The 576,716-nt window shown below is 45.8% G+C and overlaps 4 protein-coding genes across 13 annotated transcripts in view; 1 reads left to right on the top strand and 3 right to left on the bottom strand.

Annotated features, from left to right (window-relative positions):
• The window catches only part of GARRE1 (granule associated Rac and RHOG effector 1), a 152,444-nt gene extending 64,591 nt beyond the window's left edge, over nucleotides 1-87,853 (bottom strand). Inside the window, exons 1-2 of one of the 2 annotated variants that reach the window (XM_068261755.1) lie at nucleotides 87,673-87,853; nucleotides 22,444-23,737 (exon numbers count right to left, since the gene is read on the bottom strand). In XM_068261755.1, coding sequence (XP_068117856.1) covers nucleotides 22,444-22,929 — 486 coding nt within the window. In that variant the 5' untranslated portion in view covers nucleotides 22,930-23,737; nucleotides 87,673-87,853. Of the gene's footprint in view, nucleotides 1-17,137; nucleotides 17,218-22,443; nucleotides 23,738-87,672 lie in introns of those variants that run through there. The other variant, XM_068261756.1, reaches the window with a different exon arrangement.
• Nucleotides 87,854-128,769: 40,916 nt separating this feature from the next.
• Nucleotides 128,770-455,218, bottom strand: SDR42E1 (short chain dehydrogenase/reductase family 42E, member 1). 4 transcript variants are annotated; one of them, XR_011024676.1, is made up of 4 exons: nucleotides 454,914-454,982; nucleotides 446,896-446,986; nucleotides 440,093-442,576; nucleotides 128,770-129,018 (listed from the first exon to the last, which is right to left on the bottom strand). XR_011024676.1 is itself a non-coding variant. In XM_068259938.1 (3 exons), exons 2-3 carry the CDS (start codon nucleotides 446,955-446,957, stop codon nucleotides 441,478-441,480), a joined length of 1,161 nt encoding a protein of 386 aa, XP_068116039.1. In that variant the 5' UTR covers nucleotides 446,958-446,986; nucleotides 455,178-455,218; the 3' UTR covers nucleotides 434,223-441,477. The 4 variants fall into 4 exon arrangements, 3 of the variants coding, with proteins under 3 accessions (XP_068116039.1, XP_068116037.1, XP_068116038.1); XM_068259938.1 differs by lacking the exons at nucleotides 128,770-129,018; nucleotides 454,914-454,982 and adding an exon at nucleotides 455,178-455,218 and having other exon boundaries at nucleotides 434,223-442,576; XM_068259936.1 differs by lacking the exon at nucleotides 128,770-129,018 and having other exon boundaries at nucleotides 434,223-442,576.
• Nucleotides 163,381-403,268, top strand: PLCG2 (phospholipase C gamma 2). Of its 6 annotated transcripts, none has more exons than XM_068259935.1 (34): nucleotides 163,381-163,571; nucleotides 227,203-227,447; nucleotides 255,844-255,987; nucleotides 257,415-257,508; nucleotides 259,248-259,295; nucleotides 269,372-269,456; nucleotides 271,883-271,966; nucleotides 275,014-275,057; nucleotides 276,820-276,892; nucleotides 287,153-287,254; nucleotides 293,399-293,517; nucleotides 300,491-300,576; nucleotides 304,191-304,311; nucleotides 309,064-309,232; nucleotides 310,717-310,821; nucleotides 312,531-312,620; nucleotides 336,874-337,046; nucleotides 338,552-338,752; nucleotides 348,854-348,973; nucleotides 349,057-349,237; nucleotides 352,015-352,089; nucleotides 355,825-355,934; nucleotides 356,744-356,837; nucleotides 357,787-357,853; nucleotides 362,049-362,206; nucleotides 368,118-368,220; nucleotides 371,283-371,492; nucleotides 376,222-376,358; nucleotides 376,543-376,657; nucleotides 376,969-377,136; nucleotides 382,501-382,589; nucleotides 388,158-388,330; nucleotides 394,413-394,460; nucleotides 402,581-403,268. In XM_068259935.1, exons 2-33 carry the CDS (start codon nucleotides 227,249-227,251, stop codon nucleotides 394,456-394,458), a joined length of 3,783 nt encoding a protein of 1,260 aa, XP_068116036.1. In that variant the 5' UTR covers nucleotides 163,381-163,571; nucleotides 227,203-227,248; the 3' UTR covers nucleotides 394,459-394,460; nucleotides 402,581-403,268. The 6 variants fall into 6 exon arrangements, with proteins under 6 accessions (XP_068116036.1, XP_068116031.1, XP_068116035.1 ...); XM_068259930.1 differs by having other exon boundaries at nucleotides 357,784-357,853; XM_068259933.1 differs by lacking the exon at nucleotides 163,381-163,571 and adding an exon at nucleotides 177,100-177,121 and having other exon boundaries at nucleotides 357,784-357,853.
• On the bottom strand, nucleotides 221,812-223,527 carry LOC137537789 (piggyBac transposable element-derived protein 4-like). The gene has a single exon (XM_068259752.1). It carries the CDS (start codon nucleotides 223,525-223,527, stop codon nucleotides 221,812-221,814), a length of 1,716 nt encoding a protein of 571 aa, XP_068115853.1.
• Nucleotides 455,219-576,716: the final 121,498 nt, after the last annotated feature.

Here is a 576,716-nt window from a genome sequence, read left to right as displayed (position 1 = left end):
ATACGGAGCAAAAGTGTTTGGCTATTTCTACTATTTAACACAGTGCTGCATCAGATAGTGTCGGTGGTTTTGCACAGAAACAAGCCCTATCCTGCACAGCACTGCTTCTGCTACAAGACTTATATCTACATCCTCGTGGCTTAGATGAACTCACAGAGAACGTAGATATACTGTAGTGGAGGAAAACGTGGTTAAATGAACCAGAGGACATAGGGGCTAGGACATGGAGTGGCTGGCATTTTCATTTTTTATTGTACAACAATTAAACCTATTAAATCAAAATTGGACCACTATTAAAGAAAAAAAATTGCAAAAAATTGTAACGTTTAAAATACATGTGTACACTTACTTATAATTACATTTCTCCCAGATTAATTTGCATTACATAATACTTTTCTCTTATGATGCTGTTGCTTACAGTAGGTAGTAAAATTTTATCTGACAGGATTTAGACTAGTCCATCTCCTCATTAGGGATTATACGCAGTTCCTTTATTGTTTGCAAAATAACTCGCTGGAAAGGATCTTTACAGAGATGTCAATTAGCCTCCATACTTGTTTACACCCATTTTGGCTGCTGGACTAAGCAACTGCCGTTCATTAAGTACTTATATAAATAAAGTAAACTCAGAGGATCCCCCTCATGAGGAGTTGGACTACTCCAAATGTCAGATGTGTCAGATTTTTATGACATACATGTAAGTGACAGCGACACAAGAAAGAAGTAATTTAGCATTTTACTCTAGGACAAATGTATATCCGATATATATGCATACATATGAATTCAAAAATATACAATTTTTTTACGACAGAGGACCCTTAAAGTGTATCCGTGGTGAGAGGGGACATGGAAGCTGCAGTTGCCTGGCAGCCCTGCTGATCCTTCATGAATCACACACCTGATACAATCATGCAGCTAAGTAAGTCAGAGCACCTGATCTGCATGCTTGTTCAGGGACTATGGCTAACAGTATTGGAGGACAGCCAGGAAATCTGCATTGCATAAGGCTATAGTGCCTTTCATGCAGGGTTTCAACCTTTGACCAGAGTTCTAATCCCAGCTCAAGCAAGTAGGTAAGGAGGCTTTGGGCAAGGTTCGCTAATGAGCCTGGTCACCTGTCAAGCGTGCCCTATTGGCTGTAGCCCTGAAACACTGAGTCTGCCAGGAGAAAAGCGCAATATAAATGTTACGTGGCTTGTCTATTCTAAATTGCTATGGTCAAAACAGGAGGCCTTAGCTGACAGCTGAGGGAACTAATTACAACTTGTGATTAGTCACAGATGAGGGGGGATTAGACAGGCTAAACTCTCTAAATACACACAGGGTGCATTTCTCTAGGTTTTCCTTCTGTCCTGTGCAAGAGTTCAGGTCCATTTTAAGCCATAACCTAGAAGGTCAGAGAATCATCACTAGATCTTAACCTCCCTGGCGGTGTGATTCCCGCCATGCAGGAGTTTTTTTAACCTTTTTTTTTTTTTTTCAACCTCCCTGCGGCGTCCCCCCGTATGCACCGATCGCCGATGGCGCGTATGCCCATCCAGAAATCCCGTTCTGAACGGGATTTCCATGAGGGCTTCCCCCGCCGCCATGGCGACGGGCGCGATGATGTCACCGACGTCGTGACATCAGAGGGAGTCCCAATTCACCCCTCAGCGATGCCTGGCAGTGATTGGCCAGGCAGTGCACGGGTCTCGGGGGGGGGGCACCCTCTGATGCGGCGGGTAGCGGCGAATCGGCACGGAGCGGCGGCGATCGTAAGTAACACGCAGCTAGTAAAGTGCTAGCTGCGTGTATAAAAAAAAAATTCTGCAAATCGGCCCAGCGGGGCCTGAGAAATCAAGTTAAGGCTTAGCTTCTTTTCCTTTCCTTTTTCTATTAAGTTTGTTTACATTTGCTAAAGAAACCTGGTGCATCATAAGGCTGGACCAAAGAGCGGTGAACTTTAAAGTGAACTAGAGGCGAAGCACCCTGATGTATTTTACCATATAGATCAGTGGGAACATTGGAGAAAACACCTACCCTGGCTGTCTGTTTCATTCTTCACTGCTTAGTCTGCCTGTTATCAGCCCTGATAAAATCCCTGACTGAGCATTCAGTCTGGCTATGCTCAGGAATCATTGTAGCCGAGTCTTTCTTCTCTGATGTCTTTTCAAGCCCAAGCCTGCCCCCTTCTGGCTCTACAATAATGACTCAACCTTAATGATTCCTGAGCAAATCCAGAATTAATGCTCAATCATATGATAAAATATGTGAGGATACTTCGTCTCTAGTTCACTTTAAAGTTCACCGCTCTTTGGTCCAGCCTTATGATGCACCAGGTTTCTTTAGCAAATGTAAACAAACTTAATAGAAAAAGGAAAGGAAAAGAAGCTAAGCCTCAACAATAGTCATTACACAAAAACAAAACACTTTCCAGAATGAAATAGTTTGGCAGAAGGAAGAGCCGAGAATTATTACTATTTTCCCCTCCTGACAAGCGCAAACAATGAGGCTTCAGATCGCGGCGTCCTTACAACACAGCTGGCTTGACATGGAGAGGAAATAGGCTTGCTATTTTAGTCCCCTGACGTCGGCATGAAGACAACGCGTGGCCTGTCAGCCGAGAAGCCATCATGCCTGTTCTGCAGGCAGCTAAACACATGAATGGGGGGATCACAGCGGCCAACACACACAGCCGCTACTGTACACGCATTCCCCAAACTCCACATATCTATGCTGCAGGGAAAGTGTTTATAGGTCTAGAAGCCCGAGCTGCTGAAACGTCAGACTATCTGAACTACAGGACAACAAATGTGGAGGTGCTGGAGTCACTGCGACAGATTATTCAAGACAAGCGCAAAAATAACTCGAGCAAAAGTCACACAGTTGACCAGAGCATCCAGACTTAGGGCCAGTGCACACCAAAAAGCGATAGCGTAATCGCAAACGCTCAGCGCTTTTAAGAAGTGATTTTTCAGAGCGTTTATATGCATGTGCCTAGCGATTTTCCAATCACGCCTCGGGTTTTTTACTTTTTGTTACAGTACAGCTGGAACTGAACAGCTTCTGTAACAACACCACTTGGAAAATCACCTCAGAAAAGCGCAGAAATGCTGTAGGACCCGCGTTTGCATTTGTGTAAAAATCATATCGCTCTGGTGTGATCCATCCCATTCAAATACAATAGTAAAGCGCTTTTCAAAGAGCTAGCGTTTTTAAAAGCGCTCAGATGCGCTCTTGATGTGCACCAGCCCATACACAACCTTCTCCTAAGAAGTGTATCTTAGCCTGGTGGTGCAATGCCATGACTGGAAGGTAAGATCACAGACTAGGGCTGCTACATGCAACATATTTAGTGTGCTATCGTTCCAGTGCCCCCATTCCATGCAATAAAACTTACTTGTGTTGGACATACTTTGCCGCAGTTTCCAAGAGTTCTTCACAGCATGCCCCAACTTTCTAATAATCCGGGAATTCGGGAATACAGAAGTGCACAGAAGCGTATTGTAAAAAAATACACTTCCGCACGTGCACACCGCTGTTAACTTTTTTTAAATCCCTGGTTCGCCATACACTTGCATGACTTCCGGTCCACTACAGATCGCTGCAGGAGCCACACGGTAACGTAGGGCACTTCCGGCGCGGCGCACTGCAACATGCGTAGTGTGAGCTACCCCATAGATCATCATTAGGCTGCGGTGGTTGCACCGCACCAGTGTGAAAGGGACCTCAGAGCCTTCCCAGCTCTCTGACGTGTGTCCCATTTCTGTAGTGCTTAATCACAATAGACAGTCTGTAACCCCTATGACTGTTGACACGTAGGGATCCTGCATTGTGACAATTTGTATGTTCTCCCAGTGTCTGTGTAGGTTTCCTCTGGGCATTCCGTTTCCTTCCACACCCCAAAACATACAGAAAAGATAACCGGCTTCCCCTAAATTGGTCCTAGACTGCGATGGGCATATAACTATGGTAGGGATTAGATTAGGCTGAGGCATTCGGCAAAATGTTGGTCCAGAGAAGAACAAGTAGTAATTGTCAATAAAAGCCTGTATGTATGAAATGCTCGTTATTATACTTCAATACTCCACAAACAACTGACACAAAAAAAACCCTCAAAAACACTGAAGCAGCAAACTGTGTGAAAACCAGCATTAGTGCCATTCAGAAAATTTCTGACCAAGACTGTACATGGAAGAAAGTGGCTTCTGTATATGGCACACATGGAGGTGGAGGCTGCACATGGAATGGAAGAGGGGGCTGCACATGGAATGGAGGAGGGGGCTGCACATGGAATGGAGGAGGGGGCTGCACATGGAATGGAGGAGGGGACTGCACATGGAATGGAGGAGGGGGCTTCACATGGAATGGAGGAGGGGGCTGCCATGGAATGGAAGAGGGGGCTGCACATGGAATGGAAGAGGGGGCGGCACATGGAATGGAAGAGGGGGCTGCGTATGGAATGGATGAGGGGGCTGCGCATGGAATGGATGAGGGGGCTGCACATGGAAAGGAGGAGGGGGCTGCACATGGAATGGAGGAGGGGGCTTCACATGGAATGGAGGAGGGGGCTGCACATGGAATGGAGGAGGGGGCTGCACATGGAATGGAGGAGGGGGCTGCACATGGAATGGAGGAGGGGGCTGCACATGGAATGGAGGAGGGGGCTGCACATGGAATGGAGGAGGGGGCTGCACATGGAATGGAGGAGGGGGCTGCACATGGAATGGAGGAGGGGGCTGCACATGGAATGGAGGAGGGGGCTGCACATGGAATGGAGGAGGGGGCTGCAAATAGAATGGAAGAGGGGCTGCACATGGAAGGAGGGCCATGAAAAAGTTGGCATAGGTGTGGAAAAGGTATATATCCGGCTTGCTGGGGTCCGCGTTTCATAAAAAGTAAATATCTCACTTCCGGCTGATCACACAAGCAGACATTCTGAGCAATCAACTAGTAATTTTGTACATTTCTTTTTAATTCCTTTAGAAGATAAGAACTCTATGCATGACTGTCACTTGGTAATTATGTTTGTTGCTTAGCAAGGAGGAAACAATCATTGTGTGTTGTAATATTTAAAGAGAATAGGAACCTTTCTCCAGCAGGATTATGGGCAGGAAATGTGCAGAGAGTTCAGGGAAAACCCAAAACGCATCTGAAATATTTTCCAAACTGATAAGCACCTGGAAAGCCTACATAAATATTTACTGACAAATCCGGCTTGTGGAAATGGCATTCAGCGCAGAATAGGAAGAAGCCCACTCGTTGCAAGAAAACTGCTTTCAGACTCATCCTAGCTTCTAATCAATAATGCAAATATCTGATTCCTCATTCGCGCTCTCTGCTGGCTATGGGAGCGCCGCCAACAAGAGGCTGCCGGGGCCTCACATGCGTAGTAGCGTAACCGTGCAAACCGGCGCTGAAAATGTGTGCACACAATGGACTGTAATGTGAATTACAGCACAGGAAATTTGGACTCCAAACGACTGAGCCCAAATTACTATAAAAACAGCATAGTTCAGCAGCCAGCAATACCTGACAAATTACGTATTTCCCCAAGTCCATGGCGGCCTGGATAAGTAATGAACGCCGCCGGGAGTGTTGCCGGGGCAGGGTGAGCCATTTTTCAGCTTCACACTGCACCCAAATTTCCCGGTGCAATTTTTGCATGTACGCGCATAGTAGCCCATGACTTACAGTTGGGGAGCTTCCGGAGAGGCATAGTGGCAGAACGGAGGGGACTGGGATAACACCAAGGGACCTGTAAGCCCACCGCAGGACAATGGCACAGCATAATCTCATATTTTAAACACCCTGCGACAGACTGTGCCAACAGGGTCATTTCTTTAGCTCCACCCCCCACCCAGTGATGTGCTCCCAGCTGAACAGAAGTACGTTAACTGAATGTTCGTCTATCGGTGCATGCACTGCAGTGCCGATGACTCCAATTGCTCGGCAACGCACTTGCTGAGTCTGCATCACCTGAAGCACTTCCGTCACATCGCGTCACACCGTAGTTACCCTGACCAGTCTCATAGAGACTAATGGGCACTGCTGATAGATTACCAGTGCTATAAAGCCTTGTACGCCTACTAGACTAATGTCTGGTGCACACCATGCAATTTCCCAGCAGATTTGTTGAATTGATTATTTGCAACAGGTTTAATCTGATTTCCGATCGTTTAATTGATTTTCCAATCACTTCATTACAAAATCAAAATCAGGAAAATGATCAGACATCTGATCAGACACGTCAGGAATTATCGATTCAACCTGTGTAGGTTACAGGAAATTGCTGTCTTCCGCCACACCACCACAGCTTGCTGGGACCATCTTCTTCATGGCCGCAGCCTCCTCAACGTACGAGCGCAGCGGCACTGCAGTTGTTGTGGCTGCACCTGCGCAAGTAACTAGTGGCTGCACCTGCGCAAGTTAGTTGTGGCTGCACTTGCACAGTAGCAGAAAGCAGTTGGTACACAGAGGACAAAGCCACAGACAAGCAGGATTGCTCTTCTGTGCAGGTGCGGCACAAAAGTGCAGAAAGTACAGAAGCTCTGTTTGGACTCAGAGGGTCCCAGTGCTAGATTGGTGGGGTTGAGAACAATATGGCTTCCCTTCAAGGCAACATTTATTCAAATTTTCTCTACAGGTTCACCTTAAGATTGCTTTTGAAATGTTTTGTAGATAGAGTGGACAACAATTTACCCAACAATTTATACCAAGGGGTAAACAGGAAAGTAAATGCCGTAAGGCACATACACACATCCAACATAACGCACAACCAACCGCACGACATGACCAACTGCACAAGTTGTTTACATGACAAGTACGTACACACACGCCAAACAACCAACTCACTTAAATACGGCACGCACAAGCGAAATGACAAGCTGCACAACATGTCCGCATTCAAAAACAACAAAGTTTTTAACATGACTTGTACACACGTGGCCAACTTGCAGGATGGTTGTCCCGGATGATTCGCCAGTTGGATCTGGCAAAAGCCTGTGATCAGTTGGTCGTCTTGTTGTATGCCAGCCATACTCATGGCCAACTGTCTCCCAACAGACCAAATAAGAGGATATTTGGGCAGATCGTTTGGACTTGTATACGCACCTTTATAGTCCCCGGAGCAGCTCACCACAATCATACTTGGGATAGTCCAAATCCAAGAACACAAGTCTGCAGCTGTTTGTGCGTTGGGCACACTAGAAGAAAAATATCCTTGCGTGCAGAGGCGGAACTAGACTTAATAGGGCCCACCTGCAAAAATGATAGCATGGGGGCCCCTATGAGGGTCATGTGAAAGGGAGCCGGAGAATGGCAGTAGAGTGTGTTCTGCTGAAAAGCAGGAACCGCTACTTGCTACTCCCCATGAGGGGGAGGGGGGGGGGGTTGTTTTTTGTGAGAAAACAGGGCTGGTGTTTTTGTTAATTGGCTGCACTTGTGGTTGGGGAGAGGGAGGAGGAGGAGGGGTCCCCAAAGACTCTTGGCCCCCCTGCCATGGCAGGGGTGATTGCTACACCCATGCTTGTGTGTATAAATTATACAGGTTCTCCCTTGCAGTATTGACAAGTCACAACTCAGGCTTATCAGTTCACCACCTAATCGTATGGTCTTACATCCGAACTCTCCAAAGTGGATAGAAGGTGGAAGGATCTCTGTATATCTCACAGGCTTATCGCACCCATAAGTGAAATAAATGGGCTTTTATTAGGTAAAAAGCTGCTTTTCACTGCAAGGGAAAAACTGAACAATTATTACACACACAAGGAGTGCTTGTCTGTATTTTCGTATAAGGGATTGCTTGCTATATTGGCCCACTGCTGACCTCTGTCTGAGTAGCATTATTCAGACTACGAGGAACATTGCCGGTTGATGACACTCTGTTTACTGTCTGCCCCCCCAGTGGATCTCCCCCAGTTCATGCGTGTGTGCAGGGAAGGAAAAATACAAGTCTGGATTGCTGCAGATAAAGCGAGGAGGAAATGGAGCAGACAGAGAGGAGCTGGGGAATGTTTGGGCTGCAGTGGCTCATTAAGAGGAAATCCTGGGACATGCATTATGCCACAGCACTGGAGACGGCGAGGATGTTCCCGTACAGAGCTGGAGAGCGATCGCTGCGCTACTGCCAAATACAAACGCTCAGCACTAAATCTGCACTAACAAGGAGGCAAGCCCTGGCTGCCCAAGTCACATCCACAGGCACTTAAAGGGAACCTGAAGGGTTTCCTAAATAAGGAACACAGGTGGGTAAGGCTGCATACTATACACAGCCTCACCATTCTGTCAGCACTTTGAGCATTCTACTGGCATACGTATATGTATGCTGCAAGTGAGCTGGGCGCAGGGTGAGCAGTCATTTGGCTCACCTGCTGCCGCTCAAATCCCGGGCGTCGTAAAATACTATTCCCCCTCCGAGTCTTTGCAACTTGGAGGGAGATGTAATTTGTGGTAAATATAGCCTCCACATCCCACTAACTTCAGGTGTCCTTTAAAGAGAATCTGTATTGTTAAAATCGCACAAAAGTAAACATACCAGTGCGTTAGGGGACATCTCCTATTACCCTCTGACACAATTTCACCGCTCCTCACCGCATTAAAAGTGGTTAAAAACAGTTTTAAAAAGTTTGTTTATAAACAAACAAAATGGCCACCAAAACAGGAAGTAGGTTGATGTACAGTATGTCCACACATAGAAAATACATCCATACACAAGCAGGCTGTATACAGCCTTCCTTATGAATCTCAAAAGATCATTTGTGTGTTTCTTTCCCCCTGCATCTCTCATGCACTGAAGTTTCAGGCTGCTCTTTTCTTCCTGCAAACAGCTTTGCCCTTGTTTGTAATTCCTCAGTATGTGAAAGCCCAGCCAGCTCAGAGGACGATTTATCCAGCTTGTAAAAGATAAGAGAGAAGAGAGAAGCTGTCCTAATCTAAATAATACACAGGCAGTGGGCATAGAGGGGCCGGGAAGGGGGAGTTCATATCAGAACCACAACACTGAAGAACTTGGCAGCCTTCCAGACACAGGCCGACAAGTCTGACAGGGGAAAGATACATTGATTTATTACAGAGACTGTCATAGTAGAAAGTGCTGCAGTTAGCCAGAACAGATTAGAATAGCTTTTGGAACTTGTAGGATGATAAAAAACAGGATGCAATTTTTGTTACGGAGTCTCTTTAAGCCTCCTCTGGACCTGCTGATTGTTCAGCATACAGTATGTGCTGACTCATGGAGGCTTTGGTTTTAGGAAGATATTTTAGATTTTAAGTATAGACTGTGTCTAGATGGGGGTTCATGTACCGTTTAATTTATTCACAGTTGGTCACAGCACTCAAATTTTATAAGCATGGCATTTAGTATTCTTGCCTGGCAGCTGTAGTCTCCCAGGACGGAACCCCGGCCAAGATATTATCTGAATAAAGTTAAAGAAAAAAAAACAAAAAAAAATTTTTGGGACATTTCCTGGTATTTTATTTGACCATTTTTCCCGGTTATTACACCGTTTGAATTATGTCCCTAGCACAATGTATGGCTACAAATATTTATTTGGAAATAAAGATGTATTTTTTCTGTTTCACTAATTACAAGCCCTTTTTTTTTTTGCAAAAATAACAGTAATATACCCTCACGACATACAGTAAATATTAAGAAAGTGAGTCCCTAAGGTAGCAATTCATGTATTTTATTTTTTTTAAAAAGTGTCACTGTTTTATTTTGGTAACTATGGGAGGGAAGGTAAGGGGTTAATAAATGGGCTATTTAATGTATTTTTATTTAATGGGATGGGTATGTAGGTGTAATTTTACTCTTTGGCCACTAGATGCCCCTCCACTTTATTACGATCGTGCATCTTTTACTGCATACATGCGTTACAGGAAGTAACGCGTGTATGCTTTACTTTCACTTTTGTCAATGAACATGGCATCTCATTTATGCTGGTGGTCATGGATAACTGTGTTCCTATTCACTGATCTGTGTACTAACAGGCGGTGATACGAATGTGCACAAGAGCGTCAACCCCAGCGATCGCAGCGGAGTACGTATATCTATGCCCCTGAGGCGAAGATGAAGTCTCAAGGGGCGCAGATATACAGTCTCAGAACCAGGAAGTGGTTAAATAACTAAAATACTAACTCATGTTTGGTCAAACAGAATGTATCATATTTTAAAGCGGAATATAACCCCGCATTTCAACTTTGCTCTAAAATATTATTTACAGCATATTATATGCAAAAAGCATTTTTTTTTTACTAGCCCAGCATTGGAAGGGTTAAACACAGAGGTTTAAAGTTCCGTGGAGAGATATGCAGAAGTTCAGATTGTTACATTGTTTTTAGTTACATGTATCTATTGATAAATGTTACACACTCTTTGGCTGTCCTCCAGCTCCTTCTCAGTCAGAGAGATGAGTCACATTCAACACTTAGATACATTTATGTAAACAAAATGTATCTATTTCAGCTTCGGATGCGTCTGCAGAAATCTCCAGGAACTTTAAAGCCCTGTGTAACCCTTCCAATGCTGGTCTAGCAAAAAAAAAAAATGCTGGTTGCATATAATATACTGTAAATAATGTTTTAGAGCAAAGTTGAAATGCAGGGTTATATTCCGCTTTAAGCTCCAAACTTTCCATAATTCACTGACTGCGACAAGTTCAAGTACCCTAACAGAAGAAAATCAGTAGCTCCTGGGGTGGAGTCCATTATCAGTGCGGGCCATTTCGGCATAGGGTGAAGCCGAAAAACATCTCACCCTGCTACTGCACTGATAACTATTCCCCCTCCAAGTTGTAGCATTCGGGCAATGGCGATTGCCAGTGGCCGAATTATAATTTATTTTACCAATTTGTGCAGCGCCCGGCTGAAACTCAAAGTTTTCAAATCAGGCATGCAGCAATGACGCCACAACGATTGGCACAGCGCTGGTGCAGAAATCAGCTGCCTCGTCTGGGGTGCGCATACAGCATAACAACTTAGGCTCTATAGCAGGGGTCCCCAAACTTTTTCGGTCAAGGGCCACATCAACATACTTCAGACTGCCGGGGGCCGGAACATACACAAAATGATGTTGAAAAAAAAATTACATTGAATCTATGTATCGATTCCTCCAAATCATGGCCGGAGGAGAACTCCCAGCAGCAGCCATACAGTCATGCGGCGCCCGAAGAACGTCTTTGTGCACCAGACAGACAGTGAAGCATACCTAGGTGACAACCTGCTGTCGAATTGGAAGACAGTGAATGACTGTTTGCTGGCTTCTACAGTGTGTGGTGGGTGGTGCCATCACTGCTATTCTATATGCTTGCTGCCAATATTTAAAGGTGCAGTGGGCCACATCTATAAATGATACATTTATACAGGGGGCCATATTCAGCCCGCAGGCCATAGTTTGAGGACCACTGCTCTATAGCATGAGATACCAGTTTATATCACTTGCTGCGAGTGACGGAAGGGGGGGGAGGGGGGGTTCAATGCCACTGTCATGGGCAGCCATCAATGAGAGAGAAGCAGGCTATCTGAGGTCGGGAGAAGGGCCTGTGCTCGGCCCTGGAGCTGCATTGTCAGCTGGTTTCTTACTGTAGCAGCTCACAAGACGCACAATAAGGATATTGTTCTCGAGACAATATAAAGACTATCAGTATACTATGACGAGATTTTGGCATCTTGAAAGTGCCAAAGCTAGTCTACCAAAATATGAAAGCCATTGACATTACACATCTTTATAAATATAATACCCAATTCACTATTTTTGCTTACTTTTATTGTAGTGTGCAAGTAAAGGCATGCAAGTGTAAACAGTATGCAGAGACAATTAGGTGCCGAATTGCCGATATGCATTCGGGGAGACATCACTACCCTAAAGTGGAGCAAAATCAGTGATGTCTTATTACTGCATTATTGCTCAGACAACATCCAGACATGTTTGCAAGTAAATACCAAAGGCGAAAATGCTCAGAAGGAGATGCTGTCTATATGGCAATTGAAAAAAGCAGTTATTTCCCACAATGCAATAAGGTTCACAGACAGGAAACTGTCAAGACCTAGGTACTGACATCACACTTTGGGAGGGGTTACCCCACAATATCAGCCATACAGGCCCCCTCTGAGAAAAGGTAAAGATTTCTCGTGAAAAATGGGGTTTCGGCTACTGATCAGGATGAAGTTCAGTCCAGGGTTAAAGCGGTATTAAACTGACATACGGTAATATTCAATAAAAATGTATTTTCCTACTTTTTATAACCCATACAGTTATCATATTTTCTTTTGTGTACAAGTATTATTCATTTAGAAATTACAAGTTCCCAAAGTACAGTGTATTTGCTCTGAAAGCTGCCATTGCATTTCATTCATAGCTACAGTATTTATATATTGTAATGTACTCAGTGATTTTTTTCTGAGCTGTGTCTGATCTGCATACATTAGAAGGAGTTTCACCATTGCCAGGGAATGTTTACATTTCTCTTTTGCCACAATTAAGTAAACACAAGATAATGTTATCACCTGTTCAGATGCGGATCTCACTGCAGGGAGCTTTTTATTAAAAAAGTAAGTCCTGTGTTTAACTGTTTGAATGCTGTTCTGCTTAAAAAATTGTGGTAGTATATTATATGCTGTAGAAATGCTGGGTTTCATACTACTTTAAAGTTCCTCTCTGAAGCAAACTCAAGGCGGTTAAAAATAATAGAAACTGTAGGTGGCTATGAGCGCTCCTCAATTAGATCTAAGTGTATCTCAATCAAAACTATGTATATCAAAAATACAGAAAATTTAGATAAATGAACATAAATGTCCCTCCGTATCTATGGATCGCCACACAGTGGGGGGTAAACACCCTATTTGCATATATAGGCCTCAATTCACGGAGCACTATCAAACGTTTATCAAACACTTTATCAAACGTTTGATAATTTACCTCAATCGTAAAATCTCATTTAAAATTCACTAAGGTGTTATATATTTATCGAATGTTTTACGGATAAAACGTTCAACAAATATATAACACCTTAGTGAGATTTTACCCATGAGGTAGATTATCAAACGTTTGATAAAGTGTTTGATAAACGTTTGATAATACTCCGTGAATTGAGGTCATAGTAGTTATCTGTGCAGGCGCTCAACATCAAGTCCCAACAATAGTGACAGTTCCAGTATTTCAAATCAATAGCAACAGTTCCAATTTCTGATAAACTTCATAGGTTAATGGTGACAATTCAAATAGCTGATAATCTTCATATACTCCACTTAAACAGACAGACCCACACTGGGTACTCTCACCGGATTTGTAGGCTGATTGTATTACAGATCAGCTAATACGCGTATTTTTGATGATATCCCATCGGTCTTCAGTAGAGATTGTATCTAGAACTCAAACAGGGATACAGGGACATAGCGTAATCCAGTATATACTATAACAAATGACAAGTGTAGCACTTTCACCCATACAGTGCCAAAAACCGTGATGACCCTCCACCGGTACTATGAAGGTAATGTTAACCGCTCACCAGATCACAGGGCTTACCACTTGTAGGAGATCAGCTAATGCGCTTTGTGATCCGCCTTCAAAGTATGCAGCCTTCTTCCTGATTGCCTTAAACTTGTAGTCCCGCATTCAGTACCAAACCTGGGCCCATATGCAGTCCAACATGTCACAGCAGTCTGCAGACTGCTGTGACATGTTGGACTGCATATGGGCCCAGGTTTGGTACTGAATGCGGGACTACAAGTTTAAGGCAATCAGGAAGAAGGCTGCATACTTTGAAGGCGGATCACAAAGCGCATTAGCTGATCTCCTACAAGTGGTCAGCCCTGTGATCTGGTGAGCGGTTAACATTACCTTCATAGTACCGGTGGAGGGTCATCACGGTTTTTGGCACTGTATGGGTGAAAGTGCTACACTTGTCATTTGTTATAGTATATACTGGATTACGCTATGTCCCTGTATCCCTGTTTGAGTTCTAGATACAATCTCTACTGAAGACCGATGGGATATCATCAAAAATACGCGTATTAGCTGATCTGTAATACAATCAGCCTACAAATCCGGTGAGAGTACCCAGTGTGGGTCTGTCTGTTTAAGTGGAGTATATGAAGATTATCAGCTATTTGAATTGTCACCATTAACCTATGAAGTTTATCAGAAATTGGAACTGTTGCTATTGATTTGAAATACTGGAACTGTCACTATGGTTAAAAATAATAGAAAGTTGGATATTTGCCTAAGAAAAAAGGGATCCTCCAGAGGCTTCCCACATCCCCCTGGATACCACCGCTGCTGCGCAGGACTGTGACAGCTCGCGGCCGCGCTGCTCGAGGACAAGTGGCTTCGGCTGAATGTGCAAGTGTGGCCAGCAGAGAAGGCACCACGAGAACACAGTCCACAAGCTCTTGTCGGATATGTTTCATGGGTCCATGATCAGCATCAGTGGGGTAGAGGAGGGGATTGGAAGCCCCGGACTATTCAGGAGCTTCCCTCTACCTACGTGCAAATCTAACTTTTTCCCCTCTAAACTTCCTTCTTGCTACTCGTGCCTAGAGCATGCAAGACCAGAAGCGGGTACTCCTGGGAAGCCGACAGGAGACGGACACATCACCTGCAGCTGCCCATGTGAAGGAGACCAAAACTGAATAAACGTTACTCCCAATTCTAATTACACATTATGATAAATGAATGCGTCAAGCATGTTTACAATTCACGCAGAACTGGTCCTAGAGGTGACAATTGTTACATGTGTTTACACTCAACCAAGCAGGTTTACAATTCACCCAGAACTGGTCCTAGAGGTGACAATGGTTACATGTGTTTACACTCAACACTAACTTGTTCCAATAAAATGAAGATGCTTTTTACAGTGTACTATAATGCACATTAAAATGAATGTCATGGTGGATAACAGCTTGAATGCATGTCCACTGTACCTTTGTTCTTACAGCAAAGAAATACATTACTACTATGCGTTTTACTCAATATTTGTCATAATGCACCACAATGTACTTTTGGTGTGGTTTTTTTGTACATCGTAACTTGTATTGTAATATGTAATTTACTATGTCTTACCCATTCTAAAGAAAAATAGATTTACTTTTCTTGTAAAAAAACAAAAACCAAACAAACAAATAAAAAAAAAAAAGATTATATATACCGGTATATATAAATCACAAAAATGTATGTACTATTCACCAGCACCACCACAGATTGTGATCGGTTTCATGCTGAAATCGATTCACAATCTGTTTGCAGCAAAGGCAGCCATACGATCCCTCTCTGATCAGATTCGATCAGAGAGGGATCTATCTGTTGGTCGAATCTGATGGCAAATGGACCAGTGTATGGCCACCTTAACAGAAAATCTAACTGAAAATTGTATGGTGTGTACTAGGCATAAAGGTAGGCATGTCCAAAGTCCAGCCCAGGAGCCATAGGAGGCCAGCCAAGCCTTCCTGGAGGTCCCCAAAGCTCTCTACAGTTAATTCCATGCAGCCTACAGGCCATATAGCTGCAGTGCCACATGCAGGGGCCATCAGCAGTAACAGCCACCGATTAGCAGCCACCACTGTTCTAACTGCACACGGTATATGAGTTATTTCCCATAGAAATGTTTTATTTGACAAAATGTCACAGGCATGGTGAACCGAACAGCAATCAGCAAAAATTGTGTTTAATTTCAGTAGTTTGGCCCCCTAGCACTCTCAAGAATGGTGAGTTGCCACTAGTCCTAAAAACATTGGCCACCCCTGGTCTAAGGAGAACTACTGGTGAAGGGGGAGTGACTGATTAACTTATCAGTATGTGTTTTGGAAGCGGGAAAACAATTCAAACATTGGAAGGTCATATAACATGCATGCAGATGGTATTCTGGCCATGATATGAACTTGGGAGATAGCGCTTCACAGCGAGCAGAGATGTGGAGTCGGAGCAATTTTAGCCACTCGGAGTCGGTGGTTTCATAAACTTGGGATTTTTGTACAGACTCCACAGCCCTGACAGCGAGTGCGCTATCCACTGGGACAACAAAGCATATAGTATTATACTGACTTCTGTATAACAGGGCTGGATTTGTACTTTTTATCATCCAAGGCCACTATAGCATCCAACCACACATACACACACACTTATTGATCCCAGTAATCAACGAATTTAAGGATGCTTATTGATGATGCAATTTACTAACTGATCAACCTTCCGATTGATTGGTTTGAACAGTGTGGATGGTGCCAATGAATTACAAACAACCAACCGTCAATTGTTTTATCTGTCTGGTTTGTGGATCGATTATATCTGAAATGATCGGAATGGTTAATGATTATTTTTCCATTTATGGGTCAAATCGATACTTTCCGCACTGATAGGTTGGAGCTGGTGGAGGGCGGAGTTGGACAGTGATGAGTGACAGCTCAGGTCATAGGCAATAAGCTGTCCATGTTTGCTGTCTCTTCACTCTCTGAGTTCCAGACACTTGCCTAACTGCTGCAGTTCACATGTTGGCAGGTTGACTGCATAAGTGTGCCAGCCTGCAGCCTGCGCCTTGCTTCCCGGTGCCCTAGGCCATGGCCTATGTGGCCATGCCTGTAATCCGGCAATGCGTATGTCCTTGCATATAGCATACAATGAATGGCACTGAAAATAGTACGTAGAGGCAGTCAGACTATTGCATCACTTCTTCTGAGACATCTCTGGGAACTATACAAAGTGATTTTCTTTTTCATTGGACTAAACAAATGGAAAGCCCCTTGTGTTGAAGTGATGTCTGGGTGACGGAACATTCTTGCCTGAGTCAGTGACCCAGAATTCTCAGCAGCCGCATTCATTTTCAGCCAGTGTGGGAATCAACGCTGTACTTGTCATAGGGAGCAACTTCCTTTCTTATTTAGGTGAAAACAAAAAGCCCCTTAAGGATTCTTATTAACATGAGAAAATTAATTTCCATGTGGAGCTTTGTTGAGATGAAAGTCATCACTGCACATTAAACAGGCATACTGCAGTCCTGGCACTCACAGTGGGGAAGCAGACAGTAGAGGATGGAGCTTTACCCGAACGACCACTATCGCAAAAATCGTTTAATTTAACATACATGTAAACATATACAAATAAGAAGTACGTTTCTTCCAGAGTAAAATGAGCCATAAATTACTTCTCTCCTATGTTGCTGTCACTTACAGTAGGTAGTAGAAATCTAACAGAACCGACAGGTTTTAGAATAGTCCATCGCCTCATAAGGGATTCTCAGGGTTTTTGTTTATTTTCAAAAGCACTTTGTGAATGGCAGTTGCTCAGTCCAACTGCCAGAATAGTGTGCAGGGAGCAGGGAAGCTGGCCAGCATCTTTATACAAATCCTTTTCAGGGAAGGTCTTTATAAAGAAGAGCCTTGCTGAGAATCCCCCATTTAGAGTTTGACTGGTCCAAAACCTGTCGGTAATGGCAGATTTCTACTACCTATTGTAAGTGACAACAACATAGGAGAAACATAATTTATGGCTCATTTTACTCTGGGAGAAAAACACTTATTTTTAGCTGTTTGTACACATTTTAAATGTTTTAATTTTTGACGATAGTGGCCCTTTTAAGGACAACTGTAACAAGACGGATATGCAGGCTGCCATAATTATTTCCTATTAAACAATGCAGATTGCCTGGCTGTCCTGCTGATCCTCTGCCTCTAATACTCACAGTCATAGCCCCTGAACAAACATGCAGATCAGAGGTTTCAGACTGAAATATGACTGGATTAGCTGCATGCTTGTTTCAGGTGTGTGATTCAGACACCCCTGCAGCCAAATAGATCATCAAGATGCCAGGTAACTGGTATTGTTTAACAGGAAATAAACATGGCAGCCTCCATATCCCTCTTATTTCAGGTGTTCTTTAAAACTCTTCCTTTACCCATTTCCGATGATATAAATGTAGGTAAGGAAATGTGTCCAAGGGTGGTCACAACCTGGACAGGTTCTATAATCAATCTGTGCTCCATGCAAAGACACAGAACTGGAGTCCTACCAAACATGCCCTTTGCCAAGCATGGTTGCAAACATAAAATATGGACTGGCAAGGGGGGCGACTTCAGTTTGTTCAGTTGCCCAACTATCTGCACTAATGATGACTTAACCAATTCAGCTTTTAAAGTGAACCTCCGGACTAAAAATCTACTCAGCAGCACTGAAAAGGCTTGGCGTTTCTTTAACAGTTTCACAGCATCGGAACTTTGTTTTTATTACCAAAGCCTCCTTTTTAGCTGCACAGAAGCTAAACTCCACCCCATCAAAGAAAACTGCCCAGGCATTTTTCCCCTGACGCTGTGCAAAGCATGATGGGATTTCTAATGTTGTTCTCGTTGCCTAGTAGCTGGGAGGAGTGATCAGGACACAGGACAGTTGGAACTGTGTCTCATGATTCCCTGTCAACCAAAAAGATGGGTGCCCCCATGAAATCACACACATTTGCCTGTTCTTTTAAAGAGAATCTTACACTAAAAAGCATACCATTCTATTCCTCATTTTCTCCTGTGCCCCTCTGTGCTGTTTCTGCCACTCCCTGCTGCAATCCTGGCTTGTAATTAACAGTTTTAGGCAGTGTTTACAAACAAACTAACCAGCTTGTGATAGGCTCACATAAACAGAGTGTGTGAGTCATACAGAGTGTGCAGGGGGCCTGCAGAGGGTGTGTATCGCTTCTATCCAATCACAAGCAGCCCTGCACATTCCACACACTCAAGCTTTAGCCCGACAGACACGACAGAGGAAAGTAGATAAGATTTATTACAGAGACAGTGCAATTAGGAAAGGCAGTAAGCCAGAGCACATTAGAACAGGCATAGGAACTTATAGGATAGAAGAAATAAGACTGAAAAATTTGTTACAGAGTCTCTTTAAAGCAGGGCGGGTAAGAGATTGTATTATCCATCTATTTTAATTAACATAACTAATGCAACTTAATGACAGTATGTTTGTTTAGGCTGAAGTTCCTGAACATTTTGGCATTTCAGCTGTGTCGCTATTAAAACAGCAATAACTTTGTATTACTTATGCCATCAAAGTGATACATATATTGTTTTTTCGGGACAATCTAGGCTTTCTTTGGTTAATATTTTTTTTAATTTTATAGGCATTTTACAGTGGTGAAAAAATAGGCGTAAATGCAAAAAAATACACTCAATTTTCACCCTTCCTAATTTTCACATGACAAGTGCTACTTCGAAATATATTTGGCTCATGCCTATTAAAATGACACCCTCCATGCCATATTTCATCACTAGTTGGGCATGTAGCATTACCATTATCGCCAGTCTGTGCATCTGTAGCGATTAGATCTCATTGCTATGGCACACAGTTTGGGGACCCCAGTGCTGTACAGATACATTGCTAGGCAACAGCATAGTGATGTGTCTGTACAGCATTGGGCCCCTGAGCTGTGGCCCTTGTGATCCCATCTGATCGCCACGAGTGGCAGCTACTACCGATGTCCACGATTCTTAAAGAGAACCAGAGACAAATTAAAGAAAATATTTTATACATACCTGGGGCTTCCTCCAGCCCCATACGCACGGATCACTCCCACGCCGCCGTCCTCCGCTGCCCGCAGCTACGAGAACCGGCTCCCCGCTCTTCCGTCAGTCGGAAGCCAGTCTAGCATAGAAGTGCGCTCTTTGCGTATCTCTCCAGCAGCCGCTGGAGAGATACGTAGAGGGCGCACTTCTCCTGCGTAGCTGGCTCGATAACGTCAGTGACGGGAGCCGGTTCTCGTAGTTGCAGGCAGAGGACGACAGTGGCGTGGGAGTGATCCGTGCGTATGGGGCTGGAGGAAGCCCCAGGTATGTATAAAATATTTTCTTTAGTTTGTCTCTGGTTCCCTTTAAGGCCAAGTATAGGTAACAAAAGGGGTTAATTGGTCAGGTAGAAGTTAACACTTAACTACAGGAAAAGAGACGCTTATTTTAACACTAAGGTTTTTTTTCTCTTCTTAACTGCCCCCCCAAGTATTAATGAATGTTTGGTGCTATTTGCAACAGCAGCAGTCATTCACTTTCGAATGGATGCAAGAGAGCTTGTGCACCAGCGATGGATGCACGCAGCAATGGCTTTTATTCTTGGACGTTAATGTAATATCCAAAGACTCACAGGGGGACCCGATTGAATATTACATTAATGCCGACAAACCTTTAAAGAAAACCCTCGCTGTCCTCCTGCAGTCTGCCGTTCAGCCTCGATCAGCCCTGGAAACTGGTTTAGTCATGTCAGTCCGGGTCTACTGCGCATGCACGGGAGGTCCGAGCATGCGCAGAAGACCAAGACCGGACCCGACTGAGCCTATTACCTGAACGGCAGGCAGCGGTAGGCCAGCGAGGGACTCAGACATGTTTATGGGGCTGGAGGAAGCCCCAAGTATCAGTTCTGTGTAGTTTCTGAACTCTGGTACACTTTAACCACTTAACGACTGCCTAACGCCCATAGGCGTCGGCGGGTCGTTAGTAGTATAGCATGGAAACGGCCGCTCTATCGAGCGGCCTTTCCATGCCAGTTCACGGAGACTGCCTCCGCGAACAGTGTGCGAGCCGCCGATCGCGGCTCGCACGCATAATGTAAACATGCGGGGAAGGAATCCCCACTGTTTACATCACACGGCGCTGCTGCGCAGCAGCGCCGTGACGTAGATCGGCGATCCCCGGCCTCTGATTGGCCGGGGATCGCCGGCATCTGATAGGCAGAAGCCTATTCTATCAGGCGCAGGACGGATATCCGTCCTGCGCCGCACATAGGAGAAGGGAGAGGGAGGGAAAGCAGGGGAGCCCGGAAAGCGATGCGGAGGGGGGCTTTGAGGAGCCCCCCCCCCCCCCGCAAATCAATAGTAGCCGGCGGCGATCAGACCCCCCCTGCAGGACATCCCCCTAGTGGGGAAAAAAGGGTGGGAAGTCTGATCGCCCTGCCTTTTACCTGATCGGTGCTGCGGGCTGTAGAGCCCACGCAGCACCGATCATTCCAAAATCCCCTGGTCCTTAAGTGGTTAAGGGTAAAAAAAAAAAACAACCAAAAAAAAGTACAAAACACAAAGTTATCTCAGCATTTCCTTCATGCTTTTCCAGGGAAACAGCTGTTAAAAGCAGCCTTGCCACCAAACATGGAAGCAGGAAGCGATGTCATCCTGGAAGCAGCATGACAGCTGCTGCATTAACCCATCCTGAGGTGGAGCAGTAAACACAAAACGACAATGGCAAGTGGTTCTGCAGATTTGCAGTAGAGCAGTATGGAATACTCCATCAAATCATGACGATCCAGAACCATAAAAAACCTACTACAAAAAACTCTGTAAAATACTTTTAAAAAGGATCCTAAAGTGACAGTAAAGTACCCGTTTAACTTACCTGAGGCTTCTTCAAGCCCTCCTGGTCCTTCGCTGTTCCACTATGTCCCATTCAGCAGCAGTGCCCCTACGAAAGCTGGCCGACTCACCCAGTGGTGGGCTACTGCACTTGCACAGCCCTGCGTCTCCTCAGTTGTGTTCCTGTACTCTGCAGCTTTTGATGCATGCACAGTTGCTGGTTTTTTGAAACACCACAACTGCAGAACGCTCACAGTCACCTGAACGTGATCAAGAGGACAGCTGCTGAATGGAAAAGCAGTAACACAACGATGGACAAGAGCAACTACAGGAGGCTGGAAGTAGCCCAAGGTAAGTTAAACTGGACAACTTAGTGTTACTTTCGGTTACCTTTAAACTACACCTGAAGCAAGTGGCGTATGGAGGCTGCCATATTTCCCTTTAAAAGTAGTGTACAGTTTAACTGTAGTGAGAGGTATATGGAGGCAGTCATATTTATTTCCTTTTAAACAATACCAGATGCCTGCAGCCCTGCTGATCTATTTAGGTGACGTAGTATCTGAATCACACCAGAAACAAGCATGCATCTAATCTTGTCAGATCTGACAATGTCAGAAACACCTGATTTTCTGCATGCTTGTTCAGGGTCTATGGCTAAAAGTATTAGAGACAGAGGATTAGCAGGGCTGCCAGGCAACTGGTATTGCTTAAAAAGAAATTTGGCAGCGTCCATATACCTCTCACTACAGTTGTCCTTTAAACAATACCTGTTGCCCGGCGACTAAGGGCATACTTTTATTTAGCACATCCTCAATAAGTACCAATAAGCGCATCATTTAAAGGACAACTAAGCTGATAATGGAGGCTGCCATATTTATTTCATTTTAAACAATGCACATTGCCTGGTTGTCCTGCTGACCCTCTGCCTCTAATACTTTAAGCCATAGACCCTGAACAAGCATGGTTGTTTCAGGTGTGTGATTTAAACAGTACTGACCAGAAAGATCAATAGGACTGCCAGGCAACTGGTATTGTTTGAAAGGAAACAAATATGGCAGCCTCCATATACCTCTCACTTCTGGTGTCCTTTAAAAAAATATAACAATAATAATAATAATAATAATAATAATAAAAAACAAAACCACAGACTGACCTCTATGTCCTGCAGGCTGAATTCGTTCTGGTCTTTGAAGTTGGCAGCACCGGCACTCAGCTCCATCAACATTTTTGCGATCTCTGGTTTTATTGCTGCAGTGAGTCGGCCGGCAGCCTCCATGACATGTTCCTGCACGTCTTTGAGTTGCATAGCTGCCTTCGAGTAGTGAGAGTTTTGGAAAACACTGCTGAAAAGGTCCGTGAGAAAAGTGCTTGCACGGCAGAACACGTTAAGCGCCTCCAAATACTTAGAGATACCCTGCTGGATGTCCGCGATGGGGGTTGTGTGGGCGGCAGGATGGGGGCAGCTGCCCGTGTTAGCCGAGGACCCTAAGGGGGTAGTCGAGGCCAAGGGTGCGCTCAGAGTCCGGCTGAGCTCAGGGATTTGGTACTGCTGGTGTTGCTGCACCTTCTGCTTGGACCCGCCAAGCAAGAACCGCCTCTTGTAGTCCATCTTACTTTCCTGTGCGCTACAGCAATACATAGGTGACCTTTTAGCCGCTGGCGTCCCAAACCAAGCCAGGTGTGCCTCCAAAACCAGCCTCCAACCAGCGGGCTAGGTCAGAAAGTACAGGAGGGCTTACATGGGTTTCGAAAAAGGCATTTCCAAAAGGCAAGCGTGGGTAATGTGTTTCAGCAGAGAAAGGCAGCAATTTTGCTGAGCTAGAGAATTTCGGGATTCCGTGCAGCCCAGCTGCAGCGAACAACTTGTAGTCCAAAAGCCAGACTAAAAAACGGCATGCGCTCCCCTCGTCACAATACAGCTCCTGTTCTTCTGCCTCTACCAACCAAAAATCCTGCTGCTGCAAAATCCTTGTCTACAGAAAACCAGGGAAGAGAGAGCAACTGGAAAAAAATATATATATTTACGAGCCTTTAAATGCAAAAAAAGAAAAAGTATACATGAAATTTCAATCAAAACCAAAAACAAACAAAGAAAAAAAATTGAACAAATAACCAAAAAACACTGATCAACAGCAGGTTTGAAGTAATCCAAGACTTTGTTATGGAAAGGGAAAAAAACAAAAACGTGGTACAAACAGATGAGTGAATGCTACGGTCCGGCAGATCCAGTCTGCAGCGCGTGGAAGGGCTTCTAATACTAGGTTGCGGACAGTGTGAAGAGACGGATTTGCTACTGGGACACTGCTCCCTCCCCTCCTCTTCCTCGGGGTATGTTGAGGTAGTTAGTAACAGCGGAAACAAGTGCAGCTCACAGATTGACTTTGCTCTGGATGGTGCTCCGTAGAAAGAATGCGCACAATGGATTTGTAAGGCCTCTGGGTCATTTCCTGGGAAAGGAAAGAAAAGGGGGAAAGAGTTTTAGTGCTGTTGTTTTTCTATCATCACAAGAGTTTGCAACGCTATAAACAGTTCTGGGAGGACGAGGGTACGCTGGACACAGAGTGAAAGTGGCCATTGTTCCAGGGCTTTGTGTGGGCTGTTATTAGACACGGTCGTAGGAACAAACATAGAATCAGCAGCACGCTGACATCACTGACTGTCCATGGGCAGGAGCACAACATTCACTGCTAGACCTGCTCACACTGCACCATTATACAAAACAACACACAGAGCCGATAGCCTGTATCTGGCAGTCCCCCATTACATTATTACCAGCATTGCAATTACCTTTTTCTCCTGAGTCTTCTGCTAGGTGATATTTTCAAAATGGTCAATAAAATGCCTTTTAAACTAACAGCAAGCAAGAAAATACTAAAAAAGAATTTCAATAATACTTTTCCACCAACTTTTTGGTACTTTTTCAGTTGCTAAGTGCTGAAAAGTTACTTTAAATAGAAGATGAAAAGTTATCTCCTGGGAGAAAACTCTAGACTAAAAGGTAATTGCATACGGGCCCCCGGGCTCTTATTCAATTCACTTTTCCTCCTGAAGGTACCCATACATCTAGCGATTTGGATTGCCAAAGAGAAAGATCCCTCTCTGATCGAATCGAGATCTGTTGGCTGCCAAAAACCGCAAGCCGATTCCCGACTGATTTCAGCATTAAGGCCTGGTGCACACCAAAAACCGCTAGCAGATCCGCAAAATGCTAGCAGATTTTGAAACACTTTTTCTTCTTTTTCTGTAGCGTTTCAGCTAGCATTTTGCGGTTTTGGGAAGCGTTTTTGGTGTAGTAGATTTCATGTATTGTTACAGTAAAGCTGTTACTGAACAGCTACTGTAACAAAAACCGCCTGGCAAACCGCTCTGAAGTGCCGTTTTTCAGAGCGGTTTGCGTTTTTCCTATACTTAACATTGAGGCAGAAATTCATCCGCAATCCAAAATCTGCAGCAGCCCGGGAGTATGCGTTTCTGCAAAACGCCTCCCGCTCTGGTGTGCACCAGCCCATTGAAATACATTACCCTAGCGGATCCGCACCCGCAAGCGGATCGCAAACCGCAGCCGAACCGCTCTGGTGTGCACTAGGCCTAAATCTTGAGGTAATCAGCCTTTGTGATGCCGCCACGCCACCCTATGCTGCTGTCCCTCTAATGCTCTATGTTGTGTGGGGGCCAGAATGCAGACGTACAGCGGACACTAGGGGGCAGAGTGACAGGTAACGTATAACTGCACAGGCCACTGAGGGGTGGGGACATAAAACATTGGGAGGGGGGGGGGGGGGGGGGGGGTTTGTCACATTCGTCATTTGCAATTATCACACAAAATTACTGCCACACACCCGATACAGCATGTCGGCCCAAAATGTTCCTGCATGTCCGATAGATGCATCAAATATTGCTTGTACCGATCCAGCTGGTCAGATGGTTAATCGGCTGCCAAGCCAAGTACTCTATGGGCACCTTTAGTCTTTTGATATTTTCACACCTTATCAACAAAATGCCTTTTAAGCCTCCAGCAAGCAAGAAAATACAAATTCTTTTTGGCATTTTTTTAATCACAGCCATCTGAAATGTTATTTTAACCACGAGAGAGATTTCCAAATATCAGCACTGCTCCCATTCATTCGCCAATAACTTTATTACTCCTTATCACAGCTAAATGATCTATAGATTGTTTTTTTTTTTCAGGACAAATTAGGCTTTTAGTGTGTGAAACATTTTTTTTAAGTAAATACCTTATTTTCTATACATTTTAAAGCGAAATTAAGAAAAAAAAAAACACTTTCTCTATTTACATCCATTATAGCTTTACAATAAACAGTGCTAAGTATAAGTTAAACCCACAAATTTTATTTGCTTATCCATCCTGGTTATTACAACATTTAGATTATGTTCGTAGCACAATGTATGGTGACAATATTGTATTTGGAAATAAAGGTGCCTTTTTTCTGTTTTGTGTTTTCTGATTTCTCATTGTACTCAATCAATCATTACGAGACATTATTTGCAAAAATAATAGTAATATACCCTCATGGCATACACATTTAAAAAGCCAAGGTCCTAAGGTAACAATACATGTTTTTTCTCTTGTATTCTGTCACTTTGTTTTCATTTTACAATTCTTTTATTTTGGTACAGAATACACAAGACACGGGCCTCAACCCTAAAACTTTCTAAACTCCATTCTACAACTTATCAGGGTTAAAATGCTACCACATATGTCTCTTGTAGTTTGGCTAAGACTTTCCCAAGTTTGATCAGTATTTTGAAAATTACTTTTTTTATGTTAGATCGTGTTTGTCCCTACCCATTTTTTATGTAATTGTCTCCAAGATTTAAGATACACTAAAATGTATTCTACAATTCATCACGATTAAAACGATACCACACGTGCCTCATTTAGTAACAAACTGGTGGCGCAATCTCCCCAAATACACTGGACGTGTATATATCCGTCCAGATAGGCATACGTGGTTAAAGAGAAGGTAAACTATTCTCCTGAGAAAACGTGGAATAGCAAAAGGGCCAATGTGGCTCTAAAGCTTATGATGTTATATGCAGCAGAGCCTTATGGGAATCAGACCGATATCCAGACAGATGTTGAACAATGGTACTCACTGCACTGACATACATCTTGCAGCTGGAGCATACATGCCAAACAATTACAATTACATTTGGCCCTCAGAGCCAATAAATGTGGCCCTTTGCATTATGTTTGGCCCACTCTTGACAACCAGGGAAGCTATATTGAAGGTGAAACTCTGGAACACCAGAGAGTCCATATGGGGAGGTAGGGGAACGCACTAAACACTAGGGAACTGTATAGGGGAGGGTGGGGGGGGGGGGTCTCTAGACACCAGGTGACTGTATGGGGGGGGGGGGAGAACCACTAGACACCAGAGAATTTTATAAGGGAGGAAGGTAGCCAGTAGACATTGAGGTTGGCCCATGACTAGGTCCCAGTGTACAATATCGGCCCATGACTAGGTCCCAGTGTACAATTTCGGCCCATGACTAAGTCCCAGTGTACAATTTTGGCCCATGACTAGGTCCCAGTGTACAATTTCGGCCCATAACTAGGTCCCAGTGTACAATTTCGGCCCATGACTAGGTCCCAGTGTACAATTTCGGCCCATGACTAGGTTCCAGTGTACAATTTCAGCCCATGACTAGGTCCCAGTGTACAATTTCGGCCCATGACTAGGTCCCAGTGTACAATATCAGCCCACCTTGTATTTGAGTTTGACACCCCTGAGCTAGAGGGACGATATATAAATCTCAATATGAAATAACACCGTGGAAAACTGCCACAAGTCTGCTAAACACTGCAAACAAGTTATTTCCTGATCAGTATCTCAATGACTTCACTAATGACTCCATGTTCACCTGTGCAGTGTCACCTACAATGCCGGCAGCCTCACACGTGGGGGTCAGATACTCGTGTGAACACAGATATCATATCGAGCACACAATAGCTTGTTGTGTTACTTCAGCTGCAGAGAGTCTGTCTGTAAACTCACACTCCAGACGGAGTTATAAGATAATAAGATAGAGTACAAGTCTGCTCCTAACTACAGCAACCAAGTCCACCTTTCTAGAACTATTATTATTTAGTATTTATATAGCACCAACATTTTCCGCAGCGCTGTACAGAGTATATTGTCTTGTCACTTAATTGTCCCTCAGAGGGGCTCACAATCTAATCCCTACCATAGTCATATGTCTATGTATGGTGTACGCCTCATGGTCTAGGGCCAATTTTAGGGGAAGACAATCAACTTATCTGTTTGTTTTGGGAAGTGGGAGGAAACCAGAGTACCCGCAGGAAACCCACGCAGTCAACAACTGAGATTTTCTCCTATAAACCGATAAGCAGGTCTGTCCTTCCGCTAATTTAGGTGGTCAAACATCGATTCATTTGGGAGTCACTATCGACAGACTCATTTGACAATTTCCAGTATGCGGATTCAACAATTGATTGGGATGAATTGTGTCGATTTGTCTAGCAGGATTGAAAATATCGGTTGATCACACAAGAATCTGTTACCATTCACAGGATTTCGATTGAAAAAAATAAATAAATCTAATTTTGGACGCAAAGCGTTGAGGTCCAACATCATTCAGATCGATTAGTGAAGGAGAACCACATAGGATGTCGCTTGTAGCGTGTGGGCCACTTGTCAATCGACTTTCGATCAACCAGACTGTAGTTGATCCGCAAATAAATCGATCTCTTAATTGCTTGATGCAAAATCGCTGGATGTATGGCTAACTTTAGGCAGTGTACACTTGCAGGAGGAGAGTCACCGGCAAGGGATCGTTACCTGATCCCTCAGGTGACAGTATGGGCCCAACACTGTGCAGACACATCAGTAGTCTGCAAGCTAGCAAAGTGTTCTGTTGCTATGCTAGGGTTGGAGGGATGATGGATCACAACAGAAAAGATTGGCTCTCCCCACTTACAGCTTCTCTATGACTACCTCCTGGAGGTGATGGTGGGGGGAGGGGCACAGACTGTTCAGTCTAATGCACAAAACTTACTACATTGCCAATAATGATATACTAGAAATAAGCCCACCCAATGTTACCAATATTTTAGTATGAAGTGCATAAATTATACCAATATTTTACCACAGCTAAACCCAACCCGATTCTCACACAAAACATTCCTCTCTACCTATCCCCGTCCAACTCTCTGCCTACGTCTAACCCTAACCACCCCCCGAAGCCTAACTCTAACCAACTCCCTGCCCATGCCTAATTCTGAGTGTATTAAGTGATAAAGATGCTAATCCTGCATTCAAAACTTTTTTTGCTGTTATGGTTTGGAGTTCTCACATAACTTAGGAGCACTGGCCCTTTAATTTCCATTGCTATCGGCTGGCAAAACAGTTGCATGCTGGGGGTTCTTTTTATCTATAATATATTCCTCCTCTTCCCTTTATTTCCCTCTCCTTCTAATGACATAAGACAGTGCACTTCCTAGTATAGACCTCAGTGGGAGCATCTGAAGACTCTGGGATGAGGGCAGGTAATGAATACACAATTAGCAAGAGTAGAAAAAAGTGAGGGAGGAAATGATGTCAGGATTAGCTTCATTCAAAAAGGTAACCAAGATGGAAACTATCTTGAATAAGATTCTCTGCTTTTCCTTTATAAAATTCACAGGAATCATAACATGGACAATGCAATACATCTGTTATGCAAGTAGAACTAGTATTTATCTACTTATATATGGGTTTTTATGTCTAGGTTAGCATGGATGTCACTTCTTCTTTAACCCTCCTGGCGGTCTATTAAAAATCGCCAGGGGGCAGCGCGGCAGTTTTTTTGTATTTTTTTTTTTAAAATCATGTAGCAAACCTAGGGCTCGCTACATGATAGGCGCTGTGCAGCGGCATCCCCCTACCCTCTTCGATCGCCTACGGCGATCAGGAAATCCCGTTCAAAGATTTCCTGGCGGGATGACGTCACCGACGTCGTGACGTCATTGGGAGTCCCGATCCACCCCTCAGCGCTGCCTGGCACTGATAGGCCAGGCTGCGCAAGGGGTCTTGGGGAGGGGGGGGGGGGGGAGATCGGCGTGGTGGATAGCGGCGAATCGGCGCGGGGCGGTGGCGATCGGTGTGCCCACGCAGCTAAAAAAAAATTGTGCAAATCGGCCCAGCAGGACCTGAGAAAACCTCCTGCGCGGCTTACCCCGAGTTACCCCCAGGAAGGTTAAAGTATTAGAGGCAGAGGATCAGCATGATCAGGACACTTGTATTGTTTAAAAGGTAATAAATATGGCAGCCTCTATATCCCGCTCACTTCAGATGTGTTTTAAAAAACACAAAGCAGAACTACAGCTTTAAACAAGGCTTATCCCATTCCTGACATAGGAAGGACAAGCAACATAAACTCCTCTTTTCTGTCTAACATGAGCTGCTAATTATACACAGCAATCCTGTTTTAACATTTAAATAGACCATTGAAAACCACATGACAAGAACACTACCTACATTCAGGGCAAGACAAGTGCTTCTAACAATAGCAGGACTCTGCTACACAGGCAATGCTTTCTCCAGACCACAGAACCGCACAGATTTAATATTAGAAGGTATTAAAAGGGTATTTATGGAAAAGTTTGCAGATAATCCACTCTAACCTGAAGGCTTATGACAGCTGTGATAGAGACGCTCGCTACAGAAACTGCTGACAAGGGAAGGGAAATGTTACCAGCTCACCTGACAGCTTATTACAGCAAACAAACCACAAAACAAACTCCTACCTTAATTTTGTGATGTGCCCATCATAACCTGCTTAACCTCTTGCTGACTGCTCCACACCAACTGGCGTAAATGCAGTGGCAGCCTCAGGACCACTCCACACCGATCGGCGTGAACGGCTAGGGGCGGGGATTGCAAGGGATCCGGCTCTCGTATTCCGTTGGAATGACGGAGCTCCGCTCCGCCATCAGTCTCCCAGTGGTGATCGCCGCTAGGAGACTGTAAAGGTGGCCACTAACGATCCAATTTCTAGCGAAAAATCGTTTGAGTGATCAGAAATTCTGATCGGATTGGTTGTAAATAATCTGTTGATGGGCACAATAGATTACGAACGATTATAAAAATAGTCGTCCGATTGGATTTTTGTCAAACCAAAATTTGGATTTTCTTGTTAGTTGTGATAGATAGGAAGCAAAGATTGGTTCGTTGATGGTTTAGTGAACGATTTCAATTCCGATCAGAATTTCTGATCGCTCGAACAATTATTTGCCAGAAATTGGACAGTTAGTGGCCACCTTTAGACAGCGAAACCGCAATCTATTTACTTGGTACATCGCTGCGATCTAAGGCAGCGCTGTACTTGGGACAGCTTTGTGACATGGCTGTCCCCCTGGGGGAAACAGGAATAATCGGCTGTCATAAGATGATGCCTATTACAACTGATCACGGTGATTGGCTAGTCCACCGTGGCCGTCCTGTGCCCTCGCCGCAGCTCCACTCCCCACTAGTGGCCCGGGGTCCCTCCAGTACAAAATGCCGACCGCACCAGCAGAGCTGCACACTGGAGCGCAGTAAGATGCCGACCTGGCGAAATCGGCATCTGTACCGGAGGAGGCCGAGAGCCCCGGAGCTGTGGTGAGGGCACAGGATGACTGCCAGGGGCTGGAGGAAGGTCCAGGTAAGTAGATTTTTTATTCATCTCGGACCTTCCTTTTAACTGTGTTTTCACATGCAGAAATACAATTGACAGCAATACAAATCTGACAACTCGTGCAGAAAAACTGACGAGTAGAGACATGGTGAGAAAAGTTTGCTTTCTTAAAAACAGAAGGTATTTGCGATAATTCAGGTTGGAGTGAGCATATGATGTCCCCCCCCTCTGCTAAATATGCAAATCATCTCTGATGTCCCTGAAAGCTAAACACCAGAACCACAGTAATGCAATGCTGTGTCAGCTTGTTCATTTTCAATCCTGCAAAGACAGTCCAAGCACCGATATACCGTCTGCAAAGTAACCTAAAAGTTCCTCTTATGTTTTCCTGGAGACAGTAGCGGTGTGGTGACAGCTCATGGTCGTTCCTTTGTGTCTCCTGATCTCCGTGTGATGCTGACGCACACTTGCCCCAGACACACTCAGCGATAACCTTTGTCTCCACTTTCTACAGGCAGCGATTCTTCCCTCCGGTACTTAAAGGAGCACAATCGCAAAAACAAAATTTAAAACTCATGTTTCTGCATTTGTATTCAATGTATTTTTTTCCCCAGAGTAAAACGTACTATAAAACGTACTGTGATGTACTACAACTAATAGGTTGTAAAAATCTGACAGGTTTTGGTTCATCTCCTCATGGGCGATTCTCAAGGTTTTCTTTATCTTCAAAGCACTAATTCACGTTCATTAAAATCGTGGTAAAAACTGTGGAAAAATCGCAGCGATATCGCGTACGTGGAAATCGCTGCGATTTTTACTACAATTTTAATGGAAGTGAATGGGAGAGATATTAAAAACCGCTAATCAATCGCAAAATGCTCAGAAAAGCGCTTCTAGTGTGAATGGGCCCTGAGGGCCCGTTTCCACTACACACCGCATCGCACTGATTCCATTGACGTGATTTTCGAATGGCGATAAGATGGGATGCGGCTAAATTTATGAACAGCATGTTGCAGTTTCCCGCAGTCCACATGAGAGTCCCATAGGGATTATAATGAGCCGCGACCAGATGTACGTGAAATTGTGTGCAGTGCGGCAATCACACCGCACGGCGGCAATGAGGCCAGTGGAAACTGGCCCTAAATGAACAGTGGTTGCGCAGTCCAACTGCCAAAACAGTGTGCACATAGGAAGTCTGGCCAAGATCTGTGTACATATTTCCATACAGTGCTTCTGTAAATAAAGGAAACATTGAGAATCCCCCACAAGGAGGCAGACTAGTTCAAAACCCATCAAATCGGTCAGATTTTTATTCTGGTATTCCTTGTAAGTATGTGTTCACAGGTAATTAAAATTTTACAATTTTTAACGATATTAGGACCTTGAAGTGAGAGGGGTTTGGAGGCTGCCTATTTATTCCCTTTTAAACAATACCAATTTCCTCTCAGTTCTGCTGATCTCTTTGGCTGCAGTAGTGTATGAATTGCACAAGAAACAAGCCTGCAGCTAATATGGCTAGGTTTAAAATCACAGCACCTGATGTTCGCACTCATTCTGGGGTCAGTGGCTGACAGTTTGGAAGGCAGAGGAGCAGCAGGACAGCTAGGCTATTGGTACACCTTAAAGAGAACCTGTACTGAGTAAAAATATTTAAAATAAACACATGAGGTAACTTCAAATGAACATTACATAGTTACCTTGCCATCAGTTCCTCTCAGAAGCTCACCATTTTCTTCTGACAATAATCCCTTCCAGTTCTGACAATATTTTGTCAGATCTGAAATATATCAGTTGCTGTCAGTAAAATATCAGTTGCTGTCAGTTATAGCTGAGAGGAAAAGTGATGTACCAGGTAATGGCTCAAGTGGGCAATGTTACAGTTTAACTGTGTGCTGACCAGAAAGCGGTTATGGGTAATGGCCATTTTCAAAATGGAGGACGGAAAATTCCCTTGATCACAGTGAACAAACAGGACGCAGGACACGAGAAAGACATTGAGAAGTAGACTACATGGAAGGTAAGTATGACTTGTGTATGCTTATTTTGACTTTTCATTTTCAGTTCAGGTTTCCTTTAAGCACTTTAACAGTTTAGTGCTCAGCCATACAATTTACCTTACTTTCTTCTCACTAATCGAGTTGGCTTTTGGAGGTCTCCGATTGCTGCTGCTACTATTAATTTTTTTTTATAAAAGAAAAAAAAAAAAGACCATTTTTTTGCTTATTGTTGCATCCCCCCTCCCTTTCCCACCTAAAGTGGCCCTACAATGCGATCCACATAATACACTACACATAAATATGCATCAGCCTATGTATTTGAGTAGATTGTGAGCCCATCAGAGGGACAAATAAGTGACAGGGCTGTCCCTTGTACAGCGCTGCGCTAGATGGCAGCACTGTACACAAATCCTTGCCTTTTTATTTCTAACAGCCTGCAAGTTCCGATCACGGATCCCCGCTCTGCGTCATGACAGGGAATGCGTGCGCATGCATTCCCTGCTAATCCCCGCCTCCAGGACTTTACCACAATCAACATTAGCTCCACCCTCCCACCGCCGGAAGGAGGTTTGGTCTGAGACTCAGCATTTGTTCTTTGCTCTAAAAGATTTAAAGCATAAGCTCCTTGTTTCAGTGGGCTGCTACTGGCCTCATCTGAAACCGTGATAACATTATCTTTGGTTTACATTTCTTTGTCAGATACATTTAATAAACATCAGCAAACTAGATATATTTAATATATACATACAGCAGCTATGCAATAAAATGCAAGGGCAGCTTTTTAAACAGACAATGTTATTTGTCCACAAAAGCAAATGTGTGTGTGTGTGTGGGTTTCCTCCGGGCACTCCGGTTTCCTCCCACATCCCCAAAAATAAATATAACTTAATTGGCTTCCCCCTAAATTGGCCCCAGACTGCAATATATACACTACACAATACACACAGACAAGTGACTATGGGAGGGATTAGATTGTGAGACTTTAGGGACAGTTAGTGACAAGACTATATAGTCTGTACAGTGCTGTGGAAGATGTTGTCGCTATATAAATACTAAATAATAATAATAATAATAAATACTGACCTGGCATTCCTAGCCAATCACTGAGCAGGAAGTCTAGAGAAGTGTGGATCACACATATCCCTTTCTCTACACTGCATTGTTCCCTCCTCCCATCTCCATCTGCACCTATTCATTCCATTCAGCTACAAATCCTCCCTCACCTCTGACAACCCATTTCCCTCTCTCCACACCCCTGTCACCTAATGTCACCCCCTTCCTCCCACTCTGTCATCTGCTATGGCTGGCCCCAGTCCATCTCATCAGGAGGAACACCTTCCTTGTTTTCTGAAAGCCCTTATCACCTACTCCTCCTTTTCCTATCTCCATTCATGCCTTACCTGTTCCTCCAGCCACTCTTGCCACCTACTTGTCTCCTGACTCCTTTGTCACCACTTGCCTGCTCACATTAACATACAAACCAGCAGGACAAACTGGCTGGAGACAAAAGCTACATACACAAGTCCAACATGTACAGGACCACCCGCATGACCTGACGCACTGCATGACCTGTATGTGTACACGTCCGGACAGATAAATGACCAACTCATCTACATACTGTGCATGCAAGCGGAACGACGGACTAAACATTGAAAACAAGTACAGGTCGTTCAAATGTCTTGTACACACGCATCAACTGCACGATAGCAGACCAACAGTCGTGTGAATAAATACAACAGTTGGATCGTTCAAAACGCCCGTTATCAGTCGCCCGTCAAGTCGTTTGCAGGCGTACACATGCCCGATTGTCTCCCAACAAACTAAAACAGACCTAAGTCAGACGACAATCAGGCAGTTTGGTTGAGCGTGTTTATGGGCCTAAACATACAGAAAGATCACATGGGCATGATTATAGTAAACTTGAGACCAAGAAAAAAAAGTTGGCTTTTACTAGCCTGGGGCTTCTTAAAACCCCCATACACTGTTTGTTCTCTTGGGGGGGGGGGGGGGGGGGGGGGGGGGGTCTGAAAGAAGCTGTACAGCACCTATGCACTAGCTCCTTTTATGGAGTGGAACTTATAAAGGTCTTATAAGTACTTTATAGGGTCTTATAAGTACTTTAGCACATAGCTGTAGCTTTTCAGCAGCCCACTATCCTTTACTAACACAGGTATTATTTTTTTTTTCAATTAAAAGGTTGCAGTGTTTAGAAAATGAGAGTATTGACATCATATACCTGTCTTTGCAGGGACATTTTGTTGTCTTTCATCCTGAATCTGTCTGATGAGCTCTCCTACACAGCCGCCCTGAGAATCACTGTGCCCCACTGAATGCCCCCTCGCCCATTAATATAGTTATCCATTTCCAGGCTGATGCAGCAAACAGTGAACAGGATAGGGTCTGTAAAAAAAACACTCCATGTCAGCCCGAGTCTATGCAGATGTTAAATAAACCAAGGGTCTTATCTAGTTGCCATAAATACCTCACAATCCTTGCAAGATCCCTTGTAATTAAAGTATCTGAATGACACTTCTATTTGCAAAAAAAATCTATCTACCCCCTTCTGATTGTACGTTAAAGAACTACTCCAGCAAAAAAAAGTAGGCAGTTAAAATCTGACAGAACCAACATGTTTTGGATTAGTTCATCTTCTCATGGGAGATCTTTCTCTGTTTTCAAAAGTATTTCCTGAATTGCAGTTGCGAAGCCTTAAAGAGAACCTGTACTGAGTAAAAATATTTAAAATAAACACATGAGGTAACTTCAAATGAACATTACAGAGTTACCTTGCCATCAGTTCCTCTCAGAAGCTCACCATTTTCTTCTGACAATAATCCCATCTAGTTCTGACAATATTTTGTCAGATCTGAAATATATCAGTTGCTGTCAGTAAAATATCAGTTGCTGTCAGTTATAGCTGAGAGGAAAACAGATGTACCAGGTAATGTCCACGTTTCCCTATGGCTCAAGTGGGCGATGTTACAGTTTAACTGTGTGCTGACCAAAAAGCTGTTATGGGTAATGGCTATTTTTAAAATGGAGGACGGAAAATTCCCTTGATCATAGTGAACAAACAGGACGCGGGACAGGAGAAAGACACTGAGGAGTAGACTACATGGAAGGTAAGTATGACTTGTGTATGCTTATTTTGACTTTTATTTTCAGTACAGGTTTTCTTTAAGGCCTGTTTCCACTACACGCAGATTAGATGCAGAATGGATGCAGAAAAACTGACTCCAATGAATGCCTATGGGCCTGTTTCCACTAAACACGATTTTTCTGATGCAGATTTTCCCATAGGCATTCATTGGAGTCAGCTTTTCTGCATTAATTCTGTGTGTAGTGGAAACAGGCCCTAACTGACAAAATAGCATACAAGTGAGTAGGGAGGCTGGCTGGTGTCTTACTATTTTGGCAGTTAAACTGCCATTCAGGAAATGCTGAGAATCGCCAATGAAGAGATTTACTGTCAGATCGATTATTTCCAACATGTTCGATTTGCTTTCCGATCGATTTCCGAGTATTTTCCGATTGATTTCTGTTAACTTGAATAGGGAATCGATCTGAAAATACTCGGAAATCGATCGGAAAGCAAATCGAACATGTTGGAAATAATCGATCTGACAATAAATCGACCATAAAATCTCATAGTGTGTACCCAGCATTAAACCTGTCGGTTCTGTCAGATTTTAACTGCCTACTTTTTTTGCTGGAGTAGTCCTTTAAAACGCTGTCAGTCAACAGCAATAGTCAGAAGAATGCTTACTAGCTGATTAACCTATAAATTGTATTATCCTGATTTAAAACTTCCTGTAAAAATGTAAGCTCTAGTCTGCAGCAATGCTTAGCTACTAATATAAGGAATTACACACAGTGTTCTCTCCCTCCTGCCTCTTCCCCTCCCCTTGCAAGAAGAGTCCTCAGACACAGGCTGAGGGCTGGAATGATTCGTCTGTGATCTGTCCACACAGGAGCAGCTTGCTAAAGATTATAGTATGCCAGCCAACTAGCCAAGTACATCTGTAGGTAACTTTTCCTCCATAATAGCACCATCATTTGGACAAACTGCTCTGCTCAAAAGCCTCTAATTCAGAAATGATAGGAACCAAATGTAAACATCACAAACAGAACTCAACCTTCATTTTATCACCGGAGGCAAAAAGAAATCTAAAATTTGCCATACAAACATTGATTTTGATCACCCAAATAGGCCTCAACAGCCAGACCTCATACCTCCCAGCCCCAATTTAAAGCTGGAGCTGCCATTGAATACTGGATCAATCAGTGTTCAAATTAAAGAGGAGCTCCAGTGAAAATAAATGGTGACATTTTTACTCATGTCAGGTGATGTCACTGGAAGTAGCTGCTGCTTGCTTTTTTAGCAGTTGGAAACCACTGTAAACAGCTATTTCCCACAATGCAACGAGGTTCACAGACAAGAAACTGCCAGGACCATGATCCTGGCACTTTCTTGTGGGAGGGGTTTCACTACAATATCAGCCATACAGAGCCCCCTGATCTGTTTGTGAAAAGGAATAATTTGTCATGTAAAAAGGGGGCATCAGCTACTGATTGGGAGTTTATTATTTCACCAAGTTTGTTGATGACTTATGATAAGGAAGGACATGCTCAGCGATCTCTGCAACCAGGTCCCGTATCTCACACTACTTGAACAACTCAATGTATTATTCCAGTAAATAGATCTTTACAGCAATTGAATGATTACAGGGTACAAGCATTGAGGACAGCAATCTGTCAGCCCGTTCACCGGCAGATAGAAACTACAGATAAAAAGCCATCCCTACTGCCTCATCTCTGAGCTTTGCATATGGATTCCATGTAATGACATTACACAACTGGATAGCTCGCTATTATGAAGATGGGTAAGTCTGCTGAGCACATTTAAACCCTGGAACAATGTAAAAAGGACTGGGGCTAATCGTATTAAATAGATTCCTGGCACGGGACTTGCATATTTTGGGGATGACAACACAAGCAAACACTGGAGGTAGTCATATGCAGCGGCAGTATCAGAGCTGCTTCACAACGCGCTTCTTTGCATAATTGCCTTTAAAAGGCAAACGACCTAAAGCCCAAAAAAGTGATCTTATCCAGAGAAATTGGGTTCAGACAGCAAGAAATTCACGGATTGGCAGACAAAGCAAATTCAGTGAGGCACATCAATCCTATGAAGGGGAGCATCACTTCTGTATCATTCTACAAATGAGAGCGGCAGGAATCAAACACTGGAATTAATATCACCCCTTTGCGTCATAAAACCTCAGTGTACTTAAACCAGAACTTTGCAAACAGATAGTAGTTGGGGGGGGGTGGGGGGGGGGGGGAATAAATACATTACAAAGCGAGAAATTAAAACATAGAAGATAGGTCAAGAAATAATCAGTACTCGTGTAAAATTTGTTCATGTTTGATCCACTGTGAGCCTGCAGGTCAGCAACGTTACTGCTGGTAGGAATTAAAAAAACACCTGCCCTTATCCATGAACACACCCACTTAATGTGATAGGCTAAAAGGTTGGGGCATATATAAGCAATCATATACCCACAGAGAGGGAGATATTGCTTGCTCAATGCAATGAGGTTCACAGACAGGAAACTGTCAGGACCATGGTTATGACATCACACTGTGGGAGAGGTTTCACCACAATATCAGTCATACAGACCCCCCCGATGATCCATTTTAGAAAAGGTTAACATTTCTTTGTGGGAAAGGGTCATCAGCTACTGACTGGGATTTAGTCCAATCCTGGGTTAAAGTTCCTCTTTAAATACTGCCAACCAGTTGCACATTATAGTACCTGTACATACGTATGACAGTTTCAAATGGAGTCCATGAAGATGTCCATACATTTTTTGCTCGATCATTTTATCAGATTGGAGGATTAGGTTTCATTCTGCTCAATCAATGGAAATTGGCCGATATCTGCCCAAATCGACAAATTTACTCAATCAAGCAGGATGAAACATGTTCGCAGGCTTTGCCACTTCTGCTACTCAACTAGCAAAGTGAGGCCTGGAACCCACTAGAGCTTTTTTTGAGCGTTTGGGAGCGTTTCCATTCTCATGAATTATATAGGAGCAGGGAAATCGCTCCCAAAATCGCTTACAAAACGCTATCACAAATTCCTAGCGATTGCAACAGTGCTTTGTAGTGGGTTCCAGGCCTAAGGTTGATGAAGCAGATCTAAGGAAAAGTGACCCAAAATTGCTAGGTGACCTTAGCAAGACTTCTGTGTGGGTGAGGAAGTTGCCCTGTTCTTTCTTTATAGATTGCTTGCTCTTTAAAGCATCATCTTACAAAACCCACGGACAGCCATACATCTAACGATTCTGATTCAATCAACAAAGTGATCGACTTTATTAAGCAATCTACTTCAGTATGGTTGATCGAAAGTCCACTCACTACAAACGATATCCTTTGCAATTCACCTTCACTAATTGATATGACCAATGTTTTGCCTCCATGCTCTGAGTGCAAAAATCGATTGCCAATTGATTCAGAGTTGATTGACTTGTGAACAGTAGCGGATTCCTGTGCCGTTTACAGATATCTTGCATCCTGCTTGATTGACTAAGCTGGTTTATTCGACATATCAGCCACTTTTCATCGATTGGGCATATTGGTACACACTCTATTCTATCCCTATTCTTTTAAATCATCGGATCAAATGGTTGATCGTACAGCCAAAATCGCTAGATGTATGGCCAGCTTTAGGGACATTGAACAACCCTGTTGAGCTGCTCCTCTGACTTGTGTCACTGAAAGGGTATCACGGACGTCAGGCAGCATAGGATCCTGTATGGGTACCAAGGTTTTCCAGCTGCATCTTTTTTTATTATTATTATTTATATAGCGCTGACATCTTCCGCAGCACTTTATTAAGTACATATAGACTCGTCACCAACATTCCCTCACAGGAGCTCACCATGTAATCCCTACCATAGTCATGTGTCCATTGTAGTCTAGGGCCAATTTTAGGGGGAAGTAAATTCTCTTATCTGTATGTTTGTAGAATGTAGAAAACAACAGTTTGCTTTCTTAAAACAGAAAATATTTGCAATAATTCCGGTTAAGGTAGCCATACATCTAGTGATGATGGGCAGATTCGACCAAGAGAAAAATCTCTCTCTAATAGAATCTGATTAGAGAGAGATCTGTCAGCTGTCCATACACTGCAGGACGATTCCTGATCAATTTCATGCTGAACTCGATCCGGAATCTGCCTTGTGACGCCGCATCCGATCACCTCGCCACCTCAACGATTTCCCTGAATGTTAAATGTCCCCCCGGCGCCCCGTGCAATTCATAAATTACCTGTCCGCAACCTCCGCAAGTCCTCACTGGCGCATACATATGAATTTGCCGCTGGGAGACTTGGGCACAGGATACAGCCGGTATGTGGCTTACCCTGCTGCTGCACAAGTCCCGGGCGGCGTTAATTACTATTCCCCCTCTAGGTCCATGTGGATGGTGGGGAATGATGTAATTCAGCTTCCAGCTATTGCTGGCGGCCGGATTACAGTTTTTTAAATGTAACTTCTGTTCAGTCTTCTGACAGCGCCGAAATTACTCACTGTGCACCGCTATAGCCGTAATTCCTATTATGGCCTGTGGTGGTGCCGGCTGCGCCCAAATCTCCTGGGCTGTAATTACAGCACTCGCTGGCTCCGGGCGCACTATTCTTCATACACGCACGCCGCGTGGTTGCCTAGTAACGTGGCCACGTGTATGACATCTGCCGTCATACGCGTGCCTTTACTAGGAAACCACGTGAGGCGAGTGTATGTAGAGCGAAATGCACCCGGATTAGTGGAGGACAAGTGGAGGCTGTGGACACCTAACATTAGGGGGCGGGGGGAGGGGGGGGGGGGGGGGGAATAGCGTTGGGGGTTTCATTGCGTTCGTCGATCTTACTGAAATTGCACACAGTTACCACCGCGCACCCGATCGAGCAAGTCAGCCCTACATCTTGCAGCACGCATGCACTTGGCGGCACAGATTTTCATCCAATTTGATTATAATAATCGGATCAGATGGGGTCAATCGGCCGCCAAGTCGCCTGATGTATGGCCTAGTGAGCTCCGAGATGTCTTCCAGTGCATCACTGCTGAAATATGCAAAATATCCATTGTTGTCCCTGTAAGCTAGCCACACCTCCAGACCCGCTGGAATGCAAAGATGTGTTAGCTTGTTAAATATACAGAGATGTTAGGATGTGGGAAGAAACCAGAGAGCCCGGAGGAAACCCAGGCAGACACGTGTGAGTGCTAACCACTACACCACCGTGCTGCCCTTCTGCAGGATTCCATGAAACCATTTCCGACCCCAGCAGGCTGCTGCATATCTGTCCTTGCCTCCATGAAAGCAGTTCTGGGGATACACTTTGAAGCTGTACAGAAACAGACAAATTACTCTGAGCAGCAGGCGATCAGTAAAGGTGAAATAAAATTGCAGAACTGACTGTAAAACACAAAAAGAGCTGAACAGTGCACCACCTAGAGGAGAGTTCCTTCTCCCTCAATCACTGGAGATAATAAGCTAGGCAGAGAAGCTAAAAAACATAAGGAAAGCTTTTAGCTCCTATAACTTCATGGGGCAAACACTGTGAAAGGGAACCTGAAATGAGAGCAACACGGAGGCTGCCATCTTCATCCCCTTATAAACAATGCCAGTTGCCAGCCTGTCTGTGTCATCGTTCTAAAGCTGTCCCCTTGGTAAAATCAATAGACCTGCAGGTTGAATACATCTCCGGCCCTCCTTGGACAGCCTTCTGATGTACTCGCGTCCCCAAGTCTGCGCGCTTGCAAAGTACCGGTACCGATGCGCCCATTTTTGGAAGCACTTGGGGATGCGATTGCTTCTGAAGGGTCCTGAAGACACCAATTGTGAATAGGGGGGGGGGGGGGATGGGGGTTTGAGGAAATGGAGAGAGGACCGCAACCGCACAACAGTGTAAAAGAACCCCACATCTCTGAAGAATGCTTAAAACATTAGAAATGTGAGCTATGCAAGATATTATCAGAATTAGCAGAAAGCAAGATGTCAGCCCTCATGAAACGGAGACAAAACATTCTGCAGCTGTGTGGGACACGGTTAGATGGCAATGCGTGATATTTAGGTATGCAAAACATGGCAGAGAGGAGATCGAAGGAGGGAAACTTTGGTACAAGTTTGTTTCAAAGCTCCAATTTGGGTACACTATTTTTCACATCTAAATTCATAAAAAAAAAACGGTTACACATAAAAGTTGCCTGCTCACATCCAGCACACATGCTGGAGTTTCCTCTGCCACTGGGGCCATCTCTGCCAATAATCGAGCGTCCGTATAGCCGTTGTGATGCGTGAACGAGAGATCAGGCGTGCCAGATTGTCTAGGCCGAAAGCATGGTTCTCCTTTCCCCTCCCACTGGAAGCAGTTGTGTCATGTCTCCACTCCCTCCATGGTAAACGAATACAGCACTAAGCCCTGCTTCGTCAGAGGATAATGGTACGTTGGCCTCTGACGAAGCGGGAGACCAGTGTAATATAGATGTTAGGGGTCTTTGTCCCCCCCCCCCCTCCCCCAACCCCCCAGTGTCTTTTGCTGAATGTTTCACTGAGGATCTTAAAGAGACTTTGTAACAAAATGTTCAGCCTTATTTCTTCTATCCTATAAGTTCTTATACCTGTTCTAATGTGCTCTGGCTTACTGCAGACTTTTCTAGTTGCACAGTCTCTGTAATATTTCTAATCTTCTATATCTAATCTTCCTTTGTCAAAGTTTGTCGAGGCAGAGAGGGATGCACTGCCTTTTGCTGTGATAGGGAGAAGTTATGCACACCTCATCCACACCCCCTGCAGGCTCTGTGTGTGTGCTTTGTTTATCCCTCACAGACAGGTCTATGCTCACTCACAGACAGGTCTATGCTCACTCACAGACAGCGTGTCTGTGACCTTGTGAACAGCTGTGAGTGCAGAAAGATCAGTTCAAAGCCCAGACAAGAAGTTAAGGCAACAAGTGGGAGAAACATTACAGCAGTCAAGTCACTTTTGAGAGGAGCCTCTGCAAACAGGCACCTGCTCTGATGATGTATTTCCCGTTTGGCAGCCATCTTCATTGTTTACAAAAACAATGAATAAAACAGTGATTTTATCACCAAGAAAGCAGCAGGAGCAGCGAAAATGTCACAAAGGGGGCTAGGAGAAAACAAAAAGGCTGGTACTTTTATTTATGTAAGATTTTCACAGTACAGATTCTCTTTAAAGTTTTGACATCCCTGCAATACTGGTGCCTGACTCTACACTTCTGGAATTGGTTATTTGCGGAATCTTTTGCTGTGAAGCACAGTCTGTACTTAATGGTCCTCCAAGTGAGTCGTTGCCAGTAGCACTGAGTGCCAGCGGTCTGTCTCTCTTCTGACATCTAATCAGCTGAAGATACTCTTCCCGCTTCTATTTAAAAACAGCGCAAGAAAATTTGGTCACAGGGTGAAGCAGACATGGCTCACCCTGATTTAACTATACTCCTGCCTATGCTGTAATCATTTCTCCTACTGACTACCTAATTATCAGCCCATGTCATTTGTACTCCAGCTAATGCTGCCCAAAGTAATCAGTGAGCACTATCATAGCCATAATCCAAATCCTGGCCACTGTGCCCAAATCAGCTGTCTCGTCTCCTCCCTGCCTGTGATCCATAGCTTCAGACTACAAGGGAAAGTGAGCAGGCAGCTGAGGGTCACTGAGGAGGATATTTGGATATCTGTATTCAAAAGTCGATGATTCGATGTAAAGCCGCGCTCAATGGATCTGTCAGACGACAACAGTACTTATCACTTTAGAGACCAAATAATGTCACAGCTGCAAGCAGTTTCCTCTTGTTCAAGGCGCTGGTAAACAATATATAAAAGACAAATAACATTTATATCGCGCTTTTCTCCTGGCTGAATCAAAGCGCCAGAGGTGCAACCACTAGGGCGCGCTCTATAGGCAGTAGCAGTGTTAGGGAGACTTGCCCAGGGTCTCCTACTGAATAGGTGCAGCTTACTGACCAAGGAAAGCCAAGATTTGAACCCTGGTCTCCTGTGTCAGAGGCAGAGCCCTTAACCATTACACTATCCAGCCACCTGTGTGCAGGCTCCCCATCCTATCTCCTAAGACAACAACAACAACTAACATTTGTAAAGCGCTTTTCTCCCATGGGACTCCAAGCGCATAAGCATGGCTCCGACCATCGTGGTACAGAGGAAGAATTTTATAAGTCTGGAAATGCCAGGCTAAACAGGTGGCTTTTCAGTCTGGATTTGAATAGCTCCAGGGATGGTGCTGTCTTTACTGGGTGTGGCAGGGAGTTCCAAAGAGTAGGGGCAGCATGACAGAAGGCTCTATCTCCAGATTTTTTGAGGTGCACTCTGGGAGTGACCAAGTTTATAGAACTTGCTGATCTGAGGTTGTGAGAGGTGTGGTGCAGCTTCAGCAGGTCCTTCATGTATCCAGGGCCCAGATTGTGCAGGGATTTGAATGTCAGCAGTCCAATCTTGAAGAGTGGCGACAGTGGCGAGGCTGGTTTGTTAGCAATCTGGCAGCAGAATTCTGCATTAATTGCAGGCGACGCAAGTCCTTTTTAGGGAGGCCAGCATAAAGGGCATTGCAGTAGTCCAGCCGTGATGTGATGAAGGCGTGGACTAGGGTTGGAAGATCCTCTGGGGGAATCAGATGTTTAATCTTTGCAATGTTCTTCAGATGAAAGAAGGAAGATTTAACTACAGATGAAATTTGGTTTCTGAAACTCCATTCACCATCGATTAGTACTCCAAGGCTGCGCACAAGGTTGGAGCTGTTTATGTCTGAATTCCCAATCCTGATTGGTGTTGCTTTAGGATAGAGCTGTTTTGATGGCGAGTGTTGGCTTTGGACAAACAGGACCTCAGTTTTGTCAGCATTCAGTTTCAACCAGTTATCATTCATCCATGCCTGAAGCTCAGCTAAGCAAGAGTTTATTTTTGGGGTAGGGTCTGTTCCACCAGGTTTGAAGGACAGGTATAGCTGTGTGTCATCGGCGTAGCAGTGGTACATCAGGCCATGATGTAGGATAAGTGTACCGAGTGGCAACATGTAGAATGCAAACAGCAGAGGGGATAGGATTGATCCTTGTAGCACTCCGAATTGTAGAGGTGCAGGTTTGGACATTATAGGACCTAGGGATACTCTCTGTGTTCTGTCAGTCAGGAATGATCTGAACCACTGGAGGACTGATCCACTGATGCCACAGTACGCCTGCAGTCTGTTAAGCAGGATTTCATGGTCAACTGTATCAAAAGCCGCTGAGAGATCCAACAGGATTAGGATGGAGCATTCCCCTCTGTCCCTGCCATGAGCAGGTCGTTGCAGACTTGGATGAGGGCTGTTTCACAGCTGTGGTGTTTCTTAAAGCCAGATTGTAGAGGGTCCAGGGTGTTGTTTACTGACAGCCTGGTTTCAAGTTGCTGATAGACAGCCTTTTCAATAACTTTACCTAAAGAAGGGGAGGTTGGAGACAGGTCTGTAGCTGCTCATAGCATCTGGATCCATGGAAGGTCTTTTTTTACGAAGGGGCTTGATGATTCCTTCTTTCAGAGAGGTAGGAAACCTCCCTGCTTGCAGAGAGCAATTTACTATTTTGTGAAATGCTGGACCAAGCAGGTCAGGGCATTTCAGCATATGTTTAGTTGGTCCAGGTCGCAGGTTGTCTGGCGGAGGCGACGGAGGATGTCTGAGATCTCTTCCTCACTAATACTTTTGAAGTCAGTCCAGGGTGTTAGGTTGTTTTTGCCACTATTTCCAGGAGTTGAAGAAGTCTTAGGTGCTGTGGACTGAATGAGACACCGAATAGAGGATACTTTGTCAGCAAAGTAGCAAGCAAATTTTTCGCATAGCTCCTTTGAGGGAGTTATAGTAGGTTTTAGACAGGATGGGTTACATATTCTATCAACTGTGCGAAATAGTTGGGCTGGCCTGTTGGCGGCCTTTGCAATCTCCTGTGATAGGTAGGAGGATTTTTTCTTGGTGATCCTAAGGTGACGGTTTCCACCATTCTCAGAGTGTTTATGCACTGGGTGTCTTGTGTGCGTCCGTTACACCCTATGTGAAGCATTTGTTTTATTTTCTATGGTTCACTGAATGTCCTGGAGGAGCTTCACCATAGGAGGAGAAAGACGTTTTATTACTGCAGAGCGCAGCAGAGCGTATATATTGGATATCTGTATTGGTGCAGCAGCTGTAGTGGTCTGTAATGCATGCGACCCCACCATGCAGATTTAGCACATTACACCACAGAGCACAGGACACACAGACACAAGCACACGGAGAAGAGGCTGCTCTCCTCTCTTTCAGGTCCAGCTTGTGTTTAGATTTCACTAACACCACCAGCCAAACTTAGAATTGTTTAACAGTCCAATTGGATTTATAACTTGCAGCATAAACAGTGGCCACACAATCTCGCTGGCATTTCCTTTGTTAGAGCCGCCTTGGTTAAATATAGCTTCTGAAATTAAAATGAGATCCCTCCTTGCCGCTGGCTTCTCTTATTTATGTAAGGACGCTGACTGCAGAGCCAGGAACACAGAGAGACAGAGAGAGACAGGTACGCGTCTGCAGATGTCTGACATTCCTCAGGAAAACAAATCCAATCCTTTCAGTTCAGCTCTATAGACTGCGAGGATTAACAGAAGGGTGGACTGATTATATGAAAATCAGGAAGCAGTGCAGGGGCCAGTGAAGGTGCCCACACATCACACGACTTGGAGGCCGATAGACTATCCGATAATTATCAAATGGAAATCAGTGCTGCCAAGAGCACGCCCAAGTGACGATGCAAACCATTCCAGGCTGAAATTGGTCGCATGTATCCATCGGACATGCTGCAAAATGTTGGGCCTACATGGTCGATAACGTGTGCGGTGATGGCGAGCAATACTGGGCCGAGCGACACCACTGGCACTGTCCCTCCAGTGCACAAATGCACTCCTGTGTGTGTATTTATACATTACCTGTCCTGTCTCGTCCTCCGGTCTGCGGAATCCGCCACGCTTCCATATTAGCCACTGGTGTAACTCAACATATAGCGCTGTGTGCTATGCACCGGTGGAGTGTATGAAAGAGCGGTGGATTCCGAAGTCAGATGGGCACCGCGTGGTGGGCGACACAAGACAGGCAATATATAAATGCACAATTACACACTGTGGGGGTTGCGGCGAGGTAGCAGACTGACAATTACCAAGAGATTTCCTGCTGATTAGGAATTGGCCTGCAGTGTATGGGCAGTCGACAGCTCTCTCTCTCTCTAATCAGATTTGATCAGAGGTGAACATATAGTACGCTGGTCAATGGCCACCAGATCAACCTCTGATAGAGCACTCTGCTGGAATCTGATGAGATGGGGATCCATTACCTGCCCACCTCCCATGAAATGTGTCCCCCCCCCCCCTTCGCAGTGTGGTGCGTGTGGTGTGTGTGTGGGGTGTGTGTGGTGTGGGGTGTGTGTGGTGTGGGGTGTGTGTGGTGTGGTGTGTGGTGTGGTGTGTGGTGTGGTGTGTGGTGTGGTGTGTGGTGTGGTGTGTGTGGTGTGGTGAGTGTGTGGTGTGGTGAGTGTGTGGTGTGGTGAGTGTGTGGTGTGGTGAGTGTGTGGTGTGGCGAGTGTGTGGTGTGGTGAGTGTGTGGTGTGGTGTGTGTGTTGAGTGTGGTGTGTGTGTGGTGTGTGGTGTGTGTGTGGTGTGGTGTGTGGTGTGGGTGTGTGTGTATGCAGCTCACCAATCTGCCACAGGACATGTGCACCCCCAGTAGCAATGGAGAGAAGAGGCGGTGCAAGGTGAATAGATAAGCTTCTTCCACACCCACCACGGGCCCAGGGGGAGGAGACATTACATGGGGGGTAAGCCATTGATTGTCAGAATATCAAATGCTGTCACTACCCAACCTAGCCCTTTTGACAAAGATCTCTACAGCATGTCAGATTGAACATTTCAATGAATTCGGCTAGAACCAAACAATCAGGCAGCCATGCTGTGGCATCGATCTCAACTATATTCGATCATTATGATCAAATTGGCCAGATTTTTTTTTTTGATTTTTTTTGTGCTTCCTTGGCTCCCGCCTTTCGGCAGGGGCCCTGAATGCTAGGGCTTAAAGCCGCATACCCGGGAAAAATGACAGTGCCTTTATAACACTGCCACAAAACCGGGCATGCGGCGCCCTCTGGGTCCTTCTCAAAGGGAAGGACCCAAGGGTTCCCTTCCCCCCCAAACCGAGGTCAAATTGGCCAGATATCGATGCCACAAATTGAGTAATGCACAGGCACCTTTAGGCATTTGTTTGTGGTATGAAAATATAGAGTTACAGAGTACCCAGCAAGCTCATGGTGAACCAGAACTCCTAGGAGTGTGTGAGGGGCTACAAAGGAACAAAAAGCCCTCTTACTAAAATGTTATAGAAAAGAAAAGTTTGCCTTCTAAAACAGAAGGAATTTGCAATAATTCAGGTTGGAGTGAGCATATGAAGTCTCCCATGATGCATCACTGCTGAATATGCAAATCAGCCCTGTAAGCTAAACACACCTCCACTCTGTATGCATGTTGGATTAGTGTGGCTTTGTAATATTAACAAGCTGACACATCATTGCGTTCCAGCAGATCTGGAGGTGTGTTTAGCTTACAGGGACAACAATGGGTAATTTGCATGTTCAGCAGTGATGCACTGTGTAAATATAGCACAGATTTGTCAGTGTTCCTAGCAGAGTCTGTCTCGTCAGAGTGCCAATCATGGTATCAGGTGTGTAAAATACACATTCCTGGGCTATAACTGCACTGCAGCCAATCTGCAGTCCGGCAAGTGAGCTGAACCCTGGCGCCAAATCACTTCCACCGCTACAAGCAGCATCAATAGCTAAACGCCAGCACCCGATTCAAACACTCGGCACACCAAAGTCGCAAATTTACATTGCAGTCTGTGGCTGCGCCTAATTCAAAAATGGTGGCAAAAATGTCTGCGGCCCGTGGACAGGAAATGAAGGACAGCAATGAAAGCCGATTGAGATTCCAACTCTGATTAAGATTCCAACTCTGGTGTATGGGACACTGTTTTGGGTACCACGCTATAGAAAGGACATTAACCTTCTAGAATAGGTGCAAAGACTGTCAACTAATTCAATCTCAGTGATGGAAGATCTTGCTTACCAGCAAAGGATGGACAAAACTGGGCTTATTTAGCTTGGGAAAATGGCGACTGAGAGGTGCCCTGATTAAAGGACACCCAAAGTGACGTGTGACAGGATGAAATAGACACGTGTATGTACAGTGCCAAGAACACACATAACTATGCTGTGTTCCTTTTTTTCTTTCTCTGAAAGAGTTAAATAACAGGTATGTAAGTGGCTGACTCAGTCCTGACTCAGACAGGAAGTGACTACAGTGTGACCCTCACTGATGTGAAATTCCAACTATAAAACACTTTCCTAGCAGAAAATGGCTTCAGAGAGCAGGAAAGAGATAAAAATGGCCAATAGTTTATAGATTTTAGCTCTGGCATACTTCAATGAATGTGTCATCGAGCAAAAACAATAGTTACAACTTAAAAAGTAGATTTAAACATAAAATAAAACTGTGGAAGATCTTAAAAAGTTATTTTTTGGAGAAGTAAGATGGATACAAATTTTATTTCATTAGTTTATTTTTGCCTCAGGTGTTCTTTAACATGTATAAATACATCAGAGGGCAATACAAAAGCTTAGCAGATGAGCTTTTTGTCCCCAGGGTTGTACAGCACACAAGGGGACATGATCGGCGTATGGAGGGGGAAAGTTCTTGCAATCTATTTAGAAAGGGGTCCTTCAAAGTGAAAGTGGTTAAAATCTGGAACATCTTACCTCAGGAAGTAGTTATGACAAACTCTATATCTGCATTTAAAGAGGGCTTGGATGCTCTCCTTGCATTGAAGGGCATCCACGGTTATAATCATTAGGCAATTCCCGGTAGAGACGATGCCGGGATTTATCTGACTGCCAAGAAAAACACACTATACCATTTGTATGCACATATGTAACCCGGGCAGGTACTAGCATTTGTTAACCATAAGGTCACCAAAACCACACACCACCAGTTTTTGCTGTTCAATTGCCAAGTAGATTTTTTCAAATTACTTTATTCTAATTCACTGGTTACATATATAAATGCAAAATAATGAGGCAGGTTAAGGCCCCACTGTATCAATGAACTGACTTCACACAGTTTCAGAAGTTTACAGTTTTCAGTTTGGAACTGTATGAAGTCATGATTGCTATTTGCGTGTAATCCATTCAGGTTTGGTCATCTACTTCATCTTTACTACTGGCATAAAAATAAACACACATGCTGCCAGGGCCCTGACATCACATTGTGGGAGGGGTTTCACCAATATCAGCCACACATACCACCACACACACACGATTTAGAGAAAAAGTAAAGATTTCCTGTGGGAAAGGGGGTATCAGCTACAGATTTGGAGGAAGTTCAATACGGGATAAAGTTCTTTTTTTAACACAACAAGGCTGCAGGGTTCAGCTGCTTTTAACAGGTGACATCTCGACAACAAAAAGGTCATATTAAAACGGACTTCCCCGGGGACATCTATACGTGACATATGCAGAAACATATTGTGGAAGAAGCAGCTGATGGGTTTGAATGCCTGGGAGAACATCTGACTCCAATACCAGCTTGGAACGCGCTCATTTCACTGACTGGCATGGCCAGTGATGCGTCCTGCGCTTCCTGTACACAGGAACTGTATTATGACGGGATTACCGAGGTGTTTCCTGTACACAGAACGGTATTATGACTGGATTACTCTGAGGACGCATGCAGCGCGGAGTCCAGTGTGAATAAGGCTTTCCTCCGGCCTCTTAGTCCACTCTCTCTCTCTGGAATTCAGTGCACAGCCTTGGCGCAGTTGCTGAATTTTATAGCGGAGAGGAAAGCAACAAGGTGTATTCAGCTGCTCAATTGTACATTAAAGGGACCCTGATGTGACACAATAAGGTACACATGTACATGCAGTGCTCATGCTACAGAGCTTGTTCCTTCTTTCTCGATCTAAAGATAGCCATACACTGGTCGATTTGTCATCAGATTCGACCAACAGATAGATCCCCCTCTGATCGAATCTGATCAGAGAGGGATCGTATGGCTGCCTTTACTGCAAACAGATTGTGAATCGATTTCACCCTGAAACCGTTCACAATCTGTGGTGGTAGTGCTCCCCCCCCCCCCCCCGCATACATTACCTGCTCCGGCCGGTGCGACTCCCCCCGGTCTCCGCTGTCTTCTTCTCCGCTCTGGTCTGGTCTCCGGTTCCGGCCGGCTTCACGTCTTCCTGTCTGGGGGAAGTTTAAACAGTAGAGCGCCCTCTACTGTTTAAACTTCCTGCCGGGACAAGAAGAAGTGAACCGAGCCCGGAGCCCAGCGCGGAGAAGAAGACAGCGGAGAACTGGGGAGTCGCGCCGGCGGAGCAGGTAATATATTGCGGCTGTATTGCGTCGGTCGTCGGGCACTCGAACGCCGTTAGCGACGCGCTCCATACCCGCGGGCGATCGACGGTAATTTCCCGCACGGAGCGATCAACAGGACCGATCTATTTCAGGACGAAATAGATCAAAATTTAGCGTTAACGATTTGACAGCAGATTCGATCCCAGTGATCGAATCTGCTGTCGATCGGCGGAGAATCGGCCTAGTGTATGGCCAGCTTTAGGGTTATGAATACAGGGCTCTGACTGACAACTCTGCAGTCCTGCCAAACTCTCACCAATAGCGAAATAGAGGTCACAAACCTCCGGTGTGGCTGAGAAAAGGGACTAGTTTCCGAAGAGTCTTGAGAAACTCACGCCAGCACTAGCAGTGATGCGAGAAGGTGTGTGAATCCCTCTTGCTATGCACGGCTATAGGGATTCAGATGCATGATGCATTTAAATGTTGCATGCCGTGCAATTTATCCCCCCCCCCCCCCCCCCGCATACAAATCAGACGGAAGGCTATCGATTTCAATAGTCTGCGTTTCCCTGTCCGAATTTGCATGTGAGGAAACTCAGCCAATTGCCCCAGTGAAAACGAGAACAAACAGTGAAAGCGGGGAACACATAAAAAAAAGTCAACAGTTCAAAGTTTGTCTATATGAGAGCCGAGTAAACATCCACCTAAAGCACCTGCGTTGCATCACGTCGTGGTACGCACCCCTGCCACAGTGGCCATTAGTCTCAATGACATGCCACACTACCCGCGGTGCGATGCAAGTGGTCACAACGACACAGACTCTGCAGTGTGTTCAAGCACAGTACAAGGGCAGCACGGTGGCATAGTGGATAGCACTCTCACCTTGCAGTGCTGAGTCTCCGGTTAAAATCCCAGCCAGGGCACTATCTTGCACTGCACTGATCTATGGCACTGCGGCAGTGCAGCATGCATGCACCGATCAGGGAACAAACTTCCTGTCAAGCAGAGAGCGCATCACTGTTCAGGGCGGAGCTAAGTATATTACGTTGTCGGCGCACTCTGCTGCAGGGAAATAAGCATGGGGGGATGGTGTGGAGTGGTTTACTGCACTGGGCTTCCAAGTGCAGATAAATCACGCCATATGTAAGATTAGCCTCATAGTACACTTGAAGTGATTTGAAAAACAAAAAGTTGGATACACAGATCAGTAGCTGGAATCCTCTGTATGATCCACAGGCTTGCCAAATGCTTTTCATATCCTGGCTGTGGACAAGCGCACCTGGACTGGGCATGCGTCAGTACGCACATGCCCAGAACGAAGCCGCTGAATACAATGTTCTACTGGGCATGCTCGCAGTTACTCGCACATGCCCAGTCCAGAGGTGCTTAGCCGCGGGCGTGTCCAGAAGAAACCTAAATGCAAACCATTCCATTCAGCTGATCGCCACTTCTACAAATCTGGCGATATTGAAAATCAGCATTATTGTTTTTCAGCAGAAATGTTGTCAGTTAGCAACATAAAAAGATTTCACCCTACATTCATTATTTAAAAACTTTTTTTTAATGCCCTGGCTCTTCCACTTAAAAAATATAAAGGTCTTAACTGTAAGATTCCTGGTAGAGTCACCTAAATGCCACTCTTCTTGTTCTTACTTTGACAGACAGGCTCCCTCTGAAATTCTCCTGCAGTCTACCACTGGAAACACACCCCGTTGTCAGAACCATATCCCCTGTTTTCAGAGCCACACCCCCTGCTTTAAGCTCAGAGGAGGGGTTTAGTTGTGAATCAGCCACGCCCCTTTCTATTGGTGAGAACGAGCGTACGTGACCTGAGGTAGATTGCTGTAAAACTTCTCTGGTGTTGAGTGACAAAAGTTTGCCAGAACAAACCAGCTCTCGTCATCCTCCAAACAACAGATGTGCGTTTCATATTTAAAGTTTTATTTGGGTATTTCCTTTAAGAATGGAAATCTAATGAAGTGTCATATTATTTTGTTTTCTGCATCCAAACCTCCAGTCTATGAAGCCGTGACAAAATACTTGCGTGTTATTTTTACGCCCCTGTAGTGCTCGGACACAAAGACGACTAATAAAATGCTATTTTTGCAGAAGGCTATTTCGATTGCATATTTCGGGCCATTGGCAAGACCTGCCGTTTTAGAGGCTTGACTCCCATCTGTCTGCTGATAAAACTGCACATCCCCAGGAACTATTTGTAAAGACTGCCTGTCAAAACACCAGAGGCGCTCTGTGGAGACACCAGTCTTTGGATGAGCTGAAAAGACACCCTGCATTTCACAACCAGCATGGGGCCGTGACAGTGGCATGCGTCAAGGGTCAAATATTTGGGCTCATTTTTAGAGGGCACAAATGTAGAAGCAGCAAGATAACTTGACATCTGTTAATGGCCAATTGCCGGCTTCTGGGCCAAAGTGACTTCTTGCCCTCGGCCTCCTATGAATGGATGGATGGATGGATGGATGGGACAAGGTGTTTTTAATTCTCTGGACGCTGGTGATAAAGTGACAGAAAGGTCAGGAGGAGTTTCTCGGAATACATCTGTTTAGCTTTGGGCAGATAAATTCTGTGGCTGCAGAAGCCTGGAGCCAACAGGAAATGTCTGAATACTTAACAAATCTGAACTTCTGCCAATGAGAAACAAAGAGAAGGGAACAGGGAAAGGCATCGCACAATGCAGAGTCCCAGAGCTCACAGGTAGCTATGGGGGGGGGGGAGCTCACCTAAGCCCACCACCACTACAAATCTTCTCTAGTCATCCACTAGGCTTTAAAGAGAAGCAGTCACATTATGGAACATGACCAACGTGTAAAACCCCCTTATACAATAATAACAAAAACAAGGAGATGATGACAACGCTGTGGCTAAATAGTGCCCTTCGCCTTGCAGCACTCAAGTCAAAGGTTTATATCTTTAGATCCAATTTTACCACTTCCATGAAGTAGGAAAGTTTTCCTACACCAACAGCTCAAGAGTATTAAAAATCTGTTGGTCCTCGTAGTACATAGAGGGGGTAAAACTGGACAATCCTTGGCCATTTAAAATTGGACGTGTGTACGCACCCTCAGGGCCCTTTCACACTGATGCGGTGCGGTATTTTTATCCTACCGCCGTGCAATGAAAAAAATCTATGGAGATTTTCAAACTACGACGTTACGGTGCTACGGAAGTGACTTTTTCGCCGCATCCCCAACATAGCACACATAAAAGAACAGACCACCAACGGAACCGCACCAAACTAATACAGGCCACAGTATAACTCACATCTTTATTCAAAAAGTCATATAAAAACACTTAAAATCAAAAATGTACGGAGGTAGGGCACAATAATAAATATTACATCAAATAACCATATTACATACAGGGCCTCCACAGAGGGAATAAAGTGTCAATCGTGCTAGGTGCAATATGCAATCAATTAATATGAATAAGACGAAAAAATGAATAAATAAGGAGGAAAAATGCACAGGTACAATTGAAAAGACAATGTCACAGTGGAGCAACCTCCACAAATTGCAGCCATATGAAATAAAGTGCAGTGCAACAGGGAAAATTACTGTGCAATTGTGCATCCCCAACACAGGTCAAGAACTACGTTAACACTGCGGTGCTGCGTCGAGTTGCGGCGATGTCATGTTTGTCTATGGCGACACGTGGATGTTTAAAAAAAAAATTACCGACACGATATCATGGCGCGCATGCGCAGAAGTGTATTTAAACAATACACTTCTGCATACCAGAAACAGAAAGTGATGGCAAGCACACATCATGTCCTGCTCGCCGCGCTATTGCGCTGTGTTCCCTGAAGGCCTGATTTTTATGGTGCGATGTGAAACCAGCCTCAGTCTCCATGAAGTTTGTATGTCCTCCCCATGTTTGCATGAAGTTTGTCAACCAGTTTCTGTTCCTCCTCCTAAAGAAAAAAATAAATAAATACTGGTGGTTTATGTGGCTTCCCGAATGGATTTCTAGGCTTGGAGGGACATCAGACCGAGGCTGGCTGAATAGCAGGGAAATGAATCACTCGAGGTTCTCTGGGAAGTGCTGCTGAAACTGTGTCAGCCCTACATGAATACCTCATACATGATGATGGAGATGCACGGACGGATTACAATGAATTAGCCTTAAAGCGGACCTGAATTCAGAACTAACTCTCTGCTCTACAAGATACGCAACAGCATAATAAACTTTACAGAAAAAAAAACATTTCTTTGTTACAAATCCTGCAAAAAATCTGCAGTGTTTTTCATGGAAGCAGCCATAGTGTTAACATCCTGTGTTTACAAATTAGCTGCTCTGCCGAGATTCCTGAGCTGACCCTGCTGAGGGATCAAATTACAGTTGAGATTAGTCACATATTGGGGGAGGGGGGGGGATTAGACAGGCAAAACGTTCTCAATACATACATCGTGCATTGCTCTGTGTTTTCCTTCTGTCCTGTGCAAGACTTTAGGTAAACTTTAAAAATAACATACCCAAAACATTGCATCAAGACTGTCTCAATAACCAGCCCAGAAACAGTTAGAATGGCCGTAAAAGTTTTAACATTTGCAACAGATAATGAGCAGATTTGATGTATACAGTTCTGCTTTCCACAAAAAACGATCAACAATGTTCAACTTCAGGGTAAAACTTGTTTGAACAGAGGGCATGCCAGGTAGAACATCAGGACCTGCTGGAGACCCGAAGCGATGTTCTGCACTGGACTGTAAGCACTGCAATCAACAGATAGTGATCTGATCAGAATCTATAGTGGCTGGCGGGCCCATTTCCTGATCACCATAGCAATCAAGGAATATCCATGAGAAATGCCAGTGAGAATTCTGAATCTGTGTACAACCAGCAAAGAGTTAAGGGGAACCTAAAGTGAGAGGGATATGGATGTTTCCTTTTAAACAATACCAGTTGCTTGGCAGTCCTGCTGATCTCTTTAGCTGCAGTAGTGGCTGAATCACAGACCTGCAACAAGCATGCTGCTAATCCAGTCTGACTTCAGTCAGAGCACCTGATCTGCATGCTTGTTCAGGGGCTGTGGCTAAAAGTATTAGAGGCAGAGGATCAGCATGACTGCCAGGCAACTGGTATTTTAAAAAGAAAAAAAATCTATATCCTTCTCAGTTTAGGTTCCCTTTAAAAAGGTACTAATACATCTCTCAATCTTTCACCAGATTGAATCTGGACACACTGTAGACAGATTTCAGCATGAAATGAGTGCGGTTGCCTCTCTATCTCCATGTAATGGAACCCCCATTGCCTAGGGCAGAGTTCCCCAACCCTGTCCTCAAGGCCCACCAACAGTACATGTTTTGCAGAAAACCACAAACATACACAGGTGAGATAATTAGTGTCTCAGCAGAGCTGATTAACTACCTCTGTGGATTTCCACAAAACATGCACTGTTGGTGGGCCTTGAGGACAGGGTTGGGGAACACTGGCCTAGGGGGTACACACACGCTTGGGGGTAGACCGGATGGGGGTCTGTCGGTCTTCAGGAAATCGAATGCTGTTACAGCCTTGCAACCGACCGAGTCCTTTCGACCGAGATTATCTACCATGCCTGATGGATCAATCCTGACGTGATTGATCAGGTAGCCATGCTGCAGCCTCAAACTCTGCCAGATTCGGTTGTTATGAATTGGCCAGATACGAATGCCAGAAAGTCAGAAACAAAACAAAACTTGGAGACGGCACAACTCCAAGTTTGTTCTGTTCAAGTGGCAGCGGGAGTGGTGTCCCTGCGGGATTCTGGCACCGGCATACTGGTGTAAAATGTAGCACCAGTTGTGAGGAGAGAGTGTGCGGTTTTCCTTCAATATACTTGATGCCAGAAAAAAAGTAATGTATGGGCATCCTAAAGGCCGATACCCACTAAGCAAATTTTCCAAACAACTTTGTGCGATAAACATTTTTTCACAATATTGCACAACATCATTTAATGAAAATTCATTAAATTATGTTTCACAATGCATGCTACCCGCGGCGATCATTTGTCTGAACAACTGCCATGTCTGTTTAAGTCGTGGACGATGTTCCAAACCTCATTGACTTTCGCGGGTTTTGCCGTGATCATGAAAGCAATCGCTGACACAAGATTGGTCCGGATGGATCGGGGAATGATTGATCGTCAGAGATTCCAGATCCATCTGGCCGTGATCTGCTGGTGGGTACTTCGCTTTACAGTCCAGAGCTGGACAGACAGACGTGTCCAGCTGCTGACCTCAAACTGTGAGTTGGCCTCACCAGACTCTGCGGACCAGACCACAAGCAGGATAGGCACCAGGCTTCTCCATCGCTTCTAAGAAGAGGGTGACTGAAGGAACCAAACACAGGCATGTGGAATATGACGGCTGCACCGTGTGTGGTTCCCAGAGACCACATGATGTTTACACGGAGATAATGCCACAGTGATCTGGGAAATGTTTCTAATTGTACGAGTAATCCAGCCCAGCGCCCATCAATGGAAAGTGACGTGTGACAGGGCTGCTTTGATCCAGATACAGACAGGAGTGGCGCAGAACTGGTAAGCATGGTTTTCCATGAGCTCAACAGAAGATCAGATAATGGTCAGGCAGCAAATGTGCTGGGAACGGATAGGTAAAAGCTACCCAGACACGGAAATTGGCCAACTATCTCCTGACTGTGGCTCCCTAGCAGATTACATTTCCCCAGTGCAAATTCAGAGTAGAAATCAACTGGATGGATTGGAAACTATAGGCAGTTTGCTAACGAGTAACCAGGTAGCATCCGTTCCACCTAAATCAACACTGGCAATGCATTCTCAAGTCTCCCGTTTACATGGCCACCATTTCAAGACTTTGCTGCCATTCAGATCACGTTTTAATGATCAACATAAACGCTTTTCTGATTAGGTCCTCTTAAGAACCTAAAAACAAATAAAACTTTCAGACAATTTAAAACAGTTTTGGCCATCAAGATGACATCATCTTACCCCACTGAGCTATCCTAGTAGTACAGCTACTGGCAAGTCCTTACTTGCTCTACTTCACTAACTGCCAGGTAACTGGTATTATTTTAAGCGGATCTGAACTCAGAACTTCCGCTCTGCGCTGTAAGATAAGCAACAGCATAATTACATTTCTTTGTTACAGCTGATACAAAGCCTGCAATAAATCTACAGTGTGTCTACTTCCTGCTTTCATGGAAGCAGAAATGTTAACAACCCGTGTCTACAAATTAGCTGCTCTGCTGTGGCAGAGGAGATTACTGAGTTGGCACAGCTGGGAGATCAGATTACACTGGTGATTAGGCACAGCTGAGGGGGAATTAGACAGGCTAAACTCTCTAAATATATAAAGGGTGCATTTCTCTCTGTTTCCCTTCTGTCCTGTGCAAGCAGCTAGAAATTAAAATCTATAAAATGAATCTAATGTACTTTGGGAGGGGCGGGGTTGGGGTGACCAGCATGACTTACCTACGGGGTGCTGCTCCTCTAATGCCCCCATATGGGATCCGCCATCTTCCTCAGCAAAGCCCACAGTGTGCCGCATAGCCAAGTCCCTGGCACAGGTCTGCAACCCCTGCAGTGCATGCTGGGAGTGTGTGTGGCCGTAGCTCGCATACGCTGGCAACGTCAAAATGTGGCACACTGGGCTCTTCTAGGGAAGGTGGCGGATCTCTAAACAATACTAGTTGCCTGGCTGTCCTGCTGGTCTATTTGGCTGCAATAGTGTCTGAATCACACACCTGAAACAAGCATGCAGCTAATCCAGTCACACTTCAGTCAGAGCACCTGATATGCATGCTTGTTCAGGGTCTATGGCTAAAAGTATTAGGAGACAGAGGATCAGCAGAACAGCCAGGTAATCTGCATTCTTTAATAGGAAATAATAAGGCAGCCTCCATATATCTCTCACTTCATGTGGCAATAGATCAGCTAAGGCGACACACAGCAAGTTTCAGCCCCTCAGTTTAACGTTTAATTTATCTCCTTACTAATAACAATGAACAAAACTATAATCCTGAAACAAATATTTGATCAGATAAAGCAGTGCAGAAAAAGTCAATTCTATCCATAAATAAAGAAGAAGGATGTGTGGAAAATGTCTTATAAAGACAGCAGCATGCAATGCAGAGCAGCAACATCCCCTTCCTCCGCTACGTTCATTACAGTTCCGGTAACAGCAAATACATCACTGCTCTGCCAGCTGCTGTAAGCACTGCTGAGTCCATGCACCTGCTGTAGTTATGTGTTTCCTGTTCAGCTGTGATTAGGTCCCTGCATGTAAACACAAATACCACAAGCCTGGCCCCTGCATGTAAACACAAATACCACAAGCCTGGCCCCTGCATGTAAACACAAATACCACAAGCCTGGCCCCTGCATGTAAACACAAATACCACAAGCCTGGCCCCTGCATGTAAAACACAAATCCCACAAGCCTGGCCCCTGCATGTAAAACACAAATCCCACAAGCCTGGCCCCTGCATGTAAAACACAAATCCCACAAGCCTGGCCCCTGCATGTAAACACAAATCCCACAAGCCTGGCCCCTGCATGTAAACACAAATCCCACAAGCCTGGCCCCTGCATGTAAACACAAATACCACAAGCCTGGCCCCTGCATGTAAACACAAATACCACAAGCCTGGCCCCTGCATGTAAACACAAATACCACAAGCCTGGCTCCTGCATGTAAACACAAATACCACAAGCCTGGCCCCTGCATGTAAACACAAATACCACAAGCCTGGCCCCTGCATGTAAACACAAATACCACAAGCCTGGCCCCTGCATGTGAAAACAAATACTACAAGCCTGGCCCCTGCATGTAAAACACAAATCCCACAAGCCTGGCCCCTGCACGTAAACACAAATCCCACAAGCCTGGCCCCTGCATGTAAACACAAATCCCACAAGCCTGGCCCCTGCATGTAAACACAAATACCACAAGCCTGGCCCCTGCATGTAAACACAAATACCACAAGCCTGGCCCCTGCATGTAAACACAAATACCACAAGCCTGGCCCCTGCATGTAAACACAAATACCACAAGCCTGGCTCCTGCATGTAAACACAAATACCACAAGCCTGGCCCCTGCATGTAAGCACAAATACCACAAGCCTGGCCCCTGCATGTAAACACAAATACCTGAAGCCTGGCCCCTGCATGTAAACAAATACCACAAGCCTGGCCAATGCATGTAAACACAAATACCACAAGCCTGGCCCCTGCATGTAAACACAAATACCTGAAGCCTGGCCCCTGCATGTAAACAAATACCACAAGCCTGGCCAATGCATGTAAACACAAATACCACGAGCCTGGCCCCTGCATGTAAACACAAATACCACAAGCCTGGCCCCTGCATGTAAACACAAATACCACAAGCCTGGCCCCTGCATGTAAACACAAATACCACAAGCCTGGCCCCTGCATGTAAACACAAATACCACAAGCCTGGCCCCTGCATGTAAACACAAATACCACAAGCCTGGCCCCTGCATGTAAACACAAATACCACAAGCCTGGCCCCTGCATGTAAACACAAATACCACAAGCCTGGCCCCTGCATGTAAGCACAAATACCACAAGCCTGGCCCCTGCATGTAAGCACAAATACCACAAGCCTGGCCCCTGCGTGTAAACACAAATACCACTAGCCCGGCCCCTGCATGTAAACACAAATACCACTAGCCTGGCCCCTGCATGTAAACACAAATACCGCTAGCCTGGCCCCTGCATGTAAACACAAATACCACTAGCCTGGCCCCTGCATGTAAACACAAATACCACAAGCCTGGCCCCTGCATGTAAACACAAATACCACTAGCCTGGCCCCTGCATGTAAACACAAATACCACTAGCCCGGCCCCTGCATGTAAACACAAATACCACTAGCCTGGCCCCTGCATGTAAACACAAATACCACAAGCCTGGCCCCTGCATGTAAACACAAATACCACTAGCCCGGCCCCTGCATGTAAACACAAATACCACTAGCCTGGCCCCTGCATGTAAACACAAATACCACTAGCCTGGCCCCTGCACGTAAACACAAATACAACTAGCTTGGTCCTTGCATGTAAACACAAATACCACATGCCTGGCCCCTGCATGTAAACACAAATACCACAAGCCTGGTCCTTGAATGTAAACACAAATACCACAAGCCTGGCCCCTGCATGTAAACACAAATACCACAAGCCTGGCCCCTGCATGTAAACACAAATACCTGAAGCCTGGCCCCTGCATGTAAACAAATACCACAAGCCTGGCCAATGCATGTAAACACAAATACCACGAGCCTGGCCCCTGCATGTAAACACAAATACCACAAGCCTGGCCCCTGCATGTAAACACAAATACCACAAGCCTGGCCCCTGCATGTAAACAAATACCACAAGCCTGGCCCCTGCATGTAAACAAATGCCACAAGCCTGGCCCCTGCATGCAAACAAATACCACAAGCCTGGCCCCTGCATGTAAACACAAATACCAGATGTTTCCAACATACTGAAGAAAAGGCAGACCGCAGCGTAACATCTTTACTAAATCTGTATTAATTTATTCCTTCCACCAAGCATTACTGAAGGGCAAATATTTGTATTTATAGAGCAGGGGTCTCAAACTCAATTTACATGGGGGCCGCAGAAGGCAAAGTCAGGATGAGGCTGGGCCGCATAAAGAATTTCACAATTGCGGCGCATGGCCGCCTCTGCCCACCCCTCTCACTCTTCTTTCACAGAGAGGGGCGGGGAGAGGCGGCGATCCGTGCGGCGATTGACGTCAGGAGGGGCAGAGCTGAAGCTGAAAGCTCTGCCCCTTCCAGGAAATGCCGCAAATGGCCCACGGGCCGCGAGTTTGAGACCCCTGTTATAGAGTATTCCTGAAGAGGGTCTGTTCCCTAGACCTGCTATCTAGTCCTATGAGTGACATATGGTTTGGTAGGAGCCTTGCATACACACAGAAGTCCCTGGTCACATCAAGTCATTTGAGCACCTGTGCACCCAGTATTTGTAGTTGTAGTCACCTGAATATCTACTTATAGCCGCTAATCTTAACTATTAATATATCGGCGCCTATGGTGGTGGCCAAACTACCACAGTGGAAATTTAGCGGTGAATCGGGAGGGGGAAGTTTGGCAATCGGAGCTGTTGGCTGCCCATAAACCGCACACCAATTCCCGATAGGTGTCCCTAGGAAATAAATCAGGAATCGTACAGCCGCACCCCAAATGTACATGTCCCCCCCCCCCCCCCCCCCAGGAAAATTGTCACCTGTCCCGTTGGCGCGACTCCCGGCCTCACCTACCATCACCCCCATGTCTGCAGTTACTGTGAGCGCCACTTGGGGTGAGTGCGACATCAAACGCGAATGCCTGTTGTCGTATGGGGGTGACAGCAAAGGAGGCTGGGAGTCGCAGCAGGAAAGGTGAGAATATACAGGGCACTGTAATAGAACATATACCTGGGGAGAGGGAAAGGCAGTGGCCAAGGCTCAGTCGCATACGTTGCTAAACCAAACACTATTACCGCCACGCAGCTTATCGACCACTTTGGACTGAGATTTTCCAAAATGATTGATACAATTGAAATAGATTGAATGGTTTGTCAGGCATGCTTGTTGTGGCACCAATTTTCATCCGATTAAAATGATCAAATCGCATAGTCAATCGGGCCACTACATTGCTAGATATATGGCCACCTCAGTGTTCTCCCCAGAATTTTTTTCCAGCCGGGTGGCATGAAATAGTAGCCGGGTGGCATAAAAAAGTAGCCGGGTGGTGCGAGTTGAAAATGCAGGGCAACTGTGCTTACAGCATAGGAGGAGGTGAAGAGGTGAGCCGCTGACAGCCGGGTGGTCACCAAATCTAGCCGGGTGGAGCACCCGGCTAAAAGAGCCTGGGGAGAGCACTGCACCTGTAGAGCTTACAGCAAGTACTGGGAAGCTAAGGTTACGCTTATGATGAATATATTGGACATGATTCACAAAGCTTTTTCACCTTATCTATGTTATATTTTTAAGCCCCCTAAGAGCAAAAATATGATATAATGAAGGTAAGAAAAGTAATACAGTAGAATCCCTTTACAGTGAACGCCAAGGGACCAGGAAAAGTAGTTAATTATATGAGACATTTACTATATCAGAATTGGTTATACATTGTATATTTATACAGACGCATTTGCTGGGACCTGAGGACTGAGTTTACTGTAAGCAGAGGTTCACTATATCAGAGTTTGCTAGAATGAGATTCTACTGTATTGAAATGAAGTTAATCAAGAGCAACTTGATTATTTTGCTTGTAAATGTGCTTTATCAATTAGGTGATAAGTCATTTATGAGAAGTTTTGTGAAGAAGGCCCATTATCACAAATCATCGTCATCTGTTTACCATTTCCCCTTTCCACCACAATACACGACGCTGGGGAAATAAGGCCGTCCTCATTAGTGCCTGCGCTGATCTGCACGGTGCCTCCCGTCAGCCACAGGCTGGGGTTAAACCCCTTTGTTGTCATTGCTGGGTCCTTTTCCTTCACACCCAGCGAATAGGAGGAATTCCACAGCAGAAATTTCTTATGACGTAATGCCAGGAAAGCGGAATTATCAAAAGATCAACATTCTCAGCAGGGCTGTGTCTCACCAAAACACGCCAACCGCGGATGGAGCCAGAGTTACAGAATTGTTCAGAACTACTAAATGTTTAGGTGGCCTCAACAAACATGCTGATGACACGCACGCCTTCTGATAACACTAGCTTGGGAATACCAGAAAATAGTGTTTTATGTTTATATTTAAGTGCCTCTGCAGATAGAAATTTAAAGGGAACCCAAGGTGAGAATGATATGGAGGTTGCCACATTTATTTCCCTTTACATAATGCACCTTATTACCTGGCTGTCCTGCTGATCCTCTGCCTCTAATACTTTTAGCTATACCCCTGAACAAGAATACCGATCAGGTGCTTTGACTGGATTAGCGGCATGCTTGTTTTAGGTGTGTGATTCAAACACTACTGCAGCCAGAGAGATCAGCAGTACTGCCAGGTAACTGGTATTGTTCAAAAGGAAACAAATACAGCAGCCTCCATATTGCTCTCACCTCTGACAGGTTGCTGGCTTTAAAGTTTAAATCACATGACCACCGGCAGCTGAAACAGTAAGTGAGTTTCAGGCTCTATGAGGGGGTTGCTACTGCTGCCTGGATTGCATCATCATGCTGTTCAGATTACAAGAAGGCAGGCACTGACAAACTCTGCGGTCGACAGCAATGTGCGTTTGTGGACCAGGAGGTGGGCAGAGTCTGAGCTCCTGGTAGGAGAAGGTAAGATTAGAAGTTCATTTAGCAAATAATCATGAGGTGCTTGCTGCAACTTTCACCTTATGGGCTCCAGGCAAGGTGACTGAAAAGTGATCTACTTATAAGCTAAAAAAAAAGCCCAGCAACTAAGTACCTTACACAGGGTTAGGCCACATTCACACTGCAGAAAAAAAAAAGTTCAGTTATCGGAACAAAATGGAATGGAAAACCAGGATGAAAAACTGATGGCATCGGAAGAAATTGATCATTTATATGGAAACGTTTTCTCATCCAGTACAGTGTGGATTCCACATAATAAACAGCCTAGGCTAAGCTTCGTATGGGCGGGCTCAGGGCTGTGGAGTTGGAGTCGGAGCAATTTTGGGTACCTGGAGTCGGAGGTTTCATAAACTGAGGAGTCGGCAGTCGGATGATTTTTTTTTGTACCAAATCCCTGGTAAGTATTAGACTAAGGCAGGGGTCAAGGGCCAGGTCAACATACTTCAGACTGCTGGGGGAGCTGAAACATACATAAAATGATGCTGAACAACATTACATTGAATCTAGTTATTGATTCCACCAATCATGCCCGGAGGAGAACTCCCAGCAGCAGCCATTAAATCATGCGGCACCCAAAGAACGTCTTTGTGCACCAGACAGTGAAGCATACCCAGGTGACAACCTGCCGCCCAGTTGGACAGCAGTGTCACCTGATGCAGAATTGAATTGGAAGCCAGCGAATGACTGATCACTGGCTTCTACAGTATGTGGATGGGTGGTGCCAGCACTGCTATTCTATACACGGGCTGCCAATATTTAAAGGTGCAGTGGGCCGAATCTATAAGTTATACATTATCTGTTTGCGGACCAGTGAAAAGGCCTTGGGAAGTTGCATTCGGCCCGCGGGCCTTAGTTTGAGGACCACTGGACTAAGGAGTCGAAGTCGAGGAGTCGTTTTGGAGACGGAGGTTTCATAAACTGAGTTAGGTGATTTTTGTAACGACTCCACAGCCCTGGGCGGGCTTACATACAGATATAAAGCAATATACAGATATAGGAAATCTTTCTGATGCTGAAAGTAGTAACATAGTGGGTATCCTGAATAAGTTACAGTATTCTACTCTATGTCACTACAAGGCATGTGGTTTGCAACTTAAATTTGCATCTATTAACTCTGCTTGTGCTGAAGTGAAAATGTTCTATATTTGACAACCAGCTGCAGTCCTCTATAGGCCTGTTGTGCCGGATGGGTCCTGGGTGTGAAGGTAACTCTGCAGCTTCTGAATTAAATGACCAAGACTCTAAGCATTTGGAGCTCTCTCAAAAGTCTTTGTAACTGGTTCCCATCCCTCGTGTTATGCTGGATAGTGACATACCTGACTGTACAGATCAACAAGAAGGAGGAAAAACTGCAGATCAGATGTTTTCCTGTAACAGAACAGGCCCCTATATCAGAAAGCATGAAAGAATGTAAACATCACGGCCGAAAGGTGGTCAAACCTGTTATTCCTGGTCATTGTCAGGATGTGAGAGTTTGACAAGGTTACAGCTAAATCTGCCACGGTAATATCATTCTGACACAGATCAGTCACTTACTCTCACGTTACTCCCACTAATTACCATGAGTGCCGGTTTCCACTGCAGCCAAATCGCATAGGTTTCCCAAACATGTATCCGGAATCGCAGCCTACTGAAATTAATAGGCTACCGTGTAACAAAAGAGCAGGATAGCGCGGCACTCCCCTTGTATCAAAATCAATCACAGCAAACCAAATCAATAGGCTGCATTCAAATTGCGTTCGGCAAAATAAAATGCTGCCTGACGCAGTTTTCTGCTCCGCATAGCCGTGCATGGCTCAGCTACAGCGAATGAGATTGAGGCAGCCGCAGCAGGACAATTTCATTTGATGCTGAAATCGGTTAGAAATCTGTGTACACTGTGTGCAGGCAATAGTTTCCCCTCTGATCAGATTCAATCAGTGAGGGACCTATCTAAAGCCCCGTCTACACGAGGCGATCCGGCGGCTCGATTAGCCGCCGGATCGCCTCTTCCACATCCCCGCGCGCTCGGATTCGATCCCCTGCTCGTCCCCGTCGGCGCCGCTTATCTTCCGCTCGATTCACTGCCATTGTCCCCTTGTGGGGAACGAGCAGGGAATCGGCGGTGGCGAAATCCGACCTGACGGATCTTATCAATCGAGCCGCATCAGTGAAGTTGAGAAGTAACAATCGCTCTGTGTAGACGGGGCTTAACGGTTGTTCTACCCATACATGGAGAGATGAATGGCCAGCTTTACTGTCCTCCTTTCACTGATGGAAACTTAAAGGACAACTGAAATGAGAGTTATATGGAGGCTGCCATATTTATTTTCTTTTCAGCTTTACCAGTGGCAGCCCTGCTGATCCTCTGCCTCTAATATTTTTAGCCGTAGCCCCGGCACAAGGATGCAGAGCAGGTGCTCTGACTGAAGTCAGACTGGATTAGCTGCATGCTTGTTTCAGGTGGGATTCAGACACTACTGCAGCCTAATGGTGGCCACTAATGATCCAATCCTTTTCATCCAATCTTACCAAATCTATGTAGTATAAGGGTAAATTGAGTAAATATACTGAATGAATACTTCAGGCTTATATTACCTTATATTACATAGAAATGGTAAGATTGGAGGAAAAAGGTTGGATCATTAGTGGCCACCTTAAAGGGAACCAGAGAGGAACGGGCTGAAAAAAAAAGAACAAGCCTTTATACATACCTGGGGCTTCTTCCAGCCCCATAAGCCTGGATCGCTCCCACGCCGCCATCCTCCGCTTCCTGGAACCGCCGTTACCGGGCCCGTCACTTCCGGCGGACGCGGCCAATTGTCCGCATCACAGGGGCTCCCTCCATACATGTACGCATGCGGCTGCACAGCAGGCAGCCTCATGCGTACTTGTATAGAAGGAGCTCCGTGTGATGCGGCGAATCGGCCGCGTCCGCCGGCCGACTGGCCGACTAGCGGCAATGACGGGACCCGGTACCGGCGGATCCAGGCAGCAGAGGACGGCGGCGTGGGAGCGATCCGTGCCTATGGGGCTGGAGGAAGCCCCAGGTATGTATTAAAGCTTCCCCCCAACCTCTCTGGTTCCCTTTAAGAGATCAGCAGGACAGCCAGACAACTGGTATTGTTTAAAGAGAGTCTGAAGTGTCATAAAATGCCACATTAAATGTAGTGATCTGCCACGGGGATGCAGCGTTTTAGTTAGGGCGAAACTGCTGAACATAAATGTTACATAAAAAGAGGCATTTTATGAGACTTCAGAGTCTCTTTAACTAGAAATAAATATGGCAGCTTCCATATACCTTTCAAACTTCATCCTCTCACTCCATACCCACCGCAGTCAATGATGCTCAATGCTAACCTTTAAATTATATCTCCGGTAACAGAAATAGGACAGTATTGACTTTGGTACTTGCGTATTATACCGTCTGAAGAGTTTGGCAGTTCCTTGTTTAAGTTTTGTTTGCTCCACTATCAAGATTTAACCCTTTTTAAAAAGCTGAAAGTCCTGGCTTTCCATTACACCAGGTCCCGTATCAGTGTAATGCTGCGTTGCCAAGTTAAAGGGTTTTGAAGGAGCGGTGTCCCCTGCATCTTGGCTGCACAAAGCACGATTGCAGTTTAGTTTTTATTTTTAACTTTGCTTTTTTTTCCCCGTGTGGTTATGGGTAGCTTGATGCCAAGTTTTGGTGGGTTAGGAGCTTTAAAGGCCTAAGAGTTACCATACACTATTCTATGGTTTTATTTATTTTTTTATGCTGGAGGGTGCAATTGGACACTTTTGCAACCAATGCAAACAGGCTATCATTTGGCAGATACAGCACTACCAGAATTTCAAAGCTCTTTATTCAGGTATAACCCCAATAGAGGCTTTATACAACTGTCTGCTTAAACCATTGTCTGATTGTTTTAGCCAGAATTAAACTGGCTGCCAGTGTGTCTGCTTCCCATATATATTTGAATATACTGTTAAGGCAACTTTTTTTGATACCAAAAAAAAATAAAAAAAAAATAAAAAAGTGTCCCAAAAGTGTGGGTTGGGGTCAGCTTGTATCTATAGTTACCCCTCCTTGTTCCTGGCAGCCATATTCCCCCATTCAGCTCTGTACTCGCCACTAGAGGTCCAGGCTTCACTGTCTTCTCATTCCAGGCAGCCATCTTTCAGTCTCCCTTGCAGCTCTGTACTCTAGCTGTGAGTACAGAGCTCCGTTGGGGGACTGGAAGATTGCTGCCCGGAATGAGAAGACAGTGAAGCCTAGACCTCTAGTAACTAGTACAGAGCTGCATGGCAGACGGGAAGATGGCTGCTCGGAACAAGAAGACAGTGAAGCCTGGATCTCTAATGGCCAGTACAGAGCTGCATGGTAATATGGCTGCCAGAAACAAGTAGAGTTTAACCCTCCTGGCAGTTCATTAATTCTGCCAAATAGGCAGAAATACATTTTTTTTTTGTTTCTTGTAAAGCTACCAGAATGGTAGCTACATGAAACACTAGAGGGCGAATGTGTCCCTCTAGTGCGATCGTCGCCGGCATCAATAGCAAACAGGGGAATGCGTGTATAACGCGTTCCCGTTTGGCTTTTCCTGTCGCCATGGCGACAATCAGAATGACGTCATGGACGTCATCCGACGTTCTGACGTCAGACGCCTGCGATCCAGCCCATATCGCTGCCTGGAAGTCATTGGTCCGGGCAGCACAGGGCTCTGGCGGGGGCCTCTTCCGCCGATACGCGCGGACGATCGCCGCAGAGTGACGCCGATCAAGCTGTACACACGGCTAGCAAAGTGCTAGCTGCGCGAACAGCACTTTAAATGAGGCGAATCGCCCCACCAGGGGCTGAGATATCCTCTGCGGCGGCTTACCCCGAGCTCAGCTCGGGGTTACCGCTAAGAGGGTTAAAACCTGGACCTCTAGTGGCAAGTACAGAAATGCATGGCAGAAGATATGACAGGAAGATGGCTACCTGGAATGAGAAGACAGTAAAGCCTGGATCTCTAGTAGCACTAGCAAGTATAGAGCTGCATGAGAGACTGGAAGATGGCTGCGCGGAACAAGAAGACGGTGAAGCCAGGACCTCTAGTAGCTAGTACAGAGCTGCATGGGAATATGGCTGCCAGAAACAAGGAGAGGTAACTATAGATACAAGCACATTTCCAATGCGCACTCTGCATCACATACATGCGGGAGGGCTAGTGGGAGGTTAGGGGGAGACATTAGGAGTGTGGCTTATAATCAGGTAACACGTTAGGTTTTTTGAAGGCCGAGAGTTGGGCGGAGGGTTTCGGCCTATACTCAGTATGGCTTAAACTCAGGTATACACGCTATACACAGCAAACCGTTGGCAAGAAAAATGAACCTCCCTTTAGAGCAGGGATGCCGAACGCCAGGAGTCAAGGCCTGAAGTCTTCACACAATTTTGCCACAACTTGATGAGCATCAGGTAAGATGCGGTTCATCAAGTAGAACAAATGTTTCCATAACTCAGTCAATCCTAAACACTAGAATGGATATTGCACCCTTGAGGACTGCCTACATACTCTGCCCATCAGCCAGAACAAGCCTGTGAGACCCGCTCAGCACCTCTCAGAGTGACGCAGCCTACATGCTTTCCTATATGTAGCGCCACAATGACTCGCCTGTCAAAAGATGCCGTGTAAAACTTTATTGAAAGCCAAGAAATGTTTCATCCAGACAGTCAGACCTTCTAAGCATAGAGTCCATAAACAAGAATCTAATGACTCAATGCACAAATGCACAACAGACTATATAAGAGCAGAATGTTATTTATAATAAAAGCGCGTCTGATAAATATAACTTCTTAACACTTTCTCTTGCTTTCGCCTGAAATGCTGGAGCATTCTACAGTCCGCAGCTGAAACCCTCCTTTATACAGGTGTAAGTCTACCCCCTCTGCTGTTTGGTGCCGAATCATTATTAATCCCTGCCATGCACGGATGAGGACCAGGAAGTCAAACAGGCTGTCTGCATGTGGGGTTGATGTGGGTCTTATTAGATAAAGGCTCGCTATACGCCCGCAGCTCTGGATGTGTGCCGGGCTTTCAGGGGCATATAGAGATGATTCGCATATTTGGGAGTGATGCATCATGGGAAAGCACGGTTGCTCACTAATGCTATGTACACACCATACAATTTTCTGGCAGATTCACCTGCCAGATCGATTATTTCCAACATGTGCAATCTGAATTTCGTTCGATTTTCATTTTTCCAACCGATTTCCGATTGATTTTTTCGATCCTTTTTCTGATCAATTTTCATAGAAGTGAACAAAAATCGATCGGAAAAACAAAAATCGATTGAAATTCAGATCGGACATGTTGGAAATAATCGATCTGGCAGGTAAATCAGCCAGAAAATTGTATTGTGTGTACCTATTATATTACACCTGAATTATTGCAAATAGCTTCTGTTTTAAGAGGGCAAAATTGCATTTAGCTTTGCTCTTTGATAGAGGGCTTTTTGGTCTCTTTTAGCCCTTTAGGGCCTGTACACACTGGCTGCGTTGCATTTTTATAATTGCATGCTTTTTTTAATCGCAGTCTTTTTAAAGATAATGAAAATCATGATAAACTGTACATGGTGGTGTAATGCGATTTTAGAAAATCACAGTGACTGCAGCACTTTTTGAGCAATATGTTTGAAAAATTGCATCCAAAAACACAATGCAATTGTATTGCGTCTTTTCGAGGTCAAATCCCAGGAGACCTTGTAACTTGCTGTTGAAGGGCTCTTAGACAATCACAAGATAAACTTAAAACGCATTGAAAAACGTATCACAAAAACGCAAGCATGTGATTTTAAAATAACACTGCATTTACACTTGGCAATTTTTAGAGTGTGCAGGCCATTTTACCTTCAAGGTGGTTCTGGGTCACCCTGAGCTGCTTGGGTATTCTGTTCTTGTCCAAGCCCTATACCATAGAGCCATATTAATCTCTGCTAGGCACTGATGAGGACCAAAAGTCCAAAACAGGCTGTCTGCATGTTGGGTCGATGTGGCTCTGTAATATGTTTAAGCTACGGGATCACTATACGCCTGTAATTCTGGATGTTCAGCCTTGTTTTCAGGGCATAAAAGATGATTTGCATATTCAGGAGTGATGCATCATGGGAAACCACAGTTGCTCACTTAACCACTTAAGGACCAGGGCTGTTCTTTGAGATCTGCGCTGCGTGGGCTCTCCAGCCCGCAGCGCAGATCGTGAGCAAGGCAGGGCGATCAGACTCCCCCCCCCCTTTTTTCCCCACTAGGGGGATGACCTGCTGGGGGGGGGGGTCTGATCGCCGCCGCTCCGTGTGGCCGAGCGGGGGCTCTTCAAAGCCCCCCTCCGCAGCGTTTTCTGCGCTCCCTCCTTCCCCTTACCTCCAGCTTTCTTATTATCCTGCGCAGGACGGATATCCATCCTGCGCATTGAAGAATAGGCTTCAGCCTATCAAATGACGGCGATCCCCGGCCAATCAGAGGCCGGGGATCGCCGATCTGCCTTACGGCGCTGCTGCGCAGCAGCGCCGTATGATGTAAACAGCGGGGATTTCTTCCCCGCGTGTTTACATTAGGCGTGCGAGCCGCGATCGGCGGCTCGCACACGGTTTACGGAGACAGTCTCCGTGAACTGACATGGAAAGTTTCCATGTAATAACCACTTAAACCCGCCGCCGCCTATGGGCGTAAGGCGGTCCTTAAGTGGTAGTGCACCTCTGGACTAAAAATCTACTCAGCAGCACTGAAAAGGCTTGGTGTTCAACAGTTTCACAGCATCAGAACTTTGTTTTTCTTACCCAAGCCTCCTTTTTAGTTGCACAGAAGCTAAGCTCCGCCCATAAAACAAATCTGCCAGGGCATTTTTCCCCTGATACTGTGCAAAGCATGATGGGATTTCTGATGTTGTTCTAGTGCTGATTTGGCGCAATTTTTTTATTTTTTTTATTTTTAATTTGAGATTTGAAGCCTAGCGCGCGCAGCTGGGAGGGTTGATCCGCACACAGGACAGTTGGAACTGTGTCTCATGCTCCGTCACCTCCTTTCAACCAAAAAGATGGCTACCCCCATGAAAATGATGGCTGCCCCCCATGAAATCACAAACATTTGCCTGTTCTTTTAAAAACAGGGTGGGTACGAGATTATATTATCTATTTATTTTAATTAACATAACTAATGTAACTTAACGACAGTATGTTTGTTTACTGCTGAAGTTCCCCTTTAAAGCAGAATTATTGCAAATACCTTCTATTTTAAAGGATACCTGAGGTGACATGTGACATGATAAGATAGACATGGGTATGTACAGTGCCTAGCACACAAATAATTGTGCTGTGTTCCTTTTTTTCTTTATCTGCCTGAAAGAGTTAAACATCAGGTATGTAAGTGGCTGGCTCAGTCCTGACTCAGACACGAAGTGACTACAGTGTGATCTTCACTGAAAAGAAATTCCAACTATAAACACTTTCCTAGCAGAAAATGGCTTCTGGGAGCATGAAAGAGATAAAAAGGGTCAATAGCTCATACATTTTAGCTCTGGCATACTTCAATGAATGTGTCATTGAGCAAAAACAAAACAGTTGAAACTTAAAAGTAGATTTAAACAAAAAATAAAACTGTGGAATATCTTAAAAAGTCATTTTTAGGAGAAGGAAGATAGATATAATTGTTTATTTCATTAGTTTATTTTCGCTTCGGGTGTCCTTTAAGAAGGTAAATTGCAATATATAGAGATATGGCAAACATTCACTTGTATCATGGAAAGGATCTTTACATTTCTGGTTCGGCCCTGCCAGAGTTGTGACTGCTGAATAAGAGGAATGTCTACCCACAGGAACAAACATCCGAACTATTCCACATACTCCAGTCTCTGCAGAGGTGTGAAAGTACCACAAAAAAAAAAAATGAACATTTTCTCACAGTCATGTTTTCTAAATTTGTATGATCACTTACAGAAAGCCTGTCTAAATATCCCTCCCTGACAGTACTGCTGATCCTCTGCTTGTCATACTCAGTAAAACAATCAGTATACCGTAATCCTCGGTATATCTGATGAAAGCAAATAGGAATATTTTTAGTAATCCAAAATATATGAAAGCAATAGTCATGCCATATACATGTAATTTATATGTACATATACCCTATATACATTACCGTATTTTTTGGACTATAAGACGCTCCGGACTATAAGACGCACCTATGTTTAGAGGGCAAAAATCAGGGAAAAAAAAAAAAAAAAAAAAAAAAAAAAAAAAAAAAAAAAAAAAAAACTTAACCTAGGTGTGTCTATGGTGCAGGGGCATCTTATGGATCTTTCCCTCCAATTATTTTCTTATATCTTATGCATTCCTTGTATTTATTTTGCCCCCTGTGGTCCTCCTATGTCCCTCTGTACTTTGTCCACCTTGTGTCCTCTGCCCCATGTCCTCTGTCTCCATGTCCTCTGGCCCCCTGCGTCTTCTTTCCCCCTTCCTCTGTCTCCATGTCCTCTGGCCCCCTGCGTCTTCTTTCCCCCTTCCTCTGTCTCCATGTCCTCTGGCCCCCTGCGTTTTCTTTCCCCCTTCCTCTGTCTCCATGTCCTCTGGCCCCCTGCGTCTTCTTTCCCCCTTCCTCTGTCTCTATGTCCTCTGGCCCCCTGCGTCTTCTTTCCCCCTTCCTCTGTCTCCATGTCCTCTTGCCCCCTGCGTCTTCTTTCCCCTTTCCTCTGTCTCCATGTCATTTGGCCCCCTGCATCTTCTTTCCCCCTGCCTCTGTCTCCATGTCCTCTGGCCCCCTGTGTCCTCTGTCTCCATGTCCTCTGGCCCCCTGCGTCTCCATGTCCTCTGGCCCCCTGCGTCTTTATCTCTTCTGGCCCCGTGTCTTCTTTCCCCCTTCCTCTGTCTCCATGTGCTCTGTCCATCTGTGTCCTCTGTCCTGGCGTCCACCTGTTTCCTCCGTGTCCAGGGTCATTATCCCCATTGTCCCAGTGTGTGCCTGTCTCCAGTCACTCTGTGACCCAGTGTCTGCGTGTCGCAGTGTAATATTCACATAGATGCAACTGCCCGGTGTCTGGGTGTCTAAGTGTAATCACATACAGTACATGCAGCTGCCCGGTGTCTGCTTGTCCCGGGGCTGCCTATCTCCAGTGTTGGTGTTCCAGGGTAATAATCATATACATGTAGCTGCCACTTATTAACCACGCTGCCCCCCGTGTCTCAAATACATACCTCTCGTATCTTTTATCATCGCGCTGTCCCCCGGTACCGCTGCAGCTTGCATCATTGGGAAGTCCCGGACGTCTTTGCAGAGGAATAACCAATCAGGCTGGGGGCCAATCTCTGCGCGCTGTGATTGGCCCAATTGACGGAGAGGTGGTCCCGCCCGCGAGACCATCGCGTCCTATCAACATAGGAGCAGGGAGCAGAGAGCATTCTGATTGGCCATTAAAGCCAGCGCCCCCTGCCCGATTTGTTAATTCTCTGCAAAGACGTCCGGGACTTCCCAATGATGCGGTACCGGGGGACAGCGCGATGATAAAAGATACGAGAGGTATGTATTCGAGACACGGGGGGCAGCTTGGTTAATAAGTGGCAGCTACATGTATATGGTTATTACCCTGGAACACCAACACTGGAGACAGGCAGCCCCGGGACAAGCAGACACCGGGCAGCTGCATGTATGTGAATAATAACAACAATAACAATAACAATAATATTTATATAGCGCTTTTCTCCCTGGGGACTCAAAGCGCTGTGACCCTGCATTATGCAGTCTCAAAGGCTAGGGAAAAGAGGTGAGTTTTTAGCCTTTTTTTAAAGCTGTCCAGAGAAGGAGCCTCTCGTACTGATTGTGGAAGTGAGTTCCATAGAGTAGGGGCTGCATAGGAAAAGGCCCGAGCACCAAATGTTAAGTGTATCCTGGGAATAACCAGCTTCATCTTGTTGGCAGAGCGGAGGGTGCGTGGAGAGGCATAAAGTTCCAATAGATCCGCTATGTATTTGGGTCCCATGTGGTGTAGAGCCTTGAATGTCAGCAGGCAGATCTTAAAATTGATTCTCCATTTTACTGGCAACCAGTGAAGAGTTTGCAGTACTGGGGTGATGTGTGAGCTGCGGGGGGCATTGGCTAGGAGTCTGGCTGCAGCATTCTGTACTAGCTGTAAGGGGCGCAGAACCTTATCTGTAGATCCGATTAACAGGGCGTTGCAGTAGTCTAGGCGGGAGGATACAAATGCGTGAACCAGGGCAGGTAGGTCTTCAGCTGGGATAAGGTGTTTGATTTTCGCTATATTTCTTAGATGGAAGAACGAAGACTTGACGACAGCTGATACCTGCTGTCTGAGTTTTAGATTTCCATCCAGGATCACCCCAAGGTTTCGCACAGAGTCTTTATACTGTACAGTATCTCCCCCAATTGCTAGTTTGAGGTGGTGAGCGTTTTGAACTTTATCCATCATGTGTGGATCACCTACCACCAACACCTCTGTTTTGTCAGAGTTCAGCCTCAGCCAGCTGGTATTCATCCAATTTTGTAAATCCACTAGACACGCATTTATGGATGCTGATGGGTCTTGGGTTCCAGGCTTGAAGGACAGATACAGTTGTGTGTCATCTGCATAACAATGGTATCCTAAACCATAGTTCTGGATTATTTTGCCCAGTGGGAGCATGTAGACTGCAAAGAGTAATGGTGATAGTACAGAACCCTGTGGAACTCCATAGGCAAGTGGCACTGGATTAGAGTAGTGTGTGCCCAGACATACTTGCTGTGTCCTGCCAGATAGGAAGGTCTGAAACCAGCTAAGAACAGTACCCCTTAGGCCACAGTAATTCTTCAGTCGCTTGATTAATATATTATGATCCACAGTATCAAATGCTGCTGACAAGTCAAGAATAATACACTGCGACACGCAGACACCGGGTCACAGAGTGACTGGAGACAGGCGGCCCTGGGACAAGTAGACACTGGGCAGTTGCATCTATGTGAATATTACACTGGGACATGCAGACACCGGGAGCAGGCAGACACTGGGTCACAGAATACATTCAGACACTGAAATAAAGGAACACATGGACGGGGGATGCAGACATAGCAGGCGGGAAGGAGGCACAGGTCCAAATATGTAGTATTCGGACTATAAGACGCACTGACTTTTCCCCCCCACTTTTGAGGGAGAAAAAGTGCGTCTTATAGTCCGAAAAATACGGTATATTGTTACACTCAATTTCAAGAAGGAAAAATTAAACGGGTGCAACAAACTCCTCTTGTTTTGAATCTCAAAGGTCCTTCATTAAAGTACATATAAGCGAAAAAACCTACCTTTGGCTTTACCAGTTGTACTGCACCTCACCACTATGCTAATGAAAGCCTATGCGTGCTTTCATACAGCATGTGGTGCGTTGCGCCGGAAGTCGCCGGTCTACCACATGGACAAGCGTAGCGTTAACGCACGACCTCTGCCACAACCTGCGGCAGACCGGAAGTGATGCAAGTCTATGGCCATGCAGGGTTTGCCAACAATGTTGGCGTTCCAACAAGCACGTGCGGGAACCGTATTTTTACAATGCGCTTCCGCATCTCTAAAACAGGAAGTGATCATAAGCGAGCATCACTTCCTGTTTGGATCCCGGCCAGAAGGAGAATACAGTATACTAACATGGTAATCCCTGAAGATATGTTATTGGCAACGCTGCCACCAATATACAGTCTGAAGCCGGCCTCAAGAGTAACTGTAACAACATAAAGTAAAATGTAGTAAATTAATCAAGATACCTAATTTTACAATAAATATCCTGGTTTCAGACTGGTATGTAGCTACACCCTCCCTCTTAAAGCAAATATTGTTTCTACTAGCTCTAGAACTCCGTAAACATTCCGCAGAGCTGCACCTCACAGGACTAAAGATGTCACCACCTGGGATACATTTCAGAAAGTAAATTGGGGAGATGGAAAGATTTTACAATGGGCAAACACTGACTAATTTATAATTGAATGTTGTAAATAAAATAAGCAGTTTTGTTCAGTGCGTTATTTTGACTACAGTTCCTCTTGAAGCTTAAAGTACCCGACAGAGTTTGGGACAAATTACCTCAGGTGAATGTTCGTGGCTGATTCCGTATAGACATGTCACTATCCTATAGGCTAGCAACTTGATTCAGTAAACTCTGTTTAGTATTTTTTTAGTGCTGAGATATGCCGCAGCGCTGTACAGAGTATGTACTCTTGTCACTTAAAGGGGAACTGAAGAGAGAGGTATATGGAGGCTGTCATGTTTATTTCCTTTTAATCAATACCAGTTGCCTGGCAGCCCTGCTGGTCTATTTCTCTGCAGTAGTATCTGATTAAAACCAGAAACAAGCATGCAGCTAGTCTTGTCAGATCTGACTTATAAGTCTGAACCACTAAAACAACTGATCTGCTGCATGCTTGTTCAGGGGCTATGGCTAATAGTATTAGAGGCAGAGGATCAGCAGGGCTGCCAGGCAACTGGTATTGTCTAAAAGGAAATAAACATGACAGCCTCCATATACCTCTCTCTTCAGCTCCCCTTTAATTGTCCATCAGAGGGGCTCAAAATCTAGTCCCTCCCATGGTCATATCTCTATGTATGGTGTATGCATCATGGTCTAGGGCCAATTTTAGGGGGACGCCAATTAACTTATCAGTATGTTTTTGTGATGTGGGAGGAAACCTGGAGATCCCAGAGGAAACCCACCCAGGCATAGAGAGAGCATACAAACTCCATGCAGATAGTGCCTTGGCTGGGATTAGAACCAGGGACCCAGCCCTGCAAGACAGGAGCGCTAACCACTATGCCACCGTACCGCCTTTATCACATCCAACCCTGGTGGGACTCAGCAGAGCCACAAGCGACCCCATGACGGGAGGGGATTTCTCTCACAATAATTTGCCAGCGGATCCAACATCATTCCACCCAACAGAAAGAATGAAAAAAATATCATTTGTAGAGTTTAGAATAACGTGTAATAATCATTCTACTTTAGAAAGTGCTTGTGCAGCATCAGTAGCATTACCTGGAGAACCTACATAATCTAATAGCAAAGCCACAACATAACAGTATGGCCCGTTCCGGATTCACTGAGCCAGCAGAGTAAGCTGTTTATAGAACACACTTACCAGCTACAGAAACTTCACAAATAACAGCTCAACAAGCCACAGGGACTGACAAGTGCTGCCAGCCTGTGTTAGTGCTACATTATGGTACGCATAGGCAGCGAGCGTTACATTGCTGATTACTCGTATACAAGCACAGTTCTGTCAGGACCGCAGTATCGTTAGCATCAAGAAATCAAAGCTACATATGCACTAAGCTGCCACCTACCCCTGCCATACGTTCATAGTAGGGAGAGACCCTGCAACGCGGAGAAATGGCCGATGCACAGGCGAGGCTAGGTAAGCAGGTCTCCAGCTGCTGTGAGCTGGGATTACAGGGCATGTCTAGCTGAGGACAAGAAGCTGGGATAAGACACACTGAGCCATTACCAGCCACACAGACCTGTCAGCGCTGGGGCAGGATTCATTCCTCCCAGGGATATGTCTGATGGACTTTACAGGTAGTTCCCAAATACCCCATGTACATCGCCACCTGGCAAGTCTCAACTCGCAGCCTTTTCTGCCTTCCCAGCATATAAATCCACGCTTCTGCTCAGACCTTGTTCACATTATGAAACGCAGACGACCATGCCTTGGGAACAATGCGCGAGATTGCACGCCTTCCACATTGCTGTGCATTGCAGAGCAGTGAATGGGTCAGTGTTGATTGCAGCAGTGCGATATCTGCTGCTGCAAGTGAGACAGCGCAGTCCATGCATGTCTGATGTATTGTCGAAATGTCCACGGTAACGTTCATAGTGTGAACGAGGCCTCAAAGGAGCACTATGGCGAAAATTTTTAAACTTTAAAATATGTGCAAACAGACAAATAAGTACTTTTTTTTCCAGAGTAACGTTGGTAGATGTGAAAGAGCCCGTAGTGCCCTCTTGAGGAAGGAGGGGGGGGGGGGGGGGGGTTTGAAGGAGAAACTGATACAAGGTGCCAATAACACACTTTTCTAATGTTCTAAGAGGAGTCTTTTCCAGTGTGCTGGGGAAGGAGGGGGGGGGGGGGCATTAGGGGAGGGGGTGGGGCCAGCACCATCTTGCACGCTGTAGGTCTACACCCTTGCACACGCACCAACATAATATCGTTATTACATGGCCTTGTGTTGGTGTTGTAACGGATCAAAACGTAAAATAGAAGGGTATGGAGGTTGAAGAACAACAACAACAACACACAAACAAAGGATGTTGCACAAACGACATTTTTCAGGCAAAAAAAAATAAAATAAAAAAATGTAGTTTAAACAAATGATCTGCCCAACAGACAGTCTGAGTTTATCTGCCGTTTGGATCGGGCAAAAGACCCAATATCAGTCGTTCGTGGTTTTACATTATTTGGCAATACTTTTTTCAACGACTGTTGTCTGATATGACAATAGGTCATTTGGACATTACAAGTGGACCTAAACTCAGGACTTCCTCTCAGCTCTAAAAAAAGATAAGCAACAGCATAATAACCTGTAAAGAAACATCTTTGTTACAGCTGATACAATCCCTGCAATAAATCTGCAGTGTCTGTACTTCCTACTTTCATGGAAGCAGACATATTAACATCCTGTGTTTACAAATTAGCTGCCCTGCCATGGCAGAGGAGATTCCTGAGCAGACACAGCTGAGAGATCAAATTATAGTGGTGATTAGTCACAGACGAAGGGGAATTGACACTTCATACAGGGTATGTTTCTCTCTGATTTGCCTCTCTCCTGTGCAAGAGTTCAGGTCCACACTTTAACCTAGCGTGTGTACAAAGATTTTAGAGCGGTTTTGTTTTGCATAGGTATAATGCCCTCTGATAGGATTTACTTCTGTCGGAGTTCTGCTTCAACTGCTTCTGAAATGTTTTGATGGTTTGCGATTCCATTTGCAATTGTTTATACAGTCTGCATCACTCATTGCTGAATTCCTCCCTTTTATTATGTGAACCGGGACCCAGCAATCTCCCCTCCCCCTCCAAAAAATGCAAGAGGCGATGTCATTCTTAAATACCACCCATTCTTTAAATAACCCGTCTTCCTACAGAAGCAGAAGCCCACCCAGCCCCTCTGCCTAAGCAGACCCAAAGATACGCCCGCCTAAATAAAGACACAGTCTTCTCTTTAAATAACTGGAAAGCACACACAGCAAAATAACATGCCGGCGGAAAACTAAAGAAGAATGAATTGTGTATTAAACCGCTACTACCAAATAAAAGACAATGTAATGTCACCCACTGCAAACAGTATCTACATGCCACAGAGATTCCTACAGGATTACCAAAATCATATGACAGTGGCGCACTAATTAATGTAATAATAGTAGTCATAATATAAAAACTTTTGTCTAGGAGTACCCCCTCTTGTAAACACGTGACCTAAACCATGGCATGGGTCACATGATCTCTGCTGTATGACGCCTTTAGCCTGCAAGGTAATCTAATCAGGTCTGTGAGTTAATAGGAACATGCAAGTTTAGAAAAAATGACTTAGTGATGTAAGCCTCTGGATATAGGTCTGTGGAGTCGGTATAAAAATTGAATCCGACCCCTCAGTTTCTGAAACTACCGACTCAAGGTATCCAAAACTGCTCCGACTCCACAGCCCTGTCTGGATGGTCCAGATCCATGGAGCCCACCGCCGCTGTGCTGGGGCCCTTCAAAGAAATATGAGTAGAGTTTATTGGATAGGGTCTTGTGCCCCCCTCAGAGTACGGCCGTGCCCGAGGCTGTGGAGTCAGAGTTGGAGTCAGAGTCGAAGAGTCAGAGTAATTTTGGGTACCTGGAGTCGGAGCGGAAGTCGGTGGTTTCATAAACTGAGGAGTCGGATGATTTTTGTACCAAATCCAGAGACCTGGTAAGTATTAAGGTGGCCACTAATCTTTTTCATCCAATCTTACCAAAATCTATGTAGTATAAGGGTAAATTGAGTGAATATACTGAATGGAAAATTCAGGCAGATCCCTTATATTAGATAGAAGAGGTAAGATTGGATGAAAAAGGTTGGATCATTAGTGGCTAGATCATTAAACTAAGGAGTCGGACTCGAGGAGTTGGAGCAATAAATTTTGGGTACCCGGAGTCAGAGGTTTCATAAACTAAGGAGTCGGATGATTTGTGTACCGATTCCACAGCCCTGGCAGTGACCCCCCCCCCTCCCCCCCCTCAGAGAAGGCCTTGCCTGTGCAGTAAAAGCCTGAGCCACTCGCTGAGCGAGCAGCGCTCTACATAGGTAAGTATCTAAAGTGCTGCATTCTCTCTCTAAAGATGATGAAAATTCAAACACTGAACACAAAATGATCAGCACTGGTGCTAGATGCCTTGTGTGCAGGGCTGTGGAATCGGCACAAAAATCACCTGTCTCCAACTCTGACCCTTCAGTTTATGAAACCTCAGACTCCAAGTACCCCAAATTACTCGACTCCAACTCCACAGCCCTTGTTTTGTGGGCGCACACAATGACAGCTTATCTGTATAGCACAGATAGGCTGTACCACTGTACAGGTCTGTAGCAGTGTTCCATGCACTAGGAAGCAGTTGAGTATAGTTCTATGGAATGAATGGAAACGCATCCAATGTCTAAAAAAAAAAAAAAAAAAAGTCATGCAGGTTGGGGTTCTGCATTATGCAAACACAACGGATAGACCCAGAGACAGCGAAGAGGGACGTGTGTATATGGGTTTTCATAGGAAAGTATGAATCTGTTCCGAATACCTGTTGGCCATCTGCTCAGGGAATTGGTTCAGCAGTGGACATCCAATAGATTGGCCAACCCAATAAATGTGCAGTCACAATAATATTTCTGTCACATTGCTTCAGCCAAATACTGAATTACCTGCATTCTTCTACTTCACCCGATATACATCTCAAAAATAAACCATGCGTGATAACATTATTGTTGTAAAGGCTCGTACGCACGTCGGATCTTTTGCAAACTACCGGTCGTTTGGAAGTTCAGCTGATAAGACTGGATTTGAACGACCCACCAAGCCCAATTTGACGTTCGAACGACCGGTCGTTTGCAAATATCCGACGTGTGTATGTACCTTAAGACATATAGAACAGCCCCACACACTGTAGCAGAAACGACATTTCCCCAATGAGGATACCACTTTCTTTTTCCCCTTCTCACTCTTCCGAATCAGTACTCCGATAACTGCGCATTCAGGGCCCTCTTACATTAAATGCGTTGCATTGGGTTACGTCATTCTCAGTTGCCAAAATGGGCCACAATGCATCATAATTAAAAGGGCATTCAGGCCAAAATGGGCTCCAGTTCAAGGAAAGGTGGAACGAAAATTGGTTACCAATGGGAAACAATGAAAGCCTAAGGTTGTAGATATTTCTCTTCTAATTAACCACTCCTAATCCAGCCAACCTATGAGATCGACATCAACTTTGAGATTGCAGGACTGCACCGTCCAACCCCACCTCACACACACAACAAACCATCAGCCACCAAAACCACACCCCTAGCCAGCAGGTATACTAGGTAAAGAACTATGACTAACAGTTCCCTCTCTGATGGCAAAGGAAGGGGGTGACAGCACCACCTCCAACATGTGAGCATGGAGGCCAGGCCACTGTGATGATGTAGTGGCCCTCTCCTATAGTGTTGGTGTACGAATTCGGCATATCCAACTCGGAACACTCAAATACTCCCGAACACCATTGCAACACCGGATGAAGGGACAGGGTCAAGTCACTTACTTGCACTTAAATGCGCACACTTGCGACTCTGATGCACTCTCCAAAGTTGGAACGTGAAACCTAACCGGTTAGGGTAAAGTGACATGAAGACTCTTGTCGAGAAAAACTCAAAGTCTTCAGTTTGGCGAATTTATATTTCAAGGATTGATGTATAAAATATTTTTCAGCTTGATTTTTCTGTTTAACAATCGGCATGGAAACTGGCAGATAAGAGTCACAAGTTTGCTGCTAGTCCAAGGATTAAAGCTGGTCCTAAAAGCGACTGAGTAAGCAATAAGTAGCCCCCAGTGTAGCCAATTACACCTGCAGCAAATTGGCAGTATCTTAATAGGCCCATGGCAACTGTACATCTATAAGAGTGTATATGGTATTGTTGCCAACACTGCAAAGAAGTGCAGATAAATTGCAATATTATTAGGGCCCATTCACACTTGAAAGAGCAAAACTCAGGCGATTTTTGCCGTAGTTTTGCGGGAGTGATTTTTCCGCGATTTCAAGTGAAAAAAAAAAAAATCACTGGACAGTGCATCGATTTCTCCGCGATCGCGTTTAGCGCTTCTGTAGCACTGAAACGCGATCGCCAGGAAATCATCTGGAAATGGTGCAGGCTACGTGACTGCACTTCGCGATTTGCGGCGATTAGCACAAATTGCCCAAGTAAGAACGGGCCCATAGGGTTTTTATTACACTATCGCTTTCAAAAGTGCTAGCGTTTGATCGTTTTGCCGAAATCGCTGGCAAAACGCTCGAGTGAACCCGAGGCGAACCTAAAGGTAAAAACCAGATACTTACCTAAAAAGAGGGAAGCCTCTGGATCCCCCACCGTTGCCACAAACGGACACACGAAACAAAACTGACAAGAGCTTGTCCCTGAAGAGAAGAGCGGTTGCAACCTTCAGAAGGGTCCTGAGTAGTGGCGGTCTCCTGCAGGATCCAGAAGCTTCCTCCTTCTTAGGCAAGTATCAGATTTTTTTTGTTTTTAAACCCGAGGTGTGTTTAAAGAATGTTATCTGCATACAGAGGCTGGATCTGCCTATACAGCCCAGCCTCTGTTGCTATCCCAAACCCCACTAAGGTCCCCCTGCACTCTGCAATCCCTCATAAACCACAGCCATGCTGTGAGGCTGTGTTTACATCTGTAGTGTCAGTCTCAGCTGCTCCCCCGCCCCCTGCATAGCTCCGGTCCCTGCCCCCGTCCCTTCCCTCCAATCAGCAGGGAGGGAAAGGATGCAGGCGGGGACTGGAGTTCTGCAGGAGGCGGGGAGAGCAGCAGACTGACACTATAGAGATAAAAACAGCCAGCTCTGACAAGCTGTTTGTCAGCAGCGTGGCTGTGATTTATGAGGGATTGCAGAGTGCAGGGGGACCTTAGGGGGGTTTGGGATAGCAACAGAGGCTGGGCTATATAGGCAGATCCAGCCTCTGTATGCAGATATTCTTTAAACCCACCTCGGGTTCTCTTTAGGTTCACCCTCAGGCTCACTTCAAAGGATACCTGAACTGAGAGGGATAGTCACATAGTTTGCTTGAATTAAAACATTCGTCTATTAAAGTGTACCAGAGACGACTACATGTAAAAGTTTTATACATACCTGGGGCTTCCTCCAGCCCCATCTGCACGGATCGCTCCCAGGCCGCCGTCCTCAGCCTTCTTGATCTTTGGTAACGGGTCCCGTCATTTCGGCTAGTAGGCGCAAGCGCAGCTCCGCCTCACTCCCATGGCTGGGAGTGTTCTGTGCATGCACCCAGCCGCGGGAGTGAGACGGAGGAGAGCACTGCACATGCGTCTACTGGCCAAAATGATGGGACCCGTTACCGAAGATCAAGAAGGCTGAGGACGGCGGTGTGGGAGCGATCCGTGCAGATGGGGCTGGAGGAAGCCCCAGGTATTTATTAAACTTTTACATGTACTCGTCTCATCTAACCCCATACCCAGAATGTTCCTGTAGCGGTCACAATGCTGTCCTCCGTATACACCCTGAAACTGACAGAAACACCAAATGTCCTCAGATAACACGCCATCAACAAGGATGTCCACACAAACAAATTTGGATTGGCCAATTCTACCACTTCCGTGTAGTACGAGTACCCCAATATTGATACCAGCACCTCCCTGTCGCTGTGTACACCCCCTTTACTGTCTTGTACCCCAATACTGACACCAGCACCTCCCCCCTCACTGTGTATACCCCAATACTGGCACGAGCAATCCCCTAATCGGTGTATCCCAGTAGTGACACCAGCACCTCCCTACAACACACACTTCCTCCTTCAACCCGGAAGGAGGAAGTGTTTGCAGTTACGTGACCGCCGCTTAGAGCGCATCGTGGGAGGCGCCAGGGACGGACCGAAGAAGACGTCATAGAGGTAAGATTGACCCCCCCAGCTTTACTGGGAGATATTCGGATTTGAGCAAGCCTGCCCAATACTGACACACGAGCACCACTCCCTGTGTATACCCCAAAACTGACAACAGCACCCCTTACAGTGTATATCCCTATACTAGCCCCAGCACCTCTCTCTGCTCACTGTGTACCCCAGTAGTGACACCAGCACCTACCCGCTCAGTGTGTGTACCCCAATACTGACACTAGCACCTCCCCCTCACTGTGTACCCCAGTAGTGATACCAGCACCCCCTCCCCACTCTGATTATCCCAATACTGTCACCAGCACCTCACTCAGTGTACCCCAATACTGACACCAGCACCTCACCCTCTGTGTACCCCAGTAGTGACACCAGCACCTCCCCCTCACTGTGTATCCCAGTAGTGACACCAGCACCCCTTTACTGTGTATATCCCTATACTGACCCCAGCACCTCTCCGCTCACTGTGTACCCCTGTAGTGAAAACATTTGCCCCCCCTCACTGTGTACCCTAGTAGTGACACATTAGCCCCCTCACTGTGTGTACCACAGTAGTGACACATTAGCTTCTCACTGTGTACCCCAGTGGTGACACATTAGCCCCCTCACTGTGTACCCTAGTGGTGACACATTAGCCCCCTCACTGTGTGTACCCCAGTGGTGACACATTAGCTTCTCACTGTGTACCCCAGTAGTGACACATTAGCCCCCCTCACTGTGTACCCCAGTGGTGACACATTAGCCCCCTCACTGTGTGTACCCCAGTGGTGACACATTAGCCCCCTCACTGTGTGTACCCCAGTAGTGACACATTAGCCCCCCTCACTGTGTTCACCCCAGTAGTGACACATTAGCCCCCTCACTGTGTGTGCCCCAGTAGTGACACATTAGCCCCCTCACTGTGTCTACCCCAGTGGTGACACATTAGCCCCCTCACTGTGTGTACCCCAGTGGTGACACATTAGCCCCCCTCACTGTGTGTACCCCAGTGGTGACACATTAGCTTCTCACTGTGTACCCCAGTGGTGACACATAAGCCCCCTCACTGTGTGTACCCCAGTAGTGACACATTAGCCCCCCTCACTGTGTACCCTAGTGGTGACACATTAGCCCCCCTCACTGTGTGTACCCCAGTGGTGACACATTAGCCCCCTCAGTGTGCCCCACTGGTGACACATTAGCCCCCTCACTGTGTGTACCCCAGTGGTGACACAGCCCCCCTCACTGTGTGTACCCCAGTAGTGACACATTAGCCCCTTCACTGTGTGTACCCCAGTGGTGACACATTAGCCCCCTCAGTGTGCCCCACTGGTGACACATTAGCCCCCTCACTGTGTGTACCCCAGTGGTGACACAGCCCCCCTCACTGTGTGTACCCCAGTGGTGACACATTAGCCCCTTCACTGTGTGTACCCCAGTGGTGACACATTAGCCCCTTCACTGTGTGTACCCCAGTGGTGACATTAGCCCCCTCACTGTGTGTACCCCAGTGGTGACATTAGCCCCCTCACTGTGTGTACCCCAGTAGTGACACATTAGCCCCTTCACTGTGTGTACCCCAGTAGTGACATATTAGCCCCCTCACTGTGTGTACCCCAGTGGTGACACATTAGCCCCCTCACTGTGTACCTTAGTGGTGACACATTAGCCCCCTCACTGTGTACCTTAGTGGTGACACATTAGCCCCCTCACTGTGTGTACCCCAGTTCTGACACAGCCCCCTCACTGTGTGTACCCCAGTAGTGACACATAAGCCCCCCTCCTCCCCGGCCTGCTCCTCGCTCTCTCACACTCACCTCCCCGGTGCAGCTCTCACCCGCTGACGCTCCGCCCGCCGGAAGTGACGTCACCGCCCCTCTCTCCGCACCAGAGGTCCGCCGTAGCCCGGAGCGGGCCTGTGCTCATCGTCTCCAATCGCTCCCGATGTGCGGCCACAACTGCGATCGCTTTCGCCTCCCTCCTCACCCCGACGTGCGCGTTCCCGGTCACGGGTGCGCTGCTAAAAAGAGCTGCGCCTGCGCGGGATTTCTCTCCTTCCCCAAGTGCGCGCCGCCACCTGCCTGCGTGCGTGTATGTGTGTGTGTGCGGGCTCCCCCTGGCGGCTGCTCGATGGTAGACACCACAGCTGGATTTCCATTGCAGAGTTTTATTTATATCCCTGTCCCAGAAGTTTTGGAGTTATTTTTTTCCTCTAGTGTTTTTTTCCCCCTCTATACTGTTTCCACTACAAGCATGCAAATTGCTTTTTCCAGATGTATAATCGCATGTGTAATTCCTGCGCTTTTTGCATGTGAATTTGTATGCGTAATTGCTATTTTTTTTGTGTTCTTCATCTGTATTGACACTGCTGTCTAGGATTTTTTATACATGCAAATTCTACGTATAGACAGTTGAAACACGCCCATTGAAATACATTGCTATGCGATTCTGTGTACAGAAAATGCACATGAATATGCATGTAGTCAGGGCCGGGCCGAGGCATAGGCTGGAGAGGCTCCAGCCTCAGGGCACAGTGTTGGAGGGGGCGCACAATTCATTTAGCTATCATTCCTAATTGTGTATGAAGCAGAAAGAAATAAGAAAAGGGGGTACATAGCAGTGACTGCAAGCCAGATAACTAGATATTAAGGTGTTGGGGAGGTTGTGGGCTCTGTGGCCCTCTTAGTCTAATAGCTATCAGTGTGTGATGACTGGGGTAGGAGGGATGGAGGGGCGCACTTTGGTGTCTCAGCCTTGGGTGCTGGAGAACCTTGTCCCTGCTCTGCATGTAGTGGAAAAGTGTGGCAAGGTGTAAGAAACCTGCGTGGGGTGTTAATGCTGACCTGTGTCCCAAATCTAAAGGGCTGTTTTTCTACAAAAAAAAAAAAAAACAAATCGTGATGCGATCGCGTTCCTTTTCTAACACCTAAATTCCGCTGCTTCCGTTAAGGCGTACGCGACAATTGCGGTGCGTTTGCTTTTGTCATTCTTAATGGGAGGAAAAGAAAATATTATGACAAAACAAGAAATCCTGTGGTGCCCCCACCCCTGTGATTGCCCCCAGTCCCATACCCACCACCCCTCGTGGTGAACACCACTCCTGTGGTGAACCCCACCCCCAAAAATCATAATGCAGCAGCTTTCACCAGAAAATACACTTATTGCGGCATGGGTTCACCAGAAAATAGTTGTAATGCAGCAGAGCGTTTCACCATAAAATATACTTATTGCGGCATGCACTCACACACAGTACACACACACACACTATACACACACGCACACTATACACGCACACACACACACAACATACACACTATACACAGTACACACACACACACAGTAGGGCTGCACGATATATCGATTTTTTTATCAAAATCGCGATGTGCGCTAAGACGATTTCAGTATCGTCAGAGCGGCGATTTTTTTTTTTAATTGCGGCCGTTTTTCCGTGTTCAATGCGTCCGTTGTGCAGGCTGGACAGCTGACTCTAATCGCTGTAATTGATTCCCTCTTAGGCCCAGTGCACACCAAAACCGCTAGCAGATCGTCAAAACGCTAGCGGTTTTGGGAGCAGAGAGCAGATATTTGGCCGGGTGCACACCAAGCGGATTTTGTATGCGATCCACCAGCCGCATCAGCCAGTGAAAACGCTTGGCTATTGTATTTTAATGTGTGGTGCACACCGGCGGTTTGAGGTTTTTTAGCAAACCGCAAACGCGCAGCAGGAGGCGCATTTGCGGCTTGGCAAAAACCTCAAACCGCCGGTGTGCACCATCCCATTGCAATACATTAGTCAAGCATTTTTCCAGGCGGATGCGGCCGGCGGATCGCTCCAAAAACCGCTCGGTGTGCACTGGGCCTTACTCAATGACCTGTGAGCTTTGTGATCTTTGGCATCAATAATTTGCATTGAAATGAAACAAATCTGATTGGCTGTGGCTCCAACTCCTTTTCTGAATTTGAACCCCAGTCACCCAATGACCAACTGTACCAGGTTTGAGGCTTGCGCCATTAACAGTACAAGAATGGCAGCAATTAAATATTCCCCTTTGAAAATCAACCATTAACAGTGTGGCCCAGTGCACACCAAAACCGCTAGCAGATCGTCAAAATGCCATCCCATTGCAATACATTAGCCAAGCATTTTTCCAGGCGGATGCGGCCGACGGATCGCTCCAAAAACCGCTCGGTGTGCACTGGGCCTGTAAGAATGGCTGCAGTTTACATTTTCCCAGTGAAATTTGTATTTGTCTCCACCCACTTTTTGGTTATGGGGATAAAAAAGTATCCTATATGTTATTCCTTCCAGGATATGTTATTCCTTCCAGGTAATGTACCATGTGTGTGTCAGATTTCATTCAAATCCCTTCAGCCATTGTTGCATGATTGAGTAACAAACATCCAAACTTTTGCATCCTACTAATATAATAAATGGGAAAGTTCGGATGTTTGGATGTTTGTTACGCGATCACGCAAAAACGGCTGAACAGATTTGAATGAAGTTTGGCACACACATTGTACATTACCTGGAATAAAGTATAGGATACGTTTTATTCCCATAACCAAAAAGGGGGTGGATACAAATTTCACTGGAAAATGTAAACTGCAGCCATTCTTACACTGTTAATGGTAGGGTTCTCAAACTTTGCACAGTTGGTCGTTGGGTGACTAGGAATAATATTCTGAAAAGTGGGGGGAGCCTATAAAAGCCAATCAAAATTCACCTATTGATTTTCAAGGGGAATATTTACATTGCTGCCATTCTTGCACTGTCAATGGCACAAGCCTCAAGCCTGGTGTAGTTGATCATTGGGTGACTGAGGTTCAATTTCAGAAAGGGGGGTGGAGCCACAAACAGCCAATCAGATTTGTTTCATTCCAATGCAAATTATTGTTGCCAAACACCGCAAAGCTCACAAACTTGGTAATTTAGTAATTGATTACCGTATATACTCGCATATAAGCCGACCCGCATATAAGCCGACCCCCAACTTTTCCCTGAAAAACCAGGGAAAAATGATTGACCCCCATATAAGCCGGGGGTAGGAAATGCTGGATTGGTGCAGCCCCCCAGTGTGTCCCAGTATAGCTAGTATACTGCCCAGTATAGGTAGGTAGTGTCCAGTATAGCTAGTATAGTGCCCAGTATAGCTAGTAAAGTGCCCAGTATAGCCAGTATAGTGCCCAGTATAGCCAGTATAGTGCCCAGTATAGCCAGTATAGTGCCCAGTATAGCGCCCAGTATGGGTAGGTAGTGCCTCAGTTTAGCTAGTATAGTGCCCAGTTTAGCTAGTATAGTGCCCAGTTTAGCTAGTATAGTGCCCCAGTATGGCTAGTATAGTGCCCCAGTATGACTAGTAAAGTGCCCAGTTTAGCCAGTATAATGCCCAGTATAGCACCCAGTATGGGTAGGTAGTGCCTCAGTATAACTAGTATAGTGCCCAGTTTAGCTAGTATAGTGCCCAGTTTAGCTAGTATAGTGCCCAGTTTAGCTAGTATAGTGCCCCAGTATGGCTAGTAAAGTGCCCAGTTTAGCCAGTATAGTGCCCAGTTTAGCCAGTATAGTGCCCAGTTTAGCTAGTATAGTGCCCCGTTTAGCTAGTATAGTGCCCAGTTTAGCTAGTATAGTGCCCCAGTATGGCTAGTATAGTGCCCAGTTTAGCCAGTATAGTGCCCAGTTTAGCTAGTATAGTGCCCAGTTTAGCTAGTATAGTGCCCCAGTATGGCTAGTAAAGTGCCCAGTTTAGCCAGTATAGTGCCCAGTTTAGCCAGTATAGTGCCCAGTTTAGCCAGTATAGTGCCCAGCATAGGTAGGTAGTGCTCCCCCCGCGGCCGCCGCTGCTATTACCTGCTTAGGCAGCGGCCGCTTCCTAATCCGCGTTCCCCTTCTGAACTTTCAGAGTGTATCACAGCAGCGCGCCCGGCGCTGCTGCTGTGACGATGCAGAGTGCAGGAAAGAGCGCGGCTCCCTATAGCGGCGATCTGTATGTTAGGAAGCAGCCGCTGCCTAAGCAGGTAATAGCAGCGGCGGCCGTGGGGGGAGCGGGGCGCGGACCACCCACCACCCACCACTAGACCACCAGGGAAGACTCGCATACAAGCCGACCCCCCAACTTTTGACCCCCTTTTTGGGGGTCAAAAATTCGGCTTGTATGCGAGTATATACGGTAATTGTGTGTTAGGGATAGGAAAGTGAGCACAGCCAACACCAGCAAAATACATAAGCGGGCAACGCGGGGTCATAAGTGGGCGGAGACAAATACAAATTTTACTGGGAAAATGTAAACAGCAGCCATTCTTACACTGTTAATGGTAGGGTTCTCAAACTTTGCACAGTTGGTTACTGGGTGACTGGAATTAATATTCAGAAAAGTGGGTGGAGCCCACAAAAGCCAATCAAAAACTACCTATTGATTTTTCTGGGGAATATTTAATTGCTGCCATTGTTGCACTGTTAATGGCACAAGCCTCAAACATGGTACAGTTGATCATTGGGTGACTGAGGTTTAAATTTATAAAAAGGGGTGAAGCCACAAAAAGCCAATCTGATTTGTTTCATTTCAATGCAGGTTCTTGAGGCCAAAGGCCGCAAAGCTCACAATCTTGGTCATTGAGTATTTGATTAATTGTGTGTTAGGGTTAGAAAAAGTGGGCGGAGCCAACACCAGCCAAATACATACCCAAACAATGTCAGGACATCAGTGCGAAGAAAAATACAAATTTCATTGGGAAAATGTAAACTGCAGCCATTCTTACACTGTTAATGGCAGGGTTCTCAAACTTTGCACAGTTGGTCACTGGGTGACTGGGATTAATATTCAAAAAAGTGGGTGGAGCCTGGTACAGTTGGCCATTGGGTGATTAGGGTTCAGACAAGGGGTGGGGCCACAGCCAATCAGATTTCTTTTATTTCAATGCAAATTATTGATGCCAAAGACCGCAAAGCTCACAAACTTAGTCATTAAAGAGACACTGAAGCGGAAAAAAAAATGATGATATTATGATTTGTATGTGTAGTACAGCTAAGAAATAAAACATTAAAGAGAATCTGTATTGTTAAAATCGCACAAAAGTAAACATACCAGTGCGTTAGGGGACATCTCCTATTACCCTCTGTCACAATTTCGACGCTCCTCGCCGCATTAAAAGTGGTTAAAAACAGTTTTAAAAAGTTTGTTTATAAACAAACAAAATGGCCACCAAAACAGGAAGTAGGTTGATGTACAGTATGTCCACACATAGAAAATACATCCATACACAAGCAGGCTGTGTACACCCTTCCTTTTTAATCTCAAGAGATCATTTGTGTGTTTCTTTCCCCCTGCAGCTATCTTCCACTGAAGTGTTAGGCTGTTTCTTCCTGCAGAGTGCAGACAGCTCTGCCTGTATGTAATTCCTCAGTATGTGAAAGCCCAGCCAGCTCAGAAGAGGATTTATCCAGCTTGTAAAAGATAAGAGAGAAGCTGCCCTAATCTAAATAATACACAGGCAGTGTGCAGAGGGGCCTGGAGGGGGGAGATGCATCACAGAACCACAACACTGAAGAACTTGGCAGCCTTCCAGACACAGGCTGACAAGTCTGACAAGAGAGAGATAAGTTGATTTATTACAGAGATGGTGATAGTAGAACGTGCTGCAGTAAGCCAGAACACATTAGAATAGCTTTTGGAACTTGTAGGATGATAAAAAACAGGATGCAATTTTTGTTACGGAGTCTCTTTAAGATCAGATACATCAGTCTAAAGGTGCCCATACACTCGTCAGATTGGCAGCAGATAGATAAGAAATGCATCTGATGATCTATCTGATGCGTTTTTAGAACATTTTTTACCAGGATAGAATTCCAATAGATTTCAGTTTGAAATCTATTGAAATTCGATCTGATGGCATTTTTTTGCCATCAGATTTCCATTAAGGCCAATGCAAACTGATAAGCAATCTCATCAGATCGACCTAAATTTTCCACCCTGCAAGTTCGATGGAAATCCATCGAAATCGATCGAAATCGGCCGTCGATCGGTCGATTGGCCAACCGATTTGCAATCGATTGATCGATCGATCGATCGGGATCGATCGGTCGGCCAGAAAATCGTCTGAGTGTATGGGCTGCTTTAGTGTTTCCAGTACAGGAAGAGTTGAGAAACTCCAGTTGTTATCTCTATGCAAAAAAAGCTATTAAGCTCTCCGACTAACTTAGTCGTGGAGAGGGCTGTTATCTGACTTTTATTATCTCAACTGTAAGTTAACTGTTTACTTTTCCTCTGCTAGAGGAGAGTTCATTACTTCACAGACTGCTCTGAAAGACTCATTTTGAATGCTGAGTGTTGTGTAATCTGCACATATTATAGGATGATGCAATGTTAGAAAAAACACTATATACCTGAAAATAAAAATATGAGAATATTTTCTTTGCTGCTAATCTTCTAGTAATTATTCATAGTACACAACCAATTCATTATATCATATATATTTTTTTCGCTTCAGTGTCTCTTTAAGTAATTGAGTAATTGTTTGTTAGTGTTAGGAAAAGTGGGTAGAGCCAACACGGCCAAATACATACCCGGGCAACGCCGGGCCACCAGCTAGTTTATAATATTAGTGAGATTTATATAGCATTGCCATCTTCTGCAGCACTTTACAGAGTACACAGTCATATCACTGACTGTCCTCTGAAGGAGTTTTCCACTGTAGAACAAAGTGCTGTGTTTAACTGTTTGAATGCTGTTAATTTTTTTTTTTTGTAGTAGTAGTAGGTTTAACCTCCCTGGCGGTAAGCCCGACCTCAGGTTGGGCGCAGCCTGGCCTATCAGCGCCAGGCAGCGCTGAGGGGTGGATCGGGACTCCCGATGACGTCACGACATCGATGACGATCATCTCCATTGCGATGGGGGAAGCCAAACAGGAAATCCCGTTCTGAACGGGATTTCCTGTTTGCGCTGATCGCCGGAGGCGATCGGAGGGAGTGGGGGGATGCCGCTGCACAGCGGCTACCATGTAGCTAGCGCTAGGCTGGCTACGTGATTAAAGAAAAAAAATTTAAAGTGCTGCGCTGCCTGCTGGTGGTTTTAATAGACCGCCAGGGAGTTAAAGGGCCCTTTTCCACTATCCTGCGCTTTGCAATCTGATTCCGGTCGCTAACAGATAGCAAAACACTGGGTACAGTAAAACTAATGTAAACTGCAGCAGCCATTTCCATTAGTGCGATCCGATTGTGTTGCAATTTTGTCCTGAGCACAATCATCGTCCTGCCGCATTTTGGATGTGATTGAGTTCCTAATACTGAGTATTGTAGCTCAGTCGCAATCGCATTCATTAAAATTAGTTGAAACGTGATCGCATCGCAGAGCAATTGCGTTTCATAGTGGAAAAGAGCCTTATGGCTGTAAATAATCTTTTAAAACAAAAAGGAAATGCTGAGTTTCAGACTACTTTAAATTTAAAGAAGTGTTTAGAAACATCATGTTCTAAATTGCCTCCCTGATTGCAACAAAATAAGATCTACTTATCTGGGGCTTCCTCCAGCCCCTGGCAGCCTATGTGTCCCTCGCCGTTTACATTAGTTTTACTGTACCCTGTGTTTTGCGATCTGTTAGCAACCGGAATCAGATCGCAAAGCACAACGTAGTGGGTAATGGCAGCCTATGTGTCCCTCGCCGGTGGCCCAGGATCCCCTCTGCTGCATATGCCGATATCGACCAGGTCGTGATCGCGCTCACATGGTCTGGAGCGTTCTGCGCAGGCGCAGTACTCCTGCACAGAACACGCCAAGTCACGTAAGCGCGATCGCGAGCGGCGCCCTTGTGCGGGCGCAGATGATGACGACCAGCAACAGAGGGGACCTCTGGCCACCACCTGGGAGCGGAGCTGCGGTGAGGGACACATAGGTTGCCAAGGGCTGGGGGAAGACCCAGATAAGTAGATCTTATTTTTTTTGTCCAGCTCGCACCTTCCCTTTAAGGTGGCCATACTCTATTCAATTGTGTAAGAGTCAGACCAGAGAAATTTGATCAAAAAGATTTTTCCGCTTGTTTGAATAATCAAAAGAATCTATCATACACCTCTGGTCGATTTTTTGAAACTATCAAGCAAACGATCAAATCAAAATTTCAGTTTCTATGTTCTTTTCTTTTATTTTATTGTCCAACACATCCCAAAAAATTTGTATCCTGCACCATTTTCAGGCGATTTTCCAGCGATCGCGTTTAGTGCTACAGAAACGCTAAACACGTTTGCGGAAAATTGCCCCAAGTGTGAATGGCGATTTTTGCCATTAATCGCCAAAAATCGCCAGAGCAAAACGCTAGCAAAATCGCTAGCGTTTTGCGTTTTGCAAGTGTGAATGGGGCCTCACACTTTATGGGACTATTTAGGGAGACTCGGGGTTATGGGGAGGTTAGTGTGAAACCATGCTGTAATGTGTTTTGTTTGGCTGCCATATAGTTTCTGGGGCCCTCATAGGAAGAATGTGCTTGATTTAGAGCGGGTTCTTCACACAGTGATGTTGTTACATCTCTTATCTTTATCAGCCAGCATATGGCTTTAATGCAGCTGCTACATGAGGAATTCAGGGAAAGCCAAACTCCCACTTTACCTTCGCATAGGTCTATGGTGGCTGTTTTACAGGTGTCCTACCGATCTGCTTAGATTTATTTTTTTACTTATGTTATTTTTCCCCCTACTAGTACAAAAACAGGCCTATAGAAAAGCCAAAACAAAGGTTTCATGAAAGAAGAACTGTAGTGAAAGTAGCATAATGAATAAAATGGCTTTTGTTTTTTTTTGTTTTTTTTTTGTTTTTTTGTTTTTATAGTCATTTTTTTTTTATTATTTAGGCAGTGTTCGCACATTGTAAAATCTTTCCTCACCCTGATTTACATTCTGAAATGTATCACAGGTGGTGACATCTAAACTGCTGGCAGGTGCAGCTCTATGGAATGTTTGTTTATTAAAGAGAACCTGCATTGAGAAAAACCTCCCCTGAGGAGTTCTCACCTGGGGTGGGGGAAGCCTCCGGATCCTATTGCTCCCCAAACAGCAGGGATGTAAATATTTACCTTCCCGGCTCCAGCGCAGGTGCAGTATCGGCTCTCCGCCTCGGAGATAGGCAGAAATAGCCGATCACTGTCGGGCTGCTCTACTGCGCAAGCGCAAGTCTCCTGCACCTGCGCAGTAGAGCGGACCTGATGGAGAACGGCTATTTTCGCCTATCTCCGCGCGGAAAGCTGCAACAGCGCCCCCACTTGCGCCAGGGAAGGTAATTAAATCAGCGCTTGTCAGCCTTGTCGAGGGAGAATTCCGGGACACTTCGGGGGAGCCAGCGCTGGACTGCCTGCAGCTACAGGGGAGTTGGAAGCCTCATTGGGACCCTGAGGCTTCCCCCTCCCGAGGTGAGTAGGGGAACTTTTTTTTGATACAGGTTCTCTTTAAGAGTTCCACAGTCAATGAAAATAATACCTGGTCTCCCATGATGCTCTGGGAAAAGAATTCCACATAGCTAATCAGCCTAGGCTAAGCCTACAAATTAATATATAGATAGATATAGATATAGGAAGTATTTCTGATGCTGAAACATGGAAAATGACCATAAAAGTGGGAATCCTGAATAGTTTCCTGCATCCTACTATATGTCACTACAGGGCCTCTTAAATGCTATACTCATTGCGGTGCGTCATATCGTGAGTTACAATGACACAGCAACAAGCTGCAATGGTCCGACTATGGGATTATTCACATCGGCATGTTGGCTCTGCAGTGTGTCAGGTTCCATTGCAATAGCATGAGCTGAGCTCTGTGCTTTTGGATACAGCACAGCACACCAGCATTACAAGTTACCCCATGCACATGTCATGTCACACCTGCATTACTAATGAATTATGACGAGGTATCGTGCATAGAGATGCATGCATTAACAGAAGCCGCTAATTTTAAATTCCATTGGGATGTGATATATGCACATCTATTGCGGCTCATCAAAACAGATTCAGTCATTTTATTGTTTACTATCTATATAGCGCAGACATCTTCTGCAGTACATAGTCATGTCACTGACTGTCCTCAGAGGAACTCACAATCTAATCCTACCTTAGTCACAGTCTAATGTGCTACCATATTATTATTATTATTATGATTATTATGTATTTATATAGCACTGACATTCTCTGCAGCACTTTACAGAGTACATAGTCAAGTCACTGACTGTTCACAGGGATGCTCACAATCTAACCCTACCATAGTCGCAGTCTAATGTGCTACCATATTATTATTATTATTTATTATTTTTATTTCTCCCTATTCACAGGCACCTTCCCCTCAGACTTCAGCAGGCCACTGTACTACCCCTGCTCAATTAACCCTCCCTCGACCCCTCACTTCCTTTCAACTACCGCCCTATCTCCCTCCTCCCCTTTGCCTCAAAACTCCTAGAGTGTCTGGTTCACAAACGCCTGACCCACTACCTCAATGCCAACTCTCTACTAGACCCACTGCAATCTGCATTTCAGCCTGCCCACTCAACCGAAACGGCTCTCACCAGTGGTCAATGACCTTGCCTTAGCTAAAGCTGAAGGTAAATACGCCATTCTCCTCCTCCTTGACCTTTCAGCAGCTTTTGCCACTGTAGAACATCCTCTACTCCTCCAGTCCATGGGCATTCACGACCTCGCCCTGACCTGGCTTTCATCCTACCTCTCCAACTGCTCCTTCACGACCTCCTTTAATGAGTCCTCATCCACCCCTAACCACCTCTCAGTGGGAGTCCCCCAAGGCTCGGTCCTTGGCCCCCTACTGTTCTCCCTATACACATCCTCCATTGGCAAGGTTATCTCCTCCATGGGTTTTAACTATCATCTGTATGCAGATGACACCCAGATCTACCTCCACATCCATGACATATCCACCACTACCATGGACAAAGTCTCCTCCTGCCTATCAGCCATCTCCTCCTGGATGTCTGCTAGGTTCCTGGAACTAAATCTAGACAAAATGGAATTTTTGATCTTCCCATCCCGGCCATCCCTGAACCTCCCAGATGTGCATGTCACTGTTAACCACACTACCATTCGCCCTACCTCTCAAGCCCGCTGTCTGGGTGTCACCCTGGACGCCACCCTCTCCTTCACTCCCCACATCCAAAACCTCACAAAGTCCTGCAACTTCCACCTCCATAACATCTGCAAGATCCACCCTTTCCTGACCTCTGCCACCACTAAATTCCTCATCCATGCCCTCATAATTTCCCGCCTTGACAACTGCAATGCCCTTCTGTCTAGTCTCCCTATGACCCGAATAGCCCCACTGCAGTCCATCATGAATAGGCAGCCATAATTATCCACTGTTCCCATCGCTCCACCACGGCAGCTCCTCTCCGTGAATCCCTCCAATGGCTTCCTATCCAATCCAGAATCAGATTCAAGATACTGTGTCTGACCTACAAATCTGTTCACAAAACCTGTCCAACCTACATTTCCGATCTTACTCAAAGGTACACACCTAGCCGCTCACTCCGCTCCTCCAATGAAGTTCCCCTGACCTCAAGCCCCCCCCGCATCACCCAGTCCCATGCACGCCTCCAGGAATTCTCAAGAGCTGCTCCAACTCTATGGAACTTCCTACCTCCATCCATTGGGGCAGCCCCCTCCTTCATCATCTTCGAGAAGGCCCTCAGAACTCACCTTTTCACCCTGGCCTAACACCCATCACAAGTGCTCTGAACCCGCAGCTGTGATCCCCTACTTTTAGTGTCCCTTCCTCTCCCTCTAGATTGTAAGCCTTTGGGCAGGGTTCTCCTCCTTTTGTGTCCTACCTGATCATGCACCTCCATTACTGTGCACCCATGCTATGCATTTGAGTGAACTTAACTTGCCTAATCTCCATGCTCCATCCAGTGACTAAGAATTGCCTTGTACTCATACTGTGCTGCGTGATCTGGTTTGTATTCCTCTATTGTCTTATTGCTGTATGTCATCCCTAAATATTGTCTGTAACCCAAACTAATGTCCAGCGCTGTGTAATATGTTGGCACTTTATAAATACAATAAATAAATATTTATTTATATAGCACTGACATCTTCTGCAGCACTTTACAGAGAACATAGTCATGTCACTGGCTGTCCTCAGAGGAGCTCAGAATCTAATCCTACCATAGTCAAAGTCTAATGTCCTACCATATTATTATTATTTTTATGTATTTATTTAGTACTGGCATCTTCTGCAACACTTTTCAGAGTGCATCATTATGTCACTGACTGTCCTGAGAGGAGCTAACAATCTAATACTACCATAGTCATAGTGTAATGCCCTACCATATTATTATTACTACAGTATTATTATTTTTATTTATTTATATAATTCTTACATCTTTTGCAGCACTTTACAGAGTACACAGTCATGTCACTGACTGTCCTCAGAGGAGCTCACAATCTAATACTACCATAGTGATAGTGTAATGTCCTACCATATTATTACTACAGTATTATTTATTTATATAGTGCTTACCTCTTCTGCAGCACTCTACAGAATACAGAGTCATGTCACTGACTGTCCCTCAGAGGAGCTCAAAATCTAATCTTACCATAGTCATATGGCCATTGCAGTCTAGGGCAATTTTAGGGGGAAGCTAAATCACTTATCTGTATGTTTTTGGAACGTGGGAGGAAACTAGAGTTCTCAGAGGAAACCCATGCAGACACGGGGAGAACATGCAAAGTCCGTGCAGATGGTGACCCAGTGCTACCAATGCCATTCACTAGCCTAGTCAGTGTGAACTTAACCAAATACATAGAAACCACATAGATACACATAAAAAACACAAACAAAGCCTACATTTTATGTAAAGCAAAAGCAACATAGCTCATGTTTTCAGAAAATGTATTTTTTTCCGTAGGTCTTAACTATTTTGCAATATTTTTACAATTATAAAAAAAAACAAAAAAACAACCCAAACAACTAAAAACTGTTGTGCCCAGAAGAAAGCCATGTAAACACGGACAGAAAATACAAATCCCATGCAAATGACAGGTCAAAGTGTGCAGCAGTACCCTTCCCATTCTATGTACAGCCCCCTCCACGACGTATCTAATCATAGCTTTTTTTCTGCAATCACAGTATGTACTGCAGCCCCTCTTTCATGAACAGCTCCCTTTGGCATCAGCTTCAGTTTTCATGTGTTGCTCCCCATTTGCAGCCTCCTTTTTCATATGTATTAATCCCTATTTTATGTCCTGGTGCCCCCTTGGGTTGCGGCTGCCCAAGGCTTGGGCCCTTGTAGTCTTTCCAGAAATCTGGCCTGCCCCCTGTCAAGTGTCCTATCTGAACGGACATTCAGTGCAGCTGGAGGGATAGTGACAGACAAGCAAAGTCGCCTAGCACAAAGCAGTGTTGACAGTGGCGTAGCTAAGGAGCTGTGGGCCCCGATGCAAGTTTTACAATGGGGCCCCCCAGGCACTCTATACATAACAATTGATACGGCGCACCAAAACCTGCCAATGGCAACTACAGTGTCAGAGGTGTAAGAAGGGGATGGGGAAGAGCTTGTTAATGTTTACCACTACTCAATGTATATATAGAAGTGATTATTATGAGCACAGGACCAATAGAGAACTAATACTGTAGTTGAGGGAGGGCCCTTCGGGGCCCCTCTGGCCCAAGGGCCCCGATGCGGTCGCTACCGCTGCACCCCCTATTGCTACGCCCCTGAGTGTTGATTACTGAAAGAGACACTGAAGCAGAAAAAAAAATTATGATATAATGAATTGTATGTGTAGTACGGATAATTACTAGAACATTAGTAGCAAAAAAAAATTCTCATATTTTTATTTTCAGTTATATAGTTGTTGTTTTTTATAACATTGCATCATACTCTAATATTTGCAGTTTACACACTACTCAGCATTCTAAATGATTTTACAGAGCAGGCTAGTGAACTTTTGAACTGTTCTCTGCAGAGAAAAAGAAGATACAATGACTGACAGTTGAGTTAATAAGCTTCAGAAGACAGAGCTCTCTGCGACTTTGAAAGTCGTGGAGCTCAATGGCTCTTTTGCATAGATCACAACTGAAATTTCTTAACTCTTCCTGTACTGGAAACAATATTAGACGTATGTCTCTGCTCCTAATGGTTTATTTCTTAGCTCTACTACACATGAAAATCATTAAATCATAATATTTTTTTTGTTCACTTCAGTGTCTCTTTAACATTTATAAAAATGAACAAGGCATGGATCTCAGTGGGTTGCAGACGTGTAATAAGATTGTTATGCATTATTACCTTGGCGCATGTCAGTTATTTTAAGCCTCAAGTCCACTCTGGCCACAGACACAGCTACTCTGCACCATTTAGTCTTATGTCGATTAGCTGTACCACCCAAAAAATTATTACTACTCTGGTGCATGCCTGTTACTTCTGGCCCCATGTCCGCTATGGCTGCAGGCACAGCTACCCTGCACTAGCACGGCACACAGTATGTCATTTGGTCCTACTTCAATTGGCTGTCGCCCCCCCCCCCCCCCCCCCAAAAAAAAATGATATTATTAGTTTTTCTGGTGCATGCCAGTTACTTCTTCAGGCCTCTGTTTCGTAAAGAGGCTGAAATTCAGATATTTATATTTTTCTGGCCTCTGTCTCATACAGAGGATGACATACAAATATTTATTTGGCAGATAATTGCCCAATTGTTATGGGCTCTCTCTTATACAGAAGCTGAAAGTAAAATATTGCATTTATTTGGTATGTAATTGTTCAATTTTTAAGACCTCACCTAGTGTGTCTGCCATTTCAAATGCTTAAAGGGGAACTGAAGAGAGAGGTATATGGAGGCTAACATGTTTATTTCCTTTTAAGCAGTACCAGTTGCCTGGCAACCCTGCTGATCCTCTGCCTCTAATACTATTAGCCATAGCCCATGAACAAGCATGCAACAGATCAGGTGTTTCAGACTTTAAAGTCAGATCTGACAAGACTAGCTGCATGCTTGTTTCTGGTGTTATTCAGATACTACTGCAGAGAAATAGACCAGCTGGGCTGCCAGGCAACTGGTATTGATTAAAAGGAAATAAATATGGCAGCCTCCGTATACCTCTTACTTCAGTTCCCCTTTAAGCAGGTAAAAGCTCAATTTTTCAGGCCTCACCTAGTTGGCTGCTATTTCAAATGTTTAGGCAGGTAACTGCTGAATTTTTCAGGCCTCATAGTGTGGCTGCTATTTCTAAATCTAATACTTACGCTGGAAAATTTCAAATTATTCAGCCCTCTGCATTGGATTTAACTAAAATATTTTAGGCTGCCTGCCTGCCAACTTTTCAATGCCTTTGCTACAGTACATGGCTGCAACTACCGTGTCATAAAAGTTGAAACATTTAAAAATGTAATAATTTCCTATAACTAATTTAAAACTTTGGTTTTAGAAATTTCTGCCTTCTGCACCAGTGGATGCAACATACGATGTTTAGTCTGTCGCCTTCCGCCTTCGCCAGGCCTATGCTACGGGCCCGCTGCAACTAACGTCAAAAATGTACCGTATTTTTCAGACTATAAGACACACCTGACCATAAGATGCACCTAGGTTAGAGGACAAAACCAGGGGGAAAATACATATACTAAACCTGATGCATCCATGGTGAAGGGGCATCTTGTGGATTATGCCCCCTTTGTACCTCATGCCCCCTTGTACCTCGTGTCTCCCTGTGTCCTCCACTGTCCACCTCTGTCCTCCTATATGCCCCTTTGTGTCCTCCCCTATGCCCCTTTGAGCCCCCGTGTACTCCGTTTGTCCCCTCTGTCTCCCCTGTGTCCACCTCTGTCCTCCTTGTGTCCTCCTCTATGCTTCTTTGTGTCCCCGTGTCCTCCTCTGCATGGGCACAGTACAGGGAGTCCCTTCTTTTCTGTTGGGCCGGAAGAATGGTGTGGCTGTAGAGTGGAGTCATTGGCAAAGCGGCACGTTCAGTTGAAACATTTCAAATGTTGATATTTTATGCAGGATTCAAAGCTTGGCCAAAGGCTCAAATCCTACATCAAAGGTAATAGCCTTACCAATATCCTTCATAGCTGACTGGCTAGCGATAGTTAGTTTTAATCGAATTGGGGTGAAATTGAACAGAAACATTGTAATGTGTGTAGCCACCTTTAGCCTATGTAAAAACAAAAGGAAAAAAAAAGACCAAGAGCCCTCTAGTAGTATTTCTCGGCCAAAGGAGGTCTTTAGAAAAATGTGTGAATTATACAAGGATAGTTCACCAAGAAGGCAACCACTTTATCAGGCAGCAGGGGAACTTAAACCCGTCCCCTCAGGGGTATCAGATGTCACTCTCTGTAGACAGGAAAAGAGAAAGGGGGGTAGACTATACCCTTCCACCAGCAGTGAACTTAATATGTTGTAAATAAGGGAAACAGAGGGGCCAAAAGTGTAAAAATATCTATATGTATTAAAATGATGAAAAATGAGCAGAAGTAACACTTACCTCCCCTTTGAAGAGTCAGCACGATACTGTCATCAAAAACGGTTATTATGTACTCCAAAAGCTTGCAACATGTTTCACGGGTCACTGTACACTTTATCAGGCAATAAAAAGCAGGAGCAGCTTTAACCAACTCGTAACAAGCGTGGCGCCTCTGCCTTTAGCCTATGTAAGGTATCATGATAGTTTTGTGCTATCTCCTGGATATTTTCAGTGTACAAGGTGATATAGATGCAATTTATACAGGCAGATTTGGCATGTATGTAGCGGGCCTCGCTATAACCTGGAACAGAATCTGGCGCTGTTCTGGTGAACGGATCCTGCCTCCTGCTCCTTCTGCAGCTGCTTTGTGTAAAAATAAGAAAAAAGTATTCTTAGCTTTTCATTAGTGCTTTTAGAGGACATTTTCAAAGGACGTTGGCAACGGCCATTGCTGTATTTTTGTACTTTAATATGGTCTGTTGTTGGAGTCTTCCAAGCACAGTTAGGGCTGGTTCAGACGGACGTCTGCGTAGCGTCGCGTCTGGGGGCGTTGCGGCGGCTGAGCGGTCAGGCTTTCAGTAGCCTTCGGTCGCGTCGTGATGCTGTTGCGTTTTTTTTTTCCCGTAGGGGAACATTAGCCGTCGCGGTTGGCCGCTCCCTGGAAGCTACATGTTGCTTCCAGGGGCAGCCCGAACGCTCGCGAAAATCGGGACCCGAACGCCGCGTTCGGGTAAAAGCGCGCAAAAGCTTGGTGTAAACGCTCTCATTCACTTGAATGGGAGCGTTTACCGCGACGGTCCGAACGCTTGCGGTAAACGCTCCGCAAGCGTCCGTCTGAACCAGCCCTTACTGGAAGATGAGCAGAGTCAGTCGCAGTGACTCATGCTATAATACTGCCAGACTATAATTACTATAAGCCTCATCTAATCATCCCTTTGTGTTCGGCAAGTCTACAGTATCCAGGCTTGAACTGCTGTCTACTTCCCACTACTAACTGCAGTGACCAGATTTTTATGGGTCCAACCTTGGACAGGGCGGGGATGGGGGTGGGAGTCAGGAGTGTTTCTTGCCTTTATGTCCCTCCAGGCAAGAAGTCCTGTGTCACCCCATCCGATGAATGCATAATAAAGGGAGTCCCTGAGATCCAAACAACCCACTGATCCTGTCGCATTTCACTGTACACACCCTTCCTCAGGGCCGGATTTCTGGAAAAGCCACAAAGACCCGGCCTTTGGGCAGCTGCAGTCTGTTATAAGGCTGGTCAGGAAGCAGGCTCCGTTGACCCAGCTACAGGTGGTAAGTGTGGGCTCTCCCAGGGCGTGGAGTTTAAGCGGCTACGGGTCTTCACCAGAGCACCCCGCAAGGGATGTTGGGCCACTAACCCTAGTGGGCAACGGACTACTTTAGCTGCCTGGGAGCCACCATTTCACGACCCACTGTGATTGCCCCACCCGTAACCGAGGAGAACAGGAGATGCTGCTGAGTGGAGTAGTCCAGTACTTGAGAGGAAGAGCAGTAATCGTAGTTGAGTAGATAAGCTAAGGGTCAGGTCAGGCAGCAGACAGCGGAGGTTGAGGTCACAAGCCAAAGGTCAGGGCAGGCGGAGAGCAAAGGATAGTTGAGGTCAAAGGCCGGGGTAACACCAAGAGTCAATCAGGAAATAATCGCCAAGGCACACCAACAACGATTAATCAAGCTGTCAAAACGAGCAGCACTGCAGTTGAGGGCAGTGATGCTTATATACTGTAGAGACCCTGGATTTGGCGCCGAAATTAACGCATTACACAGTAGGGTGCATAGCACATTATGCATGCGCGTATTGCGTAACGCCGTAAGGAGCCAGACGGGACCATAAAATCCAGTGTATTCCCCCGCTAAGAACACGCGCTCGGGAACGCCGGAGGACGCTTACATGGTGAGTATAACACACCCCAAGGGGGCACCTGGACACGTACGACAAATAAAGGTGTGGGGTAAAAAGGGCGCACAATAAACTTTGTTCGTTAAATATTGTTGTTAAATACCGATATTTTACTATAAAACGTAAAATATCAATATTAGATACCAATATTTTACTATGTCCACACCTAACCCTCTCACACAGAACCATCCCCCCAGGCGCCCTTATTTCTCGTATGCACCTGTTTGGCGAGGTGGAACTTGCGAGTGTAGAAAGTCCTAAGTGCTCACCCCAGGCAGCTCCAAGGCTCGTCTCCCCAGCCCACCTCTCCCACCACCCCTGCAGGGGGTTTCACCCCCGCCCCGCAAGGCTGCCTTAGGATCGGCTGCGGGCTCGTGGCTCAGCTGGAGACACAATCGGGAGGCGTTCCTCCCCTGCAGCCGCGTCACTTGGTGTCTTCCAGCAAGGGCTCGGAAAGCGCAGAGGGGAAGACACGGTGGAGTGCAGGTACGGCAGACTGGTAGGGGACAAGTGGACTAAATAGGCACCGCCATAGGTGGCATTACAAAATAGCGAGATTTGGGCACCTGCAATGCCCGATATATAGCAGGTGCTGTATCAGCATATTTTGAATTGGCGGCGCCCATTTTGTCCACTTGCCCTTTTTTCCCGTCCCGCACCTGGACATGGAAAATAGGAGTTGCTACATATGACAGAGGCAGGGGCGTAACAATCGGGGATGCAGCCCCTGCACCCGCAGGGGGGTCTTGCTCAGGGAGGTTTTGGGGGGCAGGAGAAGTCGCAGCATGAGGGGAGAGCATTGCACATCGGTGGGGAGGGGGGACAGTCCCCCCCTCCTTCACCTCGGGCTCTCCCCTCTGCGCTCCCCTCCTGCATCTTTTACTATACTGGCAGCGGCGGCGTCAGCAATACATACCTCCATTCACCGCCGGAGGTCTACAAATCTGTAAGTGCTTCATGCTACTTCCTGTTTAAGTAATGTGAAGCACTTACAGATCCGAGACCTCCAGTGGTGAATGGAAGTATGTATTGCTGATGCCGCCTCTGCCAGTAATAGATGCAGGAGGGGAGCGCAGAGGGGAGAGGCCGAGGGGAGAGCATTGCACATCGGTCGGGAGGGGGGCAGTCCCCCCCTCCCCACCGATGTGCAATGCTCTCCCCTCATGCTGCGACCTCTCCTGCCCCCCAAAACGTCCCTGAGCGGGCCCTCTGGGGGGACGTCCAGATTCTTGCAGGGGGGGCTCGATGAGTTCTAGTTACGCCTCTGGACAGAGGAGGCTGAAATGTGAAACACATGAAAAAAAGGAAACTGATGCTCAAGGGAGTTTTCATGAAAGAAAGGGACTGCTGTACGTGGATGATACACATGGAAGAGGGGTCTGCTCTGCACATGGAATGGGAGGGGCGCTACTGTACAAGAAAGGAGAGCTACAACATACTTGGCCTAGGGACAGGGCCAGTGGCGTTCCTACCTAAGGGCGCAGGGGGGCGGGGCGCACCGGGTACCAGTCAGCCAGGGGGGTGTCGCCACGACCCCCCTACACCTGACTAAGGAGGGGAAGAGCAGCGCTAGGAGGAGGGGTGACAGCAGGGATAGCGGCGGGGAGGGGGAAATATCCCCCCCTCCCTCACCTGGGTCCCCTCCTTCTGCCTCTCTTCTCCCCCCAAAAATGCGGGCAGCGGGCCGGTGGCAGTGGGCAGCGAGCAGGCGAGCGCGGAGTATACTCACGTTACTTCCGCGTATCAGCCTGGAACGCTGCGTCACCGTCACGTGCCTCTTCTGCGCCTCCAATCATTGGAGGCGCAGTAGAGGCACGTGACGGCGACGCAGCGTTCCAGGCTGATACGCGGAAGTAACGTGAGTATACTCCGTACTCGCCTGCTCGCTGCCCACTGCCACCGGCCCGCTGCCCGCATTTTTGGGGGAGAAGAGAGGCAGAAGGAGGGGACCCAGGTGAGGGAGGGGGGGATATTTCCCCCTCCCCGCTGCTATCCCTGCCGTCACCCCTCCTTCTAGCTACACGGGGGGGGGGGGGGGGGGGAACTATACTACCTAAACTGGGGGCCACTATACTAGCTGGCAGCTGGGGGCCACTATACTTTAGGCAGCTAAACAGGGGGGGGGGGGCACAGGGCACTATACTAGCTACACTGGGGGCATCTATGGGGGCCACTATATTACCTATACTGGTCTGGGGGGGGCACCATACCAGCTACAATGGAGGCAACTATACTATCTAAACTGTGGGCCACTATACTAGCTATACTGGGGCAACTATGGGGGCCACTATACTAGCTATACTGGAGGGCAGCTCTACGGGGGCCACTATACAAACTACACTGGGGGCAGCAACACTACCTACATTGGGGGCAGCAGCTATGCTGCCTATCCTGGGGGCAACTATACTAGCTATATTGGGGCAACTATACTACCTTCACTGGGGGCAACTAGCTACCTATACTGGGGGCAACTGCTAGCTACCTATACTGGGGGCAGTGGCGGCACGGGGGGGTGTGTGCTTTGGGTGCTGAAGCACCCCTTAAAATTCTCCAAGCACCCCCCAGCGTGAACTGACTTTCGGCATCTAATAGACGCCGTATCAGTTCACCGCAGCGGCAGAGCAGGGCTATAGTAAAATGTCCGAAGCCCTGCTCTGGAGACTTTGGGAGTTGCTGGCTGCAGAGGATCGTGGGAGCTGCGCACTGGACGGAGGCCGGAACAGGAGCTCTGCTGCAGGTGAGTAAATGTTTTTTCCCTAGTGTTTGCCATGTCAGTGTACTGCTGGGCAAAGTCCCGCCTCCCTTTGCCCTGATAGGACCATTAATTAATAAATACCCTCAGACACCCCATACTGCCATTCCTTTTTCAGTCCTCGCCTCCAGCAGGATGTATCCCTTACCTCCGCTATGCGGGTCCAGCAGCTTGGCTCTCTGCTGTAGTCCACGTCCTCAGGTGGCTAAATGTCCCTAAGAGGAGTGGAGCCCCCTCTGGTACTCTCCGGGGCACCTGGATAAGATTCCTGCGACCACAATTAACATCTAAAGGATGTTGTGAATCCCTAACAGCCATTGGACTTAAGCGCATGGTATGAATTGTTGGACGCTATCAGCAATGCTGGATAGCGTCAGTATTTCCTTTGCGGGGAGTAGGAACTTCCTATTCTCGCGCGCGCGTGCGCGAGATCTTCCCTTCTCATTGTTTGATTGCGAAGAGAGGGCGGAAGTGCTATGGCAGCCATCTTTAGTATGGGCAGTGCCGGGTATTTGCAGCCAAGCACTTCCGGGGCATCAATTTAAAGCCGGGCTGTCGCTGCAACATGGATGCGGCGACAGGAAGTGTGGATAGCGTCCTGGCTGTGTCGGCAGAACGCCTAGCAAGGAACCCGGCGTTACAGGAGTCTTCTGACCAGGTAGGACTATGGGTTACTTTCTTTTCCAGTACGCTGTCTATTGCAGGATATAATTCTAGTAGGTTCCTAGCTTGCTGATAGCTATTGTATCAGTCTCAAAGAAGTGTTGTAGGATATGCTGACTCTCTTGGAGTTTAGTGAGGCATGGCTATTTTGAGTGGATGTAGCTTATATGGATATTGGTGCATCTTAGAGTATCAGAGCACATGTGTATGTATACATGGATGTGTATGTATATATGTATATATATATATATATGTGTATATATATGTGTGTATGTATGTATATATATATATATATATGTATATATTTTGGGACTAGAAGTATATTGTCAGGTTCTGTATGTTTTTGGCTGTACAGTGGAGGATAATTGTCAGGTTGGGTCCTGATGGAGCGCTATTTCTATTACAGTTGCTGTTATGGGAAAACATCAGGGAAAGTACCCTAAGACTAGATCTCGTTCCAAATCCAGATCTAAGTCTAAGACAAATAGGTAAGGGTGGTAAGTATTTATGTGTGAGCTGAATGTAAATCTGTCATAAATACTGACGTGTTACCGTCATGTTGACAGGTCGCATGAAGACTCAAAGACTAGGGGATCATCTAGACATCAGGAGTCAAGAGAGAAGTCAGGGTCCCATGCAGAGGGATCGAAGACGCGGGAGTCTTCTTCACATACGTCCAGACTTAAGGAAAAGACTGATGATGTGGTTAAATTAGTGAAAACTACTGAGCTTCAAATCCAGCAGGAGGACAGAGGGTCCTCAAGTGATAAATCAGTGCAGGAACTAGGCCCGGGTCCATCAACAAGCACAGCGGATCATGGTCATTCAGGTCCTGATCTTGATAAATGCTGGATTTGTGGCAGAACTCCGTTACCGAACAAAAAAGTTTGTGATTTGTGTTATGCTGACATTGCTAGAGAAGACAGGGATGTATCTTCCCTAATTAAGCAAGTGGTTAAAGATGCGGTATCAGAACTTGCAGTGTCAAAGAAATCGCCCCAACCAGGGACGCCGGATTCTTCATCTCCAGAGAGGAATTCGTCAGATTCCGAGTCTGAACATGAGGAAGCGGGGTTTGATTTTTCTCTAATTCCCCCATTTGTATCTAGAGTGAAAGCGGCGATTGAGTGGGAAGAAGACTGCTCTTCACCCCAAAATAAAAAGAAAAGATATTATAAACATCTCAGTAAAGAAAAAAACCTTTTTTCCTTTGATGGAGGAAATTAAAGAGCTCATTCTGGAAGAATGGGAAAAAACTACTAAAAAACCGTCCCTTAGGAACCGCTATCAAAAAATGTACCCCCTTTCGCAACAAAGTGAGGATCTAGTACAATCTAATCCTATTGTAGATGCTTCTTTAATGAAAATTGTTAGAAATGTGACACTACCAATGGAAGATTCCACTTTATTTAGAGACGTATTAGATCGCCAGATAGATCAAGATCTTAAAAGGTCATACTTGGCGACAGGAGAGGCAGCGAAGATTGCTATCACCCTGACTTCAGTAGCAAAGGCGATGAAGGTTTGGGTGGAAGATTTACAAAGAGCAGTGAAAAGAGCAAAAAACCTGGAAGATTTATCATTTGCCTTTCAGGAATTATCATTGACTGCAGATTTTGTTGGAGCTGCCAGTGTCGATCTAGTCCGTAGTTCTAGTAGGTCAATGTTATACTCAGTAATGGCCAGGAGATCTCTGTGGTTGAAGCCATGGTCGGCGGACCCAACGTCAAAACAGTCATGGGCAAAGATTCCGTTTTGACGGGAAATATCTTTTTGGCCCGAAAATGGATGCAGCAATTTCTAGAGTGACTGGAGGGAAATCCGGCTTATTGCCGCAAGATCGCAAGTTTAGAAAACAGAGATTCCCACAGTACAGGAAACAAGTAGTCAACAAGTTCACAGAAGCGAAGTCGTATAAGCCTGGTAGAGAGTACAGAAGAAATTGGAGATCAACCCAACCATTCCAGAAAGTCAATAGATCAAAAACCACTAATGCAGAGGGAGGGAAATCTTTTTGAAATGAGGCCCGCTCAAGAGATCCCAGTAGGTGCAAGATTGCAATACTTCAAGGATGTCTGGGCGGGAAGTGTACGGAATATGTGGATAGTGAACACTGTTTCTTCAGGTCATCAGTGGACATTCAAAAGGGGTCCGCCAAGAGACCATATGATTCGAACAAAAATTCCAAGTACAAGGAAAAAAAGACTCATTCTAAAAGAATATGTGTCAAAGATGTTGGATCAGAAAGCGGTTTGTCTAGTTCCGCCTTCAGAAGAAAGTACAGGCTACTATTCACCAATATTTCTGATAAAAAAGAAGTCAGGAAGCCTAAGACCAGTGTTGGATTTAAAGAGGCTGAACAAATTCGTTCAGATTCCAAAATTCAAAATGGAGACTCTGTCATCCATAATGATGTGTATGAGGCCAGGAGATTGGATGTCGTCCATAGACTTGAGGGACGCGTATTTTCACATCCCGGTGCATGCAGAATTTCAAAGGTTTCTCCGGTTTGCGATTGGAGATCTGCACCTGCAGTTCGTTTGTCTTCCGTTTGGTCTCGCTACTTCTCCGCGAACTTTTTCGAAGGTGCTTTTTCGCGGTAATTTCTTTGTTACGCCTTCGGGGAATACGCGTCCTTCATTACCTGGACGACATCATTCTCCTGGCCTCATCGGAACAGATGCTTCTACAGCACCAGGCTGTAATAATAAAAACATTATCAAGTTATGGCTGGATAATAAACCTAGAAAAAAGTCACCTTCTTCCCTCACAAAGGATGCTGTTTCTGGGTGCAGTAATAGACACGGTACATCGCTCTATCTCTCTACTGGAAGAGAAGAGGTTAAAGATTCAAGAGTCAGTTCAGAGGATAATCAAAAAGCGATTTGTTCAAGCAAGGGATTGTCAGACTCTACTAGGCCTCATGTCCTCAACTATTCTCATGGTGTCATGGGCCCATTGGCATCTCAGGCCATTTCAGTTGAACTTTCTGAGTCAGTGGCACAGAGAATATGAAGCAATGGATAGAGATTCCGGAGTCAGTAAAGAACTCTCTAAAATGGTGGTTAAACAAGCACAATTTAATGAATTGTCGCAGTTTATTCCCTCCAGACTGGAAAATCGTTACGACAGATGCCAGTATTGTGGGATGGGGAGCAGTGCTAGAATCCCGACCAGCGCAGGGAGTTTGGGAGAAGAACTGTCAGCAAGTCGTTTCCAATGTATTGGAACTCAGGGCAGCCCATCAAGCTCTATGTCATTTTCTCCCAGATTTGAAAGGTCATTCAGTCCTTCTAAGGATGGACAATGTATCGGCAGTGTCATATGTGAAGAGACAAGGAGGGACGCACAGCAAGACCTTAATGAGGGAGGTTGGTCCGATTATGCAGCTGGCTCAGATATACTTCAGGGACATTTCGGCTATCTATCTGCCAGGTCCACAGAACCAGCAAGCGGATTTTCTGTCTCGTCACCATTTAGACAACAACGAGTGGTCCCTGCATCCGAGGATATTTCTCCAACTGGTACACAGATGGGGGTTACCCCAGATAGATTTGTTTGCCTCACGAAAGAATCACAAAACGCCCCTGTACTATTTGAGGTATCCGGACCAGCAGTCCCTGGGAGCGGATGCGTTGACACACAATTGGAGGTTCAGCAAGGCTTATGCCTTCCCGCCGACTCCGCTAATCTTCAGATTTCTTCAGAAATTGAGTTACCTCAGGATGGAGGTGATTGCAGTACTACCATATTGGCCAGCCAGGCCTTGGTTCCCACTTCTTCTCCAGATGACCAAGGAGGATCCAGTACCACTGCCAATGGTCAGGGATCTCTTGTCACAAGGTCAGGTTCAACATGCCAATCTGGAACATCTACAGCTAATGGCTTGGAATTTGAGAGGGCTAGGTTACTAAATACAGGGTGTACAGTTGAGGTGGTGGAAACCTTACTTAAAGCCAAGAAACCGTCTACCACATCCTCATACAACAGGGTATGGAAGTCCTTTCAGGCTTTTTCCAACGAACAGGGGCTATCATCAGAAAATATAAAACCATGTGACCTTTTGTTATTCTTACAAAAAGGCTTAAATTTGAATCTGTCATACTCAACTCTTAAGAGGCAAGTGTCGGCCATTTCTTCAGTGTCAGGAAGATCTTGGGCTGCTGAGCCATTAGTTAAACAATTCTTTAAGGCTGTAATCAAGTTAAGGCCTCCTATTAGACCAAGATTTCCGAAATGGGATCTACCCTTGATTTTGGATTTCCTTTCATCTTCTGCTGACTTCCAAAATGATAACGCAACACTACAAAATCTGTCATGGAAAACAGTATTCCTAATAGCCATTACTTCTGGGAGAAGGATGTCGGAATTACAGGCATTATCATGCAAGGAGCCTTATTTGATGTTCTTTCAGGACAGAGTGGTACTGTTCCCAGTGCAGTCGTTTCTTCCAAAATGTTCTTCTCTTCTTCACTTCAATCAGGAGTGGACGCTTCCATCATTTGTTTCTCAGGAGGATCCCTCTAAGCCTCATTCTCTGGACATCCCATCAACTATTAAGGCATATTTAGAAGCAACAAGGCAAATTAGGCAGTCTGACAGACTATTTATTATTCCAACAGGATACAGAAAGGGGAAAATGGTGTCTACAAGAACCTTGGCCTGTTGGGTTGTGAAGTTGATACAATTGGCATATAAGTCAAGAGACTTGGAGCCACCGCAGGACATTAACGCCCACTCAACAAGAAGTATATCTTCTTCATGGGCGGCATTGAACAAGGTATCATTATTGACGGTATGTAAAGCCGCAAATTGGGCAACTGATCACACTTTTATAAAGCATTATTGTGTTGAGCCAGCTTCTCTATCAACTGTAGATTTTGGAAAGAAAGTTATTTCCTCTGCAATGAATAATGCTGTTTGATTTCAGTTCTATGTTTGGTTTATTAAACTTCTGTTCAGCATACCCACCCTGAATTTGTCTAGTTATTGCCCAGCAGTACACTGACATGGCAAACACTAGGGAAACTGGAAAACTGTATACTCACCTTGGGTAGTTTTCCTTTCCTAGTGTTTGTCCATGTCAGTGTACGGCCCCGCCCTATGCTGTCGGCTCGTTCTAGTAACACGGAATGGCAGTATGGGGTGTCTGAGGGGATTTATTAATTAATGGTCCTATCAGGGCAAAGGGAGGCGGGACTTTGCCCAGCAGTACACTGACATGGACAAACACTAGGAAAGGAAAACTACCCAAGGTGAGTATACAGTTTTCCAGTTTTTTTTCTTTTTAATTTATATTAGCAGCCAGGGGTAGCATTTATGTTCTGGCCAGGTCTGCTACACGATTGAAGTGTTTTCTGGACAGGTCTGCCACACGATTGCATGTATTTTCTGGGCAAATCTGCCGACATGATTGAACGTATTCTCTGGGCAAATCTGCCGACATGATTGCATGTATTTTCTGGGCAAATCTGCCGACATGATTGAACGTATTCTCTGGGCAAATCTGCAGACATGATTGAACGTATTCTCTGGGCAAATCTGCAGACATGATTGAACGTATTCTCTGGGCAAATCTGCCGACATGATTGAACGTATTCTCTGGGCAAATCTGCCGACATGATTGAACGTATTCTCTGGGCAAATCTGCCGACATGATTGCATGTATTTTCTGGGCAAATCTGCCGACATGATTGCATGTATTTTCTGGGCAAATCTGCCGACATGATTGAACGTATTCTCTGGGAAAATCTGCCGACATGATTGAACGTATTCTCTGGGCAAATCTGCCGACATGATTGAACGTATTCTCTGGGCAAATCTGCCGACATGATTGAACGTATTCTCTGGGCAAATCTGCCGACATGATTGAACGTATTCTCTGGGCAAATCTGCCGACATGATTGAACGTATTCTCTGGGCAAATCTGCCGACATGATTGCATGTATTTTCTGGGCAAATCTGCCGACATGATTGCATGTATTTTCTGGGCAAATCTGCCGACATGATTGAACGTATTCTCTGGGCAAATCTGCAGACATGATTGAACGTATTCTCTGGGCAAATCTGCAGACATGATTGAACGTATTCTCTGGGCAAATCTGCACACATTACGTGTATTTTCACCCGGGTTCACGTCAAATTACAGTTAGCTCCGCCCTCATCCGATCATGGCCATGTTATAGCGCCACCCATTTTTTGCCCCTTCACCTTTTTTTTGGGGGGGGGGGTCTTATAATACCCAGCACCGGGTGTCAAATGCCCTAGGTACGCCACTGGACAGGGCCGGTTCTAGTAACAATGGGGCCCCAGGGCAAAATTAACCCCCGGGCCCCCCAATAGACACCCCCCCAATCAAAAAAATGGCATTAGGGACCCTATGTTGCAGCCAAATTTCCAACCAAGGCCCCTAAGGCAGGAGCTGACACCACCTGACTCACCCGAAGACTCTGCAAGGGTTACCGGGGAACAACAGTTAAGTTGGGGGAGACACCTCTGGCGCCCTAGGGCAATTGCCCCCTTTACCTCTATGGTAGCGCCGGCCCTGCCTAGGGACACAAGAAGTGTAAATGCGGCATTGCCCTTCCTGCACTCCCCCCAGCTTAGTGTGTAAATGCAGAGTATAGTGCAGCAGAAGCTGTGCTCTCGCCTCTCTGCTGGAGTCCATGGTATGGATAGAACAGGGGGAAAGCTGCAGAGGAGCTAGAGATCTACCTGCTGGTAAGGACGAGTCTCACTCATCCATACCGATTTCAGCAAGTTTCTGCTGGATGAGTGAGACTGGTCCTTACCAGTAGGGTGGTTACAGCACAGCTTCTGCTGCGCTATACTCTGACACACTGGACTGGGGAGCGGGAACACACAGGAGAGGGACGGGAACAGATAAGGGGGCAAGGGGACAGAAGGAGGCAAAAATGGGACAGAAGGAGGCACAGTTGGACAGAGGGAGGCACAGAGGGATGCACACAGAGCCAGACCATCCACAAGGTAACTTAGGCATGTACTTAGGGCCTGGAGAGAGTCTAGGGGCCCGGTTTATGCTAACCCCCAACAAATCTTCCCAAAAAAGTGGCCACCAAGTGTGGAACCAAAGTCATTGCTTGCCTAGTGCACCATTTAACTTGAATCCATCTAAATACAAAAAAATAGAGGAGCGCAAGATTTAGGATTAAAAAGTTTCCTTCTCTTTATTTTGCTTTATTTTGTTCTTAATAAGAACCAAAATTAAAAGGATACAGGTATATATGCACGTACATACAACCACATATATCTACTAATAACTACGTTTCCACACAGTCAAGAACGCATGCTAGGTGAGGAATAAATAGCAATCCACCATACATTCATTCAGTCATATCCATATTCATGCCAAGCCCTCTGGTGACCCTTCGGGGAAAAAATGTGAAAAAGTAGGTAAAAATCCTAAAAAATGTATATATGTATATACATGAGAATAGTTACACTCTCCAAAATATAAAAAGCAATAAAACTCGTTCCAGTAAAAAGTACTCAAAAAGATTTTCACATGCAAAGGAACCTTATCCTCTCATATAATGCCCGCGGCAATATCACATCTATGTCAGGATAGAGTCCTTTCCACAAGGTTAGACCTCACACCAGAACTATTGGAGTCACAGATCCTTCGTATGGAAGTTTTTCACAACTAGTGAGCCTAATTGCCCGGTTACTCACGTCTCCCCAGACAGAGTCAGTCCCTCATGACCGGAAAGTTGTCCACACAGGGGTCCGTATCTGTGCTGTAACGGCTCCTGACTCACCCACGCTGCCCGCAGTATACACAGCCGTGTTGCGAGCCTCCGCGTGTCGGCTGGTTGAGGAGTCTGATGTCACTTCCGTGCGTCCCAGCTGATTCCACTTCCTGTAGTCCTGCGTTTCAGCTAACTTTGTCACGCACAATGCAGCTCTTCTCTACATGGGATTCTCCACACAGCGTTATGGCATGAAGCTGTGTTTGCGGGTTCCCAGATAGCGAGATTCCAATTGATTAAAGGGGCGCCCCACTCAATCAAAAATCGACATGTTTCGACATCTGCGGATGTCTTTCTCAAGATTGTTGCGCTCCTCTATTTTTTGTATTTAGATTGATTTGACTTTCTGTGGGGGTAGGAGGTACTCCCACAGTGTGAGGTAGCAGCGGGAAGTAATTTGTATTCCTCTTTTTTTGAGACATATACACATTTTTTAAATATACAGCGCCCCTTAGTTTTTTCCTTTAACTTGAATCCATCTCTGGATGCACAGGGGGGCAGAGGTGACACAGGGGAACTGAAGGAGTCACAAGGAGACAGAAGGAGGCGCAAAGGGAGGCAGAAGGACATACAGGGGGACAGAGGGACACACAGGGGGGCAGAGGTGGCATAGGGGGACTGAAGGTGACTCAAGGTGACAGAAAGAGGTACAAACCTGTAAGGGTTTAGCTTCAATCAGGAGGAGTGGCTTAGTTCAGGGGGCATGGCACCCCCCAGAACCAATGGCACTCCAGGCAGTGGCCTGCACTGCCTATGCCTAAAAACGCCCCTGAGTATGTATTTTGTTCATTTAATATTCAGCACTGTCACCCTGTGGTACTTTTCTGTAACACCCTTTTTCTTTTATGTAAATTGTACCCCTTCTACTTTCTGTTGGCAGTTACTTTTCGCAGGACATTCTGGTAAAGATATCCGAGGTAACTGTGTACGGAGGTTTGGGGAGGAAAACACTCTTTTTTAACCTTCACCAGTGTATGTATCTCCCAGCATTACATCTGTATAATAACTTCAGCCTGGGAGCACCCATAACATAGCGTGAAAGGCTGCATTTTATGTCATGTTTTTGTTAATGTTGTGTGTGTTTTTACTGCGTTTTGGGTGCGTTTTAAGGCGTTTGCGGTTCGCATATACAAAACGCATATGCATTTTGTATGCGTTTTTCATGTGTTTTTATATTTCCATTTATGCAAATCACTAGGAAGACAACAGGAAGCGGAAATACAGCATAAAAGAAAATGTTTTTGGAAAAAAACACTTTTAAAAACGCATGAAAAACGCATACCATTGCATTCCTTTCATTATGTGCGTTTTTGATGCATCTATTAATATTATGCAACAAAACCAGAGTTTTTAAAAACACAGGTTTGAAAACGCATATGCGTTTTTTATATGTATTTTCTCCTGTTTACCTTCCACACCAAAAATTACCCATATACATTTTTTCATTAAAAAAAATAGAAAAAAATTACAATTAAAAAAAACAAAACAACATAAATATTTACCTAAGGGTCTGAACTTTTTAAATATGCATGTCAAGAGAGTATATTATTACATTTTTTAAAATTATAAGCTTGTAAATAGTGATGGACGCAAATTGAAAAAATGCACCTTTATTTCAAAATAAAATATCTGCACCATAAATTGTGATAGGGACATAATTTAAATGGTGTAATAACCGGGAGAAATGGGCAAATAAAATACATGAGTTTTAATTTAGGTAGCATGTATTAATTTCAAACTATAATGGCCAAAATCTGAGAAATAATGATTTTTTTTCCATTTCTATCTTAATCTTCCTGTTAAAACAGATTTAGAAAAAAAATAATTCTTAGCAAAATTTACCACCCAAAGAAAGCCTAATTAGTGGCGGAAAAACAAGATATAGATCAGTTAATTGTGATAATTAGTCATAAAGTTATTGGCGAATGAATGGGAGGTGAAAGTTGCTCGGATGCATAAGGTGAACAACACTGTGGGCTGAAGTGGTTAAAATAATAACAGTTGCCTGACTCTCCTGCGGATCCTGTGTCTCTAATACTTTTAGCCACAGCCCCTCAACAAGCATGCAGATCAGGTGCTCTGACTTAAAGAGACTCTGTAACAAAATTTTCATCCTTATTTCTTCTATCCTATAAGTTCCTATACCTGTTCTAATGTGCTCTGTCTAACTGCAGCCTTTCATAGTTGCACAGAGGCTGTATTATCTCTGTTATATGATGTAATCTTCTCTCCTCTGTCGGGTCTGTCGGGCTGAGGCAGTCAAGCTGGAATGTGCTGTGCTGCTTGTGATTGGATATAAGCTTTACACACCCTCTCCAGGCCCCCGGCAGGCTTGGTGTGACTCACACACTGAGCTCCTCTCAGCCTATCACTTGCTATGTCTTTTGTTTGTGAACACTGCATAAAACTGGCAATTACAAGCCAGGATCACAGCAGGGAGTGGCAGAAACAACACAGAGGGGCCCAGGAGAACATAATGAATAGAATGGTATGCTTTTTATTGTAAGAATTTTAAAGTACAGATTCTCTTTAAGTCAGACTGGATTAGCTGCATACTTGTTTCAGGTGTGTGATTCAGCCACAATTGCAGCAAGAGATCAGCAGGACTGCCAGGCAACTGGTATTGTTTAAAAGGAAACATCCATATCCCTCTCAGTTAAGGTTTCCTTTAAAGGGACCCTGAGCAGGCCCCAAAAATGTGAACTCCAGCCCCCCTGTAGTCTGTGTGGTCCTTCGGTGTCCTTGGGCACACTCACGGTGACGGGCGCGCAGAGCGGTCACAGATGCGCAGAGGTGCATGACTCCTGGCGAAGTCGCACGGCTAACAGAGCTGCCGGCGGAAGAAGGGAGGTAGCCCAGAGTATGTCCAGGGACCTCATGGGCTGGAGGAAGCCCCAGGTAAGGTCATTATGGCATTTTTGGATTCTGCTCAGGATCCTTTTAAAGGACATCTGAAGTGAGAGAGAGATATAGAGGCTGGCACATTTACCGTATTTTCTTTTAAAGCAAATATGTGAGGTATTTTAATAAAAATGTTAGACACCTCGGGAGACAGAAGCCTCTAGACCTCCCCCACCCGGTGGTTTTAGCACCAGCCGCACTGGGCCTGTGTGGTAGCACGGACCTGCTCAAGTTTCAACGGAAAAAGCTGAGCCCAATCGAGTCCATGCTACTGAGCTGGTGCGAGACCTTGTAGACGGTATTCCAGAGGGCTATGAAGAAAAAAGCTCTGAGTGGCACTCCCTACATTGACATATATGGAGACAGTGTGAGTGTCATAAAGGCTAAATAGTTCTCACCAGATCACCGACGTTTTCCTGAATCCTTGCTGACTGTTTTCTGCTCCCTTGTCCTATGTATATAAAAAATTATGGTTATGCCTTCAAATGTCATAATTAGTGCTGGTGTGATGGAGGTGGAATTTAAGACTAAGGTGTCCTCTACTGCTCCTCTCTTCTTCCTTTTGTCCCCCCCTTTTTTGATAATTGATGAGGCCATAAAATTGACAGCAATGTGCAATGCTTGTTTTGAAGTACTGTAGCAGTTAGGTTTGTTTGGCTGCAGCTGAGTCTGAATAGCCCGGTTTTTATCCTTTTAATTAATGGTGTGTCACTGTTGCACTTTATGTACACATATAGGGATACTATCAGCAGGAGATGCCTCGCACCGCACCTTAGAGTTGCAATAGTTAACAATAATGTATTGCATTCCTACATGCCCGGTTCATGATACACTGCTAAAATGCATGCAGTTGTCATAGGACAGCGCGGACCGAGGGGAGTGGCAGCCCAGAATGATTGGCAGCCATGGGAGGTGTGGCGAAAGCGCACATCCCTCCCAACGCTCTGGTCTGCAGTGCCGTATGGGTAATGTAGTTTGGTAGCGATGGCGACTCATTTCCGCTGGCTGGACTGCCCTATTAATCTCCTTTCACCAATGGCGTGTGCGGCATCCGGAAGAGGCGGGGCTTGTCCCCGAATTTTACCGGAAGTCCGCAACTCGCCTCTGTATTGGAGCGCAGCGTGACCAAGCGTCTAGTGAGACTCGAAACGGCCGTCGCAAGCCCCATCTGGTGCCCGGCACCCCCCCAACTCCATCTCATCACGACACCACCTGATGATCCACAATATGGATGTGCCAATTACAATTCAATTCAATTCACTTTATTGTCATTGTGTAACACAACGAAATTACTTTTCATGACAACCCCACGGTGCATATAGGGAACATAGTGATAGTAACAAGGAAGAGAAGAAATTATACAAGTATTCCAGGTATTACAGATGTTTAAACAATTTGTACACAGTGTTAATTATTTCAGAGAGGATTCAGAGCCATCTATTTTGATACCACTGCAAATAAAGAATCTGGACCGAAGGTGCCCGGAATTCCGCTTCTTTCTTCTCCTGTTTGATGGTATTCCAGAGGGGACATCGCTGGAACGGACCAGTAGAGGAGTACGGGGGAAGCCCCTGAATTATCCAAAGCCTTTGCTCTATCGAGCTGATCACCCTTTCGGGGCACTTTTTCCTACTACCTTACTGCTGCAGGCCTTTTAGGGAAAGCAATGTGATCCCAGAGGCGTAGCTATGGGGGGGCAAGAGGGGACATATGTCCCTGGGCGCAGTACTGTGAGGGCACTCAGCACAGTCGCTGCACCCCCACATGTGATGGGGGTGGCTCACTGGCTGCTTTAAGTGCCCCTTCTTCTCTCCCTCCCTCTCTCTGCAGAGGAGTGCAGAAGCATTAACAGCAGCAGAAAAAGCAGGGCACATCTGGCTATCAGTAGGGGGGCACATCTGGCTATCTATGGGGGGCACATCTGGCTATCTATGGGCGGCACATCTGGCTGTCTAAACAGGAGGAAAGGGGAACATTTGGCAGTTTTAAAGCGGGCACATCAGGCTATCTGCATGGGAGAAGGGGAACACCTTTGGCAAATCTAAATTTGTACATTTGACTCCATCCATGACCACGACCACATTCTTTTGCGTGGCCATGCCCATTTTGTCCAGATTGGGGCGCAAAAACTGTCTTTGTCCCCAGGCGCTGAAAACCTTAGCCACTCCTTTGTGTGATCCAGGTGGTTTTCAGAAAGTACAGTGAGGAAACCCCCTTGAAAAGCAGCAGTTTTGCTCTGTGTCATTTGATTCCACCAGTCACCGTCGGATTGCATGAGTAACTTTTTCTTTGTGACTCTCATTCCATTGTTGGTCGCACCTACAGATACTGGCGAAGATTTTTCTGCCCTTTATTTCCTGCTCCTCTGTGCTGGTTTTTGGCTGTTTGTGTGAAGGCTGATGACTCACCTCTCTGAACACTCTCTCTCTCAGTTTTCATTTGAGGTGAACAGTTCAGAAGGAATTGGACAGAAAAGCCACAAAAATGTACTTTGCAGCCAGATGCGGGCAAGGAAAAAAGTGATGGCGGTTTTGCCTTTTTCTAAACAATACCTCCTGGGTTTATCAGAACGGTTCACTCCGCAGATACTTTCAAAAAGCATTAAAGGAACTCTGAGCAGGACGCTAAAATGGGCAAATGAACTTACCTGGGGTTTCCTCCAGCTCCTGGTAGTTGGTGAGAGGTCCCTTGGCATCCTTCGGGTTCCTTCCGTTCTGCCCCAGGTGGCTCCATGAGAGCGGCAGGGGGGTGGCCGGTTGGCAATAAATAATCAGCAATGGGTGTCAAATTCCATAGGTACGCCACTGCTGCGAATGCACAGCCGGCAATAAATAATCAGCAATGGGTGTCAAATTCCATAGGTACGCCACTGCTGCGAATGCACAGCCCCAGCTGTGTGCCTTCTCGATTTAACCCCTGTGGCTGGGAGCATTCTGCTCCTGCGCAGTTACATTATCTAACTGCACAGGTGCAGAATGCTCCCAGCAACGGGAGCACAATCGAGGAGGTGCACAGAACATGTGCAGTAGCCCCTGGGGTGCAGACTCTTATTTGGCTGCAGCAGGGCATTGGATTGGACCAGAAGGACAATGAGAGAACATACAGATTACAGGAGGCTTGAAGAAGCCCCGGGTAAGTTAAAATCTTATCCACCCCATCTCAGGTTAACTTTAAAGCTTCATCTACACGCGTAGATGAGGCTCCGATCCGGCAGCTCGATTAGCCGCCGGATCGCCTCTTCCGCATCCCCGCGCGTACCCACCGCGTCCCCGCTCGCCCGCGCGTGCGTGGGATACGATTCCCCTCTCGTCCCCGCTGGCGCCGCTTATCTTCCACTCGATTCCCTGCCATTGTCCCCTCGCGGGGAACGAGCAGGGAATCAGCGGTGGGGAGATCCGTCCTGTCAGATCTTATCAATCGAGCCGCATCAGCCACGGGTCTCGGGGGTTGTAGATATAGATATCATACATAACATGTAATAGGTGGTTAATATGTAGAAGTAAAAAAATTTCAGACAAAGTTTCTGTTTTCAACTATACTGTAGTATAATGTCTTGTTAACATAACATCTATAAATAGATTCCAACTAATGAGACAGCTAGACGGGAACAAGGCGAACATATGAAGAAAATATCTAGTGACTGCTGGTCGCTGTAGCCCCCCCCCCCCCCCCAACGCCCCCCACCCCAGGAAGTTCAACTTGACACCTCGTGGCAGAGAACTCTCTAAGGCAACCTATACTTTGGGCTTCTCTAGCTTCCTATACTGAGGGGCATTACCTACCTGTATATGGCTGGGGGGAGGGGGACTTCTGGCTACCTATACTGAGGGGGCTACATTACTGGGTGGGGTAGTCCTGGCTACCTATAGCAGGGGTCACATATGGCCAGGGCCGGCGCTACCATAGAGGCAAAGGGGGCAATTGCCCCAGGGCCCCAGAGCTTGTAGGGGCCCCCAGGGGCTACATATACTGAGGCTTTAAGCACTGGCATAACAATAGGGGAAGCAGCCCCTGGGGTCCACTCATGGCCGTTTTGGGGGGGGGGGGCAGGAGGGGTGGCAGCATGAGGGGAGAGCGTTGCACATCAGCGGGGAGGGGGGACAGTCCCTGACCTCCCTCACCTCGGGCTCACCAGTTTGCTTCTGGGTCACTTTATTTTCATATATTTAAATATCTCCATTTTTGTCCTATTTACACTGTTATTTTACTTTATTGCACTCTTCTTCATCCTTGCGTCCTTGTCCGTTTTAGAATGCCCCCAGTATGGGTAGCCAGAAGGATGTCAAGTATTTGGCACCCCCTAGTAGTTGGTCACCAAAGGGGCATTCAGTATTAGGTAGCCCCCTAGTACAGTGTGCAAGAAATAGTGCCCCTTTACCCCTATATAGATAGCATCCTCCAGTATAAAAAGCCAGAGGTAGCTGTAGGGATCCCATGTACAGGTAGCTTGAAGTTGCCCTCCAGTATTGTTAGCCAAAAGTAGCCAGTATAGGTAGTCAGATGTGACCCCCCAGTATACTTAGCAACTTCCATTAAGGGTAGCCATATGCAGGGCCGGTTTAAGCAACAATGGGGCCCCAGGGCAAAATAAACCTGGGGGGCCCCCCAACAGATACCCCGGAACGGCATTAAGGGACCTTTTTTGCAGCTGGTATAGTCAGGGTGTCAAGCCCCAATCGGTCGGAGCTCCACATTCTGGCTACCCCAGCCTGCATGGGGGACAAGAGGTTAAAAAGTTTCAGGAGGGGGGACCCCACATAATTTAAAAAAAAATTCCCACGCTCTAAACATAAAAAAAAAATTGGGAAAATAGGAAAATATGCCAGGGATCTTCATACAGCCATATTGCGGCTGTATAGCGATCCCTGGCCAAAGCGATGTGGCTGCGTATGGACCCCCTGGGAACCCCATCAGGAAATGTATTGCTCTTTCTTTTGATACATGTAAAATTACACTACCATTAGGTTTGCTACTAAAAGTGACATTTACCGCATTTAAAAGTATACTTTTTTCCTTCGAAACTTTAAAATCGATTTTCTCAAAAACTATAAGGTCTTTTTGAAAAATTGTTTTTTCCTCTTATTCCCAATTATCTCCTTAATATATCCTGCAAATTTAGGGTTTCTAGCATTTAAGGTGGATTTGCTATTAACCATTAAAGTCGGTGGGTTTTTAAATGTGTATTTTTTTCCTTTTAGACTTTAAAATCGATTTTCTCAAAAACTATAAGGTCGTTTTGAAAATTTGTTTTCCTCTTGTAGCCCCTGGGGGCCCCTACAAGCTCTGGGGCCCTGGGGCAATTGCCCCCTTTGCCTCTATGGTAGCGCCGGCCCTGGCCATATGTGACCCCTGCTATAGGTAGCCAGGACTACCCCACCCAGTAATGTAGCCCCCTCAGTATAGGTAGCCAGAAGTCCCCCTCCCCCCAGCCATATACAGGTAGGTAATGCCCCTCAGTATAGGAAGCTAGAGAAGCCCGAAGTATAGGTTGCCTTAGAGAGTTCTCTGCCACGAGGTGTCAAGTTGAACTTCCTGGGGTGGGGGGCGTTGGGGGGGGGGGGGGGGGGCTACAGCGACCAGCAGTCACTAGATATTTTCTTCATATGTTCTCCTTGTTCCCGTCTAGCTGTCTCATTAGTTGGAATCTATTTATAGATGTTATGTTAACAAGACATTATACTACAGTATAGTTGAAAACAGAAACTTTGTCTGAAATTTTTTTACTTCTACATATTAACCACCTATTACATGTTATGTATGATATCTATATCTACAACCCCCGAGACCCGTGGCAGAGATACTCATTTCCTACTTCCCATGCACATTGGTACAGCGCTGATTGGCAAATGGGAACATGTGTTCTCAAAGCAAATCAAAGTGCCTGATGCTTGAACATGTGTTCCCAAAGCTAATCAAAGTGCCTGATGCTTGAATGATCACTATTGCCAATAGCATTGATCATTCATTGAAAATTTGTGAACAGATGAACAGATACAAACTGTAACTTTCCTGTCAAAGCGGACCTGGACACAGAACTTCATCTCTGCTCTAAAAGATACACAACAACATAATAACCTTTAAAGAAAAACATTTCTTTTTTACAGCTGATACAAATCCTGCACTAAATCTGCAGTGTGTCTACTTCCTGCTTTCATGGAAGCAGACATAGGGTTAACATGTTTACAGATTAAAACACAAAACTTCAAAAAGACACTGCGGTCAACCAGGTAAAGCCACTATAGGATCAAGTTCTGCCTTCAGATCGTGCTGCTCCGTTTGTAGCTCGTGAGAGATGAGCATGTAGTCTAGCAGAATAAAAAGAGAAAAACAAAGCACTCTCTGGTGCATTAGCCTTTTAATTTGCCTCTACAATAGATACAAATTGCACTTACAAGATACTGGCGCAGTGTGGAAGAGACCGAGGCGCATTACATCAACTAAGGGAGACGGATTTGTACACCTGCCGGTGTGATGAGCTTTTATTACCATTTTATCTTGTAAGTGTAAGTATCTATTGTAGAAGCAAATTCAAAGGTTAAAGGGACACTGTAGGGGGGTCGGAGGAAAATGAGTTGAACTTACCCGGGGTTTCTAATGGTCCCCCACGGACATCCTGTGCCCGCGCAGCCACTCACCGATGCTCCGGCCCCGCCTCCGGTTCACTTCTGGAATTTCAGTCTGAAAACCACTGCGCCTGCATTGCCGTGTCCTCGCTCCCGCTGATGTCACCAGGAGCGTACTTAGCAGGCCCAGTATGGTCTGTGTCTGCGCAGTACACTCCTGGTGACATCAGCGGGAGCGAGGACACGGCAGCGCAGGCGCAGTGGTTTTCAGACTCTAAAGTCTGAAATTCCAGAAGTGAACCGGGGGCGGGGCCAGAGCATCGGTGAGTGGCTGCGCGGGCACAGGATGTGTGCGGGGGACCATTAGAAGCCTCGGGTAACTTCAACTCATTTTCCTCAGACCCCCCAACAGTATCCCTTTAATGCACCAGAGAGCGCTTCATTGTTCGATGTTTACAGATTAGCAGTTCTGCTGTGGCAGAGGAGATTCCTGGGCTGACACAGGGGAGAGAACAAATTACAGTTGTCCTTAGTCACAGATTAGACAGTCTAAACTCTCTAGATACATTCAGGGTGCATTTTTCTATGTCTTCCTTCTGTCCTGTGCAAGAGTTCAGGTCCACTTTCATTCAGAACGCTGTGAACCAGATTTTTCTAAGTAGACTGGAGACATCTAGTGGATGCATTTCATATTACATTAAAAGTACATGTCTTATACAGTACCTATAACAAGCCATCTGCCTTCTGATCGCTCCCCTATAGTTACAAAAATAAAATGCTTGTAAAGAAAAAAAAAAGAGCAAAGGTGATGCATTTTAAAAGAGAATACATTACATGTTACCCTAGGGACTTAGCTTTTTAAATATGTATGCCATATACCTAGTGTGCCCTACCCAGTGTGTCCATCTCCCCTTCCCTTTGACTGTAAGCCTTTGGCAGGGTCCTCCCTTCCCTAGTGTATTCTACATCATCTTGTGCTTCTTTCCTATGACTGCCTTGTACTTGTATTACTAGGCCTACCTAACCAGCCCCAAATCACAGGATCATGTATCTTGTCCCCCCTTTGCCTTGTATAGCTTTGTTGTATAACCTTGTTATGTGTGTCATCCTTTGTATCATTGTATGTATTTATTGTTCAGCACTGCATAATATGTTAGCGCTTTATAAATAAAATAAATAATAATGCTATTATGGCTACTTTTGCAAATAAGAGCTTGTAATTATTTATAGAGTACAATGAGAAAACCAAAAGCACAAAATGGAAAACATACACTTTTATTTCAAAATAAAATAGTGTCGCCAATATTGCACTAAGGGCATCATTTCACTCTTGTGATAACCAGGACAAGTAGGCATAAAAATGTGTGGGTTTTATCCAGAGCATGGACAAAGTCCTCCAGCACCCAAGGCTAAGACACCAAAGTGCGCCCCTCCATCCCTCCCACCCCAGCCGTCACACACTGATTGCTATTAGACTAAGAGGGCCACAGGGCCCACAACCTCCCCAACACCTTACTATCTAGTTATCTGGCTTGCAGTCACTGCTATGTATCCCCTTTTCTTATTTCTTTCTGCTTCAAACACAATTAGGAATGACAGCTGAATGAATTGTGCGCCCCCTCCTACACTGCGCCCTGAGGCTGGAGTCTCTCCAGCCTATGCCTCGGCCCGGCCCTGGTTTTATCTATTGTACAGTAGCATTGCTCATTTTACTACTATAGTGGTTAAATATGGATAAATAGTGTTTTGTATTTTTTCCTTACTTAGCCCTTAAAATGCATAGAAATTAAAGTAATTACTGAAAAATAAAAAATAAGTAAAAAAAAAAAACCTATCACCTACAAAAAGCCTAATTTGTGGTGAAAAAATAAAACAAAACATTGTATATATAATGATAAAGTGATTGGTGAATGAATGAGGGGAGCTCTGACAGAGGAAAATTGCTCTGTTCCACAAGTTTAAAAAGTTACACTACACAATAGGACGTTGGCAACAGGTCACTGCTGGGTTAGGGGGGGATGCGTGGTCTGGAGTTGGGGCTAATCACGCCTGCTGATGTTCTATCTGCTGGATTCTGCTCTTCAGCCTTTTCATCCTTCTTTTTACCCTTCTCTAAAGCCTCTCCACTTTGGCAGAGAGGGGGAGAGCAGTCGACTGTTGAACTGTGGGAAAAAAAAAACTCTTGTATAATTCCAATACTCAGTAAAAACACCAACAGGCTTTACAGTAAGGTGGTCCAAAATAATCTATCATTTTTGCAAAAAATTTCACATTTTCACTCAGATGAGAATATTTACAGAACTATACGGTCATGCATGAGAACACATATTTTAGCTAAATGCATTGCAGTCAATGGGTGTGTGAAAACGCATTTTGTGGAAATCCATTTTTTTGCCCATCCCAACTTATTACGTGACATGTTGCATCATATCTGCAAATATTAGTGCAAAATTATCACTGTGTGAAATTGGTTGCTCTGATATACACATGATGTAGCACAAGACTTGAACAGGGAGTGGGCATGGAATGGGTAGGGAATGGGTCAGGAATGCTTTATTCCAATCTGTGTAGATGTGGTAGCGACTAAAGCCCCGTACACATGCTAGATTAGAGTAGTCTGAGGCGGCTGATAACAACTGCCAATAATCCAGCTCGTGTACAGTGGCCGCCGCTCAGATACCTTTGTTGGCGGCCCTCCCCCTACCCACCGAATAACATCATAATTGCGCTGTTCTGTTGGCCCTCCGCCTCCAGCAGAGCATCAGATCATGTCATCAGTTATACAGCTGACTCCGCGGCGTGTATCAAAAAAGGGCGCCTGGAAAAAAGGGTACGGGATATAGCCGAAATTATAAATTGTAATGTAAAACAATATTTTTCGTTTATAGCCTATAATGAAACGGCAAAATACCGACTATGACAACAAACGAATTCGGAAATGAAACGTCAAATAGTGTCTATACCAAAAAAAGGATATTTACACTTGTATTAAGCATAGTAATACAATGGTAGATTTTACGGGTATTTTACTGCAATCAGCGCTTTGAGTCCCCATGGAGAAAAGCACTATATAAATATTATTGTTATTGTTATCATACCTAACTGTAGGCTCTCCCTATCCCTAACCCCTAGACCCCCCCCCCCCCTTGTGTAAATATACATAATTTAATAAATTGTGTATATTACAAATATTGTACTGTAACTATACCTATCCCTACTCTCACACAGAACCCTTCCTGTACCTATCCCTAACCTCTAGACCCCCCTAGGGGTAACTAACCCTAACCACCCCCCCTGGTGGTGCCTAACCCTAAGACACCCCTGGTGGTGCCTAACCCTACCCACCCCTCTGGTGGTGCCTAACCCTAACCAACTCCCGGGTGGTGCCTAACCCTAACCACCCCCTGGTGGTGCCTAACCCTAACCACCCCCTGGTGGTGCCTAACCCTAACCATCCCTCTGGTGGTGTATATTGTACTGTAACTATACTTATCCCTACTCTTACACAGAACCCTCCTGTACCTGTCCCTAACCCCTAGACCCCCCTGGTGGTGCCTAACCCTAACTCCCCCTGGTGGTGCCTAACCATAAGACACCCCTGGTGGTGCCTAACCCTAACCACCCCCCTGGTGGTGCCTAACCCTAACCAACCCCCTGGTGGTGCCTAACCCTAACCACCCCCTGGTGGTGCCTAACCATAACCACCCCCTGGTGGTGCCTAACCCTAACCATTCCCCTGGTGGTGTATATTGTACTGTAACTATACTTATCCCTACTCTTACACAGAACCCTCCTGTACCTCTCCTTAACCCCTAGACCCCCCTGGTGGTGCCTAACCCTAACTCCCCCTGGTGGTGCCTAACCCTAAGACCGCCCTGGTGGTGCCTAACCTTAACCACCCCCCTGGTAGTGCCTAACCCTAAGACCCCCCTGGTGGTGCCTAACCCTAAGACACCCCTGGTGGTGCCTAACCCTAAGACACCCCTGGTGGTGCCTAACCCTAAGACACCCCTGGTGGTGCCTAACCCTAAGACCCCCCTGGTGGTGCCTAATCCTAAGACCTCCCTTGTGGTGCCTAACCCTAAATCTCCCCTGGTGGTGACTAACTCTAACCACCCACCTGATGGTGCCTAAACCTAACCATCCCCCTGGTGGTGCCTAACCCTAACCATCTCCACTGCACAAACACCCTTACACACATATAAACAATAATATATTTAATCCTTAAAATACTTCACTATAAATAACATGAATAGAATTATTTATATATTTGTAATAGAATAAATAGCGTTAAAATCATGTACACATTAATAATATTTTAATTAGAAAAAGGTATATATATATATAATAGAATACTTAGCCTTACAATCACGTACGCATTAAAAATCTTAAAATAACGGTAATATTAAAAGCGATATATTAGAAAACTATAATCAACGATGTATAAGTGTAAAATTAGATAGGCAGTATAGATTAGATAGGCAGCTTCCCTGAGTACAGGTTAGATAGGCAGCTTCCTTAGTATAGATTAGATAGGTAGTTTCCCCCAGTATAGATTAGATAGGCAGCTTCCCCCAGTGTAGGTTAGATAGGTAGCTTCCCCCAGTATAGGTTAGATAGGTAGCTTCCCCCAGTACAGGTTAGATAGGCAGCTTCCCCCAGTATAGATTAGATAGGTAGCTTCCCCCAGTATAGATTAGATAGGCAGCTTCCCCCAGTGTAGGTTAGATAGGTAGCTTCCCCCAGTATAGATTAGATAGGCAGCTTCCCCAAGTATAGATTAGGGATGCTCATTCGGATTCCGCAGAAATGCAATTTCCGAAATTCCGATCGGAAATTGCATTTCCGCATCGGAATGGGGAAATCGGTAATGCAAGTGCATTAGGCGGATTTCCGCCGGAAATCGCGGAATTTCCGCCCGACTTTAACATCGATTTTCTCAAAAACTATAAGGTCTTTTTGAAAACTTTTTTTTGCATCTTGTTCAGGAGATTCTGTTTAAGAAACACTGAAAATGTGGTGTTTCTAGGACTTCCGGGGGCTTTGCTATTAACAGCTAAATTCGGCGGATTTTTACTGTAATGTAAAATGCAGAAAATCTGCATCTGCCTATTTTCTTTAAGTAAAAATCCACCGACTTTAGCGGTTAATAGCAAAGCCATGGGCGTAGGGCTCGTGGTCGCAGCGGTCGCCTTGGCGACCGGGCCCGGCTCCTGAGGAGGCGGGGGAGGGGCCCGGGGGGCCCATCTCCGTTTGGAGGCCCATGCGACCGTGCGCGCTGGTAGGAGGGAGCCGCAGCCGCGGGGAGGGCAGCCCGACCTCTCCCTCCCTGCCTCTCCCCGGGGCCCCCCCCTCAACTGCAGAGTGAGCAGCTCACGGAAGCGCTGTAGGCAGAACTCACCTCCCTGCGTTCCACTCGCCGCTGATCTCCTCTCTGGCTGGCTCTGCATAGATGTTGTTACACACGCAGCTTCCGGCTAAACAGGAAGCTGCGTGTGTAAGCATCTATGCAGAGCCAGCCAGAGAGGAGATCAGCGGCGATTGGATCCAGGGACGGAGGTGAGTTCTGCCTACAGCGCTTCCGTGAGCTGCTCACTCTGCATCTGAGGGGGGGGCCCCGGGGAGAGGAAGGGAGGGAGAGGTCGGGCTGCCCTCCCCGCGGCTGCGGCCCCCCCTCCATTATGGGGACGGGGCACCTACCTACCTGCTCTATCCTGGGGGGCAGCTACCTAATCTATCCTGGGGGGCACCTACCTAATCTAACCTATACTGGGGGGCAGCTACCTAATCTATCCTGGGGGGCAGCTACCTAATCTATCCTGGGGGGCAGCTACCTAATCTAACCTAATCCTGGGGGGCAGCTACCTAATCTATCCTGGGGGGCAGCTACCTAATCTATCCTGGGGGGCACCTACCTAATCTAACCTATACTGGGGGGCAGCTACCTAATCTATCCTGGGGGGCACCTACCTAATCTAACCTATACTGGGGGGCACCTACCTAATCTATCCTGGGGGCAGCTACCTAATCTATCCTGGGGGGCAGCTACCTAATCTAACCTAATCCTGGGGGCAGCTACCTAATCTAATGTATACTGGGGGGCACCTACCTAATCTATCCTGGGGGGCAGCTACCTAATCTATTCTGGGGGGCAGCTACCTAATCTAACTTATACTGGGGGGTACCTACCTAATCTATCCTGGGGGCAGCTACCTAATCTATCCTGGGGGGCAGCTACCTAATCCTGGGGGGCAGCTACCTAATCTATCCTGGGGGGCAGCTACCTAATCTATCCTGGGGGGCAGCTACCTAATCTATCCTGGGGGGCACCTACCTATTCTAACCTAATCCTGGTGGGCAGCTACCTAATCTATCCTGGGGGGCAGCTACCTAATCTATCCTGGGGGGCAGCTACCTAATCTATCCTGGGGGGCACCTACCTAATCTATCCTGGGGGCAGCTACCTAATCTATCCTGGGGGGCAGCTACCTAATCTAACCTAATCCTGGGGGCAGCTACCTAATCTAATGTATACTGGGGGGCACCTACCTAATCTATCCTGGGGGGCAGCTACCTAATCTATTCTGGGGGGCAGCTACCTAATCTAACTTATACTGGGGGGTACCTACCTAATCTATCCTGGGGGCAGCTACCTAATCTATCCTGGGGGGCAGCTACCTAATCCTGGGGGGCAGCTACCTAATCTATCCTGGGGGGCAGCTACCTAATCTATCCTGGGGGGCACCTACCTATTCTAACCTAATCCTGGGGGGCAGCTACCTAATCTATCCTGGGGGGCAGCTACCTAATCTATCCTGGGGGGCAGCTACCTAATCTATCCTGGGGGGCAGCTACCTAATCTATCCTGGGGGGCAGCTACCTAATCTAACCTATCCTGGGGGGCAGCTACCTAATCTAACCTATACTGGGGGGCAGCTACCTAATCTATCCTGGGGGGCAGCTACCTAATCTATCCTGGGGGGCAGCTACCTAATCTAACCTATACTGGGGGCAGCTACCTAATCTATCCTGGGGGGCAGCTACCTAATCTATCCTGGGGGGCAGCTACCTAATCTATCCTGGGGGGAAGCTACCTAATCTATCCTGGGGGGCAGCTACCTCATCTAACCTATACTAGGGGGCACCAACCTAATCTAATTTATACTGGGGGCACCTACCTATCTAACCTATACTGGGGGCACTTACTTATCTAACCTGTATTGGGGGCACCTAGCTAGCCTATACAGGTGGCAACTAAACTGGCTACCTGTATTGGAGGCACCTACCTAACTAACCTATACTGGGGGCACCTACCTATCTAACCTACGCTGGGGGCAACTATTCTGGCTACATATATTAGAGGCACCCACCTAGCTAACCTGTACTGGGGGCACCTATCTATCTAACTTATACCGGCGGCGCCTGCCTATCTCACCTATACCGGGGGCAACTATACTGGCTTACCTATGCCTGACTACCTATACTGGGGGTACCTATAGCTGGCTATAGGGATTTTGATATGTGTGTGCATCCGTCGGGTGTTGCCGGGGGAGGGGGGGCTGTTGTTGCCGGGGGGGGGGGCCACATCCAGATTCCGCATCGGGGCCCAGAGGTTTGTAGCTACGCCACTGAGCAAAGCCCCTGTAAATCCTAGAAACACCAAAGACCTTATAGTTTTTGAGAAAATCAATGTTAAAGTCAGGCGGAATTTCTGCGATTTCCGGCGGAAATTCCGCATCCGAATGCGGAAATTGGTAGCGGAAAGCGGAATTGGTATTTGGCAATGGCGGAATGCGGATTTACCGCGGAATCGGAAATTGGCATTTCCGACCATCCCTAGTATAGATTAGATAGGTAGCTTCCCCCAGTATAGATTAGATAGGCAGCTTCCCCCAGCGTAGGTTGGATAGGTAGCTTCCCCCAGTGTAGATTAGATAGGTAGCTTCCCCCAGTATAGATTAGATAGGCAGCTTCCCCCAGCGTAGGTTGGATAGGTAGCTTCCCCCAGTGTAGGGGGGGCAATGGGCGGAGCGGCGGGGGGGAGCGGGCAGTTAAAAACTCACCTGCCTTCAGATCAACGCAGGCACAGTTTCCATGTGCTTCCGACTTCCTCCTTTGGCGTCCCTCGCATTGATAACGGCGCCGCCTGTGATGTCATCACAGGGTGCGCTGTAACCAAGGCGATGGACGCCGGGGGGAGGGAGTCGGAAGCCGAAAGCACATGGAAGCTGTGCCTGCGTCAATCCGAACAGAAGGTGAGTTTTTAACTGCCCGCTCCCCCCCGCCGCTCCGCCCAGTGCCCCCTCCCATCGATCTGGGACACCATAGCAACAGGTTCCAGGCCGGTGCCCCGGATCAAAGGCCCTAGCGGCGCCACTCTTTCTGACAATCACATGCCTTTCACCATTTATACCTCAATTTTAAAATTGTACAGCTTTGTACAGATAATGCACTTCACAATTAAAAGATAAGGAAAAGTGGATGCTGAAAACACATTTGTAAAAGGAAGAAAATTGTGTTAATGTAAAAATCCCAATGTCTGTGCTCCCTGCCTCGCTTGCGCACCGGTACAACAATCTACATTATTTGCCATGTAGCCATAAAGCAATAACAAGCGTCTCCCTTGTAAACACCTCTAACTCAGGCCGGTTTCACACTGCGGACGGGAGCCACACCACACGACCAAAAAAAGGCCTTCAGGGATTACTGCGTTAGTAGGCGGTAATCCCCGTCTGGCACCCGACCAAGCAGGAAGTGACTCATTTTAACACACACTATGCCATAGACTTACACGACTTCCGGTTTACCCCACGTCACCACAGGTTGACGCAGCACTGCGCCGTAACGTAGATGTGCCCTATCGTTGGGGATGCAGCGAATCACTTCTGTCATATCACTCCGCACCCTGTCAGTATGAAAGTCCCCATAGACTTCCATTGCCCTGTGGTGTGGTGTGGTAAAAATACCGCTCCAGTGTGAAAGCCCCCTCAAAGTGAATGGTTTCAATCAATTTTAACCCTTAACCACCCTAGCGTTGAATTTTTGCGGCCATGTGTCCACGGGAGGGAGATTTTTGTTTCAAATTTGTTTTATATAGTGTAGCTAGCACTAGGCTAGCTACACGTGTGCCCCAAGTCCCCCAGCACTGCTCTGATCCCCCCCCGATGGCTGCCGGCTATATTTACCTAGCCGCAATCCCGCGAGAACTGCAACTTCCCCGAACAGCTTCTGTTGTCGCTATGGCAACGATCTGACATGATGTCTGACGTCATGCGCAGTCCCGATCCTCCTCATAGCGACGCCTGGAGGCTATTGGAGAGGCTGATGACGATGGAAGTTGATAAGGTCACAAAACTGCCAGCCATGACGTCGTTCATCTCTAGTCAAATCAGGGCTGTGGAGTCAGTACAAAAATCATCCGACTCAGTTTATGAACCATCAACTCCAACTCCAGGTACTGTCAAAATTGCTCCAACTCCACAGCCCTGAGTCAAATTATTACTCTATGTGTGGCAATGCATTACCAGGACTGGCCAACTTTGTAAACTGGGTTTATTTTCGGGGTAGAGCTTATATTGTGATCTTTCTAAAAAATCATGCTAGTGCTCATTTTTGGTAAGGTGACGGTCTTAAAGGGAACCTAAACTGAGAAGGATATGGATTTTTCCGTTTAAAATAATACCAGTTGCCTGACTCTCCTGCTGATCCTGTGTCTCTAATACTTTTAGCCACAGCCCCTGAACAAGCATGCAGATCAGGTGCTCTGACTGAAGTCAGACTGGATTAGCTGCATACTTGTTTCAGGTGTGTGATTCGGCCACTACTGCAGCCAAAGAGATCAGCAGGACTGCCAAGCAACTGATAATGTTTAAAAGTAAACATCCATATCCTTCTCACTTAACCACTTCAGGACCACAGTCTTTTCGCCCCTTAAGGACCAGAGCCTTTTTCTCCATTCAGACCACTGCAGCTTTCACGGTTTATTGCTCGGTCATACAACCTACCACCTAAATGAATTTTACCTCCTTTTCTTGTCACTAATACAGCTTTCTTTTGATGCTATTTGATTGCTGCTGCGAGTTTTACTTTTTATTATATTCATCAAAAAAGACATGAATTTTGTCAAAAAAATGACTTTTTTAACTTTCTGTGCTGACATTTTTCAAATAAAGTAAAATTTCCTATACATTTGAGCGCGAAAGTTATTCTGCTACATGTCTTTGATAAAAAAAAAAACATTCAGTGTATATTTATTGGATTGGGTAAAAGTTATAGCGTTTACAAACTATGGTGCCAAAAGTGAATTTTCCCATTTTCAAGCATCTCTGACTTTTCTGCGCACCTGTCATGTTTCATGAGGGGCTAAAATTCCAGGATAGTACAAATACCCCCCAAATGACCCCATTTTGGAAAGAAGACATCCCAAAGTATTCAGTGAGAGGCATGGTGAGTTCATAGAAGATTTTATTTTTTGTCACAAGTTAGCGGAAAATGACAGTTTGTGACAAAAAAAAAAAAAAAAAAAAAGTTTCCATTTCTTCTAACTTGCGACAAAAAAAAATGAAATCTGCCACAGACTCACTATGCTCCTCTCTGAATACCTTGAAGTGTCTACTTTCCAGAATGGGGTCATTTGTGGGGTGTGTTTACTGTCCTGGCATTTGGGGGGTGCCTAATTGTAAGCACCCCTGTAAAGCCTAAAGATGCTCATTGGACTTTGGGCCCCTTAGCGCAGTTAGGCCGCAAAAAAGTGCCACACATGTGGTATTGCCGTACTCAGGAAAAGTAGTATAATGTGTTTTGGGGTGTATTTTTACACATACACATGCTGGGTGGGAGAAATATCTCCGTAAATGACAATTTTTTTATTTTTTTTACACACAATTGTCTATTTATAGAGATATTTCTCCCACTCAGCATGGGTATGTGGAAAAATACACCCCAAAACACATTATACTACTTCTCCTGAGTACGGCGATACCACATGTGTGGCACTTTTTTGCACCCTAACTGCGCTAAGGGGCCCAAAGTCCAATGAGTACCTTTAGGATTTCACAGGTCATTTTGAGAAATTTCGTTTCAAGACTACTCCTCACGGTTTAGGGCCCCTAAAATGCCAGGACAGTATAGGAACCCCACAAATTACTCCATTTTAGAAAGAAGACACCCCAAGGTATTCCGTTAGATGTATGGTGAGTTCATAGAAGATTTTTTTTTTTTGTCACAAGTTAGCGGAAATTGATTTTAATTGTTTTTTTTCACAAAGTGTCATTTTCCGCTAACTTGTGACAAAAAATAAAATCTTCTATGAACTCGCCATTCTCCTAACGGAATACCTTGGGGTGTCTTCTTTCTAAAATGGAGTCATTTGTGGGGTTCCTATACTGCCCTGGTATTTTAGGGGCCCTAAACCGTGAGGAGTAGTCTTGAAACCAAATGTGGCAAAATGACCTGTGAAATCCTAAAGGTACTCATTGGACTTTGGGCCCCTTAGCGCACTTAGGGTGCAAAAAAGTGCCACACATGTGGTACCGCCGTACTCAGGAGAAGTAGTATAATGTGTTTTGGGGTGTATTTTTACACATACCCATGCTGGGTGGGAGAAATATCTCTGTAAATGACAATTATTTGATTTTTTTTACACACAATTGTCCATTTACAGAGAGATTTCTCCCACCCAGCATGGGTATGTATAAAAATACACCCCAAAACACATTATACTACTTCTTCTGAGTACGGCGATACCACATGTGTGACACTTTTTTGCAACCTAGGTGCGCTAAGGGGCCTAACGTCCTATTCACAGGTCATTTTGAGGCATTTGGATTCTAGACTACTCCTCACGGTTTAGGGCCCCTAAAATGCCAGGGCAGTATAGGAACCCCACAAGTGACCCCATTTTAGAAAGAAGACACCCCAAGGTATTCTGTTAGGAGTATGGTGAGTTCATAGAAGATTTTTTTTTTGTCACAAGTTAGCGGAAAATGACACTTTGTGAAAAAAAAAACAATACATATCAATTTCCGCTAACTTGTGACAAAAAATAAAATCTTCTATGAACTCATCATACACCTAAAAGAATACCTTGGGGTGTCTTCTTTCTAAAATGGGGTCACTTGTGGGGTTCCTATACTGCCCTGGCATTTTACGGGCCCAAAACTGTGAGTAGTCTGGAAACCAAATTTCTCAAAATGACTGTTCAGGGGTATAAGCATCTGCAAATTTTGATGACAGGTGGTCTATGAGGGGGCAAATTTTGTGGAATCGGTCATAAGCAGGGTGGCCTCTTAGATGACAGGATGTATTGGGCCTGATCTGATGGATAGGAGTGCTAGGGGGGTGACAGGAGGTGATTGATGGGTGTCTCAGGGGGCGGTTAGAGGGGAAAATAGATGCAATCAATGCACTGGGGAGGTGATCGGAAGGGGGTCTGAGGGGGATCTGAGGGTTTGGCCGAGTGATCAGGAGCCCACACGGGGCAAATTAGGGCCTGATCTGATGGGTAGGTGTGCTAGGGGGTGACAGGAGGTGATTGATGGGTGTCTCAAGGTGTGATTAGAGGGGGGAAATAGATGCAAGCAATGCACTGGCGAGGTGATCAGGGCTGGGGTCTGAGGGCGTTCTGAGGTGTGGGCGGGTGATTGGGTGCCCGCAAGGGGCAGATTAGGGTCTAATCTGATGGGTAACAGTGACAGGTGGTGATAGGGGGTGATTGATGGGTAATTAGTGGGTGTTTAGAGGAGAGAATAGATGTAAACAATGGATTTGGGAGGTGATCTGATGTCGGATCTGCGGGCGATCTATTGGTGTGGGTGGGTGATCAGATTGCCCGCAAGGGGCAGGTTAGGGGCTGATTGATGGGTGGCAGTGACAGGGGGTGATTGATGGGTGGCAGTGACAGGGGGTGATTGATGGGTGATTGACAGGTGATCAGTGGGTTATTACCCGGAATAACAGATGTAAATATTGCACGGGCAAATTGATAAGGGGGGGGGGTCTGAGGGCAATCTGAGCGTGTGGGCGGGTGATTGGGTGCCCGCAAGGGGCAGATTAGGGTCTAATCTGATGGGTAACAGTGACAGGTGGTGATAGGGGGTGATTGATGGGTGTTTAGAGGAGAGAATAGATGTAAACAATGGATTTGGGAGGTGATCTGATGTCGGATCTGCGGGCGATCTATTGGTGTGGGTGGGTGATCAGATTGCCCGCAAGGGGCAGGTTAGGGGCTGATTGATGGGTGGCAGTGACTGGGGGTGATTGATGGGTGGCAGTGACAGGGGGTGATTGATGGGTGATTGACAGGTGATCAGTGGGTTATTACCCGGAATAACAGATGTAAATATTGCACGGGCGAATTGATAAGGGGGGGGTCTGAGGGCAATCTGAGCGTGTGGGCAGGTGATTGGGTGCCCGCAAGGGGCAGATTAGGGTCTAATCTGATGGGTAACAGTGACAGGTGGTGATAGGGGGTGATTGATGGGTAATTAGTGGGTGTTTAGAGGAGAGAATAGATGTAAACAATGGATTTGGGAGGTGATCTGATGTCGGATCTGCGGGCGATCTATTGGTGTGGGGGGGTGATCAGATTGCCCGCAAGGGGCAGGTTAGGGGCTGATTGATGGGTGGCAGTGACAGGGGGTGATTGATGGGTGGCAGTGACAGGGGGTGATTGATGGGTGATTGACAGGTGATCAGTGGGTTATTACCCGGAATAACAGATGTAAATATTGCACGGGCGAATTGATAAGGGGGGGGTCTGAGGGCAATCTGAGCGTGTGGGCAGGTGATTGGGTGCCCGCAAGGGGCAGATTAGGGTCTAATCTGATGGGTAACAGTGACAGGTGGTGATAGGGGGTGATTGATGGGTAATTAGTGGGTGTTTAGAGGAGAGAATAGATGTAAACAATGGATTTGGGAGGTGATCTGATGTCGGATCTGCGGGCGATCTATTGGTGTGGGGGGGTGATCAGATTGCCCGCAAGGGGCAGATCAGGGGCTGATTGATGGGTGGCAGTGACAGGGGGTGATTGACGGGTGATTGACAGGTGATTGACAGGTGATCAGGGGGGATAGATGCATACAGTACACGGGGGGGGGGGGTCTGGGGGGGGGTCTGGGGAGAATCTGAGGGGTGGGGGGGTGATCAGGAGGGAGTAGGGGGCAGATTAGGGACTTAAAAAAAAAATAGCGTTGACAGATAGTGACAGGGAGTGATTGATGGGTGATTAGGAGGGTGACTGGGTGCAAACAGTGGTCTGGGGGGTGGGCAGGGGGGGGTCTGAGGGGTGCTGTGGGCGATCAGGGGGCAGGGGGGGGGGAAATCAGTGTGTTTGGTGCAGACTAGGGTGGCTGCAGCCTGCCCTGGTGGTCCCTCGGACACTGGGACCACCAGGGCAGGAGGCAGCCAGTATAATAGGCTTTGTATACATTACAAAGCCTATTATACACTGTTGCAGCGGCGATCCGGATGCCAGTAACCCGCCGGCGCTTCCGAACGGCCGGCGGGTTACGGCGAACGGGGGGCGGAGCCAGTCCCCGGCGGCTGATCGCGTCACGAATGACGCGATCGCCGCATAGCCACTCCCGCAGCCGCCCCCGCCGATGGGCGTATTGCGGTCGTTTGGGCCCGGACTTTGCCGCCGCCCATCGGCTGGGGGCGGTCGTTAAGTGGTTAAAGGGAACATCCAAGGAAACAAAAAAAAAGATCCACTTACCTGGGGCTTCCTCCAGCCCGTGGTAGACGTCCTGTGCCCTCGCCGCAGCTCTGGAGGCGCTGCAGAAGTACTGCGCCTGCGCAGTACCGTCCTGCTGACGTTGAGCCGGACCACGTGACCAGCGCGGTGGAGCGCAAAAGACGCCAACCTGGAACCCTACCTGGCAAGGTCAGGTTCTGCAACGGAGAAGACCGAGAGCCTCCGGAGCTGCTGGGAGGGCACAGGACGGCTGCCACGGGCTGGAGGAAGCCCCAGGTAAGTGGATCTTTTTTTTTTTGGTCTTCTTGGACACTCACTTTAAGGTTCCCTTTAAAGGAAACCTGAAGTATTTTAAAAAAAAAACAACTATGGCTTCTGCCAGCCCCCTGCAGCTACTCTGTGTCCGCACCGTTACCAAACAATCCTCCAATCCCCTGCCACGGCTCCGTCTCGCCGTCCACTGCGTCTGAAGAAAATCTCTACTGTGCCTGCACAGGACAGTCCGCAAATGAGGACACGCAGTGGACATTGATTTGTAAGTTGGTGAAAATGAAACAGAGCTGCAGCGGGGAACCGGAGAATCATTTGGTGCGGGGCAGGCACAGGCAGGGCCAGGCCAAGACAGAGGCTCCAGCCTCAGGGCGCAGTGTAGGAGGGGGCGCACAACTCACTCAGCTATCATTCCCCTATTGTGTTTGAAGCAGAGAGAAATAAGAAAAGGGGATACATGGCAGTGACTGCAAGCCAGATAACTAGAAATGTGGTGTTGGGGGCTCTAGAGTGCCTCTTAGTCTAATAGCAATCAGTGTGTGACGGCTGGGGTGGGGGGGATGGAGGGGCACACTTTGGTGTCTCAGCCTTGGGTGCTGGAGGACCTTGTCCCGTCGCAGCTGCAGGGGGCTGGCAGAAACACCAGGTAAGTGAAACTCTTTTTTTGATACTTCATGTCCACTTAACTCGAGTTTCCATGAAGCCATCAACATTATTGGGCAACTACAGTGCAAGATCTTTTGTTATTCTCTTTCACTAATCGAGCTGAACGATGTAATGCCTCCATTCTCTGACACCAAAAATCCATTCTGTGTTGACCAAAATCATGTGAACAGCAACCAATTACTCTACGATCGGCCAATATCTTCCATCCTGCCCAATTTAGTAAATTAATTGATTTGACCATATATTGGCCAATTTCCATCGATTGAGCAGAATGGAAAAACAATCTCCTCCAATCCAATAAAATGATCTAATGGTCGATCAAGCAGAGCAATCAAGTGGTGTATGGGCACCTTAGCGCATCACCAGAAATCACAATGACTGTACATCAGTTAGTGAATCAGGATGATACCATTTATTGGCTAACTTAAAAGGAAAAGTGTAAGCTTTCAGCTAATAAGCCTTCTTCAGACACTGTTCCTGTAAAAAGTCTGAAGAAGGCTGATCAACCAATAGTTTACTCTTTTACTTTCATAAATAGTATCATCCTGATTCAGAACTTCTTGCCTTTACTTATGGCTGACACAGTACAGCACTCTCCTGTCTATATCAGTGTCTCCGGAACTTCAGAGAGATGTCCCATGGCCAGGGTTTGTCTGACTTACCTTAGAAAGGATATAGAGGAATTTGAAGGCCAGGTGGAAGAGATTAGCTATAAGGAGGATTTATCCTGTATAATTTCCAGCAGTAACTACACTCTGCAAGACGCATACAGTCAAAAGCGGCGCCTGGAAAAAATGGCGCACGGTTCAGAACGGCCTTAAAACGCTATTTAGCGTTTTAGACTTCAGAACGTAATTTTCCGTTTTCATAAGACTCAGGCTGCCTGTGGTATTTGCAGTCAAGTTGATAACCAGTAGATGGTGCTGTTCAGCATAGTGTTATAAAAGGATTTTTAAGCATTGTTAAGCCAGGATTTGAAGAAGGAATGATAGCATAGTGGTAAAATACTGGGCTCTGGAGAAATTTTTGCAGGTTCGAATCTGCACGTTACTTTTTTTTTTTTTTTTTTCTTTAATTGATAGATACCACTGCTATTTGGCATTGTTAAAAGATTAGTTGAAATATACTTTTTTATGAAGTAAATGTTTTGTGTTTTTGATATCCCAGCTGAATATCGTATGAAAGGTGAAGAAGGAGACACGGAGTTACTGCCTGCAAACTCTCATCTTTATTCTGCCTTCCCACTTCCTTTGCATATGTTATGCATGCAGCTGGATATTAAAAACACAAAACTTTGTCTTCGTAAAAAGTATTTTTTAAACTAATCTTTTATTAATACTCAGATAGCAGTGCATATATCAGTAAATGAAAATAATTAAAAAAAGATCATTGACTAGATTCGAACCTGCCCCTTGCATAAAATACAACCACAGCTCAGTACTATACCGCTGCACTATAACAATGTTACAACTTCAAAATGCTAATTAGCGTTTTACATTAAATTGACGGCGCCATAATGTTGCGGTGGAGCTGTGCGCCATTTTTTCCTGCTCCCCTGCAAGACATGAAGTACTATTATCACTGCTCTGAGCCAAGAGAGAGGAGAGCTCTGAAGCCTCCCAGTGGTAAAACATGAGTAATGCACCTATAAGTACACTGCTATGCAGAAGCCAGGACTACAAACACATTATTTATTTAATGTAAAGCGCTAACTTATTACACAGCGCTAAACATTAGTTAAAGTGTAACTGTCGGGCATAAAATCTAAAATCAATTCTTTATTTTTATCTGGTAAACAAGTAATAAGGATGCTAACCAGGCAATCCAAAAATTAAAATCTCTATTACTTTTCTTGTTTATAAATGATCATTCCCCAGTTTACCTGACTCTTATTTGGTAAGTTGCCGCACAAAGGAAGTTGCAGGGCATGCTGGGTTGTCTTTTTTTACTTCTTCATTTCCCCTCAGACTTAACTAATGTACAGAAGCAAAAAAGGACAACCCAGAATGCCCTGCAGCTTCCATTGTGTGGCAACGTACCAAATAAGAGTCAGGTAAACTGGTGAATGAGCATTTATAAACAAGATAAGTAACAGTGATTTTAACTTTTGGATTGCCCGGTTAGCATCCTTATTACTTGTTTACCAGATAAAAATAAAGAATTGATTTTTGATTTTATGCCCGACAGATACACTTTAAGGTTACAGACAATATTAAGGGGTGACAAAAAGCAATAAGACAATACAGGAATACATGCAAACCAGATCATGCAGAACAGTAGGAGTACAAGGTAATTCTTAGTCACAGGATGGGTGCATGGAGATTAGGCAAGTCGAGTTCACTCAGATCCATAGGATGTGTGTACGGAAATGGAGGTGCATGAATAGGTAGGAGACACAAGGAGGAGGATGCTGCTGAAGGTTACAATCTAGAGGGAGATGTAGGGACAAGAAAGGTAGGGGACCAGAGTTCAGTTGCGGGTTTAGAGCACCAGTGGGGGGTGGGGTGTGTGTGTGTGTGTGTGGGTGGGGGGGGGAGGTTTGGTCAAAGTGAAAAGGTGCGTTTTGAGGCCCTTCCTGGGGTTCCATAGTGTTGGAGCAGCTCTTGAGAAGTCCTGGGGGCATGCATGGGACTGGGCGATTCGAAGGGCAGTTAGACGAAGTTCATCCGACACCAACTCCTCAGTTTATGAAACCACCGACTCCGACTCCAGGTACCCAAAACGGCTCCAACTCCTCGACTCCTTTGTCTAATACTTACCAAGGCGATGGATTTGGTACAAAAATTATCCCACTCCGATTAGCTCTGCTCCGATTCATAGTTTACAATACAGAGCGCAGTTTGTAAACTGCAAATATTAGAGAGTGATACAATGATGTAAAAAAAAAGCTATACACGTGAAAATATAAATATGAGACTCTTTTCTTTGCTACTATTGTTCTATTAATTATATGTACTACACATTCAATTCAGCATATCATAATATATTTTTCCGCTTCAGTGTCATTTTAATACAAAATTGTTTTTCTGAGTTCATGAATTCAACTCACACAATCCACAAGCTCCATTGGCTCAACAGGACCTCAAAACATTGTAACATCGTAAAAAATCCTACCATGCGTGCTACAGTTGGTTGCCATCGTTTCATGCTATCTTAAAGGAAACATCAAGCAAAAAATGAAAAATCAGCTTTACTCACCTGAGGCTTTCTCCAGCCCCTTGCAGCCGCCTGTCCCACGCTAATCACTCCCAGGGCCGGATTTGTACTCTTTACCACCCAAGGCCACTGTCACCAGCCGTCCCCCTTCAGTATAGGTAGCCTGATGATCTCCCCCCCCAGTATACCAGTATAGGTAGCCAGATGACTCCTCTCTCCTTTCCCTCCAGTATAGGTGGGCAGATGACTCCCTTAATCCCTCCTTTTCTCACCCTGTCCTTTTCAGTATAGGTAACAAGCTCGCCTTCTCACTGCAGCAGCCATTCGTGTCACTCATTCTCCACTCGTCTCCAGTGCAGAAGCTTCCTCTTCCTTTCCATCTTCAATGCTGCCCAAATCCATAGCCGCTGGCCACAATGCAAATGTGCACAGAGAGCAGAGTACTGATTTCCCTGCTGCACCAGTTTAGCTTGCTGCTTTGATGCCCTTGTTCTTGTGGTGCCCTAGGCCATGGCCTAGGTGGCCTTGGCCTAAATCGCTCCGCTCTCCGCCGCTGTCCCGGGCTCCCAGCTCAGGCACAGAACTACTGCGCCTGGGCAGTACGCCGCGGACCACGTGGCCATGATTGACAGTAAGGACGACCTCGAGGTCTGCCTGAACAGCGTGCGGAGAGCCCCGGGACGGCGGCGGAGAGCGGAGCGATCAGTGTGGGACAGTCGGCTGCTAGGGGCTGGAGAAAGCCCCAGGTGAGGAAAGCTGATATTTCATTTTTTGCCGGATGTTTCCTTTAAGGTCTTTATCCACCCCACGAATTTTACAACAATTTTCCCGACCGGCAATTTTGAGTGACCAGCTGTCATTTATGCAATCTCACAATGTGGGCACAAGCGTACGATCATGCGAACATCGCTTGGCATTGATCGTCTTATGGTAATAATGACACAATGTACTGCGCTCGCTATAAGTCTCATTCACGGCCGTCGTGTAAGGTCGTGTGATGTCACGCATATCCACCGGCCGGGAGATGGACCGGGGGAGCGCTTGTCGTCAATGAGATGTCGCTGGATCCATCTCCGTGCATCGCGAGGTGAGTACAAAGCTTTATAGGCGTCTGCTACATTAAAACTGTGTGAAGGACATATGATCAGAGAAGATGCTATGATGCATCTCAGCTGCCCGGCATCTTCTTTTGGCAATAAAGGGTGCAGTGAGAAGTGGTTACCACATGCCAGGTCTCCCATGATAGCTGTGGTACAGATCCCACTACCTTAGTTGTTGTTTTGCTGGTCTTAAAGAGACTCTGAAGTCTCTAAAAAACATATTTTTATTTCAAAAATATGTTTAATATTTTATCCCTAACTAAACCGCCGCATCCCCGCTGCTATAAACTATCTAAATCCCCCCAAACTCCCCGGGGCACACTACGGGGAGCGCTTCCATGTGAGGCAGGGCTATGAGCTGCAGCCCTGCCTCACACGCGTCTGTCAGCAGCGGATCGCCGCCTCTCTCTCCCCCGCCTCTCTCAGTCTTCCTTCACTGAGAGGGGCGGGGGGAGAGGCGGAGATCCGCCACTGACAGACGCGTGTGAGGCAGGGCTGCAGCTCATAGCTCTGCCTCACATGGAAGCGCTTAGGGCAGCAAAATCCACGACCAAGAGAGTCGTGGATTTTGCAGGGGAGAGGGAGGGGGGAGTTTGGGGGGATTTAGATAGTTTATAGTGGTGGGAATGCGGCGGTTTAGTTAGGACTAAAGTATTAAACACATTTATGAAATAAATAGACTTTTTTTAGAGACTTCAGAGTCTCTTTACGGCTCATACACACGTCCAACATGCACACAACCACATGACCAGCATGACACACCACACAACCTGACGAACCACATGACCTGTACATACACACGCCTAGACGGCTAAACAACCAACTCAATTAACATACTGCGCACGCTAGAGGACTGACGGACCACGCATTCAGAACAAGTACAAGTCTTTCAAACAACTTGTTTCCAATGCACCAACTGCGCACCAACTGCGCGATATCAGACCAACATAGGTCCAACAGTTGGATTGATCAAACCGCCTGTTATCAGTTGCTCATCAAGTTGTTTGTATGCGTACACATGCCTGATTATCATCCAACAGACTAAAGTCAGATGACAATCAGGCTGCAGGTTGGTCCTTGTGTACTAAGCTTTAGTTGACATGAACATGACCAGGGCCGGGCCGAGGCAGCGGCGAGAGAGATGCTCCAGCCTCAGGGCGCAGTGTAGGAGGGGCGCACAACTCACTCAGCTATCATTCCCCTATTGTGTCTGAAGCAGAGAGAAATAAGAAAAGGGGATACATGGCAGTGACTGCAAGCCAGATAACTAGAGATTAAGGTGTTGGGGGCCCTGGGGCACCTCTTAGTAATAGCAATCAGTGTGTGACGGCTGGGGTGGGGGGGATGGAGGGGCGCACTTTGGGCTCTCAGCCTTGGGTGCTGGAGGACCTTGTCCTGGCTCTGAACATGACCGATCAGGTTCCTTTTTCTTTGTTTTAAGCTGTTTAATCATCCACATTGACAGTGAATAAAGAAATCTTCAGCTTTAGGGCAGTTGTCCTCAAGTTTATTTCACCTTTGCGTTCTGCCACACAACCTTGGACAGCGTACTAGTAGTAAGGCTGTTGCCTTTGAAGTGAAATCTGACCCTTTGACCATGGTTCAAATACCAGCTCAAGCCAGGCCTTGGGCAAGGCTCTCTAATGATCCTGGTCATCTGTGGAGTGCCCCCTAGTGGCTGCAGCCACTAGGGGGCAGCATAATGCAGCATAATGGTGGACAGATTGAGGCACAGAGGGGGACAAAAGGAGGCACAGGAGGAAAGAAGGAGGCACAGGGGCACCGAAGGAGGCCCAATGGGGGACAGAAAAAAAGCACAAAGGGGAGCAGGAGGTAGCACAGGGAGACAGTAGGAGGCATAAAGGGGGACAGAAGTATGCACAAAGGGGGACAGAAGGAGGCACACAAAAGGGGGACATAAGACGGCAGGGGGGGATGTAGGGAGACAGAAGGAGGCAGAAGGGGACAGACAGAGCCACAGGGAGACAGAAGAAGGCACAAAGGGGCACAGAAGGAGGCACAGGGGGACAGAGGAAGGCACAGGGGACAGAGGAGGCACATGGGACAGAGGAGGAACATGGGGACTGAAGAGGCACAAGGAGACAGAAGGAGGCACAAAGGGAGAAAGAAGGAGGCACAGGAGGGCTGAAGGCGGCAGAGTGGGACTGAAGGAGGAACAGGGGGGCAGAGGTAGCACAAGGGAACAAAGAAAGACAAAGGGGACATCAGGAGGCACAGGGGTACAGAAGGAGGCACAAAGGGGCACAGAAGGAGACAAAGATGGCACAGGGGGACTGAAGGAGGCACATGGAGACAGAAGGAGGCACAAAGGAAGACAGAAGGACAAACAAGGTCAGACATGGCACAAGGGACTGACGAAGGCACAAGAAGACAGAAGGAGGCACAAAAGGGGAAAGAAGGATGCACAAAACACAGAGGTGGCAGCTGCCTGCAACTTACGCTAAGTAGATGCAGCAGAAGCAAGTAATAGAACACCCACGGGGCGGTGCTTAGTCCAGGGGTGGGGCTTCATTTGTGGACGGGGCTTAATCCAGCAACATGGCGCCCCCAGGACCACTGGCACTCCAGGCAATGGCCTGTACTGCCTATGCCTAAAGGCCCCCCTGTGTACAGTACACACAGAAGGGGTATGTAGAGCAGTGCACACATGAGGGGTACGTAGAGCAGCACGAGGGGTATGTAGATATGTAGAGCGCTCACACAGGAGTGGTATGTAGATATGTAAAGCAGCACAGGAGGGGTATGTACAGTGCACACAGGAGGGGTATGTACAGCGCACACATGAGGGGTATGTACAGCAGCACAGGAGCGGTATGTACAGCAGCACAAGAGGGGTACTGTATGTACAGCACACACACAAGAGGGGTATATACAGCGCACACACAAGAGGGGTATATACAGCGCACACAAGAGAGGTATGTACAGCACACACACAAGAGGGGTATGTACAGCAGCACAGGAGGGGTATGTACAGCACACACACAGGAGGGGTATGTACAGCACACACACAAGAGGAGTATGTACAGAAGCGCAGGAGAGGGGTATGTACAGCACACACACAAGTGGGGTATGTACAGAAGCGCAGGAGTTGAGGGGATAAGCAATGAGGCCACATCTCGTGCACCTCACCTGTCAGATCTCCGGTGTAATGACAGATCCTGCTGCCTGTAAATCAGTGCTGCCCTCCATGCTGCCATGCTAAACAGCCCAAATATCTCAGCTTCCACACCACCTACACTCCCCACATTTTCAGGGTAGGGAGGGGACCCCCCGAACTACCTCTGTGCCAAATTGCAGCCCCCAAGTCCTGCTGGTTCCGAGATAGGTGTCTGTAATCAATCTCTGGAACCAGCAGGGCTCGGGGGCTGCAATTTGGCACAGAGGTAGTTAGGGGGGGGTCCCCTCTCTACCCTGAAAATTTGGGGAGTGTTGGAGGTGTGGAAACTGAGATATTTCGGGGAAATAATATTTAAAGAGAAACTGTAACAAAAAAAGTTCCCCTGGGGGGTACTCACCTCGGGAGGGGGAAGCCTCAAAGTCCCAATGAGGCTTCCCCCACCCCTGTAGCTGCAGGCAGTCCAGTGCTGGCTCCCCCGAAGTGTCCTGGAATCCTCCCTCGACAAGCCTGACACACACTGATAAGCATTGATTTATTTACCTTCCCGGCTCCAGCGGGGACGCTGTTGTGGCTTTCCGCATGGAGATAGGAGAAAATAGCCGATTTCCGTCGGGTCCGCTCTACTGCGCAGGAGACTTGCGCCTGTGCAGTAGAGCGGCCCGACAGCGATCGGCTATTTCCGCCTACCTCCGAGCGGAGAGCCGATACTGCGCCTGCGCTGGAGCAGGGGAGGTAAATATTTACATCCCCGCCGTTCCCGGAGCTTTTTCGCCACCACGGTGGACCGAGGAGGACAGGGGAAGCCTCAATAGGATCCGGAGGCTTCCCCCACCCGAGGTGAATACCCCCCAGGGGAGGTTTTTAAAGTTACAGGTTTCTTTAAGTTTCCACTGAGCATGCGATACTCAGTGTGGATGGCAGCTTCCGGGAAGCAGGTCTGTCATTACACCAGCATTTCTCGCTCGGCATCCGAGGTCAGTCATGCGATTCTCCGACTCCTCTGTCACCACAACAACCAGAGTGACTACAGCCTGTGTTGGACTGGCCCAGCGTGGGTTCGGGAAAAACACCTGGCAGGGTGCCATGCCTGCCCCCGTGTTGTGTCGACGACAGTCGACGTGCTGCAGCCACGTGAGTGCACCTATACAGCTGTACACAGGCAAAGCTGCTCCTTCAGTTTGGGGAGAGATGAGAGGAGGCTCCACTAGGGGGAGCTCTAGGAGAGAAGGGTGCACTGAGCTCTGCAGGCTCATGCAGAAAAAAAGGGAAATGAAATGAGAGGGAAACATGCCGAAGAGGACCGAGGACAATGGGTTGAGCTGCAGAGAGCGTTATGAGGTCACTGTCCAGCCTGGCAGCTGAGTGAGGGGGATCACAGTCCAGTCTGGGGTAAGAGATCTCTTAGTATGATTCCCCCACCTGCCCTTCACAGCACACCCCTTGCAGAACTACAAGTGACACACACACCCCAGCTCTCTGCAAATGCAGATGCGTACATTAGCTGTGAACAATAGCCTCATGTCTATGTGAATACATAGTCATGTCACTGTCCGCAGAGGAGCTCAAATCTAATCCCTACCATGGCCTGTCTAATTTCCTACCATATTATTATTATGTAATTATATAGCACTGCCACTGACACAACTTTACAGAGTATCATAGACTGTCTTCAGAGAAGCTCACAATCTAATCCTACCATAGTCATAGTATAATGCCCGACCATATTATTATCAGGTCAGTGAAAAATGGCGCTCGGCACCGTTAGATAAAAATGGCGCCCCATTCACTTACATTATCAAACGATATTTATCGTTTTAAAAGGTTAAAAAATGGCGCCGACCTTTTGAACGAAATTTATCGTTAAAACTTTTTTTTTTTGTCCTGCCTGAACGATATTTATCGTTTAACCCCTGCTTTGCTGCCGTTTGGAAAATATCTGCCCGCCGGCTTTAATGTTTAATAGCAAAGCCCCCTTAAAAGCTAAAAAACACCAAATTTGCAGGGAATGTTAAGAAGAAAATTGTGAACAAGAGGAAAATTTTTTTTTTCAAAAAGACCTTATAGTTTTTGAGAAAATCGATTTTGAATATTCTTCTTCTGACCATGGGAAAATTAAACGCCCGCCGACTTTAGCGGTTAATAGCAAAGCCCCTTTAACCACTTGAGGTCCGTGGGCTTTACCCCCCCCCCCCTTAAGGACCAGGCACTTTTTTTCCATTCAGACCACTGCAGCTTTCACGGTTTATTGCTCGCTCATACAACCTACCACCTAAATGAATTTTGGCTCCTTTTCTTGTCACTAATAAAGCTTTCTTTTGGTGCTATTTGATTGCTGCTGGGATTTTTACTTTTTATTATATTCATCAAAAAAGACATGAATTTTGTCAAAAAAATTATTTTTTTAACTTTCTGTGCTGACATTTTTCAAATAAAGTAAAATTTCTGTATACATGCAGCACGAAAAATGTGGACAAACATGTTTTTAATAAAAAAAAAAAAACCCATTCAGCCTATATTTATTGGTTTAGGTAAAAGTTATAGCGTTTACAAACTATGGTGCAAAAAGTGAATTTTCCCATTTTCCAGCATCTCTGACTTTTCTGAGCACCTGACATGTTTCATGAGGGGCTAGAATTCCAGGATACCCCCCAAATGACCCCATTTTGGAAAGAAGACATCCCAAAGTATTCACTGAGAGGCATAGTGAGTTCATAGAAGATATTATTTTTTGTCACAAGTAAGCGGAAAATGACACTTTGTGACAAAAAAAAAAGTTTCAGTTTCTTCTAACTTGCGACAAAAAAAAAATGAAATCTGCCACGGAATCACCATGCCCCTCTCTGAATACTTTGAAGTGCCTACTTTCCAAAATGGAGTCATTTGTGGGGTGTGTTTACTGTCCTGACATTTTGGGGGATGCTAAATTGTAAGCACCCCTGTAAAGCCTAAAGGTGCTCATTGGACTTTGGGCCCCTTAGCGCAGTTAGGCTGCAAAAAAGTGCCACACATGTGGTATTGCCGTACTCAGGAGAAGTAGTATAATGTGTTTTGGGGTGTATTTTTACACATACCCATGCTGGATGGGAGAAATATCTCTGTAAATGACAAATGTTTGATTTTTTTTTACACACAATTGTCCATTTACAGAGATATTTCTCCCACTCAGCATGGGTATGTGTAAAAATACACCCCAAAACACATTATACTACTTCTCCTGAGTACGGCGATACGACATGTGTGACACTTTTTTGCAGCCTAGGTGCGCTAAGGGGCCCAACGTCCTATTCACAGGTCATTTTGAGGCATTTGTTTTCTAGACTACTCCTCGCGGTTTAGGGCCCCTAAAATGCCAGGGCAGTATAGGAACCCCACAAGTGACCCCATTTTAGAAAGAAGACACCCCAAGGTATTCCGTTAGGTGTATGGTGAGTTCATAGAAGATTTTATTTTTTTTCACAAGTTAGTGAAAAATGACACTTTGTGAAAAAACAATAAAAATCAATTTCCACTAACTTTTGACAAAAAATAAAATCTTCTATGAACTCGTCATACACCTAATAGAATACCTTGGGGTGTCTTTTTTCTAAAAAGGGGTCACTTGTGGGGTTCCTATACTGCCCTGGCATTTTACGGGCTCAAAACCGTGAGTAGTCTGGAAACCAAATGTCTCAAAATGACTGTTCAGGGGTATAAGCATCTGCAAATTTTGATGACAGGTGGTCTATGAGGGGGCGAATTTTGTGGAACCGGTCATAAGCAGGGTGGCCTTTTAGATGACAGGTTGTATTGGGCCTGATCTGATGGATAGGAGTGCTAGGGGGTGACAGGAGGTGATTGATGGGTGTCTCAGGGGGTGGTTAGAGGGGAAAATAGATGCAATCAATGCACTGGGGAGGTGATTGGAAGGGGGTCTGAGGGGGATCTGAGGGTTTGGCCGAGTGATCAGGAGCCCACACGGGGCAAATTAGGGCCTGATCTGATGGGTAGGTGTGCTAGGGGGTGAAAGGTGGTGACAGGAGGTTATTGATGGGTGTCTCAAGGTGTGATTAGTGGGGGGAATAGATGCAAGCAATGCACTGGCAAGGTGATCAGGGCTGGGGTCTGAGGGTGTGGGCGGGTGATTGGGTGCCCTAGGGGCAGATAGGGGTCTAATCTGATGGGTAGCAGTGACAGGTGGGGACAGGGGGTGATTGATGGGTAATTAGTGGGTGTTTAGAGGAGAGAACAGATGTAAACAATGCACTTGGGAGGTGATCTGACGGCGGGTCTGCAGGCGATCTGATGGTGTGGGTGGGTGATCAGATTGCCCGCAAGGGGCAGGTTAGGGGCTGATTGATGGGTGGCAGTGACAGGGGGTGATTGATGGGTGATAGGTGATTGACAGGTGATTGACAGGTGATCAGTGGGTTATTACAGGGAAGAACAGATGTAAATAATGCACTGGTGAATTGATAAGGGGGGTCTGAGGGCAATCTGAACATGTGGGCGGGTGATTGGGTGCCCGCAAGGGGCAGATTAGGGTCTGATCTGATAGGTAACAGTGACAGGTGGTGATAGGGGGTGATTGATGGGTGTTTGATGGGTAATTAGTGGGTGTTTAGAGGAGAGAACAGATGTAAACAATGCACTTGGGAGGTGATCTGATGGCGGGTTTGCGGGCGATCTGATGGTGTGGGTGATCATATTGCCCGCAAGGGGCAGGTTAGGGGCTGATTGTTGGTTGGCAGTGACAGGGGGTGATTGATGGGTGATTGACAGGTGATTGACAGGTGATCAGGGGGGATAAATGCATACAGTACGCAGGGGGGGGGGGGGGTCTGGGGAGAATCTGAGGGGTGGGGGTGATCAGGAGTCCCCAGGGGGCAGTTTAGGGAATAAAAAAAAAATAGCGTTGACAGATAGTGACAGGGAGTGATTGTTGGGTGATTAGGGGGTTGATTGGGTGCAAACAGTGGTCTGTGGGGTGGGCAGGTGGGGTCTGAGGGTGCTGTGGGCGATCGGGGGGGGGGGGGCAGATCAGTGTGTTTGGGTGCAGACTAGGGTGGCTGCAGCCTGCCCTGGTGGTCCCTCGGACACTGGGACCACCAGGGCAGGAGGCAGCCTGTATAATACACGCTAACAACCCGCCGGCGCTTCCGAACGGCTGGCGGGTTGTCGTCGCGGATGGGCGGAGCCAGTTGTTTGGGGAAGCGTGCGTCATCAATGACGCGATTGCTCCCCCGGCATGCCGAAAGGACGCAACGCCCTTGGGCGTATTGCGGTCCTTTCGGCATCCACTTTGCCGCCGCCCATCGGCTGTGGGCGGTCGGCAAGTGGTTAAGAAGGAAAACCACACTAAGCATTGATTTCTAGTAGGAGGACTTTTCGGTCTCTTTTAGTCCCCTATACTTTCCTAGTGGTTTGGTTCACCCTGAGTTGCTTGGTTACTGTGTGGCCCAAGCCCCTATCCCCTAGAGCAGGGATGTCAAACCGGTCCTTCGAGGGCCGAGGTCCTCACACATTTTTGACACAGCTCAAATGAATTGATGGGTCTGAATAAGGAAAGGTGTGGTCCATCAGGTAGAACACATTCCTCTCTTTCTCAGTCCATCCTAAACACTGGCATGGATCTGGCCCTCCAGGCCTGGAGTTCGACACATGTGCCCTAGAGCCATATCAATCCCTGCCATGCACTGAGGAGGACCAAATGTCCGAAACAGACTGTCTGCACGTGTGGTTGTTATGGCTGTGTAAAATTTAAACCTATAAATTTACCTTAGTAAAGTTCAGATTTGCGTTGGCGGCTGCACTGCTTCTGGGCAAGTACAGTCTGGTGCCTGCGCATGTACAAACGGCTCCATGCTATTGCGCCAGTACAGACTGGACTCCTGGGGTCCAGGACGACATGGGAAGCCCCTGGATCATCCAAAATATTTACCTTTTTATTCTCCTTCTCACAGGTTTACTTTAAAGTGAACATGAAAAGAGTAAAATGATTTAAAATAAACACATGATGTACCTGCAAATGAATATTGCATACTTACCTCGCCATTAGTTCCTCTCAGAAGCTCATCATATTCTTCTAACAATTTTATCAGAACTGAAATATATCAGTTGCTGTCAGTTATATATCAGTTACTGTCAGTTATAACTGAAAGGAGAACTGATGAGCAAGGTAACGTCCATGTTTTCCTATGGCTCAAGTGGGTGATAACATAGTTCAACAGTGGGCTGACCAGGAAGCTATTACAGGGTCATCAACATTTCTAAAATGGAAAATGGGAAATTCCATGGATCACAGTGGACAAACAGGACACGGGACACTACAAAGATTTTTTACTTACCCGGGGCTTCCTCCATCCCCATAAGCACCGCAGAGTCCCTCGCCATCCTCCCACAATCATCCCGGGTAACTGGCTAAGGGCCCGTTTTCACTTGTGCCGCTGCGAGCACTTCTTGGTCTGCGGGTGTACAGACGAATCCCATCAGCCGTGCCATGCACAGCTATGGGATTCGCAGCCTCCCTCACCGAAATGGACGGAAATGACGGTGGCGCCACTGTATCCTATGGCAGAGTTTCCCCGCGCGATTTGCCTGCGGGGAAACTGTGGATTCGGCACAGAAATCACGCCAGTGGAAACGGGCCCTAAGTCGCGTCAGTCGGGGTCTTCTGTGCATGTGCATGAGGTCTGCGCATGCGCAGAAGACCCCGACTAACGCGACTGAGCCAGTTAACAGGGCTGATTGCCGCTGAACGGCAGACCGCGGGAGGATAGCGAGGGAAGATGGCGAGGGACTTAGAGGTGCTTATGGGGCTCGAGGAAGCCCCAGGTAAGTGAAAAATCTTTGTAGCGTCCCATCTCTGGTACACTTTAACTACCTGGAGACCGCTCCACGCCCATGGGCGTGGCCTCAGCAGCAGCCCCAGGACCGCCTAATGCCGATTGGCGTCAAGTCCTGGGGCTGCATTTTGCAGGAGATCGCGCGCAGGCTGCGCGCGCATCTCCTGCTCGGGGGGGTACCTTCTCCCCGCCTTCAGTATCCGAGCGGCTATTGCCGCTCGGGAGACTGTTAGACGGCGAAACCGCCGTCTGTACTGTTAGTACAGCGCTGCGATCAGCCTATTATAGCCGATCGCCGTGATTGGTCGGCTGGGGGAGGGAGGGGATTGAAAAATAAATACATAAAAAAAAAAAAAACAGTCAAACAGTAAAAAAAAACCCAAACAAATATTTATAAAAAAAAAAATAAACAACTCGGGGGCGATCAGAGCCCACCAACAGAGAGCTCTGTTGGTGGGGGGAAAAGGGGGGGGGAATCACTGTGCTTTGTTGTGCAGCCCTGCAGCTTGGCCTTAAAGCTGCAGTGGCCATTTTAGAGAAAATGTGCCTGGTCTTTAGGGGGGTTTTCCACTGTGGCCCTCAAGTAATTACAACATATCCGCTGTTGTCATAGATTGCAGAATACAGTGGTGGCTCTGAGCAGCTGTGCAGATATCTGCAGTAGGAAGTGCTCTGTGTGTATCCAGGTTAAAGCTAGCCATATATCTAGCGATTCTGATTCCATCGACAAAGCAATCGACTTCAGTATGGTTGATCGAAAGTCGATTGATTAGCGACTCACACACTACAAACGATATCCTAAGCTACTCACCTTCACATTCGATCTGACCGATGTTGTGTCTCCATGCTCTGAATGCAAAAATCAATTCAGGGTTGATCGAATGACATATGAGAACAGTAGCCGATTCCTGTGCGATTGGCGATATCTTGCATCCTGCTCGATCGACTAAGCTGGTCAATTCGACATGAAATTGGCTATTTTTCATCGATTGGGAATTCTGGAACACACTTGATTTTCTCTCTATTCTAGGAGATGATCGAATCGAATGGTCGATCATACAGCAAAATCGCTATATGTATGGCCACCTTCAGTGAGATAATTAGATTTTCCATGCCTCAGCAAAGGTGGCCATGCATCAGGGGACTTGGAAGCCAATCAACCATCCTATTTGATTATTATAATTGGATGAGAATCGGTGCCACCAAGAGTATGCCCAATCGACTGCGCAACCAATTTCAGGTCGGGATAAGTTGCATGTATCGATTGGACATACTGCAAAATGTTTGGCCGACATGGTCGATTGGGAGCATGGCAGAAACGGTATGCAATATTGGGAGTAGTGACAAGCACGTTGGAGCCCCTGGCACTGTCCCCCCAAGTGTAAAATGTGCCCCTCCGTGCCCCGCCACACACGTACCCACGTTGCGTCGGCAACCCCATAGGGCGCGTGTATGTGGACGGCAGACACTGACAGGTGTACATTTTACATTAGGGGGCGCAGTAGAGTAGCTGGGGCACACCAGAGGGGACAGGGCACAGCAGAGGGAACAGGGCAGCCAGGGCACATTTTACATTGGGGGACAGCTCCGGGGTCGGCGAGGCGGCGGATGCAGTCTCACTAGGCCAATTCTCGAGAGATTTCATGCTGATATCGATCAGGTATTGATCTGCGGTGTATGGGCAGCTGACAGATCTCTCCACCAGGGGCATAACAATAGACCCTGCAAGGGATGCAGCCGCAGGGGGGCCCGGAATCCACAGGGGGCCCCGTAGGGAGAGGAGTTTCTTTTCCCTGTCCTGAGAGACTGACAACTAAGAGAGGGAAAAGGCTCTCTGCTTTCTGCACAATTGTTCTAAGGACAGCATCTGCTTAGTCACTGATCAGGAAAAATACAAAGATTTGTAGACAGTCCCTATTTAGTGTGTAGCAGGGTCTAGTGTACAGCACCCAGCCCCCAACCTCTCTACCCCTCCTCAAGTGCTTTGTACTGTAGTGATGCTGGAGTAGTCTGCATAGCCAGTTCTGCTCCATGGGGGGTGGACAAAGTGAATGTAATGAGAAGGTGGGAATGGGAGCACACTCGTCTGTCGGGGGCACGGGGGCCCCATCCAAAGTTTCGCAGGGGGGCCCAGTGATTTCTAGTTATGCCCCTGCTCTCTACAATCAGATTTGATCAGAGAGAGATTTGTCTCTTGGTCAATCTGCCCATAGTACACCGTCTGATGTATGGGCTGCAACCAATAATGTCACTTAATGCTTATACATACGCTGGCAATGCTCCATCTGGCAGGAGAGCCTGCTACATTGCTGGGATAAGTGCAGTACAAAGCAGAAGCAAATGTAACTTCTAGATTTATGGCAAATTACAACACGAGGACAGGAAGGACTCCACCTCCACCAATTGTGGGAAGCAGGTGGGGGAGGGGAGGTGGTAATTACTAGCATATTAGAGTGGCTGAAATTCACCTATGTTGCCTCCTCTCGCTGCTGCACTGTGAAGGCACAAGCATTAGGAGGATGGAGAAGCAGAGGTAAGAACTAGAGACACAGGTGAGTTAAAGAAGAACTCCAGTGAAAATAATCTAATAAAAAAAAGTGATTTTTACAATAATTATGATTTAGTCAGTGTTTGCCCATTGTAAAAGCTTTCTTCTCCCTGATTTACATTCTGACATTTATCACATGGTGACATTTTTACTGCTGGCAGGTGATGTCAATGGAAGTAGCTGCTGCTTGCTTTTTTGCCAGTTGGAAACAGCTGTAAACAGCTGTTTCCCACAATGCAACGAGGTTCACAGACAGGAAACTGCCAGGACCATGGTCCTCACAGTTTCCTGTGGGAAGGGGTTTCACCACAATATTAGCCATACAGATCCCCCTGATGATCCATTTGTGAAAAGGAATAGATTTCTCATGTAAAAGGGGGTATCAGCTACTGATTGGGATAAAGTTCAATTCTTGGTCACGGTTTCTCTTTACCACTCTCTGCCACGTGTGTGTGTCTCTCCCCCCCACCCCCCCCGCCAATAAAAAGCTGGTTCAGTCTTGCTTTTAACAGCTATAAATTCCTAATACTGGCTGTAATCTCAAATCACATGTTTGCAAGCAGTGGCGTAGCTAAGGAGCTGTGGGCCTCGATGCAAGTTTTACAGTTGGGTCCCCCAAGCACTCTATGCATAACAAGTGATACGGCGCACCGAAACCTGCCAATGGCAACTACAGTGTCAGAGGTGCCAGAAGGTAGAGTGATCAGATTTTTGTGGGTCCAACCTGGGACAGGGAGGGGGGGGCGGCACGCGCACAGCGCGGCGTGGCGAAAAGTGGGGAGGACTGAGGAGCGCGCAGCGATTAAGAACGGGGGGGGGGGCATAAGAAAGCAGTGTTTATGCCATGATGTAGACAAACAAGACTTTGCATCATGGGTGTGCAGAAACTGTGTGATGCTAATAGTATACCGTAACCACAAAGCAGCAAACATAGCCATCTATGACCATTAAATAATAAATGCAGTAACAGTTACCCCGGACACCAGAAAATAAACGCAATGGGCAACATGTCAGCACAAAATAAACGCAATGCGGGCAACATGTCAGTATAAAATAAATGCAATGCGGGCAACATGTCAGCACAAAATAAACGCAATGCGGGCAACATGTCAGTACAAAATAAACGCAATGCGGGCAACATGTCAGTACAAAATAAACGCAATGCGGGCAAACATGTCAGTACAAAATAAACGCAATGCGGGCAACATGTCAGTACAAAATAAACGCAATGCGGGCAAACATGTCAGTACAAAATAAACGCAATGCGGGCAAACATGTCAGCACAAAATAAACGCAATGCGGGCAACATGTCAGTACAAAATAAACGCAATGCGGGCAACATGTCAGTACAAAATAAACGCAATGTGGGCAAACATGTCAGTACAAAATAAACGCAATGCGGGCAACATGTCAGTACAAAATAAACGCAATGCGGGCAACATGTCAGTACAAAATAAACGCAATGCGGGCAAACATTTCACCAGAAAATTAACGCAATGCGGGCAAACATTTCACCAGAAAATTAATGCAATGCGGGCAAACATTTCACCAGAAAATAAACGCAATGCGGGCAAACGTTTCACCAGAAAATAAACGCAATGCGGGCAAACATTTCACCAGAAAAGAAACGCAATGCGGGCAAACATTTCACCTGGAAAATAAATGCAATGCGGGCAAACATTTCACTAGAAAATAAACGCAATGCGGGCAAACATTTCCCCAGAAAAGAAACGCAATGCGGGCAAACATTTCACCAGAAAAGAAACGCAATGCGGGCAAACATTTCACCTGGAAAAGAAACGCAATGCGGGCAAACATTTCACCTGGAAAAGAAACGTAATGCGGGCAAACATTTCACCAGAAAAGAAACGCAATGCGGCCAAACATTTCCCCAGAAAAGAAACGCAATGCGGGCAAACATTTCCCCAGAAAAGAAACGCAATGCGGGCAAACATTTCACCTACAAAAGAAACGCAATGCGGGCAAACATTTCACTAGAAAAGAAACGCAATGCGGGCAAACATTTCACATGGAAAAGAAAGCATTTACTCACCTGGCAGAAGTCTCCGGCCTCTGGCACGCTGCTCCCGGGACCACCTTCCTCATTCTCTTGTCTCCTGCGCTGACAGGGCTACGGCAAGATGGCGCCCGAAGCCCTGTACTGGAGACAAAATAGTCTCCAGTACAGGGCTTCGGCAGCCATCTTGCCGTAGCCCTGCTCGCCTGCCGGTGTCGGAACAGACACCGGAAGACGAGGCTGGAGCGGGGCTGCGGTCAATGAACTTTCTCATCACCGGTAGAGTGCGAGAGGGTCGTGCAGGTAGGGCAGTGCCGGCTGTGTGTCTCAGGCATGCTCTGACTTTCTCATCACCGGTAGAGTGCGAGAGGGTCGTGCAGGTAGGGCAGTGCCAGCTGCGTATCTCAGGTATGCTCTGACTGTCTCATCACCGGTAGAGTGCGAGAGGGTCGTGCAGGTAGGGCAGTGCCGGCTCCGTGTCTCAGGCATGCTCTGACTTTCTCATCACCGGTAGAGTGCGAGAGGGTCGTGCAGGTCGGGCAGTGCCGGCTGCGTGTCTCAGGCATGCTCTGACTGTCTCACCGGTAGAGTGCGAGAGGGTCATGCAGGTAGGGCAGTGCCGACTGCGTTTCTCAGGCATGCTCTGACTGTCTCATCACCGGTAGAGTGCGAGAGGGTCGTGCAGGTAGGGCAGTGCCGGCTGCGTGTCTCAGGCATGCTCTGACTATCTCATCACCGGTAGAGTGCGAGAGGGTCGTGCAGGTAGGGCAGTGCCGGCTGCGTTTCTCAGGCATGCTCTGACTATCTCATCACCGGTAGAGTGCGAGAGGGTCGTGCAGGTAGGGCAGTGCCGGCTGCGTGTCTCAGGCATGCTCTGACTGTCTCATCACCGGTAGAGTGTGAGAGGGTCGTGCAGGTAGGGCAGTGCCGGCTGCGTTTCTCAGGCATGCTCTGACTGTCTCATCACTGGTAGAGTGCGAGAGGGTCGTGCAGGTATGGCAGTGCCGGCTGCGTGTCTCAGGCATGCTCTGACTGTCTCATAACCGGTAGAGTGTGAGAGGGTAGGGCAGTGCCGGTGTAATGCCGATTTATGCTTCCTATCGAGACATGCTGAAATCCGATCTGGGCATGTGCACCATTACTTGAGCTCAGTTTGCCTGATATCCTTCCGCCGGCTTGTCGATAATAACTACTACTAAGCATCCCATAGGAGCAGGTTAGGAGAGGTTGTAGGTTAGTGTTAGGAGTAGAAAAGGGAGGTTAGCGTTAGGAGAACAGATGGGAGGGTTAGTGTTAGGATAGGAGAGGGGGTAGAGTTAGGGTTACGAGTGGAGAAGGGTGAGTAAGTTAGGTAGACCAGTAGCATATCTCGATACATTTGCATATTTAGACACCTTGTCTATCGATTGACACTACCAGATTAGGCCAGGTAGTACATTTCGACAAAGTAGGACAACTCGGCACTACACCGGCTGCGTGTCTCAGTCATGCTCTGACTGTCTCATCGGTAGAGTGCGAGAGGGTCGTGCAGGTAGGGCAGTGCCGGCTGCGTGTCTCAGGCATGCTCTGACTTTCTCATCACCGGTAGAGTGCGAGAGGGTCGTGCAGGTAGGGCAGTGCCGGCTGCGTGTCTCAGGCATGCTCTGACTGTCTCATCACCGGTACAGTGCGAGAGGGTCATGCAGGTAGGGCAGTGCCGACTGCGTTTCTCAGGCATGCTCTGACTGTCTCATCACCGGTAGAGTGCGAGAGGGTCGTGCAGGTAGGGCAGTGCTGGCTGCGTGTCTCAGTCATGCTCTGACTGTCTCATCGGTAGAGTGCGAGAGGGTCGTGCAGGTAGGGCAGTGCTGGCTGCGTGTCTCAGTCATGCTCTGACTGTCTCATCGGTAGAGTGCGAGAGGGTCGTGCAGGTAGGGCAGTGCTGGCTGCGTTTCTCCGGTATCCTCTGACTGTCTCATCACCGGTAGAGTGTGAGAGGGTCATGCAGGTAGGGCAGTGACACCCAGCAGTGCCGGCTTTACAGCTCATTAGACATTGGCTGATGACGACACAGCACACATGTGTGAGCAGATAAAGCAGGAAGCATTGTGCTCAGAGTACAGATCTGCCCTGACACACTTCCTCGTCTCACTGCCTCACTCTTCCTCATTGCTAGAAAAGTTACTTTCTGTTGTTTTTTTTTCATGGCTGGAGCTGTTTGTCTGCAGGGCGGAGGGATGAGGAATGTGGAGGGGGGACAGGAGTGAGGGGGGTCCCTCAGGTGGAGATGACAGGAGGGCTGGAGAGAGCTGCACTCATCTGTCAGGTAAGCTCAGCACTATGCACCTGTCACCATGATACCTTCCACTCACTCTGCATGTAACCCGTCCGCCCTGCTGTGCCCTGTCCCCTCTGCTGTGCCCTGGCTGCCCTGCTGTGCCCTGACTGCCCTGCTGTGCCCTGTCCCCTCTGCTGTGCCCTGGCTGCCCTGTCCCCTCTGCTGTGCCCTGTCCCCTCTGCTGTGCCCTGTCCCCTCTGCTGTGCCCTGACTGCCCTGTCCCCTCTGCTGTGCCCTGTCCCCTCTGCTGTGCCCTGTCCCCTCTGCTGTGCCCTGTCTGCCCTGCTGTGCCCTGTCCCCTCTGCTGTGCCATGGCCCATCTGCTGTGCCCTGTCCCCTCTGCTGTGCCCTGTCCCCTCTGCTGTGCCCTGTCCTCTCTGCTGTGCCCTGGCTGCCCTGCTGTGCTCTGTTGCCTCTGCTGTGCCCTGTCCCCTCTGCTGTGCCCTGGCTTACATGCTGTGCCCCAGCTACCCTACTGTGCCCTAAGCTAACCCCTCTGCTGTTCCCTGGGTGCCCTGTCCCCTCTGCTGGGCCCCTACTACTCTACTGTGCCCCATCCCCTCTGGTGTGCCCTGATTGCCCTAGAGGTAGCAGTGATTAGCACACACTGCAGCTAGTTTACTGATGTTGTAAAAGCATTCTTTCGCCACTCCATTGGCATGCATCTCCTGTGTTATACATCAGTGGTATCTCTTTCGGTAGAGGAAGACATGACATTGTTATAACTCAGAGAATGTGTTGTTCACTGAGACATTTGATGCTACAGATAAGGACAATGTCGCCAGCCCTTTTGTGACTTGTGTAATGCCTGCACAGAACATTTCATTTTGGGAAGTGTTAATGGGAGTGTTTTGTCTTATTTCTTGCACTGTGAAAGCAGCAATCAGCACTATCCTGTTGATAAGCAGGGCTACATGTGTGTGATTTTCTGTGTAGCCATTAGTGTGATATTCCACTTGTGCACAATCTGCACAGAACATGCTGCAGCTAGTTTACTATCAGTACAGTCACAAAGTTAACAGCTTACATTGTACATAGTGGGTGTAGCAGCGATCAGCACACACTGCAGCTATTGTACAATCAGTATAGGCATACAGCAACAGCCTAGCAGAGATCAGCACACACTGCAGCTATTTTACTATCAGTACAGGCACAGAGTAACAGTTTATACTGTACATACTGGGGGTAGCAGAGATCAGCACACAGCTAGTGTACCATCAGTACAGGCACAGAGTAACAGTTTATACTGTACATACTGGGGGAAGCAGAGATCCGCACACACTGCAGCTAGAGTACCATCAGTACAGGCACAGAGTAACAGTTTATACTGTACATACTGGGGGAAGCAGAGATCCGCACACACTGCAGCTAGAGTACCATCAGTACAGGCACAGAGTAACAGTTTATACTGTACATACTGGGGGAAGCAGAGATCCGCACACACTGCAGCTAGAGTACCATCAGTACAGGCACAGAGTAACAGTTTATACTGTACATACTGGGGGAAGCAGAGATCCGCACACACTGCAGCTAGAGTACCATCAGTATATGCACAGGGTAACAGCCTATACTGTACATACTGGAGGTAGCATGGATCAATACACACTGCAGCTAGTTTACTGTAAGTATAGGCACAGAGTAACAGCTTATTCTGTAGCTACTGGGGGTAAGGGGAGGGTGGGGAGACACCCGTCAGCAGCAGAGATGAGCGGCGTAATCTGGGGATGTGGGGAGGGGGGCTGACATCATCCCTCCCTCCCTCTCCATGGGCCCCCTTCCTGTGTCCCGACTCCTTCACCTCCTCCACCGCTTCTTCTCTACAGCCAGCTCCTCTCTACCTCCTGATTTGCATAACAGGAAGTAGAGAAGAGCTGGCTGCAGAGAAGGTGCGTGGAGGAGGTGAGGGATACAAACCGTGGCCGCTGAGCTAATATTCTGCATTTGGGGACACAGGAGGGGGGCCCTTAGAGAGGGAGGGAGGTATGATGCCGGCCCCTCTCCCCGCATCCAGTGTCTGTCGCCCTTACACTCTTCTTGCCCAGTGTCTTCCTCCCCACCTACCCCACCCAGTGTCACCTACTTTCCCGCCCAGTGTCACCCTCTGCACATACCCTGCCCAGTGTCCCCTACCTCCCCACAGACCCCAGCCAGTGTCACCCACCTCCTGCCCAGTTTCACCCTCCCATGGACCCCACAGAGTGTCACCCACTTCCCACCCAGTGTCACCCTCCCCGTAGACCTCACCCAGTGTCACCCACCTTCCACCCAGTGTCATCTTTCCCGCCCAGTTTTGCCCTCCTCCCACCCGGTTTCACCCTCCTCCTATCACTCTCCTCTCCCAGTGTCACCTACCCCGTAGCACCCAGTGTCACCCTCCCACCCCACTCAGCAGCTCCAATGCACCCACCACAACAGTGGGGTGAGCGTTTGATGCATTTATTTCTGAGGTAACATTTGCTGTATTCCATATATGTGGGGTAATGTATGTGCATTACATCTGTGTCAGAGTTACCGTTTGTAGCATTTCACGTTTCCTGCATTTTATGTGTGAGAGGTAATGTTTACAGCATTTTAATATGTGTGGGTGGTAATCTTTGCCGCATTTCACACTTGCTGTATTTGATGTGTCGGAGGTAACATTTGCCTCATTGCATGTGTCAGAGGTAATGTTTGCCTCATTGCATTTGTTGGAGATATCATTTGCTGCATTTCATGTGTAGAAGGTAACGTTTGCCTCATTGCATTGTCAGAGGTACTGTTTGTTTCATTTCATGTGTCAAAGGTAACATTTGCTGCATTTCATGTGTCGGAGGTAACTTTTGCCTCATTACATGTGTCGGATGTAGCGTTTGCTGCATTTCATGTGTGGGTGGTAACATTTGTCTCGTTACATGTGTCGGAGGTAATGTTTGCTGCATTTATTATTTAATGGTCATAGTGACTGCATTTGCTAGGTTAGGGTTTTTGTTGCAACATTTAACATTTTAGGGGCTCACAATTACTAAATGGTATGCTAGTAAATGAAAAAAAGAAGTAGAATTGATACATGTGGCTGGTCACTTTATTAGGTACATCTTGCTAGTACTGAGTTTGACCCTCTTTCAAACTGCCTTCACCTTTATGGCATTCCTCAGAGATTTTGGTCCACATTGACATGATAGCATCACGCAGTTTCTGCAAATCCATGATGCGAATCTCCTGTTTCACCACATCATGGGGGAGACACTGCTTTCTGTTTGGGGAACGTTGTCAAATTACCTTTAACCTAATGGCCCATAGTCACGGGCTACAATTGTCGCCGCAACCACGCGGCGCGCGCGTGTTGCGGCGACAGGTCGTCCGTGAGTATGGCATGCGCGCCGTGAACCGTCGCTCGTCGCTGCTGTCGCCGGGCGATAAGCGCGGTCAATCGCCTGGCGACAGTTGCCACCGCAACTTCGCCGCAACTGTCGCTAGTCCGCGTGTGTATGCGGACTAGTGACAGCAACCCGCACACAGCACACAGAGCTTCCAGCGGGGGGAGGAACCTCGGCGGCGACAGCTTCCGCCGCAATCGCTAATCCCTCTGCTGCTGTGTGGATGCAGAGGGACTTGGCGATGAGCTGTCGCGCACACGCTCCCGTGTGCTAGCGACAGCTACAAATGTAGCTCGTGAGTACCAGCCATTACTGTGTTTTGGAACAAAACTCAGGGTACTGCCTTAGAGTTACACCATTAAATTACAGTAAGCTCCGCCCCTGTCATAGCTACACCCATTTTTGCTGTGGTTTGCTTTGCATGCCACACTCACTCCTTTCCTTTCTTTTGGGGGGGGGGGGGGGGGGAATCTGTAAATTACCAGCACCGGGTGTCAAATACCCTAGCTATCCAACTGGGGGGGGGGGTAGCAGACATCAGTACACACTGCAGCCAGTTTACTATCAGTACAGGCAGCTCATAATGTATAGTAGCTGTACATACTGGGGGCGATGTGCTGATATTATAAAGTGGACAATTTTAAGTGCACATAAGTACAAACAAATGAACACTTTGAAGTGTATCTTTCGGCCACAGAAACGGCACAGTATTCCTTTCTCTGTGGCCAGCCTAAAACATTTTTGTCAGTACTCAGTACAGTATATGTTGATATTTTGATGCACAGATTGGTATATGAATCTCCTCCCTCCACCAGCCTGGCCTGGATTCTCCCCTCTGTAGTCACAGAAATGCATCTCTAGCGTCGGCTCTGAGCTCCCGATCCAATTGTGTGTTCCTAGCCTGAAGGTTAACAGTTTTTGAATACTACGAGCAGACTGTGTAGGTAAACTCTCATACTACATGGAGGTCACTGACTGGCCAATCAAAATTGTTTGTGTGTACCAGGCTGCTGGCTTGGTGCATTGCACTGACGCAGGGCATAATGCAAATGAAAGCCAAAATTCTCGGCTTTCCCACAATATCTAGATTTCCAGTGGGGAGCAAATATCTTTTCAACAGGGGAAGATACATTTCGTAGATGGTATAACATGTAAATATTAAAATAAGCTATTTCATTTATTTTGTTATTTTCAGTACAATTCCTCTTTAAACTTGATCACTGTCTATCCGGAGCCCCTCCCACTGCCCAGAGCTGTAGTCCACAGGAAGTCAACACTTTCAATAAAGCGCAGCTCAGTTTTGCCATGCGGTGTATTACATATATTTACACCACGGGACGGAGACTTCCTGTTAAAATTAGACTTTCTGGGTAACCCTGCAGACAATAGTCACGGCCAGTTTTACGCAAGCGCAGGGACTCCCTCCGTCTCACCGGTGCCTGCCTTACACATGTGCCTGCGCAGTACGGAGGGAGCGCACTGCGCTTGCGTCAACTGCCCCTGACTGGCTGAAGCTACGAGACCCGGTACCAGCGATAGAGAAGGCGGAGGATGGCGGCGTGGGAGCAATCCATGCGGATGGGGCTGGAGGAAGCCCCAGGTATGTATAAATCTATTATTTTACTCGGCTCTGAGTCTCTTTAACTGTGCAAGAATGGCAGCAATTAAATCATTTTGATTGGCTATTGTAGGATCCACCCCACTTTTCTGAATATTAATCCCAGTCACTCAGTGACCAACTGTGCAAAGTTTCAGAACCCTGCCATTAACAGTGTAAGAATGGCTGCAGTTTACATTATTCCAGTGAAATTTGTATTTGCTTTTTTTTGGTTATGGGGATAAACATCCTATATGTTATTCCAGGTAATGTACTATGTGTGTGCCAAATTTCATTCACATCCAGGGCCGGATTTACCATAAGACACTGTAGGCTTGTGCCTACAGGCGCCTGATGATAGAAAGACGGCTCACTCCCCTTCTCGGGTGCTTTACTTCTGACTTACCTATGCAGAGTCCTGAGTGGAGTTTAAATAAGGTTACTCACCCGGGTCTTGGCATTCCACCGATGAGATGTCCCTTCATTTGGGGCACCTTTAATTACCTAATACTTGGGGGCACCTTTAGCTACTTAGTATTGAGTTTACTTCTGATAACCTAAAACTAAGGGACACTTGTAGCTACCTATGACAGTTAAGGAAGAAAAGACAGCTGGGCCAGCCAGTACAGTGCGGTGCGGTTTGGTGGGATTTTTTTAGGTTAATGGTGGGCGAAGTGACGTCTAGGGTGCCATGACATCTGTGCCTACGGTCTCCTGTGAGGTAAATCCCGGCCTGTTCACATCCGTTCAGCCATTGTTGCATGATTGAGTAGCAAACATCCAAACTTTCACATTTATAATATTAGTAAGATTTGTTATTGTTCTTCCTGTTACTTTTGGCCCCCTGCATGCAGATATATTGCAGATATTGAACTGTTTATTGAGCCTTGTCTACAACTTCAGTTAAAACCTATTGAATTTAAGTACAGAGGCCACAAATACCCTGAGACATTGGCCTTCACTACTGACTACTGCCAGCAACTTGTGCTAGTTGGTTGAGACAGCTGGTTAGTTGAGTTCTGGATAACTAGGACTCAACTGTAGCTAGGTGTAAATGCAATAATATGGATAATACACATGCAAGTACCTCTATTCCATGAGAAACCACAAAGAAACCAGGACAAAAGTATCTGGAACATTACAGAGAATATTATTATTACATAGACCTAATCAGTGAACTATTAATGTTAATTACTGGAGGAACTCCGAGTCCCCACCCTCTCCCGTACCGCGTGACTGCGTTTCCCACCATTATACCTGTGCCCAGAACTGGCTATTTCTCTGTTTACACATATACACATACATTTCATTCCACACAATGAGGAAGTGCAGGCCGGGATTACAGAGAGTGGAATGTGAACCTTTAGATATAGCTTTGTGCCAGTCCTCCTGTCTACTGAAGGTACACGGTGCAAATTTTACGTTTTTTTTTTTGACCGGAGAAATCTGATACTGAGAAAATATGCCAATATGTCATTGTCAATGAAAGAAGGTACTCCTAAATAATGTATCAAAAATAATGTACATTTTATAGAGACATATCAAGCTAACATCAATAAAAAACATCTAAAAAATATAATTGCTCTAAAGGCTGAACGTAGCCAGCCATCCTGCTGCCAAAAAAAGATATATGTAATACAAGGCACAATGACATCAAAGCTATATAGTTCCTGGTTAGGCCTCGTTCACATCTGCTGCGCTGAAAAACGTGGGAAAGCGCGTGGTAAAAAATGCATGCGCTTGTGCGCGCTTTAGTACGCGTTTCTGTGCTTTGCACTGCGCTTCTTTAAAACACGTTTTGCTTACTGTAGCAGCAGCAGCTGTCAATAAAACTTTGTTTTTGTATGTAAATGCATTTTTTTCCTCAATTAGTGGTAAAAAACGCATGCGCTTCTATGCGCTTGTACGCGCTTCTGTGCGCTAAAAAAGCGCACCCATTCACTTGCATTGAATTACAGCTCAGCACACAGAAATGCATGCAACACTACGTTTTTGTAACGCTGCTCAGCGCAACGCATAGATGTGAACCAGCTACATTAGTTACATGGAAAAATCAATACCTTGCTGATCGCACAGGGCAGTGCGCTGTGAAAAGCGCACAGAAACGGCTCTGATGTGAACGAGGCCTCAGCCAAGAAAAATATGCAAACAATGGTCATTGGTAAAAAAAACATAAGTAAAAAACTTGTGCAAAACAAAGGGAAGGGGAGGAAAAACTACCTCTGTACACATAAAAAAAGCCACCATTAGAAGCAGCCGTGCTGTAAACTCACAGGGCTATTCCAGCACGTACATCAAAAAAGGGCGTTGGGAAAAAAGGGCGAGGGGTGTAAACGATAAGCGGTAATACCGTTTATAAAAATATTGTGCTGTATTTCGTTTACTAATAATGTTTTACAAATTTAGAAATCATTAAATAATGTGTATGAAATCGGCAATTGTGAAAACTTTAATCTTCCCTGTTTCAAAAGTGTAACTTATCATTACGTTTGTTAAAAAAGCGATAATATATGTTTAATCTTTATAATTGTATATTATTGTGAATAACCTTCATTTAACGTTTCTTCTTATAATAAAATCTGAAAATATTGTTTATAACGATGATATATATATAACTATGTTCGTAATAAGTGTTGTAAAACAGTAAGTATTACTAAAATTTTACTAAAACTAAACCTAATACTACTCTCACACAGAACCCTCCCTGTACCTATCCCTAACCCTAAGACCCCCCCCCCCTGGTGGTGCCTAACCGTAACCACCATCCTGGTGGTGTATATTGTAATGTAACTATACCTAACCCTACTCTCACATAGAACCCTCCCTGTACCTATCCCTAACCCTTAGGTCCCCTGGTGGTGCCTAACCCTAACCACCCCACTGGTGGTGCATAACCCTAAGACCCCCCTGGTGGTGCCTAACCCTAACCACCCCCCTTACTGATCGCTTTATTATGTGGATAATAATGTTTTACAAATAGTGACTGTAAACAATATATTGCAATTTACGTTACGTACTAATCGCTTTCTCTTGTGAATAATAATATTTTACAAACATTAAGGGATAACATTTTAAATAATTTTATTGTGTGGATAATAATGTTTTACAAATAGTGCCTGTAAACAATATATTGCAATTTACGTTACGTACTAATCGCTTTATCTTGTGAATAATAATATTTTACAAACATTAAGGGATAACATTTTAAATAATTTTATTGTGTGGATAATAATGTTTTACAAATAGTGACAGTAAAAAATATATTGCAATTTACGTTACGTACTGATCACTTTATTTTGTGAATAATAATGTTTTACAAACGACACATTTTTCCAAGCGTTTTGGTAATTCACTCCCTGACGCAAGTCGGGAAGTGAGCTCTTTGATCCAGGAAAATAATAAATACAATGTATTTATTCTTTAAAACGGAAACGCAATCGCTCCACAAAGCAGTTTTGTGAGCGTTTTGCGTTTTTCCTATACCTTCAATTGAGGCGGAATCGCCTCAAAAATGGCTCAAGCACTGCTTATCTAAATGGAAACGAACTGCTTAGATATGAACTATCTCATAGAGAATCAGAGAATCATTGTGTAAGCGCTTTCAGGGCAATTTTGAAAAATCGCCCGCATTTAAAAAATAACATTAAACGCCTGCAGTGTTAACAAGCCCTTAGTCAGCTGACTAGCAGTTTGTGGACTATACAAGTGGCAGAGTGCTGTCGGGGAGTGAGCTTTCCTTTTATGTTTGGTAAGTTGAAGGAGTGGTGCGGGTGAGTTCCTGGTGGTGGCAGCTCCGGGGCTCGCCTGCGCTCCCCCATTGTGTTGCATGCGGGTTTGGGGGTCCCGAGTGGTGGCAATGCTCGGGGCCCCCACCTGTCGTCATGTCCACAAGTGTTTGTGTGGTCCTTTAAGGGGCCAGAACTGTCTAGTCCTGAAAGGGTTAAATGACAGTTCTATTAGTGTAGCACCGCTTCTGGCCCTATCAGCTGGTAATGTCACCTGTGGTCTATCCAGCGTTTATCAATGAATAATGCTGAGTCAGGTGCCTGTATTACCAGCAGTAGTGAGTGAGGCCAAAGTACATGAGTGAGAAACTATAGGCTGCTAATACTCACCTCCAGAAATGCAGGCTCTGTGGTTTGCTGACCTGATGACAATGATTGTGTGTTTATATAGAGCTTACATGCTAACCTGATATTACTATTGCATTATTATGTGGTTATATAGTGTTCACACGCTGGTTATTATTATTATTTTGTGTTTCTATAAATCCAATAATGTTATAATAGTGTAGGGCCTGTTTGTAAAAGGTTTGTAAAAGCATTAAGCAGCCTGGTCATCACTTTATGGTCAATATACAGCATCCACTGTGGAGGAGGACACCACAGACTACAGCGGAAGAGGGCAGATCAGGCAGGATGTAGAAAAGGATGACAATAAAATGGGGTCCTAGGCAGGGCAGTTACTAGGCTAAATTGCACCCTCAGGGCGACGGTGTAAAAGTCCCCCCCCCCCCCATGGACTCATGAACCCATACTACGCCCCCAGAATAGGTAATCAGGTATGGGTGAGCCTAATATAGGTAGCCAGGCATAGGTGTCTTCAGTATAGGTAGCCAGCTGTAGGTGTCCCCAGTATAGGTAGCTAGTTAAAGGTGTTCCTAGTATAGGTTAGTTAGTTATAGATGCAGCCAGTATTGGTTAGCTAGGTATAGGTGCCACCAGTATAGGTTAGCTAGGTATAGGTGCCACCAGTATAGGTAAGCTAGGTATAGGTGCCGCCAGTATAGGTTAGCTAGGTATAGGGGCCTTCAGTGTAGGTATCTAGGTATAGGTGCAGTTAGCATAGGTTAGTTAGGTATAGGTGCCTTCAGTGTAGGTCTCTAGGTATAGGTGCAGTTAGCATAGGTTAGCTAGGTATAGGTACCCCTCTCTATCATTGCGCCCCCCCCCCCCATATTGCTCAGGGAGGTTGCGCACCTGGCCCGCCCCTAGAAAACGGGGCTGGCCCTAAGCAAGATAGCAGTTTTTGTCCACCGTTGATGATTACTTGGCATTTTAAAATAAGATTTGGTTAGGGCGAGCATCGGAAACAGGAAAAAAAAGTGCATGTGGTAAGAGGACTAATTGGGCGCCAACAGAAAATATCAGTATTTGGATGCCAGTGCGGAAATTTGGGCGCCCGGTAAATAGCGGGTGCTGTTTCAGCCAATATGTTGCGGCGTCCGACATTATACTTTTTTAAATGCACATGCACACGCACACACACACACATACACACATAAATGCACATGCACACGCACACACACACATACACACATAAATGCACACGCGCACACATACACACATATATAAAATATATGTAGTAAAATAAAACACTTCTGCCACTTGTTAGATCCCCGTTATACACCTTCAATGATCTGACCAATAAGCAGGCCAATCCCAGCTTTGCAGAGTTTTCTCACTATTTGAGGACACAGCAGCCTCCAATGGCAGTGAGCAGTAACTGTGACAATGCAGTGTGACTCAGCTTCCTGCTGCAGCCACAGTACATAGATGTGCGGACAGGGCGACACAGGGTGACAGAGACAGGCCAGCAGGGGCACCCATCCTTTTCTTGAAACAAATGACAATTATATGTGTAACTTTATCTATGTATGTATATATAGTGGCAATAATTTGTACATACTAGCAGATGGGTGCCTGTTGGGCACAGTGAAAGAATAGTACATTACAGCACAGCACAAAGAGGAACTGTAGTCAAAATAACATCATAAATACAATTGCTTATTTTTTACAATATTCATTTATGAATGATTTACAGTAGTTAGTGTTTGCTCACTGTAAAAACCTTTCCTCTGCTTGATTTACATTCTGAAATGTATGACTGGTGACAACAACTTTAGTTCTGCCCGGTGATCTCTGTCTGTGCAGAATGTTAGCATACTGAGAGTTCTCAAGCCAGTTGAAAAAATCTCTGGTTTCCCGGAATGCTCGGGGAAGGGGGGGGGGGGGGCTGAGAATTCCACATAATAAACAGCCTAGGCTAAGCCTCAGAGATAGGGAGGAGCTACATTCCAATATACAGCAATGTATAGCTATAGGAAGGGTTTCTGAGGCCGACACCAGGATATCTAATGACTGTATTCTACTATATGTTGTTTGTACGGGGTCCAGCGAACGAGTATAATTACACACTGCTTCCACTAGTGCCTGGGATTCTCACGTACACATTTCTGCATATCACTGATGCACATTATTGCTTTGGGTAGCCTCTCTCTGGAGCAGAGTCAGAGCAATGCAGACTTTCCTACAGGTGTTATTTTTTACCCTTCATCACCTGTGATTTATAAATCCTCAATATAATAAAGTCGTTAAAGTGGACCTGAACTCAGAACTTCCTCTCTGGTCTAAAAGATACGCAACGGCATAATAACCTTTAAAGGAAACCAGAGATGACATATACTTACCTTTTTTGGGCGTCGCTCCCATGCCGCCGTCCTCTGCTGCCTGCAGCTCCAGTGCCGGGTCCCGTAACTTCCTCCAGTCGCGGCCAGTCTGACGCAAGAGAAGTGCGCTATTTACGTATCTCTCCAGCAGCCGCTAGAGAGATAAGTAAATAGCGCACTTCCTATTGCGCAGAATGGCCACGACTGGAGGAAGTTACGGGACCTGGCACAGGAGCTGCAGGCAGCAGAGGACAGCGGCGTGGGAGCGATCCGTGCCAGTGGGGCTGGAGGAAGCCCCAGGTATGTATAAAAAGGTAAGTATATGTAATCTCAGGTACACTTTAAATAAGAAACATTTCTTTGTTACAGCTGATACAAAACCTAAATTAAATCTGCACTGATTCTACTTCCTGATTCATGGAAGCAAACATATTGTTAACATCCTGTGCTTTTAAATGAGCTGATCTGCCATCTCTGCCGAGGCAGTCACGTGACGCAGGAGAGAGATCAAATTACAACTTGTGATTAGACACAAATGAGAGGGAACTAAACAGGCTAAACTCTCTAAATACATACAGGGTGAATTTCTCTGTGTTTTGCTTCAGTCCTGTGCAAGAGTTCTGCTCCACTTTAAAAGGGTTTGTAATTTTTTTTTGCAGAGAACAGTTCCAGATTAAGCTAATCACTTTAGATATATGCTCTCTTCACATTATGCAGTGAGAGAAGGAAACCAAAGTGTTCAGTACATGATGACCAGCGGGGAGACAAAATATACTGTGCGGGACGGGGAGGGTGGGGGAATATGTTTGTAACCAAATGTTACACATACAGAGCAGCACACACTGCAGAATGTTTACTATCAGTACAGGCACAGAGTAACAGCGTACACTGTACATACTGGAGGCAGCAGAGATCAGCACACACTGCAGCTAGTTTACGATCAGTACAGGCACAGAATAACAGCTTAGGTACAAATTAGAGGCAGCAGAGATCAGCACAAACTGCAGCTTGTTTACGATCAGTACAGGAACAGAGTAAGAGCTTACTCTGTACATACTGGAGGCAGCAGAGATCGGTACATACTGCAGCTAGTTTGCTATTAGTACAGGCACAGAGTAACAGCTTATACTGTACATACTTGACTTCACTAGTTTACTATAATCACAGGCACAAACTAACAGTGTATACTGTACATAATGGAGTTAGCAGAGATCATCAGCACACACTGCAGCTATATTATTATCAGTACAGGCACAGAGTAACAGCTTACATTGTACATACTGGAGGCAGCAGAGATCAGCACAAATTTCAGCTAGTTTACTATCAGTACAGACACAGAGTAACAGCTTATATTGTATACTGGAGGTAACAGAGAACTACACACACTGCAGCTAGTTTACTATAATCACAGGCACACAGTAACAGTGTATACTGTACATAATGGAGGCAACAGAGATCACACAGTGCAGCTAGTTTACTTTCAGTACAGACACAGAGTAACAGCTTATACTGTACATACTGGAGTTAGCAGAGATCATCAGCACACACTGCAGCTAGGTTATTATCAGTACAGGCACAGAGTAACAGCTTGTATTGTACATACTGGAGGTAACAGAGACCTGCACACACTGCAGCTAGTTTAGTATCAGTACAGGCACAGAGCAACAGCGTACACTGTACATACTGTAAGTAGCAGAGATCAGCACACACTGCAGTTAGTTTACTATCAGTACAGGCACAGCATAATGTCTTATACTGTACAGTAGGAAAGTTATTTTAGTGTATGACTGAGACAACATGAATTAAGCAAGCATGCTGCCTGCAAGATTAGTGGCGTCCCCTGACACATGAGTGACTAGCTGCAGAAACATGGACAGGTGTGAATGGGCGCTAGTGAATGAGGCTATGCGGGGCATGCGTGGAGAGGGACATAAGAATGTGTGTATCGCAAGGAAGGAAGTGGACGCAGTGGAGCAGAAAGACAAGTGTTGGGGTGGGGGCAGAGCACAACTATACACACCAAAAAAGCAGAAGCAATGAAACAACAAGGAAGAAGTTTTTAGCTTTCTCTCTCTATATATATGTGATTATAGACTGCGACAAATTCACCTGTCACACTGGCTGCAGCAAGATGGCGGTAAGTGAGCCAGGGAATAAGGGGGGTGTCTGGGGGGCATGATAGGTGGTCTCCGTCTCTAGACTTGTTATCAGTAAAGTAGGTAGGTTTGGAGAGGCACACCTTGCCGTTCAGATTGGGTGCAAAGCAACACCCCATGTACAGCATGAAAGTCCAAGAACAACAATTTGTCACTTGCATTTGATGGAATAAAAAATTACATTTATGTGTGAAGCCTGCTGTGCTAACCGATTCTTGGACATTCATGTTAGTCTTGTTATCATTTCCTTTATGCATTGGTTATTTCCAGCTGTCCTCGCTTATCCTGCAAGCCACAGAGATTGTGTGGTGGTGGTGGTGGTGGGGGGGGGGGGGGGGCTATGTCAGTGCGGAGAGGAAGGCTAGGTCAGGGGGCTATGTCAGCGGGGTTAGAAATGCTAGGTCAGGGGGCTATGTCAGCAGGGTGGGGAAGGCTAGGTCAGGGGGCTATGTCAGCGGGGTGGGGAAGTTAGGTCAGGGGGCTATGTCAGCAGGGTGGGGAAGGCTAGGTCAGGGGGCTATGTCAGCGGGGTTAGAAATGCTAGGTCAGGGGGCTATGTCAGCAGGGTGGGGAAGGCTAGGTCAGGGGGCTATGTCAGCGGGTGGGGAAGGCTAGGTCAGGGGGCTATGTCAGCAGGGTGGGGAAGGCTAGGTCAGGGGGCTATGTCAGCAGGGTGGGGAATGCTAGGTCAGGGGGCTATGTCAGCGGGGTGGGGAATGCTAGGTCAGGGGGCTATGTCAGCGGGGTGGGGAAGGCTAGGTCAGGGGGCTATGTCAACAGGGTGGGGAAGGCTAGGTCAGGGGGCTATGTCAGCAGGGTGGGGAAGGCTAGGTCAGGGGGCTATGTCAGCGGGGTGGGGAAGGCTAGGTCAAGGGGCTATGTCAGCGGGGTGGGGAAGGCTAGGTCAGGGCGCTATGTCAGCGGGGTGGGGAAGGCTAGGTCAGGGGGCTATGTCAGCGGGGTTAGAAATGCTAGGTCAGGGGGCTATGTCAGCAGGGTGGGGAAGGCTAGGTCAGGGGGCTATGTCAGCGGGGTGGAGGGTTAGGTCAGGGGGTATGTCAGCGGGGTGGAGAAGGCTAGGTCAGGGGGCTATGTCAGCGGGGTGGAGAAGGCTAGGTCAGGGGGCTATGTCAGCGGGGTGGGGAAGGCTAGGTCAGGGGGCTATGTCAGCGGGGTGGAGAAGGCTAGGTCAGGGGGCTATGTCAGCGGGGTGAGGAAGGCTAGGTCAGGGGGCTATGTCAGCGGGGTGGGGAAGTTAGGTCAGGGGGCTAAGTCAGCAGGGTGGGGAAGTTAGGTCAGGGGGCTATGTCAGCGGGGTGGAAGAGGCTAGGTCAGGGGGCTATGTCAGCGGGGTGAGGAAGGCTAGGTCAGGGGGCTATGTCAGCAGGGTGGGGAAGTTAGGTCAGGGGGCTAAGTCAGCGGGGTGGGAAAGTTAGGTCAGGGGGCTATGTCAGCGGGGTTAGAAATGCTAGGTCAGGGGGCTATGTCAGCAGGGTGGGGAAGGCTAGGTCAGGGGGCTATGTCAGCAGGGTGGGGAATGCTAGGTCAGGGGGCAATGTCATCGGGGTGGAGAAGGCTAGGTCAGGGGGCTATGTCAGTGGGGTGGGGAATGCTAGGTCAGGGGGCTATGTCAGCGGGGTGGAGGGTTAGGTCAGGGGGTATGTCAGCGGGGTGGAGAAGGCTAGGTCAAGGGGCTATGTCAGCGGGGTGGAGAAGGCTAGGTCAGGGGGCTATGTCAGCGGGGTGGGGAAGGCTAGGTTAGGGGGCTGTTGGATCGGGGGGCTATGTCAGCGGAGGGGGGGGGGGAGCTAGGTCAGGGGAGTTTCGGGACCTGTAGGGAGGTGAAGGAAATCTGAGGGTTTCTCATGCTGAAGTTTATAGTGTATCTCAAGCATTACATCGTCATTTTTTACATTCTGGATTGCCTTAGGAGGATGACTATCGGGGGCGCAACTACAGTTCATGGGGCCCCCCCAGTATTTGCCCCCTTTCCCTTGCCTACTCCTGGAGGCCCATCTCACAAGGGTCATAAAACAAGTGTGGACATCGTAATCTTCACACCCATAACAAGTGTAGTCATAAAACACCTGATCTGAAGGATGGGCCCCTATATTGGAAGGAGTAGCTGGACCCCCTCACAGCTCTGGGCCCACCTTATAGTTGCAGGGGCTGTTCCGCTCTAGTTAGACCCCTGATGACTATATAGCTTATGTAAATTGCATAATGGACATTTATTGAACGAATTCCTACAGTTATACAGTTATAGTTAATATTTATATAGCGCCAACATCTTCTGCAGCGCTGCACAGAGTATATTGTCATGTCATTAACTGTCCCTCAGAGGGGCTCACAGTCTAATCCCTACCATAGTCACATGTCTATGTATCATAGCCTAGGGCCAATTTAGGGGGAAGCAAATCAACTTATCTGTATGTTTTTGGGATTTGGGAGGAAACCAGAGTGCCCGGAGGAAACCCACACAGACACAGGGAGACTATACAAACTCCATGCAGATAGTATCCTGGCTGGGATTAGAGCCGGAGACCTAGCACTGCAAGGCGAGAGCGCTAACCACTACGCCACCGTGCCACCCCCTTTACTATATTGTGAGACATTCATTGTACATTCTATGGAAGATCAGCAAAATACAGTACAGACCAAAAGTTTGAACATTGTATATTTACACTGAAGGCATCCAAACTATGAATTAACACATGTGGAAGTATAGTACATAACCAAAAAGTGTGAAACAACTGAAAAAATGTCATATTCTAGGTTCTTCAAAGTAGCCACCTTTTGCTTTGATTACTGCTTTGCTCACTCTTGGCATTCTCTTGATGAGCTTCAAGAGGTAGTCACCTGAAATGGTCTTCCAACAGCCTTGAAGGAGTTCCCAGAGATGCTTAGCACTTGTTGGCCCTTTTGCCTTCACCCTGCGGTCCAGCTCACCCCAAACCATCTCGATTGGGTTCAGGTCTGGTGACTGGGGGGGGTAGCGAGCAGGACAGGGGTATTGGACAAAGCGGCGGGGAGGGGGGTCAGATCCCCCCCCTCCCTCACCTGGGTCCCCTGACCTCCGCTCCCCTCCAGCTGTAAAAAGTTAAGTAGCATCGGCTACTATTAAGAGGTAACGGGTGGGAATCACTCACCGCTTCCACGTTCCAGCGTGCATTCCACTGACGTCACTTCCTGCAACGCCGCCCACTGTATTGTAAGTGGACGGCTTTGCAGGAAGTGACGTCAGTGGAGCGCACCCTGGAACGCGGAAGAGGTGAGTGATCCCCGCCCGTTACCTCTTAATAGTAGCCGATGCTACTTAACTTTTTAAAGCTGGAGGGGAGCGGAGGTCGGGGGACCCAGGTGAGGGAGGGGGGATCCGACCACCCCCTTCCCGCTGCTTTGCCCAATACCCCCCGTCCTGCCCGCTACCCCCTCCAGCTCTGCAGCCCCCCACGGCTCGGGTCCCCATAGACTTAATGGGGTTTGGTGTTAGGACGAATATGCCGAACATCTGGATGATGTTCGGCCGAACCGACCCGAACATCCAAGTGTTCGATCAACACTAGTAGAGACCATCCGTTCACCTTTTCTGCGTCGCACAAAGACACGATGGTTGCAGGGCCGAGGCATAGGCTGGAGAGGCTCCAGCCTCAGGGCGCAGTGTAGGAGGGGGCGCACAATTCATTCAGCTGTCATTCCTAATTGTGTTTGAAGCAGAAAGAAATCAGAAAAGGGGATACATAGCAGTGACTGCAAGCCAGATAACTAGATATTAAGGTGTTGGGGAGGTTGGGGCCCTGTGGCACCTCTTAGTCTAATAGCAATCAGTGTGTGACGGCTGGGGTGGCAGGGATGGAGGGGCACACTTTGGTGTCTCAGCCTTGGGTGCTGGAGGACCTTGTCCCGCCTCTGGGTGGTTGGAACCAAAAATCTCAAATTTAGACTCATGAGACCAAAGCACAGATTTCCACTGGTCTAATGTCCATTCCTTGTGTTCTTTAGCCCAAACAATTCTCTTCTGCTTGTTGCCTGTCTCTTCTGCTTGTTGCACTAGTTTCCTAGCAGATATTCTACCATAAACGCCTGATTCACACAGTCTCCTCTTAACAGTTGTTCTAGAGATGTGTCTGCTGCTAGAACTCTGTGTGGCATTGATCTAGTCTCTAATCTGAGCTGCTATCAAGCTGTGATTTCTGAGGCTGGTAACTCGGATGAACTTATCCTCTGCAGCAGAGGTGACTCTTGGTCTTTCTTCCCTGGGGCAGTTCGCATGTGAGCCAGTTTCTTTGTAGCATTTGATGGTTTTTGAGACTGCACTTGGGGACACTTTCAAAGTTTTACCAATTTTTCGGACTGACTGACCATCATTTCTTAAAGTAAGGCCCCGTTCACATTACAAACGCGGATGGCCACGCATGCGGAACGCAACGCATGCGAACGCACGCCATCCGCGTTTGTGTGCGTTGCGTGGCTGATCCCATCACTGAAAAGTGAATGGGACAGCCACGCGTTTTTACAAAAAATGCGTGCAGCATGCGTTCCCGGACCGCACAGGTCCGGAATGCATGCAGTGTGAACATCAGACATTGCACTCTATGCAATGTCTGATGTCGTGCTTGTCGGCCACCTGCACGCATTTCCAAAACGCGGCTGGAAACACGTGCAGTGTGAATGGGGCCTTATGATGGCCACTCGTTTTTCTTTACTTAGCTGCTTTTTTCTTGCCATAATACAAATTCTAACAGTCTATTCAGTAGGACTATCAGCTGTGTATCCACCTGACTTCTCCACAACGCAACTGATGGTCCCAACCCCATTTATAAGGCAAGAAATCCCACTTATTAAACCTGACAGGGCACACCTGTGAAGTGAAAACCATTTCAGGTGACTACCTCTTGAAGCTCATCAAGAGAATGCCAAGAGTGTGCAAAGCAGTAATCAAAGCAAAAGGTGGCTACTTTGAAGAACCTAGAATATGACATATTTTCAGTTGTTTCACACATTTTGGTTAGAGTCTTCTGCAGGTGAGTAAATGTTTTTTTTACAGGTGCACATTATTTTCTGGTGAAATGCTGCACACATTATTATACGATTTTCTAGTGAAACATTGCCGCATTACGATTATTTTCTGGTAAAAGATTGCTGAATTACGATTATTTTCTAGTAAAAACATTGCTGCATTACTATTATTTTCTCTGCTTTCCATTCTGTATTGTGATTGGGTAGAATGAGAGGGTGCTGTGTAGATTGCTGCTCTCCAGTCTGTATTGTGATTGGGTAGAATGAGAGGGTGCTGTGTAGATTGCTGCTCTCCAGTGTGTATTGTGATTAGGCAGAACCAGAGGGTGCTGTGTAGATTGCTGCTCTCCAGTCAGTATTATGATCAGTGGTACTCATCAGGATTCCGGATATCTGTGTAACCCGGATATCCGAACTTTTTTACGCTATCCGATTTGGATTCGGATTCCGGATTTTTAAAAAAAATCCAGTTAGCTATCTGCGGATATTTGGGCGCATAATGCGAATATCCGCAGATATTGCGGATATCCGGATCCGAAATACTGTAACTAAGACGTCCTGGAGCCAATCAGATGGCTCCCAGCAGAAGCCCTAGCAACCAATCACAGAGGGGTCTGCAGTCTGTATTGCGATTGGACAGAATCAGAAGTTGCTGTGTAGATTGCTGCTCTCCAGTTTGTACTGTGTAGTGTTGAGCCAAAATTTTCGTAATTTCGCATTTCCTTAACCACTTGCCAACCGCACACTCATACCGTGCGGCGGCAAAGTGGTAGCTGGAGGTGCCTCCCTAATTAATCAGGAAAGGCCGCTCGCGCGAGCGGCCGTTTCCTGTCAGATCACGGAGCGGGTCTTCGTGAATAGCCTGCGAGCCGCTGATTGCGGCTCGCAGACTAAATGTAAATGTAGGAGACACATGTCTCCTTTATTTACATTGTACGGCGCTGCTGCGCAGCAACGCCGTAAGGCAGATCGGCGATCCCCGGCCAATCAGCGGCCGGGGATCGCCGCCATGTGACAGGGGACAGCCTGTCACTGGCTGCACAGGACGGATAGCGTCCTGTGCATCCCCGAACACCGGGGGGGAGCAGGTAGGAGAGGGAGGGGGGAATTTCGCCGCGGAGGGGGGGCTTTGAAGTGCCCCCCCCCCCCCCCCCGCAACACCCAGGCAGGCAGAAGAGATCAGACCCCCCCCTGCACATCATCCACATAGGGGGGAAAAAAGGGGGGCAATCTGATCTCTCTACCTGCTACCTGATCTGTGCTGGGGGCTGCAGAGCCCACCCAGCACAGATCACTAAAAACAGCGCTGGTCCTTAAGGGGGGGGTAAAGGGTGGGTCATCAAGTGGTTAATTACGGATGCAAATTTTGCCACTACGACACAAATTCGTAATTTTGTAATTGCCATTCAAATCGTAATTCGAAACTCCATAAATGAAATTTTAGTTTCGTAATTTCGCGTTTCGCCGCAAATTTGCGTTTAATGCAAAATTTCTTAATTTTGTGTTTTCTATAGAAACAAAGTTATTTTGATTAAGAAAATGAACGTAATTTCGTTTCTAATAGTAATTATGCACATTTAGGTAATTACTAAACTCAGGAAAGTCACTCATTGATTGCAATTACTGATAATGCAAAGGCCCCTGGACATGCCGTTGCTTTAAATGTATCAGGAGGCTCTATCTGCGTCCACTTCCAAGACAGGTGCTCTTTGCCATGGTGCACTTTGCTGTCATGTTGAGACGCTTGGTTTTGGGCCTTGCAATATCTGATAATGCAAAGGTTCCTGTAAGTGCTGTCGCTTTAAATGTATCAGGAGTATACCGTTATAAAGCAGGGGTTATTTTCGGGGAAACGCAATATATGACTCCTTCGCCTACATTCTGAGAAAATACCTCATGCAAAGCACAAATGTATACAATTCATTATGAACTCCACTAAGACATACATAGCTTCTCAGTGGCTGCAGAAGGCCTTATCCTGGCAGAGCGTTGTTGCTCGTGTACATATTACTATGATAAATGAGGCAAGGTGTGGCTCCGTTGGACGCAGAGCGTCTCCTCTGTGGGTGTTAGGAATGCTCTGGAGAGTTTCTAGAAGTTTGTTGTTGTGATGTATGTGGTGATATATTGGGGTGCTGATGATGTTAAAGGGATACTGCAGGGGGTTGGGGGGAAAATTAGTTGAACTTACCCGGGGCTTCTTTTGGTCCCCCGCAGACATCCTGTGTTGGCGCAGCCACTCACCGATGCTCCGGCCCCGCCTCCAGTTCACTTCTGGAATTTCTGACTTTAAAGTCAGAAAACCACTGCGCCTGCACGCCCGTGTCCTCGCTCCCGCTGAAGTCACCAGGAGTGTACTGCGCAGACACAGACCATACTGGGCCTGCGCTGTGCGCTCTTGTCACAGTGGCGGCGCTACACTGGGGCTTGCCGGGGCTGAAGCCCCAGCAGAGAAACTGTAAGCCCCTCGGAAAGCCCCCCCTGAATTAATTGCCGACTCGAGCGTGGGGCGAGACACTTATCATTCCCTCACCTCAGGGAATGATAACAGGAGAGGGGGCCTTTTACGCGCGGCGCCGATCGGGAGATACAGCTATAGTTTCCGGGCTGAGCAGACACTACAGCTTCAGCCGCCTGGTCCACTTCTGTCTCCTCCTCAGCAATACCGCTATGCACGCACTGAATCAGGAAGTAGTGCAGAGCGGTATTGCTGAGGAGGAGACAGGAGTGGACCAGGCGGCTGGAGCTCTAGTGTCTGCTTCAGCCCGGAAACTATAGCTGTATCTCCCGCTCGGCGCCGTGCATAAAAGTACCCCCGTACGCTGAGGTGAGGGAATGATGGGGCTCCCCTCCCAGTCTCTGCAAATAGTCCCCCCACCCTTCTGACCAGGTAGAACTTTATGTGCCAGAATATAATTAACATCTTTGGCGGCCATATGTTTAAAAATTAGCACCACTCGCTTTCGAAGGAGACAAACTGGTTACTCAAACACTGTTCGCTACTAAATAGAAAACCAGTATGTCTACATAGCCGATTGGCATGCATAGGATTTGGCTGGGCGGCCAATGCGGTCTTAGATCCTCACAATGACAGTGGGAATAATGCTTAAGTAGTCCATGTGCCAGCCATGTTGTTTTTAGGATGTTTTAAACAAGTTTGTGAATCACTTTTTGTATGACAATTTTGCAAGTTATAATTAAAATTAATTAAGCACATGTAGACATACTGGTTTTCTATTTGGTAGAGAACTTTATGTGCATTTACTGGGGTAACGCTGTCTTACGTGCATTTACTGGGGTAAAGCTGTCTTACGTGCATTTACTGGGGTAACGCTGTCTCTTATATGCATTTACTGGGGTAAAGCTGTCTTACGTGCATTTACTGGGGTAACGCTGTCTTACATGCATTTACTAGGGTAACGCTGTCTTACATGCATTTACTGGGGTAACGCTGTCTTACGTGCATTTACTGGGGTAACGCTGTCTTACGTGCATTTACTGGGGTAACGCTGTCTTACGTGCATTTACTGGGGTAACGCTGACTTACGTGCATTTACTGGGGTAACGCTGTCTTACGTGCATTTACTGGGGTAACGCTGTCTTACATGCATTTACTGGGGTAACGCTGTCTTACATGCATTTACTGGGGTAACGCTGTCTTACATGCATTTACTGGGGTAACGCTGTCTTACATGCATTTACTGGGATAACGCTGTCTTACATGCATTTACTGGGGTAACGCTTTCTCTTATGTGCATTTACTGGGGTAACGCTGTCACTTACGTGCATTTACTGAGGTAACGCTGTCTTACGTGCTTGTACTGGGGTAACGCTGTCTTACGTGCATTTACTGGGGTAACGCTGTCTTACGTGCATTTACTGGGGTAACGCTGTCTTACATGCATTTACTGGGGTAACGCTGTCTTACGTGCATTTACTGGGGTAACGCTGTCTTACATGCATTTACTGGGGTAACGCTGTCTTACGTGCATTTACTGGGGTAACGCTGTCTTACGTGCATTTACTGGGGTAACGCTGTCTTACGTGCATTTACTGGGGTAACGCTGTCTTACGTGCATTTACTGGGGTAACGCTGTCTTACGTGCATTTACTGGGGTAACGCTGTCTTACGTGCATTTACTGGGGTAACGCTGTCTTACGTGCATTTACTGGGGTAACGCTGTCTTACGTGCATTTACTGGGGTAACGCTGTCTTACGTGCATTTACTGGGGTAACGCTGTCTTACATGCATTTATTGGGGTAACGCTGTCTTACGTGCATTTACTGGGGTAACGCTTTCTCTTATGTGCATTTACTGGGGTAACGCTGTCTGTCATTATGAGCATTAACTGGTCAAAAGCTGTCTCTTATGTGCATTCACTGGGGTAACGCTGTCTCTTATGTGCATTTACTGGGGTAACGTTGTCTGTCATTATGAGCATTAACTGGTGAAAAGCTGTCTCTTATGCGCATTTACTGGGGTAACGCTGTCTGTCATGATGAGCATTAACTGGTGAAAAGCTGTCTCTTATGCGCATTTACTGTTGAAAAGCTGTCTGTCATATGCATTTACTGGTGAAACGCTGTCTGTCATGATGTGCATGTACTTCATATTTTTTTTTATGTAACTACATTAGCTGGTGCAACTACATTACAGTTAGCCCCGCCCACATGATGTCATGACCACGCCCATTTCATCGCGCCGCAGATTCCCCCCTGTAAGCCCCACCTGCCAGCCTTTGTGCCCCCTTTGAGCCCCCCCAAAAACCTGAAGCTGGAGCCGCCACTGGCTCTTGATGACATCAGCGGGATCGAGGACACGGCAACACAGGCGCAGTGGTTTTCAGACTTTAAAGTCTGAAATTCCAGAAGTGAACCGGAGGCGGGGCCGGAGCATCGATGAGTGGCTGCGCCAACACAGGTTGTCTGCGGGGGACCATTAGAAGCCCCGGGTAAGTTCAACTAATTTTCCCCTGACCCCCCTACAGTATCCCTTTAAGGATAATACAGGAACATATTCTTTCATTTTTCTGCCTATGTCATGTGTACGGCTGATCGAAGCAGCTGGCTTCAGGGTAATTGGTCACCTGGCCAGAGGAAACTGAAGGCTAATGTGAGTCTGTATGTAGATGTAAATTAACTCTGCATTCATTGTCCAGCAGGGGGAAGCTACCATTGTCTGCTTCTAATTAGTAAACACTTAATCAGACAGTTGCTTTGAAGCCTATACAGGTGGTCGGACCCTTTCATCTGAATACTGTCTCAGATGTGTCACCTAGACTGGCTGCAGACCACACCAGCCTGAGCCAGGAGTTTACATATGACAGCCTTACTCAAAAAAGTCTTTGATGTGTGTGCGAAAATACACTTTTACATGTGGAAGTTAGATCTCTGGGAATTAAAATGTCTGAAAAGTTAATTAAAACTAGTTCCTCCCCTTCCCAATGAAGTTGAAGCCTCCAGGCATATATCCCAGTATAAAAAGCAGGGCCAGATGCCTAAAAATTATCTTCTCCCGAGAGTAGCTCATCGCTAGAGATGATCCCGAGGAAATCGGAAAATTCGTGTCTCTCCACGGTTGCGCTGGTAAAAGTTCAATTAACATTTATCCCATTTTATTTTTATGCAACTTGTCTTGCTGTGTATCCTTGTAAACTTTTATTTTGTACCTTTTTTTACTTTGTTTCTGTAAATCTTTTGTATATATTATTTTCTGCATTGTTCCACTTTTATTCCTGGAATATTAAATCGTTATTTAATAAGTTTGACTTCTGCTGTACTAAGCTAACACTCATAGCCTAGAAGAGACTGAAGTGTAACTGTGTATAAGTCCATGCCTGTTTGTATGACTGAGCAACACTACCGTATTAGATTGTAATTGCATTGTGTGTATGGGGCACTTCTGCGCTCGACAGCAGAGTGGGAAGTCTCGGAGTGGCTAACAGTATCGTTCAGAATGACTGTTAGTGGTTTTGCTTTACTACAGTGTAAGATTGCAACTGTGTGTATGTGCGTGGCGTTCTCGTATTCGGCCTAAAGCGCAAAGCTGACCCGAGTACGAAAACGCGGATTGCGTGCTGAGCACTCGACAGCAGAGTGGACGTGTCTAGCAACAGCTAGTGGTGGCAGTGAGGAGTGTTTGAGGGGTCCCAGTCTTGTTTTCAGCTTGAATAAGGCCGCTCCCTGCTTGATCTGGTCAAACCCGCAGTCGGGAACCATATACGCAGGCGTGCCGCGGGCCGGTTCCTGACAATGTACATTCACTTGGGTTGTCTAACTCTTTTTTGCTATGCAGTATTTGCCACATTTACTTTATCATTATGATAAACTATTCTACTCTTAGGATTTTAATTAAAGCAGGCCAAAAAAAGTTTCACTTACCTGGTGCTCCCGCCAGCCCCCTGCAGCCTGCAAAGTTCTCAAATGATCCTCCATTCCCCCAGTGCGGCTCACTTTCACTTGATGCAGTGGGTGTCCATTGCGCCTGCGTGGCCCTGGCCGTGCGCGTCCTCCTTCAAGCTCCCGCAGTGGCGTAGCTAAGGAGCTGTGGGCCCCGATGCAAGTTTTACAATGGGGCCCCCCAGGCACTCTATACATAACAATTGATACGGCGCACCAAAACCTGACAATGGCAACTACAGTGTCAGAGGTGCAAGAAGGGGATGGGGAAGAGCTTGTTAATGTTTACCACTACTCAATGTATATATAAAAGTCATTATTATGAGCACAGGACCAATAGAGAGCTAATACTGTAGTTGAGGAAGGGCCCTTCGGGGCCCCTCTGGCCCAAGGGCCCCGATGTGGTCGCTACCGCTGCACCCCCTATTGCTACGCCCCTAAACTCCCGTCGCTCAGACCGTACTGTGCAGGCGCAGTAGAGATTTTCTCATACTGTGTCTACGCAGGATGCTCCTGGCCATGACAATGCATACTAGGATACGCATGGCCAGGGCTGCACAGGCACAGTAGACGTCCTCTTATTATTATTATTTATTATTATTTAGTATTTATATAGCGCCAACATCTTCCGCAGCGCTGTACAGAGTATATTGTCTTGTCACTAACTGTCCCTCAGATGAGCTCACAATCTTATTCCCTACTATAGTCCTATGTCTATGTATGTATTGTGTAGTGTATGTGTTTCAGTCTAGGGCCAATTTTAGGGGAAAGCCAATTAACTTATCTGTATGTTTTTGGGATGTGGGAGGAAACCGTAGTGCCCGGAGGAAACCCACACAGACAAGCAGGAACATACAAACTCCTTGCAGATGTTGACCTGGCTGGGATTCGAACCTGGGACACAGCGCTGCAAGGCGAGAGCGCTAACCACTAGGCCACCGTGCTGCCCACGGTCGGATACCACTGTGTGAAGTGAAAGTGAGCCGAGGCGCGGGGAACAGAGGATCGTATGGTAACTTCATAGGCACAGGACAGCTGCAGGGGGCTGGCAGAAGCCCCAGGTAAGTAAGACTTTTTTTTTTGTGACTCTTCAGTTCCGCTTTAAGGCAGCATTGAGATGTTGTACTATGTTGTTTAGTACATTTACTGTATATAACATTTTTCTCCTGGTGAACTCAAAGCGCCGGAGCCGCAGCCACAAGGATGCACTCAGTAGGCAGTAGCAGTGTTAGGAATTTTTGCCCAAGGTCTCCTTACTGAATACGTGCTGGCTTAGTGAACGGGAAGAGCTGAGGTTCAAACCCTGGTCTCCTGTATCAGCGGCCTGATTTATTGCACTATCCTTGTACATTGTTATATGGTACCTAATAAAAAACGGTTTTGAAACTACATTTCCCCCTGGTTGATCTGGTAGCTGCCTTATTTCCAAAGCCGAGATAGGAAGTAGTTTGACACATCAAACACAAAGGGCAGCACGTTGAACACATTTTATAAATGGTCAGAAACTTGTAAATAACTCATGAAAGATTAAAGTTACATTAAAACCAAGCACACCATTGATTTTCTTGTGAAATTTCCAATAAGTTTAATGTTACACATGACCCTCTTCCTATTAAAAAAACAAAAGTTGGATTCAAAATGGCCGACTTCAAAATGGCTGCCATGGTCACCACCCATCTTGAAAAGTTTCCCCCCTCACATATACTAATGTGCCACAAACAGGAAGTTAAAATCACCAACCATTCCCATTTTATTAAGGTGTATCCTTATAAATGACCCACCCTGTAGAATTCCCATAAATCAATCGATCATACAGCTGGCACAGAGTAATTGGGTTAAAAAATAACTGCAATCGTTCTAAGCTGCAATGGGAATAAAATCAATACAAAATAAATGCTAAAATGGGCACCTTGAAGGTAGCCATCAGGCGACTTGGTGATTTTGTTAATCGAATTGGATGAAAATTGGTGCCGCCAAGTGCGTGCCTGACCGACAATGTGACCATTTTCAGGACGAAAATGATCACATAAGTCAATTGCCTATGCTGCAAGATGTTGGGCCAACTTGCTCGATCGGTAGCGTGGCCGTAATGGTGTGCAATTTCTGGACGATCGACAAACGCAATGAATCCCCCGGCGCTGTCCCCCCTAATGTTACATGTCCCCCCCCCCCCCCCCCCCGGAGCCCAGTACAAGTCATACATTGCCTGTCCGCGGACTCTCTGCTCTCTATACAAGGGCGCCACGTGGTTGCCTAGTAAGGGCGCGCGTATGATGTCAGACATCACACATGCGGCCACGTTACTATGCAAACACGTGGCGCGCGTATTTGAAGAAAAGAGTGTGCCCAGAAGCCAGCGGAGTACACAGACAGGTAATGTATAACTTGCACTGGGCACCGGGGGGACATTTAACATTCGGGGGTTAGCCTAGGGTTGGCGAGTCAGTCGAATGCAGCGTCAAAAGGCTGATTCCTGATCAATTTCAGAATGAAATTGATCGTGAATTAGGCGGTGTATGGGCATATCTCTCCCTAATTAGATTAGATTACAGAGAGATTTGTCTCTTGATTGAATCTGCCCATCATCGCTAAATGTGTGGCCACCTTACGGCAGAGCAATCTCTTGTTTAAGCTGTAAGTGTTTTTTAACTTATAATGTCCAGAGACAATAGTATATGCCAATATACAAAATACATAATTGGTAAGTATAGTGACAAAATAAAAAAATCAATTTGAATAAATGTGTAACAAATTTTAAGGCACAAAAGGGTGAGAGAGCTCTGCCCCCTGCAAACTTACACTATAAAGGAATGGGGGGGGACAAGAGGTGGGGTAGTATAAAATGTTCATGCCTAGAGGTCGTGTGTTTTGGGTTATCTAGTAAGGAGTGCAACATGGCCAAAGGTCAAAAAAGGTAGAGCGTATGCTTGGTGGAAAAAGTGAGTTTTGAAGGCACGTTTTCAATACAATACAATACAATACAATACAATAACATTTCTATAGCGCTTTTCTCCCATAGGACTCAAAGCGCTTAGGCTCTCTCAGATTCAGTAATTAGTAGGATGAAGTATTCACACAACAAAAGTTATATTTCTGCAAATGCCAAACTGAACAGGTGGGTTTTTAGTCTGGATTTAAACACGTCCAGGGATGGAGCTGTCCTGATCTGTTGAGGTAAGGAGTTCCAAAACGTAGGGGCAGCATGACAGAAGGCTCTGGGACCAAAAGTTTCCAAGTGGACTCTGGGTATGACTAGATTATTAGAACCTGTTGATCTGAGAATGCGGGGATTGCTACGCAGCTGCAACATATCTTTCATGTATCTAGGGCCTAAATTATTCAGGGATTTAAATGTCAGTAGGCCGATCTTGAATAGGACCCTCCATTCTATAGGTAGCCAGTGAAGGGAGTGCAGGACTGGCGTTATGTGGCAGTGACGGGGTTGGTTGGTTAGCAGTCTGGCAGCAGTATTCTGTATCAGCTGTAGTCGGTACAAGACCTTTTTTGGAAGGCCAGTGTAGAGAGCATTGCAGTAGTCCAGTCGGGATGTGATGAAGGCGTGGACTAAGGTTGGCAGATCTTCTGGGGGTATGAGGTGCTTGATTTTTGCAATGTTCTTCAGGTGAAAATAGGATGATTTCACCACAGCAGAGATTTGAGTTCTGAAGTTTAAATCCCAATCAATTAGAACTCCCAGGCTACGCACATGATCAGAGCTGCACAGATCCGTGCCTCCTATTCCCAGTGGTGAAGACTGCAAGTTAAGTTGTTTTGTTATCATGCTCTGCCCTCCTATCAGAAGGACTTCAGTTTTGTCTGCATTTAGTTTCAGCCAGTTGTCATTCATCCATTGCTGTAGTTCACGTAAGCAGGCGTTTATAGTTAGAGTTGGGTCTGTCACACCAGGCTTGAAGGAAAGATATAGTTGGGTGTCGTCTGCATAGCAGTGGTATGTCAGGCCATGTTTTTGGATTAGTTTTCCCAGCGGTAACATGTAAATCGTGAAAAGCAGGGGAGAGAGGATTGAGCCCTGGGGCACCCCATACTTAAGTGATACAGGGGTGGACAGGAAGGGCCCCATAGACACTTTGTGGGTTCTGCCACTCAAGAAGGATTGGAACCACTGAAGAACAATCATCAATGCCGCAGTATTCCTGTAGCCTGTTTATCAAGATGTCATGGTCAACTGTATCAAAGGCTGCAGAAAGGTCTAGCAGTATGAGGATGGAGCACTCTCCTCTGTCTCTTGCCATGAGCAGGTGGTTGCATATTTGGATGAGGGCAGTTTCAGTGCTGTGGTGTTTCCTGAAGCCAGACTGGAATGGGTCATAACTGTTGTTTTGTAGGATTTTGGCTTCTAGCTGGAGGTAAACAGCTTTTTCAATTAGCTTGCCCAGAAAGGGGAGGTTAGAGACAGGTCTGTAGCTGGTCATTGCATCTGGGTCCAGGGAGGGTTTTTTGAGGAGAGGCCTGATGATTGCTTCCTTCAGTAAAGCAGGAAATATCCCTGATTTTAAGGAACAGTTAACAATTTTTAGGAATACCGGTACGAACAGGTCGGGGCAGTTCAACATGAACTGTGTTGGGCCAGGATCTAGGTCACAGGTAGTTAGGCGGACGTGAAGGAGGATGCTTGATGTGACTTCTTCATCAATTTCTTTGAAGTTTGACCAAGGTGTTACATTGTCTCTGCTAATGGTCTTCGGCGCTATATTAGGCTCAGATGCTGTAAGTTGGATGGCGGACCTTATAGCGGAGACTTTGTCTGTGAAGAAATGGGCAAATTGGTCACAGAGGTCCTTTGAAGACTCGATGTTAAGTTTTTGACATGCCGGTTTGTAGAGTTTTTCCACTGTGCGGAACAGTTGGGCTGGTTTGTTAACTGCATTTGCAATCTCTTGTGATAGAAAGGATGATTTTTTTTTCCCGTGATTACCTTTTGGTAGCTCTTCAAGTGGAGGATTAAGGCATGTTTCAAGATCTCAAAGGTTGGAGAATGATGGATGTGTTGTGGCAGGGGATTCCAGAGGAGGGGTGAAGCACGTGTGATATCTTGTATACATTAATGCAAGGAGGTGATTCTAGAGGAGGATAATGGAAGGTCATGTGCAGATCTGAGATTGCGGTTGGGTTGGTATCTGGAAACTAGTGAGGAGATATACAGGAGGAGAGAGATTGTGGAGAGCTCTGTAAATTAGGGTAAGAGTTATAATAAAATTCAACGGAAACACCCCTTTCATATGTCAAAAAACAATTAGACGATCCTACTAGCAGATATCTACTCTTGACAGAAAGGAAGTCACCTTCGTATCCTATTCTGCCCCTGGTAGCCGTCAATCAGGCTTTCTTTTCACACTTGCTTCAGGTTTTAGCTCATCAAGGGTAGGGCTGCATAATTTTAGCAGGAGACTCTAATGTCCCTTTCAGCCCCAAATTAGACAGAGAGGACAGAGCATGCAAGCCCAGGAGGAACTTCACAAGCTATGGATGCCCAGGGGAAGAAGGTCCAAGCCCTAATGGAAGGAAACGGGTTAATTGATGTTTGGAGAGATCTGAACCAATTCAAATACTTTTTTACTTTTTATTTAAATGCTCATAATAGTTTTAGCAGGATAAATCTCATGTTCCTCAAACAGGAGCACCTGCATTTAGTTCCTGCCACCAATATTCATGTTGTCACCTGGTCCGATCACCTCCCCCTCTCAATCTGCTGCTCCTTTGCACTGTCACACCAGAGAAGCTTCTCCTGGAGATTAAATGATTCCGTTATCCAGATCAGCAAGTACTGACAAACTCAGGTATTGATTACGCAAACTCCTTGGGGGTAAAACGGGTCCAGTATTGTCATCCCTAACCATATGGGAAGCCCATAAAGCCACCGTTCCAGGTTTCCTCATTGGTGTGGCATAAACGTCAACGAACATGCAAAATAGCCAAACTTGACAGGCACTGGAAAACTGCTCCAACCTCTGTTTACAGGAACAAGCCCCTAAACTCTCTTGGCCCGATGCGTAAAGAATAAATCACTTTGCCCTTATCTGATTAAAGTTAAAGACTAATTGGGTACTAGTACAGACAATCCCAAAAAAATACTAGATACTTTTGCAAAGTTCCTGGACAATTTATATAAAACACCCCCAGCTGTTCCCGAATTGGAGATTTTCTCCTTTTTAGAAAACAGCTTATTTACCCAAACGCAACTCAGATTCAGCCGCGACTATTGGCGCAACAATCACTGCTTTAAAGGTACAAACTGCTATTAAAACAGTAAAACTCAATAAAACCTCAGTTCCCGATGGATTGTTTGCACAATATTATAATAAATTCATGACATGACATCTCAGCTCCACATCTAGCCCAGTGCTTCAATGAACTTAGGGATGGTGGCATCCCTCTGTAGGAATGCTACAGGCCAATATTTCCATGATCCCTATTCCCTAAAGTGGATCAAGATATTCTCTCAGTACAACAATTAAGGCCAGCCATGGACAAACTTTGGCCCGCTGCTACTATGAAGCTGTCCCTTCTCTAGAGGGCCAGATTCCGTCCCTTCCATCCCCACCCTTTCACCGACCTTTTAACCACTTGATGACCGCAGTGTTAACCCCTCCTAACGTCCAGGCCATTTTTTGTTGCACTGGGCTGTGCAGGCTTTTCAGCCTCCTGCACAGCCCAGCTATGGAGCCCAGCGATCGGACTCACCTCCTTTTTTTTTTGTCCCTGAGGGGACATGCCACCGGAGGTGTCCGAACGCTGTGGCCGTTTTTTTTTTTCCTAAGCCTGCGATCTGTCCTGTTCTGCCTCTCATAGGCATTAGCCTATGAGAGGACGGCGATCCCCGGCCAATCAGACGCCGGGGATCACCGATCTCGTACAGCGCTGTACGGATGTAAACAAATGGGATTTCTTTCCCCTTTCATTTACAAACAGCCTGCTAGTCGCGATCGGCGGCTAGCAGGCTAATCGCAGAACCGTTCCCTGGGAAACTGCATCCCCAGGACTTGATGCCAATTGGCGTTAGGCGGTCCTGGGGCTGCCCACTGGCATTAGGCGGTCCCCAGGTAGTTAAAGATGCTTGCAGCACGCTACCACACAAGTCACTCACCCAATCACTTGTTCCAGCGGCTATCTCCATGGCAATGGAGGCATTATGTGACATGCCATCATTACGTACCAGCATGCCACATGATGCCACCATTGCCATGGAGACCTCTGCTGGAAGGAGTGATTGTGTGAGTTCCTTGTGTTGTAGCGTGCTGCACGCAACTTTGAAAGGATGGTGGAAGGGTGGTGATGGCAGGGACGGTATCTGGCCCTCTAGTGACGTAAGTTACTCCTAATCATTACCGGCTGAGAGAATGATCTCCATTTCAATGGTCAAAATGTTGCAGAATTTTCATAGATCATGAACATGCTATTGTATTGTATGCGTGTTAAGAGTGATGCCTGAAGTTTCAATAAATAATACATTTGTGACAAAGTTTGCCCCCTCCAACTGTACAAGGATCAGCCCGGAGTGGGGGGCAGGGAGTAGGGGAGGGGCAGGACTCACATTCTCGCCTCCCCGGGAGATCCTTCATAAAGAGCAGGCCTAGTGGCCATCTTGAATCTCCTAATTTCCATCAAACAACTCCTAGAGGAACCCATGGAGACAGCCTGCTTAAGCTGGGACTCTTAAAACAAAGAACTTTCGCTTGGACTTCCACAAACAAAGGACTCCTCAATCTCTTAAAGAGAGTCTGAAGCCATTATAACATCTTCTTTTTACCTTCTATTTATCTTAAGCAGTATGAGTAGAGCTGAAACGCAGCATTCCCGCGGCAGAATGAGGGACACCCTCAAATCCCAAGGCAAACATCCACGATTTTCAAAGTCGTGGATTTTGCTGCCTGGGAAGGCAGAGCTTAGCGCTGTAGCTCTGCCTCTACTGAAGTCAATCTGCGCATGGACCTCTCCCTGCCCCTCTCTGTGAAGGAAGACTGAGAGGAGCGAGGAGAGGAGGCGATCGGCGGAAATTGACTCCTGTATAGGCAGAGCTACAGCGCAAAGCTCTGCCACTTACAAGATGCGATCCCCGATTTTTGCCCCTGGGATTTGGGGGGTAACAAAAACCTGTTCTGCAGTGGGAAAGCGGTGTTTCAGCTCTACTCATCTTGCTTAAGATAAATAGCCTGTAAAAAGAAGAATTTTATTTTGGCTTCAGACTCTTTTTAAGTATTTAATACTACATGTTCCCTTTTTATTTAAAAACTGTAGCTAAAATTTTTCATTTTTGTTATTCATAACAATTTTCTGTAATATAAATCATTTATTGCATAATTTTAATAAAATGACAGAAAGTCATTATACAGCATTTCCCTGTTTTTTGAGTACCGCAGACTGAACCTTGCTTTTCTGAAGAGACGCTACCCAGAGAACTGTATTGTTTTAACAAGATTAGGTTGAGTTAACTTTTTCTCTCTGCAGGCTTAGAATGTCAGAAAGGACCTTTCCCTTTATAAGGGAAAGGTGGTGGCAGCTTAACCATAAAAGTGTGTAGAGTAAATTGGTGTTTTCATGCATTCCTGTGACGATTCACCTGCTCTATCGCATGAAAATATGCGCACAAAGCCGTGATTCAATAACCCTTTCAAGGGCAAACTCAGGATTTTCAAAGGGGGGATTCCTGAAAGGTCTCCCTCAGCCACACACAATACAGTATAATAATATGGTAGGACATCATGCTGGGTACATAATGCAATTTCCCGACCGACCAACAGCGGGATTAATCAGGACAGCTGACATTGGTAATGAAGGGGAAAGTGAGGCATTCACACAACAGGGCACAGGGCTGTGCTCATACCTGAATCTGTTAAGTTTCCCAGAGCTGCTCCATGCTCTGTACACACACTGCTGCTCCATCCAAAGTCAAATGTAGCAGGGAAAGAAAGGGGGGAGTGCTGTGAGCTGCAGGATGCCTGCAGATATTCTGGTGTCTCAGCTTGTGCCTGTCCCCAGACACTGCATCGGCCCTGTGATTCAGCTCTTCTATACATAATTCCACATCGTATCATCATTTGAGGAATATTTAGGAACCGCATGGGTGCAGTGAATAATACGCCAAGGTCAATACAGCTTTTGAGAGGTTAATGGTTCTTATAGCTGCTCCACAGTCTGAGATATCAATTCCTCAGACACAGAAGCTGGTAAAACAAGCATGATTGGTACCTAGGGTTTCAGTGCATGACAACAATTTTTGTTTTTATATCATATACCGAATATCCATAGAGTTATGGGATAATCTGAGAAAATGCCAAAACTCTCTCCCTAAGGCAAGGTACTGGTCTCAGCCTGAGGTCAGGTGGCTAGGGACGGGGGATCATCTCTCCTTACAAGATCCACCCCTAGCAAATAGAGGGTTTAATATGTGGACACTAAGGCCTCAATTCACTAAGATCATGCTGGAGATAATAATGCAAGAGAAAACTTACCTCACACAGTGAGAGAGTTATCTTATCTCTTCATTCCTTACGTTACCTCCTCTGTAGTTAATTTACCTCATCTGTAGTTAATTTACCTCCTCTGTAGTTAATTTACCTCCTCTGTAGTTATTTTCACACGCAGTTAACAGCCTGTCTTTAACTCTGGAGTTATTTTAAGGATTGGAGAGTTAACTTAAAGACAGAAGAGTTAACTTTAGGTTTGCCTGAGGTAAAATGTTTCCTAAATACTACATGCCTTATCACCATGGTAACAACTCTAGAAGAGTTATTAAAGACAGGAGATAAGCTTAGTGAATTTAGGCCAAAGGCTGTCGTGAGTCCCTGTGTGCCTATCCATATACCATCCAGGATCTGGGTTTTTTATCTACGGACTACTTTCATATCTTCTCTTTTGGATTTGCAATTCCAGAGGAGAGAGGACCCGGTAATTCTTCTGCTCAGATTACATCCAGTTATTTTCACTTTTATTCCCTTTATTTTACTATATCAATCTGTTCATTTTTTAGATACTTTTTTTATTAAACATTTTCTGTATTCAGTTTTTGCAGAGATATTCAGAACAAGCATTATGCATAAGAATTCTGCTTTTCTGAAGAGAACATTACCATAACCGTTTCTACTGATATTGTTATATTTTGCTATCTCTAGAGAGGTTGTTAAAATAACCCTTTTCCTTATAGGACTAGCTAGAGTTAGATTTGCGTATTCGCACGCTAATGCAAAATGGCGGCAGCTACCTGATCTCTATGTACATACATACTTGGGCTCAGATCCATAACAATAGAACATTGTTATTTAAGTAATTGATTTCTGCAAAACTGAAGTTCCGAGCACATAGATGGTGCATTTTGATATAGAATTGAACAAGATTGATATAGTTCCCTGTCTTTTTGTTTTCTATCTATCTTTTATTTGGCTATGTCTGAGCAAGTCAATTGCCTAAACCTGTCCTTGCCCGACCTACAAAACTATTGTGAGGGGTGGGGATATTGAAAACACAGCTGAGCTGAGGTGAATCCTTAGACTTCTTTCCCACTAAGATGTTGCGTTAGATGACACGTTAAGGTCGCATAACGTGCCTGGTGGTGTTGGAGCAGGACGCTACCAAGAGCCGAGTTAAAAGCAGCTCTTGGCGCGCCTGCTCTGTCGGATGCGCTGCAGAGACCACGTGAGCGGAGCTCTCCGCATCACGTGCTCCCGCCAGCCAATCAGCGGCCGCTCCTGTAAGAAAACACTGCAAGTGCAGTGAATGCCAAGTAGCCATGTGCCTGGCTACATAGCGGCCTCTCCCCGCCTCCTCTCCGCCCACAGAATAAAAAAAAACACCCATACTGAGCATGTGCAAACCGTCTAACGCGGCTTAAGCCGCTAGAACGCACAGTATGCTGCACTTCAAATGAACGTGCAGCGTTACTGTGTAACGCATCGTGGGCACTGTGAACAGCCCATTGATTTTTCATTGCTGTGCGGTGGGGTGCGTTACAGGCTGCACTAATGTGCGCCTGTAACGTCCCACTGTGGAAGCAGCCTTATGGAAGCAGAAGGCCAGGTGATGGAGGAATCCACTCCCATGCGGGAGGCCTTGCTGCAATTCGGTTTGGTACTCCTAATCCTTATAGTTCTGATGTTGCTGATACAGATCAAGGACTGAAAGTACTCACAAGGACTTTCTTGCACCTAGAGCTGCTGCTGAGAGCACTTACAGAGGAACTGGCAGCCCTGGGCAGTCTTTTACAGTTGCTGATCCTGTACAACAACAGGCTCTACAGAACCTGAAGGATGCTGACTTGAATGCATACCTGGAATTGCAATGTGAGGAGCAGCGTTTCCAGTTAGAGAGAGCGTTTCCAGTTTTAACAAGAGCAGGTGCAGCGAGGGGAATGGAGGCTGCAACTCGAGCTCCAGCTGGACAAGTTCCAAATCAAGAGAGGTGAGCGGAAAATGGCCAAGGTAAACCAGGCAACTCCGCCTTCCTCACCTAGCACTCCAGTTGCAATGGGTATACCTGCGCCTGTGACCCCCAAAGAAACAAATCCTCCCATGGAAAAGGGTGTGGACATTGATCCCTACTTGTGGTTGTTTGAAAAGCATGCCATCAGTTTTACAACCCAGAGGCACAGTGAGCCATCCATCTCATACCCCAGTTGACTGGTAAAGCACTGGATGCCTTTGCTGTGATGCCCAGAGAGCAAGACTGCTATTATCAAGCCATCAAGGATTTCATATTCGCCAAGTTTCAGCTATTCCCGGAAGTTAACCAGAAAAAGTTTTGTGCCCTACAGAAGGCACCCACAAACTCTTTCGCAGATGTGGTCAGCCACTTATGCATCACATTTCGCCAATGGACTCAAAAGCTCATAAAAAAGACTTATGAGGATGTTGAGGACTTGAAGATCCTCAACCAGCTCCTCTGCATTTGCCCTACAGAGGTGCAACAGTTTGTGATGGAGTGGAAACCAAAGTCTAAAAACAAAACTGCCGAACCGGCAGACACTTTTGTTGCAACTCGGGTGCCAGACAGTCACAAACTCTTGGTACCTGACAGCCACAGAAACACAAGGCCGGACAACCACAGGACTCTGTCTAAGAACTGGACAGAAGATAGGCCTGTAATACCTCCTCCTCCTGCACCTGTGAACCGTGACCCACAGTTGCCTGCAGGCAGCTGCTGCTTCTCTGTCAAGTGCACAAGCTGTCCGTTGGTGTGAGCAATATGGCAAGACTGGCCAGTGGCCACACCAAGTACTTTTGTTGAGTCGGGAAGGCTGCACCTCCACCTAGCTCACAAGAGGCTAGCAACTCCACACCATCTCCTAGCCCAGCGGTGGCTAGCAACGCCACTGCACCACCTGCATCATCCTCTGTGTTGCTCATTGTTGGTTCCAAGATTCATCATGATTCCCGCAATCACCAGCCTGTTGTTGTGAATGGCCAGACTGTCACCGGATTCCGTGATACCGGAGCAGATGTTACCCTGGTTCACTCAAGCCTTGTTAAGGAGGAGGATATCCTCCCAGGGAAGTACCTCACCCTGACAGGAGTCGGAGGTACTCGCACCCATGTTGCCCAGGCACGAGTTGCGAGACTGGGGAGTGGGGTGTCAAGAGCAGGTTGTAGGGGTCTTGGATGATATCCCAGTTGCCACAGTGTTGGGCAATGATCTTGGTACCCTGGTGTACCAGTATGACTACTCTTCAAACACTCAGGAAGCCCGAGTGTTTGAAGGACTCTTTGCCCAAAACCAGGTACTGTGCAAATCTTTAGGGGGACAGGAAGAAGGGGACAATGCACCTGCTGCTTCTATAGCACCTAGCGTGCCTAGGCGAGAGGTACTGGATTTAAATGTACAATCTGTTGATCATCTGTCCATTTCTGATACTGCCAATGCTAGTGTAAATGCATGTGTCCGTGATATCCAGGGAGATATGACCTGTGATGTAAATTGTGTTGTGCCTGTTTTAGCCATCACATGTAATATGGCTAAGAGTTCAGAGTCACCACCAAAAGGGGTTCTGGCCCATTCTGATCACTCTGACCACCAGGACTGTGATAGTGAATCAAGGCCAATATGTCACTTTCAACATTAAGACAAATAGCATGCCTTATCAGAGATAACACACCTTTTTAAAGTTAACACGCCTTATCAGAGTAGCGCTACAAACTTATGCCTGCTAATTGGCAATGACAAGAGCTCCACTCGTCCTGCCCTGAGTCCCTGCGGGTTCGAAGCTCTGATACAGCACGTTAACTCTGATAAGGCGTGTTAACTTTGATAAGGCATGCTATTTGTCTTAGTGAATCAAGCCCATTGTGTGATGACAATCCACGTGTAACTGTGCTGGCAGACACTCCCAGTGTTTCCAGTGACCTGAGCTCAGAGCCTGCTGCAGAGGCAAAAAACAGGAACTGCCACTTCACCTAACTCTGACCCCAGGGAAGGTACTTCTCCACAGCTGACTTCCTATGTCACTGGTCAGCTAGCTGAGACCTGTAGCCCTGCATTCTTGCAGGCCTTGCGGAGCGATCTCACCTGGGAGAGCATAAGGCCCGGGCCGCTAAGCCGTCAGTCGAGAGGGCTCAGTACAGAGTGTATTGGGGCTGTTAAGCGAGTTTGTACATAGTGACACTGGTGAGGAGGACACTAGATGGTTAGTGGTACCAAGTGAGTTTAGAGGGCATGTGCTCAAGACAGCACATGATAACTCGCTGGCTGCACACTTGGGTAAACATAAAACCCGGGAGAGTGTACAGAAATGTTTTTATTGGCGTAAGTTGAGAGGTGATGTGACAAAATTTTGCAGGGCATGTGCAGTTTGTTAGGAAGTGAAAAGGTCCAGAGATACCTTCAGGGTACCCTATGTCCACCGTCACTCAGTGATGAACCCTTGTCGGGGATGACTGTTTATATACAAGTCTCACTGCCATTGCCAGCAGTCCTGAGGACCAGAGCGGGATCATCTACCAGGCAACCTAGGCAGGTGCTTGGGGCCTAGTGGGTGTCAAGGTGTCAAATTTTTTGAATTTCACGATAGTGGTCCTTTAAATATGGTGTGAAAATAGTAGAGATGCGAAGTTTGCATCTTTTCAATGATCCGGATGATTCGAATCGGATCATTGAAAAGACCACTGCATCTATCTCCTCAGGATGCCTGGAGGATGTGTGCAGTGTCATGTTATAGTGACAGAGAGTGCATCATTTCTTGGTGGGTATGGCTGGGGTGTGTCTTGGACATGTAGAGAGAAAGCTGTGCTTTGCAGATCCGGATGGTCCAAGAGCTAGCAGTCACATGATCTGAAGTATGAGCAATGTTAAGAATGCGATTCCAGTCCCCTATTTAAAATGCATCAGTCAAGCAAGTAACATTTTTTTAAAGGATGCTATGCATGGTGGCCTCCATATTGCCTTCAATTTTGGTTTACTTTTTTACTTGAAGGAGCCCATTGATTAACATGTATCAGTACTAATGTGTCTCTGCATTGTGGGAAAATGCACGTACTGTGAGTGGGGCCTGCAGGCAATACGATTTTTTTTTTCAAATTGTATGTATTTTATTTTAAATGTCATTCAGTTAGATACATATTTCAATGACTTTTCCATTTGATTGAATTTGACTGAAAAATTGTTGCAACAAATAGTACCTGGTGCAGCTTTTAGCTGTTGTAGACTTGCCGTTTCTACTTATAGACCCCTCCTTAGTCTGAATCCCGCCCCCTGCTCATGCATGTGAAGTCACACCCCTTTCTCTCACGTGAAGCCATGCCACACAACAACTGATGACAACCTATGCTATGTAGTTGCATCGCCCCCTCCCCATACTGATGACACATGTCACAGAGGAGGGCGGAGTTCAGACTGAACAAAGGGGTAAAGGGAGTGAACACAGGGATGACACCAGCAACAATCAGCTGCTGCACCAAATAACTTACATTTGCATTGCTAAGATTTTCTAAAATCTTATATGCATCAAAATAGAAAGCCAAAGTTGATAAATGAATTGAAAAGGTGCCTGAACTGCGGCTGTCATTTTCTGCACGCTGCAAGCAGGTCACAGTGGCAGGTCACAGAGCTTCTGATGACGTACCCAACTTCCTCTCTGAGTGTCACATTGTCACAGAGGAGCTCGTAGTTGTTGCAATGATACAGAAAGTTACTTTGTAGAACTACGGGACACAACGAGACAAAGAGCGACATTCACGCCATGCAAACTTAACACACAAGTCATGCAAATGTCACAGATCGCAAAACAAAGAGAGGCTGACTGCCAGCAGACAAGGCCGGGACACACAGATGATAATAACATTGAACAGCTTTGTGTTTCAGCTGTAAATAATCACAGCGGCCTCCATGTCTCAGTTCCAAAGCAGGATCATGCACAAGGCAAAACTAAGCAGTTGCCTAGGGCCTGGAGAGAGTCTAGGGGCCTGGTGAATGCTAGCCCTCACCAAACCTAACTAAAAAATCCAGGTGAAAATCAGCGCTGGGCAAAAACTGCGATCTTGCCTAGTGCTCCATTTCATATTCATCCTTTTCAGATCAACTTTTCGTATAGCTCAGATCCTCCTGCAGTGGCAAAAGCAAATCTGCGGAATAAATTCTCACTGGAAATCTATGGAAAAATTATATAACCAAATGGCAATCTCAGAACAGATTACAACTTTGTTTCTCCAGTTTTAAAAAAAAAAAAACAGATTGCCCCTTAAAGCAAAACCTGAACTGAAGATTAAAAGTCAAACTAAACATACATCATACTCATCATCTGTGTCATCTACTCATCAATCTCTTTCTCCTCTCCTGCATCCTGTTTGTCCACTGCAGTTAATGGAATTCTCTGTCCTCCATTTTGAAAATGGCAATGACTCTGTAACAGCTTCCTGGTCAGCACACTGTTAAAACATGGACATTACCTTGCACATCAGTTATCCTTTCAGTTATAACTGACAGCAACTGATATATAACTGACAGAAACGGATATATTTCAGTTCTGACATAATCTTGACCGAACTAGAAGGAATCCTTATAAGAAGAAAGTAGTGAGCTTCTGAGAGGAACTAATGGTGAGGTAAGTATGTAATTTTCATTTGCAGGTACATCGTGTGCATATTTTAAATCATTTTACTTGGCTCAAAATCACTTTAAAGTGAGCCCAGGGACGATACTGTAGAAGCTTCCCATGGCGTCATCCGGTCCACAAACACCCCTTCCCCCCAAAGGTATCTGACAAGCTTTTGTCAGATTCCAAGCTTGTGACTTCCCTCCTCTTTAAGCATGAGCGCGTCCGTACCTGACCTGTGCAAGTGCAGAATGCATCTGTGCAGTAATCTGGAGCTGCTCCGAGCTACTGCTCAGGCGCAGCCACGCTTGTGCATGAAGAGGAGCGTGGTCACGATGTGCAGGAGGGTCCTGGGCGGCAGGGAAGGATGATGTTGGAAGCCTCTGGAACATCAAGTGTTTGATTTAGATCTGAGGTTCACCTCGGGTTCTCTTTGAAAGCATCATCCCATGCACAAGGACTGTCACCCAGCGGAGATCAGAACTCGGTCACTCGGGTGACAGTTTGGTGCTGTACAGACATGTCACTAGCCTGGAGGCAAACGATTCATCTGTTACTATGGGGGGAGGAGGAGGGACAACGCATTGCGCATGGCAGAGTGGCTTCCAAAGGGTGGGGGGAGTGATAGAACACTGTGTGAGATCAGTCGGGCGCCCGAAAAATTACCAGGTTTTTTTTTTATAAGGTGGTGGAGGAGGGGGGAGGAGTATGGGGTGGTTAACCCATTCAGGTTCCGTTGTTTTCACCTGAGAAATGTTCACCTCCCATTCATTAGCCTATAACTTTATCACTACTTATCACAATGCACTGATCTATATCTTGTTTTTTCCGCCATCAAATAGGCTTTCTTTGGGTGGTACATTTTGCTAAGAGCCACTTTACTGTACATGCATTTTAACAGGAAGAATAAGAAAAAAATGGAAAAATTCATTATTTCTCAGTTTTTAGCCATTATAGTTTTAAAATAATACATGCCTCCATAATTAAAACTCACGTATTGTATTTGCCCATATGTCCCAGTTTTACACCGTTAAAATTATGTCCCTATCACAATGTATGGCGACAATATTTTATTTGGAAATAAAGGTGCATTTTTTCCATTTTGCATCTATCACTATTTACAAGTTTAAAATAAAAAAAATATAGAAATATATTTCATCTTTACATTGATATTTAAAAAGTTTAGGCCCTTAGGTAAATATTTACTTTTTTTTTTTAATTGTAATGTTTTTGTTTTTTTTATAGTAAACATTTTATTTGGGTAGTTTTGGGAGGGTGGGAGGTAAACAATAGATTTATAATGTAAATGTGTGTTAATTTTAAATTTTTTTTTCTTACAGGTGTAGTATTACTTTTTGGCCACAAGATGGCGGCCATGAGTTTGTTTACATGACGTCACTCTAAGCGTAACACACGCTTACAGTGACGCAACGGGAAGGGAACGGCCAGAAAAGGCGCAGCTTCCGAGAGAAGCTGTCGCTTTTTCAGCGGGGGAGAGGAATCAATGATCGGGCACCATAGCCCGATACATTGATTCCCTGGCTACCGAATCCGCGGCTGGGAGTGCGCGTGCACGCGCGCGATCGGCCGCGGGAGCGCGCGGTAGCGTGCATGGTTCCTGGACGTAGAAACTACGTCCAGGAACCAAAATAGGTTAAGGTTAGCCATGGAGGGTGGGAGTGTTAACACGATCTTAGCAGCTCATGGAGAATGAGGAGTAACAGAGGCACCAAATTAGAGTAAAATATTTTAAAAACAATTTAAAAGGAGGGGGGTTGGTGGTTACCACCCTCAAGTATATAGTGACCAGCCAATGAGTCGTATATAAATAGACAATATAATTTATTTAAAAATCTCCAGGCAAGCAACGCGTTTCACGGGTCTGAAGCCCGCTTCATCAGGCAATCAATTTTGGAGATACGCACGACTGTGTCAATGAGAAGGTCCAGCGCCAACTGTCACAGTTGGCGCTGGACCTTCTCATTAACACAGTGGTAACCACCAACCCCCCTCCTTTTAAATTGTTTTTAAAATATTTTACTCTAATTTGGTGCCTCTGTTACTCCTCATTCTCCATTGATCTAGTCCACCCTTGGTGGAAGGGTGTACCCCCATTTTTTCCTGTCTACAGAGAGCGACTTCTTAAACCTGAGTGGGGTCAGGTTATAATTTTTCCCACCTGCATTTCCAGTGGTTGCCTTAGTGGTAACCCAGACTTGTGAGTATATTACTCGTTGTTGTTTTGTCTTGTTCCATTTACTAAGACGTACTACACTATATTAGGCTCTCGGTTTCAAATCTTTACATTTCTTCAAGCCTTAGCAGCTCATGGTTTCAAATACCTGAAAGGGCTGCCATGTTTGAGAACTCACTTCCCCCCCCCCTTCTCATTGCCATTATCCAGGGTTGGTGTGAAGTTCATCAAGTGTAACTTATCTTACCTGTTTGAAGAATAGGGCCCCCCCTCCTCACCCCTCCCTAATGCTGAATGGGTTTGTTCGATCTCAGCTACTGGACAATTAAGTCTAATGAGAAGAGGCCTTCTCTGCCTTTCATTTTCTGTGGAGGATGGCTAGGTGGCTGGAGTAGAAGAATGCTGCCTGTAATTAACCCCTAAATGTAAAGATGAGGTAATATGAAAGTTTTTTTTGTTAATGAGCCACATTTTTTAGCATACATTTTCAATGTGCTATTGAGCTGCCCTGGGAGTTAAAAATGATGCTAGGTTCCCTTTCAAGTTAGCTGTGGGGTGGTAAAAGTTAGGAAGTATAGCTGCCTTTAGTTGCAGCTCACCACTTTTTTAAGTTGTACTCTCAGTAGAATGGTGAACAGGCGTTTGTAATAATCGCCTTGTTCACCTCTCCTCTCTGTAAGTAGAATTGTTCGCTGTGAAGTGGGACACCATTCAGCAATAGAATTGTCCCGAACGGTTCGGCCGCAAACTTATTCGCACGAACATCAGTGGTTTGCATCGAAACGTGAACTTTATGGCAAGTTTGACCCGCCCCTATACTACATCATTAGGCTAAACTTTGACCCTCTACATCACAGTCAGCAGACAGATGACAGCCAATCAGGCTGCACTCCCTCCTGGAGTCCCTCCCCCCCCCATATTTAAGGCAGCTGCATCGGCCATTATCTCACTCGGTGTTGCTGCAGTAGTGAGAGAAGGGAGAGGAACCTGCTGCAGAGATAGGGAAAGCTTAGTTAGGCTCTTGTAGCTTGCTCCTAGCTGATATTTTTTGTAGAAAAGCACCACAAAAAGAGCTCTTTTCAGAGATAATGTATTTTTTTTTTGTGTGTGTGTGTGTGTGTGTGCCACTGAAACTGCATTATACAGCCCTGTCTGTCGCAGCTGGCCCTTGCTAATTGCTATACTGTGCAAGGCCCAGAACATTCAGTGCCTACCTTTTCACTGCACCTGTGTCTGTGACAGCTGCACATTTGTAATACCAGTCCGACCGTGCATACCTGTTCATGTTCTCTGCACCTGCGTGACAGCACGCAGTGTTATATACCTGCAGTCACTGCATAATTGTTCACTGCACCTGTGTGTGTGACAGCTGCACATTGTATTGATACCAGTCACTGCATACCTGTTCACTGCACCTGCGTGACAGCACACAGTGTTATATACCAGTCACTTCATACCTGTTCACTAAACCTGTGTGTGTGACAGCTGCACATTGTATTGATACCAGTCCGTGCATACCTTTCACTGCTCCTGTGTAACAGCACGCAGTTTTATACACCAGTCACTGCATACCTGTTCACTGCACCTGTGTAACCGCACATTGTTGTACCAGCAGTCACTGCAACCTTTTCACTGCACCTGTGTAACCACACATTGTTGTACCAGCAGTCACCTTTTCACTGCACCGGTGTAACCGCACATTGTTGCACCAGTGGTCACTGCAACCTTTTCGCTGCACCTGTGTAACCACACATCGTATTAGTCAAGTCAGTGCATACCTTTCACTTCATCCCCCCCCCCAATATGGAAAAAACAAAAGGCAGAGGCAGGCTACCCGGCAGGTCTGTTCGAGGTCGCGCTGTTGTGATTTCGTGCAGCCCTCGTTGACCAAAGTACAGTGTTCAGAAGAAGGCACGTGCCATCAACCCCCAATATTGTTAGGACGTAGTTGACTATTTAACACAGAACACCTCATCTTCCTCAGCTTCCACACGAAAGCTGTAACGATTGTGGAATTCTCTCCGTGATCAGCGCACAAGGCGTGCGCTGACACGGCGGAAATCCTCCACAAGCGTGTAATTTGTGGGAACCCAGCAAAAGGTGCAATGCACCTGTAGAGGGAAATTCCTGTCGGCAGGTGGAGCTGTGGAGTGCAGAGGAACAGCTCCTCTGCCCTGCCACAGACGCAAGACAGGAATTGTACGAAGGGAAGAAACGCAGGGCAAGATAGCCCTGAAAGAGAGAGAGCAAAGCGACAGAAGGTATGTGTGTGCACCAATCTAGTCACCAACCCGCGACAGTGCACACACAACAGCAGATACGAAGCAGGAACGCAATCGCGAGAGAGGCGATTGCCAGAGGTGACACAAGGCTACAGCAAGGCAGAGCACGAGAGTAGCAAAGGCACAGCAAATAATACAATGAGGAGATAAGGAAAATAACAAACGCTAACTAAACGCGAACACCGCACTCATTCGCAACAGTGCACAAGTTTATGCGCGGTCTCCGCGTGTTAAGCACAACAGAGACAAGCACGCCTAACTAACCACCGACAGACAAACATGAAACAGAGGACGCGAGCGCTTGCTTAACGGTTACCTCACCGAGCCTCCAGCAAGCGTTCGTAGCAGACAAGACAGATACAAGAAAACAGGAATAAGTGAGAGATAGAATCCACAGAACTAGCGCAAGAGGCTAGTGCGATCCAGGAAGACAGAACAGAAGGATCCACAGCACTAGCGCAAGGCGAGTGCGATCCAGGCAAGACAGATCAGAAGGATCCACAGCACTAGCGCAAGGCGAGTGCGATCCAAGCTAGACAGGCAGATGAGATAGCTGGTAGCAACCGCTGCTCCAGCTATACTCCAAGAACAAAGATCAGAACGATCTCCTGTCGACTACCGCTGGGACAGGACAATCGCAACAGACAAACAAAACAGATATGCAATCCTAACTGCACTAGGGAACCTGCCTAGTGCAGTCCCAGGAATTACTCTAAGCTAATCTTTAAACAAAGAGCAAGGCTGACACTCCAGGAGTGTTTCACAGGACTAACCCTTATGACCAGCCCAGGTCTGTGATATCTCATGGTATATATAGAGCAAGCCCACAAAGGATGTGGCTAGGCAATCTGCATGACAAACGTATGCAAATTCCTCAGCAGCAAGCTGCACAACTGACAAAAGGTCTCTCTTCCAGAGACCTGCAGAATGCAGACCTGAACAGTGGTCAAAAGGCTGCCTGCCTGCGCAGGCTGCCAAGCAGATCCTCACAAAAGCGTAACATATATTCCTCCTCCTGCTCTGATTTTGGCACCCCACTTAACACTCCGTTGGCAGCCATCACCAAAGTGACATCATCCCAGGGCTCAGCGGTGTGGACATTTTTTTGTGTGTCTGCCTCAGATGAGAGCAATGCCATCTGTACTCTCTGCCACCGAAAATTGAGCCGTGGAAAGACCAAGACCCGCGTAGGGACAACTACCTTATGAAGGTACATGATTATAAAGCACAAACTGCAATGGGATGACCTCCTGAGGAAAAGCAGCACACAAAAGCAAAGCCACACAGCGCAGTGTAAGATACCAGGCCGCAATTATTTCTCAAAAAAGGCGATACCCAAACTGTACTGTGATGTTTAAAGGCAAGTGGTGTCATCTCTGGCACACAGCGTTGGGTCAAGGGTCCATCTGGCCACGGATGCCTGGTCCATAAAGCGCCGTAACGTTCCCTGCAATATACAGCGGGCTGAACGGAAAGAACTGTATCATTGTCAAATGAATGAAAGGAGCGGTGCACCGAAATGAACAACACGCTCAGATAGAAGAGCCGATGATAATATCTGTGCTTCAGTTCAGACGGACGTCATCCCAGCATTCACATATACAGAAAACGCCATAAAGAAAGGCGAACACCCACACAGGAACATCTAATACAAAAGTATGCTTACATTATAGTAACTAATCATTGCCTTTAGCTTACAAGTAGCATCTAATTATACTATAGCAGAATAGACTGCCAAAGCAATGCAGCGATCTTCATATAAAATAACATACATCATAGGACAATGCTGTAGCTGCACCGGAGGGGACAGGGATCCATTACTGCTAAAGCCATAGAGGAGGGGATAAGGATTCATTACTGCTACAGCTGCACAGGAGGGCACAGGGATCATTTTCTGGTATAGCTGCACAGGAGGGGACATGGATCCATTACTGCTAATGCCACACAGGAGGGGACAGGGATCCATTACTGCTCTAGCTGCATAGGAGGGGACAGGGATCCATTACTGCTATAGCGGCACAGGAGAGGACAGGGACCCATTACTGCTATAGCTGCACAGGAGGGGACAGGGATCCATTACTGCTATAACTAAACAGGAGGGGACAGGGATCTGTTACTGCTTTAGTTACACAGGAGGGGACAGGGATCCATTACTGCTATAGCTACACAGGAGGTGACAGGGATCCATTACTGCTATAACTACACAGGAGGGGACAGGGATCCATTACTGATATAACTACTTAGGAGGGGACAGGGATCAGTTAATGCTATAGCTACACAGGAGAGGATAAGGATCCATTACTGCTATAGCTACTCAGGAGGGGACAGGAATCCATTCCTGCTATAGCTACACAGGAGGGGGCAGGGATCCATTACTGCTATAGCGACACAGGAGGGGACAGGGATCCATTACTGCTATAGCTACTCAGGAGGGGACAGGAATCCATTCCTGCTATAGCTACACAGGAGGGGGCAGGGATCCATTACTGCTATAGCGACACAGGAGGGGACAGGGATCCATTACTGATATAGCGACACAGGAGGGGACAGGGATTCATTACTGATATAACTACTTAGGAGGGGACAGGAGAGGATAAGGATCCATTACTGCTATAGCTACTCAGGAGGGGACAGGGATCCATTCCTGCTATAGCTACACAGGAGGGGACAGGGATCCATTACTGCTATGGGCATACAGGAGGGGATAAGGATCCATTGCTGCTATAGCTACACAGGAGGGAACAGGGATCCAATACTGCTATAGCTACACAGCAAGGGACAGGGATCCATTACTATTATAGCTACACAGGAGGGGACATGGATCCATTACTGCTATAGTTATACAGGAGCGGACAGGAATCCATTACTGCTATAACTACACAGGAGAAGTCAGGGATCTATTACTGCTATAGTTACACAGGAGGGGAAAGGGATCCATTACTGCTATAGCTACACAGGAGGGGACAGGGATCCATTACTGCTAAAGCCATAAAGGAGGGGATAAGGATTCATTACTGCTACAGCTGCACAGGAGGGCACAGTGATCATTTTCTGGTATAGCTGCACAGGAGGGGACATGGATCCATTACTGCTAATGCCACACAGGATGGACAGGGATCCATTACTGCTATAGCTGCACAGGAGGTGACAGGGACCCATTACTGCTATAGCTGCACAGGAGGGGACAGGGATCCATTACTGCTATAACTAAACAGGAGGGGACAGGGATCCGTTACTGCTATAGTTACACAGGAGGGGACAGGGATCCATTGCTGCTATAGCTACACAGGAGGGGACAGGGATCCATTACTGCTATAACTACACAGGAGGGGACAGGGATCCATTACTGATATAACTACTTAGGAGGGGACAGGGATCAGTTAATGCTATAGCTACACAGGAGAGGATAAGGATCCATTACTGCTATAGCTACTCAGGAGGGGACAGGGATCCATTCCTGCTTTAGCTACACAGAAAGGGGCAGGGATCCATTACTGCTATAGCGACACAGGAGGGGACAGGGATCCATTACTGATATAGCGACACAGAAGGGGACAGGGATTCATTACTGATATAACTACTTAGGAGGGGACAGGGATCAGGTAATGCTATAGCTACACAGGAGAGGATAAGGATCCATTACTGCTATAGCTACTCAGGAGGGGACAGGGATCCATTCCTGCTATAGCTACACAGGAGGGGACAGGGATCCATTACTGCTATGGGCATACAGGAGGGGGTAAGGATCCATTGCTGCTATAGCTACACAGGAGGGAACAGGGATCCAATACTGCTATAGCTACACAGGAAGGGACAGGGATCCATTACTATTATAGCTACACAGGAGGGGACATGGATCCATTACTGCTATAGTTATACAGGAGCGGACAGGGATCCATTACTGCTATAGCTACACAGGAGAAGTCAGGGATCTATTACTGCTATAGTTACACAGGAGGGGAAAGGGATCCATTACTGCTATAGCTACACAGGAGGGGACAGGGATCCATTACTGTTATAGCTACACAGGAGGGGACAGGGATCCATTACTGCAATAGTTACACAGGAGGGGACAGGGATCCATTACTGCTATATCTACACAGGAGGAGTCAGGGATCCATTACTGCTATAGCTACACAGGAGGGGACAGGGATCCATTACTGCTATAGCTACACAGCAGGGGGCAGGGATCCATTACTGCTATAGCAACACAGGAGGGGACAGGGATCCATTACTGCTATAGCGACACAGGAGGGGAGAGGGATCCATTACTGCTATAGCGACACACGAGGGGACAGGGATCCATTACTACTATAGCGACACATGAGGGGACATGGATCCAGTACTGCTATAGTTACACAGGAGGGGACAGGGATCCAGTACTGCTATAGCTACACAGAAGGTGATACGGATCCATTACTGCTATAGCTACACAGGAGGGGACAGGGATCCAGTACTGCTATAGCTACACAGAAGGTGATACGGATCCATTACTGCTATAGCTACACAGGAGGGGACAGGGATCCATAGCTGCACGGGAGGGGATAAAGAACTTTTACACTTAATTGTAAAGACAACTAAAGATAAATCCCACTTTTGTAACCAAGGACCTGATGCAGGAAAGGCCAGTAATTCTGCCATGCACAGGTAATACACATCAATCTTACTGCTCTTTATACTATTAGCAGCACGCGTTTTACCGGGGTAATGCCTGATAATCTGTGTGTTACAATAACGATGTGTGTTATCCCAGTAACACGTGGCGCCAAACTTTCTCAACACTTCATTGATGTGTAAACTAGTCTGTGTGCCCCAAGTATCCCCGGCATGGCAAATATTATCTCAAGCTTCCCTTGACAAAGATATATGTAATCGTGGCACAGTCATCAGTAGGGATGATCAATGATATGCAAATATTTCTGAGTTTATGCTAATGAATGTCATTTTTTATGAGAATATATGCAGCTTGATATCGGACCAATCAATTTAAACCTGGGTGCCACTTGATTGTTTCATTTTTTGTTTATATAGGATTTATCCAGTTATATGTGGTCTAGTGTTAAGCTATGTACACATGATCAACATAAGTAATTAGAGACTTCCGACAAATAACCAATTTCGCTGTATTGGTTGACAATCATGTAGGGAGATGCAACCAAATGACAACGGTGAGCAGCCGATATTGGCCAATGTGCCCTATCCATCTGGCAGATCACTCAGACGACTGTTGGGCAGACACCGTGCAGTAGGCCACTTGTGTACAATGTCGTTTAAACAACATTGTTCTACAGAATGCGTGCATGTTATGCGTACTGTCACTTCCGTTTGTGGGCGTGGTGTATTTGAAAGACGGCGGACGACATCATTGGAAAGACTCGTTTGTCTTTTTGGCTGGTAAAGTCGTTTCTGGGACGTTGGTTGTTTGTTTAAAGCGACTTTTGTTGAGTGCACAGAGCTATAGTCATGGAGAGAATCCGAAGATATAACAGCAAAATTTGTTTAGGTGGTACTTTTTAAAGAGGATCTGTAACATTAAAAAATTCCCCTGGGGGGTACTCCCCTGGGGGGAAGCCTCTGGATCCTATCGAGGCTTTCCCTGTCCTCCTGTCTCCCACGATGGTCTCGTTGGGCCCCTCCGAACACCGGGCATGTAAATATTTACCTTCCCGGCTCCAGTGCAGGTGCAGTAGTGGCTCTCGGCTCGGAAATAGGCAGAAAAAGCCGATCCAAGTCAGGTGCGCTCTACTGCGCAGGCGAAGGTCTCCGCCGGAACAGGAAAAGGTAAACATAGGACGGGGGAAGCCTCGATAGGATCCAGAGGCTTCCACCTACCGAGGTGAGTACCCCCCAGGGGAACTTTTTTTTTATTACAGAGTACTGTGCAGGATTTCCTTGCAAGCTTTCGACACTTCTACGGTTCTGATCCAGTTTTGTATCATGCTTGATGAAGAAGCTTAAAGGGACACTGTAGGGGGCTCAGGGGAAAAGGAGTTGAAATTACCTGGGGCTTCTAGTGGTCCCCCACAGACATCCTGTGCCCGCGCAGCCACTCCCCAATGCTCCGGCCCCGCCTCCGGTTCACTTCTGGAATTTCAGACTTTAAAGTCTGAAAACCACTGCGCCTGCGCAGCTGTGTCCTCACTCCCGCTGATGGCACCAGGAGCGTACTGCGCAGGCCCAGTATGGTCTGTGCCTGCGCCGTGCGCTCCTGGTGACATCAGCGGGAGTGAGGACACGGCAACGCAGGCGCAGTGGTTTTCTGACTTTAAAGTCTGAAATTCCAGAAGTGAACTGGAGGCGGGGCCGGAGCATCGGTGAGTAGCTGCGCGGGCACAGGATACCTGCAGGGGACCATTAGAAGCCCCGGGTAACTTCAACTCATTTTCCCCCGACCCCCTACAGTATCCCTTTAAAGTTTTGAAAGCTAGAAAGAAATATTAAGCATTTAGCCACTAAAGGTATTATTTAAACAACTTTTATTGTTGTGTCCTCACATAGGATTCATCATTTTCTAAAACTCTAAATGCGTTTACTTAAAGCAGAGCTGAACTCAGAACTTCCTCTCTGCTCTAAAAGATACGCAACAGCATAATAACTTTTTAAAGGGAATCTGAAATGAAATAAACTTAATGATTTGTATGTGTAGTACAGCTAAGAAATAGAACATTAGCAGCACAGATATGAGCTTCATGTTGTTCCAGTACAGGAAGAGTTAAGAAGCTTCAGTTGTTATCCCTGCAAGATATCTTCTCTGAGCTCTCTGGCCAAGCTAGGTTGGCTACAGTTCTGTTTTCTGAAGCACTTATCTCAACCTGTTTCTTGTTTACTTAAAGGGACACTTAAGTCAAACAAAAAAATGAGTTTTACTCACCTAGGGCTTCCAATACCCCCCTGCAGCTGTCCGGTGCCCTCGCCGTCTCCCTCCGATCCTCCTGGCCCCGCCAGCAGCCACTTCCTGTTTCGGTGACAGGAGCTGACCGGCTGGGGACACGAGTGATTCTTCGCGTTCCCAGACACATTAGCACCCTCTATGCTGCTATATGGTATATGATATATGCTATAGCAGCATAGATGGCGCTATTGTGGCCAGGAAAGCGAAGAATCACTCGCGTCCCCAGCCTGTCAGCTCCTGTCACCAAAACAGGAAATGGCTGCCGGCGGGGCCAGGAGGATCGGAGGGAGATGGCGAGGGCACCGGACAGCTGCAGCGGGCTATTGGAAGCCCCAGGTGAGTAAAACTCATTTTTTTTGTTTGACTTAAGTGTCCCTTTAAGGTTTTTCCTGCAGGAAAGTTCAAAGGATCATTAGTTCTGTTGTGTTTCATAGTTTAAAGTGCAGAGTGTAGTTTGTGAACTGTAAATATTAGAGAATTATGCAATTTTATTAAAAAAGCCTATATAACTGAAAATATTATACTCTTTTCTTTGCTGCTTATGTTCTATGAATTATCCGTACTACACATACAATTCATTATATCGTAAGTTTTTTTCAGCTTCAGTGTCACTTTAAAGAAAAACATATATTTGTTACAGCTGATACAAATCCTAAAATAAATCTGCACTGTTTCTACTTCCTGCTTTCATCGAAGCAGACATATTGTGTTGACATCATATTGACATCATGTGTTTTCAAATTAGCTTATCTGCTGTGGCAGCCAGCTAACACAGTTGAGAGATCAAATGACAACTTGTGATGAGGTGGGATTAAACTCTGTAAATACATTTCTCTATGTTTTCCTTCTGTCCTGTGCAAGAGTTCAGGCCCACTTTAACCACTTCACCACTGAGGGGTTTTACCCCCTGACCACCAGAGCAATTTTCACCTTTCAGCGCTCCTTCCATTCATTCGCCTATAACTTTATCATTACTTATCGCAATGAAATGAACTATATCTTGTTTTTTTCGCCACCAATTAGGCTTTCTTTAGGTGGGACATTATGCCAAGAATAATTTTATTCTAAATGTGTTTTAATGGGAAAATAGGAAAAAATGTGGGAAAAAAATCATTATATTTCAGTTTTCGCCCTTTATAGTTTTTAAATAATGCATGCTACTGTAATTAAAACCCATGAAATGTATATGCCTATTTATCTCGGTTATAAAACCGTTTAAATTATGTCCCTATCACAATGTTTGGCGCCAATATTTTAGTTGGAAATAAAGGTGCATTTTTTTCAGTTTTGCGTCCATCCCTAATTACAAGCCCATAGTTTATAAAGTAACAGTGTTATACCCTCTTGACATAAATATTTAAAAAGTTCAGTCCCTAAGGTAACTATTTATGTTTTTTTTTTTATTGTAAATTTTTTATTATTTTTTTAATTACAAAAAAAAAAAATTGGGGAGTGTGGGAGGTAAGGAGTTAATTTTTTGTGTAAAACAAGTTTATTTGTGTGTAGAAAATGGTTAGGGTGTAGTTTTACTATTTGGCCACAAGATGGCAACATTACCAATTTGTTTCATGCTACCTGCAAGCGTCCTTCCGGACTCTTGCAGGAAGTAGAAAGAGGCTGGGACTTTGTTATTTTTTCACAATGATCGCGCTGCTCAGCCGAGCGGCAGCAGGTCATTGCGGGGCTTAGATCAACGAACGGGAATGGATTTTCCCGTTCGTTGATCTCTGGGCGAGCGGGCGGCGGCGTGTTTACTAGCGGCGGGCGGCGTGTTTACGAGCGGGAACGCGGACAGCGGCGGGAGTGCGCAAAGTACGGATTTCTCCGTCCCTGGGGGTGAAAGGATGGAAAAAGGGGCGGAGAAATCCGTACGCGCGGGGGTAAAGTGGTTAAAGGACCACTGTCTTGAAAAACTGAAACATTTAAAATACATTTAAAAATTACAAAGAAAAAGTACATTTCTTCCAGAGTAAAATGAGCTATACATTACTTTTCTCCTCTGGTGCTGTCACTTACAGTAGTCAGTAAAGATCTGTGATAGGTTTTGGACTAGCCCATTTATTGCTCGGTCATACAACCTACCACCTAAAGGAATTTTACCTCCTTTTCTTGTCACTAATACAGCTTTCTTTTGGTGCTATTTGATTGCTGCTGCAAGTTTTACTTTTTATTATATTCATCAAAAAAGACATGAATTTTGTCAAAAAAATTACTTTTTTAACTTGCCGTGCTGTCATTTTTCAAATAAAGTAAAATTTCCTATACATTTGAGCGCGAAAGTTATTCTGCTACATGTCTTTGATAAAAAAAAACCCATTCAGTGTATATTTATTGGATTGGGTAAAAGTTATAGCGTTTACAAACTATGGTGCCAAAAGTGAATTTTCCCATTTTCAAGCATCTCTGACTTTTCTGCGCACCTGTCAGGTTTTATGTGGGGCTAAAATTCCAGGATAGTACAAATACCCCCCAAATTACCCCATTTTGGAAAGAAGACATCCCAAAGTATTCAGTGAGAGGCATGGTGAGTTCATAGAAGATTTTATTTTTTGTCACAAGTTAGCGGAAAATGACACTTTGGGACAAAAAAAAACAAAAAAAAGTTTCCATTTCTTCTAACTTGCGACAAAAAAAAATGAAATCTGCCACGGACTCACTATGCTCCTCTCTGAATACCTTGAAGTGTCTACTTTCCAAAATGGGGTCATTTGTGGGGTGTGTTCACTGTCCTGGCATTTTGGGGGGTGCCTAACTGTAAGCACCCCTGTAAAGCCTAAAGATGCTCATTGGACTTTGGGCCCCTTAGCGCAGTTAGGCTGCAAAAAAGTGCCACACATGTGGTATCGCCGTACTCAGGAGAAGTAGTATAATGTGTTTTGGGGTGTATTTTTACACATACCCATGCTGGGTGGGAGAAATATCTCCGTAAATGACAATTGTTTTATTTTTTTTTACACACAATTGTCTATTTATAGAGATATTTCTCCCACTCAGCATGGGTATGTGGAAAAATACACCCCAAAACACATTATACTACTTCTCCCGAGTACGGCGATACCACATGTGTGGCACTTTTTTGCACCCTAACTGCGCTAAGGGGCCCAAAGTCCAATGAGTACCTTTAGGATTTCACAGGTCATTTTGAGAAATTTCGTTTCAAGACTACTCCTCACGGTTTAGGGCCCCTAAAATGCCAGGACAGTATAGGAACCCCACAAATTACCCCATTTTAGAAAGAAGACACCCCAAGGTATTCCGTTAGGAGGATGGTGAGTTCATAGAAGATTTTTTTTTTGTCACAAGTTAGCGGAAATTGATTTTAATTGTTTTTTTTTTTCACAAAGTGTCATTTTCCGCTAACTTGTGACAAAAAATAAAATCTTCTATGAACTCACCATACTCCTAACGGAATACCTTGGGGTGTCTTCTTTCTAAAATGGGGTCATTTGTGGGGTTCCTATACTGCCCTGGCATTTTAGGGGCCCTAAACCGTGAGGAGTAGTCTTGAAACCAAATGTCGCAAAATGACCTGTGAAATCCTAAAGGTACTCATTGGACTTTGGGCCCCTTAGCGCACTTAGGGTGCAAAAAAGTGCCACACATGTGGTACCGCCGTACTCAGGAGAAGTAGTATAATGTGTTTTGGGGTGTATTTTTACACATACCCATGCTGGGTGGGAGAAATATCTCTGTAAATGACAATTGTTTGATTTTTTTTACACACAATTGTCCATTTACAGAGAGATTTCTCCCACCCATGGGTATGTGTAAAAATACACCCCAAAACACAATATACTACTTCTTCTGAGTACGGCGATACCACATGTGTGACACTTTTTTGCAACCTAGGTGCGCTAAGGGGCCCAACGTCCTATTCACAGGTCATTTTGAGGCATTTGGATTCTAGACTACTGCTCACGGTTTAGGGCCCCTAAAATGCCAGGGCAGTATAGGAACCCCACAAGTGACCCCATTTTAGAAAGAAGACACCCCAAGGTATTCTGTTAGGAGTATGGTGAGTTCATAGAAGATTTTTTTTTTTTGTCACAAGTTAGCGGAAAATGACACTTTGTGAAAAAAAAACAATACATATCAATTTCCGCTAACTTGTGACAAAAAATAAAATCTTGCCCGCAAGGGGCAGGTTAGGGGCTGATTGATGAGTGGCAGTGACAGGGGGTGATTGATGGGTGGCAGTGACAGGGGGTGATTGATGGGTGATTGATAGGTGATTGACAGGTGATCAGTGGGTTATTACAGAGAATAACAGATGTACATATTGCACTGGCGAATTGATAAGGGGGGGTCTGAGGGCAATCTGAGCGTGTGGGCGGGTGATTGGGTGCCCGCAAGGGGCAGATTAGGGTCTAATCTGATGGGTAACAGTGACAGGTGGTGATAGGGGGTGATTGATGGGTGATTGATGGGTAATTAGTGGGTGTTTAGAGGAGAGAAGAGATGTAAACACTGCACTTGGGAGGTGATCTGATGTCGGATCTGCGGGCGATCTATTGGTGTGGGTGGGTGATCAGATTGCCCGCAAGGGGCAGGTTAGGGGCTGATTGATGGGTGGCAGTGACAGGGGGTGATTGACGGGTGATTGACGGATGATTGACAGGTGATCAGGGGGGATAGATGCATACAGTACACGGGGGGGGGGGGGGGTGATCAGGAGGGAGTAGGGGGCAGATTAGGGACTAAAAAAAAAAATAGCGTTGACAGATAGTGACAGGGAGTGATTGATGGGTGATTAGGGGGGTGACTGGGTGCAAACAGTGGTCTGGGGGGTGGGCAGGGGGGGTCTGAGGGGTGCTGTGGGCGATCAGGGGGCAGGGGGGGGGGGAAATCAGTGTGCTTGGGTGCAGACTAGGGTGGCTGCAGCCTGCCCTGGTGGTCCCTCAGACACTGGGACCACCAGGGCAGGAGGCAGCCAGTATAATAGGCTTTGTATACATTACAAAGCCTATTATACCAAGTTCATGCGGCGATCCGGGTGCTAGTAACCCGCCGGCGCTTCCGAACGGCCGGCGGGTTACAGCGAACGGGGGGCGGAGCCAGTCCCCGGCGGCTGATCGTGTCACAAATGACGCGATCGCCGCATAGCAACACCCGCAGCCGCCCCCGCCGATGGGCGTATTGCAGTCGTTTGGGCCCGGACTTTGCCGCCGCCCATCGGCTGGGGGCGGTCGGGAAGTGGTTAAAAAGCGCTGGCGCTTGAGCGTTTTGCCAAAATCGCCGGCAAAACACTCTAGTGTGAATGGGGCCTTACTGATTGCCAGTTGCTGAGTCCAACTGCCAAAATAGCAAGCAAACAGGTGTGTGCGTGCGTGCGTGTGTGCGTGCATGTAGAGATCCTTTCCAGATAGTACTTTTGTAAAAAAAATAATTGAAACCATGAAAATCCATCATGAAGAGATGGACTAGTTCAAAACCTGTCAGTTCTGTCATATTTCTACTATCTACTGTAAATGACAGTACCATAGGAGAAAATTTATTTATGGCTCATTTTAATCTGAGAGAAAGGGCCTTCTTACTTGTATGTGTTTACACGTATTTTAAATTGAAAACATTTTTTGTGATAGTGGTCCTTTAACCTCCTGGGCGTTTCAATTCTCCCTTAATTTCTGTCCAAAAAAGTCTATGGAATTTTCCAATGAATTTTTTTTTTAATATTTCAGGCCTGTAACTTACCAAATCATTAGCAAACAAGGTTCTAGTGCTTATCCTAAGCATAATAAAATAATAAAACATGAAAATCATGGCAAAAAAAAACATTTAATAGTAACAATACGTAAACAAAACATCTTAATTCAGATCAAGCAGCAGTTGCAGCACAAAAAGTATTGAAACATCAATACACTTCCTGAGTATGAAATATTTTAAAGCAAGGGACAGCACAAAGTCCTACATCACATTCAGGGCAGTAAAAGCGCGTCTCCTTGCGCACCTTTTTTCCATTCGGCCCCCTCTTAGAGCAGCACACCACGCACATGCGGGTAGGTGTTGCTTTGCGCTCAGTGGGTGGCACATGCTCTACAAAATGACGTCCTGTTAGTCGCACTGGATTTACGACATAGGAGGCACGACGTCCTGGTCTATTCGCCTCAGATTGTGGTTGCTGATGTTGTAAGCATATTTCCTCACAAACCTTCAAAATGTAGTCAAAGTGAGGAAGAGGCCTGTCATTTTGTTTCTTGTAGAGGACATAAGAATTCCAAAGACACTGCTCCACCAGATGTCTAAAGATTTTTTTGTAATATTTGCGCTGCTGTTTGCGCACAACGGGGTAGAATGTTATGCACTGGTCAGCACGGTCCACCCCACCCATTGTCTGATTATAATCCAGAATGACCTGGGGTTTCTGGATTGTCTTCCCAGCACGATTCTTGGCTGCAGCAGTGTCAGTGTTATGGACTGTTGACAAAACGGAAACATCTTTTTTGTCCTTCCAGCGGAGGGCCATCAGTTTACCCTTCTGCCATGCTGTGATTTCCCCTGGCTTCAGCTTCTGAGCTGAAAAGGCTGATGGCAGATTGCGACGGTTAGGCCGGACAGTGCCATATGAATCAGTCTTGTGTCTGATGAGGTGTTCATATAGTTCAGGGGAGGTGTAGTAATTATCTGTGGTCAGGCAATATCCCTGACCAAGAAGCGGTGAAATGAGGGAGAGGACAGAGGCAGATGCAAGGCCAAACTGGCTGTAGCTGGGGTCAAATTGTGTGCCTTTACCAGTGTATATAATGGCATTCCAAATATATCCGGAATTAGATTCGCACAATACAAACGATTTTATCCCAAATCTGGCACGCTTGGAAGAGATATACTGTTTCCAGGCAAGTCTCCCCTTATACGCCATTAGGCTTTCATCTACGCTAACGTCTCTTTCTGGAACATACACGGACTGAAATTTGCGTATGACCATTTGAAATAGGTCGTAGATCTTCCACAGTTTGGGGGCAGGATGGGTGGCCTCATCAAAGGTCTCATTATTCATGAAATGCAGGTTTTTCATGATGAGGCTAAATCTGTTTTTTGACATGACAGTCGCAAAAAAAGGTGTAGCAATCAGTCGGTTGGTGCTCCAATATGATGTCTGCCGGGATTTCCCCACAACCCCTTGGAGGATGAGGATGGCCAGGAATAGCCATATATCATCCTGGGTGACTGGTTCCCACCTTTTTCCCCTAGCAAACCTCCTGAATGGACCAGGCTGCTGTTCCGCATAGCGGTTGGTCTCCTCCACTATAATTTGGATTATGGCCTCGTCCAAAAAAAGTTTCAAATAGGCCAGGGGGTTAGGATCACAGGGAACTTTTTGGCCGGGTTCGCCTGTAAATGGGAATCGCGGGGGGGCAGGATTATTCTGGGTAGGGTCTTTAGCGATCCATGTGCGGATGCTCTCAACCTCTTCGGTGAAGTCATCGCTGTCAGACTCTGAGTCAGATGATGACATGTTCGCCACATAGCTGTCACTTGAGTCTGAGAATAACAGCTGCTCATCCTCGCTGTCATCAAACTCCTGCATCAGGGTTCGCGGGGAGAGGCGTCTACGGGAGCTGGAAGCCATTACAGGGCAGGCGGCAGAAAAAACGTAGTCGTTATTCGGAGCAAGGGTCAATCCAGGTGGCAATCAAAGCGTCGTCGTTATCCAAAAGCAAGGGTCAAATCCAGGCGGCAATCAAAGCGTTGTCGTTATCAAAAAGCAAGGGTCAAATCCAGGCGGCAGTCGATAGAATAGTCGATAGTCCAAGCAAGGGTCAAAACCAGAAATATCAGTGCAAGTGTCACCAGCAAAATCCAAACAGCAAATGGTGTTTTTTTTTTTCCTATGTGTCATTTTATTTATACTGTTTCAAACTTGTTATTTTTTACTGAGTATTGGATTGGATACATGTGTATTCAATCCAATACAAATTCAAATTTACCGCCGCGCCCCCTAGCGTCGACTTCACGTGCGACGTCATTGCGTGTGGCTAAAGGAGAGGAGGAAGGAGACGCGAAAGGAGGAGGGACCGGAGGGACCGGAGGGGACCAGAGGACGGGATCGGTGGCCCAGAGGACGGGATCGGTGGCCCAGAGGACGTGATCGGAAGGCCCAGAGGAGAGGATCGGAGGGCACAAGAGGGTGGAGGGACACGGAAAGAGATGCGGAAAGAGATGCGAACCGGAGGGGACCAGAGGACGGGATCGGAGGGCGGGATCTGAAGGCTCGTCCTGACCAGAAGGCATCAGAGACACTGGGGACCGTCCGGAGAAAGGGGACTGCGCACCCTGTACCAGGGCAACCCATGGTAAAGTGCTGGAAAACTTTTTTTTTTTACCCCGACACTGTATCGGGATGATCTAAATGGGCATCTTTTTTCACCCCGATACAGTGTCGGGATTATCTGCCAGAGGGTTAAGTATATCAAGCCTATGTCCCCCCTGGACCTATCAGAAGTCCCCCCTGGATCCATCAGAAGTCCCCCCTGGACCCATCGGAAGTCCCACCCGACCAATCGGAAATCCCCCTGGACCCATCAGAAGTCCCCCCTGGACTCATTGGAAGTCCCCCCTAGACCCATCAGAAGTCCCTGCCCCCCTGGACCCTTCGGAAGTTCCCCTCCCTCCCACCTGACCAATCAGAAATCCCCCCGGACACATCAGAAGTACCCCTTGGGATACATGTACCACATGTTGAGAACCATGCAGTGTGTACTGTATATCTTAGATTCTCAACACAGTATACAGTATGTGTATCTGAGCCTTGCTACAGGTGCTGTTTGAGGTGACTTAGTTCTCTTGTCAAGAGTGCTTCTTATAGAGTGCAGGATAATAGGTGCCTCATTTCCCCATCTCCTGTGTTGTGTTTAATGAATGGATGAAAGCAGTTTACCGCTTCTCCATCACTGCAGATAAAACCCGTATCCTGCAAATATGTTGTGTAAATTCCCTGATGTTGCTTTGATTGAAAGCTACGCACTTCATTTTCCTGTGCATTAGGCAGATTGAGACACTCTGTCAGGTATGAGGAGGAAGGAGAGTGGCAGAATCTCGGTGTAATATCTCCATGATGTATTGTCATTCTTCCCATCACAGCTGTGACACGCGTCTCACTTATTTAGCGAACGCCATCCCCAACATACAAATAGCATCATGTATATCTACGCCAATCCATGTTTACTGGTGTCCTTTATTACTGCTGGTTCTGTGGCTTTCAGCGTTTACATTTTCATAATACTAGATTTCAATCCTGACTTGAGAGTGTGTAGTATGTCCCTGCATGCGGTGCATTACTGCAAAACGCACACATTTAGCAGTAATCGCGTTAACAGTAAGAGTAATAATGCGCACGAAAATGTAGATGTAGCATAGAAACTGACCAAACTAACCAAAATGGGGGTTACATGACCGACTTTGTAAGTTGTCTTTTACATGCAATGTGAATGAAGCCATAAAGATCGCACTTATTTTGCTGGGGGAGAGGTGTCAATGTGGTGGGTGGGTTGGGGGAGGGGGTTTAGAGGGAGGGGTTGATGTGGTTTTCTGTCTGCTATTCTATTACCCTGTGCCTATACCAATAGTAAACTAGCTGCAGTGTGTGCTGATCTCTGCTACCTCTAGTATGTACAGTATGAGCTGTTACTTTGCACCTGCACTGATAGTAAACTAGCTGCAGTGTGTGCTGATCTCTGCTACCTCTAGTATGTACAGTGTGAGCTGTTACTCTGCGGCGCCTGCACTGATAGTAAACTAGCTGCAATGTGTGCTGTTCTCTGCTACCCTCAGTATGTACAGCAAGCTGTTACTCTGCACCTGTACTGATAGTAAACTAGCTACAGCGTGTGCTGGTTTTTGCTACCTCCAGTATGTACAGTATAACTGTTACTCTGTGCCTGTATTGATAGTAAACTAGCTGCACTTTGTGCTGAGCTCTGCTTTCTATTTGTATTATTATTATTATTGATTTATAAAGCAACAACAAATTCTGTGGTGCTGTACAAATTAATTCAGTGGTGCTGTTCAAAGTAATTTGTACAATATAAGCTGTTACTCTGTGCCTGTACTGATAGTAAACTAGCTGCAGTGTGTGCTGATCTCTGCTACCCCCAGTGTGTACAATATAAGCTGTTTATCCGTGCATTTTCTGATAATAAACTAGCTGCAGTGTGTGCTGATCTCTGCTACCTCCAGAATATACAATATAAACTGTTACTCTGTGTCTGTACTGATAGTAAATTAGCTGCAGTTTGTGCTGATCTCTGCTACACTAAGTACAGTATGTACAGTATAAGCATAGCTCCCAACTGTCCCTCTTTTGGAGGGGCAGTTCCTCTTTTGGAACCCTGTCCGTCTATCCCTCTTTCTCCCCCATTTGTTCCACTACTTTCAGGATTCATGTACAGAAATATGTATATATATCTTTAATATACTCTAAATGTTATTATTCTTTAAACTTATGTTTCTTATTTTCACATGTTAATATGAAAGTAATTGGACCAGGATAAAAAGGACCAGTGTGTTTTGAATTATAAAACAACATAATTTTCCTACGAAATCTCCATGGTATGCGTGACTAGGGGTGGGTGATTTGGGGTGTGGCAGGGGTGTGGCCTAAGTGTGCCTCTTTCTTATCTCAAAATGTTGGGAGGTATGTGTATAAGCAGTTACTCGGTGCCTGTACTAATAGTAAACTAGCTGCAGTGTGTGCTGATCTCTGCTACCTACAGAATAAGTTATAGGCACATGGTAACAGCTTATACTTGGGATACAGTCATCAATGGCCATTTTCCTTTACACCACCGAAATCTAAAATGACAAAATTCCTGAAATAGTTTTTAATGCTTGGTCACATTATACACTAGACACCCCTACTCCACCAATTCTTGATTGCTATTTGGCATGTGGAATAATAGCAGTTAACAGCCACCACAAGGGGTCATGGGAAGTGTAGTCCAGTACGTTCAGTAAGGGAGCAGGCCTCATCCCTTCCCATTGCTCTGCTGCTAGGCAATGCAATGAGACTAGACTGATGATGTTATAATCCTCATCAGGTGGGTTCAGGAATGTGACACAGTGATTTTCCGAGAGTTTGGGGATAATTATAGCTGGAGACAGAGGAAGAGCACGTTACAGAAAGGTTATGTGTAGATAGATGTGTCTATGTGAGTAACGTACATATTTTCTGCTCATCCAGTGTAATATGTGTAACCACAACATGCACACTATGGATCTATATTCACTGGACTCTTTTATCCCGCAGGGGTTTTGAGAGGTGAGCGTGGCGGAGGGATCGGGGACTGAGGATCATGGCTCGCAGACAAAGCACTGAACTCCGGGCCCTCCCGGAGTATGAAAGGAGTCAAATCAAGAGGACCCTCGAACTGGGGACTGTGATGACCATATATAACTACAAGAAGTCTCAGCCGGAGAGAAGGACCATCCAAGTGATCATGGAAACCTTCCAGGTGGCGTGGAGCAAGACTGCCGACAAAATTGAAGGCTTCTGTAAGTCCTCTAATCTTTCCTTCCCTCCCATATTAATAGTGATGATCAGGGCTGGATTTACCATAAGGCACTGTAGGCACGTGCCTACAGGCGCCTGATGATGGTAAGGTGGCTCACTCTCCTCCCCTATTCCTTCCCCACCTCCTACCCTATGCAGAGTCCCGAGGGGACTGTAAATGAGAGGTTACTGACCTAGCTTTCAGTATTCCACTGACCAGATCTCCCTTTAGTTAGGGGCACCTCTACCCAGGGCCGGCGCTACTATAGAGGCAAAGGAGGCAGCTGCCCCAGGGCCCCAGAGCTTGTAGGAGCCCCCAGTGGCTACAAGAGGAAAAAAAATTTCAAACCGACCTTATAGTTTTTGAGAAAATTGATTTTAAAGTTTCAAAGGGAAAAAAATACACATTTAAAAAACAGACGACTTTAACCACTTAGGCTCTCAGTCGTTTTCACTTTATGCATCCGAGCAATGTTCACCTCCCATTCATTAGCCTATAACTTTATCACTACTTATCACAATGAACTGATCTATATCTTGTTTTTTCCGCCACCAGTTAGGCTTTCTTTGGGGGGTACATTTTGCTAAGAGCTACCTTACTGTAAATGCATTTTAACAGTAAGAATAAGAAAAAAAATGAAAAAATTCATTATTTGTCAGTTTTCGGCCATTATAGTTTTAAAATAATACATGCCTCCATAATTAAAACCCACATATTGTAATTGCCCATTTGTCACGGTTATTTCACCGTTTAAATTATGTCCCTATCACAGTGTATCGCGACAATATTTTATTTGTAAATAAAAGAGCATTTTTTCCGTTTTGCATTCATCACTATTTACAAGCTTATAAAAAAAAAAAAATAGAGAGAAATATTTCATCTTTATATAGATATTTAAAAAGTTTAGACCCTTAGGTAAATATTTATGTGTTTTTTTTTTATAGTAATGTTTTTTGTTTTTTTTTATTAAACATTTTATGTGGGCATTTTTGGGAGGGTGGGATATAAAAGTGTTTTATTTGGGGAAATATTTGTGTATTGTAATGTTTTTTTCTTGAGTTTGTTTACATGACGTCACTCTAAGCGTACAATGTACGCTTAGAGGGACATAGCTTCAGAAAAAGCGAAGCTTTCGAGAGAAGCTGTCGCTTTTTCAGCGGGGGAGAGGAATCAGTGATCGGGCTCCATAGCCCGATACATTGATTCCGTGGCTACCGAATCCGCGGCCGGGAGTGCGCGTGCACGCGTGCGATCCTGCCGCGGGAGCGCGCCTGTCCTCCTTGACGTTTTTATACGTCAAGGAGGACAAAGTGGTTAATGGTTAATAGCAAATCCACCTTAAATTCTAGAAACCCTAAATTTTCAGGATATGTTAAGGAGATCATTGGGAATAAGAGGAAAAAACAATTTTTCAAAAAGACCTTATAGTTTTTGAGAAAATCGATTTTAAAGTTTCGAAGGAAAAAAGTATACTTTTAAATGCGGTAAATGTCACTTTTAGTACCTAACGGTAGTGTAATTTTACATGTATCAAAAGAAAGAGCAATACATTTCCTGACAGGGTTTCCAGGGGGTCCATACGCAGCCACAGCGCTTTGGCCAGGGATCGCTATACAGCCACAATATGGCTGTATGAAGATCCCTGGCATTTTTTTCCTATTTTCCCAATTTTTTTTTTATGTTTAGAGTGTGGGAATTTTTTTTTTTTAATTATGTGGGCCCCCCCCTCCTGAAACTTGTTAACCCCTTGTCCCCCATGCAGGCTGGGATAGCAAGAATGTGGAGCTCCGACTGATTGGGGCTTGAAACCCTGACTATACCAGCTGCAAAAAAGGTCCCTTAATGCCAATTTTTGCTCCGGGGTATCTGTTGGGGGGGGGGCCCCAGGTTCATTTTGCTCTGGGGCCCCATTGTTGCTTAAACCGGCCCTGCCTCTACCTACTTAATACTAAGGGTACTTCTGGCTACCTAATACTAGGAGACACCTGTAGCTACCTATGACAAGCAAGGGAAGTAAGGGAGAAGTGACAGCCGGGCCAACCAGTACACTGTGCTTCAGCGGCGGTTTGTAGGTTCATGGAGGATGAAGTCTAAGGTGCCAGGACATCTGTCCCTATAGGCTCCTGTGATGAAAATCCAGGCCCGGTGATGATGGTAATCTGCTAATTACGATTACTGGTATCTGAAATTTTGCCTAATGTTTTGCAATTTCGGTCACACATAATTACGGTTTGGACAGGCAATTGATTTTGCGTAATCCATCCAGAATTTCACGTAATTAAGCAAATTTTCATGTAATTCTGTGCCGACTTTAGCGGTTAAAAGTAAAGCCCCTATACAGGTTATCGTCACCAAAATTGCTATGTATGTTAAGGGCAATATTGGGAACAAGTCAAGAAAAAGAATCTTTCAAAAAGAACTTGTAGTTTTTGAGATAATCGATTCTGAAAACGCAAAGGAAAAGTGGGTTTTAAGCTGTCATTTTTCCAAGTTCCTTTGCCTGTTCAAAATCAAAGGACAACTGAAGTGTGAAGTATATGGAGGCTGCCATATTTATTTCCTTTTAAACAATACCAGTTGCCTGGCAGCCCTGCTGATCTATTTGGCTGCAGTAGTGTCTAAATCACACACCAGAAACAAGCATGCAGCTAATATTGTCATATCTGACAATAATGCCAGAAACACCAGATCTGCTGCATGCTTGTTCAGGGTCTATGGCTAAAAGTATTAGAGGCAGAGGATCAGCAGGGCTGCCAGGCAACTGGTATTGCTTAAAGGGATACTGTAGGGGGGTCAGGGGAAAATTAGCTGAACTTACCCGGGGCTTCTAATGGTCCCCCGCAGGCATCCTGTGTTGGCGCAGCCACTCTCCAATGCTCCGGCCCCGCCTCCGGTTCACTTCTGGAATTTCTGACTTTAAAGTCAGAAAACCACTGCGCCTGCATTGCCGTGTCCTCGCTCCCGCTGATGTCACCAGGAGTGTACTGCGCAGACACAGACCATACTGGGCCTGCGCTGTGCGCTCTTGATGACATCAGCAGGATCGAGGACACGGCAACGCAGGCGCAGTGGTTTTCTGACTTTAAAGTCAGAAATTCTAGAAGTGAACCGGAGGCGGGGCCGGAGCATCGGTGAGCGGCTGCGCGGGCACAGGATGTCTGCGGGGGACCATTAGAAGCCCCGGGTAAGTTCAGCTCATTTTCCCCCGACCCCCCTACAGTATCCCTTTAAAAGGAAATACATATGGCAGCCTCCATATACTTCGCACTTCAGTTGTCCTTTAACATACATAGCAATTTTGGTGATGATAGTATGTATGGGGTCTTTGCTATTAACTACTAAATTCAGCAAAAAAATACACAAAATTACAGATGGATTATGTTTAAATGTGACATTAATTACATTTTTTAAAAAAAAAATCATTACGATTTCGCATTGCGTTTAACGATGCGAAATTTGTGCTCCTGTGTTAACAAAAATCTCAACTAAATATTCTTCCACTTGATTTTCTCTTTGCCATTGTTCCACAGACCTGAATAACCTGGCACTAATAATGTAAATTGTATAGCTGTAAACTTGCTGCCCCATCAAAATAACACCAACACAAAGCAATTATTGTCCAAACCTCTGGCAACAAAAGTGAATACAGTGAGGAAGATTAAAGATCAACAACTTTACGATTGTTTACACACAAAAAACTTGATTGCCCCTTGTACTTCTTTGTTACATACACTACACTACACATTTATAGGCATCAGCCTATGATAGGGATTAGATTGTGAGCTGTTGAGTGACGGGCATGTCCTCTGTACAGCGCTGCTCTAGATTGCAGTGCTGTACACATATGTATTTGCTTTTTTGTTGTTGTCTTCAGCCTGCCAGCTCTGATTGTGGCAGGCAGGCTGATCGCAGTGGTCCTGCTCTGTTTACTGCAGGGAACGCGCACTTGAGCGAGCACTCGTTTCCTGCAAATCTCGGCTCTCGCAAGGTCACGTCACCTGTCGTGATTGACGAACAAGAGAGCCACTCAATGGCCATCATCCTGCGTTATGTGGTCGCAGAGTGGTTAGACTGCAGCTCCCGTTACTCAATGGAACAGTTTCCAGTGACGCAAATTTCTTGACGTGAAGCGGCGCGATGCATAGAGCGGGGAATTGTGGATAGCATGCTGCAGATTTCCACAGCATGCATCCCATCCCAGTCCCCATTGCCGCTAGCAGGCAGTCGCATGACGTTGCATCCGGAAGTACCTGCAGCGGGATGCGAAGAGATGCGGGGTCCGCATCGCGGCACAAACGCCAGTGGAAACGGGCCCTAAGCCTGCCACATGGTGGACTGTACCGTTAGAGTTGTGAGAATCTTGCTAAAGGTACCCATACACGGTACAATTTTTCATTTTTTCTCGATTAGATAATTTAGTTCAATTATTATGTTATGATTTTTTCAACATATCCAATTGGATTTTTATAAAAAAAAAATGGGAAAATCGTTTGTTTTTCCTGATCAAATAAAAGTATCCTTTTCAACTTTCATTCTATTCGATCATTATGGTCGAAAAAACTGTAAAATCAAACATTTTTATTGTACCGTGTATGGGTACCATAAGCAAGATTGGGGCTGAGTCATTGCTAGACCAAACTTGTCATTTTCGCTCGCTCATCTCTACTAGGCATACAAAGGTCAATTATGGCCTGATATGCCCAGCCGATCAATCGTTATTTCATTAAAATTTGATTGGATAGTGATCGACTCCTATCATGGCAAGCTAAATTTTGATGGGATTCAGCAGAACTGCTTCAATCAAACTGCAAGCGATGTACTGCTCTGTGCAGGGTAAGGTTATGAATCATCAATCGCCCACCGCTCCCATGCACCTAGCGATATATGGGCAGATCAACCAAGAGACAGATCAGTGTCTGATCAAATCTGATTGGAGAAAGATCTGTTGGCTGCCCATATACCACAGACCGATTTCAACATGAAATCTATCAGGAACAAGCCTTATGGCGCTGCATCTGCTGCCCCTCCCCCTAATGTAAATGTCCCTCCTACTGCTGTGCAGTGTAAAATCTCACCTGTCCCATTACCATGAATCCCAGCCTCCCCTGCCGTCAACTAGCCAAACACACTGGATGCCTGGAGAACACTGTTAGGGGGTCCTCTGGACCTCAACGGAGCTGGTGCCTTGTCTCAGCCGGATTGCTCCCACGGCTTCAGGATATCTTCCACACAAAACAAAAAGAGACGGCACACCACTGGCTGCAATAAACCCTGCTGCATTGGAACAAGTTTACACTACATGTTACGGATATTACATCCTTCCTCAGGTGTATACCAACAACTGAAGATACACACAGCTTTATAGACATTCAGGGCACATCGCCACACCTCCTGTGATCAACCACACCCATTCTCTTAACCCATTGTGCAATGTCCAACGATACATCTTCACGGTCACATGGCACTCCTTAATGGCTACCAATAAAACAAAACGTAACTGACCGTACTCCAGGCACTTCCCTCAATGGACTGCCACTGACCACCTAAGAAAAACATGCAATACACAACATGTATAAAATTGCCGCAACATTAAAATTCACGCATATTGTTAGAACCAGCAGAGACATTGAATATTATAAAAAACATTTAAGAGGCAACCTCTCATTCATGCCTCTCGGGGCTACTACGTCCAGCATATGAATCCATCTAGCTTCTTTCTGTTTTAATATTTTTTCTGTGTCACCCCCTCTGTTGGATGGGCCCATAGCTTCCAACACGCACCATCTCAGCTGTGCGGCACCATGCCCCATAGCAGCAAAATGCCCCGCAACTGAGGTGTCGTAACCTTTGCGTTCGCCCTCGGCGTATTTGGTGATTGCCCTTTTATGCTCCTGTATCCTGGTTCGGACTGGCCTGGTGGTTTCGCCCACATACATGAGCCCACATGGGCATTGCAGCCCATATATGACCATGCCGTCAACCCCTGAGTTCCACCACGAGACGCATGTACCACGTGCCACAGAGCGGTAATGGAGGACGAGGGTGGGGAGCTGCGGCAGCAGGACAGGTGAGATTTAACACTGCATGGGCACCGGGGGAGGGGATCATTTTACACTTGTGGCGTGGGGGGTACAGCGGCCTAGGGCCTGTCACTGTCGTCGGTCATCACGATATGAAAGACCATTACCGTTGCACCCAGTCAAGCACTTTCAACCAAACTTTTCCCAGCATGTCCGATCAATGCATTTGATCAAATCAGGGATCGGGCGCACAGGTTGTGTCACCGATTTTCATCCAATTTTAGAAAATGATCGAATGGGATGGTCTATCAGGCCACAAAATCGGTAGATGTATGGCCATCTAGTTCAGCCAATTGCTGAAGAGGAGGCCTCAGTGGACATCTATACATGTTCCAGATGAGTTTGAGTGATGAAAATCTAGCAGTTAATATTTAATGAGGATTCAGTTACAATATGGCCTGCGCAGTGATGACACAAATGTTTGTATTAGGGTTTAGAGCAGGCATGGGCAAACTTGGCCCTCCAGCTGTTAAGGAACTACAAGTCCCACAATGCATTGCAGAAGTCTTACAGCCACAGTCATTAATCATAAAGGCAAATGCATTGTGGGATTGCATCTGGAGGGCCAAGTTTGCCCATGCCTGGTTAGTCACCCTTTAGTTTCCCAGGTTTGTGACGTGAACCTGTTCTACAAGCAGTCTGCGAGAGATAAATATTCCATTTAACAGTAGACACGGTTAGCGATTTCACTTAATACAAGAAAAAGAAAAGTTCTATATAAAAAAGGTTCCCGCGTCCGACAGCGGTCACAAATCACTCCCCTTCTCTCGGCACAATTCAGAGCCGGAACAATTTCAGCGCTGCGCGAGAGGTCAGAACTTCAAATTGCTTTTCCCATCTCCCGCTTGAAAGATCGCAACATTCTCACTTATTGATGGGCTGATGGCTGAGCCCAGACAAGTTACTTAAATCCAACGACCTATGACTCTGAGTCCAAAAAGATCAACTTGTCTGTTTATAAGGACGCCAAACTGGCTGGCGGTTTTTCTAGGCTACGTTATGAAACTGAACGCCAACCTGTTTCAAAGAAACCCGACCATTCCTCCATCTACATATGTCTTAAAGTGGACCTGAACTCTTGCACAGGACAGAAGGAGAGCATAGAGAAATGCATCCTGTGTGTATTTAGACAGTTTAGCCTAATTCCCCCTCATCTGTGACTAATCACAAGTTGTAATTTGATCACTCAGCTGTGTCAGCTGGCTGCCACGCCAGAGCAGCTAATTTGAAATCACAGGATGTTAACCCTATGTTAGCTTCCATGAATGCAGGAAGTAGGCACACTGCAGATTTATTGCAGGGTTTAAATCAGCTGTAACAAATATTTTTTTTTCTTTGAAGGTTATCATGCTGTTGCTTTTCTTTTAGAGCAGAGAGGAAGATCTGAGTTCAGGTCCGCTTTTAGATGCTCATTAATGGTACAATATTTTCATCAGATGCAATCTTCCGACGCAATATTTCAATCCAATTGTACAGAAAACTGTGCAGTGTTTGGTGGAAATCGGTGTGAATCGATTCTTAAGCTTATTGGAACTGACCAAAGCTTTAAAGGGAACCAGAGATGAACGAAGTTTAAAAATGAAAAAAAGATGTTATGCATACCTGAAGCTTCCTCCAGCCCCATCCGCTCCGATCGCTCCCACGCTGCCGTCCTCCGCTGCCTCTATCGCCGGTACCGGGTCCCGTCACTTCCACCAGACCCAGCCAGTTTTCCGCATGCATAGGGGCTCCCTCCGGCTCTTTACGCATGTGCCTGCGCAGTACGGAGGGAGCAAACTGCGCTTGCGTCGACTGACTGAAATGACGGGACCCGGTACCGGTGGACAGAGGCAGCGAAGAAAGGCGGCGTGGGAGCGATCCGGGCTGATGGGGCTGGAGAAAGCTCCAGGTATGTATAAATATGTTATTTTATTCGTCTCTGGTTCTCTTTAAGATGTCCATGAACGGTACAATTTTTTTTTATCAGATGCAATCTTTCAATGCTTATTTTACGATCAAAAGTATTTGGAAAAGTAATCCTTGATTGTCCCCATAAACAGGTCGATTGGGGAATTTTCTCTCTCACCAAACACTGCACTGTTATCCGTACAATTCGATTGTAAATTTACAGTCGATCGGACAGCAGATTTTTCCATTAATGGGAACTTTAAAGGTGTACATTAATGGTACAATCTCTCGTCCGATCAGCCATATGATCGATTGGATCGTGTAGCGTTGATGGTGCTGTTCAACGACGATCAGTTTACCAACCATTTCATTTCTGACCAATTGCAATAATCAGATTGGACAGTGGAACATTCAAGCGATTGTACCATTAAATGGGCACCTTAAATAACCTAATATTACCAGTGTACGGCATTATATCACCCGGCTAGCTATAGTATGATTAGATTGTGAGCTCTTCTGACGACAGTCAGTGACATGACTATGTACTCTGTAAAGTGCTGCAGGATATGTCAGTGCTGTATAAATAAATAATAATAATGCAGGACATTCGACTATGACTATGGTAGGATTGGATTGTGAGCTCCTCTGAGGACAGTCAGTGACATGACTATGTACTCTGTACAGGATTGGATAATATGTCAGTTATATATAAATACAGAATAATCATATGGTAGGACATTAGACTATGACTATTATTATTGATTTATAAAGTGCCAACATATTCCGTGGTGCTGTACAAAGTGAGAAACAAACATGGGGTACATAATAATACAGACAATGGTGTACACCAATATACAAGATACATAATTAGTGACAAAATACAAAAAATGATACAGAATACAAAATACAGAAATGGTAATGACAGCGATAAAAGTAACATAATAAATAAAATGTATAATGATTTCCAAGACTCAAAAGGGGAGAGAGCCCTGCCCTTGCGAGCTTACAATCTAAAGGGTAGGATTAGATTGTGAGCTCCTCTGAGGACAGTTGGTGACATGACTATGTATGCTGTAAAGTGCTGCAGAAGATGTCAGTGCTATATAAATACATAATGATGACAATAATAATATACAGCCCAGAACACACGAGGAGTGTGGTGTCCTTCATGACATCGGGACGGAGAATGAATCAGATATCAGCTTCATGACTCTCAGCCTCTACATACTCTATAATAAAACCCCTGTGTCTCTGTGCCTCGTGTCCGTGTGTGTGTCCCTGCGTTGCGCTACTGCGCATGTGCCGCAGGGACAACCTTTGGACAGAGAGCAGGACAGCCAGGGGGCAGCCGGCCGGGTGGACGCGTGTGTGCGGCAGGTGCGCGCGCTGGCAGTTGGCAGGGGTGACGGACCTGTCTTTAAACGGGCTAATGTCATTAGTGTTTATATATAAGTCATTGGTCTGAGATGACCGCATTGGATTGCATCATCATTCATCACCCAACAACACAAGAGTAGAAAGTCCATTTCCAGGCCAAACAGCGTCCCTCCTCAGCCGCACTCTGAGGCCAGTGCACACCCCAGCAGCCATTCCTCTTCAATATTTAACCAGAGAACTGAGAGTTTACAATTCAGCTCAGAAGTAGAACTAGCTTGTCTTCCATATGGCACACAGGAAAAGACAGCACAGCCATTGCTGGAAGTGAAGAGAACCTGTCATATCAAAAATATAAATGCTGCATACACAGACCATTTTTCTTGTACTTTGAAGCACTTTTAAAGGAAACCTGGAAGGTTTTCAATACCCAAAAATGGATCCTTACCTCAGGACATCCTAGAGAGTCTTCCCCCGTCCACCTGCTCCATCCAGTGCTGGGACCCTCGGAGCAGAGCCACACTGTGCCTGCACAAAAGCACGGACCCGCTTGGGCTGCAGCTGAAAAACTGAGCCTGATTGGGTCCCTGCTACTGCGCAGGTGCAGACAGCTTGCCCATGTGCATTGGCATGGACCTGATTGGGCTTGGTATTTACCGTAGAAAGCTGAGTGGGTCCATGTTAGTGTGCATGGGCAAGCTGCCAACATGCAATTCTTTTTTGGGGGGTCCCTGCGCTGAAATGGGCGGATGGAGGAGCACAGGGGAAGCCTCTGGAGGATCCGAGGTGAGTAACCCACCGGGGCATATTTTTTCCTCCACAGGTACACTTTAAGTAAACGGGTTTTTGGGTTCCTATGGTCTACATGTAATTAAGGCACCAGGAAATTTAGGTGCAAGGTAAAGCTGTAAACAGCTCACCCTGCTCCTGCAAGTCCCGGCTGCGTTAATTATTATTCCCCCTCCAGGCCGCCATGGACTCTGGGGTAAGATGTAATTCAGCTGCCAGGTATTGCTGGCGGGCGAATTACAGTTTTTATAGTAATTTGGCCTCCATCTTTTAACAGCAGTGAAATTACTGTCTGAGCGCAGCTATCAATTCGCATTACAGCCTATGGCATTTCTTGCACCGGTTTTGCCTTTCCTATATGACTATGGCCCGGAGCAGGATCATCCACCAGGAAACCTACAACCTAGATAAGTGCTTGGGGCCCAGTGGACATCAAGGGGCCCACCTGCCACCTTCTTCAACCTCTCTCCATGTCAGCTTACCAAAAGAGACCACAAGGTGGTGCCAAATCTAATACCTTGCCTAGGGCCGCATTGCATCCTAATTCATCTCTGCTATGGCCTGTGTTAGGCAAATCCCTAGGCACTGGCAGGTTAGTGTTAGAGGATAGGGTAGGGTGAGGTTACAAAGATACTGTTGTGGGGGGGGGGGGGGGGATCTTACACTAACCAAGCAAGATTACGGTTAACATTATATTACCGATATTCGTATTATTGTCAATGCTCATCAGATCACTAAGAATAAAGTTGCGCCCCACAAAGTCTAGAGGGCCCCCGAGGAAGTGGTGGATGAGAGTTCTGTGGTATCAGATTTCGAGCAGGTACAGCAGGCGGCTTCCATGTTGGCCTCGGTAAGATCTGTTTATTATGAAGCGCGTTGGAGGTACCATGCGGAGGCCGCTCTTCCTGTATGGTGTCACTTAGGAAAGCCGGCTTGCCAACATGAATGACAGCCCCGCTTTACGTTGCTTTGATTCCTCCGCTTTTATCTCTCTATAATTTCCTGCATTTACTTCTTTGATGTAACCACAAGAGAGTCCTTTGATGCGTCTCCACCGGCACAATCACTTGTCAGAGCAGAGCGAGCGTAAACCAATATTAGCAATAACTTCTAACACCCGCTCTTCCCGCACAAAGAGAAATATATAATTTTACTTTGCAGCTATTTAGGAGTCAGGTTGACGTCTTTGAGAAAGAGATCGCTCCGTGAAATAAAGCTATTTGTATTTTCCCCGGGACCTGCGCCTGATGCATCTGTCATCTTCTCTTTTGTTATGTGGATAGGAAGGCGATGCACTTTGCGAAGCGTAACAATCTGCATTGTTTTATTCCTATTTCTTGCTGTTAGTTATGGTTCTGTTTTCTGCCTGTATTGCGTTCTGTGCTTTGCAGTGGCGATCAGTTACAAATAACACGAGGCAAAGGAGGTTGCGGGGAACCTCACACAATTTGTATAGCGGCCAGGGGGGGCCTATTAATGAATGCAATACAAAGTACACTATTGTCATCCTAAAAATCAAGTCATTTATACTCAGCGGGTTTTTAAAAAATACATATTAGAAACCCTATACTAATACTAAGTAGAGCCTCCTTTTATTAGGAACGCTATTCTAATACTGGTACAGCCTCCTTTTATTAGAAGCACTGTACTAATACTGGGCAGGGCCTCCCTTTATTAGGAACACTATACTAATACTGGGTAGGACCTTCCTTTATTAGGCACACTATACTAATACTGGGTAGAGCCCTCCCTTTATTAGGAACACTATACTAATACTGGGTAGAGCCCTCCCTTTATTAGGAACACTATACTAATACTGGGTAGGACCTCTCTTTATTAGGAACACTATACTAATACTGGGTAGGGCCTCCCTTTATTAGGAACACTATACTAATGCTGGGTAGGACCGCCATTTATTAGGCACATTATACTAATACTGGGTGGTGCCTCCCTTTATTAGGAACACTATACTAATACTGGGTAGGGCCTCCCTTTATTAGGAACACTATACTAATACTGGGTAGGGCCTCCCTTTATTAGGAACACTATACTAATGCTGGGTAGGACCTTCCTTTATTAGGCACAATATACTAATACTGGGTGGTGCCTCCCTTTATTAGGAACACTATACTAATACTGGGTAGGACCTCCCTTTATTAGGAACACTATACTAATACTGGGTAGGGCCTCCCTTTATTAGGAACACTATACTAATGCTGGGTAGGACCTCTCTTTATTAGGAACACTATACTAATACTGGGTAGGGCCTCCCTTTATTAGGAACACTATACTAATGCTGGGTAGGACCTTCCTTTATTAGGCACATTATACTAATACTGGGTGGTGCCTCCCTTTATTAGGAACACTTTACTAATACTGGGTAGGGCCTCCCTTTATTAGGAACACTATACTAATACTGGGTAGGGCCTCCCTTTATTAGGAACACTATACTAATGCTGGGTAGGACCTTCCTTTATTAGGCACACTATACTAATACTGGGTGGTGCCTCCCTTTATTAGGAACACTATACTAATACTGGGTAGGGCCTCCCTTTATTAGGAACACTATACTAATACTGGGTAGGACCTTCCTTTATTAGGTACACTATACTGCACAAATACTGGGTGGGGCCTCCCTTTATTAGGAACACTATACTAATACTGGGTAGGACCTCCCTTTATTAGGAACACTATACTAATACTGGATAGAGCCTCCTTTTATTAGGAACACTATACTAATACTGGGTAGGGTCTCCCTTTATTAGGAACACTATACTAATACTAGGTAGGACCTTCCTTTATTAGGCACACTATACTAATACTGGGCAGGGCCTCCCTTTATTAGGAACACTATACTAATTCTAGGTAGGACCTTCATTTATTAGGAACACTATACTAATACTGGGTAGGACCTCCCTTTATTAGGAACACTATACTAATACTGGGTAGGACCTCCCTTTATTAGGGACACTACACTAATACTGGGTAGAGCCTCCGTTTATTAGGAACACTATACTAATACTGGGTAGAGCCTCCCTTTATTAGGAACACTATACTAATACTGGGTAGGACCTCCCTTTATTAGGAACACTATATTAATACTGGGTAAAGCCTCCCTTTATTAGGAACACTATACTAATACTGGGTAGAGCCTCCCTTTATGAGGAACACTATACTAATACTGGGTAGAGTTTCTGTTTATTAGGAACACTATACTAATACTGGGTAGGGCCTCCCTTTATTAGGAACACTATACTAATACTGGGTAGAGCCTCCCTTTATTAGGAACACTATACTAATACTGGGTAGGACCTCCCTTTATTAGGAATACTATACTAATACTGGGTAGGACCTCTCTTTATTAGGAACACTATACTAATACTGCGTAGGACCTCTCTTTATTAGGAACACTATACTAATACTGGGTAGGACCTCCCTTTATTAGAAACACTATACTAATACTAGGTAGGACCTTCCTTTATTAGGTACACTATACTGCACAAATACTGGGTGGTGCCTCCCTTTATTAGGAACACTATACTAATACTGGGTACGGCCTCCCTTTATTAGGAACACTATACTAATACTGGGTAGGACCTCCCTTTATTAGGAACACTATACTAATACTGGGTAAAGCCTCCCTTTATTAGGAACACTATACTAATACTGGGTAGGGCATCCCTTTATTAGCAACACTATACTAATACTGGGTAGAGCCTCCCTTTATTAGGAACACTATACTAATACTGGGTAGAGCCTCCCTTTATTAAGAACACTATATTAATACTGGGTAAAGCCTCCCTTTATTAGGAACACTATACTAATACTGGGTAGAGCCTCCCTTTAGTAGGAACACTATATTATTACTGGGTAAAGCCTCCCTTTATTAGGAACACTATACTAATACTGGGTAGAGCCTCCCTTTATTAGGAACACTATACTAATACTGGGTAGGACCTCCCTTTATTAGGAACACTATACTAATACTAGGTAGGACCTTCCTTTATTAGGTACACTATACTGCACAAATACTGGGTGGGGCCTCCCTTTATTAGGAACACTATACTAATACTGGGTAGGACCTCTCTTTATTAGGAACACTATACTTATACTGGGTAGGACCTCCCTTTATTAGAAACACTATACTAATACTAGGTAGGACCTTCATTTATTAGGTACACTATACTGCACAAATACTGGGTGATGCCTCCCATTATTAGGAACACTATACTAATACTGGGTACGGCCTCCCTTTATTAGGAACACTGTACTAATACTGGGTAGAGCCTCCCTTTATTAGGAACATTATACTAATACTGGGTAGAGCCTCCCTTTATTAGGAACACTATACTAATACTGGGTAGAGCCTCCCTTTATTAGGAACACTATATTAATACTGGGTAAAGCCTCCCTTTATTAGGAACACTATACTAATACTGGGCAGGGCCTCCGTTTATTAGGAACACTATACTAATACTGGGTACGGCCTCCCTTTATTAGGAACATTATACTTATACTGGGCAGGGTCTCTGTTTATTAGGAACACTATACTAATACCGCGTAGGGCCTCCCTTTATTAGGAACATTATACTAATACTGGGTAGAGCCTCCCTTTATTAGGGACACTATACTAAAACTGGGTAGAGCCTCCCTTTATTAGGAACACTATACTAATACTGAGTAGAGTCTCCCTTTATTAGGAACACTATACTAATACTGGGTAGAGCCTCCCTTTATTAGGAACACTATACTAATACTGGGTAGAGCCTCCCTTTATTAGGAACACTATACTAATACTAGGTAGGCCCTCCCTTTATTAGGAACACTATACTAATACTGGGTAGAGCCTCCCTTTATTAGGAACACTATACTAATACTGGGTAGTTCCTCCCTTTATTAGGAACACTATACTAATACTGGGTAGGGCCTCCCTTTATTAGGAACACTATACTAATACTGGGTATGGCCTCCCTTTATTAGGAACACTATACTTATACTGGGCAGGGCCTCTGTTTACTAGGAACACTATACTAATACTGGGTAGAGCCTCCGTTTATTATGAAAATTATACTAATACTGGGTAGAGCCCCCCTTTCTTAGGGACACTATACTAAAACTGGGTAGAGCCTCCCTTTATTAGGAACATTATACTAATACTGGGTGGAGCCTCCCTTTATTAGGGACACTATACTAAAACTGGGTAGAGCCTCCCTTTATTAGGAACACTATACTAATACTAGGTAGAGCCTCCCTTTATTAGGAACACTATACTAATACTGGGTAGAGCCTCCCTTTATTAGGAACACTATACTAATACTAGGTAGGCCCTCCCTTTATTAGGAACACTATACTAATACTGGGTAGAGCCTCCCTTTATTAGGAACACTATACTAATACTGGGTAGTTCCTCCCTTTATTAGGAACACCATACTAATACTGGGTAGGGCCTCCCTTTATTAGGAACACTATACTAATACTGGGTACGGCCTCCCTTTATTAGGAACACTATACTTATACTGGGCAGGGCCTCTGTTTACTAGGAACACTATACTAATGCTGGGTAGAGCCTCCGTTTATTAGGAACACTATACTAATACTGGGTAGAGCCTCCCTTTATTAGGAACACTATACTAATACTGGGAATGGCCTCCCTTTATTAGGAACACTATACTAATACTGGGTAGAGCCTCCCTTTATTATGAACACTATACTAATACTGGGTAGGGCCTCCCTTTTTTAGGAACACTATACTAATACTGGGTAGAGCCTCCCTTTATTAGGAACACTATACTAATACTGGGTAGAGCCTCCTTTTATTAGGAACACTATACTAATACTGGGTAGGGCCTCCCTTTATTATGAACACTATACTAATACTGGGTAGGGCCTCCCTTTACTAGGAACACTATACTAATACTGGGTAGAGCCTCCGTTTATTCGGAACACTATACTAATACTGGGTAGAGCCTCCCTTTATTAGGAACACTATACTAATACTGGGAATGGCCTCCCTTTATTAGGAACACTATACTAATACTGGGTAGAGCCTCCCTTTATTAGGAACACTATACTAATACTGGGTAGGGCCTCCTTTTATTAGGAACACTATACTAATACTGGGTAGAGCCTCCCTTTATTAGGAACACTATACTAATACTGGGTAGGGCCTCCCTTTATTAGGAACACTATACTAATACTGGGTCGGGCCTCCCTTTATTAGGAACACTATACTAATACTGGGTAGGGCCTCCCTTTTTTAGGAACACTATACTATTACTGGGTAGAGCCTCCCTTTATTAGGAACACTATACTAATACTGGGTAGGACCTCCCTTTACAAGGAACACTATACTAATACTGGGTAGAGCCTCCCTTTACAAGGAACACTATACTAATACTGGGTAGGGCCTCCATTTACAAGGAACACTATACTAATACTGGGTAGGACCTCCCTTTACAAGGAACACTATACTAATAGGAGGCAATGTGCTGTAGACAGGCTCGGACTGAGCCACCGAACCACCGTTGGTCCCATCGGTGGGCCTCGACTACCCCGCCTCCTGGGGGCCCCAGAGCTAAGAGGGAGGGGGGCACAGCTTGGAAGGGGGGAAATTGGGCACAGAGCGGCGGGGAGGGGGGGAAGCCTCCCCCCCTCCCTCACCTAGGGGCCCCCCCTTCCGCGCACCCCCCTCCTCCAGAAGTGCAGCCAGCAGCGAGCGGAGAATAGCTACAGAGCTTCAGATGATGCTAGCTCCGCTCCGCTCCGCATGCCGCTGCTGCCCTGCTGGTCTCTGTCTCCTACAGTGATGCTGTCCAATCACGCTCTCGCAGTACTTCCTGCGAGAGCGTGATTGGACAGCGTCACTACTGGAGACGGAGACCAGCAGGGCAGCAGCAGCGGCATGCGGAGGAGTGGAGCGGAACTAGCATCATCATGAAGCTCGGTAATCTATTCTCCGCTCGCTGCTGGCTGCACTTCTGGAGGAGGGGGGTGCGCTGAAGTGGGGGCCCCTAGGTGAGGGAGGGGGAAGGCTTCCCCGCTGATCTGTGCCCGCTGCCCCCCCTTCCAAGCTGGGGGGGACTTGCATTTTGTGGGGGTATCTGCCACCAACCTGATTGCATTGTGTGGGGGTATCTGCAGCCAACCTGATTGCATTGTGTGGGGGTATCTGCCACCAACCTGATTGCATTGTGTGGGGGTATCTGCAGCCAACCTGATTGCATTTTGTGGGGGTATCTGCCGCCAACCTGTTTGCATTTTGTGGGGGTATCTGCAGCCAACCTGTTTGCATTTTGTGGGGGTATCTGCAGCCAACCTGTTTGCATTTTGTGGGGGTATCTGCCGCCAACCTGTTTGCATTTTGTGGGGGTATCAGCAGCCAACCTGTTTGCATTTTGTGGGGGTATCTGCAGCCAACCTGTTTGCATTTTGTGGGGGTATCTGCAGCCAACCTGTTTGCATTTTGTGGGGGTATCTGCAGCCAACCTGTTTGCATTTTGTGGGGGTATCTGCAGCCAACCTGATTGCATTTTGTGGGGGTATCTCCCGCCAACCTGATTTCATTTTGTGGGGGCATCTGCCGTCAACCTGATTGCATTTTGTGGGGGCATCTGCCGTCAACCTGATTGCATTTTGTGGGGGTATCTGCTGCCATTTGACTACTTTATGAATTATCATGAGGCATGTAACTACTTGAATATTTTATCTAAAATGTATCTGGTCAGACCTAATCTCTGTGAATAACACCGCTACTTATTTTGTGTTTTGTATTTTTTTTTTTAAGTCTGCCCATGACTCATCATAACCACGCCGATGTTCCAGTGCGTGGTGACACCCATTTAGTGCATTTTCCGCATTTCGGCATATCCCTATTGGAGACTGTCCTCAGAATTGCTCAAAATCTATTCCCTACCATAAAGTCAGGCAAAATTTCTAGAGTACATGTGTATGTTAGCCCAAAATGGAGGGAGGGGGGGGGGGGGCAGGCTGAAACATCCTTGGTGGGCCCTTGGTGTCCCAGTCCAACCCTGGCTGTAGATATGGGATCACTGGGCGTAGTGCTAGCCAGACACAGTATGGGATCGCTGGCTATGGCATTGCACAGCTGATGCTCATTGCTTTGATGAATAGGAAAATGTGCATAATTCTTTACCTGTTCATTGCAGTAGAGCTATGCACAGGCGGCAGTCCCATTAGTCGGTCATTGCAGGTGATATGCAGAGCGGTAAGGTAGCTTGCTGGTTCTGTATATTACTGCCACTTGCTTGCTGCTTTGGTGATCGCGGTAACATTAAGCCAACAGGTCACAATGTGCAGATCCTGGGCTTGGTAAATTACCCCAATGTGTTGTGGTTCAATTATTTGTCATTTAACCCAACACATGACATAAAGGCTGCTGGCAGCCCAGTTCTGGTGGACCAGGCAGTGCTGCCCAATGCCCATACACTGTTCAGCGAATCTCCTTCCTGTTGGCGGCAGGCCCCATGTCCTGTCAGAAACAGGAAGAGCCTTGCGTCTGTCCATTATGTGTGGTGGGAAACCACTTCCTCCAGTGTTCTCATAAACCTCTTATCAAGGCGAAGCACAAACTGTGCAGCATGAGGAACAAAACTATGAAGTAACCGAATGTAAATATGGCCAGCAACTATTCCCCAGAGTTTAGACTGGCTTGTGTCCCCAGAAAATAGCTTATATTACAGCGGTAGTACCTGTGAGATTATGTCCTTCCCTTGCCTCCCCAGTACTGCATGACTGCTTGAAAAGAACTTCAAAAAACTTTTCACTAAGGGCTCGTTCACGCCAAAGATTGGATAGTGTAATTGCAAACGCTTAGCGCTTTTGGTAGCGATTTGCAGTAGCGTTGGAAAACTGATCCGTGTAAAAACTGATCCGTGACCATCCATTCCATTAGCGCATGGTCAATGCGACATGTCCTTCAATCCAGAAAAGTCACTGCAGACCCAAACTTATGCTACATACACAATTGAGATAAAAGTCTTTGGAAAAGGCAAGATCACAGACCAATTTTACCCCCTTCCATGTAGTATGAGAGCCATACCTACACAGTCTATTCTATGGAGCTGAACTCCCCATCAGATAAAAATCTTTGCAAGATGCTGCACACAAAGATGCTGTACACATCCAACAGATCAGTATCTGCAAAAGATCTGTCCCTGCAAAGGATCCGTTCCTGCAAAATGCATTCATAGTCTATGATATGTGCAGATCACCATACACACCTTGTTTAACAGATATTTATCTGCAGATCAGATCCACCAGGATGGATTTTCAGATCTGCAGATGAATGTCAGTTAAACAAGGTGTGTATGATGATCTGCGGATCTCATAGACTATGAATGCAATTTGCAGGAATGGATCTTTGGCAGGAACAGATCTTTTGCAGATACTGATCTGTTGGATGTGTACAGCATCTTTGTGTGCAGCATCTTGCAAAGATTTTTATCTGATGGGGAGTTCAGCTCAATAGAATAGACTGTGTAGGTATGGCTCTCATACTACATGGAAGGGGGTAAAATTGGTCTGTGATCTTGCCTTTTCCAAAGACTTTTATCTCAAGTGTGTATGTAGCCTAAAGGCTCATACACACATCAGACCATAGTCTTTGGAAAATGAAAGATCACAGACCAATTTTACCCCCTTCCATGTAGTATGAGAGCCATACCTACACAGTCTATTCTATGGAGCTGAACTCCCCATCAGATAGAAATCTTTTCAAGATGCTGCACACAAAGATGCTGTAGACATTCACAAGGTCAGTATCTGCAAAAGATCTGTTCCTGCAAAAGATCCGTTCCTGCAAAATGCATTCATAGTCTATGATATCTGCAGATCATCATACACACCTTGTTTAACAGACATTAATCTGCAGATCAGATCCACCAGGATGGATTTTCAGATCTGCAGATGAATGTCAGTTAAACAAAGTGTGTATGATGATCTGCGGATCTCATAGACTATGAATGCAATTTGCAGGAACGGATCTTTGGCAGGAACAGATCTTTTGCAGATACTGATCTTTTGTGTCTGTACAGCATCTGTGTGTGCAGCATCTTGCAAAGATTTTTTTCTGATGGGGAGTTCAGCTCCATAGAAAAGACTGTGAAGGTATGGCTCTCATACTTAATGGAAGGGGATAAAATTGGTCTGTGATCTTTCATTTTCAAAAGACTATGGTCTGATGTGTGTATGTGGCCTTACTCTCAGTGTGACGGAACAGGCCAAACGGATCCGTTTGAACAGACCAATGTGAATGGATCCATTGGTTAACTTTGGATCTATTTGCATCTGTTCTTGTTCTGGTCCACTAAACCATCTGTTCTTTAGGCCAATGTGAACCAGGCCTAACACAGGTGAATGTTGAGGAGCACAAGGATGGAGATCATTATGTCATGCTGGCTGAGTTAGAATAGCAGATTGGATGCTTGGAAAGGAGGGAAGGACAGTGATGCTTGAAGTCATTGTTCTTCCTCTGTTAGCCATAGTTACCTGCAAGGAAGTGCAGTCATCATTGTGTTGTAAGGGTTTCACAGGCATGGATATTGCTAATACTAAGATTACACATAAATCAACTTTTTATCAGATCATAAAGAACTTCAAGGAGATAAGTTCAATTATTATGAAGAAGGTTTAGGGTGCCCAATAAAGTCTAGCAAGTGCCGGGACTGTTCTAAATATGATTCAGCTGCAGGATCGGGGTGCCACCAGTGCAGAGCTTGCTCAGAAATGGCAGCAGGCAGGTGTGAGTGCATCTGTACACACAGCGATGCAAAGACTTTTGTAGAATGGCCTGGTGGATGGCAAAGAAGCCACTTCTCTCTAAGAAAAACATCAGGAACAGGCTGAGATTCTGCAAAAAGTACAGATTGGACTGCTAAGGACTGTGGTAAGCCATTTTCTCTGATGAAGCCCCTTTCTGAATGTTTGGTGCATCTGGCATAATGAAGAGTGGCTGGATAGTGTACTGGTTAAGGGTTCTGCCTTTAACATGGGAGACCAGGGTTTGAATCTTGGCTAGGCTCAATACCTATTCAGTAAGTCCTTGGGCAAGACTTCCTAACACTGCAGGGTGGCCCCTTGATAGTGCCCTTAGAGGCTTCAGCTCTTGAGTGCTTTGAGTCCAACAGGAGAAAAGTGCTATACAAAGAATAGGTGAGTTCTACCATCAGTCCTGTCGCATGCTAACAGTAAAGTATCCTGAGACCATTCATGAGTGGGGTGCTGCTTCTCATTCAAGGAAGTGGGCTCACTCACAATTTTGCATAAGAACGCTCCCATGAGTAAAGAATGGTTCCAAAACATCTTCCAACAGCAACTTCTTCCTACCACCCAAGAATAGTTTGCTGAAGGACAATGTCTTTTCTAGCATGATGGAGCACCGTCACCATGCCATAAGTGATAACTACCTTAAGTAGCTCTGGAAACAAAATATTGAAGTTTTGGATCCCTGGCCTGCAAAGTACCCAGAAATTAATCTAATTGAGATCTTGTGGTCAATCCTCAAGAGGTGGTGGACAAACAAAATCTACAAATTCTGACAAAAGTCCAAGCATCGGTTGCCATCAGTCAGGGTTTGACCCAGGAGTTGATGACAGCATGCACATGGCGAAGTGCTGAGGTCTTGAAAAAGAAGGGCCCACATTGTAAATATTGACTTGTAATAGATAGCGGAGAGGCCGCCGCGGCGATAAGCGGCATGGCGGCCATATCCGCGTCTCAGCCGGCGGCCTCCGCCGCGCAGTTGCATGTTGGAGTTTTGCCTGGTCCCTCAGTTGCACATAGACTGAGGGCTACGCGCGCGCGCGCGCCAGGCGACAGGACCTTTATGCAAGTAGAAGGGGAGTCAGCTGACTCCAGCAGTGCTCCGGATTGGCTAAGGGACTGGGGCGGCGCTGCGGAGCACTCTTAGTATATATAGGACCTGCCTGTCAGTTGCTCTTCGTCTGCTGTTGCAAATGCTACGTGTTAGCACTCAGACCTTAGTCAGATCAAAGTGTGCTAGAACCAGCAGGAGCTGGGAATCCACACTTAGCCAGATTCTGTTGATAGCTTAAAGTACTAATTGAATTGTATTATTTGTTATGACCCTCTGCTAGCCTTGACTACTCTTCTGTCTTCTGATTCTGTGCCTATGCCTATCTGATCTTGTTGCCGACTCAGCTTATACCTCACTCTGATTCAGTCTTCTGTCTTTGTACCGTATCTGTCCGTATGTTGCCGATCCTGCTTGTCTGACTCTTCTGCCCTCACCAGTGAGCTTAGTTCTGGTGAGGGATTCTCAGTTTAGTAATCACCTGCTCCTCAGGTTGATAGCTGCAGTACAGTCTTAATCACCTGCTCCTCAGGTTGATAGCTGCAGTACAGTCTTAATCACCTGCTCCTCAGGTTGATAGCTGCAGTACAGTCTGAATCACCTGCTCCTCAGGTTGATAGCTGCAGTACAGTCTGAATCACCTGCTACTCAGGTTGATAGCTGCAGTACAGTCTTAATCACTTGCTCCTCAGGTTGATAGCTGCAGTACAGTCTTCATCACCTGGTCCTCAGGTGACTAGTTATTACGGTACTGTCCTCATCACCTGCTCCTCAGGTGATCAGAAGCTGCAGTACAGTCTTGATCTCCTGCCCCTCAGGTGATCATCTGCTGCAGTACAGTCTGAATCACTCGTTCCACGAGTGATCAGTATACGTTTTCTTACTGTGCATCACCCGCTCCTCGGGTGAACCGATCACTAACTCATCTGTGTCTCCAGCCTGCTGGAGTACTGATTCCAGTGTTCTATAGAGATACCTCCCTCTAGCAGCTCCTCTGGGATAGTGGGTATCTCTATCTATATTTACTGTTGCACCAAAACACTTATCCTACACCTGGGTGTCCTGTGTCTTGCTATACTTGCATTATTGGTGATTCTGCAGATCACTACATAATCAGGTATAACATCTGTATTATTGGTGATACTGCAGATCACCAATAATCAGAAAATCTGTTCTTGCTGACACTGATTGTTACATGACTATAGCATAACTGGTTGAACTCGACGGACCAGTTGGTCAGTCGACGATGGACGTTTATACTGGTTAAACTCGATGGACGTATGTCTTTTTTCAACCAAAATAACGATGTAACTATGTAACTATATAATCTTGATGTCATCGTCAATAGAAGCTTTTAAAACTTATGCCTGTAATTATGCTTCAGTACATCACAGGAACAGCTGACAAAAAGAGCTAAAAACACTGAAGCAGCAAACTTTGTGAAAACCAGTATTTGTGGGGTCCGTTAAAAATGGCGCCAGTTATCGTAGTTAAAAAACGGCGCCCCATAGAGAACCATTATCACTAGTTATTTTTCGTTTTTGACAGCTAAAAAATGGCGCCGGCTTTAAAAACGATATTTATCGTTTATATTTATATTGCTCCCAAACGATATTTATTGTTTTAACCCCTGCTTTGCTGCCGTTTGGAAAATATCTGCCCGCCGGCTTTAATGTTTAATAGCAAAGCCCCATTAAAAGCTAAAAACACCAAATTTGCAGGGAATGTTAAGAAGAATATTGTGAACAAGAGGGAAAAAAATCTTTCAAAAAGACCTTATAGTTTTTGAGAAAATCGATTTTGAATATTCTTCTTCTGACCGTGGGAAAATTAAACGCCCGCCGACTTTAGCGGTTAATAGCAAAGCCCCTTTAAATGCCAGAAACACCAAATGTGTAGGGAATGTTAAGAAAAATAGTGGGAACACGAAGAAAAAAAAATTGTTCAAAAAGACCTTATAGTTTTTGAGAAAATCGATTTTAAATCTTCAAAGGAAATGTATCCATTTAAATCGCGTACTGACATTTCGTGGAAACTTTTTCCGCCGACTTTAGCAGTTAATAGCAAAGTCCCCTTAAATCCTAGCAACACCAAATTTGCAGGATATGTTAAAAAGATACTGAGAAACAATATTTTTAAAAAAAAATTGAAAATATATATATATTTTTTTTTAATTAAATTTTTTGGGTTATGTTCAGAGCGTGGGAAAGGTTTTGAAAAAAATGACGTGGGGTCCCCCCTCCCGAGCCTCTGTAACCCCTTGTCTCCCATGCAGGCTGGGATAGCCAGAATGCGGAGCCCCGGCCGACTGGGGCTTCGCACCCTGAGCTATACCAGCCCGCATGGTCCATGGTACGGGGGGGCTTCGGGGGGGAGGGGCGGCCAAGCCTTCCCCTCCCCCCCGGAGCCCTTGTCCAATCCATGGACAAGGGGCTCTTCCCCACCTCCGGTGCCCCAGGAGGAGGTGGGGGCGACGACTCCCTGGGGGGGGTTCATGGTGGCATCTGGGAGTCCCCTTTAAGAAGGGGAACCCAGATGCCTGCACCCCCTCCCAGGAGAAATGAGTATAGGGGTGCAGGAGTACCCCTTACCCATTTCCATAAAGGGTTAAATGAAATAAAAACACAACCACGAGAAAAGTCCTTTAATGTTCTAAATTAACCAGAAATACTTACCTGTACCTTTAAGAAAAAAATCCCACGTCAATTAGGTCCCACGACAGTATCCTCTATCTTGCGACCTTCTGTTACATGTTGATTGAAGATCTCCGCCGCCCCGACGCCACACACGCCGCCTCCGCCACCGCACTGCTCTTAGCTATACTTAGTATAGCTAAGAGCAAAAAGCATCTTTAAATTTTAGCTCCAATGGTCCCCATTGGTTCCTTAACAGACCAATGGGGATCAGGAGGATCCCCATTGGTCGATAAGGAACCAATGGGGAGCCTTGGAGCCAAAATTTAAAGATGCTTTTTGTTCTCAGCTATACTTAGTATAGCTGAGAGTTGCGTCTATGCATCTATACAGACGCGTTAGCGCTAGCTGCCGCTGCCCTCCCTGCCTCCCCCCACCTGTCACCCTCACTCATGCTGGCACCCATGGGTGCATTGGGTGCCAGCATGGGTGAGGGTGACAGGTGGGGGGAGGCAGGGAGGGCAGCGGCAGCTAGCGCTAATGCGTCTGTATAGACGCATAGACGCAACTCTCAGCTATACTTAGTATAGCTGAGAGCAGTGCGGCGGAGGCGGCGTGTGTGGCGTCGGGGCGGCGGAGATCTTCAATCAACATGTATCAGAAGATCGCAAGATAGAGGATACTGTCGTGGGACCTGATTGGCGTGGGATTTTTTTCTTAAAGGTACAGGTAAGTATTTCTGGTTAATTTAGAACATTAAAGGACTTTTCTCGTTGTTGTGTTTTTATTTCATTTAACCCTTTATGGAAATAGGTAAGGGGTACTCCTGCACCCCTATACTCATTTCTCCTGGGAGGGGGGGTGGGCATCTGGGGGACCCCTTTTTAAAGGGGACTCCCAGATGCCACCATGAATCCCCCCCCCCCCAGGAAATCGCGGCCTCCACCTCCACCGCCCATCGGAGGTGGAGAAGAGCCCCTTGTCCATGGATTGGACAAGGGGCTCCGGGGGGGAGGGGGAGGCTTGGCCGCCCCTCCCCCCCGGAGCCCCCCCATACCATGGACCATGCGGGCTGGTATAGCTCAGGGTGCGAAGCCCCAGTCCGCCGGGGCTCCGCATTCTGGCTATCCCAGCCTGCATGGGGGACAAGAGGTTACAGAGGCTCGGGAGGGGGGACCCCACGTCATTTTTTTTTTGAATTTGCTATCAATTTTTTTTTTCATGTTCAGAGTGGGGGAAATAAATTTTAAAAAAAAAACCACGTGGGGTCCCCTCTCCCGAGCCTCTGTAACCCCTTGTCTCCCATGCAGGCTGGGATAGCCAGAATGCGGAGCCCCGGCCGACTGGGGCTTCGCACCCTGAGCTATACCAGCCCGCATGGTCCATGGTATGGGGGGGCTCCGGGGGGGAGGGGCGGCCAAGCCTCCCCCTCCCCCCCGGAGCCCCTTGTCCAATCCATGGACAAGGGGCTCTTCTCCACCTCCGATGGGCGGTGGAGGTGGAGGCCGCGATTTCCTGGGGGGGGGGGGGTCATGGTGGCATCTGGGAGTCCCTTTTAAAAAGGGGTCCCCCAGATGCCCACCCCCCCTCCCAGGAGAAATGAGTATAGGGGTGCAGGAGTACCCCTTACCCATTTCCATAAAGGGTTAAATGAAATAAAAACACAACAACGAGAAAAGTCCTTTAATGTTCTAAATTAACCAGAAATACTTACCTGTACCTTTAAGAAAAAAATCCCACGCCAATCAGGTCCCACGACAGTATCCTCTATCTTGCGATCTTCTGATACATGTTGATTGAAGATCTCCGCCGCCCCGACGCCACACACGCCGCCTCCGCCGCACTGCTCTCAGCTATACTAAGTATAGCTGAGAGTTGCGTCTATGCGTCTATACAGACGCATTAGCGCTAGCTGCCGCTGCCCGCCCTGCCTCCCCCCACCTGTCACCCTCACCCATGCTGGCACCCAATGCACCCATGGGTGCCAGCATGGGTGAGGGTGACAGATGGGGGGAGGCAGGGAGGGCAGCGGCAGCTAGCGCTAATGCGTCTGTATAGATGCATAGACGCAACTCTCAGCTTTACTAAGTATAGCTGAGAACAAAAAGCATCTTCACATTTTGGCTCCAAGGCTCCCCATTGGTTCCTTATCGACCAATGGGGATCCTCCTGATCCCCATTGGTCTGTTAAGGAACCAATGGGGACCATTGGAGCTAAAATTTAAAGATGCTTTTTGCTCTTAGCTATACTAAGTATAGCTAAGAGCAGTGCGGTGGCGGAGGCGGCGTGTGTGGCGTCGGGGCGGCGGAGATCTTCAATCAAGATGTAACAGAAGGTCGCAAGACAGAGGATACTGTCGTGGGACCTAATTGACGTGGGATTTTTTTCTTAAAGGTACAGGTAAGTATTTCTGGTTAATTTAGAACATTAAAGGACTTTTCTCGTGGTTGTGTTTTTATTTCATTTAACCCTTTATGGAAATGGGTAAGGGGTACTCCTGCACCCCTATACTCATTTCTCCTGGGAGGGGGGGCAGGCATCTGGGTTCCCCTTCTTAAAGGGGACTCCCAGATGCCACCATGAACCCCCCCCCAGGGATTCGTCGCCCCCACCTCCTCCTGGGGCACCGGAGGTGGGGAAGAGCCCCTTGTCCATGGATTGGACAAGGGCTCCGGGGGGGAGGGGAAGGCTTGGCCGCCCCCCGAAGCCCCCCCCATACCATGGACCATGCGGGCTGGTATAGCTCAGGGTGCGAAGCCCCAGTCGGCCGGGGCTCCGAATTCTGGCTATCCCAGCCTGCATGGGAGACAAGGGGTTACAGAGGCTCGGGACAGGGGACCCCACGTCATTTTTTTCAAAACTTTTCCCACACTCTGAACATAACCCAAAAAATTTAATTTAAAAAAAAAATAAAATTTTTCAATTTTTTTTTTTAAATATTGTTTCCCAGTATCTTTTTAACATATCCTGCAAATTTGGTGTTGCTAGGATTTAAGGGGACTTTGCTATTAACTGCTAAAGTCGGCGGAAAAAGTTTCCACGAAATGTCAGTACGCGATTTAAATGGATACATTTCCTTTGAAGATTTAAAATCGATTTTCTCAAAAACTATAAGGTCTTTTTGAACAATTTTTTTTTTTCGTGTTCCCACTATTTTTCTTAACATTCCCTACACATTTGGTGTTTCTGGCATTTAAAGGGGCTTTGCTATTAACCGCTAAAGTCGGCGGGCGCTTAATTTTCCCACGGTCAGAAGAAGAATATTCAAAATCGATTTTCTCAAAAACTATAAGGTCTTTTTGAAAGATTTTTTTTCCTCTTGTTCACAATTTTCTTCTTAACATTCCCTGCAAATTTGGTGTTTTTAGCTTTTAAGGGGGCTTTGCTATTAAACATTAAAGCCGGCGGGCAGATATTTTCCAAACGGCAGCAAAGCAGGGGTTAAAACGATAAATATCGTTCAGGCAGGAGAAAAAAAAAGTTTTAAAACGATAATTTTCGTTTTTAAAGGTCTGCACTATTTTAACCTTTAAAACGATAAATATCGTTTTAAATATATATCGGGCAGAAGGGGGCGCCATTATTTTGCCGGCGCCATTTTTCACTGGACGCAGTATTTGTGCCCTTCTCAACACTTTTGGCCAGGACTGTATACCTGCATCCGCTATGTAGATGTGTAATATGGAGATGTATGTAATATGGAGATGTGTTAGTAGTATGTAGATGCTCTGTACACATTTTTTCCCTTACTTGGTTCTGTCGCACTAATGTTGAACAATGTACTGTCTGTGCTTTTTGTGCAGTGGACCTCTCGGAAGTGAAGGAGATTCGGAATGGGAAAAACTGCAAGGATTTTGAGCGGGGGAAGGCCTCACGCATGAAGGAAGAATGCTGCTTCACCATCTTCTACGGAAACCAGTTTGTCCTTAACACGTTAAGTTTAGAGGGTGAGCAAAACCTCCTAATAGGCCCTACCTCTATGTGAGCATATGAGTCTCGCTGGCCGTACTACCACAATGGTGCAGGTGACCAGAGTGACCAATCAGGCTACAGCACACTGGTTGCTCTGGGCAACTGCTCCATCTCTGCAATATCTATTGTTCAATCGGTTTATGGAAAGTGATGACCTCTTACAAAACATTCTGACCATGAATGATTGGGTCTGGTGGGAGTTTTGAGTGATCCTGGTGAGTTTGAGAAGTATGAGATAAGCAGTAAGGACCCCTCTGCTGTAATGTGGCAGATGGGACCGAAGCAGGTGGTTTAAACACATGGTGCCACTATAGCATTAATGCTATAGTGCGCTGGGAGCGTTAGATCGCCGGACCTCGAATTACTTTTCCCCCTGAGTTGCTACGTCTCGGAGGGGGAATAATATTTAATGCCATCGGGGACTTAAAGCGGAACTGAAATAATAAAAAACAAAACAAAGAGTTTCACTTACCTGGGGCTTCTGCCAGCCCCGTGCGGCCTTCCTGTCCTACGCCGGTCCTCAATGATTCTACGCTCTTCCACCGCCAGCCGCTTTAGGCCCTGTGTTAATAGCGATAGTACCGAAAACAGCTGGCGGAAGAACGGAGAATCATGGAGGACCGGCACAGGACAGGATGGCTGCACGGGGCTGGCAGAAGCGAAACTTTGTTTTTTTATTATTTCAGGTCCGCCTTAAGTCCCCAATGGTGTTAAATACTATTCCCCCTCCAAGTCATAGCAACTTGGGAGGGGGGGGGAGGAAGGTATTAGAGATGGTCAGTGAGATGCTAATACCTCCCACTCCTCCTTAAAGACCACCCTGGTTTCTTGAAGGAGATGGTCAGATCCTTAAGAACAAATGTCTCCCTTCTGCAGTCCTGACGGATACATTTACACTGACGTGTTGCATTCCGTCGTACAGAATAATTGCATCGCTAACGCAATGCAATAACATTGTATGGGTACTTTCACATCGATGCGTCAGCAGTGCGGTGCAATGGAATCTGTTGGCGTAACTTGATGCACGCAGTGTGTTACCGCAAAGCATGCGTGTTAACAATGGCAGTGAAGCATACTTTCTATGTAGGGTATGCTTCACTGTAGGTGTCGCACGGGGCAAGTATGGCACACAATGCGACATTTCTCCTCCATTGCCTTGCGAACCTTTTTTTTTCCAGGGAACTCAACGCAAACTCCCCAGTGTGACCGTACTCTGTGCTCCTTCCTCCCCACTGCTTATACCCATCAGGCCATTTCCTCAATGAGGAAACAGATAGCACTGAAATCTTGCCAGATATTCTAACCTCTCTTCACCCTATAAGGGAACCATTCTGCTATAATTGGACTTAAGGCTGTTAGGGTAAACGATGAGTGTTAGTAATCTCTCTCCTGGATATTGCAGTGGATTCTTTCGAAGATGCAGAGAGGTGGAAATGTGGGCTGAACCTATTACTAGAAGAAGTCAGCAATGCTCCGACACAGGCCGTTATCGAAAGGTGAGACTCACAGCTGTAATGCAAACCAGCTGTTTCAAAGAGGGTTGCAATCCTACAAATTTACAAATTAACCTTTTAAACTATTTATTCATTATGCTAATATGTTTATGTGAAGTTAAGAGAGGTTCATGGTTTGCACTGTACATTCAGCAGACAGTAATCGGGTTAATGGGGTTTACAGGTGCTCTTTGTGCTCTCCTGCAGTAACTATCAACTGTCACACTGACACTGGCTGAGCTCTGTGCTGTCTGTGCAGGTTGGGGAATGATAGATATTAGGTGTACAGGTCCTCTTTGTCCTCTCCTGTAGTAATTCCCAGTTGTCACACTGACACTGGCTGTGCTTTTTGCAGTCTGTGCAGGTTGGAGAATGACAGTTATGAAGTGTACAGGTCCTCTCTTGCAGTCAGGGCCGGTGCTACCATAGAGGCAAAGGAGGCAATTGCCCCAGGGCCCCAGAGCCTATAGGGGCCCCCAGTGGCTACAAGTGGAAAAACTCATTTTCAAAAAGACCTTATGGTTTTTGAGAAAATCGACTTTAAAGTTTCAAAGGAAAAAAAAAAAACACATTTAAAAACCCGCCATCTTTAACGGTTAATAGCAAATCCACCTTACATGCTATTTTACATGTATTAAAAGAAAGAGCAATACATTTCCTGACGGGGTTTCCTGGGGATTCATACGCAGCCGCATCGCTTTGGCCAGGAATCGCTATACAGCCGCAATATGGCTGTATGAAGATCCCTGGCATTTTTTTCTATTTTTCTAAATTTTTTTATGTTTAGAGTGTGGGAATTTTTTTTTTTAATTATGTGGGGTCCCCCCTCCTGAAACTTTTTAACCCCTTGTCCCCCATGCAGGCTGGGATAGCCAGAATGTGGAGCTCCGACCGATTGGGGCTTCACACCCTGACTATACCATCTGCAAAAAAGGTCCCTTAACCACTTAACGACCGCCTAACGCCTATAGGCGTCGGCGGGTCGTTAGTGGTATAGCATGGAAACGGCAGCTCAAACGAGCGGCCTTTCCATGCCAGTTCATGAAGGGTGTCTCCGTGAACAGTGTGCGAGCCGCCAATCGCGGCTCGCACACGTAATGTAAACACTCGAGGAAGAGATCCCCGCTGTTTACGTCATACGGCGCTGCTGCGCAGCAGCGCTGTAAGGCAGTTTGGCGATCCCCGGCCTCTGATTGGCCGGGGATCGCCGGCATATGATAGGCTGAAGCCTATCCTACAATGAGCAGGACAGTTATCCGTCCTGCGCAGCCCATGAAGAGAGAGGTAGGGAGGGAGAGGGAGCGCAGAAAACGCTGCGGAGGGGGGCTTTGAAGAGCCCCCCCCCCCCTGCAAAGCACAGCAAGCCGGCGGCGATCAGACCCCCCCAGCAGGACATCCCCCTAGTGGGGAAAAAAGGGGGGAAGTCTAATCGCCCTGGCTAAATCCTGATCGGTGCTGCGGCCTGCGGGCTGGAGAACCCACGCTGCACTGATATCAGGAAAATAAGCTGGTCCGTGGTTAATGCCGATTTTTGTTCTGGGGTATCTGTTGGGGGGCCCCCCAGGTTTATTTTGCCCTGGGGCCCGTTTGTTGCTTAAACCGGCCCTGCTTGCAGTATCTATCAGTTGTGACACTAGCTGAGCTCTGTGCAGGTTGGGGACTGACAGATATGACACTCTGTTCTGTATTGTAGACCTGTATATAACATGACTGATAACTTGTATTCACTTTACTGTTCACAGCTGGCTAAGGAAACAAATCTATTCAGTGGATCTGACCAGGAGAAACAGGTAAGACCACATTCCTGTCATATGTCACCTTTATGTAGCTGGAGATATCCACTCAGCCGCCAGACAATACGATGCAGCAGCACAGCAAAATCCATCAATCTATGTTATTATTGTCATTAGTTTATATGGTGCCATCATCTTCTGTGTTGCTGTACAGAGGGAAAAAATAAACATGGTGCATAACAATACAAACAGTGGTACACGACACAGAAATGGTAGACAGTATAACAGGTTATAGAGCTAATAATATAGCGATTAGGAAAATGTAAAGCGATTTACAAGACATAAAAGGGAGAGAACGCCACCACTGTGTGAGCTTACAATCAGGAGCGGAACTACAAATCATGACGGCTGCCAGAATAACTTTGACAGGCCCCCCAATGTTCATACCCCTCCCATTGTTCACCATTCCACCCTGGGGGCCCATGTTGCAAGAGTTATAAAACAATCTTCATGTCCATAACAAGTGCAGTCACAAAAGCACCTGATCTGGAGAATGGAACCCTGTAGGGGGGAGAGGGGGGGGGGGAGGGGGCTTAAAGTTGGACCACCCCCGAACCTCTGGACCCTGCTGGTTGCACCCCTATAGTTACATCTCTACTTACAATCTAAAGAAATACGGAGGAAACAGAGGTAGGACGATATAAGGTTTTTATTCAAGGATTTTTTTAAATCAGATTATAGTCAGGACCGCAGCTTGTCCAGAGGCTTGAGGTGGAATATCCAAGGTGAGATTGTATGCTTGTCTGAAAAAGTGCCTTTTGATGGTGTGCTTGAAGTCAGCAAGGTTTGGAGAGTGAGGGATGTATATAGGAAAGGTATTCCAGAGTAAGGGATAGGCTTGTGAGAAATCCTGTATACATGGATTGGAGGAGATGATTTTAGAGGAGGACAGAAAAAGGTTGTGTGCAGACAGGAGGTTGTGGTTGGGGTAGTGAATGGAGACTAATGAGGATATGTATGGGGAGAGAGATTGTGGAGAGCTTTGTGGGTGGGGTTAAAAGTTTGAATTGAATCTTCTGGGTTATTGGCATTTGGCAGCCAATGATGAGCTTGGAAAAAAGAGGCAGCAGATAAGGACTAAGGATGCGCAAGTGAATTTTACAAATTGGTCCCAATCTCGCTTAACGACCTGGATGGCGAATATCGCAAAGCGACAGTCAGGCAGGAAAAGAACTGTGCAAAACTCCCTCTACTCAGCCAATAACTGCTTCCCACAATGCATATCTTGCCCCAGCAACCAATCCTAATAAATCACCCTTATAAAGGGAAGGAGGGGAGGGGTTTCTTATTCTTGCAATCTCATGGTGAAAGGAAGGAGAGGGAAAGAGAGAGGGGGGGGGGGGGTAGATCTGTATATATTTCAAGGAAAGTTAGATCAGGTGTAATGGAGGTAGAATTGTTTAGCTTTTCATGGTATTGTAGTATTGTGCATATAGTGAAATTTAGCTGTGCACACTGCAGAGTAGAACTGTTTTTCTGTAATTGTAGTAGCAATTATTGTTGATTTTAACGATTTTCTGTATATATTAATTATTTATATTGCATTCATAATAAACAACGCTAACGTCTTTTATTTGTTCGGCTACACCTATTATTCAGCAACACAAAACCGAACCCTGGCTTCTGAAGAGTCGCTACTATTGTTGATAGCTAGATAAAATACAGTGTGTTTAACCGTTTTTATTTGCAGATCTAGAATCAGCCAGTCAGTGGGTTCCTCTGTCCCATTTGAACAGAGGTGGTGGCAGTTATACCCTGAAATAGTGTGTAATTTGTAATACCGTAACTCACAAGCTCCCTTCCAGTCGATCTGCTGCCAAAATCCCATCGGTTTCTGCGCACCGATTGCGACCACAGATTGCATGGTCTGTGTGCTGAAACCGATTGGAAGGCATTGTGCGGTCCAGCCACTAGGGGCTTGTGTTACCCTCCAGGCTGACCGATCCCTCATCGTCCTTCTGCACCACCTGGGTCCTTTTCAAATTCCCCCAGAAAGTCCTCCGGTCCAGTGCGTACTGCCCAGGCACGGCCCTCTCCCCAGGTCACCATACACTAACCCTGCGTCTAGACCATACATGTCAAACTCCGGCCCACGGGCCAAATCTGGCCCTTAGAGCCATTAAATTTGGCCCCACGTGGTTTCCTCACTTTGCATTATGTTTGGCCCACTCTAGATCACCAGGGAAGCTATAATGGAGGTGATGCCTTAGAACACCAGGGAAGTCATATGAGGCATGTAGGGGGAAAACATTAAACACTAGGGAATTGTATAGGGGAGGGAGGACCACTAGACACCAGCGAACTGTATAGGGGACGGAGGAGGACCACTAGACACCAGGGAACTGTATAGGGGTTGGAGGGGAGCCATAAGACACCAGAGAACTTTACAAGGTGGTCAGTAGACATTGAGGTTGGCCCGCGATTAGTTCCCAGTGTTCAATTTCGGCCCATTTTGTATTTGAGTTTGACACTCCTGGTCTAGACGAACCCAGCGTTGCCATAGACTAACATGATTTCTGGGCCGCTGTAGATCGCCAAAGGAGCCCTGCGGTAATATAGGTATGCGCTAGTGTTAAATCGGGCATTTCTGGGGCAGCGTACCGCAACGTGAAAAGTAAGAACTTCTCCACAGACTTTCATTAGGCCGCGGTAGCAGTGCGGCCGCACCGCCACAGTGTGAAAGGGCCCTCAGGTTCCCTTTAAGGCGTGAAATAAAATCACCTAGGAGAAAAAGGACAACCGACGTGAGAGGGATATTGGAGGCTGCCATATTTATTTCTGCACATCGCCTGATTTATTTTTTAACAATGCACATTAGCCATAGAGATTGAACATACATTATATGCAGATCAGATGTTTGACTCATTTGTCGCATGAATGTTTCAGGTGTGTGATTCAGACACTACTGTTGCATGAAAGATCAGCAGGATTCCAAGGCAACTGGTATTGTTTAAGAGGAAATAAATATGGCAGCCTCTGTATCCCTCTCAGTTGTCTTTTAAGAGAAAAAGTGAATTGAATAAGAGCCAGAGACTGAGACAGAGAGAGCGAAAGAAAGAGCAAAAGCAATTTTGTAACTCAGATGATACATTTTACAACATTTTCAGGGAAAAATTTGCAAGGCTTGGGTCTGTCCCCGGAGATGAAGGACATTTGGGCGCTGTGGGTGTGGCTTTCATACTTCCTGTAGTTTTACAGCCATGGAAAGCCGATCTCCGTAGTACAATGCTCTACTACAACACAATGGTGGAAACTGTCGGTATATTGTTTGTAGATTCACGTGCGCAGAGCTTTCTGTTGGTCTGAGATTCAGGGAGAAGGTGGCTCTGGGAAATGCAGGAAATGCCCTGGTCTCTGATGGGAATAGTTCTCATAGAACAAAGTTGTATTATACTGTATGTAATATTTTCCAGCACTGCAGTTTAACTTCAGCATTAAACAAACAATTCCAGATCTGGAACTGGAGAGGAAGGAGTGCGAGTCTTTCACAGTCAGCTGATCCATATTCATTTATCAATGCGAGTTTCCTCTTGTGTCTCTGTGATGATTTGTTGCGAGTACACGACCCTCTAGCCGTGCCATGCATGGCTATGGGGATTAGCATGCGTGATGCAGAAAAAGGCTGCCGACTGGCTGTTGTTTTCCCTGCACGCAAATTCAGAAGCAGCCTATTGATTTCAGTAGGCTGCGACTCCCTGCTCAAATGTGCATGGGGAGTGGCTACAAATTGCCCCTAGTGGAAACAAGCCCTTTAAGTAAACTTGCGGGGGGGGGGGTTATACGTACCTGGGGCTTCCTCCAGCCACCTCCAGGCTTATCGCTCCCTCGCCGTCCTGCTGCGCCTACTGGATCTTCTGTAATTGGCCCCGGAAAGACTTCCCGTCCAGGGCGTACTGTGCGTGCAGAGGGAACAATGAACCTGGATGGGGCTTAAGGAAGCCCCGGGTATGTATAACCCCCCTCCATCTCAGGATCACTTTAACCACTTTACCCCCAGCTGTACGGATATCTCCGTCCCTTTTTCCATCCTTTCACCCCCAGGGACGGAGATATCCGTACCACCCGCGCTCCCGCCGCTGCTCGCGCTCCCACTCGCTCGTGCGCGCACTCCCGCTCTCGTGCACGCCGCCGCCTGCTCGCCCGGAGATCAATGAACGGGAAAAAACGTGCCCGTTCGTTGATCTAAGCCCTGCAATGATCCGCTTCTTCTATAAGAAGCAGCGCGATCATTGTGAAAAAAAAATTCCCAGCCTCATAGCACTTCCTGCACGCGTCCTTCCGACGCTTGCAGGTCGCATAAACAAAAGTTACTTTGGCCATCTTGTGGCCAAATAGTAAAACTACACCCTAAAGCATTTTTCATATTCAAATACATTAGTTTTACACAAAAAAAATTAACTCATTACCTCCCACACTCCCCATTTTTTTTTTTTGTAATTAAAAAAAAAAAAAATTACAATAAAAAAAAAACATAAATAGTTACCTTAGGGACTGAACTTTTTAAATATTTATGTCAAGAGGGTATAACACTGTTAATTTATAAACTATGGGCTTGTAATTAGGGATGGACGCAAAACAGAACAAAATGCACCTTTATTTCCAAATAAAATATTGGCGCCAAACATTGTGATAGGGACATAATTTAAACGGTTTTATAACTGGGACTAATGGGCAAATACATTTCATGGGTTTTAATTACAGTAGCATGCATTATTTAAAAACTATAATGGTCGAAAACTGAAAAATAATGAATTTTCCCCATCTTTTTTCCTATTTTCCCATGAAAACACATTTAGAATAAAATAATTATTGGCATAATGTTCCACCTAAAGGAAGCCTAATTGGTGGTGAAAAAAACAAGATATAGTTCATTTCATTGCGATAAGTAATGATAAAGTTATAGATGAATGAATGGAAGGAGCGCTGAAAGGTGAAAATTGCTCTGGTGCTGAAGGGGTAAAACCCCTCAGTGGTGAAGTGGTTAAAGTAAACCTAAGATAAACAAAACACAAGGTTTTATACTTACCTGAGGCTTCCTCTGGCCCCCTGCCACAGATTACAGGGGCGTGGCCAGGGCCGTACATGCATAGTAGCCCCTAACAGACTCGGTTGTGTCTTTGCCGGGACTACCAGGGTGGTAGGGACGGGACTGGACAGATAATGAGGGAGCCTAAGGGCTAATGGGGACTGGAAGAAGCCCCAGGTAAGTAATAATCCTTGTGTTAAGTTGATCTCAGATATACTTTAAGCTTTATATCCACGCTAGATTGAAGTGGGGAAAGAACAAACAATGGATGGTGAGTTATTGATAGTCAAGGGCGTGGCGTCTGGTAAATGATAGCACACAGACAAGAGTGCAGGCTCATGGGACGACACGCACAGCCAGTAGCAATAGATGACGGAAGTGATGTGCGTTCTTTCTTTTCACGCAGTTGCATGTGACAGGCGCACCTTTATGCATCTAATGATTTCTGTGCACGCTGTCGATCACTAACGATTATCCCCTGAAGTGATCCGCTTGGTAGTTCCAGTCCAATGAGTGGCTGGAACACTCGTAAAAATGCTGGAGGGTTCTCATGACTGCCTCTGAAAACAATCTAGTGTGTGTACAGCGGCCTCCATGTGCTACCGACAGATGCAAAGGGCCAGATCATCTCAGCCAAGTGCAGTGTGTGTAGTTAGCCTATTAAAGGTGCTGCATACATGAGCTGAGTAAGTTCACACTTGTTCTAAAAGCGTATCCGTGGCTCCGGTTTTCGGCCCGGATCAGAACCGGAGCCACGGATACCAATGTTAAAAATAGCGTCCATCTTTATTAAGGTTTAAAAAAAAAACAACAGATCCGTGGCCGTTCCGGGGGAACCGTTTTGAAAACCTGAAAGGATTTGTCAGGACTTCATGGACCCTGATCGCTACCGGATACACGGAGGGGTAGTGAAAATTAAATATAAAAACGGATCCCCCTCTACACAGGCATCTTTGGACACAGAAACGGATCTGTTTACTGTGTCCCAGCCTGTTGGTGGGGAGGGGGCCGCCATGCTGGAGGGGAGCGGGGACGGGGACCCCTCCCTCCCCCCAGGCATAGGTTTCCCCGGACTGGAAACGTATGCTACAAACATATTTACAAAAGTTAAAAACGAAGGGGAAAAAAAATTACCGAACCGGATCCGTTTCAAACGGATCCGATCTGTACCTGACAACTGTGGCCTAGCCTAAGTCAATCTGCGACCTGTTATAGGATGCGCTGTCTTCTCTCCTTGCTGTCCACAAATATGTAAGTTACACATTTATGCCTAGCTGCTCCCAGGTTCATATGTATGGTTCCAGGTTATTTTAACTAGAGATTAGGGTCCCGTCTAAGAGAATGGCCTCATCGTTGTGGAAGGGTCCAATACTGAGTATTTTGCATGCAAACTACTTGTGGAAGCTAACATCTGCCATAGTTTAAATAAATGTAGCATCTGTTTGTATGCAAGGTGGGTATTTAGCCTGTTAGAGGTGGTGCACGCCTTAGTGGTTAACAGATGTGGCATGTTCGATTTTGGGATGCGCAGCCCCTCCCTTTTTGTTTCTTCAAGTGCAGGCTGAGCCCATTCTCCTCTGTACCCCTCCCACTCCATTGTGGATTGTACCCTTATCCCTCTGCCCCCCCGATTGGATTATTAAGGGGCGCTCATTAACAATCCAATTTCCCAAACGTTGCGATCGATCGGAAACAATCATTCACGCCCACCAATGGAAGAGAAAATGATAAGCAATCCGATCAGACTAAAATAATCGTTCCAAAATTCAGATTTCCGGAAATATGGATAGAACATTAATTTGTTGTTGATCAGCACCATTAATGTTGCCTGATCTGATCAATTGATCACTTGGAAGATTGTACTGTTCATGGGCATCTTTAGGTACCGTAGTCCCTCATATTACATAGAAATGGTAAGCTAGTACAATCAAAATTGTATCGTTAGTAGGTAGCTTAAAGTGTACTCGAGGTGACATGATGAGATAAGCATGTGTATGTAGAGGGCAAAACATATTAATAACCAGACTGCTTTACTTGTTTTATTTTGCTGCCTGAAATAGTTAACCTGGCCATACACTAGGCCGATTCCCCACCGATCGACAGCAGATTCGATCACTGGGATCGAATCTGCTGTCAAACTTGTTAACGCTAAATTTCGATCTATTTCATCCCGAAATACATCGGTCCCGTAGATCGCTCCGTGCGGGAAATTACCGTTGATCGCCCGCGGGTAGGGAGCGCGTCGCTAGCGGCATTCGAGTGCCCAACGACAAACGCAATACAGCTGCAATACATTACCTGCTCCGCCGGCGCGACTCCCCAGGTCTCCGCTGTCTTCTTCTCCGCTCTGGTCTGGTCTCCGGGTCCGGCAGGCTTCACTTCTTCCTGTCCAGGCAGGAAGTTTAAACAGTAGAGGGCACTCTACTGTTTAAACTTCCCCCAGGCAGGAAGAAGTGAAGCCTGCCGGACCCGGAGACCAGACCAGAGCGGAGAAGAAGACAGCGGAGACCGGGGGGAGTCGCGCCGGCGGAGCAGGTAATGTATGCGGGTAGAGCAGCGGCAGCACCACCACCACCACAGATTGTGAACCGTTTCAGGCTGAAATCGATTCACAATCTGTTTGCAGTAAAGGCAGCCATACGATCCCTCTCTGATCAGATTCGATCAGAGAGAGATCTATCTGTTGGTCGAATCTGATGGCAAATCGACCAGTGTATGGCCACCTTTAATTTCTAGACATGGAAGTGACAGTTTCTGTCTTATCAGTAGCTTGCCGGGAATATAGTAAACATCACTGATAAGCAAATTACATCCATAAAAGTTTTCCTGGCAGAATGCAACTTCTGAGGGCAGGGAGAGATAAAATACATGAACTATTGACTTTTTCTGTCTCTGGGACACTTAATAGGCTGCCACTGATTAGAGACAGTAAAACATTCAACCTACTTTGTAAATGTTTAAATATAGAAGAAAAACACGAGATCTCTAAAAAAGTATTTTTTAGGAGTAGGAGGATAAATACAATTGTTTATCTCATCAGTTTATTTTCACCTTGGGGTAACTTTAAGAAAGAACATTTATAGCACATTTTCCTCTGGAATAAATGTGCATTTCATACGCACTGTTTACTTACGTATGCATTTTAAATGTAAAAAATTTCCGTGATTGTGGTCCTGTAAGTATTTTTAGACTCCGTCCTCATTTCCGCTGTTAGGGAAGAATGGAGCCAAATTCTGTTCATTCTGTGAAAGCTTTATCTCTATAACTGTCAGTGAGTGGATGAAAGATCCGCATATGTGGCATACTTTCCCTTCATTCCTTGTCACTTCGTCACATCAGCCCCAGGAGGTGTCAGAAGTTCAACCATCACAGCAGTCTCAGAACCCAACACTGCGAGCAGTGGCGGCCACACTACCATACGCGTCTATCGAATAAAAGGTGCGCTGAAACTTTGGGCGCCCGACAATCCCTATAGTAAAACATTGGTATTTAATACCGATATTTTACTTTTAAACTGTAAAATATTGGTAAGGGCCTGAGCCCACTAACGCAGTTGTACGCAGTTGTGTCCGCTTTTCAGCATCTGTAACATTGATGTGTTGCTGAAAAGCAGACACAACTGCGTTAGTGGGCTCAGGCCCTAATAGATACCGATATTTCACTATAGCTAAACCTAAGCCTGCTCTCACTCAGAACATTCTCCGACACGCCTAACCCTAAACCTCCCCTCTGCATAAACTTCCTACCTGACACCTAACCCCCCCCCCCCAACAAAAACCGTAACTGACCCCTCCACCCACGACTAACCTTAACCCCCTCCCTACTGCCAATCGGCACCAATCCCACTGTAAAACGTAATTTCTCGAGTGCTGCCATAGGCGGCAATTGAAATATCGGTATTGAGGCGTAATTTGGGACATTTTAATAGGCGCCTAAGACATTGCCCAAACTTCCAGCAGGGCGCCCAAATTGCCTGCTCTGCTACAATATACACACGCCACACTTTATTCACATTATATGGTGATCCCTACCATTACAGCTGTCTCACTACCCAACACTTGGCCCAGCTACAGACCTGCACTGTACCTACTCCTACCTATTGCCTGATGAAGCGTGGTCATACCTGCGAAATGCGTTGCATTATCCTCTGGAGTATGTAAATAAATTTGCTCTGCTAAACTTTGTTGGCATATCTTGTGTCTGTTTGGAGGAGGTAAGTCCACCACTGCCTCCACAAATTTTACACTTTTTAGACTTTTTTGTTCTTCTGGCGCCTCTGTATCCCTGTTACATTACCCAACACTGTCTGAGAACAATGGTTGCCTCATTATAATACACGCATAATGATTTCTACAATTGCACCCAGCACTGCTGCACATGTGGATTGGCCTTAATTCAGGAACCTTTCAATCAGCCATCCCCATTATGCTCTAATATGACTCAGGTGAGGCGCACAAGGGATATTTTTTTATGTAATAGAAAGCTATTATTTCTTTTTTTTTTTTAAAGCTCAAACACAGTCCCCCACTTCCTCAAACTATGCAGTTGAGTTTCTCACATTTGGGGAAATCCCAGAGGTCACAGTATTTATTTATTTTTGAAATGATGCCGGGTGTGTAGCGCCAGTTGGTTTTCCAGTGGGCTCCAGCCAGGGACAGCTTTAGTAAATAAGACACAGTCACCCGTGAAACAGACAGCAATAAAACCAGCATTAGAGGTGCTCACGCTCGTGGCCAATAGCACTCAAGGCACTTTGTACTGATCTGAGGAAGTGGGCCAGGACCCGCGAAATGCGTTGCATGAATAAATACTTTTTCCATTAAACTTGGTTTGTCCTTCTGCTATGGTAAGACAGTACCTTTCTCATCCATACAATAGTTTATAGTTGTTTCCATTCATCAAGGGCGCCTCCACTAGTGTTTTTAGCAATAAAACTAGGCATTCTTAAATCAGGAAACTCTTTGGGGAAGAGTTCCCTTTTAAAAAGGATGAATTGAAATGAGCTCATTCATATTGAATGTAATAATCGCTCTTCCGTCTCTTCCAGTATTAGCCTCCGAGAGCTGAAGACAATCCTGCCGCAGATGAACTTCAAAGTCAACAGCCTCAAGTCCCTGAAAGACAAGTTACTGGTGGGTTTGCCACCACTGTGCAGCAGCAATGTTTCAGCATTGGGCAGTTAACCCTTAATGGACTGAAGTTTTACTCCGTCTAACACCACACTCTCAGAGACCCCCTGTAGGGCCCATAGCCAGTCATACAGAGATCCGGTCATCATCATGTAGCCCCTCTCTAGCAGAGAGACCCCCTGACTCTGAGAGCTGCTGACCAATCTTATGCTGAGACTTGGGGTTTGATTTAAAGAGGAACTTTACCAAAATATAGCAGTAGGGTAAATATAAATCAATTCATGGCGACGTGAGAAGTTAAAAAATAGTAGCGAGATCAAGAAGTGATTGATAGTTGCCGTGTAACTTGTTTGTTTTTTGATCTGCAGGTCTTCATCTTTACTGCTGAAAGACAAGGGGGGAAAAAACAAACACAATGTCATCATCTATAAACACACCCACTAACTGTGATGGGATTTTTTAATATACATATATATGCTTAGACAGAAATACTGCTTGCCTGGCAGTTGGAATCAGCCATTATTTCCCACAATGCAATGAGGTTCACAAACAAGAAACTGTTTGAGCCATGGCCCTGACATCACGCTGTGGGAGGGGTTTCACAACAATATAGGCCACTCCAATGTCCCGGATGATGTAGTCAAGAAAAGGTAACGCTTTCTCGTGGGAAAGGGGAAATCGGATATTGATTGGGATGAAGTTTAATCCTGGGTGAAAGTTCCTCTTTAAGGGATACCCGAACTGACATGTGACATGATGAGATAGACATGTGTATGTACAGTGCCTAGCACACCAATAACTAGGCTGTGTTCCTTTTTTCTTTCTCTGCCTGAAAGAGTTAAATATCAGGTACGTAAGTGGCAGACTCAGTCCTGACTCAGACAGGAAGTGACTACAGTGTGGCCCTTACTGATAAGAAATTCCAACTATAAAACACTTTCCTAGCAGAAAATGGCTTCTGAGAGCAAGAAAGAGGTAAAAAGGGGAATTTCTTATCAGTGAGGGTCACACTGTAGTCAGGACTGAGTCAGCCATTTACATACCTGATATTTAACTCTTTCAGGCAGAGAAAGAAAAAAAAGGAACAAATCTTAGTTATTTGTGTGCTAGGCACTGTACATACACATGTCTATCTCTTCATGTCACATGTCAGTTCGGGCAAACATACACAGGTCAGTTGCAGAAGGTCAGTCCCTGGCTGGTCTGAAATTATTTGGATATTGATTCCTCCAGCACACTCCACAGCCAGTAGAGACCTACTGAGTGCGACTATTAGCTGGAGCAACTTGCAAGCCTCACCTGGGCTATCTGACCATAGTAGGAGTTACCAAAACATTAGAAAATTAGCAACTGTGCTGTGCTGCATCCACAGAGAGGTCTTTTACTCCTAATGAGCTGAGCCTGTTTCGGATCAACGGCTGCACGGCCTTTAATTCATTAAAGCGGAATATAACCCTGCATTTCAACTTTGCTCTAAAACATTATTTACAGCATATTATATGCAAAAAGCATTTTTTTTTTTTACTAGACCAGCATTGGAAGGGTTAAACACAGAGGTTTAAAGTTCCGTGGAGAGATATGCAGAAGTTCAGATTGTTACATTCTAATTAGATGTATCTATTGATAAATGTTACACACTCTTTGGCTGTCCTCCAAGCTCCTTCTCAGTGAGAGAGATGAATCACATTCAACACTTAGATACATTTATGTAAACAAAATGTATCTATATCAGCTTCAGATGTGTCTGCAGAAATCTCCAGGAACTTTAAAGCCCTGTGTAACCCTTCCAATGCTGGTCTAGTAAAAAAAAAATGCTGGTTGCATATAATATACTGTAAATAATGTTTTAGAGCAAAGTTGAAATGCAGGGTTATATTCCGCTTTAACCTTTCAGTTGACCACACTGCTTTTTGATATGACCCATAGGAAGGTAGCAAGCTCTTGCCCCCAAATGGAACACACTAAACAAAACATTCAGCCTAAGTTTGCTGGATCACCAATGTTGTCCAACCCCACCAAATCCATCCCAGTTTGCTTTGACCAATCAGGAGCCAGATCTTATTGCCATGAGATCAGGAGCCCCTCAGTTCTGCGGGAGCCCATAGAGATCTTCGACCAGCTCACACCAGTCCAGACTCACACTCTTATTATGCTGTACCTCAACCCTCCTCCAATGCAGCCTTCCCCTGATGAATGCAAATGAGTTCATTTCTTGCATGCCTGAGGGAGGGGCTAGGAAGTGACATCATCACATAATGCTCAGGTCCATAATCCTATAAGGGGTGTGTCTGAGGCTGGGATTGAGGTGATTATCGAGCACTCCTATACATAAGGTCAGCAGTGGTCTGCTCTCTGCAGTCTCACTCTGCAGGCTTTTTGTCCTCCTGTAATGTGACAATGCGTTAACGACTTCCTCATTCTGATTACAGGAAATAAAGATCAGTCGGGATGACCTGAGCTTTGAACACTTTCACTCATTTTACAAAACTCTGATGTTTGACCAGCAGAAATCGGTAAGTACAGGAAAACGTGTCGCTCACCATTTCTGATTAAATAGAATCGGGTTGGCTGTGTTTCTGAGAACAAGATTACAAGACTGTCCACCGTTGTGTCACAATGACAATGCCGATTCTCTGCTACCGGGAGACAGAAACAGATCAGACAGCCACTGATCTATCATTAGAAACCTTATTACACAACAGAAAGTTAGGCGCACAGCAGGATCATCCACCAGGCAACCTAGGCAGGTGCTTGGGGCCTAATGGGTATCAAGGGGCCCACCTGACACCTTCTCTGACCTCTCTCCACTTCAGCTTATAAAAAAGAACACAAAGGAGCCCCAAATCTACTACCTTGCCTAGGGCCCCGTTACATCTTAATCCATCTCTGTCTAGGCGGTCTAGGCGGTACAGATGAGAGTCAGAGGGACAGTCCCACTTTGGAAGCCAAATCCCGCCATTCCTCTTTCTTCCTCATTTGACTTACATTTATATTATATTATATAAACATATATTTCTACTGAGAAATGCGTCTATTGACTCTAAACTTGGTGTAAAGTGTGGAAGGGGTGGGATTAATTGTGTCCCAGGGGTGTAATTAATAGTGTGGCAGGGATGTGATTAGGGGTGTGGTGGGGGTGTGATTATATGTGTGGCGGAGGTGTGATTAGAGGTGTGGCAGGGGTGTGGTTAGAGGTGTGGCGGGGGTGAGATTAGAGGTGTGGCAAGGGTGTAGTTAGAGGTGTGGCAGGGGTGTGATTACAGATGTGGCAAGGGTGTGGCGAGGGCGTGATTATAGGTGTGGCAGGGACCTAATTAGAGGTGTGGCATGGGTGTGATTTCAATTGTGGTATGGGGCGTGCCTTGAAGTTATCTCACTTGGCAAAAAAATTGGGAGGTATGATATAATATCTATAGTCTAAAGTAAGAATTTAGTTTTATAAAGGAATCCCATCAGTCGTGAGACTCCCAAGGCATGTTCTGCCAGGCTTATTACCCTCTAAGGGCCCGTTTCCACTACTCACGATGCGATGCTGCAGATTCTCGCACGGCCGCATCCCATCTCCTCCAGTCACTTTCGCATCGGGAGGTGCGGAAGTGACGCGACTGCAAGCAGAAGTGATGCGAGGTAGCAGCACTTGCACCACTTTGCAAGTGGAAACGGGCCCTAATAGCTGATCACCTTGTTGCTTAAATGTATCATCATATCAGTACAGAGCATACACATAAAGTGTAAGGACAGTTTCCCCGGTTTATACACATCTGCATCCCTCCACTGGCATAGAGTAAAGACCCTCATTAGCAGAAATAAAACCATCTGGCATTAGAGAATAGAGATATCTTTAGGCAACTTTCACACTAGTGGTAAAAAAACGCATTCCCCTCTTATTCCTGTAATTAGATGAATTGGTTGAACTCGATGAATGGATGTCTTTTTTCTACTATGAATGCTGCTGAAAATGCAGATTTAAGATTTTTATTCACAAGGCGACATTCACACTAACATTAGACATTGAAGTTTGAACGGTATTGATATCACTTTTAGTGGACAGTACAGTACACTACATGCAGATTCTTTGGATCATATCACAGGAATCCCACAAGTAATTGGAGATGATTGTAATTTGCTAATTACATTTTCACAATTACGGCCATACATAATGACGATTTGGACATTCAATGGATTTGGTGTAATTTTTGCGTAATTTTGTGCTGCGCCCCCATACCTGCTATCGTCACCAAAATTGATATTTGTGTCAAGAGGAATAGTAGCAATAAGTTTAAAAAGAATCTTACAAAAAGACCTTGTCGTTTTTGAGAAAATAGATTTTAGAAATTCAAAGGAAAAATGTTTTCTAAACTCAGAAAAAGGACCGTTTAAAAAACATTTTTCCTTTGCTTTTTTTTTAAATCAAGTTGCTCAAAAACGACAAGGTCTTTTTTGACTTGTTCTCACTATTCCTCTTAATATACCTAGCAATTTTGGTGACGGTAGCATGTATGGGGGCTTTGCTATTAACCTCCCTGCCATTCTGATTCCTGCTCGGCCCTGCGGCCGCGGGAAGGTTTTTGTTGCATAATTTTTTTTTCTAACATGTAGCTAGCCTAGCGGTAGCTACATGATGCCCCCTCCCTGCAGCGTCCCTCCGATCGCCACCGGTGCACTTGCCCATTCCTTTAGGGCTTCCCCCTTCGCCATGGCGACGATCTCGATGACGTCACCGACGTCATTGACGTCAGAGGGAGTCCCGATCCACCCCTCAGCGCTGCCTGGCACTGATTGGCCAGGCTGCACACGGGGTCTCGGGGGGGGGGGGGCTCTAACGTGGTGGGTAGTGGCGATTCGGCGGCGAGCGGTGGCGATTGCATTATACACGCAGCTACCAAAGTGCTAGCTGCGTGCAACAAAAAAAATTATGTAAATCGGGCCACCAGGGCCTGAGAAATCCTCCGCAGCGGGTTACCCAGAGCTCTACTCGGGATAACCAGCAAGGAGGTTAACCCCTAAAATCGGCACTTAATTACGCATCAATTACAATTCCTGATTACGTTTACATGCAAAATGAATTACAAAATTTCACATTACAATTTTGCATCGTAATTGCAAATTACAAAGCGAAATTACATTTATGCAAAATTGGTGATCATCTCTAATGGTAATTACTCCAATCATTAATTATCATGTTAAACGTGCCACCAGCATTAAGACCACATGACAACGTTTCTACGATGTCCGTTCCCAGCACTCCCCGTCACTGCTGTGCATCTATCCTCCTAATTAGTTATAGTTTACTAGTTTTGGGTGAGAATCTTTAACTTATAACATAGCAGTTGTAGGATGACACCATTTACTGGTTGATTTATTCCTGATGAAGAAACGAAGGGATTTTGATGAACTCATTTTCAGTCTGTTGTCTGCAGATGGAGTCACCTGAGCCCCAACATTACAGGGGAATGTGTAGAAACCTTTGCACAAGATGTCCTCCTTATAATCCGTTCACCATCTGGGGAACAGCTCTACGTATATTACATTATTTGACAGATATGCTTTTCTTTTATAGATCCTGGATGAATTCAAAAAAGATCCTTCAATTTTTGTTTTGGGGTAAGACTTCAATTGTGTCCCATTTATTGATCAGCCACTTAAATTATTTCTCCGAGCAAAACAGAAAACCCTTCAGCAGGCACTATTCTTGTATGCACAGTAAAGTATACATGTCAGGTGCGTCGCTAGGGGGTTAGTTCCTGGGCACCGCCCCCAGATCTGTAGCCATGGTGCCCAGAACATGCCCACCCGCCAAGCCCACCCAGTCCCAGGCCAGCAGCACCTACCAAGCCCACCCAGTGCCAGCAGCACCCACCAAGCCCACCCAGTCCCAGGCCAGCAGTACCCAACAAGCCCACCCAGTCCCAGAAGCACCCTCCAAGCCGAGGAACATGCTCAGCAGAGCACCAACGTTAGCCAGGTTGATGCTCTTAAGTTATACCATGGCTAGGTTCATGCACATTTAGCCCATGACCACGCCCACTTTCCCACTACTAGGCCACACCCATTTTTTGCGCCACACATTTTCTTTCACTGAATGCCCTTTGGTGCCCATTGGTGCCCTGGATCTCTCATAGACCTAGCCACGCCCCTGATACATGTGTAACAGTTTTAAATCCAGCAGAAAAAGAGTTACAGACAGCTTTTCCCCTGTATTCCCTGCCCATCCTATCTGAAAGTCTAAAACAAGTGACCCATGCTGCCACATTGCTGGTCACTAGGAGACTTATCATGTGAGCTCAGCTTTTTGGGATGTGTATTTGCAAACAGAGAGGAATAAACCCTAACTGTAGGCTAATATCAATTCCCGCCAGGGAAGTGTGCATCATCAGAAGTTGATATCGACCTACACAGACAAATGCTTCTGTTACGTTTCATTTACACCTCATTACAGCTCCTTCAGTAACCAGAAGTGTGAGCTGACAGCATGAGCCACTTACTTCAGACTTTCAGATAAGATGGGCAGAAAATGCAAAGGAAAGTTGTCTAGCTCTTTTGCTGCTTGATTTCACATTCTAACACGAGTATGCTCAATAAACAGGCATACCGTCTGATAAAGGTTTTTAGTTTGTTAGTTTTTTTCCTGGAGTTTCACTTTAAAGTAAGCCCATCAAGAAGGTTGCCATTGCTGACTTCCTTCCTGGCTGCCTTTGGTTGTGATTCTCTCTGACTCACTCATAAGTCTGCAGATCAGGTGATGTGACTATCCGGTGGTATTTCTGATCTGTATGCTTGTTCCAGGGTACCTTGTCAGACAGTATCAGAGCTCCCAACTGTCCCTCTTTTGGAGGGACAGTGCCTCTTTTTAAACCCGGTCCCTCTGTCCCTCTTTCTTCCTCAGTTGTCCCTCTTTCAGGACTGATGTACAAATCTGTGGAAATATATGTGTTTTTCTACTGAAAAAATGTATGTAATAAACTTTATTTTCATCTTTTAAGTTGATATATTTCTTATTTTCAAATGTTAATACAGTATGAAGGGAAAAGTAGTAATGATAGAAATGATTAGTGAGGTTTGAGTTATAAAATTCTTCATCTTTTGCTTATAAATTCTTTATGGTATGCGTGACTAGGGGTGTGTTGGGGGCATGACTAGGGGGTGTGTCTTAAAAGAGTCCCTCTTTGTTATCTCAAAATGTTGGGAGTCATGTAGTATCACAGCCGTAGCACCAGCAGGTAATCAGCAAATCCAGAAAAAGGTCAGCTTTGGGTTCTGCAACGCTTTCATGACAGGTTCACTTTAAACGCAAGCACTATTGTTCTTACATTCTTCTTTAGTCCTGTGTTGTGTCTGACTTAACAACGTGTTTTGTGACTTCCAGAAATGTGGACCGCTGGGATGCTTCCGCCATCCACTTACACGACTTTCAGAGGTTTCTTCTGCATGTACAGCAGGTGAGGGAGGTTTTGGTGCTGTGTGATCAGGTTCTATAATGTCGGTCACCCACAGCCTGTTACAGCCCATGTCATGAATGCTGGGAGAATGTTCTGCCTGCTTACTGCTTTGTAGCATGATGATGTGTGGATCAGAATACCTATATGTGATGAGACAGCGATATCTCCTGATGATCCAGGAACGCACAAGCTTCAGTTTAGAGCCAGGGTTGTAGAGCAGAATTTCTGACATTTTACAACTCTAGCTGATCAGACCAGTGTTAAAGGGACTCTGAGCAGGGGCGCAAGTCTGTATGAGGAGGAGTATACACTCCCTCTCTTAATCCCTCTGCATCCAGGCTCTGTCTCCTTTAATTTCTTCCTCCCCTGTGCTGCGCATCATAGTTCCGTGCACAGAACTATGATGCGCGGCGTGCCGCACGGCAGAGGGGAGGAAGAAATTAGAGGAGACAGAGCCTCCACGTGCGCTGTAAGGACCCACATAAATTATTTTCCAGGTCTCTCCCCTGAACTGTAAATCTTAAAGGGAACCAAGCACCATTTTTTAAAACTGGTTTCTAATATCTATAGGAGCAGCATGTAGCATTGTAATGTGTAGTGTTGATGGTATAATGGTGAGGATAGCTGTCTTCCAAGCGGTAGGCCTGGGTTTGATTCCTGGCCAATGTATGTGAGCTGGCTTTTGACATCCTACAATTTCCTAAAAGCAAGGGGTTTTGAATCAAGATGATACCATTTATTGGCTAACTTAGAGGTGGATAAACAGTGAGCTTTCGGTTTATAAAAAGCCTTCGTCTGACTGGTTCCTGACAAAGCTCATTTTTCTCTTGGATATATCACAATGGTACATGCTAGGCTGGCTTCAGCATGTAGCATTGCATTGTGTAGTGTTGGTGGTATAATGGTGATAGCTGCCTTCCAAGCGGTAGGTCTGGGTTCGATTCCTGCCCAATGTATGTGAGCTGGCTTTTGACATCCTACAATTTCCTAAGTAAGCTCATTTTTCTCTTGGGTATATTACAATGGTACATGCTAGGCTGGCTTCAGTATGTAGCATTGTAGTGTGTAGTGTTGGTGGTATAATGGTGAAGATAGCTGCCTTCCAAGCGGTAGGCCTGGGTTCGATTCCTGGCCAATGTATGTGAGATGGCTTTTGACATCTTACAATTCCCTGGAAGACAAGACAAGAGAGGAGGAAGAGGAGGAGGAGGAGGAGGGAGGGAGAAAAAAGACCAGGGGGATAGCCAACAGGTGCTATGGGCTACCGTTTAGCATAAACAAGGTTTCATTTGTGATTACTTAAATTTTTCCGCCGGAATGCGGACTTCCACAGAATTTCACAAAATTCCGGCGGAAATGTCATAGCGACGGAATTCAGCGCTGGCGGAATCCGCGAATTCCGGCGGAACGGAATTTGCTCTTTCCGATCATCCCTGCTGGGGGCAACTACACGGGCTACCTATACTGGGGGAAACTATACCTGTCTCCACATGGGGGGCGTATTTTACACCCTCGCCCTGGGTGCAATTCAGCCTAGAAACTGCTAGTATTTGGCTCCTCCCACATCATGTTTTGGCCATGCCGATTTGCAAACCAGTGATCCCTAGTCAGGGTTTTGGACAGAATGTTGGGGGGGATAGGCAGCAGGCCTTGGGCGCTGGAAAGTACAAAGCGGGCCCTGCTCAACTTGCTTTACATATGAAAGTCCATTTAGGTTCTAGAACTAATGGTGAACATGGAAGTGGTTTCCTGTGAACATGTAAATCTAATGGAAAGAAAAACAAAAGGAAACCTGCAGATGACAGGATGGGCCGTATGACTGATGGGTGAATGTGGAGAGATTTCACTATCCCTTTTTCTCTGATGAGCAGTAAAGGGGGATCTGGGCAGATTCTGTTGCGGTTTAACATTTTGCTATGCAGATAAAGCCAGAGCAGCCGGGGAGACAGTGACAATGGCAAGGAGCACCTGGGCATCCCGTGTGCTGTTCCTTCACTGCTCAGCCTGCTTTACATATGAAAGTGGAAGCTGTAGGCACACGCTCGCCGCCATTGTCTGCATATTTGCATGAAATCATTAACTGGTGGCTGAACCCGTTAGCGAGCGCCATGGTTACCGCCTCGCTCATCACGTCCTGCAGCTTCCGCTCATTAACCCTCGTATGTCCCTAGAAATACTCCGGTGTATAAAAAGACAAAATATTTGAACTGGGCGAGACATTGTGTGGACCTTCATCAGTCCAGATGAGACGAGGAATAAAAAAGTAGGGTTGTTCAATGAGATGCAAATAATTTTGAGTTAATGCAGGATTATGCAAATTTTGTATGCAAATTTATTCAGCTTGAAACTGGTCAGAAACACAATAAGACTCATAATTCTATAAACTGGCCTGCTTGATTGGCGACTTGGTGTACAAACAGGTATTTAACTGTATTAAAGAAAAATTGTAACATTTAAAATACATACATACTGTATAAACGAGATAAACAGAGGAACACCAAGAGCCCCAATAGTGTAGTATGTATTGACAAAGGGGATAATGACAAAGAGTAAAGGTGGCCATACACTGGCCCGATTCGCGGCCGTTTCGACAGCAGATTCGATCCTGGGATCGAATCTGCTGGCAATCGTTCGCGGTAAACGCACCCGCCGATCCGATTTCCTCCCGAAATCGGATCGGTCCGTCGATCACCGTGCGGGAAATTACCCTCGATCGCCCGCGGGTAGGAAGCGCGTCGCTAGCGGCGGCCGATCCGATCAGGTATACATTACCTGAAGCTGGCTCCCGGGCATCTTCTCCGCGCTGCACGACTCTGTTCCGGCTCCATCCCGGCGCTTCCTGTGTCACTCCGTGACCAGGAAGTTCAAATAGGGCGCCCTCTATTTGAACTTCCTGGTCACGGAGTGACACAGGAAGCGCCGGGATGGAGCTGGAACAGAGTCGTGCAGCGCGGAGAAGATGCCCGGGAGCCAGCGTCAGGTAATGTATGCGCGGGGGGAGGACAGGCGGCAGGAGCAGCTCAACAGATTGTGATCGGTTTCAGGCTGAAATCGATTCACAATCTGTTTGCAGTAAAGGCAGCCATACGATCCCTCTCTGATCAGATTCGATCAGATAGGGATCTGTCAGCTGGTCGATCTAATGGCAAATCGACCAGTGTATGGCTACCTCAATAGTTGTTATACTCACAAACATGGGTCACCAATAGGCAACCACTGTAAAGGCAGGTGGGGAGATTATCCTGACCCCACTCAGGAATAAGAAGTCGCTCTCTGTAGATAGTAGAAAAGGGTCGCAACCCTCCACCCAGGGTGGATACAATATTATATAGGAGAGAACAGAGGCGCCAAAAGGATAAAAGGGGTTTTAAAGGAGCTTAATAGCCAAAAATTTGGTAATTAGAGGAGGCAGTGGTGGACTTACCTCCTCCAAGCAGACACAACACGACTGTACAGTCAGTCTATTTATTAACGAACTCCAGATAAAACAAAGCAACGCGTTTCACGGGTCAGTGCCCGCTTCCTCAGGCAATAGAAAAAGGAGTTACAGCATCTAGCAAAACAAACACTCGGCACTTCTGTCCGACGAGGTGCCGAGTGTTGTTTGTTTTGCTAGATGCTGTAACTCCTTTTTCTATTGCCTGAGGAAGCGGGCGCTGACCTGTGAAACGCGTTGCTTTGTTTTATCTGGAGTTCGTTAATAAATAGACTTAATGTACAGTCATGTTGTGTCTGCTTGGAGGAGGTAAGTCCACCACTGCCTCCTCTAATTACCAAATTTTTGGCTATTAAGCTCCTTTAAAACCCCTTTTATCCTTTTGGCGACTCTGTTCTCTCCTATATAATACTGTATAAATGTACATTTCTCCCAGAATAAACTGAGCTATATATAAATTACAGCTTTCACAGTAGGCAGTGAACATCTGACAGATCTAGCAGGTTTTGGACTAGTCCATCTACTCATAGGGAATTCTCAGTTACATCTGTACTTATGAAAGCACTTACTGAACAGCAGTTGCTCCATCCAACTGCCAGAATGGCGTACAAGTGAGTAGGGAAGCGGACCAACATCTTTGTTTAGAATAAAGTTAATACTAAGAATCCCCCATGCCCCATGAGGAAATGAACTGGCCCAAAACCTGACAGATTGGTCAGATTTTCACTACCGACTGTAAATGACAGCAACAGGAAAAAATTATATTTAGTGCATTTTACTCTGGGAGATATTATTATTATTTATTGTATTTAAAAAGACCAAACATATTATTCAGCGCTGGACATGCAATGTAAACAAGGGGTGACAGACAGAGAAGGTAGCACATGGTTATCCATGCAAATAGGTTATAAGATGCATGATCATGTGATTTTACAGAGACCCAGCAATTCAAGTCTGAGTTAGTCCATGGGAAGGGTGTCATTGCTGGGGTTACAAGCTCAAGAAGGACATACTAAGGGGGGGTCCTGCCAAAGGCTTACAATCTGAAGGGGAGGGACACATGAGGTAGAGCTGTGGAAAAGAAAAGGTTCTTGGCTGAGAGAGTTAAAGTGTGGTAGATTTGGGGGGGGGGGGGGGGACATTTAGATTGCGGGGGTGGGCATCTTAACCATTTACCGCCATCCTAACGTATTAAAACGTCATGCTTACCGCTATTAACAGCAACATGACGTTTTAATACGTCGCGCATTCCCGCCGCTGCTACCGCCGTGTGTCCGCCGCTACCGCCGCCATTACCGTCGGGATCCCGTGCTGGGCGATTGGGGAAGAGGACTGAACAGTCCTCTACCCAATCGCAGTGCCTGGAGTGAATGGACGTGACCGTGAACAGCGGCTACGTCCATTCACATAAACAGGAAATGTAACAGTTTAATAAAGTGTGTAAAAAAAAAAAAAAAAAAAGTGAACACGTCCTATGAGTGTTCACCATCGCCATCTTGTGGCCAAAAAGTATATTACACTTACAAAATACATACATTTTCAAGTATATACACATCATTAATAAAATTACACTTCCAACCCTCCCCCCCAAAAAAAACACTTGTAAAAAAAAAAAATCAGCTTAAAAAAAAATTATAAATAGTTGCCTTAGGGACTCAGCTTTTTTTATTCTATATTTTATGGGGGAAAATTAATTTTAATTTATTACATAGGGGCTTGTAATTATGGCCAGAACAAACAGAAAAATAACCACTTATATTTCAAAATAATATACTGTCGCCATACATTGTGGTAGGGACATAATCTAAACGGTTTAATTATCGGGACCACTGGGCAAATAAAACGTGTTTGTTTTATCCACAGGAGAATGTTTAATTTTAAAACTATAAAGGCTGAACACTGAGAAATAATGATTTTTTTTCTTTTTTTTTCTGTTTTTCTCATTAAAATGCATTTACAATAAAAAAATTCTTAGCAAAATGTACTATCCACAGAAAGCCTAATTGGTGGCGAAAAAAACGGGGTATAGATCATTTTCTTGTGATAAGTAGTAATAAAGTTATTAGGGAATAAAAGGGAGGAGCGCTGACAACTGAAAATTGCTCTGGTCCGTTAGGATAAAAACCCTTGGGGGTGAACTGGTTAAAGAAGATTGAAGGTGTTGAAGGAAGAGCAAAGTCTGGGGATAGTTTTGTAGGGTGGGGGCACATGTTGTATGTCTGTATTTTAAATTTTTACATTTTCCTGATACATGTAGTTTAATGAGACACTGAAGCGAAAAAAAAAAATATGATATAGTGAATTGGTTGTGTACTATGAATAATTATTAGAAGATTAGCAGCAAAGAAAATATTCTCATACCTTTATTTTCAGGTATATAGTGTTTTTTTCTAACATTGCATCATTCTATAATATGTGCAGATTACACAACACTCAGCATCCAAAATGAGTCTTTCAGAGCAGTCTGTGAAATAATGACCTCTCCTCTAGCAGAGGAAAAGTAAATAGTCCAGGAACAGGTGAGATAATAAAAGTCAGATAACAGCCCTCTCCACGACTAACTTAGTCGGAGAGCTTAATGGCTTGTTTGCATAGAGATAACAACTGGAGTTTCTCAACTCTTCCTGTACTGGAAACAATTACACTGACGTATCTGATCTTAATGTTTTATTTCTTAGCTGTGCTACACATACAAATCATAGTATCATCATTTTTTTTTCGCTTCAGTGTCTCTTTAAAGGGAAACCGTGACCAAGAATTGAACTTCATCCCAATCAGTAGCTGATACCCCCTTTTACATGAGAAATATATTCCTTTTCACAAACTGATCATCAGGGGGCGCTGTATGGCTGATATTGTGGTGAAACCCCTCCCACAAGAAACTCTGAGGACCATGGTCCAGGCAGTTTACTGTCTACTGTCTGTGAACCTCGTTGCATTGTGGGAAATAGTTGTTTACAGCTGTTTCCAACTGCCAAAAAAACCAAGCGGCAGCTACATCACCTGCCAATAGTAAAAATGTCACCATGTGATAAACGTCGGAATGTAAATCAGGGAGAGGAAAGATTTTACAATGGGCAAACACTGACTAAATCATTTATGCATAATTGCAGTAACAATGAAGCACTTTTTTATTATATTATTTTCACTGGAGTTCCTCTTTAAGACTGACTAAATGATGCTATTCTATGCAGGGATTTGGGTCCAACTTCAAGCTTTACTAGTTATCCTGGGACTGTCCCCCACACACCAGTATCTGTTTCCTGCAGAAATATTCCTGGTAGTGGTGACAGAAAGCCTCCTGTGATCGGGACACAGACAGCTGTAAAGACGTAATAGATTCCATGCTGCTTTCATACACTCTGAAATGAAAACATTTCCCTGGCATAACTGTGCATGAAATGAATGCCGGTCTTCTAATACGGTCCAATAAGTGTTTTCTATCAGCACAGAAATGTAATTATCGCCAACAGTCCAGCTTCTTCCTTTCTTTTGTTAATTTCAAGACCATTGAGAAGGAGGCGGTTTAATTACAGCAGCTTCTCCTCAATACAGCGTTCTGCTCAGCATCTGAGACAACCTCAAGCTGGAAGGCAAATTATAGTCTTTCTAATGTGTTTTACTATAAACCAATCAGCCACAACAATAGAAGCACTGACAGAGGAGGTGACTAACACTGATTATGGGGGACAATGGCACCTGTGGTGGGCTGCGGTAAATTAAAGGGACCCTGAGCTGTGTCCTAAAACAGAAAACGTGACTTACCTGGGGCTTCCTCCAGCCCACCGTAGCCCGCGAGGTCCCCTGGCATCTTCCTGGCCCCCTCCACGGTCCCGCTGGTGTCTTCGGTAATGCTCCGACTTCGGGTAAAGTTGCGCGTGCTCGCCCCCTGCTGCATACCCATCGCGTCATCACGCCGGCCGCCATAAGAGTCCTGTGCATGCTTTGTTCAGGCTTAAGAGAACCACCCATGCGCAGGACTCTTACGGCGGCCGGCGTGATGTCGCGACAGGTAAGTAGCGGGGGGTGAGCACGTGTGACTTCACCCAAAGTTGGAGCATTACCGGAGCCACCAGCGGGACCGTGGAGGGGGTCAGGAAGTTCCCGGAGGACCTCGCGGGCTACTGTGGGCTGGAGGAAACCCCACGTAAGCCACATTTTCTGTTTTAGGACACAGCTCAGGGTCCCCTTAAACTCTAAAAGGCTGATAGTGTATTATATGTACAGTATTGATATATAAACAAAAACACAGGAAATCACAGGTGGAGCCAAAGCCTGACTGCCAGGAGGAGCTGCACTATATTGTAGGCTGATAGTGGATTATATGTATTATAGATATTTAGTCAGATACCACAGGAGGCGTAAGTGAAATAGGTGGGGCCAAGGAAAACTGGCGCAGGGAAACTGCCAATAGTAGAATAATAGTAAACCTAACCCAACCCCCCCACCATCACCACACACACACACAAACACCCTTCCTGGCGCCTAATCCTGACAACCCCCCCCCCCCCAACACCATTCCTGGCGCCTAATCCTGACACCCCCCCCCCAACACCATTCCTGGCGCCTAATCCTGACAACCCCCCCCAACACCATTCCTGGCGCCTAATCCTGAAGCCCCCAAACACACACCCTTTCTGATGCCTAACCTTCTCCCTCTCCCCCGCACAAAACCCCTTCCTGACACCTAACCCCTGCAAAAAATAAGTATAGGGTACCACCAAGTGCCCAAATTTCCCCTTTGGCACTTGCTTGTTGATAATTTCAATGAAAGTCAAGAGCGGTGCACGATTTGTCCAGAAGCTGCATGCACCTGATTTGGCTGATACTCCACAGGATACCTTTACAGGTTTGCTTTTTAACATAGGAATCGCGGTAGGTAATTTCCACTAGCGCGATTCGTTTTTTTACTCAATCGCGATCGCGCCTCGGAACGATTTTTGCCGCAATTTTGCAATGCAGTGCATAGCATAGCAAAATCGTGATCGCAAACGTCAGGAAATCGCCACGAAATTTTGTAAATTTGCTGAATCGCTAGCGTTCAGCGTGAACGCTAGCGACTGCTAGTGGAAAAGGGCCCTTATAGATAGCAAGATACCACCGCAGGTGGAGTCCAGGCCTGACTCATAGGCCATGTATTTATACCTTAATCCTGGCCACATATGATTATAATACCATCATTGTATATGATTGACTAAGAGCTGAAAAGAAAATACTTCAAACTCTATTACCGTATATACTCGAGTATAAGCAGACCCGAGTATAAGCCGACCCCCCAACTTTTACTTAAAAAAAAGCAGAAAAAAGATTGACCCGAGTATAAACCGAGGACCTACTATAGGATATTACATGGATCTGTAATTGTGTTAAATCCTAAAGACAATTTTGTGGAAATGAAGGAATGAAGTCATGTCCTATAGACTTCATGGATAAGGATAGCTTTACTGCTTGGCAACATAAATGTATAGTTCCCAAAAGAGGTTGCAGTTCCTTTGAAGAGCATGTAAAAAGTGCTGAGGCTAGTCCTGTGCATATGCAGAAACAGTCTCTTTTGGGCATATGCACAACAGGAGTGCAGTGCCAATCCCTCACCTGGCACAAAAGAGAGTTGTGTGTGGTCTCCCCCCACCCGAAGCAGTGCTCCTGACAGTGGCTGCCTGTGTAATTAAGTGTCCCGCATATGCACATTGCACAGCAGGAGCGCAGTACCGACAATATCCCCCCTCCCCCGGCACATTAGGGAGCAGTATGTGTGTGGTCAACCAACCCAGTGCCACTTCCCTCCTCCCCCACCCCCCCCCCCCCCCCGCCGGAGCGGTGTTTCCCGTCGGAGCAGTAATTCTGACAGCGTCCACCTGCCTGAGTGTCCCCCGTGCATATATACAGCATAGTCCCCGTACAGCATGTGCTGCTCAGCGGTGTACAGTAGGAGCATTCACTCACTTTTTCTGCTGCCATGATTCATCTACCGTACTTGTCTGTTGCAGTCTCATGTTTATGACACGCTCTAGTGTCGCTTCTCATTAGGCACCTGCTGGAGGAATTCACACAGACGGCAATAGACACGTACGGTAGAGGAATCAAAACGTGAGTGAATGCTCCTACTGTACACGCTGAGCAGCACATGCTGTACGAGGACTATGCTGTATATATGCACGGAGGACACTCAGGCAGGCGGACGCTGTCAGAATTACTGCTCTGATGGGAAACACCGCTCCGGCGAGGGGACCACACACACAGCTTCCTAATGTGCCGGGTGAGGGGGGACATTGTCGGTACTGCGCTCCTGCAGTGCAGTGACACTTAATCACACAGGCAGGCAGACGCTGTCGGGAATACCGCTCCGATGGAAGGTACCACACAGCTGAGGGGGAACATTGTCAGCAATGCGCTCCTGCTGTACATATGTACATATGTACATGGGTCACTCACACTGGCAGACACTGTCAGGAATACTGCTTCGGCGGGGGAAGACCACACACACACACATTTCTCTAATGTGCTGGGGGACACTAGGTTAATTGGTGACGCGAGTATAAGCCGAGACCCCCAGTTTTGGGCCAGTTTTTTGGTCCCAAAAACTCGGCTTATACTCGAGTATATACGGTAATTAAGATCAAAATGTTCAGTTTTTTTCCTATGATAATCTTAGAAAAAGTGGCATTTAGTAAATGGTTTGTCGGCTCACACTTCCGTGTCCGGCATCTGTGATCGGTAACGTGTGTGGCCAACATGAGGAACGTCTTGCTCTTTATCGAGAAGTACGTGACAAAACTGAGGCCCGGTTCTCTTTATCTCACTGTTTCTCTCTTTTATGTTGGAAGGAATGTGCAGCCCAGGATCTTAACAAAGTTCGCGAGAGGATGACCAAGTTCATAGATGACACCATGAGGGAAACGGCGGAGCCTTTTCTGTTTGTGGATGAGGTAAGAGAAACTTTCCTGTGATAAGCATCTGGTAACTGGCCATAATCCGAACCTCACAGACCATAGGTCTCCTCACAGACAAGACGGTTTCCTCAGCCCCAGGTGGCCTATGGACTCTCTTGGCATAGCTCCCGACTGTCCCTTTTTCGGGAACTACTGTATATACTTGAGTATAAGTCTAGAAATTTAGGTCTGATTCACTCCATAAAAGTATTGGGATCGACTTATACACGACCCACGAGTCACTGGCAACACTGAGCACACAGAGTTATGTGTGTACTATTAGTGACATTTTCATTTGCAGCAATTTACCCAGCGGTAAGTGATACTTTGCGTAAAATTAATGCCAAGAAAACCCAGGTCTGAAAGTCCTGTCCACAACAATTAACAAGGAAAGGGGCAGGGGGAAATACTGGTTTGCAAAAAGGGAATGAATAATTGCAGCACTTGGGGCCTGGAGGAGGTATTGGCTGCACTTAAGGGACAGGAGAGGTTAATGGCTGAAATACTGTATGCATTGCAGTCATTAATCTGAGCCCCAAGTGCAGCCATTAACTTTGCTGGGTAGACTTATACTTAAGTCAATAAAAAATTCCAGCTTAATTGGGTTGAATATTGGAGTTGACTTATACGCGTAGGAGAGGAATCGGAGCAGGAGACTTGGGTGCAGGATACAGCCTGTATGGCTTATCCTGCTCCTGCACAAATTCCCATCGATATTAAATACTGTTCCCCCTCCAGGCCGCCATGGATGGTGGGGAATGAAATAATTTGGCTTCCAGCAATTGCTGATTGTTTTATAAGTAACTTCAACTCCGTCTTCTGATAGCACTGAAGTTACTCACTGCCAGAGGCGTATCTAGAGGGGTACAGGCATGGCTTGTGCCATGGGCGCCACAGCACCATGGGTGCCATGGCTGCCTCCTCCTCCCTCATGCTTCACCACCATACTGAAGGATGCCTCTAAGGCATTTGTACCTGCTCTTGTACTGGAGGACATCTCTCACTACTTATACTGGGGGACACCTGTCAAATCTATACTGGGGGTTACTTATACTGAGGGGAACCTCTCATTACCTATACTGAGGGACTACTTATACTGGGGGGATACCTCTTACCACTTATGCTAAAAAAGGCTACTTATACGGGGGAGACATCTCTAACTACATATACTGGGAGGGCAACGTAAACATGGGTCTACTTATACTAGGTGAACTACCTCTGGCTATCTATACTAGGGTGCTACCTCTGGTTACTTTTACTTGGGGGTCAACTCTAGCAACCTATACTGAGGAGACTTGTATAATTGCAAGAAAAGAAGCTGTTATTATGGGACAAGTTGGTCTGATGGGGGGAGGGGCGCAATTGTAGTGTTTTCCATAGGAGCTAGGTCACTCAGATACGCCCCTGCTCACTGCTGCGTCCAAGTGTCCTGCGCTGGAATGAAAGTGTTCGACTTATACACGAGGTCGACTTGTATTTGAGTATATTTGGTAAATCCCCCTGTCCCTCTTTCTTCTTCATTTGTCTGTCTTTCAGGACTGATGTACAGATCTTTGTAAATTTATATCTTTCTACTGAAAATTGTATTTAATATACTCTAAATGTTATTTCCAGCATTTAAGTTGACATACTGTATCGTATATACTTGACTATAAGTCTAGAAATGTCGGTCTGACTCACTAAATAAAAGTATAGGGGTTGACTTATACACGAGTCACTAGCAACACTGAGCACACTGAGTAATGTGTGTACTATTAGTGGCATTCCAATTTGCAGCAATATACCCAGTGGTGAGTGACACTTTCCTGATAAAGAAAATGCCAAGAAAACACAGGTCTGAAAGTACTGGCCACAACAATTAACAAGGAAAGGGACAGGGGGTAAAATACTGGGCTGCAGGCCAGGAAGGGGAGTGAATAATTGCTGCCCTTGGGGGCCTGGAGGAGTTATTGGCTGCACTTAACCACCCTGGCGTTCTGATTAAATCGCCAGGGTGGCTGCGGGAGGGTTTTTTTTAAATAAAAAAAAAACTATTTCATGCAGCCAACTGAAAGTTGGCTGCATGAAAGCCCACTAGAGGGCGCTCCGGAGGCGATCTTCCGATCGCCTCCGGCGCCCAGAATAAACAAGGAAGGCCGCAATGAGCGGCCTTCCTTGTTTTGCTTATATCGTCGCCATAGCGACGAGCGGAGTGACGTCATCGACGTCAGCCGACGTCCTGACGTCAGCCGCCTCCGATCCAGCCCTTAGCGCTGGCCGGAACTTTTTGTTCCGGCTACGCTGGGCTCAGGCGGCTGGGGGGACCCTCTTTCGCCGCTGCTCGCGGCGAATCGCCGCAGAGCGGCGGCGATCAGGCAGCACACGCGGCTGGCAAAGTGCCGGCTGCGTGTGCTGCTTTTTATTTCATTCAAATCGGCCCAGCAGGGCCTGAGCGGCAGCCGCTGGCGGTGTTGGACGAGCTGAGCTCGTCCAGACCGCTCAGCTGGTTAAAGGGGAATAAAACTCTGACATAACATTTAATAAAAATGTGTTTCCCTACTTTTTATTGCTCATACAGTTACCATATTTGCTTTTGTGCACAAGTAATATTGTCCATTTACAAATTACAAGTCCCCAAACCCAAAGTACAGTTTATGTGCTCTGAAAGCTGCCATTACATTTTATTCAGTTGCTGTTATTCTATGTTAAAATCTTCTAATGAGCTCTTCTGAACTGTGTGCATGCTTGACCAGAGAGAGTGCCTTTTCAGCTTAGCAAGGAATTTAGCAAACAGAGGAATGTAAACAAAATATAAGGGCATCTCCTCTTCAGATGCGGATCATAAGCTGAAGAGCAAAGTGCTGTGTGACGGACGGTTGCGTGGCCGCATGCAATCGCAATCGATTCTCTGCATCGATTGCGATTAAGATCGATAGAATCTAGATTGGTTGTGTAGGAGCATCTGCAGTCAATCTGGGCTCTCTCTTTTCTCAGCAGAGAGATAGACATAACTTAGGTGCAGGATGTCTTTTGATTTGTTAATTAGCTGGGACAATGCTTGTGTCCCAGAAGAATGTTTACTTTTAATTACCTCAGGGAGATGTCCCTAGTCACCAAATGGTGACTCTATTCAGAGAAAGGCTTCCCTCACAGCAGGAGGCCTATTCAAAACCTGCTTTCCCACAGACGCCATGGCATCCATGGAGGGCAGATCTGAATGCATGTGTTGTATGATTTCTTGTCGGTATACGAAGACCGTATATCGCGCAGCTATGAAATTCATATAGTCCTATTCGTTAAGGTCTGCCCAACGTGCGGATATAAAATTCATGGCAATATCTCGTCCAGTTATTGCAGTATGAAACTTCTCAGGAACCTGAGAAGCTACCCTAGTCATGTCTGATATCATATTAATCTGTATTTTCCGACAAGTATGAATCTGCTATCCACCTTAATATGACATGTACCGTTTATGAGTTACGGCATTTTATAAGTTTAACCCTAAAATCTCTCAGAGGGAATGAACTGTCATTGGTGGGTAATTCAAAGGGGGGCAGGCACGGCCACCCCCCCGAGCTAGCCTCATCAAAAGCACATGGCCAGCAGGCGGACCTCATTCCTCCATTTTCCACCTTCATGAGAGCTGCTGCCACTTTGAGGAACAGTGGCGTCCATCTTGTCTGAACTTTGCTCCTGGACTGAAACAAAGCACATTTTCCATGTGCTCAGATTTTCCCAGAAAGGACATCTTTCCATGAACTTTAAGTATCCGTTTTTTTCGCCATTTTTATTTTCTATACTGTTATCCTTTGTCTCTATAGTTGTTGATTTTAACGATTTTCTGTTTTCAATAAACCGACGCCATTGTCAGTTGTTGCTCCAGCGACCCTATTATTCAGCCAATACAGAAACTGAACCCAGACTTCTGAAGAGACGCTACGATTACTTTTGTTGCTAGCTAGACAGAATAGAGTGTGTTTAACCGTTTTATTTTCAGGTCGAGAAATAGCCAGTCAGTGAGTTCCCCTGTCTCAGAAAACAGGGGTGGTGGCAGTTATACCCTGAAATAGTGTGTAATTTGTAATTACTGTAACCTCACAGGCTTCCTTCTGGTCGGTCTGCTGCCCAAATTCCGACGGTTTCTGCGCATCTAATGCGACCACAGCTTGCATGGTCTGTGTGCTGAAACCGATTGGATGGCAATTTGCGGTCTGGCCACCAGGGGCCCTGTGACATGCTGTGCTTAACTGTTTGAATGTTGTTCTCCTATCATTTTTTTGTGATAGTAGGTTTAATGCTGTATGTAATCTTATCTTTTAGAGCAAAGAAGAAATGCTGAGTTTCAGACCACTTTAAGAGGTTAATGGTTGTAATACTGTATGCAGTGCGGTCATTAACCCCTCATGAGCCCCTGGCTGCCCCCTCCTGTGCAGCCATTTACTTTGCTCGGTAGACTTATACTTGAGTCAATAAAAAAAAATCCAGTTTAACCTCCTTAGCGGTAACCCCGTGTGTGATACGGGGTAAGCCGCCGGAGGGTGCCGCTCAGGCCCTGCTGGGCCGATTTAAATAATTTTTTTTTTGCTGGACGCAGCTAGCACTTTGCTAGCTGCGCCAGCACCCCGATCGCCGCCGCCACGCGCCCGATCGCCGCTATCCGGTGCGGCGCGCGCCCCCCCAGACCCCTGCGCTGCCTGGCCAATCAGTGCCAGGCAGCGCCAAGGGGTGGATCGGGTCTCCCAATGACGTCCCGACGTCGCTGACGTCGGTGACGTCATCCCGCCCCGTCGCCATGGCGACGGGGGAAGCCCTCCAGGAAATCCCGTTCTTTGAACGGGATTTCCTGATCGCCTATCGCCGGAGGCGATCGGCGGGGCTGGGGGGATGCCGCTGAGCAGCGGCTATCATGTAGCGAGCCCTGGGCTCGCTACATGATTTAAAAAAAAAAAACAAAAAAAAAAAACTGCTGCGCTGCCCCTGGCGGTATTTTTCATACCGCCAAGGGGGTTAAAGGACATCTGAGATGAAAAAAAAATGCGATAAACAATTGTATCTATCCTCCTTCTCCTAAAAATGACTTTTTTTTTAGCTATGCCACGGTTTTATTTTATATTTAGATTTAAGTTTTTACTTTTTCATGGCCTCTTCTTAACGACACATTGAAGTATACCAGAGCTAAAATCTATGAACTATCGCCCTTTTTATCTCTTTTCTGCTCTCCAAAGCCATTTTCTTCATGGAAAGTGTTTTATGACTGTAATTCCTTATCAGTGAGGCTTACGCCATAGTCCGACCCGGTCCCGACCCAGACAGAAACTGTGACTTGCATACCTGATTTTTAACTCCTTCAAGCAGAGAAAGTAAAAAAGGGAACACAGCCTAGTTATTTGTGAGTTTGGTACTGTACATACACATGTCTATTTCATCATGGCACATGTCACCTCAGGTGTCTTTTAAGAGGGTCAAATATTAGAGTCGACTTACACATGAGGTCGAATTATAGGTATTTCTTCTTTTTGAATGTTAAAATGAAGGAGAACAAATGATGATATAGAGGACCAATGTGGTCTGAATTTTAAAACTTTATTTTATGCTTATGTTTTTGAATTCTTCCTGGTATCAATGACTAGGGGTGTGTGCGTGTGTGTGTATATATCTGTGTGTTTGTGTGTATATATCTGTGTGTGTATGTGTATATATCTGTGTGTGTATGTGTGTGTATATATATCTGTGTGTGTGTGTGTGTGTGTATCTGTGTGTGTGTGTGTGTATATATATATATATATCTGTATTTGTGTGTATATATCTGTGTGTATGTGTGTGTGTGTATATATCTGGTGTGTGTGTGTATATATCTGTGTGTGTGTGTGTGTATATCTGTGCGTGCATGTGTGTGTGTGTATATATCTGTGTGTGTGTGTGTGTGTGTGTATATCTGTGTGTATCTGTGTGTGTGTATATATATCTGTGTGTGTATTTGTGTGTGTGTGTGTATATATATCTGTGTGTGTGTGTTTGTGTGTAAAGGGGGGGGGGGTAATATGGGGTGTGGCAGGTGTCTGTCTGAAAGTGTCCCTCTTTCTTATCTGAAAAAGTTGGGAGGTATGTCTTCTTAGGGCCAGAGACTTCTGTGTAATCAATAAACCTGTTTTTCTCTTGCAGTTTCTGACCTACTTATTTTCTAAAGAGAATAGCATCTGGGATGAGAAGTATGATGAGATTGTGGAGCAGAATATGAACAACCCTCTGTCGCATTACTGGATTGCCTCCTCGCACAACACGTAAGTAATGGCTGCCATTTACTCCTATATGCACTGCGAAGCTATGCATGTAAATGCATCGGGAATAAAGTGAACATACAGTGGGATGAGAAAGTTTGTGCAACCTTGTTAATCGTCATGATTTTCCTGTATAAATCATTGGTTGTTACGATAAAAAATGTCAGTTAAATATATCATATAGGAGACACACACAGTGATATTTGAGAAGTGAAATTAAGTTTATTGGATTTACAGAAAGTTTGCAATAATTGTTTAAATAAAATAAGGCAGGTGCATAAATTTGGGCACTGTTGTCATTTTATTGATTCCAAAACCTTTAGAACTAATTATTGGAACTCAAATTGACTCGGTAAGCTCGGTGACCCCTGACCTACATACACAGGTGAATCCAATTATGAGAAAGAGTATTTAAAGTGAATGTTTACCGTTTCGAAAAAGAAAAAGTCAGATACTCACCTAAGGAGATGGAAGGCTCGGTCCTAATGAGCCTTCCCTCTCCTCTCCCGGTGCCCGGTCCCGCGCAGGATCCCCCGTGGCAGTATTCGACCATTTCGGTCAAATGCTGCCACTTCCGCATGCCGAAGGGAGCTTTCGGAAGCCTTCGGGAGCACTCGGGCTCCCGAGGACGCGGCCGCTCCATACTACGCATGCGCGAGCGCCCTCTATGACGCGCTCGCGCGTACGTAGTATGGAGCGGCCCGTCTTCGGAAGCCCGAGTGCTCCCGAAGACCTCCGAAGTCCCTGCGGCGGCGGACGCGAACGGGGGAGCCAGCGCAGCACCAAGGGCACCGGGAGAGGAGAGGGAAGGCTCATTAGGACCGAGCCTTCCCTCTCCTTAGGTGAGTATCTGACTTTTTTTTTTATTAGCGGTACTCATTGGCTTTAAGGGTGTCAGTTGCAAGTTTCCCTCCTCTTTTAATTTTCTTTGAAGAGTAGGAACATGGGGTCTCAAAACAACTCTCAGATGACCTGAAGACAAAGATTGTTCACAATTATGGTTTAGGGGAAGGATACAAGAAGCTGTCTCAGAGATTTCAGCTGTCTGTTTTCACAGTTAGGAACATATTGAGGAAATGGAAGACCACAGGCTCAGTTCAAGTTAAGGCTCGAAGTGGCAGACCACGAAAAATCTTACACAAGGAGATGCTGTATGCGAGAGTGATGCAGAGGAAGCCTTTTCTCCGCCCACAGCACAAACAGAGCCTCTTTAGGTATGCTAAAGCACATTTGGACAAGCTAGCTTCATTTTAGAATAAGGTGCTGTGGACTGCTGAAACTAAGTTTTTTTAAAGAGTTATTTGGGCATACCAAGGGCTGTTATGCATGGAGGAAAAAGGACACAGCATTCCAAGAAAAACACCTGCTACCTACAGTAAAATATGGTGCTGGTTCCATCATGCTATGGGGCTGTGTGGCCAGTGAAGGGACTGTGAATCTTGTCAAAGTTGAGGGACGAATGGATTCCACTCAGTATCAGCAGATTCTGGAGATCAATGTCCAGGAATCAGTGACAAAGCTGAAGCTGCATCAGGGCTGGATCTTTCAACAAAACAACCCTAAACACTGCTCAAAATCCACTAAGGCATTTATGCAGAGGAACAAGTACGTTCTGGAATGGTCATCTCAGACCCCAGACCTGAATATAATTGAAAATCTGTGATGCGAGTTAAAGTGAACCTCCAGACTAAAAATCTACTTAGCAGCACTGAAAAGGCTTGATGTTTCTTTAATAGTTGCACAGCATCAGAACTTTGTTTTTCTTATCAAAAACTCATTTTTAGCTGCACAGAAGAAAACTGCCCAGGCATTTTTCCCTTGATGCTGTGCAAAGCATGATGGGATTTCTGATATTGTTGTTCTTGTTCTGCTGTTTTGGTGCAATTTTTTCTTCTTTTTTTTTTGAATTTGAGATTTGAAGCCTAGCGTGTGCAGCTGGGAGGTGTGATCAGGACACAGGACAGTTGGAACTGTGTCTCATGCTCCCTGTCACCTCCTTTCAACCAAAAAGATGGCTGCCCCCATGAACAAGATGACTGCCCCCAAGAAATCACAAACATTTGCCTGTTCTTTTAAAACAGAGTGGGTAGGAGATTATATTACCTATCTATTCTAATTAACATACGGTAACTAATGGCCCGTACTCACGGGCTGCAAAAGTGGCCTGTCGCCAGCACACGTGAGCCTGGCGACATCAGCGACGGGCGACAGTTCGGGGTGCGCGCCCGTGCGACCGCCCATACTCACGGGCGACCTGTCGCCGCAACACGCGCGCGCCGCGTGTTGCGGCGACAATTGTAGCCCGTGAGTATGGGCCATTATGTAACTTGATGACAGTATGTTTGTTTAGGATGACGTTCCCCTTTAAAGAAAGCTGTGTATGCTCGGAAGCCATCAAACCTGAATGAACTAGATATGTTTTGTAAAGAGGAGTGGTCCAAAATACCTTCAATACCTTCTTTTTTTTTTACAGTGCCCAAATTTATGCACTTGCCTAATTTTGTTTAAACAATTAATTGCACACTTTCTGTAAATTCAATAAACTTCATTTCACTTCTCAAATATCACTGTGCGTGTCTCCTATATGATATATTTAACTGACATTTTTTATCGTAACAACGAACGATTTATACAGTAAAATCATGACGCTTAAAAAGGTTGCACAAACTTTTGTATCCCACTGTAGTATGATGAAAATGCTCAATATTTAATCCTGTTGTGCTGCAATTAAGGACCTGTTCATTCCATTTGCCGATAATGTCCCAATTCACTTGTGATGCTAAACATTTAAATTTACCAGAGGCAGAGCGTGCGGTGCAGGGTTCCGAGGTGCTGATGTGGGGGATGTAGAGAGACCCTTGCTGATGCTTACCATGGCAGTTGCGCATAGAACAAATTACATTATGTTTTTTAGATTATTTTTCAGATGATGTAGTTGGAATGTGAACGCTATCATTGGCACCAGGGATGTCTTAGGATTCATGCTATTCTGTACAAAGTCTTCCTGTAAATTTACTTCTAGACTACTACTACTAGATTTTCTTTAGTGATGGCTACAAATATACGGACATAAGTAGATGTAATTGTACATTACGCAACATTGTGACTTTGGAAAGTTTACCAAAAGGAAAGGATCTGCCATATGTAAATACTATTAGTATTATAGTATATACAGTATATTATAGTATTATAATCTATTCTATACTACATTATTTACTTTCTATACTACCCCAAGGTTGCAGGTATGCACGGGTCGTGGCGGCAGCTTAGTGTGAACAGTGTTTTAGTGTACAGTGTTTAAGACCATAGGAGAACATGGACTTTACCTTGAACATCAGTTATTCTTTCAGTTATAGCTAAAAGCAACAGATGCCGTGTAAGGGCTGGTTCACGAAGATGTTTACCGCAGGTCGCGGCTCTCGTCCTTAAAGCAAACCTGAACTGAAAAGTCAAAATAAACATACACATACCTCCTTTGCAGTCTACTCATCAATCTCTCTCTCCTCTCCCGTGTCCTGTTTGTTCACTGTGATCAATGGAATTCTCCGTCCTCCATTTTGAAAATGGCGATGACCCTATAACACCTTCCTGTGATCGGGAGACTGCACTGTTATGGGCAAATTTGAGGTGTTTGATAAGAAATCCTGTACATATCAGGATTTCCAGGTTCCCGCAGGCTAGCTCCTTCCATTACCCCGATCACATGGAAGGAGCTAGCCTTCCATTATCCCGATCACATATCAGCACACTGCTATCACTCTTTATCCTTGGCTGCTTTATCCCTAGCTCCTCCCATTACCATTATCACATGACAGCATAATACTGTTGCGCATATATATAATATATACAGTAGAGTACTGGGCTACCAGAAGTCAACTATCCAGCTGTCTCAACCAACCAGAAAATATCACTGCAGCTCTCACAGTGGTGAAGGCCAAATTCTTGGTCTGTTTGTTGGCTCTGCTGTCCTTAAAGACTGGTTTCCACGGCTCCCTCAAGGTTAATATACTTTCAATTACTGTATTTTAGCATTTAATACAGAGTTCATTGTATGTATAAAGAGTGGGGTATAGTACAATATTAGCTCGGCCAAGTCTTAACATTGAGTCCCAAGCAACCATAAAGCACACTTATCTGGCATCAGCTGATCCCCCATTGTAACTGAGACTCTTATATATATTTATTTTAGTATTTATATAGCGCTGACATATTACACAGCGCTGTACAGAGTATATTGTCTTGTCACTTACTGTCCCTCATAGGGGCTTCCAATCTAGTCCCTCCCATAGTCATATGTCTATATCGTGTGGTGCATGTATCATAGTCTAGGGCCAATTTTAGAGGGAAGCCAATTAACTTATGTGTATGTTTTTGGGAGAAAATCGGAGGGCACGGAGGAAACCCACACATACACGGGAAGAACATACAAACTCCTTGCAGATGCTGATCTGGCTGGGATTCGAACCAGGGACCCGGCGCTGCAAGGCAAGAGTGCTACCCACTGCGCCACCGTGCTGCCATATAGATATATACCACATTATTCCTTATGAGATCTGTTTCCAGGTAGATACTAGTTCTCCTCAAAGGATACTAGAGCTGAATGAAATAGGATAAACTGGGGGGTGCAGGCATGTACAGGGAGCTGTCCTGATGCCCACCGCTCTTCTCCATTCTTCTCCATCCCCCTCCTTTGGCAGCTAAAGCCCTCCAGCAGCCTCTTCTGGATCCCCTGATTCGGGCATTAGTGTGCAGGTGCTGAACCGGCTGCCATCCTACAGCATGCGCCCGTGGCTGGGAGCGCTATGTGCATGCGCATGACGTAGTCATTGACGGTGGACATCAGGACAGCTCCCTGTACATGCCTGCTCCCCCCGTTTCTCCTACTTCATTCAGCTCTAGTATCCTTTAGGGCATTGTACAGTGTTAGTTTGAGAGAACTCGGTGAACTCAGATGACCCTTCTTCAGATTCCATTAGTCCTGTTTGTTGCTACTTTATCCTGCGGAGGGCATTCTCCAGCGTATACCATCTTCCCAGAAGCACACTCATATCATTACTTTTCATGAATTATAATACAGGCTATTAACATAATCATAATAATATAACGAGCCATAAACAGAACACAATAAGCCATAAGCAGAAACGATAGCAGCATAAATCATAAAGTAAAAATAGTATGAACTATGAGCACAGCAACATAACAAAGCATTAACCTAACAATAACACAACAGACCATAAACCCAACAATAACATAAACCATTAACATAATACCAACATAACTTAAGCCATACGAACAGTAACATAAGTCATAAACATGAGAATAACATAAACTATTTACATGATAACATAATGTAATAAAGCATGAATGTAGAACAGGCCATAAACATAAAGCAGAAAGATAACGATAGCTATAAACATAGTATCACTTTATATATGAAGAAATATAAAATAAGCATTTATTTTACAGCTCTCCCAAGTTCAGGGCTAATGAACGCTGAAAGGCTTTAAGGTGGAGCTTCAACTAAAAAAGGTTATCTTTCTGATGAATGGGGGAAGGGGTGCAACTGTCAGGTTCTCAATGCTGTCTCCTCTCTTCCTGTGTCAGACTTACGGTAACCATTTGTGCCATTCGCAGCAGTACATCTACGCCAGCGGATCGTTCAGAAACAGCCTTATCAGTCTGCCGACAGTGCATACACACGCGCTACTGTCGCCTGAAAGTCTGCCCAGCGGGAGGGTCTGACGGACCCGTCGTTGGCGGCCGTAGTACGTGTGTACACACCTTTACCGTAAATGTGAAAATATAACATCTTAACTGTATAAGCTCAGCATGCTACCATAGCTGTATATGGGAGACTGAACCTATGCAAAAGCAAATGTTTTTATTAATTTATTTGTTTAACCTTCAATTTTATCAGTAGAGGAGAACAGTGCAGGACAGCCGCGGTGTTAGAAAATTGTAAGCAAAGGAGGGGAACAGCCAAGGACAGCCACACTGTTATAGAGGTGTAAGCAGGGCAGGGGACAGCCAAGGACAGCCATACTGTCAGAGAAATGTAGTATATGATACAGTGAGAGCAGACTTAACCACCACGCCCCCTCTATGCTGCCGTGTAGGCACTAATAGTGTTAAGGTGGCCATACACTCGTTAGATTAGCAGCAGATAGATCATCAGATAGATTTGTGATCTAACTGATGTGTTTAGGAACATGTTTTACTAGGAACAGATTTCCAATAGATTTCAGTTTGAAATCTATTAAAAATCGATCTGATGGCATTTTTTTGCCATCAGATTTCCATTAGGGCCAATGCAAAATGATAAGCAATCTCACCAGATCAACCTAGATTTTCCAGCTTGCCAGATCGATTGAAATCGGCCGCAAATCGGTCGATTGGTCAATCAATTTGCAATCGACCAATCGATCGATCGATGTATGGGCCCCTTTAGATCTGTTACCTCTGTTTTTTGTTTTTGGTGCCTTATGCCTAGTACACACCATACAATTTTCTGTTAGATTTGTCTGTAAGATTATCTGTTAGATTATTTTCTGTAAAGTAGTGGTAGAGACTGGTCATTATCTCTGGTGCACTGTCCTCTGGTTATATCTCCTGCTGAGTAAAACAATGCCTAATTGCTAGGCAGAAAGATGGTTAGATAGATAATTTCCAACATGTTGGAATTTATCTATCTGGCAGGTAAATCTAACAGAAAATCTAACAGAAAATGGTATGGTGTGTACCTAGCATAAAGTTGAGATATCTCTCCACCTGAGTTACACAGAGTTAAAAGAAGTATGTGGCTGACTCAATTTGCCATCATCTATCAAAAGCTAAAATATTTCTTTTGGATGGATTAAGCCTTTAAATTAGCATATAATAATGAAAGTGGTCTTTGCCAGGAATGTAGACCATCTGCTGCTGTCAGTCATGTGATCTGTTCTTTGCAGTCATGACCCCTCTCCTGCCTCTTGTCCAGGTATTTAACGGGAGACCAGCTGCGCAGCGAGTCCTCCACAGAAGCCTATGTGCGATGTCTTCGGATGGGCTGCAGGTGCATCGAATGTAAGCATGAAATCCTCTTTGTTGTTTAATGGGAAATGGTGACACTTCAACCAACATTCTGTTCCTACTTGGCCATTGTTACAGGACTTACTGCGGAGGAGGGAGTGCTCAAGAGTTCAAGTGGACCTGTCATTAAAATTCAGATTTCATTATTGTTGCATACATTTGTTGCACAATAAGATCAAACACAGTTGCACATAAAACATGTAAAAACCAGGGGTGCTCGGATACCACTTTTTAAAATCCGAATTGATCTGGATACCCAGATATCCGGATCGGATATCCGAATCCGAACGTTCAGATATCCACGTTCATGCGTATATCCAAACGCATTATCCAGGCTATCCGGGCGGATTCGGATATCCGGATAGAAATACCGGAAGTGCCCTTTAAATTGCTTTAAAAACGTTTTTAAGGGTAAATGAGACATGTAGCATCATTATTTTTTAAAGGGGAACACTAATTGATGATGTGGGGACTTAAAGAGAATCTGAAGCGAGAATAAATCTCGCTGATTCTCTTATGTATAGCAGGGGCATGTTTGCGCCTGCTAAAACGCCACTATACCGCCGCTGAACGGGGGTCCCTTACCCCCCAAATCCCCTCCGTGCAGCCCGGTGAGTCAGGGCTAACTGCTATAGCCCTGCCTCTCAGCGCGTCTGTCAGCACTGATCGCCGCCTCTCCCCGCCCCTCTCAGTCTGCCTTCACTGAGAGGGGCGGGGAGAGGCGGAGATCCGCCTCCTGATAGACGCGCTGAGAGGCAGAGCTACAGCCATTAGCTCTGCCTCCAGCAGCAGCAAAATCCACGACCAAGTTGGTCGTGGATTTTGCAGGGGGGATGTGCAGGGGAGATTTGGGGTGTAAGGGACCCCCGTTCAGCGGCGGTATAGCGGCGTTTTAGCAGGGGCAAACATGCCCCTGCTATATATGAGTATCAGCGAGATTTATTCTCGCTTCAGATTCTCTTTAAAATCCACCCCCCCCCCCCCCCCCCAAAAAAAAAAGAAATAGTTGCCAATTAACATTTGGCCTAGGTTCCAGACAGCGGTCGTGCAGCCCACATTGTGTCCAAAGTCCAACTGCACAACTGGGATATGGCATTTTTCAGCCAAGACACCTCCCAAAAATTACGCAACAATTGTGATTTAGGTAAATAAATATAGGTCTGTGGCACCCTGGCCTGGCGGTGGGAGCTGCACAGGCAGCAGGAGCAGGGCAATGCAGCAGCAGGTGTAACGTGTGCCAGGAGCATGCCGGACAACTGGCAATTGGCACTCAGCACATGGCAATTGGCACTTAGCACGTGGCACTTGCCAACATATCACGTGGCACTTGCCAAGTGCCACATGGCATGTGACACGTGGCAAGTGCCGAGTGACAGTCAGACAGCAGAGAAGAAGACACTGGTGCACACTAACTGTCACACTGGCACTGCTCACAGCAGTTCTGTAGAAAGCTAATGCAGTAGTACTAATACTCTAACAACTACTAGCACACTGACTGCAGTACTACAGTAATAACTACACAATAACACAGTAATCCTCCTATCCCCTAATCCCTAACCTAACCTATACCTAACGCTAATAGCGCCACTTCGAGGGCCCCGAAGCGCCATTTTCGTCGCACCAGGTGCCACTTTTAAGGGCCAGCGGGTGCAACGTTATCATCGCACTGTGCACTGTCAGCGCACCCGTGCTGCATTCGCAGTGCACGGGGCTGCGCGCAAAGTAGGTTTGTGCACACTAGCGGCCAATAAGGGCTTTTCACACCGGCGCTTAAACTTAGCACCGGTTAGTGAATCAAGCCCACTGACTGTCATACAATGACATCAATCAAGCTAATTAACGATTTAACAATAGTGTAGTGATAGTGAACGGGTTAATCACTGAACAGCTTATCACTGTGTACAGCCCTTGGCCCAGCAGCAGTGGAGCACACAATTTGACTGTCCCACTATGACATCAATCAAGCTAATTAACGATCTAGCAGTAGTGTAGTGATAGTAGTGACAGGGTTAATCACTGAACAGCTTTAGGTTTATAACTGTGTACAGCCCTTGCTAGGCCACCAGCACTGGAGCATGTCTCTCAGTGAGCATTCAGCAAGCTAAGATGATATGTCTCATCATGGCAGCCCTCCTTATTATACAGGGGGGGGGCTGGCCAGTGTTCCTTTCTGTGATTGGGTGCCAGGGCTTAGGCTCGGAGCCCTCTGATTGGCTCAATGAGGTCAGGTGGGGCTGGCCAGTGTTCCCCTCTGTGATTGGTTACTAGGGCTTCTGCTAGGCGCCCTCTGATTGGCTCCAGGACGTCATCTCCTTAGTTACAGTATTTCAGATCCGGATATCCGCATTAAGCGGCCAAATATCCGCAGATAGCTAGCCGGATTTCTAAAGAAATCTGGAATTCGATCCGGTTAGAGTAAAAATGTTCGGATATCCGGATTACCCAGATATCCGGAATCCGGATGAGCACCACTGGTAAAAACCACAATGTGGTGCAGATGAAACATGATATAGTGTGAGCAGTCAGTATCTCCCGCTGTAGTGTGAGCAGTCAGTATATCCCGCTGTAGTGTGAACAGTCAGTATCTCCCGCTGTAGTGTGAGCAGTCAGTATCCCCCGCTGTAGAGTGAGCAGTCAGTATCTCCCGCTGTAGTGTGAGCAGTCAGTATATCCCGCTGTAGTGTGAACAGTCGGTATATCCCGCTGTAGTGTGAGCAGTCAGTATCCCCCGTTGTAGAGTGAGCAGTCAGTATCCCCCACTGTAGAGTGAGCAGCCAGTATCCCCCGCTGTAGTGTGAGCAGTCAGTATCCCCCGTTGTAGTGTAAGCAGTCAGTATCTCCCGCTGTAGTGTGAGCAGTCAGTATCTCCCGCTGTAGTGTGAGCAGTCAGTATCCCCCGCTGTTGTGTGAGCAGTCAGTATCCCCCGCTGTAGAGTGAGCAGTCAGTATCCCCTGCTGTAGTGTGAGCAGTCAGTATCTCCCGCTGTAGTGTGAGCAGTCAGTATCTCCCACTGTAGTGTGAGCAGTCAGTATCTCCCGCTGTAGTGTGAGCAGTCAGTATCTCCCGCTGTAGTGTGAGCAGTCAGTATCCCCCGCTGTAGTGTGAGCAGTCAGTATCCTCTGCTGGAGAGTGAGCAGTCAGTATCCCCCGCTGTAGTGTGAGCAGTCAGTATCCCCCGCTGTAGTGTGAGCAGTCAGTATCTCCCGCTGTAGTGTGAGCAGTCAGTATCTCCCGCTGTAGTGTGAGCAGTCAGTATCCCCCGCTGTAGTGTGAGCAGTCAGTATCCTCTGCTGGAGAGTGAGCAGTCAGTATCCCCCGCTGTAGTGTGAGCAGTCAGTATCCCCCGCTGTAGTGTGAGCAGTCAGTATCCCCCGCTGTAGTGTGAGCAGTCAGTATCTCCCGCTGTAGTGTGAGCAGTCAGTATCTCCCGCTGTAGTGTGAGCAGTCAGTATCTCCCGCTGTAGTGTGAGCAGTCAGTATCTCCCGCTGTAGTGTGAGCAGTCAGTATTCCCTGCTGTAGTGTGAGTGAATGCTGCTGTGGTTGTGTCCGATGCCGCTCTGCATCTGCTGCAATGTGATGGTCTCTTTGCTGTCTTTCCTTCTCCAGTGGACTGCTGGGACGGACCTGATGGGAAGCCAATTATTTATCACGGATGGACGAGAACGACCAAGATTAAATTTGACGATGTGGTGCAGGCTATTAAGGATCACGCCTTTGCCACGTCCGAGTGAGTCCACGCTGTAACTATTTAATAATGGGAAATAATTACAAGAGATGATCTGTATGTGCTTTTCATGAGGCTAGGAAATCCAATAGAATATTATTTTTGGACAATGCAGTTCCTTGTTCAATTACAATCTATATATTTCTGTGTGAATCTCTCCTCCTGGCTCACCCTGATTTGAATGTAACTTTTTTTTTTCTAAATGTAATTTACAAAATCAACCTCTACCTTCCAGTCTGATTATTCTTGCTTCTCTAAACAATTCCTTTTCCTCCTCATCTCCTGAGTCTGATAAATCCTCAGTGTTTATGGCATTAACTCAGTGACAGTGAGCAGATATTTGTAAACAACAAACAAGCAATGAGGAAGCAGATAAGGGCAGCACGGTGGTGTAGTGGTTAGCGCTCTTGCCTTGCAGCACTGGGTCCCTGGTTCGAATCCCAGCCAGGGCACTATCTGCAAAGAGTTTGTATGTTCTCTCCGTGTCTGCGTGGGTTTCCTCCGGGCACTCCGGTTTCCTCCCACATTCCAAAAACATACGGATAAGTTAATTGGCTCCCCCTAAAAAAATTGCCCCTAGACTACAGTACTTACACTACATAATATAGACATATGGCAATGGTAGGGATTAGATTGTGAGCTCCTTTGAGGGACAGTTAGTGACAAGATATATATATATATATATACACACTGTACAGCGCTGTGTAATATGTCGGCGCTATAGAAATACTAAATAATAATAATAAGAAGAAGAAGAACTGCAGATTCAGTTTAGGCCTGGAACCCACTAGATCGTTTTTTTGAGCGTTTAGGGAGCGCTCTAAAGTGCTAGTGATGTCCCTAAACGCTCTGCCAATGTAAATGGATGGGACAGATTCCACTAGAGCAATTGCAATTAAGCAAATCGCAATCGCAGGACATGCAGCATTTTGGGAGCGTTTCCATTCTAATGGTTTGTATAGGAGCAGGGAAATCGCTCCCAAAATCGCTAAGGGAAAAAAACAAACATCCTTTACATTGCATGAATGAATGAATGTCAGTAATGGTAATATTAAATATTATCAGCTTACTTGCTATTGACATATATGCCTGTCTTCTGTGAATTATGGGGGGTTCATTTAAGCACATGCTATCAGTGGAAGTTTAGCATAGCAGCATTGAGGCGAAATTTGGGTGCCCACGGTGCCCGGTAAATAGCGCCATATGTTTTATCTCTCAATGCCGCAATTTAACCATTTCAGCCCGCGGGGATTTTTCACCATATGCATCAGAGCAATTTTCACCTCCCATTCATTCGCTAATAACTTTATAACTACCGTATATACTCGCATATAAGCCGACCCGCATATAAGCCGACCCCCCAACTTTTCCCTGAAAAACCAGGGAAAAATGATTGACCCCCATATAAGCCGGGGGTAGGAAATGCTGGATTGGTGCAGCCCCCCAGTGTGTCCCAGTATAGCTAGTATAGTGCCCAGTATAGGTAGGTAGTGTCCAGTATAGCTAGTAAAGTGCCCAGTATAGCCAGTATAGTGCCCAGTATAGCCAGTATAGTGCCCAGTATAGCCAGTATAGTGCCCAGTATAGCGCCCAGTATGGGTAGGTAGTGCCTCAGTTTAGCTAGTATAGTGCTCAGTTTAGCTAGTATAGTGCCCACTTTAGCTAGTATAGTGCCCCATACTGGGGCTAGTATAGTGCCCCAGTATGGCTAGTAAAGTGCCCAGCTTAGCCAGTATAGTGCCCAGTATAGCGCCCAGTATGGGTAGGTAGTGCCTCAGTATAGCTAGTATACTGCCCAGTTTAGCTAGTATAGTGCCCAGTTTAGCTAGTATAGTGCCCCAGTATGGCTAGTAAAGTGCCCAGTTTAGCCAGTATAGTGCCCAGTTTAGCTAGTATAGTGCCCAGTTTAGCTAGTATAGTGCCCCAGTATGGCTAGTAAAGTGCCCAGTTTAGCCAGTATAGTGCCCAGTTTAGCTAGTATAGTGCCCAGTTTAGCTAGTATAGTGCCCCAGTATGGCTAGTAAAGTGCCCAGTTTAGCCAGTATAGTGCCCAGTTTAGCCAGTATAGTGCCCAGCATAGGTAGGTAGTGCTCCCCCCGCTCCCCCCCGCGGCCGCCGCTGCTATTACCTGCTTAGGCAGCGGCCGCTTCTTAATCCGCGGTCCCCTTCTGAACTTTCAGAGTGTATCACAGCAGCGTGCCCGGCGCTGCTGCTGTGACGATGCAGAGTGCAGGAAAGAGCGCGGCTCCCTATAGCGGCGATCTGTATCGCCGTTACCAGGGGAACTGCTCTTTCCTGCCCCCTGCATCGTCACAGCAGCAGCGCCGGGCGCGCTGCTGGGATACACTCTGAAAGTTCAGAAGGGGAACGCGAATTAGGAAGCGGCCGCTGCCTAAGCAGGTAATAGCAGTGGCGGCCGCGGGGGGAGCGGGGAGGGGGGGGGAGCGGGGCGCGGACCACCCACCACTAGACCACCAGGGAAGACTCGCATACAAGCCGACCCCCCCAACTTTTGACCCCCTTTTTGGCGGTCAAAAATTCGGCTTGTATGCGAGTATATACGGTACTTAACACAATTTATTGATCTATACCTTGTTTTTTTTCGACACTAATTAGGCTTTCTTTGGGTGGTACATTTTGCTAAGAATTATTTTTTTATAAATGCATTTTAACAGGATTAATAAGAAAAAAATTTAAAAAATTAATTATTTCTCAGTTTTCGTCCATTATAGCTTTAAAATAATCCATGCTACCATAATTAAAACCTATGTATTTTATTTGCCCGTTTGTCTCGGTTATGACACCATTTAAATTTTGTCCCTATCACAATGTATGGCGCCAATATTTTATTTGGAAATAAAGGTGCATTTTTTCCGTTTTGCGTCCTTCACTATTCACAAGCTTATTATTTAAAAAATGTTCGTAGTATATCCCCTTCAAATGCATATTTAAAAAGTTCAGACCCTTAGGTAACTATTTATGTTTTGTTTTTGTTTAGTTTTTTGTAATTTTTTATTTCCATGAAAAATTTTATTTGGGTAATATTTTGGTGTGGGAAATAAACAGTTAATTTTTTAATGTTATTATATGTGTAAATTGTAATGTAAAAAATATGTAGATGTAGTTTTACTATTTGGCCACAAGATGGCCACCTTGAGTTTATTTTTTTCTCCTTGTGCTTCTCGATCATTGGAAAGACTGAAGCTTCTAGTAAGAGCGCTTCGGTTTTTCTGCTGGGGACACGGATCGGTGATCGGGAACCATGTTCCCGTTCACTGATCCCAGGGCTACCGGAGGACACCACAGGGGCACGGGGGCGCGCCCGCGATTGCGCGCTGGAGCGCACCGAAGTGCGGCACCGCAGTAGAGCACCGCCTGGATGTGAGGATCTCGTCCGGGTGGCAGAAATGGTTAATGGGCGCCTATGGTGGAGCCCGAAAAATTACGTTGTTTGTTTAATTTTTGCGCGGGGGGATGGGGGGGGGACTGGGGCAATTGATGGTTAGGGTTAGGCTGGTTTCACATTGCTAAACAGGCATCAGGGGTGCAGTGCGTCACGCCCGCCAAAAACAGGCCTTCAGGGAACACCGTGTTAGTATGCGGTTTTCCCTGTCTAGCCACCAGCCAAGCAGGAAGTGACACGCGCTTCCAGTCACTTCCTGCTTTGGGGTATGCAGAAGTGCACAGGAGTGTATTGTAAAAATACGCTTCTGTGCAAGGGTGGCACGACGTCAACTTTTTTTTAAAACCTCGCATCGACATAGACTAACATGACTTCTGGGCTGATGCCGATTGCCACAGATTGCCACGGATCACACAAGTAACGTAGTTCTGCACTAGCATTCGATTAGGGACCTCCGCCGCAGCGTACCGCGTAACGTATGACCTTCCCCATAGGGTTTAATGAGGCAGCGGTAGCAGTGCGGCAATTTGCCGCGCCAGTGTGAAAAGGCCCTTAGGGTGTCTGTATTTGAGGGTGGGGTGGGTGGTCGGAGTTAGGCATCAGGTACAGCGCTGCGTAATATGTTGGCCGCTTTAAAAATACAATAAATAAATAAGGTAGGGTGTCTGTGCAGCGGCAGGGTACTTTGGGTTCGGCATCAGGTAGGTTGTCTGTATGGGGTGGTAGTTAGAGTTAGTGCTGTAATACCGGTATGTACGAACAGAGGCGCCAAGCAGAGTAAAACAATGTTCTAAAAATGATAACAAGAGGGAAGTCGAGGTGGACTTACCTCCCTCTGGTAGTGGACATATACTCAAATGCAGAGTAAAAAATATACAATTTATTCACAGCTCCATAAAATCGCAACGCGTTTCGCGGTCAACAGTCCCGCTTCATCAGGCAGTACAGGAGCATATAAAACTGGTTCAGGTCCATAAAGCGTGTGAGCGCCTAGTTAGAGTTAGGCATCAGTTAGAGTGTCTGTGCTGGGGGCAGGTGGGGGGGAGGGGGGGTGGTGGTTAGGGTTCGGCATCAGGTAGGGTGTCTGTGCAGGGTGGGGGCTGTTAGGGTTGGGTATAAGGGGGAGGGTTACTGTGTGAAAGTAGTGTTAGGTTTATATCAATAACTAATAGCGATATTTTGAGATACTTCTTTACACTTTTTAATAGTAGAATATATGTACATTTACTGCTATTTCACTATTTGCTTTCCTGGACACCAAAATTTTCCAGGCGACCTTTTATAACGCAGCAACTGGGGAGGGGGCCTTTGATGTAGCTGAATATTGCTGACACATGTGCTCTTCGCTGCAGGTACCCTGTTATCCTGTCCATTGAGGAGCACTGCAATGTGGAGCAGCAGAGACATATGGCCAAGGTGTTCAAAGAGGTGTTTGGGGATCTTCTGCTCACCAAACCGATAGAAGCCAGTGCCGACCAGCTGCCGACACCGACCCAGCTGAAGGAGAAGATCATCATTAAGGTGAGGGCCAGGAATGAGCTCCCGATTTTCATGGAATTCAGCTCCCGATCAAAAATCAGCGCTCAGCGGTAGAAAACGGCATGCGGAAAATGGTATGTGGAAAACGTAATCCCGAGAAAATCTGCATTACCAGAACGGGGCAATTTTAGGCCAATTATAAGACTCTGAAACTTCTGATTGTGGTTATTGGCCTAAAATTTCTGCGGGATTCCCATTTCCGCAGTGCCCTTCTGCATTCTCTGATTGGCCCAATACTTCTGAGTATTTCCAAGTCTTGTGATTGGTTTAACGTTTCTGCGGTATTCCGATTTATGTGGTACCCTTCTGCATTCACTAATTGGTCCAATACTTCCGACTCCGAAGTATCAGGCCAATCAGAGAATTCGAAATTTTAACGCGGATGTACACATAATAGCATAAATCTGACAAATATTGCAGATCCCGCAAAAAAAAAAATACTTTTTAAAAAAATCACTAACTTTATTAACAAAAATGTCAAAAAGACGTTCTGGCACCCTTCACTTCGCCCTCCATGAACCTACAAACCCCCACCAAACCTCACTACAAGTGTCCTGGCTGGCCCAGCTGTCACTTCTCCCTTACTTGCCTCTCATTAAAGGTAGCTTCAGGTGCCCCTTAAAGCGGACCCAAACTATACATTTTTTTAATTAAAAATATTTAGTAGCACCACTCTGACACATACAAAGATAAATAAACACTCCTTCAAACCTATGATTATTTCAGTGCAAGCTTTTCACCCTTCTCTTTTTATATCTAGGGTTATACTGGGGGCAGCCATTAGTAATTCCTCCATTGCCGGACACCATCTACTCCACCAGTTTGCCGGAAAAATCCCAGCAATTTGAAAAGAAGGGAGGGGTTCCTCCAATAAATGTAAAATATTTTATATTTGTCATCATGCAGCTGAAAAAAGGCTGCTATTTATTATTATAATTTAGAAAATAGGTTTTATTTCTGAAATCTTGTATTTTTAATTTAGGTCTACTTTAATATTAGGTAGCCAGAAGTACCCTCAGTACTAAGTAGCTAGAGGTGCCCCCGACTGAAGGGAGATCTCTTCAGTGGAATGACTAGAGCAGGGTGTGTAGCCTCTCATTTACACTTAGCTTGGGACTCTGCATAGGGAAGGAGGGAGAGCGGCACTAGGGGCGGGGGGTGAGCCGCCTTTCCATCATCAGGCGCCTGTAGGCATGTGCCTTATGGTAAATCGGCCTTGTAAGTAGGCATGGCAGAAACATAGTGGTAAATGTGCCAGTGGTGGGAGGAACTGCTTTGCCTTCATTAGGTTTCCGTTGTTTCCGCTCTTCCTGTTATCGGTTACACTACAGAAAAATTGATGGGAAAACTGCTCAACAGGGATCCACGCAGTGGTAAAAACTGACAGATATGATGAAATGAATATTTTGGCTGGTGTTAGGCTTTAATATGTAAATATGTATAACTAATCTGTTTTTGTATTTTAGCATAAAAAGTTGGGACCCAAAGGAGACTCAGTCACAAATGCCGACGACAGTAAAGAAGAGACCAAATTTCAGGGGGAACTGTTCATGTGGGACCCTATAGATCAGGTGATCTGCTTCCTTACCCTATATCCTGCTATATGATCCATTGTTATGTATGTCAGTTACATGATGGGCTGAGGTGTGGAGGCCTCTCCAGTGATTTATGGACCCTCCTAAAGGGTTTAACTGCAGCACATAACACATTGACAAAATGAACGAATCCATCTGAAAATGGCGTCTACGAATAATGGCGCACAGTGTTGCCGCTAATCCGTTTGTCGCTTATCGCTATTTAACGTTAAAACCTTATCGTTATTTAGCTCTGTTTATTTTATTGAAAATTAGCGTTAACATTGTATCGTTATTAATCGTTGTAAAAAGCGGTGATAGAAAAGGTATACCTAACCCTACTCTCACACAGAACCCTCTCTGTACCTATCCCTAACCCCTAGACCCCCCCCCCCCCTGGTGGTGCCTAAACCTAAGACCTCCCTGGTGGTGCCTAACCCTAAATCTCCCCTGGTGGTGCCTAACCCTAAATCTCCCCTGGTGTTGCCTAACCCTAACCTTGACAGTGTTACATTAAATCCATTCACCGTTTTGCAGTTAAATAACGCCTGCAGTTTGGCTTATGTAGGGAGCTATTGATAAATAACGTTACTGTGTGCAGTAATGTCTGCTGTTTGGCATATGAACGGTGCTATTGATAAATAACGTTTTTGTGTGCCGTTTTTCTTCTTTTTTCCCTGTGCACCATTATTATGCATTACTAAAGGTAAATAGCGATAAGCGTATCTTTTTAATGCAGCGCCATTTTTATGCGTAGGCGCTGTGCGCCATTATTCACTTATCCGAAATGAACAGTGCCATCTTGTGGCAATTTAGCATAAACATAGTCTAAGTATGAAAACTGTTGTATGTGAATATTCTAAGATAAACAAGTGACTCATGTCAGAAGCAGAAATACTTTTTGGCCAGCTCCATTGGAGGATCTAATTATCTCCAATAACTCAATAAGCAGAGGGACCACATGTGATCAAACAGCTAAAAATCAAGTGTTAAAAGTTTGGCCACATGACTTTCATCAGCTGTATTGAAGGTATTAGTAAGAGGTTTAGGAGGAGGAGCTTCTGCTGATTAGCCCATTCAGACTGCAGATAGGTGGAGCAATGACTGTTCTCTCTAAGAGGATTGCAACCTGCAGCAAGGGTAGTCTGCGAGTCATAAGGTCCGTACACACGCCGGACTTTAGGCAACGACGGGTCCGTCGTTGCCTCCCGCTGGGTGGGCGTGCCAGCGACAGTCCGGCGTGTGTACGCTCTGTCGTCAGACTGATACGGCTGTTCCTGAGCGATCCGCCGGGCGGATCGCTCAGAAACAGCCGTATCAGTCTGACGACAGAGCGTACACACGCCGGACTGTCGCTGGCACGCCCACCCAGCGGGAGGCAACGACGGACCCGTCGTTGCCTAAAGTCCGGCGTGTGTACGGACCTTTAAGGTGACTATTGAGGAGGTCCTAACCAGGAGTCCAGAAGCTTCTACACAGATAAAAACAAGTTGGCCTTGCAGCACTAGAGTCCCAGGTATGAATTCAGCCAGAGTGATTTCTGCATGAAGTTTGTATGTTCTTCCCATGTTTCTGTTGGTTTCCTCTTACCTCCTTTCTCCCTCAAAATAAATAAATAAATACATTTAAAAAAAAATGTCATATACTGAAGTACAGATGACATTAGACTGTTATGTAACTTATGTGTATTTTTTATTTTTGTCCAGAAATGGTACATCCGTTACTGTGCGATTGCTGGCGATAAACTGTCCTATGGTGATGAAATTGAGCCAATCACAGAAGACTCTGCACCAAAGGTAAACACTGCTCATTATATACAATGGGCTTGATTCACTAAAGCATGATAAGTTAACTGCTGTGATGGGGCTCTCACAGCAGTGATCATGTGATAAGTGCTCTCACAGCAGTTATGATAACTGCTCTCACATATCATAGCACTTATCGGGCTCGATTCACAAAGTGGTGCTAACCCAGTTAGAGACTTTAGGCGTGATAACCATTGCACCACGCTGGTGAAAAGCCAGTTTAGGCGTGATAAGTTTAGGCGTGATAAGTTTAGGCATGATAAGTTTAGGCATGATAAGTTTAGATAAGTTTAGATCGCACGAAAAGTCCCGCACGCAAAGCAGCGCCATTAAACTCTATGCGAAGTGCACCAGACTTTGCTAGCGCAAAACTTTTGATCAGCTGTGCACTGCGGTGCTAACCCATTTGGTGCTTAAACTTATCATGCCTAAACTTATCACACCTAAACTTAACATGCATAAACTTATCACACCTAAACTTATCATGCCTAAACTCAGTTTAGGCATGATAAAGGGCTTTTCACCGGCGTGCTAACTGTTAGCACCGCTTTGTGAATCAAGCCCATCATGTGATAACTGCTGTGAGAGCACTTATCACATGATGGGCTCGATTCAGTAAACGTTGCTAACCCAGTTAGCACGCCTAAAGGCTTTGGGTGTGCTAACTAGGGTGCTAAGTAGTTAGCACATACAAACTACTTAGCACCGTAGTTAGCACATGCAAACTACTTAGCACCGTAGTTAGGACATGCAAACTACTACTTAGTACCGTGCTAACTAGGGTGCTAAGCTCCATGGTTAGAGACCCCTGGTCTTGCTAATTATGAGATTGTAAAAGATAGAATATTTGGAAATTTAAATTCAATCTGAGCTCTATATATTATGTGACGATCATTATATTATTGTTAACAATACCTCTCATCTTCCACAGTGATAATTGATGCTGAAGCTACTGTTGGAATAGTTAGGAGGCGCACTGCTACACTGCCTGTTCTGTCATATGTTCCTTTTCTTTGTTGAATAAACACTGATTTAAAAAAAACTACGGTGCTAAGTAGTTTGCATGTGCTAAATACTTAGCACGTGCAAAGCATGTTAGCACCTTCAAAGTGGCTTTTCACTGGCGTGCTAACACTTAGCACCCTTTTCTGAATCAAGCCCGATGACTGCTGTGACAGCACTAATCATGCTTTAAGGCTCGTACACACGTCCGATTTTCGCAAACGACCCGTCTTTTTGTGAATAAAGCCCAGTATCTCTAGCCAGAAACTCTTTTTATACTATTATCTGACACCAGCATTACTTATTTATATTCTGTTACCGTCCTGGCCTCTCATCATAAAAAAGTAAATAAAATGTAGCTAGCGTCTGGATCATGTGATTATTTAGCCCCACCAAGTTTCTGCCTTACTGTTAAGATGGATCGGTCGATCACACCTGACAAAAGTTATCGATTGGCGGCGGATCAGGTGTAGTGGCAAATCTACGGCCCATACAGTTGCACTGCATCAAACAGTGCAACGCTGCGATTCAATCGATTTTTAAAAGATTGCTGAAATCTATACCTAGTGTGTGGAAGGACTCCCCCGCTGAACAGATTTGATCTGAGAGGGAATGATCTTTTGGCCACATCTGATGTCCATCTATAAGCATATGGGCACTTTTACTCTGCAATAAGAAATCGCTTTTTACCTTATATTCAACAGGGGTATGTTTGCCCCTGCTAAAGCGCCGCTATCCCGCGGCAGAACCCCCTCCGTGGTGCCCGGAGAGCGCTTCCTGTTGAGGCAGAGCTAATGGCTGTAGCTATGCCTCTCAGCACGTCTATCAGCGCTGATCGCCTCCTCTCCCCGCCCCTCTCAGTCTTCCTTCACTGAGAGGGGGGGGGGAGAGGTGGAGATCCACCGGCTGATAGACCTGCATGGAGGCAGAGCTGCGGCTCATAGCTTTGCCTCCATGAGCAGCAAAATCCACGACCAAGAAAGTCGTGGATTTTGCAGGTGGGGGGGGGGGGGGGGGGGGGTAAAGACCCCTCGTTCCTGCCGCAGGATTGCGGCGTTTTAGCAGGGGAAAACATGCCCATGTTGAATATAAGGTAAGAAGCGATTTTTAATCTCGCTTCAGAGTCTCTTGAACGCAGTAGGATCAGCCATACTATGCCAGGGAAAAAAACACATATATAAGTAGATAAATACTTGATCTACTTACATAACACATGTATCATACTGACCACGTTTTGATTTCAGTGAATGTTATATAGTAAATGACGAGAATTCTGTTCGTGGTGGGGGCCATGTCTTTTGCCCACAGTTAAGGCTAGCTCGTGATGTCATTTCTGCCCTTTACTTTCTTTCTTGTCTCCTCCAATCGCTGAGTCACCTCAGCCTTGCTTGTAAACACAAGTGAGTAGGGGATTAGGTTTCAGATAAGCAGCTGGCAGGGAAATAAAGGGAAGATGAGGAATAGATTATAGATAAAAAGAACCCCCAGCATGCAATTTTTTGGCAACGACTACTAAAGGTCCAGTGCTCCTTAAGTATGCGATAACTCCAAATCATAACAGCAGAAAAAGTTTTGAATGCAGGATTAGCATCTTTATCACTTAGTACACTCAGACCAGTTGCTGTTTGAAATTTGATTTTTAGGGTGACGATACCGCTTTAAGGTAGACATATATCTAGCGATGTATGGGCAGATTCGACCAAGAGACAAATCTCTCTGAAATCAAATCTGATAAGAGAGAGGTCTGTCAGCTGCCCATACACCACTGGTCGATCCGAAATCGCCCTTGTGACGTTGAATCCGGTCGCCTCGCCACCCCGACGCTGTGCTCCCCTTATGTAAATGTGCCCCAGGTGCCCCGTGTAAAGGATACATTACCTGTCCAGGGCCTGCGCTTGTTCCCCGCTGCCTCCGGGATATCTCCTCTGCATACACCTCACGTGGTTTCCTAGTAAGGAAAATATGCAGCTTGGCCGAGGACCAATCACATGCATCCGGCGATGAGGATTCTGATCCAATTCCAAGCTGCTAAGAGTAGACATAAAATCTGCCTCGGTTTAAAATTACGGTGATCTCATTGACTGTGTCTGTTGTTTGCCTGTTATTATGTAAAACACAGTTATTCAAAAACTGTGATATGGGAGTGTCCAAGTGTGCTGGCAGTTAAAGGGAACCTAAACTGAGAGGCGTATGGATGTTTCCTTTTAAACAATACCAGTTGCTTGGCAGTCCTGCTAATCTCTTTAGCTGCAGTAGTGGCTAATTCACACACCTGAAACAAGCATACAGCTAATCCAGTCTGACTTCAGTCAGAGCACCTGATCTGCATGCCTGTTCAGTGTCTCGCTCCGCATCACGTGGTCCCGCCGGCCAATCAGCGCCACTCTGGGAGACCTTATAGGGATAGAGCCGCCTAACGCGGCTCACTCTACCGTCCTCTCTTGCAGCACCATACGATGCATTAGGTGCACGTTATGCGACCTTAACGTGGCACCTAATGCAACGTCTTGGTCTGCAAGTAGCCTTAAAGAACCACTCCAGCAAAAAAAAGTAAGCAGTTAAGATTTGACAGAACCGACAGGTTTTAGAACTAGTCCATCTCCTCTTGGGAGATTCTCTGGGTTTTTCCAGAATGGCAGTTTAACCAGCCACCCTCCCTACTCCCTTGCACACTATTTTGTCAGTTAAGGTGCGTACACACATGCGACTATAGTCGTTTGAAACGATCGTTCCTCGATCATTTCAAACAACCATCGTTTAAAAAAAAACAGCCAACGATCATTAAGTCAAACGATGGACGAGCTAGATCATTAAAAACGAAAGATCTGTCCTGGCGGATTTTTTCCGACAACGATCATTTGCAAATGTAGTACATCGTTGAAAAAAAGCTCGTTCGTACTAGGCTTGACATGCGCATTTCGCTATTTCTCCATGGAACTTTTAATTTTTATGCGCAAGCGCAATAGTTGCTTTACGTGATGTAACGTTCGTTCTAACTATCAGATCGTTACACACCTTTAAAACCTAACTTTACTTAGGTCGTTCTTTCGTCAATTAAAAGTTTGTTCGTCGTTCACAACGAACGATCGTTGTCGTATGTGTGTACGTAGCTTTAGACTTAGCAACTGCCGTTCAGGAAATGGTTTTGAAAACTAAGAAAATCCGGAGTATCCCCCATGAAGGGATGGACTAGTCCAAAACCTGTCAGTTCTGTCAGATTTTAACTGGCTACATTTTTTTTCGCTGGGGTTGTCCTTTAAAGAGACTCTGAAGCGAGAATAAATCTCGCTTCAGAGCTCATAGTTAAACCGCCGCAATAGCGCCGCTAAACGGGGGTCCCTTGACCCCCAAACCCCCCACTGTGACACTTGGTCGCATACTTGGTCGCTCCTGGTGGCAGGGCTAACGGCTGCAGCCCTGCCTCCAGTCGCGTCTGTCAGCGGCGCATCGCCGCCTCTCCCCCGCCCCTCTCAGTGAAGGAAGACTGAGAGGGGCTGGGGAGAGGCGGAGATACGCGCTGACAGACGCGCGTGGGGCAGGGCTGCGGCGGTTAGCCCTGCCTTAACCAGGAAGCGCTCCCCCGCTGCACCGAGGGGATTTGGGGGATCAGGGACCCCCGTTAAGCCGCGGGATAGCGGCGGTTTAGCAGGGGCACACGTGCCCCTGCTATCTATGAGGTCTAAAGCAAGATTTATTCTCGCTTCAGACTCTCTTTAATGCATTGCTCTAGTAATTAGTTACAAGGGCTACTGCTCCGTGCAGCAAAGTCCTACTTCCAGAAAGTGCAGGTTCCAGGGTGGCAAAGAGCAAATTCATCTGACAGTAAATTCATAGTTGCAGGTTAATGTAAATAGGGGGATAATTGCAATAAAAAGTCTGATCTGTTGATAGCGATTTGTAGTGGGAGTTTATTTCGGTTGAATCTGTTTAGTCACCAGTTATGAATCGGCTGCTCCCTCGCTTTGTGTGTCCGACATGAAGATCCGTCTCTTGGTACGCCACTATCTCCGCTTGTTTTTGTGTCCCCAATGTTTTCCCCTCCTCCGTGTTTGTTCCGTATCAATTCTCGCCGCGCTCCGCTTCATTTTCTCGTCTGACAATGAGCCCTGGCGGAATTATGAGGGATATCAGCTGTTACAATGCCGCAATGATCCAAATAAACATGGATGCTTATAAGATTGCGAGAAGGAGATATTTACGGCCCGTCAAAGCGTACCGGTGGCGCCGATAACCTCCGCATGGTTCGTATTTAGTGTCATCCTTCTCTTCTTCCCCTCCAAACCTGTAATTCTCTCTAATCAGGCCTCGCTGTCGGCGGCGATATTTGTGGGCGAGATGCATTATCCTCAGAGTGCCGGACGGCGACTTGTGGAGACGTTATAAATAAGTCCGGGATCGCTTCCCGCCGCCGCTTCTGCGAGGAACGCCACGAGAGATGTGACAGGACGTGTATTTTAGGCTCATTTTTCTTTTATCGGCCTCCGGAAAGCAGACATTGCCAGAAAAAAAAGGAGCACGACTAGGGCCGCGTCTGTAGAAAATGGAGGAGAGAAGCGTTTGTTTCCCGCCTGCAGCCTCCGCTGTGATTTCAGCTGTCATTTATTCTAACACAGCTTCTCAGCTAAATGAGACAAGCTCAATACAGCAGCACGAAGCCAGAGGGAACACAGCGACCAATCAAACCTCTCGTTACCGGAGGAACTTCTCCAATCAAAACTTTTCTCTATGAACTCCCAGATGAGGCACAGATTTAATGTGCATCTAATAGAATTTCATTTTGCGTTAATTAAGCATTAAAAAATTGCTAAATACAAAAATAGGTACTTATCCGTTAGCCGGGCGCATCCAGCAGGTGGCGCTGTCGTTGATAATTACTTCATGTAACAAAACAGTGAATGTAAACGCCGCGGGTGGCGCTAATTGCATTCCTAGTTAAGATAACAATATGTGTATTAAAAAAGTGATTTGATTAAATGAGAAATAAGCCGGCGGCAATGTAACAGATCAAGCCGCCGGCTTCGTGTCTCGCTCCCCCCCCCCTTGCTCTCTCTCGTATAGAACACTGGCAGTCCTGGAGGGGGGTGAGGGACTCGTGTCCCCCAATAGTCGTTCGTCGCAATAAAACAGGCAGGATTCCCTGCCGCGACTAACGACTCTGAAGGGACACGCATGTTCCCCCCAGGGCTCTATACGAGAGAGGGCAAGGGGGGAGGAGAGCGAGACACAAAGCCGGCGGCTTGATCTGTTACATTACCGCCGGCTTATTTCTCATTTAATTAAATCACTTTTTTAATACACATATTGTTATCTCAACTAGGAATGCAATTAGAGCCACCCGCGGCGTTTACATTCACTGTTTTGTTACGTGAAGTAATTATCAACAACAGCGCCACCTGCTGGATGCGCCGGCTAACGGATAAGTACCCAAAAATATGTACTGCACTAGATTCATAAAGTAGCATCTCATCCTTAGCGGCCTACAGCTGCCTGTTGAGTGAATCCACCACACAGGAGAGATAGGGGAGCAAGGGGCACTGACTGCAACAGGTATGCCCAAAAATGTTTTGTTGTGTCCGCCCCCTTTGCAAAGATCTGCCGGCGGCCCTTCACAGTATTTGGCTAACCTCCATCAAGGGAGGGGGAGGGGTACAGGGCCTTGCTCGTGTACATAATGCAGACGAGCATTATACAGTTCCTGTTTCCAGCAGCAGGACAGGACCTCTTCACTCCTGTTCAGTGTACAAGCGGCATACAGCGAATCACCATGCGGCTTCCATCTCTGTATGTCATGTGACAGTGACGGAAGCCCCATAGTGATTGACTGCAAACCACCTGTACACTGAAGAGGAGTGAAGAGGCCCTGTCCTGCTGCTGGAAGGAGGAAATGTATAATGCTCCACTGCCACATTGCATTACATACAGTAATTGCGAAAGCAGAAGTTGCAGAGGCTATTGTTACACCCCTGACAATATCTAAATATCAAAGTCAATTTAAAAGGCATGGTTAGTCTGGTAATGTTGCTATATGTAAAGTTGCTTTCTTTTATCATTCTCCAGTGGAAACTCTTCCTCTCCTGCCACGTTCCTCAAGGCTCTGTCCTTGGACCCGTATACCCCAGAAGAGTCTTTGTACTTGTTTTCCCACGCATGATAATGGTAGAGCCTATACCCCGTTCCATCACATTTTTATCCCCCAGGGGGGGGCGGCCATAAAACATTTTCGGTGGCGTTCATTGTTTGTGATTAACGCACTGGATCGACCACATCAGCTCGAGATTTCCCAGCATCTCAGATCGATACTTTCAACCAATTTCCACCCGAAATCAGACCGATATTTTCCCACGGACCCTGCAGGCAAGCCTCTGCTCTGCATCATGCTGTTTATATTTTTTTTTAACATAATTTTTATTTTCATTTTGCAAAAAGAAAAACCTTTACAAGGTTTCATCCATACAGTGTAATAAGCTTTTCATATACAAATTAACTTGACTTTCTGTGTGCACATATATATCGAAATGCTGGGTTTCAATCGATGACGCGGACAAAACTCTTCTCTATTTTTAAACAGCTTATTTCCAACTTTAAGAATGAGGGATTGATTCTTCCATTAGGTGCTACCTATTGCATAGACTATCCTCCAGGCTTAGCAGGTGTTACCCTTCCCATCCACCCATTTGTATTTTTGATTCATGTTGTCTATAATTTGGAGGGTATTGTATATCCAATCTGGGCTCATGTCTGATAGACCTCTTTTTGCTTTCGGGACCCACTGAGCTGAGGCTAAATCCCTGCCCCCTAAGGTTTTCTCCAGTCTTACCCAGCTTTTGGTATCATCCCCATATTTCCAGTCTAGGGCTCTATTTAGCGCTACCACCTGATAGTATGTTCTAATGTCAGGAAGGCCCAGACCTCCTCTCTCTTTCCTTCTGATAAGGATATTATAGGCTAGTCTGGGGTGTTTACCTTTCCATACGAATTTGATGAATAACGACTTAATTTTAGAGAAAAACTCTTTAGGGAGGGGTATGGGTATCATTGACATAAAGAAGAGGACTCTCGGTAACACGTTCATCTTCAGGATGTTCTTTCGCCCAAACCAGGTAAAGGTATCCCTGTCCCAATTCCCTAAGTCCTTCTTCAGGGCCTCAAGTAGGGGTAGGAAGTTAAGCTTATATAGTGCTTTAAGATCTGAAGGCAATTTGATCCCTAAATAACGTATTGCATCCTGTTTATATGGGAAAGGGTAGTTCTCAGTGATTAATTTAACTTCCCCTGGGTCCATGTTGATTGCTAAGAATTCTGATTTGGACATGTTTATTTTAAAATTAGAGATGAGACTGTACTCCCCTAAGATTTTAAGAAGATTTGGAAGCGTGGTATGCGGATCCCTCATGTAAAAAAGGATATCATCTGCGAATGCAGATAATTTGTATTGTTGAGAACCTATCTCTACGCCCTTGACCTCCCGACTCCCTCTGATTTCTCTAAGTACTGGTTCCAGAGATAGCACAAACAGTGGAGGAGACAGTGGGCAGCCCTGCCTGGTGCCGTTGCTTATTGTAAACCTCTCTGACAGAATTCCATTCACACGGACCCTAGCGTTGGGTTTTGAGTACAAGGCCATTATCCAGTTTTGCATGTTCGGTTTCAAACCAATATGCTGCAGAAGTACTCTTAACAAGGTCCAGCTCACCCTATCAAACGCTTTTTCCGCATCAGTAGACAGTATCATCAAGGGCGAGCTGGACCTCTGTGCCCAATGCATCACATTTAAAGCCTTACTTGCATTATCTCTGGCCTCTCTTCCTTGTATGAAACCTGTCTGATCCAAGTCCACTAGCTTGGGGAGTGCGTCGTTTAACCTGTTTGCAAGTATCTTTGAGAAGATTTTTACATCTAAATTGATAAGCGAAATCGGTCTGTAGCTTTGGCACCAGGCAGGGTCTTTCCCCTCCTTAGGGAGCACTACAATATGTGCCTCTAGGCTTTGTGGCTGAAAGTTATCTCCATTCGCCAGTTTATTAAAAAAAAAGTGAGCATAGGGTTCATGAGTGTGTGGAGGAATGTTTTGAAATATCTTTTGGTGAGACCGTCTGGTCCCGGACTTTTACCATTAGGCATATTTTTGATTATTTCCCCAATTTCTTCCGCCAGGATGGGTGCATCTAGCACTTCTGAGTCGTCTAACGGCAGTGTGGGCATAGCTACCTTATGTAAATATTTTTTTACTTTTTGCGTTAGAATTGTTTGTGTATGAGGTGTTCTCTGCTGTTCTATATTATATAGTGAGGAGTAGTACTGTTTAAAGATCTCTGCTATTTTCTGTGAGTGATTTACCAATTGTCCCTGAGAATTCTTTATTTGGCTTACAAATGCTCTTTCTCTTTTTGCTGCCATGGCTCTAGCCAACATCTTCCCCGTTTTATTGCCATACTCATATGCCTTAGCTATCCAAAGTCTCTGTTGTCTCTGTACCCTCTGATTTATTAATTCCAACAGCTTATTTCTTTCTATTTTTAGGGTCCGCATTCCTTCCCTGGTTTAGGTTCTCTCATGCATCTCCTCCATGTTAGTTATTGAGTCAATGAGTTTTTGGTATAATGTGTTATATTCTCTTTTCTTTTGTGAGCCTATTTTTATCAGTTCCCCTCTTATTACTGCCTTGTGACATTCCCAAACCGTGCTTGATGCTACTTTATCCGTGGCGTTTTCCCGGAAATAATTTTTTAGGGTTTTTTGTAATGATTTAATTGTCTCGTCATTGTCCAAAAGAGACTCATTCAAACGCCAGTGCCATTGATTTTAAGGGATATCCTTTAAGGCTAACTCGAACCACACTGCTGCATGGTCAGATATAGTTTGGCATTCCATCCCCGCTTTTCAGAATCAGAATCAGAATCGCTTTTATTCGCCGAGTGCGCTGTTGGCGCCCTCGGAATTGGTTGTGGTACACATGGCAATGGCGGAGAGCAAAAAGAAATAAGACATACATACATAAATACATGCATTAACAGGTATATCAGCATAACATTGGTGCATAGTTACAGGCGGGGGCTAGAGTCAGTGTTGGCGACTGGGGAACTGCGTTGTGCATGGGCTAAGCTTGAGGGGACCAGGTGGGTGGAGTGTTCGGGGGGAGTGTTCAGGATTAGGACTGCCTGGGGAAAAAAGGTGTTTCTACGCCTCGTGGTTCTGGAGCGGACTACTCTGAAGCGGTGGCTCTGAAGGGGCTCAAAGAAGTGGCTTCCCGGGTGGGAGAGGTCTTGGGAGATCCTGCTGGCTCTTCTCATCATTCTGGCAGCGTGGAGGAGATCGAGAGGGGGCAGGGTCGTGCCAATGATCTTTTCCGCAGCGCTGATTACTCTCTGAAGTTTGTACTTGTCTCTAGCGTTGGCCCCCGTATACCAGACAATGATGGAGGAGCAGAGGATAGACTCGACTGTTGCGGAGTAGAAACTGGTGAGCAGAACACGTGGGATGCCAAATTTCTTCAACTGGCGTAGGAAAAATAGCCTCCGCTGGGCATTTTTCTGGATTCTGGTGGTATTTTGCCCCCATCTTAGGTCACTGGTGATGGTGGTGCCCAGGAACCGAACACTTGGAGCCCTGGAGACTTCAGTCTCCTCAATGAGAACTGGTGGGAGGGCGGGAGGGAGTTTTCTGAAGTCTACAATTAGTTCGACAGTCTTGGATGCATTGAGGACGAGATTGTTCTCCTTGCACCAGTTGCAGATCCTCTCAATCTCACTGCGGTAGGCCTGCTCTTCGTTGCTGCTGATGAGACCGATGATGGTTGTGTCATCCGCGAATTTGATGATCTTAACGGAGTCAGCAGTTGAGGTGCAATTGTTGGTGTTAGTATCGCTCCCAAAAAATATTGGTCTATGTAACATCGATCTATTCTTGTGTAGAGATCATGAACTGAGGAATAGTAAGAGTAGTCCCTGTGTAATGGGTATAAATATCTCCAGCAGTCTACCAGGTGCTGCGCTCTTAAAAGTTGGTTTAGTCTCCTTATAGCAGACATTGGCGTTGATGTGACCCCTGTGGACGAATCAATAGACGGATTGCTTAACATGTTATGGTCACCTCCCCATATCAAGCATCCCTCACGAAACCCCTGCAATTTGGCTATAACATGCTTAAAGAAAGGAATCTGTTTCTGATTGGGCGAATAGACATTGACTATCGTATATTTTTGTCCTGCGGCTTCCCCTTTAATCATCACATATCTCCCTAGATCATCTATCAAGCTATCCGTTATCTGAATTGGGCAATCTTTGCTGAGGGCAATGGCTACCCCTTTTGCTCTCCATATTGGTGATGAACCCAGAAACCACCTATCGAGTTGTCTCAATGGTAAATAAGGAGGAATGCCTATTTTAAAATGTGTTTCCTGCAAGAGTAGAAAAACAAAAGTTTGCTTTCCTAAAACAGAAAGAATTTGCGATAATTCAGGTTGGAGTGAGCTCGAGATGTCTCCCAGGCACCACTGCTGAATATATGCAAATTAACCATTGTACCCTTAGAAGCTAAACACACCTCCAGAACCGATGGAATGCAATGATGTGTCAGCTTGTTAATATGTACAGAGCCATAATAATCCAACATGCATACAGACTGTTTCGGATTGTTTGATCCTCATCAGTGCATGGCATGGATTAATTTGGCTCTATGGAGTAGGGCTTGTAAATCCGAGAGGCACAGACTAACCAGCAAGCTCATGGTGACCCAGAACTCATTGGGGTGTGTAAGGGACTACAATGGTCCTAAAAGCCCCCTTACTAAGATGTTAAGAAAAACAAAAGTTTGCTTTCCTTAAACAGAAAGAATTTGCGATAATTCAGGTTGGAGTGAGCTCGAGATGTCTCCCAGGCACCACTGCTGAATATATGCAAATTAACCATTGTACCCTTAGAAGCTAAACACACCTCCAGAACCGCTGGAATGCAATGATGTGTCAGCTTGTTAATATGTACAGAGCCATAATAATCCAACATGCATACAGACTGTTTCGGATTGTTTGATCCTCATCAGTGCATGGCATGGATTAATTTGGCTCTATGGAGTAGGGCTTGTAAATCCGAGAGGCACAGACTAACCAGCAAGCTCATGGTGACCCAGAACTCATTGGGGTGTGTAAGGGACTACAATGGTCCTAAAAGCCCCCTTACTAGGATGTTAAGAAAAACAAAAGTTTGCTTTCCTAAAACAGAAAGAATTTGCGATAATTCAGGTTGGAGTGAGCTCGAGATGTCTCCCAGGCACCACTGCTGAATATATGCAAATTAATCATTGTACCCTTAGAAGCTAAACACACCTCCAGAACCGCTGGAATGCAATGATGTGTCAGCTTGTTAATATGTACAGAGCCATAATAATCCAACATGCATACAGACTGTTTCGGATTGTTTGATCCTCATCAGTTTGATCCTCCTGCAAGAGTAGAATTTGCGGTTTTAACCTCCTCATCTCCACCCAGAGCTTCGATCTCTTGTTTGGGGAACTTAGTCCCCTTACGTTATATGTAAGAACCTTCAGTTTGTCGCTTTTATTTTCCATCTCTATAGTCTCTAGCGTAGTTTAATCCCTGTAACCCGTGATCCCTATATGTTATCCCATTTCTAACCCATTTAGCACTAAGTGTGCATGAGCTTATCGCTCTCATCCACCCCTTATGTCGGGGAGACCTACTGGGGGTAAATGGCCACATGGTGAGGAAAACTATCCCTTCCATCCCGGAACCTATTATACATCTACATTTAACACCTTAGTTCCTATCTTATGGCTTAACATATTTGGGAACCTATATGTATGTATATGTCTATATATAGCTCTACAATTGCAATAAAACATTTGTATATAAAAAGAAAACAGAAGATTCTTAACGTGTGTGGGTAAACCCTTGGCCCACACGGATGCCTGAGTATTATATTACAGGTCAGCCATGTCTAGCCAGAGTGTGTCCGCGCTCCTTTAAGTCAGATGTTCAATCAGTTCTGATAAGTCCCATTTGTTGCACGCTTGTGCAGATTCTGGTACTGTTCATAACAAATAGGTATATCAACTAACAGTCTGACCTTAAGCATCTGGAAAAGCGCTTTTGCTCTTTCTGGTCCCTCTCTACTCACAAGTTTTACCACGTGGCTATCCTTGCGAATCTTGTTGAGAGTTGTTTTCAGATCTGCTTTTCCTTTTATTGTATCCTTGTCGTTGCCATCTTTCTCTCTGTGGCAACTGTGGCAGATCCTTTGCTTCTCTCCAATCCTCAAAATCCACTTTAGATAAATCGAGTTTATCCAAAAAGTCCTCAAGATCATCTTTGGTGCGGAGTGTGGCTGTCTTACCCGCCACTGTTGCGGTGAGTGCGAACGGATGGCCCTATTTATAGATACCTCCTGATTTCCGGATCTCCTCCAGAAGAGGCTTAACCGCCTTTCTTTGCAACAGAGTGCCTCTTGAAATATCCGGGTAGAAATAAAGCTTGGCCCCGTCAAAGTCTAGGTGTTCTCTGTCTCTCATTTTTTGAAAAATCAGCTCCACTTCGGTAAATCTCAACAGCCTACAAATGACATCTCTGGGTTTCGCTGGGTCCACATTCCGCGGCATAAGGGCCCTATGGACCCTCTCTATATCTATGAGGTTTTGTGCCGGGCGTTCCATAATTATATTGAATACATCTGTTATTGTTGGCTTTAATTCTTCTGAACCTGTTGCCTCTGGAAGTCCCCTGATTCTTATATTTTGTCTCCTAGCTCTATTTTCCTGGTCATCCATTTGTGTGCGTAATAAATCTAATTCTTTATCTTGCTGCGTCACTTTCTTTCGTACGGCTTCCATGTAAGTATGGGCGTTGTCCTCATTTTCTTCCAGGTTCAGCACTTTTTGCCCTATATAAGAGATGTCTTTATGCAGCCCATCGAGCTCCCTTCTAAACAACTTCTCTATGCGAGTGGCAAAATTCTCCAGATCATTTAACGTGGGGAGACCCTGTATATATTCTCTCAGCCCTTTTACCTCGGAGGCCAGATCTGTCCCTTTACTTATTCTCCTCCCGGAATATGTCTGCTCTGTGTCATGTTTCGGGGAGTCACCCACCTCAGAATTGGGTCTCTCATATTCCTCCTCCGAATCAGTGCGGTATCCGGGTGAGTCCCTATGTTGGCTGCGACTCCTTGCTTGTGTGTTTTTGGGCTGTCTTGTCTCCCCACTCTGTTCTCGTTCTGAGCGCTGCGAGTTCCTGTCAGGTGCCATCTTAGATGAAGAAGCTCCGGCCTCTCCTCTGTTGTCTCGGAAGAAAGTGCTGATTCCTGGAGTGTTGGCCGATTTTTTTCCCGGTATCTTTGTTCCCCTTCTTGGGTGGCATCCCTTCTCTGTGTCAACGACCTCGGATTTGCCTCGGTGTCAATGCTTCTGCTTAATTTCTCGGTTCCGGGACAGGAGCAATCTCAAGCACGTCCTCACTCTCCCATGTCCGGACACGCCCCTATGCTGTTTATATTTACCAACTTGCCCACCCTCTAATTACTTTGTAATTAGGCATTGATTGCCCTCGGCCAGCCTAGTGGTTCACATTGCCTTATACAAAAACATGTACCAGGCACTGTACCAGCCCTAAATCATTAAATGAGGCAGCGTGGGGAGAAATTTCCCCCCTGAGCCGTCCCTCCGGATCCAGCCGACAGGCTTGCAACATCCTCTGCCATCGATCCTGCCTCAGATGCTGAGCTGCTCCTTGTCTCTTGCATGCTGCTGTGCTGGGCAGCCTGCTGCTGCAAACGCTGATCCTGTCCATCTCCTCTCCTCCGATTTAAACCCCGGCCTTGCGCTGCGACTCCTCCCTTCTTGCTTTTCTTGGTGGAGCTCCTGCTCCCACCACGGGTAGACTGGGCTGCCGCCACGGCTTGGGAAGAGGTGGCGCCCGCATGTCTGGTGTCCTTTTGCTGGCTTGCTTGACCTGCCGTGCAGAGCGGGGGTCAAGAGCCACGGCAGATCTGGAATTTGAAGCCGGCGAGGCAGCGGGGGGTGGTTGGGCTGCACCTCGCAGGGCGAGCTCCGCCTGTGCTGGGGATTCCTCCCGGCAGTCCCGCTGGCCGAAGCATGGGAACGCTTGGCAGGGGGAGCCAGAGGGTCCTTTGCAAAGCTCCCATTGCGGCGCTGAGCTCGCGGGGAAGAGTCCGGGCTGAGCCGCTCGAGACTTCCTCTTTCCTCCCTCCTGCTGGCCGGACATCCCTGGAGCCATAGCGGCAAGCTGAACCTGCACCCAGTCTGGCCCCCTGGCCTTAGCTTCAGTCCTGATTCTAGCCACAAGGTCCTCCACGACATCCATCACAGCAAGCGAGGCACAGCACAGCTTCTTCACCTCGAGCTTGCTGAGCTGAGAGGGACCGCCCACCACACTTATACCCCTCTTGCCCAGGCCATCCCTTTCCTGCCAGACCTAGACTCCTTCTCCCCACCCACTATCATTAACCCCTGCTTTCCCGGGAAGGCTACCCTATCATGTGGGGCCCTCCACACTGTGATGCACTCCGGTTCCAGCCCCTTCTCTTCTGTTTCAAACCTCAGAACTCTGCTATTCACACTCACCTACCCAACTTTCTCACTGTTAATTATCTCCAATTAAACTAAGTACACTCATTAGAGGAAAGATATTGCATACAAATTCCTGATGAACAACCCTGACTTTCCACCAGCACTACCAATCCACTGGCTTGTATCCAACAGACTAGATGCAGGCACTCGTCTATCGGATATTCAGAAGCGGAATTTAGTACATGAACACAGCTTAGTTTGGTGCAGGCTTCAAATCCAAAGTTACATGAATAGCTTAGCTTCAAAGGGAGGAAAGATTGGATGGGAAACAAATGACTTGGAAAAGTAAACCTTATGCCCTGATACTGGAGAGGAGGAGGCACCCCAAAATAATCTTGTGGCAATGAATATGATAGTAATAAAATAGCTTACCTCAAGAAAGGACAAATCCTGAGTGAGGTAATAAAATGTAATGAAAAAAGGCACTCCTGGTTCGCATATCCTGTACCAAAGACACTGTTATTGATCTGATGAAGCGGACTGTAATCCGCGAAATGCGTAACCTCATCAGTGTCTGAATTTCAATAAATGGTTTAATATAGTGAGTAGGAGTGGGCAGGGGAGGTTCAGGGTGGTATGAGTGTGTGTGAGAATGATATGTTATGGCTTCACTCATTAACCACTCATTAACCACAATAATTATACTAGTTCCCGGGCACTACCCCGCCCCCTGCCACACTTAACCCTGTCCTGTACCCGGCTCGCCTGCCTTATCATGCAGGGATTCCCCTAAGTCCTGCGTCCCCTTCATCCATCTCTCACTTGGTAATGGGCAAGGACTATATGCCTCCAGGACCATACTTCAACCATCCCCCCGTAACACCCCTCCCCCCCCCCCCATAGACAGACAAACAATTAAAACAGCCGGACTGCTTAGCTAATTGGATAAAATAGGCCAAAGCAGCCCTTCTTTATTTAAATCAACCAAATTAACAATTCTTATAAAGAACAACAAATTATAACCAAATTGAGGTGAGGCATCCGGAGGCCTACCATTTTACCACCATGAAATTATTTTGGGCAAGCAGCCTGTCCGGCCCCCAGTCGTGGTCCCGGCTCAGGGACAGTTGATTGCCCCCACCTCTTCTGCAACAGCAGAGCTTTCCTTTGGACACTAGGTGTTTTGCCCCGCGGCAAACCCTTCACGAAAAAACACACCATAAACTGACCTCCGGAGACCTCACCCCGCCACAGAGAGCGTGCTTGACCTCCTTAAGCCCGCGATACCTCCACCAACTTGAGTGCTCTCTGAATGCCATCCTGCAGGCCCAGAGCCCACATATCGATCCCTACCGCGTTCAAATGAATGCCGTCAGCTCTTATTAAGTACAAAATCGCGTCGTCCACCAGCTCCCTGTGACGAATCGCTAACCACCCATTCCTCACCATAAATTGTGCAATAGCCCTGTTCAATTTTGACCGTGCTTTGTTTATTTTGTCAACCGATCTGGCCAGCCTCCAGGATGTTCTGGCCACTATGTCGGACCACACTACTACCATGTCAGGGAACTCCCTCCTAATCCGCAACACATCAAACTTGATGTCCTGCTTCAAGGATCTAGCCGATCTGGCGGCCAAATAATTGCCGCCCGCGTGCACCACCAGCACGTCCGGGGCCCGATCCAATCTGGAGTACTTGTGAATTTCCGTCAACACTTTTGACCACAGCATACCCGGAAACCCCAACCATCGTACCAACACTTTACCTCTTGGAAAGCCCAATTGACGGCCTTCAGGCCTGACGTCCGCTCTCCTGGCACCCCAAGCCACGTAGGAATGTCCCAAAATCCAAACCAGTAGGGGTGGGGAACCATCTGGTAACACAAGAAAAGATAAAGCGGAGGAAGGAAGGAGGAGGGGGGGGGGGGGGGATTTGAGTAGGGGGTGGAGAAGCGAGAAAAAAGGAGGGGGGGAAATCTCAGTAACTTGCACAGACATAACAAATGCAACTTAACATCTTAGATCTTACACTAAATGCGGCCTGACATAACCCAAAAACTTTTTGGATTCCCACCAGCCGATGCGCTTCACCATCACACTACTTAGTCCCCACCTGGCGGCCTCTGTGGCCGCCTCGATCCTGAAAGAATGGGAAGCAAACTGCTTTGCCGGTAAACCCAAATGGGTCAAACATGCCCGAAAAACAGCCACGAATTGGTACCGAGACAATGAAGAGCCATCCCCATGGCACAAAAAGGATACACCTGACTGATTTCGCTCCGCCAGGAATTCCCTAATCGCCGCAACTGGGCAAATCTTTGAACCCGGAATTGGCGATAAAACAACTGTGAAACCCTTCCCTGCCTGGTCCGTTTTGGATTTTCTGAGATGCACTCTCAGTCCCTCCCCCAACAATGCCACATCGTCAGCTAACAAACCACCGTGTGTCCATTTTGCCGGGCTAACCACCTCACTTATTCTAAAAGCCCCGAAAAATGCGAACGTAAACGCCGCTTTGAACAATAATACCTCTTGTTGTGATGTAGACACCGCCGGCAAAAGATCCACCAGCGAACCCAACACTTCAAATTTCACTGGCCTGCGAGAGTCCCGTGCTTTGGAACCCAAACGAAACCCCTTCATAGCTTGCCTAACTAAAAATTCCTTTGTCACATCTCTAAACCCATGCAGCTTAAACATAAAGGCAAGCCCAGCCAGTTTCCTGGGCATGGCCGTCGCCGATATACCTTGAGAAAAGCCGTTACCAATAAAGTAAATCAGCAAACATAGGCGATCTTCATCCGATGAGCAACTCATTTGGCGCGTTAAGCCGTTCCATTGCTCCCAGACCCCGGTGTATGCTGCCCAGGTAGATCTCAACAACGACCTCTGAATCAACGAAGCGACCGCCCTCCCGGAATTAACCACACCGCATCCGGGCAAGGATACCCCTGATCTTCCACGTCCAGTGCTGCCGCTTGAAACCTCTCCCACTGAAAACGAGAGAGAGCATCGGCGATAGTATTAGTGCATCCCGGACCATGCACGGCTGACACAAACATGTTCAAATGCAAACAGCACAAAACCAGATGTCGCAACAAGCGCACCACCTGTGGTGACGAGCTGGACACATTATTAATGGCACCCACCACTCCCAGATTATCACAGTGAAAACTGATTTGCCGATTTCTAAAGAAATCACCCCATAACTCCACTGCAACCACGATCGGGAATAGCTCCAACAACAGAAGATTTTTTGTAAAACCGGCTTCTCTCCACTCCGCCGGCCATGCCGCCACGCACCACTTACCTCCAAAATAAGCGCCAAATCCATGGGCCCCCGAAGCATCGGTATACAGTTCAATTTGGAAATCCTCAACCGTATCGATAACCACACTCTCAGGTCTTCTCTGTGTTCGGACGTAATCCTAATCCTATGGTGCGGGGATTTTACCCCTGAGGTTGCCACCGCCAAAAGTCTGCAAAACACCCTACTCATGGGGATAATGCGACACGCGAAGTTAAACTTACCCAACAGTGATTGCAGGGATCGCAGGGTAACCTTCTTAGACTCCAGAACCAGGATGATTGACCCGCGTAGGTCCTCAATCTTCTCCTGAGGCAATCTACACTCCATAGCCATGGAATCGATTTCCACGCCCAAAAACTTCATAGTAGTAGCAGGCCCCTCGGTCTTGTCCCTAGCCAACGGAATTCCAAAATTCTCACATATGTGTTCTATTGTAGCCAACAATTGCGCACATATTGGAATCAGGCGGGCCTAAAAACAAAAAATCGTCAAGGCAGTGAATAACCAAATTCACCCCCGCGATGTCCCTCACTACCCATTCCAAAAACGAACCGAATTTCTCGAAGTAAGAGCAGGAAATCGAACACCCCATAGGGAGACAAAGATCAGCATAGAATTCGTCATTCCACACACAACCCAAGAGCCGTGAACTCTCCGGGTGAACTGGAAGCAATCTAAAGACTGATTCAATGTCGGACTTAGCCAACAAAGCTCCACGCCCTAACTTACTTACGACAATGTATGGCTACGTCAAAGGACGTATAAGCCACTGAAGCCTCAAGGTCGCTGATGCCATCGTTCACTGACGAGCCTCTTGGGCAGGAAAGGTGGTGTATCATGTGGAACTTATCCGGTTCTTTCTTGGGCACAATTCCCAGCGGCGATACTACCAAATCTTCAAAAGGCTTCTCCCTAAAAGGACCTGCCATTCGACCTAACGCCACCTCTTTTCCCAACTTTTCTGCCACAACCTCAGGCATTTCCCTGGCGGATTTCAAATTAACAGAACGCGAACTTTCTGAAGTGGAACAAGAACTGGGGATCACAAAACCGAACTGGAAACTGTTCGCCAAGAAGGTTCCCGCTTCCCTGTCGGGATACCTACTTAGAAAAGGAGCCATCGCATCCACTCTCACCGGCGTCGTCCCTCTTTGGATGAGATTCACTACCCCACGACTTTGCTGGTTTTGAGCACTTGCTGGCGGGGTGATTTCCATTGCACGAGGAGCATTCATGTCGAAAGCGGCATGATCCACCAAACTTGCAGGCTCCCCCGTTGTACTGCCAGCACTGCCCCTTTCGCTTACCTGTTTGCTGCCCAGCGGTTGACGACCCACTAACTGTGGCAAGAAAGGACTGGGAACCCCGAGTTGCAATCGTCAGATTCATCCACAATATCATATCCTTGTGATCCCAACGTACTACGGGCCGCAACGCTTTTTTCTGCCTAAACAATTCGTCATAGCGGAGCCAAGCATTGCCTCCGTATGAGTGATACGCGTGGCCAATTGAGTCCATGTAGCAGAACAGACCAGTGCAAAATTCCGGCTGTTTTTCGCCGATTACCCCTGCCAGGATGGTAAAAGTCTGAAACCAGTTTTGAAATGTTCTCGGTATCAAACGATACCTCCGCTTTTTCTCCTCCTTCTTACTCTCGTCAGGCTTCATTCTGTCGAGGTTAAATTTCTCCAGAGGAAGGAGGGAAAATATCTCTACGTACTCACCCCTCCAGATGCGCTCTCGTACCTCCTGTTTCAAATAAAGGCCCTTCCACACATAAATACATCTCCATACGAGCCGCGTCCGCTAGACGGACATCTTTGTCTGACGTGCCCGCCAAAACGACACTAGAGCCTGTTGCTGCTACGGATGCAATTGGTGCCTGCGGGACCACCGACTGTACAATTGTTGCCCCCCCAGACGCAGTACCAGCCAAGGGAGCTGAACCCGTCCAGGCCACCTCCGGGGGAATGAGGGCCGATGAGCCTGAGCTCTTAGCCATAACATCCCTGATGGAAACCATTACCGAATTCAACAATGCTAAAGCGGTATCTGCCGCTACACTACCCCCGATTGCCTGCGGTAATCCTTGGTCCCCTGTCCCCGCCGTGCTCGGCGGGGTAACTAAACCCCCAACTCCTGCAACCCCCCCGCCGACACTCGACCCACCATCTACAACAGCACTAGGCAAAGGATTTAAAACAACTTTTGGTACAGCATGAATAACATTTAAGGGTGCTGGCTCACCGAGCTGCATCGGACGTCCGTCCCGATCAGCGGGCAATCCCGATCCTTGTCGTGGCAGGTCCTCGTCTTCAGAGGAGGAGATCTCGCCTTCAGATCTCGACTCCAAACCTGGATCAGATGACTGCTGGGCGGAGGCTGCCGGGGAAGGAGACCTGGTTCTCCTGGCAGCGGAAGTTCCATGTCCTTTCTTGCGGGACCCCTTCGCAGTGCCCTTGGGGTTGCTTTTTGGGGGAGCAGGCGCCTTGCCCCTGCTACTCCCCGAGCTCTGACTATTCCCCCGCCGGGCAGCACCAGGGGGTGCTGCCGTGATACCACCGGCCGTGGAGTTGGACGCCCGTGGAGGGTGGGCCGCCCTGGCCTGAGTGGGTGCTGGTCCTGTTCCCAGTCGGGCAGCAGCAGGGGCTGCTGCCGTGGTTGCACCTTTGGAGGGAGCTGTTCTGCCGGAGGCCTTGCCCTTGCCTCTCCTCCTGCCCTGTGAGCTCCGTTTCTTGGCGGGATACCTCCCGCCCGACTGACCAGAAGTGGAGCCGGAAGCTGTGGCAGCGGGCGGAGGGTCCCCGAGGGGGCTCCCATGCCGGCGGCGTGCTCGCGGGGTAACGTCCGGGCTAAGCCGCTCCGGCGGCCTAGACCTGCGCGGACGTGCTGGCTCTGCGGGGGGGGGGAGGGGGGGGGCGCCGAGGGGCCAGGCTGGCTGCCTGCAAGCTGCTCCTGCACCCAGCGGGCCCCGTTCGCCACTGCTGCCTAGTGGACTATCCGCATTAAGTCCTCCATGCTGGACATACTGGCTCGGAGCAGACGCGCGTGATACACTTTTTCCTCTTGAATACAACTTCTGAGAGCAGAGGGAGATAGGTAAAGGACAATAGTTCATGTATTTTCAATCAGGGACACTTAATGGGCTAACCAGTATAGAACTGGGCAGCACGGTGGCGTAGTGGTTATTATCGTTCTTGCATTGCAATTGCTTTGTCCTCGGTTCGAATCCCAGCCAGGTCGACATCTGCAAGGAGTATGTACAGTATGTTCTCTCTGTGTCTGCGTGGGTTTCCTCTGGGCCCTCCGGTTTCCTCCCACACCCCAAAAACATACAGATAAGTTAATTGGCTTCCCCTAAATTGGCCCTCTATACACTGACACATACACTACATGATATAATCATATGACTATGGTAGGGACTAGATTGTGAGCCCCTTTGAGGGACAGTTAGTGACAACACAATATATATATAATCTGTACAGCACTGCGTAATATGTTGGTGCTATATAAATACTTAAATAAATAAATAAAACAAATGTAACATTTATAACATTAATTAAAAGAGACTGAAAAGCATTCTGTAGTGTGTCTCTGCCCTAAATGTCATAATCAAGATCAAATTGAATGAATGTGCTATAATGAAAAAATCCATGATTTAAATCAATGAAAAACCTTGTGCCTTCACTATTTCTCCTGAAAACCGTAGGGAGTGCTGAGGTTGTTGAGGTGCTGAGGTTGCGATTGCAACGGGGCCCCGAGGGGCCCTCCCTCTACCTTTGTATTCGCTCTCTATTGGTCCTGTGCTGGTAATGATCACGTCTATAGATGCTTTGAATAGTAGTAATCACTAGCAAGCTGTTCCCCATCCTCTCCTTGCACCTCTGGCACTGTGGTTGTCCTTGGCACCCTGTCAATTGTTATGTATAGAGTGCTTGGGGGGGCCCAATATAAAACTTGCACTGGGGCCCTTAGCTCCTGAAACCAGGTGCAGCCCACTAAAAACACAATCTGGGCAGAGGTGACACAGAGGGGGACACTGGAGGCACATGGGGGCACAGAGGAGGTACAGGGGACAGAGATGGCACAATGTTCCGACATAAGAATAGATTCAGGTTAAAAACGAACCTACAGTCCCTATCTCGTTAGTTAACCGGGGACTACCTGTATAATGAATTGTATGTGTAGTACGGATAATGAATAAAACATTAGTAGCAGAGAAAAGAGTCTCTTATTTTTATTTTTAGTTATATAGCTTTTTTTTTATAACATTGCATCATTCTGTCATATTTACAGTTTACAAACTACACTCTGCATTTTAAAATATAAAACAGAGCAGAGCTGATGACCCTTTGAACTTTCCTGCAGTAAAAGTAAAACAAAGATCTTGTAATATAAAGATTTGATACTTACCCGGGGGCTTCCTCCCGCCCCATAAACACTGAGTCCCTCGCCGTCCTACTGCAGTCTGCCATTCAGCCGCGATCAGCCCCGGTAACTGGTTCAGTCGCGTCAGTCCGGGTCTACTGCACATGCGTGGGAAGTCTGGGCATGCGCAGAAGACGCAGACTGGACCCGACTGAGCCTGTTACCGGGCTGATCGCGGCTGAACAGCAGACTGCAGTAGGACGGCGAGGGACTCAGTGTTATGGGGTAAGTATCAAATCTTTACTTTACAGGATCTCTGGTTTACTTTGAACAACCAAGAAACCGTGAGATAAGTGCTTCAGAAAACAGGACTGTATCTGACCCAAGTTGGTTGGAGAGCTCAGAGCAGGTCTTTTTACATAGATAACAACTGAAGTTTCTTAACTTCCTGCACTGGAAACAATATGAGATTATTTTCTTTGCTACTAATGTACTACACATAGGGCTCGATTCACAAAGCGGTGATAACCCAGTTAAAGACTTTAGGCGTGATAACCATTTTTATCATGCCTAAACTCAGTTTAGGCATGATAAGTTTAGGCATGATAAGTTTAGGCATGATAAGTTTAGATAAGTTTGGATCGCGCGCAAAGTCCCGCACGCAAAGCAGCGCCATTAAACTCTATGCAAAGTGCACCAGACTTTGCTTGCGCAAAACTTTTGATCAGCTGTGCACTGCGGTGCTAACCCAGTTGGTACTTAAACTTATCACGCCTAAAAACTTATCACACCTAAACTTATCACACCTAAACTTATCATGCCTAAACAGAGTTTAGGCGTGATAAAGGGCTTTTCACTAGCGTGCTAACTGTTAGCACCGCTTTGTGAATCAGGCCCATACAGTTCATTATCTCATAAGTTTATTTTCGCTTCAGGTTTGCTTCAATCTGTTTAGATTACCCAGGAATATGATTTTGTCTGGTGAAATTACTGACATTTGGTTGATGTGTTATTTTCTGTCCTCCCCAGACCATGAAAGAACAACACACGCAAGAGAAATGGTTCCACGGTCGGATGTACGAGGGACGCTACATGGCGGAGCGCCTGCTGCAGGAATACTGCGCCGAGATGGGGGGCAAAGATGGCACCTTCCTTGTGAGAGAGAGCGAGGCCTTCCGGGATGATTACACCCTCTCCTTCTGGTACGGCTCCCGCTACTTCCTGTATGAGAGATTTGTGTCATGTGCGGAACTCAGGAAATATTTACCAAGCTGGGAGGAGACAATGAACCATATCCAACAAACATGACTGCAAGGCAGCAAAAATCTGAAGCCCTCATCGGATTATATATAAAATATAGTGAGGTTCATAAAAGGTAGTATATTCTATGCATCTTTAGTCACAGCCCTGTGTACTGATCTCTTCTACCTACAGTCACTCTGTGCCTGTACTGATAGTAAACTAGCTGCAGTGTGTGCTGATCTCTACTACCTCTAGTATGTACGTATAAGCTGTTACTGTGTGCCTATACTGATAGTAAACCATCTGCAGTGTGTGTTGATCTCTGCTGCCTCCAGTATGTACAGTATGAGCTTTTACTCTATGCCTGTACTGATAGTAAACTAGCAGCAGTGTGTGCTGATATCTGCTACCACATGTATGTACAGTACAAGCTGTTACTGTGTGCCTATACTGATAGTATACTAGCTGCAGTGTGTGCTAATCTCTGCTACATCCATTATGTACAGTATAAGCAGTTACTTTGCACCTGTATTGATAGTAAACCAGCTGCAGTGTGTAGTGATCTCTGCTACCCCAAGTATGTACAGTATAAGCTGTTACTGTGTGCCTATACTGATAGTAGACTAGCTGCAGTGTGTGCTGATCTCTGTTACCCCCAGTATGCACAGTATAAGCTGTAACTCTGTGCCTATATTGATAGTAAACTAGCGGCAGTGCGTGCTAATGTATGCTGCCTCCAGTATGTATAGTTTCTCATCTCTCTCTTTTTTTTTTATATATAGAAGTTAGTCATCAACCAGTCTTAGTCAGTCCATGGTAGACCTAAGGCAAACTGAAAGTGTGCATAAATCCTCATTCTGTACAGAAATTTGACTCAGGCTGGTTTCACACTGTAAACTTCCACTGCACTGCATTGCTCCACCAGAAACAGGCCTTCAGGGAACACCGTGTTATACGCGGTGTTCCCTTCTGGCCACCAGCCAAGACGGAAGTGACGGGCGCTTGCAGTCACTTCCTGCTTCAGAGTATGCGGTGATGCACGGAAGTGTTTTGTAAAAATACGCTTCCCTGCATGTGCGTTGCCATGAGGGTAATTGCTTTAAAATCCACGCGTCGCCATAGACTAACATGACTTCCGGGCCCACACAGATCACCGCAAGTTGCTCCAGAAGCCACGCGGTAACTTAGTTTTGGACCTGCATCGGGGATGCAGGGAAAACGTATGAAAATCTCCATAGAATTTCATTGGGCAGCGGAGGTAAAAATACCGCACTGCCCCGGTGTGAAAGGGCCCTCAAGTAATGTGGACGCTTGGGTATTCAGTCTTTTGTCTTATATAAAACCATATGCCCTGTGCTGCAAAGTGAACTACATATGAAGCCATTCTGAATTGTTGCAGACAGAAATGTGGATAGAGACTTCCTTTCACTCTTTTCTGATATTACCCCTTTATATTTCCTTGCAGGAGGTCGGGGAGAGTGCAGCACTGCCGGATCCGCTCCTGCACAGACGGGGAATTCTTGAAGTATTATCTCACCAACAACCTGACCTTCGACTGTATTTATGAACTGATCCAACACTACAGAGAGAACTCCCTCCGCTGCGCTGAATTCGAGCTGCGACTAACAGACGCCGTGCCCAACCCCAACCCGCATTTATCTAAGGAGTAAGTCTATGTGTCGTCGCATTGCAGTGACGTCATTTCCTCTTAGCCCCGCCAGAAATAGGGACACAGTGTGGGCGGCTGAGGTACTGGCAGGACGTATTGATCTAGCAGACCTGCACTGTGTCTGCTAGGAGGGCTTTGTTTGTATCACATTCCTACAAATGCCTGGAAACCACATACACCTGGCATCAGGAACCCGCCCCACGGCACGCCTGCAGAGGCGGGTCCTGATGGGGTTTGACCAAATCGAGAGGAGGTTTAAAGGATACCACAACTGAAATGTGACATAATGAAATAGACCTGTGTATGTACAGTGCCTAGCACACAGATAACTATGCTGTGTTCCTTTTTTTCTTTCTCTGCCTAAAAGAGTTAAATATCAGGTATGTAAGTGGCTGACTCAGTCCTGACTCAGACAGGAAGTGACTACAGTGTGACCCTCACTGATAAGAAATTCCAACTATAAACCACTTTCCTAGCAGAAAATGGCTTCTGAGAGCAAGAAAGAGGTAAAAAAGGGGAATTTCTTATCAGTGAGGGTCACACTGTAGTCACTTCCTGTCTGAGTCAGGACTGAGTCAGCCACTTACATACCTGATATTTAACTCTTTCAGGCAGAGAAAGGAAAAAAGGAACACAGCATAGTTATCTGTGTGCTAGGCACTGTACATACACATGTCTATCTCATTATGTCACATTTCAGTTGGGGTATCCTTTAAAGTTAACCAGAGACGAAGCACCGTCATGTATTTTACCATATACATCAGTGGGAACATTAGAGAAAACACTTACCCTGCTCTCTGTTTCATTCTTCCCTGCTCAGCCTGCTTGTTATCAGCCCTGATAAAATCCCAGACTGAGCATTCAGTCTGGTTTTGCTCCGGAATCATTATAGTTGAGTTATTATAGCAGAGCCAGAAGGGGGCAGGCTTGGGCTTGAAAAGACATCAGAGAAGACAGACTCAGCTATAATGATTCCTGAGCAAAGCCAGACTGAATGCTCAGTCTGGGATTTTATCAGGGCTGATAACAATAACAAGCAGGCTGAGCAGTGAAGAATGAAGCAGAGAGCAGGGTAGGTGTTTTTCTACAGTTCCCACTGATATATATGGTAAAATACATGAGGGTGCTTCATCTCTGGTTCACTACTATAAGAATTTAAGTATTAAGTATTTAAGATCAAACAAGGCTGGCTCCCTCAACCACACTCTGTAAGGCAGGGAGCCTTACAGAGTGTGGTTGAGGGAGCCAGCTTGTTTGATCTTAAATACTTAAATGCAGGGAGCACACTGCAAATCTGTTTTGCGATTCCGATTTGCAATGTCGGTGCCCTTGGGCCCACCCCTCAAACACAGTATTAGCTCTCTATTTGTCCTGTGCTCATAATAATCACTTCTATAGATGCTTTGAATAGTGGTAATCATTAACAAACTGCTCCCCATCCCCTTCTTGCTCCTCTGACACTGTAGTTGCCAGTGGCAGGTTTTGGTGCGCCGTATCAATTGTTATCTATAGAGTGCTTGGGGGCCCCATTGTAAAACTTGCATCGGGGCCCACAGCTCCTTAGCTACGCCACTGGGGGTGACAATTTTTTTGGGGCCACGGAGGGTCCCCTTCATTAGAAAGTGCAGACACATGAGTCTGCACTTTCTGATGAAGGGGACCCACTGTGGCCCTGAAACAACAATTGTCATACAATGAGCTGACAAATGCACTAAGGAATAAAATGCATTTGAAAACTTCTTTGGTGTGCTAACCAACTTTGGACAGCTGATCAGATCAGGGACTTCTTCTGGCTCTGGAAGTCACCTTTGGAGAAAAGACCGAGAGCTGTTTCTTATAGGAGAGAATTTACCCTGGGGCTACCCAAACTTCTAATACAAAAATAATCCAATTTCCTCCTATTCTATACAAAGGGTGACCTACTTCTTGTTGGTGCATCCAGGCTTACTTTTGCATGTATGCAAACATCAGAGAGGTTCCTGCATCCTCCGCTGTCTCCGAGACACCAGGCAGCCTATTTATGTGCTCATGACGCTTCCTATTCTACACACTGGGGGACATTTGTCAAGAGTGTCTGAGACAAAATATTAGTAGGTTTTTAGAAACCCGTGCAGGACTGTCTCAGACATCCTAAGAAATCACTAAATAGTGCAGATTGCTTCTTAAACTGATAAGAATAGGAGGAGTTAGGAAGGTTTCTCAGGCAGTGCAGTGTGAGGGAAATTGCTATTGCTGAGGTAACCAACACATCTGCTGTCAGCAGGCTCTGAGTGAGGGGGAGGAGCCCTTCACAAATCACATCTAGCCTGCACTGCTGCACTATCTGTAGAACTGCTATTGAGCACTTCTGAGGCTTCTTGCATACTGCAAGCGATTCCGATTCAGATTCCGCTTTTTAATCAGTTTTTACCTCCGATTCAGATTCAGATTTGCAGTGTGCAAGGAGCAAACTGCAAATCTGAATCTGAATCGGAAGTAAAAACAGATTAAAAAGCGGAATCTGAATCTGAATTGCTTGCAGTGTGCAAGAGGCCTTAATCTGCAGCAGTTTAGGAATGGATTTGCACTTTTCTTAACTGTAGTGCATCTTTGGAGATCCACGCTAAACTGCCACTATTATGTAGGATTTGGGGAGTTTCTTACTATTATGCAGACCAGTTCCTCTGCTGGTTAGAACAGTTTTAGAAGAAAAAACTGTCGGTATTGCTTTGATAAATCTGGCCCACTGTCTCTATACAAAACCGCTGTTTCATTTAGGTGAACTTAAATGAATGGGCTGCATGCTAGGTGCTATTTTTAAATGTCATTATAGGCAGATGCAGATGCTTACTCCTTGCATAGTAGACGGAATGTCCAGCGCTCTCTCCAAAGGAAATGAAATACAATGCATACGTTTATATAGGATAGTATTTCACACACACAGCATACAGAACATCGACAAAATGAATTACACAAGGGCTACTACTGGTTAAGATAGGTACTCTGTCCTGCATACGTCACACCTGGCTGTTGATCATGAGACTGCAGGTGTGTGTGTGGGGGCTCTCGTACCACCACCTGATAATACCACCAGTGCAGGAAACTGCCGTGACCTGGACACCCCACAGCAGTTGCTGCATAAACACCACTGCAGGCACACGAGTGAGTGAAATGCCTGACGCTGCCTGCGTTTTATAAGGGGGGGTGGGCGCCAGGAGGGAGTGTAGACTGATTGGCTACAATGTGCCTGCTGACTGGGATGTAGAGGGTCACAGTTGACCTTAATGATGTAGTATAGGGGTGGACCGAACTTCCGAAAAAGTTTGCGGTTCTCCGCGATCGCGAACCACGGAAGTTCGCCGGTTCCCGTTCGCCGGCGAACCGTTGGGGTCATCTCTATTCTGCATGCCACGGCTCTGGTCTTGACTAGACCAGACTAGCGGCACGCATAGCTTCAACTCGTGCCAGAACGAGGAGGTAAGTCATGCCCGCTGACAGCCGCGGCAAATGTTTAGTTCTGGAGGGGAGAGCCAGGAAGAGGAGCCCCAAGGTGAGGGAAGGGGGGGGGACGTCCCCCCTTCCCGACTGCTGTGCCCAACGCTACCCTACGCCTGAACGAGACGGAGGTAAGTTCTGCCCGCTGCCCAGCGCTGCACAACACTTAATTCCAGAGGGGACAGCGAGGGAGGGAGAGCCCCCTAAGGTGAGGGAAGGGGGGGGGGGAGAGGTCCGCCCTTTGCCACTGTGCCCATAGCTCTCCCTCTTCTCTGCGCTGCTCCCCTCCTGCTAGGGGCACACCTGGCTACCTATTCTGGGGACATATACCCCTCTCCTGCCTACATATACTGGGCACATATACCCCTGGCTACATATACTGGGCACATATACCCCTGACTACATATACTGGGCACATATACCCCTGACTACATATACTGGGCACATATACCCCTGCCTACATATACTGGGCACATATACCCCTGACTACATATACTGGGCACATATACGCCTGGCTACATATACTGGGCACATATACCCCTGGCTATATATACTGGGCACATATACCTCTGGCTACATATACTGGCCACATATACCCCTGACTACATATACTGGGCACATATAACCCTGACTACATATACTGGGCACATATACCTCTGGCTACATATACTGGGCACATATACCCCGGCTACATATACTGGGCACATATACCCCTGGCTACATATACTGGGCACATATACCCCTGGCTACATATACTGGGCACACATACCCCTGGCTACATATACTGGGCACATATAAACCTGGCTACATATACTGGGCACATATACCCCTGGCTACATATACTGGGCACATATACCCCTGGCTACATATACTGGGCACATACCCCTGGCTACATATACTGGGCACACATACCCCTGGCTATATATACTGGGCACATATACCCCTGGCTACATATACTGGGCACATATAATACAATATACAATACAATAACATTTCTATAGCGCTTTTCTCCCATAGGACTCAAAGCGCTTAGGCTCTCTCAGATTCAGTAGTTAGTAGGATGAAGTATTCACACAACAAAAGTTATATTTCTGCAAATGCCAGACTGAACAGGTGGGTTTTCAGTCTGGATTTAAACACATCCAGGGATGGGGCTGTCCTGATCTGTTGAGGTAAGGAGTTCCAAAACATAGGGGCAGCATGACAGAAGGCTCTGGGACCAAAAGTTTCCAAGTGGACTCTGGGTATGACTAGATTATTAGAACCTGTGGATCTGAGAATGCGGGGATTGCTACGCAGCTGTAACATATCTTTCAAGTATCCAGGGCCTAGATTATTCAGGGATTTAAATGTCAGTAGGCCGATCTTGAATAGGACCCTCCATTCTATAGGTAGCCAGTGAAGGGAATGCAGGACTGGCATTATGTGGCAGTGACGGGGTTGGTTGGTTAGCAGTCTGGCAGCAGTATTCTGTATCAGCTGTAGGCGGTACAAGACCTTTTTTGGAAGGCCAGTGTAGAGAGCATTGCAGTAGTCCAGTCGGGATGTGATGAAGGCGTGGACTAAGGTTGGCAGATCTTCTGGGGGTATGAGGTGCTTGATTTTTGCAATGTTCTTCAGGTGAAAATAGGATGATTTCACCACCGCAGAGATTTGAGTTCTGCCTACATATACTGGGACTTATACCTCTGGCTTCATATACTGGGCACATATACCCCTGCCTACATATACTGGGACATTTACCTATGGCTTTATATACTGGGCATATATACCCCTGGCTACATATACTTGGCACATATACTCCTGGCTACATATACTGGGCACATATACCCCTGGCTACATATACTGGGCACATATACCTCTGGCTACATATACTGGGCACATATACCTCTGGCTACATATACTGGGCATGTATACCCCTGCCTACATATACTGGGAACATATACCCCTGGCTACATATACTGGGCACATATACTCCTGCCTACATATACTTGGACAAATACCTCTGGCTTCATATACTGGGCACATTTACCCCTGGCTACATATACTGAGCACATATACCCCTGGCTACATATACTGGGCACATATACCCCTGCCTACATATACTGGGCACATATACCCCTGCCTACATATACTGGGCACATATACCCCTGCCTACATATACTGGGCACATATACCCCTGGCTACATATACTGGGCACATATACCCCTGCCTACATATACTGGGACATATACCTCTGGCTTCATATACTAGGCACATATACCCCTGCCTACATATACTGGGCACATATACCCCTGGCTACATATATTGGGCACATATACCCCTGACTACATATACTGGGGTCATCTACACATCTAGCTACATATACTGGGGACATATACCCCTGCCTACATATACTGGGGACATATACCCCTGACTACATATACTGGGCACATATACCCCTGCCTACATATACTGGGCACATATACCCCTGGCTACATATATTGGGCACATATATCCATGCCTACATATATTGGGCACATATACCCCTGCCTACATATACTGGGCACATATACCCCTGGCTACATATATTGGGCACATATACCCCTGACTACATATACTGGGGTCATCTAGACATCTAGCTACATATACTGGGGACATATACCCCTGCCTACATATACTGGGGACATATACCCCTGACTACATATACTGGGCACATATACCCCTGCCTACATATACTGGGCACATATACCCCTGGCTACCTGTTCTGGGGACATTTCTACCCCTGGCTACCTGTTCTGGGGACATCTATACCGCTGGCCACCTATTCTGGGGCTACCTATTTTTGGGGAACCACTGCTGTTAGATTGAGTGTATTTTTGGGAACTGCTGCCAGGTGAGAGGTGTCTACCATATTAAGGGGGCATTCTGCCTATTTATGTGAAATGCTGTCTATTTATGTGCCTCATGACTGCTGAATTTGTCTTGTTGGGGGCCTCATGGTTACTGAATTTGTCTTGTTGGGGGCCTCATGATTTGTTGGGGGCCTTAAGATCGCTGAATTTATCTTGATGGGGGGCTTCATGATTGCTGAATTTGTCTTGTTGGGGGTCACATGGTTGCTAACTGCGAGACTATGGAAAAAACTTGGTCATCATCATATGAGACAATAGCATTAACCCTACTTTTTCAGCTTTTTAAAACCGAAAATGAAACTGGGAGGTTCTAAAAAAATGAACACATTTTTCAGGAGTCGGATGTATGAAATTGTTTATCTTCACAGTTTATTTTCAACTTGGATTTTCCATAATGTTCATGTATGAGTTAAAACGTTTGTATTTAGTTTAAATTGCTGTTGGCACTTTGCGATAGTAAAGTGATTTTTGGGTTGCAGTTTGGGCACTCGACCTTCAAAAGGTTTGCCACCACTGTCCTAATCTAATGTCCCACCATTACTAAGTTCATGTAAACTTGTCTCCACCCGCGACCACACCCACATTCTGGTTCATGACCACACCCATTTTTTGGCGCGGACGTAGCCCCAATTTGCAGCGCGCCACACATCTCCACCCAAAATTTTCGCCACGCTGCACGTGCCGCCCGCTTCTTCCTCCCCCCTTTTTTTGCCCCCCCTGGAAAATTTTCTGCGGACGCCCATGGCGGTGAGAGAGACCTAGAGCCCATTTTTAAACAGGCTTAGGTCTACTAGTATATCTATAATACCATACATCCCAACTTTTTGAGATAAGAAAGAGGAAAACTTTAAGACACACCCATGCCACACCTCTAACCACACCCCCACCACAACCCTCGTCATGCATATCACAAGGAATTTAGAATCAAAATATGTTGTTTTATCATTCAGACACTGTTCATTTCTATCATTATTAGCTTTTCTTAATTTTAACGTTTGAAAATCAGAAATATATTATTTTAAAGGATGGAATTAAGGTTTAGAGTCAGTTAAATACATTTTTCTGTAGAAACATACATATATTTACATAGCTATGTATGTCAGTCCTGAAAGAGGAACAAATAAGGAAGAAAGAGGGACTGGGATCACAAACAGGGACTGTGTCTCTGAAAGAGGGACAGTTGGGAGCTATGATAATACTGTACGCATAACTCAAGATCAGCTTGTAAGATAGTGGTGGTCAGACCTGCATTACACAACATCTGTCAAGGTGTCCTGTGGTATCTGTCTTTATATCTATAATACATATAATACAGTATACGTTTATAATATACTGTAGTGCAACTACCCTAGTGGTCAGGTGTGGACTCCACAAGACCCGTAAATATGTCCTGTGGTATCTGACTGTATGTCAGGCTTGTCTGGTCAATAATCATGGTTCAGACTGTATGCCCATATGACTGACCCAGTGCCCAGCCCGTAACACCTGCACAAGCTCCTGCCTAGCACAATACTACAATACACCCTGCAGGTAAGTCCAGTTGCAAGGTGAACACAGCTCCACTCCACCACTTCAACTGCAGTGCTCGACCTGGTTGGCAAGACCAAAAGATGCAGCACATAAGGGAAGGTCCGCACTTGTCAGTTTGAAGACTCAGGCGTCCTTAACCCTCCTGGCGGTTAATTTTTTCTGCCAATTAGGCAGAAATCCATTTTTTTTGTATTTTTTTTTTTGTATCATGTAAAGCTACCAGAGTGGTAGCGACATGAAACACCACTAGAGGGCGCATGTGTCCCTCTAGTGCGATCGTCGCCGGCATCAATAGAGAACGGGAACGCGTTCCCCTGTTTGGCTTCTCCTGTCGCCATGGCGGCGATCGGAATGACTTCATGGACATCAGCCCACGTCCTGACGTCAGACGCCTCCGATCTAGCCCATAGCGCTGCCTGGAACTCATTGGTCCGGGCAGCGCAGGGCTCTGGCGGGGGCCCTCTTCCGCCGTTGCGTGTGGGCGATCGCCGCAGAGTGGCGGCGGTCAAGCTGTACGTGCGGCTAGCAAAGTGCTAGCTGCGCGTACAGCACTTTGAATGGGGCGAAGCGCCCCACTAGAGGCTGAGATATCCTCCTGCGCGGCAAAGCCCGAGCTCAGCTCGGGCTTACCGCCAGGAAGGTTAATAATCATAGCTCACACAAGAATGGCAGTTTAGAAAAATGTGTATATACAAACTAAAAACCAGGAGCATGTTACCTAAAAAACTCCCGAAGGAGAAGAAGCAACCAATAACAGCAAGGACAAACCTGAAGGCAGACCAACACGGAAGAACAAGGCTGGTAATCTATTGGACAAAAATCTAGGGGACAAGAGACAAAACTCCTTTAAGTAATGGTAGCCAGATCCCATCTCGCATTTAAGCCATGTGGGACCCTAGTGTTTAATTTGAAAATCCACTCTGCTTCCTTTCTCAATAATCTCTTGTAAAGATCCCCTCTCCTCTTGGACGGCACTACTCTCTCAATCCCACAAAAAGAAAAGCTAGTTTGTATATACACATTTTTTCTACATATGCATTTTTAATGTTGAATGTTGCATTGATGCACTGGTTTGCATGTGTAGGAGGCGGTGTCTTTATACACCTCCTTGGTATGTGACCACTCCCTAATTGGGATGGTTTTGGGGCGGGTACTATGTACTGGCATCCCTATTTATATGTTCAAACTGCCATTCTTGTGTGAGCTATGATTAAGTCCGAAACATGTCAGCTATTTGATGCCTGCCGAGCTTGTAATTTGGATATGTCCCTAATAAAGGCTACTTAAAACTGACAAGTGCGGACCTTCCCTTATGTGCTACACCCTGCAGGTAGATGTAGCATACCGTCTGACAGGTAGTTGATCCACCAGGCAGGACCTGATAACTTTTGGCAAAGCAATATGGGCACAGTGGATATATATATTTATATGATAGTCACCTGAGGCCTATTGGATGAGGCTATCCAGACAAGTGAATCGAGTGGCAGAAGTGCCAGGAGTTCCTGGTGGCAGTGAGGTAGTCCAGATAGGAACTTTCCAGAGATAGTGTAGTCAAGGCAAGCCGCAGTCAGTCCAGGCAAAATTCATGCAAATCTGTGTCCAAGCAAAGGTCAATCCAGGCGGCAAGGCAAAGCGTAGTCAAGGTACAAGGCAATGTTGGCAACAGGAATCCAACGAGACAGTGAGCGCTACCCAGCAACAAGCCAAAGCTAATGCTATCACGGGTGATGACTGGGGGCGCTCACCAGGTTTAAATACTAGGGCTAACCAATCAACAAAGGCAGAATTGAAAACAAACTAATAGCAATCCAGCGTGTCAACTGGATCAGCTGACACACAATCATGAACGTCAGAGTTACTGCTTACATCTGTGGAGCGCGTACTGAGAATGCATCCTCCACCTATCCAGTGAGAACTGAGAAGCCTCCTGCCTCCCACCGATGTCAGCGGCCTGCCGAGACCTGGAAGTCAGAGCTGTAGCCTGAGTCTCTCTGCATTCCGTCGCTGACGAGACACATCGAATTTTACACTGTATATCTGTAATACATGTAACACTGTGTATGTGCAGGGCTTTCTCAGCCTGTTCATTTCCCTGATCCGTTTTTTGGCTTTCCCCTTTTCCCCTAGGTTTGCATAGAACAGGAAGTAACATTTTTGCATCCCTAGACACAAGAATGTCATATTTCATGTTTTCTTGTAGGTGGTACTATGACAACCTGAGCCGAGGCGAAGCAGAAGAAATGCTCATGAGGATACCTCGAGATGGTGCCTTCCTGATACGGAGGAGGGAGGAGCCAAACTCATACGCCATCACCTTCAGGTATCTGTGTGCTCCTCCTTTGGACTTCGATCTTGATCTGAAGGCCTCCTAGTAGCTAATCTCTTTGTGAATTGTGATTTAAGGGCGGAGGGTAAAGTGAAGCACTGCCGGATCCAGAAAGATGGCCGCCACTTTGTCCTGGGCACATCTGCCTATTTTGAGAATCTGGTGGAGCTTGTGAATTATTATGAGAAGCACGCGCTCTACCGGAAAATGAAGCTACGCTATCCTGTGACCGAGGCACTGCTTCTCCGATTCAATGCGGTACGTTCTGATGGACATTGCATGGCATGAAATAACTAGACACTTAAGGAATACTTTATAATAGGAAAAAAAACAGTGTGTGACCCCCCCTCCCGAACTATAGTATAACACTTGTTTCCAGGTATAGTGCCTGATAACAAGCAGGAAGAGATCCTGTGATTGTGGAGATTGGAAGGCTAATCAGATAATTATCCCAACTGTAGTCATTTAAGGAGACTCTGAAGCCACCAAAAAATGAGATTTTTACTTTAAAAACATAATTGCCTCTCCTAAAACATTGCATCCCCGTGGCTGAAAACTCAATTAATCACCCCTAACACCCCAGGTAAAATCCACAGCTTTCTTGGTGGTGGATTTTGCTGCCCTAAGGAGGCAGAGCTTTGGGCTGTAGCTCTGCCTCCATGCGCATCAATCAGCGCTTATCGCTGCCTCTCCCCCGCCCCTCTCAGTGAAGGAAGACTGAGAGGGGCCGGGAGAGGCAGCGATCCGCGCTGATTGATGCGCATGGAGTCAGAGCTGCAGCCCAAAGCTCTGCCTCTCTGCGGAAGGAGCCCCGCGATGTGCCCTGGGGAAATTTTAAAGTAAAAACATGATTTTTTGGAGACGTCAGGGTCTATTTAACAAAGGGTTTTCTATCTATTGAACCCCTTATCCACTGGCCATATTTTATAAAAGAAAACCTGGGACCATATGCAATTAACATTTTCTCCTAATTGATAATTTTTCATCTTCTATTTAAAATAACTTTTCAGCATTTTGCAATTTAAAAAGTACGAAAAAGAAGTTGAAAAAGTACTATCCTCCAACGTCTTCTTTCTTACAATCCAAACATGTGCTCCTAAGATCTTTTCACATTTTCTCAAATATCACCACATTTCCTCAGATGTCCCCACATCTCCTTAGATAGTCTGACTTCTCCTCAGATACCCTCACTTCTCACATCTGATCACATATCCTCATATATCCTCAGACATCCTCACAACTCCTCAGATATCCTCACATCTCCTCAGATATCCTCACATCTCCTCAGATATCCTCACTTCTCCTCAGATATCCTCACATCTCCTCAGATATCCTCGCATCTCCTCAGATATCCTCGCATCTCCTCAGATATCTTCACATCTTTTCAGACATCCTTATATCTCCACAGATATCCTCACATCTCCTGAAGTATCCTCACTTCTCCTCAGATATCCTCACAATTTCTCAGATATCCTCACATCTCCTCAGGTATCCTCACATCACCTCAGATATGCTTGCATCTGCTCATATCTCTTTACGGCTCCTCAGATCTATTTACATCTCCTCAGACATCCTCCGATATTCTCACAGAGCTGAGGGCCAATGGAACGGCGTGAGAGTGACACCACGCGGCTGCCAGGTTGAGTGGGGAGGACAATGGTCTTGACCAAAGATCCACCAAGCTTATTGCTGGCTGAAGCATCGGAGGGCATTGGGGGTTGTTGTACATATGCTAGATTCTCAGCAGAGGCGGTCGTTATTGTTAAATTCTCAGCAGAGGTGGTCCTTATCGGCTGGAAATTATTGACCGATCCATCGATTTGACAGGAAAATTGCATGGTTTGTACAAGCTATTAGATATCCCCATTTCTTCTCAGATTGCTGATATCCTTATTTCACACATCTCAAATATCCGCACATCTGCTCAGATCACGTCTCACATATCCTCATATCTGAGTCCTTATATCTCTTCAGATCTCCTCACATATCCTCAGATATCTTCACATCTGCTCAGATCACATCTCTCACATAACCTTATATTTCTTTAGATCTCAGATTCCTTGGACAAGCTTACAGCTAGTGGGGTCATGCCTGGGACAAGCTCACGGCCTGTGGGTCAAGCCTAGGACAAGCTCCCAGACTGTGGGTCATGCCTGGGACAAGCTCAAGGCCTGTGAGTCATGCCTGGGACAAGCTCACGGCCTAAGGGCCATGCCTGGGACAAGCTCACAGCCTGTGGGCCATGCCTGGGACAAGCTTACTGCCAGTGGAGTCATGCTTGGGACAAGCTCACGGCCTGTGGGTCATGCCTGGGACAAGCTCATGGCCTGTGGGCCATACCTGGGACAAGCCCACAGCCTGTGGACCATGCCTGGGACAAGCTCACAGCCTGTGGGCCATGCCTGGGACAAGCTCACAGCCTGTGGACCATGCCTAGGACAAGCTCACTGCCAGTGGAGTAATGCCTGAGACAAGCTCACGGCCTGTGGGTCATGCCTGGGACAAGCTCACGGCCTGTGGGTAATGCCTGAGACAAGCTCACGGCCTGTGGGTCATGCCTGGCCTGGGACAAGCTCACGGCCTGTGGGTAATGCCTGGGACAAGCTCACGGCCTGTGGGTCATGCCTGGGACAAGCTCACGGCCTGTGGGTCATGCCTGGGAGAAGCTCACTGCCTGTGGGTAATGCCTGGGACAAGCTCACGGCCTGTGGGTCATGCCTGGGACAAGCTCACTGCCTGTGGATCATGCCTGGGTCAAGCTCATGGCCTGTGGGTCATGCCTGGGACAAGCTCACGGCCTGGGGTGAGGCCAGTGAGGTTACATTTGGAAGTAACTGGTCCTAGTTTAGGGATTTGACAATGCACAACAGACAGGCCATTATTATTATTATTATGAGTCTGCAATGGCCACCTCCATTTTCCTCTCACTTCGGGTTCCCATAGGTCCCTGCGCAGCTGTTAATAATGTGTGGCGGTTTGCACTGTATACTTTATCACCTCCTCCACATTTACTGACCATACTGTTCTTCCCTTAGGAAAAGGATCCAAGTTCCATATATGACGTGGGAAGGAAACTGTATGTGGATCCGGGTGAAATCTCACCGGCCATGGTGAGGACCTTTTACCTGTATATCTGATAAGCTGCATATTTCTCTTGTGACATCGCCTGCAGAGGAATGTCACCTAATAAGTGATGTATTACTGTGCACAGATGTATTACTGTGCACTCTCATGTGCCCAGTGGTAAGGCCATACAGCTGTGACTGCTCTACACTAACAGCACTTGTATCCCCTTCCGTCTCCTGATCCATACATAGCTATACCTCAAGTCCTACAGCAAACCTGGACCACAACTTCACAAAAAAATGTTTGCTTATAGTGTGTACAACCCTCACATGAGTCATATCAGATTGCTGTGAGAGTTGCATTTTTTTTTATTATTATTATTATTTCTTGAATTGACCATTTGTTTGCCGTGGGTGCAGGAAGTGGCTGAAATTCACTTATCCATCACCAATTTTTTACTGTGAACTGATACGACCTGAGTGCGAGTTGTAGACATCTGCCACTTAGTAGCATACACTTTAACCAGTTCGCATTCAGTCGTTTTTCGCTTCATGCATCCGAACAATGTTCACCTCCCATTCATTAGCCTATAACTTTATTACTACTTATCACAATGAACTGATCTATATCTTGTTTTTTCCGCCACCAATTAGGCTTTCTTTGGGGGGTACATTTTACTAAGAGCCACTTTACTGTAAATGCATTTTAAAAGGAAGAATAAGAAGAAAACGGAAACAAATCATTATTTCTCACTTTTCGGCAATTATAGTTTTAAAATAATACATGCCTCCATAATTAAAACCCACGTATTGTATATGCCCATTTGTCCCGTTTATTACACCATTTAAATTATGTCCCTATCACAATGTATGGCGACAATATTTTATTTGGAAATAAAAGTGCATTTTTTCCGTTTTGCATTCATCACTATTTACAAGCTTATAATAAAAAAAAAAAAGAAATATTTCATCTTTACATAGATATTTAAAAAGTTTAGACCCTTAGGTAAATATTTGTGTTTTTTTTTTTTTTTTAATTGTAATGTTTTTTTTTTTTTTAATTAAACATTTTATGTGGGTATTTTTGGGAGGGTGGGATTGAAATTGTATTTTTTTTGTAAATATATGTGTATTTTTATTTTTATTTACCATTTAGATGTAGTTTACTTTTTGGCCACAAGATGGCAGCCATGAGTTGTTTACAGTGACGTCACTCTAAGCGTACCACGTACGCTTAGAGCGACATAGGAGGCAGAAAAAGCGTAGCTTCCGAGAGAAGCTGTCGCTTTTTCTGCGGGGGAGAGGAATCAGTGATCGGGCACCGTTGCCCGATTCACTGATTCACTGGCTAACAAACCGCCGGCCGATCGCGCGCGTGCACGCGCGCGATCGGCCGCGTGGACGCGCAGGAGCGCACATGGCTTCCTGGACGTGAGTTTCACGTCCAGGAATGTGAAATAGTTAAAGAGGAATTGTAGTCAAAATAACACAATGAATAAAATGCTTTTTTTATACACTATTCATTTATAAATCACTGTATTTAGGCAGCGTTTGCCCATTGTAAAATCTTCCCTCTCCCTAATTTACTTTTGGCAAATTCATCACAGGCAGCAACAGTTTTAATTAAAGTGTACAACCTGAGATGGGGAAAAAAAGAAACATTGGGGTTGATTCACTATAACAAATAGCGTGCCTTATCAGAGTAAACACACCTTATCAGAGTAGCATAGCGAGCGCTACGAACTTATGCCTGCTAATTGGCAATGACGAGAGCTCCACTCGTCCTGCCCTGAGCCCCTGCGGGTCCAATCACTTTAAAGGACATTATTTCCGCACTTTGATTGGCCCAATAGGCTGCCTGTCACTTGACAGGAAACTTGAGAGGCAGCCTATTCGGCCAATCAAAGTGCGGGGATAATGTCATTTAAAGGGACTCAGAGCTGAAAACATTAAAAAGATTTTAGACATACCTGGGGCTTCCTCCAGCCCCATCCGCTCGGATCGCACCCGCGCCACCATCCTCCCGTCACCTATGTCAGTCAGCTCCAGTCTATGCAGGAGGAGTGCGCTCTTTGCGTATCTCTCCAGCAGCCGCTGGAGAGATACGTAGAGGGCGCACTTCTCCTGCATAGACTGGAGCCGACTGACTCCAGTCTCATTAAGGCTACTTGCACACTAAGACGTTGCGTTAGGTGCCACGTTAAGGTCGCATAACGTGCACCTAACGCGACGCCTGGTGCTCTTCTATGTGGACGTCAGAGTGAGCCGCGTTGTGCAGCTCACTCTGGCGTCCGTGATGCGTACTCTTGTGCGCATGCGGCATCACGTGGTCCCGCCGGCTAATCACAGCACAGAGCGGCCGCTCCAGGAAGTAAACACTGCACATCACAACGTGCAGTGAATATTAATTAGCCATGTGCCTGGCCGCTCTCCGCTCCTCCCCAACATGACTGCGCATGTGCAGACAGTCTAACGCGGCTTAAGCTGCTCTAACGCCGTAGCATGCTGCACTTTCGGGAGAACGTGCAGCGTTACATGTAACGCAACGTGGGCTGTGTGAACAGCCCACTTGTGTTACATTGCTGTGCGTTGGGGGAGCGTTACAGGCGCACTAACGTGCGCCTGTAACGTCCCTGTGTGTAAGCAGCCTTAATGTTCTCAGTCAGCAAGGGAGCATATGCAACAACCTGAGACATGACACGCTGCAGCTCAACACAATAACACAGTGGCTGGCTATGAGTCTGTGACAAACAAACTGCTCACCCTAAGCCAGTCAGCAGTCCTCCATTCCTCCTCAGTCAGGACAGCAGTGCCACCTCCTCCCTTCTGCTGTGCAAGTCAAATGAAACACTGCTGCTCTCCTGCCTCCCCCCTCCTTACTCACTGTCAGACTCCTCACACAGCACAACAAGCTGCTTTTGCCTAATGATGACCTCTTCCCCTCGCTCTCCCCTTGCTTCTCCTCCTACTCTGACTGCATGCTGTTAGTGTACACAGTACAAACATGCTGCCCCTGTAATCTCTGCGCCTGATGCAAGTACTTCACCTTGCTTCATGAGAGATCTGGCCCTGGGTTCACTTTAATGTAAAAGAGGGTATATCCTGAATGATTTACTGCATTGCACTAAATGTCTTTATGGTTGCTCTTTAAATTGCTCATCCATATGTTCTCCAGCCCAGAAGGATGTTTGTAAATTAGGCTTGTGGTGCGGGGAGTTGAAAGGTTGGTGGGTGGGCTTACTCACTCGAGAGTCATGCTGATTGGCTGTTTGTGGCTTCACCCCCTTTTCTGAATTGAAACCCCAGTTACCCAGTAACCAACTGTACCAGGTTTGAGGTTTGTGTCATTAACAGTGCAAGAATGGCAGCAATTAAATATTCCCCTTGAAAATCAATAGGTGAATTTTGATTGGGTTTTGTAGGCTCCGCCCATTTTTTTCTGAATATTAATCCCAGTCACCAACTGTACAAAGTTTGAGAACCCTACCATAAACAGTGCAAGAATGGCTGCCGAAATTTGTATTTGTCTCCACCCACTTTTTTGTTATGGGGATAAAAAGTATCCTATATGTTATTCCAGGTAATGTACTGTGTGTGCCAAATTTCATTCAAATCCGTTCAGCCATTGTTGTGTGATTGAGTAACAAACATCCAAACCTTCGCATTTACAATAATCGTGATATATATATATATATATATATATATATATATATATATATATATATATATATATATATATATATATATATATTCTTTTTTTTTGTTTTGTTTTAATCTCAGCCACAAGGCACAGTTAGAGCTCTATACAGCTACACGGCTACGAGGCCGGACGAGCTGAGTTTCTGCACCGACGCACTGATTCACAACGTGGCGAAGGTCACTGCTGGTTGGTAAGTAGCTTACTGCATATATATTCTTACTGAGAGGCGGAGATGAGATAGGACACATTTACATATCAGGACCAGAGAAGGAGGAGCACTGACAGCCAGTTCTTACTTTACATAACTGGCATCTCTATGGCCACTCTATATATCTCTGGCCGAAGCCGTTATGAGTATGAAATATGAGGTTAAAGCCATCGATCACTCTCCCTGATTTCTCAGTGTTAGTAAAGCAATACAATCCCCATATTTGATGCAGCTGCTCCTGAGAAATTCCCGTTGGAAAAGTCACATGACCCAGAGGTTCACTCACCAAAGCCTGCACTTGCCAGGAGTGGGGGTCTTTCAGCTCACTGCTTACTACCTTCCCCCACATCCTTTCACTGCTGCTTACAGAAGAACTAGTTGTAGCCAGCCCTGCAGTTATAATTATGAGACTGCTGCAGTGCTGACCGCAAAGAGTTACTCTCTGACAGATGAGGTGGGAGAGGTTAGGTAATCAGTAGTGAGAGGGAGGCGGGGGTGAGATGTTCACCCTTCTGTGGCAGCGCTCCGGGAGAGGGAGGTAGATGTAGGATGCACAGCATTTTCTTTGGTTTTATGAATTGCTCCGATTTCCACTTTTCATTGTTGGGGTCTTGCTGATGTTTCCGGGTGGAGTCTGGACAGGGCATGGCCAGGATAATTGTAGATATTGGTGGGCTGAGTCTTTGTTTTCTGCCAGGGGGCGCCAGAGAACAAGTTTGAATGTAAATACTGTATTCATGTTATGAGAATGAATATTGTCACTGTGGAATAATGTCACTCGTGCTGTGCAGGTGGAAAGGTGACTACGGTGATAAAGTGCAGCACTACTTCCCCTCCAACTATGTGGAGGAGTTCTCCACCAATGAGGACTACATCGCCAGCAAGGTACGCCAACGCTCTCCTATGCTGCCATACACAATGCTATCTTAACAATGGTACAGTTTTACCAAAATTATTGTCTACTCTGATATTTTTAGAAAAGCTCCTCCGAGTGATTGTGTGAGGGTGCAGCATCTGTTAGGAGATAGTTTGCTGCCCATTGAAGTGTACGCAAGGCAGTGCTGGGGGGATCGGACACAGGGACATGTTTCCTAGCCCATGACATACCTCTGTGCCCCCCCCCCCATATCGCTTCCCCCCACCACCACCGCCACGCTATCACCCCCTAAATTTGGCGACATGTGATTGTAGCCAATCTCAAGGGGAATGGAGGAGAGGTAATAATCCCTGCTAAACCCTCACTGGGGGTGTTCCTGCAGGCCTTCCCCAGCTGCCATTGGACAGCTCCGCCTCTCCCTGGCCGCTCCCCCTGCTGCTTCCCCGCCTCCCTGCACGCTGCTGTGTGTGAGACATACAGAGCAGCTTTTCCAGTGTCGTGACCCCAGGTGTCACGAAAATGAAACAACTGTATATCTGGCCACAGGAGCATTAATCGAAATCGGCACCCAATTTCAACTAATTCGATACAATTATTGAATCGAATGGTCAGTCGGGCCACAAAATTGATAATGTATGGCCAGCATTAAAATTGGTCCCAGATCTCCCCTACCCCCCCCCCCCCCCCCCCCCCCCCCGTGTAGATCTTATCAGCTCTTCAGCACACTGACTTGTGAAGAGTTATCGCTCAGTTTAAACAGTGTGGGTGATGTCCATGCTAGTACGGTATTTGTATATGAAAAAAAAGAAAAACTAAAAATACACACGTATTGCATATATTTTCTATATAAGATCTATGTATTTGGTTTTATTGCATATTTTGATAAGAGAATTATTTTATGACATTTACCCACCTTTACATAATACTTTACATAGAACGTTTTCTGTTGTTTAGCAGATGATTGAGGACAGCCCCCTGGGGTCCATGTGCAGAGGCATCCTGGATCTGGGCGCTTATGACATCAGTAAGTATAAAGCTATATACATAATCTCAGATTCTGTCACCCCACATGATACAGTGATCTTTCCAGTGAAAGTTTTACAGAACAACTGTTGGATAGAAATGGGGGGTGAGGACCAGCAAACAAACGAGCAGCGCCTGAGGCAGGAAGAACAGTAGCGCTCACTCATCATTTAGTAAACTGTCATGGTCGATGATGGGTCGATGTGCAAACAGTAGATTCCTGCACAAGGCAATCATGAACGATCATCTGTAAACAATCTAGCGTGTGTATCTGTAGGGATAATACCAAAGCAGTTTGCTTTGCTTGGTTGAAGGACTTCCGAGGAGAGGAGGATTACAATCTGTTTACTCACCTGGGGCTTCTTCCAGCCCCCAGCAGCCATTTCAGTCCTTGGTGTCCCGTTGGCCGCCCATAATGATTGGCAACCAGCCAGCAGGGTCAGCTCTTCTGCGCCCGTGCAGGCACTCGTGCCCATGCGTCCACATCATCTTGCACATACTATGCCTGCGCAGTAGTTGTGCATAGGCGCAGTATGGACCAGATGAAGTGGACACCCAGGCACGAGTGCCCACCCAGACTCAGAAGAGCCAACCCCACCCCCCCCCCCCCAGCGTTTCATGATCATAACGGGCGGGCAGCAGGACACCGAGGAGGACTGAGGCTGCAGCGAGGGACTGAAATGGCTGCTGGGGGCTGGAAGAAACCCCAAGTGAGTAAACAGATTGTAATCCTCCCCGCCTCGGAAGTCCTTTAACCACTTCAGTCTATCTAGACTAGTATTCTCGTCCAGAGAGGCGCCGCTAAAGTCTAACTGGACGAGTATTCTCGTCCAGTGTTTAAGCGGCGGTACCCGCAGGGCTGTGACACTGCGCACCCAGGTGGTTTCCTGTTTTGGCAATTGGGGAAGAGACGCAAAGTTTCCCGAAAACCAATTGCAGTGCCTGTAATGAATGGACATGATCCCGACAATAAAGTATGTGAATAAACTACAGAGACAAAGAAACAGAAACACTTCCTAGTAAACTAGGGAGTGTTTCTAGCGCCATCTAGTGGCGAAAAGTTAAATTATATTCCAGAGATTTTTTTCATTAAAAGAAATGTGATTATCCCCTTCCAAAGTCCCCCCTTAACTCCCCACCCTAGTTACCATGCAAGTGAATGAAGAGAGGGAAAAAATACAGTAAAATAAAACAAAACACATAAATAGCAGCCTTAGAGACTCAGCTTTTTTTTTTTTTTTTTTTTAATATGTATGTCATGAGGGTATATTACTGTTATTTTAGGACATAAGGGTTAACAATTGATGGGACACGAAAAAAATTAAATAGAAAAAATGCACCTTTATTTACACATAATATATTGGCGCCATACATTGTACTAGGAACATAATTGAAATGTTGTGATAGCCGGGACTAATGGGCAAATAAAATGGGTGGGTTTTAGTTATAGTAGCATTGCTTATTTAAAAAAAAATATAGGGGATGGAATTGGAGGAATAGTGTATTTGCCTATAAAATGCATAGAAAATAAAGTAATTACTGAAAACAAATATCGCCATCGAAAACCTTACCGTAATTTGTGGCGAATGAATGGGAGGAGCGCTGACAGGGGAAAATTGCTTTAGTCCTGAAGGTGAAAACACCTGTAGGCTGAAGTGGTTAAAGAATTGGACAGTGAATGTAAATATGAGCCAGTAAAGATCCTTGAAGACAATGGGAGTGCGAAATCTCTCACAAAGAACCCAGTTTGCCATCAGAGGTGCAAACATGTTGACATTAAATCAGATTTCCAAATCCATTTCCATTCACTTCAATGAGAAATCAATCAGAAAAACGGCATAAACAGCATAAGGGACAACCTAAACTATCTATCCAAAATATATTCCCTCCGTTTACACTTCTACTGCATAGATTTGGTAAGATTGTACAATCAGATTGTATCATTGACGGGCAGCTTTAGTACCACCTTTTGCTCTACCCTTTCCCAGTTGTGATTCCTGTTGTGCCCGGTTATTAGCAATCTAATTAGTTGTTAGTGTATCAATCGGGCTTGAGGCGGTCAGTGGATCACACCCCCTACAGTTCATTACTGCCGTGCTCCGCCTGTGCCTGTAACGCCACACTTTTACTAGTTACAATCAAGTCACAGAGCCCCCTAGTGGGAGGAGTGTAGGCAATAATACTGTTCCATGCCAGAGATTAGCAGTGGCGTCACAGCACCAACAAAGTAAAGAGCTGGCACATCCAAAGTTATTCTATATTGGTTCCATGTAAAAGAATATGGCCAATGTTTTGGAGCCACGTAGGACCCCTTTATCAAGGCAATGTTTGCTCGGAGGCAAAGATCTACAGAAACAAAAAGATAAAAAAAGAAATCTAAACAAAAAGACAAAAACAACTGTTTGTACTACCTCAACCAGATAGTAGAGTGTATGTGCAATTTTGAAATGATTCCAGAGTGAAATTAAAAATGATTCTAGAGTGACACTAAAAAATGTACCACAGCCATATCACTAATAACACAAATCAAATTCATGCACGTGGGACAGAGCCGGATTTACAGCTCAGGAGCCTCTAGGCACAGGCGTTCTAGCGCCTTGAGCTCCTCCCCTCAACTCAGGCCACACCCCATATTAAGTGGGTATCCCACCTCCGCTGACTAGGTAGAAAGATTTTCCCCAGTATTTTGTAACCCTAGATGTGCCACCCCCCCCATCCCCCCACATATAGTGACCCAGATGTGCTTCCACCTGTAACGATTGGTGTTAGCAAGTACAACGTTCTGATTATTTGGTGATCTGCAGTATCACCAAATAATACAGACACTATATCTGATTATATGGTGATCTGCAGAATCACCAATAATACAAATATAGCAACACTAAGAGATACCGTGACCTTAGTCACACTTTATTGTACTGAATGTAGTGATTGGTGCAAACAGTAAGTACTGACAGATTTGACAATACCTCACCAGAGGAGCTGGTGGGCACTGTCAGTACAGTGAACACCTCACCAGTGACGAGGGCTCACTGGTGAGTAGAATGGTCAGACTAATCGAGTAGGCAACAGACAGGCAGATACAGTACAGAATCGGAAGGCAGAGAGGAAACGGTTAACAGGCAGAGTCTGCAACAATATCAGATGGGCTAAAGTACAGAATCACTGAGCAGAGGGATGTAACGAGATTCAGGCAGGGTTGGTAACAAGATCAGATGGGCAAAGGTACAGAATCGCTGAGAGTAAGAATAGTCAGAACGAAGCAGAGTCATACACAGATAATAAACAGTATAATGCACAAATCCTATCACTGTGTGAAATCCCCGGTTTCCTCCCGGATCAAAGCACACCGGATCTAACTAAGGTCTGAGCGCTAGCACAAAGTGATCGCAACAGCAGACAAGTTGCCACTAAATTCACCGTGCTTAAGAAGCAGAGGAGACCCCCGAGACACGCCCACCGCACTCAACCAATCAGAAGCGGCGAACGTGCCCTCTGACCAGCCGGTCAGCTGACGCGCCTCCTCCTGGCATAAAGATCCCGACGGTGAGCTCGCGCACACGCTAATGCACCCCTGTGAGCAGCAGAGATACCCGTCCTCTGCGTGCTAGACGCCTGAGGTGCGGGGAGACCGGCAGGCAGAGAACCAGAAGCAGCCGCGGTGGTAACGCCATTCACCGCCGCTGCCATGTCACTATTCATTACACCATCCCAGCATTAAGTAGCTCTCTAATAGGTAGGGGACATTTGACTAGGGGAGCGGCCTCTCCTACATAAGGTGCCTGTAGGCACGAGCCTACAGTGCGTTATGGTAAATCCAGCCCTGACGTGGGAATATGCAATCATCCCAAACTTAGCTTAAAATCATGTGACTCTAGAAGCCTGGATTCAAAGCCAACCGATAAAGACAGAAATGTATCATGCAAAATGAACTATATGCATTGGATCACATGCCAAATACAGTGACAAAAAACAGAATGCAGTTGTGTGCAATGCTCGAAGGACAGTGTGCATTGCATGCAGAACCAAAACAAAAACATTGAATGTAAATGTAATGACGTCACAGCACCATCCGGGAGAGTTTTGGAATGTTTCTCAGGAAAAATTTCATCAGTGATCATATACAGTAAATCTTAGCATTGTGCAGTTGTCTGGAATATCTGTTTACATCTGAAATATTTCTGTTTTCTCTGCAGAAAAACTTCCACAGGGGAAAAACAATAAGATGTTTGTTTTCTCGCTGGAACCTCAAGACCCGGAGGAACCGTCTATAGACTTTGCAACTGACAAGGTGGAGGAACTGTTCGAATGGTGCAAATATATTCACCAGATCATCCACCAGAAGGGGGCAGAGGTGAGTCCCTGTTCAGAACTTTATTTGGAATGCAGCTCCCTGGTGAAGGAATTTAGTATTTCAACTAACTTATTTCAGGTTAGCATTAGCTCACTTGGCAGCATGGCCCAGTCCACACTTTTGCTTTACAGCACCAGGGTGTGGCGCCATGGTCCACCAATTACCCCATCTGTAGAGACATTCATGATTGCTCTGTATGCAGGAGATGACCACATCCACAACTGGAGCTCGCCTCGACTCTCCCCCACCCCAACTGGTGCCTACCCCTAACTCCCCCTTCACAACTAGTGCCCACCCCTGACTCACTGGTGCATGCGGGGGTGTTACAGATGCCCAGAATCCCCCCCCCCCCCCCCCCCCGCTGCAAGGCCAGAATGTCATCTGCTGCTCTCTCCGCCACCTATGGCCGGAAGGCCACATAGGTTGGCGCTGGGGAATCTAAGGTTGCTGCAGTGTATTCCTTGCTGCTGCTAATGCTGCCTGCTTGCTCCCCGCTTCCTCTCCCGGCACTCGTCCGCATGTTGCACAAAACTCCTCTCCCCTCTCTGCCCGAGTGCCCAGCTTTACTCACTCATTCAGACTTGCAGACATCTGAGTGGCCTGCAGTGATGAGTGAGGTGAGCAGTGACCAATAACAGCGCTGTATACTTCACTTCCTGTATGTGACGTGTACAGCGCTGTCGTTGGCTCTGGCTCTTCTCACTCATCACTGGCCACATTGATGCCTGCAAGTCTGAATGAATGAATGAGTAAAGCCAGGCACTTGGGCAGCAGAGCAGGGAAACTTTATGCAACATAGGCAAATGACACAGCGAGCAAGCGATCAGTACTAGCCTAGCACCAGTGATCCAGAAGATCAAGGGGAACCTTGCCACACAAGTGGAGGGAAGCAGGGTAGATACCTGTATTGCCCAGCCCACCAACTTTATTCACTGGCTATATATACAGGGGGATCTGACTATATACAGGGGGATCTGACTACATACACTGGCTATATATACAGGGGGATCTGGCTATATACACTGGCTATATACAAAAGGGGATCTGGTGTAATACAAGGGGGAATGCACTGAACCGGGAGTAATCTGGCTATATACTATAAATGCGGATCATGTGGTTACCTATCTTAACTGGGGTATCATCTAGCTACCTATACTGTAAGGGGGGGGGGGGTTCCTCTGGCTACCTGTGCGATAAATGAGAGGTCATCTGGTCACCTATAGTGGGGGTAATTTTACAATCCATAATAAAGGGGGGGGGGGGGGGGTTATCTGGCTAATTAATAACTGCCACATTAGATATATTTTGGCGAAACACTACTGCATCATGTGTATTTTTAAGGGAAACACTGAGCATTGTGTGTATTTTAGGTGGAAATGCTGTGCATCGCGTGTATATTGTGGGCAAACGCATGCGCGGTAGTGTGCAGCATGCCGAAAGAGACCTTTCAGGGGGGGCCCTTTGAAAATCCTGGATTTGCCCCTGTGACTCCCCCTCCACAACTGGTGCCCACCTCTGACTCCCCCTCCGCCCAGTATGTGCTGGTGAGGTAGGGACATTAGATTGAAAGCTCTTTGGATGCAGTAAAATGCCACTGATGTATAGAAGTGCCTATAGAGAGATGGGGAGCCATGAGTGGGGACAGGTTTCCTCCCCAATGATGTATATGAGTGTTGACCTTTAGGGTGACCTTGTCTTGTGAGCAAATGCTAATAACTCCCAAAGGGCATGAAAATGTAGTGCAAAATGTATGCAGCCTGGAACTGGGCCAGCACTTCCTGCTGATTAGGGTTGGCCCAATGCAAATGAAGCTTATGGAGTGGGTCAGAAAAGAGATTGGGCATCAATAGCCTGAAATCTACAGAGATGATTGGACAAAGGTTGTTATTTTTTTTTCTGGTGAAAGTGGGAGTATGGGTAACTACTTACTGCAATCTGGATGAATTAAAATGTCCTGTTTGCCCCTCTTAACATCAATCAGATGTTTTAATGCATCACTCGCTGCAGCCACTGCAGTGCATGCGCGTGCGCTCCCACTGCTTGTACCCGCCAAGACTGACATATGTGTGATTGGTGAATGGGAACACGTGTTCCCTGAGCAAATCAAAATGCCTGTAAAAGAAGGATCATGCCTTCAAGGAGAAGTCAAAGATCATTCCTGTAACAAACACTACCTTTGTGCTCTGAACTCTGTTCAGAGCACACAGAATAAATTGTGTGGAGACTGCTAGTGGTTAAAAAAACAAAACAAAACATTAAAATACACATTTTACATTATATAAATTAAAGAAAAATAAATTAAGCCCTTATTCCCCCTCCCCTGCCCCCCATAGTTACTATAACAAAACACTTGTAGTAAAAAAAAAAAGTGACATCATTTAAAAGAATATATAATCGGTTAGCTTAGGGACTCTGCTTTTTTTTATATGTATTTCAGGAAGATATATTACTATTATTTTAGCAAATAAGGGCTTGTTATTATTGATAGGGTACAAAAAAAAATAAAAATACACCTTTATTTCCAAATAATATATTGTTATCATTTATTGAACTGGGAACATAGTTTAAATGTTGTGATAGCTGGGACAAATGGGCAAATAAAATTTGTGTTTTTTATCTATAGTAGCATCATTTATTTTAAAACTCTAGGGGGATGGAATTAGAGAAATAGCGTATTTTTTTCCCCATTTTTTCCATGATTATTCTTATAAAATGCATAGAAAATAAAGCAATTACTGAAAACAAGTATCGCCCATAAAAAGATCAATTTGTGATGAAAAAAAAAAAAAAGATATAGATTAACCATTTAAGCCGCCTGGTGGCTGCTGCTGTGCTGCTACAAGCTCGCGTGCTCCCGTGCCGCCCCCCGTTAGCCCGGAGATCAATGAATGGGAACATACTTCCCATTCATTGATCTAAGTCCCCGGTAGAAAGACTGATGGCTTCTCATCAGAAGCCGCAGTCTTTCTGACAAAAAAAAGTTTCCCGTCCTCCATATGCTTCTTGGAAGCGAGCACTTTGCTTCCATGGCTAAAAAAAAAAAAAAAAATTTGTGGCCAAATAGTAAAACTACATCTACATAATTTTTTTTAATAAAATAAACCTACATTTAAAATTAACTGTTTACCTCCCACACCAAAAATTACCTAAATAAAATTTTTAATGAGAAAAAAAAAATTACAATTAAAAAAAGAAAGAAAAAAACATATTTACCTTAGGGTCTGAACTTTTTTAATATGCATGTGAAGAGGGTATATTACGGACATTTTTAAAATTATAAGCTTGCAAATAGTGATGGACGCCACTGGCGAACTCAGGGGGCTATTCCGGGTGTCTGGAACCTCCCCCCTGCACTGAGCTGTGTATTCAGCCAAGGAAGCCCGCATAATATAAACAGCCTCATTCTCCCTCCCTTCTTACTTCTGGTGCCTCCCTCCAGCTAATAGAATGAGAGAGGCAGCCGAGCTTCCCTCACAAGAAGATGCAGCCTGCAGTGAGAGAATGTTGATTATGGAGTCCTGGACTCTCCACAGCACAGAAGTGTCAGACATGATGAAATTAGAGTGCAGGCAAGCTGGTAAATATGCACAGCATGATGCAGAGCTTGCCTGGACTCAGGGTCTGTGGGCAAACATCTGTCTGGTCTCTCCCCATTGTTATAATGACTGCATGTGTGGATAAGGTGTGGATAACAAGCTGAAAAGTTTTTGACAGTCCCTAGACTCCAGGAGGGCTTCTTTCTGACTTGTGTGAGAGACTGACAGGGACAGGAGTCCGATTACAGGCAAGTAGCCTGTGTGGTTGCTAGTGCAACGCCAAAATGACAATAGCAATCGCTAGCAATTTGTGAGTGTGATTTTGTGAAGTGATTTTCAGAGCGATTTTTGAATGAATTGCTCAAAAACATGCTACATGCAGTATACCTGCGATTTTGAAAAAATCACAACGCTGCTGTGGGAACACCCACATAGGGTAACATTAGCCAAGCGCTTTTCAAATCACTGTTGATTTGAAAAACGCTCAGAAGCACTCTTGGTGTGCACCAGCCCTCCCTCATTCACCTTTGTTTCCCTCTTCCCCTAGAGCTGACTGTGTGTTCTTGTCTTACAGGAAAGCTAAATAAAAGTGCAATCCTGGTGAGGCAAAATATTATTATTTAGTATTTATGTAGCGCCGACATCTTCCGCAGATGCATATATCCCTGCATCATATGGGTATCGCTTGCGCTATGTGACACTATGTGGCATATTCCACTGAATTGTCCAAACTAAGTCTATCTCCTGTTCCTCTCTTGGGGAGTTGTTCCAGCGCTGTACCCCGTTCACATTTGCTGCTACCAGAAGCCCTCAGAAACACTAGTGTCCTTGAGTACTTCCAAAGATAGGCAGCTCCGTAATAAGCCAGCGCACTTTTGTGCATGGGCAGTATGGAGCCACCTGTATTCGGAAGCACTCGAAACATACGTGCTTCTGGATTTTTCAGGAACCCCCCCCCCCCTTAAAAATCCTGCGTTTGCCCCTGGACGCAAAACTGAAAAAATGCACCTTTATTTCTAAATAAAATATTGGTGCCATACATTGTGATAGGGACACAATTTAAATGGTGTAATAACCGCAGGGCTGGGCCGAGGCAGAGGCGAGAGAGGCTCCAGCCCCAGGGCGCAGTGTAGGAGGGGGCGCACAACTCACTCAGCTATCATTCCCCTATTGTGTTTGAAGCAGAGAGAAATAAGAAAAGGGGGTACATGGCAGTGACTGCAATCCAAATGACTAGAGATAAAGGTGTTGGGGGCCCTGGGGCGCCTCTTACTCTAATAGCAGTTAGTGTGTGGCGGTTGGGATGGGAGGGATGGAGGGGCTTTGATTTCTCAGCCTTGGGTGCTGGAAGACCATGTCCCGGCTCTGAATAACCGGGACAAATGGGCAAATAAAATACATACTGTAGGTTTTAATAATGGTAGCATGTATTATTTTAAAGCTATAATGGCTGAAAACTGAGAAATAATGAATTTTTTAAATTTTTTCTTAATATTCCTGTGAAAATGCAATTAGAAAAAAAGAATTCTTAGCAAAATGTACCACCCAAAGAGAGCCTAATTGGTGACGGAAAAAACAAGATATAGATCAATTCATTGTGATAATTAGTGAAAATGTTATTGGCGAATGAACGGGAGGTGAAAATTGCTCAGATGCATAAGGTGAAAAATGCTCGCGGGCTGAAATGGTTATTTAGGTGTGATAAGCTGAGATAAAGTTATGGCCAAATGAATGGGTGGAGAGCTGACCGGTGAAAATGGCTCTTGGCGGGAATGCTTTTCTGCTTCCGAGCAGATATCGGGTGTGGAGAGCTTGAATCCCACAGGGCCCCATGCTTGTTTTGCTGGGACCCATTAGGTTGTTGTCACACCCCTGGACGTCACCTGCATTTCTTAGCAAAACATCCCTTCTGCATTCCAATATCAAAGAATAAATCTGTTCAACGTTTCAGTCATATCAGACCTTCGTCAACTGCTTCAGTTCACATTTATTGCATATTTATGCTTTGATATTCAAATACAGAAGGGGTGTTTGCCAGGAAATGTAGTTAAAGCCCCAACTTTTGTGTGCTGGATTTGGTACATCTGATGAGTGCCCTTCATGCTTTACAGACTGAATAGAGAATGTTCGGATTCTCTGCACCCTTCTTCACCTGGTGTTTGTTAATAGTCAGTCTCCTGGCATGTCCTGCCCCCCATCACCCAGGAGCCGCCATCATTCCTCTGCCTACGCCTGGCTCCGTATGGTCCTCTCCTTGATCAGTGCTGGCTCAGTGTGATAATCACTTGATAACTAATTAGCTAATAAAATGATGATAAATGCCTGCTAACCTGTCCCATATCTGCCGCTATTTGTCTCCCGACACTTTCCTCCAGATCTTCTTAATCAGGACGTGGGAGAAAAATCAGGTGATCGCCAGAGAATTGTCCGACCTGGTGATTTACTGCAAGCCGGTCAGCAACGGCAAGGACGACTTCGGTAATTATTTATACACTCCATATATTCCTCCTTCTCCTTCATTCACATAAATGGGAGCTCCACGCCGGGATAATGCCTCAGCCCCAGGAGTATGCCTAAAATGGAGCATTCCTTTAAAGAGGGATTGTCAGCCACAAAATCAAATTCCATTTACCCACTGCTCTGTGTTTAATCTGCAGCCTGCAACCTTACCCTGCATTGCAAGCATCCCAATCTGATCTTCCTGTGCTCACATGTTTACAAAGCAAGCTAGCTATGACAGAGCTGATTCTAGGAGAAAAAAAGTAAGGGAGGAAATGACATCAGGATTGGCTTCAGTCTGAGGCAGTTAAAATGGAAAATGCCTGAAACAGCATTCTCTTTATTTACTATGTAAAATGCACTGAAATCAAAATGTGGACTGTACAATACATGTGTTATGTAAGTAGGATCTTTTCAGTGATGTCCTGCTAGAATTTTTTTCTGGGATAGTAGCTTTCAAGCTGTTAGGAATCTTTTAGAGCAAAGTAGAAATGCTGGCTTTCAGACCACTTTAATAGAAAAATAAAAACTGCTGGATCTGCACTTTTTACTTTTGTCTCCTTCCTCCGAGGAAGGGTTTTTTTCTACCCATATAATGTGTCATTGCCAAAGGGCCCTACATATAGCAGCACATGGCACTTTTTACACAGCAAGATTGTACACACGTAAGGTAGCCATACATCTAGCAATGATAGGCAGATTTGACTAACAGACAAATCTCTCTCTGATCGAATCTGATTAGAGAAAGATCTGTTGGCTGCCCATACACCGCAGATCGATTCCTGATCAATTTCACGCTGAAATTGACCAGGAATCGGCCTTGTGACACCACATCTGACTGCCTTGACACCCCAACGATATCCCCCTAATGTTAAATGTCCACCCGGTGCCCAGTGCAAGTGATACATTAACTGTCCGCGGCCTCCACTTGTCCCACGCTGGTTCTAAACGCTCTCTGTTCTCCATACATGGGCGCAACGTGGTTGCCTAGTAACGTGGCTACGTGTGTGACGTTTGATGTCACACACATCCTTACTAGGCAACCACGTGGGGCGCGCGTGTATGGAGAGCGGAGTGCACCCGGAGCCAGCGGAGGACAAGCAGAGGCCGTGGACAGGTAATGTATCACTTGAACTGGGCACCGGGGGAACATTTAACATTACGGGGAACAGCGGCAGGGATTTCATTGTGTTCGTCGTTCGTCCCGAAATTGCATGCCATTACCGATGCGCACCCGATCGAGCAAGTTGGCCCTACATGTTTCAGCACGTGCAATTGGCGTATGCGATCAATTTTGTCCCGAAATTGGTCGCATTGTCGGTCAGGCATGCGCTTGGCGGTTCCGATTTTCATCCTATTTGATTATAATAATCAAAACGGATGGTCGATCGGCCACCAAGTCACCTGATGGCCACCTTTATATTTCATTGTGTGGCTGGAGTCTGAAATCATCTGTTTACATGTAGTTCATGCAGCAAGGAATGCAGGGGGAAGGGGGGGGGGCAATGCTGCTGGCCCCACAGCAATCACATGGTTTACTATGGCTGTAGTGAGGCCCTCATATGGTTAGAATGTTCCTTGCTGATCCTGAGTGAGTCAGGGGCCGCTGAGGGCTTCTCTTGTAATGGAACTTCAGAGCTGGGATTGCTGTTAGAAACATTTGCAGAGAGGTAGTTGTTTCCTGATTTATGACATTGCGAGGTTTTCCAGGCATAACCTGATTCCTTTCCAACCTTCAGCATTTCCAATTAAAATAACTGCTTTAATTATGCAATTATTTTCACCGTGTGCTAATGAGTAATTTGGGGACGGCAATTAGACAGTTCATGTGAGAACGCGGGAAGTTGTCAGACTTTTCAGATCTCGCCTCGGTGACAGCGGTGGACGCAGGTGACATTGGTTGGAGGTGCCCTTCACCTGTGTTTACCTGACACAGGCAGCGGCTGTGCGCAGAGACGCCTCTTCTGATTGCAGGCTCACACTGGCCTCTCATGCCCATTTTAGTGTAAAGTCTGCAGTCTGAGACCATTCTCAACATATCATTTTTTATTTGTATAATGCTAATACTATGCAGCACTGTAAAATAAGCAATGTGGAGCACCAATGCTGGACCTACATATACCGTATGTTCAAACTATGACCCAGATAAAGAAGAGGCTGGACTATACCAGTGGAGTAACATTACTTGGCAGTGGGTGGAGAAAATGGGTTAATGGAGTTGTAGTGGGAGGAGCCAATGCAGAGATTTACAGAGAGGAGTAGCAGATAAGAAGTTGTGGGAGGAGCCAGTGTAGAGATGCACAGAGAGGACCAGCAGATGAGGAGTGGTGGGAGGAGCCAGTATACAGATAAACAAAGAGGTGTAGCAGATGAGGAGTGGTGGGAGGAGCCAGTGTACAGATATACAAAGAGGTGTAGCAGATGAGGAGTAGTGGGAGGAGCCAGTATACAGATATACAAAGAGGTGTAGCAAACAAGGAGTGGTGGGAGGAGCCAGTGTACAGTTATACTAAGAGGTGTAGCAGATGAGGGGTGGTGGGAGGAGCCAGTATACAGATATACAAAGGTGTAGCAGACGAGGAGTGGTGGGAGGAGCCAGTGTACAGATATACCGAGGAGTAGCAGATGAGGAGGGGTGGGAGGAGCTAGTATAAAGATATGCATAGAGGAGCAACAGATGAAGAGTCGTGGGAGGAGCTAGTGTAGAGATATACAGAGAGGAGCAGCAGCAGATGAGGGGCAACAGTTTACTTTGCCAACATCATTTATGGCACTACCATTATCAGCCTGGAAGATTTTTATTGATCAAATGTACAGTGAAACAAAAAGACATTACTAGTTACTATTGCTCCAGCGAACGGGCACATTATGTTTTCTCATTCTTGTTAAGGTGGGGGAGCGGGTTGATAATTACCTCCTGCTGGCTGTATAAAGCATTGCATGGCTGTCATACATTATTCCTGTAAGGTTCATGTTAAGTATCCTTTCTTAATTCAAAAGAAATGCTTTTTATAACGAGTCCAAATTTCTCTTTTGCACAGACAAATCGGACTTTCGAGAAGTCCGATCGTTTCTAGAGAATAAGGCGGAGACTCACTCCAGGCTGAAACCCAATGAACTCTTGCGCTATAATCGTAGGGCGCTCACTCGAGTCTACCCTAAAGGACCACGAGTGGACTCGTCCAACTATGACCCGCTACGGCTCTGGCTGTGCGGCGTCCAGATGGTGGCGCTCAACTACCAAACGCCAGGTGAGTACATTGCCCAGTACTCTGACAATCCTCTGTGTAACCAATATTCTGCCAGGCCTGCCCCAATCTGCTCTGTTCCAACATTCAACAGCTCTCCATTTCCCCTCTTAGATCACAACCTTATAGCTTTTAAAATCTGTCCCTCCGTGTCGCCTCCTTCCCCGGTGCTGCACCCCACTCACTTATGTAGAAATGATCACAACCTTGATCTCCAGTTCATGGCAGATTCTTTGAAACCCTTGAGCAGTTTGTCATCCTACACTGAGGTTGAGACAGAATTGACTCACTATTCCAACATAGTATTTGCTGTCATGAATTTAGCTGCCCCTCTCACCAGCATTCACCCTCACAACATCAACAGACAGCCCTGACTGATTGAACCCATTAACCCTCTGGGCAATACAATTACATACAATTACATTACAGCACTTTTTTTAAAAAAAAATATTTTTTAAATCATGTAGTGAGCCGCTGCGCAGCGGCATCCCCCCACCCACTCCGATCGCCTTCGGCGATCAGAGTAAGCAGGAAATCCCGTTCAAAACGGGATTTCCTGCTGGGCTTCCCCGGTCGCCATGGCGATGGGGCGGGATGACGTCACCGACGTCATGGACGTCGTGACGTCAGAGGGAGTCCCGATCCACCCCTCAGCGCTGCCTGGCACTGATTGGCCAGGCTGCGCAAGGGGTCGGGGAGGGGGGGGCTGCGCGGCACTGCGGGTAGCGGCGGATCGGCGGCGAGCGGCGGCGATCGGAAGTTACATGCAGCTAGCAAAGTGCAAATTATGCAAATCGGCCCACCAGGGCCTGAGAACTCCTCCTGCGCGACATACCCCGAGCTCAGCTTGGGATTATCGCCCAGGAGGTTAAACAACTGAAAAGACGGTCCAGAGTGGCAGAGCGACGGTGGAGGAAAAGCACTACTGCTGAATACTTACAGCATTATAAAAAGACACCCTTTTCCTCACTCATCTCTTCACAATCCCATTACCCAGACTTTGCTGTGAAGGATTGCGGAATAGCCGCTGCGTGCTCTGACGGCGTGGCGGCTACTTCCACGTCCAGTCCGGCGACATGTGTCTGATGTAGTACAGCCTTCCTGTGCACATAGGCTGAGGAATACACACGCGCGCGCGCGGAGAGACAGAAGCTTTATGGGAAGCAGAGAGGGATCAGCTGACTCCCTTGGTCAGCTGATCTCAGGATGTATGCGGATTGGCTGGAGGGGACTGGGCGGCGCTGATCAGCCCTGCACTATATAACCACTCGTCCCTCAGTCTCACGTTGTCTGCCGTTGTGAATGCTATGTGTTGGCACACAGACCTCAGTCAGATCCCACAGTGTGTTGTAACCAGGAGGACCTGGGAATTCACACTGAGCTAGATTATTCTTTCATTGTATGTTATGCTATAGACTAGTTCCAGGGTGTTGTGACTACGGACCTCACACCCAAGCCTAGGAAACTGTGTCAATGCTATGTTATGCTATAGACTAGTTCCAAGGTGTTGTGACTACGGACCTCACACCCAAGCCTAGGAAACTGTGTCAATGCTATGTTATGCTATAGACTAGTTCCAGGGTGTTGTGACTACGGACCTCACACCCAAGCCTAGGAAGCTGTGTCAATGCTATGTTATGCTATAGACTAGTTCCAGGGTGTTGTGACTACGGACCTCACACCCAAGCCTAGGAAACTGTGTCAATGCTATGTTGTGCTATAGACTAGTTCCAGGGTGTTGTGACTACGGACCTCACACCCAAGCCTAGGAAACTGTGTCAATGCTATGTTATGCTATAGACTAGTTCCAGGGTGTTGTGACTACGGACCTCACACCCAAGCCTAGGAAACTGTGTCAATGCTATGTTGTGCTATAGACTAGTTCCAGGGTGTTGTGACTACGGACCTCACACCCAAGCCTAGGATACTGTGTCATTACTGTGTTATACTATAGACTAGTTCCAGGGTGTTGTGACTACGGACCTCACACCCAAGCCTAGGATACTGTGTCATTCCTATGTTATGATATAGACTAGTTCCAGGGTGTTGTGACTACGGACCTCACACCCAAGACTAGCATTGTGTATTTATTACTTTAGCCCACTTCCAGGGTGTAGAGAGCTAGTATCTCTCATCCAGTTAGGGCAAGTCTGTTCATCTTAGCAGCAGGGCATCCTGGAACCAAGCCTAGGCCCCTCTCCTAGGGAGCCTTTAGGCTATAGGGATTCACCCACAGTCTGGGGTGAATTCCTTTCTTCCTCTAACCACCAGCTCCTCTGGTGGTCCTTACTCAAAGTGGTACTGTTACACCAAACACTCATATCTCAGGTGTCCAGAGGTTAGACATACCTGGATTATTGGTGATTCTACAGATCATCCATAATCTGGTGTATATCTGCATTACTGGTGATTCTGCAGATCACCAATAATCAGATTCTCTCTCTGCGTGTTGACACCAATCGTTACATTTGCATTATAGTTTGTGAAAACAAATGAAACAATACAAAACAGCTTTAACCTCTTAATCCTATCTGGACGACTATAGTCGTCCAGATAGGACCTGGTCTGGTCTATAATAAACACGTATACATGTCCAGTGTTACCCTGGCGGATGCACGCGCATTTGCGCACGCTTGTTGCTCTTTCCCAGTGGCTTGTACACGGCGGCAATTCCGGAAGGGAAACTAATGTTTCCCGATCCAATCTCAGTGCTCAGAATGAATGGGCATGACCCTGATCAGGGGCCATATCCATTATAATAGTAAAGGCAGCGACGAGAGAGAGAAAGAAAAAAGGACACTTCCTGTAAACCCAGGATAGTGTTTTTAGTGCCACGTAGTGGCAAAAATGTAAAAAAAAAACCACCTGGGATTGACTTTATTAATTTGTAATTAAAATGTTACCTTTCTACCACCCCCCAGTTACCAATAAAAAAAGTGGTTATTTTTAAGAAAATACATAAATAGTTACCTTAGGGATACAGCTTTTTAATATGTATGTAATGAGGTTATATTACTGTTATGTTATAAAATAAGGTCTTGCAATCAGGGACTGGATAAAAAAAAACGCAAGACAGAAAAAAAGACATCTTTATTTCCAAATAATATATTGTCGCCATACATTGTACTAGGAACATAATTTAAATGTTGTGATAGCTGGGACTAACCGGTAAATAACATGTGTGGGTGGCATTTATAATAGCATTGCTTATTTTAAAACTATAGGGAATGGAATTGGAGAAATTAGGTATTTTTTGTTTTCTTTTCTTATATTTTATATAGTAATTTATGAAAACAATTATCACCCCCAAAAAGCCCAAATTCGTGGCAAAAAAAACAAGATATAGATCATTTAGGTATGATGAGTAGTAATAAAGTTATTGGCGAATGAATGGGAGGAGCGCTGACAGGGGGAAATTGCTTCCGTCCTTGAGGTGAAAACAGCCGTAGGCTGAAGTGGTTAAAAGGCTCCCCCTCTTTCTTCCTCCATTCCTGGATGTTCAACCGCTAGAAACTATCCCTCCCCCTTTCAACACAGCCAGTCACCAGGGGGCGCAGCAATAGCCTTAGCAGCCAGAGCAACTGCTATGGGGCCCTGGGGAGGAGGGGGTCCAGATGGTACTTGATTAACTTTTCTTTGTCACTCCACTCTCTGGCTGTGTCTCAGTGCTCATGGATTATACACAGTGAGAATGTAGATTTACCAATCAACTCATATTTTAAGGGTAGGGTGACGGCCCCACGAATATTTTGCTATGAAGCCCCATAATGTCTAGCTACGCCACTGCCAGTCACTCACTCAAACATTGTCATTGCTAACAACTTTCACTACCTTAACTGAAAAGCGCCTTTCTTCACTAATCTCTAAAGCACAACTCAGTACCTATGCTCTAGACCAGCCATTCTCAACCTTTCTACCCTGGAGGAACCCTGCAAATAACGTTTTGATCTCAAGGAACCCCTGCAAATAACTTTTTGATCTCAAGGAACCCCTGCATTTATTTTGGAGGAAGCATGGTATTTAAAAGTATGTGTGGCTGTTTATTTCACTACCCCTTATTACACTGCCACTCACTATAATGTCTCCTGACCCCCCAATTTAGTGATTCTTGTTGCAGTACCACCTATTATAGTGTGCTCTATATACTTCAATATACTTCCACGATGGGGGCAAATTCCAAGGAACCCCTGCAGAGTACTCAAGGAACCCTGGGGTTCCAGGGAACCCTGGTTGAGAAAGCCTGCTCTAGACCATATTCCCTCCTATCTTCCCCCTCTTCCTTTACCCCTGCTTTAAACACTTATTTCAACCTATCCATGAATGCTGGCATTTTCTCTTCCTTATTTAAACAAACAATAATGACACTACTAGTCACAAAAACCTGGACCCTACAGCCCTCTTCAACTACTGCCCAGTCTCATTTATTCACTCTCCTACCCCATTACCAAGTCCTCTTCACACCCACTGTCTTTTGGTGCACCACAAGGCTCCAACCTTGGACCTCTTCTTTTTTCCATAAACTGCAGAATGCTACATGTAAAAAAGTGTGCTAATACCTACAGTAGCTTAGAAGAGGGCTGTTTAAATGCTCTCCTTGACTATTATGATTGGTTCAGTTTCCAGCTGCATACAATTTGAATTAATTCCATCTTGCACACAATTGGAACAATGACATCCTTGCTCACAGAGACTATTGCAACCCAACAATGCAGAGTCTTTTCTGCCATTTCAGATCGATACATGCAGATAAACCAGGCCTTGTTCTCACCCAATGGGCGCTGCGGATACATCCTGCAGCCGGAATGCATGAGGCAGGACTCCTATGATGTGAACCATTCGAGGACAGCTCAGATGGTGCTAACCATTCGGGTAAGACGCAGCCGAATATATTCGAAATTCTGAATTATACGTAATCGCCTGGCCGTTAATGGTAAAGCTGATTCATTACTGTAGTTAGTGTGGCATGCTCGGCAAACTGTGTATATTATATAACCTGCTATAATTCTGTTTTGGTAAAAGCATTGTAGACCCTTGTTCTCTTTACTTTCGGCAGGTAATAGGGGCCCGCCATCTGCCAAAGCCCGGCCGCGGTATCGCTTGCCCCTTCGTAGAGGTGGAGGTTTGTGGCTGCGAACAGGACAACGAAAAGTTTAGAACCAGTGTTGTGAGTAAGTACGAGACGTGTCCGCCATCAGGACAGCCTACATAACTAGAAACACATCTTATACGTTCTTCAAAGTCCATGAAGCATATGATTGCAGCTGTGGAGGGTGTGGGGTGGTGAGAAATGCTTTGGTGGTCCATTGGACACCAAAGCATTTCTTTCTGGCTGATATGGCAGCCAGTAAGTATCACAATTTGCCGTCCTTCGTCTCTACACGCGACCCATGTGGCTGTTTAATAATAAATATTAGTGATTGTTTGCTGAGGCGTGGGTGACAACTTCTCTTTAACCTTGCCATCCTCCTTCTCCTTACAGATGATAATGGCCTGAACCCTGTGTGGACTGCAGTGCAGCAGCAGGCACTATTTGAAATCCACGAGCCAAACATGGCCTTCCTGAGATTTGTGGTGTATGAAGAAGACATGTTCAGCGACCCCAACTTTTTAGCTCAAAGTACTTTCCCAGTCAAAGGACTGAAAACAGGTACTGTTCTGATATGCCACATGTGAGGTTCTGCGTGACAACAGATAAGTTACATAGCTCCCAACTGTCCCTTTTTCAGAGGGAGAGTCCCTTTTTGGGAACTAAATCCCCCTGTCCCTCTTTTTTTCCTGATTTGTCCGGGTGCCAATAGTAATAGGGCACCAAAGTAGGTTAAAATATATTTGAAACAGTTTAAAAAGATAGGTAGTGGTGAATTTACCTACCTATAGACAACTCGATGTAGTCTTTTTTCAAAATGTAACTTTATTGTATACTCCAAATTGTATACAAACTGTGAATCAAAGGCGCTTGGTTTCCTAAATTCCCTTAAGCAAAACATTCAGTTACTTCCTACGCTGCCTGAAGAAGCTGGTTACAGCTGCAAAACGTGTTGCAAATTTTAAACAGTTTTTTTTAATATACTTTAACCTACTTTGGCACCTCTGTTATCAGAATAATATATATATATATATATATATATATATATATATATATATAGATATCTATATATATATATATATAGATATATATATATATATATATATATCTATATATATATATATATATCTATATATATATATATATCTATATATATATATATATATATATATATATATATATATATATATATATATACTATTGAAATACAGAGTTCACCCTGGGTGGAGGGGTGTTGCCCTCTTTTTTTCCAATTTACAGAGAGCGACTTTTTAACTTGAGTGGGGACAGGTTCATGTAGGGACTAGCTTGTGAGCTCCTCCGAGGGACAGTTAGTGACAAGACAATATACTAAATAATACTAATGATCCCCATTTTGCTACTACAGTGGTTGCCTTAGTGGTAACCCACCTTTGTGAGTACTAAATTATATAAAGATACTGTTGTACAGATCGGATATTGATGTACAGATCTGTGTAGATTTATGTATTTTCTACTGAAAAATGTGTTTAATATACTTTAAATGTTATTTCTATCATTTAAATTGATATATTTCTTATTTTGAAATGTTAAAATGAAAGATAATAATAATTCCTTTTTTTGTATAGCGCTTTTCTCCTGTTAGACTCAAAGTGCTTGCGAGGCAGCCACTAGAGCGCACTTAGTAGGCAGTAGCAGTGTTAGGGAGTCTCACCTAAAGAACTCCTTACTGAGTAGGTGCAGCTACTGAATAGCAAGAGCTGAGATTCGAACCCAGGTCTCCTGTGTCAGAGGCGGATCCCTTAACCATTACACTATCCACTATCATAATGATTATCGTAAGAGAAGAGAGGCGCCAGCAGGATAAAAGGTAATAAAAATTTTAAAATTTGCTGGGAGGCAGTGGTGGACTTACCTCCGGAAAGCAAACGCAAAATACTGTCTGAATTAAACAAATACATTTATTATTGGTACCCCAAAAGATGCAACGCGTTTCGCAGGCACAGCCCGCTTCATCAGGCAATAAGGTAGGGGACAAACAGTAGCTCGTCAGTAGCATTCGTCAGGTGCCATTCGTGCTACTGACGAGCTACTGTTTGTCCCCTACCTTATTGCCTGATGAAGCGGGCTGTGCCTGCGAAACGCGTTGCATCTTTTGGGGTACCAATAATAATCGTATTTGTTTAATTCAGACAGTATTTTGAGTCTGCTTTCCGGAGGTAAGTCCACCACTGCCTCCCAGCAAATTTTAAAATTTTTATTACCTTTTATCCTGCTGGCGCCTCTGTTCTCTTACGATAATACTGTGTCCACCCCTGGTGGAGGGGTGACCTACCCCTACTTTCCTGATCTACAGAGAGCGACATCTTAATCCTGAGTGAGGAGAGGTCTAATCTCCTCACCTGCATCTACAGTGGTTGCCTAAGAGGTAACCCACGCTTGTGAGTATATTCATCTCACACTTACATTTATCCACGGTTTCCAATACATACTACACTATATTGGGGTCTCGGTGTCTCCTATTTAACTATCATAATGATGATAGAGAGGGACGTATCAGTGACTAAGGGTGTGGTGGGGGTCACCTTAATCCCGCGATTAAGGGTGGGGCAGAGGTGTGTCTTAAAGGGAAGGTTCAGGGAGGGTGGGTAAAAAATCAAAATCAATTTCCACTTACCTGGGGCTTCCTCCAGCCCGTGGCAGGCAGGAGGTGCCCTTGCCGCCGCTCCGCAGGCTCCCGGTGGTCTCCGGTGGCGCGCCCGACCTGGCCAGGCCGGCTGCCAGGTCGGGCTCTTCTGCGCTCCAAGGCCCGGAACTTCTGCGTCCCACGCCGGCGCTCTAACGTCATCGGACGTCCTCCGGGCTCTACTGCGCAGGCGCAGAACTACTGCGCATGCGCAGTAGAGCGCGGAGGACGTCCGATGACGTCAGAGCGCCGGCGTGGGACGCAGAAGTTCCGGGCCTTGGAGCGCAGAAGAGCCCGACCTGGCAGCCGGCCTGGCCAGGTCGGGCGCGCCACCGGAGACCACCGGGAGCCTGCGGAGCAGCGGCGAGGGCACCTCCTGCCTGCCACGGGCTGGAGGAAGCCCCAGGTAAGTGGAAATTGATTTTGATTTTTTTACCCACCCTCCCTGAACCTTCCCTTTAAAGCAGGGCTTCCCAACCCTGTCCTTACGTACCACCAACAGTGCATGTTTTGTGGAAATCCACAGAGGCAGTTAATCAGCTCTGATGAGACACTAATTACCCCACCTGTGTGTGTTTCTGGTTTACTGCAAAACATGCACTATTGGTGGTACTTGAGGACAGGATTGGGAAGCCTTGCTTTAACCACTTGAGGACTGCAGTGTTAAACCCCCCTAAAGACCAGGACATTTTTCACCTAATTGACCACTGCAGCTTTAAGGCATAGCTGCAGGGTCGCACAACACAGCACACAAGTGATACCCCTCCCTTTTCCCCCCACATACAAACAAAGCTCTCTGTAGGTGGGGTCTGATCGCCCGGCAGAATACAACTTCTGAGCTCAGAAAAGAGATATATAAAGGTCAATAAAAGAGATAAAAAGGTTCAATAGTTCATAGATCTTAGCTCTGGCATACTTCAATGAATGTGTCATTGAGCAAAAAACAATAAAACAGTTAAAACTTAAAAAGATTTAAACATAAAATAAAACTGTGGAATATCTTAAAAAGTAATTTTTAGGAGAAGGAAGATAGATACAATCAATGCAATCAATTATTTCATTAGTTTATTTTTGCCTGGGGTGTCCTTTAAAAAAGTCATTTTTAGGAATAGGAGGATAAATATAATTGTTTATCTTATCACCAGTTTATTTTCACCTAGGGTTCACTGTAAGCTGTCTTCCTGGGAACAAAAATGTGCAGGCACTGGGAGACCTGTATGATTATTGTTCTTCGTGTAAATAGTGTACCTGTGTGAGTTTATACGCTCAAGAAGACTTTGTCCTTTTTCTCACACATAAATTCCTTTGGAGCATTTTACAAACATGATTAACCACCCTGGCGTTCTATTTCCCGCGGCCATGTGGCTGCGTGCGGGTTTTTTTCCAATATTTTTTTTTCTGTCATGTAGCTAGCCTAGTGCTAACTACATGATTTCCTCCATTGGCTCGGCTCCCCCGTCTGCTTTTTTTTTTTTTTTCCGGTGATACTTGTGCGTCCGTGATGAACGTGATTTCCTGTTTGGGCTTCTGTCATCGCCATGGCGACGATCGGACATGACAGCATGACGTCATGCGGCGTTCCGATCCACCGCATAGCGCAGCCTGGCGGTGATTGGCCAGGCTTCGCTATGCGTCTCGGGGGGGCTTTCGCGGTGGGTAGCGGCGGATCGGCGGCGATCGGATACAACATGTAGCTAGCAAAATTCTGGCTACATGTTTTAAAAAAAAATGTTAACGACCGCTCCTAGCCGGAGTTATCCACTCCGGTGTTCATGGACGAGCTGAGCTCGTCCGTAACGCTAGGGTGGGTAATATACCAGATTGGTAGAATCGCAAGAAAAGCTGCCTTGTATTTTATACTCCTGCTGTGAATCTGGTATTGATATTGTGTCGGTGTGCAGGTATCCTAGAGTAAATGACTGTAAAACATAAGCTCCTCTTCATTTTTTCAAAAAAAAAAAAAATCCTAACCAAACCATTTCTATACTAGTTAAAGGATACCTTAGTTCTAATTAAAATCTAAAAATGACCCCCTACCTCCTGTGGCCTGGCATCTGCCATCTGTTCGCCCACTATTACTGCTGTTGTCTAGGTCCTGGTTGGAGCAGTCGGCGCCTTTTGACCCGGATATACTGCACTGTGCCTGCGCACTATGTCCTCTTGGGTGGCTTCTGCATGCCAAATAGGTCATCGTGCGGGCGTGCGCATGTACAGCACACTGGGTCCCCGGCGAGCACGGTCACAAGCTAAGCAATATGTCCAGGTCAAAGGGTGCTGACCGCTCTGACCAGGACCTGTACAATGGCAGCAATAGCGGACAAACAGAGGTAGATGCCAGGCCACGGGAGGGGCAGCAAGCCTATGCACACCTCCCCACACACACACACACAGAGTACATTTTTAGAATTTAATTAGGACTAAGGTATCCTTTAAATATTTTAACAAGCTCAATTACACAGACAGATCTGTATTTTTCACTGCTGTGAAAGCTGCCTTACGTGGCGGTCAGCTATCTTTGACATGGAGAGATGCTTCCAAATGCTGTGTACGCAGAGCCAGCATCCCCACATTCATTTTACCTCCTCCTTGTGGTATTAATGTGCCATTGCAGTAAATTCAGGGAAGCTGTAGAGCTGGAAAGGGGTGCAGTACATTTAAACTGTAGACCAAACTGTATACTGTTGTCCTAGTTTCCAGCAAGTTTTCGAAAAAATGTCGACATAAAATATTTAAAGGCATTTGGTTACATTACAGTTGTGTACAGTATATAGCTTTCCTACCACAGAGGTGTTACCCTTTAAGGCTATACGTGTGCTGTGAACCAGCAGTCCATTCTGCACACCTGATTTACAAGGACATAAAGGAATAATTAGCATATCGGTGCCTCTCTCCTGATTAGTGATGATCCATGATATGCAAATATTTCCGAGTTAATGCAAATTTTAATGCAAATATATGCAGCTTCAAAATGGACCAGTCAATTTAATCCTGGCTGGGTTTAAATAATTGGTCCATTTTCAAACTGCAAACTGCATATATTTGCGTAAAAATACTCTGAAGTATTTGCACCTCTTTGATCATCCCCACTCCTGATCTGCTGCATGTTTTTGATTTTTGGACATGTGCTGAAAGTGATGATTTGTGAGAAGTCAGTTGTACTTTAACCCAGCGTGTCACCTTATAACAAGTATGTATCAGAGATGACCCATAAAGCAGCACAGGAGGTGAGAAAAATTAATATTTGCATGAATGTCTTCCAGGATACCGATCGGTGCCCCTGAAAAACGGTTTTGGAGAAGATATAGAGCTGGCCTCACTTCTCGTTTACTGCCATATAAAGAAAGATCTGGCAAGTACATAAAATGCCACTGTCAAAAAGTTTCCCCAGATGTCCCTCAGCCAGGGAGCAGAGGGGTGGGCAGAGCAAAGCAGGCAACATGGGGGCCACTAGTGCTGAAATTTTGGCAATGTGCACTGGTACAGCGCCCGCTATTTATGGGGAACCATGGGCACCCATGTTATGGCTCAATGTCAATATTTCTGTAGGCCCAAGAACGGTCTTTTTTTAAACTTTCTTGTGGCGAGGTTGGCAGTGATGGGGGGGGGGGGGGGGAGGGTTAAGGTTAGGTGTGTGTGTGTGGGGGGGGGGCTGTTAGGGTTAGGCATTAGGTAGGAAGTACCAGTGCTCCTTGGTGACATCGCTGGGCGAGTCTGTACAGACACAAAGTCACCTGTATAGCTGACAACGTACTCTATGTGGGGAGGAGGGGAGGGATGAAGCAGCACATGGGTGACGTCATGCTGTGGGTAAATGCACAATGTAACCGGCCGTCGCTTGGCCAAGCTGATCTGCCTGGCGGATCACTTGCGGGGGCCACTGTGCACACGCCTGATTATTGACCGTCATTATCGGCCTCCTTAGTCGACTTTTATCAGAAGTGAGAGGGATATGGAGGCTGCCATATTTATTTCCAATAAAACAATACTAGTTCTCACACTTTGGGCTTGATTCACTAAACTGTGACAACTAATATCACGGCCGTGCCAGCTTTTTTGCGCACGTTTTCACGCACAATCGCAAATTTTCGCACGCAGTCGCAAATTTTTGTGTGCAAATGCCTGCGTAGATTTGCAATTGCGCGCAAAATTCTCAGTTGCGCGTGAAAATATTCTATTGTGCACAATAGGGTCAGTGCGCACATACATTGCAAGAATGAATAGTGCAAGTAAGATGTATATCCTCACATCTAAAGTCAGTTGGAGAACTCGTAGATATGTGGTAGGAGGATAAAAATACCCCCACGGTTGGAGGTCTTTGCTGATTCCCCCCACAAAATATACCACACAGGCGTCCCTGAGTGGGTAGTGGGTTGTAGCTATTCCCACCGTGTGGGTACGAGGCAAGCTAAAATGGTAGCTCAATAAGTTAAGGTGTGTGGAAACCAACAGGTAAGTATCTCACTGAGTATGTGATGGAGTGCTGACATACGGTGCAGTGTGCACACCATAATATACACTGCTAGTGTGGCAACTCCTAGTGTAAAGTACAGTGGGTTGCAAAAGTATCCGGCCCCCTTGAAGTTTTCCACATTTTGTCACATTACTGCCACAAACATGAATCAATTTTATTGGAATTCCACATGAAAGACCAACACAAAGTGGTGTACACGTGAGAAGTGGAATGAAAATCATACATGATTCCAAATTTTTTTTTTACAAATAAATAACTGCAAAGTGGTGTGTGCATAATTATTCGGCCCCAGTTGCATATAGACATTGCCTGATGAGTGCCAATGACTAAAAAGAGTGTACCTGTGTGTAATCTAATGTCAGTACAAATACAGCTGCTCTGTGAGGGCCTCAGAGGTTGTCTAAGAGAATATTGGGAGCAACAACACCATGAAGTCCAAAGAACACACAAGACAGGTCAGGGATCAAGTTATTGAAAAATTTAAAGCAGGCTTAGGCTACAAAAAGATTTCCAAAGCCCTTGAACATCCCACGGAGCACTGTTCAAGCGATCATTCAGAAATGGAAGGAGTATGGCACAACTGTACATCTACCAAGACAAGGCCATTCACCTAAACTCACAGGCCAAACAAGGAGAGCGCTGATCAGAAATGCAGTCAAGAGGCCCATGGTGACTCTGGACGAGCTGCAGAGATCTACAGCTCAGGTGGGAGACTCTGTCCATAGGACAACTATTAGTCATGCACTGTACAAAGTTGGCCTTTATGGAAGAGTGGCAAGAAGAAAGGCATTGTTACAGAAAGCATAAGAAGTCCAGTTTGCAGTTTGCCACAAGCCATGTGGGGACACAGCAACCATGTGGAAGAAGGTGCTCTGGTCAGATGAGACCAAAATGGAACTTTTTGGCTAAAATGCAAAACGCTATGTGTGGCAGAAAACTAACACTGCACATCACTCTGAACACACCATCCCCACTGTCAAATATGGTGGTGGCAGCATCATGCTCGGGGGGTGCATCTCTTCAGCAGGGACAGGGAAGCTGGTCAGAGTTGATGGGAAGATGGATGGAGCCAAATTCAGGGCAAACTTGGAAGAAAACCTCTTGGTGACTGCAAAAGACTTGAGACCGGGGCGGAGGTTCACCTTCCAGCAGGACAATGACCCTAAACATAAAGCCAGGGCAACAATGGCATGGTTTAAAACCAAACATATCTATGTGTTAGAATGGCCTAGTCAAAGTCCAGATCTAAATCCAATCGAGAATCTGTGGCAAGATCTGAAAACTGCTGTTCACTAATCTGACTGAGCTGGAGCTGTTTTGCTAAGAAGAATGGGCAAGGATTTCAGTCTCTAGATGTGCAAAGCTGGTAGAGACATACCCTAAAACCTAGGTTCTCAACATGTGGTATGCGTACCCCAGGGGGTACTTCTGATGGTTCCAGGGGGTACTCGGGCTTTATATACTTAACCAAGAATAACAAATTTAGAGTTTTAGAAAATGATAAATGTTATTTAAACTACACTAAATTAGTATTTTACCTAATCAAAAGCAATAGTAAATGCTTGGAAATTGTTTAGAACCAATTATCATGTACAACGACTAAATATATATTTGTCAAGGGGTACTTGTGATAATGTTTACTATGCTAGGGGGTACTTGATGAGTACAGGGTTTTAAAAGGGGTACATACCAATAAAATGTTGAGAAACACTGCCCTAAAAGACTGGCAGCTGTAATTGCAGCAAAAGGTGGTTCTACAAAGTATTGACTCAGGGGGGCGAATAATTACGCACACCCCACTTTGCAGTTATTTATTTGTAAAAAATGTTTGGAATAATGTATGATTTTCGATCCACTTCTCATGTGTACACCACTTTGTATTGGTCTTTCACGTGGAATTCCAATAAAATTGATGCATGTTTGTGGCAGTAATGTGACAAAATGTGGAAAACTTCAAGGGGGCCCAATACTTTTGCAACCCACTGTTTTTACACTCATACTGCTAAACCACTACCGGTTTACCAGTATGAGTGTGTGTACTGTATACTTACCTGTTGTGGTGTATTTTGTGTGTGTGGGGGGGGATCAGCAAAGACCTCCAACCGTGGGGGTATTTCTACCCTCCTACTGCATATCTACGAGTCCTCCTACTGACTTTTGATGTGAGGATATACATTTTACTTGCACTATTAATTTTTTGCAATGTATGTGCGCACTGGCCCTATATACTCATGTGGACCAGAAGAGCACAGGTGATTGACCGCATATCACCATAGTACTTTTTAGGTTAGATCCTAACGGACAAGGGGCTTGATTCACAAAGCTGTGATAAATGCTATTACGGCCGTGATAAGCGTAGCGCGCGTACAGGTTTGTGCGCGTAATAACTTTACCATTCACGCGCTAACTAACATATGGGTTAGCGTGTGAATGGGGAAGTTAATGCGCGCAAACCTTTACACGCGCTAACATGTGCGCTAACATGCGCGCTAAGCGTCTCATGGCCGTGATGGCATTTATTACGGCTTTGTGAATCGAGCCCAAAGTGTGAGATTTATTAATTACCTGTACTGCATTCGGCTTGTTTGCAAACAATACTAGTTGCCTGGCAGCCCTGCTAATCGATTTGACTGCAGTAGTGTCTGAATAACACCAGGAAAAAAAGCATGCAGCTAATCTTGTCAGATCTGACAATAATGCCAGAAACCCCCAAGCTGCTGCAGGCTTGTTCAGGGTCTATGGTTAATATTAGAGGCAGAGGATCAGCAGGGCTGCCAGGCAACTGGTATTGTTTAAAAGGAAATAAATATGGCAGTCTCCATATCCCTCTCATTACTGTTGTCCTTTAACCTCCCTGGCGGTCTATTAAAAACCGCCAGGGGGCAGCAGAGTAGTTTTAAAAAAAAAAATTTTAAATCATGTAGCGAGCCCAGGGCTCGCTACATGATAGCCGCTGTGCATCGGCATCCCCCCGCGCTCTTCGATCGCCTCCGGCGATCTCCGATCAGGAAATCCTGTTCAAAGAACGGGTTTTCCTGGAGGGCTTCCCCCGTCGCCATGGCGACATGACGTCACCGACATCGTGACGTCATTGGGAGTCCCGATCTACCCCTCAGCGCTGTCTGGCACTGATTGGCCAGGCAGCGCACGGGGTCTGGGGGGGGGGCCTGGCGAGTGGCGGCGGCTAATCGGCGCGGAGCAGCAGCGATCAGAGTGCACACGCAGCTAGCAAAGTGCTAGCTGCGTGTTGCAAAAAAAAAAGTGTGCAAATCGGCCCAGCAGGGCCTGAGAAATCCTCCTGCGCGGCATAGCCCGAACTCAGCTCGGGCTTACCGCCAGGGAGGTTAAGGCAATGGGACTATACTTTGAAAGGCTTAATCACCTTTCCTTTCATTAGCTGCTGCATTTGCAAGCAGCATACATTTTCAGTAAATTAGCATCAACTGGGTCATCAGAGATTTTCCAAATCTGTTGCGAACCTGCAACTTGAAACAGAGCCAATAAAAATCAGTATCTGATTTGAAGATGCAACAAACTTGGAGAAATGAGCATGTGATTAATCATCTATGGTAGTCATGTTTGGCCCGGACCGCCCTGCCGTTTATCTCCTGACAGACATCTATTATTGGCAACATCTATTCATCATCCCGTCATAGTTATAGTTATTTGGGTTGAAAAAAGACATACGTCCATCGAGTTCATCCAGAGAATAAAGCACAACACCAGCCCGCCCCCCCCCCCCCCCCCCCGCACACACACACATCCCCGCTGATCCACAGGATCTTACCAATATTCCCCAACAAGACATTTCTCCTCATCAGAGGGTCTCCAAACATTTCCTCGCCTTTCCTGTGAAGCGTGAACTTTTACGGCCGTCACGAATACAGACCGCCTGCCAATGTAATCTGAATGCAAAATTAAAGCGCGTTCGGAGGCCGCATCCATCTGTTGTGTGCCTTGAAAACTCCTCAATAAGCGTTTATAATTTAATAGAAGGTCTGCTTGGATGAAAAGCACATCTGCAGACACTTAGACCATGAGCGGCAGATAACGGACCCGCAGATGGCTCCGCTGCACAATATTCTGGCCTCCGTAACTCGAGATGTTTAAGAGACTTACGAAGTCTAAATTATGCCACTGATTATGTTGTCAGTTAGGAAAATGGGGTCATTTTTTTAAGGAGCATCTTCGTTTCTCCACACAGTAATGGCCTGTTTTTCTCATGCAAGACAGTGTGGCCCTCGAGTCATTCAGAGGAGTGGGGGGGAATATAGGCCTCATTCAGTGTTTTCATCAAAACATTATCTTAGAGGATGAACATGTTCTTCAGTAGAGTTTTATCCCATTTGTACTATTTCTACCAGACTAGGAGCAGAGAATCTCTCATTTGGGTCCTGGCCCCATGCTTGCAGAATTGTGGATAACTGTGTGTCCTTGTGGCTTTAGGGAAATGAAGAGGGCCTGTACTTCTCATCTGGACAGTTGAATACGGCACGAAACAACGAGGTGTCTCTGTATGACACACATGAAAAAATACGTGCTCCTAGCAGAGAAGCCATGGGGAGATTCCCAGCGGGTGATAGCAGACTGATGGTCATCCCGCCGGCCGCTGCCAAGAGGTAAGCCGAACACTTATCTACCTCTATCCTTCTTACAGCAATGTGTGACCTCTGGGCACCACAACAATGTGTGGTTATACCTTCCATCCCCTGCTTATTCATGCCTATAATAGTAAAACTTTTACATTTCATTTTTTCAGCAACAAAAGATTCACCCAGAAGGGTGTGCCAGACCTCAGCACCATAGCTCTGTTCCAGGCGGACTGGGAAGAAGTTACTTTAGAACCCACATTAAATAACTCATTGGTTTTAAAAAAAAAAAAATTACTGAGATTATTATGACTATTGAAATGAGTTATTTACCCTAGACTGATGTGTTTGCTATGGGTGATTGCTGCTGAGATAGGTCACCCTCGTCTTGTAGACTGCAGTGATGAGAGTCCCTTGTCCTGTCTGCCCCCAACTCTGTGATCCTCACCAATTCTAATGGCTTCTCTATCATAAAACTCCATCTCCTCCTGGTGGCTGCTCGTAGGCGGAGCTAGAACCTCAGGGGTGGGGATCTAACTAATCTTAAGAGATTAGGAAACAGGCAGGATATGTAAGAAACTGACATGAACTTCTCAAAAAATGAATAACAAGTGGATTGCCAGTTACTTTTGCCTCAGGTAGACTTTAATAGGGGCATGTGGGATATAACACACATACGGTACATTGGATTACTTACCTTCGAAGCTCAGCTCATTTCCTCCACTTGCTACTCCTGATGCGGGAGGGTCACTATTCTGCCAGAGATTGTTTAAAGGAATAATTCTACAGAGCAATACATGGAGTGTAATGATACTCATCCTCCAACACCCTCCAGCATTCAGTCCAACTCTTACCACTTCACCTGCACTGTCACACATGAAGCATATCATGCAGAGAGAACAGGACCCGTACAGCGACTGGCAAGATCCCATAGTCCCGATACTCACTTAGATCTGGCTAATAAAGGGTTTAGAGAATCTGTCCTTTTCAATTGGACATGCCATTTTTAACCTGACTTATGTTCACATTTTCAGTTATGTTGATGACTTTGTTTTTCCATGGCATGCTGGATGTTGTGGTGCTCCGAAGCAATGGATCTGTTGTGGTCATCCTACTATTTGGTTATGTTGGGTGTCGTGGTTCACTTACTACATCACCGGGGCCTAATTTTCTAAGGTGTCTCCAGAAGCTAGGGGGTCACCAGTAATCTTTGGGGGTCACCTCTAATCCCCGGTTGGCTCCAGTCACTCTAGGGTGTCTGCAATTGGGAGGATCATAATTTATCTACAAAAACTGGACTGGATTTTTAAAAACGTATTAATTAGTAAGTCCCTGGGTCATATTGTAACCTAGTTGGGGTCGCTGGAAGGCTAGTAAATAAGCAGCGTTGTTCCTTCCACCTTGTGCAGGTGTCTGCAGTGAGAACTTATTTTTAGTTTATTTATGCTGTAAACTTGCACTGCACTGACCCAACCGCTAGTTAGCACACCGCTTAGAATCACTCACTGTAGTCTGTTAGGATCCAGGGCCCATATGCAATTCACTTTTTCACCTGAGTTTTCTCCTAGGTGAAAATGTTAAACTTGTCAAGAAAATGCATTTTAAGCCACCAGCAAGCAAGAAAATACTCAAAATAATTTTAATAGTACTTTCTCACATACGTTTTGGTACTTTTCTAGTTGAAAAGTTCTGGAAAGATATTTTAAATTGAAGATGAAACATTATCTCCTAGGAGAAAACTCAGGTGAAAAAGTGAATTGCATATGGGCCCAGGTGAGAGGTGGCAAATCCTAAATATTGAAAGTGTGCTTATTCCTGCTGTCTTTGCTGAGCACCTACAGGTCCACAATGATGCGCCTGACAGTGGGGGCCTTAAAGAGAACCCAAGGTGGGCAAATGGGGGGCATATGGGACACAGAGGTATGTTCTCTGCCTCATGACATGCCTTTGTGCCCCCCCCCCCCATGCCTTTCTCTGCCCCCCAACGCCACGCTAGAGCCCCCCATCTCTGAGGTAAACACAGGGAGAGGGATTCCATGTTCAAAAAGCCTGCCAGGGGCGTTCTTACAGGATTTCCAGAGCTGCCATTGGGCAGCTCTCTTCCCCTGGCCACGCCCCCTGCCACTTCCCCGGCCCCCTGCATGCTGGATGAGAGAATGAATCTCTCATCCCACGACGTGACCTATAGGTCACGCAAGTGAAAGCAGGCCAGTGCAGCCCACAGGAGCAGCAGTTTTTGCAGCTTACCTGATCCGCTCAGCCCCACGGATCAGGTAGCCTGCTTTTTTTTTTTTTTTTAGCCCACCTCGGGCTCTCTTTAAGGTATCTAGATACATTAGATAAAAGTCGGCCAACAATGAACTCAGTCAAGGTTTGCTGGATCACCAGTTCTGGAGATACCTCAGTAAACAGGTCTGTTCTGTCCTCAGTGGTGATGGCAAAGTTGGTTTCACTCTCCTTTTGCACTTGGTCCTGAAAACAATTAGTGCCTGTCTGTCCGTGGGTGTCTATGTATCTCTGTGTCTGTCTGTCTGTCTGTGTCTGGGACCGTCTGTGTCTGGGATTCCTTTGATTGTTATTAACTAGCAGTCTTTTCTTGTGTCATAACCTGTTGTGGAGGAAAACATTCTTAAAAGCCCATCAGTAGCAGCAGTAGACAGAGGCATAGCTATGGGGGGCAAGGGGGTCATTGATCCCCAGGTGCAGCATTGTGAGGATGCTCAGCTTGGCCATGCACCTTCACGTGGGTGAAAGAAAGCTTGCTGGCTGCCCGAAGTGCTGGCTGTCCCCTGCAGAGCGTCCAGCATCCTCTCCTTAGTAACAGTGGCTTCATGTGACAAGAGACGCTGCTGTTACCAAGGAGAGGACGCTAGGCGCTCTGCAAAGGAGAGATGATGTCATGAATGGAATGGTGGAGCCAATGAGTCTTCTGCTGTTACATCTGGCTGTCTGAACAAGGCGAAGGGGGGCAAATTTTGCTAACTAAACGGGGGGAAGGGGGCACATTTGGCTATCTAAAGGGGGACACATATGATATTGGGGCACATCATGGGTCTATCTATAGGGGGGAAGGAGGCACATATGGCTATCTAAGCAGCATTTGCACATTTGACTTCACCCATGACCACTCCCACATTCATGTTGCATGGCCATGTGCCGCAGGACTATTCAGAGGGGGTCACAAACACCTTTGTCCCCGTGCGCTGAAAACCCAAGCTACGCCTCTGGCAGCAGAGATACTCTGTAAGTAGCAGGAAATTGACCAAATGAGGAATGAGGTCAGACAGGAAGCAGCACTCACATGAGAGCTGTCCAACCTACCAATACAGGAAGTTACCTGAAACTCCACAACAGGGTAACACATAGCAATAAAAAAAACCTGACCAGATATTCTAACCCCGTCTTATGCTATGTAAAACCTTCAACTGTAGTTCCACTTTATAAATCTGCAGCATGAATGGGATCTCCGGGAGCTGTGATTAAATTAACCATTCACTTGGAATAACAACGTCTTTATAAGAAATGTTGGCCCTTTAGATGTTTGCAGCTGTAGAGCGTCTGTCTCTGATTAACTATCGATTCGTCTGTCTGAAGGTGGCCATACATCTAGTGATGATGGGCAGAAGCAATCAAGAGACAGATCTCTCTCTGATCAAATCTGATTGGAGAGAGATCTGTCAGCTGGCCATACACCACAGGCTGATTCCTGATCGATATCAGTATGAAATCTTGTGCGAATCGGCCTAGTGACGCCACCTCATTGCCTCGCTGCCCCTGACGCTGTTCCGCCCTTGTTGCCCGTGCATGAGTACTTTACCTGTTGGTGTGCGGTGCTTGCTCCATCCTCTTCCTCACACACGTACGCCACATGTGATTGCTGGGCGCGTGTGTGACATCGCACACATTATTCCCTTTAAGGACAAGAGCAGTAGCGTAGCTAGAGATTATGGGGCCCCAAAGCATAGGCGTAACAATCACTCCTGCAACCCCTGCCATGGGGGGGGGGCAAAGAGGCTTGGGGGGCCCTCCTCCTCCTTCGCCCCAACTGCAAGTCTTTTCAATTCAAGAATTGCAATCAATTTTTCTGACTGATTGTAGCATTTCAAAATCTGACCAATGTACCCACACACCTATGTTAAACTTTTCCCCAATTATGAAAAAAAAAAAGATTGGAAACTCAGAAAAAATTGCTTGGGTCATCAAGTAATTGACAATCTACCACACACCATACAATTTTGATAAAAATTGATCAGAAAAATCAAACACTCCCGATCCTCTTTTATCAAATAAAAATGGGAAATTCAATTAGATTTCTCGAACGAATGAAAAAAAAAAAGCTTTAAATTTTTTGGGACAACCGATCGTAATTATCGTAATTGGTGTAAAATTGGATCTTTTATTTGTATGGTGTGGCCACCTTTAGGGCCCATTCACACTAGAGCGTTTTGCCGTGATTTCATCAAAACGCTCAAACGCTAGCATTTTTTAAAAGTGTTAGTGTAATGTAACCCTATGGGCCCGTTCTTACTTGGGTGATTTGTGCTAATCGCCGCAAATTGCCCAAAAACGCATCGCCTGCACCATTTTCAGGCAATTTCCCGGCAATGGCGTTTCAGTGCTATAGAAGCGCTAAACGCGATCGTGGCAAAATCGCCGCAGTGTTCAGTGAATTTTCCATGTAAAATCGCGGAAAAAACACTCCTGCAAAACGCCCCAAAAAAATCGCCGGCGTTTTGCGTTTCTAAGTGTGAATTGGGCCTTAGGGCTTGTTCACACCTAGAGCATTTTCAGGTTTATTTAAGCACCGGCGATTTTTAAAATTGCCCTAAAAGCGCTTGTGCAATGATTCCCTATGAGAGTGTTCACATATGAGCGGTTCGATTCCGATCTGCTCACCAAAAGCGCTGCCTGTACCATTTTCTGGGCGATTTGCCTCAATGGAAGGTATAGGGAAATAGCAAAGCGCTTGAAAAAGCGCTTTGTATAGCGATTTTTCCCCAGCGCTTTCATGAATAAATGCATTGTGTTTATTCATTTACGGGTGAGAGAGTTCATTTCCTGACTGACAACAGGAAGTGAAAAAACTAATCGCTCTGCAACAGTGCTTAGAAAAGCGCTTTACAAAAGAAATCCCTAACGCACAGGTAAGTGCCAGGAGGTGCTAAAAAAAACAGCACTTGTCATCTATGATGTGAACAAGGCCTTAGTCTAATATGAATTTATGAGACATCCTGTGTATGTGGATATTACAAATTTTAACTCACCATAAGAAGAGAGGAAGAAGCAGTTTTAGGCCCAGTGCACACCAAAACCGCTAGCAGAACCTCAAAACGCTAGAGGTTTTTGGAGCAGATTTCAGAGCGATTCTAGGCATGTTTTTCCACTAGCAATCGCTGGCAGTAGCGCTAAACGCTAGCGATTGTACTGCATAGCGAAATCGCGGCAATAATCGCTCCACATCACGATTTAGTAAAAAACGAATCGCGGTAGTGGAAATTACCTACTGCGATTCCTATGTTAAAAAGAAAACCGTAGCGATTTTAAAATCACTAGTGGTTTGCGGTTTTGCGATTCAGCAATCGCAAACGCTGTAGTGGAAAACATGCCTAGCATTTATTGGAGCGTTTTTGTGTAGCAGATTACAAATATTGTTACAGTAAAAGCTGTTACTGAACAGCTTCTGTAACAAAAACGCCTGGAAAACCGCTCTGATCTGGCGTTTTCCAGAGTGGTTTGAGCTTTTGCTATACTTTACATTGAGGCAGAAACGCTTCTGCAAACCACAAAAGTGCTACAGGACCCATGTTTGGGGTTTGCTAAAAACCTCAAACCGCTGGTGTGCACCATCCCATTGAAATACATTAGCCAAGCGGTTTCACGGGTGGATGCGGTGTGGAAAACGCTACAAAAACCGCTCAGTGTGCACCAGGCCTCTGATTTGGTTCTTCCCAGAACAGAATCATTCTGAATGGTCTTACCCTTCACCTCACTGTGTGTAATTTATCTAGAGACTCTGGCTAGTACTAGTGATAGACAGCGATGAGGAAGAGCTGAAGTTGTTTGTAATATTACCATCTGTCAGAAATTACTCCTAATCTCTCTCTTATTGCAGAACAGGGCCCCACAAGCATAATCATCAAGGGCTGCCTGATAATTAAAGGTAACTGACACCTTACAAAAATATGTGCTCTGGGAAGAGGAAACTTGCAATCCTCATTAAAGTGGGTTTCCACTCAATACTCCATTTTGACCTCCATGTAGTAACGCCTCAGCAGAAATCTCCAACTCAGAATGATGCAATCTTTTTCAGTTGCCACTATTTTCCCAGATTTTACAAATAGGTGGAGCTGTCGGTGTAATGTAATACTGTGGCTCCTGTTACCAGGATCGTTAAAGGATACCTGAAGTGACATGTGACATGAGATGGACATGTGTATGTACAGTGCCTAGCACACAAATATAGACAAACAAGACAAGACAAATAACATTTATATTGCGCTTTTCTCCTTGCGGACTCAAAGCGCCAGAGCAGAGCAGCAGCCACTAGGGCGCGCTCTATTGGCAGTAGCAGTGTAAGGGAGACTTGCCAAAGGTCTCCTACTGAATTAGTGCTGGCTTACTGAACAAGCAGAGCCGAGATTCGAACCCTGGTCTCCTGTGTCAGAGGCAGAGCCCTTAACCATTACACCTTCAGCCAACTAGGCAAAGTTCCTTTTTTTCTTTCTCTGCCTGAAAGAGTTAAATATCAGGTACAGTATGTAAGTGGCTGACTCAGTCCTGACTCAAACAAGAAGTAATTACAGTGTGTCCCTCACTGATAACAAATTACCCTTTTTATCTTTCTTGCTCTCAGAAGCAGTTTTCTGGTAGGAAAGTGTTTTATAGTTGGAATTTCTTATCTGTACAGCAACTCCTCCCACTGACCTTTGTACATTAACTCCTTCCAGTCAGTCAGCTCAAGGCATGCAATCCGATTGCACATTCTTACTCATCTTAGAAAAGGATTTTACTACATGGAGGGTCAGAAGTTCTCCACATATTAAACTCACAAAACAACCTAAAATTATGACCTATATATAATTTTGTCTTACACGTTATTATCAGCATCACACGCATCCTGACTGACGGTCAAGCTTTTTGTCTGTATGTTATATATTGTGTGTATGTCATGTTTTTACTGTTGGGAATTGCTGTTAATTTGCATTGTTTTGAGCACCAACTGCAAATCTTTAGGAAAGTGAAACCGAGGATGGAATAAAGAGTTTGTTTGGTGAACCAGAAAATTGTTGCGACAAAACATTTAGTTGTGAGTTTGAGAGTTATTTCCCAGCATGCATCTGAGACAATGGGCTTGATTCTGCTAGGGGTTTGTGGTAAATAGTAGGGGTTTGAGGTAATAGTCTGGAAAATACCTTAATCGTTATTTTTTCTTGTTTAATTCTGAAAGATTTTTCCACATTTCCAAAAATGTGGTAAAATGTGTGGTATATCAGCAGTAAGCATGCGGTAAACGATAATGTATACAAAAATCCTTGTGCTCTCACTGCAGAGTCATAGACACTTCCACGAGTCCTCTGTTGCTCTGAGTATACACAGCGCTGCTCCAGTAGTAGGGACATGAGAACAATCTTATAGGTGTCGTATAAACTCAGACCTGTTTTATATGTTACTCACCACCCTCAGCTAGTTTAGATCACTGCTATGGGGAAAAGGGAAAGCAAAGGACATTAAATGCTCGCAGTGATTTTATTAACCATACTCATAAGATCTGATGTTAATGTTCCAACCACATTCTTGACAGGTTTCACACTGTTAAAGAGAACCCGAGGTGGGTTTGAAGAATATTATCTGCATACAGAGGCTGGATCTGCCTATACAGCCCAGCCTCTGTTGCTATCCCAAACCCCCCTAAGGTCCCTCTGCACTCTGCAATCCCTCATAAATCACATCATAGCAACAGAGGCTGGGCTGTATCCAGCCTCTGTATGCAGATAACATTCTTTAAACACACCTCGGGTTCTCTTTAAGGGCATCATCAGGGCAATGTGCACGGAAAGTGTTCATATACCGGTAATCCTCACGACACTCCACGCATACATGTCCATCAAACTAAATGATAATAATAGCCTTTAATTGTCTTCCATGTTAGGATAGTCTTTGGAAGGCGTTTTGGGTTCTTTTTTTTGGGGGGGGGGGGGGGGGGGAGAGTATATTTGATTATGGCAACCTATGGAGAGTATATTTATAGTCATTTATATTGCCTTGTCACTAACTGTCCCTCAGAGGGGCTCACAATGTAATCCCTACCACAGTCATATGTCTATGCATGTATGTATCGTATAGGAGTACATATTATTTCGGCACCGCTCAGTTCGGCGCGGGGAGAGCAAATGACAGCTTTCCCTACTGCCGCTAAACTCACAGGCTGCGTTAAATACGATTCCCCCTCCGAGTTGTCTCATCTTGGTGGGAGATGTAATTCGGGGTCTGGCAGCCGCCCCAAATTACTGATACAAGGTGCACACATCATAGCATTGCTGCTATGACGGCGCCCAGCTTCGGCGGTCGGCTCTGAGCCGCGCGCCGAGATGAACTGATTCGTCGTATAGTGCATGTATTCTAGTCTAGGGACAATTTAGTGGGAAGCCAACGTATAATCATGTTTTTTGGGATGTGGGAGGAAATGTAGCTACTTGTAACTTTGCGTATAAGCCCTCTTATGATTTAGGCACCCAAATTACCTGATCCACACTATGATGGTGAGCAGAATAATTGGGTACAGTAAAAGTATGATAGGAGCTCTATAATGGGGTGCAGTATAACAGAGGCACTGTAACGGGCACTATAGTGGGATGCAGTATAATGAGGGAACTATGATGTTGGCAGAAAAACAGAGGACACATATGTTATGCACATGTAGGGGTGTCCTGTAGCACCTTATAGGGAAACTGAAGGGAGGGTAAAAAGGAGGCTTCCATATTTATTTCCTGTTAAACAATACCAGTTGCCTGGCAGCCCTGCTGATCTATTTGGCTGCAGCAGTGTCTGAATCACACCAGAAACAAGTATGCAGCTAATCTTGTCAGATCTGACAATAATGTCAGAAACACCTGATCTGCTTCATGCTTGTTCAGGTTCCATGGCTAAAAGTATTAGAGGCAGAGGATCAGCAGGACAGCCAGGCAACTGGTATTGATTAAAAGAAAATAAATATGGCAGCCTCCATATCCCTCTCACTTCAAGTGTCCTTTAATGGTACACTTCTCTGGGAATTTGCAGGATCCAGAGCCATTAGAAGAATTGCAGCAATCCCATCCCAGTATCCCACACAGCAACATTTTACACTAATCCAAACTTTTATGTACTTTAGATTGGTCACTCTGATGAAAACAAAAGCTCTGGTTTGACAGCACATCCTGGCCAATGAACACATTTGTCATCACAAGGGCAGCCAATCAGAAGTTTGGCCCGCAGTGGCTAGAACTTTGTATGTGGACATCCCAAGCAGCAGGTCCAGTGGAGGCAGAGTATTTGTGTGCGGCAGTGCAGTTACCCTTCAGCCCACTCAACTCAAAATGGACGCATACCCAGTTTGAGCCACAGTAAATCAATCTGGAAGCATATACAGGTATGCATCCAGTGTTGTTGCAGCAGCAGGTGAGCATGGTCATGCTCCTGCTGCTAGTTCACGGCGGGATTAACGTGTAGGCCATTGGTGAAGGGAAACGTGTTCCCTGAGCCAATCGAAGTGCTGTAAATGAATAAACATGCCTCGAATCACGAGGCATGTTCATTCATAAAAGTAAAAATATAGTTAAAAAGAACAACAATTGAACACTTCCTGGTAACTTCCAGAAAAGAGTATAGTGCCATCTAGTAGCCAAAAAGTAATATTGAAGTTAAAAAATAATGGTATAATGGCTATTATACAACCTCCCTCCCCCACCCCATTGTTGCCAAACATAAACATGTGTTAAAAAAAAAAGTGACAGTTAAAAACAAATACATAAATAGTTCACTTAGGGACTGAGCTTATGTATGTAATGAGGGTATATTTCTGTCATGAGGATATATTGCTGTTATTTTAGCAAATAAGGGCTTGTATCTATTTATAGGGTACAAACAACACAAAACACAAAAAATACAGATTTATTTCCGAATATTATATTGTCACCATATATTGTACTAGGGATATAATTTAAACGTTGTAATAACCGGGACAAATAACATGTGTGGGTTTTATTTTCTGTAGTTGTAACGATTGTGGAACTTTTTCCGTGATCAGCGCACAACGCGTGCGCTGACACGGCGGAAATCCTCCACAAGCGTATATTTGCAGGCACCCAGCAAAAGGTGCTACACACCCGTAGAGGGAAAATTCCTGTCGGCAGATGGTGCTGGGGAGTGCAGAGGAACCAATCCTCTGTACCTCCACAAATGCCAGACCGGAATTTGTACGAAGCGCAGAACGCAATCGCAAGAGAGGCGAATGCGAATGAGAACGAGCAAAGGGACAGATTGTATGTGTGTGCGCCAATCTAGTCGCCACCCCGGGACCGCGCACACACAACAGCAGATATTAAATAGGAACGCGATCGCGAGAGGTGCGATCGCCAGACGTGACACAAGGCAGATCAGAACAGAATACGAGGTTAGCAAAGGCACAGCAAATAATACAATGAGAATAACAAGGAAAATAACAAACGCTAGCTAACCGCGGACACCGCACTCATTCGCAACAGTGCACGCGGTTATGCGCGGTCTCCACGTGATAAGCACAATAGAGACAAGCACGCCTAACTAACCATTGACAGACAAACATGAAACAGAGGACGCGTACGCTTGCTTAACGGTTACCTCACCGAGCCTCCAGCAAGCGTAGCAGACAAGACAGACACACGAAAACAGGGACAAGCGAGAGATAGGATCCCCAGCGCTAGCGAAAAGTGGCTAGCGCGATCCCAGGAGACAGAACAGAAGGATCCCCAGCGCTAGCGAAAAGTGGCTAGCACGATCCCAGGAGACAGAACAGAAGGATCCCCAGCGCTAGCGAAAAGTGGCTAGCGCGATCCCAGGAGACAGAACAGAAGGATCCCCAGCGCTAGCGAAAAGTAGCTAGCGCGATCCCAGGAGACAGAACAGAAGAGATAGCTGGTAGCAACCGCTGCACCAGCTATACTCCAAGAACAGAGATCAGAACCATTTCCTGTCGACCACCATAGGGACTGGACAATGGCAACAGGCAAGACAAGACAGAACAGGCAATACAGATAATACAATCCTAACTGCACTAGGGAAAACCTGCCTAGCGCAGATTCAGGAATTACTCTAAGCTGAACTTCAAACAAAGAGCATGGCTGACACTCCCGGCAGTAGTGTTACACAGGACAAAATCCTTATGAACCGCGAAGCATTGTGGGAAAGACATAGTACTTATAGTACACGCCTCCAATGAATGTGGCCAGGCAATTTGCATGACAACGTATGCAAATTCCTCTGCAAGCACAAGCTGAAAAACTGACAGAAGCTCTTCTTTCCAGAGTCCTGCAGCATGCAAATCAAAACAATGGTCAAAAAGCTGGCTGCCTGCACAGGCAGCTGAGCAAATCATCACAGTAGTATTGTTTATTTTAAAATTCTAGGGGATGAAATTGGAGAAATGGTGTACTTTTTAATTTTTTTTCTTGTTTTTTTACTATAAAATGCATAGAAAAAAAGTAATTACTGACAGCAAGTATCACCTACAAAAAGCCTAATTTGTGGCGAAAAAAAACAAGATATAGATCATTTAGGTGTGATAAGCAATGATAAAGTTATGGACAAATAAATGGGAGGAACGCTGATGGGGAAAATTGCTCCTGGCAGTAAGGGTAAAATAGCCTTTAGGGTGAAGTGGTTAAGCCACCTGTAGCTTTTACCTGATAGTTTCTTGCAACTCTCAATTTCATCCACATCAGCAGAAGTTGAGCTTCCACGTCAATAGCTACAGAAGAAATAATTACATGCTCAGAAATCACAGATGAACAGACTGGGATATGTTCCCATATTTCCCTGAAAGCTTCCCCGAATCATGTTATTAGTTTATTCCCATTAAGGAATATTAACAAATAGATCTTAATCAGCTAAGATATACTATTTAATTCCCTTATCTGGAATGAATATTCCCCCTAATGCCCATCCAATAATTTTACTGTTACTGCACCATATGCCATGCCAGTAATGATCCTGCAGCAAGTTAATTAAATGTGAGATTAATTACCACTAATTGTGCAAATGTTAGCTCTAAGGATCGCTCCAGTCATCCTGATTAAAATGCAAACCCACTAAAGAGCAGATTTCTTTGTTTTGGGCGGAATGGGCAACCGACAGATAAAAAACGGACATTTCAGATTATGACAGGGCCTGTCCCTAATAATACCATTCTCAGTGCTGAAATTGAAAGTGCACCACCAAATCGTGGGTTTCTGTGAATATGACATTACATACTACACAGTGACCTAAATCCAGTTTGAATTCTACTATCTTTGATGTTTAACTACTTCGGTACCAGCGGTCTCTGGACCCTTAAGGACCAGAGACTGCTGGCACTAAATACCAGGGCTCGGCGAGGTCACGACGCAAGGAATTGCCGCTGACGCCGTTCACATCAAACATCCGTCGCCTTAGCCCATCCGCTCTGCCAACGGCAGAGCTCTGTGAGGCAGTCATGTCCTTTTTCTTAATTGAATCCTGACCCTGTGATCAATGTGAGCCAATGAGATAGGCTCACAGTTATGACAGGGTCAGAAGCCAATGAAATCCGCTCCTGACCGGCTCAAAGAGCTCTTCTGTCATACTGACAGCAGGGTGAGTGAGCAGCAGCGAGAGAACGACGCGATCGATGTGAGCGTGCGGCGGGGAATTTGAAATCTATGTCCTGTCAGAAGTAAACGGCCACAATCAGGACGTAGATTTCAACCACTGCGGTCCAGAAGCAGTTAAGCTTACTACATCATTGGACCTTACTCTAGTTTATTAAACCTTGAGCAGGAAGGCTGCACACAGGAAGATACAGTGGTTTGCAAAAGTATTCGGCCCCCTTGAAGTTTTCCACATTTTGTCACATTACTGCCACAAACATGAATCAATTTTATTGGAATTCCACGTGAAAGACCAACACAAAGTGGTGTACACGTGAGAAGTGAAACTGAAAATCATATATGATTCCAAATATTTTTTTTACAAATAAATAACTGCAAAGTGGGGTGTGCATAATTATTCAGCCCCCTTTGGTCTGAGTGCAGTCAGTTGCCATAGACATTGCCTGATGAGTGCTAATGACTAAATAGAGTGCACCTGTGTGTAATCTAATGTCAGTACAAATACAGCTGCTCTGTTACGGCCTCAGAGGTTGTCTAAGAGAATATTGGGAGCAACAACACCATGAAGTTCAAAGAACACACCAAACAGGTCAGGGATAAAGTTATTGAGAAATTTAAAGCAGGCTTAGGCAGTAATATGACAAAATGTGGAAAACTTCAAGGGGGCCGAATAGTTTTGCAAACCACTGTATGACTCCACTGAGCTGCAGCTGGACAAAACTCTGTCAGCAGCAGAGTCAGGAGGCGGGCAGGGTCAGGTGATCGGCTCTGTGCTCACAGGGAAACATTGTCTGGGGCCCCTCCCAGCTGCTGTCTGACCAGTTCATGAGGGTGATGAGGGGTAGGAGAAGTTTTAGCAGCTCACAGGAATGTTGTTCTATCCAGTCAATCAGTATCTTTCTTTGGCACAGGAAGTTAGCATTGCAAACATAACTAGTAATAATAATCATAATAATAATGCAAAAATGGTTTATGTGAAATGCACAAAAATAGCATTAAAAATAATAGGACCAGACCTAAATAACATGCGCTCTGACACGTAATTACACCTTGCATAGCTTCCAAAAGAATGGATTAAAAAAAAAATCACCTTTCCCTCTAGATTTACCTGTATTTGTAAGTTTGTTTATCCTTTGAACAGTGGGAAGAGCCAAAACTGGTTTTACCCCCTTACCTGCCATGGAACACCATATATAGGTGAAGTAACAGCTATTCACAGGGCTGGAGGAAGTCATTATAATTCCTGCAAGCTAATCTCAAGGAGTTACACAATGCAAAAGACTAGAATTTTGGGGTCTGGACAAACATAGCTTGATGCCTTGGGTACTGTCCACACACTTTAGGCAGTCCTCATCATGGCTAGCTTAGGTTAAACCACACTTTTCTCATTCTAATGTTTGTATTTCTTTTCTCCTTCAAGGTTAGGAGAAAAACGTATAAGTAACAGCAAGTTTTACTCCTAACAACTTACAGCTTTTAAGAAAGATTTCTAAAATATCCAGGCTGTGGTCAACAGAACATTCCCTATGAAGAACATCAACAGAGCTTGGATACTCTTCAACACTCCAGGACAACGTCTGTTGGAAATGGTGCCTTAGTAATAATTTTTTTACGCTCGAATGTCTTGGAGTTATTTTAGAAAAATACGATCAAGGACAGCTGTTGTAATTAGTGTCAATGTGAGGCTGAATGCATCAAAAGTCAAAAGAAACGGAGGATTCATGTATGATCTGTGCGTGGCTCAGCCAAAGATGGGTTTTATTTGTTTTTATTTGTCAATATGGAGATCCATTAAAATACTATTTGACATTTCAGGAAAATTGACCCATCCAGGAATGGTGGATGTCTTGCACTGCCATGAACTGCCAACTGGTCAAGAATGCTGGAAAAGGTGGCTATACGTAAATGTCCATAACTTTAGAACAAGAGCCACATGAACCATGCATATAAACAAGACAGATACATGGTTCTTCCAAAGATTTCATTCCATGGGGACTTGTCAGATTGTTCTTAACTTCTTTTAGTCTTGTTATTTTATTTCACTTTGAATTGAGAAACATTGTAAACAGTAAACTTGGTCATCTCGTTGAGAGATAATTTATGGAGAAGCGTGCTTTGGATTTATTGAACGGATGTAATGCCATGGGTGGAATGATCTGCCTAATCAATTGGATGTAATAGGTGATCTGCCTGATTGATCAGATATAAAGCCATGGGTAAAATCATCTGTCTGATTTATGGATTGGATGTAATGCTATGGGTAGGATGATCTGCCTATTAATTGACTAGATGTAATGACATGGGTGGGATGAGCTGCCTGATTGATCGGATCTAATGCCATAGGTAGAACCCTCTGTATGATTTATTGATTGGTTGGAATGCCATGGGTGAAATGATCTGCCTATTGATCGATTGGATGTAATGCCATAGGTGGAGCGATGTCCAAATTCAGCACCTAAATGCACTGCCAGAAATATAAAGTTTTAAATATAGACTTTCAACTCAAAATTGCGAAATTCTAATGAGAAATTCCGAATTTGGCGAATATGCTTATCCCTAAAACTGGCCTTACATCTATTGATGTTGTGGCCCAATCGGCCGTCCATTTCGATAATATTCTCGAATCGGATAAAAATATGTGCAGCAACAAGCATGCCCGATCGATGATTTGACTGATTTCAGGCCAATATGAAATGAATGTGTTGATGGTCGAGCATGCTGGAAAATCTCGGTCTGACGTCGATCGGGTACACAGTGGTAACAGCGTGCAATATCCAGATGACCAGGCGAACGCAACAGACCCTGACGCGCTGTTGACCCAAATGTAAATGTGCCCATGCATTGTAATCTCGCCTGCTCCGGCTGCTTCTTCCGAGCGCCACCAGGTGAGTATGTATAACATCATATGCCCGCCGTGGGCAATACACGCCACCACCTGTGTGACAGCAGTGCTTGGGGGAGGCAGGGGACGAGGCCAGGTGTCCCTGCAGGTAGAGCAGGTGAGATTACAATGCACGAGGTAGAGGGGGGTTGGAGGCCCACATTAACATTTTCAGGGACAGCGGTGAAGGTGGCATCACAAGGCCTATTCCTGAGAGATTTAATGCTGAAATCAATTGGGAGTTGACTGGCGGTGTATGGGCAGCCAACGGATCTCTCCTATAAGATTCGATCAGAGAGATCTGTCTCTTGGTGAATCTGCCCATCATCGCTAGATGTATGAGCACTTTAATTTCTACTCACATGTAGGAATGATCAATGAGATGCAAATTTTTCAGTTAATGCACATGTATGCAAATATATGCAGCTTGAAAATGTGCCAATCAATTTAACCACTTGAGGACTACAGTCTTTCTAACCCTTAAGGACCAGGCACTTTTTTTCCACTCAGACCACTGCAGCTTTCACGGTTTATTGCTCGCTCATACAACCTACCACCTAAATGAATTTTGGCTCCTTTTCTTGTCACTAATAAAGCTTTCTTTTGGTGCTATTTGATTGCTCCTGTGATTTTTACTTTTTATTATATTCAGCAAAAAAGACATGAATTTTGGCAAAAAAATGATTTTTTTAACTTTCTGTGCTGACAATTTTCAAATAAAGTAAAATTTCTGTATACATGCAGCGCGAAAAATGTGGACAAACATGTTTTTGATAAAAAAAAACCCATTCAGTGTATATTTATTGGTTTGGGTAAAAGTTATAGCGTTTACAAACTATGGTGCAAAAAGTGAATTTTCAAGCATCTCTGACTTTTCTGACCCCCTGTCATGTTTCATGAGGGGCTAGAATTCCAGGATAGTATAAATACCCCCCAAATGACCCCATTTTGGAAAGAAGACATCCCAAAGTATTCACTGAGAGGCATAGTGAGTTCATAGAAGATATTATTTTTTGTCACAAGTAAGCGGAAAATGACACTTTGTGACAAAAAAAAAGAAAAAAAAAAAGAATCCATTTCTTCTAACTTGCGACAAAAAAAAATGAAATCTGCCACGGACTCACCATGCCCCTCTCTGAATACCTTGAAGTGTCTACTTTCCAAAATGGGGTCATTTGTGGGGTGTGTTTACTGTCCTCGCATTTTGGGGGGTGCTAATTTGTAAGCACCCCTGTAAAGCCTAAAAGTGCTCATTGGACTTTGGGCCCCTTAGCGCAGTTAGGCTGCAAAAAAGTGCCACACATGTGGTATTGCCGTTCTCAGGAGAAGTAGTATAATGCGTTTTGGGGTGTATTTTTACACATACCCATGCTGGGTGGGAGAAATATCTCTGTAAATGACATTTTTTTAATTTTTTTTACACACAATTGTCCATTTACAGAGTTATTTCTCCCACCCAGCATGGGTATGTGTAAAAATACACCCCAAAACACATTGTACTACTTCTCCCGAGTATGGCAATACCACATGTGTGGCACTTTTTTGCACCCTAACTGCGCTAAAGGGCCCAAAGTCCAATGAGTACCTTTAGGATTTCACAAGTCATTTTGCGGAATTTGATTTCCAGACTACTCCTCACGGTTTAGGGCCCCTAAAATGCCAGTTCAGTATAGGAACCCCACAAATGACCCCATTTTAGAAAGAAGACACCCCAAGGTATTCCGTTAGGAGTATGGTGAGTTCATAGAAGATTTTATTTTTTGTCACAAGTTAGTGGAAAATGACACTTTGTGAAAAAAACAATAAAAATCAATTTTCCGCTAACTTTTGACAAAAAATAAAATCTTCTATGAACTCACCATACTCCTAACGGAATACCTTTGGGTGTCTTCTTTCTAGAATGGGGTCATTTGTGGGGTTACTATACTGCCCTGGCATTTTAGGGGCCCTAAACCGTGAGGAGTAGTCTTGAAACCAAATGTCGCAAAATGACCTGTGAAATCCTAAAGGTACTCATTGGACTTTGGGCCCCTTAGCGTACTTAGGGTGTAAAAAAGTGCCACACATGTGGTACCGCCGTACTCAGGAGAAGTAGTATAATGTGTTTTGGGGTGTATTTTTACACATACCCATGCTAAGTGGGAGAAATATCTCTGTAAATGACAATTGTTTGATTTGTTTTACACACAATTGACCATTTACATAGAAATTTCTCCCACCCAGCATGGGTATGTGTAAAAATACACCCCAAAACACATTATACTACTTTTCCTGAGTACGGCGGTACCACATGTGTGACACTTTTTTGCAGCCTAGGTGCGCTAAGGGGCCCAACGTCCTATTCACGGGTCATTTTGAGGCATTTGTTTTCTAGACTACTCCTCGCGGTTTAGGGCCCCTAAAATGCCAGGGCAGTATAGGAACCCCACAAGTGATCCCATTTTAGAAAGAAGACACCCCAAGGTATTCCGTTAGGTGTATGGCGAGTTCATAGAAGATTTTATTTTTTGTCACAAGTTAGTGAAAAATGACACTTTGTGAAAAAAAACCAATAAAAATCAATTTCCGCTAACTTTTGACAAAAAATAAAATCTTCTATGAACTCGTCATACACCTAACAGAATACCTTGGGGTGTCTTTTTTTCTAAAATGGGGTTACTTGTGGGGTTCCTATACCGCCCTGGCATTTTACGGGCCCAAAACCGTGAGTAGTCTGGAAACCAAATGTCTCAAAATGACTGTTCAGGGGTATAAGCATCTGCAAATTTTGATGACAGGTGGTCTATGAGGGGGCGAATTTTGTGGAACCGGTCATAAGCAGGGTGGCCTTTTAGATGACAGGTTGTATTGGGCCTGATCTGATGGATAGGAGTGCTAGGGGGGTGACAGGAGGTGATTGATGGGTGTCTCAGGGGGTGGTTAGAGGGGAAAATAGATGCAATCAATGCACTGGGGAGGTGATCGGAAGGGGGTCTGAGGGGGATCTGAGGGTTTGGCCGAGTGATCAGGAGCCCACACGGGGCAAATTAGGGCCTGATCTGATGGGTAGGTGTGCTAGGGGGTGACAGGAGGTGATTGATGGGTGTCTCAAGGTGTGATTAGAGGGGGGAATAGATGCAAGCAATGCACTGGCGAGGTGATCAGGGCTGGGGTCTGAGGGCATTCTGAGGGTGTGGGCGGGTGATTGAGTGCCCTAGGGGCAGATAGGGGTCTAATCTGATAGGTAGCAGTGACAGGGGGTGATTGATGGGTAATTAGTGGGTGTTTAGGGTAGAGAACAGATGTGAACACTGCACTTGGGAGGTGATCGGACGTCGGATCTGCGGGCGATCTATTGGTGTGGGTGGGTGATCAGTTTGCCCGCAAGGGGCAGGTTAGGGGCTGATTGATGGGTGGCAGTGACAGGGGGTGATTGATGGGTGGCAGTGACAGGGGGTGATTGATGAGTGATTGACAGGTGATTGACAGGTGATCAGTGGGTTATTACAGGGAAGAACAGATGTAAATAATGCCCTGGCGAATTGATAAGGGGGGGTCTGAGGGCAATCTGAGCGTGTAGGCGGGTGATTGGGTGCCCGCAAGGGGCAGATTAGGGTCTGATCTGATGGGTAACAGTGACAGGTGGTGATAGGGGGTGATTGATGGGTGATTGATGGGTAATTAGTGAGTGTTTAGAGGAGAGAATAGATGGAAACACTGCGCTTGGGTGGTGATCTGATGTCGGATCTGCGGGCGATCTATTGGTGTGGGTGGGTGATCAGTTTGCCCGCAAGGGGCAGGTTAGGGGCTGATTGTTGGGTGGCAGTGACAGGGGGTGATTGATGGGTGATAGGTGATTGGCAGGTGATTGACAGGTGATCAGTGGGTTATTACATGGAAGGACAGATGTAATTAATGCACTGGTGAATTGATAAGGGGGGGGGGGGGTCTGAGGGCAATCTGAGCGTGTGGGCGGGTGATTGGGTGCCCGCAAGGGGCAGCTTAGGGTCTGATCTGATAGGTAACAGTGACAGGTGGTGATAGGGGGTGATTGATGGGTGATTGATGGGTAATTAGTGGGTGTTTAGAGAAGATAACAGATGTAAACAATACATTTGGGAGGTAATCTGACGGCGGGTTTGCGGGCGATCTAATGGTGTGGGTGGGAGATCAGATTGCCCGCAAGGGGCAGGTTAGGGGCTGATTGATGGGTGGCAGTGACAGGGGGTGATTGACGGGTGATAGGTGATTGGCAGGTGATTGACAGGTGATCAGTGGGTTATTACAGGGAAGAACAGATGTAATTAATGCACTGGCGAATTGATAAGGGGGGGTCAGAGGGCAATCTGAGCGTGTTGGCGGGTGATTGGGTGCCCGCAAGGGGCAGATTAGGGTCTGATCTGATAGGTAAAAGTGACAGGTGGTGATAGGGGGTGATTGATGGGTGATTGATGGGTAATTAGTGGGTGTTTAGAGGAGAGAATAGATGTAAACAATGGATTTGGGAGGTGATCTGATGTCGGATCTGCGGGCGATCTATTGGTGTGGGTGGGTGATCAGATTGCCCGCAAGGGGCAGGTTAGGGGCTGATTGTTGGGTGGCAGTGACAGGGGGTGATTGATGAGTGATTGATGGGTGATTGACAGGTGATTGACAGGTTATCAGGGAAGATAGATGCATACAGTACACAGGGGGGGGGGTCTGGGGGGGGGGGGTCTGGGGAGAATCTGAGGGGTGGGGGGGGTGATCAGGAGGGGGCAGGGGGGGATATAAAAAAAAAAATAGCGTTGACAGATAGTGACAGGGAGTGATTGATGGGTTATTAGGGGGGTGATTGGGTGCAAACAGGGGTCTGGGGGGTGGGCAGGGGGGGGTCTGAGGGGTGCTGTGGGCGATCAGTGGGCGGGGGGGGGCAGATCAGTGTGTTTGGGTGCAGACTAGGGTGGCTGCAGCCTGCCCTGGTGGTCCCTCGGACACTGGGACCACCAGGGCAGGAGGCAGCCTGTATAATACACTTTGTATACATTACAAAGTGTATTATACACTTTGTATGCGGCGATCGCGGGGTTAACATCCCGCCGGCGCTTCCGTATGGCCGGCGGGATGTTACGGCGGGTGGGCGGAGCCAGTTGCCGGGGGAAGCGCGCGTCATCAATGACGCGATCGCTCCCCCGGCATGCCTAAAGGACGCGCCGCCTGAAGGCGTATTGCGGTCCTTTAGGCGTCCACTTTGCCGCCGCCCATGGGCTGTGGGCGGTCGGCAAGTGGTTAAACTTGAGTGGGATTTGATTGGTCCATTTTCAAGCTGCATATATTTTCATTCAATTTGCATAAACTCAGAAAAATTTGCATCTCATGCCTACTCGTGCTCCACAGAGTTCCCATGTAATTGGAGGGGATGGGCAGGCGTCAATGTCCCATAGCAGAGGATTGATTTACACAAGTTGAATTCTCCTTGTGATGAGAAGCACAATTGTGGTAATTAGTCAATATCCAATCACAAATCATTTTACTTTACAATGTTCTAAGCTGTGAGCTTTGGTTGTTCTTGGCCTTAAAGCCAATGGTTACCAATTTAAAAATAAAAAAGTCAGATACTCACCTAAGGAGAGGGAAGGCTCGGTCCTAATGAGCCTTCCCTCTCCTCTCCCGGTGCCCTCGGTGCTGCGCTGGCTCCCCGTTCGCGTCCGCCGCCGCAGGGACTTCGGAGGTCTTCGGGAGCACTCGGGCTTCCGAAGACGGGCCGCTCCATACTACGCACGCGCGAGTGCGTCATAGAGGGCGCTCGCGCATGCGTAGTATGGAGCGGCCCGTCTTCGGGAGCCCGAGTGCTCCCGAAGGTTTCCGAAAGCTCCCTTCGGCTGCGGAAGTGGCAGTATTTGACCGAACTGGTTGAATACTGCTACGGGGGATCCTGCGCGGGACCGGGCACCGGGAGAGGAGAGGGGAGGCTCATTAGGACCGAGCCTTCCCTCTCCTTAGGTATCAGACTTTTTTATTTTTAAATTGGTAAACATTCACTTTAAAAACAAGAGTAGCATTGGTGTTCGAATTCAGCACAACAAATTTGGAACACACAAATACTCCCGACTGCCGCCGTTCAGCACTGAACAAGCGCACAGGGCTAGAAGGAGTTCACTGGATTGTTGAGTGTCATGTTGCATGTCACGTGACTTTGCTAAATGCAATGTGACAATGCAAAAACAACTCCTCCTCCTGACCCTGTGCACTTGATTGGTGCTGAACAGCGGTAATCGGGAGTATTTGGGTGTTCTGAATTCGCTATGCCAAACTTGAACATCAACAATAAACAAGTGTTGGGTTTTTTGTTCCCAAAATATATATTAAAAAAAAAAAAGAGTACAAACCAGATATTTAAATATTGAGAATAATTTAATTACACTATTTAAAGGGAAAAAAAGAAAAGCGAAATAAAATTCAGGGTCGGTTCACAGTGGGTAGCTGCATTGTGTTCCTGTTTTAACGCAATGGAACAAAAAAAGTTGTAACACAAGTTACACCGGTAGTTACGTCACATACAGTGAGGTACAGTGAAGCATACAGACAATAAAAAGTATGCACCACTACCATGGACAAGGTCTCCTCCTGCCTATCAGCCATCTCCTCCTGGATATTCGCTAGGTTCCTGGAACTAAATCTAGACAAAACGGAATTTATGATCTTCCCACCCCGGCCATCCATGAACCTCCCAGATGTGCATGTCACTGTTAACCACACTACCATTCGCCCTACCTCTCAAGCCCACTGTCTGGGTGTCACCCTGGACTCCGCACTCTCCTTCACTCCCCACATCCAAAACCTCACAAAATCCTGCAACTTCCACCTTCATAACATCTGTAAGATTCGCCCTTTCCTGACCTCTGCCACCACCAAACTCCTCATCCATGCCCTCATAAATTCCCGCCTTGACTACTGCAATGCCCTTCTGTCTGGTCTCCCTATGAATAGCCCCACTGCAGTCCATTATGAATGCGGCAACCAGAATTATCCACTGCTCCCATCGCTCCACCTTGGCGAATCCCCTCCTTGAATCCCTCCGCTGGCTTCCTATCCAGTCCAGAATCAGATTCAAGATACTGTGTCAGACCTACAAATCTGTCCACAAAACCTGTCCAACCTACATTTCCGTTCTTACTCAGAGGTACACACCTAGCCACTCACTTCACTCTTCCAATGAACTTCGCCTGACTGCCCCCCGCATCACCCAGTCCCATGCAGGGCAGCCCCCTCCTTCAACATCTTCAAGAAGGACCTCAAAACTCATCTTTTCACTCTGGCCTACTACCCCTCACAAGTGCTCTGAACTCTGGTCCCCTACCCTTCGTGTCCTTACCTCTCCCTCTAGATTGTAAGCCTTTGGGCAGGGTCCTCCTCCTTTTGTGTCCTACCTGATCATGTACCTCCATTGCTGTGAACCCATGCTATGCATCTGAGTGTACCTAACTTGCCTAATCTCCATGCTCCCATCCAGTGACTGACTAAGCATTACCTTGTACTCATACTGTGCTGCATGATCTGGTCTTTCTTGTATTCCTGTATTGTCATTTTGCTATATTTCACCCCTAAATATTGTCTGTAACCTAAACTAATGTCCAGCGCTGCGTAATATGTTGGCTCTTTATGTTAAGCTTGGGGGTGCACTGGCGAACTCAGGGGGCTATTCCGGGTGTCTGGAACCTCCCCCCTGCACTGAGCTGTGTATTCAGCCAGGGAAGCCTGCATAATATAAACAGCCTCATTCTCCCTCCCTTCTTACTTCTGGTGCCTCCCTCCAGCTAATAGAATGAGAGAGGCAGCCGAGCTTCCCTCACAACCTTCACAAGAAGATGCAGCCTGCAGTGAGAGAATGTTGATTATGGAGTCCTGGACTCTCCACAGCACAGAAGTGTCAGACATGATGAAATTAAAGTGCAGGCAAGCTGGTAAATATGCACAGCATGATGCAGAGCTTGCCTGGACTCAGGGTCTGTGGGCAAACATCTGTCTGGTCTCTCCCCATTGTTATGACTGCATGTGTGGATAAGGTGTGGATAACAAGCTGAAAAGTTTTTGACAGTCCCTAGACTCCAGGAGGGCTTCTTTCTGACTTGTGTGAGAGACTGATAGGGACAGGAGTCCGATTACAGGCAAGTAGCCTGTGTGATGTGGGACTTCAATACAGATAAGTTCTCTGCTCCATCTCAGGCTATTCTCAATTTCTCCACTCCTCTCTCTGGGCTAATGACAATGACAATAGCAATCGCTAGCAATTTGTGAGTGTGATTTTGTGAAGTGATTTTCAGAGCGATTTTTGAATGAATTGCTCAAAAATATGCTACATGCAGTATACCTGCGATTTTGAAAAAATCACAACGCTGCTGTGGGAACACCCTCATAGGGTAACATTAGCCAAGCGCTTTTCAAATCACTGTTGATTTGAAAAACGCTCAGAAGCCCTCTTGGTGTGCACCAGCCCTCCTTCATTCACCTTTGTTTCCCTCTTCCCCTAGAGCTGGCTGTGTGTTCTTGTCATACAGGAAAGCTAAATAAAAGTGCAATCCTGGTGAGGCAAAATATTATTATTTAGTATTTATATATATAGCGCCGCCATCTTCCGCAGATGCATATATCCCTGCATCATATGGGTATCGCTTGCGCTATGTGAAACTATGTAGCATATTCCACTGAATTGTCCAAACTAAGTCTATCTCCTGTTCCTCTCTTGGGGAGTTGTTCCAGCGCTGTACCCCGTTCACATTTGCTGCTACCAGAAGCCCTCAGAAACACTCGTGTCCTTGAGTACTTCCAAAGATAGGCAGCTCCGTAATACGCCAGCGCACTTCTGTGCATGGGCAGTATGGAGCCACCTGTATTCGGAAGCACTCGGGACATACGTGCTTCTGGACCTTTCAGGAACCCCCCCCTTAAAAATCCTGCGTTTGCCCCTGTTCATCATAGTGATTACTGTAGGTGGCTATTTTGTATATCAAAAAAGTTACAGCGTGCTCAGTGGCGTTGTGGTTAAAAGACATAAAAAAAAACATGTACATAGACATAGGCAAACGCAGGGGGAGTTTACAGCTGCCCAGAATCCCCCTCAGACCAGGGCCGGTGCGGTGTCTGGGGACCGGCACAAGTTAAGTCTTTCCCTGCTACAGTTGACTTTGGGTGTAGCAGCAGCATGTGTACAGAGCATGGAGTAGCTCTGGGGAACTTAACAGAGTCAGGTATGAGTACAGTCCTGTGCCCTGCTGTGTGAATGCTTCACTTTCCCCTTCATTACAAATGTCGGCTGTCCTCATTATTATCTATATCCGAACTGTTCCTGATCAATTCCCGTTGTCGGTCAGACAGGAAAGTGCATTATGTGTACCTACTATGATGTCCTACCAAATTATTATACTGTATAGTGCGTGGCTGAGGGAGACCTTTCAGGAATCCCCCCCTTGAAAATCCTGGGTTTGCCCCTGGGGTGTAATCTCCACAGTCAGCATACAACACATAAGCTGACGTGAAGGAGGTACACACACCAGCACAAGGGATCAGGATATCCCCAGTTTAGTGGAGGAGAGGACTGACTCCAATAGGAGATTGTGGTGCACAGAGCCGGTGCAGATCTGAACAGCCACAAACACTTTCGTAATAACGTCTCAGCGCAAAGTAGCGCTGAGCGCATAAACCAGGACTGAGGAGATCAGGACAGGTAGACAGAATGAACGCTTGCTAGCTAGCGATTACTTAGCGACAGCAAGCGTCCAAAACCAGACAGACTGGAATGAGGCAGCCAATGCGTTGCGGCGATGGCGTGCCTCACAAAGACAGGACAGGAGAGACAGGAAATAGCAGGATCGAGATAGATGAACGTAACACAGATAAATATACAATAAGTATGTTTTCCTAGCGTATTACAATTACAGCTATCAATGAAACTATTTGTAAGGTCTGACTAACATATGTATATATCGGCAATGAACCGATATATGACATAAGCAGGAACGCTGACTAGAACTGGAGTAATACAGGGAACAGGACTCAGAAGGATTCGCTATCTCTTCGCAGAGATGAACGCAATCCACAAACAGGACCAGGAACAGGATAACTAGCTCAGCACGGGTGTTCACGATACGCGCAAACTACCAAAACGTGCTGGAAAACTGACTAACTGAACACAGGAAATAAACAGTTCGTGTACGTATATATCAGCAACACTGATATATCAACGTAACACGGATACAAGGAAAATAACAAAATGCGCAAGTATGCGTATATATTGGCGATGAACCAATATATGACACAAGACAAGCAAGTAACAACTTCTAGAACAAGAGCAGAACTAGGAGGACTCGCTGACCCCTTCGCAGGAGTCAGCGCAGTCCACACGGACCAGGAACGAGGTGGGGCACGAGCAGAGTAACAGATAGAGTCTGAAACTATGGTAGCCCATGAGGCATTGCAGGAAGCAGTTCTTTATACTGAGGTCATCCAATGGGAGCAGACCTGCAGATTCCCACACAAGTGAATGGTAATTAATCACAGGCTGATAGCAGGAAAAGGCAGACAATGATATGCAGCCTGCAGGAAAGGGACCGCCCCTCCACTGCAGCAGACAATGTTTGTTTACACAAAAGCATATTAAACTGTCATTAACTTCAGAGCGACTGCAGATGGAATCAGCAACTAGTTTAAGTGCAAACCAAACTATGCAAGCAAATGCATGTAATGACATTAGAACTGTTTGGTTTGCAATACCACTGCAGTCAGCAGTAAACGCTGCAGAAGCGATCATAACAGTACCCCCTCCCTTAAACGCGGCCTCTGGACGCCTATGAAAACTGACATATTTCTCCTGAACCACCCAAACCAAAAAATCAGAAGTGGGAAATCCAGCAAACTGATCTGACTGAAAATTCATGAAGGTCGGATCCGTCCGACAAAACCAAATTCCCAAATCAGTCTCACCAAAACTAGACCAATTGGAACCAGAACCTACCGAACCATGCCCGTCAGCACTACAAGCCTCAGTGTGACACCCATCAGAACCACGACTTCCAGAGAAAAGCCCCCAGAAACTCTCTGAGCGATACCCACCGCCTTCCCGGGACTGTCCAAAAACGCCAAAGCCTTTGCAATGCCCACCGGAACTGTCCCCACCAACACAAAACCCACCGTTGAACCAGTCCAAGGTACCAGGACAAGTTTCCTTAGAGATCTCCCAGAACACTTGGAAGCTCCAAAGAGATCCCCACAGGTCAGAACGCCCCTTAGGCTCACATGGAGAACCATCAAGAACCCCTATGGAACCCAGGGCAACTCTAGAGTCAGGGTCACAAGGACAAACATCAAGATCAGGGTTTTTAGGGACCAGAACCATCTCCGGGCATACAGGCCAACCGGCAACATCAGAACATGTCTCCACTAGGGAAGCGTGTGAGCACGCCAACACAGACACACTTGGGCACTCTGGCATACGCAGCACATCTGGGCACACCGGCACAAGAGAGACTTCTGGGCATGTCAAGGAACTGCAAACCTCAAAGTCAGTCAAGGTAGGACCGAAACCAGGACTGGGCAAAAAAAAATCATCATGACTAGACTTCACAGTTACTGGATTCTCACTAAAAAATGCAGGATCAGACTTAGATGTCTCTGATTCCAGCAAAGTTATTAACAAATCATGTTCAGGGGCATTTACAAGACAGGACAAATCTTCTGATGTATGCACCGAACTAGACAGGGTTCCCATAACTTCTTCTGGACTAGACAGAGACTCATCAAATACACTGGATTGGAGCTCATGAAGGGCTGCAAAACAAGTCAGTAGTGCAGCAATCCCCACTGAACTAGGCAAAACTGAGTAACTCACTGGACAAGAAGGGGACTCAGGAACTTCTGCCACACCGGCCAGAGAACCAGAATTTTCCAGGATACAGGGCTGGGTTTCAGAAACACTCATTAACCCGGACTGAAATTCTGAGATTTCTATTATTTTTTCCAGCGAGTCAGAATTATCCATGTTACAGGGCAAGACTTTTGAAACATTCAGAGGACAGGGCTGGAGTTCCTCGGCTGTTACAACACTGGAGAGGGACTCAACAACATTGGTTAAATCAGACTGTGTACAGGGCAAGGTATCTAACACACTTGCTGACGAGGACAACATTTCAATGGCTTCTGCTTCGCTGGGCAGAAATTCATCAAGTTTTATTAGAGCAGACTGTAATTCCAAAACAGCTGCTAGACAAGTGAATATTACTGCAACACCAACTGAGGTAAGCAGTGCCTCAGACTGTTCTGCTAGAGGGTTTGAAGTATCCAAAGTACTGGGTGAAGCATAAGACTCTGCGACCACAGCTTCACTGGACAGGATCACCGAACAGTCCACACTGCAGGGCAAAACCATGGAAGCACCTGCTGGACAGCATAATGACTCTGTGACCTGAGTTTCATTGGAGAGATCTACTGCACAATTCATGGTACAGGGCAAGTTCACTGGAACATTTTCTGAACACGGTAATAATTCTGCGATTTCGGACTCACATAGCAGACGCTCTGAGTTATTCATGAAACTAGAGCGAGGTGTAGAAACAGGAAGATCAAAACACAATGTTTGCGCATCTAAATCACCATTCAATTGTGAAATTGGAAAATTCAGATGCTGGGGTTCTGAGATTTCTGGACAGGATTGCTGGGACTCAGAAACTGATGTAGTGCATCTATTGGCATCTGCTGGATCAGACAGGAGTTGAACTTTATTAACACAGGTAATTTCTGCAGAAATGTTTGCAGAGACAGGCAAGATTTTTCTGGTGTCTGTTTCACTAAACAAAGAGTCATGAGTACTGGCTAGGCTGGACTCAAAAGTCAGCAGGACCTCTGGGTCCTCTGCTGAGAAATTTGTGCAGGGCAAGATTAAGGAAGTATTAGTAATTTCTGTCTTACTGGGAAGTAACACTGAGTTATCCATGGTACAGGGTGGAATTACAGGAACTTCAATTTCACACAAAAGGAGCTCTGAATCACTCGCTGAATCAGCCAAAGGTGCTGAAGCAGGCGAGTCCTCAGGAACTGAGGAAGTGGAACAATCTCCACTTGACAGTGTGTCTTCCCTGGTATCAACTGATTGAATCGCATAAAAATCGTCAAGAATCATTCTCCACACATCGATCAATGGAGCCACAAAGTCATACCCACACACACCAGTTTTTATTAGGTTATAGGCAGACTTAATGCATGCATTCAATACTAATTCACTTTTTGCACTGTAAAACTGACAAAATGAACTTGCATCTTTCTTCCATTCATAGACCAGAGCTTCCATCTCTCCTTTCTCAAATGGAGGATCCCATGCATATTTAACAGCTGAGCATTCCGGCTGATCATAGTTTGCAAATGTGTTAGTGGCAGAAACATACATTGGGTTATTTAGCAGGTAATTGGCCGATTTCTTATTCCTAAGGATCTCCAATACCTGTAGCAAGTGTTGAACTGTAGTGTATGCAAATTTCCCTTGCTGCACGAATAAATTGATCTGTTCAATACTCTGTAATATATCTTCATAATCATATTCAGATAATTCATTTAAACAAGAACTTTTATTTTCCCTGGCTAGCAATGAAAGTTCATTAGTAGTTTCATAGGTCCATTTGACTCCCCTGAATGGTGACTGAATTTCATTATCTGCTAATGGTGGAGTCTCGTTACAGATCTGATGCGCAGTCGCTAAGGGCAACGACTCCGCTGATTGTAACGCTTTTCTTTTGGAGCGTTTACGTTTGGCTTTAGACCCTGCTGCCTTAGCAGAAGAAAAGTTATCAGTAACACTTTCTGCTTGCTGCTCATTCTTGCAAGCAATTGAAGGAGCAGCTGATTGGCCTGCTGCCAGGAGTTCATTAAGAGGAAAAGGCAATGGATCTATGCGCAACCAATTGTGAATTACAAAAGCTATAAATTGCAAAGGACTTTGTCTAAACTGAGTGTGATCTAAGACATCGATTGCCCAATCAAAAAGTTTGCCCTTAAAAAGAGCACAAACGATCCAATCAGACCAGGTAGAAATTGCAGAAGCCCGAAAGTCGGGATTGGCCAGAACTTTAACCAATTCTGATATAAATTTGTCTGTAACTTCAGGACCAAGCTTTTCAAATTTTTTAAAAGAGCAGGACCCCTGACAAACAGTGTCATAATTTCTGGAAATTCCCCCCACAATAGGGATTGGTAATGGGGCTACCATAATGTTAAGCTTGGGGGTGTAATCTCCACAGTCAGCATACAACACATAAGCTGACGTGAAGGAGGTACACACACCAGCACAAGGGATCAGGATATCCCCAGTTTAGTGGAGGAGAGGACTGACTCCAATAGGAGATTGTGGTGCACAGAGCCGGTGCAGATCTGAACAGCCACAAACACTTTCGTAATAACGTCTCAGCGCAAAGTAGCGCTGAGCGCATAAACCAGGACTGAGGAGATCAGGACAGGTAGACAGAATGAACGCTTGCTAGCTAGCGATTACTTAGCGACAGCAAGCGTCCAAAACCAGACAGACTGGAATGAGGCAGCCAATGCGTTGCGGCGATGGCGTGCCTCACAAAGACAGGACAGGAGAGACAGGAAATAGCAGGATCGAGATAGATGAACGTAACACAGATAAATATACAATAAGTATGTTTTCCTAGCGTATTACAATTACAGCTATCAATGAAACTATTTGTAAGGTCTGACTAACATATGTATATATCGTCAATGAACCGATATATGACATAAGCAGGAACGCTGACTAGAACTGGAGTAATACAGGGAACAGGACTCAGAAGGATTCGCTATCTCTTCGCAGAGATGAACGCAATCCACAAACAGGACCAGGAACAGGATAACTAGCTCAGCACGGGTGTTCACGATACGCGCAAACTACCAAAACGTGCTGGAAAACTGACTAACTGAACACAGGAAATAAACAGTTCGTGTACGTATATATCAGCAACACTGATATATCAACGTAACACGGATACAAGGAAAATAACAAAATGCGCAAGTATGCGTATATATTGGCGATGAACCAATATATGACACAAGACAAGCAAGTAACAACTTCTAGAACAAGAGCAGAACTAGGAGGACTCGCTGACCCCTTCGCAGGAGTCAGCGCAGTCCACACGGACCAGGAACGAGGTGGGGCACGAGCAGAGTAACAGATAGAGTCTGAAACTATGGTAGCCCATGAGGCATTGCAGGAAGCAGTTCTTTATACTGAGGTCATCCAATGGGAGCAGACCTGCAGATTCCCACACAAGTGAATGGTAATTAATCACAGGCTGATAGCAGGAAAAGGCAGACAATGATATGCAGCCTGCAGGAAAGGGACCGCCCCTCCACTGCAGCAGACAATGTTTGTTTACACAAAAGCATATTAAACTGTCATTAACTTCAGAGCGACTGCAGATGGAATCAGCAACTAGTTTAAGTGCAAACCAAACTATGCAAGCAAATGCATGTAATGACATTAGAACTGTTTGGTTTGCAATACCACTGCAGTCAGCAGTAAACGCTGCAGAAGCGATCATAACACTTTATAAATACAATAAATAAATAATAAAATGCTTTCCTGAACCTGTTAATGTGTGCGTTTAGCAGTAACTCACAGCAGCAGCGTGTTACCATAACGCATCCCGTTACATCACAACGCTAAAATCGCACTGTGAATATTGCCTAGACTTATCACTGTAGCGTGTCGTTCCATAACGTGTCACCGTGAACAAAGCCTGAGTATTACTTCATACATTTTGGGATAACTGCCACTCCGGAGAAAAATCATCAGAATGCTCGGACTGTCTTCAGTCAGGAAAAAAAGAAAGTTATGTTTCCTCACATTTTTCTGTGTGCGATCGTAGTCGATGGAACTATTGATTAGCAGTTCAATGTGAAGCTCAGATAAATGAGATTTCCCAGAAGGAAGCAGCTCACACGTATTCTTCCTTGCTTTGTATTTCCAGTTCTGAAGATGTAAACATTGAAATGCGGCCGGAGTCATCCTTAATGCCTCTACTGACCTTGCCATGAGGTGAAACATAGCACTGCTGCTCAGATCCAGGAGCTGCATCGGCTTCAATTCACTAAAGCTGAATCCTCAACTGTCGATGGATCGGGGAACCTCACAGCCACGCCTCCCGACGAACGAGGTTCCCCAATCCATCTTCTTGTCACGTGGGATCACATGACATCATGTGACAGCACACGGTGGTCGCAAACGAGAGTTTAAATGATCGCGGCACTTTGTGCGGGAGTCGTTTAGGATCTTAAAGATCTGTTCCATCGTGACGGTCATTGAAAAAAATAAAATGCTTTATAAATTAATTTATTTTGATAATTGATTTGAAATGATTTTCTGTTACATGCATACAAACCTTGGATTTTAAGACTTTTATAATTAAATATTAAATATATACTTGCAGCTTCACCTAGCTGGTCAGATTGGTGATTTTTGTATTTACACGAAGGGTCTTGTTTTACTTGCTGAACAAAGAACAACATAAAGTATCTGAATTATTATCATCAGTCATATTACTGGTGACTTATTTCCTTTATTATATACTTGTTCACAAAATCAGTAAGGCCTTGTTCACATTGCGTTCAGCGTCTTTTGATCGGGAAAAGAATCCAGAAAAAATAAATACAGTGTATTTTTGTTTAAAAACGCTCACAATTGCTGTGCGATTTTCCTGCGCTGCTTTACAAAGTATAGAAGTACAATGCACCAGAAATGCAATTGCTGATCGGCAAAACATAAGCAATCAAATTTTTGAATATAAACGCACCTAGTGGTTTTAGGCCAAAGGGCTTAGTTCACACTGCAAAACGTGCAATGCGCATATTGATTGCAATTTCACGATGCGATTTTTGAAGTTATGTGCATTTTTGCACATTCATTCAAGCTGAATCTCTCCATAAATATTACATGCAGCAAGATTGCAATTTTTTAAAAATCGTAATGCTACTGGGAAACACCCTCATAGTGTGACAGCGCAATAGCGATTTGCCGGTCGCTGGCGATCATCGAGTACATCGCAATTGCCCCCGTGTGAACCAGCCCTAAAGCTATACTCACAAAACTTTACCAGGTGGACCAGCAGGTGGTGCGTTAAGATACATTTATATATTATTTCTGTTCCCCTCTCTCCCCCCCCCCCCCCCCCCCTTTAGCAGAACAGAAAACAGGACGCTAAATACATTAGACATTTATTTTAACTTAAACAGCTGCCTGAAATAGCTTAGATCTAAAATAAATACTTGGTGGGGAAATAAACTGTTATGTTCATGAAGAGAATATATATCACAAAGCCAGATTTCAGCCTTATCCCTTGTCCTATTATTTTTTGCCATTTTTTTCTGCAGCTGTCTGACATCTTTTTGAATTTATACCTTCTGTGCAAAGTCAGCCTACACTCTCCTCTCCCATCTGTATTTTTAGAAAAAAAAAATCTGAAAATATATGTATTTTTTTCTTTTAGTCCAACTAAAAAATGTGCAGTTTTCTGTAACGCTGCTGTTAAGGCAGTAAAATCTACCACTGGAAATGAAAGGGGCACTATAGCGAAAAATTGTAAAATTTAAAATCTGTGCAAACATAGACAAATAAGAAGTACGTTTTTTCCAGAGTAAAGTGAGCCATACATTACTTTTCTCCTTTGTTGCTGTCACTTACAGTAGGTAGTAGAAATCTGACAGAAGTGACAGGTTTTAGACTAGTCCATCTCTTCATAGGGTATTCTCAGCAAGGCTTTTATTCTTTATAAAGATATTCCCGAAAAAGGATTTAAAGGGAAGGTCCAAGCAAAAAAAAAAAAATGAGTTTCACTTACCTGGGGCTTCTACCAGCCCCATGTAGCCATCCTGTGCCCTCGTAGTCACTCACTGCTGCTCCAGTCCCCCGCTGGCAGCTTTCTGACCTCGGAGGTCAGGGCCGCATTGCATACATTTTTACGCATTCCAGCTAGTGCAGGAACAAAAATGTATGCGTTGCACCACTAACGCGTAAAAATGTATATGTTAATGTTCCTGCACTAGCGGGAATGCGTAAAAATGTACGCAATGCGGCCCTGACCTCCGAGGTCAGAAAGCTGCCAGCGGGGGACTGGAGCAGCAGTGAGTGACTACGAGGGCACAGGATGGCTACATGGGGCTGGTAGAAGCCCCAGGTAAGTGAAACTCATTTTTTTTTTTTGCTTGGACCTTCCCTTTAAACAATGATGCTGGCCAGCTTCCCTGCTCGCTACACAGTTTTTTGGTAGTTGGACAGAGCAACTGCCATTCACTAAGTGCTTTTGAAGATAAATAAATCCCTGAGAATCCCCTATGAAGAGATGGACTAGTCCAAAACCACTCTGTCAGATTTCTACATCCTACTGTAAGTGACAGCAACATAGGAGAAAAGTAATTTATGGCTCATTTTACTCTGGAAAAATGTACTTTTTATTTGTATATGTTTGCACATATTTTAAATTTTAATTTTTTTTTGCCATAGTGCCCCTTTAAGATACGTGAGTCATTACAAGAAACCTGTTGAAGAACTGGGAAGTTACAGTGGTCATAATGTATTAATAATCTCTTGGGCTTGAGGAAATAAAAACGTTTGCAAGTAGTTGGTGAGAGATTGGATCCTTCACGTGGTTCACATTGGATTGTAGGGATTACTGATATTAGAGAACAAATATGATCCCGTAAACCTGGGCCTATATTGATTCTTCCCCCCTTTGTAGCCTATTAATAAAAGGGCTTTCATGTTTAAGTTGGAAACGCTCTCCCATGGGGCAGTTCAATGGTCATTTTTTTCCATGGAGATACAGCCACAAAACTAAAACTCCCGTTATCCAGAACTCAAGTTAACCAGAATTCACAAGCATCTTCTGGCCTTGCAGGATGCATAAATCTACTTTCACACTTCTTTGTACAGGAATAAATCTGTTACATTAAGGCTGCTTACACACAGGGACGTTACAGGCACACGTTAGTGCACCTGTAACGCTCCCCCAACGCACAGCAATGTAACACAAGTGGGCTGTTCACACAGCCCACGTTGCGTTACATGTAACGCTGCACGTTCTCCCGAAAGTGCAAGCCGCGTTAGACTGTCTGCACATGCGCAGTTATGTTGGGGAGGAGCGGAGAGCGGCCAGGCACATGGCTAATTAATATTCACTGCACGTTGTGACGTGCAGTGTTTACTTCCTGGAGCGGCCGCTCTGTGCTGTGATTGGCCGGCGGGACCACGTGATGCCGCATGCACACAAGAGTACGCATCACGGACGCCAGAGTGAGCTGCACAACGCGGCTCACTCTGACGTCCACATAGAAGAGCACCAGGCGTCTCGTTAGGTGCACGTTATACGACCTTAACATGGCACCTAATGCAACGTCTTGGTGTGCAAGTAGCCTAAGATAAGCCTGTTTTGTCCTAATTTGTCTTTTACCACTTCCTGCCCCAAGACATGAAAATAAGTCACTGCACTCAAAATTCTACATAACACTGTTCATTTACCTCTGCGCTTATAAAAATGCTACAACGATGACAAGGAATGACCGCAAACCCCTCTCCTACCTCAGGTAATTCAATGGCAGGGCTAATGAGTAAACACATGTAAAATAAACATTCCAGGAGAAGACAGATTTAACTAAGTGAGTAGGGTATACAATCTGTTACTAATACATTATGAAAACATATTAACTATATACTACATATAAAATGTGTGTGTTTAACCACTTCCCCTCCTCCGGGACGAGTAACTACGTTACTGCAAAATCCCATATCTTCATGCAGAGAGCTATTACGTCCATTCCCGCTCGCTCCCGCAATTGCTAGGGCCACCAATCACTAACCGGGAGGGATGGAAACACAGTTCCCATTCATTGATCTAAGTCTCTGTGTGAATGACCGCCACTGTCATTCACAAGAACTGATACTTATACATCTACGCATAACTTTTGCGTAGTAATAATACACATAGGGAAGTTATGCACGAGGATATCTTGTAAAATTACATCTATACACTTTTTTTTTTCATTAAGACATTTTTTATATTCTTAAATTAACTTCCACACTCCCCAATAGTTACCCCAAAATATTTTTTTGTAAAAAAAACAAAATGTAAAATGTACAATTAACCACCTGGCTACTGAGGTTTTTACCCCTTTAGGACCAGAGCAATTTTCACCTGTCAGAATGGGAGAAGCTCCCATTCTTTCGCCAATAACTTAATCACAACTAATCACAACGACATGATCTATATCTTGTTTTTTTCGCCACCAATTAGGCTTTCTTTGGGAGGTTAAAATAAAATGTTAAAATAAAACATTCTACTGTGGATAAAACTCCCACATTTTATTGTTCCGGTTATTGCAATGTTTAAAATTGTTCCCTAGTACAATGTATGGCGCCAATATTTTATTTGGAAATAAAGGTGCATTTTTTTCAGTTTTGCATCCATCACTATTTATAAGCCCACAAATTAAAAAAATAACAGTTATATAATATAAATAACAGTTACCCCCTTGATATAAATATTAAAAAAAAAGTTCAGTCCCTAAGGCAACTATTTATGTATACTATGGGCAAGTGTGGGAGGGAAATAGTTAATTTTAGGAGTAAGTGTAGGTATTTTTATTAAATAAAATGTGGTGTGATGTAGTTTTACTATTTGGCCACACAGTCATTATTTCCGATTTGCGTGCGTAAGGACGTGAATCGTAAATAATGCGTGGCAGTGTAACAGCCAGAAGATACAATGATGCAGGCATCTAATAGATGCCAGCGTTCACTTAGATTTATGAATGGGAACTGCGTTCCCATTCATGTCCCCGCTGACCGGCGGTAACGGTAGCACGCATGGGAGTGGGCGGCAGCCGCCCGCTCCCATTGACTAACTTTTGCGGCCCTGGGACTTCAGGTGAAGTTTTCCAGGGCGTGATTATACTGCACCTGGTGCAGTAAGTAGTTAAAAAAAATACATAAATAGTTACCTTAGGGACTGAACTTTTTATGATTTATGTCAAGAGGGTATATTACTGTTACTTTATAAATTGTGGGCTTGTAATTAGGGATGGACACAAAACTGAAGAAATACACCTTTGTTTCCACATAAAATATTGGCACCATACCTGGTACTAGGAAGAAATTTTAAACGTTGCAATAACTGGGACAAATAGACAAATAAAATGTGTGGGGTTTAACTACGGTAGCATGTATTATTTTAAAATTATAATAAAACAGAGAAATAATGCATTTTTTCAATTTTTTTTCTTCTTCCTGTTAAAATGCAGTTTGCATAAAATAATTCTTAGTAAATAGTACCCCCCAAAGAAAGCCTAATTGGTGGTCGAAAAAAGCCTAATTTGTAATGAAAAAAAATCATTCTATAGATCATTTAGTTGTAATAATTATTGATAAAGTCATTGCCAAAGTAATCAGAGCTGAGCTGAGCTGAACTGTGAAAAAGACCAGGGTAGGGAAGTGGTTACATTTTTTTTAAAGTGTACCAGAGACTAAGCACTCTCATGTATTTCACCATATATATCAGTGGGAACATTAGAGAAAACACCTACCCTGCTCTCTGTTTCATTCTTCACTGCTCAGCCTGCTTGTTATCAGCCCTGATAAAATCCCCGACTGAGCATTCAGTCTGGCTTTGCTCAGGAATCATTATAGCCAAGTCTGTCTTCTCTTATGTCTTTTCAAGCCCAAGCCTGCCCCCTTCTGGCTCTGCTTTCTCATTCTGTATACTCACAGCATCACAGAGAGCTGTGATGAGATGGGAGGAGCTGCTAGTGCAGATTAAAAAATGTTTTTTTTTATCTATATTTGTTAGTCATAACATGTTTTTAGAAATGGTGGTTTGATTTTGCACACAGCCAATTAAATAATATGCTTTTCTGATGAACTGTGTTTAGCATGCTGTTTTAGTAAAAACCCCCACAAAAAACGGCACACAAGAGCGGCGAAAATACCAGGTATAGTATTTATTTTATAAAATCTATCGGGGGATATGTTTATTTGGTGCCAAAGCGTTCATCTCTGGTTTCCTTTAAGTAAAAAGTAATATATACAGTTTCACTTACCTGGGGCTTCTTGAAGCCCTGTGAAGTCATCTCTAATCACGGAACTTGCATCCTATAGGTGCGTACACACACACTAACGACGGATCCGTCAGACCCTCCCGCTGGGCGGACATTCAGGCCACAGTAGAGCGTGTGCGGATCGTTCAGAAACAGCCTTATCAGTCCGCCGACAGTGCGTACACACGCACTACTGTCACCTGAAAGTCCGTCCAGCAGGAGGGTCCGACGGACCCGTTGTTGGCGGCCGTAGTGCGTGTGTACGCACCTTATCTCTGACCATGCCTAATAGCAACTGTTTAGGGGAGTGGAGAATGCTGTGACTCATCTATTTTCCATGTAATGCTAGGTACACTTGATACAATTTTCTGGCAGATTTACCTGCCAGATCGATTTTTTTCTAACATGTTTGATTAATTTTTCTATTGATTTCCATACAGGTGAAATGGAAATCGATCGGAAAAATCGAACGAAATTCAGATCGGACATGTTGAAAAAAAACAGTGGAAGCCCCCACTGTCAATTCACAGACCTGTCAGCCACCCTGGCTAAATCCCAATATCACCCATATAAGAGGGCAAACTGTAGCAGTCTAAGTCTGGGTTCACACTGGGGCATTTCTTGCCTTGTAGAAACAGGATAGCAACAATACGGATGGGAAAAGTCACATCGTGTATAATGCGTGCGTTGCAATGCATTTACAATAGTATCAATTATCCAGAACTCAGTTACTTTGAACTCTCAAGCGACCAGAAAAATAAATTTGACCTTGCAGGAAGCGCAAAGCTATTTTTACAGCACAGTATACAGTGCAAGAAAACTGTTACATTAACAGTTTCCGGGCCGCGCTAATCAATTAGACAGCTGCTTCATCCCACTTGCCCTGCTGGCGGTATGACAGCAGAGCTCAGTGAGTTGGTCAGGAGCTGACTTCCTTAGCTTCAGTGACGGGAGAGTAGTGCAATTGGTGTTAGCAATGGTTTTGTGCGGCATAACTTCAAAGAGCACCGTTTTTTTTGTACCAGCAGTCTCTGGTTCTTAAAGTGTACTCGAGATCTCGCAATAAAAAGATTTTATACTCACCTGGGGCTTCCTCCAGCCCCATGAGCAGCGATGCATCCCTCGCCGTCCTCCCGAGTGCCTCCGTTTGGCCGCAATTAGTCCCAGCAATCTGGCTCAGTCACGCCAGTTAGCTCTACTGCGCATGCGCGGAGGGGCCATGCATGCGCAGAAGAGCCGACTGGCGCGACTGAGCCAGATGTCCGTGTGTGTGAAATGTAAACTATACATTTGCATTTCATGTGCTTTGAAGAGTGCTGTAGTCACATTTGAATATCACGTAGCCCATTCATTAGCCTACTACAGAAGAAGCAGGTCGCGTATTTGGTGTCAAATGCAAACACCTAGACATTGTCATAGGATGAATTGACCGTGCTGTCTGGTGTGTATTGAGGAAAAAAGAATCTGTGTGAATACACCTTAATTGGGATTTCATTCCATTTGATAAAATGTAGAAATTAAAAGTATTTCTGCAAGAAATTGTTTTTCTAGCCTCGGGCTACCATTCAAGCTATAAATTGTCAGCTCTGAGATCCAGTAAGGGTAATTCTCTGGAGATTACTATACAGCATGTTAACGTTGGATCCGTTCACATCCGTTATGATCTGCGACCAGACCGTTTTTTTTATTGCCAGTGTGAACTGGGCCTACAGTGAATGTGAAGATGCATTGGATTGACCCGGTACATCTCTAGGCTGCATAGAACTTGCATGCAAAGTAGAGTTGTTAGTATGTCATTGACTATCCCCATTCATGTAAACTAGCCCTGATGTACTGTCGCTATGCTTTTCCGGATGTGTTGTTCAGTGAATCCTCCACTTAGTGGCATTTTTGGGCTCATTACCTCCTGGCTCAGTGGATGGTGATGGATATAAATTATTAAGTGTATTGTATGCTCTGCTGCTGTAATGTCCCAGCATGCCGCACATGGAATAAAACAACAAACCTGCTGTCACATATACGATTCTCTGATTTCTTGTGTTTTTAAGACCAAAGTTGCTTTTTTAAATATTTCAATAAAAGTTTGCTGTGACTGTAGACTGGTGTGTGTTGAATTATTCTGTCTGTGGTGTTTGATTGTATCCCAGACAACGGCCGATCTGTCCTGCAGCGGAGGGGGTGAGGAGCACTCAGCCTAGGGCGAAATCGGCTATTCTGAATCCCCAGTGATTTCAAAACATAATAATCCTGCTGCACCAATTCATAGAAGAGCCTTATCTCCCAGAGACCGTCTCCAAGACACTGATGACTATGATGAGCTAGCAGTTGGCAAGAAGGCGTGGCTTCAATGAATCAGTGACTCCTCCCATAACCGGGTGACTAAAGTGCAATCCAAATATGACCTGTAAACCACTACGGGGGAAAAAAAGAAAGTTCTTCCAAAACAAAGTTGACAATAGTTTGGGGGTCATGAGACCCAGTACAACCCCAAAACATTTCTCAGTTTTGCCTGTATAGTACAGTCTAAGTTATCTGGCACCTGTGGGGATTGGTATATGTCGGGTAAATGTAGTCTCTGGTTGTTTTAGAGCAGTGTTTCTCAACATTTTATTGGTATGTACCCCTTTTAAAACCCTGAACTCACCAAGTACCCCCTAGCTTAGTAAAAATGATCACAAGTACCCCTTGACAAATATGTATTTAGTCGTAGTACATGATAGTTGTTTCTAAACAATGTGCAAGCATTTATTATTGCTTTTAATTAGCTAAAATACTAATTTGGTGTTTAAATAAGATTTATCATTTTCTAAAACTCTAAATTTGTTATTCTTGGTTAAGTATATAAAGCCAGAGTACCCCCTGGAACCATCAGAAGTACCCCCTGGGGTACGCGTACCACATGTTGAGAACCTAGGTTTTAGAGTTATTAACTATAGGCCTAACTAATACTGTACTATACCTCTTACTGTAGCCACAGCATAAACCCCAGTGATGTTAAAATACAGTAATGACTTTAAATACAGTAATGAACTTTAATCTAGGCTTGAACTTCATCCTAATCAGTAGCTGATACCCCCTGTTATATTGAATTAATATAATATCCAATGCCTAAAATTGATATTTAAAAACATTTAACAAAATAGGAGAAGACTCTATAAAACACAACAAAACGAATTAATGTGTTTTATTTAACATATCGTACATGACAGTCTGTAAAAATAACATTTGTTAAATAGAAAATGCATCCAATGTAAACACAGCATCTCTGGCTTGTTGGAGGTTTTCCGAGTGAGCAGAATGAAAACATGAGAAAGAATGAAACAGACAGAAAAGCATCATGGGTAAAGCAAGAGCGCCCACAGAAACTGCTCTGAAGTATGACTGTAAAGATGGTCACTAATGATACAATTTGCTGAATGATTGTTTACGAACGATTCTTTGCATGAACGATCGGAAATAATTGTTTGGGACCACTAATGGACTTTTCTCCCAACCAATCCGCTCAGATTAATGAAATTGATCGGAAAATCGGATCGACTTCATTAATCTGATCGGATTGGTTAGAAGATATTTCTCCATTAGTGGTCCCAAACAATCATTTCCGATCGTTCATGTAAACAATCGTTCAGCAAATTGTATCATTAGTGGCCACCTTAAGGAGGCACCCCAGGTAAAGGTACAAAGTAAACATGATACTGCAAATTACCACTCTTCAATATATTTTTCTTAAAGAGACCCGAAACTCGGCTGCTTATTCATGTAATCCTCACTCCTAGCAGCCAGTACACATAAAACCCCAATACAGCCAGCTGCTCTGACAGCTTGCTTCCTCTCCTCACTGGATTCAGCTTAAGGGTGGGGCAGCCAGCTGTGATCATGTGACACCCAAAGTAGACATAAACAATACATGACAGGCTACATTCGCCTGGCTCTTTTATATAGCATATGAAGTAAATGCATAACATGAAGCACTAAGATAAAAATGGTTATCTTGATAAGAAATGAGATGCATGTTATAGACCTGTACCCCAAATGTGGTGTACTGTCCCCAAATATAATGCTGTGACATGCTGATACTGGAAGTCTGGGGGGTGCACACCAGCGGCTCATAGGCTGCTCACCAGGGCCTACCCCCAAAAAGGGGCTCAATGTGGCAGCCACCTCGTAATGGGAGTCAGAAGCTATTCAGCGCAAGGGGAGTACAAGCTCCTCCTACAGTTTCTGATTTTTATTCATCTGGCCTCAGCACACGTAAACACAGCTTTACAGAACATTGCAGGCTGCCCTGGGTGCTGCTAGATTTAATAAGCTGGGAAATTCATTTCTGGTGAGATTCTTGCAAAAAGACAGGTGTAAGCTGAATAAAAGCTAAACTTGTTTTGAAAAATATATTACAAAGTATTTTGCCACCAAGTCTTATTAACCACTTCTGTACCAGCAGTCTCTGCCCCCTTAAAGGACTTACGAGGCCAACGGTGGAAAAAAAGTGAATTACCTGTATCGTCGTTTCAGGCACGGAGGACACGTGGATCGGACATAGCGTGGATCGGGGGGGTTGGCCCTTGAGCTGCGCAGCCGCACTCGCGGCCAGGCGGACTGAGCAGCCACGGCCAGAGGAAGCGGCCATCTTTCGTGAGGCAGGAGAGCCCGACCCGGGCCGTGGGATCGGGCGCCGGCCAGGGGGGATAACGAGGGGGGGACCCGGCGGATCGGCACTGAGGGCGCGGACGGCGTCCTCCGTGCCTGAAACGACGATACAGGTAATTCACTTTTTTCCACCGTTGGCCTCGTAAGTCCTTTAAGGACCAGAGACTGCTGGCACGGTAAAACGCCACCGCTCTAGACGTTGCCCCATCACTGAAGGCTCCTCTCTCTGCCGTCTCTATGACGGCAGAGTGCTGATAGCCAGTCAGGAGCCGCTTTCATTGGATCCTGACACTGTCTCTCAATGGGAGCCAATGTGATTGGCTCTCCTTGATCACACGGTCAGGAGCCAATGAAAGCGGCTACTGACCTGTTTACAGAGCATTGCCACCATATAGATGGCAGAGCGAGTGAATTGCAGCAGGTTCAGAGTGGCGAGATCAGCGGTAAGGCGCAATTCAGTGCAACATTGAATCTACGTCCAGTCAGAGCCACAGCACCACCTGTTGGACGTAGATTCGTACTGCGGCGGTCCGGAACCAGTTAAAAATGGCTTATACGTTTCGATCTGCAGCCAGCTATGACTTTCCAGAAATGGCCAACAATTCACAAAATGCTTCCTTGCAGCCAGGACAGCAGTACACTGTGTGGTGAACACCACAGCCAGATATCCCACTGCACACAGGCTAAACCATTCATCTGCAAATTTGAGTACAAATGTCCCTTCAGGTGCTTAATCAGCTCAGTCACATTAACAGAGCAGCTGTGCAGCAGGTCTATATCCACTACAAAGTAGCTGAATTCTGATAATTTCCCTGAATAGCATGTGTAGTTATGCTAGACAGAATTCATTTATTCACACAAGTTTACATTCCTGTTAAAGCAGGACTCAAACTGCAAATATCATCAGCATTCAGCAGCCCTGCTCGTTACCTAACTAAAGACTTCCAGCTGTGCCTCTGATCACGTGATTATGCCAACAGCAGGATGCCTAACAAACTGCATGCTGGGATATTTACATAGGCAGAGGCTACAGGCTGGTTCACCCATTCTCTGTCTCTATAGCTTTGCAGCAGAAAGTGGTTCTTTTTTCACCAAGCTTTGTTAAACAAGCTAACCACTTAACATAGATGGTCCCTAGGATTTAGTACTGGAAAATTCTAAACATATGATAACATTATTTAGGCAGGATGCGGATTAAACACTGCAAAGTGTTATTACCAAGTTGATGACCAAAGTAAGGTCTTAGAGGAAGACAACAATAACATAATGGCCTCAATTCACCAAGGGCAGTTCATTAAAATCATTTTGGTCTGTAGAATACCGCATTTGGTATTTTACATTTTTTCCCACAGTCACTAAAGATTTTCCGCATGAGGCATAAATTTGGTAATTTGCCGAACAAACATGCCTCAATTCACTAAGCCCTGTTTGGTAAGTGTCACTTAGCAGCTGTAGAGAAAGTCAGCTCTTTGACAGGAAGCTGTGTGTGTGAGTTGGGGTTTTCTGTTGAGTACATCTCTAACATCCCTTTAGATGTGCTGCAGCCACCGGTGGGAGCTCTTCTGTATGCCAGAATGCAGATTTTCCCATCTAAAGGGATGCAGAAACAGCCTCCTAAAATGTCACCTTCCCCTGCTCTGTGAGAGTGAGGACCTGCCTTCCACTATGTCGGATCAAATCAGGATGAGAAGCAGGGCTGTGTGGCTCTCCCTATTGGCTGCCTGGTTTTCCCTATTGGCTGTTTGTCAATGTTACGTCATGGAGAGAGCGAGTTATCGGCTGGTAAGAGCTGGGGAAAAATACTGAACACTTTTACCCGATTTACCGAATGCGTAAATCTTTGTGAATTGCAATTTCTTGACATTTCTTGAGTCAATTACCGCACAAGTCGGTAATTTACCTCACTAGTCTGTAATTTTAATTTTCTGTGCAGAAATAGGTTTAGTGGATTGGAATTTGGGAAGGTGTTTGGTAAAATTTGCTGTTTTCAGCATTACCGAATGCGGTAATGCTTAGTGAAATGAGGCCATTGTGAGTAAAGGTCCCCTTTAAAGGTGGCCATTAACCCCCCTGGCGGTTTGCAAAAAATCCGCCAGGGGGCAGCAAATCTTTTTTTTTAATTTTTTTTTTTTTTTTTCATGTAGCGAGACAAAGTCTCGCTACATGATAGCCGCTGCTCAGCGGCATCCCCCCAGCCCCTCCGATCGCCTCCGGCGATCGGAGATCAGGAGATCCTGTTCAAAGAACGGGATCTCCTGGAGGGCTTCCCCCGTCGCCATGGCGACGGGCGGGATGACGTCACCGACGTCATCGACGTCGTGACGTCAGAGGGGACTCCGATCTGCCCCATAGCGCTGCCTGGCACTGATTGGCCAGGCAGCGCACGGGGTCTGGGGGGGGGGGCGGCCGCGGCGAGAGGAATTGCGGCGGATCGGCGGGTAGCGGCGGCGATCAGATGCTACACGCAGCTAGCAAAGTGCTAGCTGCGTGTAGCAAAAAAAAAATTATGCAAATCGGCCCAGCGGGGCCTGAGCGGTGCCTCCCGGCGGCATAGCCCGTGCTCAGCACGGGCTTACCGCCAGGGAGGTTAACAATACAATTCTCTGGGCAATCGATTGTTCAATTCGACAAACGTATGTGATCGAGCTGGATAGCAGCTCTCCTTCCATTAGTGGGCCTGAACGATTTGCATCGGAAAACCAATCGTCCGAAGAATCATATTGTTAATGCTAACAACACAGCCAATGAACAACGCAAATCACCAACGTAGCTTTTAGCAGTTTAATAGTAAGGTAGTTTCTGATTGGCTGCTATGTGTTACAGCCCTTAACACTTCATTCCTACTCATGTACAGTTTTCCTGTCTGCATAAAATATGAGGTCCGTGCGATATAATTGGTCCTTTCCATGTGTTAAAATTATTAGATAATCAAAGCCAACCCTAGATAAAAATAAAACCTAAATACAGGCTCACATTTTTTTGGCAAAGGTCATTAGCTTAAGGCAAAGGTAAATAACCAGGATGATACATTGTGGTCCATTACGCTTCCAAATATAATGCTAGGCAGTGTGACACAACTAACAACTGCCCCAGTGTCACGTCTTGTACTATGACAACCCTCACATCAATTTCTCCACTGTATACTATAAGGCGACCCTTCCATCGCCTGTACAGTAACCACTTTCCAGGAACAAGGCACATCTTCTACAATATGAAACAAAAATATAAAAGTTCAGTTTGACTTATTTTCTGCTATATGTATCATGACCCGAATAAATCTCACACGTGGCAGAATCATGCTGGTATTAGCATTAGTGGCCATAAGGGCAGTGGGGGTGGAGGAGATGTTACGTATGTTTTGGTTGACGGTAGAAATTTGATGGGACTCGAGCTCTGACGTGGCCATTCTATGGGATTCGGGCTCTGACGTGGCCATTCTAGAAACCGACATTTCTTTTTTTTTTGCCATTCTCTGGTGGGTTTACTGAAATGTTTAAAATTACTGCCATAATGCAAGATCCACTTCTAGGTTGTCTTCAATCTTTTTACAGATGGCTTCACACTATTCTTAGTTACCCTGTGGACTGATTACAAATTTATAGTAGATTCTAATGATCTACCCACGCCCATATGCAGCTAGAGAACCCAAACCATAACATATCTACCACCTTGCTTTACGATTGGTACTAGTTTCTTCTCGATTGGTACTAGTTTCTTCTCGTGATTAAAGTACCAAGATGGCGCCCACGCAGGTCGCCTCGGTCACATGGCTCCTCCATTTAGGCAGTTTTTAATGTTTTTTAGTGTTTTTAGTTGTTTTTTTTTTTAGCTTTTTCAAGTGTGTTAAATGTTAGGGATAGGTTTAGGATAGGTCCAAGAATACTTACTCCACTCTATGCCGAGGAAGGTGGCCTGCATCCATCCAGCAGCTCTCCGCACTACCGCCGCTGCTCTGTCACCGCTCCGGCTGGCCTGCCTGCACTCCACACGGCTCCCGTCCACAGACTACAACTCCACGGATCCGCTGCAGCAGCCCCAGCCTCTGGCGTCCTGCCGCTGCCCCGACTGCCTCCAGCACCCATCCAGCAGCTAAGGTGGCCTGCATCCATCCAGCAGCTCTCCGCACTACCGCCGCCGCCGCTCTGTCACCGCTCCGGCTGGCCGGCCTGCCTGCTCTCCACACGGCTCCGTCCACAGACTGCAACTCCACGGATCCGCTGCAGCAGCCCCAGCCTCTGGCATCCTGCCGCTGCCCCGACTGCCTCCAGCACCCATCCAGCAGCTAGGGTGGCCTGCATCCAGCAGCTCTCCGCACTACCGCCGCCGCTCTGTCACCGCTCCGGCTGGCCTGCCTGCACTCCACACGGCTCCCGTCCACAGACTGCAACTCCACGGATCCGCTGCAGCAGCCCCAGCCTCTGGCATCCTGCCGCTGCCCCGACTGCCTCCGATGCTCCCCTGGATCGCCCTTTGCTCCTGGCTGGATCCCATCCCATCCTGCCACGGTACATCTCCTCCGCTGCACCCACGTGGTGAGGCCTTGCACCCACGTGGCCCGGCCTGCACAACACCAACTTGCCTCCGGGACAGCACCTCGCAGGGTGAGGAGGCTAGGAGGACTCCGCTCTGCCCGGCCTGACTGCACTCCCCGCTCTGTCCGGCCTGTCTGCCTGCATTCCGGCAACCTGTTAATTCCATCTCACCTGGGGAAGAGGACTCCGCGCTGCAGGCCCCACCAGGGCCCCGACATACCCTGTGCCACCCCTAGTCCTCCGATGGGAAAGAGCTCTCTGCCTACCATGGCGTCCCTACATGCCCTGTGCCATGCCTGGTGAGTTCCACAGTTATCTCCTCACCTCCTAGTCTGTGCTGTGCTGCCAGTTTTTTCCATTTCATCCATATGTGCCATTGACTGTACTGTTCTCCATTCCATCCATATGTGCCATTGACTGTACTGTGCTGTGCTGCCTGTTTTCCATTCCATCCATATGGGCCATTGACTGTGCTGTGCTGCCTGTCCCTCACCCTCACCATCTATCTGTGCCATAGTCTGTGCTGTGCTCCTGCTCCATACCATCTTTCTGTGTCACAGTCTGTGCTGCGCTGCCTGCCCCATACCATCTATCCATGCCAGGCGGCCTGCTCCATACCATCTAGCTTGGGTCATGAACTGTACTGTGCTGCCTGCTTTGTACCGCAAGCCTGGGCCATCAACTGTGATGTGTTGTGCCGCGCTGTGCGCTCCTTACCTTCTACTGTGCCGCAGTCTGGGCCGTGCCGCCTGCCCTAGCCCATCTATTTGGGCCCCCTGCTGAGACGGGCTGCCTGCCCCATACCATCTACCTGGGACAGTCTGTGTGGAGTCGCCAACTCCACTCCACCCGCTCCATATCCGCGCCACAGTCTGCGCTGTGCGGCCTGCCCGTTGCCCTCTAATCTCGCCACTCTCTGTGCCGGGCCGCCGCCCCCCCCATACCATCTACCGGTGCCCCACACCCTGTGATGTCCGCTCCACTCCATCCACCTGGGGCGCACAGCATAGCATATTTGGAGAATCCCCAATAAATATCTCTGTTATCAATTAACGGCTTATTGGCTGGTCTATTTTTACTTGAGTGGTGCATCCACCTGCACCCCTCCTTTTAAGCGGATTTTAACTATTTTATACTTGTTGGCGCCTCTGTCATTCTTGTTTTACCACTGAATAGTCCACCCCGGGTGGAGGGGTTTTTTCCCCATTTTTTTCTGTCTACAGAGAGCGACATTTTTAACACCTGAGTGGGGTCAGGTTCCAATTGTCCCCACCTGCAGTTACAGTGGTTGCCTTTGAGGCGACCCAGACTTGTGAGTACATCCATCATTTATTTCATTTTGTCTCCATCTGATCATTGACATACTACACCATATTGGGCTCTCGGTCTCTCTGTTTTTTTCTCTCCAAAGCTACCTACCAGGATAGCTGTGCCATAGGCACAGAACTGACTGCCACTCTCTCTAGAGAGGCCCTTCTTAAATGGGAACCCCCGGACACCCCCAACCCTACACCGGGCTCTCCCCTGTGGAATGCTGTCACGGCACACATCAATTATCTCACCACCAAGCGTGCACTGAACAAACGCCGCCACAGAGGAAGGAGGGCGGGGGCCCAGGTCCGACTCAAAAGGAAAGGCCTTCGCTCCCCTGTCCCTGCCATCCTACTCACAAACGTCTGCTCACTCCCCAACAAGCTGGACGAGCTGCTCCTCCTACTTGGCAGCAAACCCCTGATCAGCAAGAACACCCCTGTTCTCTGTTTCACCGAGACCTGGCTGTGCGACAGCATCCCCGACAACTCTCTACATGTTCCAGGCTACAACCTCCTAAGAGCAGACCGCGATGCTGCCCTCTCTGGGAAAGCGAGGGGGGGCGGTATCTGCTTTTACATAAACACCTCCTGGTGCTCCAACACCACCACTCTCCACAAGGCCTGCACCCCAGATGTTGAGCTCCTTGCCATAAACTGCAGGCCTCGGTACTCCCCGCGGGAGTTCTCTTCCCTTGTCTTCGTTGGGGTCTACATTCCTCCCGACGCATGCACCAAGACTGCCCTGCATGCACTCAGTGACTGTATCTCGCGGTGGGAAACGGCCCTCCCAGAGGCCCTGTTCATCATCCTGGGCGATTTCAATAAGGCGAACCTTCGGCACGAGCTGCCCCGCTACAAGCAGCACATCACCTGCCCTACCAGAAACAGTAACACCCTGGACCACTGCTACACAGTCCACAAGAATGCCTACAAAGCCACCCAAGGCGCCCCCCTGGGGAACTCCGACCACAACACAATACACCTGATCCCCACCTACAGGAGGCTCCTGGAGACCTCAAATCCCACCGTCAAAACCACTAAAAAATGGACAGCAGAGGCCAAACTGGAGCTCCAAGCGTGCTTTGAAACCACCGACTGGACGACTCTGGAGGCATCGACCCTTGATGAATGGGCCGAGAATGTCACCTCCTACATTAGCTTCTGCGAAGAAGCATGTATCCCATCCAAGTCCTTCAGAGTCTACCCCAACAACAAGCCTTGGTTCAATAACAAGCTTCGCCGACTCCGGAAATGCAAAGAGGAAGCGCACAGGTCTGGCTCCCCAGAGGAATTCAGAGAGGCCAGGCTCGCCTTGAAAAGAGAACTGCGAACTGCAAAGAGGGCCTACGCCGAAAAGCTGAGACTCTGCCTACAGTCCTCAAATACACGGGACGTATGGAAGGGCCTGAGAGCAGCCACGAACTTCAAACCAGCACCCCATACGGCGCCCCCGAGCCCTCGACTGGCGGAAGAGCTCAACGAGTTCTACTGCAGATTCGAGCAGCATCCCAACCAGCCCGTGGGCCAAACAGCATCGACTTTGGTGACCCCTCCCTCTGGGGAACTCGTCCCCCTGGCTCCTGTCTCTGTTCTGGAATCGGAGGTTCTCCGGCACCTTCGTAAGCTAAACCCAAGAAAATCCTCTGGCCCGGACGGAGTGTCGTCTATCTGCCTGCGATCCTGTGCTGACCAACTAGCTCCTGTGCTCACCTCCTTATTTAAGCAGTCCTTATCGGATGGTACAGTCCCCTCCTGCTTTAAGAGATCTAAAATTGTACCAGTCCCAAAAAAATCAGGCAGCTCCGAGCACAATAACTTCCGACCAGTGGCCCTAACCTCTAACATCATGAAGCTCCTTGAGCGGTTAGTCCTGGCCCACCTGAAGAAGTCCACGGACGCCCTTTTAGACCCGCTCCAATTTGCATATAGGGCAAACAGATCTGTAGAGGACGCCATCAATGCCAGCATGGCATACATCACCGAGCATCTAGACAGCCCTGCCTCCTATGCTAGGATCCTGTTCCTAGACTTTAGCTCAGCGTTCAACACGATCTGCCCAGACATCCTGATCACCAATCTGACGCAGCTCGGAGTTGACCCTACTCTTCGGGCATGGATCAAAGACTTCCTGACAAACAGAACGCAGCAGGTGAAGCTCGGCAACCACCTCTCCAGTGTTCGTACCACCAATACAGAGGCTCCACAAGGCTGTGTTCTGTCACCTCTACTGTTCTCCCTCTATACCAATAACTGCATCTCATCCACTGACTCTGTGAAAGTCATCAAATTCGCAGATGACACCACTATCATTGGCCTTATCGGTAGAAACGGGGAGTTGGAGTACCGCAGCGAAGTAGAGAGAATATGCAACTGGTGCAAGGACAACAACCTAGTCCTCAACGCAGCAAAGACTGTCGAGCTAGTCGCTGATTTCAGGAGAAACCCTCCCCCCCTCCCACCTGTCCTCATTGGGGGAACCGAAGTTTCTAGAGTGACATCTGTGCGGTTCCTCGGCACGACTCTGACAAACAATCTGAAGTGGGAACAGAACACCACCAAAATCCAGAAGAAATCTCAGCAGAGGCTGTTCTTCCTGCGCCAACTGAAGAGATTTGGCATGCCCAGGGAGCTGCTGACTAGTTTCTATACTTCCACCATAGAATCCATCCTCTGCTCCTCAGTCATTGTCTGGTATGCTGGTGCAACGGTCAGCGACAAACACAAACTGCAGAGAGTCATAACGGACGCGGAGAAGATCATCGGATCTCCTCTTCCACCTCTCGACCTCCTCCACTCAAATAGGATGAGGAAGAGGGCCACCATGATCTCCCGTGACCCCACTCACCCTGGCAGCCGCTACTTCAAGCTCCTCCCGCTGGGCCGTCGCTATAGGGCTATACCATCCAAAACCACCAGGCGGAAGAACACCTTCTTCCCCCAAGCTGTTCGACTTCTGAACTCCAACCTCCCCCTATCTGGCCCGCATACCAGCGCACTCTAGCTGGGCTCATCGAAATTGACTCGTGGCCACTACCTGCACCTTTACTATTATCATTATTATCATTATTTACCTGTGTTTGTAATAGCAATGCATTTAAAGTGTACATGTTGTGCGTCTGTCTTGTATTATACTAATTTAGGCCTATGCCATGTGTACCACAAATAATTCCGATTACAGCTTTTGCTGTACTTGGCGAAATAAAGTGATTCTGATTCTGTAATGTGGTCTTTGGTTTTACCCTTAAAGTCTCCTGGCAATGTGGCTAAATAACTCTCTCTCTCCTTGCCTCATCTATATAAAGCAGAATGTTCCAGTCTTGAGTCAATGCCTAGGCATTTACAAGCTAATTATAGCCCAGCTTTGTTCTTTCTTGAAAGCAGAGGTTTAATTCTGCCACACCTCCCTGTCCATGTAAATTGTGCAGACTCTTTTGAGTGGCAGATATAAGCACTTTGGCATTAACAGTGGTAAAAGCTACCTGTTATGAAAGTCTAGGGTTCCTAGGTCTGCTCCAGTATGTTCTGACCTTCAGCTGAACTTGTTGAGGTCCTGTCCTGGGCACGGTAGCAGTTTGAAATCTTCTCCACTATTAGATGATCTTTCAGACAATGGAAGTGATATCCAATTATTTGGCAATCTTTGTAAAATGCCTCCCCAAACTCGTAGATCGTTATCTTTTCCCATCGTTCATAGAAGGAGCAACTTCAATGAATGATTGTCTGCTAGCTGGACCTGGATCATTTGTTTCCTATGAACTTTATCTACACTGTCTAGGTGGTGAGGGATATGGAGGCTGCCATATTTATTTCCTCTTAAACAATACCAGTTGCCTGGCTCTCCTGCTGATCCTTTGCCTCTAATACCTTTATTCATAGCCCTGAACAAGCATGCAGATTCAGGCGCTACGACTGATATGTGACTGGATTAGCTGCATGCTTGTTTCAGGTGTGTGGTCCAGATACTACTGCAGCCAAAAAGATCAGCAGGTCACCAGGCAATAGTTAATCTTTAAAAAAGAAATAAATATAGCAGTCTCCATAAACCTTTCACTTCAAGTTCCCTTTAAAGCTTGCTATTATAACAATGTCAGATTGTAGTACAGAACACAGTTTGCTTTGTCTTTTTCTTCTGTCTATACTTCATCTTTAAAGTGACACTAAAGCGAGAAAAAAACTCATGATATAATGAATTGTATGTATAGTATGGATAATTAATAGAACATTAGCAAAAAAAAGAATCTCATGTTTTTATTTTCAGTTATACAGGCTTTTTCTTATAACATTGCATCATTCTCTAATATTTGCAGTTTACAAACTACACTCTGCATTTTAAACTATGAAACAGAGCAGAGCTAATGTCCCTTTGAACTTCCCTGCAGTCAAATCTTATCTGAAGTTGTCTTTCACTGTTTCTATGATGTATAAGTGCTTCAGAAAACAGCACTGTAGCTGACCCAGTGGGTCAAAGAAGCTCTTTTGCATAGATAACAACTGACGTTTCTTAACTCTTCCCGTATTGGAAACAATATGCGACTATTTTCTTTGCTACTAATGTTCTATTGGTTTGCTGTACTACACGAACAATTCATTATATTATAAGTTTATTTTCACTTCAAATTCCCTTTAAAAGGGCCTCAAGCTTTCTGTTCAGGTTCCTTTTGAAATTTGGCAGCTTTAGGGTTGCATCTTACTGCAATTTATCCCAGGAGAGGAAAAGACCCACCCCCGCAATAAAGTAAAAAATTGTTTGCTTGGGAGAGAGTTAGAAAAAATTACTGAAAACAAAATGGCTGCCGGCTGATATAATAATGCCTTCAATTTCAGGTAAGCCTGAAAAAATCCTGGATGTCTGGAAGGTAAACTATTAGCCCACTACTCTAGGGATCCAAGCAAGAAGCACCACAAGGAACAAGAGGAATAACACAGTGTCCCAAACAAAATTATTGCTTGTGGTCACGGTTACCTGCCGACCATAACCCTGAGCTTTGAACCATTTGGTAACTTCGTCCATACTGAATGGCTCGGGATCATACCCAAGCTCTTCTTTGGCTTTACCCAAGTTGAAGTAGTGGGTAACTCCTGTCTTGTACACTTCAGCACGAGTAAGTAAAGGCTGGAAATTATAAAACGGTCTTATAAAAAAATGCAACCACTCCGTGAGGTAGGCCATGAAGTATACAAAGAATAGGGGGAGACGAAAGGTAGGATATTTGTATCCAAGACCTTCGATAAAAGGACGTAAGAATTCAAAATTATCAACAGGGTGGCGATCTGCAATAAAGTATGCTTTCCCTGCAGCTACATGTTTTTTCTGTGCTGTAAGGCCTTCAGCTGCCAACATGTGGGCAGAGGCAAGATTATCGACATGGACAAATTGTACGCGGTTGTGGTGATCCCCGTACAAGAACATTAACAAGCCTTGGTCAACGGTCTTAATGATTCTTGGCAGATGTCTTTGTTCACCAGGTCCATAGATACCAGCTGACCTAAGAGCACAGGTCCTTAAATGATCACTTTTGTTAGCCAGCTGTAGCCCGTTGGCTTTCAGCACCTTCTGCTCTGCGATGGTTTTGGTGCGAGAGTAGTTGTCAGCATGTCGATGCAGAGGGAGATACTCCATAGATTCATCTCCATTTCGAATTGTCTGCCCACCAAAAACGACGTTGAAAGTACTGGTGTAAACAAGCCTTGGGACATTTTTATGCACGCAAGCTTGGATAACGTTGTCTGTGCCCGTCACATTGACTTCTTCTATTAGTTGTGTTTGCAGTTGTTCCCGACCCGACATTCCATAGGAAGCTGTGTGGATTATGCAAGTGGCATTTGTGAAGGCATCTTCTACAGCAGAAAGAGACCGAACATCTCCTTGTATAAACTGAACTTCGTCTGGGAGATCCTGAGCTGGTCTTCTTATATCGAAAAGGACCACTCTGACTCCATTCTTTGACAACAGACAGCCCAATCTATAAAATAAAATTAAAAAAGGCAATATACGTAGCACTCAACCAAAACATCTGGTTTCACCCCAGCATAACAACTTTCAACAAATACATGGGGAGGTCTGAAAGACCACAAAATGTTATGCTTCAGTTTTAGGAAGTTGTGCTTTTGGGGATTGTTACACCAGTATGTAGTTTAGACTTCTCATCTCCAGTTGGGATTTTACAAAAAATGTATAGATTATTTGCAATTAGAGTCTGCTATGAAGAGGTTACAGAATACAATGTGAGCCACCATTTCTTCTGGTTTCAGCAAATGGTAGACCTAAATTGCTAATTTCCTGTGAGTTCAAAATGCGATTATTAAAAGTGCTTAGAACAAGGGCTTGAGAATCTTGAAAGCCTCGATAAGTTTCCATCCAGCTATCTGAAATATTTCACTGATATTTCTCAATGGCATTTTACCATCCTTGTGCTAGTTGCTTTTGGAGTAGTTTTGGGTGGTTTCTCAGGTGGTCAGAGGCTGCCATTCCGATGGGCGTGACCACGGCGGCAGCACTAGGGCCGCCTACCGCCGAAAAGTCCTTGGTGTTCACAGTGCAGGAGATCGCGAAACCACCGTCTAATTACATTGTACAGCGATGCGATCTGCAGCAGCGCTGTACTGGGGACAGCCATGCGACACGGCTGTCCCCCTGGGGCACTAGAGAGCGATTGTCTCTCATAGGAAGAAGCCTATGACAGCCGATCGCCATGATTGGCCGGCAGCGGGGAGGGAGGGAGAGAAAAAAAATAGTAATATTTATTAAAAATTAAATTAAGAAAAATATTGACAAAAAAATAAATAAACACAGGGGGAGCGATCAGACCCCACCAACAGAGAGCTCTGTTGGTGAAGAGGAAGAGGTAGGGGGGGGGGGGGGGGGGGGGGAATCACTTGTGTGCTGTGTTCTGCAGCTTGGCCTTAAAGCTGCAGGGCCGCACAACAGTGGCCTGGTCCTTAGGGGGGTTTAAGACCATGGTCCTCAAGAGGTTAAACCATACTAGTTACCTGGCAGCCCTACTGGTTTATTTGGCTACAGTAGTGTCTGAATCACAACAGAAACAAGCATGCAGCTAATCTTGTCAGATCTGACAATAATGTCAAATGCTTGATCTGCTGCATGCTTGTTCAGGGTCTATGGCTAAAAGTATTAGAGGCAGAGGATCAGCATGATAGCCAGGTAACTGGTATTGCTTAAAAGAAAATATATACAGCAGCATCTGTATCCCTCTTATTACAGTTATCCTTTAAATAAGGGCTGTCAACAAAACAAGCCTCACACAACGTTTCTTTTATAATGGAGTCCAGCTGTAACCAGGACATGCCAAGGTGTCTCTGACTATAAGGATGCCTCAAAAGTGTGTTTGGTTTGGCAAAGAGTCTCATTCCAGTTGGCGGAAACAACTTTAAAGGGAACCTAAACTCAGAAGGAAATGGCAAATACAAATTCAATACCTGCGCCAAACCACAGTAAAATACCGAAGTCTTAAATTAAAATTAGTGCCATTAAAATCATCAATAATATCAGTAGTCAACTAATAAATGAGAGAGATTGACACTTTGCCTGTGATCACAGCAACACTCACACCACCATACTCTGCATTAACGCGATCTCACACTAGTGTTTTTCTATCTGACTCTCATACGCTATCAGAAGCTCCAATCTTCACACTTATATAAGGAAATCCTCTTCAGAGTTGGTTATACTCCTTATAATGTTCTTTTTAGACCTTATATTTCCTTTAAAAGTTCCTTAAAATGTCTTACGACAACTCACTGTCCAGGAGAGGGAGGGAGAGCGTCCGTACTTGCCACAGGCGTCAAAATTCCACTGTTCCTGATGCTCTCAAGCAGTAGTGAGTCCCGGCCGAAGGCTCACTCCGTCTTACTAGCTTATGCCGTCCTCCGTACTTCTGACCCAAAATCCAATCGGCAAACACTCCGGCGTACTCTACCGGATGTTCGAGTGACATCACCACTTACAGCCAATCTGCCTGTAGGCTGTAGGCAGATTGGCTATAAGTGGTGACGTCACCCGAACATCCGGTAGAGTACGCCGGAGTGTTTGCCGATTGGATTTTGGGTCAGAAGTACGGAGGACGGCATAAGCTAGTAAGACGGAGTGAGCCTTCGGCCGGGACTCACTACTGCTTGAGAGCATCAGGAACAGTGGAATTTTGACGCCTGTGGCAAGTACGGACGCTCTCCCTCCCTCTCCTGGACAGTGAGTTGTCGTAAGACATTTTAAGGAACTTTTAAAGGAAATATAAGGTCTAAAAAGAACATTATAAGAAGTATAACCAACTCTGAAGAGGATTTCCTTATATAAGTGTGAAGATTGGAGCTTCTGATAGCGTATGAGAGTCAGATAGAAAAACACTAGTGTGAGATCGCGTTAATGCAGAGTATGGTGGTGTGAGTGTTGCTGTGATCACATGCAAAGTGTCAATCTCTCTCATTTATTAGTTGACTACTGATATTATTGATGATTTTAATGGCACTAATTTTAATTTAAGACTTCGGTATTTTACTGTGGTTTGGCGCAGGTATTGAATTTGTATTTGCTGTTTTTTCGAAGGGGGGGGGGGGGGGGGAGTTTAACCCCTTATATACCTTGCTGCCTTGTATTTATTTCAAAAATCATCAGAGCGCTACAACTACGAATATATCTATTTTTGAGAAGGAAATGAATTTTTCCTTTTAAAATAATACCAGTTGCCTGACTCTCCTGCTGATCCTGTGTCTGTAATACTTTCAGCCACAGCCCCTGAACAAGCATGCAGATCAGGTGCTCTGACTGAAGTCAGACTGGGTTAGCTGCATGCTTGTTTCTGGTGTGTGATTCAGCCACTACTGCCACAAAGGGATCAGTACGATTGCCAAGCAACTGGTATTGTTTAAAAGGAAACATCCATATTACTCTCAGATTAGGTTCCCTTTAATACTAACGCTATCTAGGCCAGCAGCTATCCAGACTGTCATATTTCCCTTAATAATTGAGAGGAAACTTTTGGTGAGAGGAATATAGAGGATTCCATCTTTATTGCAATTTTCCCATCTGTTAGGCTGATGCTTTGTCTTCAAAAGTGGAGTCAGGACCTTCATGCTAGTTTTGGATCAGTGATTAAGAATCTAAAAGGCAGAAGATCAGCACAAAACTCAGCCAGCCAAGTAGCCGACTTAAAAAAAAAAAAGATCTGCAATGGCAACTTCCTCTTCCTCTCACTTGCGTTTAACCCTTTAGCAGCCAATTTATTTAGAGACTTGAAAGTGCTCCATGCCAATTTATTTTAGAACATTTTTTTTATTTGTTACATTTCCCCGCTTCTAATTAGTACTGCTGTAATGTGTATTTATGGGCACTTGATACTGGGCAGTGTGAGAAAATAACAGAGGACTTCTGCTTTCAGCTTCTAAATCAGGGATGTCAAACCGGTCCTTCGAGGGCCGAGGTCCTCACACATTTTTGACACAGCTCAAATTAATTGATGGGTCTAAATCAGGAAAGGTGTAGGTAGAACACATTCCTCTCTTTCTCAGTCCATCCTAAACAATGGCATGAATCTGGCTCCTGCAGGCCTGGAGTTCAACACCTGGGTTCTAAATGGTCTGTTTGTAGAGAGGTTTCAAAGCATTCCAAGAATTTACAGCACAGTGAGTTCAGCCGACTGAGGTCAAAATCAGTGCATTTACGAGATAAATCTATTGAAGTTGCTAATGGTTCAGGACAGGTTTCCAGTAGGAGCCACTGCTGTTTCCGCCAGGGCTCCCATCGAGCTGTGAAGACGCAGCCCAAATGGCTAAGCCATGCCATGCACGGCTATAGGTACCGTAATTAAGGAGCTACCGCAGCAATCCGCAGCATGCTGTCCAAATTCCCACAGCAGTGCGATAAGGACGGCAAAGCCATTGAACAGATAGTGGGTGTTTCCCTGCCCCTCTCACCAGCAGGGAAACGCTGCAGCAGAAATAGGACTTAAGAGTTTTGAGCGGGAACATGATATTTTTACACGTAAAATAGACCGTTTAATACAAACTTGGCAAACCTGCGTAGATATGAAGACAGAGGCAAGCAGCACATTCTGCCTCGGAGTGAACTGGAAGATCTCTGATAAGACCTTCTGCAGCACAAGTGCAGAACCCATTAACTGTATCTAATTAATAATGGAATTTGGCTCTTCTAGAGCCATGCAATTAGAGCTCATTAGTCAAAATATCCCAAAGGAATGGAATAATTAAATAGAATATTAATAGACCATCCATAATTTTGCAAAATTATTAATTATAGCGTGCCACTAACCTGTGTCCAAAGTATCCACCACCTCCGGTAATGACAACGGTTTCTCTGGGAGATTCAGACATGGCTTCCTATGGCTTCAAGTCACGCAGACCTTGAAGAAATGAGAAGAGAGCAAATAGAGGAAACTTCAACAAAGCAATTAAAGCCCATCTACCCAGCCGCCTGTGCAGAGACAATGATGTACATGTTGTGTATGCCTAGCTCATTGCAAAGATAAACAGAAATCAGGATTGTGGAGTCGGTACAAAAATCATCCGACTCCAACGCCTCAGTTTAGGAAACCACCGACTCCAACTCCGACTCCAGGTACCCAAAATTGCTCCGACTACTCGACTCCGACGCCCTGCATCTCATAGCAAGTTATTCCGTTTAACTTACCTGGGGCTTCTCCCAACCCAACACAAGAGGATCAAATGCTCAGTCCCAGACAGCGCCCTGCCATTTATATAGGTCTGCAGACTGCCAGTCAGCCAATAAAAGGGGCAAATAACTCACACCTATGTCTGCAATCTACCAAATCAAGCAAGAGCTGTGCAATCGAGCGATAGACAGGAGAGAGGGTTTGGCCGCACATAGTCGTAGACTGTGTGACCAGCAGGGGGCACCTCATGCAGGTATTCCTCTGACACACCCCTCCCTAACTAATCTGCATACCAGGAGCTGCAAAAAAAGAAGTTTAAAAACAGACAAACACTTGTGCACATGACTGGTAGGGGCCCCCAAGCTCTGCCAACCACCCGGGACCCCCAAACCTGCATGCAACACCAAAGGGGAAACGCAGGCGAGCCCCGGAGCTGCCACCACCAGGGAATTTACCCACACTAATCCTTCAAGCTGATTGCCAAACACAAGAGGAACAAATGCTCAGTCCCAGACTGCACTCTGCCATTTACATAGGTCTGCCTACACCAGACAATAAAAGGTGCCAATAACTCACACCTATGTCTGCAATACCAAATCAAGCAGGAGCTGTGCAATACAGCGATAGAAAGGAGAAATGGTTTGGTCGCACACAGTCTTATGCTGGGAATACACGGTTCGTTTTTGATAGATGACTCGATAGATAATTTCCAACATGTCCAATTTCCGGCTCGATCGTTTTGCCGCTCGATTTGTGATAGAAGTGAATGGAAAAAGATAAGAAAAACGAGCAGAAGATAAGAGAGGAATCGAGTGCAGAATTGAGCGGCAAAACGATCGAACGGGAGAATTGAGCGGCAGAAACGAATCGTGTATGCCCAGCATTAGACTACATGACCAGCAGGGGGTACCTTGTGCAGCTATTCTTCTCACACACCCCTCCCTAACTAATCTGCATACTAGGAGCTGCAAAAAAAAAAAAAAAAGGTTCTTCCAGCCCCCTGAAGTCCTTTAGGTTCCTCGCTCTCCTCCCAGTCCATTCTGTTCTGTAGCTGTCACTACAGGAGTCCTGTCACGGGTTACTGCACATGTCTAGCCCCGGCTGCGCGTCTTCTTGCTCATGTTCCTGGTTTTACAAACTGCACAAGCTCCTGGCAATGGGAGCGTGATCAAGGAGACGTGCCGTTGGGAAAAAACCCCGATTTTTCCTTTAAGAGATTACTTTAAATTTCCTTTAAAGTGATCCTTAAGCCAACTAAAAAAAACGAGATTTACTCACCTGGGGCTTCCCTCAGCCCCCAGCAGCTGATCGGTGCCCTCGCAGCTCCGCTCCGATGTCCCAGGACCCGCCGGCGAGCACTTCCGGTTTGGCCGCCACCGGCCGACAGGCATAGGAACGCGAGTGATTGTTCGCGTTCCCAGCCTGTATATCGCCCCCTATGCTGCTATTGCGGCCAGCTGGTCGCAATAGCAGCATAGGGGGCGATATACAGGCTGGGAACGCGAACAATCACTCGCGTTCCCATGCCTGTCGGCCGGTGACGGCCAAACCGGAAGTGCTCGCCGGCGGGTCCTGGGACATCGGAGCGGAGCTGCGAGGGCACCGAACGGCTGCTGGGGGCTGAGGGAAGCCCCAGGTGAGTAAATCTCATTTTTTTTAGTTGGCTTAAGGATCACTTTAACCACTTCAGTGTTGTTGGCAACTTATGCATCTGAGCAATTTTCACATTTCAGCACTCCTCCCATTCATTCACGAATAACTTTATCACTACTTATCACACCTAAATGATCTTTTTTGCCACAAATTTTTCAGGGGTGATATTTGTTTTTTAGTAATTATTTTATTCACTATGTATTTTAATGGGAAACATGAGAAAAACCTGTTAATACACTATTTCTCCATTTTCATCCACGTTTTTAAAATAAACAATGCTAACAAAGCTAAACCCACACATATTATTTGTCCTGGTTATCCCAATATTTAAATGATGTCCCTAGTGCAATGCATGGGGATAACATATTATTTGGAAATAAAGGTGTATTTTTTCTATGATTTTTTTGTGTGTTCTCAATGTACCCTAGCAATAATTGCAAGCCCCTTTTTTGCAAAAATAACTGTAATATATCCTCATGGCATACATATCTGGCCTAAAATCTATTCTACCACTTATGACGGTTAAAGGACCACTATTACGAAACAATTCTAAAATGTAAAATACATGTAAACACATACAAATAAAAAGTATGTTTCTTACAGATTAAAATGAGGCATAAATTACTTTTCTCCTATGTTGCTGTCACTTAAAGTAGGTAGCAGAAATCTGACAGAACCAACAGGTTTTGGTCTAGTCCATCTCTTCATGGGGGATTCTTATTTATTCTTTATAAAGACACATCCTGATAAAGATTTATACAAAGATGCTGGCCAGCCTTCATGCTCTCTGCACACTTTTGCTTTTGAAAATAAAGAAAACCCTGAGAACTCCCTCATGAGGAGATGGGCTAGTCCAAAACCTGTCTGTCCTGACAGATTTCTACTACCTACTGTAAGTGACAGCAACATGGGATCAAAGTAATTTTTGGCTCATTTTACTTTGTAAGATCGGCCCAGTAATATCACATTCCAGCTTAAAACATGACTTTTAATTACAATAATAATTAATGGTTAAGTACCACATAGCATAAGATAGTCCTTTTTGCACATTTGTCAAGTATAAATCACCTAATGCATGTTTTGCGGTCCACAACAAAGTCGCTTCTTCAGAGGCATACTTTTGTAGGTTTCACACAGTCCATCGTGTAAGGCTGCTGAAAAAACGGCAAGGTGATAATGGTTTACAGTGTTCTCCCCAGGCTCTTTAGCCGGGTGCTACATTCGGCTAGTTTTGGTGAGCACCCGGCTGTCATCGGCTCTCCTCTTCCTATGCTGTAAGCAGAGTTGCTCACAGAAGCACCGGCCCTGCATTCTCTCATCTCGCCCCACCCGGCTAATTTTTCATGCCACCCGGCTGGAAAAAAATTCTGGGGAGAACACTGGTTTAGTTTGAATAGACTGGCCAACCTATTCAAACTAAACCACTGACACATTGATGTTTATTTAGCAGCCTTACATGATGGATTGTGTGTAAACGAATATATACTACTAATTAGTATAAGTTATCTAACTCCAGTTACAGTGATTACTATTGGATACTACTCAGATTGATGATAATTGGGCAATACTGACTGGACAATAACAACGTGCGTAACATCTTTCAATGTGACTGTACACTCTATGGTTTTAACCTTCCTTTTTCACAAACTGTAAACCTACAAAATGATGCTTTTGAAGAAGGGACCTTGTTGTGGGGTGCAAAACATGCGTTAGGCAATTTATATGAGACAAAAGTGCAATAAGGACTATTTTATGCTATGTCATATGGGACCATTGATTATTTTTGTAATTAAACGTTATGTTTTATGCTTGAATTTAAAGAGACACTGAAGTGAAAAAAAAATTATGATATTATGATTTGTATGTGTAGTACAGCTAAGAAATAAAACATTAAGATCAGATACATCAGTCTAATTGTTTCCAGTACAGGAAGAGTTAAGAAACTCCAGTTGTTATCTCTACGCAAACAAGCCATTAAGCTCTATGACTTTCAAAGTTGTGGAGAGGGCTGTTATCTGACTTTTATTATCTCAACTATAAGTAAACAAAGGTCTGTTTCTCTGCCAGAGGAGAGGTCATTAGTTCACAGACTGCTCTGAAAGAATCATTTTGAATGCTGAGTGTTGTGTAATCTGCACATATTAGAGAATGATGCAATGTTAGAAAAACACTATATACCTGAAAATAAAAATATGAGAATATTTTCTTTGCTGCTAATCTTCTAGTAATTATTCATAGTACACAAACAATTCATTATATCATATATTTTTTTTCACTTCAGTGTCTCTTTAATATTACTGGGCCGATAAACCATCAATCTGTTTTTTTAAGCTTTTCTACTGTGTTTCCCAAATTTGATTATATTTTTAAAAATAACCTTTTTTTCTCTCTTTTATGTTGGATTGAGTTTGTCCCTACCTATTTTTTATGTGGTACATCAGTCTAATTGTTTCCAGTACAGGAAGAGTTAAGAAACTCCAGTTGTTATCTCTACGCAAACAAGCCATTAAGCTCTATGACTTTCAAAGTTGTGGAGAGGGCTGTTATCTGACTTTTATTATCTCAACTATAAGTAAACAAAGGTCTGTTTCTCTGCCAGAGGAGAGGTCATTAGTTCACAGACTGCTCTGAAAGAATCATTTTGAATGCTGAGTGTTGTGTAATCTGCACATATTAGAGAATGATGCAATGTTAGAAAAACACTATATACCTGAAAATAAAAATATGAGAATATTTTCTTTGCTGCTAATCTTCTAGTAATTATTCATAGTACACAAACAATTCATTATATCATATATTTTTTTTCACTTCAGTGTCTCTTTAATATTACTGGGCCGATAAACCATCAATCTGTTTTTTTAAGCTTTTCTACTGTGTTTCCCAAATTTGATTATATTTTTAAAAATAACCTTTTTTTCTCTCTTTTATGTTGGATTGAGTTTGTCCCTACCTATTTTTTATGTGATGTGGGTCCAAGCTACAAGACACATCAAAATGTATTCTACAATTCATTCTGATTACTAGGTCACATATACGTTATTTGATAACAAGCTGGATGCTCAGCAATCTATTATCCTCAAGGTGCACCTAAGGCTTTTTTGCAGGAAATTTTTTGCACTAATTGTTACAGTACCACTCTTTATTTGCCTAACCCCAGATGAGTCAGGATTTCAGAAAAAAAACAAAAATGTCCCCACGATGGAAAGCTAACAACCAGGGCTATTCAAAAGTGGGTGTTTTTTTAGCTACCGACTTGTAGCTACAAGCTCTGTGTAGCTTTGCTGAAACTTTCCCAAGTTACAGCAAAATTGTGAAAATGACATTTTTTGAATGATGGATTGAGTTTGACCTTACCTCATTTTTATGTAACAGGGGTCCAAGCTATAAGACACATCAAAATGTCTTCCACAACTCCTTATGATTAAAATGAAGTTGCACATACATTATTGGATAATAAACTGGATGCACAGCAATCCATTATTCTCAAGGTGCGCCTAAGGTGTTTTTTTTTTTTTTTTTGCAGTTCATTCAGATAAGGGATGGTTAGTGTTAGGAGAGGGTGGTTAGGGTTAGGAAAAGTTAGCGGGGGGAATGGGTCCAGGTGAGAGCTAGGGTACAGTGGGACAGCGGTGTATGCTGGAGCGGAGGGGACAGCGTTCTAACACACAACGGGGTCCAGGACTGCCCAGCTAGGCAACGGGGGAGAGCTCGTACGAAAACTCTATGCCATTGTAACATCATGGAGCATGTGAGTGAAATGTTTTAAATAAAGATGCTACTGTTTTTACGGTATCACGCTATGAGAGAATGTTTTTGAGGTACAAGCTGCATGACACTTGGGTCAAAATCTGGTAATCCTATGTGGAGAGTTGGCACCAGGATCCTGAGGCACTGAGGCTCCTGGATATGTGCGCATTTGGCCAATCTAACAGTGGCCAAATTATCTGGTGAGTCTGCACGCTGTTGGGTGTCTATTGTGGAGGATTGTAAATACCAGACAAGAGTCTGCAATTGAGCCTCAGAAGAATAGATGTACCTGGATGTGCGCTATACATTGTTTATATAGACTGTGAATAGGCCTGCCAGACCTGGTTACAGCTCACTCCATTGGACTATGCGATTTTCTACTGTAGCGCTTTGATATAAATTTTACAATATTCTAATGGTCTGAGATTTTGACTTTGGGGTTTTCATAAACTGTAAGCCATAATCATCAAAACTTATAACAAATAAAGACTTGAAATATCTTGCTTTGCATGTAATGAGTCTATTTCATATATTAGTTTCACCTTTTAAGTTGAATTACTAAAATAAATGAAGTTTTGCACCATATTCTAATTTTTTTAATTTTCACCTGTATGTTAAGAATGAGATTGATTCACACTTTCCATTTAAAAAATACAATGGAAGCAGAAAGCACATTCCTGACAGGCACAATTATTTCCAGAGACTGCGGATCAGAGTTGCTCAAATCCGAATTCGGGAGATACCCGAATAGTTCTATCTGGATATTTCCCAGTAAACCTGTGTGGGCTGGGCAGGGGGGGTCAATCTTACCTATATGACGTCTTCTTCGGTCCGTCCCTGGCGCCTCTCATGATGCGTTCCATGCGCCGGTCACATGACTACAAACACTTCCTCCTTCAACCCGGAAGAAGGAAGTATTTGTAGTTACGTGACCGCTGCTTGGACTGCATCGTGGGAGGCGCCAGGCACGGACCGAAGAAGACGTCATATAGGTAAGATTGACCCCCCCCCCCCCCCCCGCCCAGGTTTACTGGGAGATCTCCGGATAGAACTATACGGGTATCTCCCGAATTCGGATTTGAGCAACTCTACTGCAGATGCCCACGGAACAGTGCAAGCCCACATGGGAATGGACAGTGGCCATTCTCACTAGGCAGTTTTCCCCTTTGTATCACATCTACTCACCCAAGTTCTGTCTTCCACCACCATTTGGGTCCTCCACCATTGCTGTGCTCGGGGGACAAGCACCAGTATATCTATCGGTGTCCCAGCAGAAGCATAGGTCTCCCATTGGGATGCAAAAGACCAATGAGAATGCTCCCTAGCACCAAGAAGGATTCTCATTGGCTCATGGTGGACCAATTAGAATCCTTTGTTACTATGGAGGTTTTCATTGATCTTTTTCAATCCAATTCTGCTTGGGGTCTGAGCTATATACTGAGCTTGCTCTGAAGCCCAGTCGTGATGCCAGCAGTGGTGGAGAACTTAAAAGATGGTGGGAATCTGGATGCACATGTGGCGAGTGTGAAAATTTCTTCGGACACTGCGACATACCTCCCAACTTTTTGAGATGAGAAAAAGGGACACTTAAGCCACACCCCTGGCCACGCCCTCACCACGACTCTAGTCACACATACCATAAAGATTTCATAAGAAACATATGTTGTTTTATAATTCAAACCACACTGGTCCTTTCTATCCTGGTTCATTTTCCTTCACAGTAACATTTTAAAATTAGTAATATATCAATGTAAAGGTTGGGAATAAAGTTTAGAGTCAATCAAACACATTTTTAGTATAGAAATATATATATTTGCATAGAAAAGGGGACAAAGTTCTGAAAGAGGGACAAATGAGGGTTAAAGAGGGACAGGACTCCCAAAAAGGGACTGTCCCTCCAAAAAAGGGACAGTTGGGAGCTATGCTGCGATGGGCTGGATACGCTGTAAATAGTGTGAACCTTGCCTTACTGCAGCTGACTTTGTAAGCTGTAAATACTGAGAGCGGCGAGCTGTATTCCTTCTCCTCATCTGAAAAGCATGGAGGGAGAGGGGGAGAGAGAGTGTTTACACACCCTCTGATCTAGGAATGTGACCACCCTACGTCACAGTGACGTAACGCCGACCTTTGCCGGCCCCTCCCCCGCACGGCTCTTGCTTGACACAAATAAGAATGAATAAAACGATTGGCTTTCCCAGACAACCGAAAAGACAGAGGTGCGCCCCGCCTGCCGCTATCTGCCGCCCCCTTCGCTCACCGCTCCTGCCACAGCGACACTTCCGGATAGCAAGATGGCGGCGCCCGGCACGGGTCATGTGACGTCACCGTTGCCAGGGGAGACGCGGGAAGCCGTGCGGACAGACGCGCATCACGTGATCAGAAAACCCCGAGATGGCGGGAAATCTGAAGCCGGAGGAGGCGAGGAGAGCGCTGGAGACGCTGCGAGGACTGAACAGGACGCTGGGTATGGCGGAGTGCTCGGGGAGGGGGGCTGTGCTGGGAGGAGGCCGCCATGGCTCACCTGAGAGACCTGCTACAGCTGCCTGACATACCTATCCAATGGCTGCAGTGTGTGTGTGTGTGTGTGTGTGTGTGTAACGGCAAGTGGGTGGGGCCTCTTCCCACTGTCCCCTCCTCCACATAGTGTCACATAGTCCTGTATTATCTCGCCGCAATGTCCCTATAGATAGTGCGTCACCTATCAGTATGTGTCCCCTCCCCCACCTACCAATGTCCCTTTCCTGGACCAAACATGGCGGCATACCTATGGGTATTGGCTCCGCCCCCGAACCTGATAGGACAGATCACCTATAAGATTTCCGTTCCGCCCCCCTCCAGCCATTCTTTTTTCTGTCCTCGAATGGACAGCTTCGCCTATATTGTATTTCCATTGATTGTTTTTTTTTTTTTTTTCCAGCTATCTCTTATCTATAGGTGCTTACTTGTTTCCCCTGTGCCCAGCGGGTTCAGCCTCTCCCGCTGTTGAGGACGTCTGTACCCTTAAACAGGGTTTAATGTCGTCCTCATGCATGTGCCCCAGCGTGTCTGGAGTACGGCTTGCCCTGCTCTGCAATGGCGCCGCCGGTTCTCGCCGCCTCCCTCCCTCCACCTCTCCTTGCGTAGCCTGTGCGTGAGATCTCGCGAGAGGCGAGATTTTTGCGTTGGGAGCTCCTGATTGGCCGGGCGCACGGATATGGGCGTACAGGAAGCCGCAGAGCGATGGCTGCGCGCTGTTCCTGGCGTCCTGGCAGAGAGGAGCTGTGTGTGTTCGCTCCTGGATGCGGCCTGTTGAAGCCTTGCGGAGGATTTGTTGAGGCCGGTTGAGGCCTTGCTGATCCGGATTGCGGTGCTTTCCTTGCCTTTCACCGCTGTGGGCCAGACTGATCGTTCCTGGGGGCTTGAATCTTCTGAAGAAGGTATGAGAATCATCTGCCATGTTCTAGAAATGCTAATGTCACTACCTGCATTATGTGAAGGTTGGCTAATAGTTGTGCAATCCTTCTCTTAAACAGAGATATGGATCCTAGAGAGCGTGTGGAGGAGGTGGTCATCAACAGGTATAGACTACTAAATGTAGTCTTTCTGTTTATGCACATGGTGTCGTCATATATAATTTCCTGGCACAGGGTCCCTATGGGATGTTCAGTAAAAGAGTGCAGTTCCCCCTTGTCTTAATATAGTCATAAGGGAAGTGATTGAAACATATGGTATATGTTATATTATCTTACAGTTCGGGCCAGACTGAAGGAGGAGGTGGCCGGGCAGTATCCAAGCACCGATCCCCATCTAAGGCCCGGCAAACCAGGTCGAAATCAAGGGACAGGAGCAAGAGCCGTCGTTCCCGGAATAAATCGGCCAAGAGGAACAAGTCCTCCAGAGATCGTAGATCCAGGTCCCGTAGTAGGAGCAGGAGACATCGGAAGGAGTCCTCGAGGAGGCGGGATTACCGCTCCAGATCAAGATCAAGGGACAGGCGTTCCAGAGACTCTAGAAGAAGGCGATCTCCGAATAGGGATCGTTATTCTTCTTATAGAGACAGAGGATGTTACGATTATAGGTCCCCTAAAAGGTCCCGTAGAGATTGGGTCATTTCGCCTCAATCTGAGACCCTTGAGCCGTTTCAGAGGCCTATACAAAATCAGTGTTGGTCCTGTTCTCAGCCAGCTATGCCAGATAAGAGGGTCTGTGAGGCCTGTTTTGCGGAACTTGGGAGAGAGAGAGACACTGATAACGAACAGGTACTAGCCTTTATTCAACAGGCAGTTAGAGACACCTTCCAGAATATGGCACCTCCACAACCAGCAGCGTCAGCAGTCCCTCAGGCGCCATTGGAGGATCCCCTCCCTCAGGAGGATTCCCCGCAAGGAGGCTTCAGTTTCGCGCTGGTACCAGCATTTCTATCTGCCATAAAATCAGCTATTGACTGGCAGGAGGATGAGGGTTCGGCTCACGAGCCAGATAGATACTACCCTCACCTAGACCAGCAACCAGAGGCATTCCCGTTCATGAAGGTCATTAAGGAGGTGATCATGAAAGAATGGAGTAAAGTGGAGCAGAAAGCCTCTCTTAACAACAGGTTCTCAAAGCTTTACCCTTTGAAGCAGGAGGATGCTAAGCTGCTGTATTCTGCACCGGCCGTGGACGCTTCGGTCATCAGATTGGCCAAGCACGTGACGCTCCCCATGGAAAATGCGATAGCCTTTAAGGAACCTTCCGATAGAAAGATTGACACAGACGTCAAGAAGGCCTTTTTAGCGGCAGGAGCCGCATGCAAGCCAGCTATTGCCTTAACTTCCTTGGCAAAAGCTACTCATGTTTGGGTAGAGAATGTGGAATCAGCCCTGAATTCGGGCGCGGACAAGCAGGAGATAATAAAAGCCTTGGAGGAGCTAAAACTAACTGGGGACTTTATGGGAGAGGCAGCAATTGACGTTATCAGATCGGCCGCCAGGTCAATGCTGCACAGCGTCACGGCCAGAAGAGCTCTCTGGTTGAAACCTTGGTCCGCCGACGCAGCATCAAAAGCAAATTGGTGCAAGATTCCTTTCGATGGGTCTTATCTATTCGGCCCTCAGATGGATGAAGCAATTTCAAAGGTGACTGGGGGAAAGTCTGGTCTGATCCCACAGGACCGAAAGCAGAGGCCGTTTAGGCAGCAGACTTCTAGGAGAAACCCCAGTAACAGGTTTCAGCAGTCAAGATCGTACAGACCAAGCCGACAGTTCAATAGGAATTGGAAGGGAACCCAGGCCTCCTTTGTTAAGGGTTGGAAGAACAAGGCCTCATCCGATCCCCAGCAGAGTCAAAAGCGTTTTTGATGGGACGTCCACTCAGGATTCCCAGGTGGGGGCCAGACTGCACCGTTACTGGGAATCTTGGGTGGGAATAATCAAAGACCCCTGGGTGGTGAACACTCTGAAGGTGGGACATTCTTGGAGGTTCAGGAGGAGACCTCCACGGTTCAAGTTCACACCCACGAAGATCCCACGAGACAAGGAGAGGTATCTAGCTCTAAGGGATTTTGTACAGACGCTGCTCAGACAAGAAGCGATCATTCCCATTCCAGTCGAGGAAAGTCATGTAGGAATCTTTTCACCACTATTCTTGGTAAGAAAAGCCTCAGGAGGATGGAGGCCCGTCCTCGACTTGAAGTTTCTAAACAAGCATATAAGTATAAAGCACTTCAAGATGGAATCCCTGCAGTCAATAACCTCCATGATAGCTGTAGACGACTGGATGACAACGGTGGATTTGTCAGACGCCTACTTACATATTCCCATCAAGAGCGAATTTCAGAAGTACCTCAGGTTTGCATTAGAGGGAAGATGCTATCAGTTTCGATGCCTACCATTTGGCCTGTCTACAGCCCCAAGGACCTTCACCAAGATCCTGCTTCCGGTAGTGGCGTATCTAAGAGTTCAGGGGCTGAGAATTTATCATTACCTAGACGACATCCTGCTGCTCCATCAAGATTGCCAGGGTTTACTGCAGCATCAGAGGACCTTGCTCAGTCTGCTACAACAGCTCGGTTGGTTGGTCAACTTCGACAAGAGTCAGCTATCCCCTGCTCGGGACTTAATATTTCTGGGGGCAAGGTTTCGGACCGTGCAGAACCAGATCTCCCTACCAGATCAGAAGGTAGAAGCGATACAGAAAAGAGTTCAGAGATCTCTGCGAGTCGCAAGTTTGTCAGCAAGGGACTGTCTAAGCCTGCTGGGTTCTCTGTCATCTGCAATACCGATGGTGAAGTGGGCCCACTGGTTTCTCAGGAAGTTCCAATTCTTTTTCCTTCTTCACTGGAACAAGAGGAGCCTGAGTCAGAGGTTCTACCTTCCTCTGGATGTGAAGAGTTCTCTTCTCTGGTGGACCAGAGAACGGAATTTGAGGAATTGTCGGCAGATTCAGCCAGATCCCCCAGTGGTGATCACGACCGATGCCAGTATCAGAGGATGGGGAGCCCATTGCAAGGATGTGCAAGTTCAGGACAAGTGGAGAACGATACAGGAAGGTGTACCCTCCAATCTCCTGGAATTAAGAGCGGCATTCATGGCTTTGAAGGCTCTTCAGCACATGATCTACGGGAAATCAGTGTTAATGAGAATAGACAATGTGACCGCAGTGGCCTATATCAGAAGACGGGGGGACTCGGAGCAGGTCTCTCCTTCAAGAAACCGCACATCTCATGACCTGGGCAGTGAAGAACTTGGCAGACCTAACGGCAATCTATTTACCAGGAGAGCAGAATACCTTGGCGGATCAGCTGAGCAGGGAATTTGTGGATCCCCACGAGTGGTCCTTAGACAAGGAGGTCTTCTTCGAAATCACCAAGAAATGGGGGCTTCCACAGGTGGATTTATGCGCTTCCCCGAGGAACAAGAAGGTTCAGAAGTTTTTCTCTCGGTTTCATCACCCCTCGACGGCAGGAGTGGACTGTCTGGTCCAGAAGTGGGACTTCGATCTGGGATATGCTTTTCCTCCGTTCCCTCTGATCGCGAGATTCCTTCAGAAACTGTGCAGAGAATCATGCACGATCATCACTATACTTCCCTTCTGGCCCCGAAGACCGTGGTTTGCCCTAGCAACGTTTCTAAGTGTGGAGGATCCAATGAGGTTGCCAATGAATCACAAACTCCTGTCCCAGGGGAGCATCCTTCATCCGAGGGTCAAGGAGTTGGATTTAGCGGCCTGGAGGTTGAAAGGAAGAGGTATGAGAACATCGGATGTTCCGGACAGGTGATAGAGACTCTTCTAAAAGCAAGAAAACCTTCCACGAATTCCACATATTACCGGATATGGGAAAGATTTGTGAGTTTCGCTCTGGAAGGAGGATTCGATAGCATGAAACCGGAGGTCCAGAACATCCTTGACTTCTTACAATCGGGAGTTGATAAAGGCCTTAGTGTGGCAGCCATAAAGGTTCAGGTTTCAGCCTTATCAGCATTGACAGGTCATCGATGGGCCACTCACTCTATAGTGGTGCAGTTTATCCAGGCACTTCTTAAAATGCGCCCTCCCAGGAAGCCCTTCTTTCCAAAATGGGACCTGTCTTTGGTTCTGGAGGTGCTGTCTTCTCCTCCATTCTTTCCTCTGCAATCCTTGTCATTGGAAGATCTAACGATGAGAACAGTCTTCCTAACAGCGATGGCCTCGGGGAAAAGAGTGTCAGATCTCCAAGCTCTGGGCTGCTCTGGCAACCTTTTGGAGTTCTTCCCAGACAGGGTTGTAATTAGACCAGTGCTGCAGTTTGTTCCGAAAGTAGCCTCTTCGTTCCACATAAATCAGGAGCTTTCTTTACCCACTCTTCTGGCGGAGGAGAATTATCATCCTTTAGACGTGGGGCAGTCCATAAGAATGTATCTAGAAGCTACAACTTTGTTCAGGACCTCAGAATATTTGTTCATCAATTTCAGAGGCCCCAGGAAAGGAATGCCAGTAACCTCTAGAACTATTGCCTCGTGGCTGGTAAAGACCATACAGAAGGCTTATATTCTTAAGAAATTACCTATACCTACTGAAGTTCGGGCTCATTCAACCAGGGGCATGGCTGCTTCCTGGGCGTGTTTTTCTAAAGTCTCTGTAGAGTCTATTTGTAGAGCAGCAGGGTGGTCTTCCGTGAATACTTTCTTGAGACATTACCATGTTAACCCTGCTTCCTTGTCATCAGTTGATTTTGGGAGAGCTGTATTGTCTGTATAAATAAAGTATTAATCTTTTTGCAACAGTTCCCTCCCTCAAGCGTGATTTGTTATATCCCATAGGTATGCCGCCATGTTTGGTCCAGGAAATCGGAAAATTGATACTTACCTTTCCGTAATTTTCCTTTCCTGGATCAAACGATGGCGGCATACAGATCCCTCCCTCTTGTCCATTCGAGGCCTGATTTTCACCAGAATGGCTGGAGGGGGGCGGAACGGAAATCTTATAGGTGATCTGTCCTATCAGGTTCGGGGGCGGAGCCAATACCCATAGGTATGCCGCCATCGTTTGATCCAGGAAAGGAAAATTACGGAAAGGTAAGTATCAATTTTCCGATATAGTGTGGCCCCACTTGGCAGGCATGTCCCTCTTTCCTCTTCATTTGTCCCTCTTTCAGGACCCCCCCCCCTTTTATGTACATATATATATTTCTCTACTAAAAATGTGTTTGACTCTAAACTTTATTCCCATCCTTTAAATTAGAGTGACCAGATTTTTGTTGGTTCAACCTGGGATGTGGGTGGTGGTGGTGGGGGGGGGGGGGGCTACAGCAAGATGGCGCCCGAAGCCCTGTACTGGAGACACAAACTGTCTCAGTACAGGGCTTCGGCAGCCATCTTCCCGTAGCCCTGCTCGCCTGCCGGAGACTATGCAGTCTGGAGCGGGCTGCGGGCAATGAACTGGCGCGGCGTCTTTAGACGCCGCAGCCAGTTCATACAGATACGGTGGCCAGAGTCCCGAGGCCGGGACATCCTGCTGCTAAAAGAGGGACGTTTCCCGGGACCTCATGCAGCCTGGGACAGCGCTCCCCGAAGGCGGGACCTGTCCCGGGTAAAGCGGGATGTATGGTCACCGTATTTAAATTGATATATATTTTTTTAAAAGGTTAATATGAAAGAAAATAAACCATGATAGAAAGGACCAGTGTGGTTTGAATTATAAAACAACATGTTTCTTATGAATCTTTATGGTATGCGTGACTAGGGGTGTGATGGGACCTGATCATGGGTTTGGCAGGGGCGTGGCTTAAGTATCCCTCTTTCTCGTCTCAAAAAGTTGGAAGGTATGCTATCAGTGTCTCTATAGTGTGTCCCCACCTATCGGTGTCTCTATAGTGTGTCCCCACCTATCGGTGTCTCTATAGTGTGTCCCCACCTATCGGTGTCGTCTCTATAGTGTGTCCCCACCTATCGGTGTCTCTATAGTGTGTCCCCACCTATCGGTGTCTCTATAGTGTGTCCCCACCTATCAGTGTCTCTATAGTGTGTCCCCACCTATCAGTGTCCCTATAGTGTGCTTGCACTCTTCAGTGTCAATGGTATAGCATGCGTGTAACACCAAATTCAGGTAATGCACTTCCTGTCTGGAAATGTGCAAATAACTGAGGGGACAGGCACAGGTGAAGTCTGACGTCACTTATGTACATAGGTTGGCCACTTGCAGAACCCCAAAAAGGAGGACATCGTACTGAGCGTGCCAAAAGTGGGTGTGGTCAAGCATAACGTGGGCATGGGTGGGGCCAAATATACATGACCTTAGCAGTGGTGTAAATTGTCTGCCGGGGAAGTTTGAGCTCTGCCGTAGTGTAGCCCCCAAAAATAGATGTAAACTGACAGCATTTCACCAAAAAGACACATAATCTGGTAGAAGTTCCTCCAAAATACAGATAATATGGCAGTGGTTCCCCCAAAATAGACAATGTGGCAGAAGCAGTTCCCCCCCAACATACACATAATCTGGAACCAGTTCCCCAAAATACGCGAAACCTGGCAGCGGATCACCCAAAATACATGTAATCTGGCAGCAGTGGTCCCCCAAACATACACAATCTGGCAGCAGTTCCTCAAAATACGCAAAATCTGGCAGCAGCCGTGCCCCTAACATACATAATATGGCAGCGGTTCCCCATAAATACAGATAATCTGACAGCAGTTACCCAAAAATAGGTACACCCAGCATAGGTAGCCAGGTCTATAGGTGTCCCCAGTATTATTATTATTATTATTATTATTATTATTATTTATTATTTATTTATAAATGTAGAAAGGGATAGAAGAAGCTCGTGTGCAGATCTGAGATTGCAGTTGGGTTGGTATCTGGAGACTAGTGAGGAGATGTACAGGGGAGAGAGATTGTGGAGAGCTTTGTAGGTTAGGGTTAAGAGTTTGAACTGAATCCTCTCATTAATTGGTAGCCAGTGAAGGGCTTGACAGAGAGGGTCAGCAGAGGAAGAGCGAGAGGAGAGATGAATGAGTCGAGCAGCAGAGTTCAGTACAGAATTGAGCGGTGTTAGTCGCAGGGCTGTGGAGTCGGAGTCGTGGAGTCTGCACCGACCGAAAATGCACCGACTCCGACTCCTAATGAATTTGTAACTGTAATTAAAATAGAAAATATGATAAAATGTTCTATTTCTCAGATAATAGTCATTAAAAATAATTTATATATACAGTAATAGCTGTGCTTAGTCCACAAAAATGAAATAAACCAATCAAAATTAGTTACTTGTGATGCTTCAATAAAGCAGTCTCCGTATTTTTAAGGTCAGATATACATATCTGATTGTGACTGTATATATGATGCGTACACAGGAATCTCTTATATATGTTACGGCCAGAACCCGAAGTTTGGCCAGAACTAGAAGTGGCCGGCCACTTCGGGTTCTGGCCGGCCAATGCGCGAACTGGCCGCTGCGCTGCGGCCAATGTGAGAAATGAAACAATTCCTGTAAGGTTTAATGTGATGTTGTGGCCGCAGCGCAGCGGGGGCAAAAAATGTATCACACATCTTTACTTTATTCAATGGCATTAAGCCGCCCGGCTTTTTCCTCTGCCTCTCTCTCCCCCCCCCCCCCCCCCCCCGCCTCTCTCTCTCCTTCTCTTTATGGGCACAGCCGGGCGGGGACACGCGTGTCCCTCCGGAGTCGTTCGTCGCGGCAGGGGAATCCTGCCGTTCTTGCAGAGCGGGTGCTGGCAGAAGCAATGTCTGCAGCCTCCCCGCTCTGCTCTCCTGCCGCGAGGAACGACTCTCCTGGACACGCGTGTCCCCGCCCGGCTGTGCCCATAAGAGAAGGGGGGAGAGAGAGGCGGGGGGGGGAGGAGAGAGAGGCAGAGGAAAAAGCCGGGCGGCTTAATGCCATTGAATAAAGTAAAGATGTGTGATACATTTTTTGCCCCCGCTGCGCTGCGGCCACAACATCACATTAAACCTTACAGGAATTGTTTCATTTCTCACATTGGCCGCAGCGCAGCGGCCAGTTCGCGCATTGGCCGGCCAGAACCCGAAGTGGCCGGCCACTTCTAGTTCTGGCCAAACTTCGGGTTCTGGCCGTAACATATATACTAAATAACATCTATGCTGTAAGAATAAAGCCTGATGTGTAGCTGTGTCACTAATAGAGATGGTCAATGAGATGGAAATAATTCTGCACTGATGCTGATTTATGCAAATGTATGCACTCCCTTTGCTGATGAAATCAAATAATTTGATATGTTATTAAAATTTGGTTTGGTGACTACAAATTAAAGGGTACCTGAGACGGATGAAAAGTAAAGTTTTATACATACCTGGGGCTTCCTCCAGCCCCCTTCAGGCTAATCAGTCCCTCACTGTCCTCCACCACTCGGATCTTCTGCTATGAGTCCTGGTAATTCAGCCAGTCAACGCAGTCCGGCCGCATGCCACTCCCACAGCCAGGAACATTCTGCACCTGCGCAATAGTGCTGCACAGGTGTAGTATGCTCCTAGCGGTGGAGTGTGTTCATGCGCACTACGCCAGACTGGCTCAAGTACCTGGACTCATAGCAGAAGATCCAGGTGGTGGAGGAGGACAACGAGGGACTGATTATCCTGAAGGCAGCTGGAGGAAGCCCCAGGTATGTATACAACTTTAATTTCATCTGTCTCAGGTTTACTTTGTTACACATTAGTACTATACTCTACATATGCACTCCCCACAGAGCTGCAGGGAATCCACTGAGAATGCTGTGCACATTGAACACAGAGGTGTTGTCTGTCACCCATAAACCTTGTTCAGATTGTGCATGAAGAATGGGTAATAGAGGAAGAATCTCCTCATTCCCCTGCAGAGTACCTGCACATCATTCTTACATGTACCCACACTTACATTGCCTAGGGCCTGATAGATGTTCTTTGTTCCGGTTTGTACCTTTTACAAGTACTATTACTAAGGACTAGTTTTAGTCTAAAGGGAATAAATATAGTAGTCTACATATCCTTCTCACTTCAGTTGTCTTGTAAAATTCCTAAGCGTTGGCAGTTATGAGACGAATTTCATGTTACATACTTTTAATCAACAAAATTGTAATATGCAAATTTTTTGTAAGTAATGAAATCCTCATTAGTAATAGTTTTTCTCCAACGGCGTTCAGCTACCCTAGAGCATAGGTTCTCAACGTGTGGTACGCGTACCCCAGTGGTACTTCTGATGGTTCCAGGGGGTACTCGGGCTTGATATACTTAACCAAAAATAACACATTTAGAGTATTAGAAAATGATAAATCTTATTTAAACAGCACTAAATTAGTATTTTAGCTAATTAAAAGCAATAGTAAATGCTTGGAAATTGTTTAAAACCAATTATAATGTACTACGATTAAATATATATTTGTCAAGGGGTACGTGTGATATTGTTTACTATGCTAGGGGGTACTTGGTGAGTCCAGGGTTTTAAAAGGGGTACATACCAAAAAAATGTTGAGAAACACTGCCCTAGAGCACCCCTTTAGCTGTTTAGTAGCTTTGGTCAGCCAGGGTTGGCGACTGACACGGTGTGGGCGGACATTGGTGAGGGGTGCGCTTTCATCCATGACTTGCGTGATTGAGCAGTGATAGTGTGCAGCTGCTGAGTCAGGGTCAGTGAATGGTTGTGTGAGGAGAGGTGCCAAGGCATCAGATACAGATTGCATGTCTATGTTGCGGTAGTTCTTTCGTGTATATGAGCGTGCTTGAGGCAGGGTGGTAGGAAGAGAGGAGGAGAGAGAGAAGTTTAGTAAGTTATGATCAGAGAGCGGGAGAAGAGTATTAGTGAAATCAGTGATAGAACAGAGACGAGTGAATATGAGGTCAAGTGTATGACCATTAGAGTGAGTTGGAGCAGTGGACCACTGAGACAGGCCGTAGGAGGAAGTAAGTGACAGAAGTTTAGTGGCGGCAGAATTGTTGGTGTCAACATGAATGTTAAAGTCGCCCATAATGATGGTAGGGATATCAGAGGACAGGAACTGGAGGAGCCATGCAGAGAAGTGATCTAGGAAGAAGGAAGCAGGGCCAGGAGGGCGGTAGATTATTGCGATCTGGAGGTTAGAGGGAGAGTATAGATGGACTGCATGGACTTCAAAGGAAGGTAGAGAAAGAGAAGGAATGGGGGTGAGTGGCTTGAAGGAGCATCTATCAGAAAAAAAGAATGCCCACACCACCGCCATGTTTATTCCCACTTCTAGGCGTGTGACTAAAGTGGAATCCCCCATAAGAGAGGGTGGCAGGTGAGACTGTGTCAGAAGGCGTCAACCATGTTTCTGTGACCCCAAAGAAGGTGAAGGCGTTGGAATTGAAAAGGTCATGGATGAAAGGAAGTTTGTTGCAGACTGAGCGGGCATTCCAGAGAGCAGCAGAGATAGGTGGGGGAGGAGGGGGGAGAAGAGGAATATTAATAAGGTTGTGGCAGTTTCGGTGTGCATGTGGTTGGCTGTTCACAGTGCGATTAGTGTGCAAGAGTGAGGAGCGAGCCGGCAGAGAGGGTCCGGGGTTTGGTAAAATGTCACCTGCAGCAAGGAGTAATAGGAGGCAGAGAGAGCGGAGGATGGGGTGGGATTTAGATTTATGGGTAGTTGGAGTATGAAATGTATAGCGCGGTTGTATAAGAAAGTTTCGTGAGAAGCAACCTGTGGAGATGATAAAAGAGAGGGAGAAATGTAGAGCGTGTTGCTGACAGCAGGAGGATGCAGTGAGTGTACAGATGTGAGAATAGCAGGGGAAAGCAGGCTAATCATGCAGAGCAGAGACAACATTATTTCACTAACCGTGAATCAGATTAATGTAATAAAAAAAAAGCTTCATTTTTACAATAATTATGTATAAATGATTTAGTCAGTGTTTTCCCATTGTAAAATCTTTCCTCTCCCTGATTTTTATTCTGACATTTATCACATGGTGCTGCCAGGTGATGTCAGTGGAAGGAGATGCTGCTTGCTTTTTTTTTTGTCAGTTGGACCCAGCTGTAAACAGCTGTTATTTCCCTCAATGCAATGAGGTTCACAGACAGGAAACTGTCAGGACCATGGTCCTGACATCACACTGTGGGACGGGTTTCATCACAATATCAGCCATACAGACCCCCCCGATGATCTATTTGTGAATAGAAAAAGATTTCTCATGGGAAAGGGGTATCAGCTATTGATTGGGATGAAGTTCAATTCTTGGTCACGGTTTCTCTATAAAGGACAACCGAGGTGACAGGTGACATGATGAGATAGACATGTGTATGTATAGTGCCTAGCACACAAATAACTAGGTTGTGTTACTTTTTTTTTTCTTTCTCTGCCTAAGAGAGTTACAAATCAGGTGTGCAAATGAAAGTTTCTGTCTGGGTTGGACTAGAGCACAACCCTCACTAATAATGAATTACATCCATAAAACACTTTCCTGGCAGAAAATGGCTTCTGAGAGAAGGAAAGAGATGTGTGTCAATAGTTCATTGATTTGAGCTCTGGCATACTTCAATGAATGTGTTATTGAGAAGAGGCCATGAAACAGTAAAAACATAAAAAGTAGATTTAAAGGGATACTGTAGGGGGTCGGGGGAAAATGAGTTGAAGTTACCCGGGGCTTCTAATGGTCCCCAGCAGACATCCTGTGCCCGCGCAGCCACTCACCGATGCTCCGGCCCCGCCTCCAGTTCACTTCTGGAATTTCTGACTTTAAAGTCAGAAAACCACTGCGCCTGCATTGCCGTGTCCTCGCTCCCGCTGATGGCACCAGGAGCATACTGCGCAGACCAAAGACCATACTGGACTTGTGCAATACACTCCTGGTGACATCAGCGGGAGCGAGGACACGGCAATGCAGGTGCAGTGGTTTTCTGACTTTAAAGTCAGAAATTCCAGAAGTGAACTGGAGGCGGGGCCAGAGCATCGGTGAGTGGCTGCGCGGGCACAGGATGTCTGCTGGGGACCATTAGAAGCCCCGGGTAACTTCAACTTATTTTCCCCCGACCCCCCTACAGTATCCCTTTAAATATAAAATAAAACTGTGAGAGAGCTAAAAAGTCATTTTTAGGAGTATAGATACAATTGTTTAGCTCATAAGTTTATTTTCACCTAGAATGTCCTTTTTAATTTGTTTTTAATTACTGTATTTCAACATTATTAGAGAGTTTATGGCAAGTGCACAGTGTGGGCTATAGTATTGTTTGTTTTTTTTGTTTGTTTGTTTTGTTTTTTTGCTAGGTCTATTTTTAACATTGACTTTCAAGCAACCAGAAACTACACTTATCCAGTATCAGACAATCCCCATTGGTGCCAGATAATGAGGGTTTTACTGTAAATGTTGGGGGGAGGGGAGCATGTAGATTTAACTTTCGGCGCAGTCTGCCGCAAGGTCTAGTCTGCGTGCAATTGTGCAATGCGCTGTGGTAGGCTCTTCTGCTTCCCACAAATTGCACTGCACCGTGTGTGCAACCGGTCTTGGCATTGATGTGCCTCTGTGTCTTTACGTACATTAGAGTTGTGCAAAACTGTGGTGGGTTTAAAAAAAACAAATCAGATACTTACTGACTCAGAGAGAGAAGGCTCTGGGTCCTAAAGAGGCTTTCCGTTACTCCCACGGTCCCTGCGTTCCAGTGCTGTCACCCACGTTAGCTGTTTTTGACCACGTTACCCCCCCCCCCCCCCCCCCCTCCCCATGGGATCAACACAATCCCCCAAACCACTTCATGCTTGCCTAACACTGATTCTCATATTCAGCGTTTACCTAACAATCCCCCCAGATGTGTGCATACAGCTCCTCCCCCCAGGCCACACCTCTCGGGCAGGGGGGGATGCTGATTGATTGACAATCAGCTGGAGAGGGAAGGAGGGGGGGGGGGTGTAGTAGCCAAAGGCTTTTTTCTGCTGAGATTAGCCTATGGCCTTGTTTCCACAAAAATGTCATCCCCTCCAATAGTGAAAATCTGGATGGGGGTGGATACATAGCCACACCCTTTCTCCCATAGAGAGCAGTATCGGTGAAAGTAGCGTAAGCACAACTCTCCCCGTAGTGAGGCGGGAGAGGGATTGGCAGTTATGGTAACCCCTTTCCTACAATAGAAAACAAGAGAAGGAAAAGCAGGCATGCTTCCTCCCATGGAGGCTGATGCGGTAAGTGGCAGTATTAGCCACACCTTCACATGGGGAATGACAGAAGAGACAGTGGATGGCAGAATCTAGGCTGGATGATGTAGCTGCGGGGCATTACTAAGTTTAGTACAGCATGTATTATGGAGGATGGGTGGAAATCCTGCAATGTGGGTATGTAATTGTCGATTGAGATCCAAGTCAGCCCTATAAAGCTTTTTAGCTGCACATTTTCTGCTCTATAGAATCAGCTTTGGGCCTTATTTACATAAACACCTCTAACTCAGCTCCCATTCACCCGGGTGCACCATGTGGGCCAACCCTCCAGCGGCTGCAGCTCCATCAGCACTGAGATGACCATTTCTCCGCCGCTGTTGAGACCAGCTACCCGCCGCTGGGACCCGGACCAATCCGCTTCCATTCACCCGGGTGCACCACGTGGGCCAATACTCCAGCGGCTGCAGCTCCATCCCCATCAGCGCGGAGATGACCGTTTACCCACTGCTGCTGACCTGTTTGCCGTTGCTGGACCGATAAGCTTTCTCTCACTACATGGGCAGCTTCAGCTGATCCCCTGTTCACTGCCGCTGATGAGACCGTCGCTGATGGGAGACCCAGACCGAACCAGGACCATTAGCAGCACACTGAAGTCCTGCCCTGGTGAATGTACTGTAATGTATGTTGGGGAGACTGTATAGCTTAGTGTATTTTGTGGGGACAGTGTAGAATAGTGTGTGTTGTGGGGTAAATGTAGTTTAGTGTATATTGTGGGGACAGTGTAGCTTAGTGTATATTGTGGGGACAGTGTAGCTTAGTGTAGGTTGTGGGGACAGTATAGCTTAGTGTAGGTTGTGGGGACAGTGTAGCTTAGTGTAGGTTGTGGGGACAGTATATCTTAGTGTAGGTTGTGGTGACAGTGTAGCTTAGTGTAGGTTGTGGGGACAGTATAGCTTAGTGTAGGTTGTGGGGACAGTGTAGCTTAGTGTAGGTTGTGGGGACAGTGTAGCTTAGTGTAGGTTGTGGGTATAGTGCATCTTACTGTAGGTTGTGGGGGCAACAGGGGTTAGTGTAGCTGGGCAATGAAGTTTAGATAGAGACAGCTTGGGGGCGGGGGAAAGGACCATAAGACGCCCCTATACTAAAGACACCCCAGGTTTTGTATTTCTTTTTTTCCATGATTTTTGTCCTCTGAAACTAGGTGCGTCTTATAGTCCGGAGCGTCTTATAGTCCGAAAAATACGGTATATACATTCACTTTGTTATTAAATGCTGCCATTTCACTGATGCTGGCTTTCATTCATCACAGGAACTGTGATCGGGTTTGGGAACAAGCTGTTCCCATTCACCAATCACAGAACAGCGTGATTGCGACCGAAACGGACTGCAGCGTTACGACGATTGGGAACGGTGAGGTAAACAAAAAAGTCTAATATCTACGCCCCTGAAGGGAAGTCCATAGGGGCATAGATATGCTTAGCAGCGGTCGGGCACCAGTTAAATTGCTGGGAAAAGTGCACATACAGTATATAGTTTACTTGTGTTAGTAAATATTCTTCCGGGTAGTTCTCACATGTTTAGCAGCTTTGTTAGCTAGCCATTTTTCTTGTCAATTCCCTATTGCAGTGTATATGCAGTGGGGTTGTTTGGTTGCCATTAGTCTTCTTTCTTTCTGAGGCCCAAATGTGGCATGTTGTGTTTATTTCCATACCCTGAAATGCCTCCTGTATGTACTGGACCACAATTCAGGGCATATACGGTAAATGCAGCATGTACATGCTGGGAAACCAGCGCTGTTTCATTTCACAGAATGGAGACACAAAGAGCCCAATTATTATTATTATTATTATTATTATTATTATTGATGATTTATATAGCGCCAGCATCTTAGTGTAGTACGTACTGGTAAGTGAATATGACAGGTAAGTACGTATTTATACTCACAAACATGGGTTACCGTCCAGGTAACCACTATATCAGCAGGTGAGGAGATTAGACCTGTCCCCATTTAGGATTAAGAAGTCGCTCTATGTAGATAAGAAATAAGGGGTCACACCCCTCCACCAAGGGTGGAATCAGGAACTGTATAAGCAGACAGAGGCACCAAAAGGATAAAATATTCTAAAACGTTTAAAATAAGGGGCGGCAGAAGTGGACTTACCTCCTCTAAGCAGATACACATGAGTGTTGCGTATATTCAAAACAACAAAAATGTATTTATATACTCCAGAAAGTGCAATGCGTTTCACGGGCATCTCCTGCTTCATCAGGCAATAGGTCTGAGGCGCTTAGCTTTGCACCAGACCTACTTGAGTTTTATGCTCCGTTTCTATTGCCTGATGAAGCAGGAGATGCTCGTGAAACGCGTTGCACTTGCACTTTCTGGAGTATATAAATACATTTTTGTTGTTTTGAATATACACAACACTCGTGTGTGTCTGCTTAGAGGAGGTAAGTCCACTTCTGCCGCCTCTCATTTTAAACATTTTAGAATATTTTATCCTTTTGGCGCCTCTGTCTGCTTATACAGCTGATTCATTTGGTTGATGTTTTTGCAATTCTTTCCTGTTTGTGTATTTGTGTGCTGATGGATCTCGCTCCATTTATTGCAGACTCTTGTCTGGAATCCCTTGAAGATAACCAGAAAATGCTTAAGAAGTCCACCCAGTGCCAAGAATTCATGAACCATGTAAGTTCACTGTAGGGTGATCAATCAGTGTGTTTAATATGCTGCTGAGTCACTGAACTCTGCTGTGGTTGTTATTACAGCATGTGACATTATTCAGTGCACAGCATAGTGACAGCTGTGATTGTAAAGTGTATCTGAGACGGAAAAATAAAATGAAGGTATGTAAACCTGCATGTTCCTCATGTCCTCAAACACTGTGTGGCCCCTTATTTTGCCCATGCACCCCTCCATGCAGCTGCTGTAGCCCACATTCACAGCTCTGACTGGTTCCAGGGTGCATACGCTGTCCACTCTGCGTGCTCGTGTTTATTGTGCTCTTGAATAGTAGCAGCTGGATAGTGTACTGGTTAAAGGAGACCTGACCTGACCTAAAAAATATTTTCACTTACTTTGGGCTTCTACCAGCCCCCTGCAGCTGCCCTATGCCTGCGCAGTCCTGGAACGATCCTCCAGTCTCCCACAGCGGCTAAGTTCTGTTTTCGGGAACTGACCACTCGCCCTAGACAGTGCCCCTGCGCATGCGCAGTATTAAGCCGCTTATCTTCGGGCAGACTCGGCTTCCGAAGACTTCCGATGTCCCCCATGGCGAGGGATTAAAACGGGAAGCTAGAGCTGCACAGAGGGCAGCAGGAAGGGAGAGGGAAGGCTCTATAGCAGAGTTCTCTTCTCCAAACCTATCCTCAAGGCCCACCAACAGTACATGTTTTGCAGGAAACCACAAACATGCACTGGTGGGGTAATTAGTGTCTCAGCAGAGCTGATTAACTACTGTGGATTTCCACAAAACATGCACTGTTGGTGGGCCTTGAGGACGGTTGGGGAACACTGTTCTATAGGACCCAGAGCCTTCCCTCTCCTTAGGGAAGTGGCTTTTTTAAAATGACTCCCAATTAGGCCTGAACGATTTTAGGAAAAAATAAATTGAGCGATTTCTGTCTGAAATTGCGATTTCAATTCACGATTTCCCTCAAATCAAGCTTTGTTCCCCCTGTCTCTCTTTGTGCCCCCTTTGCCTCTTTATGCCTCCTCTGGGTCTCTCTCTTGCCCCCTTTGTTTCTTTGTGCCTGCTCTGTTTCTCTCTTTGTGTCCCCACTGTGTCTCTGTGCCCACTCTCTGTCTCTCGGTGCCTCCTCTGTACCCCAAGCTGTATCAGTTCTGGACACCTTCCACCACGAGTCCATTGATGCCAGTCTATCTGTGACATACAGGAACCCGGAGTTTTGCCAAGCACAAGAGCCGGCAGACGGCGATCGAGGACGGACAACGTTGGACTCGTGCGGAAGGTATGTCCAACACTGCGGGCCGCACGCGCCAGGACTTTGGGAAAGTTTGAAGCCGCTTCTTCAAATTTCCCCATCTGGAAATGACGTGATCACGATAATCGCCGATTTGACGATTCCGAAATTGTGATCTTGGTGATTGCGATTTCGGTTTAAATTCGATTTATCTTCCAGGCCTACTCCAAATTACTTTAAAAACCAGAGCAACTTTCACACATCATACTCCTCCCATTCATTTTCCAATAGCTTTCTTTGAGCGGTACGTTTTGCTAAAAATTATTTTATTTTATGTGTTTTAAAGGGAATAAAAAGGGGAAAAAATTACTATTTTTCAGATTTCAGTCATTCTAGTTATAAAACAAAATGTGCTACGGTAGATAAAACCCAAAGGTTTAATTTGTTCATTTGTCCACGTTATTACAACATACATATTACACATACATTTAAATTATGTGCCTAGTGCAATTTATGGTGACAATATTTTATTTATGAAGGTTTCTTTTTTTCTGTTTTATGCTTCTTTATACTATCTTCATAATTACAAGCAGGGGCGCCCCTGCCTACTGACCACCCAGGCAGCGGCTTGGAGCGGCTTTGATGGGGAAGGCGCAATAAATTACTGTCAGTCCAAGGGGAAATAAAAATTCCTGTCCTGAAAGACCGTTGTAAGGGACTGGAGAGAAATAGATTTCCTTCTGTTTTAAGAAGGCAAATTACACCAAGCTTTGCTTTTTTAGTAGGAGGGCATTTTGGTTCCTTTATCCCCCTATATATTCCTAGTAGCTTGGGTCACCCTGAGCTGCTTGGTTACTCTGCTCTTTTCACAAATAGCCTTCTGCTAGGTCACTGTCTGATAAAGAATCATTCATAGTTCAGATTTATAGATACTCCCTAAGAAGAAGGTGTCTGGTTTATAGCTGTTCTCTGCCCGGCTCCATGAGTCCACCCTGAGCTTGACTGACTGACATTTAAGGGTATATAGTGAAAGTTTTCTACTCTCAAGTGTTTTTAGGAATGCTTCTAATAAGGATTCATAGAAAGATTTGAGACAGTACCTTACTATTCAGTGTACAGAGGTGACAGCGCCCTACCCCCAAATGTTACTGAGTCTGCGGAGCGCAAACAAACAAACAAACAAACAGTAAACTCTGCAGACAGCCCTGTGCTCTGCTAGAATGAATGTCTGGCATGTCTAGATGTCAGGACGATCCCCATGACTAGCTATGGAGTGGTAGGATCATCTGATCCTCTCTCCCCATTGGGACAGACAGCCTGCACTTCTCCCTGAATTCACAAGGTGTTTGAAGTGTGTAATGGACACAGTGTGGGTTGCAGGTTTTGTCTTTCATTGTGAGCGAGTGAATAGGAGGGCAGCATCTAAAGCTCAAACAATGATAATGGACATGTAAGCAATGTGTGTAATTACATCCATCACTACTTATAATTGAAGATGGCATAATAATGTATTTCCATTAATGCTGTCTGTTTGCCCTCTCTCTAATGCTATGTACCACCTCACGATCCAACGATTTTCCCGATGTCCATCAATTTTTTTTTGAGCGACAAGTAGTCATTTACACGATGTCGTGACATCGCTTAGCGTTGTGTGGTGAAAAGTGACCGTCACTGAGGATCGGATCTTTAAGATCCTTGACGACACCCCGTAAAGTTCTGCGGTCGCTTGACTTCTCGTTCGCTCCCCGTCCTTAATGTCACGTGACATCTCACATACCCGCTGGCAGGAAGATGAATCGCTGGACGCTTGTCATGAGGGACACCTCGCTGGATCCATCTTCCTGTGTTGTTGCAGTCACTGTAGTGAGTGTGGAGCTTAACTTTGCTCGCCCTCACCCTCTGCTCATGCTCCCTCTCCCACTGTCTCTCTGACCAAACAACTGCTACTTGGGGAACAATGTGCACAACTATGTACACTAGTCTGAGCACTCTTCAGGGGAGCCCGTAGCATTTGGAACTATTATTGTGTATTTATGTAGCACTGACATCTTCAGCACTTTACAGAGTACATAGTCATGTCACTGACTGCTCACTGGAGCTTACAATTTCATCCCTACCATAGTCAAACTGTAATGTCCGACCATATTATTATCATGTATTTATATAGCACTGACATCTTCTGCAGTACTTTATATAGCACTGACATCTTCTGCAGTACTTTACAGAGTACATAGTCATGTCACTGACTGTCCTCAGAGGAGCTCACAATCTAACCCTACCATAGTCAAACTGTAATGTCCGACCATATTATTATCATGTATTTATATAGCACTGACATCTTCTGCAGTACTTTACAGAGTACATAGTCATGTCACTGACTGTCCCCAGAGGTGCTCACAATCTAATCCCTACCACAGTTATAGTCTAATATTTTCAACATAGGATTGTTTTGGGGTAAACCAGTTGACTTATTAGTATGTTTTTTAGGATGCAGGAAATGTCTGAGGTGTCTGAACACAGAAAGTCCATGCAGATTTTGCCCTGGCCAATGTTCAAGCCTAGGACTCAGCACTAAAATGCAGTAGTGCTATCCACTATGCCTCTATTCTACTCATAGATATCTGCTCATCCATGTCATCAATTCTGACCCTCTACTACCCTTCCTCCCTCCATTCTACTTCTCTTCTCTTGTATCACTTACACTACAAACACACTGTGCTTATCTCCAGAATGGATTATGAATCAAACTATTAGGCCCAGTGCACACCAAAACCGCTAGCAGGTACTCAAAACGCTAGCAGTTTTTGGAGCAGATTTCAGAGCGATTCTAGGCATATTTAGAGACATTTTCTAAACATGCCGAGCGTTTTTGTGAAGCAGATTACAAATACTGTTACAGTAAAAGCTGTTTACTGAACAGCTTCTGTAACAAAAACGCCTGGAAAACCGCTCTGATCTAGCGTTTTTCAGAGCGGTTTGCATTTTTCCTATACTTTATATTGAGGCAGAATCGCTTCTGCAAACCGCAAATGTGCAGCAGGAGGCACGTTTGCAGTTTGCTAAAAACCTCAAACCGCTGGTGTGCACCATCCCATTGAAATACATTAGCTAAGCGTTTTCACAGACAGATGTGGTTGGCGGATCGCTGCTAAAATCGCTCAGTGTGCACTGTGCCTTAAACCACCTTACCATATCAGCCCTTCAATGTCATGATATACCCACTCTAGTCCTACCCTAACAGGTGGTAACATATCTGCATATCTCATAATGTTTGTGAAAAATTATTCTGAAAGGAAGAATGTCTTGCTTGATAATCCAATCTTGCAATGTGACTGCCATTGGAACTTGTAGTGTGGATAATAAGGGTATAAGAGGCGCCCTGGTGTAACAAAAGCATCCAAAAGCAGTTTAAAAACGGAAAACAAACTTGAGGTAGCCTACCTCAGTGACGAAAAAATCCCTGTACCCTACAAAGGTTTTCATTAGTAGCACAGGCAACGCGCCTCGCGGGTCAGAGCCCGCCTCCCCAGGCCAACAACAGTTCCAAACTAAATGACAGATTCAGCAAAGGGAGGCTCCCTTTGCTGAATCTGTCATTTAGTTTGGCACTGTTGTTGGCCTGGGGAGGCGGGCTCTGACCCGCGAGGCGCGTTGCCTGTGCTACTAATGAAAACCTTTGTAGGGTACAGGGATTTTTTCGTCACTGAGGTAGGCTACCTCAAGTTTGTTTTCCGTTTTTAAACTGCTTTTGGATGCTTTTGTTACACCAGGGCGCCTCTTATACCCTTATTGTGCAATCATACCCCCTTACCTCACCCGTCTGAGGGGTGGGTACAGACCACACGTGGCTTCGACCACGGCGGATATCTGTCCCCTTTCTTTTACCAAGAAGAGCGACCGCATCCAGGTCCCTAGGGACCACCCCGAGTGGAGTCGGGTTTGTTGTCTCCACCTGCTTCCTGTGGTCGGTTGCCCCTCTGCAACCCACCTTTGTGAGTAGTGTCTTACCTTTATTACGTTCCATTGTTTTTGACATACTACACCATTGGGCTCCCACTTTTGTCTCCTGTATCTTTTCACTAGAGGGTGTTTTTGACACCCACATCCCACTACGTATTGTAGTGTGGATGCTGTATTTATTTGAGGTGCATACTGGCAGCATGTGCTGTATGGCATACAATGCTGATCATCCACAAGGCAAACTTAGGCAGCTGCCTAGGGTCTAGAGAGAGTTTAGGGGCCTGGTGGTTGCTAGCCCCCACCAAATCTAACTAAATAAGCCAGGTGACCATCAGTGGAGGGCAAAGTGTTATCTTGCCTAGGGCCCCGTTTCATAGTTATCCCTCTCTGATTGCTTATATCATGTGTGAAGTGTTCTATAATGTATATGATTTTTGTTTTATTTTTTATGGGGGGGGGGGGGAGGCGCCACAGGATTTCTTGCCTGGGGTGACAAGAAGGCTAGAGGCGCCCCTGATTACAAGCCCTAATTTGCAAAAATATTGGTGATATACCATTATGACATATGTATTAAAAAGCCCCTAAGGTAACTATGGTAGTTATGGATTTTTTTTTTAATGCTGTGTTTTGTTTTTAACAAGGGGTTAAAATTAGGGATTTTTATTTGTATTAAATTTTAATGTGTAGGTGTATTTTTACTTTTTGGCCACTAGATATCCCCACACTATCCTATGTACTGAACAGTACACAGGAAGTAGTGTACTACTGTATGTTTACTTTCACTTTGTAAATGACCACAGGCATCTCATTGATGCCAATGGTCATTTACTAACGTCACTTTGATCGGCTTTGGAACATATGTTCCCATTCACCAATCCGTACCCGTGTCACTGCAAACTGGCAGGCTTCTGGTGCTGAAGTCCACAGGGACATAGATACAATGATGCAGCAGTGGGGAAATGGTTAAAGAACCACAAGAAGAATGGATTAGTGTGAGGGCCAAACATGAGTGTTCCTTACGAGGTAAGAGGTGACGATAGATGGCAGCTGAACATCGATGGATATCTCCATAGTGGCATCCCTTTGAATAATTTCTCAGTCTAGCTAAAATTCCCAGCATGTCTTTTCAGCAACCAGGGAAGACAGAGGCAAATAATTCTAGTTCTGCCCTTTTGGCGAAAATGTCATTAAGCCAATCAGTTAGGGCGTTCAGCCAATTAGCCAGTCATGCCCAACGCTGCGATCTGATTTTATGGCTAAAGCCACATTGATTTGGGCTACAATAACTTTCATCTAATGAGGGTGCGCAGAGGGAGGAACCCTGAAGGCAAGTTAACCATTGTAAATCTTCCTCAGCTCTTATTCTATCTTAAAGTCTTCTGGCCTTTTTAAATCGTATAAGCCGTGAAAGAGATTGATGAGCCCAGCAGAAAAGCCGCATAGAGAGATTTATGGCCGATGAAAAAAGGCCGGAGCAGGAGTACAGCAGTGCCGGACCGAACAGTCCTGTCCAGCGAAAAGGCAAGAAATATCAATCATGTGTATGTAATAGAGGCAGACAGAACAGATATCGCTCAGCGCTATGAACGCCAGGCTGCCATCTCAACACAGGAAGAGAGGAGCCGGCCAACACTGCGTGATAAACTGTAATGGAAATGAATGGCTTCTGCTATAGATAGAATGATCTGAGAATAAAGGATGACAATGAAATCTCCTGGACAGATGAGTCTTACTACAAGGCAGCCAGAAAAATCTCCTGTATTGTAAAACCAAAACTAGCATTACAGCAACCCACCCCTCATTTTTGTAATAACTATGGCCGATTTGCTCCTAAAAGCCATGACACAGAGACGTGGCTTCTAGATTCTGATAGTCCTTATGACACAGAGGCACAATGGCAGTCATAAATAATGACACAGAGACAAGATGGTGTCCTCATGACACATAAAAGATGGTGGCTCCTACAATACAACGATAAGATGGCATCGTCATGACACTGAGACAAGATGGCGTCCTCATGACACAGACAAGTTGGTGGCTCCTATGATACAGAGACAAGATGGCGTCCTCATGACACAGCCAAGATAGTGGCCGTATGACACAGGGATCAGATTGCGGCCTTACTAACACAGAGACAAGACGGTGGCCCATCACACAGACCTGATGGTGGCCCCCATGACACAGACAATACATTCTGAAGCTGTGTGCTGCAAGGTCATGTGATTTTTGTGCATTAGTAGCACAATGTTTATGTTGCTGATGGGAGCGTTATGGAAGATTCTTGTTTTCATTCTACTACAGGGAATGACTATTATCTGTAAGGATAGGTGTTTGTAAGACTGCCTATCAGTCAGTGGTTGGTGAGGTTCTGTTAGATGCAGCTATATGAAGATCACTTCCACACTTTGCTGCTATCTTGGAACAATGCCAGCATCTCCCATCCTCACTACACCAAACTGAGTCTGCTGGCAGGACAGGAAAGTCATACATTTTCCTCTGACTAAGGTCATGCGGCTGCCATGCAGTATATCCCTTGGCAGCCAATCAGAGGTCCATTTCCCAGAATCCCTTAGGAATTCTTTGTCCGATTTACTCATGCTAAGCATTCCAGGTTGACACATCAATGTATGGATCTGCCGCCATTAATAATTGTATCCCTCTGTTCACAATCGGTTAGGCCCATATGTCGTACAGAATCTCTACAGCAAGCGTTGCATTTTATCTCTGTTAATAACGTACGGAGATAAAGGACATCGTGTTGTTCTCTCTTCCAGCTAAAGTAAATTGTGATTAAATGGTGCATTATTGCTTTGGCCACACAGAACAATTTGTGAAAAAAACTATAATTTCCTCACCGTACATGACAAGGGTGTCCAGGTCTGACCATCTGGCTGCAAACGCGCCAGCCATAGCAGAACATGATAGAATACCACGCGTTTTACTGCTGAATGCTCCAAGCCAAACTCTAATTAGAAACTTTAGCAAAGGAAAGGTGGGTGTATAGGTATTTCACAAAGAGTGGAAGGCCTCTTGCACACTACATACATTTCTGATTTTGACCCAATTTTACATGTAATTCTGATCAGCATGCTGCATTTTTTCTGTGTTTTTTTTTTTCTTCTTGTGTTGATAGCATTCAGGGAAAATTGGAATCATGAATTGCAAATCGGATTTGTGATTTGCACAGTGCAAGAGGCCTAAAGCAGACTTCACTGCAGCAGACAATCAAAATCTCCTTCATGTACTGTCATGTGGAGAGGGGAGGAGAGGCAGGAGGCTGCATGTACTGTCCTATGGAGAGGCAGGAGGCTGCATGTACTGTCCTATGGAGAGGGGAGGAGAGGCAGGTGGCTGCATGTACTGTACTATGGAGAGGGGAGGAGAGGCAGGTGGCTGGCTGGCTGCATGTACTGTCCTATGGAGAGGGGAGGAGAGGCAGGAGCTGCATGTACTGCCCTATGGAGAGGGGAGGAGAGGCAGGAGGCTGCATGTACTGCCCTATGGAGAGGCAGGAGGCTGCATGTACTGTCCTATGGAGAGGGGAGGAGAGGCAGGAGGCTGCATGTACTGCCCTATGGAGAGGGGTGGAGAAGCAGGAGGCTGTATGTACTGTCCTATGGATAGGGGAGGCAGGAGGCTGCATGTACTGCCCTATGGAGTGGCAGGAGGCTGCATGTACTGCCCTATGGAGTGGCAGGAGGCTGCATGTACTGCCCTATGGAGAGAAGAGGAGAGGCAGGAGGCTACATGTACTGTTCTATGGAGAGGGGAGGAGAGGCGGGAGACTGCATGTACTGTCCTATGGAGAGAGAGGGGAGGATAGGCAGGAGACTGCATACACTGTAAGCAGGCAGCTGCCAGTTAGTGGGAAGAAGATGGAGCTCTTTGAGATCAGATATTGTCCTATCTTTAGTACATCTATTGTATTTATTTTTTTTTGTTTTTGTACTAAACTGTTAACATACTTTTTGTTATTAAACACATACTAAAAACTGCCTGAATTTGGGGTTTCAATGTATGCTTTTATGTTGCACCAGAGTGCATCTTGAGTAATAGAGGTATTTTGTCTATTGCCCGTTAAGCCCCTTTTTCTACATGGAAATTTAACATAAACTAGAGGAGTGTTTGAATGCTTTTTTTTTTTTTTTTTTTTTTTTTCTTTTGTAAGCTCAAAACAGTGAATAGACTGTGTTGTCTTTCTGTAGTACTCTGGGGAGTAAGGGGTTAACAAACACACAAGACATCTGGCTGGCTGCAGATGAGAAGTAAGCAAGTGTTACCAGTTATGGCCACAGAGGGAGCTGTTGGTCTGCACAGCTCCGTACCTCATGCTTCAGCTTACTATTGTGAGTTTAGCAGAGCACACTTCTGCCAACAAAGGGGAATTGGGGCCCCACAAGTTCCACCTGTCAGGCTGGTCCATTTCCAGGAATGCAGTGTGTGTGATAAAGTAATTTGTGCTGCCGGGCCTCTGCTCACTACAGCTGTGTTATTAGAGGGGCTGCAAATTACCCTGGTGAGATCACCTGCCTCCTAACTGCACAGGGAAGAATGAGGAGACTGACTGCAGCATTAATATATCCCCAGCCTACGTGACTCCGGCACTCACAGTACATTCCATCATTGTCATGTGTCACTTCTCCACACAACAGCAGAATTCCCACCAACGTCACCCAACATCTCATCTGAATGAGAGAATCGACACCAACGTCACTCAACATCACTTCTCCACCTGAAAAAGGCAATCCCCACCCACGTTATGTGTTACTTCACACAACAACAGACACAACAGAATTCCCACCAGCATCACCTAACATCACTTCTCCACCAAAAAAGAGAATCCCCACCCATGTCACTTGCTTTACTGCACCACACAACAAGAGAATCCCCACCAACATCATATGTGTCACTTCTCCACACTACAACAGAATTCCCACCAACGTCACCCAATATCACTTCTCATCCGAAAGAGAGAATCGCTACCAACGTCACGCTTCACTGCACCACGTAACGAGAATCCCCACCCACGTCACGTGCCAATTCTCCACACAACAAGAGAATCCCTACCCACATCACACGCTTCACTGCACCACTCAACAAGAGAATCCCCACCCACGTCACACGTTTCACTGCACAACGTAACGAGAATCCCCACCCATGTCACGTGCCACTTCTCCACACAACAAGAGAATCCTCACCCACGTCACGTGCCACTTCTCCATACAACAAGAGAATCCCCACCCACGTCACGTGCCACTTCTCCACACAAGAGAATCCTCACCCACATCACACGCTTCACTGCACCACGCAACGAGAATCCCCCACCCACGTCACGTGCCACTTCTCCACACAAGAGAATCCCCACCCACGTCACATGCTTCACTGCACCACACAACGAGAATCCCCACCCACGTCACGTGCCACTTCTCCACACAAGAGAATCCCCACCCACGTCACATGCTTCACGGCACCACACAACGAGAATCCCCACCCACGTCACGTGCCACTTCTCCACACAAGAGAATACCCACCCACGTCACATGCTTCACTGCACCACACAACGAGAATCCCCACCCACGTCACGTGCCACTTCTCCACACAAGAGAATCCTCACCCACGTCACACGCTTCACTGCACCACGCAACGAGAATCCCCCACCCACGTCACGTGCCACTTCTCCACACAAGAGAATCCCCACCCACGTCACATGCTTCACTGCACCACACAACGAGAATCCCCACCCACGTCACGTGCCACTTCTCCACACAAGAGAATCCTCACCCACGTCACATGCTTCACTGCACCACGCAATGAGAACCCCCACCCACGTCATATACTTCACTGCACCACGCAACAAGAATCCCCACCCACGTCACGTGCCACTTCTCCACACGAGAATCCCCACCCACGTCACATGCTTCACTGCACCACACAAGAGAATCCCCACCCACGTCACATGCTTCACTGCACCACGCAACGAGAATCCCCACCCACGTCACGTGCCACTTCTCCACACGAGAATCCCCGCCCACGTCACATGCTTCACTGTACCACGCAATGATAATCCCTACCCACATCACGTGCCACTTTTCCACACAAGAGAATCCCCACCTACGTCACATGCTTCACTGCACCACGCAACAACACTGCACCACGGCATGTCACATGCCACTTCTCCACAGGGCTGTGGAGTCGGGGCAATTTTGGGCACGGGAGTCGGAGTCGTGGTTTCATAAACTGAGGAGTCGGAGTTGGATTCGGAAGATTTTTGTACCGACTCCACAGCCCTGCTTCTCCACACAAGAGAATCCCCACCCACATCACATGCCACTTTTCCGCACAAGAAGAGAATCCCCACCCACATCACATGCTTTACTGCACCACGCAACAAGAGAATCCCCACCCTACGTCACATGCCACTTCTCCACACAAGAGAATCCCCACCCACATCACATTCTTCACTGCACCACACAACAAGAGAATCCCCACCCACGTCACATGCCACTTCTCCACGCAACAAGAGAATTCCCACCCACGTCACGTGCCGCTTCTCCACACAACAAGAGAATCCCCACCCACGTCACGTGCCGCTTCTCCACACAAGAGAATCCCCACCCACATCACATTCTTCACTGCACCACACAACAAGAGAATCCCCACCCATGTCACATGCCACTTCTCCACACAACAAGAGAATCCCCACCCACGTCACATGCCACTTCTCCACGCAACAAGAGAATTCCCACCCACGTCACGTGCCACTTCTCCACACAACAAGAGAATCCCCACCCACGTCAGTGCCCCTTCTCCACACAAGAGAATCCCCACCCACGTCTTGTGCCACTTCTCCACACGAGAATCCCCACCCACATCACATTCTTCACTGCACCACACAACAAGAGAATCCCCACCCACGTCACATGCCACTTCTCCACACAACAAGAGAATCCTCACCCACGTCACGTGCCACTTCTCCACACAACAAGAGAATCCCCACCCACATCACGTGCCCCTTCTCCACACAAGAGAATCCCCACCCACGTCTTGTGCCACTTCTCCACACAAGAGAATCCCCACCCACATCACATTCTTTACTGCACCACACAACAAGAGAATCCCCACCCACGTCACATGTTTCACTGCACCACGCAACAAGAGCATCCCCACCCACGTCATGTGCCACTTCTCCACACAACAAGAGAATCCCCACCCACGTCACGTGCCACTTCTCCACGCAAGAGAGTCCCCACCCACGTCTTGTGCCACTTCTCCACACGAGAATCCCCACCCACATCACATTCTTTACTGCACCACACAACAAGAGAACCCCACCCACTTAACATGCCACTTCTCCACACAATAGAATCCCCACCCACATCACTTGCTTTACTGCACCACGCAACAAGAGAATCCCCACCCATGTCACATGCTTCACTGCACCACACAACAAGAGAATCCCCATCCACGTCACGTGCCACTTCTCCACACAAGAGAATCCCCACCCACGTCACGTGCCACTTCTCCACACAACAAGAGAACCCCCACCCACGTCACGTGCCACTTCTCCACACAACAAGAGAACCCCCACCCACGTCACATTCACATGCCACTTCTCCACGCAACAAGAGAATTCCCACCCACGTCACGTGCCACTTCTCCACACAACAAGAGAATCCCCACCCACGTCACATGCCACTTCTCCACACAAGAGAATCCCCACCAACGTCACATTCTTCACTGCACCACACAACTAGAGAATCCCCACCCACGTCACGTGCCACTTCTCCACACAAGAGAATCCCCACCCACGTCACGTGCCACTTCTCCACACAACAAGAGAATCACCACCCACGTCACATGCTTCACTGCACCACGCAACAAGAGAATCCCCACCCACATCACATGCTTCACTGCACCACACAACAAGAGAATCCCCACCCACATCACATGCTTCACTGCACCATGCAACAAGAGAATCCCCACCCACATCACATGTGAAAAATGCACCTACAGCGCTTATCAAATTTATTCAAAACGTATATATAAAAAAAAAGCGCATAAAACACAGAATAACATTCAAAGCATAAGTTCACTAGAAATGATGCGAATAAACGTGTTAGGCCTAAATAGACAAAAGAAGCCTATAAACTTATCAAAATGTACTTATTTTTAAAACTCAAAAACAGAAGTTATTTGCAGTTGTTATGTTTCATATTGGCAAGAAGTTAATAATGCATCAGTTCCAGAGCTCTGCCCCGCCTTCAGTCTCCGAGAGACTGAAGTCTCGGGAGACTGTTAGACGGTGAAACAGCCGTCTTTACAGTTAGTACAGTGCTGCGATCAGCAGCAGCACTGTACTGGGGACAGCCGTGTCCCCAGCCCTGGGGCTGAAGAGAGCGATCGGCCCTCACAGGCAGAAGCCTATGACAGCCGATCGCCAGGATTGGCTGGGGGGGGGGGGGGGGGGGGCTGGGGGGGACTGAGGGGTTCAGAAAAAATAAGATATATAGCAAAAACTATTTATAGAAAAAAAATAAACACGGGGGGGCGATCAGATCCCACCAACAGAGAGCTCTATTGGTGGGGAGAAAGAGGGGGATCACTTGTGTGCTGTGTTGTGCAGTCCGGCAGCTTGGCCTTAAAGCTGCAGTGGCTAATTAGCAGAAAAATGGCCTGGTCTTTAGGGGGGTTTAACACTGCGGTCCTCAAGAGGTTAAGGACACTGCAATTGTGAAGCCATCGGGGCTCTGATGCCTTAGATGCTTTGATAATTTTATAGCTGACGTCTTCCTGTGTTTATAACTGGCACATTCAGGGAATTTAAAGAGAATCTGTATTGTTAAAATCGCTCAAAAGTAAACATACCAGTGCGTTAGGGGACATCTCCTATTACCCTCTGTCACAATTTCGCCGCTCCCCGCCGCATTAAAAGTGGTTAAAAACAGTTTTAAAAAGTTTGTTTGTAAACAAACAAAATGGCCACCAAAACAGGAAGTAGGTTGATGTACAGTATGTCCACACATAGAAAATACGTCCATACACAAGCAGGCTGTATACAGCATTCCTTTTGAATCTCAAGAGATCATTTGTGTGTTTCTTTCCCCCATGCACTGAAGTTTCAGGCTGCTCTTTTCTTCCTGCAAACAGCTTTGCCCTTGTTTGTAATTCCTCAGTATGTGAAAGCCCAGCCAGCTCAGAGGACGATTTATCCAGCTTGTAAAAGATAAGAGAGAAGAGAGAAGCTGCTCTAATCTAAATAACACACAGGCAGTGTGCATAGAGGGGCCAGGAAGGGTGAGTTCATAGCAGAACCACAACACTGAAGAACTTGGCAGCCTTCCAGACACAGGCCGACAAGTCTGACAGGGGAAAGATACATTGATTTATTACAGAGACTGTGATAGTATGAAGTGCTGCAGTTAGCCAGAACACATTAGAATAGCTTTTGGAACTTGTAGGATGATAAAAAACAGGATGCAATTTTTGTTACGGGGTCTCTTTAACTCCCTGTTGCACTGGCTGTAGCTACCATATAATTTGGAATAACATATCCTAGACCTGAACAGGAACTATTCACCTTAAATAGGGGAGGAGTCTATGATTGTTCTCATTATGAATGGGGGAGGAGTCTAGTTTGGCATCATTTTTGGGGGCTCTGTTGTTTAGCAAGAAGTACATCAGGCTTATTGCTTTCCTCATAATATACTGTAATTGTCTTAAGAATCTCATCATCTCCTGAGTCAGTATGGTTTTGTTATATACTTCTCTTAACCACTTCAGGACCAAATGAATTTTCAGCACTGCTCCCATTCATTCGCCAATAACTTTATTACTACTAATCACACCTAAAATATATATATATATATATATATATATATATATATATATATATATATATATATATATATATATATATATATATATATATATATATATATATATATATATATATATATATATATATATATATTCTCGAAAGCAAAACAGAAAAACACACTTACTCCATTTATATCCATTATAGTTTTACAATAAACAGTGCTAACTATAAGTTAAATCCACACATTTTATTTGCTTATCCATCCTGGTTATAACAAAGTTTAGATTATGTTCCTAGCACAATGTATGGTGACAATATTGTATTTGGAAATAAAGGTGTGTTTTTCTGTTTTTCTGTCTTTCATCTTTTACTTTCTCATTGTACACTATTGATTATGAGACCTTATTTGCAAAAATAATAGTAATATACCTTGATGGCATACATTTAAAAAAAAAACAAGATCCTAAGGTAACAATGTATGTGTAACAAATGGGGAATTATTTCCGTGGTCAGCGCACAAGATGTGCGCTGACACTGCGGAAGAGAGAGAGAGTGAGCACAGAGACAGAATGTATGTGTGTCCACCAATCTAGTCGCCACCTGGCGACGGTGGACACACAACAGCGAAGACCAAGTGGGAACGCAATCGCAAGAATGGCGATTTGCTAATAGCGACACCAGACTGACTAAGACAGAGCACAGGAAGAATAAAGACAGAACTGCTAACTGTAATCCAACGCAAAGGAGCAGACAGGACTAACTACACGCGGTCACCACACGTTAAGGGCAATAGCGACAAAGCGCGTGCACGGCGTGGTCGCCACACGATAAGCGCAATAGCGACAAAGCGTACCAACCCTGACTAACCAAAGAAACACGAAAACAAAAGAGAACGCGAACGCTTGCTAAATGGTTACCTCACCGAGACAACAGCAAGCGTTCGTTCCAGACAAAACAGACAGGAGTAACCAGTAGCAACCGCTGCTCTGGCTACACTCCTAAGGCAGAATACAGAAGGAACCACCGCCTCTACCGCTAGGGCGAATGCGATCCAAACAGACAGAGTAATTTTCTGTCGTTCGCCGCTGGCAACAGAACAATCGCAACAGATAGACAGAACTAGGAAATACAGATAATATTAGCAAACAATTTGCAAAGGGCTGAGACTCAAGGTAAGTCTAGCAGGATCAAACCTTTATGACCAACAGGGTATTCTGAGAGGAAATGGTATTTATACTGCAAGCCATCAAAGGAAGCAGCTAAGCAATTTGCATGACAAGTGGATGCAAATTCCTCACCAGAACAGCAACTCTGCAACTTGCAGAGTGAAGACAGGTCTCTTTTCCAGGGACCTGCAGGACTCAGACCTAAAAAATGGTCAAAAAGCTGTCTGCCTGTGCAGACAGCAGAGCAGATCATTACAATATGTTGTTTGTTTCATATTCTGTCACTGTTCATTTTACAATTCTTTTATTTAGGTACAGAATATGCAAAAATGTAATTGCCTTTGATTCAGTTTGTGACTAAAAAGAATACACATGGCATGGGCCTCAACCCTAAAACTTTCTAAACTCTATTCACGGTTAAAATGTTACTACATATATTTCTGGTAGTTTTGCTAAAACTTTAACAAATTTGATCATCATTTTGAAAATGACTTTTTTATTGTCCCTACCTATTTTTTATGTAATGTTTGTCCAAGCTTTAAGACACACCAAAATGTATTCTACAACTCGCCACGGTTAAAATGATACCACATGACACCACAAACTGGTGGTGCACTCTCCACAAATACATTGAACGTTTATAAACGTCCAGTTGTCATTAAGTGGTTAAATAAGTTAAAGAGGAACTCCAGTAAAAATAATAAAATAAAGTGCTTTATTTTTACAATAATTATGTATAAATGATTTAGTCAGTGTTTTTACTGCTGGCAGGTGATGTTGGAAGGAGGTGCTGCTTGTTTTTTTGGCAGTTGGAAACAGCTATTTCCCACAATGCAACGAGGTTCACAGACAGGAAACTGTCTGACATCACACTGTGGGCAGAGTTTCACCACAATATTAGCCATACAGAACCCCCCCCCCCCCCCCCCACCACCACCACCCAGATGATCCGTTTGAGAAAAGGAAAAGATTTCACATGAGAAAGAGGGTATCAGCTACTGATTTGGATGAAATTAAATTTCTAGGTTATGGTTTCTCTTTAAGTTCTCTTAATTAGACTTCTGAGCCTGGTTTAGCTGTTCCAGCTCTAAATACTGAATTGTTTTCTGTCCCTTTTTTCCAGTGTGTGTGATGAGAAGCCTCTTATTACCCTCTTACAGGCATCCCGAGCACAGCTGTTGATGTTGTGCGATTCGCCTTTAATTGCAAGCGGCGTTTGATCTCCGTCTCTGACTGGCTGGTTTACGACGGTTGGATCGGCGAACAATTATTCATTTACCCTCCAACTACCCATCTGAGAGTGTTTAGAAGTTTAGAACATTCTAGAATGAAGTAATGACCATTCTGTGGTCACACCACGAAATCTCGCAATGTTATGAATTTTTAAGAGCTGTCAGTAAAGTGTTGTTTGCAAATGACAGATGCAGGCTGGATGTGCACAGATCACACAACACCGACAGCTGTGCTTCAATGAATACCCACCATGTTTCCTGAAACCAGGGAAAGGAACCTTCCTGGGGTTTCATATATTTCATGTAAATGTTCAGAAATTATAGTTCATTTCATTAGTGATCAATCTTGATTACTTTTGGTTCAGTTTGCTTGATTAAAGAGAAACTGTGACCAAGAATTGAACTTCATCCCAATCAGTAGCTGATGCCCCCTTTCCCATGAGAAATCTATTCCTTTTCTCAAACGGATCATCAGGGGGCTCTGTATGGCTGATTTTGTATAGCGCACTGAGGTACTGACATCACACTGTGGGAGCCTTGTTGCATTGTGGGAAATAACAGCTGTTTCCAACTGCCAAAAAAGCAAGCACCCTCTCTTTCCAGTGACATCACCTGCCAGCAGTAAAAACGTCACCATGTGATAAATGTCAGAATGTAAATCAGGAAGATGAAAGACTGTACAATGGGCAAACACTGACTAAATCATTTATACATAAATATTGTAAAAACTAAGAAATTGTTTATTACATTATTTTCACTGGAGTTCCTCTTTAAGTATTAAGGTGCCCTTAAACAGTGCAATTTTTAGAGCACGATCGTAGATTCCTCTGCTGCTCCTCTCGACCAAGCTCTTTATTGGCTGACAATTAACGAGAGGCTCGATTATCTCTTAGCCCTAACCTACAAAGATCCCCAGGATCCCGCAGGTGGATGATCTCGAGACGGGATTGCTGCATAAGGAAAGGGGGGGGGGGGGTCACTGCAGGCAGGTGGAGGATTGCTGCAGGGAAGCCGCCGCAACGTCTCTGCCGGTCTGCTTGTGGGCTTCCCTAGGATGGCTGGACGCATGTTTGCACACCGTGGGCAGCACAGATCACTACTCACAGTGTGCCGACAGGCATCCATCCATCCTAGGGAAGCCCGTTTAAGTGAAAAAAGTGGAGCAGAGAAGTTTTAAATCTCCCTCGCGGCTTGGATGAGCCTGGCTCGGCATTATAGCTTTCGGCATCTTTTTGCTGGACGAGTCACGCTCGTCCTTACCGCTAGGGAGGTTAATGCAATATTCTGATAGAGGCCAACAAGTTTTCCTCAAGCTTCTGATGGTATTTTTCCCTTGTGTTAATGATTGCCTCTGTGGCTGCTGCAGAGAAATGCCCCCACAACAGGATGCTACCACCGCCATACTTCACTGTGAAAGATGCCATTTTGTTGTTTTTTTGTTTGTTTTTAGCCATTTCTTACTGTTGTCTGGACGTAATTGAATGCTTCATTGTAACACTCCTATGTCCAGTGAATATGCCATTTGTTGTTGAACCCAAATAATTTCATTTTGGACTTATTTGATCAATACACCTTTTTACATTTGGTTGCAGAATCGTAATGCTCCATTTCAGGAAAGCTCAATCAATACATAATGTAACCTTTTTGTCCACACAACTCCTCCATACTTGGCTCATGTACACAATGACCACTCTTTGCCATAAATGGACGCAAATGCTTCAAAGTTGGCCTCTTGGTCTCATCAATGTCGTCTCTGATCAATGTCTTCATAATTCTGTATTCAAATTAGGAGGGACAGCCTGATCCAGGAATAGTCCTAGTAGTACCAACTTTTTCACTTCTTAATTGTAGACATTCCTGTGCTTAGATAGATAGATAGATAGATTTTTATTTTTTATTATTCATCTCTTAACTTGTGCCTCGGGTCACAACTTTATGCCTAAGAACTTTTCACATTCCTACACACCTATAGTTCATTGTTTGCTTTCAGTTACTGTATCAAGAACTCAAATGCTCAATAAAGAGATTTTTTTGTTATGCTGAACTAAGGCTAGATTCACAGTGGTCAAGTCGCAGAACGCATGTTTTAAAATGCATTTTAATGACCGTGTACTGCAATGGAGACTGAACACAATACAAAGCCTGCATGCAGTGAGTCAGAGTAAAGGCCCATACACATGGGGCACAACTGTCGCCACAAACACGTGGCACGCGCACGTTTCGGCGACAGGTCCCCCGTGTGTATGAGGCGCGCGCCACGAATCGTCGCCAGTCAGAGCTGTCGCCAGGCGCTTGACATGGCCAATCGCCGGCAACAGCTGTCGCCGCAACTGTCGCTAGTCTGCCACGCGTACTGCGTGTGTATGCGGACTAGCGACAGCAACCCCCACACCATGCACAGAGCTTCTTGCGGGGGGGGGGGGGACCTTCGGCGACAGCTTCCGCCGCATCTCTGTCCCTCTGTGCGCCGTGTGTACAGCTGCTGCACAGAGGGACCTGGCGACGAGCTGTCACTGCTTTTTTTTTTTTTTTTTTTTTTTTTGTCTCTTGCCTGCAGTTTTGTGCCTCGTGTGTATGAGGCGTAACACGATCGGTTACAATGCAGTACTGTGAATAGCCCCATAGACTAGTATGGGCAGTGAGTTAACATGCAGAACTATTCTGCAACACAACTGAGCACTGTGCACTAGGCCTAATGAAAATTATTATAATTAATCACAGGTGGAAGCCAGTTAGCTTGGTGTGCAATGCTCACTAGTTATACCTTTTTTCTTTGCTGTTACATTTCACTTGGGGTTGTTATACGTTGCATTGAGTAGTGCAATTAGAAAACTGCCTGTGTGTGTCCTCATTTTATGCTGCAGAGCATCATAGTGTGATCAGTTTGAAAGGCGTTGTTATTTTCTATACTCTCCATAAAAAAGAGCACTCTCTCTGTCTGAGGATACATACGGTAATTATATTTACCATATGCTCAGGCTTACAATATTCATAGGCAGGGGCATATCTGGGTAATATAGAGCCTATGGCAAGCAATGAAATTGGCTTCCAGGGACAACAAAGGATGATTTGCATATTCAGCGGTGATGCATTCTGGGACACCTCATATGCTCACTCCAATCTGAATAATCGCAAATACCTTATGGTTTAAGAAGGCAAATTGCTGTTATACTGTACTGTGCAGGCAGCTGTGGGTTGTTGAGGATATATAAATTGGTGCTTCAGGTTTTTCTAACCTATGATGCCATGGAAAGCCGCATTAGGATCCAGAGGCTTTTCTCTTCTTAGGTAAGTATATGATTGTGTACCCGCGCTTCAGCTCAGATACACTTTAAGTGTTTTTGGTATTTTTTTGGCTGAACTCTCTATTCTTTCTCCGGAGTTCTCCTTTTGGATTTACGGGGGGTTAAGCAGGAAGGTGATTCCAATGATGAGAAGCGGAGTGCTGCGGTTAATGATAAATCGCTAAAAATTCCCTTTGTGTCTTGATGTATATCCTGCTGTACCCGGACATCAAAGAGCTGTCAGAGGAAGCTGCGTATAGAGCGTTAATTTATAACGCCTTCGCCAGGCAATCCATAATCCACCATCTCTCCTTCCTCCGTATGATAACCTAAAACCTCAACCCCAGCCTGGCCGATTCCTCCGGGAGATCTGCCGCCAATACGCTTTGATCACGCCGCTAGGGCCACGACTCTGCCTTAAAGCAACACTTCTCCAGGTAGCGGGTCAATGCATCAAAGGAGAACTATAGACAGCGGTCTTCCTTCTTATACCTATTGAGAGATAGATCGATCTATCTATCTATCTATCTATCTATCTATATATATATATATATATATATATATATATATATATATATATATATATATAAAAAAGCTGCATCAGTTCTGGACATAGCTTCTAATGTACGGAATACTTTCTGTATGTCATGTGACATACAGGAACCCGGAGTTTTGCCAAGCACACTTCTTCAAACTTCCCCCATGTGGAAATGACGTGATCGCGATAATTGCCGCTTTGACGATTCCAAAATTGTGATCTTGGTGATCGCGATTTCGATTTAAATTCGATTTATCTTTCAGGCCTAGCATGAAGCCTTCCCAGCCTGGAGGAGGGGAATTACAAGTGATTCTAGCGGCATACCAACTATGCCTAATCACATTACAGGGAAGAGGATTTGCTGTGCACCAGCACAAGGTGATCCACCTCACACCCCCTGCTATGTACAGCGCTGTGCCCTGCAGCAATCTGCCCGCTATCATACAGCTTGTCTATAAAAGGGTCTCGCCCCTAATCACAGCCCACCAGGGGAGAGCTTACCTGAGCGGGGATCAGCGGCTGCTGTCTATGGAGCGAAGGTCAACTGCATTCAGTGTGCTGTACAGCCCCTCTACTCACATCTTACACCCGACAAGTGCTGTGACTTTGGGACGGGCTACAACACTGCGCAGTGAGGAAAGCTGAATGGAACGGAGCAGCTGATCTGTGGTGAATCAGCTGCTCAAGAAGCACAGTGCACACTTTTCCAGCCTGTCTAACTGCCGAGCCCGTTCTGCTAGATGGGATAATACTCAAGTACCGCAAATTTTCCCCAATCAGAAAAATCTTATACGATTTTTTGCAGGCAAAAATGTCACGCTACAGTGGAACTGTTTATTTTATATATTTTCACTTACAGGTTCTCAGTTGCCTTTAGGCTACCTAAAGGCAACTGAGAACCTGTAAGTGAAAATATATAAAATAAACCGTCTCCTGAGGGAGGTTCATAATAGAGTGGGCCATTGGTTGGGGTGAGCGTCATTACTTACCTACAGGGGGCTGCAATGTATGCTGGGAAATGTAGTCCGTCTATGTGAGTACAGAGATGTGCTCACATCCATTAACTACATATCCCAGCATGCATTGAGGCGGTCACAGGTGCGAGACCTTCCCTGGGGCTTCAAAATGTGTCAGCTGCGGTCTCTCTTGGGGAAGAAGGCTGATCCCATACCAATGGGGGGCAGGGGGATGCAGAGGAATAGCCTCCCCTAGGTAATAATGAGGATCACCCTTATCAACGGCTCACTCTGTTATGTTATGGGGAGGTTACTTTATATATTTTCACTTACAAGTGTTCGGTAGCCTTTAAGAATAACTTAAAAAGTTCTTGGAGCAGTTACGTAAGCCATCTGTTTCTCTAATTATCTCTAGACTCATTGGAAAGGGGCAGGCGGTGTTAATGCTGTCTGTGACCCCACTGACGAAATTTCCCATCCCCAGAACCTCCACGGAGCTTTCTGACATTAATATGGTAAAACTCATAGTTCTGAGAGAGGCAATACAGAAACAGGTTTGGCTTGTGGATGCAGCAGAGACGGAAACAAATACAACATTTCCTGCAAAGTGGGGGAGATATAGCTTTTGAATTCTTTGGTTGACTTTTATTGCTGTTCATAATTTCCTGTCTGCCGGCCTGGCAGATGTTACGCTTATCCCACAACGCTCCATGGAGGTCCCAGAGATGGGTAGTGAGGGGAAATCCCTCCAAGAGGGACACAATGGAGCAGCTTACAGGGTTGGAGTAAGGAAAGTAGGGATGAGAGCGCAGTGCACGATGGAGAAGCTTACGGCGGTCGGGCCACAGACCACAATTACAACCACTTATAAATCTAACTCCTTTTCACACTTTAAAAATTTTTGCTCAACTTGAACTTTATCAATTCCCTGATAATTTTTTTTTCCCCCTCGATGATGTGTGTTGATTGTAGTAAATCAGAAAGCAAATGTATAAGAGGCTCTGTGCATGCGGTCTGCTAGGCTGATGACAGTCCGTGTTATGATAAATGTCCGTTTCTTGTCCACAGAGTGTTAAGCCGATTCAGGCGGGGTTCTCTGTGCAGCAGAACGTCAGCGGTGGGATGCACGCAGCCGTACAGATGTCAGATGCAGAACAATAACTCATTGTCTGTAGAGGACGAGCGGCCCAACTGACTACAGAAGGTATACAGCAGACAAGGAAGAGGAAATACACATATTGCTAGAGGAGAGGAATGGTACGGTCCTCAGCTTGCAGAGACATCTGTGTCTTGTCTTTGATCAATAAATGTCATATTTTACGTCTTTTGGTGTCCATAGGGTTGGGTTTTGTTTTGTTGTTTATGTTTAGATCCAAGAGGAATATACATTATTTAACCTCTTCAGGACCAGAGGTTTATACCCCCCTAGTGACCAGGCCATTTGTTTACAATTCAGCACTGCTTAACTGCTTAACAGTTTATTGCTCGGTCATACAGCTTTGCACCCAAATGAATTTTACCTCCTTTAATTTTCACAAATAGAGCTTTCTTTTGGTGATATTTGATTGCTGCTGTGATTTTTAATTAAACAAAAAAATACCCAAATTTTTGCAAAAAACAAAAAGAAAACATCTCCCGCCCCCCCCTCAAATTGGCCCTACACTACGATACATACACTACAATATACAAACATAAACATATGCCTACGGTAGGGATTAGATTGTGAGCCCCTCCGAGGGACAGTTAAGTGACGACAATATATACTCTGTACAGCACTGTGTATGATGTCATCACTATATAAATATTTAAATATTTAATTACCTAAATAAACAGCCTGCCATCGCTGATCGCTGGGGTCCCCTGTGCGCAGTAACAGGAGAGAGCGCTTTGGCGAACGCAGGCTCCTATCAAATCTTGCTCCTCGAGAAATGACGCCATATGGTGTCGCTGAGACCTGAGAGAGCCACTGTCCCGCCGCCATCCTGTGTTCGGCGGATGGGAAGCAGTTCATATTTTATCATTCGACACATTTTCAAAACACTGAATCATTTTACGTAGTGGTTTAGAGAGTACATGGAACTTCACCTCGCCGCAATTGTCATCCTTACCACAGTCGAGGGCAGCCATGGGCAAACTGTGGCCTGTAGGTTGTACCCGACCGGTTTGGCTTTATAACCACTTGACGACCGCAGTGTTAACCCCCCCCCTAATGACCAGGCTCTTTTTTTTTCTTAAGCTGGGCTTTGCAGGCTTTTCAGCCTCCTGCACAGCCCAGCTATGGAGTCCAGTGATCGGACTCGCCTCCTTTTTTTTTTTTTTTTTTTTAGCCCTAAGGGGACATGCTGCCGGAGGTGTCCGATCGCTGTGGCCGTTTTTTTTTTGTTTGTTTTGTTTTTTTCTAAGCCTCTATGAGGCTGTTTCTCCTTCCCTCCTCCCTCTCCTTCCCTCCTCCCCTCCGTGATCTTTAAGGAACAGGTCAGAGGTCCCTGGCAGCGCTGTACAGATGTAAACAAAGGGGATTTCTTTTCCCTTTCGTTTACAAACAGCCTGCTAGCTGCAATCCGTTCCATGAAGTGGCAGGGAACGATCGCGCATGCGTGCAGCCGCTCCCTGGAAAACTGCAGCCCCAGGACTTGACGCCAATTGGCGTTAGGCGGTCCTGGGGCTGCCGCCGCGGCCACGCCCATTGGCGTTAGGCGGTCCCCAGGCAGTTAATCTGGCCCGCCGTTGCAGTGCCAGACTTGGTGCCTCTCTCCCTCAGTTCCTCTCTACACAGAGTTGCAAGTTACATCCTATCTCTAAAGCTACAGCGGCATCATGTGACCCGCCGCCAGTATGTGCCAGCGGATCACATGCAGGGCAACATACTAATGGAATGGAATGTTGGTCGCCGGACCCTGATTGGTCGTTGCTTAATATCTACAATTAATTATTCGATACCAAAGAAAGCCCTGCCTTCCAGAAATAAGATGATGCCAAGATTGTCAGTACAAAGGGTTAATGAGATGCTAATTATTCTTGCTTGAATGTAAATGTGATGCAAATTTGATGCAATTTTGGAATTGGGACTATCCAAATTGTCAGGAAATGCATCTAACTGACCCAGATCCAAGCCACATATAATTTTGATGAAATATGCATACAAGCCAGAATTATTGACATTTCATTGACCATCTCTAGTGAGTCACACGTACCATTAGTGTCCCCTGTCAGGGTCGAGCTCCTGCAGCTGGCACTGCGGGGAACAAGTGCTGTACAGACCGTTCCCGCTGATAATGTTGCTATGAGGAGAGGAGTAGGATTAACATCGCAGCGCATGATGAAGCAGCTTTTTAAAGTCGGGGTAAGGAGAAGAGTAGGGATCACACTGTGGTGCACAATGGAGCAGCTTCCGGCAGCTGTGGGTAAGAAGGAGAGTATAGCGGTACATGATGGTGCAAATTCCATCGGCCAGGGTAATAGGAGAGTAGGAATAATAGCATGGCTCATTATGGAGCTCCTTCTGCCAGTTGGGGTAAGGAGGAGAGTATGGACAAGTTTAGCCACACACCTAGATCGGGTGACAAACATGGGGGTGGGGTGGGAATTCTTCTTTCCGAACACTGCTCCTTTACACCGCTTGCACCTGCACCTTCTCTGGCTTTCTCTTCTTTTGAAGCTCATGCTGTCCGCATCTACTCCCCTCACCACTTTCAGGTTGCTGTCATCTACCGGCCTCCTGGACCAGCCTCCACCTTCATTGTACACTTTTCAACATGGCTTCTCCACTTTCTATCCACTGACATTCCTTCCATCATCATTGGGGACTTTAACATCCCCATAGACACTAACTGTTCCACTACAACAAAATTCCTCTCACTCACATCATCCTATGACCTCTCCCAGTGGTCCTCAACCTCCACCCACAAAGATGGCCACACTTTGGACCTAGTTTTTACCCAACTCTGCCCAGTTTCCACATTTAATAACTCTCTTTATTCCCCCTTTCAGATCACAATCTCATAACTTTTACAATCAGCCCTTCCCTGCCTCCTCCAGCTACCATAGTGCAGCCATCACGCTTATGCAGGAATTATCGCAACCTCGACCTCTGCTCCCTAGCTGACTCTCTAAAACCCCTGAGCTCCCTGTCATCCTACACTGACCCGGAGTCAGCATCCATCTACTACTCCACCACAGTCACCGCTGTCATGAACACAGCCGCCCCTCTCACCAACTTCCGCCCCCGCCGCATCAACAGACAGCCCTGGCTGACTGAACCGATTAAACAACAGAAAAGACAGTCCAGGGCAGCAAAACGGCAGTGGAGGAAAAGCACCAATGCAGATGACTAAAAACACGCTGCTCTAGCTCAGGAACACTCTCTCACTTGCAAAGCAGTCATACTTCTCTACACTTATTTCTTCACAATCCCATAACCCTAAACAACTTTTCAACACCTTCAGCTCTCTTCTTCACCCCCCGCCTCCCCCTACAACCACAAGCTTGTCTGCAGAAGACTTTGCAGCATATTTTGTGAGCAAAATTGAAACACTACAGAACAGCTTTCTAAAGCAACCCTCTTCACCGGTCCAATCATCTCTTCCTTTTTCCTCTCTGTCCGGCAGCTCCCCTACTATCAACTATCCCTCTCCACATAACCACTCACGCACTCATACCTCCTCCCCGCTAACAATCTTCTCAGCCTTAACTGAACAGCGTCTTTCTTCACTAATCTCTAAAGCTCATCTTACTACATGCGCCTCAGACCCTATTCCCTCTCATCTTATCCCCCAGGTCTCCTCCCCCCTCATTCCTGCTTTAACAACACTGTTTAACCTTTCCATCTCAACTGGCACTTTCCCTTCTTCATTTAAACAAGCTATCATAACACCACTAATCAAAAAACCCTCTTTAGACTCTACGGCCCTTTCTAATTACCGCCCAGTCTCTCTCCTTCCCTTTGCCTCCAAACTGCTGGAATGCCACATTTACTCAGAGTTGTCTAACTTTCTCTCTGCTAATTCTCTGCTGGACCCCTTCCAGTCTGGCTTTCGCCCTCAACACTCTACGGAAACCGTTCTCACTAAGGTTGCCAATGACCTCCTAGCTGCTAAAGCCAAAGGCAGATTTTCGGTACTAATACTCCTAGATCTGTCCTCTGCCTTCGACACTGTTGATCATACCCTACTTCTACAGACCCTCTCAACACTGGGAATCAAGGGCCTAGCACACTCCTGGCTCAACTCCTACCTGTCTGGACGTTCTTTCATGGTCTCCTATGCCAATACCAACTCCTCTCCACGCCCACTGTCTGTGGGAGTACCACAAGGGTCCGTCCTTGGACCCCTCCTCTTTTCCATTTACACCCATGGCCTGGGACCGATAATAAGCTCTTTTGGGTTTCAATATCACCTCTATGCTGATGACACCCAAATTTATTGTTCTGCCCCAGACCTCTCCACACTACTATCAAAAGTTCCCGAATGTCTATCCGCTGTATCTACATTTATGTCATCCCGCTTCCTTAAACTCAAAATGAGCAAAACTGAGATTGTGATATTTCCACCTTCGCTCTCTGTTCCACCTCCCATTGTCACAATCAATGTAGATAACACCCCAATAGCATCAACCCCCAAAGCTCGTTGCCTAGGGGTAACTCTGGACTCTGAGCTCTCCTTTAAACCACATATTAACACTTTAACTACCTCCTGCTACTTCCATCTCAAAAACATTTCCAGAATCCGTCCCTTCCTTTCACAAGAAGCAACTAAAATGCTTGTACATGCCCTAATCATCTCCCGCCTTGACTACTGCAACACCCTACTCTGTGGTCTACCAAAAAGCAGACTGGCACCTCTCCAATCCCTACTAAACTCTGCGGCCCGTCTCATCCACTTCTCTTCTAGATCCTCTGAGGCAGCCCCTCTCTGCCAATCCCTCCATTGGCTACCAGTTGCCCAAAGGATCCAGTTTAAACTTCTCACACTTGCATACAAAGCTCTATACAAGCTATCGCCTCCATACATTTCCTCTTTAATCTCCAGATACCTCCCCGCCCGGACCCTTCGTTCCTCACAGGAGACCCTTTTGTCCTCCAGCCTAGTCACCTCGTCTCACTCTCGCATCCAAGACTTCTCACGGGCTGTCCCTCTCCTTTGGAACTCTCTCCCTCAGCCGGTTCGTCATGCCTCAAGTCTGGAAACCTTCAAACGTACTCTGAAAACACACCTGTTCAGACAAGCCTATAATTTGCTATAGGCAGCACTGAAGGCACACTGGCTCACCCACTAATCCTTGTGTTTCCTTCCCTTTTGTTTCCTCCCCACTACCCTCTAGATTGTAAGCCCGCAAGGGCAGGGACCTCCTCCTAGTGTTTCTCATACTGCTGTTATTTTAACATATGTACATGTACCAACCACATATCAACTATGTATGTATCTGTATTGACTCTATTCAATGTCATGACGGTACAGTGTCTTGTATTTCTTATGTATATTTGTTCCCCATTATTTGTTTGTACTATGTACGGCGCTACGGAAGATGTTGGCGCTATATAAATAAAAAATAATAATAATAATAATGGACAACAGCATGGCTCAAGATGGAGCTCCTTCTGCTAGTTGGGGTAAGGAGAGTAGGGATAACTTCATGGCTCATGATGGAGCTCCTTCTGCCAGTTGGAGTAAGGAGGAGAGTATGGACAACAGCATGGCTCATGATGGAGCTCCTTCTGCCAGTTGGGGTAAGGAGGAGAGTAGGGATAACAGCATGGCTCATGATGGAGCTCCTTCTGCCAGTTGGGGTAAGGAGGAGAGTAGGGATAACAGCATGGCTCATGATGGAGCTCCTTCTGCCAGTTGGAGTAAGGAGGAGAATATGGACAACAGCATGGCTCATGATGGAGCTCCTTCTGCCAGTTGGGGTGAGCAGGAGAGTAGGGATAATAGCATGGCTCATGATGAAGATCCTTCTGCCAGTTGGGGTAAGGAGGAGAGTAGGGATAACAGCATGGCTCATGATGGAGATCCTTGTGCCAATTGGGGTAAGGAGAAGAGTAGGGATAAGAGCATGGCTCATGATGGAGCTCCTTCTGCCAGTTGGGGTAAGGAGGAGAGTAGGGATAACAGCATGGCTCATGATGGAGATCCTTGTGCCAATTGGGGTAAGGAGGAGAGTAGGGATAAGAGCATGGCTCATGATGGAGCTCCTTCTGCCAGTTGAGATAAGGAGGAGAGTAGGGATAACAGCATGGCTCATGATGGAGCACCTTCTGCCAGTTGGGATAAGGAGGAGAGTAGGGATAACAGCATGCCTCATGATGGAGCTCCTTCTGCCAGTTGGGGTAAGGAGGAGAGTAGGGATAACGGCATGGCTCATGATGGAGATCCTTCTGCCAGTTGGGGTAAGGAGGAGAGTAGGGAAAACAGCATTACTCATGATGGAGATCCTTCTGCCAGTTGGGATAAGGAGGAGAGTAGGGATAACAGCATGGCTCATGATGAAGATCCTTCTGCCAGTTGGGGTAAGAAGGCGAGTTGGGATGACAGCGCTATGCACAATGGAAATGCTTGGGGCGGTTGGGGTAAAGAGTTGGTCGCAGGAGCTCCCCTGCACCGGCCAACGGCAGTCTTTATCCCCCAGGCATTTTAGTTATTTTCCACGATTTGGACTTGGTGATTTAGCAATATAGCCATGGCAATCCTGACGTTCCCTGTTTCTAGGACATGGTCTGAACCTGAGTTTTAGAAAGATGCAATATTTGTATTTATTGAGAATTTTCCTCTGATGAAGTGATTGTTGGATTGTTTTACGTGAACGTGGGTTCTCCTGCAGTAATACCTAGCATGACCTTAGCTGGTCAGTAGGGATGGAATTTGCCATGGTATGGGTCCTCCAGTGAATGGTGAAGTACCATCCCATAATGCCCAGAAAACTCCATCTCTATATATAGACAAGTAACTTGTCTATATATCTTATCTAAAGTTTAGATCGTTTACTCAGCAAATCTAGCTGCAAACAGATTCAACAGTTTGTGATTATTTATTACTGTGATAAAATGAGGGCAGCCATGTTCTGTTTGTAACATTACACACAAGCAATCTGTATCTCCAGCCCTCAGCCTGTGAAAACTTCACTCCCCTCTCCTACTCCCTCCTCCCCTCTGCCTCTGAAATCTCTGGCTAGTAACCTCCTCCTCTTGCCCAGATTGAGCTCCCATAAGCCCTTGCTACTAAGGCTGAGAGTGCCAAGGCACTCTGGAGAAGCTGTGGGCGAGGCTTGTTTAGTTTATAGGGAATTAGAGTATTAAAACAAAAAAAGTATTTGGCTTGAGGAATGCCCTATAAACTATATGAAAGGAACACAATTATGAAATGAGTAAAAGTTTATCTACTTTAAGACCTGTAATGAAAAACAGGATTTTTGTAATACTTATCGCATTACAAAAATCCTGTTTTTCATTACAGGTCTTAAAGTGGATCCGAGATAAACTTTTACTGGTTGCATAATTTGGATTTTGGATTCTGCTGCTCAAAAAAAGGGATGAGATTGACCTCAAACTAAAAGAGGCGTCTCAGGAACCTAACAATATTTTTAGCCTTTGGAAACATGAGACAGTTTTCAAGATAAGTAATGTTTAAGGACCCCATTTCCCAGAGACTCTGAGGTGGCCACTAACGATATAATTTGGCGAACGATCGTTTAAAAAAAATTATTCATATGAACGATTGGGAATGATTGTTTGGGTCCACTAACCGACAAAAATCTGCTAACCAATCAAATCATATTAGTGAAAACAATCTGACTTTCGAATCTATCCCGTCAATCTCATCGGATTGGTTAGGAGATCTTTGTCCATTAGTGATCCCAAATGTTCGATTATAATAGTTCATACAAATAATCCTAACCATTGTTCGCCAAATTGTATTGTTAGTGGCCACCTTTACAGGAACCCAAAACACAATTGTGTCCCGTTTGATAGGCCCTTCTATGCGGGGCAGGGGTGCAGCTAGGCCCAGGCGAACCAAGTGTCTGCTTGGGGCCTCACCCACAGCAGGGGCCTGCCAGGCTGCCCTGTCTGTGACTTGTACGGTCGTCCCTGCCTCCCTGTCACTCACACACAGACCTCATATCAGCCACAATGTGAACAGAGGGGAGAGCAGTGTAGTGACCACGGATAACACTTCATGCGAAAGTGAGGTCATTGCTCATTTCCTGCATTTGAAGTGTGCCGTACGGTTACTATGCACAGCTCTCCTCTTTTCGTGTCACTGCCGATCTGCAGGCGTGTGAGTGTTGGGGATCAGGAGTCAGATGCTACATACCCCCACTGACACTAATCCCCTATATGGGGGGGGGCACCTTTGGCTACCTATACTGGGGCAAAACATGGACTACTTATACTGTGGGGGTACACCTTTGGCTACCTACCTATACTGGAGAACTATCTATTGAGGGGGTTCTTTTGGCTTCCTATTATAATAGGAGAAGGGGCGTTTCCAAAAATTACTGTTTTTGCCGCTTGGTGCCACAAAAACCTGATTAGGGGAGCCCATCCAAATAATATGTATGTTTACAAAAGTGGACTTTTTTTTTTTTATGTAGAAAATATGTAGGAAGCAAAATGTGTTATTTTGCCCATTGATGTGGCCATTCCACCCGCAAGCTTTATGTGTTGCATTCCACCCGCAAGCTTTATGCGTTGGTGAACTCTGGTGACCTGCAGCATACAGCTAGGATAAACCCAGGTATGACAACGTTTGGCATATAGAGAAACTCAGTACGAATCGCTCAGTTTCTGCTCACTCTTTAGAAAGATACAATAAAGACTCAACCTTGGGGAGGTTATTTCACAATAGAATATCAGAGAATTACCCAAGCGTGCATTAAAGTGGACTCTTACTCTGAGCATTATATGTCTCTCTCAGATAAAGATTGTTCTTATTAACCCTTTTACAGATATATCTAGACTTATGTGTAATCTTTTGCATATACTGTCTTTTTTGGACTATAAGACTCATTCCCCCCCCCCCCCCCAAAAAAAAGTGTGTGTGTGTGGGGGGGGTTATGGGGGAGGGGGGAGTCATCACGTATTATAGTCCAAATGCAGGGAGTTCCTGATTTGTGAACACTGCCAATACAAACCTCCAACCAGCCGCAATGTCCGGGACTCCCTGTACTGTGCCAATGCAGATGAGGACATGGGGACACAAAGGAGCATAGAGGAGGACACAACGGGGATACAGAGGGCATATAGGAGGACACAAGGGGGACACAAAGAGGAGGACACAAAGGGGCATAGAGGCGGACACATGGGAGACACAGGGAGACACAAGAGGTACAAGGGGGCATGAGGTACAAAGGGGGCATAATCCACAAGATGCCCCTTCACCATGGATGCACCAGGTTTAGTATATATTTTTTTCCCTGGTTTTTGTCCTCGGTGCATCATCTGGTCAAGAAAATTACGGTATTCATTTTTTCTGTCATTTGTGGGTATTTCCTTTTTTTTTTTTTTTTTATACAGGCAGGAAGTTTATATACATTTATCGTAGTCCCAGACTCCTCTCTTTCTGTAGGTTAATTTCTTTGGTGTGTACCTCCTAATTTCTGTCTGTACCTGCAAAGCATCGGAAGTACTGGATCAGGTTGTTTCGGTGCCCGTTGTGGCAGGCATCTCATACAGTAGATGCCAATGCAAATGCTTGCTGATGGTACCAAGTCGGCAATTTATGCACATGGTGCACCACCGTTAGAATGTAGTCGATTGACTGACTATTTCCCAGGTGTCAAACACAAGGCAACCGAGCCATATGCGGGCCCTTCTTGCCATTTTATGTGGCCTTCGAGAGCTTCAAATGTGCATCATTGTAAGCAGTAAAAGAACCACAACAAACTGCCTTCCCATCCAGAGGAGCACGCCGGTGACAGTGTTTCTGATTGAAGCATTGTCAGTTTGAGCTGGGGTGCAGCAATAACCAATGAGACCTCCAACAAAATTAGCATGGGACCTGCACCTTGGATCCAAACCCCCATGTGGCTGGTAAAACACACACACACCTTCCCCCCGCCCCCCCCAACAGGCCTCATAGCGGGGCAGCATAAGATTTACCTGCTTCAGCGATGTATTGTCTCTTCCTGGGAGTCACCCACTCTAAGCTGCATACCTCCAGCTGACCGATCACATGACATGCCTTTTGCTGGGTACACACGTTATGTTTTTTTTCCGCTCGATTCTCTTATCTTCCGCTCGTTTTTCTTATCTTTTTCCATTCACTTCTACGAGGAATCAAGCGATAAAATGATCAAGAGTAATATCGGACATGACGGAATTTATCAATCGAACACATCTATCAAGCGGAAAAACTTAACGTGTGTACCTAGCATTAGGAGCCAGAGATATGCAGACAGATCAGTGGAGACTCGAGGCAGCACTAGAGTAGGTAAAAATTAAACTCCTCCACTGCAGTTCTCTCCAGAAGGGGGAAGTGCAGACCCCTCCATGGTCGCTATAATTGCGCCACTTAGTTTGGGACCGTTCAATAAATGTTAAGTCCTAAGAAAACATTTCGCCCATGAATTGGACTAGGACTAAATTTTGGACCCTTATGGAATTGAGTTCGACACCTCTGGACTATTTGTAGACAATCAGTCGCTAGTCTCTGTACTTTAATTTCAGTTGTTCGGGTGCTGGGAGTTAGTGTAAGGGATTAGGAGGGGTGGTTACTTGTAGGTATTAGGAGGGGGTGTTGGTGTGTAGCATCAGGAAGGGGCCGGGTAACTATGGTAATATAGCGGTAATATTACATTACCAATATTTTAACTAATGGCACCTAATTCAAGCAGTGGCGGTTCAACACACACTAGGGAAGTACTGATGGAGGGTTGTGGTTTGGATTACTATATTTTCTCCATGCCTAAATGCCATGCACCTGTTATTACTCTCACGGGCTTCTGCCAGTGCCTGGTGATAGAGTGCCGGTGTATATGGATTGTGTGCCAGATGGGCATTTCTGGTGTATGGGTAACGTTAACTGTTCTAGTGATGCTACTGTTGTGTAGCTAGTGATTGGGACTTACACGCCACTGTACAGTGTATACTTATTGTCTTGCCACTACCTGTCCCTCAAACAAGCTCACAATGTAATCCCTACCATTGTCATATGTCTTTATACAGTGGGATGCGAAAGTTTGGGCAACCTTGTTAATTGTCATGATTTTCCTGTATAAATCATTGGTTTTTACGATAACAAATGTCAGTTAATGTCAGTTAAATATATCATATAGGAGACACACCGTGATATTTGAGAAGTGAAATAAGGTTTATTGGATTTACAGAAAGTGTGCAATAATTGTTTAAAGAGAACCCGAGGTGGGATTTAATTATGTTACTGGGGCACAGAGGCTGGTTGTGCACACTAAGACCAGCCTCTGTTGCCCCATGGTGTGCCTCCATGTCCCCCCTGCGCGCCGCTATACCCCCCACAGTGCTGGCGACACGCAGCGCGTCGCCAGCACAATGTTTACCTATGCGCTGTCAGTCAGCGCCGCTCCCCCGCCTCCTCTGCATCGGCGCTACCCGCCCGCGTCACTTCCCTCCTATCAGCGGGAGGGAAGGGACACGGGCGGGTAGCTCCGATGCGGAGGAGGCGAAGGAGCGGCGCTGACAGACAGCGCTTAGGTAAACATTGTGCTGGCGACACGCTGCGTGTCGCCAGCACTGCGGGGGTATAGCGGCGCGCAGGGGGGACATGGAGGCACACCATGGGGCAACGGAGGCTGGTCTTAGTGTGCACAACCAGCCTCTGTGCCCCAGTAACATAATTAAATCCCACCTCGGGTTCTCTTTAAATAAAATTAGGCAGGTGCATAAATTTGGGCACTGTTGTCATTTTATTGATTCCAAAAGCTTTAGAACTAATTATTGGAACCAAAATTGGCTTTGTAAGTTCAGTGACCCCCGACCTACAAACACAATTATGAGAAAGTGTATTTAAGGGGGTCAATTGTAAGTTTCTTTCTTCTTTTAATTTTCCCTGAAGAGTAGCAACATGGGTGTCTCAAAACAACGCTCAAATGACCTGAAGACAAAGATTTTTCACCATCATGGTTTAGGGGAAGTATTCAGAAAGCTGTCTCAGAGATTTCAGCTGTCTGTTTCCACAGTTAGGAACATATCAACACTGCTCAAAATCCACTAATGCATTTATGCAGAGGAACAAGTACAATGTTCTGGAATGGCCATCTCAGTCCCCAGACCTAAATATAATTGAAAATCTGTGGTGTAAGTTAGAGAGAGCTGTCCATGCTCGGAAGCCATCAAACCTGAATGAACTAGAGATGTTTTGTAAAGAGGAATGGTCCAAAATGCCTTCAACCAGAATCCAGACTCTCATTGGAATCTACAGGAAGCGTTTAGAGGCTGTAATTTCTGAAAAAGGAGGATCTACTAAATATTCATTTCAATTATTTTTTTTATTAATTTATGCACCCGCCTAATCTTGTTTAAACAGTTATTACACACTTTCTGTAAATCCAATAAACTTAATTTCACTTTGCAAATATCACTGTGTGTGTCTCCTATATTATATATTTAACTGACATTTTGTTAACGTAACAACCAACGATTTATACAGGAAAAGCATGACGATTAACAAGGTTGCCCAAACTTTTGCATCCCACTGTATATATCATGTAGTGTATCTATCATAGTCTAGGGCCAATTTAGGGGGAAGCCAATTGACTTATCCGTATGTTTTTGGGATGAGGGAGGAAACCCATGCAGACACGGGGAGAACATACAACCTAATTGCAGATAGTGCCCCATAGCCTAAGAGGCGGAGGAGAGGAAGGTTTAGAGACCCCTCACTTTTTGCCATGAGTTTATAACTACTGGAATGGCTTATCCGTGTGTTAGTATGTTGTAAGTTCTGTTTTTATTTGAAATTAATGATCGTTATATAGAGAAAACAAGACACATGTATATCGCACTTTTCTCCTGGCGGACTCAAAGCGCCAGAGCTGCAGCCAATAGGGCATGCTCTATAGGCAGTAAGTGTTTGGGAATCTTGCCCACGGTCTCCTTACTGAATAGGGGATGGCTTTCTGAACAGAAAGAGCTGAGATTTGAACTCTGGTCTCCTGTGTCAGAGGCAGAGCCCTTTAATTATCCAGCCACTGCTTGTCTTGGATGGTAGCCTCTACAAAGAGTTGTTTTGATATTCTGTGTGCTGACGGACTGTCATAGTCTAGTACATACATCCAATTTTAATTGGCCAATGATTGGCCAATTTTACCACTTCCATGTAGTATGAGGACCAAGAGATTTAGAGTGCTATGAACAGATTGTGTAGGTAAGCTCTGATACTACATGAGTGTAAAAATTATCCAATGATTGGCCAATCTAAACTGAATGTGTGTACCAGATGTATAACCGAGAGCGTTGGCACTGGTGATCTCAGTTTGCCAGGACAATTAGACAGTTCACATCTAAGGATTTGTTGAATTTCCCAACGATTGGTGAGTTGGTGGTGGCCCCATGCAAAAGAATTTTGACTTTATTGAGTTTTCATACAGTGATAGAAAATCCTTTATTTTCCCTGATTAAGGAGATATTTTTATGTAACACATTTCTGAGTTCTCTTTAAGACGTGTCAAACAACTCGGTTGACATCGCCCTTATAAATGGCAAAAATCAGATAACCTAAAGAATTCAGATCAAAGGTGGAAAAGCCTGTTTCTCACCTTTCCAGATCTGCAGCCTCTGCTGTGAGTCTAACATTTATATACATTTCCTGGGTATAGATGTACAATGTGCAAACTACAAAGATAAAAGTGGTGTGTGCTCAGACCAGGCATCACATGACATATATACTGGCAGCCTCGTGTCTGTTGACTAATTAAAATGGCATAGCGTTTGCATATTACATCTGCTTGCCAGAATATGCAGGCTCTAAAACTACCTCACTGCTGTATCCTGCAGGAGTTATATCACACAAAATACTTTGCATCTCAACAGGAGTGCTGTATGTTGCCCTTCTTATGCCCCCCCCCAAAAATGGGGAGCAGTACAGGCACCCCTACAAAGCACTCTGTCTGGGAGAGCTGCGACTTCCCCTCATGCTGGGTGCACACATGGCTGTGCGTGAAAGGTCGAGTTTTCCATCATGTGCGTTTTTTTTGTATGCGTTTTTTTGCGTTTGCGGTTTTTTCCCACATATGCGATTTTCTAGCATTTTGCATGCTTTTTTATGCATTTGCAGTTCGCATATACAAAACACATATGCATTTTCCATTTGCGTTTTATGCAAATCACCAGGAAGACAACAGGAAGCAGAAAAGCATCAGAAAACAATAACAATATATATATATATATATATATATATATATATATATATATATATATATATATATATATATATATATATATATATATATATATATACATATATACATACACAGGATCTTCTCAAAAAATTAGCATATTGTGATAAAGTTCATTATTTTCTGTAATGTACTGATAAACATTATACTTTCATATATTTTAGATTCAAATACACCCAACTGAAGTAGTTCAAGTCTTTTATTGTTTTAATATTGATGATTTTGCCATACAGCTCATGAAAACCCAAAATTCCTATCTAAAAAAATTTGCATATTTCATTCGACCAATAAAAGAAAAGTGTTTTTAAAACAAAAAAAGTCAACCTTCAAATAATTATGTTCAGTTATGCACTCAATACTTGGTCGGGAATCCTTTTGCAGAAATGACTGCTTCAATGCGGCGTGGCATGGAGGAAATCAGCCTGTGGCACTGCTCAGGTGTTATGGAGGCCCAGGATGCTTCGATAGCGGCCTTAAGCTCATCCAGAGTGTTGGGTATTGCGTCTCTCAACTTTCTCTTCCCAATATCTCACAGATTCTCTGGGGTTCAGGTCAGGTAAGTTGGCAGGCCAATTGAGCACAGTAATACCATGGTCAGTAAACCATTTACCAGTTGTTTTGGCACTGTCAGCAGGTGCCAGGTCGCGCTGAAAAATGAAATCTTCATCTCCATAAAGCTTTTCAGTAGATGGAAGCATGAACCCACTTTTGAACCAGAAACAGCGGCAGAAGCGCCTGACCTGGGCTACACAGAAGCAGCACTGGTTTGTTGCTCAGTGGTCCTAAGTACTTTTTTCGGATGAAAGCAACTTTTACATGTCATTCGGAAATCAAGGTGCCAGAGTCTGGAGGAAGACTGGGGAGAGGGAAATGCCAAAATGCCTGAAGTCCAGTGTCAAGTACCCACAGTCAGTGATGGTCTGGGGTGCCATGTCAGCTGCTGGTGTTGGTCCACTGTGTTTTATCAAGGGCAGGGTCAATGCAGCTAGCTATCAGGAGATTTTGGAGCACTTCATGCTTCCATCTGCTGAAAAGCTTTATGGAGATGAGATTTTATTTTTCAGCACGACCTGGCACCTGCTCACAGTGCCAAAACCACTGGTAAGTGGTTTACTGACCATGGTATTACTGTGCTCAATTGGCCTGCCAACTCTCCTGACCTGAACCCCATAGAGAATCTGTGGGATATTGTGAAGAGAAAGTGGAGACGCAAGACCCAACACTCTGGATGAGCTTAAGGCCGCTATCGAAGCATCCTGGGCCTCCATATCACCTGAGCAGTGCCACAGGCTGATTGCCTCCATGCCACGCCACACTGAAGCAGTCATTTCTACAAAAGGATTCCCGACCAAGTATTGAGTGCATAACTGAACATAATTATTTGAAGGTTGACTTTTTTTGTTTTAAAAACACTTTTCTTTTATTGGTCGGATGAAGTATGCTAATTTTTTGAGATAGGAATTTGGGGTTTTCATGAGCTGTATGCCAAAATCATCAATATTAAAACAATAAAAGGCTTGAACTACTTCAGTTGTGTGTATTTGAACCTAAAATATATAAAAGTCTAATGTTAATCAGTACATTACAAAAAATAATGAACTTTATCACAATATGCTAATTTTTTGAAAAGATCCTGTATATACCACAAAACACACCCACAGCTAAAATATCTGACCAATCATGGTGGGGAAATAAAGAGGACCTGATGGGAGACTTAAGCTAAAAAAAAGCACACCAATCAGTGTGCAAAGATTCAAAATTGCACTCACCAATCAGGAAAAATGGATGGATAGCAGCTGCTGGTCTGTCTAACTGAATGGGAGGCGTGCAGATGCATCAATGTCTGCCGCCGCCACGATGGCAAGGCGGAAGCGCGCCTACGTGATGTCATGGTCATGTGCACTAGCACATGACCACTCTGGGGTGAGGACCTGGGCACACCTTACCTTTTGCGCTTTTGGGTGCTCCTGGACTCTTTGCTTTTATATTGACTTTCATTATGTGCGTTTTTGATGCGTTTTTGAAAATTATGCAACAACACCATGTTTTAAAATGCATGAAAAAGGCATGTGCGTTTTTATATGCATTTTTTGATGCGGCCCATTGACTACCATTAGCGGCAAAAATGCTGCATTTTCTGCAGTGCTAGCATTTCTGCTAAGTGTGTTCCTAGCCTCAGGGGGAGGGGGGAGCAGAGAAACGCAGATGACACACCGCCCAGACGTGGCCAATGTCCAAAAGGGAGCATCCATGTCCCCCCCCAAAGGATAGATTCCTTACCTTTGCGAATTGTACCCAGTTGCAAGTGCAAAATGCATGTCCTGGGAGTGAACACACCAATGGTGAGACGAGGAGGGGGGAGAGAAGCAGACAAGCCCCCAAGCGCTGCCACCACTGGGGGTCCATCCACACCCCCACCCCCCAGGACCATGAGGAAGAAGGAGCACATCGAACTGCAAAGAAAAAAGAGGTGTGCGCTCAGACCAGGCGTCATCTGACATAAATACTGGCTGCCTCGTGTTTATTGTCTAATTAAAATGGCATAGCATTTGCATATTACCTCTGCTTGCCAGTGTATGCAGGATCCAGATCTGCAGCCTCTGTTGTGAGTGTAACGTTTAAGTTCATTTCCTGGGTATAGATGTAGAATTTGTCCTCATTGCATGTGTTGTCACAGACAGGGCAGTTTCTAGGCTAAATTGCACCCAGGGCAAGGGTGTAAAAATTATGCCCCCTCCCCCAGGACTAGCAAACCCTTACTATTTAGGGACAGTGACACAGCCACAAGTAGATCTGCCTACTTACTAGTTACCAGCAGCTCATCCAGAAGGAATCACGGACCAGGAAAACACACAGGCGAAGAGAGCCCGGAAAGCCGACTCCTCCGTGGGCACCGTGCACTGACAGCCTGCAGTACCGCTACAGGACATCAGGTGTCATCACGCGGTGGTGATGACTTGACGTCTGACGCAGGCAGCCTGGTAGGAGTCAAGGAAGGTGATCGGGCTGGTAATCTTTCTTCTTCCATTTGGCTGCACCGCACTTCACCAGCTCCCTAGCGGTTAGGTCCTTCTGCCTGCGCCCCCTTCTTCTACTTGCCAGTCTGCGCCCAGGGTGGTCACCCTGCCCGCACTGGCCAAGAAACAGCCCTGGTCACCGTTATTGGAATGTATACACTCCTGACCCGCCAGTCGGTGTAGGCACAAATATTGCAAAATGCAAATGGGCGCAGAGTAAACTTGGGTGCCAGAGATTACTGCTAGTAGAATATTGGTAAAATTATACATCTATTCTACCATTGGGCAGTACAAATTCTAATATTAAAATATTGGTAATTTTTACAGATATTATCGCTAACGTAACTATTTTACTATCGCTAAACCTCTTCTCTCACAAGTTCTCTACTGATGCCTTTGCCTTCCACTGATGCCTAAACCAATCCGACCCCACCCCCCCTCGCTGTACACTAATCAACCCTTACCGATGTCCAACCCTCCCCGACTCCTCCTGCCGATGCCTAGCCCTAACCAACCCCCTACTCACCCTAACCCTCCCAAGCCCACGCCATATGCTGTCTATGAAAAAACAACACAGTGGAAAATCCTCTTAACCATTTGCTTTGTTGTCATTACCATGGCAAACAGTGGAGAGGGGATGGGGGGATTGGCATTTCTCTCTAACACATGCCAACCAGTAGTGGTATTTTATACCCCCTTGTGGTCACTCAGTATAACTTCCTTCCTCTACATCAGGGCACATAGGGTACTTATTTTCAGCCCTTCTTGTGGGAAAAGACCGGAATTCAAGATTTCAGAAGTGGAGGAAAAAGACATCCGTTGCCAGATCATCACTCTTTGTAAACAGGTCTAATGCTAGATACACACTTGAGATAAAAGTATTTGAAAATGAAAGATCACAGACCAATTTTACCCCCTTCCATGTAGTATGAGAGCCATACTCTACACAGTCTATTCTATGGAGCTGAACGCCCCATCAGATAAAAATCTTTGCAAGATGCTGTACACAAAGATGCTGTACACATACAACAGATCAGTATCTGCAAAAGATCCGTTCCTGCAAAAGGCATCCTAATGCTGCGTACACTCTGGCGACTACGGTCGTTTGAAACAGCTAATTAACGATCGTTCCGCCGACAATCGGGGAAAGAACTTTACCAAACGATCATTAACACGAACGACAAAAGAACGACATCGGGAAGATGGAAATATCCAACCTGACGGATCGTATCTACCGACAATCGTTACAAAACTATAGTGTGTACAGACATCGGCCGAGAACGATTGTTACAAGGGCCAATGCGCCTGCGTTGAATTCGGCCCAGCTTCAGTACTTCCTTTGCAGCGCGGCCGTAAAGATTGTTACATTGCTCATTTCAATTAAACTTTGTGCTCAAGTTAACAATCATATATTTGTATCTATTGTAACTCCATGTCAGTGTTTTTTTTTATTTTATATAAAAATGTACGCAACATATCCTTCTGATCGTTCTTTTCTGCGAGAACGATCGTTAAAATGTGTATGATGATCGCTGCATCCCATCGTTGCATTCCAATCTTTCCAATATCATTCATCTGGTAACTATCGTTCCTTGCAAACGATAGTTATCGTAAGTGTGTACGCAGCAATAGTCTATGATATCTGCAGATCTCATACACACCTTGTTTAACGGACAATCATCTACAGATCAGACAATCATCTGCAGATCTGAAGATCCATCCTGGTGGATCTGATCTGCAGATGATTGTCCGCTAAACAAGGTGTGTATGAGATCTGCAGAAATCATAGACTATGGATGCCTTTTGCAGGAACGGATCTTTTGCAGATACTGATCTGTTGCATGTGTACAGCATCTTTGTGTCCAGCATCTTGCAAAGATTTTTATCTAATGGGGAGTTCCGCTCAATAGAGTAGACTGTGTAGAGTATGCTCTCGTACTACATAGAAGCTGGTAAAATTGGTCTGTGATCTTGCCTTTTCTAAAGACTTTTATCTCAAGTGTGTATGTAGTATAAGACCTCGGCACTTGTGAGTACGGACAAGAAGAGCAGATACTGGAGACCTGGGGAGGTGATCAGAAGGTGGAGGTGGCCATTTGGGATGACAGTACTGCCACTGTGGTTATGATTATTTGCACTTAACAAGTCCTCCCAGCTGCAAAATTCAGCCAAGGTTTTTGTCAATTGAATTTATTTCCGTGTATATAAGGCAAAGGCATGTAGGAATTCAGCATGGTGGGTGGGGTGTGGGCATAGCGAATCAGGGAAGGGGTTCCCAATACCATTAAGCTCATATGAGCGCAAAGAAGGATGCATGTGGCCAGGGCTGTGCAGGCGCAGTTGATGTTGACTTACAAGTTGGCGATAACGATACTAGCTTGTGTCGGGAGAATGGCGGATCATGGAGGACCGGCGCGGGACAGGACGGCTGCAGGGGGCTGGCAGAAGCCGGAGGTAAGTGAAACTCTTTGTTTTAGGGCAATCTTCAGTTGCGCTTTAACCAATCCTCTTAGTGCTAAATCTCCTTTTTGACCCAAACCATCCCGCTGACATTAACCCCTTACTAACAGATAACCATCCTTCTCCCTATATTATCACCTTACAGGTGCCTTACCCTAACCTTCCCTTCTAACTTTAACCCCTTTGTGACATCTTATCCTTACCGCTCCCAAATATGAATCACTTGCTGATGGCTAATCCTACATCCACAACGTCATGCACTTCCTAATGACTAACCTTGACATTCTATATTGACCATAATCCCTCCCTGATACCTAATCCTAATTTCCCCCCACATCAACCCCTTGCATGAGTACCTTCAAGTATAACTGAAGTGTTGACCTAGGGCTTCACCTCCAGTCTACAGTGGGCCAGATATAATGCAAAGTAAGGGAAACCACTTGTGGGCCAACTTTGATGGCTCTGAGCGCCAGATTTGGCCCATGGGCCAGAGTTTGACATTTATGCCCTAGAGAGAGTGGTGAGTAGAGTGATACCAGTGCTTGTATTGTATGCTTGGTTGTGTTTCATTGCTACCTGTGTGAGATTGCATTGTGTGCCATGCTGATGTGATCTGATTGCATTCGGAGGCTGATCTAGGGTGTGTGACCATCAACCTTACTGCATGCAAACAAAGGGAACACTGAGAGTCTAATATAGTGTAGTATGTACTGGAAACGGGTGAATGTTAGTGTGAGAAAGATATACTCACAAACCAGGGTTACCTTCCAGGTAACCACTGTCAATGCAGGTGAGGCGATTAGACCTGTCCCCACTCAGTATTAAGAAGTCACTCTCTGTAGATCGGAAAGAAGTGGGTAAAACACCCCTCCACCAGGGGTGGACACAGTATTTGTAGAAAAAGAACAGAGGCAGCAACAGGATAAAATAAACTAAAATTCTTAAAAATGCTAGGGAGGGAGTGGAGTCAATTTCAAAAAGACATACATTTATTGTATACTCCCAAAAAGTGCTGCAATGTATTGCATCAGGCCCTTAGACAGAGACAGATCTCCAGCAGCACAGTTGTCTGTGTGTGTATGGTGGCTAGCAGACTCATCCGCAGACGGCTGCTAGTGGTGGCTAAAGGTAGTACAAACTGTGGTTAAACCAGACCAGAACTCAAAACTTCCTCTCTGCTCTAAAAGATAAGCAACAGCATAGTTACCTTGAAAGAGAAACATTTCTTTGTTACAGCTGATACAAATCCTGCAATAAATCTGCAGTGTGTCTACTTGGAAGCAGACATAGGGTTAGCATCCCGTGTTCACAAATTAGCTGTTCTGCCAAGGACTGCCAAGATTCCTGAGCTGACACAGCTTAGAGATCAAATTACACTGATTAGCCACCGATGAGGGGGAAGTACGCTAAATTCTCTGAAAACATACAAGGTGAATTTCTCTCTGTTTTTTCTTCTGTCCTGTGCAAGCGTTCAGGTCCACTTTATGGGTGACTGCCTTGAGTTTTCTTTAAAATAAGACGAACGCCCCCTGATTCCGTTAAACACTGTCAGGTCCTGTAATCGCCAGCTTGTCACACACAGTTTGGTCCTGACACCCATCTCCAAAGAAACAGGACATGTCGCTTAAATTTCCCAGAGTGCAGTGTCTACATGGTGGTCATCACCCGGAGTGTCAACCTAAAGATCGAGCTCGAGTATTACTGGAGACACCAATAGTGCGTATGTACAGTGATGCTCATCACGACCTCGTGATCACGGAATATCCATGATTCACGAGCATTTATTCACTATCCGACATCGTGAACCGAATTTGTGGTTGGGAGTATCCGAGCATCACTGCGTATGTACACAACGTCACTCTAAACAATGCCATTATGTAACCAAATGAACAACACTCTCATAAATGCACTCATAACAAACATTCTAAAAATTCAGTTGAAATGTGTCTGCATTTTTCCGACAAACAGCCTCAGTACTACTTTTTGAATAGGACCCTAAATATTTAATGTTTTAGCTGAAGTCCATTTGAAACTCTAGTCCCTTGCCGAGGGATACGTTCCCCGTGACGGGCCTGAGCCGTGCGATACGACAGATGCCGAGGACCAACAATTCCAGAATGATTGTCGTGAAAGAAACATCGCCGGCTTTAATTATGGAAAATATGCATCTGTGCTCAAAGCTGTCCTTCTCTGAAGAAAATAAAGCCGTTTCCTCAGAGTGATTAACTGCTTCTGTGCAGAAAGACGCGCCCATATGGCTGCTCATTATTCTTTAACAATTTTATCTTTGCTTCCAAATTCACAACTCAGACAAGCGAGTCTGGGGGAGCAGATTGGCATCTGAGGGCTCCAAAGTGGAACCGTTGCTGTAAATTATTCCACATGGGCCCTAAACAAAAGTTTTGGTGACTTATGTTGAACTTCCATATGTGTGTTCCATGCTGGCACTGAAACGCGCACTCCGTACGCCAGTAGAGGGCTGGTTATAAACTGCCTGGATACTGGTTTGGTACCAGCTGATTGCAGTAAACATCTCTGATGCCAGTGCAGTCAAATACCGCACTGAAATAATACATAGGAATTGTCTAATTTGTTATTTGTAAAATGATGTATGCGCTTATGTGTTTTACATACCCCTGTAATGCCAAGTGGGTTGCGCAGTATTGAACAGTCTGTAGTGAGGGCAGTATTAGTCGAACACTCTAAATCCAGCGCTGGAGACTTGGGCGCAGCCGGCGCCACCATATGCCGTAATAGGAACTACGGCTATAGCAGGCACAGGGAGTAACTTCAGCGCCGTTAGAAGACGGAGCTGAAGTTGCTTTTAAAACAATAATTTGGCTTCCAGCAATTGCTGGAAGCCGAATTATTTCATTCCCCCACTATCCATGGCGGCCTGGAGGGGGAATAGTAATTAACACGGCCCGGACTTGTGCGGCAGCAGGATCAGCCACATACAGGCCGTGTCCTGCGCCCAAGTCTCCGGCGCCGTTATCTCTCGTACGCCTATTAGTACTCTTGCGTCAGTTAAAGGACCACCATTGCTAAAAAATTAATTTCCCTATGCCTCCATGGCAGCACTACGGGTATTGGTTCCACCCCCAATACCCCCCAGGACAATTATCTATAAAAGTGTAACTGCCCCTCCCATCCGTGTCTTTTTTTCCTGTCCCTCACCTCACAGGACTGTCGCAGGAGATTCCTGCAGATTACTTTATTTTTCCCCCTTACCGGCTGCATCAGGTAGCCTTCCGCGCAGGTTGCCTCCCCTGCTGCGTTGCCACCTCACAAGGTCTGTAAATCAGTCCGGCTGGTGGGGACCCCGTTCTGCTGGTCTTGGGGGTCCACTCTACTCCCAGGCGTATCCGCACTAAAATTGTGCAATGGAGTAATGGGAGCTTGTAATTCTGTATGCCGCTCTTCGGTGTGGCTGGCGTGGGCATCCCTTCCTCCCTTTCCTCCCTCTACTATACCAGAGTCGACGTGCGCTCCAGGACACGCTCTGTGCGCCTCACAGGAAGGAACAGGTATGGCCGCTCTGCTACTTCCGCTGGCACAGCCGTCAGATTGGTCCAGGTACGCTGGAGCGCATGACGCGGTCGGGGGGCGTGGTCTGTTTACGCTGGCCCTATTTAAAGCGCCGTAGTCTCTGGCTCGCCGGCTGTCAGTTCGCGTGGATTGCGGGCTAGACTGGAAGCACACTTGTGCTCCTGGCCACTCTCCGCCCCTGGATTATTACACAATACTAGTTGCCTTAGGTAAATAATTTTTAAATGAAAGTTTCTATTGCTACTTTCTACAGTGATTTTTGGCATAGGAGTTACAATGCAATGTATATATATATTTATGTATATATTTATCTCGTTGATAGATATATACACTTTTCTATGTACGGTGTAGGATACATACATGGGCTTAATGTCTCTATCCCTCTCTTTCCAACGTGTGGCAAAAAATTTCGCCGCCTCTATGGATGCCCCAATGCCCTTCACAGACCAGCGATCTTTATCATGGTAAGGAGGGTAATAGGTAAGTTCTTCTACAAATGACATTTTTGGAGTGCTTACACGGGATTCTCTTGCTGTATGTTTTTCAGCCCGACGTGGAGAAGAAACGAAAGGTCCTATCGATCTGCCTCCCGTGATTACTACAGAAGGCGGTCCAGGAGCAGATCGCCTCACTACCGGCCAAAGAACAGATCAAGATCTCGTTCTCCAGAATACCATAGAAAGGAGAAACTCTGTTGGGCCTGTGGTAAACCGGTTATGCCGGGAAAGATGGTCTGTGCCAAATGCTTTAAAGAAATAGGCAAAGAGCCCTCATCAGACCCAGTTGATGTCACAGACATCATACAAAAGGCAGTGCAAGAATCAGTTAACAGCTACATCGCTAGTCTGCCTGCGCATCAGTCGCAAGACCAGCCATCAACCTCAGCAACCAAAGCCAATACGGAAGATATCGATTTAGGATTCGACTTCACATTGGTAGAGCCCTTCATAAAAGCCATTCGAGAGGCTCTTGAGTGGGAAGACTCAGAGGATGAAGAAGAAGCGGCCAACAAAAAGCCCAAGAAAACTTATTATAAACATCTGGACAAGAAAAAATTAACCTTTCCAGTTATGAAGGAAATAATGAATATTATACATGAAGAGTGGCAGAAGGTTGAGAAAAAACCTCCTCTAGTAAACAGATTAACGAAATTGTATCCACTACCGCTAGCTCAGACGAAAGCTTTAGACACGGCTCCTTGTGTGGACGCGGCCGTGACTAGGTTAGCAAAACATGTCACACTACCCATCGAAGATTCGGTTACCTTTATAGATTCATTAGATAGGAAGATGGATCAAGACTATAAGAAAATGTATACGGCTGCCGGAGGTGCCTGCAGGCCTGCCATAGCCCTCACAGCTGTAGGGAAGGCTATTAGAGTCTGGGTCGACAATATCGAACAAGCCATCCTAGACGGTATGGACAAGGAGGAACTAATCTTGAAGTTGGAAGACCTTAAGGTGTCAGCAGATTTTGTGGGCGAAGCAGCCATCGATGTGGTCCGGGGCACGGCAAGATCCATGCTGTATTCAGTTACGGGAAAAAGGGCGTTGTGGTTAAAATCCTGGGCGGCAGACCCTACTTCCCGCCAGTTATGGTGCAAGATCCCATATGACGGGAAAGCACTTTTTGGAGAGAAATTGGAGTCCGCCATATCCAGAGTAACAGGCGGGAAGTCGGGTCTGCTACCTCAGGACAGACGCCCCAAGAAACAGTTCAACTCTTCACAAGGGAAGTCTCAGAACTCGAGATACAGAAACGCCAGATCGTATCGGCCCGGAAGGAACTATCGCAATAACTGGCAGTCAACACAAACTTCAGTTAATAAGATGTCCAAGCAAAGGGCAGTCCAGCCCACGCAAAGCAGCAAAAAATCCTTTTGACAGAACGCATGTCCAAGAGGGCCCGGTAGGAGGAAGACTGATGACCTTCAGCAACATATGGAGACATCACATAAAGTCTCCTTGGATTCTCAGAACCTCAGTTACCTCGGGGCACTTTTGGACATTCAGGGAAGGTCCCCCACAGGACTACTTTGTACCAACAAGTATCCCAACCTCACAGGAGAAAATAAATGTTCTCGGGAAGTATCTACAAGATCTGCTAACGAAACAAGCTATCGTCTCAGTTCCCCCTTCGGAGAGGTATCAGGGCTTCTACTCCAAGCTCTTCTTCGTGCAGAAAAAGACGGGCGATCTGCGCCCGGTTTTAGACTGAAAGAAATTAAATGCGTACATCCTTCTCGAGAAATTCAAAATGGAATCATTAAACACCATAATTATGGCAGTGAAACCTCACGATTTCATGCTCTCTATCGATTTAGAAGACGCATATCTGCACGTGCCCATACAGAAAAGTTTACAGAAATACCTCAGATTCTCAGTGGGAGAACTTCATTTCCAGTTCGTATGTCTGCCTTTCGGCATATGTACGGCCCCGAGGACATTCTCAAAGTTACTCTTGGAAATAATAGCCCTCATAAGACTCCAAAAGATCCGGACACATCATTATCTAGACGATGTTCTACTACTGGCGGATACGGCCGAGGAATGCCTGCAACACAGGGACATCCTTCTGAACACCTTAGTGAAATTCGGTTGGCTAATAAACTATGCCAAAAGTCATCTCCAACCAACACAGGATTTAGTCTATTTGGGCGCAAGATTCCGAACCAGAAACAACGAAGTTTGTCTCCCCCAGGAAAAAATTCCGATCATACAAGAAAGAATTTTACAACTACTCCTTTCATCACGAACACGTGCAAGGTTCTGCCTACAGATATTGGGTACCATGTCTGCCACAATACCAATGGTGCCATGGGCACATTGGCATCTCAGAAGCCTACAAGCCGGATTTCTGGCCCAATGGGACGGAGAAGACTTGTACCAGATTATAGCAGTGACTCCTCTTATGAAGAAACAACTGCACTGGTGGCTGAGAACGGAAAACTTGAAGAAGAGTCTCCCACTACAACCGAAGCACCCACTAACAATCAATACGGATGCCAGCACGAAGGGTTGGGGGGCAGTCTGTGGTACTCAAATCATACAGGGAACTTGGGCCCCATTTATGAGGAACTGGCCTGCCAACAAACTGGAGATGAGAGCCGCCTTCTGCGCACTCAGTCACTTCCAGACTCTGATAGTGAAACAACCTGTCCTTTTGAAAATGGACAACAGGACAGCAGTGGCTTACATCCAGAATCAGGGGGGCTCACACAGTCGATCTCTCATGGAGGAGGCGGAATTAATCTTCAACCTAGCAATTCCAACGGTAGAATCCTTGGCGGCAGTGTACATTCCAGGCTGCATGAACATCATTCCGGATTATCTCAGCAGAACAATGCTTTCAAACAACGAATGGGAACTAGAGAACACGGCATTCAGGATGATCTGTGCACAGTGGGAAGTTCCGGAAGTGGACTTAATGGCGACCAAAGCGAACCGAAAGTGTCAACGCTACATCAGCCGATATCCGGAGAAAGCGGCAGAGGCATGCGATGCATTAACGGCCCAGTGGACTTTTCAGACGGGATATGTATTCCCTCCTGTTCCCCTAATCCTCAGGCTTCTCAGAAGACTAAGGACAGAGACAGTAACGTTAATAGCAATCCTCCCCTGGTGGCCCAAGAGACCTTGGTTTGCCATGTTACATCAGATGGCGGCGGAACAGCCATTATCGATCCCAGTAACCAACACACTGCTGTCACAGGGACCTGTGCTCCATCCCAATCCCTCTCGTTTAAAACTGACAGCATGGAAGTTGAGAGGAGGAGACTACCCAAGTCTCCGGCGCCGTTATCTCTCGTACGCCTATTAGTACTCTTGCGTCAGTTAAAGGACCACCATTGCTAAAAAATTAATATACATATGTATGAATATGTATAAAATGTTTATTTTCCCCAGAGTAAAATGGGCCATAAATTACTTTTCTCTTATGTTGCTGTCGCTCACAGTAATCGGCAAAAGTCTGACAGATTTTGGATTAGTCCATCTTCTCACGGGGGATTCTTAGGGTTTTCTTTGTTTTCCCTAACACTTATTGAATGGCAGTCGATCAGCCCAACTGCTAAAATAATGTGCAGGCGATTTGGGAAACCGGCTGGCATCTTTTTATACATCCTTTTCATGGAGTGTTTTTTTTAAGAATAAAGGAAATACTGAGGATCCCCTATGGGGAGTTGAACTAATCCAAAATCATTTCAGATCTGTCAGGCCTTTACTGCTTTCTGTATGTGACAGCAGTATAGGAGAAAAGTAATTTATAGCTCATTTTACTATGGGACAAATGTACATCTGATTTGTAGCTATTAGAAATTTTACATTTTATTGTGATAGTGGTCCTTTAACACTTTTATCATTACTGTTATTCCTTGTTACTCTACTATCAGCCACCACATTTAACAGAACTGTTACTCATTGTTACACTTGTGCCAGTAACCACATTTATCAGTAACACTTCTCAGCATTACTCTTGTGCCTGTCACCACATTTATTAGAGCTGTTACTCTTGAGCAAGTCACCACATTTATCAATACTCTTAGCCATCACGCTGGTTAACTCTGAAGAAACAAGGTAGTTTTTCGCGAAATGTATTAGTTTTTGTCACAATCTCACCTCAGTGCTTGTGCAGCAACGGCAATGGGTACGCTCGGCCTATGCTCTCCTGCACTGTTTCTGAACCAGGAAATGATTGACTCTGGCAGAGTCAATCACTAGAGACACATCTGGCTTCCCATTGGCTACATGCTTGATTTATGCTCTGACATTTAAACTGATAATAAAATTACATTTTGTTGTGGTACACTGAGGGCACAGGAGGACAGAGGTGACAGTGCGGGAACAGAGGTGGTACAGAGGGGGACACTGAAGGCACAGGGGAATAGAGGTGATAAAGAAGGGGACACTGGAGGTGCAGGGGAACATAGGTGGCACAGAGGAGGACAATGGAGGCACTGGGGAACAGGTGGCACAGAGGGGGACACTGGAGGCACAGGGGAACAGATGTGGCACAGAGGAGGACACTGGAGGCACAGGGGTACAGAGGGGGACACTGGAGGCACAGGGGACTAGAGGTGACACAGAGGGGGACACTGAAGGCACAGGGGAATAGAGGTGACACAGAGGGGGACACTGGAGGCACAGGGGAACAGAGGGGGAAACTGAAGGCACAGTGGAACAGAGGTGACACAGAAGGGGACACTGGAGGCACAGGGGAACAGGTGGTACACAGGAGGACACTGGAGGCACAGGGGAACAGAGGTGGAAAAGAGGGGGAAACTGAAGGCACAGGGGTACAGAGGTTACACAGAGGAGGACACTGGAGGCACAGGGGAACAGAGGTGGCAAAGAGGGGGAAACTGGAGGCACAGGGGAACAGAGGTGACACAGAGGACACTGAAGAAACAGAGGTTACACAGTGGGGGACACTGGAGGTACAGGGGACAGATGTTACACAGAGGGGGGCACTGAAGGCACAGAGAGCAGAAGTGGTACAGCTGGGGACACTGTTGGCACAGGGGAACATAGAGGAGGTACAGGGGACAGATGTTACACAGAGGGGGACACTGGAGGCACAGGGGAACAGAAGTGGTACAGATGGGGACACTGTTGGCACAGGGGAGCATAGAGGAGGTACAGGGGACAGATGTTGCACAGTGTTATTTTCAAACATTGGTTTATGCTTTTAATGAACTAAAAATACTTGTTCTGGTTTATTTCTATATGATCCATTGTGCTTTATCATCATAAACTTCCTACAGTATACTGAACTCACTGGGATAGGATGGCGTTTCCCCTGAACTTCCCTGGGCCGCCCCCCGCAGTGTGCATCCTGCATGGGAGAACAGCGAATTTACAGTTCTCAACCTTTTTTTGCTGCTACCAGCGTTCTGACACCGCTTCCTGGACTCTCACATACAATCAGGTTGGCCGCAGTGTCTGTTTAATCTGTGCGTTTTCCTTGCTATAAATTGTGCTGGTGACCTTTATTTATAGCCGGAGTACCTTGGCATTGTGATCCGCAGGTGTGGAATGTGCTCTATATACAGACAGCCCTGACGTCCTGCAGTGATAATCCGCACTGCTCTCAGATCGCTCCTGTGTTTATCCCGTTTGTGTCTAGTTTTAGTAAAAGGAAAAGCGCCCCGCTGGGAAGGACCGCTCTCATCACACCGGAGAAGAAAAAGATGCAGGAAGAGTATTGTGGATTGTTGGCCAGGATACGACTTTTCAGAGGATGAAGAAAAAGATACTTTTCCTGCCAAGACTTTATATTTTTGCTGCAGTAGCAAAAAATGGCCTGCTCTAGACAAAGAGCACCAGTCATGATTGCACATAGAAATAAAAACTGTAAAAGGGCAGTTTCTTTTGATTCTGTGAGAACGGCAGCACAGTGGTATAGCGGTTAGCGCTTTTGCCATGAAGCGCTGGGTCCACGGTTTGTATCCCAGCCAGGGCACTATCTGCACAGAGTTTTTATGTTTTCCCCGTATCTGCATGGGTTTCCCCCGGGCACTCTGGTATAGATGGCGCTATATAAATACTAAATAATTCCAATCACAGAGAAAAAGCCCTCATGAAATATCTACTTTCGGCTCTCTGTTGGCGCGCTTGAGGCCATCTTGTTGGCTCCCTATCAGCCTGCCAGGACAGTCTATATATATATATATATATATATATAATATATATATATATATATATATATCTCCAACCCTTGAGTATCTGCAGAAACCAACAGAGAGGAGACAAGCCTACATACCTGCAAAACTAAAGCAGGAACTCTGTGCAGATGTCTGGCAGGAGAGATGACTGCACTGTGAACTTTAAGGAAACCTGAAGTGGAGGGATATGGAGGCTGCCATATTAATTTTCTTTTAAACAATATCAGTTGCCTGGCAATCCAGCTGATCTATTTGGCTGCAGTAGTGTCTGAATCACACCTGAAACAAGCATGCAGATAATCTTGCCAGATCTGACAATAATGTCAGAAACATCTGATCTGCTGCATGCTTGTTGAAGGGCTATGGCTAAAAGTATTAGAAGCAGAGGATCAGCAGGACAGCCAGGCAACTGGAATACCTTAAAAGAAAATAAATATGGCAGCCTTCATATCCCTCTCGCTTCAGTTGTCTCGCTTCCACTGAGGGAAAAAAAAGGCTAAATTTCTGCAAAGGCCACATCGGCTGTGACCTGGAAAACTGCTGCCCACAGGAGTCTTGACTAGACAAGGGAAGGGGCTAGACTTTTAGAGGACACTGAACATAGGGAGTAGGCTGGAAATGAAGAAGGGATCAGACATGGAGAGGAGGTCGGACATGGAGAGAAGGATGGACTTGAAGAGAAGGCTGAACATTGAAAAGGGGCTGGACTTGGAGAGGAGGCTGAGTATGAAGGAGGGGTCTGGACATGGAGAATGGGCTGGACACAGAGAAGAGGCTAGACGTGGAGAATGGGATGGTCGGGGAGGAGTTGGCATGGAGATGGGGAGGAGGCTGGGAATGGAGAATGGGCTGGACATAGATAAGAGGCTAGACTTGGAAGATTGGCTAGACATAAAAATGGGGAGGAGGCTGGGCATGGAGAAGGAGGCTGAATATGGAGAATGGGCTGGGCATAGAGAAGAGGCTAGATGTGGAGAATGGGATGGGCAGGTAGGAGTTGGCTTGACATGGAGATGGGGTGGAGTCTGGGAATAGAGAATGGACTGGAAATAGAGAAGAGGCTAGACTTGGAAGATTGGCTTGACATGGAGATAGGGAGGAGGCTGGGCATGGAGAAATAAGCTGAACATGTAAAATGGGCTGGGCATAGAGAAAAGGCTAGACTTGAAAGATTGGCTTGACATGGAAATGGGGAGGAGGCTTGGTATGAAAAAGGAAACTGAACATGGAGAATTGGCTGGACGAAGAGAAGAGGCTAGACTTGGAAGATTGGCTCGACATGGAGATGGGGAGGAGACTGGGCATGAAAATGGAGGCTGAACATGGCGAATGGTCTGGACAATGAGAGGAGGTTGGACTTGGAAGATTGGCTAGACATATAGATGGTGAGGAGGCTGGGCATGGAGAATGGGCTGGACATAGAGAAGAGGCTAGACTTGGAAGATTGGCTAGACATAAAGATTAGGAGGAGGCTGGGCATGGAGAAGGAGGCTGAACAGGGAGAAGAGGTTGTAAATGGCATTGCAGTTATGAAAGTGGAGGGCTGTGCATTGAAGAGGGGTGCTGCTATCAGGAGGAGGGGTGTGGTACACGCAAGAGTGAAGGGCTTATTTATAATAGTATACATTACACATGTTCTTCCTATTCAGTGCTCCCTCTAGTGACATATCTTGGTGGTCTAGGTTGCCCGTATTCCATTGGAGACAAGCCCTCCTGACATGCAGAGCACTGGGCTTCTGGGAAGTGCTCCAGCTAGATACTAAAATATTTAGATGGAGAAGGTGGTGACGTTCTTCTTGTGCAAAAAAAAAAAAAAAATAGAAGTTGCTAAACAACATAAGAATTTTTTGCAGTTCACTTTTATTGAGCCAACTAAATTCATCCGTACATCAGAGAATATTAGTGACCCGGAATCCCTGGGCTGGGATCTTTTGGGAATTGCTTTTGGGTTGTAAAAGTTTGCAAGCCTCCTTTGGGTTATTTTGAAGCATAGTGGGGATTCCTGTAAAGTTAGTGAATAAGTGGGTTGAATAACTACTGTACAGCCACATGCACCTCCCAGAGTAAGGCCCGGTTCACATAGAGTAAAAAAAAGGTCTATTCCCTGATGGGAAGGAAACGGATCATAACGGATAGGATGGATCCAATGTTAACCTATGGAACCGGTCACATCCTTCCGTTCAAATGGATCCGTTCTGCATGATCTGCTGAACAGACCGCAACTTTGGTTCTGCTGCAATTTTTACGGACCGCTGAGCCCAGCCAAATGGAAACGGAAGATGAAACTCTGCATTAAAGGCAATGAGGAAACAGAATGCTCTAAATAGAAAAATAGACTGGGGGGGGGGGGGAGAGATGTGAGGAAATGGAGCGGAAGCAGCTGAACAGCAGCGGAGTGAAAATGGATCCGATCAACCGGTGATCAGATCCGTTTTCACGGCTCCGTTTGCCACTAATTGCCAGTGTGAACTGGGCCTAAGAATAGCTCTACTGTGGATTTACTAAAAAAATAAATAGAAATGATCATCATTCAGGATTAGCTTATAACCTTAATCATAAACAATAAGGTACCCTTCCACCAAAAATTCCTGAAAATAATGAATAGTTGTCTGGCTGTACAGGACCCCAACAAGGCCATCTCTATAGCTGTGGTGTTATTTTGTGGTGAAAGCATCCATTACTGGGCATACGTTGCCGCAGACCTACCCACAAGCTGCCCTTCCTATTCCTCTGGATGCCATGTGACGCCACTAGTGTTGATCCTTATCAGCTAATTATGATTACGTGTAATCATTTGTAATTTTCACATAATTTCCTGCTGACTTTAGCGGTTAATAGCAAAGCTCCCATACATGCTACAAATGTTAAGGAGAAATAGTGGGTAAAAATCAAAAATAGACATTTTCAAAAACACCTTGTAGTTTTTGAGAAAATCGATGCAAAGGAAAAATGCATCAAAAAAAAAAATTTTCTCAAAAACTACAAAGCCTTTTTGAAAAATTCTTTTTTTTTTTTTTTACTTGTACCCACTCTTCTCCTTAACATGTAGAAATTGGTGACAATAGCATGTATGGGGCTGTGCTATGAACCGCTTAAGTTGGCACAAAATTATGTAAAAATTATGCAAAAATGCAAAATTGCAGTTCATGATTACAACTAGTGTTGGGCGAACATCTAGATGTTCGGGTTCGGGCCGAACAGGCCGAACATGGCCGCGATGTTCGGGTGTTCGACCCGAACTCCGAACATAATGGAAGTCAATGGGGACCCGAACTTTTGTGGTTTGTAAAGCCTCCTTACATGCTACATACCCCAAATTTACAGGGTATGTGCACCTTGGGAGTGGGTACAAGAGGAACATTTTTTTTAGCAAAAAGAGCTTATAGTTTTTGAGAAAATCGATTTTAAAGTTTCAAAGGGAAAACTGTCTTTTAAATGCGGGAAATGTCTGTTTTCTTTGCACAGGTAACATGTTTTTTGTCGGCATGCAGTCATAAATGTAATACATATAAGAGGTTCCAGGAAAAGGGACCGGTAACGCTAACCCAGCAGCAGCACACGTGATGGAACAGGAGGAGGCGCAGGAGGAGAAGGCCACGCTTTGTGAGACACAACAACCCAGGCCTTGCATGAGGACAAGAAGCGTGCGGATAGCATGCTTTGTACCGCCATGCAGTCATAAATGTAATAAAGATAAGTGGTTCAATAAACAGGGACCACGCGGCAACGCTAACCCAGCAGCAGCAGACGTGATGGAACAGGAGGAGGCGCAGGAGGAGAAGGCCACGCTTTGTGAGACACAACAACCCAGGCCTTGCATGAGGACAAGAAGCGTGCGGATAGCATGCTTTGTACCGCCATGCAGTCATAAATGTAATAAAGATAAGTGGTTCAATAAACAGGGACCACGCGGCAACGCTAACCCAGCAGCAGCAGACGTGATGGAACAGGAGGAGGCGCAGGAGGAGAAGGCCACGCTTTGTGAGACACAACAACCCAGGCCTTGCATGAGGGCAAGAAGCGTACGGATAGCATGCTTTGTACCGCCATGCAGTCATAAATGTAATAAAGATAAGTGGTTCAATAAACAGGGACCACGCGGCAACGATAACCCAGCAGCAGCAGACGTGATGGAACAGGAGGAGGCGCAGGAGGAGAAGGCCACGCTTTGTGAGACACAACAACCCAGGCCTTGCATGAGGGCAAAAAGCGTGCGGATAGCATGCTTTGTACCGCCATGCAGTCATAAATGTAATAAAGATAAGTGGTTCAATAAACAGGGACCACGCGGCAACGCTAACCCAGCAGCAGCAGACGTGATGGAACAGGAGGAGGCGCAGGAGGAGAAGGCCACGCTTTGTGAGACACAACAACCCAGGCCTTGCATGAGGGCAAGAAGCGTGCGGATAGCATGCTTTGTACCGCCATGCAGTCATAAATGTAATAAAGATAAGTGGTTCAATAAACAGGGACCACGCGGCAACGCTAACCCAGCAGCAGCAGACGTGATGGAACAGGAGGAGGCGCAGGAGGAGAAGGCCACGCTTTGTGAGACACAACAACCCAGGCCTTGCATGAGGGCAAGAAGCGTGCGGATAGCATGCTTTGTACCGCCATGCAGTCATAAATGTAATAAAGATAAGTGGTTCAATAAACAGGGACCACGCGGCAACGCTAACCCAGCAGCAGCAGATGTGATGGAACAGGAGGAGGCGCAGGAGGAGAAGGCCACGCTTTGTAAGACACAACAACCCAGGCCTTGCATGAGGGCAAGAAGCGTGCGGATATAGCAGCAATGCTTTTTGCCGCCATGCAGTCATAAATGTAATACAGATGAGAGGTTCAATAAACAGGGACCGGAAACGCTACACCATCCCAGATGTTCATTGGTCATGTTACTTGGTTGGGGTCCTGGAGTGTTGCGTAGTCATTTCCAATCCAGGATTGATTCATTTTAATTTGAGTCAGACGGTCTGCATTTTCTGTGGAGAGGCGGATACGCCGATCTGTGACGATGCCTCCGGCAGCACTGAAACAGCGTTCCGACATAACGCTGGCTGCCGGGCAAGCCAGCACCTCTATTGCGTACATTGCCAGTTCGTGCCAGGTGTCTAGCTTCGATACCCAATAGTTGAAGGGTGCAGATGGATTGTTCGACACAGCTACGTCATCTGACATGTAGTCCTTGACCATCTTCTCCAGGCGATCGGTGTTGGAGGTGGATCTGCACGCTTGCTGTTCAGTGGGCTGCTGCTGCATGGGTGTCAGAAAATTTTCCCACTCCAAGGACACTGCCGATACCATTCCCTTTTGGGCACTAGCTGCGGCTTGCGTTGTTTGCTGCCCTCCTGGTCGTCCTGGGTTTGCGGGAGTCAGTCTGTCTGCGTACAACTGGCTAGAGGAGGGGGAGGATGTCAATCTCCTCTCTAAAGTCTCCACAAGGGCCTGCTGGTATTCTTCCATTTTGACCTGTCTGACTCTTTCTTCAAGCAGTTTTGGAACATTGTGTTTGTACCGTGGATCCAGAAGGGTATAAACCCAGTAATTGGTGTTGTCCAGAATGCGCACAATGCGTGGGTCACGTTCAATGCAGTCTAGCATGAATTGAGCCATGTGTGCCAGAGTCCTACCAGAATCCTCATCATCCTCTTGTGAGCGTTGTGATAGTTGTTGTGATGCATCATAGTCGTCACCTTCCTCCTGGTCTGCTTCTGCTGACCATTCGCGTTGAATTGTGGAAGTCCAACGTGCACCGCTCTGGCCCTCGTCAGTGGTGGCATGAAATTCCTGCTCCAACTCCAGCTGTTCCTCCTCCTCTTCTTCGTCATAGCTGCTGGGGCCAGCGTTCCCTGAGGCGGATGGCCTGATGTTGGTACCATCACGCTGATCGTTTTCTCCTTCAGATTCCACCAGTTGCATCATGACAGCTGTTTCCTTGATTTTCAACATCGACCTCTTCAGTAAACACAGCAGTGGTATGGTAATGCTGACTGAAGAGTTGTCACTGCTCACAAGCAACGTGGATTGCTCAAAATTTTGGAGGACTTGGCAGAGGTCTAACATGTTGGCCCAATCGGATCCACAGAAGCTTGGCAGGTGGCCGGATGCGCCTCGGTACTGCGCCGTCATGTACTGGACCACTGCACTCTTCTGCTCGCAAAAGCGGGCTAGCATGTGCAGCGTAGAATTCCAGCGCGTAGGGACATCACACAGCAAGCGATGGTGGGGGAGATTGAAGCGCTCCTGCATCTTGGCGAGTGCCCCCGAAGCAGTACTGGAATTTCTACAATGTTTGGCCACTCGACGCACCTTCAACAGAAGATCGGCCACGCCTGGGTATGTCCTCAGGAACCGCTGAACTACTAGGTTCATCACGTGCGCCAGGCAAGGGATGTGTGTCAGCTTAGCCAACCTTAAAGCGCGAATGAGATTACTCCCATTATCACACACAACCATGCCCGGTTTCAAGTCCAGCAGTGCCAGCCACAAATCCGTCTGTTCCTTTATTCCCTTCCAAATTTCCTCCCCTGTGTGCTGCTTATCCCCAAGGCAGATCAGCTTCAGCAACGCTTGCTGACGCATGCCAACAGCTGTGCTGCACTGCTTCCACGATCCTACTGCTGCTGGGTTAGCGTTTCCGGATGAGGTACAGCTTTGAGATGCGTTGGAGGAGAAGGAGTCAGAGAGGTAGGTGCTGCTGTTGTTATCCAGTGGGAGGGACGGCGGTGCAGCTGTTTGCGGCGTGGGCAACACCCGCGCCGTAGCAGGTGAGGAATCGCTGCCAGGCTCCACAAGGTTCACCCAGTGCGCGGTAAGGGAGATGTATCGACCCTGGCCGAACGCACTCGTCCAAGTGTCAGTGGTGAGGTGAACCTTGCAGGCAACGGCATTCTTCAAGCTTCGGGTTATTTTGCTGACCACGTGCTCATGCAACTCAGGCACTGCAGAGCGCGCAAAGTGGTAGCGGCTTGGAACCACGTAACGTAGGAAGGCCACTGACATCATGCCCTTGAAGCTGTTTGTCTCCACCACTCGATATGGCAGCATTTCGCAGGCCAGAAGCTTGGCTATGCTGGCTGTTACTGCCACGGCCCGGGGGTCATTTGCTGGCAATTTCCTCTTGCGCTCAAACATCTCCGACACAGACAACTGAACCGTAGCGCTGCACACGGAAGGGCTGTTGGTTGTTGTGTTTGATGAACACTGGGAGACCTCAAGAGCACTACTCCGGAAAGTGACAGTGTCAGCGTCGTCTGATGTTTGTGAATGTTGTGAACCACGCAATGGCTGGGCTACTGCTGCTGCTGAGGCGGGTCTGGTGGTGAGTCTGGTGAACCCAAGGGAGGCAGTGTTGCTGGTACCCTGTCCTGCCGCGTTTGCCCACAGAGTGGGATGTTTGGATAGCATGTGGCGGCTCATGCTGGTGGTGGAGAGGTTGTTAATACTTTTCCCCCTGCTCAGGCGAGTCTTGCACACCTTGCAAATCGCCATGGTAACATCCTCAGTGCAGTCTTCAAAGAAAGCCCAGACTTTGGAGCACCTGCCTCCTTGCTGGCGATTTCTGTTTCCTCCTCTTTTGCCTCTCACTCTAACTTCCACGCTTGTGGTGCCTGAAATTGCGCGCCGCCTACCTTGTGGCACAAGGCGAACTCGTGCAGCAGTGGGTTCTTCAACAGACTCATCTGTGCTGCTGCTACGACGGCGATGTTCTCGTTCACAAATAAAATCTGGGTCTCTGTCCACATTGTCCATACCCTCCTCTTCCATCTCCTCAAACTCGTCATATGTCATTGTGGGGGGCCGCCGCCGTGGAGTAGAGCTCCCCAGAACAACCTCTGCGCAGCTCACTCCAACGTCGTCTTCCAGATCTTGTCGGCCGACCTCCTGCAATTGCAACCCCTCCTGCCCAACTTGCTCTGGGATTTGGGTTTCCGAGTCCTCCTCGGACTCGCCTTGTATTTCAGTGCGCGGTGCATTTCCCACAGTTAATGGTTGTGAATCCGGGCACAACATTTCTGGCTGTTCCTCCATTGACCTTTCATAGGTGGAAGTTTGTTGGGCTGGGAATAGCTCCTGCGAATACCCCATTGTGTCCTGAGGTAATTCATAGGACTGGTTATCTGGCAGTTGTGTGCGTGGTGTCGCTGCCGGTTGTGTCAGCTTTGTGCCCACTGGCTCCTTGTAACTGGCTGAGGACTCGGACCTCGTGCGTGATGTGCTGGTGCTGCTTAACCCACTGCTGGACGCTTGAGAGGTCATCCAAGTAATTATCTGGTCCTGTTCTTTTGGATTTGTGAGGGTTGTTGTCCTGGACAACATGGGCGGTATTGAGTGGGTTTTCTTGGGTGCTCCCCTGTGGCCTGTACGTGAACCGTCAGGGGAAACACCTCTTCCCTTGCCCCTTCCTCTTTCACCGGATTTCTTCCTCATTTCACTTATCCTTACAGTACACGCTGACTGGCAGCAGTACAGTGGCAGTACAGAAATGCTATACAGTACCACTATTCCCAGCAGCGACACAGAGCACAATGCTATACAGTGGCGGGTGAGCGGTGTACTACTGTTCCCAGGCCCAGCAGACACAGAGTGGAAGTAAACACAATGCTATATAGTCTGGCTGAGCGGTGTACACAGAGTGGCAGTACACACAATGCTATATAGTCTGGCTAAGCCGTGTACACAGAGTGTCAGTAAACAATGGTATATAGTCTGGCTGAGCGGTGTACACAGAGTGTCAGTAAACAACGGTATATAGTCTGGCTGAGCGGTGTACACAGAGTGGCAGTAAACACAATGCTATATATAGCGTGGCTGAGCGAGGTGCACAGTGGCAGTACACACAATGCTATATATAGCGTGGCTGAGCGAGGTGCACAGTGGCAGTACACACAATGCTATATATAGCGTGGCTGAGCGAGGTGCACAGTGGCAGTACACACAATGCTATATTAGTCAGGCTAAGCCGTGTACACAGAGTGTCAGAAAACACAATGCTATATATATAGCGTGGCTGAGCGAGGTGCACAGTGGCAGTACACACAATGCTATATATAGCGTGGCTGAGCGAGGTGCACAGTGGCAGTACACACAATGCTATATATAGCGTGGCTGAGCGAGGTGCACAGTGGCAGTACACACAATGCTATATATAGCGTGGCTGAGCGAGGTGCACAGTGGCAGTACACACAATGCTATATTAGTCAGGCTAAGCCGTGTACACAGAGTGTCAGAAAACACAATGCTATATATATAGCGTGGCTGAGCGAGGTGCACAGTGGCAGTACACACAATGCTATATATAGCGTGGCTGAGCGAGGTGCACAGTGGCAGTACACACAATGCTATATTAGTCAGGCTAAGCCGTGTACACAGAGTGTCAGAAAACACAATGCTATATATATATAGCGTGGCTGAGCGAGGTGCACAGTGGCAGTACACACAATGCTATATATAGCGTGGCTGAGCGAGGTGCACAGTGGCAGTACACACAATGCTATATATAGCGTGGCTGAGCGAGGTGCACAGTGGCAGTACACACAATGCTATATATAGCGTGGCTGAGCGAGGTGCACAGTGGCAGTACACACAATGCTATATATAGCGTGGCTGAGCGAGGTGCACAGTGGCAGTACACACAATGCTATATTAGTCAGGCTAAGCCGTGTACACAGAGTGTCAGAAAACACAATGCTATATATATAGCGTGGCTGAGCGAGGTGCACAGTGGCAGTACACACAATGCTATATATAGCGTGGCTGAGCGAGGTGCACAGTGGCAGTACACACAATGCTATATATAGCGTGGCTGAGCGAGGTGCACAGTGGCAGTACACACAATGCTATATTAGTCAGGCTAAGCCGTGTACACAGAGTGTCAGAAAACACAATGCTATATATATAGCGTGGCTGAGCGAGGTACACAGTGGCAGTAAACAATGCTATATATAGTGTGGCTGAGCGAGCGGTGTACTACTGTTCCCAGCAGCGACACACAATGACTGGGGGGGACCCTGGCTAGCGTGGCTGGAGAGCGAACTACCCTGCCTGCCTACCCAAAGCTAAACCCACAGACAAATGGCGGAGATATGACGTGGTTCGGGTATTTATTTACCCGAACCACGTGACCGTTCGGCCAATCAGAGCGCGTTCGGGCCCGAACCACGTGACCCGTTCGGCCAATCACAGCGCTAGCCGAACGTTCGGGGAACGTTCGGCCATGCGCTCTTAGTTCGGCCTTGTGGCCGAACGGTTTGGCCGAGCACCGTCAGGTGTTCGGCCGAACTCGAACATCACCCGAACAGGGTGATGTTCTGCAGAACCCGAACAGTGGCGAACACTGTTCGCCCAACACTAATTACAACCACAGACAAAATTCATGACGATTTTTTCCGAATTTTCGCATTACAATTTTGCATTGGAATTGCAAATTTTTATGCAAAAATTATGACCATTGCGAAAGTTGTGCTCATCACTAGATGCCAGACACCAGCTATTCCATAGGGGCTGCTGCAGACCCGGCAGCACAGATCAGAAGCAACTTATGTGGGGGAAGCACAATTAACAAGGCAATAAAGAAGCACCCCGACTCAAATCTCCCCGAGCCTGGAAGGAAAGTGCCCATCTGCGTAAGGAGATATCATTAGCACAAGTCTTCAGTCATACAAAGTCTAAATAATAAACTCACAGTGTGCTTATAGCCAAGAGTGCTTAACATAAAATGAGGCGCTCATCAATACTGCAAATAACTAGTGTCACTGATCTTGTTTGTACTTTATCAGGGGATGTTATCTCTGGCTTCTGCTAACATTGCAGAAATGAGTCAGCATTACTTCAACGCAGCCATAATTCCGAGTGTGCAGTCACCTTAACTCTGTGTAGGCAGGTGGGGAAGTCTGAGCACACGCTATAGCTAGAGTGGGGCCGAACCTCCGATTTTAGGTTCGCGAACCGGATTCGCGAACTTCCGCGTAAGGTTCGGTTCGCGTGAAAGTTCGCGAACCGCAATAGACTTCAATGGGGATGCGAACTTTGAAAAAAAAAAAATTATGCTGGCCACAAAAGTGATGGAAAAGATGTTTCAAGGGGTCTAACACCTGGACCCCCAGGTGGAGGAGTGGGATACATGGCAAAAGTCCCCGGGAAAAATATAGATTTGACGCAAAGCAGCGTTTTAAGGGCAGAAATCACATTGAATGCTAAATGACAGGCCTAAAGTGCTTTAAAACATCTTGCATGTGTATACATCAATCAGGTAGTGTAATTAAGGTACTGCTTCACACTGACACACCAAACTCACCGTGTAACGCACCGCAAATAGCTGTTTGTGTAGTGACGGCCGTGCTGGACTGGTGCGCACCATGGCGAGAGTGCAGGTTTTGGTGGCTTTACAGCCCATATGGTCGCCTGGCTGATGTAGCTGAATGACAGAACAGTGACTGTCCAGCTGATCAAATTTGGTCTGATCACAATGAGGCAACGACCTTATTATCGTGGGTGTGCCCCCCGAGACACTCATCTAGGCGCCGGTCATTGCTTCATTGTGATACGCAAGCCCCTTCACCACGGCAAGGTAATGATCACGAAGGGGAATGGGCGCATGTACATGCCTTTTCTTTTGTTGTTGCAGCTGCCCGCAGTGCAGCCAGAAAAATTAGGCAGTCATGTACACGCACCAGAAAAATTATTACAGCGGCAGCTGCTAGCAGCGGCCTAAAAATTTCAGCAATCCGCCTGGAGTCCCGGACCCTGTTGGTGGTGGCGGAGAAGGTAGTCAAGCGGCCTGCAGGCAGACATGCTGTGTGGAGGGACTGGGAGCGACTTAGTCTTCTTGGGGCAGGCCAGGCAGCCAGTCACACGGCGTGCAGGCAGAGATGCTGTGTGTGCGGGGACTGACTTAGTCTTGGGGCGGGCAGCAGCCCTCCGGGATCCATGCCTCATTCATTTTGATAAAGGTGAGGTACTTAACACTTTTGTGACTTAGGCGACTTCTCAGTGACAATGCCTCCAGCTGCGCTGAAGGTCCTTTCTGTCAGGACGCTTGCGGCAGGGCAGGAGAGAAGTTGGATGGCAAATTGGGACAGCTCTGGCCACAGGTCAAGCCTGCGCACCCAGTAGTTCAAGGGTTTCTCATCGCTGTTCACAGCAGTGTCTACATCCACACTTAAGGCCAGGTAGTCGGCTACCTGCCGTTCCAGGCGTTGGTGGAGGGTGGATCCGGAAGGGCTACGGCGAGGCGTTGGACTAAAGAACGTCCGCATGTCCGACATCACCATGAGATCGCTGGAGCGTCCTGTCTTTGACTGCGTGGGCACGGGAGGAGGATTAGTGGCAGTGGTACCTTGCTGGCGTTGTGCTGTCACATCACCCTTAAAGGCATTGTAAAGCATAGTTGACAGCTTGTTCTGCATGTGCTGCATCCTTTCCACCTTCAGGTGAGTTGGTAACAGGTCCGCCACTTTGTGCCTGTACCGAGGGTCTAGTAGTGTGGCCACCCAGTACAGCTCATTCCCCTTGAGGTTTTTTATACGGGGGTCCCTCAACAGGCAGGAAAGCATAAAAGACGACATCTGCACAAAGTTGGATCCAGATGTACCATCCATCTCCTCTTGCTCTTCCTCAGTGACGTCACGTAAGTCAACCTCCTCCCGCCAGCCGCGAACAATACCACGGGAAGGTTGAGCAGCACAAGCCCCCTGCGACGCCTGCTGTGTTTGTTCTCCTGCCGCCGTCCCCTCCTCCTCCTCCCCCAAAGAAACACCTTGCGCATCATCCTCTGAGTCTGACTCGTCTTCTGCACACGACTTCTCTTCTTCCTCCTCCTCCCCCCTCTGTGCTGCCGCAGGTGTTGAGGAAACCGCTGGGTCTGATGAAAATTGGTCCCATGCCTGTTCCTGCCGTAACTGTTCCTGGTCACGCTCATTCGCAGCTTCATCCGCCACTCTACGCACAGCACGCTCCAAGAAGTAAGCGTAGGGAATCAAGTCGCTGATGGTGCCTTCACTGCGGCTCACCAGGTTGGTCACCTCCTCAAACGGCCGCATGAGCCTGCATGCATTTCTCATCAGTGTCCAGTTGTCGGGCCAGAACATCCCCATCTTCCCAGACTGTTTCATTCTACTGTAGTTGTAGAGGTACTGGGTGACGGCTTTCTTCTGTTCTAGCAGGCGGGAGAACATGAGCAGGGTCGAATTCCAGCGAGTCGGGCTATCGCAAATCAGGCGTCTCACCGGCAAGTTGTTTTTCCGCTGAAGTTCCGCAAAGCGTGCCATGGCTGTGTAAGACCGCCTCAAATGCCCACAGAACTTCCTGGCCTGCTTCAGGACATCCGCTAAGCCAGGGTACTTTGACACAAATCTTTGAACAACTAGATTCATGACATGTGCCATGCAGGGTATGTGTGTCAGCTTCCCCATATGCAAAGCGGCAAGCAGATTGCTGCCGTTGTCGCACACCACGTTGCCTATCTCCAGGTGGTGCGAGGTCAGCCACTCATCCACCTGTTTCTTAAGAGCAGCCAGGAGAGCTGCTCCAGTGTGACTCTCCTCTTTGAGGCAAGACATGTCTAAGATGGCGTGACACCGTCGTACCTGGCATGCAGCATAGGCCCTGCGGAGCTGGGGCTGTGTAGCTGGAGAGGAGAACTGCCACTCAGCCAAGGAGGAGGAGGACAGCGAAGAGCATGTAGCAGGAGGAGAGGAGGTGGCAGGAGGCCTGCCTGCAAGCCGTGGAGGTGTCACAATTTGGTCCGCTGCGCCCTGCTTGCCATCGTTCAGCAGGTTGACCCAATGGGCTGTGTACGTAATGTAGCGGCCCTGCCCGTGCTTGGCAGACCAGGCATCCGTGGTCAGGTGTACCCTTGACCCAACGCTCTTCACAAGAGATGACACCACTTGCCTCTCAACTTCACGGTGCAGTTGGGGTATGGCCTTTCTAGAAAAATAAGTGCGGCCTGGCATCTTCCACTGCGGTGTCCCGATGGCCACAAATTTACGGAAGGCCTCAGAGTCCACCAGCCGGTATGGTAACAGCTGGCGAGCTAACAGTTCTGCCACGCCAGCTGTCAGACGCCGGGCAAGGGGGTGACTGGCCGAAATTTGCTTCTTCCGCTCAAACATTTCCTTCACGGACACCTGACTGCTGCTGTGGGCAGAGGAGCAGGAAGCGCTCAAGGGCAGAGGCGGAGTGGAGGAGGGTGCCTGTGAAGGTGCAAGGGAGAAAGCGGCAGAAGCAGATGATGTACCTGAAGGAGGAAGAGGAGAAGGAGGGTGACTTTTCTTTTGTGTACTGCTGCTGCTTTTGCTCAAGTGGCCATCCCATTGCTGTTTGTGCCTTTTCTCCAGGTGCCTTCGTAAGGCACTTGTCCTTACGTGAGTGTTGGCCTTTCCATGGCTCAATTTTTGTTGGCAGAGCGAACAGATGGCTTTGCTCCGATCTGAGGCACACACATTAAAAAATTTCCACACCGCTGAGCCACCCTGGGATGTGGGCACTATGGGGACCTCAGCAGCTGATGCTGAAGGGCAAGTTGGCTGGCTGTACATAGGTGGCGATACATGGTGCCGGACACTGCCACCAGCTGTTTCTGACGAAGAGCTGCCCCAGCTTCTTTCAGCAACTTCTCTCCTCCTACTACTCTCTGACTCCCCCTCTGAACTGTCCCCCTCTTCATCTCCTCTATTGGGAACATACAGAGGATCCGTATCATCGTCATCATCGTAATCATCCTGCCCAGCTTCGCTTGCCTCAGAAAAATCCAAACATGCACCATCAGTAGGTCCTTCATCCTCCTTACACGTTACATCCATAGTGTTGCTGCGTAACTCAGACATATGAGCTGGTGAAAATTCATCTGGCTGTAACAACAATGGCTGTGCATCAGTGATTTCACCACTAAATAATTCATGCGAAGTGTCAAATGCAGCGGAAGTGGTGCTAGTAGTAGCGCTGGTGGCTGAGCAAGATGAGGTGTTCTGTGTCGCTAAATACTCAACCACATCCTGACAATCTTGGGAGGTGATGGGACGTGCCTTCTTCCGAGCACTGTACTGTGGGCCAGGTCCACACGAAATTACGTTTACACGACCTCGCACAGATCTGCCGGGTGGCCTTCCTCTGGCTCTGGCACTACCTCTTCCTCTACCTGTTTTGTCCATATCGGGTATGCACGGAGTGGTATATCACTCACGTAGGTAGGTGGGTTCACTTAACTGCACAGGTATGCGCACTGATGCGGTGGGTTCACTGAACAGAACAGGTATGCAGTGGCGGGTTCACTGAACACAACAGGTATGCAGTGGCGGGTTCACTGAACAGGTATGCAGTGGCGGGTTCACTGAACACAACAGGTATGCAGTGGCGGGTTCACTGAACAGAACAGGTATACAGTGGCAGGTTCACTGAACAGAACAGGTATACAGTGGCGGGTTCACTGAACACAACAGGTATGCAGTGGCGGGTTCACTGAACACAACAGGTATGCAGTGGTGGGTTCACTGAACAGGTATGCAGTGGCAGGTTCACTGAACACAACAGGTATACAGTAGCGGGTTCACTGAACACAACAGGTATGCAGTGGCGGGTTCACTGAACAGAACAGGTATACAGTGGCAGGTTCACTGAACAGAACAGGTATGCAGTGGCGGGTTCACTGAACAGGTATGCAGTGGTGGGTTCACTGAACACAACAGGTATGCAGTGGCGGGTTCACAGAACAGGTATGCAGTGGCGGGTTCACTGAACACAACAGGTATACAGTGGCAGGTTCACTGAACAGAACAGGTATGCAGTGGCGGGTTCACAGAACAGGTATGCAGTGGCGGGTTCACTGAACACAACAGGTATGCAGTGGCGGGTTCACTGAACAGAACAGGTATACAGTGGCAGGTTCACTGAACAGAACAGGTATGCAGTGGCGGGTTTACTGAACAGGTATGCAGTGGCGGGTTCACTGAACAGAACAGGTATGCAGTGGCGGGTTCACTGAACAGAACAGGTATACAGTGGCAGGTTCACTGAACAGAACAGGTATACAGTGGCGGGTTCACTGAACACAACAGGTATGCAGTGGCAGGTTCACTGAACAGAACAGGTATACAGTGGCAGGTTCACTGAACAGAACAGGTATGCAGTGGCGGGTTCACTGAACAGGTATGCAGTGGCGGGTTCACTGAACACAACAGGTATGCAGTGGCGGGTTCACTGAACACAACAGGTATGCAGTGGCGGGTTCACTGAACAGAACAGGTATGCAGTGGTGGGTTCACAGAACAGGTATGCAGTGGCAGGTTCACAGAACAGGTATACAGTGGCGGGTTCACTGAACAGAACAGGTATACAGTGGCAGGTTCACTGAACAGAACAGGTATGCAGTGGTGGGTTCACAGAACAGGTATACAGTGGCGGGTTCACTGAACAGAACAGGTATACAGTGGCAGGTTCACTGAACAGAACAGGTATACAGTGGCGGGTTCACTCAACACAACAGGTATGCAGTGGCGGGTTCACTGAACAGAACAGGTATGCAGTGGTGGGTTCACTGAACAGGAATACAGTGGCGGGTTCACTGAACAGAACAGGTATGCAGTGGCGGGTTCACTGAACAGAACAGGTATGCAGTGGCGGGTTCACTGAACAGAACAGGTATACAGTGGCAGGTTCACTGAACAGAACAGGTATACAGTGGCGGGTTCACTGAACAGAACAGGTATGCAGTGGCGGGTTTACTGAACAGGTATGCAGTGGTGGGTTCACTGAACAGGTATGCAGTGGTGGGTTCACTGAACAGGTATGCAGTGGTGGGTTCACAGAACAGGTATGCAGTGGCAGGTTCACTGAACAGGTATGCAGGTATCCAGTGGGCTCACTGAACAGAACAGGTATGCAGCCAGGAACAAGCTAAGCCTAACTAATCTTTCCCTATGAGAGACAGTCTGCAGCAGCTCGCCCTACTCTCACTAACGCAGGCACACGAGTGAGCTTAATGGCCGCCGCTGCCTGCCTTTTATTAGGGGGGGAGTGGCTCCAGGGGCTAGTGTAGCCTAATTGGCTACACTGGGCCTGCTGACTGTGATGTAGAGGGTCAAAGTTGACCCTCAGGGTGCATTATGGGGCGAACCGAACTTCTGCAAAACTTTGCCTGCGGGACGCGAACGCGAACCACTGAAGTTCGCATGGAACCGTTCGCAGGCGAACCGTTCGGCCCAACTCTAGCTATAGCTTGCTAAGGGCCTGTTTCCACCACACGTGGATTCTAAATGCAGAAAAACTGCCGCTAATGAATGCCTATGGGCCTGTTTTCACTAAACACAATTTTTCTGATGCAGAAAAATTATGGATGACATGCTGCAGATTTCTGCATCGGATTCTGGATGCAGAAAAACTGACTCCAATGAATGCCTATGGGCCTGTTTCCACTAACATTTCAGGAAAATTACATTTAGGCCCGGTTCACATTAGCGTTTTGTATACTGTACAAACGGAACAGATGTGAAAGGATCCAATGTTAACCTATGGATCCATTCACATGCGTCCGTTGGCACGGATACGTTCCGTACGTTCCGGTCCACAGATCTAAAAATTGCTGCAGGCCCTAATTTTCCGGACTGTTCTGCCCAGCGGAACGGATCCAGACAAAAAATGCTGCCGTATTGGGGCAATGGAAAACGGAATGTTTCTTCACACTAGTGAAGAAATAGACCGTTCCACGGGGGATGGGGGCATGGGCCGACGCGAACCTGAGCGACAGGAGAGTGAGAGAGGGTGCAGGAGCTGGACGGGTGGGTGAGGGAGGGTTTATACATACCTAATCTTCTGTAGCAGGCGGTGGTAGAGGCTTCTGTCTCGACTAGTCACACTGATGAGCTGTGTAGTCACAGCGGAAGAAGAAGCCTCTACCTCCGGCTGCTACAGAAGATTAGGTATGTATTTGCTGGCAAAATTGCTTTTGCTGCGTCATCATCATTGCCTGCCGGCACTACCTGGGCCGGGGGCTAGGCTGGCTTACACGCTAATCCTGTCAGTGTAATGTCCATACTATATTTATATAGCAGTAACATCTTATCAAGCACTTTACAGAGTACATAGCCAGGTTCTCGGAAGAGCTCACAATCTAATCCGACCATACTCTTATATCCTACCATATCATTATGTATTTATATAGCACTGGAATATACTCCAGCACTTTACCACGCCCCTCTTTTGTTGGTCATGCCCCTCTTTTGGCCATGCCCCTCTTTTTTGGCCATGCCCCTCATAAAATTTCAGCAACACCTAGCACCCCTTCAAAATTATCCAGCACCTGCATAGCACCCCCCAAAAAAAATTCCTGGAGCCGCCACTGGGCAGTGTAGATATGATCTATCGGTAGCATAAGTGGTACTCTATACAGGTTTGCTTTAAAGTGAGTGTAAAGTCAGAAAAAAAAGCCAGATGCTTACCTATGGACAGGGAGAGCTCCGGATCTTAGAGCATTCCCTGTCCTCTTGCTGCCTTCAATCTAGCATTGTCACCCCTGTTGTGTGTACTCCACCAATTGGTTGAATACATGTCTGTGAGCCCTCGGTAGGCTTTGGAAGCACTCGTCTCCCCGTGTACTTCTGGAGACGGGAGGCTCTGCACTGCACATGTGTGAGCGCGCTTATGCGCAGTATGGAGCCATCTGTCTTCAGAAGCATTCTGGGAAACAAGTTCTTCTGGAGCTGCCTGAGGTGGCAAATTTAATGAGGGTGACGGCGCAGGAAGGGGGGGCACAGCTGAGGGCAGGAAAGGCTCTACAGGATCCAGAGCCTTGTACGTATAGGTACACCGCCGATGAGCTGGGCGCAGGGGAAGCCAAATGACTCCTCCCCCTGCTGCCGCTCAAATCCCCGGAGGCGTAAAATACTATTCCCCCTCAGAGTCTTAGCAACTTGTATGGAGAAGTAATTTGGGGTTCAGCAATCGCTGGATCCCCGAATTACCCTTGCGCGGGTCGTGTACTATAGTACTAATGCTATAGCGGCGCCCAGCTTCGGCGTTTGGCGCTGAGCGCCGTGTGCCAAAACTACCTGCTTCACCAGAACCTTCTCCGTCCATAGGTAAGTATCTAACTTTTTTTTGGGGGGGGGGGGGACTTTACACTCCAATGCACTGTGCTAATGTACATATTCTAGGCATTGGACAGCTGTGTGGTGGGAGCAATAGTCTACATTTATCTTCTGCTTTCAGAATGCAGCAGGGCAGGTCCTAGACTTTTTGATGCCTGAGGCAAACTCGTAAGGATGTGCCCAAACCCCCCCCCCCCCCTAATTTGGAATGATCGCACAGCACCCGACAATTTACTCTGCTTCATTTAATGTTCTCACATGGCAAGCTGCAACTCAACACAATAGCACACTGGCTGGCTGTGAGTCTGTGACAAACAACCTGCTCACCCTCAGCCACTACATTCCTCCTCAGTCAGGACAGCAGTGCCACCTCCTCCCTTCTGCTGTGCAAGGCAAATGAAACACTGCTGCTGTCCTGCCTCCTCCCCCATCACTCTCTGTCAGACTCCTCGCACAGCACAACAAGCTGCTTTTCCCCAATGATGACCTCTTCACCTCTCGCTTCTCCTCCTACTCTGACTGCATGCTGTTAGCGTAAGCACAGTACAAACATGTTGCCCCTGTAATCTCTGCCGCCTGATGCAAATGTTTCACCTTGCTTCATGAGAGAACCGGCCCCGGAAAGCAGCACTATGCACTGAGATTAATAAACCACCACTATTGCAAAAAATTGTAAAATGTAAAATACATATTGATAAGAAGCAGTGTTGCAGCTAACAAGCTTTGGGCCCCAGTGCAAGTTTTACATTGGGGCCCCCCCAAGCACGCTATACGTAACCATTCACATGGCGTGACAAAGCCTGCCAAGGACATCCACAGTATGAGAAGTGTAAGCAGAGGTGGGAAACAGATGAATGATTACCACTATTCAAAGCATATACAGAAGGGATCAATAGCAGCATAACACTATTGAAGTGGTGGAGGGAGGGTGCGGTAGAGGGAGGGCCCCTAGTAGGCTCCTCTGGTCCAAGGGCTCTGGTGCGGTTGCAACCTCTGCATCCCCTATAGCTCTGCCACTGATAAGAAAATGTATCCAAGATTACAATGCACCATAAATTACTTACATAGTTACATAGTTATTTTGGTTGAAAAAAGACATACGTCCATCGAATTCAACCAGTATAAAGTACAACACCAGCCTGCTCCCTCACATATCCCTGTTGATCCAGAGGAAGGCGAAAAAACCCTTACAAGGCATGGTCCAATTAGCCCCTAAAAGGAAAAATTCCTTCCCGACTCCAGATGGCAATCAGATAAAATCCCTGGATCAACATCATTAGGCATTACCTAGTAATTGTAGCCATGGATGTCTTTCAACGCAAGGAAAGCATCTAAGCCCCCTTTAAATGCAGGTATAGAGTTTGCCATAAAGACTTCCTGTGGCAATGCATTCCACATCTTAATCACTCTAACTGTAAAGAACCCTTTCCTAAATAAATGGCTAAAACGTTTTTCCTCCATGCGCAGATCATGTCCTCTAGTCCTTTGAGAAGGCCTAGGGACAAAAAGCTCATCCGCCAAGGTATTATATTGCCCTCTGATGTATTTATACATGTTAATTAGATCCCCTCTAAGGCGTCTTTTCTCTAGACTAAATAAACCCAGTTTATCTAACCTTTCTCGATAAGTGAGACCTTCCATCCCACGCATCAATTTTGTTGCTCGTCTCTGCACCTGCTCTAAAACTGCAATATCTTTTTTGTAATGTGGTGCCCAGAACTGAATTCCATATTCCAGATGTGGCCTTACTAGAGAGTTAAACAGGGGCAATATTATGCTAGCATCTCGAGTTTTTATTTCCCTTTTAATGCATCCCAAAATTTTGTTAGCTTTAGCTGCAGCTGCTTGGCATTGAGTACGATTATTTAACTTGTTGTCAATGAGTACTCCTAAGTCCTTCTCCAAGTTTGATGTCCCCAACTGTATCCCATTTATTTTGTATGGTGCTAGACCATTAGTACGTCCAAAATGCATGACCTTACATTTGTCAACATTGAATTTCATCTGCCATGTATGTGCCCATATAGCCATCCTATCCAGATCCTGTTGCAATATGACACTATCTTCCTGAGAGTTGATGATTCTGCACAATTTTGTATCATCTGCAAAAATAGCAACATTGCTCACTACTGCATCTACTAGGTCATTAATAAATAAATTGAAGAGCACTGGACCCAGAACAGACCCCTGTGGGACCCCACTGCTAACAGTCTCCCATTTTGAGTACGATCCATTGACCACAACTCTTTGTTTTCTGTCCATTAGCCAGTTCCCTATCCATGAACACAGACTCTTCCCCAGTCCTTGCATCCTCAACTTTTGCACCAGACTTCTGTGGGGAACAGTGTCGAAGGCCTTTGCAAAGTCCAAGTATATCACATCTACAGCATTCCCAATATCCATATTAGCATTCACTACCTCATAAAAGCTGAGCATGTTAGTCAAACAGGACCTGTCTTTAGTAAACCCATGTTGATGCTGAGAAATAAGATTATTTTCTACTATGAAGTCATGTATAGTATCTCTTAGTAACCCCTCAAATAGTTTGCATACAACTGATGTTAAACTTACAGGTCTATAATTTCCTGGATCAGATTTTTTGCCCTTCTTAAATAATGGGAAAACGTGGGCTGTACGCCAATCCACTGGGACTCTGCCAGTTGCAAGAGAGTCACAAAAGATAAGATAAAGGGGTTTATCTATAACTGAACTTAATTCCCTTAGGACCCGAGGATGCATGCCATCCGGGCCAGGTGCCTTGTCTATTTTTAATTTATTTAGTCTTGCCTTCACTTCTTCCTGCGTTAAGTATTTAATATTACAGTTAGAAGATTGAGACTCTTCCGCCTCTGTAGTTTGCAACAGTGCTGTTTCTTTTGTGAAGACAGAAGCAAAGAAAGCATTTAATAACTCTGCCTTACCTTGGTCATCCACCATTGAGTTCCCACCCTCATCCTTTAGGAGTCCTATACAGTCAACCTTTCTTTTTTTAGAGTTAATGTACTTGTAAAACTTTTTTGGGTTAGATTTGATATCCTTAGCGATTTGTTTTTCAGCTTCAATCTTTGCCTGCCTAATTTCTTTTTTACAATTTTTATTGCACTCCTTATAATTGCTTAGTGCAGCCTCGGTCCCCTCCTGTTTTAAGACCTTATAGGCATTCTTTTTCCTCTTCATTTTATCTTTAACCTTTCTATTCATCCATAGAGGCCTTTTTTTATTCCTAGACATTTTGTTTCCATATGGGATATACATACTACAGTATTGATTGAGTATAAGTTTAAAAGCTTGCCATTTCCCTTCAGTGTCTTCCCCTTGTAGTACATTATCCCAGTTCACCAAACTTAGTGCCTGCCTAATTTGAGTGAACTTTGCTTTTCTAAAATTCATAGTTTTAGTGGTCCCGCTGCCCTGTGGCCTATCAGTCACCCGATCAAACGTTATCATGTTGTGATCACTATTTCCCAAATGTTCTTGAACCTGCACATTTGATACATTATCTGGTCTATTAGAAATGATCAGATCCAGTAACGCATTCCCCCTAGTTGGTTCAGTTACCATTTGAGTCAAGTAATTGTCCTGTAGTGCTGCCAGAAATCTGCTGCTTTTACCAGAATGGGTAGCCTCAATACCCCAGTCAATGTCTGGAAAGTTGAAGTCGCCCATAATTATGACCTCATTTTTACCTGCAGCTTTTTCAATCTGCTGTAGTAATCGCAGTTCTGCAGCTTCATTAATAAAAGGTGGCCTGTAGCATACCCCAATAAGCAATTGGCAACTTTTATTTCCACCATGAATATTTACCCAAACGGACTCCACATCTTCGCAATCTTCCTCCATCTCATCGTTGAGGACAGCTGTAAGAGAATTCTTAACAAAGAGACAAACCCCTCCACCTTTTTTCCCTGTTCTATCCCTCCTAAACACATTGTATCCTTTTAAATTAGCTATCCAGTCATGGCTTTCATCCATCCATGTCTCGGTTATTCCCACAATGTCATAGCCTTTGTCATTCAGAATGAACTCTAGTTCGTCTATTTTATTTGCAAGGCTCCGAGCATTGGTTACCATGCACTTTATATTTTTACCACCACATTTACCAATTTTGTTTACATGAAATGGGCTACTTGAATTTTTACCAACCTCCTTAATCTTTACACTGTCCCCACCCCCCTCTCCACCCTCCATAATGATAGGTTCCCACTGTCTTTTTACCTCATCTTGTCTACGTATTGAGACTTTATCCTCCCGCCTCCCCCCAGATCCTAGTTTAAAATCTCCTCCAACCGTTTAGCCATCTTCTCCCCCAATGCAGCTGCACCCTCCCCATTAAGGTGCAGCCCATCCCTGCTGTAGAACCTGTAGCCGACTGCAAAGTCTGCCCAGTTCTCCAGGAACCCAAACCCTTCCTTCCTACACCAATTTCTCAGCCACTTATTTAACTCCCTAAGCTCCCTCTGTCTCTCAGATGTAGCACGTGGCACTGGCAGTATTTCAGAAAACACCACCTTGGAGGTCCTTGCTTTAAGTTTATCTCCAAGTACCTGAAAATCATTTTTGAGGACCTTCCATCTCCCACTAACTTATCTCCTATGTTCCTGTTACTTACTGTAGGCACTAAAAATCTGGCAGATCTAGTCAATATCCTCATGGGGGATTCTCAGCGTTTCCTTTATTTTTTAGAAAAGCAAATCTGTGGAAAGCACAATGTGGGAAGGGTGTCGCAGCACCCTAAAGCAAAAAACACACAGGAAACATAAACAGGAGCCCAAATGGTGCAGTAAGTCAAGAAAAAAGGGTTGTAATAATCAATTATAGAAAAAAACTCACAAAGGCGGGCTGCAAGGGGGCAACCGGCCGCAGGAAGCAGGTGGAGACAATAAACCCGACTCCACTCTCGGTGGTCAAGCCGGACCTTGATATGGTCGCTCTCCTAGGTAAAAAAGACAGTAGCCTTCTAAGGTGGACCCACAGGTGTTCTGTCCGAACCCCTACAACAGGGGATGTTGGGTGGTATGTAAAGCACAGTTATAGGGAAAAGAGGCGCCCTGGTGTGTATATAAAATGAATGAAAACCAGTTTTAAAAAGATATAAATTGAAATGGTTTACATCAATAACGAAATTCTTGTATGAGCAAAATAATTTTATTTCGCACAGGCAACGCGTCTCGTGGGTTTGAGCCCGCTTCCTCAGGCCAATCACAGTGCCAATTAGAACAAAACCAATAGCATAGGGAGCCTCTATACTCATACAATAATTTAATTATTGAGGTAAGCCACCTCACTTTTTTCCTTTTTTAAAAACTGGTTTTAATCCATTTTATATACACCAGGGCGCCTCTTTTCCCTTTAAAGAGGAACTCCAGTGAAAATAATGTAATAAAAAAAGTGCTTCATTTTTACCATAATTATGTATAAATGATTTAGTCAGTGTTTGCTTATTGTAAAATATTTCCTCTCCCAGATTCACATTCTGACATGTATTAAATGGTGACATTGTTACTGTGGGCAGGTTATGAGGCTGTTTCTAGCTGCTCTGGCTGTTAGACAGCTGTAAACAGCCATTTCCTGTCTGTGAACATTGTTACATTGTGGCAGTTTGCCAGGAGTACCGCGGTATTCAGAGCCTCTTGTGGGAGGGGTTTAGGCACAAAATCAGTCACACAGCACCCCCTGATGGTCTGTTTGTGAAAATCATTCCATTTCTCATGTAAAAGGGGGTATCAGCTACTGATTGGGATAAAGTTCAATTCTTGGTTGGAGTTTCTCTTTAACTGATCTGTTGAATGAATCCAACTGGCCTCCCCACTCACAACACACTGTTTTGGCAGTTGGACTGAGAAAATGCCATTCAGTAAGTGCTTTGAATAAAGAAACCCCATGAGAAACCCCCATGATTAGATGGACTAGTCCAAAACCTTTCAGAAATATATACTGTCTACTGTAAGTGACAGTGAGATAGAAAGAAATGTAATTTGAAGCACATCTTATTCTAGAACAAATGCATATTTTATACATATCCATTTTTTACATTTCACAATTTGGTGCTATACTGGCCCTTTAATTGCTGAAAATGACAGACGTTCTCTTTGTCTATCTTAATGAATTGTGTAATAACATCCAGTTGTATTTTTGCTCCTATCACTATCACTCCTATCACTGCAGGCTGTATGTAATAATGTTGGCCATACATGACCTCTCCACTTTATTGTGTGTTATGAAGTGAATGTGTGCCTCCTTCAGCACCATGGACAGAGCCTCTGAGATGGAGCACAGAAGACCCTGATATTTCTGTATCATCAGGACTTCCATTAATTCTTCTATCATGTTATGAGGTCTATGTGTGCCTCCTTCAGCACCATGGACAGAGCCTCTGAGATGGAGCACAGAAGACCCTGATATTTCTGTATCATCAGGACTTCCATTAATTCTTCTATCATGTTATGAGGTCTATGTGTGCCTCCTTCAGCACCATGGACAGAACCTCTGAGATGGAGAACAGAAGACCCTGATATCTCTGTATCATCAGGACTTCCATTAATTCTTCTATCATGTTATGAGGTCTATGTGTGCCTCCTTCAGCACCATGTACAGAGCTGATATGGAGCACAGAAGACCCTGATATCTCACTATCTGCTTAAAGGAAACCTAAAGTAATTGAAGAAAAGCCAGTTTAACTACTCTGTGACCTCCTAACGCCGATTGGCGGCCATAAAGTGGCTCCCTCTGGACCGCCTAACGCCGATCGGCATCAAGTCTTGGGGGCGGAGATTAGCAGGAAACGCACGCATCCCAGCTGAGTGATGGAGCTCCGCTCCGAGGTCAGCCTGCTAGCCCGTGATCGCGGCTGGCAGACTATTAGAAAAAAAAAAGGTTTGTTTCAATTGTACAGCGATGCGATCTAGCACATCGCTGTATCTGAAGGAAAATTAGACTTCATTTGAATACCGAAATCAAGTCCGTCTGGACTCGTAAGCCCATGCCTACGTATTGGACACAGAGGCAAGTTCCCTGCTCTATGCCATGCCTCTGTGCCCCCTTCAAGTCGTTCTCAGCTCCCCCCTGCTCCGTGTCATCCCCTCGCCCCCCCCTTTCCCCCAAAATTGCTGACATGCAGCTTGTCGGCAATCTCAAGGAAAAGGGGCACACACTCTGACCATAAGATGCACCTAGGTTTCCAGGACAAAAGTCAGGGAGAAAAGAATATACTAAACCTGGTGTGTCTTGTGGAGCTTTCCCCCCCAAGATGACTCTAAGCTATTCTATCTGCACTGCATTGCACCACACTAACCCCTGCTGCCACCACCAGTTACACTACACTGCACTAACCCAAGCTGCCCACCCAGCTACACTAACTACCCTACAACTTCAGTGTAAGCTCTCACCTGATCCAGCCACTGTACTCCTCTCCCCACCTGTCTCTGTCTCTACACCTCTGGTCCTGCCGCTCTACACGTGCTTCTCTCCTCCTCTGCCTGATGCTGCTGCCATACACTGCGGCCACCTGCTGCTCTGCACACTCTGGTCCTCTGTACTTCCTGGTGGACTCAGTGCTTCATGTTAGTGATTCTTCTCTTACTGCATGACCCCAGCGGTGCACAGTCACTGCACAATAGAAGCCGGCATTGGGTCGGGTACCCGCGGGTTACCCCTAAATGCGGGTCTGGTACCTCTTTTGATTTTTATTGGGATGCGGGTCGGGTGCTTGTAGCGGGTCTGCAGGTGCGGGTTGGGTGCGGGTACCAGATTCACCAGAAAGCAGGTTGTGGGTCGGGTGCTGATAGAGGGTCTGCAGGTACGGGTTGGGTGCGGGTACCAGATTCACCAGAAAGCAGGTTGTGGGTCGGGTGCTGGTAGAGGGTCTGCAGGTACGGGTTGGGTGCGGGTACTAGATTCACCAGAAAGCGGGTTGTGGGTAGCAGGGCTGCGGGTGTAATTTGGGTGCGGGTCTGAAAAATTATACCCGCACAGGGCATCAAGTCGGGTACCCGCAGGTTACCCGAATTGCGGATCAGGTTCAGGTACCCATTTTGATTTAATCGGGTTGAGGGTCGGGTAGCAGGTATGCGGGTCGGCTGCCGGTACCAGATTCACCAGAATGCAGGTTGGGTGTGGGCAACGGGGCTGCGGGTGCGGGTCTAAAAAATAAGACCAGCGCAGGCCTCTACCGCACAACATCCATGACACCAGCACACATGCGCCGCCAGGTCACACAGACCAAGAAGTAGGGAGGAGTGGAGCTTGTAGAGTGGCAGGCAGACACAGTGTATATCAGCAGACAGAGGAGTATGTGTACAGCAGCAGGCCCGGACTGAGGGGGAGAGGAGCATGGCAGCTGGATGAGGTAAGTACTTCCCTGTGCACTATGCTCGACTATGGTACTTATAAGACGCACACACTCCCCCCAGTTTTGGTGTAGAAAAAATGCGCCTTATAGTCCGAAAAATATAGTAATGCATTTTAACCCCCTCCCGACTGCCTAACGCCGATTGGCCATGGGAGGGTGGCAGCTACAGGACCGCCTAACGCCGATTGGCGTCGGGTCCTGTAGGCGGAGATTAGCGGGGATCTAGCGCAGCGCTGTACTGGGAACAGCCCTGTCACTTGGCTGTCCCCTGGAGTGGCTCACAATCGGATCCCTCTATGAGAGGTGATTGTTATGGTGGATCTTGGGAGGGAGGTTAATTAAAGAGAAATTGCTTTTTTTTATTTTAAAAAACAAACAAACAATAAAATTAATAGAAAAAAAAACACATTGCAGCAGCAAACAGATCCCACCAACAGAAAGCTCTGTTGGTGGGAACAAAAGGTAACATTCATTTGGGTGCTAAGTTGTATGACTGCGCAATACTGTAAACCATTAAAGCTGCACAGTGGGGATTGAAAAGATGGCCTGGTCACTGGGGAGTTGTAAGCCTGTGATCCTCAAGTGGTTAATGACATTTATATTTGCAAAAAGATTTTGCTTTTCTATACTTTCTACAGAATTGCAGTTGCTGCAAAAATACTACATGCAGTGCTTGTGCTATTTACTCATTCCAGTTTGAAATAGCCATTTGATGACAGTAACAAAGCACTTTTCAAAACGGTAGCAATTTTAAACATTTCTGGTGTGAAAGCGCTCTAAGCTGTGTGTTCTAATATTGTGTCAACTGACAGGAATAGAGTCTGAAGAAGTCTCATTAGCCAAAAGCTTGCTCTTTTTCTTCTAAGTTAGCCAATAAATAGTATCATTTTGCTCCAAAACTTCCTGCTGTAATTGAAGGCTAACACGGTACAATGCTCTACTGCTGTTGTATTATTAATATTATTGATCATCTTTCAATTTTGAAACAATGAGCGTTTAAAGGTGAGGGATGTGTTGTGGAAGGGCATTCCAGAGGAGGGATAAAGCACATGAGAAATCTTGTATACGTGAATGCCAGGAGGTGATTCTAAAGGAGGACAAAAGAAGGTTGTGTGCAGATCTGTGATTGCGGTTAAGGTTAGGCATCACAAAAGCAGATTTTAACCACTTAACGACCGCCCCCAGCCGATGGGCGGCGGCAAAGACCGGTCCCAAACGACCGCAATACGCCCATCGGCGGGGGCGGCTGCGGGAGTGGCTATGCGGCGATCGCGTAATTCGTGACGCGATCAGCCGCCGGGGACTGGCTCCGCCCACCGCTCGTAGTAACCCGCCGGCCGTTCGGAAGCGCCGGCGGGTTACTAGCACCCGGATCGCCACTGAAACAATGTATAATAGGCTTTGTAATGTATACAAAGCCTATTATACTGGCTGCCTCCTGCCCTGGTGGTCCCAGTGTCCGAGGGACCACCAGGGCAGGCTGCAGCCACCCTAGTCTGCACCCAAGCACACTGATTTCCCCCCCCCTGCCCCCTGATCGCCCACAGCACCCCTCAGACCCCCCCCCTGCCCACCCCCCAGACCACTGTTTGCACCCAGTCACCCCCCTAATCACCCATCAATCACTCCCTGTCACTATCTGTCAACGCTATTTTTTTTTATCCCCCCCCCTGCCCACTGCCCCCTCCTGATCACCCCCCACCCCTCAGATTCTCCCCAGACCCCCCCCCCCGTGTACTATATGCATCTATCCCCCCTGATCACCTGTCAATCACCTGTCAATCACCCGTCAATCACCCGTCAATCACCCCCTGTCACTGCCACCCATCAATCAGCCCCTAACCTGCCCCTTGCGGGCAATCTGATCACCCCCCCCACACCAATAGATCGCCCGCAGATCCGACATCAGATCACCTCCCAAATCCATTGTTTACATCTATTCTCTCCTCTAAACACCCACTAATTACCCATCAATCACCCATCAATCACCCCCTATCACCACCTGTCACTGTTACCCATCAGATTAGACCCTAATCTACCCCTTGCGGGCACCCAATCACCCGCCCACACGCTCAGATTGCCCTCAGACCCCCCTTATCAATTCGCCAGTGCAATATTTACATCTGTTATTCCCTGTAATAACCCACTTATCACCTGTCAATCACCTATCAATCACCCCCTGTCACTGCCACCCATCAATCACCCCCTGTCACTGCCACCCATCAATCACCCCCTGTCACTGCCACCCATCAATCACCCCCTGTCACTGCCACCCATCAATCAGCCCCTAACCTGCCCCTTGCGGGCAATCTGATCACCCACCCACACCAATAGATCGCCCGCAGATCCGACATCAGATCACCTCCCAAGTGCAGTGTTTACATCTCTTCTCTCCTCTAAACACCCACTAATTACCCATCAATCACCCCCTATCACCACCTGTCACGGTTACCCATCAGATTAGACCCTAATCTGCCCCTTGCGGGCACCCAATCACCCGCCCACACCTCAGAACGTCCTCAGACCCCAGCCCTGATCACCTCGCTAGTGCATTGCTTGCATCTATTTCCCCCCTCTAATCACACCTTGAGACACCCATCAATCACCTCCTGTCACCCCCTAGCACACCTACCCATCAGATCAGGCCCTAATTTGCCCTGTGTGGGCTCCTGATCACTCGGCCAAACCCTCAGATCCCCCTCAGACCCCCTTCCGATCACCTCCCCAGTGCATTGATTGCATCTATTTTCCCCTCTAACCGCCCCCTGAGACACCCATCAATCACCTCCTGTCACCCCCCTAGCACTCCTATCCATCAGATCAGGCCCAAAACATCCTGTCATCTAAGAGGCCACCCTGCTTATGACCGGTTCCACAAAATTTGCCCCCTCATAGACCACCTGTCATCAAAATTTGCAGATGCTTATACCCCTGAACAGTCATTTTGAGAAATTTGGTTTCCAGACTACTCACAGTTTTGGGCCCGTAAAATGCCAGGGCAGTATAGGAACCCCACAAGTGACCCCATTTTAGAAAGAAGACACCCCAAGGTATTCTGTTAGGTGTATGATGAGTTCATAGAAGATTTTATTTTTTGTCAAAAGTTAGCGGAAATTGGATTTTTATTGTTTTTTTCACAAAGTGTCATTTTTCACTAACTTGTGACAAAAAAGAAAATCTTCTATGAACTCACCATACCCCTAACGGAATACCTTGGGGTGTCTTCTTTCTAAAATGGGGTCATTTGTGGGGTTCCTATACTGCCCTGGCATTTTAGGGGCCCTAAACCGTGAGGAGTAGTCTAGAAAACAAATGCCTCAAAATGACCTGTGAATAGGACGTTGGGCCCCTTAGCGCACCTAGGCTGCAAAAAAGTGTCACACATGTGGTATCGCCATACTCAGGAGAAGTAGTATAATGTGTTTTGTGGTGTATTTTTACACATACCCATGCTGGGTGGGAGAAATCTCTCTGTGACAAAAAAAAAAAATCTTCTATGAACTCACCATCCTCCTAACGGAATACCTTGGGGTGTCTTCTTTCTAAAATGGGGTAATTTGTGGGGTTCCTATACTGTCCTGGCATTTTAGGGGCCCTAAACCGTGAGGAGTAGTCTTGAAACGAAATTTCTCAAAATGACCTGTGAAATCCTAAAGGTACTCATTGAACTTTGGGCCCCTTAGCGCAGTTAGGGTGCAAAAAAGTGCCACACATGTGGTATCGCCGTACTCAGGAGAAGTAGTATAATGTGTTTTAGGGTGTATTTTTACACATACCCATGCTGAGTGGGAGAAATATCTCTATAAATAGACAATTGTGTGTAAAAAAAATTAAACAATTGTCATTTACGGAGATATTTCTCCTGAGTACGGCAATACCACATGTGTGGCACTTTTTTGCAGCCTAACTGCGCTAAGGGGCCAAAAGTCCAATGAGCATCTTTAGGCTTTACAGGGGTGCTTACAATTAGGCACCCCCCAAAATGCCAGGACAGTGAACACACCCCACAAATGACCCCATTTTGGAAAGTAGACACTTCAAGGTATTCAGAGAGGAGCATAGTGAGTCTGTGGCAGATTTCATTTTTTTTTGTCGCAAGTTAGAAGAAATGGAAACTTTTTTTTTTTCTTTTTTTTGTCAGAAAGTGTCATTTTCCGCTAAGTTGTGACAAAAAATAAAATCTTCTATGAACTCACCATGCCTCTCACTGAATACTTTGGGATGCCTTCTTTCCAAAATGGGGTCATTTGGGGGGTATTTGTACTATCCTGGAATTTTAGCCCCTCATGAAACCTGACAGGTGCGCAGAAAAGTCAGAGATGCTTGAAAATGGGAAAATTCACTTTTGGCACCATAGTTTGTAAACGCTATAACTTTTACCCAATCCAATAAATATACACTGAATGGTTTTTTTTTTATCAAAGACATGTAGCAGAATAACTTTCGCGCTCAAATGTATAGGAAATTTTACTTTATTTGAAAAATGTCAGCACAGCAAGTTAAAAAAGTCATTTTTTTGCCAAAATTCATGTCTTTTTTGATGAATATAATAAAAACTGAAACTCGCAGCAGCAATCAAATAGCAGCAAAAGAAAGCTGTATTAGTGACAAGAAAAGGAGGTAAAATTCATTTAGGTGGTAGGTTGTATGACCGAGCAATAAACCGTGAAAGCTGCAGTGGTCTGAATGGAGAAAAAGGCTCTGGTCCTTAAGGGGCGAAAAGACTGTGGTCCTGAAGTGGTTAAGGTTACGTCTCAAAAAGGGGGGTTTTAAACTGAATCCGTAACCAATAATTGAACTTCATCCCAATCAGTAGCTGATACCCCCTTTCCCATGAGAAATCTTTTCCTTTTCACAAATGGGGGGGGGGGGGGGGGGCTCTGTATGGCTGATATTGTGGTAAAACCCCTCCCACTCCCATAGTGTTATGTCAGGACCATGGTTCTGTCATCACACTGTGGGAGCCTGGTTGCATTGTGGGAAATAACAGCTGCTTACAGCTGTTTCCAACTGCCAAAAAAGCAAGAAGCATCATCTCCTTCCACTGACATCACCTGCCAGCAGTAAAAATGACACCATGTGATACATGTCAGAATGACACCATGTGATAAATGTCAGAATGTAAATGAGGGAAAGGAATGATTTTACAAGGGGCAAATACTGACTCAATCATTTATACATAATTATTGTAAAAATTAAGCACTTTTTTATTACATTATTTTCACTGGAGTTCCTCTTTAAAGGACACCTTAGCAGTGCATCCCTCTCCGTTATCGTCAATAGGCCCCCCTCCCTCCCCTGAAGCTACTTCCTGGTCAGTGAGCAGTGTGCAAGTGCTGCCCAGGGACATGCATCCTTGATCACGCACTTGTGGCCGGGAGTGCTCACGGCTCACCAGGAAGTAGCTTCGGGGGAGGGAGGGGGGCCTACTACTACTTATTTTACTACTACTACTACTTATTTTATGACAGCTAAGGTATCCTTTAACCACCCTGGCGTTCTATTGAGATCGCCAGGGCGGCTGCGGAAGGGTTTTTTTTTAAATAAAAAAAAAACTATTTCATGCAGCCACCACTAGAGGGCGCTCCGAATCCATTCTTCTGATCGCCTCCGGCAATCAGAAGTAACAAGGAAGGCTGCAATGAGCAGCCTTCCTTGTTTGGCTTTCCTCGTCGCCATGACGACGAGCGGAGTGACGTCATGGACGTCAGCCGACGTCCTGACATCAGCCGCCTCCGATCCAGCCCTTAGCGCTGGCCGGAACTATTTGTTCCGGCTGCGCAGGGCTCGGGCGGCTGGGGGGACTCTCTTTCGCCGCTGCACGCGGCGGATCGCCGTAGAGCGGCGGCGATCAGGTAGCACACACGGCTGGCAAAGTGCCGGCTGCGTGTGCTGCATTTTATTTTATCAAAATCGGCCCAGTAGGGCCTGAGCGGCACCCTCTGGCGGTAATGGACGAGCTGAGCTCGTCCATACCGCTAAGGTGGTTAAAGGACAACTCTAGTGAGAGGTGTATGGAGGCAGACATATTTATTTCCTTTTAAACAATACCAATTGCCTGGCAGCTCTGCTGATCTATTTGGCTGCAGAAGTATCTAAATAACACCAGAAACAAGCATGCTGCTAATCTTTTCAGATCTGACAATAATGTCAGAAACATCTGATCTGCTGCATGCTTGTTCAGGGGCTAGGGCTAAAAGTATTAGAGGCAGAGGATCAGCAGGATAGCCAGGCAACTGGCATTATTTACAAGGAAATAAAAATGGCAGTCTCCATATCCCTCTCGGTTCAGTTGTCCCTTAAGGTTAGGCATCAGGAGGCGGGGAGAAGTGTTATGGTTAGACAGTGGCAGGGAGTGGTTAGGGTTAAGGTGGCCACACACCTTAAAATGTTTAAAATTTATTTTCAATTCAAGAATTACAATCAGCTTTTCTGATTGATTGTAATATTTAAAAAATTTGACCACATGTGTGTTCAATTTTTCCACAATTCTGAAAAAAAAAAAAAAAGATTGAAAACTCTGAAAAGATTGCTTGGGTTTATACATTGAAAAAAACTGACAATCTACCCGACACCATTCAATTTTTATAAAAATTGAACAGAAAAAATCCAACACTCACAATCGACTTATATTGAACAAAAGCGAAATCCGATCAGATTTCTTGCTTGCTTGAATGAAAAAAAGGCCTTCGATTTTTCGGGACAATTGATCCTTTTTATCGAATTGCCGTAAACTTGGATCATTTTATTGTATCGTGTGTGGACACCTTTAGGCCTGGAAGGGGGAGGGTTCTGTGTGAGAGTAGGGTTAGGTATAGCTGTATTAAAATATTGGCAACATTTAACGCTATTATACTATCGGAATTACCACTGTAAAATAGTAGAATACTGGTAAATTACTCAATGACCTAGTTTGTGAGTTTTGCGGCCTTTGGCATCAATAATTTGCATTGAAATGAAACAAATCTGATTGGCTTTGGCTCCACCCCCTTTCCTGAATTTGAACCCCAGTCACCCAATGACCAACTGTGCCAGGTTTGAGGCTTGTGTCATTAACAGTGCAAGAATGGCAGCGATTAAATATTCCCCTTGAAAATCAATAGGTGAATTTTGATTGGCGTGTGTAGGCTCCACCCACTTTTTTGAATATTAATCCCAGTCACCCAGTGACCAACTGTGCAAAGTTTGAGAACCCTACCATAAACAGTGTAAGAATTGCTGCAGTTTACATTTTCCCAGTGAAATTTGTATTGAAAACTCTGAAAAAAACATCAAAAATAAAAATAATAAAACCTGAGAAAATCGATCAGATTTCTGGAACAAATAAAAAAAAGCTTTCAATTTTTCTATACAACCGATCATTTTTTATCGAATTGCTTCAACATTGGGTCATTTTATTGTATTGTGTTTGGCCACCTTTAGGTTGGTTTCACACTGTAAATCAGCATTAGCGAAGCAATGTATCGCTCTGCCAAAAACAGGCCTTAAGAGCACACCGTACTTGCGGTCACTTCCTGCTTCGGGGTATGCAGAAGTGTGCGAAAGCATATTGTAAAAATGCATACGCGCTGCAACGTCGCGTCGGTAATTTTTAAAAAAATCCACGCATCGCCACTGACTAACATGACTTCCGGGCCGACACAGATCACCACAGAGGATGCGTGGTAACGTAGTTTTTGACCGTCGTCGGGGATGCGGCGAAAACGTCACTTCCATCGTCCCGTACTGAGGAAGTCATGGAACTTTCATTGCCTGGCTGTGGGGTGCGGTAAAAATACCAAACAGGTGTGGAAGGGCCCTCAGTGTCTTGCAGGAAGTGGTGGGTGGGTCACTGTTGTACACCCCACAATTTGGACGCCCCACAATCAGCGGATTGGCTGATACACATGTGAGTTATACCTCCATGAATGCTGCCAGTTTATACCATGTAAAATACTCCATAAACAGCAGATAGACAATGTATTTATCAACAATAAAACCTGCAACAACAAATTTGTCGTTATGAGTAAGAAGGCTGGAAATATTCTGCTATAAAGCACCCGGCTACTCATATATTACAGATATTTATTGGCCTGGCGAGCTAATGACATCATCTCCATTCTTCCCTGTCGGCTTTAGACATGAATAATTAATTGTTCCTCTGTCAGCTAACGGCTTTATTCCAAATATTTCTTTATTACACAAATTCCGATGGAGAGAAAGTCACGGCGCTTCACTCATCAGAAGTGTTCACGGAACGCACACGCGGCCCAATACTATTTCTCCTATTTCAATAATTTACCATACTTTCCAGAGGGCCGTCCAGCTGAAGTCTTTTTTAATGTTCTTATTTATTTACCGTTTGGTTTGAAAGACTGAACTCTTGGCTTATTTCACTAAATAAACGTGTTTACAATTAAACGTAATTAAAAATATATTAACTTTTTTAATGAGATATTTTGAATATTTAACACTCTTTTTTGGGGGGAACTTTCTTGCGGTGTGACCGCTGCATTTCGTAGGCTGGAGATGGCAGAAGCAAAAGCTCCCGGATAAGTTCACTATGCACAGTAAGGGCTGGCGCACACCAGAGCGGTTCTGGAGCGTTTTTTAAAACTCTTGCAGGGGGAAAACCGCTTGGCTAATGAAAGAGAAATGGGATGGTGCACACCGGAGTGGTTTGTTTTTTCCACAAATGCAAACTCGGGGGCTGCAGCATTTTTTAGATTTCTGTCTCAATGTTAAAGTATAGGAAAGTGGAAAACGGCTCTAAAAAACACTAGATCAGAGCGGTTTTCCAGGCGTTTTTGTTACAGAAGCTGTTCAGTAATAGCTTTACTGTAACAATATTTGAAATGTGCTACACAAAAACGCTCCAAAAAACACTAGGCATGTTTAGAAAACATGCCTAGAATCGCTCTGAGATCTGCTTCAAAAACCTCTATAGTGTTTTGCAGATCTGCTAGAGGTTTTTGATGTGCACTGGGCCTAACACTCGGATGATTCATATAAAAAGCCAATATGCTAAATTAAAGTGGTATGAAACTAAGCATTTCCTCTTTGCTCTTAAAGATTATTTACAGCATAAAATCTACTACTACAAAAAAATAAATAAATAAAAATAAAGCAGAGCAGCATTCAAACAGTTAAACACAGCACTTCAGTGGAAAGCTCCTTGCTTCAGTGGGCAGCTTCTGGCCGCATCCCTAGAGGTGATAACATTATCTTTTGTTTACATCTAGTAAACATTGAAACTGAGCTGTACGGAGCTCAGAAGCAGAAAGAGCTGAGAAGTGAGCAGTAGATAGATTTTAATATAGAAATACAGCAGCTATGCAGTAAAATGCAATGGCAGCTTTCAGAGCAGATAAACTATACTTTGGGAATTTGTAATTTGTGAACAGATATTACTTGTGCACAAAAGCAAATATGGTAACTGTATGGGTATACTTTAGTAGAATACAAGTATGCTTTTATATGTATTTATTTATTTTAGAAAAGCTACACGCCAGTGGCAGCTATGTTTGAATTGTGTTTATTAAATGTCTTGCCCAAATCTGCATGTACCAAAGTCCACATCAATCAGTAGGATTGTCATTGATTGCTGTTGAGGTGCAAACACATTTGAGATGATTGAGAACTATACTATATATATAATGAAAAACTAAAATGTAAATGGACGAATCAAATCTTGCAGTGAAAGCATTCGACTCGTCCATTTTCGGGCTGCATAGATCTGCAGTAACATTTGCATACAGTAATGCAGCATCAACAAAATTATTTGCATATTTCAAGTCAAGAAGAAAGTTGGCAATGAGCCAAACTTTGTACTTTATGCCTATAGACACCTATAACATAGGCATTTGGGGAAATAAAAATGCCTAGACTGTATACAAGGGTCTAAGCCAGGGGTCTCAAACTCAATTTACCTGGGGGCCGCAGGAGGCAAAGTCAGGATGAGGCTGGGCCGCATAAGGAATTTCACAATCGCGGCGCATCGCCGCCTCTGCCCGCCCCTCTCACACTTCCTTCACAGAGGGGCAGGGAGAGGCGGCGATCCGTGCAGCGATTGACGTCAGGAGGGGCAGAGCTGAAGCTGAAAGCTCGGCCCCTTCCAGGAAATGCTGGTGGATTGCCCCCCCGGGCGATTTGGGGGCTCTGCAGCCCTTGTTTAGTGGCGGGGATGCGGCGGATTACTTGGGAGCACTGAAGCGAACTATAAGGAGGGCCACAAAATATTGTATCGAGGGCCACAAATGGCCCGCGGGCCGCGAGTTTGAGACCCCTGGTCTAAGGGTTAAAGTATTTTTTTTTGTTACAATACATATGTTTTAGTGCCACACACTGCATTTTCCTGCCCAAAAAATATACAAATATTTTTAGTTGATTTTGTACCTAATGTGGTCATGGCAGGTTTTTTTTTTTTTTATTTGCACCTCTGACGAGTCTTTTTGACACTCCCATCTGCATTGCTGCGGTGCTGGGGGCAGGCCACAGCAACACAGGCGGAGCTTTCTGGAGGGATTTGTCAGACTTCAGAAACATGGAAGTGACTGCGTTTCCGAGGGGGAGGGGGGGAGAGGGGGAAGGCATCACCTGTGACCCAATTATGTCAGATCAGGTAGGGATTTAAATCTGAGACTCCTTCGATACTGCAGCATACCAGAGGCACTCTTTAAAGTAAATCACTTTACAATTTTTACAGCAATCAGTACTGGTGAGAAATGTAGGTGCTGGGTTCCTCTCTGCCCTCCGACATGGTTTACAGGAATCTTCTGCCCATCTAATGGAAAGCATGGCTAAAGAGGCTATGGTTCTGCTCTCTCCACTTTGACCTCCTCTGGGTCTTGTGACTGAGAGTAATCAGTTATGTGGGAAGAGAGGCCTGGAAACTCGCTGGATAGAGTATGCAAGTTGTAGGGTGTCAAATCTTAAGGTGGCCACACACCATACAATTAAAAGATCCAGTTTTTCACCAATCCCATAATTTCAATCGGTTGTCCCAAAAAATCGAGAACTTTTCTTTGTTTTCAATCGATAAATCCGAATCGAATTTCCCGTTTTGTAGTTTTTTTTATTCAATTTTTGGAGATTGGACATGTTGGAAATTTCAGACCAACTTTATCAAGAATTGCATGGTGTGTGATGGATTGTCAATTACTTGATATACAGTTCCAATCAATTTTTTCTGAGCTTTCAATTATTTTATTCACGATTGTGAAAAATTGAACATAGGTGTGTGGGTACATTGGTCAGATTTTTGAATTGTTACAATCAGTCAGAAAAATGTATTGCTAGTCTTGAATTGAACAGATATTTAAAAAAATTTGTATGATGTGTGGCCTCCTTAAAGAGACTCTGTAACAAAAATTGCATCCTGTTTTTTATCATCCTACATGTTCCAAAAGCTATTCTAATGTGTTCTGGCTTACTGCAGCACTTTCTACTATGACAGTCTCTGTAATAAATCAATGTATCTTTCCCCTGTCAGACTTGTAGGCATGTGTGTGGAAGGCTGCCAAGTTCTTCAGTGTTGTGGTTCTGCTATGAACTCACCCTTTCTGGCCCCTCTATGCACACTGCCTGTGTGTTATTTAGATAAGAGAGAGGAGAGAAGCTGCTCTAATCAGCTGGATAAATCTTCCTCTGAGCTGGCTGGGCTTTCACATACTGAGGAATTACAAACAAGGGCAAAGCTGTTTGCAGGAAGAAAAGAGCAGCCTGAAACTTCAGTGCATGGGGGAAAGAAACACACAAATGATCTCTTGAGATTCAAAAGGAATGCTGTATACAGCCTGCTTATGTATGGATGTATTTTCTATGTGTGGACATACTGTACATCAACCTACTTCCTGTTTTGGTGGCCATTTTGTTTGTTTACAAACAAACTTTTTAAAACTGTTTTTAACCACTTTTAATGCGGCGAGGAGCGGCGAAATTGTGACAGAGGGTAATAGGAGATGTCCCCTAACGCACTGGTATGTTTACTTTTGTGTGATTTTAACAATACAGATTCTCTTTAAGGTTAATGTCTGTCAGATCTGAAGTATTCTGGAGACTACTAACACAGTCAGGCCCCTTTCACACTGGGGCATTTTCATTGCATTGTGTTACCCTTTTTTACTGTAAGTTGATGCTAAAGCAATGGATGTCTATAGGACATTTTATACTTGACGCGGTGCAATGCGCTGAAAGCATCGCATCTGACGCAAAAGCAACAGCGCATTAATGTTCGATATCCGCGGCGACCGTAAGTCATGTAAGTCAATGGCGATGCACATATTTAAAATATTTTTGCGTTGCGGTATGCATGCGTGGAAGCGTATTTTTTAATACACTTCCGTGCAAATTTGTATTTCGGCCGCAGGTAGTGAGCGGTAGAGAGCCTCACTTGTAGTTTGGCTTGCAGCCAGGAGTGAGATTACAGCGCATTTCGGCGGTGACCTCCAAAACCTATTTTTAATGTTATGGTGCGATGCGATCATCCACTTTGCGATCGTCAGTATGAACCGGGCCCTAATGTCTGTGGTGGGGCTTGAAGACACATCCGAGCACGCTAAAATAAAAATTTCACTTAACTGGGGCTTCCTCCAGCCCCTGCCAACCGTCCTGTGCCCTCGCCGCAACTCCGCTCACCGCTGGTGGCCCGAGTCCCCTCCGGTGCAAGGTGCCCACTGTGCTCTCAGAGTCGCACTGACATCATCCGGACTGTACTGTGCAGGCGCAGTAGTTCTAAGCCTGCGCAGTACAGTCCGGATGACATCAGCGTGACCAGTGAGCCGCATGCTGGAGCGCAGGAGAAGCCGACCTGCACCGGAGGGGACCAGGAGCCACCGGAGCTGCGGCGAGGGCACAGGACGGATGCAGGGGGCGGGAGGAAGCCCCAGGTAAGTGGATTTTTTATTTTAATGCTGCTTGGACATTCCCTTTAAGTTACACCTCGGCAGATACTGAAAGATTTTTCAGACACATGTGATTATGAGAAAGGTCACAGCTGAATCGCAAAATTGCAAATCTCTAGTGATTTTTAAATTGCTAGGGTTGCTACTTTATCATAGAAATCATGAAAAGTATTTTCCACTATAGTGATTCAATTTGCAAATCGCAATCGCTTTCTGGAGCGATTTTAAGAGTGATAATGCAAATGAAAAAGCGCAATGGCATAACAAAATTAATGAAAATCGCAATCGCTGCCGACTGTGATTTGTGATTGCGATTGCTAGTGGAAAAGGGCCCTAAGCTGATATGTGTCACTTATCCCCCAAGCAGCAGATGGACAGACTGCTGGAAGGATTAGGCAACACACAATATCTACCAAACCTGCGCAGAATTTTTCAAAAGTGTCTGTTATAAGGGGACAAGTATTTGTCACCTTTTCCTGGGTAATATCTGAATGTAGTGGAAAGTGCTGAACGAGTGAGGCTCTGTTCAACAGGGATGGTCGTAGTCATCCAACTTCGCTACGCTGGAACTACACGTAGTTTTACGCAATTACGCTTCGCCAAACTACGGCTTCGAAATCATATATTCATTTCGTATTTCGTAGAATACGTGTTAATTACGCGTAGTGCGAAGCGTAGTATATGCAGATGCTTATGCCCGTATGCAGAAAATTTTACGCATTAAATCCTCTGTAAATTCTTATGCCGGGAACTCTTCTATGCGTACATTCCTATTTCCAATGCGTAAATTTGTATGCATACAATCGCACGCGGAAAATTAGACGCGAGTAGCGCATTCATAGTTCACTACGCAATACAATTGTTAACTATGCATAGTGGGTGTAAGCTACGCATAGCGGTACTTCGCTACGCGTAAATTCGTAAGCCTAGTTTTGAAACTTCACCTACGAACTACGATATGTAGATGCGAACTACGATGCCTAAATTCGCACTGGCGTAGTTTCTGCTCATCCCTGCTGTTCAAATCAAGAATCAAAATCGCAAGTGTTTTGCAATTTTGTACGCAATTTTGTGCGCTCCACTGTCCACTTCGTTTTTTTAAAAAAGCGCTTTTCTAAGTGCTTTTTCAGAGCGATTTTTCAATTCAGTCCCTGACACAAGTCAGGAAGTGAACTCTTTGAACCGGAAAAGAATAAACACAATGTATTTATTCTAAAAACCGTGAACGCAATCGCTGCACAAAGCGATTTTGTGAGCATTTTGCGCCTTTCCTATACCTTCCATTGAGGCAAAGTTGCCTCAAAAATAGTACAGGCAGCGCATTGCTGAGCGGATCGGAAACTAACCGCTCAGATGTGAACACTCTCATAGGGAATCATTGCACCAGTGTTTTTAGGGCGATTTTGAAAATCGCCTGCGCTTGAAAAAATGCCGAAAACGCCCTAGATGTGAACGAGCCCTAAAAAGTATAACTAACTAAGAGTGGTTCCAACATCCTTTTCTGCAAGACAATAGCGTCTCCCTGTAGGAGCTGCATATGACTGTAACCCTCACTTTGTTCTGATATGACCCGGGTAAAGCCACCTTATAGCAGACAGTATGTAGAGAGCCCAGGACTGACGCATCGGTTGTGTTCTCAGTGAACGGACCCCCGCGGCTGCTGAGCACAGGGTGTTAATGTCCTGTTCTCTGTCTGCGGGGGATTAGCAGCCCCCTCCCATCCCCCGGGCATGGTGCCCTTGTACACAATCTTCTGTATGGCACAGACAGAAGCTTCCCTCCTCCTCAGCACTCGCCCAGCATCACACCGCCAATTAGAAGGTGTATCTGCCGTACATCGTGTCTGCAAGTGACACAAGAGGCCATTGTTTCCTCTGAACTGTCTGTAATAGTGACACGAGGCTTCTGGGAAATAAAGTGACGCTCCGCTATGTCTGACATAACGAATTACTTTTTACCACCCAAGGCCACTCTCAGCAGCTGCCCCCTGACAAAAGGCAACCCCCCTACTACATACAGTAGCAATAGAATGGGGTTTTGGTGCAATCAAGCAATCCTGCTCATATGCAGCTCTGTGATCCAATGGCTGAAAGCAAACAAGGGAGCGCTCTGAGACTGGCAGTAAAAGGGCCCATACACTCAGCCGATTTTTGGCCGATCGATCGATCATAATCGATCGATCGATTGGTTGATTGCAAGTCGATTGACCAATCGACCGATTTGCGGCCGATTTCGATCGATTTCAATCGATCTGGCAGGCTGGAAAATCTAGGTCGATCTGTTGAGATTGCTTATCATTTTGCATTGGCCCTAATGGAAATCTGATGGCAAAAAAAACGCCATCAGATCAATTTTCAATAGATTTCAAACTAAAATCTATTGGAAATCTGTTCCTAGTAAAAAATGTTCCTAAACACATCAGACAGATCAGAAATCTTTTTGATGATCTATCTGCTGCTAATCTAACGAGTGTATGGCCATCCAGGACAGGTCTCACCTGAAATGTAGTGGCTGTCGGTAAGGATCAGTCTAAAGGTGGCCATACACTTATAGATTTGCAGCAGATTTGACCATCAGATTGATTTCTGTCAGATACCTGTCAAGTTGAATCTGACAGGAATCTATCTGATGTGTACCACACACTAGGAACAGGTTTCCAATAGTTTTCAAAATGAAATCTATTGGAAATCGATCTAAATGCATTATTGGACCATTAGATCCAATACAACTCTATGGGCCATCGATCTGCTGCCAGCAGCGGATCGACCTAGATTTTCCATCCTGTCAGATAGATTAAATCAATAGAAATCGGACAGAAATTGATCGATAGATTTCATAGAATCGATTTCCGATCTATCAATTCTATAGAATCGATCGATGGGTGAAATTGACCAGTGTATGGGCCCCTTAGGTCAGCTTGTGTCCCTCTTAGATGGCAGCCGAGGACCGGGCTCTTCCATCAGCAGTGGGGACTCGGGGAGGAAGGGTCAGTTGACTCGTAACATGTAGTGTGTCTTGCTCAATAAACACAAACGCAAGTTTGAAGCCTGTGGAGTGCCTTTTTCTACATTGGTGGAGTGTACGTTTGGCAGGAGTGGTGGACCTGCAGAGAAAGAGCACCGGCATTTGCTACCTATATCAGGTTAGCTGGATCTGAGCACCAAGGTGGATTATTCATTCATTCAGGGACTCGGGGAAGAGTCCAGGATGCAGGAAGGGAGGCGCGGTGTAGCTAGACACGACCATTGGGGGAGGGGCTTAAAAGATATTTTATTAATAAGTTGTGAAAACATCTCCTATGAGAGAGCTTTGGAGAAAGGTTATACGAATATGGCTCAATGTGACTTTGCATATATGCGTCCAGTTTTGATTGACTAACTTTACCCCCTCTGTGTCGTTTAAAGGGGCACTACAGCGAAAAACTGTAAAATGTAAAATATGTGCAAACATATACAAATAAGAAGTACATTTTTTTCAGAGTAAAATGAGCCATAAATTACTTTTCTCCTATTTTGCTGTCACGTACAGTAGGTAGTAGAAATCTGACAGAAGCGACAGGTTTTGGACTAGTCCATCTCTTCATAGGGGATTCTCAAGCACTTAGTGAATGGCGGTTGCTCTGTCCAACTACCAAAAAACGGTGTAGCGAGTGGGGAAGCTGGCCATAATCAGTGTTTAAATCCTTTTTCGGGAATATCTTTATAAAGAATAAAAGCCTTGCTGAGAATCCCCTATGAAGAGATGGACTAGTCTAAAACCTGTCACTTCTGTCAGATTTCTACTACCTACTGTAAGTGACAACAGCATAGGAGAAAAGTAATTTATGGCTCATTTTACACTGGAAAAAAGTAATTCTTATTTGTATATGTTTGCACATATTTTAAATTTTACAGTTTTTTGCTGTAGTGCCCCTTTAAGAGCCAACAGATTTTAAAAACTATAAACAGATTGTGTAGGTAATCTCTCATATTACGCAGAGGTGGCAAAATTGGCCAATAAAAACTGAATGTGTATACACAACCTTAGTAATTCCTGCAAGACATCTGGTAATTTCCAACAGGTTTCATATAAGCGTTATTTTCCTTTCAGTGCTCACTATGCATATCTGACAATGGGAGGAACTTCCATGAACCTCACAAACTAGTAACAATGGGAGTCGTTTGCCCCCTTAGGCCCTGAGTTTCTTAAAGCAAACCTGAACTGAAAATTAAAAGTTAAAATAAACATAGACACACAACATACTTACCTCCCGTGTACTAGTCTACTTATCAATCTCGTTCTCCTCTCTGGCTTCCTTTTGTTCCACTGTGATCAATAGAGTTCTCTGTCCTCCATTTTGACCATTACCCCATAGCAGCTTCCTGGTCAGCACACTGTTAAATTGTAATATCGCTCACGTGAGCCATAGGGAAACATGGACATTTCCTTGCACAACAGTTGTCCTTTCAGTTATAACTGACAACTGATATGTAACTAGCAGCAACTGATAAATAACTGACAGCAACTGCTATATTTCAGTTCTGACAAAATCTTGTCAGGACTAGTAGGATGGTGAGAAAATGGTGAGCTTCTGAGAGGAACTGACATTGAGGTAAGTATGTAATATTCATTTGCAGATACAGTACATCATGTGTTTATTTTAAATAATTTTATTGGTTCGGGTTCACTTTAAGGACTTACATGACCCCTCCCTGACTTGTCAACTGTCGTTTTTACAGATACAGGCAACTTATCCCATCCCCCATCAGAAAGTCTTGGAATTTCTGCAGGTTAGATCATTTACAGCAGGGGACTCAAACTCAATTTACCTGGGGGCCGCAGGAGGCAAAGTCAGGATGAGGCTGGGCCGCATAAGGAATTTCACAATCGCGGCGCATCGCCGCCTCTGCCTGCCCCTCTCACTCTTCCTTCACAGAGAGGGGCGGGGAGAGGTGGCGATCCGTGCAGCGATTGACTTCAGGAGGGGCAGAGCTGAAGCTGAAAGCTCCAGGAAATGCCGGACAGATTGCAGCCCACGTTTAGCGTCGGGGATGCGGCGGATTACTTCGGAGCACTGAAGCGAACTATAAGGAAGCTTTTGCCGGCGAGGGCCACAAATGGCCCGCAGGCCGCGAGTTTGAGACCCCTGATTTACAGTATTTCCAAAAACCTGGGTAAGAACTTGTTCACACTCTGAGCGCTTTTCAATTTTGATAGGTGATTTTTAAAAACGCTTTAAAGAGAACCCGAGGGTGGGATTTAATGATGTTAGTGGGGCACAGAGGCTGGTTGTGCACACTATCACCAGCCTCTGTTGCCCTATGGTGTGCCCCCAGGACCCCCCTGCGCTCTGCTATCCCCAGCGCCGTGCTAGCCACACACAGCGTGTCGCCAGCAGGCTGTTTACATGTGACTGTCTGTCAGCGCCGCTCCCCCGCCTCCTCTGTATCGGCGCTACCCGCCCGCGTCCCTTCCCTCCCGCTGAATGGAGGAAAGGGACGGCGGCGGGTAGCGCCAATACAGAGGAGGCGGGGGAGCGGCGCTGACAGACAGTCACATGTAAACAGCCTCGCTAGCATGACACTGGGGATAGCAGAGCGCAGGGGGGTCCTGGGGGCACACCATAGGGCAACAGAGGCTGGTGTGCACAACCAGCCTCTGTGCCCCACTAACATCAATAAATCCCACCTCGGGTTCTTTTTAAAAGTGTTTGAGCAATGTTTCTCAATGTGAGTGTTCTCACATGAGCTATGAGCTTTCTTTCCAATCGCAAACACGGTTCCTGCACCATTACCCGAGCGTTTTGCGTTTCATTGCAAGGTATAGGAAAATTGCTAAGCGCTTGGAAAAGCGATTTTCTGAGCGCTTTTCTTTAGAAAGTGAATTACAGCTATTCATTTCCAGGTCAAAGAGTTCACTTCCTGTTTGCCTGCAGAAAAAAAAAAAGCTCAAATCAGCACTTGCGATTGCTCTGGTGATTTATAATGTGAATTAGGCCTAACAAAGGTTTTCTCTATTGTCAGAATTAATGAGCACCAAGCCTGATCTCAGTTTCTCTTCTGACTATTCCTAGCCCAGAGGACTTCATTAAAGAGGCCCTGTAGTGACATATAGTAAAATGTAGTAGGCCCTGTAGTGACATATAGTAAATTCATAGCTCCCAACTGTCCCTCTTTTGGAGGGACAGTTCCTCTTTAGGAGCCCTGTCCCTCCGTCCCCTCATTAAGTGTCCCTCTTTCTCATCTCAAAAAGTTGGGAGGTATGAGTAAATTACTTACCTGGGGCTTCCCTTAGGCGCTGGCAGCCGATCTGTCCCTTGCCGCAGCTCCGGTGTCCCCTTCATTGCAGATACCGAGCTCGCCAGGTCGGCATCTTCTGCGCCTGCCAGAGCGTGCAACGCCATGCCGCTTGCACTCCCGTGGTCAGGAGCGTTCTGCAGAGGGGCAGTAGTTCTGCGCCTGTGTAGAACCCTCCAGTCCACATGAGCGCGAGTGCCAGCGGCGTGGCCGTGTGCTCGCATGGGCGCAGAAGATGCTGACTTGCTGAGGTCGGTGTATGCAACAGAGAAAACACCGGAGCTGCGGCGAGGGACAGATCTGCTGCCAGCGCCTGGAGGAAGCCTCAGGTAGGTAGATCTTAGGGCTGCACGGTTTTGCGGTTTAAAACCGAAACCGCGATTCACGTGCAGACGATCTTCAGATCGTCAGTAGCGTCGTTTTTTTCGGCGCTCGCTGCGCTTGACCACATGGTTCCGCCTACCGCCGCGCCATCACTATCAGTGCATACTTTTGACTGTTAATGAGCCGGGCAGCGGGGGCGAGTCCAGTCCAGAGAGGCACACAGCTCCACCAATAGCTAGATAGAGATGGTATGACGGAGGCTGTAGGCGGAGCTGTACAGGGGGTACAGCTCCACCTACCGCCGCCGTCATACCATCTCTATCCAGTGATTGGTGGCGCTGTGTGCCGCTCTGGACTGGACTCGATACCCCCCCCCCCCCCCCACTGCCCGGCTCATTAACATTTAAAAATATGCACTGCTAGTCGTAGCTAGCGTCTGCTTGTCTCTCCTCCACCGGACATCTCGGCGAATCACGTGTGAGAGATGCCGGGTAGAGAGACAAGCAGCGGCAGCTAAGGGGAAGATTTGGTATTGTAGCAGACTCGGTCGGTTCCAGCCAGAAGCGGTGATTGAAGTAAAGCTCAGAAGTAAAAGCTACTGCCTATACTCCTTCCGCTCGCAATTCTGCAGGAGGTCTGTTGCCGCCCAATATCCGACCACACGGGGTGGGGTGGCTACATATACTATAGGGGGCAATAGGTCATCTGGCTACCTATACTGGAGGGGGGGGGTCACATGGCTACCTATACTGCAGGAGAGGAGTGGGGTGTGTGGTAATTTGGATACCTATAATGCAGGAAGGTTAGGTGAGGTTACCTATAGGGTTGGGGTAGTGTGTGTGTGTGTGTGTGTGTGTGTGTGTGTGTGTGTGTGTGTGTGTGTGTGTGTGTGTGTGTGTGTAAGATGGGGGAGGGGGTTTTGGTTGAGATGCTGTTGGTCGGGGCGGATGGTGATGGTGGGCCTAGGGCGGTAAAAAGTACAAATCCGGCCCTGGCAATACGCCGTACATTGTTAACTGCCCCCAGCCCAGCGTCCTCACAGAAGGCCCCACCTGCACACATGTGCAATTTAGTGCTAAAGCTTGCTTTGAAAAAAAATCGTGAAAAAAATCGAAATCGCAATTTCTGAGTGAAAAATCGCAATTTCAGATTTTCCCTAAAATCGTGCAGCCCTAGTAGATCTTGTTTTTTACTCTGAGCTGTACTTTAAGGATGAACTGTAACCAAATATAGTAGAATGCAGTAAATTATTCAGAATACTCACTTTTATGGTAATTTTCCTGGTTTCAGCATCAGCAACACTTCCTATAGCTATACAATTCTGTATATTGGTAGGCCCTCTTACTTGGGCTTAGCCTAGGCTGATTATTATGCAGAATTCTTTAGCCCCTCCCCCCACTGGGGCTTAGCCTAGGCTGATTATTATGCAGAATTCTTTAGCCCCTCCCCTCACTGGGGCTTAGCCTAGGCTGATTATTATGCAGAATTCTTTAGCCCCTCCCCCCACTGAGGCTTAGCCTAGGCTGTGGATTGGGCAACGCTCGTCGTCGGGGGACTTCCCTGGGATCCATCTTCCTGGGTCCGTCAGGTGAGTATTCAGCTTTAGGACTGTAGAGCATTTGACCGTATTGCTGGTACATGAACAGGAGGTGCACTTTAGCAGAGTCTGTGATTTCTGGGATGTGCATGGGGCAGGGTGTGATCTGCTTCTTTTTGATATCGTGTGCCTTTTGCTGTTTATTTTGATGAGGTTTTCCCTGGTGATTGTAGGGGAATGGAGAGTAGAGACTGACCACTAAAGGTTTTGACAAAGTTATTAGCAGTGTTATGGGGCAATACTGTTCTCATGACTTATTGTTCTATTTTATGAGTTGTGCTTTTTTTTTTCTTTCTTTTATCTGGTAAGAGGCTGATGAGATTTTTACAATGTCTCTGTAGAGCCTGCAGGACCAGAATGCCTGTGTGTGTACTGGTCGTGTTTAATATGCTGATCCTCGTTTGAGCAAAGCTGTTTCTGTGGCATCTGGAAAATGTTATACGCTTTTTCTCTGCCCTTTCTTGCCAATAAAAGAGTTATAAAAAAAAAAGATGCAGGCGTTTCTCCAAAGTAGCAGAATTTACTTACCTGGGTTTTTTTCCAGCCCCCGGAAAGTCTTCCTGGTCCCACACCGTCATTCTGCACTCTGCCGATCTAACGCTGGATGCGCAGCCCAGGGGCATCCATTATTGCGTTCCCACGCATGCGCAGTGGAAGGCCGTCTCGTCAGTCGGCTGGATTACAGAGGGGGGACAGCAGAGGAAAGGCTGAGTGCGGGATGGTGCCAGGGGAGCAGGAAGACTTCAGGGGACTGGAAGAAGCCCCAGGTAAGTAAATGGTCACTTTTATTGTATCTTTAGGTATACCTTAAAGAGACTCTGTAACACAATTTTCAGCCTTATTTCTTCTATCCTATACTTGTTCTAATGTGGTGTGGATTACTGCAGTATTTTTTAGTTGCACTGTCTCTGTAATATATCTAATCTTCTTTGCTTTGTCAGCCCAGGGAGGAATGGGCTGCCTCTGCTGTAATAGGGACAAGTTATGCACGCCCCTTGCAGGCTCTGTGTGCTTTGTTTATTTCTCACAGACAGCGTCTCTGCTCCCAGCTTCAACTTGTCTGTGATGCAGTTTGTGAGGCTGAGGGGGGAGGGAGCTGCCGGTCACATGCTGAGAAACCTGTGAGAATCCCAGACCGGAGTGCAGAAACTTGTAGTATACTGTAACATGATATATATAAATATGTATATATAAATATGTATGTATATATATATATATATATATATATATATATATATATATATATATATATATATATATATATATACATACACATACATACACACATATTAGTGTATGTGTGTGTTTATATATTTATATATATCTATAATATTTACACAAACATCACTTCCTGGTTAGCAGCCATGTTTTTTGTTTGTAAACACTGCCTAAAACTGGCGATTAAAATCCAGGATCACGTCGGGGAGCGGCGGAAACAGCAAAGAGGGAAACAGGAGATCACAGTGACTCGATTGGTATGTTTTTTATTGTACAAATCAGACAGTACAGATCCTCTTTAACCTCTTGAGGACCGCAGTGTTAAACCCCCCTAGTGACTAGGCCATTTTTTGCTAAATGGGCCACTGCAGCTTTAAGGCCTAGCTGCAGGGCCACACAACTCAGCACACAAGTGATCCCCCCTCCTCCTTTTCTCCCCACCAATAGAGCTCTCTGGTGGTGGGGTCTGATCGCTCCACTAGTGTTTATTTTTTTAATAAATATTTACGTTTTTTTTTAAATAAAATGTACTATTTATTTATTTATTTATTTTGTACTTAAATCCCTCCCTCCCCCTAGCCAGCCAATGATGGCAATCGGCTGTCATAGACTTTAGCTTATGCGAGCCGATTGCTCTCCTGTGTCCCAGGGGGACAGCTATGTCACACGGCTGTCCCCAGTACAGCGCTGCCTTAGATTGCAGCGCTGTACTATGTTAATAGACGTCGGTTTTGTGTTAATGAGTTCCTGGTGGTGGGTATAAAGGTGTCACTAAGGTGAGGGGCGGTACACCTGAGGGAGGGCAATGCCTGAAACATGTTGTGTGTATCTTGCACTTTTGTCTGCTTCAATACAGTTGTATGCTGAACCTTTAGTGTGTCGTCTCCGTTATTGAACTTCCCACATTCCCTGGCCAGGAACATTGCATGCTACGACTTGTAGTTCTTCAGAGGCTGAGGATCGCTCCATAAAAAGGCTTGAACTTGGTGGGGTAAATAAGAGAGACAAACTTACCTGATAAAATACACTGGTGTGCAATGTAGCAGCTTCCAAACTTCATTTCCAAAACGCCTCCAGTTGTCATTCAAATCCTTAGGAATTAATGCATATTTCTGTGCATTCTCAAGCTCTTGAGTTCTTAACATTTGCTCCCAGGGGTACTCATGGGAGGCTTGAGGGGTCCTGGAACTTGTCAAGGTCAAATGTTTATAGGAAGTTATAGATTTGAGATTATTAAGTATATGTGTTTTACTAAAGGTAAATATAACATAGAATGGAGTCTGATATATTTATGTTCAGTTTAAGGCTTTAATTCTAAACAGCTGCCTTGCTGAACTGAAAAACAAACAAGTGATGTCCCTGTGAACTTTCCAGCACTAAAATCTTATCAGAAAACCTTTTGCCTCTCAGATATGGTTCATTTGGCTTCTATTTACTGTTTAGGAAAGGAGTGGATACACCAGCGGTTTACAAGCTTATCTGTATTTTTAACACTTGGGGCTTGATTCACAAAAGGGTGCTAACACAGTTAGCACGCCGAAAAGCTTTGGACGTGAAAACTAGGGTGCTAAGTAGTTTGCACGTCCAAAGCTGTTACTGATCGCACGTTAAGTTGGTGCGCCCGAAACGTTGCACCAGTGCGCACGAAACGTCGCACCGTACATGTGTAAAATAGATTTTCAGGCTATTTTGTGCACGACCGGTGCGACGTTTCGCTTGCACCGCACAGCGCTAACCTTTGCGTGCGCATATTAGCGCGTGAAGCTGCCGTTTTCGCATGCCTTTTCACTGGCGTGCTAACACCCTTTAGTGAATCGAGGTCTTGCTGTACTGGAAAGCATGAACAGACTTCAGGCAACAGCTAATAG

The sequence above is a fragment of the Hyperolius riggenbachi genome, chromosome 11, assembly GCF_040937935.1.
Source record: "Hyperolius riggenbachi isolate aHypRig1 chromosome 11, aHypRig1.pri, whole genome shotgun sequence".
Classification (NCBI taxonomy): Eukaryota; Metazoa; Chordata; class Amphibia; order Anura; family Hyperoliidae; genus Hyperolius; species Hyperolius riggenbachi.
The sequence above is the reverse complement of the archived record's forward strand: the minus strand, read 5'-3'. Positions and strand labels throughout refer to the sequence as shown.

Excerpts from the sequence above, each read along its gene's own strand:
- LOC137537789 (XM_068259752.1), bottom strand. The coding sequence starts at position 223,527 with ATGGCTTCCAGCTCCCGTAGACGCCTCTCCCCGCGAACCCTGATGCAG.
- PLCG2 (XM_068259930.1), top strand. The coding sequence starts at position 227,249 with ATGGCTCGCAGACAAAGCACTGAACTCCGGGCCCTCCCGGAGTATGAA. Across the intron at positions 271,967-275,013 it reads TGTTTGACCAGCAGAAATCG|ATCCTGGATGAATTCAAAAA; the intron begins GTAAGTACAGGA and ends TTTCTTTTATAG. Across the intron at positions 309,233-310,716 it reads AGGAGAAGATCATCATTAAG|CATAAAAAGTTGGGACCCAA; the intron begins GTGAGGGCCAGG and ends TTTGTATTTTAG.
- SDR42E1 (XM_068259938.1), bottom strand. The coding sequence starts at position 446,957 with ATGTCTGAATCTCCCAGAGAAACCGTTGTCATTACCGGAGGTGGTGGA. Across the intron at positions 442,577-446,895 it reads GGTGGATACTTTGGACACAG|ATTGGGCTGTCTGTTGTCAA; the intron begins GTTAGTGGCACG and ends TTTATTTTATAG.